Raw genomic sequence first — 576,716 nt, forward strand, 5'->3', positions numbered from 1 at the left:
AACATAGAATATGGAAAGGACCACTTAAAACACCAAAGAAATAACATTTCACACTAATCAGATTAAGAAAAATAATCTAACAATATCAAGAGCTGACAAAGATATAGAAAAGTAGAAACTATTATTCACAGCTGAAATTCAATTGGCAATTTGTAATAAAATTAAAGATAGAATTTGACAATTTATAGTCATAGATAATTCTAAGGCGTGGCAATTTTACTTTTAGTTATGTATCCTAGAGAAATTTGTGTGAGTAATACAAGGATACTAATACAAGACTGCTTATGGCAGCAGTCTTATTTGTTTGTAATACTGAAAAAAAAAATAATATAGTTAAATCCACCTATAGGAGAAGAGATAAATGAGTGATGGGCATTTATCAAATGCACAGAAAATGAATATAGTGGATTTATTATCAACATGGATGAATATCAAATATTTATACCAAGCGATAAAAGCAATAAGTAGAAGTATGCATCCATTTAGAACCATATGTATAACACTTAAGCATATTTATGATATAAAGTTATAATAAGTGCTCTGGTACTTTATTAAATTCAGGAGAGAGCTATCATCAGAGAAGGACAGAAGTAGAGGTCAGTAGAATCAGAGGGGATGCTTTTTAGGATTCATATAAATAATGTATTATATTTAAAAATTGTGTAGTAGGTGCCTTGGCATAATGATTTTCATTCATTTCTGAATGTCTTAGATATTTCTAATTAAATTTTTAAAGAAAACAACATATATGAAAATAGGTTCTTATTGTTTTGATATAAATCTTAGATCGGGAGACTATAAATCCTTATCATAGTACTTTTATAATCTATATGAAAATATTTATATTAGAATGATTAAGAATTAAAATCTATTAACATTTGAGTGAGTCTCTTAGTAAGCTGGAAATTTGTGTTGTTGTAAACATGTTTCGTTGTAAACACAGTTATATTATGATAATTATTCACTATTCTCACTGAGTTGTACACTTCTCCCTGAGTTAAAAAATTCTTGTTCATACTCTTCAGTAGACCAAAGACATGTACAGAAATGTTACTAAGTTTTCCATGTTCCTAGTCAGACTTCAATATCCTATGAATAAAAAACAGAAAATAAAAAAAGGAAGCTAGGTATAATGGGCAGAGGATTTTTTAACTGAAATTTGTAGTTAATAGCATTGTTAACATATTGTTAATCAGAGGAATCCATATTGCTTCTGTGCCTTAGGTGAACTAAGTGAGCCAACCTCTATTCAAAGTCCCATCCTCCACTCTTGCTTGCCTAGTTTTTAAATTTCCTTAGAAATATACATGAATGTTGGCACACTCAGTATCTTCCCTGGCAAATATGAAATTAATTGTTATTTTTATTTATCTTTCATTACATTCATTGTGCTTGATATAGTCTATAACATGAAACAAAATATTGTGTAAGTGTGGAAAAAAATAATAATGTTAGCACAAGTGAGTATTTCCAGTATAAACATGAAAGAGATCAGGTGAGAAAGTTCTAATTATCTATCACTAGAAAAGATGGGGAATTCACAACTCATGTTGATACATGGCCACTGGGTTTTCTGAACATCTTAGAATTCTCAAAATATAGATTATATGGTTCAGGTAATATGTGCCATTTGGTCATACTGATTGCCAAAGAAGCATTCAGCAGTTTTTATACCTGCACTTAAAATGAATAATAAATTATTCCTTTTATAAATAGTGCCATAAATTTTGTGAATTCCTAATTATCAGTCTTTTTTTTTTCTTTTTCTTTTTTTTCCTGAAAAAGTATTGCATGGAACCTGGGCTAACCTTTCTTATGCGATTACACTCAGGATCAGCCGAATGGCAGAACAGTGACAGGGAATCTTTCCGTTCAATCTGTTCTGAAAATTGTTCCTTGTGCCTGGAAGAGTTACATGGTGTGTCAAATCAGGCTTACTGTGCCCTTCGCAGTTCTCGGCCAGCAGTGTGCATAAATATTTCTCTTTTAGTTGCCTCACCTCTTCTTCAAGCATAGAAAGAGGCACGTTTACGTAACCCCTGTTTTTCTGTCTGTTCCCAGAACAGATGTTCTTTCTGTGGGGATAAATGGCAAAGCCTGGTCTACTTCACTTCTCTGCTCCCCACATGCCGTGTCCTTAGGGCAAGATTTGGGTGAATTGTGTCTTAGGAGAACTGAGTCTTTCAAGGACTAACATATAAAGCAAAACAAAAAAGCTACAGGCACGAGACTTTTCTACTTCCATTTCATCAGAGCTAACTGAACAGTTAATTTAAAAGCGGGGTAACAACCTTATACTGTTGTTAAAGATTTCTATATTATTCAAATGTTATGTGGGAATGTTTTTATTTTCATTTTCTTGGCAGCTCAACAAAACATCACTGTTAGCTTTAGCTCATGAGCGTGATCTTTATCCCTCATTACTCTTATTCTGATGGAATTGCTGTACAAGCTTTTGTAAATGACACATGCTCAGAATTTCAAACAAATGCAACCATTTTTGAATCTTACAAGAAGCACCTTGTTGGCCATTGACAGTTAGCACCTGATGATGCATTAGAGAAATGAAGGTACCCAAGAAAACTATGAAAGTTTTGACTCAAGGCACTGACCACTTGAAATTTCATACTGACTAGTTTCATTTTTTTCCTGCAATATCAATATTGTAGATTACTGTAGCTATTTCCATTTTTTCCTCTTACCATCATGTGTATCACCAAGCATTTTTAACAACTGATACTGTTTTCTGGGGCTATCTGAGATCATAATCCAAATCATTCAAGAAAAAAAAAATGCTTTTACAGAAAATGTACACAAATGTCAAAATAAAGACTCCAGATGTGTAATTACGAATCATCTAGCTATTAGAGGCCAGAATGCCTCATATCAGTCATGTCTCTCTTCCCTTTGCCAATGAAATAATCATTTACTAACTGGAGGCACTTTGTTAAATCAGCTGATCCATCTCCCAAGCTAGAGTATATATAAAAAAGTTATTTAATGTTTACTTCAAAGAGACTAGTTGATTTACTAAGTTCATAAATAGATTTTAATACTAACTGATTTTTTTACACAAGTAGTCCTTGGCCTCACAGGCAGGTTGACTGTCAATTCAACCTTGAATATTTTTCCTCCACTTCAAAGAGAGCAATGATTTTTTTTTTTAAAATAAATAATTAGAATGGCACAATCACACTCCAAAAAAAAATGTATCAGCCAGAAATAGGTTAAGACATAGATGATGAATCTACCAGTAGGCAGATTCAAGGAGAGAAACCAGGAGAGGCATCATTAAACCTGGCTGCTGGCAGTGAGAGGATGCTGACAAAATTCCCCACTGCCTGAGGCTATCCTGCAATAAAGCTGTGACCCATCAGAGGTTGGAAGATCAAAGGACTTTTCTTAGGTACAGTCTGGGCTGTGCTGTTCACCAGCTCAGTGTTGGGGTTGAGCAGGGAGGGCAACTCACTTACAATAAATTTAGGAAGGATTATTCCAAAGCCCTAGGGATTAGCACTAAGAAAAAGAACAACAAAATCAATAGTTGACTTATTCACTACCAATAAAATAGAATTATTTTTAGATTTTAAAATGACTATAATAAAAAGTCTTTGCATTCCTTATAAAAATAGTTTCATCTTTAAAAAGTGAAAAAGTAAGAATGAAACAAAAATAGATATAAACAAGTCAAGAACAGTTAAACTATAGGACTAATTAGAAATTTAAGGCAAAAGTATTTATTGAATTTTTAAAATCTCTGTACCAACACAGATTCAATCAAATAAAGGGTAAAACTAACCAACCCACTCAGAATGCAGCACCAAAAAACAAAATAGACTGATGTGGTCCACCACATGTAAATCAAAGGTAAACTACATTTAAAAGAGATAATGACTGAGAGTTTTTCAAGATTACAATGTGAAAACTGTAAATAAAAATAGGTCCAATATGGTGGAAAAAATTAAAAATAAAACAGAACGAAAAGAAAAGAAAGAATATTAACACTCCGTGAGAAAAGACAGATAATTTTTCAAAAGAATAAAAATCGACATGGTCCTTGCCTGAAAAAATACTTTACTTAGATTGTTAAATATTCTTTTCAGTTTTTGTGTGTGCACATTCTTAGACAATTGTATATGTTAATACTGCGAGTTTTCTTTTGATATTACAGCCAATAAATATAGATAAGAATAAAGGTAGCACTGCTATAAAAGTAAACAAACAAAATTTTACCACAAGTTAAATAATTTAAAGTTGAATATAGATTGTTAAACACACTTCATCAAAGTTAGTACTATTTTGAATCTATTTCTGAACTATGGTCATTAGAAACACAAACATAACAACCCGGAAGGCATAGCAGTCTGAAGATGTGCTTCTGTGATGTAAAATTAATCATCTTTTTGTTGCTTGTGAGTCAATGACTTACTAATGTAAACCCAGCTATGGACTATTTTATAGATACAGCCTTGTAACAGTACAATTATAGCTGAGAAAATATTTCCAAACAAAGCCTGAATATTCAGATATGTATAAGTTGGAAAAAATTACCCACTTAGATTTAAAAGCTTCCTGTTTTAATTTTTTTTTAAGAATTGGAATACATTTTTCTTCTTCCAGTTCTAGAACTTGTGGTCATTAATGTCCTTATCCTTCAGCTCTGAATAAATGCTTCACAATTTTTTCTCTAAGATAGGATAACCATATTAAATGTCTCTTCTTGACAAAGCTACTATGCACCCACAAATCAACAGTTTCTTAATATGATTAATTGTAAAAGTAACTTTTGGGGGAAGAGAGATAGGGAGTTACTGTTTAACTAGAGACCTGGTGCATGAAATTTGTGCATGGGTAGGGCTTCTAGGTCTGGCCAGCAATCAGGGCTGATCGGGACCTTCCAGCTGCTGGCTGGGGCCTGCCTTCATTTTGTGATGGACCCTCCCCTCTGGTGGTCAGCACATGTCATAGCAAGTGATTGAACTCCCGGTCTCCCGGTCAAACTCCTGAGGGGACACTTTGCATATTAGCCTTTTATATATATAGATATAGATGGGGATGGAGTTTCAGTTTAGGATGATGAAAAAGTTCTAGAGATGTACAATAATGATGATTGCACAATACTGTGAATGTATCTAATGCCACTGACCTGTATAATTAAAAATGTTTAAAACTGCCGAAACCGGTTTGGCTCAGTGGATAGAGCGTTGGCCTGCAGACTGAAAGATCCCAGGTTCGATTCCAGTCAAGGGCATGTACCTTGGTTGCGGGCACATCCCCAGTAGGGGGTGTGCAAGAGGCAGCTGATCGATGATTCTCTCTCATCGATGTTTCTAACTCTCTATCCCTCTCTCTTCCTCTCTGTTAAAAATCAATACAATATATTTAAGAAAAGAAAAATGGTTAAAACTGTAAATTTTATGCTATGTGTGCATTTTACCCCAATTAAACAACAACAACAACAACAACAACAACTCTGGGGAAAAGGTAACCTTATTGATGTTTTAAAGAACAAAGATATCGGTATCCAAAGAAATAACTGTTCATCAGTATGGATAAAAATTAGGATGAGAATTGTCTTATCAGGTTGCTAGTTTGTGACTCCAGCATTGATATTTTCGGCCTTGCCACTCTTTCTCAGTCTACGTGGCACTTTTCCAACAGGAAATTGACCTCGAATCAGTACCTGTCACTAGCCTTCCTACAGCTCCTGCTTATCTGCTCCACATTAAACTGAAAGCTGCCCTGCCATTTCTGTTAACCTTTGACGTGGAGGCAATTCTGAGAACTTCTCTCACAGCAATCGTCTTTCCCTCCTGGATACCATGCTACCACCAGGCCTAATAATAGACTACTGGGGTTGAGGAACCTTAAAAGCACTGTGACCTTTCCAACATTGACCTCAGCTCCTCAAAAACCTCCCCAACAAACAATACAGATTGTGTGGTCCTTTAAAGCTGTCTATCATAATCCAATCCTTCAGGAATTGTTCTTCTAGAAGCATCAACTTCAAATGCAAATCTATCAGACTTTGTATTAAAGCACATTTCCCTTTGCTAAAATTGAATGAGGGCAAAAATTAATCACCTTCTTATTAAATTTTATATTCAGTTTTTTAAGGCTATCAATAAATTGAAATCTGGTCCCAAATGTCTTTTCTACAGATAAATAACTTTGAACTTCATTCTTTGAACTTCAACATGTAAGGTTAGATTTCTGTTTTATAAAGTCCGTGACCATGTTTTTTTTCTCTTTCATACTTATATTTTCCTTACAATATAGAGAGCATAATACTCAAATTTAGGTGTGGCAATTTTTTAAATTTCTGCATTTTTCTTATAATGTAGAAACTTGCTAATTTTTTATTAGATGGATTCTATTGCAGAGTTATGTGCAGGGTGGGACAAAAGTAGGTTTATAGTTGTATGGAAAATAATACAATAATTAATGAGTAATAATAAAAGAATAAACTGTTTCACATCCTCACAACTGTAAACCTACTTTTGCCCTACCCTGTATAGAGTCATTTTATGACTAAAATGGCTACTGCTACACTTACTGTCCATATTTATACATGCCAGTCATTTTTCATATTTATGTTAATTATATTCAGCCTGCTATTCCATATTTAGCCATTAACAATCATCTTTTTCCAGGTGATTCCAAGTGATTTTTAAATGTAACACTGATTAGAAAGAAGAAGATGGTATGGGTGACATTTTTTGATTCTACATACATGTCAAGATAGCTTACATTTTTTTAAAAAAGAAAGCTTATTTTAATATCTTGATTATTGGTAACTTTTACATATATCCTACTGCCAGTAATGATGGACACTTTCAACATATAATTCCCTGTATATCAGCTTGCTATACTTTTTTTTTTAAATCAGGTTACTAAGTAGAGGCATTTTGAGTATGTATCATTTATCAATTGTGTATTTCATACAGTAGTACAACATCTATTTTATTAGGTCCTTTTATTTCCCTTAAGAGGCTATATAGAAGTTAAAACTCTCCATCATCAGGTAGGGTAAAATGCTCCCTGTAGTTCTATCAGATTATAGAGCCAGCCCTGTGCAGCCCAGCAAAAAAGAGAGCAGAGACATGGAGATCGTCAAAATTGTGGTGACTCTAAGAGTTGACAAGTTCAGAGGTGAGTGTTTTACAGCAAGTAGGCTCTGTACAACCTGCCGCTTATGTATTACCTCTGACCTGGCCTGGCCTCCAAACATCCCCAGTTAGGAACAACAAACACTCAGTGTCAAGTGAAACCTGCAAGATGGCTGAGCAATGATGACTATAAGGAGAGGAGAGGGCAGGGCACCCAGGCCACAGCCAAACTGCCCTGCCCAGCCCCCCAAGGTGATGAAATGTGGACTGTCACAAGGCTCAGTAATACTATTATAATTGGGATGTACAGGGAATAAATGCCAGCTGCAGAAACAGTGTGTGTGCTTTAACAAGGAGTGTGTTGCAAGCTGCTGCCAACCTGTGCCTGCTGCCAACTCCACTCAGCTACAAATAGAAATGACGATGCACAGTGGGCCCCAGCGCTCATAGTAGCCTTCACCAGCCACTGCTTCAGGACCCGGCCGGATCTAGAATTCCAGAGTGGTCCTGGCCGTCTTCACATTAGTTACACGTCGCAGAGCAGTACTTCTCAAAGGATGTCCGCAGGTCACCTGCACTGGCATCCATAGGAAAGCTTGTTTAAAAATGCACCTTCACCCACGCAGACCTACTGAAGCAGAATCTCTGAGGCGAAGGCCCAAGAAACTGCTTTTTTTTTTTTTTAAAGCTCCCTGGTATTTCTTATGAACACCTCGGTTTGAGAGCCAAGGTCAAGTAAGCCAAATAAGAGATACCTAAAGCATCAGTCAGGAAAGCATCTAAAGCAGGGGCAAATCATCATCTTGCATTCTTAGTATGCTTTTCAATTTAACAAGTGCTTTCCCAGTAACCTCATTTCTCTGTAAGTGTATTTTACAGAAAAGATAATACCTGGGAGATCTGAGTGGCCCACGGTTAGAAATATAGTTTTAAAATGTTTTAAAGGATCAGGAATACAGCAAAGGTACTTTAGTAAGTCTAGAGCTCTTTCATTCTGTTCTGACTCAAGGTGATAATAATTAGGATGACATGACTAAGGATAAAAAGAAAAGGACAGCAGCCCTTCTTTTGGGCCAGACGTTGTGCTAAGATCTTGTGTTCATTACCACATTTACTTTCCAGAACCACCCAGGAAATATTATGCTTCCAGTTCTTCGCTTGAGGGGATCAAGGTTCAGGAAAATTAGATTGGATGGCCTGAGATCATGGAGCAAGTAATTATGGTACCGAGATCCGAATGTTCTGCCTAACTGTAAGGCCTGTGCTCCAACCACTCTGGCCCTACCGCCTCTCTGCTCTGACTCACTCCAGCTATAAAGTTGCTTCCTTGTTCCAAGGTTAAACCTGGCTTCACTTTCTCCAGTGTAGTTTTATACAGTCCATGACCATACAACTATAAACCTACTTTTGCCCCACCCTGCATATAACTCTGCAATAGAATCTGTCTAATAAAAAAAATCAGCACGTTCCTACATTATAAGAGAAATGCAGAAATTAAAAAAATTGCCATACCTGAATCTGAGTGTTATGCCCTCTGTATTATAAGGGAAATATAAGTGTGGAAGAGGAAAAAAAATATGGTCACGGACTTTATAAAACAGAAATAACCAATGTGGTCAGATCTAGGCAGATGAAGTGAGTGAACTTCTCAATGACTCCCTCAGCACGATATTCTCAGATGTTCATTCATGAGCAGTGCATTGACTTCCCATTCTGTGCCATAGATTGTGCTTGGCGATGGGAATACAATGATGCTCAAAATGCGGCTGGAGCTCTCATGGAATTTACAACGTGGTGTAAATTAGGGCTTTCCCAATTCACACTAGGCTGTACTGACCCTTGACCAGAAACAAATGGAACCCCGTCTTCTCAATTGTCTCCTCTTCAAGTTGCTGTGTTCTGGGGCGGGGGGAAGGTGTGGAGGTGAAGTTGCTGTGTTCTGGGGCGGGGGAAGGTGTGGAGGTGAGTAACGATGTAAAACCATTCTTAGTCTCTGTGATGAATAGATTTCCAAAAGTTATTCCTAGAAAAGGCAATGCCTTACTCCCATAGAATGAATACTTGATAGATGCAGTTTCAGAAACAAAGGCAGGCAGAAAGGGGAGAGCTTTAGGATCAGTGAACATTCCTGGCTGCCCTGATATCAGTCAGCCTAATTTGCCTTTTCACATCTGCATGCTTAGAAACCATATTTATTTCTTCTCACTATTCACAGCATCTGTGAAGCAAGATTTGATGCTGGTATTTATTCCCCTCAAATCTCACTACATAGGCAAATGTCCAATGCACCTACACTCAAGGTAGCCCTGGTCTCTGTTACTCTTTACATTTACCCTCATTTCATTGGGAATGAAAACTGCCCATTCTCTGGAATAACATCTGAGGCGCTCTGTGAGTACTGACATGCCACCAAATGGCCACAGATGGCCCCCAGGGACAACCATATGACTGCGTAGACTACTGCAGAGAGCAATGTGTGCTGGGAGGTACAGCCAAGGCCCCCATCCACAAGCTCACATTGGAATCACTTAACTGCTGCTGCTGCCAGAAGCTTCCTGAGGAGGGAGGAGATTAAGCAGGTGTCTATTTCAAAAAGTCCCTCCCCTTCTGTGACAAAGAGATTAGGACCTGGGTCTGTGTAGAAAGAGCTCTCTGAATCTCTGGCGATTCATTGAGAGCACAGCACTACAGCAAAATCTTCCCTTCTCATCTCCATGCATTTTTATGTCCTTTGCCCTTAACTGGGTAACAGGACTCTCCTCCCTTGTAATGCCACCAGAAATGCAACGCTCTCTATAACAAATTCTGCCAAATTCCAACAAACACTCTTAGCAATCGTTCCCTAATAGATTTTGCTGGAGCATTGATCTCAAGCTTCATGCTTGGAAACCTCACTCCTATCTATGGAATCACAGTTCACACTTACTCTCATGACACGAAGGCAGACCTCTAATAGATTATGGCATAATTTTAAATATATTTGGTTTGTGTGATCAAAAGACATATTTTTTAATATTTTTAATAAAATTAATCATCGGGTAATTCAACACAAGCTTAAGTATTACTTTCCCATGTCTTTTCAAATATTGTAGACACTATAAATAATTTTTTATCTGCCTTTATCATTTCTGGTGCTGACCACTCAAGCAGTTAATGGCTCCAAGCTATCTTTACTGTAACATTTCATTCTCTTTAGCTTTTTCTTTCACGTTTTTAAAAATCTATTTACAGCCAGTTTACCACCTACCTGGTAGTTTTCCTTAACTCATAAACGGACTCATGCGTTCTTATTTTGTTTAAATTAAATCAATGAAATACATTGTTATCTTTTATTCATCAGCTTACCTTCATTATTCCCTGTCAAATTATTTAAAATATTAAGAAAAACTAAAAATTATGTATCTAATAATAAGATATTTTACAAGAGCACTGTTATTTTTAACTAGTTTACTGTTAAAAAAGAACGAAGATATTTTATCTTTAATATTAATTATGTATATCTATGATTGTTTAAAGGCTATAGGAAATCTGAAAACATATTTTTTGATAATTTGAGCTACCTGAATAGTCAGATGGCTTGTGTTTAGCCTCATAACTTTTATAAGGGTTATCAATCACTTAAAATGAGGTGTAAGTTTAGGTTCAAAATGCAGCTCTGGAATTCTTTACTCGCAAGCCCTTCACCCATTAGAGTCACAACTGCTAGAGAGGTATGTATATACAACAAAATTTATATGGGGAAAAAGCAGCATAACATTTTATTTATCCTTTAGAATTTGAAGACACTTCTTGGATGTCTCATTAATATTGTCAGATTTATCCCAGGGAATGAAATGCAAAATGATGACACACATAATTTGCTTTTCAAGTAATGATGTGAATCACAAATGATTCCCGTGTTAATTGGGGTGTGCTTATTCAGCACTTCATGTGCCAGTGCAGCCTTCTCTGAGTTCATTACATTGTTGCTTAGATTTTGAAACATTATTAATATTACACAAGTCAACCCTTGTGCAACAGTGAAGAGAACTGTATAAAAAAAAAGCATGCTAAAATGAGATTGCTCCATTGGGCATGGTATACCTATTAGGTCATGTCAATTAAGTCATTTCAGACACGGAGGTATTTGTTTGAACTAAAATGCGTGTTATTTTAAATTGGCACTGTGAATTCTGAACTTGAATCTTATAGTGAGCAACTTAGTATGATAGCTAGGAGGATAGAAACATTTTTTCCATCACAAAAGAATCTCTGTCTGGTGCTATGTGGCGTCTATGCTTAAGAAGTTCCAGGTGCTTTAAGGGAACACTATTTCAAGCTAAAATACTTATCTTAAGCCATCACTTCTAGGTTAGGTTTTTTTTTAATTTCTTTATTTTTTATTTTATTGATTATGGTCTCACATAATTCCCCCAAACCCCACTGTCCATGGCCATTGGCTAGGCCCATATGTATGCACACAAGTCCTTTGGTTGATCTCTTCCCCTTACCCCCATCCTCCCTTACTTTCCCTCTGAGGTTTGAGAGTCTGATCACTGCTTCTCTTTCTCTGGGTCTGTTTATGTTTATTTTCAATGTATATGTCCTCTTTCATTGAGAAAATAATATTATAGCAGCAACATAAACTATTCATGTTTTTGAATGGGAAGGATCAGTAGAAGTATAACATGACCACCATGTTATTATAGTTTATTTACTTTTCTTACTTCTTAAAATTCTAGTGGTGTGAACATTAGAATTTGAAATTTAAAAATGAAGAAATGAATCCAGAGAAATAAGCTAATGGGTAACTACTATTTCAATAAAAATAAAATAAGGGTTCTGACACCCAATTAGTAGTGCCTAATGAAAAGGAAAATTTCATCCATAACACATTCAAAATTTGTGGTTCTTATAAAAAAAAAAGTAACAGCAATAACACCTCATTTTTTTATGCCATTCTATATTTGGTAGCACTAAGAGCAAGTCAATTTGAAGAATAATATATTAATCTTAACTTAAAGCAAAAAAGTCACCAAGCACCAAGAGTTCAATATAAATTACTACATCTTGTTAATTTTTCCCTTTAAATAAACTAATTTTAGGGAAACTTTAAAGAGTCTATTTCAAATAATGACATGTCTTATACATACAATGATTTTTAAGTACAATTTGAAGTCCTATTTTAATCTATATAATGTTTAACTAGCTTAATCTATATAATGTTAAGCTAGTTATTTCAGCTACAACATATTTCACATAGGTTTATGATTTAAATACAAAAAGAGAGAAAGGGGTGGGGGAGATAGCTATAAGCAAAATTGTATCATGAAATTCTCCCCTCAAATAGCTAGTTAGACAAATCCACAGAGTAGGTTAAAAACAACCAGTCTCTGGTGCTTCCCGCCCTTTGCTTTGTCCTTTCTGGCAAATAGCAATTATTATAACAACAGAGCCTTCTGGTACTCTAACCTTGGTTCTTGAACCTTTCCTGACTTTGCCTTCTGCTCTGTTTACAAATCTGCTTGAGGTCGCTTGTAGCATCTTTACCACTTATTAGACTTACACCCCATAAGAGCTGTTTAACTTTGCCCTTTGTTGGCTTCCTCATTTGTAAAACAGGAATAATAGTAGTACCAGCTCATGGGGCAATTGTGATTATTAAACAGCTTGATACAATGACAGGGATAGGTAAATGTTTGATCAATGTCAGCTTCTATTATTTCTATCAAAACCATGACAGACTCTATCATTCCCATATAAATTTTAAAATAAACAAAATGTATCCTAAATATGTCCAACTTTTTGTCCTTTCTCCCAGTTCAATGTCTTATCCTCCATGCTTCCCCCCCCCCCCCTCCCCCAACCTGGCTGTGGGGTTGGTTCTATGCTAGGAGCTCTATTACCCAATCAGGGACTCAGGCTGGGAAATGTGGGGGAGCAGATGGAACATTGGGTAAGGATCAAAACATTTGCCACAGTCTGCCTTTCTGAGCACCAAACATTCCTTTCTCTGCTCCCTTCTTTCTACACATGGATCCCATTCCAGCCCTCCTCACGGGGGAAAGCCGAAAGCCGGAAGGCCCAGCCTCTTGGCATCCTCATCAAAGTCCATTATCTGTGAGCGATTTCTAGTCAGCTCTAAATCACTTTCAAATGTGAATCCATCTGTCCTACCGCCACTCAGTGCTCAGTTCCTACTGGAAATAGGGTGGTTGAGAAACACACAGAACCCACTGGTCTGTAGCAATTCTGAAATCCTCCTGGGCAAATATTATGAGGTCTTTCGGTCAAGAGTATAAGGATAATCCCTAATTAGGTCCCAATTCTATGGCATAGGAAGACTCCTTGGTTTCATCCTCTGCAAGATTTTTTCGCACAAACCGGTTTGGCTCAGTGGATAGAGCGTCAGCCTGAGGACTGAAGGGTCCCGGTTCGATACGGGTCAAGGGCATGTACCTTGGTTGCGGGCACATTAGCACATCCCCAGTAGGGGGCGTGCAAGAGGCAGCTAATCAATGACTCTCATCAATGTTTCTAACTCTATTTCTCTCCCTTCCTCTCTGTAAAAAAATCAAATAAAATATATTTTTTTAAAGATTTTTTTCCTTTCCAGCACCCTTTTTGGCTTCAATGGAAGTCATCATTAGAATACTAAGCCGAATGGGGCTGTGCAGATTCTCAATCACCAGCATACGAATAAAGGCCCAAGACTTGTTTTAAATCACAGGCCTTTAGTCCAGGTTTACCAACTCTTAGTAATCCAGTTATATATATAAAGATAGGTATCTTTGATAAAAATGACCCGTGGTCTCATATGCACTTTGGTTTGTTATTATTTTGTTTCTGATTTTTGCTTTCTCAGCACCACCTCCATCATCCCCTGCAACACACACATGTGCGTGCACGCACACACACACACACACACACACACACACACACCATACACACAAGCATCCTATATTTTTTCTTTTCATTTAAGAGCACTCCTTGAGACTGCAGCCTTTCCTGTAGAAAGCTAAATCTCTAACCTGCTTTTTTTTTTTTTTTTCGTGAGCCATTTTGTCCAACTGAGTGGATTTTTTGGGTACCATACACTTAGTCTGATTTTCTCCCAGAGGCCATTTAATCAGTTGAAAGATTTTACTGGGATTTCCCACTGCAACATGAATACAGAGGACACTCCTCATGTTTTAGGAGATTGTATATCCACAAGATAATAGAAACCTCAATCCCTGAATGATCATCTGGGGAAAGTTGCCTGTAGATCAGCAATACCTGCATCAGATTGTTCTATAAGGAGGAATTAATTAATATTGTTTGTAGCCATTGAACTTTAGGGTTTTATTTCTTCCTACACTTAGAAATTCCCCTTATACAATAAATAGCTCAGGAGTGTTGCAAAAACATTATATTTTGTTTATATAATGGGTGGAATTGTTGCTCAATGGACAGTAATTGTGATAGTATTTTTGCAGAGTACATGTACATGGAATGTATTCAATAACAAACAAAATCAAAATAATTTCTGGGCTTGCCAAGAAATATAATTTATTTGCTGATCATCTAGTTTTCTGGTGATCAAATTGAAAATGGAATCATAATAGACATTCCTAAAATAAATGCAAAGCTTTATAGTATACAACATATACATTTAGTAGCTAAAATGAGCCTAAACTATATATGAAACCAAAATGTCACATAAAAGAAATATCAATGTATGCTTTCCAAATTTCACTGAACAGCATGTACCAATTAAGCATAGTGATTTTTCAAAAGTAGCAATGATTCCCCAGCCCGTGTGGTTCAGTGGTTGAGCATCGAACCACAGAAGGTCATGTTTTGATTCCTGGTCAAGGCACATGCCTGGGTTGTAGTTTGATCCCTGGTTGGGTGGAGGGTGCAGGAGGCAGCAGATTGATGATTCTCTCTCATCATTGTTGTTTCTATCCCTTTCTCCTCCTCCCTTCCTGTCTGAAATCCATAAAAAATATTTTTTTAAATTGCCTTTATATTATACTTCATTTTTTAGTCTTTGAATCATTCGTGTCATGGCTATAAAGCACTTTTGTGTGTGTTAACCAAATTTTGTGTCTAAAATCGACAGTTTATTACTAGATATGAAGTCAAAAGGAAGAAATTCAAATTAACTTTTGAATGTAAAATATAACTCTCAACATTGATGTCTTCAAAGTTTAATACTAGAACACTAATAGAAAACGCTGAGTTCCTTTGAATTATTCCCTCTTTAACATATTAGACTTATCTGTGTCATTTGATCTTTGGGATTGTTTTAATACTTAAACATTTATCTCTATGATAGAGTGGTTTTAACAAAACCCCAAAAATGAAAGATGAAGCTGGATTTCCAGTATTGGCTCTGTTTCTTTTCCTTTTAAACCATTGGTTGAATTAGGGGACTAGTGGCTGCATGAATATTGTAGGTAGGAATACGTTTGGACAGCCCAAGTGTGTATTAGTCTCTTCCAAAAGATGAAATATATACTTCTCTGATTTGATTAAAATGTTAGAACAAAGATAATCTTACCTACTGAAGATCAAGGAAAAAATAAATACATCACTATTTTTTTACGCTTCTCAGAATGGCAAAATTTTTACAAAGTGCTCGTTTTTAGGGTTGAAATGGATGTAGGGAATGGGCACTTGACTGTCTGGTGTTAGCTAAGACCACTATTCCCCCTTTTAAAGTCCTTTCATCACAGAACAGAAGCCAGGAGTTGCCTTTTCCAAATCCCCTTCATTGCATTCCAGGTCATGCTAATGAGACACACTTGTGCCAGGTTAGGGTAGACAAAGGGAGGGAAGAACCATTATTCTTCAGAGGTTATTGCAGCCAGATGAGTTGTGCAGATGTGAGATCTGGACAAGTTCTAGAGACCCACCCATTTTCCTTCTGCTGACTGAGGTAATTGGTTAGAGCTTCCCAGAATTTCTTGTAGATTTTAGCACTTTACTGGCAAGTTCTGAAGAACCATCCACATTACAAGAAGCTAGCTGGATCTGCTCCTTTAGCTCTTCCAAGGGTGTAGAAGATGCTAATGATAAGTGCTTAAACTTACCTCTAATATATGGAATACATGGTGTGGCCTCTGTTTGCCTGACAAAACCCTGACTGATAAAAGGCCTCCTCACGATGTTTGGGGACAGGATAGTTTATTTATTTATTTTTCTTTCTTTTTTTATTGTCTAAAGTTTTACATATGTCTCCTTTTTCTCTGATTGACTCCTCCCTCCAGCCATTCCCACCCCAGACAAGGCCCCACTGTCCCAGTGTCTGTGTCCATTGGTTATGCTAATATGCATGCATACAAGTCCTTTGGTTGCTCTCTAACCCCCCCACCCTCTATTATTTGTCTCTGGATCTATTCTTGTTCATCAAATTATGTGGATCATTATATCCCACATATGAGTGAGATCATGTGATATTTGTCTTTCTCCAACTGGCTTATTTTGCTTTAGCATAATGCTCCCCAGTTCCATCCATGCTGTTGCAAATAGTAAAAGTTTCTTCTTTTTTATGGTGGCATAGTATTCCATTGTATAGATGTACCACAGTTTGTTAATCAGCTCATCTTCTGATGAGCACTTAGGCTGTTTCCAAATCTTAACTATTATAAATTGTGCTCCTATGAACATGTGGGTGCATATATATATATATATATATATATATATATATATGGAGAAAACTCCAAGAAAACTTCTCAAAAGCATCACTGCTACTTGATTTGATTATTTGCATTTTTAATTGGTGACATCTTGAATTTTAAATGGTATTTGACACATCATTTATTGGTTATTTTTACTGACTTGTTATAGTGCCCTAACATTTGATTTATTGGCATTATACTACTTCTAAGTGATTTCTCAATGTACATTCTGGAGCCATCTGCATTAGGATACCTGGCAGGAGATTGCTCACAAGGCAGATGTCTGTGATCCCATCACACCTGAAGAATCATAACTGCTGGGTGGTGAGGCCTAGGAATCTGTATTTTGAAAAAAAGATACACTAGGAACACTTAAATCTTAAAATCTTTACATTTGCAATGAGTAGATTTGCAAAGGAATCTTTAGTTAAAAGGAAGAAAATGAGCAAAAAGAGTGGGAAAGTGGTTGGAAGCAATCAAAGTGTCCAGTAGGTAAATGGATACAGAAATTATGGTATATCCAAACAATGGAATATTTCTATGTGCTGAAAATAAATGAGCTATGAAGCCATGAAAAGATGGGGGAAAGGAGGGTAGGGAACTTAAATATTTATTACGAAGTGAAAGAAGCCTATCTGAGAAGGCTACGTACTATATGATGCCAACTATCAGACATCCTGGAAAAGGCAACACTATCCTACGTAATAAAGAGGGAATATGCTAATTGACCCTCACACCATTGCAAAATATGGTGGTGCCCACAGTCAATAAGGAGGGAATATGCTAATTGACTGGCCTGCCCTCAAAGATGGCTTCGCCCACAGCCATAAGATGGCAGTGCCCAGTCCCCTCAGCCGCACTGGGGCAGCAGGTGCGTGGCGAGGCACTCTGGATTCCAAGGCACAGGCAAGCCTCAGATGGCAGCTGCCCAGCTGCCCAGGGCCGCCTGAAGCTCAGGTAACCAGGACCAGCCAAGGCTTACACTGCCAGCAGTGACAGCAGCAGAGATGTGATGGGACATTGCCTTCCCCTGATTGCTGATCGCCAGGTTGCCTCCCACCCCTGACGGCTCCTGGACTGTGAGAGGAGGCAGGCTGGGCTGAGGGACTCCCCCTCCAGTGCATGAGTTTTCATGCACTGGGCCTCTAATGGACACAATAACAAAACAAAACAAAACAAAAACAAAAAAACAAACAAACAAAAAACAGTGATTGCCAGGAGTTAGTAAGGGAGGGAGGGGTGAATGGGAGGAACACAGAGAATTTTTAGGACAGTGAAAGTATTCTGAATGATACAACGATAGATACATATCATCACACATTTGTCCAAACCCATAGAATGTACAACACTGAGGTGGACCCTAATGTAAACTGTGAACTTTGGATGATAATAATGTCAATGTAGGTTCATTGATTATAAATGTGCAGCTCCCCTGCAAAATGCCCACAGTGGAGGAGGCTGTGCATGTGTGGGGCTGAGGAAATATGGAAACTCTATACTTTCTGCTTGGTCTTTCTGTGAACCTAAAATTGCTTTGCAAAATAAAGTCTATCTTTAAATAAAGGCAACAAGGACTGAACATGGAAATAACAAAAAGAGCAATACCCCTAAATCCTCTTTAAATCATTTTCTTAAACTCTTAAAATAATGCATTTGAGTCATTTAAACTTGGGACTTTCCAGTTTTCTGTTATCGTGGCTTAATCAGTTCTTTCCCAGCTTAGACTCAATTCCTGTTTTCAAATCAACAGAAAAACAGATTAGAAGGCCCCTAAATATGTGATTAAAGCATTATTTTCACTTAGAAGTTTTATTTTTTCTTCTCAAGACTTGAAGTTTGAGTCCACTAAAACAGACTCAAATTTCACCTAAATCAGCCTGACAATATTGTATAAAACGTATTTGCCCAGTCTCATTCAAATTACTCACCACAGATTCCCCCATCCCTTAATTTCCTTTTATTCTGAACCATCATGGTGCTTACGTTAGCTAAAACATAATTAAGTGCTAATAATTCAGACACTTTGTGGGTAAGAATTTCTAGGAAATTATACTTTGCACCCTAATACAAAGGAGAATCTCAGACTGTTATCAAGGACTGAGTTCACACTGTCAGTTACCACCGAAATTCAATAGGTCCACTGGGAGTTGCCACACATGCTTGTTATGTAGGTTGTGTTCAGCATAGCAACCTTTGGTAGTTTCATTCTTGGTAAGTTGAATGTATCTGGTATGTTCTAAAGAATCTCAAACATTCTAGCATGATGAGTTGAGAGATTCTTATCAGGTAGAAAATATCTTGGGGATATTTTTGAAAAGCAGAGGACCTTTATAAACCTAAGCATATATAAGAAGAAATTGTTATAAAATGTTGTAGATTTACAGCTATATTATAAAATATTTTTGCTACTCATTTTATTACTATTTTTCAGTTCCAGAATTAAGCTGTTATAGCCTTTGTCATTTTGTACTAAGAAGTGAGGAAGTAGAAGAAACTCCAAAGATGGTACTAACTCTTTTTTAACTTTCCAGTGACTTATACCCTCAAATTATTTATTTATTTATTTATTTATTTATTTATTTATTTATTTATTTATTTATTTTAGTTCCCACTTATCGCAAAGAACATAATTACTCAGATTTTCCGGATCACACAATTCTTTAACTTCATTGAAAGAAAGCCTTATCAATAAAATTTTTAGATTTAATTATAGTATATTTTATGTTTTTCTTCTTTGCAGAAAATGGGGAAATGGGTGTAATTTTTTAATATTAGGATAAAACATAAACTTCCTTTCATTCTCTTTCTCAATTTGTAGATTGAAAGCCACTTTATTGAAATTCCCCCACTACTCTCACTCGACATTTCTCTACTTTGTTGAAACCCTAACCTTCCTTAAAAAAAAAAAAAAAGTGTTTTCCTACCAAATTGTCTGGGTTTTCCTCTACCACTTGTGCTCTCACCATTCCCTGAACACCATTTGTATTCTTTACTTTTCTTATAGCACTTTTCCCATTCTGCCTCATACTAAGGCTATTGCCACATTTGCCTATTCCTTATTATAAAGGCCTTCCTTGTAAAGCTGGGCTCAGTGTCAGGGATCTTCCGCCTTCTCTGCCAAGTGCTTTAGGTATATTGAGCACGCATTAAGTATGTATCTAACTGATCTGGGTCGTAGGTTTGGGAGAGGGCATGGGAGCAATTTAAATACAGTAATTATCTTGAAATATTTCAAGCTCTTAGTCATATGCATCAAAATTGTATTTTTGAATTTCATTTCCTTGTTGACCAAGGCATGATACTTTCACAATACTTTTCTCCCTGGGGGAGCCCATTCCTCTCTAATGACCTCAGCTACTACTTATGAACCAAATGCTTCCCAAGTATTATTTCTGGCTCTTCCAGACTGCCTAAGGACTACCTATTGAATCAACACATCAAAGAAACGTTAATTTGCTTTTGTATTTTATCTTTTAAGAGAACTGTGAGTGATATTTTTAAGCACATATATACTGCATTAGAACATTTCATTATTTTTTTTCCTGGGAAAAGTTGTAGTCTCTCTAAAAGAAATGAGTTGATAAACAGAAAACAGGCCTAAAGTAGAATTCAGAAATCTGGAACTTACTCCAGTCTGTAACAGATTTTTTTTTTAAATATATTTTATTGATTTTTTTACAGAGAGGAAGAGAGAGGGGCAGAGAGTTAGAAACATCGATGAGAGAGAAACATTGATCAGCCGCCTCCTGCACACTCCCTCCTGGGGACCTGCCCGCAACCAAAGCACATGCCCTTGACCGGAATCGAACCCAGAACTCCTCAGTCCGCAGGCTGACGCTCTATCCACTGAGCCAAACCTGTTTCAGCCAGATTTTTTTTTTTTTTAATGACTTTTTTTAATGAAGTAAGTCATTTAGTTGTCTATGTCCCTCCTCTTCCAAGTAGGAATAATTGTCTTTATTGCCTGCCTCACAGCACTGAAAGGCTCACATGAGCTCAGGTATGTGGCAGGCAGCACAGGAGAAAGGGCACAGAGGTGAGCAGAGACTAGGTGAGGGCTTCTGGAGTCAGACTTTCTGGGCTGGAGTTGTGATGTTGCCCGAGCTCCCACTGTGTGCCTGTCTCCGATGCAATCTGTAAAATGGGAGGATAACAGGAACTATCTCCAGAGTTCACGGGAGGAGTAAGTGAGAAAGTCATCGAAATGCACTGAGCACTATGTCTATTATTAAACTAACGGTGTGGTTTCAATTGTGAGTTGGCTAATATCTTTTAATTACCCAAAGAACTTTCATGTACATTACATGGCCCAAGCAAATGAGTAGTATATAAATTTCCTGGATCTAAATGAATTAACAGTTTTATAAAAGAGAGGGTGTCTGTGTATATTTAACTATTACATCATATACCCAAAAACTTTTACATATTGGTAAATGTAGAAATGGTACAACTACCTTTCATACTCAAGCTAAATATCTAACATTCAAAAAACAAATATCATTTTAGCCCAGGAGTAAAACTTGACTTTCAACCTATACTATGTTTCAATGTATGAAGCACTATCCTCTAGACCTCAATCCACTGACTTCAAAGAGGATTTAACTTTCTCATTATACATTAATTGCTCAGCTCCTTTGTACATCCACTGAGCAAGAATGTTCTATATATATATACTACAGTGCTTTACACATTTTGCTTAGCAAACTCTAGACAAAAAACAACAACACACACACAAAAAAAAAACACCAAAACCCTTCTGGTAGCCTGTTTTGACAATTCTTATAATTTGCGGCGATGTTTTCATTACAGTGTGTCACACAGGAAGCCACTAAAGGATTAGACATAGACCGACCCATCCACATTTCTTCCAGCCAATAACCATTTGCTGCCCGCCAGTGACCCAAACTTTTTTGATGCCAACTCTTCCATTTACTGGAGAGTGTGGCCCCTAAACTCATTTAAAAATGGGTGTGCCACAGAGGCAAAAATGCCATTATCTGTGTTTTATTAGGCTCCATGTTTTGATCTTCCAGAAATATCTGAACCCACAACAAGATGAATGTCAAGTATTACAAAACTATGCCAGTGAGATTTTGAAAACCACAGAGAAACTCTATTGGAAATATTAGGAGAGAAGAGGGCAAAAAACAAGTGACCTGAAAAAACATATAGATAGCATAAAATTGGATCCAAACTATATACTCCTTATGGTCTTACGTGGTATATTTTGAAAATCCAGAAATCGGGTAGACTTTATTCAAACCTAAAAATTTGCAAAAGTTATAACCTTTATTAAAATAATAAAAACCAGGTAATATGTTTGCTGACACAATGGGAAGACCACATTGGAAACTTTATATTTGGTGATTTTTTTTTTTTTTTCTGTAGCTGCTAAATTATTTTTTGTAGGTATGAAGGAGCCTAATATTCTAAAGAGGAATAAAACCATTTTAAAACCCTGAATCTAACTATTACTTAAAGAAGCTATCAATAATGCTTTATCTTCTTGTAATATTTCATTTCAGTCATTCCACTTGAGGCTACAGAACATTTGACAGGATTTAGATCTTTTCAGATCTCCCCTTCTTGATATTTAAAATGGGTCTCCAGGTTTTACTCCATCTCCCTTGATATTTCCCCATCATTTGTGTCACAGGCTTCTCTTTCTTCATGTATAGTTACGTACCTAAGTATTGGGCCCTCTCCTTGCTCTGTACTCTCAGAGGAATCTTATTCACTTTCATAACTTTATCACCTATAAAACAATCATATCAAAATTCTGCTTTCTAGTCCTAGGCTCTGTCTGGAACTCCAGATTCACATTTAACTGCTGGACCCACAGTCATCTACAAGGATGCTGCATCATTCATAAATTCAGTTGTTATCTTGATTAATATAGCATAAAGTTATACTTCCACATATTCATTTTTATATTCTATATAACTATAACGCCATATATATATATATATATATATATATATATATGCAAAAATCCGTATATGCTGTTTTTCTTTTCACAGCTATATCCTGGATCCCACATACAACAGGCTGTTGTAATTGGATGTTTTCTTCTCACTGACACGCATAACATCTTTTGTGTGAATATCATAATATTTCATATGGTAAAATAATCATTTATTTTCCTGCCTGTGTCCCTGATTACTGTGAGAATTTTATCAGCAATGAGCATTATTTTTGTTAACCTTACATCCCTACCATCCAGAACAATGTCTAGCACAAAGGGAAAATTCAATGTTGACAAATGGATTAATCAGTCATACAATTCATAAGACTGACTTAATCTTCACATTTTATTTATTTTTTAATTTATTTTTAATTTATTTTTTAGTAAGAGAGGGGGAGAGAGAGATAAAAACAAACACTGATGAAAGAGAAATTTTGATTGGCTGCCTACAGGGTATCTAGCCCAAAGCCCAGGCATGTGCCCTGGCAGAAATTGAACCAATGCCTTCTTGGTGAATGGGTCAACACTCAATCACTGAGCCACACTGGCCAGACTATCTTCACCTTTTTAACAGCTATGATTCTTTAGTTCATATGTTACACAATTAAAAGGTTTTTGACCTATACTTCATTCATTGCATAAATAATTTCCCTAAAGTTTGCAGTTCATAGTTACATCATTGGTGAATAGTTTGGAAATGTTAGGAGAGTGATGACATATGTTGTCATATGATTTTCAATGTAATGGTTTAGAATAGAGAACAGACAATAATTAATTCCTTTTTACTGTCTCAAAGAAGCATACATATAAGAAAGTCTTTGTACCCTTTAATGATTTGTAACCTCTCACCACCTTCTGCATCCAGCTTACCAATGTAGGTGGCATGTATGGTCTATATTCCACTCCTCACCCCAGACATGCTTCTAGTTCATATTTTTTATGAACAATCCTCTTAATTCTCCCTGTAATGCCACTCTCAGCATTTAAAAATCAACAATAACTATATAATATTTTTTTATTAACGTATCACTTAGGTAATGTGTTTTCAATGTTTAAAGGCATTTTGATGAAATAGTATTGAATAACACTGTTGACTGATAGAACTCTTAGAGTATTTATCAATGTGTTGATTCTCCTGAAAATAATTTCCTCCATTTTAGCTTTTTTGTTATAAGTTGTAGTCCCTTGGAACTTTTATTCATTTAACATATATTGAGCAATGGCTATGTGTCAAGCATTTTTGACACATTAATTTTTTTTTTAATTTCACCCTCATGAAGTTTACTTTCTAGTGAGGAAAATACACAATGAACAAAGTAATTACAATTAAAAGCAAGTATATTAAACAATGAAAAAATGCTCAGAATCACAATATGCAGGGAAAAGGAAGAAGGAATGGCACGCGCACATTATATAGAGTCACCAGGAAGGCTTCTTTTCAAATATGACATTTGAGTGAAGACCTGAAAGAAAAGTGAGAGCATACAGATTTCCAAGAGAAGGCATTCCCAGCAGAGACAAAGGCAAATGCAAAGGGCATGAGGCAGAAGTACACCTGGTATATTAGAGGACATACAAGGAAGCCAATTATGCTGGAACTAAGGGTGACAGATAATGGATGAGTGGCAGATAACGCGTGTGTGAGTGTGGATGTGTGGATGAGAAAGGAACTGAGGGGATGGCAGATTTGATAATCCCTTGTAAATCTTGTGAGAATGTTGGCTTTACTCTGAGAGATAGGTAAAGCAATTCAAAGATAGTGAGGAGAGGTTTGTCCTTATATTTTAGCAGGATAATTTTGGCTGCTGTGTGAGAATAGACTATAGAAAGCAAAGGGTAGAAGCAGGGAATCTCAGGCAAGAGGGGCCAGCAGCTTGGTACAGAGTACTAGAGGAGGAAGTAAGGAAAAGTAGTTGGATTCTGGATATTTTTTGATAGTGAAAGCATTTTTTTTCCTAGATTGGATTTGGTGAATAATAATCTAGATATATAATACCAATTCCCTATCCCCTGCCTGTTATGGCTTCCTCAAATTTAAGTAGCATTGTTGAATTTTTCTTAAGCCTTCCACCCATGTGCACATCTAGTCAGTCAGAGAACTTACCATTTCCAATTCTAAAACAGTTTCAAATAGGTTTCCTCCTTCTTTCCCATACCTACTATTTTATGTACTCTCATTACTTCCTACCTGACAATTGTTAAAATCTTTTAATGGGCCTCTGTTTCCAGTTTCTCCCATCTCTAATCAGTCCTCCTCAGGGCCAATAGACCATATTTCCAAAGCATGGATTAATGTCGCTCCTTTGAGGTCAATCCTCAGTAGAACCACACTGCCACAGAACAAGTCCTAGGACCCTCTTTTTCCAGCCGCATCACCCAGAAATGCAGGCACTCATGACCTCTTGCTATTCCTCAACCCTTTCCTGACCACATGCTTTATTGCCTTTGCTTATTATCGACTCCATTTGAAAGTCACTTTGCTTTGACATCACCTTCTTTCTGACTCTTCCCCGTAGGCCTGAAAAAAACTCCAACCCTCTTGTGTCCCTAAGGCATTTATCTCACATCAGAGTACCTATGACTCATTATAAGAGCTGGTAGTCTAACCATCTCCACTCTCTCCATTTTATTTAAGGCTTAGTACATAAAAGATGCTCAAAAGAATGTCTGACATATATCCTAACAGCTCCCATTGCCCTGGGATTACACAAGGCCAACCCAGTGATCATCCTTTAAAATTACATGGCAGCAACATATATATATTGTGCTCATACTGAGGGACATCCTAGAAAGGAGCCGTAAAAATGCAAAGTCCATAGCCCTTTTTCATTCCCTATAGTTTTTATTATCAGAATCATTTGTCAATGTATATAAAAAAAATTACTTAACAAACCCTTCTCTGCCACCACATTGCTTTTTTATATTCATTCATCTAGTGGTTATTTTTTATTTTATTTTATTTTTTGTCTTCTTTACTGATTTCTCTTTCTTTCCAACAGTAGTATCCTCATCTGTGCTATTATCACACTTCTCATCTAAGACTACTCTCAGGGTTTTTTTCTCTATAGATGTTAATGACTCATGAATCCACAGCTATACACCCTGAGCTCTCACCTAGTTTTCCATTCTGTATTTCCAGCTCCTTTTATTACTCATGTGACAAAGAACATTCACTGCATCTACTTCATAATCATCCCCATTTCAGCCCTTCTTGTCTGAGTAACTATTATTTAATTTCTCAGCTTAAAATATTGAGGTTATTGTTGTCTCTTTTAATTCATATTTTACATCTGAAATAATAAATGGTTCTTCAAAATTATTTTTATTCTTTTTTTTAAAATATATTTTATTGATTTTTAACAGAGAGGAAGAGAGAGAGATAGAGAGCTAGAAACGTCAATGAGAGAGAAACATTGGCCAGCTGCCTCTTGCACACCCCCTACCGGGGATGTGCCCGCAACCAATGTACATGCCCTTGACCAGAATCAAATCTGGGACTTTTCAGTCTGCATACCGACGCTCTACCACTGAGCCAAACCGGCTTCGGCTCTTTTTATTCTTTATAGCCTCAACTCCAGAATCAGACACTATTACATTAATCTCTGCAAGAGTGGCCCAATTGGCCTTAATGGCTACAGAACCTTCCTTTCCCTATTCCATTCTGCCTGTGGCTAAAAGCTAATTATGGTTAGTAATGCTAATTGCTGTTTGCAGTAAATCCTAAAATCTCAATTGCTTAACACACCCACACACTCTCAAGTTACACTACAATACAGAACTTAAGATCTTCCTGTCTTAAGACCCCACCCATATCTAGGTCCCCAAAGTGCCTCCATTCAGCCAACAGATAAGGAAGACACACTCACTTCTTAAGCATTTTGACAAAGATGTGACACACATCACTTCCATTCAAATTTCCCTGGCCAAAACTCTATCATCTGGCTTCACTTTACCAAAGAAAGACTGGGTTATAAGTCTAGCTGTGTCCCAGGGAGAGCAGAAAATGAATTCAGGTATATACATAGCAGTCTCTGATGCATTCATCTTTTTAAGACAGGACTCAGAACCTTGTCCAGAGACAGCCTTTGCTGAAGGAATGAAGTCCCAGTCACCGGCTTGAGTATCAAGACCTTCATAATGAGATGCCACTGTTGTGCAGCTAAAGATAAGTTGCCTGAGCCCTACACCAGATATGCCTACTTCGAGATCTGACCCTGAAGAATGGTAAGTCTTCCCAATTTTTAAAGAGTTGTTGATCCAAACAAAGCAACTATACTACTACTTATCTGGGTCAGTGGCAAGTAGATACTATTAACATCACAGTAACTTAAGAAAAAACAGCCCTGCTAAATGCTGCTAGGAAAAAACACCAGTTCATTGACTATCATCTGTAGCCAATTAACCAGACCCCTTCATTTCCAAGCTCATCCTTGTGGCTGTCTTGACACTCAGTAACATCAAATAAGAACAACTGCAGCCAGATAAACCATGCAATGATCTCCACATAATTAAGTTAGCATGGCCATAGTTGCATTCTTTTCATTCAACTAAGTTAATATAGAAATGTTGTTGAGGAATTAGATCCAAATCTTAGAACAAGATAAATCCTGTCCTCACAGATTACATGAATCTGGTTTTGCTTTTATAGAAGAATAAAGGCACAAATCCCTGTCACCTATTTTTAAAAAGAGAAATTATGTCACTATTGGCCAAAGATATAAACATTGCAGCCAGGGATATGCCCCAGCTTGCAGATGCTTCAAATTGTCAGTGCTCTCTGCAATACAACAAACTCCCTTTCCTTGCAGTATCAACTCCAGAATACAGTCAAAACATTGGAAGTTGAGAAAAGATAGTTTGAAGACAAAGTGACATACAGCCACACAATCACTTAATTGAATGAACAGAGTTACACTTTTTGCAAACTGGAAGACTGTCACTCAAAGTGACACTCGGCCTTTTGCTTATTGGACAGTCTGCACTTGTAATTGCTCCTCCAATTGTTGCTAAGAAAAGAGCAGGTGGTGAAGGCAGCTATTGCCTGAATTCCAAATAGTGGGAACATTTTATTTTTTAAAAATATATTTTATTGATTTTTTTACAGAGAGGAAGGGAAAGGGATAGAAAGTTAGAAACATCAATGAGAGAGAAATGTCCATCAGTTGCCTCCTGCATACTGCCTAGTAGGTATGTGACCGCAACCAAGGTTCATGCCCTTGACTGGAATTGAACCTGGGACCCTTGAGTTCACAGGCCGATGCTCTATCCAATGAGCCAAACCAGTTAGGGCAAGTGGGAGCATTTTAGTATTGGGTTCTGTGGTTTACAATACCAGTGTTGTTACAAGTGAGAATGAAAAGCAAATAATTATAAACACTAAAGAGGAGAAAAAAAAAAATACACTTCTATGTTTTCCAGTTCTACCAAGGCATTCTCCATTATTTTTTGGTGGGGAGTAGGGAATAAGAACCAAGATGATTACCCTGTCTACTCATCCTAGAAGAAAATGTCACCTAAAACATTTAGGATGGCAGAGGCTAAGATCCACATATGTATATAAATATATATATGCATATATATATTTATATACATATATATATATATATGCGCCAAATATTTGAAATTAGCCTTGCAAATGAACTTAAATTCCCTCATAGCATGCAGTCATACTTATTGACTGATGCTCCTCAAGGTTGCAATAATAGATATAATACGGCACCCAAACTGTGTCTAATTCATAAGGAATAAATCAATTGTTCATTTATTCATTCAGTGATAATTGAATATCATTGCTCAGGGTCTATTTTTACCACTTATCAGAACTAGACACTGTTCTAACAGTGGGAATATAGCAGTGATCATAAAAACAAAAATTGATGCCCAAATGGAGCCTATATATTCAACTTGGGATAGATGTTAGACAAAATAAACAATACAACATAGACCATATTAATAGATGATAATTATTCTGCAGCAAAACAATAGAGTCAGATGTCTTAGTATATTTTAACTTCATGGAGGAAGATGGGGATAATTAGGGGTTACCATTTGTTAATGGGGTGGTCAAAGACCATGAGGCAATATTTGGAAACAAAGTATTCAAGGAAGAGAGAAAAGCCAGTGCAAATGCTCTGAGAAAGGAGTGAGCTTGATATATTCAAGAAAATCAAGAAAGCCACTATGGCTATAGAAAGAGTGTAAATTGGATAAAAGTTATAAAAGTAAAGGGGAGCCCTGGAAGGTGTGGCTCAGTTGGCTGGGCATCATGCCATCACCAGAAAGTTGTTGGTTCAACTCCCTGGTACTTGCCAGGGTTGCAGGCCCAATCCTAGTAGGGCGCTTACAAGAGAAAGCCCATCAATATTCTGCTTTCACGTTGATGTTTCTTTCTCTCTCTCTCTCTCTCTCTTTCTTTCTCTCTCTCTCTCTCTCTCTCTCTCTCTCTCTCTCTCTCTCTCTCTCTCTCAAAATTTATGAAAAAATCTTTTTAAAAAATAAGAAAATTAGACAGAAAAGTGAGCAAATTGTGCAGAATTTTGTAGGCTTTAAAAAAATAACAGCTTTGGTCTGAGTGATGCCGGATATGAACAATGGATCGCTATGTATTATTAGATATCTAAGTGGAGGTGTTAATAAGCAATTGAATATATGATTTTAAATTGAGTTCTAGTCTAGAGATATCAAGTTGAGAATAGTCAAGGTAACGTTAAAATGTAATGTTAAAAAGAAATTTTAAGAGCAAAAAGAAAAGGAGAGTTCTAGGGATAAGGCATTGGCATACCTCAAAATTAAGAATATAGGATAATAAACAAAAACTAGGAGAGAAAATAAGAGAAGTGACCACGCTGAAACCGGTTTGGCTCAGTGGAAAAAGCATCGGCCTGCGGACCGAAAGGTCCCAGGTTGGTCCCAGGTTCAATTTCGATCTTGGGCATGTGCCTTGGTTGAGGGCACACCCCCAGTGTGCAAGAGGCAGCTGATCAATGTTTCTCTATCATCAATGTTTCTAACTCTCTATCTCTCTCTCTTCCTCTCTGTAAAAAAATCAATAAAAATATTTTAAAAACAGAGAAGTGACCAGTGAGTAGGAGGGACATCACTTTGTTTCTCTCTCCCCCAAATTTACTGCTACCTTTTTCATAATAATCAACTCTGGCTTTGTGCCCCCTGAAACCCTAATGAATAAGACCATCTGCCTCATTTGTGAAGCAGAACAGCATGGTAAAAATACAGGCTCAGTTGCTGAGCCCTACTGTGGGGCATTAACTTCTCTGTGCCTTGGTTTCTTCACCTACAAAATACAATGATAGTATGTCACTCTGGGGTTATGGTGTGAATTAAACAAATTGCTATATGTAAGCATTTAGAACAGTGCTTGACACATGACGGGTAACAAAATAAATGTTAGCTAGCATGTACTGTTGCAGCACCTGGTTATAATTTGGTAGTGTTTCACAAAACTAGCATATCTCTTGGTGCCATCCTGGGACTCCTATTCACAGGATGGAATCTCCTACTCCGTTTCCTTCTCCTTCCTTGATTGCTTTCAGGCAGTATGACCAAGGCTTCAAAGCTCCTCTTAGCAAGTCCAGGAGCATACCTTTTCAGCTTTCTGAGGTGATATCAACCTCCTACACCGTCTGTGTTGCTGATAATATAAGGGAAAGGGTATTTTTACTTAATTGCTTCCCTCATGGGGCTTAGAGCCACCAGAAGCCCTTGTCAAAACAGCAAGAGCAAAGATGAGATCTTCTATTGCCCTCCAAATTTCTGAGCAGCCTGAGTATGCTGCAAAACCCTGAAGAATGGGTAGCTCAAGAACAAAAGTTATTCTGCAATGATCACCATGCCACTCCTGAAATGAATAAGAGAGCAGTTCTCCAATCTGATCATAACCGGCCTCTTCGGGGTTTGCGATCTGCTTGTTTCTGCCTCAGGAGACCTTATTTACTAAGGATCAGATTGCATGAAACTGAAGCATAATCATATCCCAACTGCCCAGATCAAGCCAGCATTGCAAGCCTAAATTGGGTGTTTGTCTTCTTGGAGATTTACTATAGTTGCCTAGTTTTCCTCCTGAAAGAATTGTGATGGCTCCTTGGTTTTGGTAATAAAATTCAAAAGGTTTACTATAAGTAGTAAATCTATCTCAAGCTCCAGATTGACCATACTTCAATTTACTGCCCCCTGGTGGATGGCCCAGAGTTCCAGCAGCTTCCATCTGAACACCGACATCTAAATATTTTCCTCTTGTTGATTCATAATGTCAGTTCAAAATGTGAGTCTCAGCTATTCCACCTGGCAGTTCCTGGTGAGTTTGAATCTATGGATGGTCTGAATGCCTGTGGACTCGCAATTAGTCAGTGGCATTTCCCTGCTTCTAGGCTATTTGTCTTTGTTTCATTTCAGTGGCATTTCTAATCACGTTTAGAGACCTTTACACCAGTCCCTGGCATAGCACCTTCTACTAATTTCTCAAGTTCCCCAGAGAGTTGGCCTCTACCTGTGGACTCACAGCCTATTTAATTCCAGTCCCACGGCTGCCACCAAGTCCCCAAGTGTTTGTTCTTGTCCAGTGAGGAAATGCAAAGCACTGAAGGAAGCCAAGCATGTCTGTCACTGAGCTCTTCTCCCTTTCCATGAACAACTCCAATTTCCTTAGTAAATGGGTGTTCATTGAGTCTGTGTTAAAAATCAATTTTCAGCCTGTTAGTTCACAAGAGAATTTCTAAGACTTCTCTGTTGATCCTTAGACATTAATCACAAGCCAGCCAACATGGTACCACAGAACAAAGACTGACAGCACCAGATCCACCCCTACCAGAGACGGTTCCCTATCAAGCCAGAAGCAGCAGTCACCTTCCCTCTTAAAGATCACACAGACTAACGTAACTTTTCCTCACTTGAGAGCTTTATCTTTAAAAGCGATATTTAGCCAGTTAAGAGTCTGGCCAAGAATCAATGACATGGTGAGTGATCTGGCTTACACATAATTAAAGAAAAGTGTTCTCTTCTCTTTTCTCCCCTTCCCCCCCTCAGTTTGTTCCCCAGCAACTCACCACTTATCCCCATAACCTTAAATTCTAGCTACTGGATACACCTTCTTACTTTACTGTTTTCTTATTGATGTCTTATGACCTACTCATCCAGAGACTTTATCTTCTAGAAGATAAGAGACTGAGTCCTTTCAGTCAGCTTTTCTTCTCTTGATACTTTTGGATAACAATATAGAATCTAAGGTCTATCTGGAATTTGTGTGTATTGATGCTAGTCAGTTCTTTCTGTGTTTGTTCTTATTTAGATTTATACTGGTATATGGTTTTCCCCTAAACTTCCCCATAACCTCTGCATCTGTCTTTCCCTATTATAGATATATTCTATAGACAGATAAATGCATATTAGAAGAAATCCACATGTCCATATTTTGTAAAATTACATAATGCTACATTATGCAATTTCTTCAATTGAAATAACTATGCGGTCCAAATTTCACAATAGTTATCCTTCCTATACAATAAAAGGCTAATATGCAAATTGACCAAACAGCAGAACTACTGGTCACTATGACGCACACTGACCACCAGGGGACAGATGCTCAACACAGGAGCTGCCCCCTGGTGGTCAGTGTGCTCCCACAGGGGGAGCACTGCTCAGCCAGAAGCTGGGCTCATGGCTGGCAAGTGCAGCGGTGGTGGTAGGAGCCTCTTCCATGTCCGTGGATGTCTGTGTTGGCTTAAGCCTGCTCCCCGAAGCCATCAGTCAGAGCAGGCCTAAGCCATCAATCAGACATCCCCTGAGGGCTCCCAGACTGTGAGAGGGTGCAGGCCAGGCTGAGGGACACCTCCCCCCCAACCCCCCAGTGCACAAATCTTGTGCACTGGGCCTCTAGTTTCCATATAATTTCAAAGTATATATGATCATAGTGAAGGTGCATTTTTAACTCAGTTCTAGGGCAATGACTTGAATACAAAATATTATATGTAGCTCTGATATAGCTGACTCCTATTTGGACAAGTTTCTGCATAGCAAGCATTACCTTCAATGAAACAGCAGCCTGGCCACAGAGGGCCTGAAATATTTTGTCAGTATTGATTTTGAATTGCCATTAATGGATAGTATGGATAATTTATACAAAAGTTCACAGAGGGATCCAAGATGGCTGCGCCCAGGTAAACACCTAGCCGCAGCCGCACACAACAATTTCAATAAAATACAACTAAAATATAAAATGGACATTACCGAGAACTACAGGAAAGTCGACTGACTGGAAATTTTACAACGAGAAGCAAGGAGAAAACCAGAAGGAAGCGCGGAGGAGCTGTAAAAGCCCAAGGTATGGAGACACGGGGCGCGCGGAGAGGACGGAGCCGGAGAGGAGGGAGGCCGAGTGCCTGGCTGGCGTTCCCTAGCAGGAAGGAGATAAATGCTCCGACTGTGTTGGGCCCCACTTCCGACTGCTCTGAACCCCAGTTCTAGGCCAGACCCCAGGGACCCAGGCTCATCCATAGGGAGCTGAACTGTAAGGCGGAACCCAGGGGGAGCGGCGAAAGGAGGTCCCAGCGGCGCGCACATTGTGCGCAGAGAAGGGACGGTCAGCTGTGCCGAGGGATTGCCCTGGTGGGAAGGAGACAGGGACTCCAGTCTGCTCTGTACGCCACCTCCAACTCCACTTCCAACTGAATTGAACCCCAATACCGGGCTCATTGGGGAGAGCATAGACTGTTTGGCAGCAGGCGAAAATCGAGGGCACCTATCTCTCAGAGGCGCTTTGCAGCGAGTACTGAAGGACCCTGAGACGCAGGAGCTGCATAGGGCAGGGCTGACGGAAGCCAAGGCTGTAGGCTCCACCCTGAAATCCCGTCCCATCTGTAACTGCGAAATGCGACAACGAAATAGATCACAAACGAAAGAAATGGAGGACAAAAAGCGACTGGATATAGAGTTCAAATCTACGCTTATAAGGTTTTTCAAGAATTTCCTAGAAAAGATGGATAAGACCTATGAGGATTTGAAAAGATATCAACTAGAATTAATAAGGAGTCAACAAGAAATGATAAGGGATCAACAAGAAATAAAGAATACATTGTCTGAAATAAAAAATATTATACAGAGTCCTAAAAACAGAATGGAAGATCGCAAGAATCAAGTCAAAGATTTGGAACATAAAGAGCCAGAAGACACTCCTCCACAGAAGCTAGAAGGCAAGAGAATCCAGAAAATTGAAGATAATGTAAGAAACCTCTAGGACAACTTCAAGCGAACCAACATCAGAATTATGGGGGTCCCAGAAGATGAGAGAGAGCAAGATATCGAAAACATACTGAAAGAAATAGTGACATAAAACTTCCCCCACCTGGTGAAAGAATTAGACTTACAAGTCCAGGAAGTGCACAGAACTCCAAACAAAAGGAATCCAAAGAGGACCACACCAAGACACATCATAATTAAAATTCCAAGAGCAAAAGACAAAGAGAGAATATTAAAAGCAGCAAGAGCAAAGAAGGTAGTTACCTATAAAGGAGCACCTATACGATTGTCAGCTGACTTCTCAACAGAAACCATGCAGGCCAGAAGGGAATGGCAAGAAATATTCAAGGTGATGAATAGTAAGAACCTACAGCCAAAGATAATCTATCCAGCAAAGCTATCACTCAGAATCGAAGGTCAGATAAAGAGCTTCACGAATAAAAAAAAGCTAAAGGAGTTCATCAACACCAAACCAGAATTATATGAATTGCTGAAGGGGGTTCTTTCAGAAGAGAAAGTAAATAAAGATAAAAATTATGAACAACAAATACATAACTATCAACAAGTGAATCTAAAAACCAAGGAAATTAAAAAAATCTGATGAACAATATTAACTGTTGAATATAATAGAATCAGAGGTATGGAAGGGGAGTGAACTGACGATTCTTGGGGAAAAGGGGAGAGGGGGATGTGGGAAGAGACTGAACATAAACTGTGCACCTATGGATGAGGACAATGGGGAGTGGGGAAAGGGCAGAGGGTGGGGTGGGAACCTGGTGGAGGAGAGCAATGGTGTGGAGGGGGGGGGGGAGAAAGGAACATTTGTAATAATATGAACAATAAAAACTTATTAAAAAAATAAAAAATAAATAAAAAAATAAAAAATCCTAAATGCTATTATTGGTATAAGCCAATAACTTGAGTTTAAACAGGGACTATTATTTTTTAAGTTTACTTTTGAAATGTCAATAGTCATTGAAAATATAAAGTGAATCTGGATTAAATATTAAAAATAAGTTTCAATACAATTTGTACTCATTGCAATATTAGCACATTTAAAAATGAATAAACATTATTGGAATCAAAAAAAAAAAGTTCACAGAAATTCCTTAAAATTATAGTTGGACATCTCTCTTTCTCTCCAATTTTCCCTCTCAGGGAAGTTGCCTCTTACTATCTCTCATTACTGCCAGCTTTATGCTAATGTACCAAAGAGATTTATTCTCTTTGCTGACTATCCCTCCTACTCTGCCAGCATGGCTTATACAATACATCTAGAGCTCCCAACATGAGTATCCCCGTACCATCTGCAGACTAGATGGAGCACAGTTCGTCTTCTCAGAATGCTTTTCTAAAAGCAAACAGACCTCATAGCAATTATCTTGAACAAAAATACAAATTCCTCACCTTGTTAAACTTTCAGTGTATGAAGTGTACAATCATTCACCCAACTGCTAAAATTTGTCTGCAAATAGAAATTATTTTCAATCACTTCCTCTGGATGTCTTTTCTTATTTTAAGCTACAAATTCAATTTAAGATGCCCCAAGATGGGGAAATCATAACAAATAGCAAAAGGCATACTCTATCACTGGAAATATCAATGAATTCAAAGCTATTTTAGCAGAACAGACAACATTGGAGTATGATAATTATATCTTGCTTAGCTCATGTGTATGTATATATATATGGGTATGTGTGTATGTATTTTACCAACATGGAATATCCACATTTCTATTTGTTTATTTACATCTTCACATTCGGGAATACATATGCCTGACTCTCTATAGGATTTTATGGCCCTGAGGGCCAATTTTTGGAGAGCAATGCATCTTGTCAAACTAGGTCTGAGACTAAGGTCTGAGAAGAATACTAAGGACTTTGATGGGTTTTCACTAAAACTGAACTGTGCTGAAAAGTTGTAAATCTTCAACTTCCTTCAAGCTTATACAAGGACTGATTACTAGAAGGATCATCAAAGTCACCAAGCTGTCCTGAGCCCTAAAAAATACATTAAAAAGGGCACCATCCACCAAAAAAACCGTAAACAAGTATAACACACATTCCAAGCATATGAAGTTCAGGCACTAATCATCTCAGATAAACGATAAACAAATGATGAGTTACATGTAAATCAACAGTGTTGTCAAAACATTGCCCTTTTAATCCCAGATAAATGATGAAGTTTATAAAAGGAGATTTTTTTAGGGTCATGGAAGATTGTTTAAACATACACGGAGAGTGGTTTAAGTGCTAATCCATTGCCATTTATGTAAACTGCATTTCTATCATCAGTCTTTGCTGCATAAAATTGCCTCATCGTTTTATAAATCCCCCGACCTAGTTGAAACTAGTCCCTGCTGAGAACAAATTTTTCACATTAAGCTAAAAGTTTTAAACTCCCTTCTACATACACATAATGACGCAGTCTTGAAAACCTCAGCTCAAGACACAACAAAGTTAAAAAGCACTTCACAACTTTTATAGGGTGTCACCCACTATCCAACTCTGAAAGATCTAACAATACAGAAATGCACCCTCCATCCAATTCCAAAAGATCTAACAATACATCAAGATGTTTCACAAGATACTTTATAAATGAATCTGTATTCTACCAAAGATGTTACACATCTGCTTTTCTTTACCAGTGAAGAACACAAACATGCTGATGGTTTCGGACCAAACCCTTTTTTGCAAGCGAGAAGGAAATGCAGAATGTTCAGCTAATTGCTAAGAGGAAATCCATATGTGTTATTTGCTTTCCATGAAAGGACAGGTCCTCTTGCTATTTAATTGATGAAATGTTGTACACAAAACTGACAGTGATTAATACCATTCTGAGATACCATTTTAAGAGCTGTAAGTGTAATGCTCTGGAATATGTTCTGTGACATTTACATTGCTATTGTATTTGCTAGGTATAAAAATCTAGTTCTTGCCTTAAGCATTTATATTTGAGGGTGGTGGGGGGGGTATTAATAATTTCAAATGACAATGTTTTCCTGGGAAGCCAATATTTAAAAAGCCAGAAACTGATCACTTTTCATCTCTGGTTTCCTTATTAAAAACAAAAAACCCTTGGGCTACAAATGCATCTAGAAAAGTTACCAGTGAGATGAGGAGACCTCGGTTCTTGTCTTTTTTTTTTTTTTTTTAAATATATTTTATTGATTTTGTACAGAGAGGAAGGGAGAGAGATAGAGAGTTAGAAACATCAATGAGAGAGAGTCATCGATAAGCTGCCTCTTGCACACTCCCTACTGGGGATATGCCCGCATCCAAGGTACATGCCCTTGACCAGGGAATCGAACCCGGGGCCCTGACGCTCTATCCATTGAGCCAAACCGGTCTCGGCAGAAGGAAAGGTTTCAATCACGAGACACAAAGTGTAGAAAAGTAAGCAAGAATTTATTGACCTCAACACAATATACTTAAGGCAGTTAGATAAGGAAGGGCATAGAAGAAGCAGCAGGAGAGCCTAAGCTGTGCTGCTCTGGAAAGTCAGAGAGAAGGGGCCTTGGAGACAGGTTCAGGGGGTTGAGCTCAGACAAGCTGCCGCTGCCCATTACTCCCCTGGTTGCAAGTCTCACAGGATCCCTTAGAACAGTGGTTCTCAACCTTCCTAATGCCAAAACCCTTTATACAGTTCCTCATGTTGCGGTGACCCCCAACCATAAAATTATTTCCGTTGCTACTTCATAACTGTAATTTTGCTACTGTTATGAATCATAATGTAAATATCTGTGTTTTCCTATGGTCTTAGGCTCTAGAGCAGCGGTGCTCAACCTGTGTGTCTCGACCATTGGAAAACACAGATATTTACATTATGATTCATAACAGTAGCAAAATTATAGTTATGAAGTAGCAACGAAAATATTAGAGTCATGGCATTAAAAAGGTTGAAAACTACTGCCTTAGAAGTTAGGGGACATGTGCCTGTGGAGGAAAGAGGGAGAAAGGAATAGCACAGACGTGCTTTCTGATGGGGGAGAACTCTGGGACCTTCATTTTCAGGGGGTTTAAAGGCTGGGCATTTAAAGGGGCTCTCAGGGGCAGATCCATAGAATATTAATCAGCTTCATGCTGATGTACCAAAACGAGATTTATTCTCTTATTTGTCTGTCCTTGGGTGTGGTTGACAAATGATACTAATTGGATTTCTATTATCTGTCTCCCTGAGTAAGGTGATTTAAGCTATTTACCCTCTGGTTGGGGAGGAGAAGTGCAACCAAAAACCATTTACTCTTAAATGTCCTTGGTTTAGAGAAGATAGGATTTACTGGGTGGCTGTAAACTGCTGTGGAACTATCTGTCTTAGTTTCCCTATTCTGTTTGTCCTGACATTCTCCTAATTTCTTACTATGCTATGATAGAAATATTTATCAAGCATCCAGAGATTAGTTTATGTGATTTCCTCTTGATGTGCCTCATTCCACAAAGAGGCTAGATGATTATAGATTGCCCCAAATTTAAGGGCACTAGTAAAGGGAATACATTTTTAGCAGGTTCTTCTATCCATGGTGCTCTTCCCGCATATACACATAAAGCTCATCTGGGAAGTCTGCCCTCCAGTAAGCCTCAAGACAATGCACAATGGCTCTCACATTTCCTTATTTGAGGCAGTCTCAAAAGAAGGTAAGGTTCAAGCCCGTGTTCTCTTTTGTAATCTCCAGCACAGAGAAGGATATGAAGGGCTGTCTTTTTCTTCAAAGGATTCACAGTTCATTATACTTAAGCTTTCCACAGTCCTGTGACCTCTCAGACACCCTCCCCACCCTAGTGCATCAAGCCATCCTGAATCACTTATATCTAACAGAGATAACAGAGTCTCTCTTTTGCATCTGCCTCAGACATTATTCCTGATACCACAAGCATTCCAAACCCAGAATTTTACAAAAAGAAGCCATAGGAAATAAATCCAACAGACTGTGGAGCCTCAATGTCTTAATAAGACACCATCGTTTTCTGCTCTGTACTTTCCAAGCCTTATAGAGAGATGAAGGCAAGCACCAAAAATGCAAATATTTTTAGGAGCCAAGCAGGTAAGTATAATGGGAAAAGAAAGCAACATGGCATGGGCACAATGTTAAATGTTTCTAATTATCCCTTTATAAAAGCAAAATTGCAAATAGACTGAGTGGCAATTAACGCTGGCCTCAGTGACTATCATGGAGCCTGTGGAAAACATGCCCATCTCAAAGGGTCACTGGTTATCAATCTCCATCCAATTGTTTTGCAGGTAAGAATAAAAGCCCAGGACTGCCCAACCTTAGTTTCCCAAGGTGCTGGAATTCAAGAAAAAAAAATCTCCCAATTTTGAAGTTTTTAAGTGATGACAGCTAAGTTCATCAAAAGGAAAGAAAGAAGTAAAGGGGGGGGGGGGGAGAAAAAAAAAAGACAGTCATTTGATGGAATATAAACGTTCAGACCAAACAAAATCTCATCTGTGGACCAGATCCGGTCCAAAGACTGAGTGTTTGCACCTCTAGTCTTGACAATGCTCAGAAAAATATTTTCTGCTTTAAGTTCAAGCATAAGTTTCACTACCTCTTAAGCCAAAGTTTTGATGCTAAGAACACTTCCAAAAATTAACTCTAGAGTTCTGCTATTCCACTCTACACTGTCTTATCAGAGCCAGACTCTGTAAAAACCTAAAGGAAGATAAGTTTCTTGTCACCTATCATTTATCTTAAACATCAGAAGATGGAATTCATTATAACCAATATAAACACCAATAATCAGTTGCAGATCAATTCAACTTCATCAACTCATCTCTTAAACTATCCAGAAGTTCTTTGAAGACAGAGAATAAATCATAAGAAAAGTTGAAACACGGTTGGGTTTGGTGATAATAAAAGATCAGAAATGGCAGCGAAGGCCTAGTAAGCATTTCGGAAATTGGGGAAACAGAAGGATTTGTTTAGGGGCAATGACAGCAGTGATAAGGTGGCAATTTAAGCAACTGAACAGTTACCTAACATGGATGGAATTCCAGTGCTTTCATGAACAGCCAGCCAACTGAAACCTCCTCCTCCTCTCAATGTCAGGTACACAGGACTGTTTATGACCCCACAGCCTGTTTGTGTTTCCTACCACGTCCTGCTTTCCCGCTCTACGGTCCCCGATGCTGACACATACACACACTCACCCACACCCACACACTTTCTGAGTTCAGGCACTGAGCAATCAGCATTCCAAAGCCAACAGAAGTCTTCTATGCGAGTTTCAGCTCTATTCTGAAGATGCTGACCAGGGGAAAAAGTAAAATCCTTCATCCAAAACCTTCTCCTTGCTGATGGGGGTGGAGGTGGGGGGAGAGAGACCCCGTTGGGGGAGGGACAGCTGTCTTGTGCCAGCCCTTTATGGTTTGTCTTTGACAGATCAGTATCAAACCAAACAGCTATAGGCCAACCATTAAAAAAAAAAAAAAATGTGGAGACCAAGAGATTCATGCCTGCCGCTGAAAACTTAAGCAGGCATGTGGGTAACATGAGTATGACAAGCTAGCAGCCCACAGTCTTTTTGAAGTGAAGAGCAAACAAGTTGAGGATTTTTATAATGCAGGCTTTGTCCAGTAATTCAGCCAGAAGCCTTACCAATACAGCTGTTTCCAAAAACTAAAACACATGGGGTCGAGCGCATTGCAATTTAAAGCAAACAAGGTTCGCAGCCAGGGCCAGCATTCTCAACAGCTGAGGGGTAGACACGCTCTGCCACTAAAAATAAAGCAGTGGCTAGATTTTTAATGTCTCCCAGACAGACCAGAAGTAAATGATGATGGACAATTATAAACTGTAAAAAGAACAACTAAAAGAGACTGTGATCAATGTTTGAAATAACAGCTACAGAAAGCTCTTTTGGGGCAGAATGTGAGGGTAAGAACGCATATGGGAAAGAGAGACAACTGTTCTGAAAATAGTGCTAAAAGTAAGAGAATGACGATACCATGATTATTTTCTTTGTTAAATATATAGCACCTATTACCCTTTCCCCTTACTCTCAGAAAATATTTTATAAATCTTACAATTTAGCAAAGATAAATGGGCTTGTATACGATAAGAAGATGCAATTCTAAAGTCCACATTCAAAACAAAGGTTGCCTATCTCCATTGTTTTTATTGCTGCTCACAAATTTGTTTTTCAAAGCAACACACCCCCTTTGGCCCCGGTTGAATTTGAGACTTCATTGACCCAAGTAACTTAAGAGGCCCTATAATTTCCATTGAAGAGAAAATGTACCTGTCCTAACACTAGATCACAAATATTGCAAATACATAAGTCAGTAAGTTCTCAAATGTTATGTTGTGATTGACCAAAGCCCAAAACACTAGACTGAAATATATGTGAGTTCCTCCTGCAAAATGGGTCAGTGATGTCTCTCATCCAAAGGAGAAACTCTTGAGCTTGCCATGGGCAGCCTGGAAAAGCTTTAAATCTGCTGGGCAACTAAGTGATGTGCACCAAGGGGTAGGTAGATTAGGAAGGCGTGAAAGGCTGTTTCAGCCAGAAATGCATTCTTCTGGGGGTGTGATTTGTGTTCACATCTCTATACAATGGATTCCCCGTTACAGTACTTATTATGAATTATAGATAAGCACTCTGTTGTAATGTTCTGCTCTCCATTTCCTACAAATCAAATTACCTAGGATGATATTGGATTGTGGACATATTTAGAAAATCCTTTTATGGTGTTTAAGTTTCCTTCTGCCAAGAGGCTCCAATCTCTCCTTTGACCAGATGCCCCGAAAGTACCTGCCTTATAAAGGACCCTGCATTGCAGAGCAATGCTTCTGTAGGGTAGGGCTGACCAGGCTCCAGAACAACATAAAGTTGGGTGCCTGGTAGGTGTTCAGGAATTACTTGTTGAGTGTCCACACTGGTTATTATCCTGAGGAGACTGCCAACAGAGACAGCTTTTGCTGAGAAAGGCTTCTAAACTGGACCCCTAAACGACTTCAGCTCCTTCCTCAAGTGCTTGACAAGGGGTATTTAGGGCTACACCTGTTATTGTGGATGGAGGAAGATGAACCCACAAATCAGGTTACATCTACGAATGTTCCTATTATGAAGAATTAATCCCTAACTATTTACCTCCTTGATCAGCTTATCAAATCTGGTTTCGGGTACCTTTGCAGCCCTTTAGATCATAATGACAAGCTATGAATATGTATGAGTGTCAGAAGCCTGCCAGTAACCTGTAAAGTCTTCAGATCCAAGGGATGGCAAAGACCAGAGCTACAGAGAGGGGAAAAACACACACCAAAACTCCAGGATAAAGCCACCCAGCATGGCCTGTCCTTTTCATAAGATCCCATGCCTCACACATAAGGTGCCATCATCAAACTCGCATCCCCTCCCTGAGGACTGTTTCCGAGGTGGCAGGTGTCACATGGAATACATCTTGTTACAATGTTAATGACTGGCAAAATACTCTATTATAAAAATAGCATTTATTGAACACTGTGCCAGGGACCTCACTATAGACTGTATAGGTGTTATTTCATTTAATCTTCTCAATGAACTAAAGAGGTTAGTAGTATTATTTATCATGGAATGAAATTTCATTTGCAGGAAGGCTCTTAATCTTTAAACATTTTGAGAGCTTGTTCGGAGGTTATAGCAGGGGAGGGCAGCTACTCATGTACCCTTGCCCGAAGACTGGTCCTCTCCTCTGGGGGGAAGCTCGTCCTCTTTGACTGTGCGTGCAGCTTTGGGAGGGATGCAGCTTTGGGAGGATCTCTGTGGTTCTTACATGCTCTATGATGACAACTTATTTTAACTCAGTAAGGCATAGTCCGCTAGGCGGGTGTCCTCCTCCTCCCTCATGAATCGGTGAGGGAGGAGGAGGACACCTGCCTAGCCAGCCAGATCAGCCAAATCAACCCTGGCGATCAATGGGGTGACAGATGTCCCAGCCAGATCGCCCTCACATCTTGAATCTTTAAACATTTTGAAACCCACTAGTCTAAATTAGGGATCATAGACTGACCAATGGTTCAAAGACAGCCTGCAGATTTTTTTGTTTGGCTCCAAAGATTTTTATTTTGTTTTGCTTTAACATGAAGTATATACCAAAATTTAAAATTTAGAGTATTTTACAGAAAATTGAGTCTCTCTTGAAACATTTGACGTATAATCATCGGGCGTATCTTCTGCCCAGAAACCATGGTGTGACTAGCCTTCTAAATGGTATGTGCATTCTGCAGCTCACTGCAGCTCCCACCCACTTCCCCCAACACTGTACTTACCCAACCCCTGTAGACATTTGAGTTTACAATCCCTGGTCTAGATTATCGATATTTTTACTAGTTCTGAGTATACTCCTTCTGAAACTTCTAAGGGAGAGAGCTTTGTCTTATTCATATTCAATATTCCTCAGCACTTCCTACCTTTATCCCCCTTAACCCCCATCTCAGTGGCATGTACACACACCAGAGGTTCAATATATAATACAGGTTCAATAATTGTTCTTTGTGTTGAAGAACATCTATACCATTCAATAATATTTATATTTACCAAAAAATCTTGAGCTCCCAATTTCTTAGCCCAAAGGAACACATTTCTAATGATGTATTTCATCATATTGTAATATCAGGCAAGCCCAGAATAAATTTTTGGATTGAAAGATTGTTAGTAAAGCAATTTGTTCCCAATAAATATAGACTCACTCTGTTTACCTTAGTTGGAGCTTATTACAATGATATTCAAGGACAAAAAAGAGAAGCATGGAACACTTTTAGAGATGAGAATATTCAGGAATGAGAAAAATCCAACATGGTTCCAGTGGCCACTAAACTTATTGTCCCTTTAGTAGCAGGGTTTTGTTGATCACTTGCTTTTATGGTGGTCACTTAGCTCCTTTCTGACTGCATCTATTCCTTCCACTGGTATCAATTAATCACCCTACCCTCCACTCTCTGTCATTTCTGTTTCAGCTTACTCATAAATTCAGTTTACTTATATCGTCAGTTTGTTCATCTTTCTTGCTGCCGCAAAGCCTCTTCTTGTGGTTCTTTTTCACTTATACTCCCTCCCAAAACCAACTAATTGACTCCCTCCCCAGATGCCCTGGTTCAAATTCCAAAGCTAGAACATCTGACCCATCTAATCACCATTTTGCCTGATTGGGCAGTTTCTTATGCCAAACCATTTCATAGCACACTGGCCAGCCTAGAGATCGGTTAAGGGTAGGACCACCCTGGGCCAGTCAGATAGGTCTGTGAGAAGGGGACTCTCGGCCACCCAGGGCGGTTCCCACAGCCCACTGTGGGTAAGGCACTTTCCCTTAGAAGGAAGCTATTGGTATGGCAGGCACTCTAATGGACTTGTCTAATAGGATCTTTAGACTTTAATTCAAGTCATGCTAACATTTCCATCTTTGAGAATGGTTTTCCTCTGAAACAGAAGCCAAAGCAAATATTATATGGCTCTAACATGTGGACCATTAAGCAGGAGCCATCAGAGGACCTCTGTGGTTCTTACATGCTCTATGATGACAACTTACTTTAACTCAGTAAGGCATAGTCCCTCAAAACACGGACCTCATTTGTTTTAGAAGCATCTGAACTGACTCTTTTACACATTATTATCCAGGCATAAGTTCCAGTGAATTAAATTGACCTCCAAAACTTTTTATCAAGTCCATTCCCATGGCTTCAAATATCATTTATATGCTAAGGAACTCCAGCAGTGCAAGCTCAGCTCAGATATTTCCCCCAGACTCTATTTCTATCTAACCCATATCTACCTAAACGTACCATAGTTACTTCATGGTTCTTCAGTGTTGCTAATATTCATCATGTCCAAACTAATTTTGCCTACCTCGTTCCCACTTAACCTACTTTTCTGCAACCATCCATTTGCTCATATCATAAATTAGGGCATCACCCTTCATTTTTACCTATCCCAGGCTTGCATCTAATTAATAATTACCATTTCTATTAAATATTACTTCTGAAATATCTCTTAACTATGTCTCTAGGGTTTCACCTCCATTAAAATATTTTAATCTTTCAGAGCTAATGCTCTCTGTTGCCTTTAATCTTTCATATAACAAAGCTATTCCCTCTGGTAGAATATGGTCTTCCCATCCATTATCCCCATCCAAACCCAAATTCCTTTGGCTGGCTAATTTCTACTTATCCTTCAAGTATCTAGTTGGAGTCACTTCCTCCTGGAAGTCCTCCCTTACCAATTATCAGGCAAATACCCCATCCTTTGTGCCTCAATGCTGTTACCTATTTCTTACCACATCATGTTTGTAATTTCCTGTTTGCTCCTCTGTAACCTCCACTAAACTGTTTGCTCTCTGAGATATGAACATGGCTGTCTTGTTTAAATCTATGGTCCTAGTACCCAGGATAGTAAGTGACTCTTGGCAGTTACTTAATAAATATGTGTTTAAAAGAATCAACTCCCTACTCTACAAGACCCATATGCCTTTAGTATATATTTTCTTTAAAATTCACTTAGAGAATAAGATTGCAATTTTAATAAAGTTTCAAAGACAATTGGAAACAGTCATACAGAATAAATAACATACAAATAAAAAGATGTGAAAATCAAATGAAGATGCAAGTCACACAGAGTCATGTAAATCACTAAGATAAGCAGAATACAAATTTTGTACCTCAATGTGTTTCCCAGCCCATATTTCTAAGGACAGTAGCACACCATACCCCTGAGAATGACAGAATACCTTTTTACTTTTTCTGCTGCTCATACTGATTTATATTTCTGAAACTCAGATATTCAGATAACAAATAACCGAGTGTTTGAAGGAAAGTTACAAATTATAGTCATATGTCACAGTCCAAGCAAATGGCAGCTAAATTTCACTATATAAATTGCAGAATTCTCTTATGATTTCACAAGATGTATTGAAAAGAAAAACTAAAAAAAAGAAATTTATTTTTACTCAGCTAATATAGTATATGGGTAAAGGGTTCATGTTTAAACTGTTACAGATGAGTGAGTTTTTCGAGAAATGCAATTTTAACCACTGAGGTATTGAAGCTGAATTTGAAATTTTTTTTTAAATTAGGTTACCACCATCAGAGCAAATGATGCTAATATCATATGCTTTATGCTTCATTTTAAAAAAATTACTTAGCAACAAGAAAACAGATTTTTCAAAAGACAATAGGAAACTAGAACTGGTCAAAGAATATTTAGGGACAAAATGACTTTTAATTAACTAAAAACTATAAACTAATAATAAAGATGTTTTTATGTGGGTGTGCCTCTTGTGTTTTTATGATTTTTTTGATATGGCCATTGCTGCTAATTATTAAGCCCAAAGTTATCAGTTAGAAAGTGGGACAATAGTGAAGGATTCATACTTTTCAGATCAAACTGTTAGAATTTATTGCTGAGGAGAAAAAAATATATATTTAAGACAAAGATTTGTTATAAAAGTGGCAATTCATTATTACTGATTCTCATTATCTTTCCAACATTGTCATGTAAAAGAACACAGAGTGAAATCCTGATGAGGGAGTGCCTCAAAGAGGATGTGTGAGAAGTCAAAATCTGCAGCCTGAGGTTTCTATAAAGAAGTGGGTGAACACAACAGGCAATTAAAGGGTAGTTATTTGTAGGTAGATAGGATTTAAGACTTTCTTTCACCCCCAACCCTACCTCCCTACATCAACTACTGGTCCCACACAACACGGGTCCTCAAACACTCCATTTTTCACCCCCAGTAAGAACAAATCCTCCAGTAGCTCCTACTTAAATGCTACATGTGTTCTGATCATTCAAAGATGTGAATTTTGTCATTTGCAAATTGTTTTGCCCTGATCTCAAGTGGAAAAAAAAATCAAATATATCCTAATGTAGAAACTGTCAATGTTCCCAGAAAGAAAAAAGAAGGGGGGGAAAAAACTGTCTGGCAAGGCCATTTGGGGATTATTAGTTGGCATCTTTCAGCTGTAGTCAGAAATAAGTGAGCATCCATTCGTAGCAATCCTTATAACATTATCTCTCTGTTTGCATTGTTATTATGCTTATAAGTGCTTTTGAAATTCAATTCATGCTCTTCTTTTAAAAAAGATCAAAGATCTATTTTTTACTTATTTTTTTATCTATCAAGAAAGCTAAATTCCAAACATAACTTATTTTCATAGACTATCTAAGGGACATGAAAAAAAAAAAAATCCAAGTGGAAGTCCTTGTGAAATGTATTTGTGATCAGTAGAATTAGACCTCTTCCTAGTGTCCCAGTGACTATCAAAACAGATGTGTGATATCTGTCTGTCAGGTGCCTCTTTAAAGCCTTACGTGGTTGTCTTGTCCTTGTACAGCTCAGTCATTTGAAAGCTAGCCATGAGAAATACAAATCATTTTTCAAAGGTATGTAGAGCTTTGCAAATTACAATGAGTTTACAGATGCAGTCTTATTCTGGGTAACCTAGAGATGAAAGAGTTATCAAGGACACTGATGCTCATTGCTGCATCAGTGAAATACTCATAAATTCAAAAATTGTGGCAATAATCTCTTTTGTGAAAATATATCTATGAAGTTTTCAAGCAGATGTCATTGGGTTTCCTGCTAATTGAAGAGGCCTTGTGAAATAGTGTAGGGCCTCCAACAGCAGTAGGCAGCAAGAGCAGTAAATAGAAATTGCAATGATTCTCAATCCCTTGATGACCTGCTGGAACTTAGAGGGATGAAATGGGGCAGACACAGCACTGGTCACTTTCTCATACGTTGGCCCACTTAAAGCTCAGAGCTTTCTAGACCATTATTTTGTTCTTTAATGTAAAGTTGAGGAAGCTTAAATACAAAAAAGTTTAAGTGACTTGCTCAAGATTATCAAGCTAACAAATGTATTCGTACTCAAAAAGGAACTGAAAAGGAAGAGGCACTTGCCACTAATGTTCAAACACACACACACACACACACACACACACACACACACACACACCTATAAAATCAACATATTATCAGGAGACAACGGCTGATTATTACCTCATTCTTCCCATTCATACTTTCCAGTGCATGTGCTATTCTCTTCTGATACCGCCACTCTTCCTTTTCTATTAATGGCTTTTCTGTATGTTGATGCGAACATGATTTTATCTTTAATTTTTTCTTAAAGCTGACCCAGCAGTGGACAGTAGGCTTGTATGTGTTTATCACTCTCTTTCACCTCTTGTTTCATCAGTCTCCCCTATGCATTACCAAGCACCACTGTTCATACTTCTTGCCATGCTGATGCAGCTAAGCACTGTTAATGAAAATCCAAGAACCTCGCTGACCTGGTCTAATAAATTCTATATTGTCACACTGCCTTGCTTACTGCAAAGCAACATAAAAATAACTACTACTCTATGACCACAGATGGCTCTCAGATCAATATATTGGGTCTTAACCCTTGATCCTTTTTCTAATGACATATTTTGTGCTGTCTAAAAAATAACTCTGCTTGGTGATCTGCCAAGATCTAACACTAATTATGGCAAAACTGAACTTGGAGTTATTTCCCTCAAATCGTTGCCCCATTCCAAGCTGTCTACTATGGTCAAGGGGCACCATTACCAATCTGGGCATACAGCAATGTAGCTATGGGGTGTCCTCTTCAGCCCCTCTCTCTCACCTGTCTCCCGGTTTCAGCAACACTTTCACCTATTCATCCTTTCTAATTTGAGGTCCATATGTTCACATCTCTACCTCTTTGTTCCTAAAGCTGAATCACAACCACCAGCATTAATACTGGAAACCTACAAACAAATGTCTGTATTTCCAGATTCTCCTGATCCCTTCTACTCAGGACACAGACACAACTGCTACGTCCTCATACTTAACACCTTCCACACAATTCCCTTCATTGCCTGGGCCCCACCTATTTCTCCAGCCTCATCTCATGCCCTTTACCCTTATATGCACTATTGTTTTTCTTCCTTTCAGACATCCTAACTTGACATGCTGCTTCTTCCTCAGAACCTTTAAACATTCTTTCTCATTTTCTGGAATGTTTTTTACACTAGGCAATGCCTGCTCAGCAGCTTCCTCCAGTCTCCATTCTAATAAGGATCCCTTATTGCACCCTGTACTTTTCTTTCATCACCCTTGTCATGGTCTGTAAGTATCTATCTATTTCTGAATGAATGAATGCTTCTAAATGTTTCTCCAAGTAGAGGAAAGAGCATTTGCAAAAGATGAGAGAAGAAAAGGATGATGGCTTGTCTGTGACACTGGAAGGAGTCAGTGTAACTGAAACAGAGAGATAGAGAGGTGGCATGGCACTAAATGAGGATGAAGAGGTGGGTGGAGCCATAGTGTGAAGCAACCATATAAGTCCGTGGTAAGAAGTTTAGATTGACCTTGCACTAATGGAAAGACAGTAAAGAGTTTTACACAGAGTAGTAATATAAACAGACTTGCATTTGTATTATAGGTCACTTTAGGCAAAAGGTAAAAACAAATGAACTAAACAGCACAAGAGTAATTACATAAAGAAAAACTTGCAGGTTCTTATAGGTATCTTGGACTAGAAACAAGGATAGATAGATAACAGAAGTTTCCTTCAGTAAAACTGACATGTTGTACCCACTGATGGGAAATAAGAGTGAGGTGTAGGGGTGAAAAGAATGAGTCACAAATGTCTTCCTTAAGAGTATGGATGGTCTGGCTGGTGTAATTCAGTGGTTGAGCATCAACCTATGAACTAGGAGGTCACGGTTCAATTTCTGGTCAGGGTATATGCCTGGGTTGTGGGCTTGATCCCCAGTAGGGGACATGCAGGAAGGAGCTGATCATTATTCTCCCTCATTACTGATATTTCTATCTCTTTCTCTCCCTTTTCCTTCCTCTCTGAAATCAATTATATATATATTGAATTTTAAAAAAGAGAATGGATGGTAATGTCTTATACTGAGAGGGGCAGTATGGAAGAGGAGCAGAAGTGAGGACATTGAAGAGTTTTGTTTTAAATAGATTGCATCTAGGAATCCTCTGGAGAAGCCAAGTCAATATAAAAGTGGGCAATCGGATCTACTTGGGTTGAATATCCAAGTTTGGGAATAGTCAACATAGGAAAAATGTTTGAAGTCGTGATGTGGCCTAGAGATGTAGAAAGGGTGTAAAATGAGAAGAAGAGATTGCCTAGGATATTCTCCTTGCCTGTGTTGCCCAAAAACAATCTTTCTGCCAAGATTTCTGCCTTTAAAACCTTATTCAAAACTCACATTTTCCATGAAGCCTTCCAAGATTCATAGTGCCTTTATCCTATCATTCTAACAACACTCATTACCCTTGAAAAAAGTTATCATTGGCTACACATATATGTTTATGGGACTCTCCCCATGCCAATATTATGTTGCAAGCTCCCAGAGGACTCCATTCTTGGTTCTTTTTTCATTAAATATTTACCCTTTTCAATGGATATTCTTGACAAGCCAACTCTATACCTGCTAGTAATAAATACCTATTTGGGTTTTCTATATTTGAGTTTCCTCCTTGTCACAGAGCAATTTTGGTAATTTTATGTAAATATTTTTGTTTTGGCCAAGTCATGTATGTAACTAAAGAAGATATAATCACATGATTTACTCAAAATAGAGGATGGAATTATAGCTAGCCAACACATTAACCAAAGAAGAACATTAAGGCAAAAATGCTATTAGAAGATAAAGTCAACCAACATCTTCCAGTGCCATTTCCAGTGTAATTTACAGCCCTATTTGTGACCCTACATAATTTAGAGTTCCCTGTTCATTTAGGCTCCTCTAAGAATTGACAGCTGTCAAAAAGCATTACTGACAAAGTGATGTTGAGCACCCACATAAGCTACAGGGTGTCCTCTAGAGCCCACCACGAAAGCAGTGCCCACTGGTGGCTTGGCAGAGAGTGGGGCCTCTGGGGCTGCTGATGGCAGTCCACCAAGCTTGTCTTCCACTGAAACTATTAATTTCCCCTAGCTGGGTGGTTGGAGATAGAGAAAGGAAAGATGAGTACCTCCAAAAGTTTTTTTTTTTTAAATCAGATTTCTACATCCTCCAACATCATTAATTAGTCAATCTTTTCTTTCTGAATGGCACATAGCAGGTTTTAAAAATATATATATTTGTTGAATGATTTAAATAATAAAATTAACATGAATTCTGTACAAAAATATGTGCTAGGCAATGCACTATGTGTGTGTTGTTTTTTTGTTTAAATAATTTTTCATCAGTGTGCTAAAGATAAACAAATTCAAAGAAGTTGGTGTACTTGCTCAAGTCTCACAGTTAGTAACAAAGTGAAAATTGGAACACAAATCAAAATATTTCTTTTAAAATAAGATGTTTCCTATTGGCGAGGTGAGGTTATTGCTCCAACCATTAGAAGAATATAATGATGCAGAGAACTTCAATGTCTGGAAAGGTAAAACACTCTCACACTCTCATCTTTGAGTTACTCAGCATTGATCAGTGCAGCCACAGATCATGTGAGGGTCTTGGGCAGCCCACATTACACAGTAGGCATACTTTCTCTAAGTTCCTTCCCTGTATAGAAACAGACAATGTTCTGTACTAATATGTATAATGCTAATTAGTAAATAGTTGATAGCTATTGAATAAAACTGTACAGTTAGTCCACATCACTGAATCCGATTTCAATTTTCCATCTATTTCAAGTGAGCTATGTCCTACAGATTTGAGGTCAACCTAATGTGTGTGCACAGTAAGCAACTTCACATCTTAGACTGGCTTAATTCAAGAGGAATGGCCTCAAAATAACATCCCCTATTAGAAGTTCTACTATTAGTGCTTCATGCCCAGACACTTTATCAAAACAAAATGTCTCCTTAGAGGAACTATTACATTAAATATCTAGCCAATTAAAATGGATGGGTTTTTCAAGTCACTTTCCATGACTGATAGAAGGAATACAGAAGCATCTACCACCTGGGTTATGGCATCTTGGTTAAGAATATGGAATAGTTAGGCCCATATCCAAGTCCTAGTATAGCTATGGATTTTGAAGATTACTTTATTTCTGTGAGCCCCCATTTTCTCACTTGTATTACTAGCAAAAAAAATACTAACCTCATGTTCTTATATTAAATAATGAAAATTATTGTTTCATTACAGCTTAGTGCTAAATCTATTTAAAGTTCCCTTTATACACAGTGAAAAGTGGAGACCATTTTATAATGATAATTGAAGCATTTATCAATAGTTTAGGGAAGAAAAATCTCCAAAAGTAGGAATTACTGATATAAAAAAGATAAAGAAAATGCAACCTGCGTTTATCTCAGCAAGTAAGTGTGTGGATGGTGATGATAATGGGTATCACAATACAGTGGTCTATATTTAGAATTAGTAATGTTAGGATTTTACACACATAATTTTTCAATGGTATGAATACATTTACACTAAAAGGTTGCTGAAAAATTCAAAAGGCTAGTCTTTCAGAAGGTAGAAACTTTTAATGTCTGAGGACTAGATTCTTCACTGCTATATTAGTTTCCTGGGACCTTCATAACAAGTTACCAGAAACTGAATGATTTAAAACAACAGAAATTCATTCTCTCACAGTTTCAGGGGACAGAAGTCCACAGTCAAGGTGTCAAGGTCACACTCCTTCTGGAGGCTCTGGGGAGAATCCCTCATCTTTTCATGCTTCTGGTGGCTACCAGCATTCCTTGTGGCTGCATCCCACCTTCCCTCTGAGATTCCACAGTCTGTTCCATGCTTTTATGTCTTGTATCTATTATGTTCAGCATTTAATTTTGTTCATTAGGTTGCACATATGAATGAGATCATGTGATATTTGTCTTTCTCTAACTGGCTTATACTCCTCAAGTCCCTATGTGTGTCTCCAAGGATACAAGATTCTTCCTTTTTACTGCTGCATAGTATTCCATTGTATAAATACATTCTAAAACCATGTGAATAATTGAGACAGTGAGAAATTTCCAGAATTTGTTTTAATTATTTTATATATCTAATTTTACTTGAAGCTTATAGCAACTCTATAAAATAGGAAGTATAACTCCCAATTTACAGATGTGGAATTGAGACTCAGAAATTAAAATTTGCCTGAAGTCACACAGGTAAAATTCAAACATGGGAATGACTAACTCCAAAACTCTTAATCATTGTGATATTATTTTTTTTTCTTTACTTTCATAATATTTTACCAAAAGTTTTAAATTGTTTCAACTTTATAAATAAAAGACAACAAATAATTAATTAAAACACAAAGCCCTTTTGGAAACTAATTTTTTAATACATAAAAATAGCTGAGGTTATTGGAATGCCATTTGTCACAGTAATTTCACTTCTAAAATCTACGCTAAGGAAAGAGGGGAACAGAAAGGTGGTTTGCATAACAATGGTCTTTACCAGATTACTAATAATCTTGGAAACCTGAAATAACCTTAATATCCAAAAGTATATAAATAATTAAACAATTGTGTATTCATTAGTATTCATTATACAGTCATTAAAAAATCAAGTTCAAAAGTATTTTACATTTGAAAATGCCTTAAATGTATTATTAGCTGAAAAATGCACACATACTCATAGTAATAATGTAATGTAAAAAATATATTTGTATATCTACACTAATAAAAGAGAAACATGCAAGTTAACCATAACTCTGCTATACCAAGCCACGCCCACCAGCCAATCAGGAATGAGTATGCAAATTAACCCAACCAAGATGGCAGCCGGCCACAGAGCTGGAGCAAGCAGGAGGCTTGGATTGCCCTGGCAATGGAGGAAGCCAAGCCTCCCACAGGCCCTGATCAACCCTGGCCTCTGCTCAGGGCTACAAAGTTTCAATTATAGAAGATAAATAAATCTCAACAAAAATGGCAGTGGCCACAGAGCAGGAGATAGCAGGAGCCTTAGGTTGCCTTCTGTGATGGAGGAAGCCAAGCTTCCCACCCACGTTGGCTGGCCCTGGCCTCCGCTCAAGGCTGCAAAGTTTCAATTATAGAAGATAAATAAATCCTAAATACTTGCTTTCAGCCAGCCCTGGCCTCCACTCAAGAAGGCACTGGAAAAAAAAAAAAAAAAAAAGAAAGAAAAAAGAAAAAAGAAAAAGAAAAAGAAAAAAAGGAGGGGCTGGGACCTTGGGCCGCTGGGGGGTGATCAGGCCAGGATGGGACGGCAGGGGCCATTTGGGGTAAGCAGACCAGCAGGGGAGCCAGCTGGGGGTGAGCAGGCCATCAGTGGGGGTCACTTGGAATTGATCAGAACATGGGGGTGGGTGGACAATCAGGGGTGAGCAGGCCAGTGGGGAGGGAAGATGGGGGTGAGCAGACCAACCGGGGGGGGCAGTTGGGGGTGATCAGGCTGGCAGGGGGGGCATTTGGGGGTAAGCAGGCCAGCAGGATAAGTGGTTAGAGGCAATCAGGCAGGCAGGCAGGTGAGCGGCTGGAGCCAGAAGTTCCCAATTGTGAGAGGGATGTCCAACTGCTGGTTTAGGTCCAATCCCTGTAAACTGGCAGTAGGACATTCTTCGAGGCGTCCTAAATCAGGGTACAGGCCAGGCTGAGGAACACCCCTCCCCCCATGCACGAATTTCATGCACCAGGCCTCTAGTGTACATATAAAGAGGATTTGTAGAAAATATACCAAATATTAAGAGTGCTTCTCTATTATAGGAATTTGGATAATTTTTATATTCTTGATATTTTAAGTACTTTCCAGATTTTTCTACAAATGAATATATCTTAATTTGTACTCAGAAAAAAAATACTTTGTTTTATTTTTAATAAACATTGAATGTCAAAATTCAGGAGCAAAGACTGTAACAGCTTCTATTCTCTTACAAACTAAGCAATTTAATATATTAATAGTTCCAGCTATAGCATGGATTTATATTTTATTAAAATTTTAATGACTTTAAAAATACTGATCTTCTAGAGAATTTTAAGAATTAATGTTTATATTGAATATTGGAATCATTGGATAAAAGGTGCTACATAAATGCAATGTATTATTATTAAGTGTTATTAAAGTAAATTGAAGGCAAAGCATGTAATAAAAATTTCCCTGTAGCAAAAATCTCAGGTCCATAGATGGTTCTATAATGCTTAGATTACATTTAGCTGTGAAAGTACCAACATTAACATGAAAATATTTTTGCTGTGGTATGGATCAGCAATGAATATGCACGATGGACCATTCCATTTTTAATTACATATCACATTTCATAGTAGATATTAAAATTATAGTCCACAAAATTTTATATTACTTAAGTGCCAAAATTAGAAAAATGAAAAAAACAATTACAGAACTCCCACAGCTAATGTTTTATTTGGTAAAAGTAACATTAAGGACATATTGATGGCAATGGAATTTTAAAATCTGAAACCACCATCAGATCTTCCATGTGTACGATCATATTTTCAGCCAGTTCCTAATTATTCACATTAGAAGTGAGTAATAGAGAGCATCTGTCAATCTGGTTCTCAGATCTGACCTACAAAAATCAACACATTAGCGAGATGCAAGGGGGGAAAAAAAGGAGGGACCACAGAACATATAAAAGGATAATAGAGAGGATAAAAATGGAAAGGGAATTTAGTATTTATGATGTGGGATGTTCAATAACAGCTTTAGGATAAAAGGAAAACTGGAGAATTTAGGAAGGACTTTTCAGAAACCTAATTAAGGGATCCCCGTCAATGTGCTCTGAAGGAGGTAGGTAGACATTGAAATTCATTTTTTTTTTTAAAGGCAAACTACTTTGATTTTATTTTAAACTAGAGGCCTAATGCACAAAAATTTGTGCAAGAGTAGGCCTTTCTTCCCCCAGCTGCCAACACTGGCTTCCTTCCAGCATCCAGGACCCGGGCTTCCCTCCTCTGGCCGCCAGCAGGGGCAGGCACCTGGGACCAGGGCTGGCTTTCCACTAACCCCAGCTTCATCAGGAAGGGCATCCAATCTAATTAGCATATTACCCTTTTTTAGACTAGAGGCCCAGTGCATGAAATTCGTGCACTCAAAATAGGGAGGGTTCCCTCAGCCCATCTTGTGCCCTCCCACAATCCACAACATCCTTTTCCCAATCTGGGCCTGCTGGCTCCTAATCATTCACATGCCCACCTGCCTCATCACCCCTAACCATTCTGCTTACCTCCCTGATTGCCCTTAACCACTATGCCTGCTGTCCTGATCGTCCCTAACTGCTCACCTGCCTGCCTGATTGCCCCTAACCAACTATGTCTCAGCCCCTGCCACCAAGGCTTTGTCTGGAAGGACTTCTGGAATGACATCCAGAAGGTCCTTCGGCTGCAGGTCGAATTAGCGTAGTATGCTTTTATTATTATAGAGGTTAACTTTAATTTACAAAATTAACTCTGTGAGTCACTAATGAGTTACAACTTTTAGTGTTTTTTTAATTAATTAATAAATTTAGATTCTTTGTTGTTTAAAGTATTACATATAGTATTATATATATGTCTCCTTTTCCCCCCATTGACCTCTCCCCAGTTACCCTCAACCCCCAGCACGTACCTTCAACCCCCTAGTGTCTGTGTCCATTGGTTATGCTTATATGCATGCATACAAGTCCTTTGGTTAATCTCTTATCCTCCCCACTCCTACCCTACTCTGCCTTCCCTCTGAAGCCTGTTTGATGCTCCTCTATCTATGGATCTATTTTTGTTCTTCAGTTTATGTTGATCATTATATTCCACAAATGAGTGAAATCATGTGATATTTATCTTTCTCCAACTGGCTTATTTTGCTTAGCATAATGCTCTCCATGTCCATCCATGCTGTTGCAAATGGAAAGAATTCTTCCCTTATTACCGCAGCGTAGTATTCCATTGTGTAGATGTATGACTACTGTTTTTTTTAATCCATTCATCTGCTGATGGGCTGTTTCCAAATCTTAGCTATTGGAAATTGTGCTGCTAGAACATAGGGGTGCATATATACTTTCTGAATGGTATTTTTGATTTCTTGGAATATAATCCTAGAACTGAGATTATTGGGTCAAATGTAATTCCATTTTTATTTTTTAAGGAAATTCCATACTGCTTTCTACAGTGGCTGCACCAGTCTGAATTTCCACCAGCAGCGCATGGGGTTTCTTTTTCTCCACATCCTCGCCAGCACTTGTCTTTTATTGATTTGTTGATCATAGCCATTCTGACAAGTGTGAGATGGTAACTCATTGTTGTTTTTATTTGCATCTCTTGGATGGTTAGTGACTTTGAGCATGTTTTCATACGTCTCTTGGCCTTCTGTATGCCCTCTATTGAAAAATGTCTATTTAAGTACTTTGCCCCCCCCCTTTTTTTTATTATTGAATTGCTTCCCTTCATTTTGTTAAGCTATATAATTTCCCTATAAAATTTGGAGATTAGGCCCTTATTGGATATAATTATGGCAAATATATTCTCACATGCAGTGGCTTTTCTTGTTGTTTTGTTGGGAGTTTATTTTGCTGTGCAGAAGCTTTTTATTTTTATGTTTATTTTCTCCTTAGTCTCCATTGTCCTAGGAGCTGTATTGGTAAAGATATTGCTATGACATATATCTGCTATTTTGCTGCCTACTGATTCTTCTAAGATTTTTATGGTTTCCTGTCTTATGTTTGTTTAAGTCCTTTATCTATTATGAGTTTATTTGTGTGTATGGTATAAGTTGGTGGTCTAGTTTCATTTTTTTTTTTTTTGTGCATGTATCTGTTCAATTTTCCCAACACCATCTATTGAAGAGACTGTCTTGATTCCATTGTATGTTCTCTTTCTGTTTCATTGGTCTAATGTCTGTTCTTGTGCCAGCACTAGGCAGTTTTGAGAACAGTGGTTTTGTAATATAACTTGATAATCTGGTATTGTGATCCCTCCAACTTTGTTCTTCTTTCTCAAGATTGCTGAGGCTATTCGAGGTCTTTTTTTATTCCATATGAATTTTTGGAGAATTTGTTCTACGTCTTTGAAATATGCCCTTGGTATTTTAATGGAGATTGCATTAAATCTATAGATTTCTTTTGGTAGTATGGACATTTTAATGATGTTGATTCTACCAATCCATGAACAAGGTATATTCTTCCATTTGTTTATGTTTTCCTCAGAGTGAGCAGAAGGAAGGAAATAATAAAGATCAGAGCAGAAATAAATGACATAGAGACCAAATAAATAAGATCAATGAAATGAAGATCTGGTGTGTTGTTGTTGTTTTTTGTGTGTTTTTTTAAAGGATAAAGAAGACTGATGAAATTCTAGCCAGGCTCACCAAGAAGCAAAGAGAGAGGATCCAAATAAACAAAATCAGAAATTAAAGAGGCAAAATAACAATAAGAAATGCAAATGATTGTAAAACAATACTATGAATAACTCTATTAAAAAAATGGTTAACCTAAAAGAAATGGACAAATTCCTAGAAAAATATTGCCTTCCAAAACTTAATCAGGAATAATATCAAAAAAAAATCAATAACTAAGCAGTCATCAAACAAACTTCCAGCAAACAAAAGCCCTGGGCCAGAAGAGTTTTACCAAACAGGATTCAAAGAAAAAGTAAAACCTATACTCCTCAGAATATTCCAAAAAATTTGAGAGGAAGGCACACTTCCAAGCTCTTTCTATGAAGCCAGCATTACCATAATCCCAAAACCAGATAAAGACACCACAAAAAAAGAGAACTACAGGCCAATATCCTTGATAAACATAGATGCTAAAATTCTAGCAAATCAGATCCAGCATTACATTAAAAAGATCATACACCATGACCAAGTGGGATTTATTCCAGGGATGCAAGGATGGCACAATAGCTACAAATCAGTAAACATGATATATTACATAAACAAATTGAGAGAGAAAAACCATGTAATCATATCAATTGAGACAGAAAAAGCATTTGACAAAATTCAACACCCTTTCTTGATAAAAACTCTCAGCGAGTGGGAATAGAGGGATCATACCTCAACATAATAAAAGCCTTACATGAAAAACATACAGCCAACATCATACTCAATGGGCAAAAACTAAAACCATTTCCCCTAAGATCAGAAACAAGACAGGGATGCCCACTTTCACCACTCCTGTTCATAGTACTAAAAGTGCTAGCCATAGTGATCAGACAAGAAGAATACAAATTGGGAAAGAAGAAGTAAAAACTGTCAGTATTTGCAAATGACATGATATTGTACATAGAAAACTCTAAAGACTCCATCAAAAAACTACTCGATTTAATAAATTAATTTGGCAATGTAGCAAGATACAAAATTAACACCCAGAAATCTGTGGCTTTTTTATATACCAATAATGAACTCACAAAAAGAGAAACAAACAAATCTTATTTACCATTGCACCAAAAATAATAATAATAATAATAATAATAATAATAAGATACCTAGGAATAAACTTAACTGAGGAGGTAAAAGACTTGGAATTCATTTTTATTTGTATTTGTGGGCTGGCCACTTTTTAAAAATATATTTTATTGATTTTTTACACAGAGGATAGAGAGGGATAGAGAATTAGAGAGTTAGAAACATCAATTAGTTGCATTCTGCACACCCACTTCTGGGGATGTGCCCACAACCAAGGTACATGCCCTTAACTGGAATTTAACCTGGGACTCTTCAGTCCACAGGCTGACGTTTTATCCACTGAGCCAAACCAGTTAGGGTTGGGCTGGTCACTTAAAAAAAAAAAATGATTTTCTGTAGAAATTGTGCTATGTGGAACCCCAAGATTCATTTGCGTTACAAAGGAATGCAATTGACTAAAAAAAAAAAAAAGACGATTTATAAGTGTACTCACTCTAGTCAAGTGTATATATTAAAGCTCTTTTCCCTTTTATTATACAATTCAAAGGAAAATAGTTTCAAGTTTTAAGAGCATAATTCTAGTATTGGTTTACAAAACCATACTTGCCAATTGAATTATTAGAATTAGTCAGCCTTGGGAAAATATGGATGAGGTTAGGCAGCTATTCTTCACATCTTTTGAACTATCCTTTAAGATGTAAAGAACCTTCAATAATGCATATTTTCTTTGATGTTTTCCAATTGCCTAAAGTGAAGTTAACATCTTTTAAAAAGTAATAAAACAATGTAAATTATATATAAGGCAGAAGACAGTTTCGAACAACAGCAAATTAAGTGTCTTAAGACATGATGAGGTTATAAGAGGGATTCTAAACTTTAGTATGTATTAGACTCATATGGACATTTTATTGCAAATGTAGATTGTAGGGTTTTGTACAGCTATGAAGATTCTGATTCAGAAGGTCCGACATAGATCTCAGTCATTTGGCCAAGTGTTTCAAAAGCAGAAGATTCAAAAATCACAACTTGAGAATCCCTGAGTTGAGGTTCAATTTTAAATAATTGGAGACTGTTTGGAGTATACAAAGGTATATGACATTTTCAGCAATACTTTACACCACACAATATTCTAAAAATATATTAATTGAAAGCCAGTTCTATGTTCACATACACAATTTGAGAACCACATAAAATTTCCATGCAAATTTTGGTCAGTTCATTCTTAAACTTGGCTCTGCATTTTTAACTTCAGAAACCAATGTTCATGTGAACTGTTTTTATAGTATACTTATTATGGTAAATTATTGGCATAGTGTTGAAGAATAATACTGAAGTTATGAAAAAAGTCACTATTTACATTAGAAAAATTGAAACATTTACCTCTGCCTTCTCAACATTTGCTAGCTGGTTTTGTCCATAGGCATAAAGCAAAAGAGAATTATGTAATTATTCTGTGAATCTGAGTAATGGACCCTTGAGACTTAATAAGAAAATATCAGATATTCCTTGACAACATTTTTTTCTTCTAAGGGTAATTTCCTTAACTTCCAATTTACATATATTAAGTACTATATTTATCACTAATTAGATCTGTATGTTTCAGAAAATAATATCAGAATCATAAAGTTCTGTCAGAAAAATTGACCACAACTTATTTGCATATGCATCACAGTAGTTCAAAAATTTTGGAATTCAAATATTCAAATCTCAAAGCATTTAATATGCACTTTTATTTTTTAACAAAAATATTGCACAGGTTACTGTTTTGTTAATGAGTCCAAATGTTTGGTCATATTTCAGTTGGAAAACATTAATACCAAGCTTTGAGCCACTTCCCAGACTGGAATCTGGTTCTATTCACTGCTCTATCTCAGTACCTAGAATAGTTCTGACAAGTAATGAGAGTTCAATGTATATTTGTAAGAACATATGCTGTTTGGGTAAATTTTTGTAGATCAAGGTCAAAGATTGTGTACTGTTTGGGAGGGTCAAGTAGATTTATTCTTCTACGTGCCAGGGGATGGCCTATCAGTGGTTTGTGAGCAGAAGATGACAAATCATTTCAAGATGGTATCTAATGTTTGCAGTCACGACGGTAGTTCAAGGTATGGGTTACCTGTCTTTTTGCTTTTATTGCACAGGTAATCTGGAGCTGGTTGATAGTAATTTGAAGTCTTTGTCAAAAGCATCACAGTAAACTCTCAGCAATGTAACAGTCAAATCTTCGATGCATTCGTCACTTTGTTGGTTACTCACAGAGGATATATGAGTTGTATGTGCTGTTGACTTCGACTGCATATATAACCTCTGCAAGATTTCAGAACATTTCTCTCTTTTCTTCCTAAGGTCAGACATTGCATAAAGCCATGGAAGCCAAACACATCATTACCTTCTAATATGCTCCTTAAGGAAGTTGTGAGTCAGACCATGGATTAGCTTAGAAAGAGATAAGGTGAGTTCCAGATGTTGTGAATCAGTCAGAACCAATTCAGCATCTCTCTTGAGCATGGAATCAGTAACAGGGAAGACTTTGGCAAGTGATAAAACAGAATGGGAAGCAGGGGAATTTTCCAACTCATATATTCAGAATGTGTTTTTATCATTTGAGTGGAAATGGTGTAAACTCCCAACAGATCAAACACCTGGATTAAATAGAGTACAAAAATATAGAGCAAACAAAATTTATTTGCAATTTACCATTCTTGCATTATCTTTGTCAATGTTCCCCTTTGTTAGCATAAATAATTCAAACTTTCAAAATAATGATTTGTGCCCCAGTATTTAATTGTAAAATAATTGACTATATTATGCAATGTTTAAAAAAATGGGCTATGCATGAAATTTAATTGTACTTCTGTGTATTTAGATAAACTGGGTATATATTTGGAAAAACATTGTTGGGTTCATGTTATTCTTCTATGTTTATTAGTAATTATGTTAATATGGTAGGATTCTAAATATATTTCTATCCACAGTCTTGATCAAATGGTCACATTTGAACTTCCTGTGAAGCTTGGTTTCAACAAAAATTTTGTTTTTCTCTTTAAAAAATAATTGTGGGAACTACGTTAAAATGGTACTATTAAGTTGTTTGTTGACAACCCTCTGTCACAATCCAAACATATAAAAATGATAGAATAACAGAATAAGAGAAAGATGAAATATTACAACTAAGCTCAAACAAAATAAGGCAGTCATCTCCAAGGCCTAGAAGCACAAGAAGGCAGTGGGGTAGAAGTGGCACACATCTTGGATTCTGTGTGTAGAAACAGCCAGGGGCAATTGGGAATCTGGTACCTGCAGAGGCATTGGACTAAAGGATGTGGGGGCTGAAGCCTGTCTCTCAGCTTGAAAACAAGGCCAATATAAATTTCTGTGCCCATGAATGGAAGTTGGAAGAAGCTGAAATTGAATATTTTCTGAGATTACAGCTTATATAAAAATCAGGCCTGGTACAGGCTGAAAGTGTTCTCCCAAAATCCACATGCTGAAGGTCTAATCCACAGTACGGCAGAATGTGCTTGGAGTTGGGGGTCGTTCAATAATTAATGAAGATTAAATGAGATCATTGGAGTAGGTCTTAATCAACTTGACTGTTGTAGTTGTATTTCTAAGAAGAGATAAGGTCACACACACACACTACCAATGGGAAGACCATGTGAAGACATGTGGAGAAGATGGCCATGTAGAAGGCAAGAGGGGAAGCCTTCAGAAGTAATCAACCCAACCGACACATTGATCTTGGACTTCTAGCCTTGTAAGGAAACCCTTTGTCTTACATGATCTTCTGTCATGTACTTCTGTGTCCTAATCTCATCTTCTTATAAGGAAACGACACCAGTCATATTGGTTTATGACCTCATTTTTACCTTAATTAGTTTTTTAAAGGCTCTTTCTCCTATTACAGTTCCATTCTGAGGTACTGGGGGTTAGGCCTTCAATGTGTGAATTTACCATAATACCAGTTTATCTTTAAATATCAGAACTACCCAATACCAGGTTCCAGCAATGACCACAGAACTATCTTGGAGTGACAGCAGCAAAGAGATGCTGGTGAAGGCAGGCAAGAGTGGGGAGGGGACTGTCCAAAATGTATCAACTGTAGACACCTGAACCTTACAAGTACATCAAAGCCCCTTTGGAGGTGCCCTTACTCAAAAATTTGGTTAATCTGCACCTTAGAAAAATTTGGGAAGAGAATTGTTAGGAAGCATATGAATTTCCTGTTAATTTGAACAAATGGAAGAAAAAAAATGAAAGTGACTTTGTCCGAAGATGGAAGAGTAAAGCATGACAACCATCACCTCAGAATGTGAATACAACTTTTATTACTAAATAAAAACTGAGGGGGAAAAAAACAACAACAACTGAGAGGTGGAGAAGCTGAGAGAGCAGCTGAGAAGAATGGGGTTTTAAAGCCGTGGCCCTACTTCTGCTGAGCGTGTTTGCGCTGCAGATTCTGCTTCTGTGGAAGGGCAGTTTGGCATGTGGGAGGGATGGTAAGACTAATATTTGTTTTAGTGCAATTTCCATATCTACATTTTATATCTTTATAATTCCACATAACTTTAAGAATTTAAAAATAAATATAAGCAAAAGGGGCAAGACCTTAATTCTCAGATACATTTAACTACAAGAGATCACTCTTGCTCACAGAGCTGCTCCCCTGATAACTAATCAATATCTTTAGGCCAAGTGCACAAATGCAGCCAAATGAAGAAGAGGACCAAACTTTATTTACTTGTTTATTCAGGAAATACCAATGACTATGCAAGAGCAAATGTATTTCTGTTTATGCCAAATAAGAATAATCTAAAGAGGGCTGTTTACAAAATCATGGGCAGAGTGAAGGAAACGAAGCAATAATTCATGCTCTGGGTATAGTAATACACAGCTGTTATTTGGTTTGTTTTTTGTTTTTGTTTTTGTTTTGTCTTTCTTAAAGGTACATAAATCTGAAGGGGTAGGTAATCGGGAAGCTACTGGAAGGGGGGGGGGGGGGTAGATGTCTGGCCTGCCGCCCTATCTCTATATTCTATCTCTTGAAGCCAGTGCACAGAGGAGCTCATTCCCTTTTACACACCATGTTGGACCCCGCCTCAATTAATAACCTGTCCAAATATTTGATGTTTTATAGGAATGGCAAATAACTTCACTCTCAAGGAATTTGGACACTCATAAATGAGATCAACACTTGCAAATTTCAAAGGCTTTGCCTCAAACATTCCCAAAGGGTCTCTTATGAAAGGCCGGGAGCTCTTTCTGGCAAGGATGGATGATAATAACAGCTTAGCCAGGGGTGGCTCCCACAGCCTGTGCCTGCGTAAGAAGACTTCAAAAACCGGGGTTATGAGTTGAAATTTAGGCTCCCACTAGAAAAAAAAAAAAGCCTTTAAAAATTTTTTAAAATTATCAAGGCCAGTAAAATGAACCAATATAAACTTTCTGTGTCATTTTTCAAAGTATCTAAAGAAAACATGCCAGCATCAACCTCCCCTTACCACCACCTTTCTTCTCCTTGTCTCAGCTTTATCTGTCCTTGCTTTACGCCAGTTACTGAAAACTTTTCGTCTCCACTTATTCCCCTTGTCTATATTAAATGTCTTGAATACCCTTTAATCCACGCATCCCAAAGTATTTTATAAACATTAATTTTCCTAACAAATGTGAGGTTGAAACATAATCATCCCTTTCCTCCCAATTGTTTAAACGTTAAGAAACCACACCCCTCGTCTCAGAGCAAGTCTGTTGCAGAACGGGATCCAGTTTGCTCCGTTGCCAGCATTCTTTGCAGCTCTTACACCCTGCAAAGAGTGTGCTGCCTCTTTTCATTACCCCTCCCGCCAGACAACTGAGGAGCCCCCTAAGGAGACTGGAGATGGTGGAGCACATAGCATGTGTCAGGCTCTGTGCTTTATATCAGTGATTCTCAAAGGACACCACACATTCAGAGCACCCGAGAGCTTTAAAATACCCTGATGCCCAAGCTGCACCCTGAGCCAATTAAATCAGGAAGTTTGGGGGTGGGTGGAGCCCAGAGATCAGAATTTTTTTTTAAGTTTCCATATGATTTCAATGTGCAGTCAAATGTGAGAACCAGTGTTTTGTTTTTTTAATATTTTATTGATTTTTATTTTTTTTTTTTTACAGAGAGAAAGGGAGAGGGATAGAGAGTTAGAAACATCAATGAGAGAGAAACATCAATCACCTGCCCCCTGTACACCCCCTACTGGGGATGTGCCCACAACCAAGGTACATGCCCTTGACCAGAATTGAGCCTGGGACCCTTCGGTCTGCAGGCTGACGCCCTATCTACTGAGCCAAACCAGCTGGGGCAGAACCAGTGTTTTAAAGCCTTACCATTTAGCCCTGGCTGGTTTTTCTCAGTGGTGAGAGCATTGGCTTGCTTTCTAAAGCGTCTCAGGTTCAATTCTGGTCAAGAGCATGTACCTCGTTTGCAGGTTCCATCTGGGCCTGGTTGGAGCGCCTGCGGGAGGCAACCAATCAATGTGTCTCTCACACATAGATGTTTCTCTCTGGGTGTGTCTCTCCCCCTTTCTTCCATCCTCCCTAAAAATCAAGGGGAAAAAAATTTCCTCCGGTGAGGATTAACAACAACAACAACAAAATTACCATTTAAAGTGTAATAAGCAGACCCATAGCATGAACATCAGCTGGGAGCCTCTTGAATGTGCGAAGTGTCATGAGCCACCCCAGGCCTAGTTAAGTAGTGCTCACTTTAATAAGCTCCCCGAGGTGAACGTGCACAGTGCAGCTTGGGGGGGAGAAGAAACCTGATTTAAATGAGTGAATGAGGTCATCAGGTGCTTGAATCCTATGGTTTCATCTAACATCGTTTTATTACCATATTACATTGATGAGTGGGGGTGGGGAATGATTCCCAGCCAGGGCTGCTGTTCCTGGGGAGTTTGCACCTTCTCGCCACGTGTGCATTGGTTTTCTCCAGATATTTTATTTCCTCCCGAATCCCAATATATATATATTCAGGTGTGTCTCAATTGCCCCCGTCTGAGTGAGTGTGGGTGGGTGTGGGTGTGGGTGGGTGAGGGTGTGGGTGTGAGTGGCCCTACCATGGGAAGGTGTCTTGTCCACACTGGGTCCCACCTTGTGCCCTGAGCTGTTGGGATAGGCTTTCCCCACCTACAACCCTGAACTGGAACGAGCAGGTTGGAACATAATGATCTTATTTGTTCTTATTAGTCTTTCTTAAATGTACATAAAACTCCCCATTTATTTCAGCGTTTGATATTAGAAGTGTTTTGGTTCCTTATTTAGAAATTTGGTAATGTTTATGTGACCAGAAATTCTCTGTAAGAACTGAACTCCTATTTATGTCAATGAGCCTGTGGTAACATTGGCTTTGTTATGAGTCATTAAGCTTAAAGTCGCAGTTTCCAAGAATCTATGGACGATGTTAAGTGAGGACTTACTGTGATAATGGAGAGATCCAAACACAGGGCTGATTGACTCAGAAGTTCAGGAGTTTTGGACCCTACCAGTTAAAACTCTTTGGAAAAGCTCATACAAGTTTTGAAACTTTACCCAAGAATTAATGCCAATATAAAGCACCTTTTTTTGTTTGTTTTGTTTGTTTGTCTTGATTTTATTTAGTTTTCTGTCATTTATCCCTTCTAAGCTCTCTTCCACCTCCTCTCCTACCAAACCAGCCCCACAACATCACCCCACCCCATAGCTGTCTGCCTGTTCTCTATTTAGGAGTCTGTCTCTATTTTGCTTGGTAGTTCAGTTTGTTCATTAAATGCCACATATGGAGTGAAATAATACGGTACTTGCCTTTCTCTGACTGGCTTTCACTTAGCATAATGTTCTCCACGCCTATCCATGCTGTGGCAAAGGGTATATTTTCCTTCCTTTTTACAGCAGAGTAGTATTCCATTGTGTAAATGAACCACAGCTTTTTTAACCACTCATCTTCCTGGTGGACACTTGGACTGTTTCCAAATCTTGGCTATTGTAAATAATGCAGCAATGGACATAGGAATACATATATTCTTTCAAATTAGTGTTTTAGGTTTCTTTGAATAAATTCCCAGTATGGAGTTACCTCAAAAAATTTTAAAAATGGAACTGCCACTGAAACCAGTTTGGCTCAGTGGATAAGTATCAGCCTGTGGACTGAAAGGTCCCAGGTTTGATTCCAGTCAAGCACATGTACCTTGGTTGCGGGCACATCCCCAGTAAGGAGTGTGCAGGAGGCAGCTGATCGATGACTCTCTCTCTCATCGATGTTTCTAACTCTCTATCCCTCTCTTTCTCTCTGTAAAAAAATCAATAAAACATTTTTTTTAATGGAACTGTCTTATGACCCAATTATTCCACTTCGGGGCGGGGAGGGTGAGCACCTTGAAGAGCTTGTCATTCAGGGGCTTTCCATGCAAACCTGCATGTCCACAGACCACAGTTTGTGAACACCTCTACTCCCTTCCATTCCCCTTCACCTATGACTCCATGATCTCTTTAAGAATATTTAATTTCCATTCACTTTAAAAGGAGATGTATAAAAAGGATAAGCTTTATTATAGACGGATACACATGCACCGCATCTCCTCTGATCAGCCCAAATACTCTGGGAATCTTACAACCAAAAGTCCTTTCAAAGGCACATTGACAAAAGATAACATTATACGTGGGCCCTTCTACACACCTGTTAGCAGTTGAACGTAATTGTTCAGCAGCTGGTACTGATTTGGGATTCTTTCACTATATCTCATTATTCCTTTTTCCATGATATTTTTTTTTCTAGTTTGGAGCTGCTGCTGCAGTTTCTGCACAATGTATATATTTTTAAAGCTAAAAAGACATACTTTGAAAGGACTCTGGAGAGAGACATAAAAGTTACTTTTTATGTACCATTTTGTAGTTGAATTTATTTAAACTGACAGTTGGTGATTATCAGGTGTGGAAAAATCTAAGGGCAAGCAAAGATGTAACTAGTTGGCTATCTTTCATTTTCTTAGGTCTTTTTTTAAACTTGAGGTAGTTTGGCTAGATTCATAAACATCTGATTTGCAGATATTTGTGGATTAGAAGGCCAAGGAATATTGTCATGCAAAGGGAAAGATTTTTTTCCTTGTAAGAAACCCTCTGAAGTAGAAGTATATGGCATAGTGATTGCATCATTGAAGCAAGATGCCCCTCATGGAACATTTCAGAAAATTAACCATTTCAGAAGAATATGAGGGGGATAATAAAGGCAAGAGATTTTAAATGTATAGAATAAAAAGAAATGGTTGCAAACAAAAGAGTACAAACACATGTGTGAGATGATCACTTATCAAGTGAATACTGAAGAGTGTTAATTTGCTAGTCTAACATGGCTTTCCTGGAGCCTGTATATACGGCAGCAAGACCAGTCACTACCTTGGAAACCAAAATGCCATCCGATATAAGACTATTTGAGGCAAACACAGATCAAAGCATTAAACAGTCAGGATTGGCAGCTTTAAAAGAAAATAAAAATAGAGATCTGTAATTATATCCAAAACATTGCCACAGAGAAATAAAACAAGTTATCTAATAATTTTATTTATGTAAAAAAACCTATTCTTAAAAGTGTATAATTAATAAACTGCTTCTTTAGAAAACCTGGAAAATAGAGTCTATTCTCCTAATGATTCTGACTTGGAATAAATATTAATTCTTCATGGCTGCATAGTATAACAGAATGCATATTTAAATAAATACTCGAGAACATGAAGGTGGCACTGGAATTAAGTAAAAATCAGGCTTGTGTTTATCTTCATCTAAATTAATTTTAATATTTAAGGACCATAGAGACCTACTAACAAGGCAATTTTATTAAGCAGGACTTCCAAGGAGAGCTATAAAGTAAGATATTTATTTTTAACTATTTTAAAATGTCTTGGATTTTTTTAAGTCATTCAAGAGTAAAGTTCACTAAGATAGTTCTGTGATTGTATACTTTCATAGCATGGACTCATATTCACTTCTACCTACATAGAAGTCTCTCCCTTTAAATGAAGGTTGATTAATCATGCTGCCATGATACATTTTCCCAGTTTCTCCATGCCTGAGCTATTCTGCAGGATCATTTTTTTAGTCTCCTCACTCTTCACCAATGACTGGAGTTCCTCTGAACCCAGCAGATGGTCTTACAAGTGCTACTCAGGCTATTGACAAAGACTGTGGGTCAATGTCATTGAAAGGTGTTGGAAAACATTTTAACCATCTGCCCTTAAATCTCTAGTTGGTAGTACACATTTCTTCTTCAATGATAAGAGCAGATGTGTCACTACAGGTTGTATGTTTAACTGAGATCAGAATATTCACTCTGTAGATGATAGTTTGGTTTTGTCATGATGTCAACATATACATCATCATGTTCTTTTGCACACATTTAAAACATGCAGAGTGTGTATTCATTATAATAGACAATTTGCATGAATATTTATAACTCCAAGTTGATAGATGGAATTACATTAATTTGCCTCACTATTAATGGAGTTAGGTTTGGATTTATCTATTAGCGTTCTTATAAATCTCATTAATAGATGAAATAAAGGTCCCCTTAGCAATGTACCTTCAAGTAATTCTGCAACCATTGCAATAGAAAGCATTAAAGTGTCTTGAGACAATTTTTCCTTTAAAATAGTGTCTTCCTTGCTAGATATTTATTACAACACTGTGTTTTATGTCTTTATCTTTCTTAATGCAGAATTAGCAATGGTATTGGCTTCAGAAGGGAATTATTGTTGAAAGAATGCCCAAACGATGAAGAAAGAACATATTTACACACTCTTATTAAGGTGAGTAGCATATCCTATATAATAAAAGCCCAGCAACCAAAACAGTGGAACGACCAGAATAACCAGAGACCAGAGTGATCAGGCAGGCAGGCAAGCAGTTAGAAACCCGTGGTCCCTGATTACAAGAAGGATGTCCTACTGCCCGATCCCGCAGAGATCGTAGTCATACATCCCTCAAGGGGTTCCAGATTGCAAGAGGGTGCAGGCTGGCCTGAGGGAACACCTCCCCCTACACAAATTTCATGCACCAGGCCTCTAGTGTATAATGACTTATCAGAATAAATACATGCTGACCTAAAGATTATGATCTTCAGTAGAATTAGATAAACATTAGCATCTAGTTCACAGATATTTGAGCTGTTGCTAGCATGGAAGAGCATATATTTTGAAAGATTAACTGAAAACAGACAGTTGATGACCTAAACTATACAGTTGAATCCATGCTTCCTTAATTTATAAGTTTTACCACATTCTCCTCCCAAATCAAATATTTGAGTGCTGATGAACCTGACCCCCAAAAAAGAGGCAGGATGGTGAAAATAGTCTGAGTCAGACTAGGGATTCTCATCCTGCCTCTGTCACCCTCTAGTCACTATGACCTTGGACAGGAACCTTTGGGTTTGCAGAGTTCTGTTTCCTTAAAATCATGCTTGTAGTGTTACTAGAGAATTTGGTTTCTATTGTTAGTGGAAGTGGGGTGGTTCTTAAAATATCTTTAGAAAATGAATTTTCTAAGAATTGCATGGGAGAATGAATGGTTTTCATTGGTGTGTAATTTATTTCTCGGGTTCCAAAGTCCCATGTCCCTTAACCCAGGGACATGGGGTAAGGTGTAGCTAGGGCTTTAGTAGAACTAAAAGCAAGGCCAGTGGCCAGAGTTTCAGTTCCTTGGTGGAGTGGGATCTGGTGTAGCATCAGGATAGATTCAGTCCATCAGTCTATTGTGTGGGTCCTCCATGGCCATGAGCCACATGGGTGAGTGAATGGGAGTATGCCCAGGAGCACAGGCGAGCAACAAAGCGGGGGGGGTGGGGGTGGGGGGGAGAACCTCCTTTGTTCAGGAGCTTAAATATCAAATCTTCCTGGGCTTGCAGTAGCCACCCCTATTCTGGCCACTAACTTGTTCCCAGGTGTGACTGACAGGTAACTATCTTCCCACATCACCCAGACATTACTGGGCCCAGTCCCTTCCCCTCCGCAATCTTTGGGGAACAGAGTTGGAGAATGTTAATTGCAGGTTCCTGGAAAAACTTTATAAATGTCATGCCTATATCAAGTCTCCCCTTTACTCCTTTCCTGTTGAATAATAACCAGGTTATTAAAATGGTATCAGTAGGACAAGATGATCTCTTTAGTCCCTTCCAGCTGTGTTCTTCAAAGAGTCAGCAACTTGGTAAAGTCTTAAGAGAAAAGAACCAGGCAGGAGACACTTTGTCCCCCTTCTTACTTGGTTACTCGTTGTGTTATAGTAAAGCTCACATAAGGCAGTATTTATAGAATTGTTTGAAATGTAAGGAGTATGAAGGAACATAAGACAAGGAGAGACTAAGGCAGAGGTGACATTCCACAGTTAATTATATCTTAACCCATCAGTATTTGTACACGTCCCCTGCTAATCTGGGTCTGCATTCTTTATCTTGTTTGTCTTTCATTTATTGACCCACACTCAGAGTCTCAACCTCAACCCAAAAAAGGACACCTTTTTAACATTATAAAATTTCAAGGGGCAGCGCATGATATTTGTAATTTCTCAACCTATTGGTTGAGAAAATATACTTAATCAACATTTAACAAACTATTTTGAGTACCCAGGGGCTTAATGGAGTGTAAAAAACAGATTCGTGGAATTTACACTATAGTCGAAAAAGACATAAAATAAAATAATCACACAGGCAAAAGTAAAATACAAAAATGATAAAGAGACACAATGAATTTAATAACATGTAATTTATTAACCACAACACTTCTCACATGCATTTAAAAAAAGCATGTATAAGTGTAACATTTGTTCAGATTATGCTTGGTGTATTATTGCAGGCCCTTTACAATAAAACTTCTGCTCCAGGTTAGGAATTTCTATATTGTATGACTACTGTATCCCTTGCTAGAATTTAAACTGATTCAGGGCAAAGAGATTGCATGTTCATTAAATATTTGCCAAATAAATGTGTTGAGATAAACTGCTTGCTCCTACCTCGGACAAGCACCATATTAATTATTCACTTTATTATCTTCACAACCTTAAGTGCTGACAGGAGGCAGGGCAGAGTGGGGATGGAAAATGTACTCTACATGGGTCAGGCTAACAGGATCTCTACCATTTTGTATCTGTACTCTCTGGGATACATGCCCTCTACCAAGTAAGGGAGCACAGGTTTGGAGTAAGTATTCCAGTTTTAAGTACCTCAACCCAGAACTGTACCATCATTTAATATAAATTACTCCATTGCCTCTGTCTTCTCAACCACATTGGCCTGTGTCTTTAGCACCCAGCATGATGCCCACTCAGCGAATTCTTTTTCAGTGAACCAATGGAATGTGAAAAATCAAGTTCTTTGCAATCCAAAATTACAAAAGGATTTTTAGTCCTTTCTACCATGACACAACATATTCTACAGCACTGGTAAAATAAAAATAAAAAATTTAGTATCAGCCACCACCTGGGAACATTGCAAACAGGCCTTGAACCTCACCTCAGTTGTCTGTGCAGTGTTCCCATTACTCCTTAGGAAAAGATGACTAGTGGGAGCCCAATGGCTGCTACCTTATCATGTCTCTCCAATAGAATTCATTCCTAGTCCCCGTTCTTAAAGGAAATAAGAGGAGCCTGCTATTTCCCACCAACAGTGAGCCTATCTCCTGCCATTTCAAAGGAAGGGTAACAGAAGTCCTTTCAACAGAGTAAAATATGCATCCAGACAGCCAACACACCCAAACGAAGGAAATATTAATTTTTTGCAAAGTAATTATTTCTGTTACTAGTCAAAATTCTGGAGTTTTGGAATAAAACCGCCTTATATTTCCAAAGGTCTTTGAGTCCTCAAGGCACTTTTCCATTAGTGATCTTATTTGACTATCAAAACACCACCATGCAGGAGTTTTTATTTGAGAGGTCAGGAGAATATTCATAGGGTTAGGTGGCTGCCTGATGTCATGCAGCAATGAAGCTGGAACTAGAAAGAACCTAGACTTCTGACTTCAAACCAGTGCCCTTTCAACATATCATGATTCTTATCTTCAAATCGATGATGATCCTTTGACCCTGTGGTGTGGTTTGGGCACAATTGCTCCCTCCTTTGTGATTACTGTCAAACTTGGTTATTGCCTCCAGTACTTGCTATTTAAAATGACCACAGATGGGGAGCAGTTAATAAAAAGACTGCTGAGAAAATACCTCTATCTTTCCATATTCCCTTCAATACAGTCAAGAGCAGTTTCAGGAAGTGCACAGATATCCAGTCCTTTTAAGCTTTAATATTAAGCTACCTATAGAGTTAACATTACAACAATTCTGAGCATGGCCTTAATTCCCAATATACTTTTTCACAAACACTAAAACTTAACCTGTCTCTGTCTTTTTTAAAGTAGACTTTATTTATTTATTTTTTTAATAATCATCATAGGATATTTTTCCCTTGCTTTTTTAGAGAGAGTGGGAGGAAGGGGGAGAAACATATGGGGAGAAATATTGACATGAGAGGCTTATCGTTTGGTTGCCTCCTTCAGGCAGCCCAACCAGGGCCAAGGATTGAACCTGCAATCGAGGTACGTGCCCTTGACCAGAATAGAAACCAAGATCCTTCAGTCCGCAGGCTGATGCTCCAACTACTAAGCAAAACTGGCTAGAACATAACCTGTCTCTTTTTATACCAAAACTTTTTTAAGAAATTCATAACTCAGCCGAATAAACAGATGGCATTCCTAAAATGACACTCTGTACCTGATAGGACTACAAAAATTTTGGTTTTTACTTCTTCAGTTCTTAGGAAAAGGACATAGAATTTATAAATGGTTAACAATAATTAATCACATTTAGTTTGCATTTAAATCAGGCTGTTTATGTGTATTAGTTATGCATCAGCACAGTGCCCTGCTTACATAGGTGTTCAATAAATATTTGGTGAATGATTGATGCAATGCTCCATGAGTACACATTGTTTTTGTGCTGCTGTATGACTCTTAGTAGATAATATATAAAGAGAATTATAAAGCATAGAGAATTATGCCTTTGATGACAAAGATTCTAGTCATTAGCACTATATAATGAAATGACTTAGGGCAAACTGCTTGACTCACCAGGCCTTCGGATTTCTTAACAATAGAATAAGAGTACAAATAAGAATTTAGATGGTCTCTAAGGTTACTTCTAGCACAATATTTTCTAATTGCAGATTGAAAAAGTATCAGCCAGAGCAATATATCACTCTCACCAGAAAATAAATATGGAATGAAGGGTCGCTAGAGAAAAGTTTTAGCTTTCTAAGTTTAAATGTGCATGAGGATGGGGGGTGGGCGTAAGAATTGGAAAGAACTTCCCTGACTCTGGTAGAAATTGTTTTTAGCACATTATCATCCACTGCAGAGATCTATAAAAGGATGGTAGTGGAGGGAGCTACAGGTAGGCTCTGAGGACACAGAAAGGGTGCTAAGGAGAACTGAACTTTCTTTCTTTCTTTCTTTTTTCTTTAACAAAGTAGATGAAGGGAAGGGAAAAATCTATGGTGAACTGTTCTGAGTCCCAGAACTCAGGGAATGACTGAGTTAAGTCCCTAGCAGTACAAAATAGAAAACTTGAGAAAATGGCACTCATGAAAAGAGAACCCAGCATAGGGCTCTTAATTTTTTTTTTAAGAAACTGGCATCTCAAATAAGAGTTTCAACCAGACACCAAAAAGCTAGATCTGGGATCCAAATAAGAAAGGACTGCTCTTTGACAAAGGCCACAAAGAAGCTGAAGACGATACCTACCTCAGCTTTAGAGGAGGATGGAGAGACCGCTAATAGGACCCCTACCCATGAGGGGCAGCGCCTTGAAGTGCAGAGAGGAAGTGTTAACTAACCGTCTGGAAGGAGCAGAACCTTTAACCCAGCACCAGGTGGTGGAGGCTTTATCTGCTTCCGCCTATGATCCTGACAGTCCAGAATTTTCTCCCACTGTGCGACAGCACTTGAAACAACCATGCAACTATGTGTGTGTGAGAATTCTGTGGGCAGGAGCACCACAGGAGAACTTGAAGCAGAGAAGTGGGTGACTCCAAAATATGATCTTGAAAGAAGAAATTCGCCTTCTAATTCCACCACCCATCACAGCTCTTCATCTTTCTTTGTTTCCTCAGGGACAGGGATGGCAGAGAAAGTGTAATGAGAAAGAAAAAAAAAAAAAAAAAAAATATATATATATATATATATATATATATATATATATACTATATATATATATATATATATATATATATATATATATATATACACACATACACACACACACCGTATTTTCCGGCGTATAAGATGACTTTTGAAACGAAAAAAAGCCTGCTCAGATTGGCCAGAGTCAGAGAGGCGGTCTATTAAAAAAAGAACTGATGTTGCCTCAGAAGTGGGGGGTAGTCTTATACAGCGAATATAGGCCTAAACCTAGGTTTTAACTGTAAAATTAGGGGGGTCGTCTTATACACCGGAAAATACGGTGTGTGTGTGTGTGTGTGTGTGTGTGTGTGTGTGTGTGTATATATATATATATATATATATATATATATATATATATATATATGGTAGTGACCACTAAGTCCTGCCAAGGATTCCCTTGGCTCTGTCTCTGGAGTGGGTACCTCACCAGCTCATCAAGTTGCCAATCAAGAAAAGCATAGGTTCTGAACACCCACTATGCACACAGTATGTGTAAGGTAGTGTTTTTAGGGGGTAAAGAGATGGGCAAGACATTCTAATTACTATAAGAGGCTTCTAGTCCAGTGGGGAAGATAAAACAATGAACAAGGAAGACCAAGTAGAGTAAACAATGTGCCGTGTGTGTGGGGTTGAAACAAAGACCTAGCGTAGGAAAGGTAAGATCAGTTCCAGGGTAACTAGAAGGGCGGGGTCGCAAGGAAAGGTATTGGAAGCAAGAGTGGAAAGATTATCTATTTCTCTCCGTTCTCTGCCACCACCTTCTAATCTTCCCTCTTCTCATCTCTTGCCTGGGATTATAGATTCCCGAGTTTGTTTCTACTGCCTCCTATCAATTCTCTTATCCGGGGGGCCAGAGTGGCCTTTGAAAAATGCCAGCCTCATGTCACTCCACAGTTTTCAAACTTTCTAATTGCACCAACCATACAGTTTAAGGTTCTTAACTTGGGTTACAAGGAAGGCTTCTCCAGTCAGGCTTCTCTCTACCTCTGTAGCCTCATTGGAGCCCCCTTCCCCGGTGTGGTCTCTCAACCTTGATGGTCTTCAGTCATTTCTTTCCATATTGTTCCCAATCTGTTCTAGAGCTTTCCTATTTTCCATTTTCTCTGCCTGGGATGTGCTTTTCTCTCTTTCTCCTCCCTTATTTAACTCCTGCGCCATCCCCTCATACCTCCGCATATTCGTTTCTTGATATATCAACCTCCCCTGCTCCCACGAGGTCCTCTGATGTACTTTGTACTTTTCCTTCGTGGCACTTATAATGGTTGACAAATGCATGTTTATTTGTGGAATTACCCATTGACAGCTGGTGCCCCAAGCTCCCCAGTAGGCAGAAACTGTGCCTTTGTTCTCACCATTGTATCCACAGCACCTCGCTCAATGCAGGCTTACAGTTAGCTCTAGTTAACTGGTTCTTGAATGAAGTAATGGACATTAGAGATCAGTCATCCAGCTCTTTCTCAAAAGAAGGAACTGAGGCTCAGAAAGGCAAACAGTCTCATTCAAAGTCCCCCATTGCTGAATCAGAAGAAGTACTCTTGTTTCCAGACTCTCAACCCACAGTTCTCATCCAGTTCTACCAGGCGGCCCTGAAGCTTGTTCAAAGGCTGCGTCAGAGCCTCCAATTCTATTGCTGGGACAAAAGGTGATTGAGAAGAAAGACAAAAGGAATTATTCACTGGGTCATATGAACAGTTGGACATAAGTGAGAAATTGAGAAATGAAAGGCTGAAACTCAAAAGAAAAACTGCTGAGTGGGCGGTGTGGTTCATGTATTCACACCCAGCTGAGAGACTGCCCTGGCTGACTGGTCTGAGATGCACACAAGTCACGGTGCAGGGCGCGAGGCTCCACAAAGACGGTGCAGATACCTGGCCAGCTCCTAATTAAGAGAAATGATTTCTAGGGGAACAAGTGGGTGTGCTGGAAAGTACAACAGGTCAAGTTTTGTTTAACTGATTTTGGATCATGAATTCTTCCTGGGGGTTGGGAAAGTCTTAGTAAAGGGATAAAGGAACAAAATGGGAAACAGGCAATCTACTGATGTTTTTATATTTGAGAAATTGTATTTAAACAAACAACGGGGATGCTGTTGAGGTTTTAAAATGCCAAGTCTAAAACAAAAAAAAAGTGATGGAAGAATTCGAAGCCAAAGAAATAGCTTATGTCTGATGAAGTGATGGGGGCCAGATATGAGAGAGGGGCTCCACGCTGGCACCACACCCTTCTGTGCAGCCAGAGCACATCTTGGCTGTAATCCTTCCTTTCAACCAGTGCCAGTCGCGAGGAGGACGTATGAGTATGGGGCCAAGGGCAGGAGCACAAAGGATAGGCCTGCCTCTGCCTAGGCAGGGAAGGCAAGTGCTCTTTTATATTTCCGCCGAAGGAAGCACAGTGTTTTAACTCAAAACTGGGTGCTTATTAGTTTACCGACCAAAAGAAAGAGTGTCTCAAATGTGGGATTCCACATAGCAGGGCTGCTTTTGAACTCCCCAGCCTTCAACATCTGCAGCCATTTCCATTCTTCAGTTGTTGCCAACTTCTGTGTTGAGGACTGATATCTGCACAGACACTTGGGTTCTGGCAGCCTCTGTTTCAGTGCAACGGGGGGAGGATGGGGGGAAGCAGAGTCAGCAGGGAGAGGGGCAAGGAATTCTGTGAGCCTGGCTCCAAACCTCCCCCTATGGAACAGCTTCAGATTGCATCAGTGTGATGTGATGTGCAGCCTAGACACACGGAGCCTGCCGTGTGAAAATGCCTCCAGACTTACATCAGGGTAATTACATAACAGGTATTCAAAACAACACATTGTGTTGGGGCACTGTAGGTAAGACTAGTTTTAGATTTTAGAAGAAGAAGAATACATTTTAAAATTATTTTTTTTACACAGAGGAAAATCATAATATCATAATGGAAAGAGTATAGACTTTGAACTTAAGCCTGTTTTCATTCCTGATTGGGTAACCATGAAGAAGTTGTGGAACCTCTCTGAGGATCAACTGTAAAAAGAGAATTTCAGCACCCTTCTTGGAGATTTTTGGCAGGACTGGAGACAATATCTTAAATACACAGAGCCTGGAATGTAATAGGCACTCATTAAATGGCAGCAAGATTTACACAGGACTATGAAAAAGCCCGCAACAATGCAGTATTTTTCTTTGTAACTATCACCAATGAGACTGCAAAGCTTCTGTTTATAAAAACTTGGCTTAAAACTGGTAAACTGAGTTGGTCTCTGACAAGTCGTTCTTCATTCTTATTCCAATTTCCATTTATCAGCTATTTCCCTTCATTCACACAGAGGCAGTGAAGAGAAGTTCGGTATTCCTTAAAAATGTAGGAGGTCGTCTATGGCATGCTTTTAGTCATAGTAAAGTTAAGGATTCCAAGTTCTTGCATCACCCACCTTGACTTTGCTCACCTGCTTGCACTTAAAATTGCTTAAAAATCACAGATTCAGATTTCTATTCCCCTTCCCCTCTCCTCCCCCCCAAATATCAGAGTTACATTAGAATTAGCCTATTAGTCTCCTCACTTATATTAACTGATTAAATTAACTTTTACTTTATCACTTTTTATAAGAGAATAAGACTATAACACATATAATTTCTACATTCTCTTATAGTTAAGTACTTTGTAATCATTCAGTTGTTGTTTAAGGCGACAATCTACTGAATAAATTAGTGTTGTAATTCCCTGTTATACAGTTAGGGAAACTGAGACAAAAACAGAATCTCTTGCCAAGACCACCTGGTGGTGCAGTGTTGGCAGAGCCAGAATCCATGCCAACTATTACTTGAATCCAGGGCTTCTGTTGAAGAAACCAAGTCAGTCAAGTTTCCCCACTCTCCTTCCAAAATAGCTGTTGTTACACAGTAACCTTAGCAGAAGTAACTTTAGAAGTTTTAAAAATCAACTTAGAGGTAATAGAGTAATATTAAAATTTCCAAATGCTTCCATTTAGGAGGCTCGAGAAAGTCTAAGTAGTCCACAATAGGACAAGAGGAGAAAAAGAGGACATGGGTAGCATTCATTACTTTTTTAAAGCTTTGCCCCTAACTTTCCTAATGAATAATTGAAGACACTAACATATAACGTGTATTTTATATATACATTGATCATACTTGGTCCTGGCTCAAGTATTGGGGAAGGGGCTGGAAATATGGTAAATGGATTAAGTTCCAGATTCTCCCTTTAAACTCTCAATGACAGCATCAGTGATGCCTCTTGGAGAACACTGAGCATTTTTAGCCCATTGGAACTGAGAGGGCAGGGCGGGGCGAGGATGAGCTCCCGACTCTGCCCCGCAGGGTGGAGTTATCCCTAGCCCTCACCCAACCAATCAGGGTTAGCCGAGGCAGTGACATCACCACCAATCTGAGTAAAACCCCTGGACTGGGCGAAATTGGCTCTCTTCCGCCATGCTGCCGGCGTGAGTGGGAGGAGCCCATGCTAGCATGGAAAAGGCTCTTTTGTTTATTTCATCAGACTCGGCTCCCTGGTGGTCCTTGGGGATCATGAAGTCTGGGCGTAACAGAACCTACTCATTTGAAGTTAGTAAACTTCTGAGGAATAATTGCTTTAAATGTCATATTTTAAAATTCAAATATTATACTAAAAAAAAAAGCAAATACTTTCTCAGGCATGTGTGGTCACTTGACCTTTTTCAAACCAAGAAAATTAGCCTTATTTAAATCCACAGCTTTTCTACCCATTCCATTGGGGAGAGAACAACCTAACCCATAGACAAGTATTTTATTTAACTTCAGAGACAACTGAAGTACTTTATTTTCCTTGGGAGCTTTCCAAGTGCCTTCTGAGCCAGGCAACAAGCAAGGGGTGAATTCAAGAAGTGGTGAAATCAAAAGTGGCTTGGCTGCTCACATCGAAAATTAAAAATCAACAACATGTCCAGCAGTTGCGATAAATACATATCCTCCTAACTGGCATGTTCTGTATGAGGCAGGGTCAGATCAGGCCAGGCCAGGCTGTCATTCAATGGAGGGTATTGCTGGAGAAACATCATGTCACAGGCGAAGAACAATTAACCAGATAGGACAGGCCCCACACATACCCCATACCCTTAAGGCGGATAGCGCACTTTGGCATAGTCTTCAGGTTTTCTCAAAAAAACACAAGAACAGATGAACTACCCCTAGATGACTAATCTCAAACGTCAGGTAATGTACAAATGAGACAGCCTTGAGTACACACTGAACTGCACATTCCTCGGCATAAACCTGCATCACTTGTACTTCTATTAACTTAACACGTTAATTGAAATACTAATATCAGAATCTAGGAGACTCTGGTTTTCTACAGAATACAATCACTACATGTCTGTTTAATAGCTCACCTTACAAGGTCAACAATAAAAAGACGTTCTCTAGATTTTTAATTGGCTTTCTGCAAATATTGTCAACTTTGCCAATGATGAAGCCACCGTTTTCCCTGTTCAAACAAAAACCTCAGAAAAACAACAGTTCTGGACATGACCAAGGCGCTGTAAGAAGAAGCAAAGGAAACAAGGTGTAGAAATAGGGAATTATTTAAAACCTTGGAAATAAATCTCTCTGAAGCACTTTAGACACACACACACACACACACACACACACACACACACACACACACGCTTCCAAATAAAGGATATATGAAAAAATTCTCGTAAGGAAATATAACTTAGCAGATGACTGCCTGGTAGAAATTTACACCACCACTGGTAAAAGTTATTCGCTGGATGCAGCACAGCTAAACTGCAAGTTCATGGGAGAAGCCAACTCTTTAAATCTCAATAAAAGGCTAGGAGGCTGTTTGTTGCCTGTTGGCTTGGCTTTAAATCTGCCAAGCTGGCATGAGGGCAACTCGTGTTTTTTTTTTTTTGTTTTTTTTGTTTTTAAAATACTACTCTTCATTCAAACACAAATTGAACCTAACTGTCCCTTGCAATTACATTTCAGTGGCTCTAGCTGGGTGTTTGTGTTTTTTCTAGGTGATTAATAGCGCTCACATTTAAATGGCCACAGCCAGCCTCTGCAGTCATTAACACCCCATTAAGATGGATGAGAAGAACTTCGCACCTTTTGTTTCAGTCCAGTGGGCCATGGACTTAACAAAACAGCAAGGCATTGATTTAGGGAGGGAAGATTATCTGCACAGCCAGACAGGCTCAAACTTCCTTTAAAAACAAACAGGTTTTTTTTTAAAGCCCTTATAAAACCTTATTTTTTGAAAGACTCTTCAAATATCATGTTAAGACCTCTAAGCCCAGAGCTTCCCCATACTTGAGTTTATGCATATATTGGACATGGTTCTCCAGTAACGTTTACAGAGCTCTCTGTTTCTTCCCTATGTTGCCTTTGCTCTAAGCCTGTAATTATGATTGGGAGGCTTCAGCTTCTGGAAAAAAAGCAGTAGAAACATGAATATCTAGTTACCTTGAGGATACATTCTTTAGTGGAAGTCAATGCGTGACAATCTAAACACTGGCTCCATTTCTCCCAAATGGTAGCAGAAGCCTCATGTTTTTGGGAAACTTCAAGCAAAGTGTTCATTATTTCTATTTAAGTAGAAAATGGATAATCTAAATGTTAAGAGCAGGATGCTGCCAGAGACTGTTTAACTAGTGGACGATGACACTTGATATTTTTTAATTTCTCTTCAAAAAGCATTTCTTCAGGAGAATCCTATGTGATGACAGAAGTGATTTTTGTAGCAAAACCACTTGTTCACAGGCTTGCAAAACACTGCCCTTCTTTTTGAGAGGAAGTTTTCACAGGCAGAGCAAGGCACAAGCTCCTTTAGAACCAGCCTACACTCAGCCTCCAGGTTGTTCTTATTCGAACAGGAGATTGGTTGTCAATCAATCAACATGGTATCACCATATTATCATTTTTATTTTGCAGTTAAAGTGACTTTATCGAATTAAAAGTTATGTTTTTACTATCTTTATTTTCTTTCATTGAAACAGGTACCTTTCAAACAGGTACCTTGCAAAATGTAATTAAAAAAAATAATGACAACATGCATATCTTAAACTCAGCCATGCAGAATCCATAATCTATTGTATAAACATTTTCACACCCTTCACACACACACACACACACACACACACACACACACACCCCTGATATTCTTTGTTCTATACAGGGTGAGTTAAAGTAGGCTTACAGTTGTGAGTATGAGAAACAGCTTATTCTTGTAATATTATTAATTACTGTATTATTTTCCATATTAACAACTGTAAACCTACTTTTGCAACACCGTGTATTATAAAGAAAATCTTTCCCCCAGGACCACTTGTAGCAGCCCACCCCCAGCATTCTGACAAGTTATCTACACCCAATTTTGACATAAAACTTTTCCCTTCTAGCAATTTGAGGATCCCAGTAGTTTTAAAAATAACTAGATCTATATTCACCCCACCTCTAAAATTACAAAGTTAACCATTTTCTCTCTCCTTTCTTATTTCATTAGAAGTTCTGCCATGTTGCTGCTATAAGGGGCCAATCTCTCTCTATTAGTGTTGTAAAATGTGTCCCCTTCATCCCCTCTAGAATGTAGTACTCTTTTTTACTGCATCATCATTTTCTTCCTCTCTATTGGCTCTTTCCCAGCAACATATATGCATGCTTTGGGTTTGCTTATGTTTGGGGGGGGGGAAATCTCTTTAGATCTTATATCTCCCTTCCACCAGCACTCTATTTATCTGCTTAAAGTCACAGGAAAAAAATTTAAACAAAATTATCACATTCTTATCCCCCTTTCATTGCCACCAACCAGAGTACTAATATTGTTGTCACAACTGCCAGCAACACATTCCACATTGTTAATTCTGTGAACCGTTTTCTGACCTCATCTTTATAAGCTCTCGGCAGCATTAATATGGTGGCCTGCTTTCCTGCTCCTGAAACACGCTATCTGCTCTCCATTCTGTGGCCGTTTTCCTCCTCCCACCTCAGCCAGTTCTTCTCAGATGCCTTTCTTGGTTCCTAGGCATCTAGTTGACTTCGGATTTTGGAACACTCCAGAGCTTGGTTCTGTGTTCATTTATCATCTTCCACGGGGAGCAATAGATAAAAACATACTAGGTGAATCAGGGAAGTCATCCAGGAGAAATGGGTTATTCTGCTCATTTTCCATCTTCTCTGCCTGGGGAGCCAGCTAAGGAGGCTAAGACAGCTTAGTGGGGCAGGAAGGAAACCTGTAGTGAGTGGTATTAAGAAAGTGGAAGTGAACAACAGTGCTAAATGCAACCAGAAGTTAAGTGAAATGAGGAATGAAATATATACGCTGGGTTTTTTGTTTGCTTGTTTGTTTGTTTGTTTGTTTGTTTTTACATAAAAGTTATTAATGACCTCAGAGAGAACCAGTTTATTGGATATGGAAATAGAGGGTAGCTGAGAGTGGATTGAGCTGTGAGTGGTGAAAAGAGAACTATTAAGACAACTAAGTCCTGATATACTTTAAAATTCTTCATTGTCAGTGGTGTGACTGATGTGTATATGTAAGTTAACCTCAGTTAAACCATGATGGGAGGTTAGTTAGCACTTATGGGAGCAATTATGTTAGCATTCTAGTTAGGAAACTCGACTATTGAGGGACTAAGGCAAACACTTCCAATGTCATCCCAGTCTACCCTGGATAGTTAATTAGTGTAATGGATTTTAGATATAAATTTTCTTTTGTTGAATGAGTAGTATTCTCGATATTTGGAGAACAAAACAGATTGTATGGGTTCTGCCATTTCCACTTGAAAAAAATTAAAGACTTTATCAAACCTAAAGGCCTAATGTCTTAGCTCCGTGGTCAGCAAACTGTGGCTTATGAACCACATGCGGGTCTTTGGCCCCTTGGGTATGGCTCTTCCACAAAATACCACGGCCTGGGCAAGTCTATTTTGAAGAAGTGGCATTAGAAGAAGTTTAAGTTTAAAAAATTTGGCTCTCAAAAAAAATTTTAATTGTTGTACTGTTGGTATTTGGCTCTGTTGACTAATGCGTTTTCCAACCACTGGCTTAGCTAAAGCATACAGTTTAGTTTGTTCCTGCATCCTCCCCATGTATGAGGCTATAAAGCCTAATCCAACTAGAAATCCTTCAGATTATCTTGGTATCTTCTTTAGAGTAAATTTTATACTCAAGTGCCAAAGGACAACAATTAAGACTGATTGAATGAGTTTGTTTGCTACTTTTCTAATAAATATTTGTACCAGTAGATTTCAAACTGAGACTTGCATTCAATGTAACACATCACCTAGAAGTGAGGTCATGAGAAGGAGCCAGGAAGCCCTAATTATCTCTTCGCATTGAATCTTGCACATATTTGCCACAGCAACCTGACCCTTGTTGAGAGGCAAATTTGGCTTTAGGTCACATGCTAACAACTTTTGAGAGAAGAGTAGTTATGACAGGAAGTGGAAAGGGAAGCAGTAAATGGAGGGAGAGTGAGCCACAATTCAAGAAAGTAGTTTTAATGTTAGCTTATTTATGTTTCTAAATGGAAGAGATACCAGCATGTTTAAACATTGATAAAAGTATTCCAGAAAAGACAAAAGATTTACAGTAAAAGAAAAAAAGAAAGCTCTGGATGATATGACTCAGTTGGTTGAGCATCATCCCATGCACGGAGATCCTGGTCAGAGCATATGCCCAGATTGTGGGCCTGGTAGGGAACGTGCAGAAGGCAGCGGATAAATGCTTTTCTCTCACCGACGTTTCTCTTTCCCTCTCCCTTTCTCTCTCTAAAAAAATCAGTAAAAAACATATCTAAAAAATTAATGAAAGAGAAAGAATACTACATGGCAGACAACAAGCAGAGGAAGAAGGGATTAAAACAAAGGCAAGGGAAGCCTTAGACAAGACAGATTCATTATTTTTAAAACAGATGGAAGGAAAGGAGGGTGGGGCAATATTGGGTAGCTTTGAAGGGTTTTATGGCAAGGATTTGAAACTGATCTGTTTCTCCCTAAGATGAAATACAAGGTAAAGTCATTCTTTGGAGTTGAGCGGGGCCATAGATAATTCACAGATTTTAAGTTGTCCAAATATAAAATTGATCAATGGGAATGTGGTTTAATCTTTAGAGTTGCTGGTGTTGGTTACTCTGAAAATATCAGTACTGTGCTTGTATAAGAAAATAAAATCTGTGAATTCACAGTGGAAAATTTACTTTTTCCTACAGTTTTGTTGTTTCCAGTGCTCAAAATGGAGAAGGTCATTTAATCGGTTCATTTGGGAATTAGATCACTGCCTGTAAAACAGAGTGTAATGTCCATTACCACAGAGATACATCAGTAAAGGGCCTCGCCACCCCCGCAGCCACAGCCACACCCTCATTTCCAAGTGGGGAGGAGCAGAGAGGGAAAAGGTCAGTATGAAGAGTATAAATTATTTTTATTTCTTTTAGCTTTTCTTATTGTATTTCCTAAGAAACGTAATTTGGGAAAAGGAACTTGCCTGCTTTTACCTGATTTTGAATTGATGTCAAGGCTGCTTTAGGGTTATTGCTTGTTTTGCAGCTGTCATCCCAACTTCTATTATATTCTATTTCAAAACCATTTTAAATAAGTATTTTTTAGATCCAGTCATATGGGAAAGTACCTATAAAGTGCTGAAGAGCAAAATCTTTTTAGTTTCTATAACAACTCTTTCTTTTGTTTTGTTAACCCTCATCTAAGGAACTTTTTTCCCCATTGATTTTTAGAGAGTAGAAGGGTGGGGGAGAGAAACATGATGTAAGAGAGACACATTGATTGGTTGCCTCCTGCATGTGCCCTGACTGGGGCCCGAGATTGAGCCTGAAACCAAGGTTCATGCCCTTGACTGGAATCGAACCCGAGACTCCTAACAGTCCCAGGGCCGACACTCTATCCACTGAACCACACCGGCCAGGGCTACTTCTTTTTTCTTAACATTAAGTGGAAATAGTTCTTAGCTTCAGTTTCCTTCTTAACTTTTTATTCTATGTGAAGCTTCAGAAAAGCAATGTTTGATGGGGAGGTCATATGCAAAACGCAAAGGTTAGGAAGCCTGTGAATTATATCCGTCCATATGGCCTGGGGTTTGGGTGTTGCTGAGAGTTGGAAACCTGGAGTGCTTCATCTTGATTACAGAGCTCTGTGGAATGCTCCTGAGGACCAGCGTGCGGAGGAGGACATGGGAGAGCGCTGCAGAGGGCTCCCTCCCCACCCAGCCTAACTGCCTGAGACAGGGCGATTTTGTTGGGAAAGGCTGCTGGCAATCTGTAGGTCTCAGCTTGCTCCTCTGTGCCTTGCTGAGAGAAAGAGCTGTTGGAAGCGAATCAAGGCATGAAACTTTTGCTGCTCTAGTTTAAAGCTCATGAAAGCAAATGATCTCCGGGGCTCTAATCCTTCCACTTTGGTAAACATGCAGCAAATCTGCACGAAAGGAAGGCTGAGAGACATCCCATTTCTCCTCCCGCAGCAGCTCCGATACCTGTAGGCTCCAGACTGACTAATAGGTGTCTCATGAGTCTCCATAGGAGGAGAAACATCCTAAGAAAACAAAAGAGACAGAAGTCTGAGGGGAAAAAAAAAAAATCACAAATTCCCATAAAGCCCACAGCTCCTTGACAAGAAGCCCTGTGTTATTTCTCTGTCCTTACTGCACAGAGAGAAAAAAAAAGACAGGTTGACAGAAATCAACGTGGGTTGCTAATAGTCATTTTGCCTTATTTGTTTGTTATTTTTAACTCACAACAGGATGTCAGGTTCGGTGTTGTTTTACTTTTTAATCAACCCCCTTCGTTCCCACTTACTGGCACAAACTCCCTCGGCAACTTGCTGTGTCAGGGAGTGACTTTGAGAGGCAATCTATTAAACTCGAACTGAAGGATCTTTCCCCCTGTAGATCTGTTTACCAATTTTAATTATTGATTGGAAATTGTTTGCAGTGGGTAAAGATACACTGAAGGTAGGGGATGAAAGCACAAACACACCCCCAAACTTAAAGATTTTTTTTTCCCCTCAGTCATACATTTCTTTTAAAATATCGGTACAGATCGTCAGTGTATTTGAGGACACTTGGCAATCTGTACCGCTGCTTTCCTCTGGAAATCTAATATCAGGGCCAACTAGTGGTTTTCTCAAGCCCTTATCAGCAAACAGGAACATGAAAAATAGCATTTGATATATAGTCCCTAGAGAAAGTGGTGAGGCAACCTGGCACGAAATTACAGGAAAACTCCAATTATGGATGTTATACCAAGATTTTAATCAATAAAGCTGTGACTTTTCCCCACCAGGGACACCTCAGTTGGTGAAGGACCTGAGCTTGCTTTAATAACAAGGCTTCTGGGCAGTGGGGGATGGAAAGAAGGAGGATGTGAGTGGCTCGCTCTACATCTAATCCTAACACCTGTAAATAAATAAATAAGGGGAATTCATTCTGGGAGCAAAGCTAGAAAACCTTCAGAATAAAAGTGTCCTTCCTGAGAAATAGAAAGAAAAGACACCCCACTCCCATCCCCGCACACCACTGCCACGGGATATAGATCTCACCAGAGTAACAACAGTTTTATACTCCCCCTTTCACCTTCTTCCCTCCAGGATAATGATGAGAAACCCTTTGACAACTTCTATTACCTCCTAGAAACCATTAGCAGGGGCTTGGCAATGGCACAGAATTTTTTGTTATCTGCAAATGAGACAATGTAGCTGGAGGATTGAGTTTCACCCCTTGCTGCTCTGGAGACAGACAGGGACATGGAGGGCCCCAGGTTAAAAATGTAATGAAGGCCTGGACCGGTTTGGTTCAATGGATAGAGCGTCGGCTTGGGGACTGAAGGGTCCAGGGTTCGATTCCGGTTAAGGGCATGTATAATACCTTGGTTGCGGGCATATCCCCAGTGGGGGGGGGTGCAAGAGGCAGCTGATCGATGACTCTCTCTCATCGATGTTTCAAACTCTCTATCTCTCTCCCTTCTTCTCTGTATAAAATCAATAAAATATATTAAAAATAAATAAATAAATAAAAATAAAAATGTAATGAAGACTTTTTTTAAGATTTAAAAAAAATTTATTTATTATATTTATTGATTCAGAGAAGAAGAGGGAGAGAGAGGTAGAAACATCAATGAGAAAGAGTCATTGATCAGCTGCCTCCTGCAGTCCCCATACTCGGGAATGAGCCCGCAAACCAGGCATGTGCCCTGACTGGGAATCAAACTATGACTTCCTGGTCCATAGGCTAACGCTCAACCACAAATGTAATGAAGACTTGACAGACTGTCATTCCAAAGTCAAAGGAATGGGTCTTTGTCTTACAGAAGTGGAGTAGGTAAAGATGATTAGGCAAAAGGAATCTGAAATCAGACTAAACCTTTCAAATATAGGGTAGGGTTCTCTGAAAGCTGGTGGTAACATCGAGAGTAGATGTTTAAAGCGTCCAGTTTTGCCAAGAGACCTGAAGAGGAGATTACAAATATTTATATAAGACGATCTTCTTGAAGGACTATGGTCAATATTATACAAAACCTTCATATGTCTCCCTACTGTGCTGTCACTGCCTTTAGCTAACTGAATCCATCGTACCATCAGTAATTCTACTCCTTGTTTGGCCATGGTGTGGAGAATGAAGGGATGGGGTAGCAAAGAGATGTGTGTCTTTTCACAGCCAGGCTGTGTTGGCAGAGAGTAGGATGTCATCAAGTCACCGTGGGGTCTGATAGAGGAGTGCGAGAGGGTGACCACAGGAAGCAAGTGGACAAGGGAGGCAGAGAGGGGTCCTTGGTGCTGAGGAGGACAAAGGCCTAAGATAAAACCACATTCTTTTTCATTTTAGCACAAATATGACTCATGAAAGGGAATATGGGAGAGGTAGATGATTGGGTTATCCACACTGTATCTTTTCAGAGTTTTCTTCACTAGAGCCTTTGATAACAACTTCCAAGCTATTCAGTTTCAGGCCAAAATGTTCAGCCTGGAGATTTTCTGAAATGGTGACTGCCAACCAGTGGTCCCAGGACACCAGGTAGAAACCAAAGGAAAGGCTAGAGCTGAAAAATACTTCCCCAGCCAAAACCTTGATATTCTCTTCCATCCCCTCTCACTACTCATTCATTTCATACATATTTACTTATAATGACACTGGAATGTAGCAAGATAGTCTTTTTTTTTTAGAGTATTTGTGTTTTTCTTCTGAATCTTGGGATTTCACCCCCCAGTTAGCTGGAGGCGAGCACATTGCCTTAAGGAGAAGTCAATTTTGGATATTTGTTTTTAATTTTTAAAACAGTCTCTAGAGAATCGGAAGAGAGGGCCTGAGGGGAGCAAATAATGAAGTTCAGGCCAGAAAAATAGAAGAGACAAAAGAATAGAGGATTGGGAAAAGTGTGTAGGAAGGAGGCTGAGGCGGGACAGGCCTGGAGGCCCCAGAAAGGAGGGGGTCATGGACTGTAGAGGGCTGCTCTGGCCAGCTAAAGCTTACCCCTCAGGATTCCAGGAGTACAGTACACATGCTGGGAAGAGGAGCATACAGAATACTCTTTTTTGATGCTGTGAAAGGAGGACCTTCATCTATCAGCTGCCTGCACATCCCTGTGAATCCTCTGCAGAAGGGCCTGGGACCTTCTAAGTTTATCTGGGCTGGCTTGCATGAACGCCTCTCCCCTTCGTTTCTGCATAAACCCCAAACATGCATAAGCCCTCAAGACAGAAAACAAGGTTGTCTATATGCAGTCTGCAATAGTGGCTTCAAAGTATACCAGGAACTCTCAGGGCAAGATGACAATGGAAAAAGAAGACTGATCATTTTCCTGAGCCTTTGTGCCAGGCATTTGCTGCCTGGGACTCCAAGAACATTAGACACGGTTAGTGCTGTCAAGCGGGGTATAACTGTGGGAGTAGAGGGCGAGGGCAAGAGAATAAATGGACAACCATAATGAAGCAGAAGGAATATCGTGTTAGCTGTGGGAACATAGGGGAGACTCCCCTACACCAGAATTGTTGCTTTAGCCGAGTCTTAAACAATTAATAAAATTTAGCCACAGGGGAGGTGCATTAGTTTCCTACTGCTGCTGTATGAGATTACAGCAAATGTAGTGGCTTAAAATAACAAACGTGTATTATTTTAAAGTTCTGAAGGTCAGAAACCTGAAATGGGTCTTACAAGGCTCATGTCAAGGCATGAGCAGAGCTGCATTCCTTCTGGAGGCTATGAGAGAACATCTATTCCTTGCTTTTAGCGGCCATGCAGCATTCCTCGGTCCACAGCCCCCTCTAGAAATGATCTTACTATCACATCTGCTTTCTCCTCTGCCTCTCCTTCCTCTAAGGACCCTTGTGATTACATTGGGCCCACCTGGGTATTTCAGGCCAACTTCCCCATCTCAAGATCTTTAACTGCACCTGCATTTTGCCATTTAAGATAACATATTCACAGGTTGCAGAGGGAGGGCAAGGATGTTAGGGTGAGGGTAGGGGGAGGGAGGGGGAGGGGGGTATTGTTCTGCCTACCACAGGAGTATTCCAGGCAAAAGCAACAGCCAAGGTAAAACTCAGAAGACACAGAGAACAGTTAGCCCCAAGTTTATAAGGCTAAATCCAAAGAGAACAAGTAGGAGTGACGAGAAAGGGCTCGATGGGGCAGGCAGAGAATAGGCCAGGAAGAGCTTCAATTTCATTTAAGGAAACTGGAATTTATAAGGTCAGCAATAAGTACCCACCTGTGAATTTTAAACAGGAACATAGTATCACCACATTTGCCTCCTAGAAAAATCATTCTGGCTAAAGTATAGTGCAGTGTATAAAAGCCCAAAGAAGCTGTGAGATTGAAGGTGGGGAAATAAACCCAACTGTTTTTATGAGTCAGGTAAAGCAATTATAGCCTGAACTTAGGCAATGTATAGAAAGAGGAGTAGGTGAGTTCAAGAAAAATCAGAGTGCCAATCGATGGGATATGATGATTAATATAATATGGAGGCAAGAAAAGAATCAAAGATTATTGTTTGTGGTGATCATATAGAGGGGAAGTCTTTCTCAGTGCCTTTCACTGCGTGTGAGAATGAGGAGAGGTGGATCAGGCTTAAGATGGATATAGATGATAACATATTTCAATCCCAGTATTCCACTCCTTTATTCTTGTCTTTCAACTCTCAGCAGTTACTTATATGATGCTCCATTATTGAGATTATTGGAATGCCCAATAGTCCCCAAAATTAAAAGCGCTACTTGTGTATTATTTTTGTCTTCAACCAAAACATTTTTTTTTTCTTATTTCTCCACATGATATGAATTTATCCTGGGGAAATTTGTATGGCTTGAGGTTTTGGTGTAATGGATCTTCAGTATACCACCAAGGTCCCCCACTTCAAGACTTTGGCACTTATTCCTCCAGCTACCCATATTGCTTGAGCCACGTGACCATGAGTTAAGGAAAGGAATCACTTCCCTCAAAGGAGTTATTTAAAAATAAAAGGACCACCACCTATGATGGAGAAGGGCATGGTGACCACTCCAGATTAAAGTCTGAGTCACCACACATAGCAAACCACCTAAACCAACAGAGGTACTAGCTGATGCTAAGAATCCAGAATGGGTAGTAGATGAGGGAGAGAATATCAGTTGCAGCCCTGAGACCAAGGGCTCTGGTGAGGGCTATAAGGACATCTTACAGACTTTACTGTAGTAAGTTTCCTCAAGAAATGAACTCAATTAAAATCATGGAGGAGTCATTCCCAAATGGGGTGAACCTATTATACAAGGCAAGTGGATCTGAGCAAGCACAAATGGTGGATTCCAGGACTCCCTTTCAGAACTGAGGCACTTATTGCCTAGATGCTAGTTATATTGTCTGATGAGAGTCCACAGTTGAGTCCCTCCTCAGGGATTACCCTAACGGTCAGTAATTAGCTTCACTCAAGGTTGTACCCATATGAAATGACTAGTCAATGAGGGACTACAAAAACCAGGACCCCTTACCTCAATTCAAGATACCTCAAAAGAGCCCTTCCAACTTGAGAGTTCCACATGAGTTTGGCTGAGGGGTCTGTTGCATCTGCATTGCAGTGCAACTTCTCTTGGTAAACAATCTGGCCTCCCTCTTCCATTAAAATGGCATTTTGGTGATTATCAGAGGGAAAGGAGGTGGGGAGGCAGAAGAGGGTAAAGTGAGGTAAATGTTGACAGAAGGCTTAATTTTGGGTGGTGAACACACAAAGCAATATATAAGTCATGTATTATAGAATTGTACACTTGAAACTTACATAATTTTATTAACCAACAAGAGGCCCAGTGCACAAAATTTGTGCATTGGTAGGGTCCTCAGTGACTGGCAGAGGCCAGCTGGGTACTCCTTCCCTTCTCCCGGCCATCCTTGCCCCCTGGTTGAACTCCAGGAAGAACTCACAGTCAAGGGGACAATTTACATACTATGATTTTATTATATAGGATGTCACCCCAAGAAATTCAATAAAACATTTTTTAAAGTGTCACTCCTAAAACCACTCCTAATAAACTAGCTGCACACAGATTTCCATTGCGGTCAGTTTCCCATGGAACCAAAACTAACAATTGGCTTTTTTTTTTTTTTTTTGGCACAACTCAATCTATTATAAAGCCTTTTGTACATTTACAGCACTGTGTAAATAAGAGCTCTGGCATTCCCAGTTACATAAATTTGAATACCTCATACTTTTGGTATTATAAACAAGACCAGGTCACTACTGAGCCTGTGGTTCACTATTGTTAGGTAAACCTAAAGCTATTTATACATTAACAAAATATAATATACATGCAAGACTTTTAAAGAATGCGATATATTCTCTCTGGATCAAAGATAAGATGTTTTAGAAAGAACTCATAGTACAACATGCACTTTTTCAAATATTTGCCAGAGTAGAATCTGTTAAATTTTTGTTCATCATTCTTTAACTATCTTGGATTCAGTACTTATATACCCTTTCATCTGCAGGCAGTAGCTCAAATGCCATTATTACAGAAGGAAATATCTTCCTTTGTAATTTTCTACTACTCTCTTATAAACATTTCTTAAAATAGATCTTTAAAATGTGTCTTACCATATAATGCTCTATCAGTACAGAACAATATTGCACATTGAACTATTAAAGGTAATTCAGACACCAGACATGGTATGTAGGATCAACTTGCTAGATAATTCTGAATCTCAATAGCCTTAATTTCTTCATTTTAAATATCTCACATTTTGAAAGTGACATAAAACATTAACATTTTCGTGTTATCAGTTTGTTTCATGTTCTTTCTATTACTACTTGGATTTTTATTTAAATGTGCTATAGGCTTTTCTCAAAACTATCACGATCAAAACAGAAGTCTTAATTTCTCTGCCAGGGAGGAGGGGAGAGACTGTTCTTCCCTAATTTCAGGAAGTAGCATCCCTCTTCTCCAAAAACAATTCATAAGCAACCTCTGTTACCTCTACCTCTGCAACATGTCCTGAACCTGCTTGTTGCTACTTTCATCTCTGCTCTCACCCTTGTCAGGCCATCTTTTTCTATCCTGCAATAACCTCCAAACTAGTCTTCCCACTCTATCCCTGCTCCCTTCAGGACACATTAACAATCAGAAAAAGAAAATTTAATGAAAAGCAAAACACATTATGACTCTGTTTAGTTCCCAAATGCTCCTCCTCAATCACAGAATAAAACGAAAACTCTTGTCATAGCCAACAAACACTCTACTATATCTACCCCTCCTACCATCCTGAGCTGGTATCTGCCATCTCCTCTACACCCTCTAGCTCTAGACTTTTTGGCTTTAGTTGTTATTGTAGTTGTTGTTCAAATATGTCAATGTCCTTTCCACCCTGGAACTCTTGCTCGTCCTTTCTGCCTGAAACATTCTCCCTGGGGCTTCACAATGTTTGCTGCATCTTATCAAGAAGGTCTTAGCTCAGTTGTCACCTCCTCAGAGGTTTCCCTGACTTCTGACCTACTTTGGAGCAAATTTCCAAGTAGATTGTTCCTCTTCCCAGATGTCATTAAAGATTAACCTGTTTTATATTTTGTGATCTTTTCACTATCATTTTAATTTTATATTTACTGTTTCTGCTTTACTGGTACACGAAAACAGGGACCTTATCTGACTTTTTGCTGTTGAATATGTTTACCACACTTAGGACTTGCTGCTCCACAGACATTTGCTGAGTGAATATAAAAATATGATAATAATATAACTATATTTATATTTATGTATATATTTATATTATTATAAAATACAGTTACATATAAATATACATAGTTAAGATAATATGAATAGTTATAAATGAATGAATAATATCTTAGTATATAGGGCAGGCAGTTTAATTTCATATGGAAAATGAGGTTTAGATTTAATAAAATGTGTATTAAATTAAAAGAGTCTCCCTCAAAAGCACAATATATATATATATATATATATATATATATATATATATATATATATATATATTATGTTGTTTTCTTATAACAGCAAGAGGTTATACTCCAAATCATATTTTCAAAATTCTAAGACAAAATATTTTTTCACATTTTAAATTTCTATACATATTTGTAATCCATAGGTTTATTTAATCCAATAAGGTTTATTTTATTTATAATATTAAAATAATGGTGTGTCTTATCATCAATGATGTCTTAGAGTTGAGGGGATAATGGTAATAAGAATTTAATAAATATTGTGAAATTGAATGCGAGATTGAAGCCCCTACCTTGCAAACAGTTGGCCACATGCATGGCTTCTGTAGTCGGCAAATTGTGGCTCGAGAGCCCCATGCGGCTCTTTGGCCCCTTGAGTGTGGCTCTTCCACAAAATACCACGACCTGGGCGAGTCTATTTTGAAGAAGTGGCATTAGAAGAAGTTTAAGTTTAAGAAAATTGGCTCTCAGAAGAAATTTCAATCATTGTACTGTTGATATTTGGCTCTGTTGACTAATGAGTTTGCCGACCACTGGGCTAGACAACCAAAATAACAAAAGAGTCAATGCTTGCAGAACAGCCTTCTCTGTGTTGATCTAACTGACTCTCATGGGAAAACAGGGAAATGAACCCCTGACTACTATGATCTCATTAATGCCAAGCTTCAACCAACTGATTTAAATGATACCTGGTTCAGAAAATAAAAAGTGCAACTTCATTGTTGCAAATGAAATTTTACTAAATTGTAAAGAAAATCAGGATTTTCAAATAATGGGAGCTTTCTCCTATGAATGTGTTTGACAACCTCAGTATCTTTGAGGTTTTTTCATATATATAATTTATTCTATTTTGTTTAAGTGAGAGAAACCAACAGTACTTCATTTTCATATTTAGGCACTGTTAACACCTAAGGAGTGCATAGTGAATTTAAGTTCACACCTCTTCTGTTGCTATTAGTTAAGTAAAGAACATTTAATTAAAGCAGTGAGATTTAATAATTTCTCATATTCCTCTTATCTGTGATCTCAATACACCTTACCCCCTAAAAGATAAAACAAAGTCCCACACGTCATGGGAAGAAACCAGAAATAGCAGTCCTTGTTTTTCTCATCCCTGTCACTTCTGAGTGGCCAGTAGGAAGTAGGAAGCAAGGATAGGTAAGTAATTTAGAATGGAAACAAACTTCTTATAAATTAGTCCTAGAACCAATACATTTTCTAGACTGTAGAATAGTAATTGGATTTTGCCTCATATGCTTATTCTGATTGGTGTCATCATCCTACAGCACTGGTTTGAGAAGGATTTATAAGGTTCAGCCAGGCATAGGGAGAAAGAGTGTTATTATCAATTAACAAATTGGAGCGATTTACATAGACTATAGTAATCAGAACTGGGAAATTCCAGAGGTAAGTAAAGGCAATTTTTAACCATGGGATGATGTACTTAAAGATGTGTGGGGTGGGGATGATAAAGGAAATTAGAAAAGCTTACTCTCAAATTCTTAAAGTCAATGTAAGTTGTTTTTATTTTTTTATTTTTTTTTAATTTATTTTTTTTAGAAATGGGCCTCCCTTAGCCTTCAGGCATCTACTTTTTTTTTTTTTTTTTTTTTAATATATTTTATTGATTTTTCTTTACAGAGAGGAAAGGAGAGAGAGAGCTAGAAATGTCGATGAGAGAGAAACATCCCCTACAGGGGATGTGCCCGCAACCAATGTACATGCCCTTGACCGGAATCAAACCTGGGACCTTTCAGTCCGCAGACCGACGCTCTACCACTGAGCCAAACCGGTTTCGGCAATGTAAGTTTTTTTAAATGGATACTTTAAACAATTTTCTCAACATCAGTGTTTTAATGCCAACAAGGAATCACATAAATCCTCTCTAATAAAAGAGAAACGTGAAAATTGACTGTACCTTCACTAGGCCTACAAGCCATGCACATCAACCAATCAGGGCGAGTATGCAAATTAACCCAACCAATATGGCAGTTAATTTGCGTATCTAGGCGCTCAGCAAAGACTGAAGACAGTTAGAAAGAAGCCAAGTGCTGCGGAAGGGAGTGAAGCTGTGGAGAAGCAAGCAAGAGGGGTGGGGGAGAAGAAAGGGAAGCAGGCGGGGCTGGGGAGAAGGGAGGGAAGCAGGTGGGGCAGCAGAGACCTCAGCAGAAAGCCCTATTGCAGGAATCTTCCTGCAATGGGCCTCTAGTTGTCAATAAACAAAACAGCAGAATCCTGCCCTCATGGTGCTTATATTCTAATTAAAAAACAACAACACACAAATCAAATACTTATATAATGTTCCTCACATGCCAGACTTTATTCTAAATGAATTTTTAATGTATTAGCTCATTTAATTTTTGTAAGACCCCCCCACAACATAGGAGCTATTGCTTCCTATTATATAATCAATCATGCAGCAATGAAGTGAGAGCGAGGCAGGACAGTTAGCAACTGGAACAGAGAACCAGGTTCTACCCCTCCCCTCCCTTTCTAGATTAGGGCACTGCAGACATGACTGGTGGCTATACACCTGTCCCCCCATTGACACCTCCCCCCCCCAATTTTCTGGGGCATGAAATAGTTGAGACAAGTAAGAACTAGCCTCAGCCAGAGTTGACAGCCATGTTGACCTACATTATGGTTTTGAAGCCGCTCCACTCTCCAAAAAAAGAGCATCACTGGGGCAGGGGGAACTGAGATGAGTAGCCTCAGAAACCATGAACCACTCCCATACCCTCTCCTTGCTCATGATTGGTAAGAACCTCTGCCCAGACACCCCACCTCCTCCAGGTGACTCTCTTCTTAAGTTCTCCCACACTCCCCTCCTCTGAGAGTGTGTACTCTCACTTTAATAAATCTGCTATTCTTTGCTGAATCTCTCTGTCTTGCTCTCAAATCGTTTCTTGCATGGTGACAAGAACCTGGACACAACCACTGGGTAGAGGCCTCCCTTGGTCTCCCCGTGAGCCCTGCAGCATCAATAGGACTGAGTCTCTCACACAAGTTTTCTAACTCTAGAGCCTGCGCATCAATGCCATGTTGCCTCCTCTATGCTGAGCTGCTTCTCATGCTTTCAGATACTGGGCTACCATGGTGAACACACCAGGAAAAGTCCCTGTACTCACAAACTCACATTTTGGAGGAGGGAGACAGGCCATAAACAAATAAGAAAACTAGTTCAGGTAGTTATAAGAGCTGTGGATAAACCAAAGACGTCCTGAAAGGAGGGCAGCATCATATAGGACAATCAGGAAAGGGCTCTGTAAGGAGATAAGAATTAGTGATAGCTGGAATCACAGAGATGACATTTGGGACCCAGAGAGGAACATGGGCAAAGGCCCTGGGGCAAGGCATCAGCTCAGTGTATCTTTGGAGAGTCCCTATGCCAGAAGCAGTGTGAGAATGGGGAGGGACAGTATGAGATCGGATCAGAAAGGAAGGCTGTGGCCGGATCTTAGAGAACCTTGGAGGTCATGATAAGGGTTGAGAATTTTATTCTCAAGAGCAAAAGAAAGCTACAGCTACGGAGTGTCTAAAACCAATAGAGATACAACATAATTTAAGTTAGTGAAAGATTCTAGGTAAAAGAAAAAAAGGAAATATAGAAATCTCTTAATTGGCATTTTCCTTTATTTGTCCATTAATTAATTTTCATTTTCTAATGTTTGTGTCTTCTAAAATAAGCTTAAAAGTGGGTGGGCTGTTAACATTCTACCCACACGTTTCCGTCATATGCTCATTAGCAGAAATGCTCCACCATGGAACTTTAGAGCAATTGCTATAATCCCTAAGAAGGATGGTAAACAAAACCAGTTCCAAAAGTGGAGGCAGAAAAAATGAGGAAGGACAAACTACATCACATTCAATTCAAAACTGTCCTTAAAGAAGCATGGGGACCTGAAATTACCTGATTTCATGCTAGAGTCACTATCCTGTCATTTGATTATCGTCATTATCCTGAGGTTTGGGGTCCTCAACTGATGTGCTGCAATAACATTACCCTAGCTCTTTGTCAGGTGTTATTCAATACATTCAAGAGCCAGAAGCACTCAGGCACCAGCCAATCAAAACAGATGCTGCCATTAGCACTAGAGCAGAGAGCCTCTGTTTTACCAGGAATTACGCCTGGAATTGCTATTTCATAGACGGTTCTAGGGGTCCAGGGTCTACAGGAAGATGTACAGGGGTTGTGGTGAGGAAGGCTACTCAGGACAATGGCTACATATCAACTGATACAGAAATAATTCAGTATTTCAACAATTCTCATGGCCATATGGATACTACTGTCCACATTACCTTCTCTCCCAGACCTGGATAGTTTTACAAAGGGCATTCCGAACGGGGTGTGAACAGCAGAAACAGCCAGGAACTGGTTTCACATAAAGCTTTGTCAGTTCTCTTCTAATACTTGGCTGTTTACACAAGAACAATCAAATGTATTGGCTGGAAAATTCCGCTCTCTATGAGAGAACAGACTGATTCCCACAATACATTTTTGCTGGAGTAGCTAGCTGGGCCAAACCAGCTCTGTTAAGAAAACACCACCCACCTCAGTCTGGTCAGCCTTGAACCAGACTGTTGTCCTCATACAGACACCAAATCATAGTACAATAGAGGGTAGTTTGCCAATGAATGTTAGTTGGCTAGCCAACAATTTAGTAATAAGGGCATTGTATCAGGCAAACTCTCAGTTATTATTCTTGAATGCCAAGCAACACAGCATCTACCTTGGATAATATGTAAGAAGCACAGTTATTTTTTTCAAGAAGTTTTTACAAATAACCACACCCAAATTTGAAATAATCAATAACAAAATATCTAATAAAAGTCAAAGACATCTCTCCATCTTTGAAATCCTTAAACCATATAACTTTTCAAGTGTTCTCAAATGATTACTTTATAATTCATATAAGTAAATATATCAAAATGCAATAAAACTTTAGATCCATAAAACACATAATATACTGTTGCATTAATAGATGATTCTCTAGGTTTTTTGGACAAATTTTTGCTAGAAATGCCCCATACAATTTACACTAGTCTAAACTTAGGGTTTTTATAACATTTTTCCAGCTATCTAATACTTTTACATTAAGGCTAATTTTTTCTCTAAAGAAAAGTACTATAGTAAAACCCAATTGATTTTGTAGTTTATAAATAGGGGCATGAGGGCCTGTGCTGGGAGGCGGTAGTGGGCTTAAAGAGGCCAATGAGGGTGAAAAAGGAGGCATATGTAATACTTTCAACAATACAGAATTAAAAATAAATAAATAAAATTATAGTTTGTAAAGTCCATGTAACTAAAGTAACTTTCTATAAAGACTATAATCATAAAAATATATTTCTACAGTTTTTGTTTGTATTTAAATCATAATTATTTCTTTTTAGCTATCAAGCCCAGTTTTTAATCAAATTAGATATCAGCTTCCTATTACATTAACACTAGAACACAAATTTAATAAAAAACATTTTATAAAATCAAAGTTAACATTAATTAACATCTAAACCACTAGAAATTTATTTTAAACATTTAAATCTATTATATTTAAATGAAAAAAATTAACAAACTTTAGTTGCTTTTTGACCAGAAGCATTTATGAAGTTTATCTAATAGTCTTGCAATTCTGTGACTAAATTGATTCCAAATTTTGCAATGAGAAAGAATAAGAGCGGTCATATTCTCAATCATTACCACATCCAAACAAACATAAAGTAAAGTAATCAGTAACTTAGATGCCTAAAATTAACAGAGTTATATTTGTAATAACTCTAGGTAAATCATCTCCTAATACTTTCCCAGAATCAAATCTGTGCTTCCATTCTATAAAGTTTTCTTATAATTAGTTCAACACATAATCATGTCAAGGGTGTTTTAAGCAACTCCAAGATGCACGGGCTTTTGATACTTGCTTTGTCAACATCCAGCTTCTCTTCTTCAACAACATCCCTAAATTTCTTTTTTTTTTCTTTTTAAAAAAAATATTTTATTGATTTTTTTACAGAGAGGAGGGGAGAAAGATAGAGAGTTAGAAACATCGATGAGAGAAACATCAATCAGCTGCCTCCTGCACACCTCCCACCGGGGGTGTGCCCGCAACCAAGGTACATGCCCTTGACTGGAATCAAACCCGGGACCCTTGAGTCCATAAGCTGACACTCTATCCACTGAGCCAAACCAGTTTTGGCAACAGCCCTAAATTTCATTTGGACTTCTACCCTTTCTTTAAATCTCAATCTCTACCACCCTAAGGCAATCAGCACATCATCCATCCCTGGCCACAGCTATTAGGTCAATGATGGGAAGTGACCACAATTGCTAAATCCGTGAAATTTAGATCTGTTGTGGGGCTGTCATTGTTTTTCTACTGGATTAATCCTGAAATGATGAAGACCTTGAAGTCAGTGCAGCTCTTTAGCTACTGCCAGAACTGATAAAGGAGGCAGCAGAGAAGAGGCCAAGATAGGAGATGGAGAGAAACTATTGACATTATTTTTTTTAATTGAATTTATTGGGGTGATATTGGTTAATAAAATTAGACAGATTTCAGGTATACGATTCTATAATACACCATCTGTATATTGTATTTTGTGTTTACCACTCTATGTCAAGTCTCCTTCCACCTCCATGCACATTATTTGGGCACTAAATACAGTTACTTCTCCTTGCATAACTGGTCTCAGTGGAATTATGTCTCACATTAGAAAATGTCCTGACTACCTCTAAACCATTCCATATTTATGACTAATCAAATGATTACTAACGCTTAACAACATTCACAAATTATGTGTGGGACTCCAAGAGAAAAAAAATTACAATTTTAATAAAATAAAAATTCATTGTTTTTAAAGCTGGAGGCCTTAAGCTCATAATCATCATGTAAAGGCTATTTCTTCTCTCCTTGTATTCTTCCAGTTAAGCTAAGCCTAAGATTCCTATTCTGTAAAATTGCCAAGGAGCAGTACTGAAACACACAAAAATGATTGGACCTACCATATATGGAGTACCATGAGTTCAATCTTAGCTAGGTCCACAGTTGTCTTGTAATTTTTGAAAAGTTATCTTTTATTTGGCTTTTAACCCATCACTAACTCACCACAGTGATTATTTTTAATATTCATCAACTTTCCTCAGGCCATCACTACACTCTCTTCTTTGTCTTATCCTATGTGAAATTTTTTAGATTTCATCCTCCATCCCCCCACCTACAAACCCCTAAGCTTTGGAGAGGTACCTATAGATTATGTGTGTGTATCCACAGTTATGTTGCACATATAAACTAACAACCTATATTTCTAGAATCACTTCCCTTGTTTTCTAAATAGTATGTGTTCCAAGCACTTATTGGGGAGATCTGGATTCCAGAATTTATGGTAATCATTATTTTCCATTTACATTTATTGAGTGTTTATTATGTAGCAGACACTATCCTAGTTGCTTCACATTATTAACTTCTAAAATCCTCTTAACCTATGAAGTAAATGCTGTTATCCTAATTTTACATGTAAATAAACTGAGACACAGAGTGATCGAGATCACACCTTAGTACATAGCGGAGATGAGATTCTACGTCAGTCTCACTCAGAAACTATGCTCATAACTGCTATTGAATGGTGCCTCTTAAAGGTTCCATGAAGACATTGTCCAGAAATAAATTCTTATATTTGTGTATACAACATTACAGTGTATGCACAGTTCTTATATTAAAATGCCCTATTAAATTAATAGTTGTTACCATTATTTCTGTTTTACAAATGCAGAAAAAATTCAAAGATTAATGGACTTATTTACCCAAGTCATTAAACTAATGAATGGTGATTCCACATCTTCCACTCAAAGGAAATTTAGATCAGAAAATTGTTTTCCCACAGGCTCTTTCTATAGAAATAAATGTTTGAAATGTCCATGAAAATATCTGGTCAAACTCATTCTAAGTAACTTTACAGTATAAATGGCACCCTTTGGGCTCTCTGAGTGAAATAAGCACTAATGATCAATTAATATTATAATTTATCTTCACTTTTCAAGTTGATACACTAGTCTCTACTGAAATTACTGTCTTCTTTACGCATATTTTGATTTTCAATATCATGATTTCTGAGTCTGACTCCTCAACTGGTTGGGTGAGATTATGAGGAGATTACAGCACAGTGAAAAGTTCAAAGTAGAAGGTGGATCTCATCAATTCTTTACCTAACTTTTCAAGTCATAGACAATAGAGAGATAAACTTAGTCTTGATTGTTGTTGTTTTTTAATCTGGAAAAACAAAAGACTGGCTTTATATGACGCTTGATGGTACAAAGATTTATAAATCCTTGCCCCATCAAACAACCAAACAAAACTAAACATCTCTATCTCCTTGTTATAAGGTAAATTATGTTCCCCCAAAAGATAAATGGAAGCTCCAACTCCAGTAACTCAGAATGTGACCTTACCTGGAAATGCGTGTTTGCAAGAGCTAGAGGAGGCAAGAAGGACTCTTCCTCTAGAAGAGGGAATGGCTCTGCCAGCACCTTCATTCCGACATTAGCCTCCAGAACTATGAAGGAAAAAAATTTCTATTCTTTAAAGCAATACAGTTTGTGGGACTTTGTTATGGCAGCACTAGGAAAGTGAAACACTTTTCTTCCCTTCCTTCTCTTATTTCCACATTCAAAATTTTTTTCAGGATATGTAAATATACACAATAGATATAGAAGATGAGTTATATATTTTAAATATATCTTTTATAGAACATAAGATTTCAGTGAGGAGCTTTGAACTCAGAGTGCAAACAATGAAGATTAGGAGAAATGATTATTTGTAATTTGACTCTTGACAGAGAATTAAAGTAAACAGAAATATGCATTTAGTTTTACACAATTGTGTTGTATTTTTTAGAGTATAAACAATAATCAATAACAATGTCTATGACAAAGTACTAGATAAATCACTTTGGTTATTTTCTAAAAGACCCACTCTTGTCTCCCAAACTATTTCCAATCTATTCTTACCATGTTCTTATCCCTGTAAATTTAGAGAGCTAAGTCCCTCACAACAGACAACAGTTAAAATTGGACACTTTTTGTGATCTTAATTCCAACTGCTTGATTTGTTGGGCATGCCCTTTAACGCAAGCCACAAACTGATTTCTAGCACCAATATCTAACTTCCAATACTTAACCCTGCCCCCCACTTAGCTCACCCATCTTTCTTCGGTCTAAGGGACAAACAGCCCAAAGCTGATATGATCATTTGACTGGAGTGCTTGCGTAGATACATGGGCATCACAGCAAGCACCTGTCTAGATTTAAATTGGTCTCACAGAGTGCTGCATCCTAGTCCCATTGCTTTCATTGTTTTATACACAAAATAGTAAGCTGCAACAAACAAGATGCCAAACATCCTTCTTTCTGTTGGACAAACAGTTGAGTTTTCTCTGACAATAAAGGCTTTAAGATTCAACTCATGAGTTTGTAAAAATCAAAAGGGGTCACTTCCTCTCATTTCCATCAAAATTGGTAGCATCTGGTAGTCATCCTCTAACATTAAAAAAGATATTTTCAAACAATACCATTCAACAGATTTAGGTATGCTGTGCCTATTTTGCAGCTAACTCTTCCTGGCAGGGTTATCAAAATGTCGTTCTGCTTTGAAACTGGGCTTTCCACAGGTAGGATAAACATTTTTCTGGTGAATTCAAATCCATCATGCTCTATGATGCCATAGCTAGGAAAATAGGAAGATTTGGAAAACACTGGCCTTATCTTCAAGCACTGTAGCTGCCTGTGACTGTGCTAAAGCACACAGTGCTTTCTGGGTGAGTGAGAATGCAAGTTGGACTCACATAATAGAGTAATTGTTCCTAGTCCCACCTCTGGGTTTCTGGTGAGAACTGACTGAGCTCCAGCCCTTACTAAAGGCCTGCTTACAGCATCTGAAATTTGAGAGAAGCTGCCCAGGGGACTTAAAAGCACTTCCTCCTTCTGAATTCTCTCAGCTCTATCCCTGTATTAAGCCAGATCTTCAATAAGTGGAACACTTACACTTTATTATCTAAGCCCCCTTAAAAATGCCTTCACTGAGTAACAGCTTAATATCATATCCTCAACCTTCAAAGTGAACTGATTCAAGAAGGGTCAATTTGAACAATGTTTCCATAAGATGAAGTTAAAATTGGAGATAGTGCTTATCTTATTATTAAACTCTGTACAAAGATTCACTTAAAAAATTCTCTTTGAGCCCTAACTGGTTTGGCTCATTGGATAGAGCATTGGTCTATGAACTGAGGTCCCAGGTTCGATTATGGTCAAGGGCATGTACCTTGGTTGCGGGCACACCCCCAGTAGGGGATGTGCAGGAGGCAGCTGATCAATGTTTCTCTCTCATTGATATTTCTAACTCTCTATCCCACTCCCTTCCTCTCTGTAAAAAAACAAACAAAAAAACAAAAACAAAAAACAAAAAAAACAATAAAATATATATTTAAAAAATTCTCTTTGAATTGGCAACCTGAAATAAGGTTTTCTATACAGACTAATGTATATACCTCCTTTTGGATTAGACAATGAAGGTTATGTAATTTTTTTCTCTCATGCTTTAGATGCCCAAAATTTCAAATCAATTCAGTTCATTGAATTTGTTTATCATACCCAAAGATTAACCTCTGTTTCTTTCTACATTTATTTTATACTAAAGGCTCAGTGCAGGAATTCATGCATGGGTGGGGTCTGGCCAGCTCTCACCGACTGAGAATGATTGGGGCTGGGCCAGCTGTGGGGAGGGGCCAAGAGAAGTTGGCCAGCTGGCTCTGTCCCCCATCAGCTGATTGGCTGGCCGCAGTGTGCGTCATAATGGCCAGTCCTTCTGATCCTTCCAGACTTTCTAGCCCTTCTGGTTGCTTGGTTTTTATATATATAGATAGATAGCTGTGTATATATGTCTTATTACATATTATGACTCCATTTTACAAGGACTTCAAAATATTTTGGATATAGGATGGTAATACCTAAAAACTAAAATACTTCTATATAATTTTTTTTTTCCTTAAAAGGGGAATGCATAAGACCCTGCAGGGAACCACAAATAATATTCTTCCTTGGAGGTGCAATGACAATGGAAGGAGAAAAATTATTCCACTCCTGTATTACACTAGCAAAATATTATACTAGCTTGATGCTCTGCCTTTTTAAAAATCTCCTTTTTTGGTCTTAGTGATTCCCATAAGTATACAAAATTCAAAAAGAAACTGAAAATAAGTTTATGCTTTCTGCTCTCTTCCACAGAGCATTAATAGCCTTTGGAATTGAAATTGTTTTATTAATTTGATTAGGCTGAAGGAAAATCCAAGGCTTTTATGAATAATTCAAGTTTCTGTCAGATCCTTGAAAGCCTTATGGAAAGTACTGTTAAACCTCAAAAATGCCCTCACAGTAGACTATACATTTAATTTTCAATAACATTGATTTATAGTTTTATAAAGAAAAATAATAAATATAATGAATTACCTCCATATTTCTTGATCTCAGTCACTATAAAATAACTGCTGTAGTTTTACATTTCCAGTGTGAAATATTAAATGCATAAATCAAAACAAAATTATTTTTCATCTTAGAGAGAGAGACTGGTTCCTGCAACTGACAAATTCATTTTATTTTTAAATTAATGCTTTAAGAAAAAAAAAATTCTATTGAATCTCTAGCAACTTTTAAAAGAAAAAGAAAAAAGCTTGCATTTTATTATTTTGCTTATGATGTCTTCCACAATAGGGGCTGTGTATAAAAAAATTATTAAGGTCCCTGCATCTCCAAACTTATCAGTTGAAATTACACTTCCTTACATAAGTCATTTTCCTTTCCCACTTCCTTTCTCATGTTATTTCCTTTTCCACGATTGTTTTACCCTGAGTTGCTACCCAGAGATAAGCGTCACCTACAATATGCTTCTCTAATACCACCAGATTGGCATTTTTGTAATTTTAAATATTCCCGTACAGCTACAAATAAGGAATCATGTAATGAGAAGAACATCTATAATAATAAAAGCATAATATGCTAATTATACTGGATGGCCGAACGGCCTTCTGGAGTCCTTCCAGACAACCTTCCAGATGAAGACAGGGCTGCGAGGGCAGAGCCCCTTGCACTAATTTCATACACTGGGCCTCTAGTTATCAAATAAGAACAATTCAAGAGAGATACAGATTTTTAAATAGGCAGAAATAGATTCATTTGCTTTTACATTTTCTCAACTTTATCTCCTAAATTTCATTGAGAGCAAGAAACAGTATTTTGCATCCTTGATTAAAAAGAGTGAACCTAATTATAAGAATTTATTTTCCCATTTTAATACCTCTCAGCTTTTGTGAGTGTTCAACATTTAGCCACAAGAAGCTTTCAGAAGGGATAGTGAAGGCTGAATACTAAAAGGTGCCAAATCTTTGCCGAAACTGGTTTGGCTCAGTGGATAGAGCATTGGTCTGCGGACTGAAAGGTCCCAGGTTCGATTCTGGTCAAGGGCATGTACATTGGTTGCGTGCACATCCCCGGTAGGGGGTTTGCAGGAGGCAGCTGGTCGATGTTTCTCTCTCATCGATGTTTCTAGCTCTCTATCCCTCTCCCTTCCTCCCTGTAAAAAATCAATAAAATATGGGAAAAATTTTTTTTAAAATAGGTGCCAAATCCTTGAACAAACAAGGTAACTCTGAGCTAACAGGCTAAAAAGACAAACTAAATCACATGATATTGGAAACTTGAAAGCAACATAAGTGAAATATTGTTTCTAATGCTCAGTTTCCATGCTAAAAACAGATAAATTTAAATTATCCCTTCTTGTAAGCTTATCTATGGGCTTCCATGGTTCTTAAAATGATTATGTAATTTTTTTTATCAATTATGAACACAATTCACTCATTGATTATAAAACCAAATAAGCGTATAGACAAATCTCCTAATTAAAAAAAAAATATGTTTGTCATATGGTTAAAAGAGAATTAATGTGACTAAGACAAGGAACCAATAATCTTTGTAAAAATCTTTAGAGTAACTCACTATAAGGCGGTGTTTTCTGGGGGAGTTTCATAAAGGATCTCTGGAGTCCTGAAATAACTGTCTGGCAAAGATCTGAACAGGCCTCTCTAAAAATAACCATGGCTGTGGACTTCATAAACATTTTTAGAAATTAAATAGCTGCTAACTTGTTCCATATGGAAGCACATTCACAGAGTCCAACATGTTCATTGAGATCATCAGAACACATATACCAAAGGAAGAGGCAAAATTGTCCACAGTTCCTCGTGATAAGCCAAAGGAAACAGATGATCCTGAAACTTCTTTAAAAAATAAAAGGCAAAGGGCTCTAAAAACCACATGGTATTCTTGCCCTAAGACTTCCTACAGTTTCTTAGGTCAGGCAACTTTTGATGATCTCCAAATAATAATTGTTACTCATTAAACAAGGGCAATAACAAAATTGCTAAAGTTTTGGACAATAGTTATAACTACCAATGGTTTTATAGTTATATGCTTTATAACTATATAAAGGGTTATATATAGTTTATATTAAACTATAAATGAATTTAATTTTTTTTATTCAGATGAAAAGGATGAAGCAGAGATTTTAAAAAGGCTGGTTGATGATACCCTTATAGAGACATAGTTATTCAAAATGCTCCATTTTGTCCTTTTACTCAGAATTCTAAGGAGTCCCAAATCATCTTTCCAAACACTGCTTTTGTTTTTGTTTGTTTGTTGTTCTGTATTTTTTTTTTTAATTCTCTTCACATAATAAAAGAGAACAAGAAGGCAGAAAACTAACAGCACCCTCTCCCATCTGTTAGTCTGTTTACCAACGTTTCAGCATCAGCTTATGCACGCCGAGGGTTTATTCGTCCCAGAGTTATGTGAGTAAATTGGGAAAATTGGTTTCCTCTGGTAAAAAAAAAACAAAAACACAACACTTACACTTCAAAGTATTTTTCCTACATCCATACTCCTAATTTTCCCTTTTTGATCTCTACATCTGTTGTTGTAGAGATCCAAAAGCCTTGCGTTGCCTACCTCCCTTCCAACCCTTCCAAACACATGGTTAGTATTTAACATCCAGAACTTCATTTTCCTTTTTTTTTTCTACTCATAATTTTGAATGAAACTGTCACAAGAAATGAAGGTCAAAGAAAAGATAATATCAAATACATCTTTAAGACTAAATGTATTCAAGGTTTTATATTCAGATCAAATTGGTTTTTCTAAATAAAATGGGGTTTAAATTTCTGGGGCTGTTGCCATAGAGAAAAGTAATAGGAAAATCTATAGGAAAGAAATTTAGGAAGTCTGGTGCAGCTGATTGCATTCGCACTGGGGAAACTCAGCGGGGCTGTGATATTATTACCTATATGATCGTTACAACATGTTTGTTCTTGGATACCAGCAGAAGGAGAGGAAATATGTCGGAGGAAAAGGGATAAGATAAATACATAATCTTTGTAACATAGTACAAAGAGTAAAATGGCACAGAATTGAAATTTTCTATGAGTTAACAGTTGGGTGTTTATCTCAGCAACAAAGAGCTTAAATTAAACTATTTTAATCTGATGGTAGGGCAATCAATTGGTTGTTCTTAGGTTAGTGGTGGGGTGCTGGGTTGAGACAATTTCTCAATATTAGGACCATTTTGTAATAGTTGGAATAGAAGGCCATAATACTACAAAGGTGTATCATTGAAGAAAGCATTCCCTGCCTTATATTACCTCCCATCTGCTATTGGGAATTTTGTCATTAAAGCTTGCTTTTACATAAAAGCCTAGTAAAAGTGTTTATTTGTCGGAGATGGGGGAGGTGATACAGAATGTACACAAAATCTTTTCAGTGTGTCTCATTTTTCTTTTGATCCAGGTGAATGTGTTACCATGTATTACCTATAAAATATATTTTTTAAAAATAAAAAATAAGATTTTTTTTGGAACTTTCTCTGGAAGTTCCAATTGAAATGTAAATGCTTCTACTACAAGAGGCTCATTTCAGCTGATAACCTGCTGGGAATGAGAGGAACCTTTGACCCACCATGATCTTTCCTTATCTGTGTATTCTTCACTTCTTTGCAGTTGCCCAGTTGGCCTGAATAGGCAGAGCAACCCTGGCTCTGTGTGCCTAGTCTGTGGATGTCATAAACAGCACACTTTGGAATGTGAGACCAGGAGAAATTGGTACTGGGCAAATAAGAAGAACATGGAGGGGCCACTGCAAAGAGAGGTAAGAAAGCAGGCCAAATGCTCTCCTGTACTACGTATGGCCTCTGTGCTCCTCATGTGTATAGATACTGAGGGTACACACACACACACTCACACACACCCACACACACACACACACACACACACACTCACTCTTATCCTCAAATACCATTTATAATCCTATAGAAACCAGTGGAGAACCAAGAGTCACTTCCAGAAATATCTGGGCTATTTTGGTATTTTCTGGGTTCTTTCAGAAGCAATTCGCTCCTTGCTAAATGATTACTGTTCCCATTATAATCTATCGATAGTTGCCTTCTCCTCCATCGAAGCATGTTCTAAGCAGACCTTAGAACAAGAGAATAAATACTTTATGAGTTATGCTAGTTATAGTAACAAACAATTAAAAAAAAAAATCTCAGTGGCTTCACAAAATAAAGGTTTGTTTTTTGCTTATACATCACAGTGCAAAAAGGTTGGGGCAACTTCCCTGGTCAAGTCTCCACTGAGTAGTGACTCCAAGAAATACATTCCTTCCATCTTTGTTAAACTACCAGCTTCCACAGATGGCCTTCGTTTTCACCAGGAAGTGGGAAGAGAGAGTGTAGACAGTGATGTGGGAGATTTTATGCCCAGGGCTGGAAGTTGCAAACATTACATTGGTTCACATTCCATGGCCCATAAATAACTTCCAGGGAAGTTTAAAAATGTATTTGTGCTTAGGAGAATGAAACAGGATTGATGAACATCTAGTAAGTGTTTTACACAAATCCCCTTCTGGTCATCACATATCCATGCTAACCTCCTTCTTATAATATCTTGTGGTCATTGCATCAAAAGTGAAATTCTGTATCTCTGGTCAAAGCACAGCCTCTCCCCCAGGCTGGAGATGAGTCATCTAGTGGCTGCTACATTATGAACCAAAAAGAAGAGTTAACTCTTCTGTTTCTCATATGCATGTTCCATATACAGCGGTGGGACAGGGACCAGATTACTGCATTAAACACTCCCATTTAGAAACAGGAAGAATAGGAATCACTAAGTAGTCAATGGTCCTTTCCCATTCCAAAGCTAGACAGAACTGCTGGGGCAATTCCTTAATTTGGCTTTGATTCTGTTCACTGGGAGAAACTCCTTTGTCAGTTGTCCTCCAGGGACCCTGATGCCACTTTCTGGGCAACCTCTTCTTGCCCATGTTGCTCCCACAGTCCTCCTTGATGATGCCTGATGGAGATGGCTCAGAGCATGGGCTCCTTGGAGGCTGTGGAGCATTTGAAGCCCTGACTGCTGTCCATGGAAGGTGAAGGCCTGTCTTAATGTGACCACCCCACTCCCCCCTCCCCAATAAAAAAGACCTTGGAGAAGGATTTAGGTGCAAGCCCTTTATCTGAGAAGTGATCCCAAGAACACGATGAGCAGTGGAGAAGTAAGACACAGAGGAAAGGAAAGTTGGTAAAGGGAGGGAGCATTCATTCATGAGTAGGTTACCTCTCGAGAGATTTTATCAGAGAAAAGGGAGCTCAAAACCTCTGGGGCCTCTCCTAAGAGACTATATGGAACACGATTTCCAAAAGCAGTGCAGACACTCTAGCCCAGGGGTCCTCAAACTTTTTAAAGTGGGGGCCAGATCACGGTCCCTCAGAGAGCTGGAGGGCCAGACTATATGAACTACTAATCCCTACTGTAACACCTTGGCTGCGCTCACTGCCCAAAAAACCTGGCGGGCAGGATCAGACTCCCCTGGGGGCTGCATGTGGCCCGCGGGGCGTAGTTTGAAGATCCCTGCTAGCCTCTCCTTGTTTAAGGTCACTCCTGAGGCACTGCTAATCCAAGCAGGTCTGCAGGCAGCGAAGTTCCCAAGAGCAGGGAGATATAGGCATAGGATGAGTGAGTTGTGTCCTGGAATAGGTTGAGGAAATCTGCTCCAGGGCCTATGAGTTACTTAAGATTCAAACAGCCAGGGAATTTTTTAGTCTGGATTTGTTGTTTCTTTGGCAATACATTTCCCTCAATAATTTAATAGGCTTCCAATAAATACATTTGCCATGAGCAGATAAACACTTCCAACATTCTTTCTGAGGTACAATTACTAAATAAGCTTTGTTACTTTGTCTTCTCACCCTTATGCCTCTCTCCTCCAATTTAATGATGGCTGTTCTGAGGCCATGGACAACCCCTCAAGGGTGAGGTCATCTTCCTTATCAGTAAACCACCAGCAAGAATTAGTTGATAATCAGCTAAGGAAAGCACACACCCTTAATGTAATCTTTGCCCTGTGTTACTTGATTCAACCGAACATTTTTTATACCCAACTTTTCCTGTTTAGGCTTTAAAAACAACTTTTCCAAGCAAACATTTCTATTTTAGCATTTTAATGGCAATTCTTCACTTCTGATATAAATGTCTCCATTAGGATAAATAATCTTAGCTGCTACAACACACAACCTCAAAATCCCAAAGGCTTAGCAATGAAAAGGCATCTATTCGTCATTTGCTCATAATCTGATGTGAGTGGAAAGCTCTCCCGGGAGGCTTTTCTCGAATGAGGTCTCGGGAGTTCGGGCTACTTCCATTTTGTAATGGCATCATTTCCAATGTAACTATTTCAATCGCTGACTTAGGAAAGAGAGCTTAGAAGAAGAAGCAGAGCTACAAATTCCAGGCCTGGAAGTGATAGGCATCTCTTCCACTGACATTCCTTTAGTACAAACCCAACTGCAAGGTTTGCATCACTCATAAAAAGGAAGTGAGGGTTTATCTAGCTTGACTCCAGCACAAAGACTTGCAAGTCTAATGTGTTACCACTCTAAAACAGGACTAACCTTGAATCAAAGAAATTAATCTCCTCTAATAAAATTCCATATTAATTACAGACCAGTTGGGGGATAGGGGTTCCTTGATATCCTCTCAATCATACCAGTCATTTGATATTTAAGTTTATTCCAATATAAATTATTTCTAGTCTTCCTACAAAGTAAACAACTGAGAAGAATTGAGCAGAGAAGCTCCCTCATTTTGGTGACCTATCCTAAAATGATGGCAAGTTTTCTTCTCTTCACTAATCTCCTAAAAAGTGGAAACTTTGCCAATCCACTTAAAATATGGGTACGAGAATGTTTTGTTTTACTTTCCTAGTTGTACCTTTGTCAAAACTAATATCCAACTGCTTCTAGTATTACTGGTATAACCTTGGAGAACAAAATATCCCAACTGTTTTATCACCTTTTACCAACTACCTTTCATTCGGGGTGGCGGGGTGGGGGAGAATATCAATCTTTAGATGTCAATATGTATAAAAACATACGCAAGCTAAGAAAAAACAGTAGAACATGCAGCCCGGAGAATAAAAATTAGATCAGGGCCCACCCAACCACATTTTAAGAATAATATAATTAGAGCATTTTACTGAAGTGAATTTAAGTATCCAGGGTCAAGATTTGGTGTTTAATATTACAAAATGCTGTAAAACTACATTTTAAATATATACTTTTAAATATACTATTTAATTTTTTACATATTATATTGCATTTTCATATATTACATATACTCTGTAGAGTTGTATGTACAAAACCATCTATATTATACTTCATGAGGGATAAAAGGGATTTTTAAGGGTAATTTTGACTATGTAATTTTTACAAAGGTGAGCTTTTGAATCTAATTGCCTTGGCAAGATACAATTTCTGCACATGACCTGCCTCCTGACTCAGCCTCCCTTTCATCTGACCATATTTGCTCTTTTTTTAAATAGCATTCCTTGTATTTTCTTTTTAAACATTTTAAAAAATATATTTTTATTGATTTCAGGGAGGGAGAGTGATAGAGAGAAACATCAATGATGAGAGAGAATCATTAATTAGCTGCCTCCTGCACACCCCCTACTAGCGATCAAGCCTGCAACCTGGGCATAGGCCCTTGACCAGAATCGAATCCAGGACCCTTCAGTCCACAGGTAGACACTCTATCCACTGATCCAAACCAGTTAGAGATGACCTTATTTGCTCTTTGAGAGTTGTCTTCTGTCCAGGTTCTGAGCCCATCTCCAACTTGGTAATGGCCATCTCTCCTTAGGAAGATCCTTTTGTTTCATGGCCCGGCTTTAGCATTCTGTTAAACAATATACTAGTAAAGACTTGAATTTTGTCAAATGTTTTCTAAGCTAGTCATTTCCTAGAGAATGGTATAATCTTGGCTAAAACAGAGATCTTTTTAAAAAATATATATTTTAGAGAAGAAGAGTGAGGGAGAGAGAGGTAGAAACATTAATGAGAGAGAATCATTGATCGGCTGCCTCCTGCACACCCCCTACTATTGATTGTGCCCACAACCAGGCAGGAGCCCTTGACCAGAATCAAAGCTGGAACCGTTTAGTCCACAGGCCAACACTCTATCCACTAATCCAAACCAACTAGTGCTAAAGCAGAGATCTTGATAATGCTGCATACACATCATACAGAGTCCCAGACTCAAAAGCAATCATGGAGATCCGTTCAGGCTACTACTAACTGAGAGAAGAGAAACAACTCCTTTTGCTGCAGCTATTGAGATCTCAGCAGCCAGTTAGCTCTTATTCATGTTGGTTTCCCACATTTTTCTATGCCCTCAATCCATTTTACCATAACTTTCCTTTGCTAGAAACAGCTTCCCTTTTGAGTGGCAAGAATGCACTTGATTAAAGTTTATCAGCTCCTGGTTCCTGCTTCACCTAGAAGTCTGCAGGGCTTGTGTATTTGAATTAAAAAATAATAATAATAATAATAATAACAACAAAAAATCCCCACCAACCTCACAATATTAATGAAAGCAATAGCTACCATTTATTGAGTGCTATGTGCCAGACATTGTAGCTCATTTAATCATCACCACAACCCTATGAGGTGTTACCGTATTTTCCGGCGTATAAGATGACTCCCTAATTTTACAGTTAAAACATAGCTTTAGGCCTATATTCGCTGTATAAGACTACCCCCCACTTCCGAGGCAACACCAGTTCTTTTTTTAATAGACTGCCTCTCACCAGAATCACTGACTGGCCAATCTGAGCAGGCTTTTTTACTAGAACACAGTGTAGCTTTGAGTACAGAACAGGTATAATTTGCATGCATAAAAAGCCTGCTTGGATTGGCTGAGTTAGAGAGGCGGTCCGAGCAGCCTTGCAGTGATTGACGTGGGATCGAGTTGGAAAATTCGTTTAGCAGCATATGGAGATGTTTTTCGGGATATACTCGGCGTATAAGACGACCCCTGATTTTTGGTTGGCTTTTTTTCGTTTCAAAAGTCATCTTATACACCGGAAAATACGGTATTATTAGCTTCATTGTAAGAATGAGACATGGAAGAATAAAAAGTTCAGTAATTTGCCCTAGGATACACTCCTATAATAGTGGAGCTGGGATTTGAACTCACTCAAATATGTTGGCTCTAGTGTCTGTGCTGTCACACATTTCTTCCCTTTTAGAATATTCTAGTTTTATCTGTCAATAAACAATTCTTATTTGTAGTAGCCCCAGGATTATCGGCAATGACAAAAATAGGAGGAAATTAGCATTTTACCTAAAAAAAAAAAAAAAAAAGCTTTCATTTCAAGATTGGTACTTTCTGGATGATAGACCTGGGTAAGTTCTAGAATGTTTTCACATTGATTAACTGAGGATGATCACTTAGTCCAGCATCTTTATTTTAAAAATTACTTACAGCTATTTACCCTGGCAGAAAATCAGTAGGAGTTGTCATTATTTAAATCTGTTTCTGAGGCACTACAGCCATGGAGCGACTTCCTGAGTGGGTGCTCAATGGGCGAAGACAGATATTCAATTGCTTAGACCCCAGAAACAGAAGTGAAAAATGCAAAGTTATGTAAGACTAGGTCACAATAGATAAATAAGCAATTAGCTTTGGGCATTTGTCCCTTGAATTGAGCCCTATCTGTACAATTGGGGGCGGGGGGGGGGCGGGGGGAGGAAGGGAGAAGGGGGAATCTATTAATTTGCTCAATCAAATCAGTAAAAAATTAATATAATATTATAGACAAATGATTTAGCAGCCCAGAAGTATAAAATATATGTATAGGTATACACATAAACCCCCCAAAAATGTTTACTAACAAGACTTTGTAGCTATTGATTTGGATGCTTGGTGAAATAAAGAAACCTTGACTATAATTGCAACAGGAGACTTTATGTGCAATTGTTATATATGTGGGTGCGTTCATTTACCTCATTTGGGGGTAGAAGGAAGCACCTCTCAGAGAACCAATTTTGTAAAAAAAAAAAAAAAAAAAAAAAAAAAAAAAAAAGTGTAAAGCATCCAACTATAGAGAAAGTAAAATAGAAGCAGCACAGTGATGGTGAACTGACTTTAAGCTCTTCCTATTCAGGAGGCAATTATGCTAGTGTGCTCTATTTAGGCTCCTGGGCACTTCTTCCTGTAGCCTGCCCTTGGGACTGTACTTGAACTCCCACCAGCAGAATTCAAAGACAGGGGACATTAGGCAGTTGGCTGTGCAATATAACCTGAAGGATGTGACAGGTGCATTTGCCCCAAGATACCTGCCCTCTCATTCACCCACAACCTCCCCATCATGGAAATTACACTTTGGGCCTTATTTTTTCTGCCAGTCATGCATAAAGATGGGCTCCATTAAAACAAATTCATTACTTGTGGGACATTACATCTTTAACTCAGTAATGGTCACTTATACAATGTCCCAACTTACTTAGCAGAGCAGATTACATGTTTCCAGGAAGAGATCAAGGTTCTGAAAGGACATGATACTAGGTCTGTGTAATAGTGAGGGGATGGATGAAGGAGAAAGGAAGTAAAGGGAACCATCCTGAGTATGCAGGACTGAGCCTGGGTATTGAGAAGGGAGAGGGCAGTTAAGATCTGGAAGACAGCTCCGCTGAGGGCCACTAGAAGGGTGCCGAGTAATTCAGGTAGTTGGGGGTTGTGGGCAAAGAGTTTTGCTCCTTTCTCCCACATACTAGAGGAAGAAAGGATAAAAGTATATATAATTTTTGAAACTCAATCCAAAGTTTTATTGGAAAAGAGATCAGAATATAATGACTAAGAATGTTAAAATTCATCTTTGGCACATCCACTTTTTAACCTTCAGGAATGCCATAACAAATTACCACAAACAGGATGACTTAAAACAGCAGACATTTATTCTCTCACAATTCTGAAGGCCAGAAGTCTACAGTCAAGGGGTTGATAGGGTGCCCTCTCTCTCAGACTCTAAAGGACAATCTAGGTCACTATAGGCGTGCCATTGCTTTGGGCATCTCTCCCATGAATTGGGCCTTGTCTGTACAACGGCCAGATTCCATGCCTTTTTCTTATCTTCTGGTGTTGCCAGCAATTCTTGTCATTCCTTGGTTTATAAACAAGCCAGTCCAATCCTCTGCCTCCGTGGTCACGTGATAATCTCCCCGAGTGACTCTTTTTCTCTCATCCTCTAAAAAAGCACCAGCCATTGCATTAGGGCCCACCCTAGTAGAGCATGATCGCATGTTTACTTCTTCAAAGATCCTATTCACAGGCAACCAGGTTTTGGAATTCAACACAAGTTTTGGGAAACGTAAATGTTGGTTATCATTCTTTCCAAAGCCTTTCCTCAATTTAGAGGTGACCATTCACTGGAGAAGTAGCGGCCACTCCATTGAAGGAGGCAATTGAGAAAAACTCTATTACTGTCATTATGCGACTGAGCAGCTCCTGGAAATTTAGGGCCATATTCTTATTATGTTCTTCCATCAGCAGCTCTACTGGCAGCAGATCTGCCATAAAGTTTTCAGAGTTTCACCCTTAGCAGTAATCCAACACATGAGCACAACAGGAAGATGTTGGCACAGAGCATAAAGGATCATTGTTCGGAAGAGGAGTGGCAGCCCAGGAATCAGGAAGAAAGAGAGGAGCTAATCTCAGGGGCAAAGTACATTGCACACTAAATCATCAATATCCAAACTACCAAATAAAGGTAGGCTAAAAAAGACAGATTCTTGTTTTTAAAATGGGTTTTGGGGGGAAGGGGGGGGTGCTTACTGCAATTGAACATGATGAGAATTTGGGATAGCAACTGGATATATTGTACGTAATGAATATATAGTTTTGATTCTATAATTTTTCCCATCTTAATTTTTACTACACACACACACCCAGGTTCCAAAGGAAGCAAAGAAACTAATTAATAGATTATTCATTGAATAAATGAAACTCAGGTTAATCTATGACATCCATTGAAAATGAGCCAGCATCAATACACCTACACATGCATGCCAACCAGTCAGCTGAGATGAATCAGTAAACTGTCCCTCAGTGTTTAGAGTGTCAGCATTAGTAATGGAAGTTCCAGAATAACACTTTCTTTTTTTTACTTTATTTTTATTGTTGACACTATTACAGATATTCCCATTGTCCCCCATCTTTGTCCACGTTCACCCAGTCCCTGCCCCATTGCCTTCTGGCCATCATCACATTGTTGTGTGTGTCTATGAATTATGCATTTGTTTAGCTAATCTTTTCACCTTCTTTCATCCAGTCCCTTCCCTCCCCTTACCCTCTGACAGCTGTTAGTCCGTTCCATGTATTCATGCCTCTGGTTCTATTTTGTTTGTCAGCTTATTTTGTTTGTTAGATTCCACACATAACTGAGACCATATGGTATTTGTCTTTCTCATACTGGCTTATTTTACTTAATAATCTCCAGGCCTATCCATGCTGTCACAAAAGGTGAGAGTTTCTTCTTTTCACTGTCACATAGTATTCCATTATGTAAATATACCACAGCTTTTTTATCCACTCCTCTACTGATGGGGGCACTTGGGTTATTTCCAGATCTAGAGATACTATTACAATAAGAATTAACCATTAACAATACAGCTTAATTACATTTTAATTAGAAAACTTGAAAAAAAAATTTAGAGACTTAGGGGTAAGAATTATCTCTCAACTGTTACAATTCATTGGAATATGGCTTTAAAATCTGAATCTATGAGAACTTAGGCTACAGCCTCTTTCCTCACCCTCCAACTTTCAACAAAGGTGGGCTTTATAACTTTTTGCTTATGAACTTATCTAAGCTAAGGCCCCTGGAAATTAAGTCCTGAGCTGCTTTATCAAGCTTCATTGCCAAAGAGACAGCAAAATGTTATTGGCTACCTACATGTGCTACAAACTATTCTAGTAGATGGTGATTAACAAGTAAAAAAAAAGCAGAAAGAGTTCTGATGCATAGAGATTACATATTAGTGGATGAAACAGACCAATATCTCATTTCAGAAATAGGTATTCAAGAATGTGTAAAAGAGATTTTGGAGTTTTGGTTGTTTTCCTACAACATAAGTATTTTTATATAAGCTACTTCTAGTAACTAGGAGTTCGTTCCAGATTTTAACATCCTTTTATAGACACCATAAAAATAAATGTAAAGATGTTACAATGTATTTTATAAACTAGATTAGGAGGCCTGAAAATTAATCCTATCAGGTCAAACGTTTTGACAAACTTTCATTATTTGGTGCTAAGAACACAATTGCAGTGTGCAAAGTGGAAAGTGTCACAGCCACAAGACAAGCAGACCCGTGTTCTCCTCCTCCGCCTCCTCTGTCTTCCCCGGTTCTCTCACAGGGCTTTCGTTTCATAACCTGTAATACTGATTCATCACTTGTAATTAGTTGTTTAGCTATCATTGGAATTCCTCAGAGAAGCTTTGGGTCTTGCGAAATTTTGATTTAGAAAGTTAATTTTTCAAATAACTTTAAAGCTATTTTTAAATATAGCTAAGCAAATAGCACAGTCAAACAATGTTTTATACCAAATGTTAGCCCACTAGAAACTAACTACCAATATGATAATTTATGCATTCAAGTTAACAGATGTTTGTATAGGACTCATAATGATCTCTGAGTATACATTTGAACTTCTTAAAATTGAATTATTGATCAAGTAGGTTGTATCTCTGACCTAGCTTCTCAATAAATTTGTTTCTTCCCATATGCACTTTGTGAAGAATGAGTCAAGAAAGTGCCCACTGCAGCACAAGCCAGCTGTGCTCTGCTAATGGCAGCCCAGACTCAGCCACATCCAATGTATATTCTAGTCACAGTGAAACAGTCAGCTGTGACAAAGGAGCATGACATACATCTGTGACACCATTGATGTAAGTGATTTTAAAATTTTCTTTGAGTTTTGTAAGTTTGTTGCCCTCTTTCCTATTCATTGTAAAGAATTCAAGTATCCTATACAATAAATGCCTAATATGTAAATTGTCCCCTTGGTTGGTCGTTCAACCAGGAGACCAGGAGTTTGACTGTTCCCCAATGGGCCCTGAGAAGAGCAGGACCCCAGTGGGATGGTGCAGCAGGTGAGTGGGTGGTGCCAGGCAAAGGCAGATGCAAGTGCTGGTCTGATTGCCCTACTGATCACCCTGCTGATTGCCCCACAGACGGTGACCAGCAGCGGTGGTAGGGGAAGGGCTGCAGCTAAGCTCCCAGGTGCTGAGGGAGCCAGGTGGAGGGGCCCAGCCCCAATCAATTACTCCACAGGTGAGATGGTGGAGCAGGTGAGGGGGTGGTGCCAAGCCAAGGTGGGACTGCAGGGTTGCAAGGCTGGGGGTGCAAGCTGGGGCCTGATCTCCACAGGCCACCCCAAGGTACCCCTCGTGCACAAATTCATGTACTGAGCCTCTAGTCCAGGGGTCTTCAAACTATGGCCCGCGGGCCACATGCGGCCCGCAGAGGAGTCTGATCCGGCCCGCCAGGTTTTTTGGGCAGTGAGCGCAGCCGAGGTGTTACAGTAGGAATTAGTAGTTCATATAGTCCGGCCCTCCAGCTCTCTGAGGGACCGTGATCTGGCCTCCACTTTAAAAAGTTTGAGGACCCCTGCCTAGTCCTATATAATAAAAGCCTAATATGCTAAGTGTCTGACCGTTCATTTGACCATTTGGCCAATTGCTATGATGTGAACTGACCATCAGGGGCAGAAGTTCTGACCAATAGGTTAGCTTACTGTTGGGGTCCAACTGATCAGGATTGAATGAGACAGGCTGGACATGCCCTGGAGCTCTCCTGCAGTCCCTCTCTGGCCAGCCAACCTCCCATGGTCCCTCCCCAAGCGGCCAGTCCTGATCAGGATTGGGCGAGATGAGCCTAGCATGCCTGGACAAATCCGTGCACCAGGCTGGTTTTGGCCCGATCCCTTCAGGCCAGGCCAAGGGACCCCACCAGTGCATGAATCCTTGCACCAAGGCCTCTAGTATTAGACATAAAAATCCAAATTTTTAAAGAAAAATAATCATTGCTCCACTTTTAAGTTTCTAGATCAGCTTATTTGAAGAAAATCATAATTTCAAGATGAACTGTAAAAATCTTTATTATTCACACCTATTTGTTGGTGTGAATCAAGATATTTTACAATATTATGCAATGCAAAATACAAAAATTAAGTACTGCAACTGCATCTATCATCTATAACCCAGAGTTCACATTGTTGTGCTCATTAAAACAATGTCATTTTTTCTCATTAGTCTGGCTTTATAGTAAGCAAATTTTACAAATATGAACTTTTAAAATAGGTTTCAACAATAATACTGTTCTCATCTCTTTTATATGTAAGGAGTTTTACATGATATTGAAATAGAAAAAAATGATTCTTCTATGAAAATGTTTTATAATTGTTCTAGCCATGGGCTGTTTGTTTTCAAGAAACCAAAACCTATTCCAGGTAGTTATAAATGAGTAGTCACAATTATTGGACTGTTATTGTTAGAAAACACAAGCACTTCCAATTTGCCTGTTCAGAATGCCCTTAGCATGGCCTTCAAGGTCTTACATACTCTCCAACCTATTACCTCTTTGATCTCAGGCTCTACAGATCACCTCCTGGATCACTCTGCTCCAGCCATGCTGATTTTCTGTTCATCAGCACCACTTGTTCCTCCCTCCATTCCTCCCTCCCCATATATATGTAGTTTTGCCTTCATACTTTCCTTAATTTTTCTCTCTCTCTCTTTCCTTTCATTCTTTCTTTCTTTCTTTCTTTCTTTCTTTCTTTCTTTCTTTCTTCCTTTCTTTCTTTCTTTCTTTTGGTTTTCTCATCTAAATTACAAACTCCATGACAAAGGTAGGGACTTTATCTTGTTTACCACTATCTGTAGAACCTAGAACATATAACACAGAGCCCCAAAAGAGGTTTTTCAATGATTATTGTGAAATGGATAAAGAAGTCAATGAATGAATGAATGAATGAAATTACAGAAGGAGTGAAATAGGGAAGCCAGTAACTTAGATGATTTCTATCATCTACCATAGAACCAAATGTCTTCTCCTTTCTTTTTTTTTCTTGTCAATTGAAGTCTCCTGTTCCTTTCTCTAAATTTGCTTTTCTGCTTATTATTCAATTTGCACACAGATGACAATTACCTACAGACTCAATATGACCTGAAGTTCAAGTGCTCTTTCTCTGGATGTAATCTTGTCTCACAGTACAAATACTCAAATGAGATAAAGCATGTGGTTCAGCTTAACCTCTAAATTGACCCAATCTTTGTCATGTCCCCCCCAAAAAAGGTGATGAAGCTCAATATCACATGGGACCAAAATGGCCTAGGTTCACCACTTTAGGAGGTGCAGTCAAGGATCTTGATGGTAACTTAAAAGGAGAGGGTAGAGGGGAGGGAATTCTGCTAGGCCCAAGTAGTATTTGCTAAAAACAACAAACAAACAAAAACTTCATTGAGGAAGATGACTTCACATAGTCCTACCTAACTTGAACACCTTAATATCATAATAGGAAAATTAAATACAGTTTAAGAAGTTTATTGCTTTGTTTTCTTTCCTACTTATTTTCATTTTTATATTTATAATTATTTCCATTGCAAACCATTGAAAGTCATAATTGAAATTTGTTTAAGCAAAAAAACAAAAAACAAGTATCTACTGAATTACATAATTGAACAGAAAAGAGGTATTCTGGATTTAAGTAAGGAATGATCCAGAGCTTAGAAGATTTTATCTATGATTTTGTTGTTCTTGTTGTTCATCACTTCTCAACTCAATGTCCTCAATGTTGGCTCCAATCTGGCTGCCAGAAGCTCCCATGGCTCCATCTTCAAAATGACAAGTAGTCCTAATGGACTAATTTAGGTTGCACTTAAATCAAGTATGTGTTAAAGGAATGTGATATGTTGATTGACTTAGGCTTTGGTCACAGGCTCTATCCTTAGAACTGGAAATAGACTCAACTCTATCAGGTTCATGTGAGCTAGAATTGGGTAGAAGAGGTTCTACTAATTTGTAACCTGGATGCTAAGCAGGTGACAATACATTGTCACCATAGTTGACACAGTACTTAACTAGTGATTCCTGTAAATAATTTCATACAAGACAATAAAATCTAATTTTCCAATTTTGCTCTGCTAACATTACATAGACACACTGACTATCAAAATAAAACAATTTTTTCAATGGTATTTAGATAAACATTATAGACTTGATATTCATGCTTTACCCTTTACTTTTGGCTGAATGACTGATTCTACCATTCAGCCCTTAGAAAAGCATTCACGAGACCCTACTCTCTAGACATGTACATTGGGAAGGAAAGTGAAAATTTAATCAATTAATATTTGCTGGCTAATGCTTTGACATTTACAAAGGCTGGGCACATCTGCATGAAATTCTACAATAAAATCAGGGAAGTGATCCAGAATAAGTTTGATAAAAAGAAGCCAATTGAAACCCACAAATAGATGCATTTCTTAATGATTATGGAATTTCAAATGGCACTCATTGTCTCTCCATTATGTGAAAACTATTTGTCAGTTCATTCCACCCACCACTAACCAAATAAATAGCTCCATTTCATGGACTCATAGTCAAATGATTGGTGAAATATTTCAATGTTCAATAGATTGTCTAAGCATCTTCTGGATATATGCCTAAACAGATAGAAAATTCAAACCCCAATTTATTTTGTGTTGTGACTTTTTTAAAAATGAGCAATCAGGAATTTTTAGGTAGATTGGCAGCATTCTTTAGAGGTTTAAAAGTTGGGCTCTGGCTTCAGGTTGTCTGGGTTTAGATCTTAAATCTGAACTTAACTTGTTGTACCTCAATTTCCTCATTAGAAAAAGTTGAAATAATAATAGTAGCTGTTTCATGGGGCTGTCATGAGAATTAAATGAGTCAATCCATCTGAAGCCCTAAGAAGCTCCTGGCTAATAGATAGTACCAAAGGAGTGTTAGCTGTAATCTCCTTTTACTTTTTTTCCTCCTCTTCCTCCTCTTCTATCTCTCTCTCTCATTATCTCTCTACGTTTTTGTCACATGAAGAAGTGCTATTAAATTGTTTTATGAACCACTCACTTCTATATAATGCATATTGCAAACTGTTCCACCCATGATTGACATATAATCACCAAAGAGATGCCTTTGACAGAGATGGAGGAGCTGACAAGTTGCTAAACACAATGTTAAATTGTTTGTTATTGTTGAGGAGTGGAAGCTTCTCTTTTAAAAGACTTCCAAGTTTAAAGCCAACATGATTAATATGCTCAGCAGGCAGACTGGTTTATATAGACAGAGACACTGAGGTCAGCGTGGATGATGGGAGAGCATGCTCATTCCTGAGCCTGTAGTGACACATACTTCCACCTCTACCAAGCTCAGGCACCTTGGGCTTGTCAAGAAGAGGTGGGTCCATAAGGCTGTAAAGATTTGAACCTTACAAATGAGCATCATGTAGTCATAAGCATCCGGATGAGTCATGGCTTATTTTACGGGTGTAGCTCATCTTCAAAAAAAGATTGAACTGACCATAAACATCAGATTATGGAACATCAGCTTCCCAAAGGCTCCTCATAAAAAGCATAATAAAAATAAATACAGCTATTGCTTCAAATTCAAAGTCTCACATAGATTTATTGTGACTCAGATGCATCATTGCTCATCTTCTCCATTTGGAGAATATCTATACCACTGAACTGAGCTTCTAAAATGTTGATAAAGCTATTTCTGCTAATGCCCGTAATCAGTTATAGGAGACAGCCTCAATGCAGCATGGGACATGAGAGAATTTGAAACATTTACATTTTCACTGTGTTTTCTAATTTTCATCAGACTATCAGGAATCTTGTTGACATATATTTGTTCTCAGCCCCTCGATATATAATCCAACATGACCTCAATAATACGCACACTTAGAGTGGCCAAAGTGCCAAAGATTTCAAGATTAAAAACAAAAACATATTTGTATAACCTTTCGAGGGCTCTCAAATGTCATAGAAATTAGAAAAATTTATTTGTTTCATCAACTTGCATTAGTTCATTGTTTGCATCCTTGGGTGTTGCCTTCACCTCTCAGCAAAGAATGCAGGTACATGGCAAAGAAAATATCCAAAGTTGAAGCTTATTTATTTTTTTTGGTGGGGGGGGGGGGAGGGGGATGTAGCCTACCCTGAATTTTATGAGACTAGATATGAGGATTATTTTCATGGAAGATATAAATAATGTTTTTGAAAGCTCTCAGTAAACGTGAAATCAATTTATACTTACATACTGTTTTAGCATACCTATTACTTCCCCAGCACTATCTGAGTTCTGTAGGAAATTTAGAATAACTACGAGAGGCAATCTCAGCATCCTAGGTACTTACATTTTAGTGGGAAGATTATACTATGTGCAAACAACATCAAATATCATAAGGCAGGCAATAATTTAGTGGGGTTTTGGTATAAATTGACTATTGTCAAGGTTTAGAAGAGAAAAAGAACAAGTGTATAAGTTTGGAAAAATTCAGCCAAGATTGATTTATTCATGAAAAATAAGCCTTGAAATGGTCATTAATATACTCATAAAACCCATGAATAAAGTCTCTTGATATGGGATGCTAATAGGTTATTTAAGACATTGGCCTAAATAACAGTAACATCATTTTTAAAAATGAGTGCAGAATAGAGTTGATTCATAGAAAAATTTTCAAATTTTCTTGATAAAGCAGAGGCATAAATGAGGGATAACTCTAGGATTTCAAATTTGGGTGATAGAGATCTTTATCAGGGACCTGGGGAGTTGGAAAATAAAGCTCAAAGACAAGAGAAGTTCCATGTAAAAGATATTCCAGTTGAGATGACACCAAGATGTCTCACTGTTGATGACTGTCACACAAGAGGAGTTGATACTGGGAGTAGAATTTGAGAGAGAAATATAAAACCATAGGATGAAAATAACAACATCCCTGAAACTCTCCTTATGCAGTTTATGCAATAATGTCCAATCTCTCCTGCCTCAGCCCCTGGGAACAATATTAGAGTGTTTTGTTTGCTTGTTCGTTTTTGTTTTAATGAGATGCATCCCACCATTTCAGATTTATTACCATTTTTCAACTTTAATGGATCATAGCCAATTAAGCCATATTTTCTAAATATCCCCTTCCCCAATTCCTGTGGAGTTTCTCAGTATCAAGCAATAGATATGCCAGATTTTTTTCTGTGATGTCCATCATACTACTATCAGCTGATCTAGTGTGATTCTGAAGCATTAGTATTTTACATATACTGTTATTCCATGTGAGTGTTTTGAAGCATAAGAAAATTTCAATGTATTCATTATTTTATTCCCATTACTTGAGTCTCAGCAATTACACTGGAGTCATTTTATAACAACCCTATTAAAACCTAGAATGTATACCCCAAAGTATACAGAAAGTTATTATTATTTAAAACTATGTTGTATTTTCCTATCCTGGCCAAATTATTTGAACTTTCATTTGACACTCACAAGAATCAGAGATGGATGCCCAAGGTAGATAAAAGCAGGACTGGGAGATTTAGAGGATGAGGGCCTAGGATAGGGGGGAAGAATGTTCTGCATGTGAACCATAAGTAAAGCATTTTGGCAAATAGGATTTACCCACATGCTTTATCATGGAATCTTTGACCTCTAAGCTAAAGACTACTATAGAGATCCTTTGGTGCTCACATTTCTTTGGAAGGATTAGGTTGTGGCAAATGCAGAGCAATGCTGTCGGTGGAATCTCTTTCTTGTGCTATTCTCCCACTTAGAGCAAAAAAGTAAGCTTTGTCTTTGAGTATTTGTAAAAAAAAAAAAAAAAAAAAAAAAGAATGACATTCAAAAATTATAAGGCCCTGGTCATTAAGGCTGACCACTCTTCTCCTAAAGAAATGTTGAAGGGTTCTAAAATAAATAAATAAATAAATAAATAAATAAATAAATAAATAAATAAATAAAGTCACAAAAATGGCAACCAAATCACTAAGGTCATTGTTCCAGCCCCATCATTCTATAATTAGATGCATATTCTCAGATAGTCTCAATGAAGTTTGTCAAATGGTTCCATGATGGAAGATTCCTGATTCGATTTACAGCTGAGATTACAATTTGGCAGTTTTATGGGCAGGTAAATCATTGTTAATGCCTCAAAGATAACTTCTTAAACTTAGAGAAGTTGCTGTCCAACACACTTCACATTTGATCAGTTCATGAGCATAATATAACAATCCATGAAAATTATGTGAATACTCATTTTTCAGAGTGAAAAAAATAAACATAAGAAAAAATTAAACTATTTATTAACCTACTGAGGCAATTTTGATCAATAGTATAGTCCCATGCAAACTTAGAAGAAACTTATTGCCATGTTATTTTAATTTTACCTTAGGTGATGTAATTTGCTTCAGTATCCAAAACCATGTCACTAACTAATCTTCCAGTTTTCCAGGCTATTTGTTCACATTGAGAAAAGAAACAAATTGTGAATCTATGCAATTTTTCAATTTCTAGATGTTTGTTTTTTTTATAACCAAAAGCATTTTATAATTGTTAAGTAAACCCCTTTCCTCCCCCCCGCCCCCCCATGTGCTCCTATACTGTTGGAAATTATAGAAGCGGGAGATGGTAATCATCACTAGAGGTTTTGTTTGTTCATCTTATTACCTGCAAAACCAGACTGCCAAATTAGACCATTGAAATGTATTCTTACATGTGTCAGACCAAATAAACATTTGAAAATGTGACTCTGTCTCCCTCTCCCCAATGGCACGCATTGGCAAGCCGCCTGTCTCCAGCTTTTGAACAGGTCACTCCGTGGAGCCTGCTGGGTGGCAGCTAAGCCTGCGAGACAGCAATGAGTCATCAGAATGAGGGAAGCCCTGTGTCAGCACACGCTGAAATAGCAGGCCTGTCCACACAGGGAGCAAGACAGACTCTGTTGGAAAAGTGTTTTGCCATCACCTCGTAGTTAGACCTGCTAACTAAAGGTCAGCTTTTGCCTGCCCGTTTTCTAAACCACAAGGGACATTGCACCCAGTTGTTGTTTTTTCCCCCCTGGTGACTGTCCCATAGATTCCAGAATGTTCTGCAGCACTTCATTAGGATAGGAAAGCACTGTCTTTCCACTTGAGTTTTTAGTTCAGCTCAACGAGGCCATTTCCTCTTCAGTACACTGTCCACATTTTTCTGACTGGTGTCTTCTCACTGAATGGAGCTTTTCAATGACAGCAGCCCCTCAACTATCCACACCTAAGTTAGGGAGGAGTGGATTTAAGTGATGAGCATTTTTCTCCAGCAAAATCATCATTCTTCAATGATGAGCAGGAACCAGTAAAGCAGAGGGCCCATTCAGACTCAGAACCGATGCCTGACAGGGACAAGGTTGCTCCAACTAGCCCATGATAGTACTTTGAACCCAGCAAGATGCTAAAATGATTTACAAATCTTATACATCATGGGCAAAATGTTTACCACTAACTTGTAGTTACCTCACCTTTGATGTGAACATCAGGACATCACCAGCTGCCTCTTCTATCTGGCAAACGGAGACCTCCTGCCTGTCAGAAATGAAGGAGGACTTCGGTAGTCAGAAGGCAAGCATTCAGCTTACTATCTAGACTGGGCACTGTAGAGATACCCCCAGGTCTCTGAATCTGAAAAACAACTCAGCTGAAATTTATATACTGTGTGTCATGTAGCTGGCCTTAGGAAAAAAATTAGACAATTTTAAGGCTAATTTAAAAACCCAAATCAAAGATAGATCAGCTCTCTGAACTCAGAGGGGTGGCCTCCAAGGCAGAGGTCCACACGGCCCACCCAGTAGAGGAGGCCCGCTCCCTCCCTCCCTGCCAGGAACAGAGCGGGGGGCTGGGAGGAGGCCTCTGTGTGCTCTCTCTGGATGGGGAAGACGGCCCAGGCCCTTGAAAAAGGCATTAATCACATTTGGTTCTTTGTACCTGAGAAAAAAGAGCTATCTCTGAGATCTGATTTTTTGTGTGTTTCAAACGGGAGAAAGCTTTTATGATGTCTTTTGATGAAATATAACCACTCTCTCATTCTAAGCAGCCTCTAAATTCTTAAATGTGTGTAAATGGAAAACATGCTATGGGTCTTTATTCCACTGAACAGCAAGAAATAAATCAGAACTCCCCTTCTCATGCCCCTACTCTTCTCTCCCCTGATACCTCACAGATGTGCAGCGTTGGAGGAAAGAGTAGAAATGCTTTATAAAATTAATATATGGAAATTGCTTTATTTACCCTAAATGCCAGCCTAGCCTGGGGGGTCTCTCAACAGTGCCCAGTCTAGATAGTAAGCTGAATGCTTGCCTTCTGACTACCGAAGTCCTCCCTCATTTCTGACAGGCAGGAGGGTCTCCATTTGCCAGATAGGAGAGGCAGCTGGTGGTGTCCTGATGTTCACATCAAAGGTGAGGTAACTACAAGTTAGTGGTAAACAAAACATTTCACCCATGATGTATAAGATTTGTAAATCATTTTAGCATCTTGCTGGGTTCAAAGTCCTAAATAAATATCTATCATTACCAGAACTAGAGATCTGGGGCACAAAATTCATGCATTGGTCCAGTCCCTAGGCCTGGCCTGTGATCAGGGTGATCTTTTCTGGCTGCCCACCCCCTACCCCCTGCTGCCACTCAACCCCGGTTCCCTGCTCCCCATGGGGTGAGCAGTGCCTGGTGGCCGGGGGGGGGACTGAGAGGTCTACTATTCCCACCCACTCGCCAGCCCCACCCCTGCCACAGGTCGCTGTGTGTGGGGGCCTTGGCATGGCGTCACCTGCATCCCCCGCCAATCAACCCCGGTTCTCTGTTCACCATCAGGTGATTGGAGCCTGCAGGCCAGGGAAAGGGACCAAGAGGTGGTCAGTTCGCCTCATAGTGACTGGTCCAATGGTTATTCTGGACCATTAGAATCAATTTGCATATTACCCTTTTATTATATAGGATTATATAGGATTGATATTAAACAAATGCTAGAATTTGCCTCCATGATGGTTCATTCATATCTAAAAATATGTAGACGATATACTACAGAGCTCATGAAAAGCATTTAACTGATTTTGATAGTAGTCATTACATCAGAGTATGAGACTTGCCTTGTCTGGTAACATCAGGACACTACCAGCTGCCTCTCCTATCTGGGGGAGAAACAAAGGAGGAGAGGTACCTGGTGCAGCACCCCAGGGCCTGCCAGAATTACGGCTTATCTTTCTTACTTTCTGCAATAAGCGCAAAAGGGGGCCACTACTAAGCCTGACAAGCTCAGGGCCTGCCTGGTGGCCTTGCAAACTCAGAGACCAAAAAAAGAAACAAATGATCAAGCATTTTGACCCATGTAGGATGGTCTGAAATTAAAACTTTCTAACTAAAAGCGAGCCAGTGGGTAGTGATGTCCTAGGCTGGCATCTTCCCTGATGAAGGTTAGTCTTTACCTGACCCTATTGTCTTTTTGCATACAATAACATACCTTTGGAACATTAGGATAATTTCATTTTCCCAGACCCCTCAGGGCACAATCACTGCACCAGAGCAGATACCATAGAACCCCTCATTGTTATTGTTATCATGCTAATGTTGACTTATCTATCCTGTACCCACAAATGTAACAGAAGTATGTGCCTGTTCCCTTTACTTTTTATCCAATTCCAGAGATTCCCCGTCCTTGCTTTCTCCCACCTCCCGAATCTATCACCAAAGGATTTCATGTAACCCCTTTACGCTTCTCCCTTGGATTGTCATGTATAAAATAAGGTGTAAAACTGCCATTCTCTGGGGCATTTTCTCAATCCATTGAGATTTTGCTTCCCAGCAGTTGTCAGTTTGGCTCAAATAAACTCATAAAAATTCTCTACGGATTTGGACGTTTCTTACATTGAACAGCAGTTGGCCAGTTTCTTTTGTCAAAGACTACCACCATCTAATGAAACAATTAGGGCCTGACAATTTGAATATGCTTTTTTGTTCTTTTCAAGCATAAGCACCAGCTGCTAAGACAAACTATACCCACCACCTTCATTACCAGCAGAGCCATTGTTATCCCAGATAGAATGCCCTAAAAATAAAATTCATTTTGTATGTGAAGCTTCATCAAGTCAGGTCATGTCTGCTCCTCAGGGCAGACTGCAGTGTACTAATTTCATTATGCTATTTTTAAATGTGGCCTCCTTGGATCTCTTAGTATGTCCTACATAGCTCAACAAGGCCCTGAGTTAATGTTCAGGGCTTTCTTGCTAATCACCTCTGCTCACTCTCCCTGCCCTCAAACCTCACCTCCACAACCTTTCCAGGCCCAGATGGTTAACGAGAAAGAAATAGATACACTAATGAGGAATGTGTTCACACTTAGATCAGCATCCCCTACCAGACACCGTCCCACACATGAGCTATTAGAAGTTCTAATTGATGTCTGTTTCTTGAATTCATTACAAAAGTTACTGCAGCTTTAAAAAAAAAAAAAAAAATCCATAAAAAGGGCGAGTGGCTTTCTAAGATCTCATCTTAAGTTAATGTTGAGTCTTTGTACCTATTTCTGTTTTGCCTCTTGTATCAAGTTATTTTTTTTTTCAGGTTATAAAATGAACGCATTCATAGGTATATGAAGTATAGCAGAATTGCATATCATTATTCATGACTCCTAGTTGTGACTAATGGGAACCCAACTCAAACATGTTATGCAAAATAGGATCTATTGTTCAATGTAATCAGAGATGGAAGTGGCTTTGGGCACAATTGGATTCATTATGACTCAAATTAATGCACCAAGAATAAGATTTTTCTCTCTCTCAATCTTTTATTTATTTATTTTTTCCTTTCTACCGTAGTCTATATCTCTGAGAGGCTCTTTCCTCCTGGTGGCCCATGACACCCCCATGCTTACACCCTAGCAGCTGAGTAATGCAGATGAAAAAGCATCTTCTCAGTTGTTTTAGTCAAAGTCCCCAAATTGAATCTCATTAGCTAGGCTCGGCTTTGTGCCCCTCCCTGAACTGATCAGAGTTCAATGAAATCTCTGATTGTGTAGGTTTCTGTTGTATGCCCACCCATAAAGCCAGCATTTTAGATCAGCCTCACATAAACCATATGAAATGAGGAGTGAGGCTGTTTTCCCAAAAGAGCACCAGGCATATTATCACAAGAAGAAGAAAAAAATGATGTAGAGCGAATAATAGATGTCCATGATAGACAACTATGTCCTCTCAACCTGAAATAAGAATCAAAGATACATACTTAATTCTAGAGAAGCTGGAGGATCCAAGATTACTTTTGATAACTTGGATGAATTTGTACTAATTGAAATGGTAAAAAAATAAATAAATAAAATAAATCCTACACAAACATTTAGAAACCATCAGGAGAGAACAACATGGGAAATAATGGGGGAAAAAATTATAGAGGTTAGAGGAAAACAAATGATGAAGCCACTGGAGAATAACACATACAAGTTCCAGTCTCCTATTGCACTCTCATATTTTGAATAGGCTATCCCACTGCCTCTGGCCTCCCTTGTTTCTGGTAAGAAGTTATTAACTTTATTGTGTAAGAAGTTATTAATTTTATTGGAATTCCCTTGTACATGATGAGTCATTTTCCTTGCTGCTTTTAAGATACTCTTTTTATCTTTGGCTTTGGACATTTTGATCACAATGTGTTCAGTATGCATCTCTGTGAATTCCCTGCTTAGAGTTTGAAAAAAAATAACGGCTGAAAACCTCCAAATTTGATGAAAAATATTACATGTCCAAGAAGCACTACATGTATTTTTTTTCTGCCTATTTCTCCTCCTCCTCTCTGAATACTCTCCTTTACACATACGGTGGTATGCTAATGCCATCTCACATTTCCATGAGGCTCTGTTTAAGTTTTTCCACACTTCATTGTTTCTGTTCTTCAAACCGCATCTGTTCCGCAAACCGCATTGATCTAACTTCAAGTTTACTGATTCTTCTCCTGCTTCAAATCTACTTTTGAGCCTTTCTAGTGAATTTTTCATTTGGGTACTTTTTTTTTTTTACTTCCGAATTCCCATTTGATTCTTTTTAACCTTTCAATCTCTTCATTGATATTCTCTGTTTGATAAGACAGTGTCATCGTACTTTCCTTTATTCTTTAGACCTGGCTTCCTTGAATGCTTTCAACATATTTTTAATAGATGCATTGCAGTCTGTGTCTGCTAAGTCTAACCTCTTGGCCCCTCAAAGGCAGTTGCTAATGTGTGCTGTTTTCCCTGTGTATGTGTCACACTTTCTGTTTCTGTGCATAGGTTGTAATTTTTTATTGGCAACTGGAGATGTTAGATAATGTTGAAGCAACTCTGGATACCAGTATCCCTCAGAGGGTTGTTGTCATTGTTTGCTTGATCATTTGTTTCTTTTTCAGTTAGGTACTTGAACTAACTCTGTGGCATCTACTTCCCTACATCACTGTTCTCTGATGTCTCTGCTCAGATTATTTCCCTTTGTTTGTATCTTTCACCCTGGCTTTCTAGGGGTTGTCCTTGAGCTGCTTATTTGTCACAGGTTGTTGGAAGTCCTCATGATCAGTTAGCTTTTAGCCTTTAGCATTGGATGTCCATGTGGCTTGCAGGCTGCTATCACAACTCAGGGAATTTATGTTTTTTGCCTCATGATCAGCCTCATAGTAGCTTACAAGTTCCCTCTCTGACTGCTCCTGAGAGGGTGCAGTTTGGGGCATGCACACAGCCTGCCAAACGGCCAGGGATAAGTGTGATTTTATTTTTAAGCCCGGCTTTCTAGGAGTTGCCCCTGGGCAGGTGTTTGGTCAGAAGTTGTGCTGAAACCCCCTGTGCCAGTGAGGCTTCCACCCTGTGTTGGTGGGTCGGTGTGCAGCTGGGGAATGATCTCAAAACAGCCACTGCGCCAGCTCCGGTTGCTTCTGAGTTGGTGCCTAGCACATGGGCACCGCCTTCCTGACCCAGAACTGCCTGTGATTCCAGAAGGGTACTTTGGAATTGGCTTCTCTCTCTATGGTTCTCTCCGTTAAACTCCTGGCTCTCCTGCTATTTCACGTGTTGCTACCAGTTTCATGGAGCTACCAAACCCTCTTAATAGCTCCTCACCAAGATCGCCCTTGTTCTCAACAAGACCCTTAGGACTGGAATCCTCCCAACTCTGTTCCAAGTATAGTCAGCCCCTTCCACAGAGCTGTTTCCAGCCTGCCTCCTCCCTGAGCCGAACCTCTGCTCTCCTGCAAGGGAGCCAGGGGCAGGGACAGTGGCCCACCTCTTCCCAAGTGACACCCCTGCTCTACAAGTGGGTGCTGAAGTGTGTGTGGGAGGTGCAGCCCCTGGTCTTCTCAGCTTCCCCCCTCCACACTGCTTGGGGCGGGGCAGTGAAGGCCCCAATATTTTTGGCCTGCCACTCCTGCGGTAGAGTTGTTGTCCCATAAGTAGGGGCTTGGGGGTTGGGGATCTCAGTCTTAAAGCCATCCCAACTCTAAATAGAGTTTCTGTAATAGGGGAAGGGGGCCCGGGGAATGACAGCACCTGCAGACTGCTCCTTGCAGGGTAAAATCATAGCCAAGCCAAGCTGGGTGTGGCTCAGTGGTTGGGCATCAACCCAGGAACCAAGAGGTCACTGGTTCGATTCCTAGTCAGGGCATAAACCCAGGTTGTGGGCTTGATCCCCAGTTTGGGGCGTGCGGGAGGCAGCCAGTTGATGATCCTCATGATTAATGTTTTATCTCTCTTTCCCTCTCCCTTCCTCTTTGAAATCAATAAAAAATAAAATAAAGATAGCCCTAGATTGGGTAGGAGCAAGAAGAGGTTGTTCCCCCACTCCCCTTCCCACTCTTACACACCCCTTGTCTTCCTGGCCACACTACCCAGAGAAATTTTCTCGAGGCCTGTGAGATCTGAGGGGCACAGGGAGGGGGTCTTGACTCATGCCAAGGACTCTAGCTGTTCTTACTAAGAGTCAGTAGACTTTCTTGGACAAATGTTTCTCCATTTGCTGTACACCCTTAGGACAATTTCCAGGGCTTTAAAATGATTATTTTTTTATAATTTTCATCTGTTAAATGGTTGTTTTTCTGGGGAAAGGGTTTGCCCAGCTCCTCGCTTGGTCATTCTGGAAGCCCCTCCACACTCACACGTCACTACCATGGTTGTTAGTTACAAATCCATGAGTCCTAAGCCATTCAAGAGCTTAAAGTTATCTCGTCTATTTCCTCTGCCTTTGAGCAGGATAATGCCTTAGCCAGCCTAGATAGATGAGAATCTATACTGGTTTTGAAAACCTCCAGAGGAAAAAATTTCACAGCCTTCTTTAATAACCTAAATCAGTGCTTAACAACTCTCACTGCCAGGAATTCCTTTCCTGCATTTAACCTAAAGCCCACGTGGTGCAGTTTAACCACCGTGGCTCTTCATCTGCCCTGGAGGTCATTAAAGAACAGCTGGTCACCACACAGCACACTTCCTCTTTAAAAAAAAAAAATCCTTCTTTGGCTCTGCCATTGGGATAAATAATCTTAATAATTCCTCATACTGTTTTTTCAATCCATAAATAACCTTTGTGCTCTCTCCTGAATTCTTTTCACTCCTGCTATTACCTTCTACGACTGGAAATGTTTCTCAAAGCGAGGTGGGAGCACCCCACACCCGATTCTCTTGGAGCGCTTATTAACCATGCAGATTCCTGTGCTTCCCCTCCACCCCTGACCCAGTGAGTCCTCACCCTGGCTATGCCCCTGGGAAGCAGCAGGCCGAACACATTCCCTGGGTGATTCTGATGCACTAAAGTTCAAAAGCCTGGAGCCTAGATCGTAGCCTGTTCGCTACCCTTGGATTACAGGTTCCCACACTTGTCCTGCAAGGAAGAATCATGTGGGAGCTTTTAAGAATCCTAATGCTCAAGCTGTACCCCAGGCCAATCAAATCGGCCTCCACGCCTGGCACCTGGGCCAGCACGCTTTTTAACGCTCCCAGCGGGTTCCAAGGGCAGCGAGGCGGTCAGCTTTTCCACGGCAGGGGCTGCTGGCGTTCCTTCCCAGCGCCTCCTCACACAGAGCCTAATTCATGGGATATCTAATCATAAGTGTGGTGATATCTTTGTCACAGTGAAGATGAACCTTTCTGTGACCCGATGTGTTGGAGGAGAGTTCCCCTTGCAGAGAGGGAAGCGAAGACTTCTGGTTTGGAAACATGCAAGGTGAGGCCTGCTGAGGACGCCTGCTGAGAGACGCCCGCGTGAAGATTCCTGCGGGCCATTGAGAGGACAGGAAACACGGACGGTGAGTGTTAAAATCTTCACATTGAATGATCCCAAGACTCCTTTCACGCACCAACTCAGACACCCCTGGCTGTCCTTGCTCTCATTCCATCCTCTTCCTGGGGGCTACCTCCAAGGTCTATCGGCTCACAGCCTGCGTCAAGTTATGCCTTGGCCTTAGGCCACAGGCCCCTCTCCTCTTAAGGGGCCTTCCCTGAGGACACAGAGGTGAGACTCGACAGATGGCCTAGGTGCTCACTTATGGGCAACGGACTAAGTGTGAAGAAGTTAACACTCCAAGGGGCAGCGCTACAACCTTAGCTTAGAGATGGGAGCTGGTGTTGACCTTTCTCTACAACCTTCCGATCCCCACCATGTAATATTCTGCAACAAAGGCTATAAAGCTTCTAGAGAATAGTTCCAAGAGACGAGCTGTTAGTGGCACTTAATGTGAGCAAACTCAGCAGCGCTTCCTATTATCCCCTCCTTCCCTGCTTCACTGCCCCATTCCTCATTCCTAACCCCACAGATCATACTCCTTCATCAGGGTGCATAGAAGGACCACAACCCTCTGGGGAACACATTAAGTGGATGGCATTGGGATATAATTCATGTTCACATCCTTATCACAATGCCTAGGACACATTAGGTACCCCAAAAAGTAAACTAGCCTGGACATGGACCAGAAAATGGCACAGAGGAATCGGAGCACCAAAATTATCCATGTGAGACAGTGTTTTGATGATAGAAGAACCCAAATATTGTCACTTAACTTTCCCATTCCACAGCCCTGGGATCATGGGCAAACGGGCCACCTTTTGGATATTTAACTACTTTATAAAATGGGATTCCGAGTTGAATAAGAACCTCATGAGGATCAAGTTAAAAACAAAACAAAACATATGGCAGCGTTCCCAAAATTACAAAAGCCAAGTGTTAACTTATTACTTTGGTATCATAGGCTTATATGGTAAGGTTTTTTTCCCTTTCAGATTTTGAGAGTAGTTTCACAGGTTAGCAATTAACACACGCTAGGAAGAATTAGGAACCACTGTGTGAGATGGGATAACCATAATCAGAAATTGTGAGTGATTACCTGAGGTGTACGTTTTCATTTTTGCTTCATATTATATTTCTTTCTTTCCCCCCAAAAAAATATACCATACAGTATTAACTATAATTACCATGCAGTACATTACATCCACAGGACTTACGTTGTAATTAGAAATTTGTAACTTTTGATCACCTTCATGCTTTTACCCACTCCACACACCTATCCCGCACTCACTCCACCTCTGGCAATCATCAAGCTGTTCTCTGTATCTATGCTTTCAGGATTTTGTAGGGGGCTTTGTTTTAGATTCCACAATGAGATCATGAAGTATTTGTCTTTCTCTATCTGATCCATTTTACTCAATGTAATGCCCTCAAGATCCTATACGTGTTGTCACAGGATTTCCTTTTTTAGGCTGATTAATATTTCATTGTACTTAGTACAAGTGTGTGTGTATATATATTTGAAAGCTGCTACAATAGTAGATCTAAAACTTCTGCACACTTAAGTGTTGCCCATAAGTGAGAACGTAGGGCCTAGTGTATATTATGGGCAACATCCAAGTGTATGTTAATTGCTAATCTGTGAAACTACCCTCAAGTGGCCTAGGTACTAGGCCAGTGGTCAGCAAACTCTTAATTAGTCAACAGAGCCAAATATCAACAGTTCTACGATTGAAATTTCTTTTGAGAGCCAAATTTTTTAAACTTAAACTTCTCCTAACACCATTTCTTCAAAATAGACTCCCCCAGGTTTTGGTATTTTGTGGAAGAGCCATGCTCAAGGGGCCAAAGAGCCGTATATGACTCGTGAACCACAGTTTGCGGACCATGGACCTAAGCCAATTGCCTTATCTCTGTGACCACATTTTCTTTTCCATCATCCATTCATAGTCTGTTTTCATGGCTTAGCTGTTATAAATAATATTGCAATAAGCATAGGAGTGCATATATATTTTTGAGTTAATGCTTACATTTTCTTTGGATAAATACCATCAACTGGAATTGCTGCATCACATGATAGTTCTATTTTTCATTTTTGGAGGAACCTCCATGTTTCTCATAGTGGCTATACCAATTTACATTCCCACCAACAATGCACAAAGGTTTCCTTTCCTGCACATATTCACCAACACTTATTATCTTTCATATAATAACCATTTTAACAGCTGTGAGGTAACACCTCATAGTTTTGATTTGCATTTCTGTAATGAGTAGTGATGTTGAGCACCTTTTCATGTATCTGTTGGTCATCTGAATGTCTTCTTTGGAATATATCTAGTCAGATAATCTGCCCGTTTTTTAATGGAATTATTTTTGTGTGTTGGTTTTTTTTTTGGCATTGTTTTATTTTTCTCTATAGAGTCATATGAGTTCCTTATATATTTCAAATATTAACCCCCTTATCAGATATGATTTGCAAATATTTTCTCTTATTCATTATGTTGTTTTTTCATTTTTTTATGGTATTCTTTTGTTGTACAGATTTTTAGTTTAATTTAGTCCCACTTATATTTTTTAACTTTTGTTGCTTTTGCTTTGGTGTCAAAATCAAAAGATCATTTCCAAGAGTGATGCCAGGGAGCTTATCTCCTATGTCTTCTTCAAGGGAGTTTTATGGTTTCACATCTGGTATTCAAGTCTTTAATCCATTTCAAGTTGGTTTTTATGTGTGGTATAAGATAGTGGTCCAGTGTAATTCTCTTATATGTGGTTGTCATTTATTACCATTTTATTGAAGAGACTCTTTTTCCCATTGTATATTCTTGGGTTCATGTTTTGTAAATTAGTTGACCATGTATGTGTTGATATTTTCTTCATGACTCTCTTCCCTGTTCCATTTATCTGTCTGTTTTTATGCTAATACCATACTATTTTGATCACTATAGTTTTGTGAAATATTTTGAAGTCAGAGGGCATGATACCTCTAGCTTTGTTTTTTTCAAAATTGCTTTGGCTATTTAGGGTCTATTGTGGTTTCATACAAATTTTAAGATTTTTTTGCTCTATGTGAAAAATGCAATTAGAATTTTGATAACATTGAATTTGGAGATTGCTTTGGGTAGTATGGACTTAAAACTAGTAATTCTTCCAATTTATGAGTAAGGACTATCCATTTATTTGTGTTACCAATGTCTTTCATTAATGTTTTATAGTTTTCAGAATACAGGTCTTTCACCTCTCCCTTCTCCGATGGTTAAATTTTTTTCCTATCTATTTTATTCTTTTTAATTGTAAATAGGATTTTTAGTGATATATAATTGATATATAACATATTGGTTTCATTGTACAACATAATGATTTGACATTTGGTATATATTGAGGAATAATCACAGTAAGTCCATCATCATACATAGTTACATATTTTTTATTATGTTGAAAACTTTTAAGACCTACTATTGTAGCAACTTTCAAATATACAATACAGTAATTATTAACTTAATGGCCATGCTATACATTACATCCCCCTGACATTTATTTTATAATGGAATGTTTGTTTTGGCCTTCATTCATTTTGCCGACACCCATACCCCCAATCTGTTCTCTGAATCTTAAAAGCTAAATAATATTCCACTGTATATGTGTGTGTGAGTGTGCATGTGTGTGTGCACACGCTAGTTTGCATTTACTTTAGTCATTCATTTACCTATGGACACTTAGGTTGTTTCCATATCTTAGCTATCGAAAATAATGCTGAAATAAACATGGGGGGTGGTGCAGAAAACTTTTCAATTAATGTTTTTGTTTTATTTAGATAAATACCCAGAGGTGGAATTACTGGATTGTATGGTAATTCTATTTTTTTTTTAAATTTTATTTCCTGAGCATTCTTTATAATGCTTTCCATAGTGGCTGAAGCAATTTATATTCCCACCAGCAGTGCACTAGGGTTTCCTTTTCTCTACCTCTTTGGCAACACCTATTATTTCTAATAATAGCCATTCTAATAGTTGTGAGGTAATGTCTCATTGTAGTTTTGATTTGCATTCCCCTGATAATTATTTGAGCGTTTTTCATGTACCTGTTTGGCTATTTGTATGTTTTCTTTGGAAAAATGTTTGTTCAGAACTTCTGCCCACTTTTTAATTGGATTATTTGCTTTTTGCTATTGAATTGTATGGGATGAGTTCTTTACATGGTTCAGATATTAACCCCTTCTCAGATACAGATTAACAAATATTTTCTCCATTTAGTAAGTTGCCTTTTCTTTTTTTGACACTGAGGACATGTTTTGTTTTTGTTGTTGTTGTTTGTTTTGTGTGTGTTTATTGATTTTAAAGAGAAAGGAAGGGAGAGAGAGAAACAAACATTGATGTGAGAGAGAGACATTGATTCATTGTGTCCCCCCAAGAGCCCTGAGAACAAACCCAAAACCTAAGGATGTGCCCTGGTTGGGAATTGAACCCACAAACCTTTTGGTGTATAGGACAACTCTCCAATCATCTGAGCCACGCAGCCAGAGTGCTTTTTCATATTTTTGAGAATTCCCTGCAGATGTCACCCCACTTTTTAATTTTTGTTTTTGGTGCATTTTGTTTTTGGTCAAATCCAAAAAAATCATCATAAAGATTGTGTCAAAAAACTTTACCCCCTATGTTTTCTTTTAGGGATTTGATGGTTTGGGGTCTTATAGTCAAATCTTTAATCAATTTTGTGTTGTTTTTATGTATGGTATATGATAGTGGTCCATCTTAATTCTTTTGCATGTGAATATGCCGTTTTCCCAGCATCATTTATTGAAGAGACTATATAGCCCTATTGTATATTTGCGGCTTCTTTATTGTAAATTAAATAACCACGTATAGATGTGTTTATTTCTGTTTTTATGCTGTTACCTTGCACTCAGGAAGAATGATGCCTCCAGTTTTTTGCTTCTTTTCCAGATTGTTTTGTCTATTGAAAGTATTTTATGGTTTTATTCAAATTTTAGGGGTTTTTGTTCTATTTCTGTGAAAAAAGAATGCTGTTGTAATTTAAATAGGGATTACATTGAATCTGTAGAATATTTTGGAATGTATGGTCATTTTAACAATATTGTTCCAACCCATAGTTCAGAATATCTTTCCATTTATTTGTGTCTTTTTCAATTTCTCTTACCAATGTCTTACAGTTTCCAGTGTACAGGACTTTTTTTTTTTTTTTTCCGTTTAAATTTATTCCCAGGAATTTTATTATTTCTTATGCAATTTCGAATGGCATTGTTTTCTTAATTTCTCTTCTTGATAGTTTGCTATTATTGTATATAAATGTAACTGAATTTTGTGAATTAGTTTTTGTATTCTGCAACTTTCTTTGATGAATTCTTCAGGGTTTTTCATATGTAATATCATCTATAAATAGTGACAGTTTTATTTCTTCCTTTCCAAGTTGTATGCCTTTAACTGTTCAAGTCCCTGTAACTGATCTTAGAAAAGAAACTTTCAGCTTTTCACTGTTGGGTGTGATATTATTAATAGCTGTGGACTTGTTATATATGGTTTTTATTATGTTGACATAAGTTCTCTCTATTCCCAATTTGTGGAGAGTGTTTATCATAAATGGCTGTTGTATTTTGTCAAATGCTTTTTCTGCATCTGTTGAGATAATGATATGATTTTTACTCTTCTATCAATTAATGTGGTATAACCACATGGATTGATTTGCGAATGTTAACCATACTTGCATACAGGAAATAAACCCTACTTGAACAAGGTGTATGGTCTTTTTAATGTACTGTTGACTGTGTTTTATTAATATTTTGTTGAGAATCTTTTCTATGTTCAACAGGGATACTTGCCTGTAATTTTCTTTTCTGTGGTGTCCTAGTTAGTTTTTGGTATCCGGGTAATCCATGCTTGCTATATAAGATGAGTTTGGAAGTGTTTCCCCTTCTTGTATTAGTATTTATTTTGGAAGAGTTTGAGGAGAATTGGTATGAATTCTTCTTTAAAAGTTTGTTAGAATTCACCAGTGAGGCCATCTAGTCCTGAACTTTTGTTTGTTGGGAGGTTTTGATTACTAATTCAGTCTCCTTACTAGTAATCAGTCTGTTCAGCTTCTCTATTCATGATTTAGTCTTGGTAGGTTATATGTTTTTAGGAATTTATTCATTTCTTCAAGGTTGTCCAATATCTTGGCATATAATATAAGCCTCTGTATTTCTGTGTTGTCAGTTGTAACATCTTTTTTAAAATGTATTTTTTATTGATCTCAGAAAGGGAGGGAGGAGAGAGAGAGAGAAGAGAGAGAGAGAGAGAGAGAGAGAGAGAGAGAGAGAGAGAGAGAGAGAATATATCACTGATTGGCTGCTTTCTGCTCACCTGCTACTGGAGATTGAGCACACAACCTGGGGATGTGCCCTAATAGGAAATAAAATTGCAACTTCCTGGTTCCTAGGGCAACACTCAACCACTGAACCACACTGGCAGGGCATAATCATCTCCTTTTTCATTTCTATTTTTATTTATTTGAGTCCTCTTTATTTTTCTTGCTGAGTCTAGCTAAAGGTTTGTCAATTTTGTTTATTTTTTAAAAAAAAAAAAAAGCTTATTTTCATTGATCTTTTCTCTTGTCTTTTTAGTCTCTATTTCCACTCTGATCTTTGTTATTTGTTTTCTTCTTCTGACTGCAGGCTTTACTTTTTTATCATTTACTAGTTCCTTAAGGTGTAAAATTTGGTTATTTATTTGAGGTTTTTTTCCTTGTTTTATGACATAGGTATTTATTGCAATAAACTTTACTCTTTAGAATTTCTTTTGCTGCATTCTGTAAGTTTTTGATATGTTTTATTTCTATTTTCATTTGCTTCTAAGTATTTCCTATTTACCTTTTAATTTATTTTTTGAACAATTGTTCAATAGCTTTTTTTTAATTGCCACATATTTGTTAATTTTTCAGTTTTCTTCTTGTATTTGATTTCTAGTTTCATAGAATTGTGGTAAAAATCAAAACAAAGATGCTTGCTATGATTTCAATCTTTTAAAAACTGTAAGACTTGTTTTGTGGCTTAAGATCCTGGAGAATGATTCATGTCTATTTGAGAAGAATTTGTATATTTTTGCTTCATGATGGAATGTTCTTGTATATGTATTTTAAGTGCATAAGGTCTAATGTGTCATGTAAGGCCAATATTTCCTTACTAATTTTATGCCTGGATGATATACATTCATGAAAGTAGGGTATTAAAGTCCCCAGATATTATTATATTGCTATTTATTGCTTCCTTTTGATTTGTTAATATTTGCTTTATATATTTAGATGTTCCTATGTTGGATGCATAAATATTTACAAATGTTATGTCCTTTTGTTGGTTGGGATGATATATTTATCATTATGTAATGAACTTACTTGTCTCTTATTAAAGTCTTTGTTTTAGATTTTGTGTAATGTACAGGGTGAGGTAAAAGTAGGCTTACAGTTTTGGGTACATGAAACAAAGTTTATTCTTCTATTATTATTTATTATTTTCCCTTCAAACAACTGAATGGATTTTTTCTGGGCTCTTAAGTCCATCCCACTGGTCTTTGTGTCTGTTTTTATGCCAATACCATACAGTTTGATTACTATAGCTGTATAATATACCTTTAAACCAGGAACTGTGATGCCTCCAGCTTTGTTCTGATCAGTTTGGCAATTTGGGGTCTTCTACAATTCCATGTAAATTTTAAAATGGTCTTCTCTGCTGCTGTAAAAAGGAATGCTATTAGATCTTAATAGAATTGCATTGAATTTATTGATGGCTTGGGGTGCATTTTAATATGTTGGGACATTTTTACAATATTAATTTTTGACTCATGAACACCAGTTACTAGTTCTTTCTTCTGTATACTCAAGTCTCTTTCTGAAGCCTTCTACTGAGTTCTTTAGATCTCTATTGAGTAATATTTTTCAGCTCTATAATCTGTTTGGGGTGTTTTAATAGTTTTTATTAATCTTTTCATTTTGTTCATGAATTGTTGTGTTTTATTTATTTGTTTGTTTATTTAATTTAGCTGTGTGGGTGTTTTTGTCATTTACCAAACTTCCTTAAGAGGATTGTTTTGAGTCCTGTGTGTAATATTTCTTTCCATATTGTGTATATATCAATAGTAATAGTAATTATATTTATTTTTACTACTTTTGTCTATTAACCTTTATACTGGTTTTATAAGTGATTAATTCATCACCTTTACCACATTATATAATCCAGAATTTTAGTATTTACCTTTGCCCATAGATTTATACTTTTATCTATTTTCCTATTACTAATTAGCAAAGTCTCTTTAACATTTCTTATGAGGCCTTTAGATGTGGGTTAACTTAGAAGCCTGCCCCTCAGGCTGAAGCTTTAGGATGAGTTACTGACCTCTTCCACAGAACACTTAGCGCAGTTAAGCCTGGTTTCTGCTCTGTGGCTTGGGGAGGTAGCCTGTTAAGAACTGTCTCTCCATTGGTTGCAATTGTATAGAGCTTTTGGCAATAAGCCCCACTGGCCACCGGAGCTAGGCGATCCAGGGATGGCCCCCGAGCAGCATCCACCAAAACCGGGATGCACAATCTCCTTTCTGGGAGGTACTGGTGACCTGGAATGAGGGAGATGAATATTGCATAGGGTGCCAGCTGCCCTTTACTATCTTTAGGGAGTATTTCAGTAGATCCCTAGATGTATAATAAATTAGATGCCAGTGCCTCAAGCTGAAGCTTTTTTAAGATAAGAAAATAGGTCTTTTTTCCCCAGAAAGACTGACCACATTTCATCCAGCTGCCTCTGCACTGTGCCTGGTCTGGGGCATGAGCCACAGTGAGTCCACGCAAGCCACGTAAGGGCTGTTTCCGGTTTGTGTGGCTTGTGGACATAAGCCACATTGGCTTTCAAGTCTAGATGTTTTTGGAATCTGTCTCTCAGGTGCAAGTCTTAAAAGCTGGGGCTTCAGATGTACAGTTCAAACCCTTTGCTCCTCAGAGAAAAGCTGGGATTTGTGAGTTCCCTCCTGATTTGGACTCACTGCAAAAGGGATGGGCTTTATGGGAAATTGTGTTTCAGGGTCTCTTACAATGGATGGGTAGAAGTTGGTGAGTTAGTTTTTTAAATTTCTTCAGAGGGAATTATTCATATGTAGCTAGCTATGGATTCAGTATGTCTGTGGGAGAAGGTGAGGTCAGGGTCCTCCTATATCACCATCTTTAACTGGAACCTGTCTTATTTTCTTAAAAAAAAAAAAAAAAAAAAGCCTAACACAAAATACCAATACTTCTTCATTTTTAAATTGCAATTCTAAAATATTGGGTAATAAATAGTCCTCCTTTGGGTCAAGTATGTAAATGACTGGTGCTGAATCTTTGCAATCATACCAGCTAGCACTGTGCTTGCCTTAGTTTATCCAACTAAGCATACGAATACATAGGTTGAGTAATTATGCGATGGTATGTGTTAGCTATTACCAAAAGCTTTTCACAATCTGGTGCCATTTCATTTAGTGGCAAAGAGATAGTAACTTTATTGAGTCAGAAGTCTGTAGAAGGGTATCCCAGTGATGGCATAAATCTGTGCTCAATGTTTCCAAAAGTTTGGGACCCGAATCCCTACATTAAAGATGGACGATTATAAGTGGTAGATAAACATGACACTAAATATAACTTCACATGTCATATAAAGAAATGAATTTCCCTTTCAAAAGTCCTTTAAGCTTTTAGAAAAATTCGGATGGTACTAAAATGTGTCTCCTAAACTTGCCAGTATCTCTCTCTCCCTCTACTGCCCTCCCTCCTTTCCTCTCTCCCCTCTCTCATTTTTAAACAGATAGCAAGGTTAGGATTCGAGGATTTGACAGAAACACTTCCCAGCTAAAACTTATTTAAATTGGTTTATTTGTATCATATGTGTTTTTAGTTATCTCAAGTTGAGTCTTTTTAAATTAGTGACATAAATTATTTAAAAATTTTTAGTTTTTTTTCTTCAAAATGTGAGTCATTTAAGAAAAAAAAAAAAACATAAGCAAATAATACAGATGGTATACAGATTTTTTTCAAACTATTAAAAAAAAAGTTTACCTTGAAAGTCAGAGGTAGAAGTGAGCAGTAGAAGAAATGGGTTCAGAGATAAGTTGCAGAAGCAAAAGGAGTGGCCCTTGGGGCTTGGGAGAGAAGATGGTAATGGTAATGCTTGTGGGGGGAGGGGACAAGGAGAGGGGCGGGAAAGGGGGAAAGGCACAGGCATGCTCCCAAGAGGGAAGGTGACTTATACACATTTTTAAAGTAAAAATATTAATGTGGTCCAGAACTGAACTTAAGAATCATTATCTAGGGCTCTGCAGAGTGCCTGAGATCTCTTGTTCTCTGGCCTAGACAATGAGGAAATGCAGTCTTTCTTGTTTTGCATGGGTGTGTCAAATTTTACCGAGTAAGAGAAGAAAATTTGTTTTGTTTTTGCTGTTTAGGATTTACTGATAAAGTTGTATTTTCTCCTCAGAACAGTCCTAGAGAGTCTTCAGTTAGAGCTTTATGGGATGCGGCTATTAAGCATAGCTCTGGATCCATGTTCATCAGAGCAAGTTTAGAATAAGAATCCAACTTATTTAATTGAAGTAGGACCTCAGTCATATTCTTTTATGTATAAGATTATGTTTATAACATATACACCTAAATTCCTATTATCTTTGTTCTTTCTGTGCAGAGTATGTACAGAGACATAGAGAGGTTAATACAAAGTAATCTTTTAAGAGAGAGTTTCACACACTGCATTTTATGATTATATAAAAACATATTAGAGTAGATTAATTTAAATGCAATTTTTTTCACTAATGAAGTAGCTAAGTGCAAGGCACACATAGAAAATAAAAATTGATGTTCTAACCATACATTAATTTTTTATTACCTTACCATTTTTTTCTCTCTCTCCTGGTTTGAAATCTGCATTACTTAGTTGTCATGTGTTTTCTGGCTGGTCATTTAAATATGCTAGATGTCTTTAAACATATCATAATAATGGCAAATGAAATTATTTACATAGAAAATAATTCACAAACATACTTTTATAAAGTGCAACATCTCTCTGAAACAAACAATTTTTTAATCAATAAGTCTTCTAGACAACACTATGAGTGAAGAGTTTGGTCAAGGTTATAAATTGCCTCAGAAGTGGCAAGAGTGAAGGATTGGCTGATTACTTGAAAAACCAAAATGTGCAGTTGAAGTACTTATCTAAGAGTTTAGATAAAATTAAACAACAGAAAACTTGCTGTGACTTAGAAAGTGGAGGTGGAGAAGGGAACAGGATTTTGGCCTGATTACTATAATCAATTGGTCACAATGATCAAATTCAATGAATAAGTGTTGACATTATTTGTCTGGTAAGATATAATCATAAATCCAATGAGTTTCTAAGAAACAAGACATAAATATAAGGTGTTCCAAAAAATGTATACACACTTTGAATTATTATAAAGTCAGTTTCTATTAACATACAGTTTGTTTTCAAAATTTAAAAGAATCTACAGAAATGGATAATATTTTTGGTCAATGCCTGTTTTCAAACTGATGACCGTTCTGGTCCAGGCACTGCTAATAATGCAAAGAAGTGAAATTGCAAACATCAAGAATAATTTTTGTTTGATATTTGCGTACCCTCAATTTGTCAACTATTGCCAGTTTTGTACCATAAACTTTATCTTTTATGTATCCCCATAAAAAAAAAAAAAAAAGTCTAGTGGATAAATTTTCTTTGTTCAAAGCTTAATCTGGCTTCACCCATTATTCAAATCAGTTAAAGCTGAAAAGAAGTGAAAATTAAGTGAGTTACCAGCTGTTAAAGTGTGTCCCCCAAAATTGTGCATATAATTATGCAAACTGAATAATTAGAAAGGCAGTGTTTGTACTTCAACTGCATTTTCAAACTTCCAGTAGCACTCACATTGAATTTGCTTTGTTGAAACCTTAGTCTGGCTGAAAAAAAAAGAGACATCAATTAAGCTATCAGCTATTAAAGTATGCGATAGATTAAATAAAGAAGGTAGCCAGAGATTAAATAAAGAAGGTAGCCAGAGATGGGGATGGCAGGACATACATAGGCTTTATTGGAGGGAAGAGCACCCCTGCTGGCTGCTTCCACAGAGAGGGGTCTAAGAGAGCTAGGGCTGGGGTACAAGCACCTTTAAGGATAGGGGGCGGGGCTTAGGGCACTCAGCACAGGCTGATTGGTGATTGGGGACCTAGGGACTTAGGAATTGGGGGCTTAGGGTATTTGGCAGGTGTTGATTGGTGGTTCAGAGCTCAGGAATGTCTGTCCATCAACTGGAGGAAGGGAGGATCTATCAGTATGTATACATGTTTTGGGGACACCTTGAATACATTGAATTGGAATAGTTTTAACTTTAATTTTTTGTCACAGTTATTGTGGGATTAACATTTTGAGTGAAATGATTTCAGTTTATAGCCCCTGGTAGTTTCATTTAAAAATCATAGAATTGTGGGAAGGAGCTCCTTGGAAGTGGTTCTTTTGTTAGGCCAAAGCACATTATGCCGACCTGCAAAGTCAAACCTGAGGGCTGTCATAAGTTCCTAGAGTGCCCTTGTGCACACTGGACAAGGTGCTTCATCCTTTGGGCTTGTGCAGCCATTCTTCAGAGCACCTGGGTTAGCAGGTGGGGTGCCGGCTGCATTTCAGACCCCACTTAGTCTCTTTCTTAGCCAGTAACCTGCAAAACTATATGGAGCAGCCCTAAACAGAATTAAGGATTTCTAAAGCATCATCAAGAATATATCTTTTTGAGCCTTTTATTGACAATTCATTTGAATGTTTAACAACCAACATTATCAAGTCTTGTCCATAGTTGATCAACTACATTGACAAATGAGGTCACTTAACCTCTATGTACTACAAACCCTTCAAATTTTTTTTTTTTTTTTTTTTTTTTTTACAAGAAACCCATTTCTGGTCTCATTTGTGGAAAGAAAAAAAAAAAAAAGATGCCCTGTTATAGCAATAATCAATGAAATTTTCCTCAAGGAAAACATTGATTCAGGACTTGAAATGATTTCATCATTGACCCAGTGGCCCTGGGAGCACAAAGCCTGAGATAAGAGCAGAGCTTATGTGGCAATTCAGTTTCTATCAGGTGGAATTATACCATAAATCCAAAAGACAATAATGGTTAGATCCACTGAATTAACATCTGAGACAATAAATATGATAAAAACATCTTTTAATGCAATTTGGTCTGCCAGCCCAGGATTCAAATGTGATTGATTTTAAATTTAATAACATCTTTAAAATTAGACTTCAGGGTTAAATTCTATAGTTCTCAGAAATAAGTGTGTTGGGGGAGAATATACTTAAAATATTTTCAGCTGGTTGGATGCCATTGAGTATATAATGGGTATATTTTTTCTTTCTTCCTCATTAGGAGTCTCAAAAACCCTATTTCTTAAGCAGGGAAGAAAAAAACACCACCAGAATCAGAAAAGGAGGTGACCTTTAAGTTAAGAAGGGTAGAATTATCATATCATGTGGTATATTAAACTTGCAAAAATGCAATGTCCTCATCTGGCTTGCTTTGGGGAACTGAGTAATCTATAAATTTGACATTATTTGTATAAAATACATTAAAACAAAAAATGTAAGCTGAATTGTTATTAAATTTGTGCAAACGCAGTCACTAAATTATAACAATATAGCATTATTATGCAGATTATAGCAAATTTTACAATATCCCTATTTAATTGTTTACATTGCAGTTGAATTATGGAACTGTTAAGCAGGGCAGAATGTTGTGTGGAGGAGTATGATTTTAATTTGAACCACTTTTACTTCTGTGACTTTATTTTTTAGTTATAGTGAGCATGGAAAAGGGGCTTAGCATGGAGGAAACACAAGCAGATGCCTCCTGCATTATGTACTCAAGGACTTAGCTAATCAACATTTTCCATGTGCTCCATACTCAGAGTTGGAGGCTCCTAAGCTCTTTTCAGAGGTGCGGAAGCTTCCTCTTCATGAGATGCCAGAGAGAACCGTCTACAAAGATTTGCTGCAAGGAATATTTTTAAGAGATTTGTTTTGAGATGAAGAGCTCCTTGAGCGTGAGGCATCCTGAGTGGTCCTAAGCCCCTAGCTGTGTTCCTTAGCGCTAGAGTCAGAGAAGATTGCTCTGATGTGACAGCACGGAATTAAGTTTGAATCAGCACGTAAGGAAAGGTTTGGCAATGAAGAGAAGGCCATTGTCTATCCAGTGGGAAAATTACAGTGAATAAGCATTTTAGCAAAAGGTGAAGGCTAATGAAGGCTGCCTCACAGGAAAGACTCTTCATCTTAGGTAGGCCAAGATCGGTATCCAGGACTTGATTGTGGAGGGCACTCTGCTTCCTGTCCCCTTAACAATCCTTATTTGATCCTTCATATTACTCATTGATTTCAGGTAAGTTAAACTAATGGCATATGAGAAACCTCTCTGCCAATGAGTTGAATTTTCTTTTCCTTCAGAAAACCTTGCCAACTTTATGAGCCAAGAAATAGCTGAATTATAATGACTAAAACTTCAAAGAGAAAGAAGAGTGAAAGGTATTATTTTTGTGAAAACCCCTGACTCTTAAAATCAGCAGGGGCTGATAGATACGAGAATAGCATAGTAAGTTCTATGGATGGGACAGGGAGGGGGCTGAATATCTATTGATAAGAAGGTGCCCCCAGGTGGAGCCTTCCTGCCTACTTATTCCCCTAGCCTAGAGGGGGAAATGTGACTATAAAATTCAAAGGAGAAATGTGTCAGGTGAACAGAATTGCATTGTTTTTCTTGGGGCTTAGCACAAGTTGTTCTGCTGATGTGATTCACTTTTTTTTCCCCCTTTGTTTTGGAATCGTCAAAAAAATCTCAATACAGGGGACTCTTCCGTTCTCATGTGAGAGTCTGTGCTTGTTTCTCAAACTTCAACCTTTACTATTAAAAAAACAAAAAACAAAAAACAACTTAATACAAAGTCTCTTGATCACCCCTCCATTTATATTAAAATGAGTTAATTTATTAATAATATTTTTGGTTGTTTATTTGGTATGCCCTCCATGATACATATAAGTAGTATTTTTTTTTCATTCTGTAGCCTTCTACCTCTGTTTGCTCTTGTAAAACTTGCTATATAGAAATTACCTTAAATTCAACAATGTTACTCTACCAGGTGACTGCACTTCAGTAGAGATCAAAGTTGAAAACTAACAAGACCCATTGCCTTCTAAATTTAGACCACAGTATTCGAGATATCAATTAGGAATTATTTGCTATTAACAGAGACAAGAAATAACAATGGCTTAATTAAATGGATTTCTCTCACATAAAAGAAGTCCATTAATAGTCAGTCCAGGGTTGTGGGTGCTCCATGGTCATCAGGGATGCAGTCCCTTTTATGTTTCTGCCTCTTTATGCTGAGAGTATAGCTTTTATCTTCAGATTCACCCTGTGGTCTAAGATGGGTGCTGTCCTTATGTCCATATCCAGGCAGGGAAGTGATAGGGGAGGGTGTGGAGATGTGATATTGTGACTTACAATAAGAAAGAAAAGAAAAAAATAGATAGATAGATAGATAGATAGATAGATAGATAGAATCTTCACCCCCATTTCTGGCAGAGTTCTTAAAACCCTTGGAATTAATAAGAATGTCTTTTGTTATGTTAATGAATTTTGGACCACATGTAAGAAGGGGGGGCCTGATTGATTGGAGACTCAATCAGGTGATTAGAGAATTGGAACTCTCTTATCATAATTCCAAATCCCACCTCCAAGGAAGGATGGTGGTCTACTACCCTGTTTCCCCGAGAATAAGACAGTGTCTTATATTTTTGCTCCCAAGGATGTGCTAGGTCTTATTTTCAGGGGATGTCTTATTTTTCCATGAAGAAGAATACGGGACACATTTATTGTTAAATGAAAATAAAGGAAATTTATTACCTGTGTACGGTACGGTAGTACAGTAGTTGTCAACAAAAACCAGACAAACTGTGAATCCTACAGTATCAAGAATTTACTCATTTATTCAATGGCAATCATGTCATCATCTTCTGGAACATCATCATAACAATCTAATTCCTGAATTTCCTGGTGAATTTCTTGTGACTCCATTTCTTTCAGAATTGGTGAACCAAATTTCTCATGTTTAACCTGGGGGGCCTTATTTTGGGGGATGCCTTATATTTCACTCAGAAGGAAACTGTAAGTAGGTCTTATTTTCAGAGGATGTCTTATTTTCGGGGAAACATGGTAATTGAATCAGTTACCAAAGGCCAATGATTTAATCAGTCATGACCATGTAATGGAATCTCCTAAAAGGTCCTGGTTCAAAGAGCTTCCGGGTTGGTGAACACATAATGACTTCCGGAGAGTGGCGCACCTGGAGAGGACATGGGAGCTTCCAACCCTTTTGCCACATACTGTCCTATGCTTCTCTTCCATCTGGCTGTTTCTGAGTAACATATTTTTTTATAATTAACCCGTGATCTAGTAATTAAAATGCTTCTCTGAGTTCTGTGATCTGCCGTAGCAAGTTATTTGAACCTAAGGAGATCTTGAGAACCTGGACTGGTGTCTGAATTAAGTTGCAAAGGGAAAGGGTCTTAGGAACCTCTAGTTTATCTCCAGTTGGTCAGAAGAACAGGTAACAGCCTGGGTTTGTGACTGGCATCAGAAGTGCTGGGCGAGGGATGCAGGACTGACCCCTTAAGCTGTAGGATCTGAAGCTATCTCTGGGCAGATAGTGTCAGAACTTAGATAAATTCTTGGACACCCTTTTGGTGTCTGAGAATTGCTTGTTGGTGGTGCAGAGAACCCTCTCCCCCCCCTCCCACCCCCTCACATTGGAAACTCAGGCTCAGGATACCAATTCAGGTGGTATAAATGAATCCTAGCTGGCTGTCTTCCTTTTCTGGTGTTTCCTCAGCAGTTCTCCAAATAACTCTTTGTTAGGAATATTTCTGTCCTAAATAATGTTGGGGATTTTGATATTAAGCAAAATTGAGAGAATCATTTTGGATAGGTGACTAGAAGTTTCTGCGGTACTTTAAAAAATGCAAGCTCCCTGACAATCATCCACTTACTTTAATTTATGTCCAAGCCCAGTCTTCTTTGTTAGCCCTCTCCATCACTTTTTTTTGTTTTGTTTTTTTAATCTTTGTCGTTTAGATTATTACAGCTTTTCCTCTCCCCACCCCCCCCCATAGCTCCCCTCCACCTGGTTCCCACCCCACCCCATGCCCTTACCCCTCATACTGTCTTTGTCCGTAGTTGTATGATTTTTGTCCAGTCTCTCCCCATATCTCCTTTCCCCTGAGAATATGAGTCCAATCTCTTTCTATACCCCTGCTTCTATTATATTCACCAGTTTATTGTTTGTCAGATTTTTTTTATTCACTTGATTTTTAGATTCACTTGTTGATAGATATGTATTTGTTGTCATTTTGTTGTTCATAATTTTTATCTTTACCTTTTCTTCCTCTTCTTAAAGAATACCCTTCAGCATTTCATATAATATTGGTTTGTCAGTGATGAGCTCCTTTAGCTTGTTCTTATCTGTGAAGTTCTTTATCGGACCTTCAATTCTAAATGATAGCTTTGCTGGGTAGAGAAATCTTTATTGTAGGTTCTTGCTATTCATCACTTTGAATATTTCTTGCCACTCCCTTCTGGCCTGCATAGTTTCTGTTGAGAAATCAGCTGACAGTCATATGTGTGCTCCCTTGTAGGTAACTATTTTTCTCTTGCTGCTTTTAAAATTCTTTGTCTTTTGCCCTTGGCATTTTAATTATGATGTGTCTTGGTGTGGTCCTCTTTAGATTCCTCTTGTTTGGTGTTTTCTGTGCTTCCTGGACTTGAAAGTCTATTTCTTTCACCAGGTAGGGGAAATTTTCTGTCATTAGTTCTTCAAATAGGTTTTCAATATATTGCTCTCTCTCTCTCTTCCTCTGGCACCCCCGTAATTCAGATATTGGTACTCTTGAAGTTGTCCCAGAGGCTTCTTATACTATCTTCATGTTTTTGGATTCTTTTTTGTTTTTGCTTTTCCAGTTGGGTGTTTTTTGCTTCTTTGTATTTTAAATATTTGACTTGATTCTTGGGATCCTCTAGTCTGCTATTGAATCTCTGTATATTATTCTTTATTTCAGTCAGTGTATGCTTAATTTTCATATCCTTTGAGGGTCTCACTATATTTCTCTGAGGTTTCTAGAAGATTCTTAAGTAACCTTATAACTGGTTTTGAAATCTATATCCAATATTTTGCTTTCCTCCATTTCTTTCCATTGGTGACCTGTTTCTTTGTCTCTGCATTTTGACTGCTTCCCTGTGTTGATAGAGTAGCTTTGTGTGCTAGGTGTCCTATAGGGCCCAGTGGCTCAGCCTCCCTAATTACTTGAGGTGGAAACTCTTAGTGCACCCCTTTGTGGCTGTGTGCATAGTCTTGTTGTAGTTAAACCTTGATTGCTGTTGGTATCACTGGGAGGAATTGACCTCCAGGCCAATTGGCTGTGAGGACCAGTTGTGTCTACAATGGGAGAACTTCTGTGCTGGAGACACTCTTATGGTACAGGACTTGCTTCAGTTGGGTTTTGACACTCACTGAGTCTGCCCCCTGAGTGTGTCTCTTATGGATGTCTGGATGGTCTCACTCAGACACTGGATACACTGGCTCTTGGATCTCCAAGGAGGTGCAATGTCAGCCACTGCCTGACGCCACCCAGTGGGAGCTACAGAGAGATCTGCAGATTCCTCCTCTTTGGGGTTCGGAGATGCCCAGATGAGGCCCAGCTGTGAAGCAATGCAAACTGCTGTCCAGCCTTGGGCCTTCTTTGAGAGGATCTGGAGCTCTCTGACCCAGCTCAGTTTGACAGGTTTTTAGGCAAAGAAAGACCAGGCTATTAGTATGCAAAAACCTCTGTGCACAGCTTGGTTGGGGTTGTAAATTGGGTGGCATGGGGGTCTCAGGGAATTCCCAGGGTGGAGCAAACAGCAGTGACTGCCCATCAGCCCTGCCCCAAAGGCGGCCCCCCACCCCAACCCCAGTCTCTGTGTCCCATGACACAATGCAGGAACAATGATCACTGCAAGCACCTCTGAGAGAAAACTGCTCTCATGTTCTGGCCTGATGCCAGATAGTCCAGTTTCTCCCCATATGAGATATGAGTCTGGGTTCCCAGAGTCTCACCTAGAACTGGAGTTCAGAGCAGTTGGGAGCTTGTATCTCCCTCCCAATTAAAAAACAAAACAAAACAAAAAACAAACAAAAAAAACCCAGCATACCCATTTTCCAGCCCCTTCCGTGCATGTCTCCATACCTCCACATCTCTGCACTTCACCTCCACACCTCCTACCAGACTCAATGCACTTTTCTCTTTCCTTCCACTCAGCCAGCTTTCCCATGGTTCTGGATGATATTCATTTTGTCTTTTAGTTGTAGTTTTGATATGGTTGTGCACAGCAGCAAGTTCAGGTGTTTACCTATGCTGCTATCTTGGTTGTCTCTCTCACTTTTTAATTTTTTTAATTTTTTTAATTTTTTTAATTTTTTTAATTTTTATTTATTTATTTTTATATATATATTTTATTGATTTTGTACAGAGAGGAAGGGAGAGAGATAGTCAGAAACATCGATGAGAGTCATCGATCAGCTGCCTCTTGCACACCCTCTACTGGGGATATGCCCGCAACCAAGGTACATGCCCTTGACTGGAATCAAACCCGGGACCCTTCAGTCCCCAAGCAAATGCTCTATCCATTGAGCCAAACTGGCCTCGGCTCTCTCACTTTTTTAAAATACTAAGTTATAGTTAATACTAGAGGCCCTATGCACAAAATTCATGAAAGGGGCTTGTTCCTTGCAGCCCCAGCTTCATCCAGAAGATTGTCTGGGTTGTTCTGATGTTTGGTCTAATTAGCATATTAGCTTTTTATTATATAGGATATAGAATGAACCACTTGGTCCCATAATCATGAATATAGTTCATTCTTCATTCTCAGCTGTATTAAAAACAGCCAATTGAGCATGTTTGTTGCTCATTAGTCTCTCATGATTAGGCAACCCTTAATTTTTCACTGTAATGGGACACTAGATTATCATGGATAACAACAAACAAAGGAAGCTGGCAAAATGCCCAAATTAAACACCAGTTTTCAGAGTTTTTAAAAAAAAATCCTTATTTAAATTGCCAATTGAGTTTTATACATATCAAAGTAAATGAAGAAATTGGGTACTTTTCTAAATAAATTCTGTGCTTGTAGACAAACCCACACAGAGAAGAAAATTATAGTTTATATAAGTGAAAAGAGACAGAAGGAATTCTTGTTATTTAAAGGAAGTTGTCAAAAAAAGTGTCCCAATATTTAGTGTGTTGGTGTGAATTATATAGTACTTAGGGATAAACAACTATAAGGTAATATCTTTTTTAGTTTCTCTCTTTTGCATTTCCCTGCTTACCCTAACAAACTGGGGTTAATAAAAGACCAAATGGTAAACTCTTTTTAAAAAAAATATATATTTTATTGATTTTTCACAGAGAGGAAGGGAGAGAGATAGAGAGCTAGAAACATCGATGAGAGAGAAATATCGACCAGCTGCCTTTTGCACACCCCCTACCGGGGATGTGCCCGCAACCAACGTACATGCCCCTGACTGGAACCGAACCTGGGACCTTCCAGTCCGCACACCGATGCTCTACCACTGAGCCAAACTGGTTTTGGCCCAAATGGTAAACTCTTAAAAAAATCAAGAGTTGACTGCCAGAAATACACATGGAAAATGCTACCTGAAGGAGCAAGGGGGGGACATATTCAAATTCACAAGTGTCATTTGCAGTCTTTAAACTCTGGGATTGGTTGTATAATACTATAGCCTCTTCCCCTTATTCAATTGTAACATTGGCAGAGGCCAATTCATGGCTTTTGCTCAACCCGGTTGAGTCACAAGGGCCTCTTTGTATATCCTGGACTTGTATTCACACACAGTTGGCTTCATTTGCTCTACTCCTCCCATGTTAGAAAGCTTTGAGCAAAGGATCAGACTTTTGTGCTCAATTTCCATCTCTAACATGTTGTTATACAGATGATGGAGATAACATGAGGGACAGATTTGGCACATAGTAGTGTCTTGAAAGTTAGTTGATGCCAGGGAAACAAGGTGGACAACTAAAGGCCAGTTGGAAATGTATAGATAAGATGTGTTCTGTTCCTTTATGGTTCACTGGTAGGATAAGATAACCAAACAAGTGCAATGATTGAAATTTGCTGTAAATACTATACACAAATCATCAATATGAGTGATCAATTTTGAAAGAATATAATTATAATAAAATATAGTTATTACCACAACAATACACTGCATTTTAATTGAGTTATAATTGACATAGAATATTAGTTTCAGGTGTACAACATAACAATTTGACATTTGTATATATAGTTAAATGATCACCACAATAAGTCTAGTTAGCATCCTTTATTGCACAGTACCAAAATTGTTTTTCTTGTAATGAGTACTTTTAACATCTACTATCTTAATGACTGTCAAAAATACAATATGGTATTATTAACCATAGTCACAATGCTATACGGCATATTACTTCCCAGGACTTGCTTATTTTATAACTGGAAGATTGTACAGATTTGACTGCCTTGACACATTTTTCCCACCCCTCACACACCTGTATCTGTGAATTGGGGGGAGTGGGGATGAGATTGGGGATCTTTTTTAAAATTCACATGTAAGTGAGATCACACAGTATTTGTGGTATTGATTTACATTTTCCTGATGATTAGTGCTGTTCAGCACCTTTTCATGTACCTGTTGGCTATCTGTAGGTCCTCTACCTATTTTTTAAATTGAATTGTTTGGGGGGGGAGGGGGTTGCTATTGATTTTTTTAAAATATATTTTAAATATTAGTCCCTTATCAGTTATATGATTTATAAAACATTTATTCTCATCCCACAGGTTGCGTTTTCATTTGTTGATAGTTTCCTTTGCTGTGCAAAAGCTCTTTGGTTTGATGTAATCCCATTTCATTATTTTTGAGTTTTTAGTTTTCTTTGTTTTGGTGTCAGATCCAAAAATAATCATTGCTAAGACTTATGTCAAGAAGCTTATCCCTATGTTTTCTTTAAGAAGTTTTATGGTTTCAAGTCTTACATTCAATTCCTTAATCCATTTGAGTTAATTTTTGTGTACAATGTATGATAGTGGCAGAATTTCACTCTTTGCATGCAGCTGTCCAGTTTTCCTAACACAATGTAGTGAATAGACAGAACCTTTCCCATCATATATTCTTGGTTGCTTTGTTCTAACTTAAATTGACCATATATGTGAATTTATTTCTGGTATCTCCACTTTATTTTATTGATTTACTAGAGACCCGATGCATGGAATTCATGCAAGAGTAGGCCTTCCTTCCCTAGGTTGCTGGCACCAGCTTCCCTCTGGCACCTGGGACCCGAGCTTCCCTCTGCCTGTTGGCAGGCACCCAGACCCAGGCTTCCCTTGAAGCCCTGGCTTTGTCAAGGTCATCTGGAAGGATGACCAGTCTAATTAGCATATTACTCTTTTATTATTATAGATGTGTCTGTTTCTATGCCATCACCACTGTTTGATTACTGTAGCTTTGCAATATAATTTGAAATTAGGAAGCATGATGGCTCTAGCTCTATTTGTCTTTCTCAAGAATGCTTTGTCTATTCAGGATCTGTTTTGGTTTTAAACCGATTTTAAGGGTTTTTTTTGTCTCATTTCTGTGAAAAATGCCATTGGAATTTTGATATTCTACTCAATTCTTTAAATTGTTTTGTATACTATAAACATTTTAACATTAGTCTTCTAACCCATACACATAGAATATCTTTGTATATTTTAAGTCTTCTTCAATTTCTTTCATCACTGTCATAGTTTAGTTTTCTGTGTACAGGTTTTTTTTATCTCTTTGATTAATTTTTTTCCTAGGTATTCTATTCTTTTTGATGCAATTTCAATGGGTTTGTTTTCTTAATTTCTCTTTCTAATAGTTTGTCATTAGTGTATAGAAACACAATAGATTTTTGAGCATTGGTTTTTGTCTCCTTCAGTTGTTTAGAATTTGTTCATTAGTTCTAACATTTTTTGGTGGATTATTTAAGGTTTTCTATATCATGTAATCTGAAAATAATAACTTCCTTTTTTCTTTTCAATTTGAGTGACTTTTATTTATTTTTCATCCTTAATTAATCTAGCTAGAACTGTGTTGAATAAAATTTCCAGTGGTAGACATCCTTGTTTTGTTCTTGATTTTAGAGGGAAAGCTTTTAGCTTTTCATTATTGAATATGGTGTTAGCTATAGGCTTGTCAGATATGATTTATTATGTTGAGGTATGTTTTCTCTACTCATTTTGTTGAATTTTTATCATAAATTAATGTGGGATTTTCTCAAATGCTTTTTCTATTGAAATGATCACTTAATTTTTTATCATTTATTTTAATGTGGTGTCTCACACTGATTGATTTGAGGATGATGCACCATCCTTGGATCCAAGGAGTAAGTCTCACTTGATCATGGTGTAGGATCCTTTTAATGTATTGTTGAATTTGGTTTGCTTGTATTTTGTTGAAATTTTTTACATTTAGATTCATAAGGAAAATTTGTCTTTAATTTTTGTGTGTGTGTGTGTATGTGGCATCCTTGTTTGCTTTTGGTAACAGGATAATGTTGGCCTCATAAAATTAGTTTGAAATATTTATCTTCTATTATTGGTATCAATTTATCTTCTATTATTGGTATCAATTACAATAGTATAAATTACAATGATAACAATTGAGAAGAATTGATATTAGTTCTTTGAATCTTTGCTAGAATTAAACAGTAAAGCCAACTTATCCTCAACTTTTCTGTGGTGGGATGTTATTGATTACCAATTTAGTCTCCACAGTAGTAATTAGTCTATTCCGAAGTTTTATTTTTTCATGATTCAATCTTGGTAGGTTGTATGTTTCTTATCTATTTCTTCTAGGTTGTTCAATTTGTTGATATATAATTGTTCATAATAAGTCTCTTGTGATCCTTTGTATTTCTGTAGCATCAGTTAGAATGTACTAGAGGCCTGGTGCATGGATTCATGTGCCAGTGGGGTCCCTTGGCTTGGCCTGCAGGGATCGGGCTGAAACCAGCAGTCTAATGCTGCCTGCCACTTGTGCTCGCTGCGCTCACTCATCCTGGCGCCCACTCATCCTGGCGCCCACTCATCCTGGCGCCCACTCATCCTGGCGCCCACTCATCCTGGCGCCCACTCATCCTGGCGCCCACTCATCCTGGCGCCCACTCATCCTGGACCCGCTGACACTACTGTAGGCTCACGCCCAGTCAGTCCCCATCAGGAGGGGCTTGCTCTGCAGCAGTGGTGCTCATCAGCTGAGCAGCTCTTCCACTGTGGGAGTGCACTGACTACCAGGGAGCAGCACCTGCAGAAAGCATCTGCCCCCTGGTGGTCAGTGCATATCATAGTGACCAGTCAATCCGTCATTTAATTGTTCAGTCATTGGGTTGCTTAGGCTTTTTATAAATATAGATTCTTTAATTTCTGCTTTTTATTTGTGTTTTCTCTTTTCTTGGTGAGTCTTGCTAAAGGTTTGTTAATTTTGTATATATTCTCAAAAAACATATTTTAGATTTATTGATCCTTCCTATTTTATTATCTTTCGGCTCTCCATTTTATTTATTTCTCCCTATTTATTTATTACTTTCACCAACTTTGGGCTTGTTTGTTCTTTTTCTTGTGCTTTAAAGTGTAAAGTTGGGTTGTTTATTTCAAATCATTTTTTTTTTTCTTCATGTAGGGAGGCACTTATTGTTATGAATATCTCTCTTAAAACTGCTTTGGCTAAATTCCATAAGTTTTGGTATGTTGTATTTTTATTTTTATTTTATCAAGATATTATTTGATCTTTTAATTTCTTTTTTGACTCATTATTCATTCAGTAACATTAATCCCCATGATTATGAATTTACCTGTCTTCTTCTTGTAATTGGTTTCTAGGTTCATACAAACTGTGGTCAGAAAAAAATGCTTGAGATGATTTCAATCTTCTTATTAAGAGTTGTTTTGTGCCGGGACCGGTTTGGCTCAATGGATAGAGCGTCGGCTTGGGGACTGAAGGGTCCCGGGTTCGATTCCGGTCAAGGGCATGTACCTTGGTTGCGGGCATATCCCCAGTAGCGGGCGTGCAAGAAGCAGCTGATTGATGACTCTCTCTCATCAATGTTTCTAACTCTCTATCTCTCTCCCTTCCTCTCTGTACAAAATCAATAAAATATATTTAAAAAAAAAAAAAAAAAAAAAGAGTTGTTTTGTGAACTATCCAAAAAAAAGTCTCATATATATTTGAAAAGAATGTGTATTCTGTTGCCTTTGAGTCAAATTCTGTATATGTCCAAGTTCATCTAGTTTAAAGTGTCATATAAGGTCAATATTTTTGTATAGTTTCCTGCCTGAATAGTCTAGCCTTTGATGTAACAGGGTATTAGAGTCCCCTACTATTATTGTACTGCTGTCTATTTCTCTGGGTGCATAAATTTTTAAAACTATTAAATCCTCTTGTTGGAGTGACCTCTTTATCACTATGTAATAATATTCTTTGCCTTAAAGATTGTTTTGTCTGATATAAGTATAGCTATACAAGCATTCTTTAGTTTCTGTTTGCATTGAATATAGCTTTCCATCCCTTCACTTATAGTCTGTGTATGTCCTATCTCTAAAGTGAAACTCTTGTAGGCAGCATATAGATGGTTTTTTGGGTTGATTTCATTTGTTAGTTTTTTGTTTTGTTTTGTTTTTTAGGCCATTCAGGCACTTGGTCTTTTGATTGAAAAATTTAGTTCATTTACATTTAAATTAAGAGGTATTGAATTATCACCATTTTGTTCATTATTTTCTGGCTGTTTTCTAATTCTTCTCTTTTTCCCCCTCTTAATATCTTCCTTTGTGACTTGAATACGATTTACGTCTTTTATTTTGTGTATTCCTTAACAAATATTTGTACTTGGTGTTTTTACTACATTGGCTTTTAACCTTTATATCAGCTTTACAAGTTATTAGCTTACACCATTTAGACATTATATTGTCCTGAAGTTTACTATGTATTTCCCTTTACCAGTAAGATTTATACTTCTATAGGTTTTCCTATTATACAGTGGTTATGAACTGTTTTAGCTTTTGCTTCTCTGGAAAATGCTATCTCACCTTCATTTTTTGAAGAATAATTCTCCCACATAGATTATTCTTGCTTAACAAGAATATATCATGTCACTTTCTTTAGGCCTACAAAGTTTCTGCTAAAAAATGTGCTCATTGTTCTGTAGGAGGTCCCTTGTGGGTAACAAGTTGAGTGTTGTGATTATTTTTGCCTTCAATTTCTCATGATTTTTTTTTTATTAAAGTATAGTTGGCATACAACATTATATTAGTTTCAGGTGTACAACATTTATATAACTTATAAAGTGATCACCGTGATAAGTCTAGTAACCATCTGGCACCATACAAACTTATTAGGATATTATTGAGTACATTCTGTTTTGTACATTACATTCCCATGATTTATTTTATAAGTGGTAGTTAGTACCTCTTAGTACCTCTTATTCCCTTTCAACTTTTTTTTACCCATTGCCCCTGCTCCCCTCTGGCAACCATCTGTTCTCTGTATCTATGAGTCTGGTTCTGTTTTCTTTTGTTGGTTTGTTGGTTTTGTTTTAGATTCCACATATGTAAATCATATAGTATTTGTCTTTTTCAAACATGTCACTTAGAATAATACTCTGTAGGTCTATTCATATTGTCACAAATGCTAAGATTTCTTCCTTACATATTACTGAGTAATATTCCATTATTATCTACTAGGGGCCCAATGCATGACATTTGTGCAAGGAGCTCAGCCATCACAGCTGTGTCAGCTTGCCTTGGCCCTTGCAGCCCCGGCTTCATCCAGAAGATCTTTTGTTTGTTTGATCTAATTGGCATATTACACTTTTATTATTATAAATACAATATATAGAAAAGCCTAAGTGACTGTTATGGCCCAAGGACCAGCTGGTAGCTATGATGCACACATAGCAGAGTGCAGAAGCTCAGGGCAGTAGCTGCTCCCTGGTGATCAGTGGGCTCCCATAGTGGGAGTCCTGCCCAGCTGACTAGGATGAGTGGGACCGGGATAAGGCTCCTCTCTGGATCCCTGCAGGCCATGCTGAGGGACCCCACTGCTGCACAAATACATGCACCAGGCCTCTAATGTATAATAAAGTGTAATATGCTAATTAGACTGGACAGCCGAACAACCTTCTGGACAAAGCCAGGGCTGCAGGAGGCAGCTGATCAATGATTCTCTCATCATTGATGTTCCTATCTTTCTTTACCTCTTCCTTCTCTGAAATCAGTAAAAAATATGTATTAAAAATTTTCCCCCCACATTTTTCATTTCTTTGTATATTGTAGATGTGAGAAATGTTACCATCTCTGGGTCTATTAGAAGTGGCTATAAAATAATGTCTGATGACTGAGTATTTTAAAGAAACACAAAAAAAGTTAGTCAACATAGTTGTCCTTCAAAGTAATAACTTTAGAAATCCTATTCATTCCAGAAATTCTGAATTAATTCTAAATATCTTTGGACTTTCTCTTAGAAATGCTTAAAATTCATGGAAGAAAATTAAATTGGTGCTTTACAACTTCCATTTCACTTGTACTACCCAGTTAGATCATCCTCTGTACTTGTCAGTTTTGCTTTCAAGGACTTCGAGCTATTTCCAAAAATTAAATGCACCTTCAAAGTATAAAAATTGATCATCACTGAGGACATTGAAAAGATTCTCAAAGCAATTACAAAAAGGGAGTGCTTTAAAAAGTTGTTTAAGCAAAGGTGACAATGTTGGGGGTGTGTGTGTGGCCTCCACAGGGCTGTTCAGAAGCAAGAGTCTAATGTGGAAGGATGCATTCTGATAGATTTCTTTTTATAAAGCTGTCATATCGGCTGTATCATCTATGGAACCTTCCTGATTCTGTCAGACAGGAACATTTTCATCATTTCCTCCATTCTTAGGGAGTATGACAAGTGATATGGATGAGGGTAGAATTTGGGAAAACTAAAGCATTTGCAGCTCAGGTTAAGGAAAGAGAAAACAGGAGAAGATAAGCACTAAAAGGTAAATTAGGAGGAGGAAGTTAGTATCTTCAATTATTTCCTAGGTTTTGTTTCAAATGTTCTTGTGGGTGACAGTTATGATTGAGCATTTACCATGAGCCAATTGCAATGCTTGGTACTTGACATAAAATATCTCAGATCAGTCTTGAAATAACTGCATCTAAAAGAAGGTGTCCTTACCAGACCCTTATGAGTGAAGAGGCAGAGGAATATTTTTTCTATACACTTATAAAAATATTTTTTCTATATATTTATATGGCCTACACCAGTGGTCGGCAAACTCATTAGTCAACAGAACCAAATATCAACAGTGCAATGATTGAAATTTCTTTTGAGAGCCAATTTTTTTAAACTTACATTTCTTCTACCACCATTTCTTCAAAATAGACTCACCCAGGCTGTGGTATTTTGTGAAAGAGCCACACTCAAGGGGCCAAAGAGCAGCATGTGGCTCAAGAGCCGCAGTTTGCTTAACACAGGCCTACACTGAGGATTCAAACTCATGTTTTTCTGATTCCAAAGCCACTGATCTCTTAAATCATACCAAGAAGCTAACAAAAACCAGCACCCCTTCCTTGATTTTTTGGTAAGATAGCAAGTTCAGATATAACTGAGATGCTCTCTTTAAAAATCAGGGTGGACCATTTGTCATTCTGAGCCTGTCTTATGTGATTTATGTGGATACCGTCAAATTCCTTTATTTCCGATTTCCCATCTTTTAAGATCTCAAAGCACATGTTTGGGGTCAAGGGAACCACATTTAGCTATTATGATGCTACTTGGTGATGTTTCATTTAATTAATTAACTTTGTAAGCTGAGATAACAGGAGCAAGTGAATAGGAAGTTTCCCTTTCACCTGACTTCTGACTGCACATAACTTCACAGCCCAGTTTAATTAATCAGTTTCCTCCAATCTCTGTCGTAGACATTTTATCTGTGGATTTAGGCATCCAGTCCTTGATAATAGGGAGAAATGTCCAGCTATGTGTTACACACAGCTCTTGACACAATGAAAGAACCTTCAACTAATCAACTGGAACCAAGGTGCTCTAGTCAGATCTGGATGCCTGCTCTTGCTTGTTCTTAATAATTGTGACAATTTTTCCATCCTGAGAACTATGACTGTACGTGGTGCATAAATATATCGTTGGGTATCCTGATCTTTTGGAATTAGGTATGTTAGCATTAGGATGTACCTGAATAGATTATAGCTTTTGGGGGATGATTAAACTTTTTGTTTTATGTGATAAAAAAAAAAAGTAGAAGGCTGCTTATCTCATCTAAGAAACTTTTGAGGGTTTTCTGTTAGCAGGATGGCCTGAGCAGAGACTTTTCTTCCAAGGCCATTTCTTAGTCTCCTTTCTATTGGGCTTGCCTTCCTCTTCATTCCTCTCCTTGACTCCTCTTCTAGCTCTGCTTCTAATTCCACGGGGAGGCAATTCAGGGTCTATATTGTGGGAATCCAGTTTTCAATTATCCTTTTTGCTCTATGAAACACCTATCATCAGTTCCCTGGATTTTAATATCTAGACAGATGTATGTGCTCCATTAAGGGAGAAGTGCTCTGGAATGTGGTGTGGTGTGTGCCAAGATTAATCTATTGCTTGGATGTGGGCACTCACTTAGTCTTGGTTGACTGGAAATTTCCCATGTAGCTTTTGCTTAATGTCTGAGTAATTGGAGGGAGAAGGCCTTTGTTCTGTTTCCGTTTGTGACTTCCTCTTTTTGTACTTTATTCTAATAGATTATGAGTGAGTGTGATTTCAGATGGGGAAGACTTAACGGTGAGTCAGGGAGATGAAATTTCACAGAGATGTAGAACACAGGAAGAAAAAATGTGTGAAAAATCACGTTAACGGGGTTGTTGTGGTAGCTAATAAAGCAAAGAAAGGAAATTCCCGCACAGCAGGCTTTAATAAAATTGGCAGGCAAGGAGGTCGAGAGTACTGGGGAGGAATACAGAGATGGAGAGCAAGTAAAGAAATCAGAGGGGCCTTTTGGACATTCTTTCTCTGCACCTAATTTATTCTTTAAATGAGTTTCCAGATGAGAATTGCTTTCCCATTAATTTGCCTTAGTAGATTTAAGAGCATGGCTGTGTACTTCCAATGCAGGGGCTAACCAAATATTAGGCAATATTATGGTTTGATACTAAAGATTTTCTATCCCAGGGATAATTAATTAAGAATGGACATTTATATCTGCATATCCCAGATTCCCAAAGGAGATAAAGCAGGGACATGGTGATCATTACTTAAGGAAAGGATTCACCGTGTGATTTTAATAAAGACACACACAATGCACACACAATGTGAAAATTATTAGATTTTTACACAACTTCTCTAGAATTTTTGTATTTATCACATTAAGCAAGTCCTTATCAAGATAAATGTAGAAGTCCTATTTTCTTGTTGCTTGAGTCACTTTACCAAGGATCCACCATTTACTAATTTGTTTTGCTTATTATTATTATTATTATTATTATTATTATTATTCCTCCGCCTATGAGTTTGTAAGATTCTTCATAGATGAGTCATACAGTTTTAGAACATTTGGGGTGCATAATAGGTGCTCAATAAATGTTTAATGAATGAGTGAATGAATGAATGAATGATGTTGGGATATCATGGAAAGTTTGCCTCACAGGAGCCAAAGGTGGCAGCTAGCCAGAGCTCCTTGACCCCATTATGTCAGTGTCTGCCCTTTGAGTCACTGCGAGGGCTTTCATGTGAGAGGCAGCATGCTCCCAAGGCTGACCTCAAGAGATGACGAGCAAACAGGATCATACTGTATCCCTACACGGCAGCTTATTTGCTTAAATCCATTAAATGTTGATGGGGATAGCAACTTTGCCATTCATCTTTTAGACACTTCTGCTTGAAAGGCCTTCCTGAAGTTGAGGTTGGTGTCTTATGAGATTGTCAGCAGCCATCAAGTGCTTTTTAACTAGAAAGGGCAAAGCGGCATATATTGCTGGTGACCCAAGGCTGAAGTAAATGCTGTTCTGAGAAGTGCAAAGTCCCTTCACAAGGGTGTCTGTCACTGTGAGCTTCTCTCACCTCCAGAGGAGAACATGAGCTTAGGCACAGTGTAAGGATACAATGCTCTTGTAGCTGAAGATATCTATTAAAAGGGGGCAGGGGTGATATGAGTTAACCCCTGTGCCCCTGCTTTGTACTTGGCTCTGGTGGGGAGAGGGGAGGCCCTCAGCCCTTGCTGTTCTCAGTGGAGTTCCTCCAAGAGCGGTTCTTGTATTAACCATTTTACTGTTTTGTCCTCATCTCCTTATCTGTTCTTGTTAGAATCTTTATTATTCATGGATGCAAAAAAAAAAGTCCCATCATTAAACCATCATAAATATTCATAACACTTTGCAATTGTGTGCATTTCATTAGCCACTTGGCAAAACTTCTCTGAAGGACCAGAGTTTTGAGGAAATGTGGTTAATGAGACCAGAGCCTAGGAACTGCAGGGTGGCTCTCCTCCTCCATATTTGATTTTTAACCTGGAAACAAATGCAGAATCAAATAATAATTAAAAGAGATAAGCAGGAGAGGTCTTCCCTGGGAGTGAAGAGCCACACATTCCTCGGCTTTGTCCAGACAGTGCTTTTGTGCCGAGCTGACGATAAGGGTAAACACATAGTACAAGAGAGGGAAGCTGAGAGCTGCATTGCTAATGGACTCATCCAGGAGCCTACAAAGGCCAGATAAACCCCTGCTCTGGATAACAGGGGCTTCTCAAGTTGTACATAATTACTTACGTCAGGTTGGAGTGGAGATAAGCATGGCCCTTTTGTTGGACTTATTAGAGCAGATGGCCATCCCACTTTTAGCGTCTAAGAAAGAATTATACCCATCCTTCTCTTTTCCTTCTAATCCAGTTTATCTTAAACTGTGCCCTCTCCATCAGTCCTGAGAGCTTTTCAGGGGAGTACAAGAACTCAGCAAACCTCTGCAGCGGCCACGTGAAAATGGGATAACGTGCCTCCCACTGCCACCCCTCCCAGCAGGGCACCCAGGTTTGAATCAGTGGGGGGGATTTTTTTGTTTTGTTTTGCACCGCACATTCAAACTTTAAAACGTTTCTTTCAGCTTAAGCATTCTCACTGCTGAAAAGGAATGTTTAAGCGGCATGAACTCGTAGGGAGGCACCCGTATGTTGTGTGGCTCCTGTCTGCACGCGTGTACCATGCCTCCATGCCATTGCTGACAGCATTTATGCCTGGCAATGAGAAGCATTTCCTACCGCTAACAGGTGCCAGAAAACATTGGGAACATCCGAAACTGCTCAGCAAGTTCTGCTTTCCCTCAGGGGCTTATGCTAAACAGAAAGGAGTTACCACCTATCCGAGTATCAGGCTGGCTGCGAGTGCACATCGCTGTCAGGAAATGACACCCGTGGATGGGCAAGGGCGTCACTGAAGGTTTCTTTGGTGGATTAGTGGGTCCTTCTTCTCCACTGTTGATCCCCGAGCTCATTTGTGGTGGTGTTTGGCATCTGTGCCACTGTTGGCTGGCCCATTTCAAACACTGTCTAATTAGAGTCTGATTCTTGTAACTCCTCCCTGTGCCAACTCATATGGGATACCAGCAGGGAAAGGGGGCTCTCTTCACTAGCTTATATTGTACCCCATTAAAAAAAAAGTCTTAACTCTTCAAGAAAATCAAGTGTGTCATTATGTACCATTTACTGTGTCAATGTAGATGTAGTAACCTTTGAAATACGGCAAATTTCTTCAGTACTGTAACACTGAAATTCAGAATCGGGTTTTTAACATTCCAGCAGTGTTAATTACTCCCTCTGTGCTCCCACTGCACTTTCTTCATAGCCCTCTGATCCTATCATATTTGTTTAATAGACTATTTTGCTTGCGAGGAACTGTGATTCACTCAGGCTAACTCAAATAATGAGGACTTATTTTAAGGATGCCTGTGCTAATCATGGAATAGAAACCAGATAATGACCAGGCGTCACAGTGACTGGAACTGGAAGGTGATTCTGGGTTTAAGGGAGCAGCTCTGTGGAGCGGAGTGGGCCAAAGTGAGGGCTTTTCTGTGTATCTGTTTCTTTTTTGTTTACCCCCCTTTCTTCTGACTCATAAAGATTCGCTTATCCTATATAATAAAGAGGAAATATGCAAATTGACCTTCACTCCAACACATAAGATGGTTGCCCCCATGTGGACACAAAATGGCTGCCACAAGATGGCCAGCTGGGGAGAGCAGTTGTGGGCAATCAGGCCTGCAAAGGGAGGGCAGTTGTGAGGAACCAGACCAGCAGGGGAGTTCAGTTGGGGACCAGGCCTGCAGGGGAGGACAGTTAGAGGTGACCAGGCCAGCAGGGGAGCAGTTAGGCGTCAATCAGGGTAGTGGTTAGGGGGTGATCAGGCTGGCAGGCAGAAGCGGTTAGGGGCAACCAGGCAGGCAAGCAGTTGTGAGTCAGCAGTCCTGGATTGTGAGAGGGGTGTCTGACTGCCCACTTCATTTACCAGACCTCTAGTTCATTTATATGACCTCTCAGGGTGGATGTACTAATTGTCCTGGGTAATCACTTAATAGCAGGTGATGGTAGAGAAGTATTCTCCTTGCCAGAACACATACCTCTAGGACACTGATTAGTCTGTGGATTGGCCGCTTCTGAGTCCGGTGCCCACTCTCTGTCCAGTCAGCCATGACCCATGCATCTGTGATGTGATACATTATGTGCTTTCTTTTCCTTAGAAGGGACTGTGGATATGGCAAGCTCCATGACTGATGTGGCTAGCCCCATCATGACTATTATATAAGCTTTACCTGAGTGAAGCCAGTTTCCTGTTTAAAATACCCATAGTGCTCAGCACAAGTTCTGGCCTGTGGTGGGTGCTCCAGAAATGATAGCTCAAGGAAGAAGTGCATCTTTATACTTTTCTTTTATGGGGCTAGGTCTAGATGAAGTAGAGTCTCTTGGTCTGCACGTGACTTTATATTGGTTACTTTCCAACAAGGAGGAATTGCAAAGGGTTCTGGATTCTAGACATGATATACCTTACTTTCCCTCTGTCCTTTCCAGTTTTTTTTTTTTTTTTCCTTGACCTACAAGAATTTAGCCATTGTTATAGAGTCAGCAAGTCAGTGGTCTACCACAGTGGAGGCCAGTGTATGTGGCTCACTGGTTAACCAGTGTGGACTTGTTTCTCATCATTCTGGAGCTAGAAGGTTGAGATTAAGGTGCAAGGCAGGTCTGGGCGAGGGAATTCCTCCTGGCAGACAGGTAGCTTTCTTCTCACGGTGTCCTCACGCGGTGGAGGTGGAGAGCAGGGAGAAGCAAGCTCTCTCTTGCTGCTGCTTCTAAGGATACTAATCCCATCATAAGGACTCCACCCTCGTGACCCAATACCCTCCCAGGCAACCTGTCTCCAAATATTTTTCTAGGAGATTGGGGTTTCATGTGAGACCTGAGGAGGGACACACACACGCACAGTTAGAAACAAGACTCCACCTCACTTTAAGATGAGAAACTTGCTGCGATTTTAGCTGTTCTCTCTAGTACCCTGGAGTGACTCACCATAGGAAACTAGAGAATAAGTCCCAAGAGCATCCACAGGAAAAGCTGTGAAAGAATATAAACTTGTGTTCTGGTATCAAGGGGGCCTGGGCCTGTTCCGTTAGAGGGAAGGCTGGACATCCCTCCTCAGCATGTGAGCTCCTCCCGTTCCCTGTGTCTTCCTCAGGGCTGTGGTTAGACATCAGAAATGTTTGGGGCTGGAGGTCTAGGCCACCCCCTCAGGGGATGGCAGGCACATAACATGACTGTGCTCCATGCCGCCATGTAGATTTCCCAAGCGGTTGTCTCCCAATGACAATCGCACCAAGATTCCGTGACCACAGTGGGTAGCACAGTCATGTAGCACCAAGTTCACAATCATGCTGGGTGAGGGCCTCTTTCTGCCTGGGCACACCTCCCTTCACATGGTCATCTATAAAGTTAATCAGGACAGAGAGAGGGATGAGAAGCAGAAGAAATAGTGTACTGATTGGGGAGGGAGTATGGAGTCAATCTTCCTTTTTGCAGATCTCCCACCAAAATATGAATAATTCCTTTGAGGTCTGTCTGTGGTTCTTTCCATATTGCTTAAGAGAAAAACTTTCCCAAACTAGGGGGATTGCTTCTGAACAGCTATGTATACTTGCTGTGAACAACTACTAAGTTTCCTGGTGACAATCACCTCTGCTGCCTTCTGCACTATCTCTGTGCGTCTCTGTAGCATTTTGGGAAAGTGTGGGTCAATTTCTGTGGAAATAGTGCTCACCCACGTTTCTTCCACCTCTGAGGGGCTGCCACAGTTTGGGGCAGAGAGTGCCGTGTCTCTGAGCCTGCCTTGAACAACTCAGCAAAGGAGGCTGGTGTCCTCGGCAGACAGAGTAGACAAAAGGTCTTATGGGCAGGATCGGTGATAAAGGACACAAAACCAAACCAGAACCAAGAGACGAGGAACAGCCCAACAGACGCCAGCGACAACAGGTTCAGCTTCTAATGAATCCACCTGCTGGCGCTGAATTCCTGATACTCTTCTCACTCCTCAAATCAAGTTTAAAAATTGATTCCATGCCAGTTACAAGGGGCAGAGCTGTCACTTAGCGGGGAGATTAACTGGCTTTGCTGAATACTGACGGGGAGCCTAGCACGGGGAAGACCCACACAGAATGCAGGGCTCTCTAATTCATGGCAAGCTCCAACCCTGGAGTGAGAGCAAATCGAGGGTCTGTAATGTGCACCCGTGTTCAGTCCAGACTGAACCAACCTGAATGCGGGACTTTAAGGAAGTCCCAGACGCACATGAATTATTATCATCCCCCTGGAACTTCGTGCCCAGACTGGTCGCCCCCCAGAGGCACAGTCAGAGTCCTCTGTGCTCAGAGGACTTTCCTACTTAGCCAGCTGGACCACTGGCACACACTGTGGTGGGACAATGGCTCTGCCTGATTTCAGAACCTTGGGGATGTGTGGGTAGGAAAGTCAGGTGAGTTGAGAAAAAGGCAAAGATCTAAAGTGCCAAAGGGTATTCCCTGCCAGGGTAGACAGTTTCCCGTTTACATCGGGGGCTCTGGAAATTTCTCTGCAGTGTGGTCAGATCTGTGGACACCGCAGCGCCTGGCTGGCCTTCCCCCTAGGGGGACTTCTTCGAACCACTACATTCTTGCCCTTTGGCCTTAGATGTTATCAGCCTGGTGTTTAAATGTATCCACAGTGACCCTCGGTGCCCTTGCACTGCTCAGCAGAGACAATGCCAAGAGCAGAAGTGCTGTGGGTATATTGTTAAGAAAAGTAAATGCGTGTGTGTGGAGCACAGAGGAACTACGGAAAGAAGGGACAACACAAATCACTGTCTCTTCAATTCTTCCTCATCTTTAAACAAGTTGGAATATGCATGCAAATTAGGGATGTCCCGAGAAATTATAGGAGTAAAGTGACTTTTGGGAAGTCCAACTTTGATGATAAAACTTTTGACTCACAGACGAGAAAATGTGGGAAGCTGCCCCGTGCCCCGCTCCCCATCCCAGTGCATTTGAAACCTCGCAGAAGGGAAAAACACTTCGTTTGTTTTTCTTCGGCCGGAGCTCTTCATCAAGCTCTGAGGAAGGAAGAGTCACAGGAACGGGGGGCCTCGGTCCAAATCCCGGATCAACGGGGCTCCGGCCTTTCCCGAGGCGACCTGAGCGAAGTCGCTGTCTTCCCCGTTTCTCCCGGGAGGAGTGATGACAATCCTCCTTTTGGTTTAATTCCTCCCGGAGCTGTTGGGAAGAGCCTCCCGTTTATGTGTCATTCTCCATGCCTGTGAGATCTCCAGATGAAACACTCTCCATAAACCACAAAGCCTATTACTGTCTTAAGGACCTGCCTCTTTCAAGAGAAGGAACACACGAGCTCCCTGCAGGAGAAACACATGGAGCCAGCCTTCTGGCGGGCACACCGTCTTTAGGAAACCGTTTAAAAAGACTCAGATCTTCTTGTTCTGTCTGCTGCGGAAAATGTGCCCAGATCTAGTAAAGCAACACACACATTTCAGAGGCATTAATGCGTTCCACACTCTGTGCTACACTAATTGTTTTTCAGCGTGTGTGTGTGTGTGTGTGTGTGTGTGTGTGTATGAGAGAGAGAGAGAGAGAGAGAGAGAGAGAGAGAGAGAGATTTTGTGTGTGAGATTTTGTGTGTGATTTGTGTGTGTGTGATTTGTGTGTGTGTGATTTGTGTGTGTGTGATTTGTGTGTGTGTGATTTGTGTGTGTGTGATTTGTGTGTGTGTGATTTGTGTGTGTGTGATTTGTGTGTGTGTGATTTGTGTGTGTGTGATTTGTGTGTGTGTGATTTGTGTGTGTGTGATTTTGTGTGAGTGTGATTTTATGTGAGTGTGTGTTTTTGATCCAAAAGAACAAGCTCTGAACACACAAAGGAGAGGATACTAGGGTATTGATAAAACGCTTTTTCTAAGATGTGTGTAAGAAGAATCACCTTCTTCCTCTTATTTTAGTGTCTTGATTCATGGCCGTGAAGGAAAGAAAACGACTCGGGCTACCTGCATTTCAAATGATACGTGCAGTGTGAGGGAACCCCTCTCACTTACAAACAAAATGGCATGCAAAAGTATTGTTCTGTTTCCCATTGTAATCTCTCTCAGAGGTTTTTTTTTTGTCCCTTCCTTTGTGTTCTTGTCAAGATTGACAAGCATCCGTGTGTTACCAAGTGACATGAAGTTCTTGCTTGAATAATCATGACTAACATCCAGGATTTTCAAAGCACGCTGTTGACTCAGAGAGCCACCCACTAGATTGAATTCTTCTGAGTCAACGCTGACTGACAGCATCCCGAGGTGGTGCCTTTACCCCCAATCACCAGGTCCTCCCGTGTCCCCACCGTGGCTCGGGTGGTAGCATCCCTATCTCGGGGTGTTGTTAGTTGTATTGCTAAAAAGGTTTCTTTTATTAATGCTACAGAAAACCCCACATTTAGGAATTACACTGAGTCAAAACGTAGACAGAAGAGGAACTGAAAGTTCTTTTTATTGGAAGTGAGCTGGCCTTCCCTCAGGGTGGAGCCTACATCAGGAGGAAGATGGCAAAGCGCACAGGACCCTGAGAATGGAGGCAGAGGTGTTTTTAATGAAACCGTGTTTTACTCGCAGCATGTCCCGAGGTTCCTGGGAAAAGTGTGTGATAATCTCGAATGGAAATCGTCAAAGGGGCTCTGTGTTGCAATATGTTGAACAGGAGGCTGTTAGTCCTTTCTCTTCTGCCTACTGGTAGGGGTGGCTCAAACGTTCCATGCAAGAAGGGCTTAGAAGCCGCACTCTGTTTGGAAAGGGAAAGGGAGGCAAGGACTTGCCTGGAAGCAGCATTCGTAAAACAAGCCCACTCTTTTCACCTAGATGCTGTGTTTTTGGTTTTCTGTTTTTTTGTTTGTTTGTTTGTTTTTTGTGTGTGTTTGTGTGTTTTTTTGGGGGGGTTGTTTTTGTTTTTTAGAGTACTTTGGCTAATCACCTCTCTCCCAAGTCATGTTGATGCTTCTTCTTTTTTTTTTTTTTTAAATATATTTTAGTGATTTTTTACAGAGAGGAAGAAAGAGGGATAGAGAGCTAGAAACATCGATGAGAGAGAAACATCAATCAGGTGCCTCTTGCACACCCCCCACTGGGGATGTGCCCACAACCAAGGTACATGCCCCTGACCGGAATCAAACCTGGGACCTTTCAGTCCACAGGCCAAAGCTCTACCCACTGAGCCAAACCGGTCGATGCTTGTGACCAATTCCTTAGACAATGCAATTACCTGCTTTTTTTTTTTTTTTTTTTTTTTTAGCTGTGCATTCATTTATCATCTACATAAAAAAAGGACATGCAGTTATTGCAAATTTACTGCTCACAGGGTCCATCAGCTGTTACAACTCTGCTTTGAGAAAACATACACATATGTGCTAAACCCCTGAACGACTTGACTAACATAGCAGAATATATCAAGTTAAAAACTGAGAGAGAGTATTGGCCTGGTTAGTTATAATTATTTCAGAAGCAGTTGTTTTCCAGAGAGACTGTGCAAAATCAGAATGCTTTTCAGATCTTTTTTTTTTTTTTTTTTCCAATGCTTTCTTGAAAGATACTTATGTTATCAGCACTAGGTGAAACTGAGCTTTGCAAACAATCTCTACGTCACTGTTTTGCAAACAATTCCTAAGAAACTGGTTAGAAGGCAAATTGTCAGAATTTTATTGGAATTTTTCTAGACACCTAGTTATATATACACCTGAGGTCTGGTGTATATATTTGTGCACTGGTGGAGTGTGTCCCTTGGCCTGGCCTGCAGGGGTTCTGGCCGGCTGAAACCAGCTCTCCAACATCCCCTGAGGGGTCCCAGATTGCAAGAGGGTGGTTCTCGCGTGATGCACACAGGAATTGGTCTCCCTCCTCTCTGGTTCCAGGTGTGGTACCTGAGAACCTCAGCTGCCAAGTCACCCCCCAGCTTGGCAGCTCCTGTATTGATCATCTGCCCCCTTGTGGTCAGTGTGTGTCATAGCTACTGGCCAGTTGGCCGGTAGGTTGGTTGCTTAGGTTTTTTTTGTTTTGTTTTGTTTTGTTTTTAAATAGTATTCCTATAATGAGGTAAAGATTCTCATCATTTTCCCTGGGATAAGAGACTTAAATACAGAGTCTCTGTGTTTTACTCACCAAAATTTCCCCGATGGCTCTTTTCACATAGCACCTTAGATGACTCAAATATTCCAAACACTTTGCTACCAAGCAAATTAAGTGTGGTTCATGCAACACTGTTCAGTCATCCTTTGGTCTGGCATGCCTTCCCATTAGAGTGTGTGATGCTGTCTATTTGGAACTGGCCTTTTAATCAGGAACACAGAGTCACCTTCAAATGATCTCAGTCCCCAATTTTGCATTGTATCCCTTTTCCCTCTGTATTAGGGAGCTTTCACCTGGGTAAGGTCCTAGGCATCTCATGACTTGGTGTGCCTGCAGTCACAGCTTCAGGAGCAGCCATCTGATTATTCTTAAAGCAAAATCTGAAATTGTCATCTTTTCAGCTATTCTTCTACTTCCTTAAGTCTACAATAGAGATTTCTCTGGGCCAATAGCCTCATAATTTGCTTCAGTGATACTCAGATGTTGTTTTGGGTTTTCTCATTTCTGCCTTTAGCTTTGTACTGTTTCCCCAAAAATAAGACATCCTCTGAAAATAAGACCTACTTACAGTTTCCTTCTGAGTGAAATATAAGGCATCCCCCGAAAATAAGGCCCCCCCTAAGCTAAACATGAGAGATTTGGTCCACTGATTCTGAAAGAACTGGAGTCACAAGAAATTCACCAGGAAATTCAGGAATTGGATTGTTATGATGATGTTCCAGAAGATGATGACATGATTGTCATTGAATAAATGAGTAAATTCTTAATACTGTAGGATTCACAGTTTGTCTGGTTTGTGTTGACAACTACCGTACTACCGTACCGTATACAGGTAATCAATTTCCTTTATTTTCATTTAACAATAAATGTGTACCGTATTCTTCTTCATGGAAAAATAAGATATCCCCTGAAAATAAGACCTAGCGCACCTTTGGGAACAAAAATTAATATAAGGCACTTATTTTCAGGGAAACAGGGTAGCTACTCTGAACACTGACCCCATGCGCTGCACCATTCCCTTATAGACTACCTTGGTTCCTAACCTTTTTCTATTTTGTCAGAAGCTCTTAACCTCATTTGATTTGTAAAGATGATCCTCTTTAACTATTAGCTTCCCAATCTTAAAATTCCCAACTTTTCCCCTCACTCACTTTATTAAAAAAAAAAAAATCTATCTCCCCACTTATTTATGCATGATGTAAATGCTTAAATTTTATATTTTTCTACTTTATAAATTGGTACTCTGTTGTTCACACATGTTGGCCATATGTTGTAAACTTTGAAATTACAGATTATTAACATTAACTTGATTCTGCACAGCACTGAGCACAATGGCATGATCGCTTAAATGCTTTTGATGATGATGGTGATGATAATGACAACGTCATGCTGTTCTGGTTTAAACTATCAAGTAGGTGGTCCAATACATCATTATATATATCTATATATCTATATATCTATCTATCTATCTATCTATCTATCATCTATCTATCTATCTATATCTATATCTATATCTATATATCTCTCTATATATATATATATATATATATATATAAAATTCCTCGTTCTATAAAGCTGTCATTCTTCATTAGCAAAAAAGATTATAGTAAGTTATAATTACTGTTTAGTGTCAAATAATTAAGTATAATAAAGTATAATAATTAAGTATAATAAAAAGCCTTCAGTGAGTTTAATGTTAACACGGTATAATTAAAGCCAAGTCTTGAAATGCATTACGGGTCTATTCTATCAGATATTGAAGACTTTTTCCTTCTACAGATAAAATGTTCAAATTGTGTTTATAGCAATGTCATCATCAGAGACAAAAACTCACATCACCCAGATGCAAAATGGGCGTGAGAGTACCCAGCAAGAGCAATATTCAGAAAAATCAAGCAAATAAGTTATACAACCCTGTCAGTTATTGGCCAAGGTGTGACTTGCCCAAGGCCACACAGGGGTCAGTTAATTCTTTCTGGATAGTAAGAATTGTGGCTTTGGGTTATACTGAAGGGATTATTACTATAATGGTAATTTTATCTCTTTCAGAAGTTTAAGATATTTGCTGGGGGAAAAAGCTTATTATGTCTTTTTCTTTATGGGGTGAAAAAATATAGGCAAAGTAAAAGAACATACTTTATAATTAGCTCGGGTACTTCATAGTCATTATAGGATTCAGGGCTTGTCATATTTTAAGGCTCAAGTACAGAGAAGGCTGGACTCTCACCATTTTCTCCTCAGAACACCCGGACTGGGCCAAGCTACGGGGCCATTTCTAACCCTGCATTTCTTTGAACTTCTCAGGTCTTCTCTGGTGCGTGTCCTGCCTCTTTCCTGTCCACACGGATTTTGAAAAATGAGCAGAATAAAAGTAGCCCCTGAAATAAAGGTGTCATTCAAGGAACAAAGAAGTAGAAGGAGGGCTCCAATTAAAATGATGAAAATCTTTCATTTTTATTTAGGTATACTAGTACGGACACGTGTATATACAAATACAGATCATATGGGGGTTTTATGTGGGGTTATTTACTGATTTATTTTTACATTTTCCTTTAGGTTTGTATAACGTAAGCATTTCAAAACAGCACTGGATGGGTCGGTGCAGAGGAGCTGCGAAGCAGGCGGCACAAGCGCAGGACCACACGGGGCCGGACGTCACACCCAGACGCACACACAATGAGTGGCTTCAATGGGGTGTCAAGAGGAAGCATGGAAAGCGGATTTTGACTCATGGGTACCTCCAACATGCCAGCATCTATTAAACTGTACAGACAATGGGGGCGAGGCCATTGTAGGGAGATTTGTCTCACATCCGAGTGGCGCGGGGGCCAGCGCATGGGAAAAAGTCAGTGATGCCAAACCAGAGACAGACCTGCCCATTCACGGTTCCGAGGGAAAATGGGACGTGAGAGGAAGGCTAGAGGACAACAGTATAAGCATAAGAAATAAAAGGGGGGTTGTAGGCAAATGGGGTGTTGGTGGAGGTGGTTTTCAAAACACCAGTGACCACAGCTCTGAATGGAGAGCAATGAATGGAGAGAAGGTGTTGAAACTGTCTATTTGGGAGGAATGATAAAAATGGCTGCTGCCGTTGTTAAGGCACCAGAGAAAAGCAAAGTTCCTTGAGACCCACAGGTACGCTGTGCCTCTTCCTTTCACAGTGACACAAGGACACAGCCCCATTGAACCCCCCTGGAGGGACTCTGCAGCCTTTCCTGTACCCTGGGCTGGGAGACACTGGTGAGACTCTTCGGGGTGGGGAGAGAGATGAAATTGTGTGAAAACCACCACAAACAAAACCAAACCAAATACAGAGCTGTTTCTAAATTCCCTAAACTTTTCCATACCGAAATGCTGGGGTGGAAACACACACACACACACACACACACACACACGCACGCACGCACTCACACACCACAGAACTCCATCAGACCTTGAAAATTTTGGGGCCAAAATAGTGATCAAAAAGTCATGTTGTCCCAGGTCCCCAGATGGTGGCGGCTTAAGGACTGGGCGTGTGATGGCCACGGGGAGTCCTGTGTGGAGCAGCCCCTCTCCTCAGGCAAGTGAGTACGCATTGGGAGTTTGAGAGCCTCAAGGCCTGTTTTGTATCCTGAAAGACTGTTGTTCTCACTTACAAAAGACATAAGAATCAAATTAATACTTTATTATCAAACACTATATACAACAGAGATTGCTAATACAGAATTTAAAGAACGCAGTTGTTTTTTTTTTGTCTTTGTTTTTTTTTGTTTTTGTTTTTGTTTTTAATGTTTTACTTTTCTTTCCTCTGCCACCCAAGAAAGTACAGTACAAAACAAGAGTCTAAACTAACACAAACTGTTACCTGGCCTATCACAGGATACACGGTATCCACTAAACACAGATCCTCATTTCCCTGCTTCGTGTTGCAAAGCCCTAGGCAACCAGGGGCAAAGGTCGCGGGGGTCTGACTAGCGGGCTGAGAGGCAGCGGAAGCTGCCCTTCAGGCTTTTGAATTATTTTGTTTTAGTTTTTTTTTTTAAATGAAAAGCTCCTACAAAGTTGCATCGACATTTTCCTAAGCCCCCAGAGGGTTGTCACGACACCACAAAAGGCCACCAGCACTTTTTGGTCGAGATGAAAACTGCCCGATATCAATCATCTTCTTGAAAACTCCGCGGCAAGCATGACCTACAGGTACATCACTTTATAGGTAGAGAAGCACACTGTCTACTGGTGTGGGTAGTCTTGCTACTTTTTTTCTTTTTTTTTCTTTTTTCTTTTTTAACTTAATTTGCAGTGGCACAATGGTGAAGGGAAAGGGGTCCAATTTCACCGTGAAAAATGAAAAGAGAGCGGCAGAGAAGGGCCATGAGTAATTATCTCATCATTTGTTAGAGACAAATGCTAGGAAAACCACAGAAGTCACCATTTCTAAAATGAAATTAGCACTGCTAATGTAGTTATGACTAACTGGCATCATTACAGGATCATTTGATTTCCTTGTGGTTATAGAACATGCAGTATTTTGTTGGTTCTGACTATCGATCCATTTTGGAAGGTATCTCTCTCCCTCCTACCCATATCCCACTGGACCAACAAGCCTGTAACTATTCATAAAAAGAAGTGTCATTGGACATTACTGAGAGCACTGAGCAGATAAATAGTTGAAGGGGGGAAAAAAAGAATCCAATGCTGTGAACTTTTGTTGCAGCGAAATGGTGGCTGCCTCTGTGACAAGACTCGGCCACGCCACTCCCGAGAAGGCCCTGGTGCGGACAGGAACGATCATATCTGCGAGGCCGACGGCCCCGCTCATCGGTTTCCGGGGCGCATAGACCCGGCAACATCCCCCCGAAAAGATCAGGTAAGCCCACCTTCCATGTCAACGCGTGCACAGCTCCCCGGCGAGCAGTGCCTTTAGAGCTGCCTTCCCGCACATTCTTCTCTAGTTCAGAACTCCTCCTGATGCTTACCGAGTTCCCATTCACGAAATCAGTCCCTAAGAAGACCTCTCTTTCTCTTTTTAACACATTTTAAAAAATCACTTATTTTGCTGGAATTCTTCCAATTGTTCACATCTCACATGCTCATCACATATATGTTTTGTTTTGTTTTCGAAAGGCATGTTTTCTGTTGGTGTGTCGTGCAATAGCAGAAGAGGCAAGGTTTCTTTCCCCTTGGTCTGCCGCTCTTCCCTGTCCGGGCTTCCCAGTTCAGAGTCTGTGCCGGCCTCACCAGTGGGAACCCCCAAGGCGTGCGCTTCCTGGTAGCTAAGGGGAATCATTCCTTGCTGGCTATGCTGAGATTCCTCACACAGACAGGGTCACCCTGCACCTCCTTCCGCCCCACCCCCACAAGGAAACAAGATAGCCTCCATATTTCTAAAAGAATCAAGGGATACCACTTTTTTTTCTCTCACAAGTTTAAATAGGACAAGCATATACACTCTCAGCATAAAGTATATCTAAATAATGTATTTTCTATTCTAGTGGATTTTTAAAAAAATATTTTGTTAAAGTCTTTGGGACTCCACCTTGTTTATCTCCCACGGATAAACACAAGTTCCCCCTATGCTTTCAGGCTGTGTCAGAAAGGGAAAGAATTATAAAATCAACACTTGAATTTCTTTTTTTTTATTATTCCACACTTTGGAATTCTTATTCCCAATTTCCCTTTAGCCCTCCCAGGTCGTGCTGACTGACTCTCGGGTGCCAGGGGCGTGTGTCTGAGCCCCGTGGTCACCAAGGGTGGAGCAGAACGGGGGCGCTAGGGCGGGAGTCGGGGAAAGGCCACGGCACAGCTGGCGCTCCAGCAAAGCCAAACCACCGCTCCTCCGGCCACGGACACGCGTTCCTGGGTACGCAGTGTGGCCCCGGAGGAGGATTCAAAGCTATTCCGTGATGCACTCAGCAACCCTGGCTTGTCAGCCTTGGGGAAGGTCACTTTAGTCATAAAAATGCCTCTTTGAATTTCCTTTAAAAACAAAAATAGTTGTAGCACCATGGTGATCTGTAGTCAGAGGGAAAAATAATCCGGTGTATACCGCCCAGTCACCGAAAAAATTAAGAGGCACTCATACATACACACCCCCACCGAACCTGTTTCCTCTGATGTCACTCGCACTTGCTCTGTGCTAGCATTCCCACTCCCTACCCACCTCCTGGGGGGAGGGGGGGGGGAATAGGCTTCTTTTATGGAGCACACATTTTGCTGTCAAGACAGTCATCTAAAAAAAAAAAAAGTCAACCTTTTAGAAGCCTGTTCATTTACACACCCTAGAGGAAATAGTGTAATATCATATCTGTCCTTAATACCTCCCCTCTGGACTTGACATAACGGCCTGCACGGTTCTCTTACAGTCCCGGATGAAAAGGCATAAATATTGGATGGGAGGGGAGAGCCCTCCTGGGCCTCGCCATCCCTGGCTGCATCTGCCACTCTTCTTCCTCGTCCACATGCTGCTGACACGGGGCACCGAAGAAGGGGCGCGCTTACGGGAGCTGCTGACCACCGGTGTTGCTACGACAATTTGGCATTTTCATCTGGAGTCCGTTTAATTTGGAAGGGGTGAGAAACGGCAAGGGCAAGGGCTGGGGTGGGGGGTGAAGGAGGCGGCGGCAGCTATGTTAGCCCCCGACAGGCCCCAGGTTGTTGCTTAGAATTCAGGCTGGAAAAAAAAAAAAAGAAAAGAAACAAACAAAAAAAAATCTGACATCTGCCAAAGCAACCAATCACAAGTCCCTTCTTAGGATGAGCAGTTAGGTGGATCTCCGGCGTTCCAAGACCCCGGCGTTCTCTGTGACAGGCGACGGCAGGAGGCTGTGCTATAATGTCAAAAGCATCGCCAGGAGGAACAGTAGGATTGCCAAGAGGCGGCTGGGTATCCTGGGCGTCTGTGCCGCGTTCTCGCCACGGGATGGCTCGGCGGACTCGTGTACGGTGTCATCTGTGCGAACAGAAAGCACACGTTCCGGTGAGATGGCACATCCTGAACGGCTCCCTCGCAGCAGCCTGCTGTTCAGACCTTGCCACCCTCGGCGACGTAAGGTAATGAACCTCGCGCCACCCTTGACTCCCACGTCTGCATAATCACTCATTATTTACAGCAAACACAGGAGAAGCAGAGGAAATTGGACTTTCTCAGCGATATTAAGTTTCCCTTAAACATTGAGGGGGTCGGGGAGGTTATGCACACACGGTATGTAGCCTCTGGCACGTGAGCTCCTCCGGTGAGCCGGCAGTCAGACACACCTCGCACAAACCTGAGGTATCAGAATGGATGCTTTTAAACCCTACGTGCCATGGAGAAGCAAGTAATGTGTCCAGGGTGAGGGGCAGGTATGTTGGCCTATTAGTGGCTGACCGGAATGTGCTACCCACTTCCCTCATTTTTAAGCAGTTGCCTAGGATGAGTGTTGAATGCCTGGTTGTTGGAAGCCTAAGATGAGTTTTCAAATACGAATAATCAAATGTCAAAACAACAGCATTTAAAAATGAACCATACCTAATGTCCGCTAAACCTGACCACACCAGTGCCCACTGGTTCGCTTGCAATTAGGCACCAATTATGGTGCTATTTCCATTACAAACCCGGTAGGGCCTAGGATTAAATTACTTGAACTTAACTATTTTTGCTTTTATCAGGCTGAAGCGTGGCACACAAAAATGATCGGCGTGGATGCAAATGCTCCTCTACACAAAATGGATTAAGTGAGGTAAGCTCCCTTTATTTAGCTAGAAAGTGTTCTCCGAGGCTGCCTCTGACTTCCCAGAGACTTCCTGATCTGCATGATTAACAGGCTTAACGTTGAAACAGGAACTTTGCAGTAATTAGGACCCAAAGATAGACTGGGGCTTTGTACACCTCCTTCCTTCCACTGGCCTAACTTAGGCTTTTAGACTATGTGTCCTTGGGACTAACAGTGGGGCTCTGTGGTGGCTTTTATTTTAGCACCAACGCACCATTCCTGTGGGAGCTCAGGCATTGTCACCCTGGCTTCTCTCCCCAGTGGTTGCTCTCAATTTTGCAGACCTGAGAGGATAACCCCTAAATATCCCTGAATGGCCCAGCTCAAACCCCTTCATATACATTTTCATGCCACACGACATGCCTCAATAAGGATGCTGGTCCTTCCCTGGGTAGAGGCACACTCCCTTATTATTTGTCCTAAAGTGACCCCTTTGCAAGCACCTGCTTCCGATATGTCAGTGGGGCATATCTGTTCGTCACGTTCATTCCCAATATGAACTAAGAAGTATGTTTTCTCAGCTGTGCGTCTTCTGCCCTGGAGGGCTCTTAGGTTAGCCCGGTGGTCCGCAAACTCATTAGTTAACCGAGCCAAATATCAACGGTACAACAACTGAAATTTCTTTTGAGAGCCAAATTTTTTAAACGTAAACTTCTTCTAAAGTCACTTCTTCAAAACAGACTCGCCCAGGCCATGGTATTTTGTGGAAGAGCCACACTCAAGGGGCCAAAGGGCCTCATGTGGCTGGCGAGCCACAGTTTGCCGACCACGGGGTTAGCCTGTCCTCGCAGAGTAGCGGCTGCGCCCCTGAGAGGCTTCCCTCTCCTGGCCCTCAGCAGACCTGCAGAGTGGCTGTTCGCTCAGGAGACTAAAAATGGTTAGGAAGCAAGAATGGGAAGTTAAATGGATGTAGAGGAAAATATAAAGCCCCACAGCTTTTAGCCCCGTACTTGGGGACTCCTCTCTCTCAGCTTTGCGAAGGTATTCCATCTGTGGCTAACAGGAGGTAGATGTAAATACTCTTAATAGCCCTGAAATTAAAATTCAAACCACTTAAGAGCACCAATATGGTGTCAATCAGAATAGAGTACTGCAGGTTTAATTGTGAAAATAACCTATAAACCCTGAGGATGGAGTGCTTTTTATACACCTGAAGTTACACCAGCTTTGGGGTTCTTCTTCTCCCCCTTCTTTTTACTAAGCTATTACCATACCCAAGTCACACTTAGGTCCTCCGTGTGAGCTTGAAGGGGACCAGCCCTGCCTGTCCGTCCAGGCTGCTCAGCGAGGGCCATCATTGCTCCAGCCCGCAGCACAAGGCAGGGTGAGTGAGACTGCAGGACTCAGAGGAAAGCACTTGTTTTTTCTAAAGTGAGGCAGAGGCTCCAAGTGCTTTTCAGTCCTGCTGGCAGGTACCCTCTTGCTCTCACAGGGAAAGTCTGTGCCTTGGGGCCTCACGGTTCTCCCTGCAACAGGCTGGTCCTGGCTCGGGCGTCTACAAAGCACGCTTCGGTTAAACCGGGGCCTCGCTGTTGGGAGAGCCCGTGGCGCCCGAGAAGCAGAAAGAGAAACCTGTTGCCACGTGGGGAAATCAGAACAATTTTAGAATCCCACGAGGGAATTCATAAGCACAATCTACCTCAATGGCAACTACCCCCAGAGTAAACATGAGTTTCTAACACTCGCAGCAGCGCCTGCGGCTTGGAGGAAGAAAACATTCCCCTTCAGCAGCCAAGTCTTGCTTCCCGAATAGGATTCCAGCACATGAGGACACCCAGTTAACCTAGCGATAATTTGGAGCGTATTATGTGGCACATGTCTGCCCTGAGATCACCCTGCATCCCTGATGATAGGAAACTGGCAGGCAGAGTGTGCAAGCAAACATCAAACACAACACATTCCGGAGACAGGTGAATTAGTACATGTTGCTGAGAGCATGCAGTGGAGTCCTTCCAGGCCTGACGGACTCAGAGTCTGGGCCTACCCTCAGCCCTTCAGCACCGTGCTGCCAGGCTGCAAGTCCGAATGAATTTTCTAAGGAACAAGGAGAAGTGCTCAAACTATGGTTTATACATCCGGGGCGGGGGGGGGGGGGGGGGGGGAGGGGGGGAGGGGGGCAACTTCGTCTTACTTTTTTCTGTGAAGATGCTCACCAGAAGGCCCAAGCACAGCCAAGGCTAACGCAGGAGCTTTCCCGGCAGGTACACTCCCCTCCCACTCTCTCCCTGACTCCGTTCTGCAGCTCCCATCAGCTATGTGTGCACTGAGTAGGGGGCAATCACGAGTTTTTAAATGCTCAGTGGAAAAGAGCCTGCTTCCTAAAAGACAGGGAAACATGCTCACGTATGAGCACATCCCAATACGTTGCCTTTTCCTGTGGCCTCTTCAGTAGCGTAGAAAAACATACTCTGTTATATTTCTAAACAGCCTCTAACTTTCTTGCTAGGCAATGGAATTTACCTGGAAAAAGAATATTGGAAAGATAAGTCTACATTCGCTAACAGCATTCATCGGGAAATCATCATCCAGGGTAAGTTACGTTGATAACATGCCTAACGTTGCCAGTCATTCTATGCATGACATTAGCAAAGCCAGGAGAGGGTCCTACTCTTTTCTATTGACATTGGCATGAGAGATGAGAAAAGCCTGGATCTGTCTCTAACTACGTGACCTGGGCAAGTCTCAGTTATGAAAGGAAGAGAGTAACTAGGGTCCTTCCAGGGGATCCCATACAACTCACAGATCCTACCATGGCCTGGGTCCTCCAGCTTGTGAGGAGTCTGGTGCCTTGAAAAGCCACAGAGATGCTTCCAGATTTCCAGGACACAATTAAAACGTCTCCCCTTATTCCTTGCAACTTTTCTAAAGTGGCTAACCGATCCCTAGGGAGCCACCAGGGCCTCTGAGAGCTTATTGTGCACACCTCTCATTTGTGCTCTGGGTAAGACGCCTGCCTTAGAAAAACAAGAATGCTTGGGGAAAAAACCTAACTCCGCCTGTCAGTTACAATGTGAAAGCTATTGTATGTCCTGAGGCACCACATTTACTCAGGCTAAGTTTCCCTAAGGCTCATTGACTGCATGTCCCAGTAATAATGCTCAAAGGATAATTTCTAGGACAAAAAGAAGTCCTACTGCAAATAGACAAAAGAAAGTATCTGTTTACAAAAGTGGGGGGTGGAACTCACATCTTTCTGTGTAGAGGAAATAACTTTCCCTTAAGCTGGGAGGTCATTACAGGAGACCAGAGGAAGGCGAGCGTACGGGGCACTGAGGCACACTCCTCACAATCAGCCTAGATGTGCATTAAATAGCCCGATCGAATTTATAACCAAATGAACATTTTACATTATCTCCAGTATAAATGCTTCGATGAGTGTTTTTGTGGGTATTTCTTTTTCTGCAATGATGGGAAAGTTTGGGTGTGTAGAAGTTAGTAATAGAGAAAAAATAGATTTAGATTTATTTTGTCTTATTAATCAAGGACCACACTTAGCTCGCTAGACAAATACATTTGTGGTATTAGGAGGCAACATGATTATACTTCTCCAAATCCCTGACTATTAATAATCGCACAAATAATACTTGAAATCTAAAGTTCTTTTGATCGCTTTAGTGATGCATGTGAATTTCCAGAGAAAACTAAGGTATGTTGAATTAGTTACTATTTTATACGAGGATTTGGACGTAATGTATAAGAAAATTTGATAAGCAAGTACAATAGAAATGCTTTTGTCTTACGTAAAAACAGATCCATTAATATTCAGGGTGACTCACCAGCATGCTCGGAGGAGATGGTAAAAAGTAGTGAGGTTTTAGCATTCTGATGAGGCTCTACGTTAGGATACCGTGTTATAGCAAACCCATGTCCAAAAAAAGAAAGGTCATTTTATCTACCATGCACTACACAGAGATAGTGGAGGGATGAAGTAGAATATAAGTAATATTAGCATTGCTAGCAATGAGCAAAAAGCAGAGCAACTCTAACATGCAAACATGCAGAGAGGAAGAAAGGAAAAAAAAGTACTGAAGCACCAGAGAGATGCATTGGTTAAAAGAGATTCTCTAAGCATACTAACCTGCTGGTTCTAATGAATTTTCTACTTTGTCGTTAACATCGAAAACACGATCATGAACACCTATAGTTTTCATACAGCTATCTATAACAAAAATAGAGATAACAGCCAAATATGTTAGTGCAGACACCCTTAAACTCCCGTTTCTTTCTTTCTCTCTAATTTTGTTTCCTTTTATTTATAAAGATTGTTTTACAATCAACGGCATGTATCAAGATGCCAATATTGTTCCCATTTGCTGTGCACATACAACAGTCTAAGAAACAACAAGTTAGCAACTGCTGTGTACTTAAAAAATAAAAGCATCATGAAGAATGATGAGAAAAAATCTGATGAAAACTAAAACATGAATGTTGATATACAAAACAGATACCACACAAGATTTAACAGTAAAAATAGTATTACCGCTGTGAACCAGACCACACAATCAAGCATGCGCAGTGAAGCCGCCCTCTGAAGCTCATTCGAGGGAACTTACTTGTTGGTCTCACAAAGACTTTGAGCTTTAGACAGGATCTTCTTCCATTGTCTGGGATGGCAGAGGCTGCGGACAAGACAGGAAGAGAGAAGACAACAGATGATTACTCTTCATTTTCAAATCAATCAATTCTTTCCCGAATGAACGGAGCGAACTCTTAATTCTTCCCAGAAGTTAAAACAAAAATACTTTGCAGATTGGCACAGAGTCTTACAGAAGGAGCTACTTTCCTACCCCTGTGTTCTCTTCTCAACATGATGAAGAATCACGCAAGAATGTTGGTAATCTACAGAAAATGCTTTGGATTTTTATTTCAAAGGCTCTTCCATTTAACTTGATCTGTTATCAATTTAAAATAAGAAGATAATGTTTGAGCCCTCCCGCTTTCACAGAGCTCCACCTCCCCCCCCCCTCCCCCTCCCGCAGGACCAGGGCCCAGCAGAGCCCACGGTGAAAGTGCTGGCACAAACCAACCACAGATAGTTACTGAGGGCAACTGAACCACGACCTGCCTCTGCTGCGGAAAGCAAAGCTTTGTCTGTCCTGAAAGCCAGTCTGTCAGTGCTTTGCAGGTAATTCAATTAGAGGGTCTGCTCAGAGCTTGGCTCCGAGTCCTCTATGACTAAGCCGAGCCCAGCCACTTCCATCACGCCATGATAAGTACAATATGCTATTGAGACAGCGTTATGCGATGGCACGTTTATTTTAAAAAATGTGCCACAGAGAAGGATGGAATTAATAAAGCGGGCTTACTGAAACATGACAACATGTTTCAGGTTATAAGTCACTGGAGGAAGAAACTTTCCTCTCCTCCTCAGGACAATAAGACCGTAACCTCTCCCCGCGTTTGAAAGATTATCTCCCCTCGGCATGCACGGCGTAAAGTCAAAGGGATCTATCTCCGAGGGCGGGAGGACCGGAACCATCACATGTGTTTACTGTGCATTCTAGAAATGACAGAAATTACAGAAATGAGCGCTGCATACTTTCCTCCCTGTGCGCTTGCTTCAAGTGGTTTCTTTGTTCAGAGCAGATGACATCAATCAAAGCACACATGGCTAACAATCCGTCTGGCGATGCCCTCAGTGACAGAGACGGCTGGTGTGGGGTGTGCCTTCTCCCTCCTTGATTTTTACCCTTTGCTATGCTTCCTTGGGGGTGGAGGAGGGGTTAGTTTCAAGCAACTCAGCCCAGAAAACGAAAATGTTTATGTTGAAGGCGAGAGGATTTAAGATGCAAAACTTCAAACTAATTTTCCAGGAACCTCTTCCTGTAATTCCAGATCCCCATCCTAGAGGAGAACTTACAAAATCACTACCTAACAGACATCAAGCTGCAAAGAATCCGAGCATCGCTCTTTGATACTTGCAGAAAACTCTTACTTCTAAGACAAAGGTAAAAAATAAAACGTTATCGGCCCTTCCCATCTCCCACGTTTGTTCCCTCTGACAAGCAGTTAAGAAGTGTTAACAGCTGGCTTTGCTGCAGGCTTTCATTAAATCAAAGTCGGAAAAACTCCCTCTACTGACATTTACAGTAACTAGTGTGTTATTTAGGGCACAATATTTGCTCTCTGTGGTTTGATCCAGGAAATGGTGTCCTTCCTGTGGACCCCAACTGCAAATGTGCATCACAAATACAGTCCCCGTAGGTGACCCCAGGTCATTAGGAAAACCGTGGCTTCTTGAGACTGTTGATGTGAAAAAGTGACGCCAGGACGCTAAGCTGCGGCTGTATGGATTTGTTTAGTGGGGGGGACGTCTTGGAATTAATTAGTACAGGTCTTTCAGATTTAGATGTAGGAGAAATCCTATAAATGCAGGACAAAAAAAAATCACTAATAATTAAACAGCAACCAAGGATAAGCTGTCCAGGACAAAAACGGAGGAGAGCTCTCCCAGCAGCTCAGAGGGTCAATTAGCCTCAGCTGCCGGATGAGTTACATTGGCCTGTAAATTAAGAATGTAAAATGCACTTCTATTTAATACAAAATAAAACCTCTCTTTCCCATCAAACTTCTCCATTGGTTCCTCATCGCCTCCCTGAAACCAGACAGGCTGTAAGGATAATGTGACTGACACCCCATGGCACTGCCAGCCTCTGATCCTTAGGGGAAAAGAGTCTGAACCAAGAGTATAAACACATACTGTGTGTACACAATGTGTAGAGTACACGAAGTCAATTGACGCTACAATCTCTGACCTGAGCTCATAAAGCAAACCCTTAACCCTTAGAGCCTACCTCAGTGGGTGAGCCTTGCTCAGTCAGTTTAACTAGGATTCCTTATTTACCATACTGAAAACCAAAAAGCATAAAAACCTTCCTCCATATATTGGCAAAACACTCTTTTAAGCTTTGCATTAAAAAATGAGAGTGTGGCTTTCTTCCATGGTATTTTCCAGATTTCTTAACCATTGGCTGACCAATGTGGCATGCCTTTATATAATTTATAAATAGGTTATTTATTAGTAACATGTTAATAGAACTTGAAGCTATATCATTTATAACAAGTAATATATTAGTAGTACTTGAAGCTATAATATTTTATCATTTATAAATATATATTATTAGTAATATATTATTGTAGTATTGGAAACTGTAAGATAATATCAAAGTACTAGTCATTAATAAAAAGCCAAAGATTGAGCATAAAAAACACAAAATAGAGGAATTGAAAATGTAATATTCATACAGTAAATTACAAAGAAAATCCTCTCGATCAATTATGAGAAAAAAAAATTGAAGTTGGATGTGAGGGAGTAAAAAAACTTAAACAGGCAACATTTTTTGTCAGGAGGTAGCTTTTAATCCCTATGATTTTAGAGATATCATTTTATTATATATATTTTTAATCTTCACCTGAGGGTATTTTTCCACTTATTTTTAGAGGGAAAGACAGAAATATCAACGTGAGGGAGACACATTGATTGGTTGCCTCCTGCACAAACCCTGACTAGGGCCCAGGCTAAGGAGGAGCCTGCAACCAAGGCACGTGCTCTTAACCGGAATGGAAGCTGGGGCCCTTCAGTCCACAGGCTGGCTCTCTATTCACTGAACCAAACCGGCTGGGGCTAGGAACATCACCTTACAATGACCAACATTATCTTTGTTAGTTCAGACAAAATTTATGTTCTCATGGTGCTTTCCCTAGAAATTTAATAGTGAATAATTACCAATATATATTACTGCAGCTCCATCCATCCATCCAAATGCTTTTAAAATCCCTACTATGTGCTAATTTCCCTATCAGGTGCTGTGGAAGCAAAGGTATGTAAGGCGAAACTCCCTATCCTTGCGCTGTGCTTATTCCATCTGGGGCCATAAATATGAACCACAGTGTAGGCACCAGGCAGGATCCCTGTAGTAACTGAGGCTTGCATGTAGTGCTAGCATGGCTTTGGGCAGGAAGTTAGCTTTGTCTGGGAAGATGAGGGTGTCCCAGACATGTGCATCAGAGGGAAACTCATCAAGGCTTCACAGATCCCCCGGAAGCTGACCAATGGCCACTGAATTGTCCCCAGGTTCCCAAATGGAAGGTTTAGCAACCAAGATGAGGTATTGACAGGTGAAGAAAACCCAGGCCTGAACTCTCCCTATAAAGATACACGGACTGTTCTAATGGAATTTGCCAAATTAAAAAGAAGTTCAACTCACGTCTTACACATTTGTCGCATAATCCCAAGCCCTATCAAGTACTCAGTTTACTGCCAAAAATGTACACTAGGAGTCAGGAAACTGAGAATAGGGGGATGGGGACCATTAAACAAGCACAACCTCCCACTCCATGATCTTAATGGCAACTGTATAATAATCAAACCACTGGGCCCCTGGTGACCTGCAGGGCACCACTGAAAACCTTACAGCACACAGTGAAGCAGGACCTGGGCCCTCTGTGTCCACAGCATCATGGTAATAAGGCACGAGGGCTGCTTATCTTCACTCTCTCCCGTGACCTCAGCCAGGGGCTCTGCGTTCAGCCTTTCCTGCAAACCTGCCTCCTGGGGCTCAGGTGAGTACTGCTCAGCACTTACCAGCCAATTTGACACATAAAAGGATCATACTCAATGCCCTCCAATCAGTACTCCCAAAAGCTGCATTCAGCACTGCACATGTATGGGATATTCACGTCCCAATTCACTAGGCCTCTGCATCTGATGCCGTGAGAATATGGGCATCGAGCTTGTGGTCAGCAGCTTCTGACCTGGCCGCCATGACCCCCACCTCCTTTTATGCCACTGCCGTGTATTCACCTCCCCTGAGAGTTGGCTGGATCTAGTTTCTTGCCTTTTTAATGAGCAGTACACAGCAAAAAATAATGGGATGTCATTCTGTGATTATGTTGCAAAGAACTGTGACTCACACTCTCTCTCTCTTTCGTACTCAGGAAACAACATGACATAATGTGAGATTCTTGATGGAGCAGCAGCCCACACGGCAATAAATGGATGCTTTAGTGCAACAACCCACAAGGAACCGAGTCCAATCTCAGCCAATCTCGTGAGTGCGCTGGAATGAGGGGTCCTTAGCTGAGTGGTGAGCTGACTTGCCTGTGAGAGACGCAGACCCAGAGTACCCAGCTAAATTGCTCCTGGATTTCTCACCCACAGAAAACTGTGAAAAAAGTAAACGTTGGCTTAGCCACAAATTGTGGAGTAACATGTTTCTCAACAGCTAACTGATTCCAGGCAATCAGAGGCTTCCCACGGCTGCCTTGCGACCTAAGGATGAAGACACAGGTGTGTGCCCTGCTCCAGGCCTGCCTGGCCCTCGCTCAGAGAGCAGGTTCCTCCTCGCGTTGCTGCCTTGTCTAAACAACTTCTCAAGCTCCTGGTACAAGTTCCCTTAAAACAGGCCTCGGAGGGTGGTAATTATAAACTGCTGTTGAAGGAACACTACAAGATCTATTTGTTTTCCCTCCAGCATTTAAAAACTGTTTTTCATTTTCCATCCCATGCCACTTAGTTTGTTTTTGCTAATGTAGCCAACCTGTGTTGTTCCTTGCAATTAACATGATGTCTCACGTTAAATCCAAATTGCTGGGTAAACCTACATGATCTTTGATACAAAATGTAAACGTAAATCATAAGGAAGAATGCTTTCCCTCAAACACGAGAAATAGAATGTAAAGGTAGGCTTAAAAACACCTGAAATAAAGTTAAAAGTTCTCTTCATAAATCAAAAAATTCCTATCTGTTATCTTTTAAACAGGCTATCAAATTAATACAAACAGATGAGATTTCAAGCAACTCAAAAATAATCAAGGTAACAACCTTCTCCAACACCGACCGGAAGTTTAGCAAGAGAGGGGTGAGACTTTCATACATTCTTACATGTTTAGGCCCGATACTGTACTCATTAGTCAACTTTAACATCTCTGCCTAACCTTATCATCCTCAAGTCTTAATTCCAAACCCTGCTCCTTTTCTGTGTCCCTTGTCATGCTGGGTACTTTGAGAAGTTTTATTTTTAAGAACAGTCAGCTGTTCCTCCTCCTCCTGCTTATGTGCAGAAGCATTAAAAATGCAGTTTTCCATTATGTTTGCCGCAGGCTATATTTCTCAATTTGTGCAAGTCAAAGGAAACGATAGGCTATTAGTTGTTAGCACAGCCCAGTTTTTCCTCTGTAGGTTTTCATGTGGTTTAACATACAACACAGATATGTGCAAATTAGGTGATATGATTAAGCATTCATATTCCTTTCATAGTAAATACTGAAAAAGTTAAGCTGCTGCAAATACATGGTACTACTGGAAATGTCATCCAGAATATTATCCTATATAATAAAAGGCTAATATGCAAGTCGACAGCAGAACAGCAGAACAACCAGAAGCTATGATGCTCACTGACCACCTGAGGGCAGATGCTCAATGCAGGAGCCGTTGCCTGGTAGTTAGTGAGCTCAGCCAGAAGCCCGGTCCATGGCTAGCAAGACTGGTGGCAGTGATGGTGGCGGGAGAGGCTCAACTGCCTACACTAGTAATTGGATATCCCCCAAGTGTGCTCAGACTGTTAGAGGGTGAATTTCATGCACTGGGCCTCAATAAAATCCATTTTGTGTTTGTGGGTAGAGGGTGGGGAATAGGACAGATTAACTGAAGCCAATGAAGCCAATGAATGGCTTGGAAAATGGTTACCACACCCTCAGAAAAAGTCTTAAAAGTTAGGCAAGAATACCCCAGCACCAACTTGCCCCTGATAAAAAGAGCACAACGCCTGTTTTCACACGAAGCACATCATCACCAGCCATGATGGACTCTATGCCCCCATTCTACCTTTTGAGATTTTAGAAGGCACATGTTTTACTAACGTGCTCCTGGCCCCGGGTTTATCAAACTTGCACCTAGTGGGCACCCACAGGAGCTGGCTCCATCTGCCCACACATTTCACCGCTTGCCGCCCACAGTGTCTCCAGACTTCAATCACTGGCAGGTTAAGGTCAAAGTCCCAGACGTAAAGTTGGAAAATGAGGTTACTGAGTGAAGGTGGACGCCTTGGAGAAATGTAAAATATCATGCAAATATTAGACACTTTAATATGGCTCTGGAGATGTTTCTTTAAAAAAAAAAAAAACTAGGAAAGAGTGGTGTGTTTCCAGCAATACAATAGGGGTAAAATGACACACACTGTAAGCTAAAACTTGGTTACAACACGAGGGAACTGGAACAGGGACAAATAATTAGAGGAAAGTTCAGGGCAAGCAAAGTAAAATGAGTTCCAGCTGTGCAGCCTCAGACAAAAGAGAAAACAGGAGGTGCCACCAGGCACCCACTGCTCCCCTCCCCAGCTCTCTGCCCCCTCGGGCACAGTTCTCACTGTAAATGCTAACTTGAATATTATTTAAATTCCTGCAGCTGAGCCTCAGTAGATCAATTACTTTTTCTTCGCGACCTCAAATAAAAGGCTGAGGACAAGTTTCTTTCCACTGATTTGGAGGAATAAACAAATAGGGCATTATCATGCTTTTATACACATTTGTTTCAAGTGTGAGCAAACTTGTCCTTGTTTTCTAACGCTCGGAGACAACAAACTTGTTTCTACTGCCTCCTAAATCAGCGTATGATTTGTCCCATATTCTCTGATATCTAGTAAGGCAGGAGCAAAAAAATAACCTGGATTTCAGAGAAAGCTTTTAAAATCCCCTCTATAGTTAAGGAAATTTTAAAGTCGGCTTCCATCTCAGATTCTGAACCTAGACTTGATCTCATCTTTCCATGATATCGCTGGGGGCATCCAGTCCACATAGGCAGAGAAAGTGAGGAGGTAACATGTAGATGTCATTTTAATTGTTAATCAAACCCCCAACATGAGGAGCTTTAGTTAAGCCCCTTATTGGGTATGCTACTATTAAAAAAAAAAAAATCACTGAACATCTTTGAACAGTTAGGAAAAAATAAGTTCCCTATAATAGGCTAGTGCTATAATCGGTTTCTGAGACCTTGGCTGGCCTGAGGCCACACTATTCAAACGACAGTCCTAGGCCATGAAGGTCAGATGGTTCTTTTCTCTTGTTTGTGGTCATTTTGCTTAATTTCACCTGTGGCACTATTATTAGATAAGTATAATCTGACCAAACAAGACAGGTAAGCAGACTGATTGGTTTACAAAAACTCTTCTTTACCTAGAAGCCACAATAAAAACAACAGAAACAAAAACTCAGACAAAAGGCGGAATTCCTAGAATCCCAGAGAGGAACTTCACAGGCTCTGTGCCACCGTGTGACATGCTATTGGGTGGCCACGACCTGGTAAGCACAGAAAGCCAGGAGTCCTATTACTCACGTGTACAGCATTAACAGAAACAATGCTGTTATCATGCCTCACTAATGTAGCATGGCAGGAATAACTAATAAGTCATCAAGGTAATACAACTCAAAGAAGCGCCTAGAAAAAAAAAATGTTAATCTTTCTGTGAATCTTTCATAATCACTTCCATCCTTCTCTTCGTTGATGAGGTGCCTTGGAAGGGACACGGTTTAGTGGTCTGAGTGCATGCATGATGATGCTTTGAACGTTCACCTGTTCTCGCCTATTTTGTGCCTTTCCACCCACGTAGGCCTCGGTTTCCCTGTAAGCCTTCCCCTTTGGAAATAAATTAAGTCTGGCCTATTTTAGAGGGGCACTAGACTTTTACACTGCCCTTGGAAACTCGGTGCTGGATCCCCATAGATCCAGATGATCATGTCACAACTCGTCAGCTCTGTCAGTGCTGCTTCCTCCCCATGCAGTGTCCCTCAGCAAGCAGTCTCTCGTCTGACTGCGGATCTGTAGGAGGGAGAGGGGATTCGGTCATGGATAATTTGGATAAAAAGGTATGGATGAGTCATCAGGAAAATCAATGGGACAAGGGGGACAAATGTGTCCCTTCATTTTTAGCCTAAAGGAGAAAAACTAGATTCTACCCTAGGTGTTTTTGTTTTTGTTTGTTTGTTTTTTGGGGTGGGCATGAGGTTGTGGTGAAGGGGTTTAGTATGTGAGGATGTGAACTGAAGCTGGGATGAAAGAATTTGGAGAATTAGAAAAGACAATGAAAGATCCCGTCCTTTTGAAAATCATGCCAAGGTTCTGAGAGTTCTTTCTTGCATTCATTTTAAGAATGTGATCTTGCTATTGCATCAGAGGGATGCTGACCAAGGATGAGGACAGAGATGCTGCAGACAAGCAACATGGCTGGGCACAGAGAGTCGAGGCTGCCTGTGCAGCTGTGGCCCTCAGTAAACCAGCCGAGGTGACACCACCCCTGCACCGTGCCCATTCCTGTCGGTGGGGATGGCTCCTATTCCTGTCTTCAATGTACTTGTGCATCATATTTGCAACTATTTACACAAATCAATTATTCATGTGGTGGTTTTTTCTTGGCCAGCAGCCCACATTCTCCCCCTGTGCCATTTCTGGTGGTAAGTATCCAGGCAGGAGTGGCCACTCCTGTGTTCACCAGGTCCTTTAATGGAAACCTAGAGGCCTGAACAAATTGATTTCTTTCTTTAGAAGACTGCTAAGTTCTACCAAGGAAGAAGTCATTGAGGTACCAGGATTACACAACATGTTTCACACCAAAAATGCTTCTCTGGATGACGGTTCTGTACAAAGTGCATACAGCTACTGTGGGCGCTACGTACGTTCCAGTGTGCTCTCTGAGCAGGACCATTTCCACCAACGTCAGAGGCCGTGCAGCACAGGCATCCCCCCCGCGGAACGGCAGTCCGTGTCTTCCATCGTCTCCCCCAGCCTTTCCCTCCTTCAATCCACGCTCAGAACCAGTCCCAACATTCCTCCCAGAACTTCCTCCATCCCCCTCCCTTTTTTTATGTGACCTTTCCTTTGCCCCTCAAGACCTCAGCTCCCTCTGGCCACTTGCGCTATCATCTCCCATTTCCAACACAATAACTTTCTTCTGGCACTTGCACCAATCACGTAACCATCCCGTTTGGCTGTTTCATAACATCTCTGCTACTAGAGTTTCGAGTTTTCCGTGGTGGGGAGCCCTGCAAGGTTCTTAGTTCTGAGCAGTCCACTGCCTTATAACATATAACATATTCAGTCAAGATTTGAAGAATGAGTCTAGAGATTAAAAACATTAGTGTGGCTGTAACATGATTTGTTGACAAACGTGAACCAAAACTCAGATTTGGAATGAGAAATAAAAGAGGGATAGTGGTGAATGTCAAAGACTTTTTTTTTTTTTTAATCCCCCTTTCCTGGCATATTCCTCTCCCCTCTCTGCTGCCTCCTTCTTCGGGAAGGATCTTGGAAACTGTGACCTACTAGTCCGCCAAAGCTCAAAGCAACATATAAAATTCAAGCACATTCAAATGCGTATCATTTTCATATCTGTGTGTATGGTCCAGAGAGATAAGAAAAGTGAATGAAAGGAATGCGGGTATCTTTAGAGCCCAAAATATGCAGAATCCATCAAGTGATCAGCCTATGGAGGGGCTGCAAGCCACTTGAGTAAACAGGAAAACAAAGGCAAGGGGATGCTAGGATCCGTGACCATGGGCTTCTCTAAGTTAAGTACAGAGTGAGGCTGGGGTGGTGTGAGCACAGCTGCAGGTGCAGCCATCCAGGCCGACCGAGCCTCAGAGCCTTACTCACTGCCTGAGACTGTAGCCTCTATTTTTGCCACAGCTGAGTTCAAAATTTAACTGCAGGCCGTATGAATCAGAACCACAGAGCTGCAGGTTTTTTGTGTGTGTGCTAAACAAGTATACTTTTAAAATGTGGGCAAACTTCGGCCATGCAGAGTAACAGGTCAGACATGTAATTCCTACTTAAAATATACATAATGGAACAGCTGATTTACACTTAGTTTTAAAACATTGAAGAGAACAAAAATAAAACTTCATACTTTTCAGTTTAGATTCTTATGTAGCTAAGAATTCCTTAAGTACTTGGAAGGTTTTTACAGTCAAACAAGTGAAGAACTTAAAAAGGAAAGAATATATTAAATCCTTAATGGTTAAAGGAGTTTAATGAACCAAGTTTGTAAATGGAGCCAATATACCTTATAATATAGAATCATAAGATATATCAACTCATTTGAATAGACTGCATTTGACATTTGAAGGAAGAATCCTATTTTTTAATTTCTAATTTTAATAAGTCAGATTTTAATAAGTCAAATATCAAATCCAAACTAACCTTTTCAATAACATTTCCTATGGACAAAACGCACCCTCTGTGCACCAGAAATTCATACTGACACTTCCCTTCATGTCATGGCTCCTGCTGCCTCCCCGAGAGGCCCCCAGGGTCACCCGCCACACCGAGAGCCGGCTCCCCTCCCCTCTCCATACGCCTGGCACCCCATCCCACTGCCTGTCTAGGTCCTCACATCACGGGCAGTTAGAGACTTGTTTGTTGCCTGTTCTATTGCTTATTTCCCAATTACACTGTAAGCTCCAGAAGCAGAGATCACTTTTTAAATGCACCGCCACGTCTCTACCACCCAACACAGGGCGGGGTGCAAAGTAGGCACACACAGAAAAAAATGTTTTTGAAGAAATGAATACATAAACCAAGTAAAAACTGAATAAGCCAGAAATATTGAGGTCTGTATATTACAAAAACTAACCAGAGACCCAGGTGTTCTAGAAACCTGAGATCTTCACCGATTGCTTTTCCCATTCTGCGAATTTTACTTTCATGTTTCCTCTTGCTGCAGGAGTTTCCATCTCTCAGACAGATGAACGTTTTGCCCACTTGATTGCTGCAGCAAACATTTTAAGAGATTTGTTTATTTTTTGATTTGTCACAAACCCTAGTTTAGCAAGCAGATAATGGACAGATGGTACCAAAATGGATAATCAAATATTGATGAATTACAATGATCACTTTAATGTGAACTATACTCAATAAATCGATGTGTTTTTAGGAGCTTCTAGTAAAAGTCCACAGAATGGAGAAAAGGATAACCATCCTTCAAAATATGTTCCTAGTCCTTAAGAAATTTTGTGAAGCTAGCATGTAAATACAGGTATCCCACTAGCCATATATTAATACTGACGCCCTATTTCAGTTTTAAGAAATTATTTACATTTCAGTGCTGACTCTATGTGTCATGCAAATAGAAAATTGTGGGGTTTTTTCCCCCGGTAACTGCACTTTGGGGGAAAAAAAAAAGAAAAAAAAAAAACTCTTCTGCTTCAGTGGAAGAAAAAGTATGGACTCTTGGGTCAACTTATCTTTTTAATCAAAGAGGTCTCAGTTGAAATTGGCTTTGAGCTTGCTAATTATGAGGCTCAACAGGGGTTTTTCCTTATTTGGTGTAACTCATATTTCTAGTCATTAACCCCAGTTTTAAAAGGATTAAAAAAGTCTGAAAAGAATCAACTTAACAGTTTAAAGAATATCATTTCCCCTGTGATACACCTTTAGCTACTTCAAAGTGCAAACGTCCAGCTCCCTCCCTGCTATCTAATTACCCATCTTTCCTGGTTGCCAGAGGGGTGGTAAAAAGGCACACATTCCGAACTTCCCAAGGACACAGGGCTGCAGGGAAATGAGAAACTCGTCTTTTTTTTTTTCTTCTTTTCTTTTCTTTTTTTCCCTTCTATAGGAAAATTTTACGTCAGCCTGAGTTACAAGGAAATCGGGGTTCTGAAGGGCAATCCTGCCAGCTGCTTCTCGCAGGGCCATGCCACTGGGTTCAGATGCTTTCATTCCGGTGAAAAGATCATTACCAGGCAGCGCTGGGAAGTCAGCCCTCCTGTAAGTGCGCTCCTTTGTTATGAATATGGAACAGATGGAGCCAAATCTATCTGCTCCATAGGAACAAAAACACTTACAACCCAGCTCTCTCTATTAAAGACTCTACTTAGCTCCTTTATACCGTTGGCTTTCTGTGCACTGCTGTGAGGTTTTGACTTTATAGAAAAAGGCACTTCATAAAAGCAACAGTTCTTACTCTTAAACCAAAGTGGCCTAAGAACTAAAGAAGATGAATACACAGTTTCACCCACAGGACTCCTCGGAGATATGCAGATATTCAATTAGGGGTGTGTGTGTGTGTGTGTGTGTGTGTGTGTGTGTGTGAACCCTTGCATCAATAGGAGGAAGACTGTATTAAAGTCTGGTAAATGTGCGCATTAAAACAACGGGAAAATATAGAGGAGAGAGATGAAGATGTCATATTTCTCATTATGAGGATGGCATCTAATTGCTCTGGCATAATAAAATGCCAGGATTTAATTTTGTATATGTCTATAAGGCGAGGGAGGGCTGTCTCTGGGACGAAATTGACGATGGTGCACAACAAAGTCACGTGGGTAAATATAATTAGTAATTAGGATACCACAAAACAAAGGCTCCATGATGCTTCCTCACTATGAAAAATAGTAATAATCACACTCAGCATCATGCCGGCTGGCTGTTATCTGAATGATGTAAAAACTGCCCTTAAAACCAACGTGGTGCTGACTGACCAGGCTGATGGACCGAAACACGACCCAGTATGCTGTTGCCAAGACAGGTGTGTTGGCGGGAAGCCAGGAGAGTCTCACAGGCTTCTGGGTGCACCGCCGTCTATGCACCTTGCCTTGTTATTGCCAGCAGGGGAAGGCAGTGTCTGCCTTATTTCCTTGCCTTTATGATACTGGTACATTGAAAGTCTGGTTGCCTCTTCGGAGATAATTGAAAAAAGAAATTCTGTGGTGGGATGCTTTGATTCAGGCTAAATCAAGTCTTCGGGCAGATTTCCTCCCGCCGGTGGAAGCACAGCTTGCCTGAAGTCGTAACCTTTGTGGGAGGAAAGGAACTGGCCTTGAAGCAGATCATGAAGCAGATGTTTTATGCCAAATCAGAGTCTGGGGATATGCAGGCTACTGCAAATAAGACTCTTCTTCTGTCTGTTCAATCATTTCAATTCCCTGCAGTGTGAAATATGAACTTGCCAACAAATGGCCAGCATGCTGTGCCTCCCAGCAGGGGGGGCAAAGTGCCACAGCTGTGCCAGAGACCGGAAAACTCGAGACGCGCATGACATGTTCATTAGTTCTCCTGTACAGCCAGGCCCTGAACCGGGTCATGCTCCAGAACCCACATGCAGGGCAGGAGCGGGGACTGCCGACTACACCAGGGGAGAACAGCACAATTTCCACCCACGTGAGACAACTTGTACTCCTGCCTTGGATGACTCCAAAAGGTTAGTCTTTAACAGGAGAACCAAAGAGCAGATCTTTTCTGGGTATCAATAGGTTGAAAAAATATGCCCGCCACCCAGGCCAGGTGTTCACTTGGTTAGAGGGTCGTTCTGATAGGCTAAGGATGCAGGTTGATCCCCTGTTAGGGCACATCCAAGGCTCAACCAATGAATGCATAAATACATGGAACAAGAAAATCCATATCTCTCTCTCTCATTAATAAATAAAACTTACAAAGAAAATGAAAAAAAAAAATCTGCCGAAGATCACAGCTTTTTCCTGACTTTATGAGCAGTAAGAAAATGAAAGTACCCAGCCATTGTGGCTCAGTTGTTCAAGGGTTCAATTTCTGCTCGGGGCACATACCCAAGTTGTAGGTTTGATCCCCAGTCAGGGTGCCTATGGGAGCCAACTAAGCAATGTTCCTCTCTCACATCAATGCTTTTCTCTCTCTCCTTTCCTCTCTCAAATCAATAAAAATATATCCTTGGGTGAAGTTAAATAATAAAAAAGAAAATGAAATATACTTTGAGCCTCAAAGCATCCAGGGGAGATTGAGATGGACTGGTGGTGAACTCATGGGAAATATATCTTGTCTTTATCAGAAAGATGCAATTGTGCAAACTGTCTGGCTCACCTGTTGCAGGCAAAGTAACACTAGCTCCTTCTAGTGCACCGGTTTTTAGTTCATCCCACATTACAGTTTTCCAATAATAAAACAGTGACTGTATCTACATTAAAGGAAAGTAAAATTAGACTAACACGTTTCAATTTGAGGTCTTTGAGCTCATTGAACACACCTCTTCACACATACCTTTATATCCATAACCCTAGATTTAAAACATCCCATATTCAGCCCTATTGTGAGATTTTTCAAAGGTTAGTCACATGCTTTCTAGTGCCACATTCTTTCATCACGTTTTAATCATGAGCTCCGTAAGAAGTCATTAGCATCTGTAAACATTTCCTTGCAGTAGTATTTAGCAGTATATTCACTCTGTGTAGAGCTTTGTTAAAAGGGAGAATAAATCTTAATGTGGGATAACAATCAAGCATCGGCATCAAAAGGTAAATTAGAGGCTTGAGAAACCTCAGCGAGCCCTTTATGCAATTTCTGGGAGAAAAAAAAAGATGTTTGAAGTTTCTCAATCTTAAAATAGCCCAGAATCATCTAGTTTATTTTAAACAATGGATGATAGGAATACTACTTAGATAATCTAAAGCATGACCTAAATCATGAGAACATGTTCAAGAAATGAAATGAGTCTGAAATAATTCATTATTTTGAAATGAGGCCAAATAAGTACACACGGTACAGGCTCCAAATGGTAGACCATTATCACAACTAATGGCCAAGTTCTCATTAGTTTAGCATTTCCAAATGAATGCCGTAGTCAATAAATCTCTCGCAGAATGGTTTCACATGACTGTTTTAAGGGATTAATAACAAGACCTATATTTTTATATTTTAGGATCCTTTTGGCACCCATTACTCAAATATTATTTCACCGCAATGTTTCTTTTTCTCTATTTAACCCGACCAAATACAAATTTGAAACATGAAATTATTTCTTAATTGATGTGGAGCTTGGTGGGAGGGAACTTCATCTCAGGATGCATAATAATATTCTTATAATAGCTTCCATTTATCTAATATTTCTATGTACCAGGCACGGAGCCAGGTTTATTAAGTTTAATCCTCAGAACAGTACTGCCAGGCAGGTATTATTATCCACATTTCAGAGATGAGGAAACTGAGGCTTAGAGGGATAAGTAGTTACTGATGACATACACCGCTAGCATATGGCAGAATGGATATTCAAGCCCAAGTCTTTCTGATGCCAAAATTCTACAACCTCAGTTTACGGTATAAATCATGCTTTTCTTCATGACTGCCCTACTTCAAAAATTGGTTTCATAATTTCCCAGCTCTTTAAAATCTTTCCCAAAAGAATCTTGGGATATTTTATCTTGTAATGTAGGTATTTGAATTATAAATTTCCCCCAAAAAATGTTAAAACTTGGTAGAACTTGACTGTGTCTCTTAAGCATTCCCAGTAGGTTTCAGCAAGAAAACTGAGTGGGGGCTTTGCCTGCAGGGATATGCGCTCTACGGACTTCATCAGGAGCGTGTAAAGAGAAAGTCTTTTCATACTGTAGTACTGCAACTGCCATACTCCTAAGGGCCCATATGCATCGCTGTAGGATGCTGTTTTGTTCCTGATGTTCCAAAGAGAAGACTGGGAAAATTGGCAGTGTCCTTAGTGCACACTCCCCTGTGAAAGGAGAGATTTCTCAGCTTGGCAGTGCTGTGCCCGGCCTCCTGGCACCCTTTGGGATCTGGGCAGCTCTTGCCTGCTCCTGCTCCTACCTCTGTGGTGCCTTGGCCTTGGCCTGGAGAAGAAATAAATCAGCTGACAACTTTGTGGCACAACCACCAAAATGAACATGTAAAGCATAAATTCCTCTTGTCCAAAGTCCAACTGAGAGGGTTCCGTCGGGGGAGGGGCTTGCTGAGCCCAAAGCCACCTGCCTATTTACACACAGACAGAGCCAATGGCTTTCCTGGAGTCTCAGAAAAAGAAAAGATGCAGCAGATTCACTAATGTTTACCTTAAATTCAACAATTCCATGAGCTTATTGATAAAGTTCACCACAGACAACTTTGCATGTTTCTACTTTTTACTCTTGCAATGTAGGTATTTGATCTATAAATGCCCTATTCACCAGCACATAGAACATTTCCCTACACCACCTAGTTCCCTAAAATTTTTCCCCTTAAAGAACAGAATCCATAGGATTCCATCCAGAGAAACAAAGGATTCTGATCCACTCTGTTCAGATGGACACGAGTTCAGCGTGGTCCTGATGGAGCCTGAGGACGATTATGTTACTCCTCTGTTCAAAACCCTCCAGGGTTCCCAGCTCCCCTCTTCCTCAGAGTGAAATCCCAGACCTTTACGATGACCCCACCCCGACCCATCACACACCTTACACACAATTACAAAGCTCCCCATGTTCACCCTGCTCCGACCACGGGGGCACGCACCTCTCCTCACGCCCTTGCTGGTGTGTTTCCTCTGCCTGGAATGCCCTTCTGCCAGATGGACCCATGAGGTCCTTCCTCATTCCGTTTAATTCCCTCCTCATGCGTGAGCAGGCGAGAAAGGCCTTTCCTGTGCTTGCTCTCTTCTCTTCTCTTCTCTTCTCTTCTCTTCTCTTCTCTTCTCTTCTCTTCTCTCTCTCTCTCTATATATATATATGTAAATTGGTCACCCTGTGTTATATATAATTATATAGAGTACCCTATATGCATACTTTTAAGTATATTTATATATTATATATTAAACATATATACGTTATATTCTCTAGTCTCCCTACTGTTTCATTTTTTTTTCATCATAGCATTTACCAACTACCTGACAATATTTCATATTTATTTATTTGCTTGTTTATCCCCCTCCCCAGCCCTGCTATCCCAGAAGAGTGTAGGTTCTATTAAAGCCTGACTTTTGCTTACTTTTTTCTCTACTATATTCAAAGAGTCTAAAATACTATCTGGCCAGCAGTATGTACTCAGTAAACATCTGTTGAATGAAGGAAGGCAAGAAGAATAAATGAATGAAAGACAAGGTCATCCCAAGAAAATGTGTTTTCTCACTGATAAATGCCCACAAAATCAAGTTTGGAGTAGAAAAAGGAACATAAATCGGCCAATAACTGAGTAGGCATGTGAGTTTCCTGCACTGTAAGTAGGTCCTGCACTGCTATAAATGTGAGTAAGTGGCTTATTTTTCTAGAGAGAGTGAGGTTATTTTTCCCCCAAATACAATTAAGATGCACTAAGACATATTTGCATAAAGGAAAATGATTTTAAAGTACCCTTGGAAAAGGGTCTCCTAATAACCTGATGGTTGTCTTCAAGGCACCCCTTGAAGGGTAAAGGGTGAAGGGTGAAGGGTAAAGCAGGGACATAAAATGTCAGCCACGTATTAAGTCCAAGAGGGGGAGGCCAGGTTATTGGTGGCCTTCATGTGGCTGAGCAGTGGCAGCCCTGATTAGCCTGAGAATGAATAAGGGGGTGACGCAGACCTGGAGGTGATTCTCATCACCATCAGCACTGAGAACTGAACACTGGGCAGCCTTAACCCCACCTGTGAGCTTCACCACTGAATCACAGAACTCAGCACTGCGAGCCGTAGGGACCCCACCAAGTTCAGTCCCCTCCCTTTACATGATGTAGAAACTGAGCTTCAGCTTTCAGAGAGGACAAGTAACCCCTCAAAGTTTAGCTGAATTGAGAGAAGGATGTTGAACATCCTTCCGGCCCAGGCACAGAAAAAAACCACAGTGCACCGGAAACACTGAGGACAGAATTCGAGCCAAAACGTCATCCCCAAAGCTCCTCTTAAATACGAAGAACCAAATTATTACAAATTAAACATCTAATGGATTTAGAAGATAGCTAGTTCTGCTAAATTTTATGAAACAGTTTAGTTGAACTTTTTATTTGATGAACATATTCTTTAGAGTGCATGTAAAATCAATGTGTATAATACATTTATGTACCTTTTATAGAAAAGAGTAGAATTTTACTATTTTAAATAACTGGAAGGTTATGGCTAGTGCATCTTCGTAAGGTCAGTCATAGTTATGATTTATTTTTTTCTCAAATATATGGTCAGAGACACAGTCTCAATTAAGGTATTACTCCTGGAGGAAAATGGGAGGCACTTTACAACTCTCTGCTTTATGGTTCTATTTCCAGAAAGCACAGTAGTGACAAGTGGGAGCTGTCTGTGATGCTAATTTGAAGAACTAATGAAATCGTATAATGGTTATTTCTCATAAGTAGCTACCAGCCCCTAATCTATTCTCAACACAGCTCAGGACTACATTCTACATGTCAACTCTTTCAAGGGCAGGGCAGCTGCCACCACCGGTCTCAGCAACACCACACACAGGTCCCTGCCCCCACCCCATCACCACCATCACACTAAGAAAGAGGCTTGTAACATTTTATCTCAATTCTCAGGCATTGAGAATTTCATTGAACTCTCCAAGAAATGTTCTGCCCCCTCACCTACAGTTTATTCTCAAAAATTTCAACTACGTTTGTTTCTTGCAACCAATTTGATCCTGAATGGTATATACAAACTGGATTTTTAGAAATCAAATCATTTTTAAAACGCTCCAGGGCTACTGAAAAAAAAAATTCCACTTCTGTAAATGGAATGATCACTGCAACTTGTGTTTCTTAAAATCTGAATTTACATATGCCACGCTCGTTTAAAATGATATAGACCTGTTCATAGTTCCTCAAGGGGAAAAACTCAACATTAATTATTTCCTTCTACCCCGTTTCAGTTGAAAAGTTCCTCTAGAGTAAAAAAAGCATAATTAAAAAAAAATACTTAGCAGTATCTGCCCTGTCATCATCTTTTCGTCTGCACAGATCAAAAATTCCAGAAAGCCGAATCCTCACTGTCAAAGCCTCGGTGGGCTGTGCTGGAATCCTGTATTCATCCCTGCTTCCCTTCCTGGGCCCCTGCGCTCATAATCAGGAAGAATATGCAGTCACTGCCCTCAGGACCCTTCATTTTAGAGAGTAGGATACAAAATGTGGAGAAGGAGCTTGATAGGCAGATAGAGGTTGGAGGCTCTGGCATGGGGATAGGGGTAGGAGGGGGTCATCAACTATGAACCAAGGGGCCTTAGTCCAAGATGCCAAACTCTATCAAATTTGGCACAAAGACATGGAAAGCCTCCAAGGGGCAGGTTCAATTAGGGCCGTTTGGCAATCTGGATGCACTTGGTAATTAGAAGAGAGTGCCAGACACAAGGCAGTTAAAAAGCATTTTCTGAAAACTGCCTCACCTTTCGCTTTGGATTACCAGTGCTGGAAGCCCCTATAGAGCTACGTGCTGGAGTCACTCCCAACAATATCCAGGCTTTGGGGACCCTTTGGGCCCAGCAGGCACAACTGGATACTCTAAAGCACTTCCTGTGGGGGCACTTCCACACAGGCCAGGGGGGCAGAAGCAGCCAGAAGGGTGCCGTAGGGACAACGCCCAGGCGCAGCTGTGTGGGCAGCATGACGCCTCTTGTAGAACAATGAGAAGCCAGATGAGAAGACTATGACATAGCTGGGGACTCTGAAATTGGCTAGCTCCTCGTTGCAAAAATAGGGTTATCAATGTCGAGGACCCACGTTTGAAGGCATTTTAGTGAGTGCCTCCCTTCCACTGGCGCCCAGCTTAGGCATCCTTAAGGTATTACTGAACATTTTCATCAAAGGATGTGAGACGGACTTAAGAATAGGTTTGTAAGTAGTAGTATTTGGGTGGGATCACGCGTCCCCGAAGACAACTAGAGAAATGGTTTATAAAAGTGTGATGAAGTTCAATAAAGAACAGAAGAATGGCAGAGGCAGCCCAGGAAAACAAAACCCAGCAGATTGTGCATTGAATGTGCATCATAATGGTCTACTTATTTGTCAGATCTAATCAAAGTGCTGTGCTCATATTTTGGATTCGGGAAAGTGACAAAAGTTATTTTAAGAACTTAAAACAGCTCTCCCAGAACAGTCTAAGGAATGTTAAGAGTCATACCTCACTACACACACACACACACACACCAATCTTTGACAGAAGCGACAAGTAGCCTATATTTGTTGCTCATCTCAAATGAAGATTAGGTGCAAGGATGTGGGTTCAACTATACACAAAGTCTGGTTATGCTGACCAGCGGTCGCTGACCTTTTGGACCTTCTGGAAGGTGGTCTGCAAACCACTGGTTGGTGACCGCTGGACTAGTCTGTTAGGGCTAGATGATGACATTATATTATTTCACTTTTTTCATTACTCAGAGAAGTATATTTTAAAGTCAAATGGGATTTTATAAATAATACAATGTCATCCCATGGATGCAAGGTCCCTCAAGATGCTGCAACGAAAAAAAAAGGTTTCAAAATCTACTATGTTTGGTGAACGATATATATTGTATCACTCTCTTTGAAGAGTTACTAGTACCATGCAGATTATCATATTTAAGCCCCAAGAAGTCTTGCAGGGGGAAAAAAATTAACTTTAACTCAGAATTTCCCAAACTTAAGTTGAACTTAACATCAGAAACTCTAACAGCCTTAATAATTTTCCTAGCCCTTGGGGCCCCTAATCTAGCCCAAACCCCGCATTTTAACTTTGAAGGGACAGATTCAGTTTTATGACTGATCCCAGATCTGACTAGAGCTAGGCAGTGGCAGAAATGGGACCTAAACCATTCCACAACTTTTCCTATATTCTGTTTACGTCAATTAAATAAAACTGTAAATAAATAAATAGGTTATCTTCTATTATTTGTCTGGAGTCTTTGCTTTTTCTTATTATCTCCATTAAAATAAAGGAAATCAATTAAATGTGAGAGAAATCTTAACTGAAAAATGAGTCACACTCTTTAATCTGTTGGAACACAGCAAAGCCTGCAAAAGTACTAGACAAAGATAAAACATTACTGTACAACAAAGTAGAAATATTCATGTTAAATTGATGCTTTGGCCCTGTTGCAGTTAATGGATTTATTACACAAACTTTTTTCCCCCTTACTTTGAACAATTCCACATATTCTACACTATTATTCATTGACACATACCCTTGTTTTGGCAAGTGATTATTTTTGCCTATTCAGCATTACTGCCTATCTTCCTTAAGCTAAAAAACAAAAACTACAAAATATTTTAAGAACTCCTCTTTCCTTATTCCCTGTCTTGATGGGGTTGTCAATTAAGGTGCTCTTTATTCTTTCCAAAGGATAGGTAATACATGCCAATCAAACTCCTTCTCCCAAGAACTTTAATCCTGAGTTGAGTGACACAGGAATGAAGAAATGATAGAGCTGAGAAAATCCAATGGCTGGGTCTTGATGAGACAGTTCTAGTCATTTACTTGTTTCTATGTTCTGGATCCCCAGCATTGCCTGGGCTCATGCCCATCCTGAGGTCTTCAGTTAAAAAATAAAATCAATGTGTTTCATAGGAAAAATGTTCTTATTTTTTTGTTTCATTTAGCTAGAATTGATAATGATTGTTTACAAGTGAATATAATACTCATCTATGGTGTACTTGGCAAATGAATGGGGCATTATCAAATATTCACAATTATTACAAGGATCACATAGCTGGTAATGAATTATTCCAAAAAGAATTCGCATAAAAATGAAAAATAATATTAAAATATCCTATCTAATAAAAGAGTAATATGCAGATTGACCATAACTACAACACACAAAATGGCCTCCCCCATGTGGACACAAGATGGCCTCCACAAGATGGCTGGCAGAGGAGGGCAGTTGGGGGGGACTAGGCCAGCAGGGGAGTACAGTTAGGAGTAACCAGGTCGGCAGGGGAGGGCAGTTAGGGGTGACCAGGCCAGCAGAGGAGTGGTTAAGAGGTGATTAGGCTGGCAGACAGAAGTAGTTAGGGGGAGGCAGGCAGGCAGGCAGGCAGGCAGGCGAGTAGTTGGGAGCCAGCAGTCCTGGATTGTGAGAGGGCGCTCGGCCATCCCTTGAGGGATCCCAGATTGTAGAGGGTGCAGGCTGGGTTGAGGGACACCCCCACCCCTGTGCAAGAATTTTGTACACCAAGCCTCTAGTATTAAAATAATCTAACTGTGATGAATAAAAATAAAGCTGCTAAAATATTAGGATTACATAGGCATTTTTGTCATTTTATCTATATTGTCAAAATTATAAAAATTATGAATCACATGATATGCTCCTTGGGCTGCTCATTAGCTAATCTATTTCTGATGGCAAAAAAAATTGTGTCTGTATTTTATAGGGCAGTTGACAAGCCATGCTTTCAGATATGCCCTGAACTGAAGTAGAATGTACAGTAAAGTACAGATTTTCTCAAATGAATTGCCAAAACCATTCATCTTTATCTAAGGCCATAATAACAGTTTGTTCTCAGGAGCAGGTGGGGGAGGGAGAGAAAATGTCTTCCAGAAAGCACTTTGGCAGTCAATCTGGTTGATAATAAAACTTGATGAAACATCTGTGGTTAATATTAATTCTAATTCTCCCTTTAATGGATAATTGTGAAAAAGATAATTTATCCCATTCATTCAGACTACAGCTGAGTTTTCCCATTTAGAAAATAACATTTCTCTATGTTTTCAGGTATGAGCCTGTATAGGGAAAAAACAGGTGCATAAAAACTTGCCAAGGGCGAAGCAGTTTCGAGTTAGTCCTCCAAAATATTTTGTATGAGTTCAACTGACCCAAAAAATGGTTCTCTAAGTGACAGGCTGGTATTTTTGCATCTTCACCACTGTAGAACATTCCAAACGAACCACAGTGAACTGACTTAATATATTTTGGTCACATTTGATTTGGCAAAGAATGTGAGAAAAATGCCCTTGTGAGTAAATGACAGTAAGCTATTTCTGACCACCAATGTATTTCAAACTAGTTGATGATAGGAACTATTTTTGACACATGCAAATGTATAATTTAAAGTACCCATAAAAATTTGTCATGGAAGCTATCATTAATTTTGACAGAAACTAGGAAAGTAACTAATTGCCTTTCAAACATCAATATTAAGAATACCATTTATTAAATGACCACTTTAACTCATTTATACATGGAAAACTTGAGGCATAGGCTGAAGCCTCCTGCCACTTTCACATACCGAACAAGTGATGGAGTCAAGACCCGGATCCTCTCCTTCTCATCTTGTCTATTCCTCTAAACTTAATAACATTTCTAGTAAAAGAAACCTATTAAATAATGCTCTTATTTTCTAGGAACCAGGACATATTATATGGGTTAAAAACATGATTGCTCTCTAACCCAACACATCAGCAGTAAATAGTGATTAAATGTACATACATCTCTGTTGACCTTTAATCATAACCAAATCATGGCTCCACTGAGATATAGTATTCCCTTTTCACCAGACTTGAACTAAACAGCAGGGACAAGAGAACATAAACTGACAAGCATGGAAGGTCACAGACAATAGGCACCCACTTCAGTAGACCTTCCAACGGCCTTGTTACTGTGATAAAATATTACAGGAACTACTCACTGTCTCCTCTTTCCCCAAGCACACACCTTCCTTCTAAACCACTGGTCCAAAGTTAATATTCCTTATCACTAAATATCTTGCCTGTGTCCTCTCTCTATTTTTGTGAGGCTTTCTGATTCTTATACTCACACAGCTTACCAATTGGTCAAAGGAATTCATTTTATTACAAATATTTTAGAAATTATATATAAAAAAATACAAAACCCCCAAAGGGTTAGCTGGCTCTTGTTTGCATCAGCCTGGTGAAACTGTATCTTATTTATGGACATAGCAAATAAGACTGCTGAGTGGGACAGAAGGAAGGATCTGTTCCAACCATCTAGAAGGAGCTGACTCCCAGAATCCTAGACTATCTTGATCTTTCTCTTAGACTAGCTTGGTCTCTCTCTCACCAGAGTTCCCTTGGTTATGCAAACATTCACCTAACAAAGACGGCCTTTGTCCAACACTGATGATGCTGCTCCATTCCTGCAAAGCTCCCAGTACCCACTCCTTCCTCATCTTGATTTCAAGATGCGTCTATACCCACGTTAAGCCAATATTCCCAAGGGGTGGAACAAAGACAACCTATAGAGGAAACTGCTGGAGAGCTTGTTAAAAAGTAAAGATCCCTATTGCAACCTCATAAAAGGTAATGAGTCAGACTCTCTGAAAGCGGGTTCCTTTTCCTCCCCTTGGCAGGTGAGTCACTAAAGGTAGGACAGTGTCTTAAGCCCTGAGACCTGGTTGCCACCATGCCCCCTCAAGTCAGCACTTCCCATTGTTAATGCTGTCAGAAGCCATCTGCTCTCCCTCCGTTATCAACAGTGTCCATCTTGAAATTTATTCTATTTCTCTTTTAGTGATTCTTTTCATGGACATATTTTTCTCCTACTAGACCATCAGTTCCTGGAGGACAACAATTACATCGAGTGTTTCCCACTGTCCCTCCATGGTGTCTGCGGCCCTGGCCTGACAGGTAAACACCACTCAGGGAGCCCTGATTAATTATTTGCCTAATGAGGAAATGATATGTAATACTGAAGCACATCCATCTACAGCCACTGTAGGTTTTCTACAAATATAATGATGCATAAGGACCAACAACCCAAACAGACTTTAATAAACAGATTTATATAGCATTTTACAGATAAGTATTTCAGGAAATAGCTGCAATAAATCTTCTACAATGAACTTTAATAATAAACTAACACTTCATATCAAAAGGTCAGAAATTCTGCTTTTGGATTGAATTAATAATCCAGCAAATGTTATTGATTTGGCAATTTCACTTAATAAAACATCATCAAAGCTATGCCAAAAAAATTAAAAAGTAAACAAAGCTCCACAGCCATGGCAAAGAAGCTGAAGGCGATACAGAAACAATGGAAATTCAGATAAAGGGTGTTACTGTCCCTGCGATCAGAATAATTTCTTTCTAAGTACCAGGGCTATTTATGGAATAAGTTTCTGAACATTGCTTGCCATACATGGAAAAAAGCTAAGAGTGTGAATGCTGGAGTCAAAGTCTTTGCTTAACACGACTCCAGCGTACAGGAACAGTGAGATTTTAGACTAGTTCTTTGACCCGATTGTGCTTCAGATTCCTCATCTGTGAGGTGGGGACAATAATAGTGTCTAACAAATAGTTGCAATAAGACATGGATGAGACTGTATAAGTAAACTTAAGTAACAGAAAAGTGTACGCTACATGCTAGCTATCCTACCTAATTACTCTTTTATTAAAGAGTAATATGCAAATTGACTATCACTCCAACACACAAGATGGCTGCCCCCATGTAAACACAAGATGGCTAGCACAAGATGGCCAGCAGGGGAGGGCAGTTGGGAGGGATCAGGGCTGCAAGGAAGGGCAGTTGGGGGTGACCAAGACTGCAGGCAAGGGCAATTGGGAGACCCAGGCCTGTAGGGGAGAGTAGTTAGGGGCAATCAGGCTGGCAGAGGAGCAGTTAGGCATCAATCAGGCTAACAGGGGAGTATTTAGAGGGTGATCAGGCTGGCAGGCAGAAGCAATCAGAAAGGCAGGCAGGCAAGCAGTTGGGAGCCAGCAGTCCTGGATTGTGAGAGGAATGTCCAATTCCTCGAGGCTTCTCAGATTGTAGAGGGTGCAGGCTGGGCTGACAGTCCCCATGCACGAGTTTCATGCACCAGGCCTCTAGTTAGTACATAATCAGTCAGCATCCAGCCCTAACACAATATGCTTCAATGTATTTATATGATAAGGCCCAGATTAGGATCATCTTCAAGAACATACTACTTCCTACGTCCTGCTAGAAAAGTTCCAGATTCCTCAGACTAGAACTGATGGCTCTCCACCATCTGGCCCAACCTACTGAGTTCTGTTTTCCAAGTCCTCTCCTTTCATCCCAGTCAGACCCAACTTTTCACTGACCCCCGAGTCTGAGCTCTGTGATTCCCTTACCAGCACAGGGGAGAGAGGCAAGAGAACGCAGGGAGCCGCGGGAAGCTTGTTCTCTGGAGGGTTGCCGGGGTGGTCTCCCCAACTCTGCCAAGTGCCCTCATGAGCCAGCGCATGACCCCTCCTGTGTAAAACGTGGGGCCCTGCACTCAGCTGCCATAATTCCTCAACTTCATTCTAAAAATTTCAATTGTTACAAGTGCTCAAATTTGGCACTCCCCCTTGTAGAATCTCTACTCCTCTTTCTTGAATGTGAGGAGATGTGTAATAACCTCAACTCTGTGAAAAATGGTGGATTTTAAGTAATAACAGCAATACAACAACAATAATAACAGAAACAATCCTTTGTAGCCGCCATGCAGCTGAAGGTCAAGGTAAGACAATCGCCAACATGTCCTGTGAACAAGCTGAGATGTTGAGACAGTCGGCGGTGAGGTTTGCAGTATATCCATCCTCCACTGCCTTCCCTGTGTCACATTTAAACCTCTGGAAAAAATGACTCAGGGGACTTCCGGTAGTCTTGCTAGTCACTAAATGTCTTCATCACAATTGAGGTGGGGAGAGTGAAGGGCCCATGTAGTTATGCCACCATGTTCTGGTCCCACACACCATTCAATAGCATTCTACTTTGTTTTAAAGACCCATACACCTCCTAAGGGTGTGACCCTCAGGAATAAACTAACATGATAATAAGCTTCCTCTTTAGGTCACGTTAGTTTTTTGAACAGGGTCTGCCTTAAATTCCAGGGTGTAGGTAGGAGTCACATAATGACTTACAAGGGTGCTTGAAATCTGTCTCCTTTTAACTTCTTTTGAAATACGTATTATGAAATAAATGAATTATGAGCTAGGGTTCAAATCCTAACTTCATTGTAAACTACAAAAACTTTGGGCTAGTTACTTATCCTCTCTCAGCCTCCGTTTCTCATCTATACCTGAGGGATAATAATAGATGAGGATTCAATGAGTTAGAACATGTATAATGCTCATACAGTGCCCGGCACACAGTAAACTTGCAGTAAATGCCAAATCACTAGAATTATGATTATCAGAACAAATGTTAGGGGAGAAATTATTAGTCAAAGTCTGAGTAAGCCTTTATAACAATAATAGCTATACTCCATTTAAATCATTTCAGCATTTATTACACAGTCTCAAAATTAATTGAACTGTCTTTGGCGTATATAGCAAGAACTTTAAGCATTCTACAATGGACTTAAAGGAAAAATTTTGCTAAACAAATTAGAAAAAGCAAATTTATATTAGAAGCCAGATATTGGAGCTACTAAAATTTGGACAAGTTTAAATTAACAAGATGTGTACTTTTTTTAATGTTTCAGAGACATTATATGTTTTCAAAAAACTTGGAAGGAAAAGGGAACGTTAACTGTAAATGAAATCTCACCTAACATCAATGTAGACGGAAACGGTGTACACATCTCTGAAAATAGTAAAATGAAAAGATATTCTAATTTCTAACAACAAGAGACTGGCTGGCTATTCTCCAATTCATGATATTTTACTCTGGGAGCTCAGAATGAATTCACATTTTGTAAAGTTTAAGTTTTAAAACCAAACCTGACCATAGCATATATATTAAAGCTCTGTTCCTAACGTGGGTTTCCTCCAATCTGCCCAAAAATATTCAGTGGAAAGGAGGTCTATTGCCAAACTCCACTTATTCCCCTATTACACAGGGATAACCACGTCCCCAGCAGTCAGATTTCAAGCCCACAGGATACTCATGAATGAAAATAATAAACGACAATGCCTTGCTCTCTGCATTAATATTAAAGAAAAGAGAAAATAGAAAACTTTATAGCCAGTATCAGCTCTCCTGACCATAAATCTCAAGTTTTGAGAACTGCTTCCCAAAAGGGTAGGGAGCGGGGATGAGTTGTGAGCGAGCTTTGGAGCCTAGAGGTATTTTTTAGCAAGCCAGCAAAGCCTTGACACACATTTCTACATATCTCTGGCTGTGAAAAGTCTCATTTGTGGTGATTTATACTTCCTCATAAAGAACTCTATAGATAATATAAGCCTGCTGAGAGGCTGTATGACAACTTTCAAACCAAGAGTTACGCAACCATTCTGTTAAAATAGAGCAAGAATAGATGAGTGGAGGAATAGGTAGAAATAGTATTTCTTCCGATGAAAGGCCAATGCTCCTGTTCGGACAGAGAGCAGTCTTTCGCCCCGTGTGCAGGCCGCGTGGATGGTATTCTGGTTGGCTGAGGAAGTCTTTTTTTTATTTTTTATCCAAGATTGACTATGCTATTGGCATGTGCATGCTTGTGTAATTTACAACAAATGACACTTAGACAGCGTCATACTGGAGTTCGGTTGCCTTAATAAGTTACTAAGGGAAACACAGAGAATAGCGTGCTGACAACCCGAAGTCAATGAAGTATAAACAGTTATTCCAAGTGTCACTGGCGTGTTAGTTCCCTTTCTCTTGGCATCTGCGCTGGGTAGCACTGCACGCACACACACAACGATGCAGCAGCTCATTAAACTGTTTTCAGTTAACTCTGAAATCAAATTAGTGCAGTACATGTTTAGAAGGCTGAGAATTACTGCTTCCCCGTGAAATTACACAATTAATCAGGTGCATTATTTCTCTCAGAGACGTGGCCACTTTTGACATTTAGGGATAAAAAGAACAATCCCTTAATTTGTTTCCATTTCAGCACTTAGTCTCAGTGGGGGGACAGGAAGCAAAAGGTGATATAAGTCCTTCCCCCTCCTCAGGAGGCCAGACACTACATGGTTCCCCAGTCTGACAGTGGCATTTTAAATTCATAAAAGGAGCACAAATAAAAAGTCTTTGGTTCTCAAGCATCTTATCTGAGTGCTGCAGCCTTTGAAAATTTCAAATAATGGGAAGAATACGTAGGAGTCTTCAGTTTCTTATGACTGATACCATGAATTTCCATCAGGCCCCAATTATTCAATAGCTTTTAAGGTTCCTCTTGCAAACTTTAAGAATGCCCCCCAAGTCAAAACTATGAAACAGTGGTGTTTGCTCCAATTTCCTTTTCACAGATGTATCTGGCCTTCACTTCTCTGATTCTTTTTAATAGTTCCTCATCCTTAAGTCACTTTTTTAAGTTTATTTCTTTTTAAAATTCTCCCTACAAGCCTGGTCAGTGTAGCTCAGTGGTTAAGTGTTGACCTCTGAACCAGGGAGTTGCAGTTTGATTCCTGGTCAGGGCATGTGCCCAGATTGCAGGCTTAATCCCCAGTAAGGGACATGTAGGGGGCAGCAGATCAATGATTCTCATAATTGGTGTTTTCTCTCTCTCTCTCTCCTTCTCCCCGCCCCGTCTCTCCTTCTCCCCCCCTCTCTCTTTCCCTCTATCTCTCCCTCCCTTCCTCTCTTATATCAATAAAAAATACATTATCTAAATACAAATAAAATTCTCCCTACATGACCAAATAATATTGCCCAAAATTTACAAAATAATAAAATATTTTCAAATATCCCGTGTTCCTATCAGCTGCCTCTCTGACCTTTGATTTCTCCTAGACTGTCTCACATGTGCTAGGCTAGGGGCATGTCTGCTGAGCCCCAGCCTGCTGAGCTGAGCATTCTTGTAACAGGGCGCCCAGCTATAAACAACTGTTTTCAGAAGAGAAACTTACAATTAACACAGAAAAATATCCTGGAGTCTCTAAATATCCTCTTTCTTATTCTTTATTTAACCTTCATTGAAGAGCCCTTGAAATCCATTCATGCTTTCCTAAAAGATGGCTAAGGACGACTTGAAACAGACACAATTCTCTGAAACTCATTCTTTAAATAAACAGGAGCATTCTTGCAGGCTCACTAAAGACCATGGGAAATATATAAAGGCAAGAGAATGACTATTTTCAGGAAGTAATCTGATATAGTCCCAGACAAACTTTCATTGTCCAAGTAGAGAAAAAATGTTCCATTGTATGTTTAGAGGAGAGAGAGAGAGAGAGAGAGGGAGGGAGAGAGAGAGAGAGAGAGAGAGAGAGAGAGAGAGAGAGAGAGAGAGAGAACATCCCAAAACTTAAAAAAAAAAAATCTTCATAGCTTTTAGTGACTAAGATATACTCTGTATCTATATCTGAGCAATTAATATTTGATGTTTGTGCCATATTCATTCTTTTTTACTATAAAGATATTAAAATTTATAAATTTCCTAAAACTGCCCTTGAACTCCCTTCTGTATTAATACAAATAATATGCTTTGCTGAATACCATGATCTGAGTCCATTAACCAAGAAAGACACAGGGGGCAAACTCATAGACACTCCTTACAGAAATTTCAGTTATACACCCCTTGAATCTCAGCAGAAGTATATATTAGAGCATTTAATGCTAAGACTTCAGTAACCCAAAACATTTCTTCAACATGCTGAATTAAATATTGAGTTGTTCATTAAGTTGTACTTAAGACTAAGCTTTTCATTTAAGGACATAAAGCAGAGAATTAGCAGTTACCAGCATGCATTCAAGTTGTTGTTGGCTATGGATTTAGGAATGATGCCCATAGGAACATAGACTGTCCCTGTGATTTTCTTTCTAATTTTGAAAAATATGCATCCCAAAAAGGCTGAAACAGAAGAGTCTTTAGCTCCCCTAAAAGTTCTTTTCATTGATGAGATTTTTGAGATTCTAGTTCAAAGAAATGGAATTTTTAGCTCTGTGCTTCTATCACCTTATCAATATAATTCAAGTTTACTCACCAATAATCTTGGAAGGGTGCATTCCCTAGTAATCTCTCAGAAACTCCTGATTTCCATCTGGGTGCCGTGACTATCAAGCATCTGTGCTCTGAATATCTTTTGAAGAATATCAGCTATACTTCAGATACAATAAATGTTTGAGTAATTATCTGTCGTTTTAGTATCAACTTCAGCGAATGCCATTTGTCTTCCTATTGTTAAGTCTCTCATTAAAGCTCACTCATTCCTGAATTAAGTGTGGAATCCTGATTCCACCTGCTGAGTATCTTAAAAAGAACTTCTTTGAAAATACAACATTTCTAGCTTCTGATGTTATCATATTAAAAGGGTCAACCATCTAGGATGATACAGCTGAACTATCTTTTGGAGACAGAAAAGTATCCTTTAGAGAGCTGAAAATGCATAAATGTGTTTAAAATATATCTTGCTACTTAATCTTATTTGAGTTTCTAGCAGTTTGTAAGTAAGATTTTCTAACTAGTAGTGCTAATTATCCCTATGTAAAGAATATTTTTTCAATTTTCATCATTTTTCATCATTTGATACCTAGGACTTTATTTCATTTCCTTTTAGTTGCTTACTCCCTTAATTTCCTCTCAGATCAGCCTTTCTTATCTATGTAAAGTTACCTAACTTTTCTGTGACTCAGTTTCTTTGCCTGTAAAATGGGAAGAACGTTACCTGAAATTGCTGTTTTGAAAATTGTAGGGTACATAGAACAGTGCCTGTTAAGTGCTATGTAAACACTAGCTATCTTCATTTATTAAACATATACTACATGCCAAACATTATAATGTAGGGCATAGAGCAAAATATCTAATGCCGGGAGTGATGAGTGCTGAGGAAAAATAAAGCAGGAAAAAGTGAAGAGCATGGTAGAGGTGTTACCTTTATACAGGGAGGGCAGAAGAGCCTATCTGATACTTTTCTTTTTTTTCTTTTTTTTATGTCGACTTAACAAAGTGAGAGCCAAGGACATGGATGCCTGCGGCAATGAGATCCCTGGCAGAGAGGAGAGAAGGTACTGAGTTCCTGCGTCTGGGCATGGACAGGTATGCGGAACAGGAAGGAGGGCAGGCGCTGGAGCAGACAACAGGGAGAAGAGTAAGTGCTAAGAGAAGAGCAAGAGGCTGAAGGCGGGGAAGAGAGGAGGACCTGCCAAAGAGGACCATGCTGGCCAGGTTAGAAGCTGGTTTCTGTCTTGGTGAGGCAGGAAGTCACTCACTGGAGGGCTTTGACAGTGGTGATCCAGTGAGGAAACCAGACAGGTGTCGGCTGCATTAGTGGAGACCACTGGGAAGGGTGGTCTAAACAGGACATAATTCTAATACCCAAAAGGTCTCTCCACTCTGCGTTTTCCCCAATTACCCTTTTAACTGGCACTTACTGAACACCGCTAAGTAAGGAAAAGGCATTAGGCTGGGCCATTTCACATATGTTCTCTCTTACCCTAGCTGTGCAGACCCTTTGGTAAAATAGAGAAACATTGGGATATTAAAGCTCAAGAGATGTTTGCAGTCATCTATTACAACCATGTTATTTTACCGATGTGGAATTGGAAACCCAGAGAGATTGAAAACCCAAGATCCTATGACCAGTTAAGTCAAGAGAAGGGCCTGAGACTCAGGTTGCCTTATTTACAGAAGAGGACTTTCCATCATTGTGGTCGGCAAACTGTGGCTCACGAGCCACATGTGGCTCTTTGGCCCCTTGAGTGTGGCTCTTCCACAAAATACCACAGCCCGGGTGAGTCTATTTTGAAGAAGTGGCATTAGAAGAAGTTGTTTAAAAAAATTGGCTCTCAAAAGAAATTTCAACCGTTGTTCTGTTGATATTTGGCTCTGTTGACTAATGAGTTTGCCGACCACTATTCTAGATCAGTGTTCCTACTGATTTACAAGAACTTACTGTGCCTTTTTTTTCCCTTTGCTTCTTCTAAATCTAAAAACAGCAACAGTAAAACTTCTTTCAAACCTGTTCTCATTTGTTCATATTTATGAGAATCATTTCTAAAATGAGTACTTTTGAAATTACTAAAATTGTTCTTTGCCTTAGGAAGTCTCTATTGCCATAACCTATTCGCAGGCAGTTCTGCAAATCTACCACTAATAGAAATACCACAGACCTTCTCTAATTTGGTATGCCAATCACTTACCAAAATAACTCCTGTAGATTAAAAACAGTATATGTCAGATTCTAGAATGGGCTCAGTCTGCCATAGCAATAATCCCTTATTATAACAACTTAATATACTCCCTGTTCCAAAGGTAAGGAAGACATAGTATAGAGTCATTCTTGGAACAAATAAAGGTTCTGGAATTGCAAAGAATATTTTATTCTTAAGTAAATTGGAAACTTCATATGAGATATTTTCAATGACTGTATTTCTTAATTTGGCATGCCTCAACGAAATGAAGAAGGCAATAAATCTTGTTGAGGGTAAAGCCAAACTCGATAAGAACTCTCGGGTGTCCTCTCCAAACGATAAGGTGGACACCTGTTATGGGCTACTCCTCTTCCCTCCCCAAAAGTTCACGTTTACATATGAATCTCTGTTCACAGTCACCACTCGATGTAACTCTCCCTCTAGTACCCTACAGCAAAGCTGCCCACTTTAGGCAATAGCTTTCCTTTTTCTCTTGGAAAACTTGGAAGAGATTTTAAGGCTGTGAAGAGCTGAAATACACCCCTGGCCTGGTAAGAACATTTTATAGAACTGACCAGGGGGCGGTCAGCCTGTTCCTGGGATCAGCAAGAGAGCTGCTTGTGACACAGTCAGTGTGAAAAGAGCCATTTCCCAATCGTATTGTTCATCCCACGCATATTAGGCGAGAGGAGAATTCAACTGAGGGCCAATTCTCCCCTAAGGCTTCTTCAGTTTAATTATGACCAGAGTATATTAAACGTCGGTAAGACATCCCCACGGCTCTGCCACTCAGCTCGCAGCAGTAAAAGAATGAGAGGAAACCCTTTCACTACTAAAAAGACAGGGAAGGGTGCTCTTGTGGTTCTAAGACACAGTTAAAAATCCAATTTAACTGACCCCAGGCCACCATGCTTCCTGTAAATGAACATCTACTCATCGTTAATTTTGTGCTATTTTACCTTTCATTAAAAAAATGTAATTCAGGTTAAACTCGGTTGTACAGCAAAAAAAGCTCTTGATATTTTGAAGCATTTTGGAACAATTACTTTGACAGGAGCCTCTGACAGTTAAATGACTCCGTTAAATGAATGTTATAGAAGACACGTAATGGTTTTTAGTGAAATATTGAATTTAACCACAAATGAGGAAAAACGAGTCATAAGCACTATGGGTATATTTGAATAATAACATCTTGCTTATGAACCTCCATGGATTCTATAATTTCTAATAATGCAATCAGCTAGTTAGACGGTGAGTATGTTTCCTATCTCAGTGTGCTCTACTCTTTTTTGGAGTTTGCTTTTATGGTGTTATATATATATATATATATTTGTTTTTTCACAGAGAGAAAGAGAGAGGGATAGAGAGTTAGAAACATCGATGAGAGAGAATCATCAATCACCTGCCTCCTGCACACCCCCCACTGGGGATGTGCCTGCAACCAAGGTACATGCCCCTGACCAGAATCGAACCTGGGACCTTTTAGTCCGCATTCTGATGCTCTATCCACTGAGCCAAACCGGTTTCGGCTATGGTTGTTTTTTTAACCTGAGAAACCAATATGAAAATTTGGAAATGCAACAATTTCCTCCTGTATTGGTTTGATACTCTAGAATTAGGCCAATTCATGAGTTGCTGTCCCACAGCTGAAGTCCTCCATTTTCCTCACAAGCTGAATGAGATTCTTTCACAAAGTGAAAAATCGGCAAACGGCAAGAGCCTGCTGCCTGAGAACGAGGGAACTCACTGTACAACAGTGTTTCCTCCATCCGTGGGACTCAACATTCCTTTTATATTTTTAATTTATTTTTTTCTTTATTGATTAAGGTATTACATATGTGTCCTTATCCCCCCACTGCTCCTCCCCCACTCATGCCCTCACCCCCCTGTTGTCTGTGTCCATTGGTTATGCTTAGTTGCATGCATACAAGTCCTTTGGTTGATCTCTCCCCCTTACCCCCGCCCTTCTTATTTTATGGATGGAAGGTGAGATAGTATCAAGGCTCTCACATGTTTTCTCATGACTAAGGGCTGAAATATGCGCTGAAATAATAACACTGGTACTGTTCAATTTCCTTTCTAAATTCAATTCCAACGTAAGTGAGACTGCCATTGTGATAGGGAAATCCAGCTTATAACATTTCTGGAGAAAAAGGGGAGCTGGAAATCCGTGTAGACTTAAAGCATGTGGGTTTGGAGAAAGTGGGGACGCTTGAATTGGAGAAATGAGTTAGAACAGGAATGTTCTTCATCTTGCTGGTCTGGCAAGCGGGTTGAAAAATCAATGCTCAGCACGCTGGGTGGTATCGCTGGGATCGCTACACACCACGAGCAGCTGCACACCCTGATTCTTCACGCAGCTGAGATACAACCTCCAGGGTCCCACCGCTCCCTGCATTCATCTTCATTCAGCAATTGTCTACTAGTATTTATACTTTCATTGCCTCCCGACAAGTCTGCTCCCCACTAGACAGTCACCCTTGAGGACAGGGAGTGTCTGTTCCGCTTGCATCCCCCAATACTTCTGAGCCATGGTGTGCTGCTCAGTAAATGTAATTTTAAACAAATAAACTTTTTTTTTAACTTCTTCAGAAAACATGTGGGAAAGGCCAGATCACTTAAAAATCTGTTATTAGTTCAGATAGAGACCCAGCAGGCTGCTGATATTAGATATGACCTATAACCTTGCTAACTCCATGGGACAGAAGCATGGCCTCACCAGATGACCTACGGAATCTCGGACGACCCCCTGAGCAGAAACCTGCACTATCACACCATCTCAGGGACTTATGCACAGAGCGGTTCCGGAAGTGGCTGTCTGGAATCTATGAGGAGTATGATGCCTGAAGAAGTGATGGTGTATATGGCAGAGAAATACAAGGCCGTGGCAATGTGATTAAGCGAGGTCTGCGGAGAAGGTTTTAGCGCTCTCCCAGGACAGGGTCACTTAATGCTCACAGGTGGGAAACACACTTACACCAGTTCCCTTGGAACCCTTTCTAGATCCTTCTTTATGCTCCTTCCTGTTTAAAGACACAGCTGCTCTTAATAACCGTCTTTCCTCCTTGGTGCAAAGAGAGTATTTATCGTCAGCACACTGACATTTGCAGGAGGGTTGGCTTTCTCCACTGGAAATGTGGATGATTGAAAGGATATTGCTGACACCTGAATAAGAAATCCAATGACTCTAAGCTATGTAAATTTAATTATTTCCGTTAATTTTTTTTTCAGGAATTTCTTTCTCTCCTCTCCCTCCTCCCCCCGACCCCTCAGCTTTGGAGAAGTCCTAGCGATTTTCATTTAAAAGAAATACAAGTCAGCAGTGGTTCACTGAACAGGCTGACATGCAATTTCATAGGGGGAGAGGAGCTGTGTCTTTAATCTAATTTGTGCTCTCAATTCCTGGCTAATGTATCTAGGGACCCTGATGTATGCATTTACAAGGAGACATCTGGGATGCAGAGTCCAGCTCGCTGCAATTCTCTGGAACATGGGTAAAAAATTGCTCTGGATTCCCCCAGCTGCCCCACCACATGATAAATCTGCATATACTCACAGATGTAGAAATATTCCCGGCCTGGCCTGAACTCAAATCCTAGAGAAAAGGGCGTGAAGAGCTGGAATTTCTCGGAGAACTTCAGTGGTCCATTCGGAGAGTGAGGCCGGTTACATTCCCATCGCTTGAAGCCTTTGGAAGTGTGGTCGCAGGCACTGTAGCCGTCAAAGTTCACCATGTAGAGGATGTAGCGCTCGGTCTTGTCTTCTGGGACCGAGTCCTCGTAGTGAGGGCAGAACACATCCAGGTAGTCATTGATGCAGACGTCGATGTGGTAGTCGCCCCGCTGGAATCTGTGGGGAGAAGGAACAGCTGAGGTTAGTCACACAGGAAAGGCTTTTGGGGGCGGTGGTTGAACCATTAACAAGGCCTGCACTAAAAGACTTACTGTAACTTGCTTTTTGTCCCAATGCCATTGTGATTCAAGGCCTGGTTAGAAATGTTATTGTTTGAAATCAAAGAGACAACACGCCAGGGTACAGAGGAATGCTATTGTATTTGTTTCCAAATACCCTACAAATGGAGTCCTTCACATTCATTTTAAGTATGACAGATCCTGATTTGCTGTTTTCCCTTCATCCTTCAAATCGCATATGCTGAAGCAAAGTTTTCTCATTTCTACATAGTGCTTTATTTCATAAATATTTTTGAATAAATGAATAAGTAATTTAAAGAGCAAATAAATGACTGAATTGTTTTTGTGATAATTGAGATCATTCTCAATTTTCTATGCAAACCGAGAGAAGTTTAAAAGCTGGGAAGAAAACTCCTAGAACAAGATGTACATGTTAGAGGAATAGAAACCTAAGGCATAATGATGAAGCAGTGAGTGACTGAGCTAGAGCTGGGATGGAGCCTTCGGATTCTAGTTAGGTACTTCCCTTAGGACAGTGGTCGGCAAATATCAACAGTACAAAGATTGAAATTTCTTTTGTGAGCCAAATTTTTAAAACTTAAACTTCTTCTAATGCCACTTTTTCAAAATAGACTCGCCCAGGCCTTGGTATTTTGTGGAAGAGCCACACTCAAGGGGCCAAAGAGCCGCATGTGCCTTGCGAGCCTCAGTTTGCCAACCACGGCCTTAGGAAATGTGTTTATGACACAAAGTCATTTTAGCTAATCTCTCTCTTATGTAATGCCCTGTCCCTTTCTATATTAAGAAAATTGAAACCATCAAATTTGAATGATTTTCTGCCCATTTCTTTTAATCTTATAGGGCCTGTTCTAGGGCTGGACTACTGAGTAATGAAAGCAGTAAGCCACATGAAAATAACAAAAACTAGAACCACCTCAACCTGAAAGAGTTAAAGTGCACACAAACACACACCATTGCACACATCACACCATGGTCGGCTCCAGTTCTTATCTAACAAAAGCCTTGCTTATTTGTTTTAACTAATATGCTTTTCCCATCAACTGAACCATATTTCTCAGGACCCAGTAATATGTGGAACAGGAATTGGTATGCATATACCTTTCTAAAATCAGGGTGGAAAAGCTAGGGAAAAAATTCTCTGTTTTTAGCTAGTGAGGAAATTCTTCTCTGAGCTCTTAAAAGGTTCATCATAAAATTGTGTTACTGCTGAAATACAACCCCCATAAAGTCATATAATCTTGAAGTAAGGCAGTCTCAGGGTGAACACTTCCCAGTGAGGGCTAGCTAGTCTATTCCATTTTTGTACATCTCGAAATGTTAGAAAGTCTCTTCTTATATTGAGTATAAATCTGCTTCTGTGTAATTTTGATCCAGTGATCCTACTTCTGCTGCCTGAAATTACCAAGAACAAATCTAATTCTTCTTCCACCAGGTAGTCTATAAAACATTTGGAGGTGTCAGCTATATCACTGTATTCTCCTCTCTCCAGACTGGGGAATCCTGATTCCTTTGGTTATTTCTGGTATCTTTCCCAGATTCCTCACTATTCTAATTTCTGACCCTCAGGTCCTCCATTTTCCCAGTGTTCTCCTTAAAATGCTGCACCCAGCCCAGATGATGCAGCTCAGTGGTTGAGCATTGACCTATGTACCAGGGGGTCCAGTTTCGATTCCAGTCAGGCACATGCCCAGATTGCAAGCTTGATCCCCTGTATGGGGCATGCAGAAAGCAGCCAATCACTGATTCTTTCTCAACATTAATGTTTCTCTCTCCCTCCCTCCCTCTCTTAAATCAATAAAAAATATATATATTTTTAAAAGTGCTTCACCAAAATGTAACAAAGACCTTCCATAGGCTATGGTGACTAATGTTCATAAACACTACTACCTTCACTCTAGCTGTTAAATCTTCATTGGCAAAGCCCAAATTCCTTTCTGAAATTCCACATGATAAAAGGGGAAGAGCTAATTTTGAGTGAATAGACTGGTTTCTGCTGCAGGCTGAGTGAGAGCCTCAGAAGCCATCCTCAGCCTCCATTTCCTCGTATGCAATTTGGGATGATGATGATAATAATAATAATAATAATAATAATAATAATAATCTGCCTTGCTAACCTCACATGGCTGCTTCAAGACTGAGATGAGGAAGCATATGAAAAGCACCACATGAATGTGTCGCACTGTTACTATGATCAGGATATATAAAAGTATATTCGAATAGGTAATAATAAAATATTAACTTGGAAACAACATCAGTAAGAGCACACAACAGAAATCAAAATAACCTCATGTTTCCCTTGTTTAAAATCCAAAATCTCTCCTCAAATTTCAAATGATTTGCAAACACTCCAGCTGACCCCTGCATTTGGAAAGCAGCGTGCTGATTCACACAAGGGGAATAAAGAGAGATGGCCAGATTACTTTTCAGCGAGAGGGTCTCCAAATACCACCAACTTTTAAAAACAAACAAACAAAGGGAAAGTGTTTATTTCTGTGTATTTACAATGATCACAGAACCAAGTTTACTTTTTCTTCATTACCGGCAGACAACAATTTGTCAACATGCAAGCAAAGCCTGTGTTGCTTTTAAAAGATTTCTGAACATCAAGGTAACATCACTGCCAAAGTACAAAGAAAAGACACTGCCACGTTCAGATAAAAGGGTGCTGGGCTATGAATCATCAACACTCAAGAGCAGCCTGACAAGCTCTGGACGAGAGCCAGACAGGAGCCGCAGCAGAAGGCAATGCCCAGATGCACTTTGTATTATTATATTATTATTATAGATTTTAAAGACATGCTAGGGGGGTGTTTTTCCTTTCCCTAAGTGTCACTCATTTGAGCTTCTGCTAGCACTCAACACAGCTTAAAAGTAAAAATAAAAATGAAAGCCGCCATTGTCCGGACCCATTCTTATTATTGCTTTAGTCTACAAATTGTCATAGGTCTTTTGGATGCCTCATAGTTAGCTTTCCCTTTCCGACTTTTATCCTTTAATCCTGGTGATAATGTTGCTAAGATTTTCATACAACAACCCATAAGACTGAAGACCTGCTTTATACTGGGTTGACCAGTTATCCTTTTCTGGTGACATTTCTAGGTGGGGTGTTAAGTGAATCACTCTGAAACCTATTTTAAAAAATGGGATTGCCCAGGAATTAGTATTTTCTACTCTTATATTCATACAACAAAATTAAGAAGATGATTCAGCATGAATCTTATGCTAAGTTTCAGATCTTTAATGCAAATTAGTTTACAGACATAAATTTCAAAGGTGGGCCAATATAAACTAAAACAATGAGGACTTCAAACTCATAAAAGGCACCTGGATAATGTACCAAGTACAATCCAAAGAAAAGTTTAGGGTTAAATATTCATATACTGTCCCACATCACGCTCTCTGGCTACAAAGCTATGAACCATTGCTTCCTGGCCTTCCTCTGAAGGAGCACATCCTAGTATGTATGGCTAATATTATTGAGTGCTTATTTTATTACACCCATGAATTCAATTTAACTTCCATCATCAATCCCACAGAATAGACGTTATTTGTATACCACTTAAAGATGAGAAAGCTGAGATTAAGAAGTCAATCAATCCGCTCAATGTTACACAAATGGAAAAAGGTGGAGGGAGAATCCAAACCCAAGCAGCCCACGTTCTGACCTCCGAACTGAAGCTCTCCACTATCCCACTTCCTGAGAGAGTAAGTTGCGAGCATCTAGCTCTTAGGTCTGCTCTATATTCCCCGAGAGGGATTATTCTCTTTCTTGATGGTTTTCAGTTCTCTTCTTCATTCACTGATGCAGCAAATATTTGCCACATCCAAATATGGCTTTAAATATGGTGCATATTACTGAGTGGTTATAAGTGCCTTTTTTTTTTTTTTTTTTTTTTTTTTTTACCATTAAGGAAATGACTTTCAGAGAAGTTGTTATCCTCAGTTTAATTTTCTCCTCAGGAAAGATGTAGCAAGGTTAGGATTTCAACCCAAGTCTCACATGGTTCTGAAGTGTATTCTCTTTCCTCCACAAGGGCTCCAAAGTGTTACCAGTGAACTGCCCTCCTGCAGCTTGTACTGATCTTCTAGGAAAGCCTGCTGCAAGGCTGAGTGTGTTGATCCACTAGGTTGATCCCACACTCCTAAACTGGAGGCAGAAGGATGCAATCGAATTTAGAATAAGCCTCAGATCACAGAGTCAGCACCCAAATCACACACACACATCACTTCAGTCTTTCCTAGAATAAAGTGCTGTTAGGCTTTCTCATAAAAATATATATTTTTTCCATCCGGAAACAGCTTTCATGAGCTTTAGCTCATTTTAAAAGAGCAAATTGACCTCAAGGAAGAATGATTCCACATGCCAGTATTTACAAATACCATGGGTAGCACGACCTGTTTTAACACACCTGTAAATTTCTCAGAAATATGTCCTTTTTACTCTTCATTCTTAATGTCATCCATTGTATCTATGGATCTCTGCCTCTCTGAGATCACTGTATATTATGAACGTATTGCCCACAAGCCAACAAGAATTATAATATAATCTCTGCTAAATTGTCACAGTGGATTATAATATAAAGGCATGCATAGTTATGACACTTGGAAAAGTGATTGTGTTGGAGTAAAATGATTGCTAACCTGGTTGTGTTCTCATAACACAAAAATATCAAGTGCCCAAAACATCTCATAAGCTTAGAATGATGGCTCTTGTTTTCTACTGGGTAACAGATCAATGCTCCTTATAACATACTAAACAGTACATGTACTCTGTTATGGCAAAAATACATTGTACATATTAATCAATTGGCAGAAGACTGGTTGAAAATGTCATACATAATATGGAAGGGTCATTTCAGTTAATTAAGAAGAAGAAAATTCTGCATGGAAACTTGTTCTCTGTAATCAGCTTAATTACCAAAAATGAATTATGTACTTTATGATAGTTCTTTTAAAAAACGTTTTTATTGTCTTTAGAGAAAGGGAGGGAGAAGGAGAAACATCAGAGAGAGAACATCATTGATTGGCTGTCTCCTGCATGCCCCTAATGGGGTCTGAGCTCAAATCCCAGATATGTACCTTGATCAGGAATAGAACCGGTGACCTCTTGGTTCCTGGGTCAATGCTCTATTGCTGAGCCAAGCCAGCAGGGCTACAGTAGTTCCTGATGACCCAGAGGCTGCCTGGAGGACTGGGGAAAAACACCACCACCACATCTGAGGGCTTTGAATAGCAAAAATAACAACCACAGTTGGGACTGAGCTAGAAAGCCTATATGCAGATGTGTATTTGTCTTAGCTTGTCTTCAGTATTTACCCGATTCCATAGGTAAATACAATTTTGATTATAGATCAACCGAACGTCTTGTACGTATGCATATATGCATAACCAATGGATAAAAGACACTGGGGGGGGGGGGAGCAGGTGAGGGCATGTACTGGGGGGTAGGGGAGGCTGGGAGGTCTATGGGGGTGGGGGGGAAAGGAGACATATGTACCACTATTTGTAATACTTCAAACAATAAAAAAAATTTTGATTATAAATTTAAAACTATTATTATCTCTCTCCTTATTTAACCTTTCTGAAGAAAGTGAATCATGAATTGAGTCTCAAAAATCAAATGAAATAAAGACAATAGAGATGAAGTAACAGTTGACAATTTGCCTTTTCCTTGAGTCACCAACAATGAAGCCCTATTTCTGAGATAGGGACTAACACATTGTTTCATGCTCACAGTTAACCTGAGCCATAAGGATCATGCTCCTCCAAAGTAATTTATTTGTTAACTTGGGTCCCTCCATGGAGGACATGTAGTCCTTGAGTGTTCCAGTCCTTCATTTCCTTTCGGCTATGGCTAATAGACAGCGCTTGCTTTTTTTTCCAATGGGCGGTTTGCATGTCATTGACCTTCCTTCCTCCTCTGCCACCATATGCTCTCCTGATGCCAGACTGACAACCGGGGAGGCCAAGACCAAAGGACACACAGGCAATGCCGTGGGACTCAGGCTGCAGAGGAGCAGCTCGAATCACCCTTCCTTCTTCATCCTCAGCCATTTTCCCCGGCAGTGTTCCTCCCCTCATTCCACCCTCATTTGCTAAAGCCAAAATGCGTTTTATTTTAGTCGCTGGAAGGGGAAGGGCATGGTGCATATTTAAAATGTTCTAAACTGGCCTTCAGCATATGTTGCTGGCACAGCAGAGAGCCTGCTTCCAGGGAAATATGTACAGAGGTATTTTTATCAAGCAGCTCCTGAGTGAAGTTTCTGCACTCCATAAATATAGAAACAGCATTACTGAAAGGAGGCAGAGTGCTTATGGGAGGTTAGGAAGCTGTGAGACACTTTATCCTCCCTTCATGTAACATTTGAAAGGATCGAATAAGGAAAACATTATTTATCATGAACCAGATAGTTGATTTTTACATTTTCAATGTATTTTAATCTGTCAAAGAGGTGCTTGTCGAAATATTCCTACAATGTCACTTCTTTAATTACAAGGCCACTTAATATATTACATTCTGAAATTGAAATGTAAAAGGAGATGATTTATGGTCAAAGATTAAGCACATTTATCAGCTTAGGGTTCCTCCCAAATTTTAAGCTAAATCTAGAGTGAACATATCTTGGCAGCACTGTCTTTCAATTTTACTATTATTGATTTAAAGACTAATTTCAGAATGAGATGTCTTTTTTTAACCAGAGGAATTTCTCATTTGTCCTGGGGGCCTAATGGGCTCTGCAGGAGTCATGGGCTTTGGGTTATGAATATGTTCTGTGAGGAGATGAGCAGAACGGCAGCCGCTGTTGCATAGCATGTCTCTTCTTGTCTCCTTCTGCCACTCCTTTCCGCACAGAATGCAAGCCTTCTGGCTTTCCTATCCAAAGTCTGAAGATGCTCTTTTTTTTTTTTTTTTTTCTTCTCCCCCCCCCCCCACCCCCCCCCCCCCGTTACTGTTTTCTTGCAGAGGTTAAAGCATGGATATAAAAAGCAAATCAAACCTGAGGTAGATAAATAATAATAGCAGTGCTGGCGGGGGGGCTGAAGAAAGATTTCTTTTACTGATTTTAAATGTGTCTCCTCTCTCAAGGGCTAAAAACATGTCTAACCTCTCAAATGTATTGGTAATTGACCTTCATTTTTCGGCTCTGGGATAGTCAGCATGGACAGTTTCACTGTCACCAGGCTAGGTGTTAAGGCTGAAGGAGGTATATAGAACAAGAAGACCGAAACACATCATTCCAGGAAGCCCAGCCCAGCTCTTCCAGGCTCTAGAACACACCCATCATAACAAAATCCCCACAGGACTGAAGAGCTTCACGTTGAAAAAAATACTACTCAAGGGTGAATTTCAGAGATGTGTCCTATGTACTGGTTTGCAGTAGAAATGTTGTATGCTACAACACATACATTTTCACCCAACAAAGCACAAGACACTGAACAAAATGTTTAGGGCCCAGAGCTGGTGCTCCATTCATCCACTAATGGAAATTCCAGTCAAGCTTCGCAGCATGGGAGCTTTGCTTTGAATTCAGCAATGGCTGGCAATAGGAATCAGACATATTTACTTGGTCAGATACTTAGAATTTATTCACGGTTTAGAATACTAACCTGTTGCTCCCCCCCCCCCCATATGTATGCATGTTCACAATTTGATTAAGCAAGTGATTTTAAAATCCCCCTTTAATACTAATTCTTCATATCATATAGATGGATACAAATCTCAAACAGCTTTCACTTGTTGCTTTCCAATACAAGACACACCAGTCAGAGTGACTTTTTGAGATCGGTATCTCCCAGGAGGAATACCTGTTTCAAATTCAGGGCCCACAAACTGTTCTCTCCTCCAGTGTTTTCACTCATTTGGAGTTTGTTTTATTAGCTTGACTGAGGCGCTCCAAAGGAAACAAAGCATTAAATTGGCAGAGCCTAAATAAGACTTTCCTTCAGGAAGGGCCTGGGAGCTCTGGGTGACAGTCTAATTGCTTCTAAACCCTCACCAAGGCCTCGGGCATCGAGTAAGAATGTGTCAACATCAATAGGCCAAGTCAGCCAGAGAATTAACCAGGCAGAGTTCTACAGCCCCAACAATCACAGATCACTCCATATGGTTTTGGAAAAGGGATTAAAAAAAAAGAAGTACCGTCTGGCAATCAGAATATGTCCTAAGAGGTCAGTTCCACAATGCAAAACAGGCTTTTCCCGACTCCTGGAGGCTGGGAGCTTCCTGAGAAGGCTGCCCTTCATGCCCTAAGTCCTCCTGAGTTTTACATTGTGTCAAGCACACAGAGCAGAGCACCTGCCACATACACACAGGTCCTGAGGCGGACGCAGGAAATCATTGAGCAGGTTATCCAGCCAGTATCCTAGGGAAATGGATTAAAGAGAACGGTTCTGTTCAGGGGTCCTGGGAGTCAATCAAATAAATAAGCCAGACTGCTTACGCACAAGTAGTCCTTCTGTATCCTACTGGGACGGAGTAACCCCGTGGAATTGCAGGCTCCTTCTAGTTCCAATAATAAAAACATAGCCAAAGCACTCTAACAAATGTCCTTTCTACTAACCGACTTAAGTAATGATTTAATAGTTCTCAAATACTGGTGTGCCAACAGTGAAATAAATATTTGTATTATGGCTTAATGATAACTTATCGGGATCATTACCCATTAAGTCTGAAATGTGGCCTGGACTTTTCAGAAATCGGGGTGGGGTATTTGAGATCTCTGTGGCATGGAACTAAACCCTCTTAACCTATTATTAAACAAAGGCAGAAACACCAAGCTGGAAGAAAGAAAATGCATGTCTATGGCTTCCTTCTGTTTGATTTTCATACAGCCAGGGGAAACATATTTGGTGATGCTGGGGCACAGTAATAATAAGTACTTCACACCTAGTTTCAGGATCTAAAAGCAGACATGATTGCTGCTTCTATGTAAATTAGCATGTGAAAGAAGTTAGTTTATCCCTTTGGTTAGAGCCCAGTGAGTGGTTGGATATAAATCTGGGATCAGGAAAAGGCCAAGGTGAGAAAAGAAGAAATCTGGGGTCACAAGAAATCAGGTGGTGGGTATAGTCATAAAACATACTGAATATTCAAGGAAAATGCATTGATGTACAACAAAACAGGGGACTACACTGAAAGCAAGTCACTGTAATTACTGCTATAATACAGGGGTGGGCAAAAGTAGGTATTTTTGTATTTTTACGCAGGACCTTTTTTTAAAAAAATCAATCTATATATATAAAAGGCTAATGTGCAAAGTGTCCCCATGGGAGTTTGGTTTGGAGACTGGGAGTTCTAAGTTCCATTGCTCACTGTGTTGTGTGCTGACCACCAGGGAATGAAGGTAGGCCCCAACCAGCAGCTGGGGAAGGCCCCAGCAGTAGCTGGAAGGCCTCCATCAGCCCTGATCCCAGCCAGGCCTAGGGATCCTACCCATGCACAAATTTCGTGCACTGGGCCTCTAGTATAAGCTCCTTGAAAATAGTGCTGGTGTTTCCTCATCTCAATATTTCTAACACTTAGCACAATGCCTGAACACTGTAGTGACTGAGAAATGTCCAGAGAAGGGATATTGTAGCTGAAAGATATACCTAAAAACAGAAAAACTGTGTATAGTGCCCAGTAATCTCCTTCTGTGTCCTGGGTCCCAGGTCAAATTTTGAGTAGTGCTAAATAACGTTATAAACAAAGGCCAGGATCACGAAACAAAAACATGGCCGACTGCAAAAGGGAAAAAAAAAAAAGGAAAATGATCATCAGGACTGTTGTTTGAGCAATGCTAGAAAATGATGCCTTGCCGAGTAGACAACTTAAGCACCTAAGGCAGAATGAAAGTTTTTCTCTTGTCATTAAGTCCTCTATTCAATTACCATTTATCGGGGTAATTAAACACTGGAAAGTGATGCCAGGCTAATTGTTAGATTATGATAATTACATGTCTTTGCTATGCTACAGCTGATCAAAATAAGATGTGGTCCCATGCACTTAGCTAAAGCTGCTCTGTAATAGTCAAGACTTTCACAGAGCGCTAGGCCATTTATTACTAATTCATTACAAACCAGGCGGAGAGGCTTATTATTTGTAATGCTTCTTTCTCTTTCCTACCTCCTCTGCTCCCGGCCCCCACACAGTCTCCTGGAACAAAACTCCCAAAAGGTTAAGCACAAACTGCTGCCTCGCACTGGCCCATTTCCATCCCAATTACACAGCTGAGCGGCATTAGGTGCCTCTATTTGAGAGGGTTCATCAGACTGCTTCACAAAATCCTGCAACCGCCTATCACATTGGCAGGAACATCCAAGGCTCCCTCTTTCAGCCTCTGCCAACCACTGTTGGGCTCCGAGCTGTGTCCCAGCAACCACGAGCTGGCAGTCCAGAGGATCTTTCGGTTCTGAGGCTCTCTTCTGTTCAGGTCAGACCTACACCAAGCCGGGATATGCCCGGGGATGGCTCCAGTTAGCAGGGAGCATGGGGAGTACAGACTGCGCCCCTCCTGCTGGGACATACTGTCTCTGTTCCCCAGGCTGGGGTCAGGAAATAGAAGCACCTTTCTCAGGGACCGCCTACTGTCACCTCAAGGCTACCAGAGAGAGAGAGATGCAAATCCTTGTAGAGAAAGACTAGAACCAATCCTTTGTTCTTAGTCCTTCTGGGGGTTAGAAATCCCTCCTTCCACCCCTCAACTAGCACACAGGTATTTGAGATTCTTCATTTGGCTTTATCCTGAGACTTCTCAAACTCCCCCCCTGGCAACCATCTTCACATTGTGTTTACATGTGTCATGGCTAGGTGGAGGAAGCACCGAGGAGTGTCCTGTTCAAAGTTTAATAACTGCTCCAATGTCCATGTGATGGTATGGGTCCCTGATTTAGGATTTTGTGTCTCCCATTATTTGGGCAGTGTTATGGACTGGAATGCTTGTGTCTCCACTTCCCAAATGCATATGTTGAAACCCCAATCCCCAATGTGACTGTATTTGGGGGTAGGGCCTCTATGGAGGTAATTAATGTTACATGAGGTTATAAAGGGTAGGGCCTTGATCCAATAGCATCAGTGTCCTTCTAAGAAGAGGCATGAGAGGAGACTTGTGTCTCCACTCTTCTCTCCCAGGATGTGCCTCTGTAAGCCAGGAAGAGGACTCTTGCCAGAAACTGATCCTGGTAACTTCGACCGGGACTTCTCACCTCAGAACTGTGAGATAATTTCTATTGTTTAAGCCACTGTCATTTTGTCATGGCAGCCTGAGCAGACTAATACAGGCACAGCTTAAAATTTAATTAATGGTAGAGCTGGGGTGAGGTGGTACTGAATTACATTCCTGCCAGGGACACATCAGAGATATAAAGAATCAATGAGGCAATGAGGCAATGATGGCCAGGAAAGAAGAGAGTGCGTGGGAGGGAAGAGAGCAGAGTTGAGCCAATGCTGGCACCCCAGTGCCCCACACGTGGGAGACACTCATGTCCATCTGCTATTCTGAGCAAATGGCTGGTCTGAGGGGAGAAGACACATTATTTTCCCAAGTAAGGATAGTTTCACCTCTGAAATTAACTCATGGCACCATGAAAACGACTGTATTATCACCCAGCAACTGTGTTATCTCACTGTTTCAGCAAGGCTTTCGCCCAAAGATAGAGTGAAGGGTGTTACAGAGAAGTCACATACTCCATTTTACCAATCCTTGACCCTGTAAATTAAAATAGAATATGCTGTCACCTTTTAAAAATCACATTAAGTACATTCTGGGGACCAAACAAACCGCAAGGTACCTCTGTTAACACCAGAATACATAAAACTGTCATTCTGCGCCAACATTTACTGGTGGCCTGTGGCTTAGGACTGGGGAGCAGGGGTACTTTGGTTCATCACATAAAAATGGTTTTGCACTACTTAGTATTACTATTTCCTCCCCACGCTCATTAAAAGGATATTCATTCATTCAGGTGGATTCTCTGCCTACTTTTATAGCCTGGGCCACAGAACGATACATGCAAGAATAATGCAATCATAAAAAAAATAATAATAATAATAATAAGAAACTAAGTGCTCTATCCCAGAGAAAAATAAGGCAGGGAATAAAAGAAACAATTCACCGTTTACTTTTTTAGAAATAAACCTCAACACTTTAGGGGATTCTCAAGTGCTCTGATATCTCTATGTGCTTTAAGGCTTATCTGTGTCAACGGCAGAGAATAGAGGTGATGTTTTCCCCCCTGCCCCTTTCATTTTTGTAAGTTCTACTTTCAAAGTGTCTACCTTGGAAAAGAGCTACAGTTCAAAGCAAATGCACATGACCTTCCTCTTGAACTTTCAGAATTTTTGGTCCTGCTATGAGCTCTGAAGGAGCCACTTGTGGGGACTGTGAGGTTTTAGAGGGATGGTTAGTGCCAAGACACAAAGATGATGAAATAAGAGGTGATAATGGGCTCTCCACGCTGAGTGACAACTCAGCACCATGAGACTTCAGAGACAGGGTCACAACTGGCTTTCCTCAGCACTCAGAAGTACAATCCCAGATCCCAATGTTTCTTTCACAGGCACCTTAATGTTTTATTGCTATTCAAATGGTTCAAGTCCGAGGAGGTGAGGGGAGGGGGCGGGTGAGAGAGAGAGAAATGAGAGCTGTGGAGTTACAAACTCAAGTGTTGATGAGCTGGGTCAAAAACCACAAAGGTGATGTATAAAATGTATTAAATACTAAAGGAGCCTGGATCTTAGCACAGAGTCTGTACCCAGTTGAAGATAACTGTGACTCACTGATCAATTTATTTATGGAATAGGGCGATTTCATTTATTTATATTTTAATTCAACATCTATCTACTCTGTGCACATCAAATATTTAATTAAAATAAAATTAAAATAAAATTAAAAGAAATTTTAAAATAATTTAATTAAAATAAATTAAAAAAAAAACTTAGATTTGTTTTCCACTCTATAAATGTAGTGTACTTCTCTCCCCCCTGAATCTGAGAGATGTGTATAGGCAAAAAGAGAATTCCTCCTGGTACTCCGGGCTAGATTTTCTGTCTCGGAGCAATCTGTAGCGAACAGATTCACAACAGCAAGACCCACCCAAGAAGGATTTAAGGAATCTAGTTATTATCTGAAAAGCCCCAGTCTTGGTCATCAGGGTGCTGGTTACTATGGCTTTATGAGCATGACTAGGAAGGGTAACATGACATGGGCAGGCTAAGCGGGCAGCATAAAAGCACCATCCAGGAGGCTGAAAAGGGCATGTCCACCATTGGTGCTGTTCAGCTGCCCGATGCTGCACTCACCTGCGGAGAATATTAGAAGGAAGTGAGAACGGTGTCCTGGCGGCAGCAACGCCTCTCCCTTTGCCCCTTTGGACAGGAAAGCTGAGCTGGAGTTGTGTTCACTCCGTGACTGGGTGACACTTACACACACCTCTGCTCAGGTGAATCCTAAGAGCTGACAAACTATTCTAATCCTCTAGAGCAGTGTTTCCCAAACTTTTGACATATGTGTACTCTTTCTATAATTTTCGTAACGCTGAGTACCCCTTGTACTCATGAGAACGTAGAATTAGGCACAGCTAAGCACGGTGCAGTGCATATCCCCACCAAACTCTGGTGCAATGCGTACCTCCACCAAACGCTTCCCGTACCCCTGGGGGTACACGTACCACACTTTGGGAAACACTGCTCTAGAGGAAATAAAAGAAAACTTAGGCACTATGGGAAGTGCTTCTGTTTTGCTCTAACTCTGAATTTCTGGCATATAAACTGAAGGGATAAACTTACACATGCATAATAGCACTTCCTGGTAGAGTATTAAACTTAGGGGTGTGTGTTTAAATCAGGATGGTGGCTTGAAGATTAAAATCTTTCAAGATATTGGAGATGTTTGGAAGTATATGGAAACTGCTCTTTTCTGTTACACAATTAGGACATTTAAAAATTCATATCACAGGAGAGAAAAATGTTGGTTCTAATGACTAGAAAAATGTATAAGACAACTCAAAATTAGATACATCACTACTTATTTCTTAGTCGTAAATTGCAACCCAGTATCCCCACGCACTCACTGAATTAAAAATTGGATTCTCAGCATGATATTTGCAGCTAAGTATTTATGTACACCACTGAATCTATGGATTCCTCTCACATAGAACTTCTTTGTAACTGGCTTAATGTAACTACCACCACAAGTTACTGGAGTTGGCAGTGGCAACCTCCCCACTACTTAAAACACCAGGTTATTTGCCGTTGTAAGCCTACAGTGCTTTCCAGTGTCTTAACCTACAGTGATCATCAATTCCTCTTAATGTATACAGCATGCGTGACCGAGGGTCGTGAATAGATGCTCTAGTTTTCCCTCAGCTCAGGGTACTCCATAATCATTTCCCAGGAACCCTCTTTCTGCCCAGACATACAAGTGGAAGGAACTTTGAGGCACCATCTCATCCAGCTGTTTCCTTTCAGGACTGTTAATTATCTAGACTCTTAAAAAAACCCTCCAGGGAAAATTTGAGTCTTAAATAGAAGCTCTTCCCAGGCCCCTAGATGTCATTCAAAAGTCAACGCATAAAGCAATTCTCTATTCAGGGGCATCCAGCCTCCAGTGTGGTTGAGGGCATTTCCGTCCCCCGGCCCTGTAACTAGGTTTGAGAGAAAAATAGAGGAAATTTAGCTCATGTTTTCCTAGGAAAGTCGAGCTGATTGTATTATCGACTGTCTACTGCATTAGCAATTTCCAACTGAATTACAAACTGTTTCCCTGCATTATATTGCTATTGTTCAATACCATTTTCATTGCCCTAATGAAACAAAGCTATATAATATAACCATAAAGTACTGATTACAGTTAACCATAATGGAAGAGAGTGAAAGAAAGACCCATTTTTAAAATATGCAAAGGAAAAAATAAGAAATGCTGATCCTCAGCAGACACTTTTTTAAAAAAAACCTTTTCGGCTTTCTGGATTGAGATCCAAACAACACTGACAAATTAATTCTTCTTTTGCTTCCAACAATACAGATGCTATTTCCCCTAGGGTAGTATTTCTACAAGATTTCCCGAAGAGCACAAGTTGGCCAGGTGCTAAAAAGTAAAAAATAAATAAATAAATAACAATGTGAATTTTACACATCTTAAACAGTGCCTACTGCAGACCAGAGTATTTATTCCTTAGAATGAAAGAGGATATCCTAATTTTCCCCTGGCTGCAGGTCTCTCCCTGACGACAGCAAATGCCATTATGAAACCATTAGGGTGTTTCCTATTGGCCCATATTAAATCAACCAGCAACACACAAATGATCAGGTTGCTGTGCTGGCCTGAGGGCTGCCCAAGTGAGATGGCAAATCCATGGCTGAGATTTCTGCCTTTTAGCAAAGGCAGTGAAGGTTGCGTGGCAGCCCCTGATACGCCCTGCTCCTTCTCCCACAGACAGAAGCAGCAAACAAAGAGACGGAGGGAACAGGAAGAAGTGGTCGAGAAAATGACTTAGTATTGCTAATTGTCTTATGGCCAGAAGCTGCAGTGCCAGCCAGTCACTTGCTACCCTCTGATATTGCCACAGCTACCATCCCCCAACCCCCACCTCCACCAAAAGTTGTACGACTGGTACAGTTGACCCTTGAACAACGTGGGAGTTAGGAGCACTGAACCTCCATGCAGCTGAAAATCCACATGTAACTTTCGACTCCCCCATAACTTAACTACTGTCAGCCCTTGGCATCTGTGGATTCAAACCAACCTCGGGACAAAAACACCACTTTCTATTTGCAGGAGGAAAACCGCAGATGAAGGGCTGGATGTATTTATTGCGGGAGGTTGGGGGCGGGGACCTACATGTAAGTGGATCTGCACAGTTCAAACCCATGTTGCTCAAGGGTCAGCTGTATAATGGAGAACAGAGCACACTGCTCTCACTCCTCAAGAATTCTGTGAGTTGAGATGGTGATGTGATGAAGTTACCATAGATGCTGCAGTGGTAGACGCTGGTCTGTGGCTGCACAGGTCCCAGACACCAAGACGTTCTGTACCTGAAAATCCTGCCTGCTGTTTCCCCAGTGGATATGGTGTAAGTGTAGAGAGCATTGGATCTCAGGATCAGAGACTTCTTCCTCCAAGACAAACTCTGGTCACTCACGGAACAAACCTTCCCTGAAGATCTTTGTGTATTTCTGTGAGCAATACTGACAATAATGCCATCCATGTAGACACAACAGGCTGGTTTCTACACACTGCACTTGACACATTGCTCTGATTTCAGTGGTTCAGAACAGTCACCTCAATGCTCAACTTCCTGGCATTTTCTAGTTTCTGATCCCTTCTAAAAAGGTAAAAAATAAAAGGCGGTATGCTAGAACTCTTTTGCTAATATGTATTACTTGAAAGATAGAAGAACATGCATTTCTCTTTTCTTATTAGAGTGATAATTTATGCAGGTTCATTTGCCGTTTGTGGCTATTGATTGGGTTCTTGTTGTCTCATCTCCATTAGAATCCTCGCTGACTTAACAATAATGCAAAGCCAGACACATTTATACAGATTGGTAGATGCTCATGCATCCACAGCCTATCCAAATGTTTGCATAAGCAAGACAGTGGGTGACACGGCGAACCATTTCACTTCATCACATCAGAACAAAATTATCAAAGATGAGAATACTCAATGGTTGAACTTCTCTTTTCACTTTTAAATAGCCATATGCAAACATTTGAAAGAAATCATGTGCTTTGGGCTTGCTGAAATCAAAACAAAGTGCAAACTGAGATTACAGATTATAAAAGCAACAGGCACAGCTGCCAAATGCAGGACAGGAATGTCTCTCCTTTTCCAAATTCATGTGTCAGTCCGGCAAACACAGAAGTAAACTATTCTTTAATGTTAAAACCAGCAAAAGGGCTCACCCCCGGGAGAACAATGTGCAGACATGGTTTGCTAGGTAGTTGCTCCCTGTCTCAAATAATGCTTTTACTTAGTGCTTTATTCTGGAGGAAAAAGTATGTATGTATATGTCCCCACATGTTTTTCAATATTTATTAGTTTAAGTGCTTTCTGTTTATGGGTTCAAATAAATAAATGTAGTTTTAGTCTCGAGACTAATGGTAAAATAACAACTTAAATCTGAAGTGACCCATAAGCTGCTGATCACAGGACAAAAAAGTAGATGGAATGCCATCTTCAGTTATGATTTTTCATCCCCAAAGAATATTTCAATCCAGTTGGTACAGAACACACATGTGATCTATTGAAGGGGTTGTTACTTTCTTCTTGTTCCCACTGCACTAATTTACCCAGATTCAAAAATAAAGAGGGGGAAAGTCCAGTAAAAATCTGTTTCAATGACTGGCACCATGGATCTGACAATGTAGAATCACAAGAGGCGGAGTACATGATCGGGGAGTCGTCCCAGCTTATTGAGCATTCTAGAATTGCTCAGGAAGGGATGTTCAACAGGGGCCGAGGGACATCTGAACAGGTGTGGAGTTCAGCCACCCAGACCTCTCTAAGGATGCTTGCAAATGTCCAGGAACACTGATAGCCATTCTCTGAACCACTTGGGAGGTGTCACTAATAGAAAGTGGAAATCAGAATGGAAAGAAAATTTCACTTCCAATCCTCCTTGTGGCACCTGGCTTTACAGCACATATGTTTTGTTAAGTTTGCTAATGTCCGGTGGCTATCAAGGAAACCGGAGTTGATTAAAGATATTTCAACTTATATTTATTTCCCAGACTTTGTAGACACCCATCTGATAACTGAGAAGAAACAACCATTTTTATCATTTGTGGCAGGCAGCCTAAGAACAAATCAGAGAAAGGGACAGGGAGCCATCTGACTAGTTTCATATATGGGCTCTGCTACCGCCAACTGTGTAACCTTGGCAAGTTCCTTTACCGTTCCATGCCTCAGTTTCCTAGTTCAAAACTGGAAGAACAATAATAATGCCTCACTCCTAGGGCATTTGTTAGGATTAAATAATTAAATGAGTAAATTAGGACTGAATGTAAAGTGCTTAGTGCTTGACAAGTAGTACAGGTAAAAGAAACATGTACAATTATTTACAAAAAATATTTTTTTGTACAATTATTTACAAAAAATATTTTTTTCACCACTGAAGACAAAGAATTTTACTACTTTGAAAAGCATATTGAGAATCTCGGATCTTTAGAGATAAAAATTCGACAGTCATTGCAACATCTGACTAGATAGAATGTAAGTATAACAAGTTTCTGATAATAAATGGAAAGTGATTTCTATAAGAAGTTTACAGAATGGAGAGAATATGCTGACTCATGGGAGGGACTGCCTATGATACAAAAAGACAATTCAGTCGCCTTTTGGAAGTGTGTTGAATATATAAATACACGGAGGACAGATGGGCAGTTGCCTATGCAGTGATTTCTGGAACAAAAAGAAATGCCTTCCCAAAAGTGAATTTCAGTTCTTAAATATGCGTGAAGTGTTATTTTGCCTGAGGAGGGAAATCTTACCTGCCAGCTATTGCGTTAACATATTTTCATTTCTCTGACTCATTAGTACCCGTCACCTAGCCCAGTTAAGGCCTGTGAGACACTAGGGAACAAACAAGGCGGGTAAATTTTGATAAGTGTAAGTGCTCTGCAGGGTTTGGAGAACAGACCCCAGGGAAGGGTTATGGGATGGAATGACAGATGCAGGTGATACTAGAGAAATAATTGAGACTTCCTAATTCTGCTGAGGTCAACTCACCAGATTGTCATCACAAAGCATTAGATCAGTGGTTCTCAACCTTTCTAATGCCTTTCTAACTGTAATTTTGCTACTGTCTCCACCCACAGGTTGAGAACAGCTGCTGTAGAGCCAGAGTCCATTGGAAAACACAGATATTTACATTACGATTCATAACAGTAGCAAATGACAGTTATGAAGTAGCAATGAAAATAATTTTATGGTTGGGGGGGGGGGTCACCACAAGATGAGGAACTGTATTAAAGGGGTTCAGCATTAGAAAGGTTGAGAACCAGTGCATTAGAATAAATACCATTTCTCAAAAGGTCTGTTTTAACTTAAACTTTAAAGTTCCACTTCACTTGAGCAATATAATGATTACATTGACCTTCCATTGTTACTTAATTTGATTGACTTTTCACATATTTATGTCCTGTCTCTTTTCGTTAATTCGTTTATTCAATACAAGTATATTGATTGCCTCCTACAGCTCAGGCATTGTGCAGGATGTGGAGAAACCAAAATGAAGCAAGACATAGTCCTGGCCTAGAAGAACTGACAATCTAGTGGGGGGACAGTAGCACAATAAATCACTGCAATAAAATGTGATAAATGCAAGAGACATTTGTACCAAATCCTTGTGGAAAAGAGGAAACAGCAACAGGCTCTCAAAGGGATTATGAAGACCTCACAGAGGAGCCAGGTCTTGGAAGATGGACAGAATTATCCCCAAGAGAAGGCGAGGGGGTGAGTTTCCCAAGGGAAGGAGAGAGTTACAATCCCCAGAAGGCTTGAAAGCCTGTTGAGTGAGCAAATGAGGCTACCAAGGGAGGTGAAAACTTTATTTTGAAAAAGGAGCGAGGCAGGAAATGAAGAACCAGAGAAGAGTTTTGAGAAGGTGCAGGTCAAGATTGGATTTGCATTTTAAAGTGATCCTTCTCTTAGCCCCCAAGAAGACAGGTGGGTGAGGAGAGAGTCTGGAGAAGGAACATCACAAAGACTCAACTCAACAGACCTGGCAGACAAATGCACAGACACTGCAGGCATTAGCTGAGGATCCTTACTCCCCTGCACTTGCCAATAAGCTATTCACATATTCGTCCATTCAGCAACAACCTGTAGGGCCCTATTTTGTGCAAGGTGCTCTGTGTCCTGAAAATAAAGTCAGACACACAAACTCTTTACTTCAGTTCCTTATGACTGCCTCGGTAGGACAAGCTTGAAGTAGGGCATTTGTGGGGTTGAAGAAAAGGACATAAATAAGAGATATGTTAATGACAGGCAGAAACACTGGAAGAGCATTAAAAGTAGTCCTTAATGTTTTGTTCATTATTTGGCAGCACTTATATGGCCACATGTGCTAAAAGTTAATATGTGTGACCGAAAGAACAATGAATATGAAGTTTAAGACTTGGGTTTAAATACTGTCCCTGTGTGAACTGTGCCAGTCACTTAATCTCTCTGTATCTCAGTTCTTTCTTTAATCTATGAGTTTATTGATTTTAGAAAGGGAGAGAGAAACACTCATTAGAGAGAGAAACATAGATTGGCTGCCTCCTGCAAGGCCCCTACTGGGAATTGAGCCCGTATAGCAATAAAACAGCAACCTCTCAGTACATGGGATAACACCCAAACAATGGAGCCACGCCAGCCAGGTTCATTTAATTTTAATAGATGAAAAGCTACATGTCGTACAGTGCTATTTCAATTCAATATAGAGATCATTTAAAATAGTGAGTATGTTTTTCGTGACTGATTCATTTTAGAAACTGAATGATCAGACATGGTAGAATATGAGATTACACCCAATTCTGTGCCGGGGTTTCCTTTCATTATATCTATTTCGTTGGCCTGAGGAACAGCTGACATAGCATCTAGCACTCCGGGGCACAAGGAGGCCATGATGACTGAGAGACTATTGTCTGGTCAGGAAGGTTGGGAGAACAACAATAAGGTCACAATCAAGAAAAAGATTCCACTATTTCCTCATGAACAAGTGGCAGAACTAGGAACCACTTAGGTGATGATCACTGACAGAAATGTCACCACTGATTAAAAGCTATAAGAAAAGCTGTAAAGTATATTACATCATCATTCCCCCACCCCCCACCTCACACCCCCCATACCTGCTCTCAAACCTACTGAAGGCAGAAGTAGCCCTGTAGGAAATGGCAAGCAAAATAATGAGAGAGAAAATCAGTGAGGTTACCACTTAGAGATTTCCTCCCAAGTATCTTCTGAATTGCTTCATAGAGTCTCTTAGTATCTACAGTCCTTGAGGAGCTCTCCCGGTTCCAACATCCCCATTACAGGGACATAAATATATAATGTGCACTTAATCAAAATTGCTTTACACCTGTTCCCTCCTTCTAAAAATGATAGGGAAAAAACATCTGTATTACTCTCTCTGGACAGATAAAACTTCTCTTCCAAAGTCGTTCAGAAGGCAATTAGGTACCTTAAGTGTGGGGGTAATTTAAGATTTTGTCTGTCTCCAAAACTGTTGACAATATGTTAAGCAGATGGAGGTCGTTTCTTTTATTTCTCTAACTTTGCCTTTTGGCTCTCCTGTAAAGGATATGCTGACATAGATGTTTTGTTGTTATGCATGGTAGATGTACCGGCAGGTCCCAAAGGTGAGGCAAATCATGTCCTTTCAAATGATCTGTTATTCTTGGCAAAAAATTTGGATTAACTATGACAGAAAGCCTTGAAATACTTTATATTCCTCAACTTTAGCACAAGGGGGATGGGGGGGGGGGGGCTTAAAAGACAGGGAATGAGACAGGCCAAACAAAAACGGTTTTTGGCCATTTTGATTCAATGAAATAAAACGGCATTTTGAGCATCCTGGGACCTCTATGCCTTTCGGTTTGGATTACAAAGGCCAAGTTCTTGGCTTCTCTAGATGACAGAAAAATATTCAGTTCCTGGAAAAATGGTGCTATAGCCTCACTGTGACTTGATTTAAAGCCATAGGTCTTCAATTGTGGAATGCCTTCTACCATACTCCCCTTTTGTCTTCCTTCTAAACCAGTTTCGCTGACTAATGTTTTTCTCTTCCCAGTGTCTTTAGTAAGTATGTTTGAAGCTATAATTCATACGTCAAACGCATGAAAGCCTAATGACTGAAAGTATTGCTCAGTACTAACTCAAATGTTTTTTCTACTTTTGCTCCTTAAACGTTGCTTATAATGATAAACGCATGAAACACTGAGCAATTAGAGGGCTAAGGGTGAAAACCAGGACACTGGATGTATGTGGCTTGTCTACTAAATCCTCTAACAAAGTAGTCATTATTTCACATGAACTGGACCCTGTTGTGTAAGACACATGGGGGTGTTGAGAATGCTAAAATTATATAGTCTTTTTGAGGTCAACCAGAGACCACTCAAACCAATGAGGATAGGAGAGTTTTGCTTGTGTGTGGCAACTCATAAGAAATATTTTTTAAAATCACAAAGCTTTATCATTCATCACATTTCTTAAGAGAACAAAGGTAATAATGATTTTGGAGGCTTTCCATTTTCTCCAGACAACTGCAGGAAACTGAGAGCTGCTTGGTCTTGGCATCTGATCCCTTGGTGTTAACCCCTTGGAAATCAGAAAGCCTCCTTCACAATACATAGAGGGCCATACTGTTCTATCACATAAAGGCTGTAGGTCTCACCAAGGCAGAAAACCTTAAATATTAAGAGTTTATGCCATCGCTTCTCTATTCTCTGGTATCCATCAATAAACTCCCATTAATCTCTACAGGAATCTTAACATAGCTTCTTGTATAGTATTACCTATGTGCTCAAGCTTCAAAGATCCATTTACTTCACATGTGTAATTTGCCCACTTATTCCTGCTGAGATAATACACCTGGCTTAATTGCCCATAGAGCAACTAGATAAGTCAGCTGCACTAGCTTGTATTAGCTGTCTTTGCAATGTGTGTAAAGAAAAAAATAAACATGCAAGATTGTAGCTATAAGCTACAAGAATTAGGACCAAAAAAAAATTATTCCCATAAATCACAAATAAATCCAACAAATATTTCTAAATTTTGCAAAATGGGGGGGTGGGGGGAGAATCGTTAAAAATACACTTGGAGATATCGACGACTTTCCTGTTTTGGGGGTGTTGAGATATGTAGATTTATTTACATGTAAAGAGAGAATGAATAAACTAATGAATAAATAAATGAATACAGAAATACAGATTACTCAAATGTGGACCCACTTAAGAATTATTAGACTTATGAAACCGACATTTGCTTGTAAAAATTCAGGTCTCTATTCACTAATAATCAGAACTACTATGAAAGAAAAATCCCTTTATATAAAAAAACATTATCCCTTATGTAGTAAACCTTAAAAGAGTCATTGTCTAATTGATCTGGCTTGTTAAGAATCCTTGTGAAATATTAGAATTACATTGCCTTCACTTGGGTAATTCATGCACACACAGATGTGCACACACATAAAGACCTAACTCAGAAACATAGTTCAGTAAAACATCATCATCCTTCAAATAAGAAAAAAGGAATACTTGCCTGGTTTTTCCCTTTAAAAAAATTTATATGAACCTCATTAGAAAGTTCTTATATGTGCTCTCATATAAGAATAACATTTTTTTATTTTAAACAAATATCTATTTGATCTGGCTTCCTTCTAAAAACATGTTACTTCTAAATGATATTATACTATTAAACTGAATATTGAAATAAATGGTATATATTTGATGGAGAAAACCTAGAATATAGTTCTTTATATTCTAGCTTGCCTTCTAAGTCTAGCAGAATTTTCAATTAGAAAGATGGATATTGAAAGAATTGGTAAAAGACATTGCTTTTTTTTATTTAAAAACTTCTAGTATCTGATAAAATGAGACAATAACCAGACTAATAAGTAAATGTTATATTCAGAATAAAGTTTCTTTCTTATAAAAAATAGGAAGATATATTATTGCCAAATGGGTTTTATGTCATTCTGATTTAAGTAAGGCTTAAAATATGCCAGGCCTAATATATGTGGAACTGTCTTGTGTACAATATGTATATGCCTTTTATGTAGGAATCAAACTATAAATTGAGTTCCATAAGGACATACATACAGAATAAAAATATATAGTTTTTTTCTTTTATATTTTTAAAAATTTGTTTGTTTTTATTGATTTCAGAAAGAGGAAGGGAGAGAGTGACAGAAACATCAATGAGTGAGAATCATCCATCAATTGCCTTCTGCATGCCCCCTACTGGGGATGGAGCCCACAACTCAGGCATGCGCACTGACTGGGAATTGAACCATGACCTACTGGTTCATGGATCAACTCTCAATTACTGAGCAACACTGGCCGAGCTTCTAGTATATATATAGGTTACTGATTTCATGATTTTTAGGGTGATTTTAAATGGCACTAGTGATGAGCTCTATGAAGTTTCCACTTCTGAAAAGTCCAACACTCTGTGGTCTCAACGTAAAACAAACAAGAGCTCACAAACTCAAGCAACTCCACAGATGAAAGGCAGACCCTAATAGCAGCAGGTGGAGTGGAGTAGGTATTACTGAAATACGTGTTGATATGATTCAAGAGTGCTCAAGGCCAACCGATGCTGAGGGCCACATGTGAGATCAGCAGAGGCCTAACCTGGCTAATTGTCTCCTCTGATTGTGACGGTTTTGATTAGAAGAATAATCAACTCTCAGCAGCCTGTAGGCAAAAAAAAAAAAAAAATGCCAATCAAGGGGGTGTGTGTGTGTGTGTGTGTGTGTGTGTGCGCGCGCGCGCTCAAGTGTACAAGAAATGACTGTACAGGTGAGTGAATACAGATCAGCATTAACCCACTGTTCAAACATTAGAGGGGTTTCAATATGAAGGAAGCCAATAATTGCCTTCATAATGAGCAGTTTCCTCCTGTCACTTTGCAATTGCTTTCATATAAACTGTAATGTTGATATTGGGGCTTTCTAAAAGTAAAAATATATTCATATTTTGTCAGTAAAACTTTGAAGACTAGAAATCAAATCCATAACCCATTCTATAACCCACTTGAGTACTTTAGAATAGTTTATACTAAAGTCTATGAGAAACTGTTGTTAAGATAAAGAAAACTTTCTCATTTTATCTAAGTATTGGTGAAATATATAAAATAAAGCTTTATTTTAAAAATTAAGAATAAACATTTAAGTACTAAGATGCTACTTTAAATCAATTAATCACTTTGTGACCTGCTTCTTTCAGTATCAGATTGACATGACTTCAGCCTCTCATTGACTCTGCACAGAATCTTTTATTTAGAATGGTAGTCTACTTTAACTACTATCCCTATGTTAGAGATTGTTAAACCTGGACATGTAGAAATAGGAAACCTCCAGAAGTGATTAAGCTCCTAAAAGTGAAAACTTAAGGAAAACTTTGTAAATATCCAAATACTAAAAACTTTAGTACATCTAATAAATTTAAGGTCATTTTGTTAGTGTGAGAATGTAAAATGTATTAAGCATATGCTCATAAATTTTACCATTCTATATAATAAAAGCTTAATATGCAAATTGACTGGACAGCAGAAGGACCATTGGAATGACCGATTGCTATGATGCACACTGACCATCAGGGGGCAGATGCTCAATACAGGAGCTGCCCCCCCCCCAACCCCCTGTGCCAGGGGGGTCGTTGGGATTGGGGGGGCGATTGCCCCACAGATCAGCCCTGATCACTAGCCAGGACTAGAGACCTTACCCATGCACAAATTTCGTGCATCAGGCCTTTAGTGTTTAATATATTTAGAGATGGGCAGAGATGGAACAAGGCAGAAAATATTCCAGGACAATGCATTTTATAACAGTTGTATAAATATAGTTCTTACTTTTGAAACTCTCTTCCCACGGTAGCTACAAAAATCAGACAGTAAGAACAAGAGAGCTGGTGGGAGTGAAGTATTTAGGTTATTTTAAGCTCAATTCCATGGGCAGAGGTAGTTTTATCTCCAGTTAAGTGTTTAAAGGCAAGTGATAACACTAATGCAGATTTCCATCTACTTGATGGACTCGACAAAATCTCAGACCCTCAAATGGTGCCTCCAAATGTAACTGTCAGTCCGCTGATGTCAAAACCTGATGTCTGCGCCATGGCCTCACACATCTGGTCCCTGTCAGTGTCAGCAGGGTCTGCTGGATGTGGTGCCGTGGCAGGCAAGATGATTTATACACACAGGCCCAAAGATCTCAGAACTCATTTAGAGGATGCATTTCATCTGGTCTATATGCCATCAACAAATGATTGACTGAAATTAAACAAAACCTTTCATATCCTGAAACCTGAGTAGTCTCCACTGCTCCCCTCACTCAGATCATGAATATATTTAGCTAGCTGGGGAATTCACAAAAGACCCATGTCAACAGTCTATTAGTGAGAGAGAGAGAAAATTCGCATTAAACACCTCCATGCTGTAGCCTCTGACCTCCATAAGCTGGCACATTTTTAAAATTCTTTATGGGATAAGGAATGACTAACCAGCCACACGAGGAAACTCATGAATACTTGGTGTTCAAATCTGACCAGCGTTTTCCTTGCAAAATCGAACTCTCGGGAGACCTGACATACTATGTATGCATCAGAAGCGGGCACTGCCTTTATGAAATACATTATTTAAAACACAGTATTGAATGAGGATGGAAAGTTCCTCACTCTCTGCCTTTCACCTATCTTGATTCCATCTCCCTGGGACAACACACAGGCATGTAACCTAAGACACCCAAGCGTCTGTTTCTTTGTTGTGAAAGCTCATCACTGCAATCTGGTAATGGATCGTTCTCTCCACTTCACTCAGTGTCAATTATTCTTTCGCACCAGCCTTGTAATGATCTGTAAAACTAACACTTTGGTCCAGTTCACATTCGCACATGCTCAGCACGACTGGAGCGCACAGCCATCCTGATTGGATGCAGCCAAACTTCTGATTTCGAGTGTTTCCTGCAGAGACATGCCATCCACCCACTAGGAAATGCTCCATACACCACGTCTGTTTGATTAGCACGGTCTTAGCTTTGATAGGCATAACACAAATGAAAGATGTTAACTGTCCCTTTAACTTAGAACCCTTAATTGGAAAAGAATTAGGGACCCTGCGAATGGCTGCAGCTCCGTATTCCACAGGGAGAGGGCTAATTAAGAGCTCTGGGGTGGCCAGTGTGAGCTTCAGCTCCTAAAAGGAGGTGTCCATATATATCAATCGAAAGTGAATTTAATAGAAGCTAACCAGGGTGTGACATATATTTTTAGCCCCGGGGTCTGGGCCATTTCCCACGTATCTCTTCTCTAACATGCTACAACTTGCTTAAGCATTGAAGGAAGCAGGAAAGTAAGTAATGACTGTTTAGGTAACGACAGGGCAGTGCAAATCAGTGCTTGAGGAAGCCAGCTGTTCGCGCACTGTCACCCATCCAAGCAGGCTTGTTCGAACATGCAAAGCAGTGGGCTATAGTGCTTTCTGTCTAGGTAAAGGTGTAAAAAGTGGCGTGGGTAGCAGCCAGCAAAGAGAAGCAAAATCTTTTCAGATCATGCTACGTCTCCCGAGAGCTGAAAAACACTCCTTTCTGAGGAAAGAGGTTCTTAAGCCCAGTCTGCTGCAGCCATGCCGGTAGCGGGGTACCTGCCTGCTACTTGAGATAAACAGTGCTTGTCCCGGCAAATCCATCTGGCCTCACTGCAACTTCAGGGGAGGCTGAGCCATCACCGTTCTGCCTTCCTTCATGGCTTCCTGACTGCCCTAGCTTTCCCCTGGCTCAAGATGGCCCTGCAAGAATTTGGTTGTGTTTTTTTTTTTTTTAAATCCATTTTCTTTAAGGACAAAGGCTGCTGACATAGTCAGAAAGATTCACCAGCATCTGCATGACCCCAGGTGCCCAGTTTGACCTCTTGGTGCAGTGGCTCGGGCCTGCTATGCGGCTTTCCTCCACACTCACTCTGGCTTTCCCGCTGGGGAGCCCCCTCTTTGCGGGTCAAATGCTCCACACCTCTGTTCTTTGCCTGGGTCTGTTACAGGCCCTTTGGTCCACCTACCAGTGGGAAGCCTGACTCACTCAATTCTGCTTGAAAACTCTTTAAAAAACAAAACAAAACAAAACACAACCCATACTTTCAGCATGTAGATTCAACATTTTCATGACGTTTCCTGCTTAATTCTTATTGCTGACGTGTTATGGTCTAAAGCAGCGATTTTCTTTTTTTTCTTTTCTTTTTTTAATATATTTTATTGATTTTTCACAGAGAGGAAGAGAGAGGGATAGAGAATTAGAAACATCGATGAGAGAGAATCATCGATCAGCTGCCTCTTGCACACCCCCTACTGGGGATGTGCCCGCAACCAAGGTACATGCCCTTGACAGGAATGGAACCCGGGACCTTTCAATCCGCAGGCCGACACTCTATCCATTGAGCCAAACTGGTCCCGGCTAAAGCAGCGATTTTCAATATTTTTCATTTCATGGCACACACAAACTCTGAAAATTCTGCAGCACACGAAAAAAGATATTTGTTGCTGATTTGATAAAAGATATAGCAATAATTTTGATTCCTGTACACTAGGTCATTGTTGTATTGGCTATTGTCGTTTTTTAAATTAGACTAAGTAGGTATTGCATGTTTTTAACAATTCTTGCTACACACCAACCATGCGCCTGCTGTGGCATGCAGGTTGAAAAATCCCTGGTCCAAAGATATCTTCTCTGAAAGACAGGTCTTTTGCCACATTGAAGTGAAAGAAAATGACAGAATAGTCTTTAGAGATAAAGGCACTTACTTGGCCTCTGACCCTATTAATTATATGTTTACCATATGCTTAAATAACTTACCTAGGTCATACAACCACAGAAAACTCAATGGTGAATTAGGGGGGCTGTGAGTAGGAAAAAGAAGGCTTATGGGAACTCTCTGTACTAGCTGCTCAGTTTCTGAAAACATAACACTAGAGTGGTCTGAGTTCAAAGGGGTTGGAGGCCCTGCATGTGGAGGAGCGGGGACCAGAACCGAGTTGTCAAGCACTGGCACAGACGGACGGAAGTTCTGAGCTTTGAGAGAGATGGATGAGTTTATGCGGCTTCCTCAGTGGGAGCACAGCTGGCACCTCACAAAAAGCAGCAATGGCTGACAACGGATCCTAAAGGACCTTCATTGGAGTCACTTTTAATGGCCACAACTCTTGCCTCCAGCTGCCAATAGACAGACACAGCTACAGGTGGTGCTAACCATCTCATATTCTTCCTTCTACTGTTTTATGCAACTCAAATATCCTTAGCAACTGTTTAGCCACTGTCAAGGCAATATTTTTGCATGCAGTGCAGTTTTGGCTTTTCTGTCTTATTTTTTTAATATACTTTTACTGATTTTGAGAGAGAGACAAAGAGAGAGAGAATTATCGATGTGAGAGAGAAACGATAAACCGGTTGCCTCCCACACTCATTGCTAGCTGGGGATAGGTCCTGCATCCTGCACATGTGCCCAGACAGGGAATCGAACTGGTGACATCTATCAGACCCCAAGGCGACAGTCAACCAACTGAGCCAGACCAGCCAGGGCCCTGCTGTCTTTTGACTTAGGAAAGGCTACTATGCCACAAAGATGACTACTGCGGCCAATAGTAATTATAGGCAAGAAGGGCCTGCCCTATTCCCCTAACTCCATGGGCGGCATACTGTGGCTCAAGAGCCGCATGCAGCTCTTTGGCCCCTTGAGTGTGGCTCTTCCACAAATACCACGGCCTGGGCGAGTCTATTTTGAAGAAGTGGTGTTAGAAGAAGTTTAAGTTTAAAAAAATTGGCTTTTTAAAAGAAATTTCAATCATCATACTGTTGATTTTTGGCTCTGCTGACTAATGAGTTTGCTGACCACTGCCCTAACTTAACCTGTGTTAGAATAAAAAGCAGAATGACTTTTAAAGGTTTGGAACGTATCTTCTTTTTGATGTTGCTGATGCCATCCTCATGTTGATGGGACCAGAACTAAAAAACACTAAAGATGAATTTTAAAGATGTACCCACCACCATGGAACAAAGGATTGTGGGCCCTATCCATTTGTGCTCCATGTCTTCTATTATTGCCTGCTGACTATTTCTGCTCATAAGGGACCGTGAACTATCCATGAGTGCAAAATGGATACAGCACAAATTGATTCAGTAACATCACACAGACATGTATGAATAATGAGCTTCAGTTGCAGTCTGTCACACAGCAAGCATATCAGTGTAACTGATTTATCGAAAACTTGACTGGGTAAAGCCTCATTCTTAAGAGAAGGTATCGGCTGTTTCTTTATTGGTTAAACACACACACACACACACACACACACACACACACACACACACTTGAGCCCACTCAGACACTTTGAAATTAAAAATGTGGGAAAGCTGGAACTGCCTTAGAGCTGACCTACTTCCTCTCTCTTAACCAAAAGGAGAGAAAAAGGAGGAGGAAGAGGAGAAAATGATACCAACATTACCATAAAGCTTGAAGGCTCATCAGAGATGCTAATCAATTTCAAATTCCCCAAGGAAAGCTGCATCTTCCTATGAGTGTCTGTGACTGTCAGAGGAATATAGCTAAGTCATTAAAACAAGAAAAAAAACGAGCTTCTCCTTAACCCCTCCTTTAGAAATATGCTTGGATATTCAGTGAGAAAAACAGAAGGACACCCAGCACTCATTCTTCATTTGTCATGCAGATGTGGGGAAGAGGTATCACTTCAGGCACAACAGCCCACTGTCTCTAAAATGTGCTCCTCCTCTGACCATCTGCCAGTTTAAATGAAAGAGGTAGGAATCAGACTACCTGACTCCTAAGGTTTCTTCCAATTCCCAGTTCGAGGAGACCTTAAAATTTTAAAAATAAAGATGGAACAAGGAAGGTTAAGGTTTTCTGAAGAGAGAGATTGAAAGTAAAAGCATGGGCTAAAATACCCATAATTACAACGTAGTTCTACACAATTTCCAGATGAAGCAAGGACAAAGTATACAGAAGATTGAACTTGCTTACACGGGGAGAAAAAGCTATTCAGTAGAATTCTTGAAGGGTACAAAGGTACCACTTAGTAAGTCACTGAGTTCAAGCCCCAAATAGCATCTTTGTGAAGCCAGTCAATGCACCCCTAAAGAGAGGCCCTCTGCGCCAGGTATTAAATACAGAGAAAAAGACCTTTCAATGGGTTGTGATGTAGGCAAGGGAGCACAGGGGAGGAAGGTCCACTCAACTGAATAAATGGACCTCGCATGGCTTAGAGATGCAGCATTGCTTCTGGAGGTCAAAAGTGTTTAATTTTATACAAGAATAATAAAGAACCCTGGAATTAAACAAGGCATTCTAAAAAAAAAAAAAAAAAAGTGGGGAAAATTAAGCAAATCCAGCAATAACTTGATTAACCTATTTAGTCACATTGGCTCATAAAAAAAATCAATTATTTAATATAGGAATTAAGTAAAAAAATTTTTTTAAAGCATCTGTAATTTATTCACTGGCCCCAGGGATATCTTCAGAATCAAAGACAGCTTAACTGAGTTCTGAAGTTCTCACCAAGTATTTGTACGGTTTTTCAAAGGGCCTTGAAAGCAGCTAGGCACTTTCTGCTTCAGGCTACACATTAACTAAATTCCAATGTGCCCTGCACAGAGCAAACTCTTAATCAATTATTTCCTGCAACTCTTCAGAAGGTTCTTTTTGCAGAGTTTGTGGTTAGGCCCTGAGATCTCTGCAGAGATCTTGACACAGACATACATACTCTGAAACTCTACAATCCTAAAACTCACCCACCTGTCATCTCTACAGCAAAGAGTGAAGAACAGAGAATTCAGAAGTAAGGAGAACAGAATGTGTGGGGCAGGGTGTGCAGAGAGAAAGAATAAGAGAGGGAGAAAGAGAGGGAAAAGGGAGAGATGGAAACCAAAGCGAATGAAGAGGACATCTCTTATTATAGAAGCAATTCCTGGAATGAAATCTTTAGTTTATGTTGAGAAATCAAGTGAACAAATGGGACAAATGCAATACTGAGGAACTGATTTCAAATAGAAACTTGCTCCTCAATAAACGCCCACAATGCAGAAAGCTCCATGGTAAATGGCCCCATGCACAGGCTATGAGCTACGTTTAAAGCTTCATGCACAGCTAATATAGTTTTGAGTCCCAGAATTTAAGTCACCAGTTCAATGGAAATACCATCCCTACCCATATTTGCAATGGCCGGAAAATGAGACTAGAGATGGAAACACCTGGCAAAGAATAACCTGTGTCTTGCTGTGAAGAAGGGTATTACCCAGAATACCTGCTTCCTATAACCGAGAAGCACTGCCTCTTGTCTAAGCAACAGTTTCCAAGTCTCAACTAAACCAAGCTTGGTTCCTTCTTCTTCCCTTTACTCCGAAATCCATTATATAAATGGTTCACACCTTTTTTGTGTTGATATTTGGAAGGTTCATGAACCTGAAGTTCATTCATGCAAGGAAAGAAAAGTACCATACAAAGATTTGTACTGAAAAGAAAACAGAGCTGTGAGGCAGGAGACCTGGGTTCCAGTCCCCCTTTTGTGTGACATGGGATGTGACATATATTCTCCAGGGCTGGGTTTCCTATGGATGAAGAGAGGGTGCTGAAATGAGCAAGGGGTGGGGGTCAGGGGCATACTTTAATTCTAAAGCAGCATACTTTTTATTTTACTGAAAATATAATTACAATAATTTTCAAATGGTTTTGAGGAAGTTCTGTTTCCGTCATTCTCTATTAAAATAAAAATAGTGGGCATATATTGCTAAATGAAAAAGCAAATTACAATATATCTCTATATATAAAGAGCCAGGGTCTGTAACATTCAAAAATGATCAAGAGACGAATGACCCCTGCGAGAAGTCATTCTTGCCAGCAGCCTGAGGCGGGTGCTAATCAGCCCTGCCTCTCTGATGAAGCCCAGAAATGCTGACTGGAATGGAAACTGACCAATCAGAACCAAATCTTAAACTGCAAGGAGCCAATGGCTGCTTAGGAGGCGGAGCTTTTGACGCTGACTGGCATAGAAATTGACCAATCAGAACCTAATCTGGGTGAACTGCAAAGGCAGAGCCTAAGGTGGAGGCTGAGGAGAAGTTTTAAGGGCAAGAGCTCTTTGGTGTAAGGTGTAAGAAAGCGGTTCAATTTTTTCATGACCAGTTAGGCAATATAGTGCATATAGCTGGCTATCAGTCCAGATATAGGGATTATATATTTTTGTGGGCCAAGAGCATCTCCTCCAGCTGAAAAAGGCTCCCCCCCACTTTAAGCAATCCTATCCTATACTAATAAAAGGGTAATATGCTAATTAGACCAGGTCAGCTGGCCATCTAACGGATGTCCGACTTCCTTGCAGACAAAGCTATGTGGTGGAGGCAGAGGCAGTTAGGGGCAATCAGGTTGGAAGGGGAGGGCAGTTAGGGGCAATCAGGCATGCAGGCAGGCAGGGGTGATCAGGCAGGCAAGCAGAGGGGTTAGGAGCAATCAGGCAGGCAGGCAGAGGCAGTTAGGGACGACAAGGCAGGCATGCAGGAGAGCGGTTAGGAGCCAGTGGTCTCAGATTTCAAGAGGTTTGTCTGACTGCCAGTTTAGGCCTGATCCCTGTGGACATCCCCCAAAGGGTCCCTGATTGGAGAGGGTGCAGGCTGGGCTGAGGGAACCCCCAACCCCATACACAAGTTTCATGCACCAGACTAGTAATATATAAAGCAGTTTTGAGCATGTTTACACACATTCTAGATGATATTATGAATAAAGTTTACTTTTATCAGTGCACTTAAAAAAAAAAAAGCTAAGCTATTATACCTAGCTATTTTCAGGACTATCTTCAAAGATTTTCCCAGCAAACATTTGTGATGTGTGTGTGTGTGTATGTGTGTGTGTGTGTGTGTGTGTGTGTGTGTGTGAGAGAGAGAGAGAGAGAGAGAGAGAGAGAGAGAGAGAGAGACAGAGACTTATATAGCACTGAGATTCAATGATAAGATTTGGGACACTTAGTAAAAATAATTGACCCAAACATTTTAGAGAGCAAATAAAATTCTGTTAGAGGACTTAGGAGAACTTTGATAATCAATGGAGTGATAAATTCAGATACAAAGAAAATTACAACTATTGCTTGAATTAATCTGGGGAAGCTGTATCTATAAGAATTTTCTTGTAATCAATTTAAAATTCGTTAAGATTGACCTTTTCTCTTCTCTTTCATAAGCTTCCATATCCTCTCTTTTCATAAAACCGATGCACCTTGCTTCCTTGTGGGGCTGATCTGAAGTTACTAATGCTGACTTCAAAGGCATAAAGTCACACCTACCCATCTGCATTGAGCACCCTGATGTGAGCACCTTGCATGTAGCTACTACCTCTTATTAGATCAAGGTTTACTCTGAGAGCAGCAAGGTAAGTGGGTTGGGAGCATTAAGGAAAGAATTTTAGAGCTCAGGAGAGAGAGCTTTTAGACAGTTTTAATATCAATCTTTGAATCAAAAGCAACGATTACAGATAAAAGATAAAAGGAACTTCAGGAGGTTTAAACAGGAGGCAGGAATAACTTAGGCACACCCTGCGCCTGGCTTCCTAGCCTTGGAGACTGGCTGGCTTCAATTCAGCCCCAGGGCCAGCAAGTGGGACTGAGATTTCTTGGGCCAAGACAAGCTCAGTCCACTTTCTTGTCCTCAGCCTTACGCCTACCCTCTCCATCATCCCTGTCACACCTCAGGCCCTGGGATGCCTTTTGATGAACATGAAACAGTTTCTGTCCAACTCATTCCTACCCCAGGACAGAACAGAGCAAGGCTGTGCTCTGGCAAAGGCGGGGGCGAAACACGGAGGTGATGCTGCTTCCAAATCTATTGTCTGCACGTCCTCCGGGGATCAAAGGGAGAAATTCTGTCTATGATTTTCCAGAGAAACAGAATATCACCGAGGACCCTGGGCCTGACATGCCGTCCTTCTCTGCTGGAAAGCCTTTCTCTGGGGTGGCGAACAGTTTCATTTCCTGCCTGAGCTTTCCACAATGAACTCTAATAACTCAGCCCCTGCCCTCCTGACAGTTTAGTTAAACCCACAGAGCAAAATGTTACAAATGGAATCCCAGGCCAAAGGGGAGTTGCCCACAGGCTCAAATTAACTACCAGTCCCCAAGTAGCTAACCTTCACTTATCACACAGAAAGAACTCTGAAGCAAATCCAAGTCCATGAGCAAAATTCATCATGCCAAGGAGGAGGCGAGGGGGAAATAAACACCTCAGGTCCACAGCTGGCTTCCAACTCTCTCCCCCTGCTCCGGGTCCTGACAGAAACTGCATTCATAGCGGCCCTCTGCCTGGAGAGACCAACCTGTTTTCAATGCAAAACTTCTTTTTTTATTTCTCTTTTTTGTCCTTGAGATCAGCACTGAGCTCACTGAGGAAGTAAGGCCTAAGGGTGTACACCTGTGACCCAAACTTGCCATTCAGTGTGAGATTATTTTAAAGAAAAACAAGTTTCTGAACCACTGCCTGTCCTTAGGCCAATGCTTACCATCAACAACAGCATAGTGGTGGTATTTTTATTATTTTTTAGGTTTTTTTTTTTTTTTTTTTCAAATGTGACCCAAATTATGACTTGCAATACACCAGACTTCACCTTGACTTCTTTCCAAGTTTTTCCCAAGGCCATCTTTCCTTACATAGTTGGGAAGAGTGAACATCAACCATTAAGCTTCTAAAGATAATGGCGAAAGATTACCTTCGATGACCGCCCCACCTAATTTCTTTGTTTCCTAGATCTTGTTCTGTTACAGTTTGTGCAGGCCACGCAAGTAATGAAGATGGCCAGGTGAATCTTAAAAAGGAGTCATGGCTGCTCCCGATAGGGCAGAACACCAAGGTTCCACTGCTTTACTCCAAGCACAACACATGAAATACGTGGCCCCTGCCTCGCAGTGTGAGCCAGTGGTTCAGTAAAGCCAGGGCGGTGCTCATGAAGTTACGGCCGTCAGCGTGTGTGAGCTTAGGTTCAACCCAACTGAGAGTCAAATAAATAGCTAGTTAAGTAATTAAGAGGTTTTATTCCCAAGCAATTCATCACAGAAGAAATGCAATAAACAAAAATAATGATACTCTCTTCTCCATCTCTGGCTATTCAATTAGTTTGTTCCCTCATTTTAATTTTTAAAGATTTTTTTTATTTTTTTATTTTTTAGAGAGGGAGAGAGAAAAAGGGAGAGAAGCATCAATGTAAGAATGGAACATAGATTGGCTGCCTTTTGCATGTCCCCAACTGGGGATGGAGTCCACAACCTCTCGGTGCACGGGAGGACACCCAACCAAGTGAGCCACAAGGGTCATTGTGTCTTACATTGTAAAGGTAGTGTGTGTGTGTGTGTGTGTGTGTGTGTGTGTGTGTGTGTGTTGGGGAAGAGACTCCCAAAGATACACACATGCTTCCAGTAAGACAGAGCCTGAGATCCTCACAGAAAAATAAAGAAGAGAGGAGTTAACGTTCATGACTGCTGGTGTGCTGAGTGCTCTACAAGCACCCTGCCCTCCCTGGGGTACCCAGTAACACTTGGAACAGGAGCCATCATCACCTTGCCATCATCTCCAGCTTTCATGAGAAAGTCTGGACCACCAGGAGTCTGAGTAACTCACATCAAGGCTCACCGTGCGACTAAGAGTCAACCCCCCGTGTTTCTGACCCACAGGGCTTTCCATGAGAGTAGGATTGCAAAGATGGTGCCCAGGTCATTCAGAGACGCACCCCTTTGCTACGGCAGGTCGCTCTTGCACTGTCAATACTCCACTATGACACCCAAGTTCCACTGTGGATTTAGAAGCAATAAGCAGCTCATAAATCCTGTTAAGCCATAGACTGTGTCAAAGGGGCAGGTATTAATGCTGAGTCACTGCTATGCTTTGCAGAGATAATACTTTATCCTCCCTGTCCACATATGCTAGCCGGTCAGCCAGGCTGGGAGAACTATGGCTCAAGTGGAACTGGCACCTGAGCTCAAATGAGAGAAACGGCTTCTCTGTCCTGAATTCCCTTCCCCAGTCCCACAGCGCAGCAGGCCTCAGTGTCTGCCCGTTTTAATGAGTTATACACACAGGGACACAGGCCAAGTTCGGGTGAATGGAATGCTACCCTTCCTGGCTGTGCCACATGAAGACTATTCTTGCAAAATCAGCTTAGAAAAACTTGCTTTGTGACACTCATCTTGCCTACTTTCTGTCGCCATCCATGAAGTCTGGTCTCCTGTTCTTTCACCACTCACGTACTGTCTACTCGATGGAGGAGATAAAGTGAGCTTGAAACTAGCGATGATGTAAACTAGTGTGGCAAGTGACACAAGCAAGAAGCACAGAGCCTTCGACATTGGGGTGGGCCGCCAGGGAAGGGCACGCCAGCGTGGCCTTTGAGCCCAGCGTTGTAGAAAGTGTGGCAGCCAGAGTCCGGGGAAACAGAGAAGGCCTGCCCCTGTCCCGGGCAGAGAGAAATGCCTGGAAAGACACTACAACCCTAAGTTAACCGCGAAGAATGTATGTTTGTCTGAAGCGTGTCTTTTATTCTTTCACAGTCCGAATCTCTAGCCTGAGTCCCTCTTTGGGGGCAATTTAGTCTCAATAAGGGAAACCAATCTTTAGAAGACTACTAAGAGGTTACAGAGTAATTTACATTTAAATAGGTAATTACTGAACAAAATCGAAATATAAGTCTAAGGGAATGATTATAATGGTGGAGTTGAGACAACATGACAAGTGAGGGGCGCTCTCAGAATCCATCACATCTCATCACAGATGGCATCTTTTCAAAGTGAATGATCTACACTTCTCGCAGGAGTGTGAGAACTACAGGTGAGCTGTGGATATAGCATTAACCAACTTTGAGTCACAGAATGAGAAAATTATTCCTTTATGAACCCTCCTTCAAGTTTTCAAGGAGCGGGTCTCAGTCTGGTGCTAATAGGTCTTTAACACTGAACACTGGCTAATCTCTACTTTTAAAGAGAAAAGTAGGCTTCAGAAACAGATCCTCATTTGCTTAGTTATAGCAAGTAATATTATTCGTGGCAAGGGATATTTAGGAGAAAGATATAAAGTTCCCATTAAAAAAATGTTAGGTACAAAAAGATTAGGGTCTAGCCGAAACCGGTTTGGCTCAGTGGTAGAGCGTCGGTCTGCGGACTGAAAGGTCCCAGGTTCGATTCCGGTCAAGGGCATGTACATTGGTTGCGGCACATCCCCAGTAGGGGGTGTGCAAGAGGCAGCTGGTTGATGTTTCTCTCTCATCGACGTTTCTAGCTCTCTATCCCTCTCTCCTCCTCTCTATAAAAAATCAATAAAAATATATTTAAAAAAAGATTAGGGTCTATATTTTTTTAAAATATTAAATAAATTCTGACATATGCGATAGATGCCCATAGCAAAAATTTTGAAATCGGCACATGGATGACCAAAGTTTGAGAAACCCTGTCTCAGAAGGCAGCTTTACATTTTGGCTTTAATGACCCAGAAGCAAAATCTAAGAGTGAGAGTGAATAGAAAAAGCCAGCCCTGAGCATGGATGGCAGCAGACCTGGCGGCAGGGCATGGAAATGCTGTCAGGCTGTCTCCCAAGCAGAAGCAGGAAAGGCATCTGTGACCTAGTGCCCGGGGTCCTTCCCTTTGCACAGCACATCACAAATAATCAGAGCAGGTAACAAACGTGGGCATGCATATGTGCTGACATCAATATCAGGCTTAGGGACTTGTCCTCCCACCCCAACTCCCCCCCCCCCATAAATTCATAATCACATTATAGTTACAGGAATGAACCATTTAAATCCAAATGTTCAAATGCAACACAGCATTTTGTTCTTTTTTTCCCCGTGACCTATTTACGCTTCATTGAATGCTCAACATCACTGACATCCCTGTAGAACTAATAACACACAAAGCCATATAGCTTTCTTTTGTTAAAAAAACAAAAAAGGCAGAGTTATGTAAAACGTGCTTGAAAAAACATGTGCAGAGAAATGTGAAATCACGATTTTTTTTTAAGAAGGGAAGAAATCTTGACTGTCTTTTGTTTTGCCAAAAAGTTAGTTTAGCACCCAATAAAAAAGAAATTATACTTACAGCTTTTAATAGGCAAGGCTCACATTGTCAAAATGCACATATTTTGTTGAAAACAGCCTCCCTTAGGCAGGGAAAACAAAACTGCTGTTAATGACAGAACTTTTTAGATTGTACTTGGAAGGGAAGCGTGCTTATGAGAAATAAAGCTAATGAGTCACATAGCAAAACAGAACCTGATAAGGAACAAGCCCAGTGAGCAGGACTCCCTCATTAAAGGTGCATCCTGGCCTGTGCCAGGGCCAGGCGACCTCCCAGAGAAGGTGCTTTTGAAATCTTCCAGGTCCCACCAATCACACCCTTGGAGATGAAGGAATGTGCCCCAGGGTGTTTGAGAGTTAAAACCTCACCATCTTTTTATTTTTATTTTTATATTCCACCAGCATTCATACTTCTCTTGGTTGAAATATGCATTGAAACGTGCATGCACCTAAACTAATTAATCTGTCCTTATTTCAACAAGAATCGGTACTCTACATTGGGTGTAGAAATACCCAGCTGGAAAGTTACAAAATATTTAGGTCAAACAGGTTATTTGGGATCATGTAAAGCATTAAGGAACTACAGCTGCTCAACTGAATGGCATTTTAAAAGGAACAAGCCCGCGAAGTTGTCAAACCTGTTTGTGTGTTGATAAGAGCACAGAATTTAATTACCGGTGGGTGGCAGAGGAGAATCTGGCTTCTAGCACATTTGGTAAAATTTAAACCACTTTCTGCTCCAACTACCAAGGGGTGCTCAGCAGGAGCAACTACCTAATTTGCAGGGCCCAATGCAAAGTCAAAATGTGGGACCTGCTGTTCAAAGATTATTAAGAATTTCAAGAGGGCAGCAGCATAGCATCGAACCCAGTGCCAGGCTTTGTGAGACGGTGCAGTCGAACGTCCATGGAGCCCATCATTCCTTTCCCAGCTCCTAAAAAAAGCTTTCCCACCCGGTGTCACAGACGTGCCCACGCTGCGTTCAAATGAAAATAGATCCTCCAATGCTCCAAACAATATTCCCTTTAACAGATTCAAAGATTGATATAATTCTGGAATTTCCTCTTTCTCTCTCTGTCATTCTCTCTCCTTTTATTTTTATTTTCTGGCAAGTCTGAATCAAGACTTCTCAAAATATTTCAGTTCCTGCTGAGGAGCTAAGCCAAGAAATCACTTGGGTATAAACAACAGGCAGTTCAGTATATGGTAGAGGAAGAGGTTAACCATCATCTGAAAGTCAAGGCCTATAGCCCACCACCGACTGGCTGACCTTGCCACAGTGGCAGCTTTCTTTTCTTGTTAATGTGTCTTTCAACACTCAAACAGGATGTCAGCTCTGAGAGAAAGTTCCTGCCCTTTTCCTACCACGGACCCAGAGCTGTTTCCATGCCACCCAGGAATCCCTGTTACTTCCCAGGGATCGGCTGTGCATTGTGGCTGAACTTCAAAAGGAAGCAGACGTATATAATACAGTAAAAGTAAACACAAACACACACACACACACACACACACACACACACACACACACAGAGAGAGAGAGAGAGAGAGAGAGAGAGAGAGAGAGAGAGAGAGAGACAAAGAGAAGTCACTCCACAAATTCTGCCTGTGAAATTCTAGCATCTTTTCTAGTTTCTGCATTTGGAAGCTTCCAGTGATCCTTTTTGAATTTAGTGATGCTTTCTGGCAATGAAATATGAAGAGGTGATGATTTCCTCCAAATTAGGAGGACATTAACAATTAAGTGTTAATGCGAACACCGTTAACAGTAATGCAATTATAACCGTATCCCACAAAGGGCAATAGGAAATAATTACTCTGATTCTCAAGTGATAGGTCTAGGAGAATGAGATTCTTGGTCTAAAATTCCTTAGGAGGGGCTCTCCGCTGCTCTGAAGCACACCTTCAGCTAAAGCTAACCTGCCACTGCCAACACAGGCCCTCTAGCCATCTGCTCTTGCTCCTGAAATATGCCTGCAGTGGTGGTCCTGGGACCAGTAGCTTGCTGTTCCCGAGGCTGCCATACTGTCCTGAAAAAGGCTTATCTGAATAGCCATAGATGCCTTTTTAAGTCTACAAGCTAGACCCAAAGCAAATGATAGCCAATCATCATCATTGTAGGCTTCTAAGGATGATGAAGTGCATCCCAGGAAATGACTAATCTCCAATTTCCATATGCATGTTGGCAGTGAGACTTAACCAGAGAGAGTGGTATAATAGCAGATAAACCATTAATGCCTATCTCAGTCTTATTTGATTAAAATTGGAGGACTAAACTGAGAAGCTGATAAAATCAGTCAGTTGCTAATGTTTTCTCCTAATGATGCATAGATGAAAGTTTAAAGTGTCTCAATTCCATAGCAACCCTCAATTTTAGCGGTTCTTCAACAATCCATAAATCCTTTTCTCCTTTCATTCATCAAAGATTAACACTGCGAATATGGATTAAAATGAACTTTTTGAAATTTCATTTCTCTATTCTCTACTCTCTGATGGAGGTCCACAAGAAGAATGATAAAACAAAATCAGGAGGAATATCTTTTCTGTCTCTTTCCTTCAACACAAGCTTGTCTGTTAACCAGTTCTGATGATTTTTTGCTTCGCTCTCTGCTCAAAGCTATTAGAATCTATTCTAACATTGCAGGCTCTTTTGAGCCTTGTTACATGTGTGGATTAGCATCATGATCTCCTTAAAAGCTCGCCCTTATTTCCTTCCTTTCTCCTCTCCCACCTCATCAGGCCTTCCTGGGTGAAGAACCCCATGACTCCCTGTTCTACAAGAGCAGGTCGAATTCATTCATGCTTGGTCCTTCCGGTCTTCCACGTTTTGACCCCACTGTACCTATCCAACCACAATTTCAGGATGCCCTTGCCAACCTGGTTTTCTCACCTGCCCCGTGAACACCTAACCTTAGGCCTCTGCTGATTCTCCCCTAGCCTACAATTCCTTCGGGTCGCTACCAGGCTTTTTTCAATGGTTAAACTCCTTTTTAAAGCTTCTACCACCTCCTTAGCCTACAAAGAACGCCTCCTTTTTTGAGATCCAACAGGTCTGAGAACATGTATTTATAGAGATAATCTTTTGTAATCCTGGGGCATGACCCCAGTTGCATTTTATATTCCTTGGCATTGATGAGGACCATGTCTTCCTCATCCTTTTATCCCTCATTTTGGGGGACATGACCTACAAAGTCATGCTAGTTAGTTCAGGATAGACATATCAATCCCCTGATTAAATAATACAGCCTGGATAACTGATAATGAACTACTTCTGCTAATAAGTTAATTCACTTGCAAATTATGGTCAGGACATTGTTGTTTAGTGATGCTGGACCATGGATTGTGATGATTCATGACAGTATGTGTTTTACCAAACAGTGCCAAAATGATGTTATTTGATAATCAGTTCAGATGTAAATGGCAACCAATGAAAACAGAACTTAAAAATCCAAGAATTCAGTTCTCTCCTTCACTGCTTGACATTATACCTATGGAGAATAGCAAAGTCAACAATATTACACATGTAATTCTTAAATGTAGTTTAAGATTTCTCTGTTGTTTCTTTCAACATTTAGTAAGTTACTTCTGTGTCAGGATATTTTAGAAATAACTGATATAAGATATCCTTGCAGAGAGTCCAAGTCTGGGCTAGTAATACAAAAGCTCCGGAAATTCTAGGAAAACCTATCACTATTCACAGAAAATACATGCACACATGTGAAAAAAAAAACATGCAAAATACAAAGTGTAATTGAATAATGTATTACTCCAGAATAAATGTAGATGTTGAAAGAAATAAAGACAAAGCCAATCTTCACCCTGCTCAGAGCTAGTTTCACAGACAGTAATGGGACATCATGCAAATTTCAGAGCTAGCAAATCCAGTACTTCCAAACACTGGTTTTATCAGAGCAAAATAATTTAAGGGTCTATGCTTGCAATGAGTTAATGCCATCTTTCTCTCAGCTGCTACAAATAATGTGAATAGTATTAGTCATGTCAAAAACTAACATTTTGATGTTAAAACACTAGAAGTTTAAGTAAAGGTCTCGAGATATTTTTCTCAGAACCTAAAGGAGAACATGAGATAGCTTTTACATTCCTGGTTGCTCATTAGCAACCATCACTCCACAGCTTTCATATTAAAAGCATGGGCCCTTGAAGACTTCAGTTCTTAATAAACTTTGCCCAAAGGACATTAGCAAGAAGCATGCATCAAGTGACTGGATAGTGCCTCCCAGGACAGGGGGACTTGTCAGACTGTGCAACAGGATCCCAGGGACCTGTCTCAATCAAGTTAATTAGAGACATCTGCAGCACAGAGATCAAGCAAGCCTAGCCCTGGCAGCTTATTTGCACCAAAAAGGTACAACTCATGTGGGAGGTAAGAGGGCTAGAATGACAAACAGATAGCAATCAGTAACATGAGCCAGCTTAGTCATCTGAGCACACTCGCTGCTGAAATAAAGCTGGTAGGACCAAGGGATGCAAATGTCAAGCCGATGAAAAGGCTCAAGGATATCCGAACAAACCTTTGATATTCTTAGCCCTTGCAGGAATCTCAACACTGTAAATGGAACCCTCTCTACCCCCAACCCTAGCACCTGCTTGAACTCTTCCTTCACCTATGCATTATCTCACGGGGTTGCTCACCCTCATTCCAGGGACCCTGACCCCTGTTTTCCTGCAAACAACTCTGCCCTCTTCCAAGATGTTGTTACTGATGGCAATCCAGCTCAGCAACACACTGTTTGAAGTTGTAGCCTTTGTACAGCTGACACTGAAACTTTGCCTCTGGTACTTATTCTCTACAACTCAAATCTTAGCTCCAGAAAGCCACATCATTCCAGGCCTGGATTTTAGCAGTCTGGCTCTACAAAAGTTAGTGGATTTTGAGCCTTTAAAGGATTTCTTTTGTTCATCCTCTTTTTTGGATGGTATTCTTAAATCCCCAAAAATGACAGTAGCCAGCTTCCCACAGATCTCATTGCTTCTGCTTTGCATACATACATTAAGAAGAGCGGGGTGTCTTTCACCAATGACATGTAGGCTGTTCTCTCTATTATGAGGGATGCTGTCGTGTGTTAATATTAACTATAGCTCACTCTGGAGAGGCTGACAGAACTATGCCCAAAGTCAGGAACTGTGGCTGTGACAGACCCAATTTTCAACGCTGAATGGATCTGAACATACAGTTAGCGTAGTCATCTATAATTTTGTGTGGGACAGATGTCATACCATGATGTACTCTTTCAGCTCTGGAACACATTTTGGTTCAGTGTTTTAATTCATTAACAACCATGTTTTCATGATATTTTAATATCCATACAGTTAATAAACCATGTTCATGGTTTAGCTGTAGAGTTCCATAAATGATTATAAACTGGGTAGCCTGTGGACCAATCTCAGCTCCGTATGCCTAAATTTTGGCCAGCTCAGTGTTTCAGAGTAATATGAACCAACGTTCAGAAATCCAGAGATTCCATATACATCACCAACTCTGGCCTTCGTGTGAAAAAGTAGAAGAGCTGGCTTCTTCTTTCATGGACATGTTCTGCTAGAACAGATCAGCAGCCATCCCTTTCTACAGGACCCTGATGCCCTCTGTTCATGCACCTGGCCTGATTTCCTCACGTGAGTATCTCCCTAGCTGTGGTAGCATATTAAGTTTGTACCCCATGCCAATGAACCTCTCTCTCTATGTCACTTCTCAGAATTTTCCACATAATCAATATTTTACAGATTTTTGTCTACTTTAAGAAGTATCTGTCAACACAGGACAGCCTGAATAAAGTTTTCAAGGATTTCAGGCAGTCTGACTTCCAATTTTGAATGTAAAACTTCCCCGGAGGATCAGATGATACCCTTGTTGAGTTTTCCTCCAAGTATAACTGATACACTACAGTGAGGTGTAATCACCATGCAGCCATGCACTGGCCAAGAGGAATGGCTCAACTGCAATCCTCCCACCTATGGCATCCTGGGATGGCTTACTGTGTTGGAGAGCCTATCTCCAGGCCACCGGCTTTGCAGTAAGGCACCAGCCCCGTTGATGTCAAATATTGGCTAATAAAGGGAACATGACTTCAATCTTGTTAAATCTATTTTGGAAGGAAATCACTGACATTCAGCCACCATGGTTCAGCCAAGAGATCCTCACTCTGAAGACAGAAAGCAGACCAGCTACTGTTGCAGAATGATGCTGGCTGACCTGCCAGTGGCGGGAAGCAAGGAGAAGCCATGAAGAACAGACAATGTTGATGCACGATTATTCAAGGCCATTCTAAGCGAAAGGACAAATGATGGTAACTCAAAGGCCATTCAAGGGCTATGACATTTCCATAAACATCGCTGCCTATTAGACAAATACTTCCTGCCCCTTTTGGTTCACATAGTGACTGTGCAATTTGAGGTTACTTCCTACTTCTATACTATGACTGCTCCATACAAATAAACTTCTGGACTAGGGGTTTACTTGATTAGGAAATGACAACTACTAAGTTATTAAAGGCTGAATCCTCAAGTTACTACCTGTGGCATTTGTAACACGTTCCCAGTTGAACAGAGGTGTCACGGTGGCATGATGAATAAACAATCCTTTTCTCTCCCTGTAAGTTATACAGCATTGCATGTGAATAATTAATTTGTCCTTGTGAATTAACACACGATCTTTTCAAACAGGTACCTGGGCAGCCTCCCGCCACTCTGGTGAGGTGGTAATCATTTCATGTACTTCACACCTACCCCGCTATCAGTATCGGACCTCAGCTGGCTAAGTAGGAAGCGGCAGATGGTCTGTAGGGCTCATTTAATGCCCTGTGAAAATTTAACATGAAAACTATCTAAGGGTACTGGTGGAGGATGGTGGTTCATGTGAACTTTCCTAGAAACTCAAGAGAAAATGACACCTCTGTCCATGACGAAGGATTGATGAGGATCCTGGGAGAAAGGTGTCTAAAGATTTTTAAGGATTTCAGTAGCACAATATGTTCAAAGTGCTTCAGAAGTGATTTTAATCTGCAGCATCACTAAAAGGGGCCCAAAAAGCCAGTAATAACGTTGAGGGCTGCTCACAGACTATGTCAACAACCCTCTAACCTTGCCTGAGACTTATACCTCTGAAGACAGATTGGTCTCGGGCAGTGGTTGGAAAAACTCATTAGTCAACAGAGCCCAATATCAACAGTACGACGATTGACATTTCTTTTGAGAGCCAAATTTTTTAAACTTAAACTTCCAATGCCGCTTCTTCAAAATAGACTGGCCTAGCCGTGGCATTTTGTGGAAGAGCCACACACTCAAGGGGCCAAAGAGCCACATGTGGCTCATGAGCTGTAGTCTCTGACCACGGGCCTAGGGAGTCCACAACCTTATTGCCGATTTCTCAGGAGGACATCCTATCTATTCTACCCCAAAGTGACAAAGTCCTCTGGATTGTTCTACCTGAGATTATACTATTTCAGAGCCTTCCAAAAGCCAGGCTGAACAGTTTCTGGAGCAACGGGACACTGTTAATTAATATCAACACTTCCCAGATCCTTCTCAAATGTCTAATGTGGAAATATTTTACAAGGGCGAATTTCAAACTGTGTTCATGTTTTTCACAGCTTGGTATCCGTTTGAAATGGTATAGTTTGAAAATCAATAAAACATGAGATAGAAGATACCAGGGTGGCTTGAGAGTTTATAAAAAACTACCCTCTTGAGTACATAATACTTAGGATGAAAATATGTAAACCTTTACAAGTCTATTTTCATAACTCCCTCATAAAGCAGGGATCCATTGCTGTTTTACTAATAGACAAAGCTAGCAACTGGCTTGTTTGGAGTTTCAAAACAGACCCCTCTATTCCTGCTGTTTCTCCCCTCTGGTTTAGTTAACTATAAAATAAATGAAAATGACCACTTCCATGAGAATATCTGAGTAGAATTGGGGTTAAGGGGAGGGAATACTTCATTATCTTTTCATCAAGTCCAATTCCTGGAATTTTATGTGTCAGGATCCTTCAACTCTAACTCCCTAAAGGAATGTTTTCTTCTTAGCCCATTTAATTGTCTTTAAAATGTTTACTTACACACACACACACACACACACACACCATGTTGCTGTTGCTACTATTTACAACAGAAGCATATCCCTTTCGTATTTATTATATCCTGATTCCCTCATGAAATCATTTGATGTAGTTTACAAATAAGAATCAGACCTAGTGAAACCATTAGATCTTAAAAACAAAAAAGCACCCTAACTGGTTAGGCTCAGTAAATAGATCGTCGGCCTGCGGACTCAAGGGTCCCAGGTTCGATTCCGGTCAGGGTCATGTACCTTGATTGCAGGCACATCCCCAGTAGGGAGTGTACAGGAGGCAGCTAATCAATGTTTCTCTCTCATCAATGTTTCTAACTCTCTATCCTTCTCCCTTCCTTTCTTTAAAAAAAAAAAAAAAAAAAAAATCAATAAAAAAATATATATTTTTTTAAAAGCCAAAAATAAAGAGGATGAGAAGTCAATTACAATGAAAAAGTCATACATTTGCTGCCCGAGAGTTTCTTTATTTAGCCTGTATTACTATGTGCTAGGTGGGGCTGGGTCTGTGCAGTGGACAGCTGAGGCTGAGAGGGCAGGGTGGGGTGAGGATAAACTCCTGACTCCATTGTGGGGCAGGGCGGAGTTATCCTCCATTTTGTAACTGAACCCTAGCCTTCACCCAACCAATCAGGGTCAGCCTAAGCAGTGACATCAGCACTGGAGTAAAACCCCAGGGCTTGGCTAAGTTCGCTCTCTCTTCCGCCATGCTGTGGGCGTGAGTGGGACAGAGCTCATGCTAACATGGAAGAGGCTCTTTTGGTCCTTGGGGATCACGAAGTCTGGGCGTAACAAGGCTGTGTGGCAACTGAACATGAAACCTAACAGCTTCCTAGTGGCTAAAGCAAAAGTAAAAAAAATAAACACAATGCATCATACAGTTTCAAAAGCAGGTACTGGCTTATAGAGAAAGTTCCCCTTGGTAAGAATCTAAGGAATAATTTAACAAATAGGCCAATGTATATAAATAAGATACTAAACAGAATAATAATAATATTAAAATATAAATATCTGAGTACTTACCCTTAAGGCTTTCTCTTCTCCTAAAATAGATTAGATAACACCTAATCTTTTTAACTAGGGGATCAATAGAGTAAGAGCTGGAGAAACCCTTATCTTTCTGGACTGCTTAAAGGCACAAATCTAGAGCTAAAAGTGCATGTGCAACAAAGAACAGGAGGTATTACTGTTTTAGAAAATTTTCTATATTGTATTTGTAATAAAATTTCTGGCAATTACATTTATTACATTCCCTTGTTTTTTAGGTTTCTTTTGATGATACGTGTTATGAGTCTTTCTGTATATTACCAGGTAGTAATAAGGAACTGCCAGGTGAAAGGTTTTCCAAGGTGTGGCTTGACTAATTTCCATTTTGCAGGATGGTGCTCTTGTGACTAATGAGGCCACAAGATGTGAATGTGTTTTTTCTCTTCTAACTTAAGAGTAAATATCGCCAGCCAGACCTTTAATTGCATACTACTTTGTTTGCTAAATTATGCAAATCAATAACACCCTAAATCAAATTCATACCTACTCCAAAGAGAGTTTCCCTTGGTTTTGAAACTCACTTTAACAAGCTATCAATCAGAGGCCGATTTCAGAGGTAGCATAACTGATGGGTAGCAGTGGGATTTCTGGCCATTTTTAGTGATAACCACTGCAATACAGGAGCAGGTTTTTAATTCCTAGGAAGAAAAAAGCCTGGCCAAAAAAAAAAAAAAAAAGGCACAACCTGACAGCTATATAATGCCATGATAGAAATGCTGTTCATCATGTCATACCTAATAATCCACTTGTGCCTCATCACCCAGCTGTTTGCTACACCCTGTTGCCAAAGAGAACTCCTGGCTTCTCTTCCTCCGCCAGCAGTTAATATGCACATCGAGCACAATGCCCAGCCATCTATGGAGGAAGGATAGGCAGGCAGGGGATCCACAGGCATAAAGGCCTGGGCAAGTAATGTTCTCAGCATTATTCAGGAATGTTTAGTTGCTTGCTCAAATTCATCATGAACAAAGGGCCTATTTCCCGAAGGCCTGCACTGTGTAATTAGCGGCAACAAACACTGCCCCTGCTCAGGTCAACCTGTGGGATTAGTTACAAAGGTTTTGTAAATTTCAGAAGCTATCTACACAGATGTCTGAGAAAAAACACACAAACACACAGTGCAGCATAATGGATGCAGCCAGAGCCATTAAGCAGTTTAGGATTTGTGAGACTCAGACAACCAATACATTTTATGGGGGAAGTCATAAAAGTCAAGACAGGAAAAAATATATAGCATGAAAGTTGCAAACTTCTAGACAGCATGTAAAAAATGCTGAAAAGTGGCAGGGCAAAGGAATAAACATACCAACCAGAGCTCATCAGTCTTAATAAATAAGACAGGGTCACCTGAGTTTACTTCTGGAACCAATAAAGTCCCCTAGTATCTAATTATTTTTATAAAAGGATTGGGGTTTTTTTCATGCTCCCATTTACTGTTGTCATTAGACTGGTTCATACTTCATTAGTCTGCTTTCTAAAATGAAACTTTCATTTATTTATGGAAGTTTTTTATACTTCCCTAAGGTATATATGCTCCAAAACATGATTATTATGTTTTATATATAAAATATATAGCACATATGCTCTAAACACATAACTAAGCAATGCTAACCTTGCAACCATGAAGGTATACTATACTAAAAGAGAAGCAAATACATGTTGATAATTCGTACTGATTAAAAGGCCTCAAATTAAATCATCCTGTTGTACGTTTTAAATATCTTACAGTTTTGCCAATTATACCCCAATGTAGCCGAAAACATGAATAAAAGGCTTTGATCCAAGAACGTAATTTTATTTTATTTTATTTTATTTTTTTAAAATATATTTTATTGATTTTGTACAGAGAGGAAGGGAGAGAGATAGAGAGTTAGAAACATCGATGAGAGAGAGTCATCGATCAGCTGCCTCCTGCACATCCCCTACTGGGGATATGCCCGCAACCAAGGTACATGCCCTTGACCGGAATCGAACCCGGGACCCTTCAGTCCCCAAGCCGACGCTCTATCCATTGAGCCAAACCGGTCTCGGCGAACGTAATTTTATTTTAGATTAAAAAAATAATTTATAAGTGAAGCAGTCTGGAACAACTTGTGAATAAAAGTTAAGGCTAATGACCTCGTCGTAACAATAAATTACCTTGGTTTGTAAAGATTAGTTCACGCTTGGTAAATAGCACTGTTCATTTTATATATATATATATATATATATATATATATATATAATCATTAGTGTTTAATAAACAGTTTGGCAACTTTCAATTCAGACATCAAAACTTTTGTCTTGGTTGCTAGCAAAAATAATTAATAAAACACTTCTAACCCCAGGGTAAATATGTAAGCAAGTGCACGATAATGGATAATAAAAATAGCACTTCCTTCTACATCTAGTGCTAATTAACATCTGATCAGATTAATAATTGAGCAGTGCCCAGGCTACCCTTGATTTTTCTTGTCAGGTTTCATTGTTCGACACAAATGCACTGACCTCAATAAATGAAAACATATTTTTGTAAAACCTAAATTATAGCTCTCCTTATTCAGGACACAAAGCGATTTCCAGATACCATGGGGTTTTGAGGTTATAGGAGACAACCGTTTTCCAGGGAGTCACTCATTGCCACTGCTGTCCATGAACTAGAAAGCCCCAGAAAAGTGCATGAGACTTTTCTTTAGAGATTCCCCCACCAAATACACAACTCCCTCCCTCTACAAATCCCAATTAAAACGAAGGAAAGATATTGCCTACCCATGTTCCGAGTGAGTATATGCCAGCACGCTGCTAGAGCTTTCTAGGTACCATCATCTCAAATTTTCCCAGCATCCTGATGAATACGATTATTACTGGCCCCATTTCTTCAGATTAGGAAACTAAATCTCAGAGAAATCTTACTCCTGAGCCTCCATTCTTAATTTGCTACATGCAAAGAAATGCATAAAAGTACACTTTGAAAAACAAAATAAAGGAAATAGGGCTTCCAGAATACAATACTGGGCAGCAATCTGAAGATAGTCTTATAAAAAAAAAAGGTAAAATATTCATATTTGTTTAAATAGTACTGCTTTAATTCTACAATGCGATGTCCAAAAAACCTACAAGTACTGGTTTTTACCAGTTTCTAAGAAGTCATTAGAAAATACAGAATCCATATGTCCGTGTAAAAAGTACCCTACAGATATGCTTCATAGATATAAGGTTCTATGAAATTGAAATGCCAACATTTTACTATTTTGATATGACTAATAAAATATACATTAATGCTCAAATTTAAGAATTTTTTCCATAAATCAAGATATGGCTAAAATTATCTGCATTTTTACCCAGTCAACATTCACTCTTTTTGTTTAAAATTAAATTCAAGCACACTGAGTGTGCACCTTCTTGCCCTATGAACGATGCATTGGAGATGCTCTCTGCCCCGAATGAGTTCAGCGACAGGAAACAAGAAATGCCAACTATCAATTATCAATTATACTATATGGTAGAATATAATAAAGGTTAGAATCCTTTTTTTTTTTATATGTACTGCTCCAGGCTCCATATAAAGCACTGTTATGTTTGCCATATGATATCAAGTCTAATGACACAGACTCTGCCCTCCAAGGCATTCCTGTGGGAAAGGAAAGGTGTTCAATAAGCCAGCTATGGGGACACCTGGTTCCCTTTGGTAAGTGTGTAAAAGGCAAACAAACCTTAAAGGATCACTTCACATGGGCCTCCTCGGAAGCCACAATTCAAACAGAACCAAACTGCCGAGACCCTGGGCAGACTGGCTTGAGTGGGCAGAGACAGAAATAGGGAAGAATGAAGTGCGACATCTAAACAAATCTCAGATTGAAAGAAGCTTTGGATGCTGAAGCTCTGGGTGCTATTAAGCAATGAACCATTCTAACTTTGTGACAAGGAGTGATCTTAAGTTTTTCAACATATTCAGACCTGAGGCTGGGGAAGTGATTCTGATGGCTTAAGTGGCGGGGGAAAGAGAAGCCGGGGAAAGCAGCCACAGACTCCTGTGGGAAATGGTCTAGGAAAGACTAACTGAGGGCTTGCACAGGGCCTGGTAAGGTGAGTGGAGAGGAAGGGAAGGTTTGAGAGAGAGGGAAGCCAGGATGGGTGACTGCTCAGAAGTGAAGAGAAAGGAGAACTTGATGACTGAAGTCAGAATCAAGTGAAGAGGGCTCAATGACAGAGCCATTGAGGAAAATTAGGTTTGGCAGACAAGAGAAATACGTATGGTGACGGACTTCCTGTGTTTAGGAGCTGACAGGGGAACATCCTGGGAAGAGTCATGCATTTAATTAATTCAGCATGTATGTACTGAGCTCCTATAATGGTAGGCACCATTCTGGAACCTGGAGATACAACCATGAACAAAACAGACATGAGAGGTGTGCAGCAGGCAATGGGGAATTCACATCTGCTGAGAGACAAAAGCAGAAATAAGGACTGAGCTTGCCCAACTGTAAAAGGGGAAATCCCATGGTTCTCCTAGACTCAGGAGTGTTTCAGAAAGGGAGGAGATGGGCTACGAGATAGGCTCTGGGTGGAGAGGAGTGACTACCTGGCTCCATCAGAACTGGGATCAGTGGGTTTGACAATAAGGGTTCAGTCAGTTCCTACTGAGACAGCCTTCTCCACAGGGCTGGGTTGGGACTCAAAGAGGAAGAAATAATAGCAAGTGTGCCTTTAAGATATTTGGTGGCAAAACAAAAAGCGGATGGTATTTTTATGCCTAGTTTTATACCTTCTTTTCCAAGAATTCAGAGAAAATAGTGATTCCTCCTAACTAGGAGATCTGGGAATGCTTATGGTAGTAGGGAGTGAGGGTAAAAAGAGTTCACTCACTGTCCCCGAAATATAATTCTAAGTTAAATTTCTGAAGAAGACAAAATGTGCTACCTAAAAAAACTTACTGTTCTATTTCAAATAAATACTTATAAACTGTTATTCTGGCCTTGGCTGGTCCACCACCTGAAAATATTCAATTTTAAGACAAGAACACAATAAACCTCTTGTTTGAACAAGGGCATATCAAGCTGAGGATGGCGGACCCCTAACACCCCTCCCTTGCCCCCCCAACGCCGGGTCCTCTTCATCTGCTCTCAGCAAGAGCACAGCTCGTGGGAACCAAATTAAGGATGCGTCGGTTGGATCGGGCCTACTGCACCGGGAGCTGCCAGCGCGCACTCAGAGCAGCAGCAGGAATTCCTCGGGGCCTTGTCATGACATCATTTGCGCAATGTAGCCTGTGATGGCAGAAAATGAAGCTGGTATTTATACAGGGTATTAGAGGAGGGCCCTCCCGTGCCAGGCTTAAGATGACAAAATGTCAGCCTCAATCATCCGGCAGGCTTTGGTCTCCCTCTGTAACCTCTTTCTTTGTGGCTGCTCTCTCTCTCTCTTTTTTTTTTATACACATATGACACTAACAGAAAAATAAATTGAAAAGAGCACTGAGGCAGAGTATATTTCACGCACTGGTGCCAATGTTTCATATCTCATGAACCTCGGAAAACAATTCGTGGAGCTAATTAGTTTACAGTATTTAAGCAGCTTGTTCCCCGTCTTTAATCTTCTCTATGCAATGCTGTGAACAAAGCCATATTATCTTCTGATTTTTTTTTCAATACAGTTTAACAAATATAATCTCCCTTTTCTTTGTAGAGATTACTTCATTTAGACATCAAGCTAGGTTGTTGTTGTTGGCGGTGTTTACCTGGGGAGAAGGGATATATATAGACGGGCATCCGTTCGCATAGGTATCAACGGTCGGTCTGCCAGATCCACCCAGACCCTAATCCTCTGTGTTGTCATGGGAGCCACATGGCTTAATTATATTTACAGTTTCTAACGTTGCCTTGTGGCATGCGGGTTTTCCTAAACTTTGCACACACTCCTCAGTCCTAGCCATAGGTCACCTCTTGGCTGCTGTTCCTTCTCAGATTCGGGATGGTGACAAGGCAATGTGGCTTTGCCGGCGCATGGCACCAGGTTCCTGAGGAATGGAGCGCCCACCAAAAGAGCATGACTTAAGGGCCCTCATGGCCTACACTCAAGAGGATGGAGAGAGGGAAGCAAGGAAGAACAGAAAACCTAATCTGGGAAAGTTTTATCTTAGAATATGGCTCATCGAGTATGACTTTTAAGAGACCCTTTGTGCTTTCCTAGTCTAGATATGTAGCTACTTCATTGCTAAGCTGCTCTCTGCCTATGACATATTAGTCCCAAACCAGGCAACTGAAAGGGGGTGGGATGGGGTGGGGATTAACTTGTTAAGGCTGGTGGTAAAAGTACTATTTACCTGGTGGGCGACAGCACACACGTAACGACGTGCACTACCAAGGGTTTGCAGCAGTGTGATTCCCTGAGAGGGACCCTTGCCAAGTGGCAGAAAACCTAGTTTAGACTTTTTTATGTGTATGAATCCACATTATTAAATTTTATGGTCTCTGTAAAACACAGTACTTGGTGCAAATTTTGATTTTGCTTGCCTGAGAACTATTTACCGTCCCATGGTACCGATCTGCCTTAAAGTTCACTCTGTCCTTAATTGTCAAGCAGATTCATGGGAACTCCTAATTAGTGCAAAACAGGTAACACAGCTGCGACTCTGCAACTGCTAAACACCTTCAGCATCTCTATCAAGCTGAGCTCAGGAGCTCTCTCTGCTCCCCTGCCAAGGTTAATGGTTTCCAGTCTTCTGAGAATTATGGAGTAAGGTGCCCACAGTAAGAGTGGATGGCCGGTTCTCCAAACCACTGCTTCTCCTGCTCATGGAGTCAGCACAAAATTGGCTGGGTTGTAGCAATGACAGCATAGGATGAACTTCTTTCTCACTGCACAAATCACGTTGAAGATCTGATTCACAATCACTATGGAAGATTTAAATAGATCCAATGCATTGGACATTGTGCATATAGTCTGCTGAAATTAGAGGGACTAATTCAAGAGCTGGAGTGACACCAGATGATCTCTTGCAAATCAAATATCTGAATCAATGACACAAACCATAATTGCCCCAAGATTTTATCTAAGAGCATCAGCACTGGGAGTAAGACAACTAGGAAACCCAGTGCTGCCCCTTTACAACTCTATGAGCCCAAATTAATTAAACAGGACGGTGGTAAAGGATTATAGAGATAGTGCACCTAAAACCCAGGATAGCTAGTAGGACATAGGGAAGATGACGAGCTATTATTTTGTGTTGGTTATGATTCTTTTGCACTTGCACCACAATTCAGAGACAGCAGTGTTTGCCAAAGAAAGCTGTAACGACCCAATTGAGGTATATAGAGGAAAGGAAATAGATCTTAAAAGTAATGGTGCCAGAGAAATCCAAGGATGACAAAAATGGGGGGAAAAAAACAAACAAAAAAAAGTTAAAGAAAATATTTTTTCAGAAGCAGGCAAAAGTAAAAAGGCAAGAAATAAACACTTAGGAGAAGGGTTCGAATTCCTCAGCCTGTTCTTTTTCTTGAACTTCTATTGGAATCCCTTTTCTGCACCCCGACTCTGTCTGCACTGTATGGCCCAGGTTAGCCAGCTTCAATTTGCAGGCATCCCAAGGTAGAAATGGGTAGAGAAAAGTAAAGTCCCCTCTTAGCTATGAAGAATGAAAAATATTAAAATACAAAATACAAAGTCAATGTAATAAAAGAAAGCAAGACTCTACGCACATTTCATAGTAGCAAACTCTCAGGCAGACATGAAAGCCAGCAAGCCAACCCCCTGAGGCTCACCAGGATAATATAAGTGTTTCAAGTTTGCGGGATGACAGATAAACAGCTAGCCTTGCTCCTACTGAACGAATCTCTCTTTTCTCAGGGCAGAAATGTTTGTGGGAGAATTGGTCCTAGGGAAAGAGGAATTGATCTGTTAGCTTTTTGTGCTGGACCAGAAATAATTATTGCCATACCCACTTCCTATGGATTATGTTCAAAAGCTACAGATACTCATTCATTCTGTCTTTTTACTGTAATATACAGGGAACTAATCGGAACTGGGGTTTGCTTCACCAACTCTCACCTATTTTAAAAGTCAGGCTAAGTAGAGAAGAAAAAGTTAAAGAGATTGACCAAGGAAGAGTGGGCCAGGTAATATTCAGAAATCCTGAGTAAAGTAATGGGGGAAAAAAGAGAGAGACAATATATTATGGAGTGGTAGGTGTTTCTATAGTTCACCCCTATTCACTATCTCCTCTTTCTGAGCATATGAGTATTACCCATCTAACACCCCCCACCCCCCACCACACACACATACACAATAGTTAGGCAGAGAGATGAATGCCTTATGGGCTAAAGCAAACCTTTCAGTGTTCTTTTACATGGAAGACTGTATAGAGATGACAAAGCCACAATACTGATGCAGCCTTAGAGGCTGGCTATACTGAGTTACTGCATGGTGAATGGTTACCTGCAATAATAAGCTTTGCCATGCTCCCGAGATCCTGGGGCTGTTTGTTACTGAAGCACAACCTACCCAGTCCTGAAAATTACATGTATTCCACAGCAGGGAAGATCCAGGGGAAGTAACTCTGAAAGGGCCTTTAGGATCTCCTTCCTGCCTTTTCCCTTTGAGCTGGGAACATTCCAACACTCGGGCCTGTCTGCCTCCAGCATCTCTCATTCAGATCTCACTGCTGCCAGAGCATTCTAAGACCCACATCTGTTCACATCTGTGTTTAAAGCTTGGTGGATTTCCCTGAGACAAAAGATAAAGAATGAATTCCTTTCCCTGGTTGGTTGCTGGTCAGGGTTAGAACATGAGCATCCACCCTCGCACCACAGGGTTTTGGGTTTGATTCTAAGTCAAGGGCATGTACATGGGTTTCAGGTTCAATCCTCACTGTATGGGGGAGGCAACCAATTAAAGTGTCTCTCTCACATCGATGTTTCTCTCCTCCCTCTCTCCAACTTCCCCCTGCCTTCCACTCTCTTAAAAAAAAAAAAAATCAAGTGAGAATTAACAACAACAACAAAGAACAAACTCCTTGGCAAAAGAGTCACTGACCACAATAACCTGGCTCCCAGAGTTTCCAGTGTTACTTTTGCCCAGTGGCAGCCACGCCATATTCCTGCCCCCAACATCCTGATGGAGCTCATTCTGCTGTGCTCCATGAACTGTTCCACAAGCTTCTGTGGAGAATGCTCTCCCCTCCCTTCCCTGTGAGCCTGTCATCAACTTCTGGCGACAGTCCCTTCCTCTGGGAGGCCTTCAGCTCCTGACCTTGCTCAGTGCTCTGTGCCTTCTCTTACAACACTACACGCACTGTTCCTTAAAATATTTTCTTGTCTGCCTCCTCCCACGAGATGGTGAGTTACTCAAGGCAGGGATTGCTTCACTTACCCCCCCCCCCCCCCCCCGCCACAGTACCTAACACAGTATTGCACAAATAATTGGTATTTGCAGAAATTCTGAACAAATACAGGAAGGAAGGAATGTGTGGATGGATGTGTTCTTGTCAGTACTAATGAAAGGACGGGAGCAGAATAGAGGTTTGTGAGATAGTAATATAACATAAATGTAAGCAGCTAGGATGGTGTCAAATTATGAAGACTGAGAATCTTTTATTTGATCCAAAAGGTGATAGGGAATCACTATATCTTCTTGAGCTGGGAAAAGATGAAATTTCCATCAGCCTCCTAGCATCTTGTGACCTGAATGGCAGCTCCGTGTGTACTGCTTTTGTTCCCCCTTTTACTATAAAAGCTCCCAGAAAACAGGGGCTATGACTTCATCATATTTGTGTCCCCTCTAGCAACAAGCACAGTGTTTGTATAACAGGTGTCAACAAATATTTGCTAAATTTGATTCTAGAAAAAATTACTCCCTATGCTGTGAGGTTGGAGAAACCAGCTAGCAGGCTACTGTATTATAGACAACATTAGATGGGAAATGGACTTAAATGGGGTAGTTGCCAGGAACCAATTCCAACATGTCATAGTTACAAGAGTTTCACCAAAAGGTTGGTGAAGCTTGGGAGGCTCAACAAGGGTTGAGTCAAATGTAGTTTACCTGTTGGAATGGCTAAAGGACACTTCCCCCAAACCTGAATATTACTGCTTGTTGCCCGACAGCTCAGGGCATTTTATTGCCTTCTGTTGGTCAAACACCTGAACAGCTGTAGGCTATTCCCCAATTTGACAATGCTTCTGTAAACCTACCCTGTGAAACCAAACCCTTTGAAGTGTATGTCTTCACCTTGCCTTAGGACAAATTGTGTTAATAAATAGCACAGGGTCCATAGACAAGGAGTAGTCTTCTAGCTCCTTTAGCTGAAGATCCTCTGACCCCCAATGCCTTTCAAATTTATCTTTCGTCTTTGGACTCCTTCTTGAATCTATGCATCAGCTCCTTTCTTCAGAATGCTGAACCCTTTGTAATGCTGGGACAAGAACCCTGGCAGGTAATGCCTATGGAAATATGGAAGTAGAAACCTACAACAGCCTCACAGTTCCAATGCCAGCTTCCAGAGCCTCTAAAAAAAAAAAAAATTTGGTTTGAGCCCGTGGTCCTGCAAAAATGGTGGTATACTTACAATACAAATGCTGAGAGGAAGGTTTGTTTTTCTCATATACTAGTGAGTTCTGTGCTAGAGATGTGGCTTCTAAAGTGACAGTGGGACAAACAAGAAAAAAGTGTACCATAGCTACAAGCAGCTAGAATGCTAGCTGTATGCAAGTTTTATCCCCCATCTTAGGATGTGGTTACACTTTTTTATTGATTAACTGATTCATCTACTCACTTGTCCATTAATTTAATATTTACAAATTACATACACTGTGCAAGTCAGTGATGTTTTCAAAGCTTATTTTAAACTCTATTTGGGTTTACTGTCCATTTCACCTTGACCTTTATCACTTTATCTCATAAAGGCAAAGATGATAAATGAGGTAAAGTAGTAACGTGCCTGTGTCTCATCTTGTGTTGGGTAGCCCAAACACCTCTGGTTATTCATGATCAAATGGGAGTTTGCAGGGGCCACCTCTTATTGAAGTATAACTATTATTTTTAAAATGGCGATGGCTGTCAACATGTAGTCCTAAAAACATCTCATTATTTACTGAATCCCAAGTCAAAAACTGAACTCCATTCTGCTGGTTTCACTGTGAACCTCTTCTTCACACACACACACACACACACACACACACTCACACTGACCGAGTAAAATGATATCCTTAAGTAAAAAAATATTAAAAGGGAAAACTGAAAATCTCCTTTAAAGAAACTGTCCAAAACTCGAAAACTGGAATCTCAGGGACACAGTCTTAAATCTTCCAAAGTATTAATAGAATATGTTGGAGACAGAATTCAAGTATACATAGTCCAAGGTAGGACAAAAGTAGATTTATAGTGGTGAACACAATTTATTTTTTTATTATTGTATTTTCCATATGAATGACTGTAAACTTACTTTTGCCTACTTCTATATATTAACAATATAAGCATCACTGTTGTTACTGACATATTCAATATGTCATTTCACCTATAGCAAGCTCATGTATTGAGCCAAACAAAATTTAAACAAAACTTCACAGATTTAAAATTGCATCGGATTGATCTTAAAAACAAAAACAAAAATCCTGAGAAAGTAAAATTCCTGTGTTACCTGAAAGAACCCTGAAACTTCTGAACATTTCTTGGTTGATATGACTCGCACCTCTACCCATGAGGTCTAACATCAATGTTTCAGTCCTGCAACTGAACTTGATAAAGTTTTCAAATCATTACTGTGACAAAAGGAGAAAAAGCACACACCCAAGGCTATGCCTTTTCAGTATATTTGTTTTTAAGCCATCGCACCCACACCTTCAATTAAATAATTATTCTTTCTCCATGAATCACACTACACTTTCCAATACAGAAACATCAAATCCATCACTTTGAAGAAGTTAAGCATTTCTTGCAGGGTCACCCTACAGTCCTGAGACGCCAGTGGAGGATACAGACTGCATCTCACTTGTGGGGTGGGACCAGCCACCACCTACACTCCAGAGTCATCAGACATAGGAGGTGCCTGGGAGGAACCACTAACTGTTGACTCCTATCTGTCACAATACAGGGAGAAAGCTGATACAGGTAAAGTAGTCATGTGCACACACAAGGCCAACGTATGACAGTGGATGCTGAGACGCATCTGTCCTTGCTGGGCCAGCATTCATGGAAGACAAGAAACACTGTACTAATCCCAACTGCATAAACTCCATCATGACATTATCTTACCCATGCCAGCAGCATTATAGTACCTTTCAGAGGTGCTACTTATTACACATTTGAAACAGAATGAGATTTCACTCAACCTTTTATTCAATAATCCTTAAACCCAGCTCCAAAGATAGCAAGCTGGGTTTTATGCCTGCTTAGGACTTAAGAACACGTTTTACATTTATTCTCATTCAAGCCACATCTTGACATGATTTATGAATCGGGGAGCACAAGTGTTATCAGAATTCCGTTATAAATGTTCAGGTCCTCTTGGCTTTGTCACCACTGGGGATAGGACAAATGCTGGCTTTCCAAGGTCTAGGCAATATGCCTCCAGGGTAATAGTGAGAGGACAAGGCTCTTCCTCTGGCACATTAAAAGTTATGGGATGGGATATGCTCCAAATGGGCAGGACTCTTAGTTGTAGTATTTTCTCAATGGCAATGCAGAAGGTTTCCACTACGCTTCCCCTCTCCCCCTTTTGGGGACTGGAATAAGGAAAGTTTGCAACTTTTATGTTCTTGTAAGAAAAACTGGATAATTGGAGAATAGGAATGGGAAGGAAAGGTATTTTCCACTGTGTACCATTCAAGAGTTTTTGAAACGTATATTATGCCATGTATTATACTAAAAAAATGAGAACTTAATTGTAAAAGAATTAAAAGCATAAAACCCACAAAACTTTCCTAAACTATGTTTAAAGGGAATCATCTAAGTCTTATAAAGTTATACAGACATTTTTAAAAATCTTAAAAAAAAAACAAAAAAAAACCACCCAACAATATTCACAACTGACTTTGAAAAAATGCTTCAGAGACTTGATATCTAAAACACTGTACTCGGACAGACCTTTTTTTTTTTTTTTTACAAAAAGAGATTATGGTATCATTTTAGTATAATTACTATTCAGCTAGAAGCACCATTATCTACTTCAATATTATAAAAGTTAGAGATTTTTAAAAATAATGTGTTTTTAAAGTAAAGCATGTTATTTTTCCCTCTAGGTATTCTTGACAAATATTCAGATTTTCAAGCAAATGCCTATTATTTCCTTTGCCTATTGTGATCATCTTGTTCTCTTCAATATGACCCACAAACCCCCATGAATGTGTTTTGCCATATCATTCATTCTCACACACCAGGCTATTCCATTAGATAATGAAGCCACCTGTTTATGGACTTCATAGAACAAAATAGGCTGATGATGAATTAGGTCCCTCAATGTTCCCTGAAAGAAAAATAGCCTCAAGGCTTATTCTTGTGTTTAATTTTCAACCAGGACCCAAAAATATGCTGATAATAAAGTCAAGATTTGAAGCCACCAACTAGGGAAAAGTAAATATATCCTACTTGTTACTTAATGCCCCTTTGCAATAATTACTTTTATTTGTTCATTTCTGGAGCAGACACAATAGTTTAGTAGTTGTCTTTTACAACCAAATACTACTTCAGTAAATAGGAAATAAAAGGCCAATAAAATCCTTTGCTCTCCCTCCGTTCCACCAAACTTTAAGGCTTATTTTATCTCCACAGTTATTATTTGAAGGGAGTTACTGATAACAGAAATTAAAGGACTCAGGAGCTCAGAGTATGTGGTAATTGCACAGTGTTTTCCACATCTTGTTTCGGTTTGGCTGGGCTGGCCAAGGCTCCTGGCATTCCCACCAGCCTGCTTTGCATGCAATGAAAGAAAACTGCCTGAGTAGAATGGCCCAAAAGGCCCAAATTCCTTTTCCAAGAAAAACCAAATAAATAACAGGACTTGGGAAAACCAAAGTCATACACTGACACTGTCCTTATTTGAATTTGTAAGCTGCTAAATGATAGGAGAATATTAGGTTATACTTTTAGGGGACCTTCATGTCCAAACAGATTAATAACTACTTGCACAACCTTTATGATGAGCTATTGGTTCTTTCTTTTTTCCTTTTTTTTTTTTTAATAGTGTATACTGATTGAACATAGGCACAGTTTTAGGCACTTTACATCTATTAACTCATTTAATATTCACAACAACCCATGGGCTTCATATGATTATTGTCCTCATTTCATAGGCGAGGAAATGAGGCACACTTACCCAAGTTATATGGCATGCTAATGTTAGGGCTGAGACTGGAACTCAGGCAATCTGGCTCCATAGTTTGTATTCTAAACACTATTTTACAAAGAGTTTAATTACACTACAATGACCAGCAACAAAACAGAAAATCACCTATGTATTTATTTTACCTCAATCTCCTTTATGATGGCATCGCTGACTTGGGTAGCAAACATCCATGATTTCCTAATTTATTCATATTATTCAGTTTAGTAAATTTATTGAATGCCTAGAACATGCAAAGTGGCAGATATTTGGGAGGAATATGATGGGGTCTGACAAATACCATGTGTTCTCAAAGTAGTTTAAGACTCTGGTTTCTTCTCACCCCCCAAAAAGGAGAAAAATGAAACATTAAAAAACAAACACATTTCCAATTATCCCTGGAAGCCAGGCTCTTTTGACACCCAGTGTGTTTGGTCTAAAAACGCTCTGCACCAGGTGCTGACTGACTGCTGGATCAGTTTAGGCAGAAGTGGATTCTAGGAGAGCCTGGCAGGTGGGTTCCATAGACAAAGGCAGGAGGAAAGCCTGGTCAGCCTCCAGTCCTGGCCTCAAATGAGACCAAGAAGGTGACCTCCTGACTGCCTGCCCACATGCTAGTATCTCTTTTCTCCTCTCCCAACCTCAACACAACTCCCCTCAGATTAAATTTGAAAACAAAAAATTCCATTCTGCACCTCTTTGTCACAGACAAGATAGTGCAAATCAAGTTTCTGAGAGGTCACATCTTAGTCATTCCATTTCAACAGAGGACGATCACTGGCCTAATGAGGGGGGTGTACCTGATCACCACCCTACTTAAATGATAGACACAGGGCAACTACCTCTTCTCACAAAAAGAAAAGACTGTAGCAGAAGAAACAAACATGTCTGTCCCCAAAAAATGTTGTCACTCTTGCTGAAGGCAAAGGTTGATATGGTTTGTTTGGGAGTCTGTTTGGGGCTCGCTAAGTAAGAGAATGCACTTAAAAAATAACTGCAACTTCCTTAAGTGCCTGACTAATTCCTAGGGAAAATGGGCTGGGAAATACATCAAATTCAGGAAACCTATGACAAAAACCAGATCAAGGGTAGGGCTTCTGGCTTCTCCTCTGCACCCGGGGCCACAGTCTCTCCTGCTGAGATAAATGGTTTTAGCAAAGTATCAAGTAGACCCTTCATGTGGTTGGCTCCCAGGAGCGAGTCATTTCACATTTAGAGTCTTGGCTTTTGTTAAACTCTGGGAGACAATGTCCCCTGGACTCTCTGGCATGGCTCACTGCCTGCCTCCTCTGGATCAGCTCTCCCCCTGGCCCACAGGAGGGACCTGTGCTTTTCGATCTCTTAAAGGTGACTTCCATTTATTAGCACAGTGTGGACCTGGAAGCTGGTTAATAAGTCACCTTGGGCCAGAGTGGTGTATGGGCTTAGGCGATATGAATGAAGCATTGGTCTGACCGTGTTCCTGTCTGTGGTAGGAGGCCTGCTTTTACCAGAGAACTGTTGATGTTCTTGAGGACAAATAAATCAACACGCTCACATCTCCTAACTCATTTGCAGAGACAAGTAAACATTCTGCTGAAAACAGAAAAGTCAAGAGAGGGTCAGAGGCAGAGGACTGGCAGGGAGAGCTATTTAAAAGAATTACTAGGCTGCTCCAGAATTCCTCTTTTGACCAACCACGTCTAAAAAGTCAAAGGACTCTGACACACTCTTGGAGAAAATGACACTCATAAAAAGATAGGTGGCCTGGACATAAAGCCTGCAAGCAGTTCTTTGAACAGGTAGAAATATGGTGGAAACTAATTAAACGGGAACCTGTCTGGTCAATCCTTTGCTTCAGCTAAGGCTCTTAAGAAGGTGCAGATGTGCATCTGTGTGGTTCCTGCATGTCAACAGGCCACCTGGGGAGCATCAGGAGATCTCAGCACCCCCTTCAATTCCACCCAGTTAAACCCGAGACTACAGACCACCTGAGTGGGGCCCACCACATCATTCGCATGGCCCATTACAAAACAAAAAGAAGGGCCCCTTGTTCCAACAGCAGGAAAAAGGTGCCATTAAGAGCATTCAATATAAAGCGTTATCCTTTCTCCCATGGCCTCTCTCTCGTTTCTCATGATTTATTAATTTTGCTATTTAATTTTTTAAATAAAGAAAACCCAAAATATCTCATTATTAGCATGAGTTTTACTATTCATTTTTATACAATACAATGACAGTATTAATGGCAGATATAAGAGAACTTAAGTTGTATGTGGAATCACCAAAATCATGCAACCTGCACACTGTAGCTTGTACAGGCACATGCCGTTTGTTCTTATCAGGACAGTGGAAACACTGAATGAAGCTAACTCAACTTTTCAAATGTTCCTTCTTACGCATGCGTAGTCTACTAACACTATGGAAATGGGCAGCTTTCGCATCATGCTTACCTTGCAGGGGCTTGTAGTCTCCTTGAATTCCCACGTGTTTAGGGGGCACTGTGAATGCTATATGCAAATTGTGCCCCAACAGGTGAACTCATATTTTATATGCCACTTCTGCTCATGTATATGCTCCACTTGGAGAACACCAGTTCAAGGGTAAAACTAAAAATGTTGAGACAGTGACAGCAGAGTCTTAAGAAAAGCGCAGGGCCCTTCGGAGTCGCTGTGTCACTGACCTGGCTACGTGCCTAGGAAGCTGGCCCTGGACTCCAGACCCCTGGCCATTCCTGTGAGAGCGCCTGTTCCTGATCAACAGTGACAGTGCCTTCCGCCTTCCAAGAACAGGTTTGATGGCAACAAAAGGCTTTGTGGTAAGGCTGGAGGGGATAGATTACACATGGCGATTACCTGTAAATTACCTGTTCATACAGTTTCCCAGGGTTGTGTGCTTGGGGCTATAATTATAGGAGGCTCTCCTCTTTAAGAAGGCTCCACCTCATTGCTGGCCCAGGAAGCAATCCAGAACATTATTTACAGCAGCCAAAGGAATTAGGTGATTTCTCCTACTGGGAGCTCTTCTTTCCCGTTGGGAACAGAGACAAGCACATACAGGCAGTTCTCATTTAAGGTCACAGATAGATTCTGCAACCTTAAGCTGAACAACATAGCAAAACCAGTTTTCCCAAAAGCTAACTGATATAACAAGAGTTAAGTTCCTATGGCATCTCATCAACGTGATAAGGAAATGACACTGAACACCGTTCTTAGAGGGCCTGCTGCCCTCTGCTCTCCTCTCTTTGTTTTCAATGTGTCATAACCACAAAGCACACACACAGCTTTTAGTCAGTCGTTCTTAATCAAACAGAACGAAAAAATATGTAGGAAAATATCTAAATAACAGAAGGCAAAGAAAGACGAGTAATGGCATAATAAATAGGAGATGGTGAAACGTACCCAAGATACTTAACTCCCTCACAAACGGACAATAAGAAAGCTACCCCCAATATGGGTGCCCCTGGGAGCACACACTCTTCCTTCTGGTCTCTGAGTAGCAACGTGTTTCAACTAGTTTGAATTAAGGAGCCAGGCTGCATCTACAGCCAACAGCTGGAATTCAGCAACTGTTGTTAATCCACCTTAATTGCTTATTATTCTATCAGTTCTTGTGTGTGCTTTTGTTATTCAAAGTAATTTTCCCTACACACACAACCAAGCATGGTTTTGGCAAGCTCTGGCCAAAGAATTCTGTGTTTCAATCCTAGGGCTGTTATTGTTTTGTTTTGAAACGAAGCAACATTGACAATGGATTTTAAAAAAATAAAGTTAGCAGCAAGGCCCACAGATAGACTAGCATTGGCCTACATACATGGACCCAGAGATTCAAGTATGAGCCACCTCTAAATAAGAACTAGCCTTCTTTTGGTGTTTTAATTAGACTCGCAGTCAGGATGGTTGCTATTTTCCCTACACAGTTCTTCCCCTCCTTGCTTCAGGGAGGGGGGTTTTCACTCCCACTCCGCCACTTTATTGCACTTGTGAATAAATGAGTTCCCAGGGTCCCAGGGAGAAAAAGAAATCACCAATATAAATGCATCAGGTACAAATTACCAAGGTAAATAGGCCCACAGAGACTGTAAAGCTGGCGACATCAACTGGAATATCCGAGAGGGGCCAGCAGGAGTAAGCCCACGGGTCAGAGTCCCAGTTCTGCAGTGTACTGTGCGAGCCTCAGCCCAGATCATTCCCACTGCAGCCTGCAGGAAGGAATCCCTAGCAGAAGGCAGCTGTGACTTGGCACTGACAATAGTCTTACTACAGCATCAGTTACAGTTCTCTCTCTCCCTCTCTTTTTAATTCTCCCAAATGCCACTGTTGGGTAGCGTCTCTCAAAGCAGAGCCCCCTCTCCCGGAAGACCACTTCAATATAATTTTTATCTAGAAGTTGATCCCTAGGAATTCGTTGTTTCGTGGGGCTTTGTTTCCAATCTGCAGTGAGGCCAAACTAACACAAATTTATCATTAGTAACCGTGATCCGCAGGGCATGAAAGCTGATCTTTTTATACCTTCCCTACAACTGTGCATATGTGCCCTCAAGAGTGTATGCATGGCTTTGCAGATTCTTCTCACCATCGTACTTTAATGCAGTCTTTGTTCTTGAATGATTTCGCCAGCACAAGCGAGTCCCCTATAAGCTTCTTACAAAGCAGGGACCTATCATATACTTGCCTCCCCTTCACAGTGCCTCACTGTTAAAAGAACTGAATTCAATTTTCTTTACATGAGAAGAGACAAGACTCTCTGTTAGCCTGGCCTTGTGTCTACCCCGCACTGTCCTCATATGGTGTGGCTGTCTTACGTCGTACCTTCTTCTAGATCTATCCCGAACACATCCTTGTTAGCCTTATTTATTTCTCCTTTTGTTCCTTAAAAAGTAGCCTGCTCTGTCCTGACTAGAACATGACACACTGTAGGCCACTATGCATGTGCTCAAATATGATAACAGAGCTATATTATGACAAAGGTCTTTAAGGGATATTTGCCTTCCCCTTAAATCACCTTGGCTCTGTTTCTCCGCACAGCGAGAGCTTGAAAAGTGTTCCTTAGGAAAGAAAGTATTTCCTGGAAACATTTCAGCCAGGATCATTCATCCTGGAGCCTGCAGGAAGGAACCCATGAACCAGTAGGGAGAATTCGCAGTGGAGTCCGTTTGAGTTTCCAAATTACTATTTATTCAGACCTGGTGTCATTTTAGTTTTATGGTCCTGTTTTAGAGCATGTACCAGGCTAGGTAAAGAGATACTGCATATATAACATAAACGTGAGGAAAATTTCTACAAGCCATCTTTAGCCTATCCATCAAATGTCATTTCCTAAAGATGAAAGACCTTTGCTGAATCAATGTATTTGTTCAGGTTAAGCCTCACTCACAGAGAGTGCTTCAACGTATGATTTTTAAGTGTCTTTAAAAATATCCCTTTGCTCATTCGGGGTATTTCTTACTGCTTCAAAATAGCTGCATTAACCAACAAAATAGATCCTTTATCTGTAAATTAGGCCTCTTATTCTTTTTGTAGAACAATTGTTATGTGGTTTGGGGATGATCTACAGCTTTAAATCCATTATATCCTGTTATATCAGTTATGACATGTAAATGGAAATATTATAGATTATTAAGTCAATCTCTCATTCACCAGTTCAACAGCAAAGAATCAAATTGCCCTGATTTGCAAAGAAATTCCTAGAAATTATTTTTCTATTAAAGATTGATCGTTTTAATCCTTCAAAAGTATTTCAGTATTTTGCACAGTCACTCACTATTTCCTTGAAAATTTTTGATTTATAATACCGTGTAATACAGTCATTAACTAAAACTCAAGGTATCTACTGCAGTCTTCCATTTCTGTCGTGGCATCTTAACCCTCAATTTGCGGAACCTGCAATGAGGTTCATAACCTGAATAAAGGAAGCTGACTCGGTATGTGAGAGACAGGGTGGAGGGCAATGCCCCATTTTAAATGATGGCATTTAAAAAAGAGGGGGGGGGGGACCATAACATCAAAATAACAGGTGGCAACTAGGTGAAAAAAGTAATGGGCCTAGGGTCCTGTCATTTAAATTTTATCCAATTTAAACTCTCTTCTTTGCCTTAAAGAAAAGTACTGCAGCTGGGACACAGTTCTGAATCCCCTGTCCCCCTTTCCTGAGCAGCTGAACTCCAGAGAAATGCCCCATAGGATGGGTTTCTAAGATGACCCTGGGCACTTCCTACCGAAACCAGTTAATTACCAGTTAATTATGCCAACCTCCGCCCTCTGCACCTAGGCGCTGTTCCCCTTGCCTTTCCCCAAAGACAGGGCGGAAGCCAAGGCTCTCTCGCTTCGCCCCGCAATCCTTCCCTCGCCTTCCTCCTCCAATTCTTTCAGAAAAGGAGATGAAGCTCATCGATGTTCGCTTCACCCACTTCCCCTCATGCCTCACTGCAACAGGAAGGGGGAAGGAGCCGGCTCTGCCCTGCTTCGCCCTGCCTCACATCACAGCCGCGTGCCGAGGACGCATCATCCTTTAGAAAGGACCCTCGTCCTACGCAGTCAGCATCCAAACTGCTCCTCCACGTGCTAAATTTATCCGGCACGCCTTCCCCTCTGACGCAAAGGAACTGGCGATAATTTTAGCTGAGGAAGCAGCGCTTCCAAGGTCTGCGAGCCTGACACTGCGGAGGAGGTTTGTGCATTGCATGGCGCACAGCTGTAACCTGTGGTCCGGTGCAGGCGCTCCTGGCCGCACGTGACCTCGCTGCTGGGGAGCATTTGGGGTGTGCACGCTCAGGACATGCAAAGGAGGATGTGACCGTGGTGCTCTAAGTGCATCAAAAGATGACTTCTGAATGCCTTGCCATCCCCAATGCAGGCAGAAGCACTTGAGGAATGGTCCCGAGGAGAGCACTTCTCACTGCCTCGAGATGGAACGGCTCGCAGGCACAGGACACTCCATCACGGTGGAGAGCCCGCAGATTGAAAGGCGGGAAGAGCTCTCCGTGATGCGGGGCATCTGCTTACTAATAGCAGCCGCGCTCCCATCCTCTTCCCATTCATCCCAGGCAGAAGCCACTCCTGAGAGAGGCACGCCAGTGAGCAGATGGTCTCTGGCTAAGGTGTAATCAGGAGCAGCTTGCTAAATTTACCCAAAACAAATAGAATTACAGGCTTGTGCCCGAGCCTGAAATTGAATTGAGAACTTGCGTGGTGGATAATGGAAAACTAAAATGGGAGAGCTCAAAGTGTAGCACAGCACACGTTGGGGAAAGGCCTGTATGAGAACAAGCCACTGCGGCGAACTCCGCTACTGACGATGGGGTCACCTAGTTCCTAAAATCTTGTCTACCAAAGCGGGATCGTTTGCCCTCTCACTATCAAAGTTTCCGGAATCCGTCCAGTTGTCACCAGCAAATGAAGTCATCTGCCTTTATCTGATGTGTAGTGAACAAAACAGTACCCGATATTTTGAATATGTTTTGCTCAGTGGCAATACCTTCATTTTAGGATCACTGTAAAATGTCAACAGTTTTAACCATTTTTGCATTTCGAAGGTAAGGGTCATTAAGGGCTCTGAATAATCTTTTTTTTTTTTTTTTGGGGGGGGGAGGAGTAATCCTCAGCCAAGGATATATTTTTCCACTGATCTTTAAAGAGAGACATTAATGTGAAAGACAATGATTGGCTACCTCCCAAATGCAGTGGATCAAACCTGCAACCCAAGCACTTGCCCATGACCAGGAATCAAACCCATGATCCTATGGTGCATGGCCTGACACTCTAACCACTGGGTAACATCAGCCAGGGCAAGGACTATAACCTTGATCTTCAATGCCCTGGTGTTAAGTCTATCTCCAAAATCCCTCACTGTGTTGAATTATGCTCTGCTTAGACTTATAGTTGCTTAAAGCCTTAGAAATGGCCTTTGGGGTCGGGGGGAGAGAAAGGTAACATAAAATTAAAAGTAAATAACCTATGCCCAAGTTTCACTACTTACATAGTAAGAACTGCGCCACCCGTGCAAATCACAATGTAAGGGTGGTGTAAAAGTAAATGAGGCAAAATATGTAGAAATACGAATTCTAAGGAGATTAAAGTCTTAAAAGGTTTAAGACTATTTTTAACCCAAACTATCAGCACTTTTATTATCCTCATAGATACTAACATTTATCACTAGAGAAACTTGTTTATCCATTTACAGAAATACTAAAAACCTGTGAGAACATGCATGAAACTACTTCTAACCCAATAATCAGACAGAAACTCATTCTTCATGATTAAAAATCTCACATTATGGAAAACTTAATTTTCATACATCAGTCAGAATAACATTTCAAACATCAGTTATATGAAAAGTGTCTTAAGAGCTTTCTGATTTAAGTATTCTGGTTGTAAGGAACTCTGCCATTTTGTGGCAAAATCAAAGTATTTGGGGAGAGGATATTTAAAAAAATCATCTGAATAAGAGCTTCATTCTCCAGGTTTGCATTACAGACTGATATGTTGAAATGTCTTTTAGCATAATTATTTCAGAAGGTGGCTGATTTGAAATGAAACTAACTTTATTGTTAAACTAGAGGCCTGGTGCATGGATTCGTGCACCGGTGGGGTTCCTTGGTCTGGCTTGTGGGGATCGGGCTGAAACCAACTCTCCAACATCCCCCAGATTGTGAGAGGACAGTTCTCGGATGATGCACCACAGAATCGGGCCTCCCTCCTCTCTGGTTCCGATGTGTTACTCTAGAAGCGCAGCTGCCAAGTCACCATAGCTCTGCAGCTCCTGCTTTGAGTGTCTGCCCCCTGGTGGTCAGTGCATGTCATAGCTACCGGTTGGACGGCTGCTTAGGCTTTTCTATATATATTTAGATGTGCTCCATTAAATAAATATGACAAAGTGTGTCCTTATGCTCAGGGAGAGCACATTATTAGTGATAATGTTACAAAAACGAACACAATAGTAGACCCACTTTACTAATATATGTGCCCTCTCCAAAGATAACTTTATCTGCTATATCCTCTCTTACCTTCTTATATAGAAATACAAAATGAATTCTGAAAGTACAATTAATGTCTATGCTTATAGGAATAAATGTTTGAGCAGCGGAATAATCTAATGGGAAGAGCACAGATACAGCTATCTAATTACTACATAACCCTGGGCAAATGGTTTAACTGTTCTGTGATTCAGTTTACCCATCTGTAAAATCAGTTAAGCAGGCTCTCTACCTGTCCCTGAGGTAACTGGTGAGAGCCCAGGAAAAGATGTTGATGAAGCCTATTTAGACACCAAGCCCAAAAGGTCTGGCATGTATTTGTGAAAGTACAATTATCGTGATTTTCATTACTATTCTAGTAGGCTCTAGATTTTAAGCTTTAAGGATAATTCTTACTTTTTTATTTTAAAATGCTTTAAAAATATCGCTGTAACACCAAAAATCTACCATACAATTCGCAGTAAAATTAAGGCACTTATAATAGTCATGTTTATTATTCAATCATTGCTTCAAAAAGTTAGTATACATATATAAAAAAGTAGCCTTTGTTTTCTGTACTTTTAATGCAATTTGTTCTGAAAAAACTACTGTGACAATAATAAAAGACAAATCCTATAGAGAAAACAAACAAACAAACAAAACGCTTAATAAGGACTTGGCAGCAATTTCAGTTTAAAGCAAAAAGCTATGAATTTTGAGATGTAGGACGTGTTATATAGTAAGAAAATATTCATAGTTTATAATTTGTGAAGCAGTAGGCATTGCATATCTATGGGTAAAAAAATATATATTGTTCATTTTAAGAAAGGCAATTTTAAATACTATCAAATAATTTAAGTTAAAATGATTGAGGAGAGCATCAATGGCATCTCCATGTTATTAATTTCACAGACATATCATTAGAGAGGAAACTGAGTCCTACAAAAACGGTGTGAAACTATAAGGTGCACTGAGAACTGATTCTCTATGCAACAAATCTGCAAACACTGCCTACGGCAAGCTGTATCTGAAATCTAGGCAGCTGGAAATCACAGCAGACAAGAAGTTTCAGGTCATTGATCTCAGAATTGGAAAATTTCCCCCCGTGAGCCAAAATGAATTCAGCACATATCTCTCTCTCTCACACACACACACACACACACACCCCTCATATCCTCAAAAAAGTAGCATATTACTGAGAGATATCATTAGAAAATGTATGCTTCTGAAATAGACAAAGAAGATGAGTCCATAACTGATTGGTGGCAATGTTCAATCATTCAGAAAATACTCACTGAACACATCCTATGTACTTGGCACTGTGAGAATCAATAGTAAGAGATATAAAATAACAAACATTAAGCATTTTCTATTCTAAATTCTTTAGTTCATTTAACTCATTTAAAATCTCCTTTCTAATTTTCTCTCTTCCTCTCGTTTTTTCTTTATCTTTCTCCAAAATAAATTATCATCCCTCTATTCCATTTGAGAAAACTGAAGCACAAAATGATTAAATAAGTTGCCCAAAGTCACAGAGCTGATAAGTGGCAGAGCCAAGACTTGAACCCAGGCTGCCCACTCAATTACCCCATCATATTGGTGTACAAAGCAGAACCACGAAGGAGGGACAGGAAGCAAACTCTTAGGTATTCATGTTTTATTAGTGGAATTCGCACTGCCTGAAATGACTCAGAGCCTCTACCAGCTCCATGGACCTGCCCCAGATTGCCCCCAGGAACAGCCTTCTACTCCTTCCTTTGGTCCATCAAGGTGCCTTGTAAATATGTCATTTTTTATACTTATGACATATTAGCCCTTTTGATGTTTGGGGTCTGTTCTAGAATCTAGAAAATCCAATAGGGGAAGTAAGTAAAAGATTTAACTTGAACTTAGAATGTTAACAACTTAGTTGGAGAACTGGTCCAAAATATATAGGCATAACTGTTTTTGTTTGTGAAAAGCAGCTTGCAATAATAACAAATAAGAAAAAGTGTTATTTTAGCCAGGTTGCTAGATTATGGACTGGAGTGAAGACAGGGCTCAGAGCTGATTCTATGTGGCTTTAAACAGGATGGAAATGATTCCGATAATTGGAGGAGAGGAGAGGAGAGGCTGTGTGGAGTGCTGAGCAGGGGCAAAGGTCATGGAAAAGGAATGCCTGAGGCATGTCTAGGTGGGATGGATTGAACAACCTGCAAGCAGAAATGGCTGATTCACGCAGGGACTCAGTGCAAGGTAAGACCAGGAAGGCAGGCTGAGGGCCAGAATGAGCATCCAGTCAGGCCCCTGTAATACTAAGGTAAGGAGCCTAAAATATGTTCTTTGGACACTGGAGAGTTTTGAACAAGGAAATAACATGATTAGAAGAGCAAGATGAGCAAAATATTTTGGTTTCAGGAAAAACAAAGATGGATAAAGAAAAATATGCAGTCTCTAGTTTTTGTGGGTCAAATCTACTTAGAAACCTCTCTTTGGTAATAAAAAGAGCAGCTGAAACATTCTCTACTTGCTGACATATATCCACCAAGAAAAATATAACCAATAGTTTTTAATGTAACTAAACTTCATTTGACATTCACTGCTGCCATATTATTCTATGTGCTAAGGACATAGAAAAATACTATCATCTTTATGGCTAAGAATTTCAATTTTTGAAAATGAAAATATAAAATACAAAAGAAATTAATAAAAATGGTCGCACGCTTGTTTGCAAAAGTCAGCCAAGGAGAGTTATTATTTTTCTGTAATATAATCTGTCAAAAGAAAAAAATGCACTTGTTTTAAAATAAATTATGCCATCAGAGAATGGGAAAGGACTTTAAAAGTAATGCTATCTCACAGCATTTAATAGAAGATTAGATTAAGAGGACCAGAGAAGTTAAGCAATCTGCCCAAGGTCACACAGAAACTTATCCTATCTAGTAAAAGAGTAATATGCAAATTGACCATGCCTCCACTACATCCACAAGCCACACCCACCAGCCAATCAGGAGTGAATATGCAAATTAATCCAACCAAGGTAGCTGCAGCCATAGAGCAAGCAGGAGACTTGGGTTTGCCCAGCAAGGGAAGAAGCCAGGTTTCCTGCACATCCTGGCCAGCCCAGGCCTCTGCTCAAGGCTACAAAGTTTCAATTATAGAAGATAAATAAATCCCAGCTATCAGGGCCTCCCCTTGGGTCACTGGGAGGCATGGCCAGCCTGCAAACCACCACAGGCCCCTCCATGCCCTAAGGGAACTCCCACCCTGATCCAGGACATCTTTCAGGGCAAATCAGCCAGCCCCGACCCATGCAGCAGGCTTCTATCTAATAAAAGCATAATATGCAAATTGTCTGTCACTCCAACACACAAGATGGCCACCACAAGATGGCCAGCAGGGGAGAGCAGTTGTGGGCAATCAGGCCAGCAGGGAAGGCCAGTTGGGAGGGACCAGGCCTGCAAGGGAGGGCAGTTGGGGGCCATCAAACCTGCAGGGGAGGGCAGTTATGGGTGACCAAACTGGCAGAGGAGGGAAGTTGGAGGTGACCAGGCCTGCAGGGAAGGATATTTGGGGAGACCCAGGCCTGCAGGGGAGAGCAGTTGTGGGTACCAGGCTGGGGGGGGGGGGGCAGTTAGGAATGACCAGGTCTGCAGCGGAGGGCAGTTAGGGGCAATCAGACTGGCAGGGGAGCAGTTAGGCATCAATCAGGCTGGCAGGCAGAAGCGGTTAGGGGCAATTAGGGGCAATCAGGAAGACAGGCAGGCAATCAGAAAGACAGGTTGGGAGCCAGCAATCCTGGATTGTGAGAGGGATGTCCAACAGCCTGTTTAGTCCCGATCCTACTGAGATTGGGCCTAAATGGACAGTCGGACATCCTTTGAGGGGTCCCAGATTGGAGAGGGTACAGGCTGGGCTGAGGGACACTTCTCCCCGTGCACAAATTTCATGCAACTGGCCTCTAGTTAGTATAATATAGATTCTAAATCTAATCTCCCAACTCTGCTTTACAAACTCTGCTGTGTTTTACAACTCTAATATGATTATACTAGAAAAAGCATTTCTAGTATATACTGGCTCAAAACAAATTTAACTCTTTAGTAATATCTACATGAACTTTAAAAGATTAAAACAATAGGCCAATAGAAACTGATCATTCATTCATTCATTCATTCATAGCCTGGTGAGGCAATGTAGGAGCTGAGGAAAGATTCAGATTAAAGATAGAAACATCTAAACCCTACTCCCTGTGTGCTCACAGTCTGGAAGTTCTAAGTGTAAAATACACACCAGATTTTGAAGACTTACTATAAATAAAGTAATATATCTCATTAGTATTTTTATATTGACTAGGTGGTGAAATGATAAATTTGGATGTGCTAGGTTTAATATAAAATTAATTTCACTGCCTTTTTAAATTTTAAAAAATGTAGTTATTAGAAAACTTTGAATATATGTGGTTCCCATTCTCTTCCTACTGGACAAGGCTGCTCTGGAGAAGGAGCAAGGAGATTAAGCAGCTGTGGCTCTGGCAGGCTCAGGAAGGCTAGGAAAGGAGACAAGAATCTAATCAATTCAGAGATAAGGATCTTAAGAGGGGAAAAGACTAGTCCTCAGGGCATTACATTATCTTTGAGGGAGGCATGGGGGGGGGGGGGGGAATTACCCAAGAGAAAGGAATCTTTCCCATCATCTTACCATGCCTTTGGGCAAGTCAGGTCTCCTGCTTCCTCCCAAGACCTAAACTTGCCCTTTATCTTTCTGTTCTGTTCTCTGTGGAACCATGAGCCAAATAAAGTGCAGATGGATAGCTTCTTAGAATATAAGTGAACACATGCCAGCCCTTATGTTAGAAAAGCATCCAACCTTCAGTGGCCACAGTTACCATGTGAACATTCTTGGTCCACATGCATGAAGTCGCCAGATTACAGGATTTATTTAATTCCTTAATGTGCTTTTTAAAAATAAATGTAGGCCCCACCTGTGTTACACCAACCTCAAATATAGGAATTGTAGATAAACTTTCAGAATGGTTTTATGGTTATCAAACTAGCAAGAGTTGAATGATCATGGTCGGTTTTACCATTTTCTAATCCTCTTTTGCTAGTGATATAGCAAAAATCATAATTAAGTAGATTCTTCTCAAAACTAGGGTTGAATAAATCAAACTAGAACCAACACTATTTTCAAACAGAAAGTACTAAGAGCTAGTGACATAAGTATGTACAATGAATAGATACTTTTCCATATTAATGAGAAAAAGTTCTAGATGAAAATTTCACTTAAATGTGTTTCAATATTTAAGTTTAATAATTAAACTTGTTTTAATTAAAGTAAATTTTAATCATTATACTAGTCCAGTATCATTAAAGAATTAGACTTATCCACTACTTAAAACATTTCACTTATTCATTTGTAGTATTTCTTTATCATATGCCATAATTATTCTGTTATTTATGCTTTCTCAATTAAGTGAATATTTAGGTTACTGTAGTCTAAATTATCTAGGAACAAACTTCAATTTTTTATTGTATTTGGAATAGTGTTATTCTTAGAAATTCGTTTATAGGACTAGAGGCCTGGTGCATCAATTTCATGCATGGAAGGGGGGAGGTGTGTACCTCAGCTAACCTCCACTCTCTCCAACCTGGGACTCCTTGAGGATGTCCGACTGCCCGTGTAGGCCTGATCCTGGTAAGCCCAGGACCCCTCCCCTAATGGCAATCTTGTGGTGGCCATCTTGTGCCCACATGGGGGCAGCCATCTTTGACCACATGGGGGCGGCCATTTGAGTGTTGGAATAATGGCCAATTTGCATAATACTTTTATTAGATAGCATGACTTTGTTCTTGAGCTAATCAGAATTTGTGCCATTCACATAACAATGTTAACTAGCATGACAGTTTAGTCTTTAATGCAATTTTGCCTAAAATTTTCTTATATCCCCTTAAAACATTAAGAATAGATAACTTTAGAGACTCCTTTCAAAACTCTTTTGTGCAACTACCAGATTTTTTCATCTAAAGAAACCAACACAAAAGAACAGACATGGTGCCAATTCTTTCCACACCCATTAAAAACACACTCATGTATTCATATGCATGGTTATCAAATGACATTAAAATGGAGATGAAAAACACTGAAATGTGTCTTCAAAGAAGGTGGAAAATTTTGCCTGTTATATTCATTGCTATATCCTAGAACTCAGGAGATTTGACAAAGTAGATGCTCAATAAATATTTGTGTATTAAGTAGCACATAACAGGCACTAGAAATATAAATGTCTGCATGGTAATGGTGAGGTCATTAGTTATTAACAATATGCTACATAATCACCATTTCAGTGTATGCCACAATATGAATATTTTAAATGGTAGCTGTCAGAAATTATTAAATGTAATGATAAGAAGGTACTTAATAAGTTTTCTTTGATAAATGCTTGAATAAATAAACTGTGAAGACTGGGTCAGGGTTTAGAAAAATGAGTCACAGAAACATCATGATTTCAAAATTACATGGTTATGTTGAAAGCTGTTGAGGAGCAGAAGAATGGCCCAATCTTTTCTTATAACCCTCTGGGATACAGTTTTAACATGGTGTCAAAGACAGTTGTGATAAATTTTCCAAAATTAGATATAAAGACTAGGATGACAATGAGCCATCCAGTCAGAATTTGTCAGGATCAGAAATCTGTGCTTGATTTAAAATATTCTCAGATATAAAAAGTGTAAAACTAAATGGTAAATTCAACCACGTGGGCTGGATGGTCACCAAAATGATTACATAATTATTTCAACATAATTACATGCCTGGATAAAATCTTCTTACACAGTCTGAAAATATGATGTTGAGATCAGGACATTTTGTTCACTTATTTTTTTTTTTTAAGTAAATGGTATAATCCATCTTGCAAAATACACTTTCTTTTGAAGTATTTTGCTGTGGCAACTCCCCAGACATATCTATTTAAAAAAGGGTTGTATTCCAATCTGAGACACACACAAAAAAAAGTACAAAATCCCTTTTAAATATAAATCTATAAATTGCCTTAAATAGTCTGTTAGCACAGCTCTAAATTCATCCTGACCACCACTGCCTATTAACATAAAATCTGTCCATTCAAAACAAACTCAAAAGCTAAGTTGTCTTCTATCAATGCAGACACATTATTTTTCTCTTAAAAAATTAAAATTAAAAAAACTAATTACGTGGCTCAGGAACATGTCATGTACAGATGTGATTGTTCAAAGGGCAAAGAAACAAGTATAGCCCCATCCACTCACAATGTGTTTCCCACCATTTCCATTAGCTTACATCATAGTAGGACTTTACAAAATTTTCATTTGAAAAGACCCACTTTCCTTAAGATCTTGTGCACAAAACCCCCAAAAGGTGCATTTTGGGGGAAACGAAGAAAATGCCATGATGCTATCCATGGCTGCTGCAAGACTTGTTTCACTTCCTTTTGTAAGGAGTAGAAAGTCAAAGGAGATTTCAGACGGTGGGCAGATGTAAATGGCATGTGGCTGAAAAGACATAAAGCAGCATTCAACAGGGAAGTCCCACCCCACTGAGTCTGTATAAGCGCTCACTCCATCTCCGCTGTAGTGGAAGACAGCGGCTGTCAATCAATCCACGCTCAGTGGTTAAAGAACTCTATGTCTGCTCCTCAGTAGGGTGTAAATTGCTCCAATAGTCTAGGTAGAAGCAACTGATTTGCAAGCTGAGGGGGAAAAAACGGGTTTATGCTCACATACGCTGAGGTCAATACTCTTGCCTGTTTTTGTCTTCTCTAGAAGCTTAAGGCTCTCATGGGCCACCATTACAGGAGCGGCAGAGGGCATAAAGCTGGAGCACCTCGCTCAGGTTAAGAAGCTAAGGACATGGTGCGGATTTTCAGTGATTATTGGCAGTACAGTAGAGCAAAGAGATAAACAAGGTAAATACGATGGTTTTTCTCAGAAGCAAACACAGCGACACAGCCCCATCCTGCTCTGAATTCAAAGGTAACCTTGCCAACCACTATGTCTGAGTAGATCACTTAACCTCTTTCACACCTCAGGTTGTTCATTCTGCACCCCCTCCACATGGGTTGCTTATCAAGAAGACTTAGTAAAAATAATTGTGGCCCTCTTTGGTGACCAGAAAATACTGAAGAGAAAAAAAATCAACTGGATTTTTGGTGAAGAAGTGGCTGAGGGAGCTTGTTTGGATTAGGTCTGGACTGCAGGCTGTTCTGTTGTTGGAGGCGCTGCCCCTTGCTGACAGGTAGGCACGTATGCAGTAGCCTGGAGCTAAGTCAGGACCCAAAGGGAGACTGGAGGTCACGGTGGGATTCCTGGTCAGGACACATGCCCGGGTTACGGGCTCAATCCCCAGTGAGGGGCATGCAGGAGGCATCTGATCAATGATTCTCTCTTACTGATGTTTCTATCTCCCTCTCCCTTCTTCTCTGAAATCAATAGTAATAATTAAAAAAAAAAATACCTGTTGATATTTACAAGGAAACAGTTACTTAGGAACTCAATAATAAAATGTGATGAGCATGTTGATTCTACTGATTTTGTTTCCAATATGCTTGTTCACCTTCCCCCTTAGGTTCAGAGAATTCGAGAAAACAACTACTACCCCATTGCAAAGATGGAATTAGTCAAAGTGTCACTATTACATAGCAAGTAGAAGCCAGATGTCAGAAGCCGTATGCTGGGCAGATGTTAGAGTTTTAAAATGAGAACTACCTGAGCAGCCCTAGATGATAACATGGCATTCTAAAAATAGGACATCGACACCCCACTGAAATCAACTGTTCATGTATTTATTCTACATGACGGGTGCTGTGGGGCACCAGCTTCTTGCAAGCCTGCAAAACTGTGCTCATTTATTCATAAGATGCTTCTAAACAGAGGCCCGTTATACCTGCCCGTTAAAAACAGACTCCCCGCTGAGATACTGGGGACCACGTTGTTTTTCCTTTAATTCCAAAAATCCAAATGGAGGGACAGAAACGCTGGCTGGAGGAGCAGAAGGTGAGGGAGTCAGTTCCACATGAAAGCTGATCAGTAAGAGCAGAGGATGTTGCCAGGCAGGCCCAGGTCAGCGTCACACAGGTGCTGGCACTGGAGTTCGTTTCCTGAACATCTGTGCTGAGCACAAAGCAGGACTGCGGGGGAGAAATGGCAAATCTCACATTGCCCTAGCAAAAAAAAAACCATTAAAATAAAGCATATTCTTGTTTTCCGCTGTGTCTGTCACACTCAATGACATCCTTGTCCCACGTTTAGCTGTGTTTCTTGCTACCTCATAAAACTCTAATCAACCTTCTCTTCTCTCCTGGCACCAAGGTACAGACACCCTGATCTCTCAGAGCTAAAGGAAGTAGCACCAAGACCAGCCCCTCCCAAATCTGGGGGAGATTTCCTTTTTCTCAGAATTTGAGACGAAATACAGATTGGGATATTCAAGTGGGAATTCAGCAGAGCTCCATCTCAAGGAAAATTCCAAATGCACAACCAGAAAGGAAGCATTTGTATGCTTTTCTGCTTCGGGAAGAGAGTGGGAAGGTAAGGAGACCGTTTCGGGGGAAGTGATTTCCCCCCCTTTGTGGCAGCGAGCAGGGATCCCACCTGGAATGGGAGTATGTGTGAAATACACGTTTTTAATCTAAAGTTCTCTACAACCTGAAGAGAGACCCAATGGAGCAGACATAAAAGGGCAGATTTATTTTTCTGCCAGAAAGGACCCGTCAATGTAGTGGCTAATGGTAACCCTAAAAATCGGAATGTGCCAACATTTTTTATTGTCAAGAAAAAAAAAAGAAAAAAAAAAAAAACACACACACACACAAAAAAAATCCCAAACCTATTATTCTTCTTCAAAAGGGAGATACACAAATGCCCAGAAGCCTGCAATGGATTCCAGCCAAGTCTCCATGATGGTCCTGTCTCTCCATCCCCTTCTTCCTTACCTCCAATGATCTCCTCCTTAGAGAGGTTTCATTCCACACTGGAAACAAGCTACGGCCTCAGGGCATTTATGTATGCATGGATATATGTATTTTTAAAAAGATTTTGTATTGATTTTCGGACAGAGAGGATGGGGGAGGAAAAGAGAAACATCAGTGTGAGAGAGATCGATGGGCTGCATCCTGCACAGCCCCTATCCAGGATCAAGCCTGTAACCCTGGCATGTGCCCTAACCAGGAATGGAACCAGCACCCTTTCAGTGCACCAGACATTGTTGAATCAACCTGCCAGGCCTCAGGGCATTTAAACTTCCCTCTGCCTGAAACTCTTTCCCCAGAAATCAGCATGGCTCTTGTGGTCCTAGCCTTCTCTGAGACTTCCCAGGTTTCTCCTCACATTTCACCTCAGGAGAGAAAACTTTCCTGACCATGAACTTAGGTTAACTCTCTCGTACCTCACTCCCTTTCCCCGTCCCTGCTTTGTAGCACTTCGGCTAGCTCGCTGCTATATCCCCAGCACTTAGGACAGTGCCCGGCTCCTAAGAGATATCCAATTAGTAGTTATTTCTTAATGGAAATTTACTATTTCTTTGAAAGGGCATCTTCCCAAGTAATACGTAACCTAAAATGTATTTCTCCTTTCCGCAGGAGAGCAAGACGTGGGCAGTGGCTTTCAAAGGGCTCTGTTTTTATCTATTCAAGGCCTGGACTCCACAAATCAAATCAATGAATTACAATATGGAACTCTGGGTACTTCCTAATCTCATAACCTTTTCCTAATCATGCTCCTGCCCCAAAGGTTTCTATCTTTTTATGAGATATGTTGTATACAGGGAAACCCAACACCAGGAAAATCATTGCAAAATAGTTTTAAAATAAACCAAGTTGATATCACTATACAGCTCGTTATATCATTCATTTGTTGAATAACTCATCATGTTGTGTAACTCATCCTTACCACTCAAATGACCTACAGTTCTAGACACCGGAGAGTTTTGTTTAGTTACAACACACTGGAATTGAGAGAGCATAATTCTCCAAAGCCACGCACACACAAAAGTCTAGGAAGAGAATGATTCCACGTCTATCTACATAATGGACCCCTTCCCCCCTCAAAACCCCTTAGGGTCTGGTAATCTGTTAAATACGTTTTTTTAACTTTTAATAAGAAATGACTTATTGAAAGTGATTGCCTTGTAAGAAACTGGTTATTAGTTAACAGGGAAAGGAGGAAAGGGAAGCCTTAGTAATACAGACATGCCACTTACACAGCCTTACCGCATAAAAAGCTGCAGTTTCACACTCTCCAAGTCTGCTCCCCCACTGATTGCTGGGGGAAGGGTGTCTGGACAACAGACGCAGGCCCAGTAAGGTCCGAGTGACATAGGAAAGTGCTTGTTTGTCAATCACACCTGGGAACAGGTAATTGGCCAGAATAGCTGTGGCCACTGCAAGGAGAGGAAAGCTGAATAGTAAACTCCTGGACAAAGGAGTGCTCTCTCTCTCTGCTCTCACACATGCTGGGCTCTGGGCTCTCTTGTTGTGGGCGGGGAGGGGCTGAGGGAGTATGCTCCCCTGGGTCAGCGTGGCTCATAGCCATGCTGGCTCCACACAATGGACTAATGGACTTCAGCTTGAATGCTGAGCTGGACCCAGCTGCTACATGGAAGGAAGCTCTGGACACGGGCCTTGCTTTTGGCTTTCCTGGAACTCCAGTTGCACCTTTCTCAGAACTGACTTAAGGGGTATAGGCCTTTGCAACCAAGGACTGTAACTCCACGCCAATAAAAGCCACTCATTCTGCTGTGGGAATCTTAGAAAATTTTTCTTCTAAAGATACCTAAGGACCCTACCCCACAAGTGAGGGAGGACTGACTCTCTGGTAACAAAAGGGTTTTTTTTAATATATTTTATTGATTTTTTTTTTTTTTCCTTTTTTTACAGAGAGGAAGAGAGAGGGATAGAGAATTAGAAACATCAATGAGAGAATCATCCATCAGCTGCCTCTTGCACACTCCCTATTGGGGATGTGCCCACAACTAAGGTACATGCCCTTGACTGTAATCGAACCTGGGACCTTTCTGTCCGCAGGCCAACGCTCTATCCACTGCGCCAAACCGGTTTCGGCTAACAGAAGTATTTATTTCACAGACAGTTCTTGTTCTGCCCAAACTGCCCTCGTGGTCTAGGACACGAGCAGTTTGCTTCATGAGCAGTGCTTCCCCACTTTCCTCACACATTGGCGTACATGGAAAACCGTGATGCGTCCATACAGTACACACAGGAAGCGACTAAAGAGATAATGATAATACCAAACACTTAGGGAGTGTCCAACAACTGAAACATTTTCCAAATACTGAATTTAGTATTTACTCTAACCCTATGAGGTACATACTATTGGTATTTCTGTTTACAGACAAGGCAACTACAGTACACCAGGTGCCTTAAAGGGACCCGCCCTGCATTACGTCCACGTGATTTCCTATGGAGAAATGAGAGGATGCTTGAGTAGCATGAAGCCCACATATAAGCCCTTAATTAAATATGTTGGAAGCTCAGGATGAAGGTGATGTTCCTCCTTGATTGTAAACTCCCCTGGACTCTGCAGGGCCATCTACATCTGGTGTTGACAGCTACAAACCATTGCATTTAGTGAGGAGAATCAGGTCCCATTCCCTTCCATGAGGGCAGCCTTAAAAGACATTGGAAAGATGACTGGAAATCATGACACACTTCACATAAATGTCTGGTACCTAGAACCTCAAAACCACGATGCTCAGTGACAGAAGGCAAACATAAAAGAACACGTTATATGGTTCCATTAATATGAAAAGTCCGAAAAAGGCAAGTATATGGAGACAGTAGAATAGAGGCCACCGCGAGCTGAGCAGGAATACAGAATGATTGTAAATAGGCACAGAGCTTATTAGGATGATGGAAATGTTATAAAATTAGATTGTGGTAATTAGAGTGTATGACTGTAAATATACTGAGATTCATTGAATTACTCATTTAAACACCCCTTGAATTCTGTGGTATGCATATTACATCTCAATAAAACTGATTTTAAAAGTGAAAAATAATTACAGCATCTTTAAAAGCGGTAACTGACGATGGGGTGGAACAGAAGAAAATGATGCTAGTTTCGTGTTCATCAGGCACATAACGGTTTCTGCTTTCCTCCCCACTCCTGCCCATGCGTGATGAGCCATGAGAGGGTGACAGGGGTGCCAGCACAGCGCAGGTAAAAAGTACAAACAAGTAAAAGCTGCCTGGGTCCAGCGGAGGGAGTAGACCATATGGCCTGTGACCTCAGGGCAGGTCACTTTAAGGCACTTGGTGTACTGTAGTTGACTTTCTTGTAAACAGAAATACCAATAGTATGTACCTCATAGAGTTGGAGTAAATACTAAATTCAATACTTGAAAGATGTTTCAGTTATTGAACACTCCCTAAGTGTTTTTGCTATTATCGTGATCTTTTTCTTTAAATATATTTTATTGATTTTTTTACAGAGAGGAAGGGAGAGGGATAGAGAGCCAGAAACATTGATGAGAAAGAAACATCGATCAGCTGCCTCCTGCACATCTCCCCTCTGGGGATGTGTCCGCAACCAAGGTACATGCCCTTGACCAGAATCAAACCTGGGACCCTCCAGTCCGTAGGCTGACTCTCTATCCACTGAGCAAAACTGGTCAGGGCTATTGTGATCTCTTTAGCCTCTTCCAGTGTGCACTCTAAGTATTATAGTTTTCCGTGTATGCCAATGTTTGAGGAAAGGGGGAGGAGGGTACTGCTCATGAGTCAAACTGCGTTACCTCTGCAAAATTTTCTATGACAAATCATATTATAAGCGACTATTATATTATTCAGTGAATGCAGTAACATGTGAGAGAAAAAATTAGTGAACTACATAAAGAAGTTTTTACAAAAATAAGGTTGAAATTCACTTAGAAGGATCTATTGAATTCATTGTAATCTAGTAAGTAGGAGCACTATAAAAAGTACCTTGTCTACTCAACAGTTTGGGTCAAAGTAGAACTGGGTTGGGTTTACTGATGTGTCTTTTAAAAATACTGTGTGGAGCGCTGTTGTTTTTTCCCATGCAATGAAGTGTACCCAGCAGGGATCCAAACTATATATGCAGCAACAAAACACGATTAAAAGTTTTTTTTTAAATGAAGGTACTGTAAACAGCATTTTCCTTCTGCTGTAGAATATTTCAAATACAGAATTAGCAAGCCCCAGAGACTGGAATTTCTGTTCCAGGAGAGATGAAAGGTTACTGTTTAAAAAGGAAAGAATATGTTTGACATATTCTATTTAGAAAATAAAAGTGTTTCCTAATAAAAGCAGAGCCCTACTTGATGCATCTAATGCTCCTTCAGTGTTTGCACACACAACTGAGTAATTAGAAAGCCCCACTCAAAAAAAAAAAAAAAAGTGAATAAAAAGCTATTGCAGACATCAGTCCCTTGTTTACCAGGCATGCTGGAGGCCGCTGGAGGCCCCGGAGGTCACTGTGATTGACAGGATCTTGGTGTTGGGAGGAGGGTTGATAATGCGCACACATCTCTTGAGGGGAGAGCTCTGAGTCCTGACCATGCCAATAGAAGGGCAGCTACTATGGAGAACAATGTAGCAGGCAAAGCCTGGGGGACTCCTGGGCGGAAGGATGTTCAAGGATTGCAAATGACATTCCCAGACAATTAGTGCCCATTGGGAAGCTGAGGAAGACCATGCCAAAAAAAAGAAAACTAAAAATTCCCAGGGCAAGGATCTTCCTTTGCCAAAGGCAAGGCACCCCGTGGCCATTTCCATTAGGTACACTCCAGTAACCTCTGCTCCCCAGAGCATCCTGCAAGCTGCTAAAGCTCAAGTCACTTTGGAAAAGCAACACTGGTTTCCATAACGCATGGCAATGCTGTTTTCATTAGGCTCGTTTGAAAGGCAGAAAACCACAGCGAAGTCACAAAGCCAACTTAACTCTACCCCCTTGTTATATCTGAATTCCTAGAAACTCAATATAAAGTATTGCCTCTGTTATCATTTGTTGAGATAAACGATGCCAATTATTCCCAAGGTCCTTCCACTTGAAGTTCCCTGTGACCTACTAGTCAATTTAACAAGAGCATCCAGCCTCTCTCATTGGCTACCATGATGCTTGGGATACGTGGTTACAGAGAATAAATCTATTTTCACGACATGTTATTCAATTAATTTAATAAATGTAACTTCAGACAAGGGAGATGTCACTCTTAGGTACACAAACTCAGTGGCCCTAAGAACTTGTGTTTTCCTGTCCCTGTGCTAGACTTCCATCAAAAGAGACCACCTATCAGCTGCTGTCCACGCAAATGTTCAAACCATAAAAAGAAAACAAAAAAAAACCAACAACAAAAAAGCACACAACACAAGGTCTTTCTAAAAGTCCAAGCCTGGTGAGCAGAATCACGATCCAATTGCAGATTCTGCTTCATAGAATATCAATTAAAACTAGAGAAGTATCTCTGCTGAAGAATAGTTTTTTACAAAATGGAAATTTACCTTTTCGTGACTTTTTCACCCCCAAACACAAGCCATTCCTTAAGGCAAAGGAATAAAAATAATCCTGTCTTGACAAGGTCACACCAGGTTTTTCCTAGCTTAATCCTTTCAGAAAACTTCTCACATAATCCACTTCATCCCATAGAAAGCCCAGCTCCAAGTCTCTATATGATATTGAAACAATAAACAGACATGCAGGGTGTCAAAGCTCTAAGCGAAATATATACAGAGGTCTTTAAAAGACTGTTTTCTCTTCCAAAACATAAAAAAGAGCGTTTCTTTGGATGACTACGTGCTCCCTTTAAAAATCACACGCAATAGAAAAATATAAAATTGGACATCTAGCCAAACAACATAAATAAGCCACAAAGCAGATATTCTAAAGACATTCACGTGTGTGTGTGTGTGTGTGTGTGTGTGTGTGTGTCTAAATACAACTTGCATTAAGTGAATTAAATTGAATATTTTTACTTGAAAAATAAAGCAATTTTAAGCAAAGAGCGGCATGTTACAGCATTTTCATTCTGAAACCGTCAGAACTCAAACTCAATCTCTGAAGGAAAGCTTCCTTTCTCCTTTGAACTGTAAGCAGGGCTCTGGCCCGGGAGGTATGATGGAGTGCACGCCACGGTGACAAAGCACAGTGACTCACTTTCCCATTCTCTCCTGATTTCTCATTCATAGCTTATTTCCCTCCTCAAAGGGGGGAGGGGAGAATGACCCTCCACCATTCATTTGCCACAGGTCCACAGAACCATTCCAGGGCTTATGGGGACAGTGTGTCACCAGGACAACTGAAATAAACACGAAAGACAGATGTGAAGGCCGGAATTCTTCAAAGGCAAGAGGGTTTGACACTTCATAAATCACCGTGTCACTCTGGTATAACAAAAGCTGTTCTCATGTACTGTACTCGAGGCTTTCTCTCGCTGTACTTGCTGGTGGAGTCTGTTTGCATACCACATCTGGCTTGTCACTAGAGGCTTTATAAACGCCACAAATCAATGAGTGAGAAAAGGGCAAGGTCTTTGTTCTTCATACAATAAAGTCCTGTTAATAAAGAATCCAGGAAACCAGCTACTAAAAATTTCAAAATACTAAAATTATCCCGGGCAGGAAGTGAAAAGACATCACATTTGAACATATATTTAAAAAACATATACACACAGTAAGTTTTATGGTTTTGGTTATCTGGCTACGTTTAGTGTATTCTGCTCTTCTCAAATCGATAGGTACAAAATACTGAGCATCTATTGGTGCCTGTATTCAGGTTACTCCAGATCAACTATTCTGTCTCTCAACTGGTAGGCAGGTGAAAACTCCTTTAGAGTGTTTTAAGGACTCAATAAATGTTAGACTGAAGTGACTAATTCTGTCAGCTTAAGATTTTCTTCCGAACAAGCTACAGTACAAGAAAAGCTGGTCTTCCAACTATAATTAGCAAGTTTTCAGGACCGTGTGAGATCATGTTTCTGTCTGTGTGGTACCGCTCAGGTCTGCCTAAAGCAGAGTGAATCGATAGTAATGACTACAGATCACAATGTTTTTGCTGTTTCTTTTAATAAATTATCTTTACAGTGATATCTCAGGGTAGCTGCTACCAGTTATTCATAACTGGTCATGTAGTCATATACAATATTCAAATGAACCACACTGATTAACACACCCTTTCTGTCTACTTCCCAAACTTGCACCCTCTTAAATGCAATCCATGAATATTATCAGATAACTGTGATGTGATTTGAATCTAAGTGGAAAATGAGCATATGCCATTTTCTCATTAGACCTTAGTATTAGCTTAGACTCTCTTGTTCTTTGCAAAGACAGGCAGGCCAGCCCATGCAGCAGAAACACGCCTATCCATATAATACAGCAGTACGTCCTAATCTTCAGGAATGAAAACTCTTACATGAAAAGAGTATTTCTTTTACCTGAACACTAAAAATAAAGCAAAATGACAAAAACTACTTTAAGGCAAGTAGAATATTTTAGTAAGATTTGTATTTTATTATTCCCAACAGGAGGTATGTTTTTCTGAAAAGTAATGGTACCCACATCTCCAAGACATGTGCAGACTTTTTTGTACACAGGGATGAGAAGACCTCCTTGCAACATGTACAGGTCACCCAGGATTCTGTTTCAGAGAGGCCTAGTCCCTGGCTCTTTCTCATTTTTCTGGCCCCAGTTCCAATATTACCGCCTCAGAGTCATCGTCTTCATGGACCACCCATGCCATTTGAATAGCTTTCCCGCACCTCCAGTTCTCTATCACATTGCTGGTTCTTATTTACTTTAATTTTTGTTCACATCACCATCATCTCCACTTCTCTTATCCATTTATCTGAATATTGTCTATATCCCTTCTATCAAAACAAAGCTGCATGAGAGCAGGAACCCTGCCTTGCTAACAAACAGAAGGGTATTTCCAACACCTCAACTGGGTTCACCGAAGTTGAAGACCATTTAATTTCCACTGATATTGAGTCCGTAAGACAAAGAGACAGAATCTTTTAATTTACCACATTAATATTTTGAGCTCCATTGCTACTTTTTTTTTTAAATCGACAATGGCTATCTTTACATAGCCTGAAAAATTGTGTGTGTGTGTGTGTGTGTGTGTGTGTGTGTGTGTGTTTCTGGCTTGTTCTTTCCTTTTGAAACATTTTATATACTAGTACAGCGTTTTTCAACCGCTGTTCCGCGGCATGTGCAGACAAAAATTTTATAATTTTTCACTATTTTGTTTACTTAATATTTCATAATAAAGTAATTATAAAATACTTTCTTTGTGTTTATTTGATTCCTATTCAAGAGAATTGCTTTATATATAGTCAATATAGGCACAGAGTTAAATTTTTTAACATTTTCTAATGGTGGTGTGCCTCGTGATTTTTTTCATGAAACAAGTGTGCCTTTGCCCAAAAAAGGTTGAAAAACACTGTACTAGTATACCACACCCCACTGCAGGGGCAGCTACCTTAGTGTTGGACAATAGCCATGATCTCAAATCAATCATAAAATATGTGCCTCACCTTTTTTTTTTTTAAATGAATAGTCTCAGGTATTCAACTTGTTTGTCTTCCATTTGTTTAAGCGTAAAAACACTCCAAGATGTGTTTAAGCCTTTTGCTTTCCTACTGCTTTGCAGCAGGCATGGTGCTTGCAAATGTGTCCGGCCCTTTGTGCGAATACCCAAAAGGCTACATCGCTCACAAGCTCTGGTTCACAAGGGGACCAGCAGGTGGAGAGCAAAAGAATCAGCAATGAGCTTGTGCCTCCTGCCTGCTAAGAAGCAAAGAAGCTGCATAAAGAGGGGATTGTGGTTCCAGGCACATGGGTCCGACAAAGAGGCTCTATCATTAACAGAGACCGGAGAGAGATCATATTCAGCACCCCGATCCTACAAGCTTGTGGAATGCTCAGAAGGCTTAAGTACACTTATCAGTCATCCGTCGCTTTTTGTTTCTTTACAGAAATAAATCCCTTTGCAATAACAAATGAGAGTCGCCTTCTTACCAAAAGGAGTGATGCCTGGGTGCATTCGCATCTTGTTGGTAGGAGAGGATGACAACAGGTAGCAGAAGGGACTGTGGATTACTATTGACAACTAGCAAGAGTAGATACAGCTTCTTCCTTTTACTCTAACAGGAAATAATTAAATTGTGTGGCAATGTAAAGTAACAGGTTGATTTCTGAGTATCTTTAAGGTGATGCAAAACAGACATTTAAATGTTCTATTTTAATGGTGATTTAGGTCTGAAAAACCATTCTGTTGGGTTCTTTCTTCCATTTTGTAATTCATGCAGTTAACCAACCAAAATAATACTGTTTAGCCTCTTTCTGCTCCTGTGGATCTTGACCGTGGCTGGGGTCACTGAGCCATGCACACTCTGACTTAAATGACCATGGTGACTCTTTAACTGGAAGTTACTCACCTATGCTTCTGGCTGATCAGATCTGTGAGCACCAAATTCACTGGAGGCAGCACAAAAGCCATTCTTGGCACCGGTTGTACCAGAAGCAACAATTACTCAGTAGGTGGGAAGGGATATTAATCATGGCAAACATTGCTGTTTGCCTGGTCACAGGAAAAGGCCCCCTGAGCACAGGTTGAGTGAGTCACAGCAAAGCAGAAAGTGCCTTGAAATATGCAAGGGTCTAAGTCCATTAATAAGGCAACAGCAGCTTAAGGTGGATGAAAAGCATACGGCATTCTGTATTATTTACACATCATCTACCACCCACTTCATTAATGTAAACTTATCTAAAAGCATGTCTAATGCTATTGAATACATAGGGAAGAGAGAGAAAAACTCAAAATTACTGGTTTCCCTGAGCCTGGTTTGTGTACATTAAGTACAGTCAGGCCTCATGATTAAATCCAAGGGGAGGTGACTTTACTTAGTCTCCCCTCAGGCCTCTGGTGAACCAGCGGAGTATTCCTCAGTGCAGAAGGGATCTCCGTGGTACCTGTGGCCACTCCTCTGTGCCCACAGTGATGCCACTTTCCGTCTTTAATAGCTCTTGGAATAGCTACTTCGTACTTGTAAGAGATCCACCCGAGTAACTTCTATTATAGCAAATCAATTTACGAAAACTAATAGCATGTAAGTCCAGTTTTTAATTAAATTCATAGATATGCAGAGTAGGCATAGATGTGTGTGATATTACACATGTACTATTTATTGTTGTATTTATTAATCTTAAGAGTGATTGCACAGCATTAGAGAAGGAACATGAGTGGAAGAGTCTGAGACAGCCTAAAGGGGTTTTCTTTCATATCCAGCATTGCGCTAGGGATATGTGCTAGGGACTTCAGATAGAAAAGTTAACCTCTCTGAGCCTCTGTTTCTTATGTAGAAATAAGGTAATTATAACTTGTGAGGGTTATGAGATTGTTGAGATTAGGAGGTTACCAAGCTACTGTTAGGGTGGAAGCACATTTCTTGGCACACAGTGGGCATGTGGACAGCAGATATGTAATGTACACAGTCTGTATGGCATCCTCTCAATGTATGTTGCATTCTTATCTTTTTTCTCTCCCCTAAGTCATATGTTAATGTGCATATTTCAACAGTGTGATTTTTTTTTAAGTCAGAAGCACCTCACTTAAATTTGAAACAATATGAAGTACTCTGATTTTCCTAAAAACTATTTCTAAAAAAAATTCCCCCCAAAATGTTCATTTAGTTAGCAATCAAACTTACATTGCCCTATGGAAGATGCTTATGAGGGAAACGCTGAAGGACCAGAAACTGCTCAAAAAAAGTTAATTAAAAGAAGACATGATGCCATTCTTCTTATAAACACCAATACAGGATCACGGAAGGGGGGAAGGGGGGGGTTGATAAAGACCTTGTAGCATCTTTTTGGAATGATTCTGGAATCTAGAATAACACTGCTTTTTGCAATAATAGTAGATTTATCCTATAATACTCAAGGACCCAGAAGGGAAGACTGATCCTGGTTCTAGATTGTGGGTCTGCAGCCAGTGTTACATTTTCTCTGCATCAATTCATTCCAATATGAGACTGACAATGGAAACATTCTTCCTACAGCTGCAGCTGGGCTTGACGTGGGAGTCCTGCTCGCTCTGACAGGAAAAAGCAAACAGTGCAGACTTGGTTGGATCTGGATGTAGACACCTGCCACGGGTTCCTGTGCTCTATCCCACAAGGCACAGGTGACACAAATGCTGTCTTTCTAAAATCATCTTTCTATGTGCTTTTATATTCAATTATAGACTATAAATAGGGTCTCTGATGAAATAGTTTCTCAAGTGAAAGTGTATGGAGAAGAGTAGAACAGGATTTACTTCTGAGTGTGAAAGTACATTGTATTATTCTAGCATCTAAGTCAGTAGAGTAGCAACTTATCCCTAGGATATCAGGAAAGCAAGTTCCTAAATAATAAGTGTCATGGTAAACTGAGAGTATTGAGAATAAACTGCAAATACAGTGGGAAATTCTAGTTTCTTCAATTATAGTAATGCAATAGCTTAGAGTGCCAGAAAAATACTGTCAAGCCATTAGAAAAGTCTGCAAGTTATGACAAGATGGTGTAAAGTGAAAAGGGACTCTACCTGTGCTGTTCTTTTAATATAATGACTATAGATACCACACAGTCACATTATTTTATACAAAATAGCCAACCATATTACCTAGAAAATGCCAACCCAACTTTATTTTGTCCTGGGTAAGTCAGAAGAAAATACTCTTGTGCCAGGAAGAATTATTTGTGCTTCTCCCCCTCACCCTCTTGTAAGTTTCTGGCCTATAAATACGACCTTACTTAAATTTTGTCTAAGAGCCAGAAAACCCAAACATCCCATATTCTTGTTTTGTTTGTAAATTCATCATTCAGGTAAAATGTATTATTTGCTTTAGAAATGACCATTTAAGATTCTTCTAGATTGGAGTGTGTGTAGAAATGGTATGAGAGAAAGTAACACTCGTAATACTATTATATTGCTAAAATTAATTTATCTTTTCAGGATATTCAAGTACACTGTTTTACTTCAGGTACATAACAACTAAATGTAACAGAGAAGTTTCACAATAACCTCCTTTAACAGATGTGAAAGTAAGGCGGAAAAATGTGAGAGACAATGGTCAGATAATGACAAACAATGACCAGGGCAGGCAGCCAGGTGCGATTCCTCGGTCTTCTCTGCACTCTGAGAACATTGAAAAAATGCCACAACCTTCTCCCCCTAGATCAAACCTTCAGAACATTCTCCACAGATGACATTTCAGAAACCAGGAAATAAAATGATGTGCAGGAAACACAGGTTGGCCGGCGGGTGGACTACAGGAAATCGTACCGTCACTGTTAGCACAAAACCCTCTCTCTGAATTGGCACAGAGCTGGTAATTTACACAGAGGGCAGAGGTAGCCACACTCTTCGCCTTGGTCATCTGTAAAATGGAAACAGTGGTACCCGCCCTACTCACCTCACAGGGCGGCTGGGACAACTGACTGGGGGATGAAGGGAAACATCCTTCTTCATCCACAGAGCTCCTATCAAAATTTAAGCCTGAAACAGGACATCTGGCCCTTACTTGATAGGACATTAGTTATTAAGAGAAAAATGACGGTGGCTTTTACTAAGCCACAGACACACAGCTTACTCATGACGAGGAAGCAGTTTTGGTTTCATGTTACTTTTTTATTGCCATCATAATCAACAATTTAATTTACTCAAAGTATCTCCTGCATACTTAAAACTCCATAATGCTAAAAAAAATAAAATAAAATTCAGAATTTAATAAACATGGAAGGATGCAACTTGCTTCATTACTCAAGCCATAGTTAAGTTATGGTAATCTTATGTATGTGAATGAATCTAAAGTGATAATCTAAAAAACAAGAAATCCTTGTTAACTTCCATATACTGCTATCCTTGCTTGTATTAATAGTTCATTAATTTTCTGTCTTCTCACAACTGAAATGTTCTTCTGAAATACAACAGAAACCATTGGAACATTCAATGTTTAGCATTTCTTTCAGTGATATCATTATGATAAAAAGTATTGCAAATGAAATTTAATATTTTAATTATACCATAATAGAGGCCCAGTGCATGAATTCATGCTCCGGTGAAGTCTCTCGGCCTGGCTGGCAATCAGTGGAGGGGGTGGGAGGGGTTGCAAGCGGGAGAGACTGAAGGAGGTTGGCTGTAGGAAAGCACTGACCACCAGGGGGGCAGAGCTCCTGTGTTGAGCATCTGCCCCCTGGTGGTCAGTGCACATCATAGTGACTGGTCAACTGTGATCATAATGGTCACTTAGACATCATACTTGATTTAGGTGTAAGAAGATTACATTGTCATTTACAATAAGTTATTATAGAAAAATAGATAGGTTCTAGGCTTTTCAAACTGTGGGTTATGACCATTATTTTTTAATAGAACATATCATGGTTACATATAACAAAGGAAATATTCTTTCATAAAATTTTCATTTCAACTACATGAATATGTATTTTCTCAATTGTTATAAAACCAAGTTCTTACTATGAGTCATTTAAAAGAAAAGAGAAGTATTTAAGAAACACTCTCTAGGATAAAATTTTATCTATTTTTTTTAATTGTTCAAGGTTCAAGTTACTTTGGTTTTCTCAATAATTAAATCAGCTGAATAATGATCCCAATATTGGTAGACAAGTGGTTGGTACAATTTGAAAAACTAGTCTAAAACATCGGGTTGTTAGAAATGAAATCTTCCAAATTATAGTCCAATGTACTATTTTCACAGGTGTGGAGACAGAAGTCCTAAGGGGTGAAGGCACCTCAGGCTCCGGTCTGTTCATGTCTGTACCACCCTCAATTTAAGAGCCGGGCCAGATAAACTCTGGCTGCAACCACTGACTACACTACAGCCCACGGCAACCACTGGGAAGGGGAGCCCGCCACACCTGGGCACCGCCCAGATGGCATCCTGGGAGGCTCTCGCTTCCGAAGAAGCTGCCTGGGAAAAGGGCACAAGTGGCAAGACTGGAAAAGCGTGGGGTTTTGACCAAGGAGAGACAGGAAAAGGCAGAGACCCAGCAGGTGTTCTGCTTGCCTTTCATCTCTCTGGTGGGTTGAACCAAGGCAGAAAGGTTTTGAAATACAGCCTCTCTGACGCCATCCACATGACCAAGTGACCACTTCTGTTTTGTGCAAAAGGTATGGCCAGCTTAGTGACCCATCACCTTGCACAGCTCCCCCAGCTTTCCTGACACAAGTCATTTCCTCCCTCACTCTTGCTTCCCTAGAATTGTATGCTCAACCACCTGCTCCCTTCAAAAAGAGTTAACCCTTACGTTGTTGATTCCTGCTCTGCCTCCTACAGGCCAGGGCGAAGACGGTGCCTGATATTCTAATGCAGATTCCATGAGGCATTAGTAACACAGATAGTAAGAAAGTAGAGATTTTAGGGGTTGCCTATACAAAGGATTGCCTTACGTGTTTTCATATCAGGAAGGTTTTCAAGTAAGTGCAAAATTTTCTATCTTTTAGGCTTAAATGAGTATTAGGATTCAGTATAAGCATCTCATCCATGTATGGGCAATGGTTAAGCTAGTTGCAATAATTACAGTAAATTAGATTATGAAGGAGTCCCAAATTTCAGTGGCCTAAAACATTAAGGATTTACCCCTTGCTCGTGCTACATAGCTCACTGCAAGTCGGCAAGGGGGCTCTGCTCATTGTAGACAGATAGCTGCTAACTTGAGAAAACAGTATGACCAGCGCAGTGAAGCATACCTATTCTGCTTCTTAGAACTCCTGCCTAGAAGCGACACTGTCACTTCCACTCACGCTTGGTTGACCATGTACTCCTGTAGTCATACCAAATTTCAAGTCGGTGGGGAAGTGTAATTCAACCATATGTCTGGAAAGTAAAAGAACCAAAACCTTTGTAGAAAGTCCGAATGACAACCATAGATAGTACAAGGAACAAGGGCACATTTTGTTCTTGGTGTCTAAGCCACTGACTTGATGTGGTTTCAAATGACCTATGCAAAATATTGGGAAATTTGAGAACTTATCTCCCAAGTTAACATAAGTCAAGTTAACATACAAAATTGAACCCAGACATCACGGCAGAGTACAAAAAAGATGAGGTTTAAGGTCTAGGCTCAGATCCTGGTTAGTGTCGTGGACTCTACATGACTTAGCGTCTCCCAGTCTGGTTCCACATCTGTAAAGGAGGAACAATATTTACTTTGTAGGTTTGTTGTAAGGCTGAGACATAATATAAGTGCCTGTTCCTCACTGGGTTGGCGTATCCAGTTGGAGGCTCTGAAAAAAGGGAGCTGGCATGGATGGTGATTTACCAGGAGCCGGGCATCGCTTCTCCTGTACAGAAGTACCCATGCACGTTATTATTTCCTTTTGCCAGATTTATATACTTTACCCGTACTGACGCATCACTTCATAAAGAAAATTTTTTTAATTAAATTTGCGAATGAATCAAAACTGTTAAAATTAACAGATGTAGAATTTGACAAGGCGCTGTTTAATAAAGATTTTTTTTTTTTCAAATCCTGCACTCAACTTCAAAAAAATCAACTACACAAGAGCTAGAAGGGAAGGGAGTCTCTATGTTCACGAAAATTGGCCTGAGGGATTTTGATTAACAGTCATCTCACCATGCAGGAGTGAGACAAGGTTGCGCCCTAAACCCTAGGCAATCTTAGCCTCTTTAATCAAAACCTAGGATCCGGATTAAGAGACATACTTCCACCTCATACCTTATCCCACCAGACCACATACTGCAGTGCTCCGAACAACCCCCTTGCACACCTCTCCTGACAAATGAAGGGGCAGACAGGCTGGTCGGGCTGCAGAGAGCATGACAGATGAGGAATGGCTGAAAAAACTAGAGATGTTTAGGCTGGAAGGCTGTCTCGGGAAACATGATGCCCACCATCCAATACCTGAAGAGTTGTCATGCAGAACAGATGTTCTCTGTGCTTCTCTAGAGAACAGGAGGATGAAGCAGTAGGTATGACTCCTTGTCTGCTGGTGAGATCACAGCAAAGCAGAGCCAGCTACTGACCTGCTGAGGATATGGTGGCGATTCAACATGGGTGGGAGCTGGAGCGTAGGATATCTAGTGTGCTGTTATTTCCAACCCTACGCATCTATCAGCTTCTGGACATGCTGTACTTGTTCTAAATAGGCATCCTCTCCTTTCCTTTTTAATAAAGATGTTATAAAAATAATAATGTAATGTGCAAGAATTCATTTACACTGCTTACGCTACAGAAATCTTGATTTAGTAGATATCCCTTCAGGTTACGATTTCTGCTGCTGGCTGCAATATAATAAAGATGCTGACAGTTGTGAATTACTTTACCGAGTTCTACAAATTATCAACTGCAATGGTAAATAGGAGAGGAAGAAAAGGTAAAGTCGGAGGTCAACAGGGGATGCCTCACTTTTCGGCATAATTTAAGACCTCCTGCAAACGATGGCAAATAGATGTCACTTCTGAGGAAGAGGAGAACATATATATGGCTCCCAGTTTCAGGACATAGAGGTTAATGGAAAGTGGGAACGGCTTTGTTTTATGGGCCCTACTCAAGATGAATGGCCGGGGAGATGGGCAAGAGGAATTATTTCTTATCTACAAGAAGCTGAGGTTAAGAGATGAGGCAATGGCGTGTGAACGCTGCCTGGGACAATTATTAGGAGAGAGCTCTGACTAAAGGTGAACAGCCTGCTGGGAGATGGGAGACATCTGATGGGTAAAGTCAGTCTTGCCCTGAGGCCATGACCTCATTAAGAGTTAAACAACAGCCCTGGAAATTAATGACCCACACCTGACTGCCCAGTGAAATGGCACTCCTCTTCCCCAGCGTCCGGAAATCTGCACATCACATTCCCGCAGGGAGGCCGCCGACAGGGATGCAGCAATCCCTCTGGGAACCAGCCGGGGGAGAGGAGTAGAGGTAAGACAGGAGACAGCTGAAGAAAGTGCCTCTGTCCGGTCCCCATGCTGATAGAGGAAGCCTGAAGCTTTTAAGATGTAGAGACTGACCATATTGAAGGTATTTGGAAAGGAAAAACCCTGAACAGTCCTCTGTCAGAACTGGATGTGTGGACTGAATGGCACTGATCTGGGAAGGGAGGCCGGGCACCACGGTGACCTCCATCCCACCTGCCATATGGCTGTCTGACAAAAGCAATTCGTCAAGCTTCCTGGTTGCCAAACCTGCTGGCTTTAAATCACCAGGTGGAGGGAAGAATGTTTTTAAGACAGCAATTTAAACCACCTCCAAATCTCAAATCCGAAGACTTTTCTCTCCGCCACACACAAGATCACCTAGGGTGCTCACACCACCTTCAAGGGCTGAGAAAACAAAGACCATCCCCTAGCCTGCAGGTTGCCTTTCTGCTTTGTGCACAGATTTTTGAAAATAGACTACAATAAATCCCACTGTATGACAGCTCACTGCAGCTCAAGAGTGAGCTCCTGAGGTGCACCTTTTTATTTATTGGGGTTGGGGAACGGAGGTGGTAATGTTTCCTGTATTGGATGCCTATACTTTGCAGACCTTTGGGGACTCATCTCTGCTGAATTCTTTAACAGCTGAGATGACAGGGATGTCCATTACCCAAATGGGCAGCACTCTCTATTGATCAGGGCTCCACTTAGCCATCTCATTTGTCATCCCATTGTCTCTCATCTTCACTGCTCTCCAGATGAAGGGGGAATCTTTTTTCAGGTGTTCAAGAGTTAATCTACATTCCAGGCACAACGGAGCAATTAAAACATATAATGAGCAGAACACTCCAGCGCTTCACCTACAGAGAAGCCCGATCTGGGCCCTCTCCCTATCTCCCCTACACAGGCCGTAGGAAGTTAAAGAGGTAATCCACTCCTGCAAAAGCCCAGAAGACTAACTATAATACTCTTCAAACCTAAAGCTGTGTCAAGTGCTTGCTTTGCCGCTATTTCTGCTTCCAGGAACTCATTTTAGAAGATAAAAAGGAATATTATAGGAAGAAAGCTCAAATCCCAACAAAACAAAGGAAGGTCTACCTAATCTTGCCAGTTAATCATTTGGGGAAAGTCTTGCTCTGCATCTAATTAGATCTATGCAGTTAAACATCCATCAAAAATTCTCCCGTAAAGAGGATGTTTTATGTAGTTCTCATATGAGGGATTAAACTGGGTATGTGGAAAGCAATGCTGATCCATTTAATGGGCTCCCCCAAAATATACATCAGCATCTGTGTCACGAAGCTGGACAGCTTCTTTATCCTTTCACCAAAATGCAAGCACGGAAATAATTAAATATCTCTGAGACCTGAACTGCACAGTCATTAGGCAACAGTCAACGATTGGTCTGGCCATGAGAGCCTGAACTGCATTTTACCCTGGCTTTGCTAGCCATTTCTATTCCGAAAGCTTTCCACATCCGGATTTCCCCTGAGAAACAGTTTATGATGCTATAAAGACTGTCAACCAGAGGCAGGAGCTCCCCAACACCTGAGCCACACACACAACTATCAAATAACATTTAATTGCTAGACAACCCTGTGTGTCAGGGCTTGAATTCTGATCTCCAAATATTATCCATGCAACTTTCTGCAGAGATAAGGCTGTTATGATAAAAGCAGACAAGGCCAATTAAACCTGGGAGCAGCAAACATTTCAAGATCTTGACTTAAACCATAAATGGAGTTTGAAGATACATAAGCTATAAGAAGTCTGATGCTCTCTTCCTTGTCTAAAGAACATTACTGGAGGCCTCCTTCCTTTTGTGTATGTGGGTACTTCCATGTAAATGCATGAGCTAAGCGACAGCAACACATGCAAATTGCATGAGCTATTAATTACTTTTATATACGGTGTTAAAGGGCTAATCATGATAAAGAATATAAATCTGGTTAACTTTTAATACATAATGAGAGTCGTGCTTTCATTGATAAACTCAAGCATGCTATCATCAATACGCTCAGCACAATTTTCTCCTTTTCAGATTTCAGAAGCTTTCCTGCTTCTAAGCTGACAAGGTTCTACTAGTGAGTGTCTCTACGGCTTTGTACGCATATTATATCTGCTTTGTGATATGTTTGCAATGCCAAAGCCAAAATTCGAGGAGGAAGTGCCAAACCTTAACCCCAACTTACTTCTGTTAGACCACAGATAAGGAAAATAGCACTGAATTGGGGTGAAATGAACGGTGCATGTGAGCTCCCCGAAAGCTTATCAATATCTGACAGCTAAACAGGATACTAGGAAATTTATCAACCAAATGATGTTCTAAAAGAACACAAAATTGATAGAAAGGGGAATGGTATAGCTTCAAAGGAAGCCTTATTCTAAAAAGCATAAATTTCTTTCATGAAATAAATAAATAAAAGTATAATGGAAGCTTGTCACTAAGGAAAATATTCCATTTTCTATACTTTCTATACAAAATGACTTTCTATACTTTTCATGAAAAAATATGATATACCCTCCTACATGTATGCTTTTTCTGAGAGAAAAAAATAAGAAAAAATAGTAGGACCTATTTCATTTAGCTCTCCCTCATACCTGGGGTATAAATAGAGGATAATAATCTGTATTGTCCAAGAGAGAAGAGGAATAATAAATGGCATTCAATAGTCGTGGGTGGAGATAGAAAGTGGACTATAGACTTAGAAAGCAAAAAGAAATGCCACATGTACCAGGTGGAGAGTGACTATTTGTAGATACAGAAGAAAAGATATCAGAAAGCTTATGACCCTCACCTAACAACACAGGGTGCAGTTTAAAAAGCAAGTAATTTACAGTAGTACCAGATAATAAATAGTACTGAAAACCTTGAACATAATCGTGTTTCGTGTTACAATATATGGGCCTGATTGCACCTTTATTAAAAACATGATGACCCTAAAGGAAAAAAAAAAATACAAAAACAATTGAATAAAAATTTTCAAAGACTACAAAATAAAACCCCAAAATTTGTAAAATTATGATAAAGTTTGAAAAGAAAAATATATCGCTCTTCATTACATGACAGTATTTTAGAGAGGGAATGTAAGCTAAGAACTCTTAAATTTAGGATGGGAGACAGAGTTCTCTCATAACAGCACACATAATTTTTACTGGCTATAAGAAGGAATTTCCAGATTTGTAAAAGTCATATGCAAAGAATGTAGTGTCTGGTGTGTTTTCTTACTCAATAAGGTCCTTTGGGTCCTTTTGGACTAAAGAGTTAGCAATTAATTTTTGTCATAAGGATCATCACTATCATTACTCATAATTAATATTTATGGAACAGCCACTGTGTGCAAGGTCCAAAGGAAATGCTAGCGTGGCTTGTTTTGCAAATAGTTAGAATTCCTCACCCATTGTCTAGTCTACACTCTTGTTTACCTGGGAAGTTCCTATTTTATCCTCTAAAGCAGTGGTTCTCAACCTTCTAATGCCGCGACCCTTTAATACAGGTCATGTTGTGGTGACCCCACAACCATAAAATTATTTGCATTGATACCTCATAACTGTAATTTTGCTACTGTTAATGACTCGTAATGTAAATATCTGTGTTTTCTAATGGTTTTAGGTGACCCTGCTAGTGGTTTTCAACCTGTGGGTCTTCTACCCACTAGCCAAGCACTCATCACTGGCAGAGACCACTGCTTGAAGAACTCTGCACACTTAGCACAGAGTACCTCATAATGGAGGAGGCATTCACTGACCACTTTTCAATGCTCTTTGTTTTAGTTCTTTGCAACATTCCTACTGCCAGATAAGCAACCACATTTCATAAAACATTAAATGATAACATATGGAAATCTGCAATAACATGCTTATTTCATACCATTTACCTATAGCAACAATGAGCTGACCTTTTACACAGAAAATAAATCCAGATTTAATTGGGGCAGAGCTCAAGAATGTGAACATTTTTAGGCAGCTCAGATGATTCTAATATGTAACTAGGGTAGAAAATTACTGACAAAGAATTATAACTACTTTTGAAAAATCCTTTCCTTCATTTCCTACCACAAGGCATTCAACCGCACCTTTATATTGCTCTGGCCAGGTATATTGTTAATAAAAACTTTTCAATGTTTTAATAATTTATTGTGAGCACATCATGAACACTGTTTATAATCTATTGTTTCTAATGGATGGTCAACATACCAACCTTGAAATAAGTAGACAACATGCCCAAATTCTTAATTCAGAAAGTATTTCATGTTAAGAAATAAGGAAAAATATGTGAAACAGAAACTCATAAATCTTCCAATCAACTTACTAATGTCAGTTAAATAAATACTTTTCGGCACTATGTGCCAGGCATGATTCTTAAGCTTGGAGATACAGAGAACAGAGCTTCCTCAAGTAATCACAATCATTTTTTTCCATTAATATGTGGGTTTATACTTTAAGAATATTTGCTCAAACCTAACCTTTTTTAATCTTCATGACAATCCTGAGTGAGATTATAATCATTTTTAGAATGATAGAACTTAAGTTCAGAGAGGTAGAGTGATTTGTTCAGCTCACACAGGTATTAGGTAAAGCACACAGTTATTAGGTGAGATTCATGCAAACCAAGTTTCTGAATTCGTTTCCCCAAATCCAGGGGCAAACATTACGCTAATTACTGTGCTGTATACAAAAGGATTAAACTGCAGTCCTGAGACCTGGAAGGAGGCTGCAATCTAGCTTATGGAAGGAAGCCAGATACACACCGATGATGAGAATATAATACACTCCAGTGTTTACAAATAATAAATGTAGGACAGTCAGCTGCTCTCCAGGGTTGCAAAGAAAGAGCAGAATGAGGGTAGAAAGATGGAGGAAGCTTTTTTATAGAGTTGGACAGCGGGCTGAGGCTTAAAAGGATTGGTAAAGCTAGAGAAACAGGAAGAAGGGAAGCTCTTCAGATAATGTGTCTCATTATAGGCAATTTGGAAAATTTGAGCTAAAAATAGTTCTATAAAGTATGCATCAATTTTCATTTACTACGTAATTTGAGGCCAAGAAAATTTCACCACTATGGACAAATTTTGTCAATATAGAGGAGGCACCTGTATTCTCTCTCGGGTTTATCCAATCGAATCCATGTTCTTAAAAAAAAAAATTAATGAATCATTGAGGCTCTAATATGTGCAAAGCACTCTTCTTGCCACTCTGAGAAGTACAAAAGGAAGCCCTCTCTTTACTAAGAGTGTACAATCTCATCGAGCACAGAAACATTGAGATGCTTAAATTAAGTACTATGTGACTAACAGGAAAGTAAGAAAGGTCACACCTGTGAACACCATGGAGGAGGAGGGGGATTTAGATGAGCTGGACACTGGGATGGTAGTCCTAGCCAGTTAAGAACACAAGCAAAGCTAGCAGGGATGGAGTGAGTAACGTGTATTCAGTAAACTCATCTGAGGGGCTGTATAGGATCCACCCTGCGTGGGAACTGGGTAAGACACTGCAGATACACATTTCACCAGAAACGGACAGGAGGAATTGAAGGTTCAAGAAAAGCCCTAACCGGTTTGGCTCAGTGGCTAGAGTGTCAGCCTGTAGACTGAAAGGTCCCAGGTTGTATTCCGGTAAAGGGCATGTACCTTGGTTGCGAGCACATCCCCAGTAGGAGGTGCGCAGGAGGCAGCTGATTGATGTTTCTCTCTCATCAGTGTTTCTAACTCTCTATCCTTCTCCCTTCCTCTCTGTAAAAAATGAATAAAATACATTTCAAAAAAAAAAAGAAGGTTCAAGAAGAGATGAAATTGATAGTTTATGCTCCTTCATAATTTTGTTCAAATACTCACCTGAGGATATTTTCCCATTGTTTTGTTTAGACAGAGAGAGAAAGAGAGGAAGGAATGGGGAGAGGCAGAGAGAGAGAAACATCATTGTGAGAGACACATCCATTGGTTGCCTCCAGCATGCACCCCAGACTAGGGATCAAGCCTGCAAACAAGGTACATACATACCCTTGACCAGAATCGAATCCAGATCCCTTCAGTCTGCTCTATCCAATGAGCAAAACGGGCCAGGGCTCCATTCTTAATTTAGTATTTCATTGGTGAAATCCTGATTCAGTGGCAATGACAACATATGAGCATCGGAGTCTGGGTGTAGGGGTTGAGGGGAGAGCATGCACCTTTCTATGCAGCTGTTCCTTTGAGGCACTCAGCATTTCTCTTTTGTTAAGGCTGCCTTCCTTCAATATGGTGTCTGCATTTCCGGCTTATACAATTAACAACTCACACATGGGAACAAAAGCCATGTCATAACATCCACAGCTTTCAAAGCATAATACACAGAGTGTGCACTGGTATACTAATGAAAAGGCAGGCTTTAAGATCCCATTTGTGCCCAGAGAGGTCATGCCACATCTTGTCCTTGAGAACTGCCTGGAAGACACTGCGTTCTTTGAATGTGGCTCCTGATCATTTTCTCAGAAAGTTAATCATGCCTTCCGTGCCTGGACTGTTCTAAGGCCACATGTGCTAATTTAATTTATGGTGTTAAGAAGAGCTGCACCATTTGCCAGGGGAGTGGAATGTGAAGGGCTATTCCCGGCTCTGTACACACAAGGGATTCCCTGCTTCTCTGAACACAAGGGAAGAGAGAGTAATGGAAAACACTAACCAGACACTAACCGCGCACGGCCTGGTTGCCGTTAATACTTAATCCATGACCACCACAAGCATGGAGACTAAGCTACAAAGGGAAGTAAGATTTAGTGGAGGAGCAGGGAATCACCTGACTTTAAAAGGTCTTTAAAAAAAACATAGCATTGGAAGAAACCTCTGGCTAAAAGGACAAAGCGGGAGGGGTCTCAGTGAAAGAAGCATTGGTGCTGGAGCCAGAGGTCAGAAGAGGCTTCTGCATGTGGTTTCTGAAATCACACCTTGGCCAAGGACTTCCTGCCTCTGATACACACAGGGAGTGCTAAGGCAGATACGTCTGCCTTTCATGCATAAACACTCATCAGCTTTTCTTTAGCCATGGACTGTTTGTTCTGGAGGATTCTGAGAGGGCAAGTCCTCAGACAGATGACCTGACAGATGGGCTCAAGGGAGGCAAGGATCTCTCCTGGGAATGAGGTGGGGGAAGAACCGAGTCAAAAAGCAGACAAGAAAAGCACCGAGAGCATGCTCCCCTTGAAGCTTTATGAACGTATATAATTATGCCTATGACTAAAATACACAGTCAAGACAAAAGAAGCACAAAGTAGTTATTCTAATGTGTAATCTAAAACCAGATTGAGAACGCATGACAAAACCTCTTTATGTAAGTTTGCTACTATAAAAAGAATCCAATTTATTTTTCACAAATTTGAGAAAGGAAAAGTCTTATTGAAACGAACATGATGTCACTGGAAAAAGTTGATCATCCACAACCTCTTGCCTTAACCCTACAAAGGCATCAGTGCAAAGACTAGGAGCAGATTGAAGAAATAATGCAAATGTATAATAGAAATGAAAATGCCCCCCTTATCAGTGAGGTTAAAGATGTAAAGTTATAGTCAATTATGCTACAAAATATTAAAGCTAATGAAAAGATCACTCAATACTTTCAGATGCCTTAAGACTATAAATCTGAAAAAGCTTTTTAAAAAGCACTTAGATAATATACATTTAAAATTGTCAAGTGTCCATAGGTTTTGACAAAAAAAAAAAAGTCTAATTTCAGGAATTTTCCTGAGGAAATCATTAGAATATGGGTAAAGATTTCTGTTTAAAATTTTTAATTAAAAAATCAACTTTATAAAGATTTTAATGGCTGTAAAAATAATTATATTAAGTGAGAACAATTAAGTAGCAGAATATGTATCCAGAAACAAATACTGAAAGTTAATACACCGAAACTCTAACAACAATTATCTATGGATTCTTATTTTACTTGTAACTCATTAGAATTTTACAAATATGTTACAAATGATATTATAATCAGAAAAATGTAATCAAAATCCACAACTCCAAAAATAGCAATAAAAATTACCAAAGCTACTCCATGAATTATTTATGAAGGAATAACAAAAATATTGGACTAGAGATTATAGGGTCAATTTTCTTTCACATGCCATTGAGCTGAAACTTATATTGTTTTATAGACTGTAGAGAGAGGGCCAGATGGTTATACCTCACATTTTGTCTATACACACGCAGAGATTATGGCAGGTGCACCTCAACCTCAAGGCCAATAAACTGTAATAAAGGAAATAATTTTTTTCTAAGTAGCCAGAAGCCATAGATAACAAAATTTTAAAAGATAAGATACAGGGGGAAAACGAGACCTGACTGAATTACACATGAGAAATTTTCTATAAGTCAGCCAACAATTATTTTCTCTGCTCTATTGATATCTTCAGACATCTAACTTTTTTGTATATTTATACATGTTTTTTAGATAGACCACAAAGTTTTTTTTTTATATATTTGTGTTGATACAGTATAGAGTGAAGATCTTTCAAAGTCACATTTTCAAGCAAACGAATAGAAAAAACGCTGAAAATTCAAGAAAATTTAACTTTCAAAGAAAATGCTGACATTCTGTTAAAATCTGATCACATGCAACCCTTCTATTCCCCATATACTCAAAGAGTTGAACACACTTTTTAAAGAAAGGAAAATAGCACAATGTCACTGCATGTCTTCATCAACCTCGCCTAATTTACTAGTGAAATGCTTTCATGTCATAAGAAGGCTTGAAAAGTTAGTTGTAAAAAAACAAGAGATGAGAGCCTTCCTGCCCCCAAAACTGTACGGAAAGGAAATTGCCAAAGAGAACATAAAGTAGACTCAGATAAGAGTGCCACGTTCCCTCGTGCTGCAGACACAGAGGATTTCCTGTGGAGAGGACAAGCACAGCTGGTGTCAAATGAGTAAAAGATGGGGATGAGGGGATGGAGTTATTTAGGGTCTGTCCTTTGAATATACAATGACGAACTCTCAATGAGCCTGCTCATAAACCACCACTTCACTTTCCTTTGGAAACCTGTGTTGCTGTAAAATAGGGGAGGGGAGACACAGGGTCATGCCTTCTCTGTTCTGCAAATATGACTAATGAGGAAGAAAAGCAGTCACCTGGTTATCGGCCAGCCTGACTCATCTCTTTACCCTGCAGAACACCAAGTATCCAGAAACTCGGGTTGGTATTGAGAGAGATAACTATCAGCTTTCATAACATCTGAGCTAGGAACATGCCCTAATCTCGCTTGGATTAAATATTAGTTCGCTTGCTGGAAGTGGTTTTCATCACCTGAGTAGTCACCAGGCGTGCCTCCCCAAGCTCACAAGGAGATGCATGTGTGACTTCCTTCTGTCTATCCCGAAGTGCCTGGCTCAAATGCTCCACAGGGCAGGTGGACTGTCTGTCGCAAGTGAAAATAAAAGTGACGGCCTAATCCCGGGCCCACTGTGTACTTCACACGATTGCTACACAGCCTGGCAGCTCCAGGAGCTGGTGCTCCAGAGACCTGAAAGAGGCCAGCAGGGAGGCACCCGAAGGCCGGCTCCAGGCCCATCGGGGCGGGGCTGCCCGGCAGAGTTGCACCATATCGGACACGTGTGGTGCACATTCCCGGAGCCTCCGCTCAGGAGAACCAAATTCACCTCTCACCTATCAGTCTGAAAGAACAAAGTACAAGGAGAAATAAGTTGAGGATGCCAGGTTAAGAAAAAGAGAAACAGACAGATTTCAAAGTAACTTCTTCAAAGGGCCTTTTATATTTCTTTTCAGGAGACATTTGAATTTAAGTGACACTGTCAATCATTTCCTTTTTCAAATATGACAAACCTAGTCTACCCCCAACTCTTTCGCATGGCTTGATGGAAATGAGGGGGGAAGTTATTTTCCATACCCAGAAATTCACACAAAGAATACCTTGGCAGGGGCAAGGAACTCAAATGTTTTGTTTTCAGTGTTCTTTTGAACTTAGTTCTTTCCCAATTTACTTAGGAATAAATAACTTTTATAGAGAGAGAGGGTACAAAGTTTTCTGAGGATATCACTTGGGAATGCGACTGACTAAAAGAAATGAAGGACGAGGGCTGAAGAAAAGTGACAAAGAGGTAAATACCCCAAAGTCTAACTTACATTCTTTCTTCGGACTTCCAACTTTTCAGAAGCCACTGAGCCAAAAGGAAAACCACAACTTTCGTATCCAAAACGTTATCATCTGTGAGACTACCACTTATATATATTTCATATTTAATAGGTTTTTTAATGGGGTGAAAAATGCCTAACACATAAGTTTAGATTCTGAAAATTTAAACAAAAATCAAAAGGTACAGGGAAGTGGCTATGGCTCCTTAACCTCCTAAGAGGACAGGAAACCGGCTCTGTCCAGGCGGCTGTGGGTTCTGGACAGTGCAGGTATCTGAGAGAGAAGAAGCTTGTCAGGTGGGCCCCAGCGGGAAGCCCATTGTATCTGTGGGGGTCCTGACATTTGGGGTAATCTAAACCTTTTTACTGTGCAGATCACCCCTGGTGGGACAGAGATTTAGAATGGATGCCTCTTTACCAAAGCAATTAAGATCATTTAGGAAACCGGGAAAATGGGCAATAAGGACCTCCCTCCTAGAGAGCACTTGCTAAGTGTTCAATCAGACAGTTCCAATGACAGCTCAGTGGCAGAGACCCAGCATTTGCCGAGTAGAACACCCTTGTAAATGCTAGGGTTCAACCCCACAGAGGGATTTGAAAGTCTCTTAAAGGGCCCTACACAGAGCATTGGAGAGCTGTCACCTCACATCCATGGTGTCCCTAAGCACTTGAGAATGAGGCAGAGCAAGGATGCTTTTTCTGTGTGTCCAACACAGGGCCTCCTCCCAGATGAGGGGCAGTTGTGTCTTGGAGAGAGATTGTGTTCTGAGAATGACGATAAAACTCTGAACTCCAAATTACACAAAAACAGCCCTTGGACAAAGAAAATAATGAATCTTTGTAAACTCTAAAAGTTATTTTCAGAGTCTGCTTAAACTCTTTGAGCGGCTCAAGGGCATTCTCAGTTCAGGCCGGTCATTTACTTTGCCCCATCACCCCCCCCCCCCCCCCCAGTGCATAGAGAGCAGGGAATGTTTTATTCCCATCTTCCCTTTAATGTTTAGCACTATGCCTGGCCCATTTTAATTACTAAATAAACATATGGTGAAAAAAATCTGAAGAACAGTCCTTAACAGAACTTTCTCAGAGATGTGGTAAAAACAAACAACACAATTATTCTTCCATCAATATATGATAGTTTTTTCATTTCACAACATGTCTATGCATCATTTTAGTTATTACTGCCCACCTCTCCATCCTTGACGTTGTCTTTGAAACCATGTGACTCGTAAAAAATCATTAATGACAGCCTAACTGACCAACTTTGAAAAGGTGGGTGACAAGAAAACACATGTCCTTATCTACGGTACTTCCTGAAGCCCTGCCCAGGTCTTAGCTCAATGAGGCAACAAAAGTCACACATCAAACCTTTTCCTTTCCTTAATCCACCAAAGCCACATCTTCCACAGCATTGCCTGCCTGTCATGGTGTCAGGGCTTGGCTGAAGACCTTCCTGTTGGTGCAGTAATATCAGCTGTAAGCCAGATGTGTCCCCAAGACTATGGGCCACATCTCAAAAACCTACAACATTTCTAATGTCCTGATGTGTTTGGTATAGTGAGTATGAATTCTTTTATACCAATGTGATTAAAAAGAAATCACAGATGCCCTAGCTGGTTTGGCTAAGTGTACAGACCATCAGCCTGTGGACTGAAGGGTCCTAGATTCAATTCTGGTCCAGGTCACATGCCCAGGTTGTGGGCTCAGTCCCCAATAGGGGGCATGCAGAAGGCAGGCAATCGATGATTCTCTCTCATCACTGATGTTTCTATCTCTCCCGCTCCCTTCCTATTTGAAATCAATAAAAAAATAAATTAAAAAAATAAAAAAATAAAAATTTTAAATCACAGAAGCCCTGGTCAGTGTTTCTCAGTGGTTAGAGCCTCAGCTTGCATACCAAAGGTTCATGGGTTGGATTCCTGATCAAGGGCACATACCTGGATTGTAGATTCATTCCCAGGCCTAGTCAGGGTGTGTGAGGGAGGCAACCAATCAATGTATCTCTCACATCAATATTTCTCTCTCCCTCTCGCCCTTCTCTTTATCCTCTTCCTCTCCTTCTTCTCCCTCTTTCCCTTCCTTCCTCCCTTATACTGTCTCTAAAAATCAATGGAAAAAATACCCTCTGTTGAGAATTTAAAAAAAAAATAGGGAAGGAAGGAAAATGTTCACTGGGGGGCTACAGATGCAAAACAGAGGCCACAGGAACACAATGAAACTACTTCAACTCCATCTGGATATTAGCATGGCAGGTGGACCCTGTCTCGAAAGCTAGATCAGCTTCTACACTTGTGTCCACTCATTAAGAATGAGGATGCATTCTCTTCCCAGATGCCCCGAGGACCACGTGGCTCCCAGGCAGTTAATTGCTTCAGACCAGGGTCAAGACCCTGCGGTCGGAAAGCCATGCAGAGCTCCTCAGCGACGTGTGTTCAGCTCTTCAGTGTACTGGCATCCGATGGTCATTTTCAACAGTACTTGGCCAGAAGGGCCTTTGATGGCTCTGTAATCAACTTGGCTTCCATAGGCCTTCTGCACAGACCAAAAGGAGGTCAAACGTTTGGGAAGCCCTTCGTTTTCTCCACACAACACACTAGCTCTGGCCTCCTAATGTGGTCCTTGTGGAAACCACTTCTGTGAACTTAGGGAAATTTTTGTTCACAACTATTTGAAAACAGAACAGAGGATCCTTCTGCAACCCTGAGATTAGTGTTTTATTTTACATTGAAATTCTTCTACATCAAGTAACATATTTGTGTTCGGGAGAGGAGAGCGAAGCTTCGGAAAAACGAACGCTGGGTCGATTTTGCTCGGCAGAGAGATTGAGGTTCTTTTCCATTTCCATTAAGCTATCCCAAAGTGGCTATATTTTCAAATGCAGCAGTGAAAAGTGGAAAAAGACAGCCTTCCTTATTGTCCCCCAGTACAGAACTGAGCTAGTAGACAAGAGTCTCCGAAGATAATACAATTTGCGGGGCCGCCCCTAGCACTGAAGCTGCTCTGCTCATCTTCACGGATCAATCTGGCTGTCTCCAGCACATCTGCTCGTGCGCTGACAAATGATGAATCCCATCTCCGCATCCATAAGCAGAAAGAGGCGCTGATAAACAGCTATGAGCGGAAATGTATGCACCTTTCATAAGCAAGACAAATCACTCATTCTCACCACACGCTCCTAACAGGAACACTAATTTTGTATTTATTTGCACGGCATATGTACTGTGTCCGAAGCAGTGCATTAAAGAAGATCTCAGGCAGCCAACTGCTCTGATTATATTTATCCATCTCGGTGTTACAAGGGCTCAGTGGCACAGCAATGAAATAGGAAGCTTGTTGAAGACCGAAAACACCTCATCAATGGCTTGTCAGGGCTAGGGATTTTCTGGTGCGTTACACACACACACACACACACACACACACACACTCAGCCCTGACATAGGGATGATTTCTTTTTCTTTTTTCTTAAAGAACAAAATACTGTGGCCATGCGTCTTAAATCTGCCATATGCCTTTCCTGTCCACCAGCAGTTATTTTTATTAATAACTCCAAGAACATATTGTGGAATTCTTTTTGTTTTCAGATCCGGTCATGTGACTCCATTGGCACCAGGGAACACTGGGTAAATTGTAATGTCCTAACATGCCAATGAATGGGCCTTTTTAAAGTCCAGTTGGTGATGAATTGATATTTGCTAAGGCCTAAGCAAGCACAGGGCACTATATATCCTCCTCCTTCTGTGCTCTCTGCAATGACGGATGGAGTGGAGAGGCAGAGAAGAAGTCCCAGGGATGAGCTCAAGCTGACAACCAAGTGACTACAAGTGGATTGTTTTTAATCAAGCCGCAGAAGAAGTGGCTTTTTGTATTCCTTACTGTGGCTTCATTCTCTTACTGGACACATAGATCAGAGCTAAACTGTACTGCACTGGCCAGGCTGAAAATTGGAATGCAGTAGAAAAAGCCGAGACGATACAGCTTCCTTCAGGTCCCCAGAGGAAGGTAACTGAAGCAAGAAATTTTCCCAGAGATGCCAGACGGGAGATGCATATTCCAGCTTCCTGAGATCCGGCTCTCCGGAGGAGGATCAAGATGGGCTTGCTGTTTTCCTTTAGTAGCACTGGTTCCTCCCCACAACAGAAATCTCGGGGACAACGACACAGGTGTGACAGTGTTACACAGCCACCTAATAGCAAAGCTCCCTTGGTCAGGGGCTTTCGATTTACAGTTTGAAATCAAATAAGTTGGGGCAAAATACAGATGCCGTTCAAAGAAATAGATGTCTACCTCATGGAACCAATCCACGCTGGGCAAATAGATACAGAATTAATATTCACCCTTCAAAGGATGGTTTTTGGTAAAGTTGGCAGCAGAGCATTAAAAAAGACATTAAGTAGAATATACAGTCATATAAAGTCCCCTGTGATTATTCACCATTAAAAAAATAAATCAAACAGCATTTGTCTTTTTGAGGCTGTACAATAACTGTGAATGTTATATGAGGTGATTGTGTTAATTGTGCATTCTTCCACCCCATCCCCAGAAATGTTAATATAACTTTGGCAAAATTGTTTAGAAGAATCTGTTATTAAAATAAGTGATTTGGATCAGATGAGATCACTATTTCTTGGATAAACAAATAAAAATCATTCCCCAAAACAGGATTCTATTTCAAATAAGGTGGTTAGTTCTTTATGTAGTAGGCTCCAAGATCCTACGAAAGTTTCTATAAAATTCTGTGGTGGTAGTTTTGCTTAAGAGCCACACACACACCATAAAAAAATAAAATAAAATAAGCAGTCTGAACTTTCATTTTCCAATTAGAAAAAATGAAAAAATAGCAAGGCAAACTAACCTACCCAAGGAAACATGTCTAGCATAGCTGAAATTAGATTCAAAGTTAAACCTCAGAATCCAATTCATTATTTAAGTTGGGGTAGAGTTGGATAAAGCTAGCCATGTTTTCTTTCTTTTTAAGTTTTTTGGAGCTTATAACCAACATAAACCTTACAAAACAAAGAATTTTTAATTTATTACTTTCCCACACTTGGACTATATGGGGGAAACGGGGTATTGCATACCCACATGCTACTACTTATGACCAAAATTTTTTTCCTACAATTTAGCCTCAAACGTATAACATAAGATGATTACTTTTCTAAGGGCAGCAACAAAAAATGTTGCAAATATACCTTTAGACCATTTTTTTCCTGTAGGAAGAGTAAGTTTCTGAAAAAAATCAACAGGTGAAGCTTGAAATGTGGGAAAAACCTGCTTTGATTCCTGTTAGACAATGAGCACAATACACTATCACATATATAACCCCGATTCTAGTAGAGGCAAAGAGACTGGTGCTGAGTACCTGTGAATCAGCCCTTTGTTTTAGAACCAGATGTGCAAAATGTGAGACCACCTGTCAGTTCCCTCGTCTGTAGGAAGCAGTCTTAACAAAACGCATTGGCATTAGTGGGTTATGGTGGTAGGTAGGACTAACACTCCAAGTTCAACAGTGCAGAATAGAATCTGGTCAAGACCTACCCAACGAAAGTCTTTGAGACCATTTAGTAGAATAACGTAACTCAGACACTCAGCAGGAAGACTACACAAAACATACATACTTGCCCATATACTTTTTTGCATGCTGGATATTTTTTTATACAATCAAACTCAAGGAGAGGAAAAAATTTCATTTAAAGTCTCTTTCCTAAAATAGTGATTCTGATCAATTTTAGAATAATGAAATGTTATTCTACTTGGTCATGTAAACCATATTACACTTGGTTAACATGATAGTTTCAAAGATGCTTATTTTCTTATTGATTAACAATGAACATTGATCAACAGTATTGAGGCTTTCAAATATACAGGCACCTTACCAATCTCACTCTTCCTGGTAATTTACCAAGAAATAATTATATGCCATAAAATCCTCCTTACTTCGATAGCGCTGACATTATTTCATTTGATCCTGCAAAGTCTTTAAGACAGGCAAGGCAAGAACGATCCTTATTGTACAGGTAGGGAAATGGATAGTCATAGTTTGCCAAACTGAAAGAACTAATAAATGGGAGCTTTTCAGTCTCCTAAGGAGATGGCAAGTAAGAGTAAGTATCTAGTTCCTATGAGTAAACTGAAGTTTTTGTGAACAGATGGCCCTGAACTATCATATTCCTTGCTCACCCAAATTAGGCACCTCTATCTTTTAGTATCTCACCCAATTTAACCTTTTGGAGGATCCGGGTTTCCTTGTGAGACCTTGCAGAAGCCCTGGGCTAAGGTGTGGCCACCCTGAGCCCTGTTCTCTCCAGTCATGAGAAAGGAGCAGCCTCATCTTAGGCTTCCGAAACTGTCAAGATCCTCCCCGCCCACAGGGCTGTCTGACCCAGACAGAAACAGTGCCTGTATCACACGTAAATAGGGCTTGGTGACTACCTGCAGCTCTCTGGATATGAAATCACTCCTTGTAAGAGACATGTCTGCCTTTAAGCTTTTAGACTGCTTCTTAGACCAGTGGCAAGCTGTACTCAAGTGGGGGACTGCTTGCTAGAGGGCCTTCTTGCAACAGAAAAGACATTAGCAGAGAATACTGTAAATAGCTCTCATCCTGGGTCAAGGGCTCTCACATGTTTCTACTGAAAGCGCAGATGCTTTTAGATGCACTCCGGTTTCTGATGGGTACACAAAACTGCTGGTCCTTACCCATAAGCAATTTGACTCTGCCAACAATATTCTCAGAGATGCCAAATATCAATTTCACAGAGTATTATGATTAGGGCCTAGGCATTTAGAATGTTTACTTTAATATGTAAATTAAACAATACTCATAACACATTACCATTTATATCATCTATCCGTGTTTCCTCATGTGTGTATATAGGTATGAGAGGCAGTTGGGACCTGAACACAGGGGATTGGAGTTTATTCCTCTTTGATGGTGCTATAGAGAACAATGGCTATATGTGCTCACCATCTGCATTTGAAAAAAATATATTTTATTGATTTTTTACAGAGAGGAATAAAAATTTAGAAACATCGATGAGAGAGAAACATCGATCAGCTGCCTCCTGCACACTCCCCACTGGGGATGTGCCCGCAACCAAGGTACATGCCCTTGACCGGATGTGCCCGCAACCAAGGTACATGCCTGGGACCTTTCAGTCCACAGGCTGACACTCTATCCACTGAGCCAAACCAGTTTAGGCACCATCTGCATTTAGATGAACTGACTAATCTTTCTGAGCTTGAACATCTCCCCCACACCCCCCACCAACCTTCCCAATTCTCAAATGGGAAGAAAAACACTGACCTTGTAGTACTGGCATGAGGGCTAAGTGATAAAATGTATGTGATATATCTTTATTATAAAACACAGTTTTTGTTCCTATTTTCCATCTTGAAATAAAATGTATGCATTTTCTTAGACACTTCAACTCCCACCAAACGTTTCAGTTTTACACAATGTGTTCATCATCACAGGGGAATCTAGTGTCAGAGAAGCTGCCTCAGATGTCATTGCATGCTCATCTGCAGTGACTTCCAGTTCCTAGAATACTTCTAGGCCAGACCAGTATGCCAGTATTCTAGGGAGACTATTGTAGCGTTTAGTAGTAGTCCTGCTGGGTACACTGGAAAGTATAGAGTTAGCTTCCATAATTGTCAATATAGCAAGTTTAAAAAGCTTTAGTGTGTAAACATCAAATGTTACAGAATCAGAGTCCTAAAAAAAAAAAGTCACTTAATCCAATGGCACCATACATTTACAAATGTACTTTAATAAATACCATGTCAACTTTATAGAGCGTGCCCTAGGAGCTCTTTACATGTGTAATTATGTGTATTAAGTCACTTGGCCACCCTATTGGCACTATCCCCATCTTCATTATACAGATAGAGAGATTGAGCTATAGAGGTTAATTCACCAGCCAAGTGCTCTGAGAGGGCAGAGCTAGGTTTCACACCCAGGCTCTAAGCTTTCTCTGAAAGGCCAGAGTAAGTATCACAGGCATTGTGGGCCATTTATTGTTATAGACAATCTATAATGTGTAGTTTTCCCACTCCTTCTCAAAGCCATTCCACTCTTACGCCTGTTGGGTGCTTTATCATTTTCTAAATCATTTTACATGTCGTACATTTGATTCTCACTACAATCTTCTGTAGTAATGACAGGTTCTATTGTTTCCCTTGGTTCAGCAAAAAAAAAAATCTGATCACAGTGTGTATCTCCTTTAAAGCAGCAGCAGACACTAGATGAGCCCCACGTTCCTGAACCCTGGATTTAGGAATTCACCCAAGACTCTTTCTGGTCTACTCTACTACCTGCCTACAAATATCCATGTTCTTCTCCACCAAGCAGTACACTTACAAAAGGTCAAGATCATTGTAAACCCAGGGAAGATAACCCGCCCATTAGACTTTATATCCCTAAAGGGAGAAACCATCTCCATTTCACCACTCCCAAAGGTACAGTTGTACTAACATCCAAAGGAGGCCTTGACCTTGGATAGAATCTTTAGTTGGCTTTACGTGGACTGCCTTCTCCTAGTGGTAGAGCAATTACCGGCAGCACACACACATACTTTGTGGCCATTGCTACTGACATTAATGTATCTTCAAAATCCAATGGGAATTCTATAGAATTCACTAAATAGATAATAGATGAGAAGTTGATTCCATTTATGAACTTCCTTCTACAAAATGAAGCATACTAAATTTTTTTCTAAATTTTATATACATCATAATCACTGTGGCATTAATTCTTTATTAAGTCAGTGAAAAAGTATTTGCTTAAAAAAATCCTACACCTATTAGATTCTTCTTCCACACACTACTATATTTTATATTTATCTTTGCAGTTGTTTTTTTTAATGACTATTTTACTTGGGATGAAAAAGTATATTTTATGATAGTCTATTAAAAAATTAATACTTAGAGTTCATAAACAGTTCTTTTTAAAAGTATAATGATTTTATGGTAAATTATTTATGCAGAATAAAGAGTTATTTCAAAGGAAAGGCAAGCTGTAACTGATGTCCAGAAATTTAGCTGATCGCTCTTCAATCTGTTAGCACTATTTTTAAAATGGTTCTGACAATAACAGCTCATTTAGTGAAGGACATGTTTCCTACAAAATATTTCAAAGCTAACAATTTTAAAAAGCGAGAAATTAATTACTCTAGAATATAAACAGATGTATATTTAAAGCACACATCTAATTTGTATAAGAAAGAAAAATAATTAAAGCTTTGAGCATCTCTTTAAGAATCCTATCACTTTGATGTTCTAGTTGAATCTTATACCAAAATAAAGGAAGTAGTACTGCCCATGATTTTTCTATGTCATTGATACAGGAACAATTAATATTTGCATAATACATGTAAGATTTTAATAAAACAAGCACACACTAGTAGTAATTGTGAGGTTTCTCTATTTATCCTCATGGAACAATTAAGTGAAAGGCAACCAAACGTAATCATCCTCCCTACCCCCAAAAAATAAGATAGTAGGAAGAAACTAACTGATAAATTGATAAGCAAATAAAATATCAGTGATGTGTGCAGAGTCCTCTATTTAATCCTTTAATCCTTGTACCTCCCAAGAATCATGTCCAATACTGTGAGATGAACTTTGATCTCCATAGCCCTATGAATTGGGCATTATTATATATACTTTGCAGATAGGAAAACTGAGTTCAGAAAGGTTATGTATCACGACCAAGGTCAAAGTGCTCCTCATACAGAGCCAAGATTCAAAGATCTGTCCTGCACACCTTTGCAGGAACACGTGCTGTGAGATTCAGCAACAGCAGCGTCCATCAGCGGGAAAGCACTGAGGTCACCCTGCTTCTCCTGAGCAACTGTGCTTTTCTCTGAGCTCTGAACAGCCGGGAAATGTGTGAGAATCTGGAGTGGGACTGAAGCCCAGGCCTGTAACCTGGGCCCTTTCCGTCTTTTGCTCTGTGCTGGACACTTTGTCTGACATATCCTGCAGAGGCAGATGTAGTGAGCAGAGCAGCTTAGAAAAGAATGAGTCTTGGCAAACTCTTGGCTTATTAGCCCACACACTAGTTCACAGATGACTGGAATTCTCAAATCAGATTACCTGACAGGCAATTTCATTATCTTACTCTGGTACACTTTCAGAACTATGAGATAGCCACATATACATCACCCATTAATCTGTTTGGTCAGTCAACGTGCAGCTTTGTAATCCTGTTTGTGCAGTTACTCAAGTTCAAGGTGTTGTTGTTTTTTGTGACTTGGTCAGCCATTATGTTATTATTTTATTTTATTTTATTTAATATATTTTATTGATTTCTTACAGAGAGGAAGGGAAGGAGATAGAAAGCTAGAAACGTGGATGAGAGAGAAACATCGACCAGCTGCCTCTTGCACACCCCCTACAGGGGATGTGCCAGCAACCAATGTACATGCCCTTGACCGGAATCGAACCTGGGACCTTTCAGTCCACAGACCAATGCTCTACCACTGAACCAAACCGGTTTCGGCCCGTTATGTTATTTTAGATACAGAAAGACAATGTAGATTTTCTTATAATTTTTTTTTACATCTCACTTTATTTTACAATTGAGCCTAAATTCATCAAATTCCTATCCCTTTACTTCTCTAGTTGTCTTAAAATTGAATGTTAAACACTCTGCCATATAAAGTAAACTCTGACCACAATGTGAGGTTAATTAACCTGTGATAGAAGAAAGGAATGCAAAGAACGGCTAATAGCTTAAAGTTAGATATAAGATATATACAGTATAGAATAAATGCCTAAGTGACCTGTATGGCGGAACAACCAGAACAACCAGTTGCTATGATGCGAATTGACCACCAGGTGGCAGACACTCAACGCAGAAGTTGCCCCCTAGTGGTCAGTGCACTTCTATAGGGGGAGTGCCACTCAGCCATAAGACAGGCTCATGGCTGGCAAGCACAGCACTAAGGAGCAGCAAGCCAAGCAGTAAGGAGCAGTGAATAGCCGGGTGGTAAGAAGCAAGGGGTCCTGGATTGTGCAAAGGCACAGGCCAGGCTGAGAGACCCCCCCTACCCCAGTGCATGAATTTCATGCACCGGGCCTCTAGTTCTTCTATAATGGGAATATATGCAGGTAATCAGATTTCACTACAACTCTTCATCAAATCTCAACCTAAAGATAATGGAAAGGGACTTCTTTATAAGATACTAACTTAGTGCAAAGCTCCATTTGAGAAAAGAGTAAAAATAGTATTCTTTCTACAATATATACTTCCCCATCTTCCATGCAGGAGGCTGAGAAAACAAGGGAAGCTTCTTCTTGGGTGTAGGGTGAAGTGTCCTGGCCTTTGTTAAGTATTAGAACCCTGCTCACCAGTCAATCCTGCCCAATCAGGCATTCAGGAAATTGGACAATTTAGTCTATCTGCTGGACACACTTACGTTTTCCCTTCGTCACACCTCTACTCCCCTCTAGAATATCCCTCTCTTAAACCTCTGCACCTCTTACCGCCTACTTGGTAAGCCAACCCAATAACTGCTCTTTGGCCCACACATCCACATCATAAACTGCCCTTTTTTTGGGTAAACATCTTATCTCTATTGAGACTGTCTGTACCTGGTATGCAGTGTCTCATACACCTTGCTTCTCCCACACGAACGAGGAACAAGGAGAACTAAACTTAATCAGCTCTCACTATGCTGGGCACTGTAGGAACTATTATATGTACTAGTGACCTTCTTTATTAGGTGTCACAATAATCTTGTTAGATTTTACCCCCCCCCAAAAAAAAAAAAAAAAAAAGTTATTTGGTGAGCAGAGCAGCTTACCAAATATGATCGCAAGGTAAATTCATATTTTCTATCCATTCCCTTCCCCACAATGTTGATCTTAAATAAATGTCTCAAATCTGGTGGCCAGCAGCAAGAGCAAGTTTACTTAAACCAAGGCCCCCGTGAAGCCGATTCATCACTGCACTTCACATTCCACTAATGAAAATCCACAGGAAGATATTTTGTGATGAAAATTTTCATCTTATTCAGATCTAGTCAGCATATCTCATCTGCCCTAAATCACTCACTATATGGGAGTTGGTTCATATCAAGGTTGGAACACTTAGGAAGAAATTAAATGATGGCTTAGCCCACACCTCACGCTCCTGTCCCAAATCCCCCTCCTGTCATCACCTGCATCTCTCTCCTCTATTACTGTTAGTATACTTACAATTCCATGTCCCTCTGTGTGACTATTTCCTTAATGTCAACCTCCTCCACTGAACTGTAAGCTACATGAAGGCAGCAGCCATGTCTGTTCCCAGTCACATTTTAGCCCTGGTACCTGATATGTGGTAGGTGCCCAGTAGCTATCTGTCAAATGAGAAGGGGTAAGAGAGACAAGCATGGAGGACAGGTAGCAGGAATCCTACCACCTAAATCTGAGCCAAATGCTACCATAAGAATTTCGTAGCCCAGTGGCCAATGCTGAGGATGGACAGGAATGCAGGGGCTACGGTACCTGAAACAATATTGGTAGAAGTTACTTTTGCTTTCTCGGGTCCAAATGATGATATTGTCCACTTGACACAAACCGAATTAAATTCAGTCCTGCTTGGTTATGATTCTTCCATGTTCTGACAGGACTTATTTCTTCTGTGTGTATGTGTGTGATATGGTTCTACTCTGTACAATGGGGATTTTTTTTTTAAAAGTCTCTTCTACTTTAGCCCCAGAGTTCCTTCAAAGACAAAACAGTTTGTGTATCAAAGTTTATCACTATTGTATGTGTTTAGAAAGGTCTTTACCTTTGAATAATTGAAATATTTGGCCACACAATATGCAAATCAACCAAATGGCTGACTGACCAATAGAATGACAGGTTGCTATGATGTGCACTGACCACCAGAAGGCAGATGCTCAACACAGGAGCTGTATCCAGCCCACAGTCTCCAGGCTAGCCAGGGTGAGGATTTGTGGTGGCAGCTTGTGGTGGCAGCGGGGGGGCAGGGCCAGCCAGTGAGTGGGCTGGTGCTGCCTCCCCAAATGCCTCCCTCTGCAGGAGGCCTGGTAGCAGAAGTGGGGGATGGAGCTGGTGAATGGGCAGCAATGTACCAGTGCCCCCACCCCATCACTCTGCCGATCGCCCTACAGATAGGCCCTGATCACTGTCCAGGCCTAGGGACCCTAACTGTGCATGAATTTCATGCACCGGGCCCCTAGTAATGATGTAAGTAACAAGGTTGTCAAACATAGTTCAAAGCATTCATTTACAATCAAAGACACTTGGGTTCAAATAATTTAACTGCAATGTTAGGCAGGATAAAGCAAGAATTAATTGCAATCATATAATACAACCTACCCTGTAGTGCTATTGGGAGGATTTGGTGACCAAATGTAAGGGGTTTAAAACAGTGCTTGCTGCCATTATTATGAGTAGTAGAAGTAGTAATAGTATGCATTAAAAAAAAAAAAAAATATGACCCTACAAAGACTAAATGATTCATCCAAGCTTACACACAAGAATCAAAGACAAAAAAAATCAGGTCTCAACTCCCACCACCTATGACTCCATCACACCATCACCCATGGATTATGGTGTTAAAAAAAAAAAATGTAGCTGGCTTTGTTCCCTCTCTCTCTTTTTCTTTTTCATTTTGCATTTTACACTGAGCAAATAATTTCCTGGCTTTCAGGAAATAGTAATTTTTAAATGCTTAATACCTGATTATATTCATTAAAGATTTCCAAATGGTCCCGAGTCTAGCAGAGTAGAAATTATACCATGATTATATTGTTACAGAGCTGAAGGAATATATTTCTCTTTCAAAACTTCTATGAAAGTCAATATAATTTGCATTATACTTTCTCTCCTATTTTATTATCCTTTTCTTTATTAGAGGTTTAGTTTTGAAGCTGCTCTTATAAAAAGAATAGGAAAGGAAAAAGATTTAAATTACTCTTTGTCCAGATCAGGACCAAAGCTTTAGTAGATAAGGGAAAAGGGAAGGTTAAGTCACAATGGTCAAATGCTATGAACTAATTATGCCTTGACTTATGTTCTTGTCCTTTCATTAATGAAAATCAGCCAATTCAAATTCAGTTATTATGCAACATTGAAAGTCATATATGTTTAAATGTACAGCTTTTTCTTGATGTGATTTCTTTCTAAATGGGAAATATGGAGTTGAAGAATCTAGGTTGAATTTAAGGAAAGAACAAAAGAAGGATGGCTTATATTAGGTTTTTTTCTTCTTTTTCTTGTATATGATCTGGTATTTTTATGTTTAAGCAAAAAACTGAAGGTAGAAATAAAGAGAATTCTATAACCAGATGGGTACTTACATGACAGAAGAGCAAGAAGGGATGTTAGAGGCAGTCTTACATTTGAAAGAACTCACAGAGAGAAAGGTACAGTTAATCACTGGGATCATGAATGACCATGGCTGGGCTAGATGCCATCACTCCCAAAGCAGCACTCCTTTCCCTCAGCCTCCACCAGGCGGCCTCTCCCAACATCATCTGTTTTCATGGTGATTTCTGCTGGCAGGGATTTATTTTCTGATCATTCATTGTGACTCTTCTTAAACTACCATTTAACTCTTTCCTATATATCTGTCCTACTGAACAGAAAAAAAATTATGTATTTCTTGAGGGTGTCTTATTAACATCCCTCTTGGGATAAGAGTGCTGTAAACCCACAATGAGCACTGAGTATGTACTGACGAATAGCATGACGGAATGAATTCCTCTTGACGATAGTTTTTGTACACAGCGCTCTCTAACCAGCTCCCTCACAGTAGTTTTCTCCCACACTATAATTCATGACGGAATGTTAACTTTAAATTTAACAAAGACAAGATTACATCTGTTTATAAGTTCATTTCACTACACAGATAAAGTTTTTAAGTAATATGTACAACCCAAAGAATACAAATATTCTCTCGGAAGGAAAATATAGTCTCAAATAAAGCTATTTAAAGGTTAATCATGGCCTCTCTAGAAGGAGCTGTCTTGGTATTAGGAGTAAAATTACTGAAAGAAAATAGAAATGTACTACACTGTAAATAAATACTGAAATATACATTGATGCCTCTAGAAGAGCAATTATCCTTTAGGTAGTTTATTTGCTTTAAAAAAAAAAACAAAAAAAAAAACACAACATACTGCTTTCTAAATGCCTTCTCTTCCCCACCCCCAATTCTTGAGAACACTGAATATACTTTGAAACAAGGATTGTGCATACATATTGCTTTGCTTAATGTGTGTTCTGAAATTGACTAAAGGAATAGGCTTGCTGAGAGGATAATATATTCATATTGGATTCTATCTCAAACTTGTTACTGTAAAACACTTTGGTATTCCAAGAGTATTAGAGTAGTTATGTAAATCTAGATACTCTATTTTTTCAAATGCTCCAATACTAAAGATTCCAGCATCTCATGCTAAAAGTTTATTTTTAAAATATTGTTTTCATATGAAAAGCTAAAGAATGAATTACTTCCAACTTCAAATTTTACATAATGTTTATCAGCCAATATAGGGAGAATTTTCATTTTCACTTAAAATATACTCATTCCTCTTCTGTTTAGGTATTGTATAATATTGTGACTTATGAGAAAAAAAAATATACATTTGGTCATTTCTCATATATATTTGGTCTTCCTCCAAGGTTCCTATCTCACAGTTCCCCAAACCCTTGAGATCTCCTATGGATTGAGAGTGATTTAAAATATTTTTTTTGTGCTAATGAGGTGACTTTTAAAAAAGCACCTACAGATGGGGGGGGGGGGGGAGCCGGGGGGGGTTGGTTGCCAGTGTAGCCAACTATATAAGAAGATTGGAACCCACAACCTCCTGGGAGGGGAAAGGAAGTGGCGACTGAGTTCAGTCACCAAGGGTCAACGATTTCATCAATCATGTTTTTGTAAAGAAGCCTCCATAAAAATCCAGAAGGATGAGGTTCAGAGAGCTTCCAGGCTGGTGAACATGGGGAGATTTGGGAGAAGACAGCATTTTCAAAAGCTTTGAAGCTCCTGCCCTTTCCTCTTACCTTTCCCTATGCATCTCCTCCATTTGGCTGTTCCTATGTTATGGTCTTTTATTTTTTTTAATACGTTTTATTGATTTTTTACAGAGAGGAAGGGAGAGAGATAAAGAGTTAGAAACATCAATAAGAGAGAAACATCGATCAGCTGCCTCCTGCACACCCCCCACTGGGGATGTGCCCGCAACCAAGGTACATGCCCTTGACTGGAATCGAACTTGGGACCCTTGAGTCCACAGGCCGACTCTCTATCCACTGAGCTAAACCGGTTTCGGCTGCTTTGGCCTTTTATAACAAATAGGTGATGTTCTGTGGGCTGCTCTAGCAAATTAATTGAACTTAAGTTCCCTAAGTTTTATCCCTTCTCAGGCCAGAAGATCAAATTAAGCACAGCCCACTAAAAAACTTGCAATCTGCCAAGACCAGTTTGGCTCAATGGATAGAGCGTCGGCTTGGGGACTGAAGGGTCCCGGGTTCGATTCCGGTCAAGGGCATGTACCTTGGTTGCGGGCATATTCCCAGTAGGGGGTCTGCAAGAGGCAGCTGATCGATGACTCTCTCTCATCGATGTTTCTAACTCTATCTCTCTCTCCCTTCCTCTCTGTACAAAATCAATAAAATATATATATTAAAAAAAGTTTAAAAAAAAAAAAAAACTTGCAACCTTCCTTGGCCTCTAAAATGCATTCTCTGAGTTATGATTCAAAGCCATGAATTTGGTAGTATGAGGTAGCCATAAAGTACAATTTACAAAAATCAAAAGGAAATTTTGCTATCCTATCTGGTACCATTTAATATATTAAGAGTCATTAAGAGTCGTGTGTGGCCAATGCCTTTTGGTAATTAGGAAATGACAACTATATAATCAGGTCTTCCTTTTCCTATAGCTACCAGGAAACTAAAAGCCAAATATAATGCTTAGTTAGAATTTCTGGATTTCTCCACCACATTGTCCCTAAAATGCTCCAGTCTAAATTTCTGGCCTATTTTATAATCTTAATCTCAACTGTCCCTTTAAGATATATATTTTTCACCTACAGCTTCAAAACATACTTAAAAGTTAAGACTTGTCAATATATGCCAATGTCTCAGCCAACCCTCTCCCCAGGATGAAGACCGGTGTCATGAGGGACAGGATGGCAGTAAAGGAACCCAAGGCAGTGTGGGCCAGGCAGACCCCTTCCCACCCAGGTCTTCGCATCTTGCCCTCCATGGCCACCGGTGAGCTGAGAGTCCCCACATCTAGAAACAAAGTCCTGTGGATCCACTGCTGAATTTCACCCCCTACCCCCATGCTTCAGGCCTAACTATATTCAGCTCGGAATTTTCTCTGAGCTCAGCAATGTTGTTTCTTGATCCCTTGACAAAATTAATGATGTAGCAATTCATTACTGACAGGGCAAAAAAAATTTGCCACAATGTTTACAAGCTCTAATAAATTATGGATAATTTACCAAATTAATACCAGTGAAACGTAGCCTGACTTTTTAGATTTTCATTTATCATTCTATCTAGCTCCCCTTTCTCTCCCTTTCTCACTTCTCTCATACCTCTCTCTCTCACACACAGTTTCCTTCCGTAACAGATTATGACTTGAAATCAAAAATTGAAAATGTAGTATAATTGTCGTGTTCTACTGTGGTCTCATGGCTAATATAGAACTGGAATTTGACAAAGCTATGAATGGATTCTATAGGAAGTGGGCATCAGCATTAAAAAAAAAAAAAAAAAAAAAACCACAAAACACACAACAATTTTTAAAACCCAAAGCAGAGTCATCAGACCACAGTAACAACCACCTTTGTTGAGCACTTACTGTATAGAAAAGTCCTCCACCAAGAAATGTTTAATCTAGTATAAGAAATAAAACTTTTTTTTTGTTTTGGTTTGGAAAGAATATATTCATATATGACCTTATAAAGCCGAATTATTCTTAGCATCCAGATAATTTCTTGTGGTAATAATGGGAAATTATACCCATAATGCAGTATTTATGTTGGAAGAACCAGCATTAAATTACTGGGCTGTTTGTGCTGTAAAATGTGAAGGGAAAGGCCTCATTTTCAGTGGATTCAAAATCCAGCAGAACAGTCAGTGGGATACGAAAATAATCGCCCTCTGGCTCTGGGACTGCATTATGATGTCATGTGAGGAACGCAAATGTTTTCTTAAAGAGGTACCCAAGTCATGGGGGGGCGGGGGTGGGGGGGAGACACACACATCAAACTCCTGTGACAAAACGGGACTGAATAGTGCATTCTCTTAAAAATGAACTCTCTTTAAGAGATTTCATCATTATTATCTACTTTGAATAATTCCTTACTAACACCTCAGCCCCAGAGCCCTTCCTGAAGTCTGACATTTTCCAAACACTCCACTATTAAAATGTGGGTGTCTCATCCGCTCCTTTCGTGCCCACTGCTGTGGCCACATGCCTTCTCTTCCAAGCTTTGGGATGCACTTTCCCAGAGTCTACTTGTGTCCATGCTCACATTGCTTTCTTGCTCTGCTGAAGCAGCCTCCTAACTAGGCTTTTTACGTCCCTACTCTCCGGCAAGATTCCTCTTTCTAAAACGCAGTTTTCAAAACATCCCAGAACTGCTCAAAATCCCTCAGAGCTCCCTCTATGTGCCTGATACAACGACTTCTCTGTCTCCTGTCCCAGGATTTCCTCAGTGGGCAACTCTCACCTCCACCATGCTCCAGCCCCAGCATCTCTACCAAGGTGCTCCAGGAGCAGGCACTTCTGCAGAGTATTCTCTCCTCTGCTAAAGAGGGGGAGGGGGGGGGGGGACTGGAAGGCCCTGGGGACTAGAGAGGGCGGGGGGGGGGGGGGGGGGGGACACGGGGGCGGGGCTTTTGCTCCTGCTTTGAACAGCTGCGTCTATTTACACAAGTGTCCCAGTAAACTATTTTCTGGAAGATGCTCCAGGCAAAGTGGCCTGACAAAATATGGTTGCAGGCAGACCTTCAAGCCTCGTCTTGGCTCCTAAAATTTCCTCAACTCTCCATTTCAGAATCCTAACACGTGTCCATCTCTGCTAAGATATCCTTCCTGACCACCCAACAACTGAGACTTCCTCTTTCCTTAAATCCCAACAGCATGGGATACATACCTGACAGCATTCACTATATTAGCCCTGCCATTAATGAATGACAGTCTCCCAGCCCTGTTCCTATGAGGGCATAACTTGCACTGGTCCCAAAAGTATCTAACTCATACTACAGGCACCTAGCTAACATTTGCCAAAGTCATACAATTGAAGGAAAGATGGTTCAAACCACTGTTGGGATACCCTTCTGTTATTTGCTTTGATCAGTTTTCTGATCTTAGTCAGACGTTAGTGCAATTGAGTCTCCTAACAGCACCAGCAGTAATGATGTGGGCAGGTGCGTATAGCAGAGCCCCTCACCCTGATCCTTGTCCTCTGCTGGTTTTCTCGAGGGTCCTTCTCAGGTTCAGGGCTATTAGTGTGCTATGGGAACACAGTCATAAATGTCTAGGATCCATTCCCTATCAAAGATGACTTGGCTGGAAGGTTCCATAAACGTTGGCCTTAACGACTGAACAGGAAAGCCCCAACTCCCCAGTCCTGTGGTGCTCAAAGATGGAAGAGTGGAACTCTTGGGGAAAAGGGAAGGCCAATAATACGATCTCAGTCCAACGGAAACCCCCCCCCCCCCCCCCCCACACACACACACAGAGAAGTCTACACCGGCACTGATGGGCACAACCAGGAAGTGGGATACAATGCTCCCCCTTCCACGGAAGGCCTTCTGGGGTTCCAGGGCGAGGACAAAAAGAATGAGGAACAAAAAATATGAACCAAAAGACTTCAGATTAGCATTTTTATGGGCAACTTTCAATTTTATCAAAATAGTCAGGAAAGGCGTGCGCATAGCTATGCTATGTGACTTCAACGCCAAGTTTTCATTTTGTTTTTACATTAATATTAGGACTTCTCCTATTTCATCTCTGTTTGTGTTTACATAAATTACATTTATATCAAATCCAGATTTGGAGCATCTCAGAATACTTAGGTAATTCTTGTTAATGTTTTCATAGGAGTTCAAGTTTTTATTTTTAATGTTCCTCTCAAAAAATAATACCTGTGTGTATAATTTAATTCACTCAGATTATTATATTGCTATAGTATGTTTTCATCCTTTGCACTCAAAAAAACAAAACGTGCTGCACCCAATATATAATTTATGGCCATCTAGAAACACGGATTTTTCCGATTTATAGAAGCTAAGTCATACTAGGCATATTAAAAACAAAACAAAACAAAACAAAAAAACTCTTAAGGGAACTTTATTCTCTACCACATTCTCTTCTGTGTTAAATGGGGCATAAGTCTTAAAACTCCAGTGGCTAAGTGATTAAAAGTTCTACAAATCACAAAAAAGGTGAATGACACCAGAAAAGAGCGGAATGAACCAACTTTCAACTCCAAGGAAGAGGAGGAGGGAGGCGAAAAGGTTAATTTTACATGATGCTGCATAATTTTAATTTAACTGCTGTTTCATTCAGTGCCCAAACGCACGCTCTGGGAATACCCTTTTGTCACACGTGCAGAAGGGCTTTGCTATTGTCCCTCAGGAAGGCCAGCAGCTGGCCCTGCACTTTGACCTCCAGCCCTGCCTCAGCAGGGGGCTCATTGATATTCCCAGAAGCTTCTCTCAATGGAAGAAGATGGTTTGAAAAAGAAAGCCGCGCCTCCTGGGCTGGTGGTCCCCCCACCCCCACCCTGGGCTCCTGGCCCCCTAGATGGTGGCATGCAGGTCCAGTCAAGCCCAACAATCCCGGGGCCTTCATAAACTCACTATTTTTCATGTCGATTTGATAGGTCCTTTCCCTTTTATTCAAAGTGGCTTTCACAGCCATGTTAGTGGGTGAGAGCCTTCTATTCGGGACTTACATTTGATTAATTTGTGGCATTCATGTGTCTAATTCTCCGCACACAAAGGGAATGAACTGGCTTGGACTCTATCGACAAGCCATTTCTGCCAGGAAAGTTCAAATGTAAAGGGAAAGGCTGTGTCAGTGGGAATGGTTTCCAGCTTGCTAAAGGCAGCTTGGGATAAAACAAACAACAACAACAACAAAAAAAAACCCAGGCTGGCTTAAAAACACAGCTATCATCTCCAACGCTTTTGTTAATGATACTTTAAAACACGTAAGCAGATTCCTAAATGCTGCATTCCTTGTCACGCATATGTAGATCTTCTCAAGAGGAGTCCCAAAATGACCGCAACATTACAGTCTTCACACACATTAAAGAAAGGCTCCTGGCTTCCTTTCAAATCCCATCAGTCCACTTTTATCAACCGTGGGGGAAGCTGTGTAGATGATAAACACTGCCTGCAATATCGTCTGAGTTTCAGCTTCGGGTCTCCAGTTATGTTTACAAAAGTGTGAAAGTATTAAGGAAGAGAATATTGATCAAATTCCTTATTCTTACTACATGACAAATACTTCCAAATACGTCCCTAAATGCAATCCTTTGAGAGTCCCTTAATCTTGGCTAATCCTTAAAAAATAAGGACAGCAAAAAATTCACTGCCGGCAGGAACATGCTTACTACAGTTTCCCTTTTTAAGCTCGCCTTTAAATTTGATACATTAAAATATTTAATCAAAAAACCCCACAAAATTCTATACAGTAGCTCACTGGAGCTTTTACAAAATGTTTAAAAGAACTGAAAACTGGATGCAAATTAGTTGACGTCATCAGGATGAGCAAGAGTTGTCCTGTGTGTAGTACAACCTTTCATGTGTCCTTTAATAAAAAGCATGGCCGTTCCATGACGTCACTGATATTTTGTACAAAAAAAAAAAAAAGAGAGAGAGAGAGAGAGAGAGAGAGACTCCATAGGCCAAATTCCACTTCCTTTCTATACTGCCAAAGGTGAAATAAATCTTTAAAATGCAGGAAAGAAAAAAAAATGTATATGGATTCTACAAAAGTATACGAACCAGCCTGCAGGAAATAACATAAAAAAGCAAAACACAAAACAACCCTGGCTTCCACTTTTGCTGATTTACTTCTCTGACCTTGGGCTTATCTTCCTGCTAGAAGTGGAAGTTGTATATACACATACGTGTGTGTGTGTGTGTGTGTGTGTGTGTGTGTGTGTATACACGGAGATCCCGGACCCTGAACACATCATGTGCTCTGGAAAAGTGAGAGACCACCACACCAGCTCAGTGCAGTCTGAGGCCAAGTGCACACCCCTCCCCACCCCCGCCACCCACGTCTGCCCCAGGTTGGGATGCCTGAAACCAAAACCCCGGAGGTTCCAAAGACAGACATTCCCACAGAGTTCTAGCAGCTGTCTCTCCACTGTCACAGGATAACGGGACCATTAACCTCAAAAACCACTAACAGGTTCCCTGAAGAACACAGAAAGAAGGTATGAAGGTTGAGGTCTCTGTTGAAAACTAAGCACTGAAAACCAGGTAGCATGTGGCTTGGAAAAAAGAGTGTGTTTCTAAAAATTACATTCACATACATATGCCTCTGCATATAGACATATATACCCGTGGATAACAATACATACCATGTACCTTCCCATAGGGGAGGGGAAGACCAGGGAGAAGAGAGAGAGGAAAGGTAAAGGTCTGAGAGAGAACAACCCTTGGGAGAGCCAAAAGGGACCGAGAAACAGGGGACTGGAGCAAAGCTGGGAAGTCCGACAGAGGGCCCGCACTGAGGCAGGAAGTGAGGGGAAGGAATGGCAAAACCCTGCCCTCGGCAGCACTGGAGTGATAGGACAAGCAAAGGGTAGATACTAAGAGCAAAACCCAGCTCAGTTTCCAGGTTCAAGGACAGACCTGTGATGGGAGCTGGTTCTGAAAGTCCTTAAAAAGGAGAATGTCAGGACAGCCAAACTAGGCCTTTTGTTAAAAAAAATGTATCACAATTTCTCCCACCCTGATTCTTTTTAGAGTGGGGGAGACACACAGACACACACACACACACACACACACACACACACACACACAATATGCATGTGTGTTGAATAGCATCATAGTTATCTGTACATATATATAATTAAATCTATACTAGTACTTAGCATATTAACTCCAATGTGGGCATAAAGGCATTTATGATCATGCCCACAGAAGAGAAGCCAACTCCAGTGAACTTAAGCATAAAAGGTGTCTCCCGAAAGAAAACAGAGTGTCTAACGAAATTACTGTTAGAAGGAAATGGGCCCAACCCTAAGGATTCCGCCACTGGAGCTCACAGCCCTGGCCGTGAGTCCCCGTGTCCCTCGCTCTAGACTCCAAGTTCAGCGCAGGGACACCGGAGAGGTGAGTTCAGGCCACGTGCCGCGCACTCACCCCGAACAAGTGGCAGCAATGCTCTCAGACACTCGCACTCTGTGAAGCAACTACACACTACTGTTTCCAAGTAGAAAGTGTGGTATTAAACTTATTAACGAAAAGCATTGCAGATGACCTTTGAAATTTATATTATACACACACACACACACTCACACACACACACACACACACACACGCATATATTACTGGAAAAAGTGGTCTGCCAGAAAAGGCCAGTGAATGCCTCTCCCTAGTGCAGTATAACTTTTACTTTGCATTCCAACATTGGGAGGCCTCTGGCAAGGAGAAAAGTAGGCCAGAACTATCTGGACTGCTGCCCTCACTCCAGAAACCTGGCGTCACATAACCAGGGCCTACTTAGAAGCGGCTTGTGTCTGTTTCACAGCGAACTCCTCCGAGCGGAGAGCTATCTCCTCATGGTAAAGGAAACTGTTTCCACATTTTGAGAAGCAAGACCCCGTAGAGCCAGGGCCTCTAATTTCTCGTAATTACCCTGGTACCTTGAAGTCGGTAATTACATAGAGCACCGTGCCCTGCGCTGGCCTTCAGTGTGTTCCGAACCCGGTGCGTGTAATTAGCCTTGATTAATATCCCACATTTCACATCAACAGAAACAGTGAATCCAAATGATCCCCACATTCTGCTGCCTCAGGAAAGCTCACTGTTCGGATTCTATGCTTTTATCAAGGGAACATGCTGAGCAAATGGGATCAAATGGTGCCTTGGCACCCACCTTGGTCTGACTGTTCAGGGGGAAGCAGCACTGCCTTTCATGTAATCATCTTAATCCCTTGTATCAACTAATTAATACACAGAGAAAGCTTTTACGTGCGTGTGAGCAATTATAGCAAGTTCCTGGTCGGTGTCCAAATGGATTCACAATATGATTCGTGAACAATGAGGGTCTGGGAACGACGGCTTCCAGAGATGACTTTTCAAAGGAAAAGGGGCTGGGGGAGGGGGAGAGCGATCTTGTGAATGGAAGAAAAAGAGGACAGGAAATAAACCTCCGTTTCTCAAAAATCTTTTTTTTTTTCCTTCTTTTCGATTTCAGAACCCTATTTTGCACATGACTTGCTGGAGCAGGTCCGCTTATGTGAGCGAAATAAGACCCAACAGATAGGAAGAGCTTTGATTCCATGTTCTCAGACAGCTGAAATGTCACCGAGTTACAAGGGGCTTGAAAACAAAGGAAACCGATGCCACTCAGTAAGGAGCTTCTGTTAAAAAATAAACCAAAATAGAATCACCGCACACAAAACTTCTGTCAGCCAACGAACAGGTGAGCTCAGCGAGTTCACATTCCTCCCTGCGGGTACCTGTTGCACAGATTTTTGATTTTTTTTTTTTTTTTTTTAATGCAGGAGAAGGCTCTTTGGTATTTGCAGATGCCTGAGGACTAACCCAAGAACTGGGAGGCCCAGGGCACAGGGGTTGGGGGGCCTGCACAGAAGCACATCTGGAGCATCATCACCTGCCTTGGGGGTGCTGCTCTCCACGTGCCCCCGCCACACTGGGGACCGCTCCAGGCTCAGGGCAGCTTGCAATCCAACATGGGGCAGAGGGCGCAGGAACCTGGGGTTCTGGCATCAAGAAAAGGCTCCCAGTGAGGAAGCACCACGTTGTGGGAACAAAGCCGGGGTCCGTGTGGCATGACTCCCCCTGCCGGGATGGCTCCCTGACTGGGGACAGCACCAGCCAGCACAGTCCCATCCCCGAGTACGTGGGATCCAAGTCTCAAGAAACAAATCGCTCCCTCACATGGCCCCCTCCCACCAGACTATGCTGCAGCTACTTGAAACTGCCCAGGGTTTGGCCTTATTATTTTTTAAAAGGAGCAAAATACTAACCGCACAGGTTTGGGCACTCTGAATAAAGTGCTGTCCTGAGCCACCCTGGGTACCAGGCGGTATCCTCAGTCCACAGCACCACGGAATGAGTGAGCGCCCGCCGCTGCAACGTTCCTGTCCCCGTTTCCACATCTCCCCGGTGCAGACCCACCGGCAGGAACCAAAGAGCTGTCACCCTGGTGAGAGAACACAAAGCCTCGCACTGCCTCACGGAACAGGTTTTTCCTTTCCCAGAGACATTCCTGGGCGGCTAGGTCATGTAAAACAACGCGCTCCCTGCACCCTCCGTCCTGCTCCCTGCAGGTGACTGTGCTCTTGGGCCTGACCCCAGATGCAGAGGGAGGGGAAGAGCACCTCCCTCCAATTTCTAAGAAAAAGGTGACCATTCAGCAGCCCCGGCGGCGAGAACAGAGCTTTCCTGTGAACAACAGAAAGAAATTGAAAGCAGCGATGTAGGCAGCACAGTCGTGCAGGTGTGGGCCGGGGCCTGCGAGGGCAACACATAAATGCTTCTGGGGTCAAATCTCGAGCCGAGCTGACTTTAAAAAAAAAAAAAGGACAGACTGGCAGCAAACGTTGATTTGAGCTGCTCTGGCACAGAAGAGCCTGTTCTTATCTGGCAAGGGCACCCCCTGCTGGCCGCGGTGCTGAACTCCGCCTCTTGGTCCCGCTCCAGGCAGCCTGCAGAGCTCTTTGGATGAGGCCTGCAAGGGGCACCGAGGAGTCCCTTGTAGAGCACACAATGGGAGCAAGAGGTCCCGTCATCGTAGTCACCGCCCAGAGCCGCAATCTTTGTCCGGTCACGGTTCTCTGCAGTCAGATAAATTCCAACCAGGCTGAAAAGAATGGCTATGACCCCGATTGCTGTTTTGCCTGTGAGCTTAGAAAGGTGGCGGTGGGGGTGGGGGTGGGGATGAGGGAGGTAGACACAAAAGGGATCCCACCGTAAAAAAGATTCTAAGTCACTCACATGCACAGGGCATGGTCACTGGAGGAAATCTAGACTACCCCTTTTAAAGGCAAGATTTTATTAGGGCGTTCTTAATAGTAATTATATAAATCCTTAACACATGGCAACGCTGAAGTCAAACGCATTCAAACATGAAGGCAGCCCTTACTGCCAACAAAGTGTAAGACTGAAATCACATGATGCTACACTGTACATAGACATTTTCATTCCCCTTCTGCTCCCCCACCACCACCACACACACACGTTTTCACTCCCCTTCCTTTTCACCTAATTCTTTTTCACTTCCTTTGCTGTTAGACTGTTGCAAAATTACCCTGATGTTTTGTAATATCAGCTCACTGTCTCCTACAAGGATTCCCCACGGCATCATAGCACTCAGTGCCTTTGGCAGAAAATCCTACCGAACACGGGGACTTGTGTGTAAACTCATACCCACTGCCATCAACTGGGGACACTTAAAGGAAACACTGCCAAGGCATCCAGCTAGACAGCCAGGGAGAAACCTGTGTGGGAAGGCCAGTGGGTCTCTCTCCCCCGCCGGCACAAATGTCACACGGGAGTGTCTTCCGCTCACTTTATCTGCCCTCAGTCTCAGTGAGTTCACTAGTTCGGGCCGAACCTGGCTTCTCTCTGGGACCTCAATCTCATGGCTGTTCCCAGCTCTCAACTTCAAACACTGGGGACAGAGAAGGCAAGGCAACTAGGCGTGAGCAGAGAAATATAATGGACAAAGCAAACGTGATTCATCTCCTTTGGGTCATTTGGTCTGGTTTTCATTTTCTGGTTTACATACGAAGCCAGGGGGGTTAGGAAGTGCCAGCAGAATGCAGGCCCCAGGGACCCATACTCTTACTTCATGATTTAAAAAAAAAAAATTCCAAAAGCTGGAGATCTCAGTGCGTGTTCTTTATTTAACTGTCCTTGTGGAGATGGTTAGGTTTTTATTTCTTCACGGTCCAGGTAAAAAGAGGGTCTGTAGTCATTCTTTTATTTATTTGTTCAATGAACATTTTTTATGGAATGTTAAACCTGTTTTTGCCAAAATATTCTATTGAGGACAATATACAACGGTGGCTTTTATTCACCACTTTTTTTAGTTTGTACTATAGATGTCTATCCCCGGGAATAACACCGTTATTTGGGCTTCCATGCTGAGGTTTAGAGAGTTCAGCCTTTACCTATGAAAAGGCCTGAAAGTGAGTGTGTGGGTCTATTTTTATTTATAAGAGGGGAGAGCAGAGCAGTTTTAGAATGAACAAAATCAATTGGTACCAGTTTGGGGAATAAGCTTCCGTTTTCAATAGAGCTGTCAAGACATTCGCATCTATTCACAGGAGGCTAAAGGTTTCATAGTAAAAAAAAAAAAAAAAAAAAAGTAAAGGTTTTTATTCTTTACCACTTGGACAGCAGCAGCCTCATAACGCAGGGTGATTTTAGCTGTTCTATTATACCCTAAAGCACAAAAATGCACATCTGTATTTATACTCACATACACCACGTGTAAAATCATCTGTAAGACAAACAGAATCTTAAGCTAAGCTCACTCTTGCTTTAAGTGTCTGGGTAAATATGATAGCTATCAACAGGCCTTCCTACTGATTTTTAAGAACGTATTTAAACTTCCCTCAATAAGGTCAGGTGGCAAAGAGTTGCTTGGAAGAACTCGGAGGATTTTTACTAATGGCTTCAAACATCAAGGCATGTATCGTGAAGGAAAGTCCTTCACAAATCAAAACCTCTTTGAGATACTAAGTGTCTTTCTCCTATTGTAACAAGACTAAGACCCCTCCCTTGCAAAAAAAAAAAAATCAATAAATAAGCTCTGACCGATACCAAACCCCTTTAGATTAAACTCAATAAGCCATTAATATGAAAAGAATTTGACAGTTTACATAAGGGATGTGACCTGGAGCCAACAACCTCTGGCTTCTCCATTCTCCAGATGGTAGCAGATTAGTAGGCAGCCTTTATTCCCATAAGAAGATTTTTTTCCCCCCATGGAAAAACCATAAAGGCCAATTCTGTTCCAAACTTCAAGTCTCCTTCACAAATGTCTACTCAATTCTGGGCCTTAACTAATGCCTATTAAAAGGAGCCCTTGGGCCTAAGCTGTGGAAGGGAGGGGAAAAAAAAGACTAAGGCAAACTTAACTCTAATGCCTGCCTTTAAAAGGTCTATTGACAGAAGCAGTGGGGAGAGTGTGAACCAATGTTAACTTAAAGAAAAAGGCTGGTGAGATTCAATTGTGGCTGTGACTGCTTGCTTGAGTTTGATCTTGAGGGGGCTTAAGATAAGGGAGATAAAAAAAAAAATTTTTTTTAAGCCTAAGCCTACTCACATATTAAAAAATGCAGTTGTGCTAAAATTCACTACATGCCACTGTTCTCAATTTGATTTATGCCCGTCATCGCCCAACATGTTGAAGGACATCCCCGTCTAATATGGTAAAGAGCCGCAGCAGAGGGCACTGGCTCTGCTTTGCTAATGCAAACATGAAAAATCATTTCCTCACAGCGCATGATGTTCTTTCACATTAACTCTTCCAATGTACGAGAGAATAAAAACCGAGTTTTTCTTTGATCCTGGTCTGGAGGTAAAATATAACAAGTGGTTAATCAAAAAGATCTGAGAGGGGGGAAAAAAACAAAACAGGACTTAATCTGTAAGAAAGTCTCCCCCGCCCCAAGGGCAGGAAATGATCTTGGAACAATCAAGAAAAAAAATCATATTTTATAAACAGATTGACCTCAGTAAAAAATTTAAGAACATTCAGCTGCATTTAAAATCCAGAAAGCTCAGTAGATACCTCCCCCAAAACACCTGCCTTGTTTTGCAGTCTCTTGCATACTTTTGAACACACATGTAGACTTCTTTTTGTTCCAATTAGTTCATAAAAAACGTTAGAGACACTTTTAATATTTCTATTTCTATTTTCACAATGAAAACAAGTCAACCAGCACATGGCCCCTACCCTCAAGGACTTTACGGCCCCCTGGGCAAACTGGACCAAAGAAAGGAGAGGTTTCAATAAAAATGCAAGACATCAGGGAGAAAGATCAAAAAGAAGAAAAGGTGCAGGGTCTAGGATCCTAAGTATTTAGGGTGACCTACTTCTACCAGTTTCCAAAGTCATTTAGTTAAGGACGTCAGCATTTGCCAATAGCAAATATATTCAGCAGTCCCCAGAAAGAACAGTTTTCATGCAGACCTCCAAGACAATAAAAAAAAAAAGAGGCAGGGTTTATTTTATGTCGGTCTTTTCTGCAAACTGTCTCATTTCCTCAAGGAGGAAATACCTGGCCCGCAGTAACTGACTCGGTCATGTTCAACACTCACCTCAGGATACCTACCCTGTGGTGCCGACAGCTCAGACCTCCAACCGAAACAACTAGCTTTCCAAAGGTGAAAGGAGACATATGCACTACTATTCGTAATACTTTCAACAATAAAAAGAAAAAAAAAATATTTTAAAATGAATTGTTTTCAAAGGATGTTTCCTAGTCTCCAACTCTGACTGCAGTGGGGTTAAGAGCATGCCCTTTTTCACTGTCAGTGTTCCTATTCTTTTTAAATGAGAAAAGTTGCATCCAGGAAAGGAACGCTCCCCCCAAACCAATAACTGGGACCATCCTGGCAATCAGATAACAAGTTTAGGAAACGGCTTAAGGAAATGAGCTAATAATGTGACTGCACACAAGCAGATTATCTCCGATCGCTACAGAGAATGCTATTAGGGGGCACCACGTTTTCAAGTGATCATTTTTCCAGCCTGTTACAGAAAGGTTAATCTGCGGGCTTATTCGCAAAATCAATTTTGAGTCGTGCCAAGTACAGAAGAATTACTTAAAAATCAGGAACTATGCTGACATTTCTCTCAATTGTCTTACAGAAGACTAAGGCAGGTATTTTCCTGTTCAAAAGTTTATGCATGAAAATAAAGGCATGTGTGTGTGTGTGTGTGTGTGTATATGTACATATCAATCAACACTGTTCACCCAGCAAGTTGGAGTATCATGTGGGAGAGGAAAGCACAACAATGGCTGTTTATAAAGGCTCTTTTAAAGCTGCTAACTGTTATTTAACTCTTAAAAGACTAAACCTTCCTTTAGGACCTCAGGAGAGCCGCCTAGACTGCACAGTATCAAAATACGATGAGACCCTTTCTCTAATCCACAATCCTTACACACACAAACTCCCAAAGGTTAACATTCCAGGGTTGTCTCTGGTCCCAAATTACCCACCTATCTGAGCCTGACTCAGAAATGTCACCTTAAAAGTATATAAGTATATATATATATATATATATATATATATATATATATATATATTGTACGTTGGGTTCAAAACAATCTAGGGACAACTCACCCCGTGTTTCACCCTTGGCTGGCAGCAGATCAGACTGTGAAATGTAAATCAGAGTACCTTTCACCTGCAAAATGACGGACCATAAATGCCAACCCAGATTTCCCCGGCCCCTGAGGGGTTTCAGAGGCACTCTGGCCACCTGGCCACTCTGAAACAAGTTGGCTGTGAACATAAAACTCAAACCTTGCTGAGAAAGGAGCCTGGGAAAACGGGAAACCGGCCATTCCCAGATGAAGTCAGTTTCTCGGCCGGGCTGTTGTGTCTTTGAACATTTCCCAGTTCCTAGGAAATCTTAAATATCAGATATTACTGCGGGCCGGAAAATAAAGAAGAGCCATGTGCCCTTTTCTGATACGGAAAACCCGGTGACTGTCTGGCGATCAGGGGTGAGATCCAAAGGGCACACCCAAATGGGGGAGACTTCAGGATGCCCCGCTCCAGCTGGATTACATCCAAGGCCCACTTATCGGGGAGATAGAACTAGACCAAATGTCAAGAGGAGAGAATGGACAGGCTCACCCCTCCGTGTATGGGGAAGAGCTCGTCTTAGTGTTTTGCTGACATTTTAAGTATAAAGGGGCCTTATTGTAAACCCCGGACCCCCAGAAGCGCTGCTTCTAGAGGACTCTGAAAGGAGAGATTAGCCGGGGGAGCTTCGGCAGCGGATGCCACCTCTCAATCACGTTAGACACAGAGCTTTAGCCATTTTTTTTTTTCGCTTAAAGTCATGCATGTGGTCAAAAGTTTAATTACATCACCGGCTGCATCAGCAAGCGTATTGTCTGCCGTCCGCAGGAGGGATCAAACCCTTTTTGGTGCATGGGGTTCAGACATGGCTGTGGAAGGCGTCCTGAAACCTCGGGTTATGCCTGACAGTTGGGTGTTTTCCCCCCGTCACTGATCAAAGAGCATACACCCCGGACCCTGATACGATGGAGGAAGGTTTCTCTCAGATGGCAAGCTTCGGGAGGCTGAGGAGGGACCCCAGCACAACGGCAGAGCTTTTCCATGGATTGAGTCTGAACACAATCACATGGGCACCTTTGACATAACTGGCTGGTTTTCTGCCAGCCACTCGTTCCTCCATTCTGCCAACAAGTATTTACTGAGTGCTTAGGTGTTGAGCCCGTGTTCAGGAGTGCCTCTGCTAGAGAAGTTTGCAGCCACAGCCAGCCAAAACGCCAAGCCAGGAAACCAGTTACGTGCCCATCCAACTGGTTGGGCATGTCGACTGGGCCTAAACCCATGAAGTCTGAAGTAACCACGGGTTTCATTCCGAACGTTGAGAAATGCTGATGGTAATCAGTTTTTGGTTGTGGATTTGAGGGGTAGGCGGCAAGAAGGAGCTGCCCTCCCAACCAGCCTCCAGGCCAGAGAAGAGCAGGAGGGGCCACCTGGGGCCAAAACGAGCTGCCAGCTCTAATCAGGAGACGATTAAAACAAAAACAAAACAAAAAAAAGTGGAAAAACTATTCCAGACCTTTCTATAAATAGCTTTCAGTCTGAGCATGAGTGATCTAAAAGTCCTAATATATGTCAAATGCCAGAAAAAAATAAATGCTAAATCGCATAAGCCAGACTAATCGGTCAAGAGCCACCCTCCAAGCACCCATCGAGGAGAACATCTGTCCAGCTAATGCCAGTGATGACAGCGTTCTGTTCCCCACAAATACACATACTCATGCCCATGTACACTTGCCGGGCAGAATGCATTATTTCAGTTAAAGGCCATCACAGCAGTGTGGTACATTGGCCTGGAACTGACCGTTGGGTCCGGGATGATGAGGGCTGACATAATTGGGCACAATCAGCCCAATACCTAGGGCCTGCATAATGTGTTCATTTTTTTTAATAAAATGAAAATGAATAGAGTCCAGTTGAGTATATTCATCTTTCTACCAACAGAGTTTTAAAGTAGAATTTTTTCTTTCTTTTTTTTTCTTTTTAATATATTTTATTGATTTTTTACAGAGAGACAGGGAGAGGGATAGAGAGCTAGAAACATCGATGATGAGAGAAACATCAACCAGCTGCCTCCTGCACACCCCCCTAGGGATGTGCCCGCAATCAATGTACATGCCCCTGACCAGAATCGAATCCGGGACCTTTCAGTCTGCACACCAACGCTCTATCCACTGAGCCAAACTGGCTTCGGTCAGAATTTTTCTTACTGGGGAAAAGGAACATTAAGACAAAGGTGCTGGGGCGATGCAAATCACATGGAGGCTCTCTGTGCCCACGGAGGCCACGAACCCTACTTCACCTCTCTATGCTTCCCAGCAACTCCAGAAGTATTAGCATTGCCCACATTTGTATGTGTGGACACTGCAATGCAAAAAGCTTCAGTAGTGCAAAAAGCAAATCACAGGAGAGAGAACATGGACTTTAGAGACAAGCACAGCTGGCGTGGGAATTCTGGCTCCTCCACCCACCAATGTGTGACAATGAGCAAGGTACAAGGTTCCAGGACCGAGAATTAAACAAAATGTATGCAAAGAGCCTCGCACGGGAATAGTGAAAAATAGTGGCTCTTATCATAGTCATTATTATTGCCCACGGTGAAATAACCAGTGGCTGAAGCAGCAGCCCCACTCAAGTCTGCTGCTGAGCTATTTTCTTCGCACTACTATATCCTGCCCAACAGATAAGTTCCGAGAATTCTATAGCTGTATTACCCAGCCCTTAAAAGAGAGGTTGTCCTTGAATAAAATCATTCTATGCAGAATAGAGAACATCTTAAAGCCACCGTCAATAGTGCCACAGTGCTTCTTTGGCCTCTTACTGAAATCAGCGATGTGATTTGGTAGTGTTCGCTCAAAACCTGTAAGATGCATTCATCGTTCGGTTAAAATGTTTTCCTCCACCAAACAGGCGGCACCCTTGATTCACTTCCAGAAACTCTTACTCAGCCTGAGCTGCACTTCTGACCTGGGTCAGGCGGCAATTTCACTCATTAGTCAATCCAGCTCTCCCCAGTTGTTTACAGTATTTCAACTATCTAAGAAAGAGGTGGAATGTTTAACTAACCACAACCCCGAATATTTATAATAAAAGTTCTTATCCATAAATCTCTTAACGGTTTGCAGTTGTCCTTAGCATTTCCTGAATCTTTTGAGGCTGATGTTTACATGCCGTTGATGAGGACTTGAACAATAATTCAGCCTCTCAGAAAGGTTTATTAGAGGACTATAATCACACTGCTGAACATACATGATGCATCCATACAGCGTCACACAAATTGCAATGTAAAGAGCTCTTGTCGGTTACCAACTGCCATTGCAATTGAGGATACTTAATTCTCAAAGTCCCATCTCTGCCAAGAACTCATAAGCACTATGCAGAATGTTCCATTTACAGACAATTCTGATAGTACACCAAGCTCTGTGTTCGTATTCAAAAATTAAGGGAATCTGCATAAGAACAGAGTGTATACCATAATATACTCATTTTTTCCTGCTATTTATTGTCCATTGCAAGGATGGTCCCTTTCTGATTATCTGAAATGATGATAAATGGGGGTAAATGCAAAGCAAAAAGGGAGGGAAAAAACCCATTCCTTTTCACAGAACAAAAAAGGGGGAGGATCAGGAAAAAGGGAGACCATGAAAAATAGAAAATAAGCACACACACGTATTATGTTGTACCACTCCATTAGCATTGTCCACATAAGAAGTTGGGCTGGTTTGGTCAACTTGTTGCCTTTCAAATACTAACAGTAGGAATCTCTGATCTTAAAGTCAGAACGCTCAGAAAAAGTAAGCGTAGGGAATTTCCTGATCTCAGCACTGAGCCAGCACATTGAGAATAATGTTTACAGTAAATCAGTGCTCGGGGTGAATCTGGAAAGTGACTGGGAACCAGAAATGTTTAAGGTGGGTGTGTGTGTAGATGCGTGTGTGTACAAAATATACCACCGTTCCGTTGCAGCAAAAGCTCTAGTCCAAGTTTCGCAACTGATAGCCAGCCGGCCCATGTAACCCAGATCCAGCTCCTTCCTCCTCCATGTGCTCATCTGCCAAAATCCCATCAATCACACCCAGAAACGTCACCATTTTTACCTTGGAGCACACTAATACAAGGCCAACTGTTTCGTAGACACAGAAAGGAGAGAGACTTGAGAAATTATTTAGTCTATTTCTTTCCCCACCTGCTAAAGTTTCATCCCCCTGGGTTACCATCCCGAGAGGTTATTCATTATCATGGTCCTCTGCCCCTGAGACACATGGAGAAAAACAAAGGGCAACAGAGACACAGGGATGAAAACAGCCAAAAGGAGTAAAACAGTTCCACTAGGCGAGAGCACCTTGACTATGTCATTAAGCTGCAGGCCGCCTGCAGTTCCAATGAAAAGTGTCTAAAATCCGTCCCCACGCCATCCACGCTGGTGACCCAGTGCTGCGGGCGGGAGCCTCCACCCGCAGGCCCAGGGCAGGGATAGAATTTCCCAGACGGCTCACCAGTGCAGACACTAACAGTTGCCACATTCAAGTTTCATATGTTATAACACCCTGTGATTTAGACTCAAGTTCCACTTGTACAGCTGCCTGCCTTCCTGAGTAAATGGGAACAGAGGACGGAGTGCAGGTCCCACTGCAGGGAAAGCAGATCCTTCTCTGTCTTAAAGAGACAAGCTCGCTGTCCCCGGGCCTCAGGAGCACCGCGGCCCCTGTGTCCTTTTAGCAGCCCAAACCCCTCTGCTCCACGTTCAGAAGAGGATGCTGGCTGCGTGTGGTGGAGTCTCCTCAGATGGCCGGCATCAACTGGGGCCAGTGCAAACAACTAAAAGAGAATCAGAGAGAGAAAGCACCTCGGGTCCTCTCACTCCAAAGACAAGGAGAAAAGGAACTGGTCTCTGCACGCATCTGGAACACAAACCCCAGGAGACATAAAAGTCTCACTCGAAGTACAAGAGTTTGAGTTAATAATAAATAAGTGGAAGATGAGCGTGAAAACGACTGGAGACTTTTACAAAGATAAAATGATAGTCGCTCTAACAGAGTGATACCACAATAAAGTCAGTTTTCACTTTTTCATTCGTTGCGTGCTGTGTGCCTTAGCATGCTAAGGCATTTACCACCCAGTTAGAACCCAGCCTGGCAGAGAGCAGGTATTCCATAAATATTGGTGGATTGAACAGTTATTTTAAATTCTTGTGTTTATGAGTCCTTCAATGTATCTTCATAAGAATTTAAGTTCCTCTGGGCCTGGGATTATGCTTTGTTCACATTAGCATACATAAAAGAATGCTGCAAATAATAAATGATGTAGTAAGTGTTTACAGAACAGAATACAGGCCTTTTGAAGACTTATCAATTACATATCTTTTGCTAGTTTAGGAAGCTAAGCCAAAATGTTTTGGTGTTGCTCAATCTAAGCAATCAGAAATAATTCCCCACTGAATTCTGCCACAGGCCTGAGTATAGTATTTGGGAACAAAGAAGTGACTCTTCCATTATTTTCTAGATGATATTCCTTTGTGCTAATTTTCAATGTTATTTTTATTATCATCCAGCCCCATAAAATGAGTGATTCAGAATAAAACTAAGCATAATTTCTAAGGAATATATAAATGCAAGACTAAAAACAAATGTAACTCACTCTTTTTCTGTCTTTCAGTTCCTCTCCTCTCTACTCTCTGGCCAGATCGATGTCAATAAATTCCACATTCCTTCTCAAACAACAGATGAATAGAAGATTAGCTTTTCAAGGAAACAGCTGTAAATAACTATAATCTAGTTAGGAGGATTCCTTTATGGCTAGAAAGGTTATAACAACAGGAGTCCTAAGTTTCCCTGATCAAACACTTTAATTCCCTCCTACGGGGAAACAACAGGACATCTTCTAAAGTTCAAAAACAAGGTCACATGTGTAACATTTCTATATATGAAGTAGCAATAAAGAGCCAGGATAAAGGATTCTAATCCTGTAAAACTGAGGTCAAGATCCTAGAGTCTCATAACTAAATATTTTCTGAGAAAAAGTGAGAAGCTAGTTCAATATGAATCAGTACTCTTTGTCCTAAGAGTGACCCTCACACCACAAAAACATAGCAGGCCTAAGAGAATGTCCACATAAATTTGGCTAAGTTTAAAGCTCAAAATGAAGTAGGGATAGCTCATTTGGCTAAAAATTCTGGTTCAGATCAAAGTACTTGAAAAAAAGAACATATCAGGTTTTAATGGAACACTAACAATTTGGATATAAAAATATTAATCATGCACTACTATCTCCCAGACCCTGGTGAGGCAATGGGAAAATGAGGGGTATCATTTCCTCACTCTTTAATGTGAAATTGCTTCTTCAGATATCCTCCCAGTGAATGAGGGTTTTCATGGCCATGCTTGTTGCTTGGTAACAACAGAGAGGGCACTCTGTAGAACCAGACCCACCTGTGAAGGCCAGCTTGGTTCCACAAGAGCTGAATGGGCATTAAGAGAGAAAAATGGTCTATATAAAGGGACATGAGCACTGTCATGGAAAATCAGTTTATATCTTAGACAAGAGACATGAATAGTGCTTATTTCCAATAAGTAATTGATTTCAAAGAAGACTGCTCTCATCCAAGAAGAATGGAAAATGTCTTTTATTTGAAGGTAAATGAGGCAGTAATGAATTAAGGTTATTTATTTCTCCAGAAGACACCTGCAAATCACCAGATAGGATAAATTTTGGTGAAATACGGGTATATTATCTGGTGACCACTGGCAAACACAATCTACTCCTCCGAGCAGAATGAGGGCCCTACTCTTACTTGCAAAAGAGAGTCAGTCCATCATGGATCTAGGCAGCCTCAGTGTCCATGGGGCTCACACATCTCTAGGGAAAGACCACATGCAAACACTCCCAACAGTTCCAATTAGCTCTCTGGGAATGCTAAGAGGCCCAGGATGCTTTGGAAATATCAAAATTTCTCCCCCAGAACAAACCAGAATCCCCTTAGGAAGTTCACAAAACAGAGCTCTGTCCCTAAGAGACCAATGAATTGGACCTTAAGCCAAGAACACTGCTGGGATTATCCTCTGAAGTAACCTCAAACTTTCAAGGTGACTGGAATCCAGCAGTCACCATATTCATCTAAACCAAAGGCCTCTAAACAGTAGGAGTCTGGCTCACTGGAGATGAACCCTTGTTTGATGTCCTCTTAGCAAAACTGGCTGTCCCAACCTCAGTCCTATTGGACAAGAAGCACAGCTGAGGCACAGTCCAGGGAGCTGGCTGCAACATTCTCCCAGGCATCTATACAGTTTCTCAATGTATTACTTACACAGTAATAACTTTTAATGCAAAAACTGGAAATGTCTATTTCAAATATTATGAGTCATCACCTTCTAAACCTTGCCTCTCTCTCTTCCCTTAGTATAAAACTCAACTATTAAGAAGTCTAATGGGCACAATCAATGCCTCTGATTTGTTTTCCTTCCCTACTGACAGCAGTTTCTAAGAGTTATTGCTGAGGAGGAACTTGCTTTCAATTTTCATATCAATGGTCTTGGCTTGCTAGCTATGGCATCTTGTGCGAATTTCCTAGTGCATAGTAGGTATTCAATAAATAGTTGTGGAATGAATGAACATAGATTACTATGAGGTTCCACAGAGAGAATGTAAGGAGTCCGAGACATTGCAGGCACTCGGTCATTGTGAGGAGAGACCAGAGCCATGGTAATAGTGAGAAGGTGGTCCGAGTGGTCATGACAGTAGCAAGTCTTCTGGCCTTCTACTAGCGGAACAAAAGGCACACCAGGTAGAGAATATTCCCTGGTCAGTAGGAAAAGTCATCCTCCTGGATTTGAAAAACAGTTTCATGTAATACCCACGACACTAGGCAGTGGGTACAATTTCCTGTTTCCCATATTTATAAGAGCTACTGAATGGAAATCCTAAGTTAACTTCTGTAAAATATGAAAGTCAAAGATCCTCTTACTGGTACCCAAGCAGCTGGCTCATTTCCTCTCTCACCACATAAAGCACCAAAAAAGGGTTTCCCTTAATTTTTTGCTATTTCTAATAGCAGCAACAGCAAGTTCATGGCAACTTGAAAACAGTTTTGGGATCTGCAAAGATAAATTCTTCCAAGACAGAATGGTATTTTAGTCACAAAGTTAGGATACCGATACATTCCAAATGACATTAGACCACATGTAGAAATAGAAAATCTGTGACTAGCATTCTTTCGTATGCCTGCAAATTGCAAATAAACAATTTCCATAACAGACCTGAGATGAATCAAACAATGACACTAGGTCAGACACTACATCCAAGATCCAAGACAGGTGAAAGTAACTACAAAACCAGAGGGAGGGGGGAAGGTTTTAAAAATAAAGTCAATCCCCAAATATAAAAAAATTTCATTCTCTTTTCATGAGAGAAGCTTAGACAGTGCCATAGCAGAAATTAGCACTAATTGTCTCAGAACTGTGGTTGGAAGTTACATAAAAACATCTGGATAGTGATAAATCACTGGGAGAAAATAAAATTATATTTTGGGGACGGTTTAGTTCACTGGTATGTTTAATGCTTTGACGAGTACAGTAAGTAAAACTAGTGAAATGAAGAATACTATGTGAAGCCAATCACTAAAAGAGAAAAATCAGACTGACATCAAAATCCCCATCAAACTCATGCTGGAGTGGGCGCAATTCTTAAAAGGGACTTCCCCATGCCACAGGACTGAAAAATATTATGTTTTCTTTTTTAATCTAACTCTCCTGAGAATATTTTTTCCATTGATTTTTAGAGAGAATGGAAGGGGAGGAGCTGGGGGCAGGGGGAGGGAGGAAGGGAGAAGAGGAGGAAGGGAGGCACTGATGTGAGAGACACACAATTCACCTCTGGCACACACCCTAACCAGGACCAGGGACCGAACTTGCAACTGAGTTATGTGCCCTGGACCGGGAATCAAACCTGAGACCCCTTTGTTTCATGGACCAAAGCTTTAACCACTGAGCAAACCGGCCAGGGTATGTTTATAATACTTTCTTTTGTTTCTGAACTCTCTGGTTGACTCATGGAATTGTTGAAATTCAAGTATTTATCTTTTATTCAATCATGCTTAATTACGAATAGAGCCTGCCAAAATAAAACTCACTACATAAAGATCAGCAATTATAGAAATAATTGCTCACAGGAATGACTGTTAAAGGCATTCACACCTAGAAACCAGAAAAAGTAAGCTAGCCTTTCCTATAAAGAACTAAACAAAAGATGGTAAACAAATGCATTTCCAGACCTAATTAGGGCTATTGAATAAACAAGTGAAATAACAGACCTAACTGAGGGATTCACTTTTAGAAAGAACAGCTAAAAGCATGAGATTGAGAGAGGACTTAGAACCACGAATTGAGTGTAAAAATGGACACACTGTTCTGCCCATGCATCTGCACGCCAGGCATTCCTGGAGTGTTTTTATTTGGTGACTATTTTTATTAGTGCTCTCCCCAAAGTAATTATAATCCATTAACGTATACATTTTAAATGCAGGGAGTGGTTTACATGTGATTTTAAATTTTACGATACAAGCCAATGGGACAATGGCTCCAATGGCCCTGCGTTCAGAGAAATGCACCAATCTTCCAGGGAACACCATCTCCTCCGTAAAGCAATGCCTCTCAGTTCGTAAGGGAGGCCAACCACATTCCTTCAGAAATCCATTATTTTCAGGGAAGAATTCAGGTTAAACATTAAGAGACAAAAACGAAGCATGTCAGTACATTACCCAAAAAATTACTACAGAGTCTCTATTTCTAGAAAAATAATTGTTAAGGGCTAACTGCCTTTCCGATATAACGACACGCATCCGTAACCTTACATAGGAATAGAAGGATCAAGTAGATCATGTCTTCTGGAACCTTCTCAGACCTGTGTGTCAATGTAGACCGAATGGACAAGCCAAATCCCTTTAGGGGTCACACTTATTTCCACCTGTATCTTAGCAAAATGTGGAAGGCAGGGGGAAAGGCAAGGACATCAGGTTCGTTTTCTAAGCAACAGCATAACAGCATTCAAGAAACACTTAAAGGATTAGCATGTGTGCAACAGAAAAACATTTGATGACGCTTAGCCAAATGGTGCATTCCTCTTCCTTTACTCTGCTTGTCCTCACTCCTCCTCCTTTCCGTGGAAAATTAGGGGAGTAGTAAAAATGGAAGCCTCCTGGCCTCCAAAGAAACCCGAAAGTTATTTCCAGACTCTCAGAAGACTTCTTGACCTACTTGTATACCGGGGGTTGGCGGAGGGGGGCAGGGGAGAGGAGAGAAGGGAGGAAAAGTGGCAGAAATCATATGTGAGATGTTTAAGAGGCATGAAAAGCGGGCCATTTGCCCTGGAGACTGTATCTAGGATAGTGATTATACTCTATACTTATATGACTATTATCTACATGACTAAGACAAGGCCATCAGTTTTTCTCCTTGTCTTCACCTCCTTCAATGTTACGATAGAAAGAGTATTCCTCTCTTCTGGGATTGCCACTCCCTAACAACCAGGCGAACAACCCGGGCAGCGGGAGCTGCTCAGAGAAGGCAGGTGGGCCCACCGTGTACTAACTGAGGGACTGCAGGCCCTGTGGTGGCATGCATCAGGCTGCACACCAGCAGGCACAGGATAAAGCAGTCAAGGCCAGGGAAGCCGGGAGCACCACAGAACTTACCATGTGCCAGGGATGAAGCTAAAGACTTGCGATGTCCTTCTTCCTTGACTCAAGCAACAATTCATTTAGAAATATGGATTGGCAAGGAATTAATCAGACAAACCCAACCCCTGTCTGAGAAGAGTGTTCTAATTCTACTTGCTGCTTAGACAGTCAGAATTTTAGTCTTCAAAACCACCAGATTTTATTTTTGTTAAAAACAAAAACAACAGCCGAAACCAATTTGGCTCAGTGGTAGAGCGTCGGTCTGCGGACTGGAAGGTCCCAGGTTCGATTCCGGTCAAGGGCATGTACATTGGTTGCGGGCACATCCCCGTTGGGGGTGTGCAGGAGGCAGCTGGTCGATGTTTCTCTATCATCGATGTTTCTAGCTCTCTATCCACCTCTCTCCTCCTCTCTGTAAAAAAATCAATAAACTATATTTTTAAAACAAAACAAACAAAAAAAACAATAGAGGCAGCCACCAGGCATGTTGGCATATTGCTCCACAGTCAGAATACAGAACAAGGGGGCCCATTCCGGTCCCCCCTTCTCCCTTCCACCCCTACCCCCCCAATTATATCCTTATGTCCTGGAAGAAGATCTTCATGATTTTTCTTTTCTTCAAGTGATATTCGTCGCCTATTTATCCTGGTCTCCCTGCACTGACACTAATCTGCCTTGAAATTGGCTGATTCCGCTCAAGCCATGTTTACAGGGGAGCGAGTTTCATCAGGCCGTTCTTGTTCACAGACCAGTGTATGCTCTATAGCGGAGAGATTATTAAAAACTATATATTACGTGCACACACTTTATAATGACTCAACTTGGGGAAGATAACTGTATCATATTTGCGTTTCATTGCCTGGGTGTAGAAAGGAGCCAGGTAGTATTACAATCTCGAATGGAAATTGTTTCCTAAATATATTATCCTCCATAAGAAACATTTAGCAACTGTTAGTGCCCAGGAGACAAAGGCTAAGGGGGGAAATGTGTGCAATAGAACATACAGAGAGACGGGAAAAGAGGGTAAAAGACTCATTCAAATTACCAAGCTGAGCATTAACCACAAGGAGAGAAAAACAAATGTTCTATGTTTTGCACAAACATAAATTACGTCTAGTAATTTAGCTAATTCCTCTTGCTGAACAGGTGCTCTGGCTGCAATGCATCTCGGAAAGTGTGCACACAACCCCTGCTTCTATAAAAGGTTCCGAGGGTCCTCGTCTCACTCTAAAAAAGATTTCCAACATTCCCTGGCACTGGCATTATTGACAGTTTCCCCACGCCACTGCCAGGTATGTGGCAGAGCGAGATAGCCTACGGACTAGCCATTTCAAGAGGCTGCCACTTAGGGCCAAAGAGAACCAACTCAAAGAGAAATTATGCAGGTGGTCACAGTTTTAGACATTTTTAACCCAACGGAATTATGCTTGAAAAGGAGGAGCAGGACAAATGCATTAAGTCGAAAGAGAGCCACAAACGCTCAATTTAAACAACAGATTTAACTTTCTCATACACTAAGGCCAAAACTGCTTAAAGAACCAGAGTCAGCCATTTAATTCCCAAGCCCACTTCTATTCAGACTGTAAAGGCAAAGTAACTAAAGAACATAAAACAAATTAGGGAGGGGGCGGGATGTATAAGCAAGGGCCCTGCTAGTATCCAAGTGAGTTAAGCAGCCTCCAGGAAGAGGAAACTAATTATAGACAGACAGGCTGACACATGTACATCAGTTGAGAGAAAAAATACTCCCCCTTTTCATAGTAAATATTTAAAGACTGTGGAATGAAGTTGATCTACATGGAGTTTCTCCTGCAAAGTACAAAGCTAGTTAAGTGGAACATCTCCCAAGTGGGACTTGAAATGAATGAGGCAATTTGCCTGGATCTTTGTTCTTTTATCATCATCATTTCAAAAAAAAAAAAAAAAAAAGTCCAGAAGAGACCCTCCTTTGACACTGTTTTGTTTCCTTTCTGCCTCGGTTATCCATGTTGATCCCTAAGCAGGTGAGGGCTTCCTTCTGGGAAAGCGATCGTCTTGGGCATGAAGGCATCCGTTGGCTTGGGCTTTTTTCCCGGCTAAGCAAACCTGAGTGACTTGGGCTCTTGCTCACAGTCCTAATTCCTAAGTGTGTCCCCACTCTGTAAACTCTGCCAGGAAAGAAAGGCATTCCCTCACTGCCCCTGTCTTCTCTTGACAATGAATTGCTATGTTCCCCTGTCTTACGTAAACATATGACCGACACAGTATTTGCATAGGACCAGGAAACACAGCCATTCCTTCTCCGTGTCCTGGCTCAGCTCACAGCTCTGCACACACCGGGCTCCACACCTCACTGTGATTCAGCCCCAACAGGAGGCCATCCCAAACCGGGTGGCCCAGAAACACCGTAAGGAATGTTCACTTTTGGGCAGACGCCAGGCTTCTCTACCTTGGTTTCCTCATCTGTACAGCAAGAATGCCTGCTACCCACGCAGGTGACAGGCGAATGGTAAATGACCAAGAAAGGCTGCCAAGGCCTTCATAAAAATGCTAAGGGGGACAGACGTAATTCAGCTCCTCTCTTGCGGTGGTAGTTCCTTCCTCTGTCGCACACCCCACCCTCCAAACCACAACCTTAGTTAGAAGAACATTCTTGAAATGCTTCCAACCAAGTTCCATCCAGAGGGAGGAGAATTTGGAGCTCAGTGTCAAATGTTAGTGATCTGGGATCTGTCTAGTGACCGGCATGATTTTATCTTAAGAGTAAATGGTGTGCTCACGTAGGCAAGATCCCACTTGCTCTAGTGCCCTTAAGGACAGAGCAAGCTCACTGCAACCACGACTGCTTTCAGACACTGTTTTGAGAAATAATGGGGCCAAAACTCATTTAGATAGTCATGTGGATAGTTTATGAGCCCATATTTCTGAGCATTTTCCACACCAATAATCATAGATGCTTGTAGCCAGTTTGGTTCTTAATGCAAAAAAATGTAACAGTTGTGTGGGTGGGTCAAGAGGGGAGAGTGTGTGTGAAGTACATCCATCACTGTACACATTTTATTGCCATCTGTTGTTTCAATGGTTTTTAATTACTTAACATGCAATTCTCAGTGCTGAGAATGTATTTAAAAGTAAGCTACCCAGTTCCAATAGTTCCCCTGTGTTGGGGGCAGATGAAGAGCAGGGAAGAGAGTTACCAAAAACAAAACAAAACACACACACACACACACAAATGGGGTTAGAGCAAGTCCTTAACCTATATACTCGCTGTACTTGGCTGGCACAGAGTTTTCATTTTCTTAAAACTTGAGCCAAGACTTAAAAGTCAGTGTAGAATCAACCAAAAAATCTAGATTAGTAGCTTCTCATAAAAATATGGTAACATCTGGCAGCACTGTTCTTATTAATATTCAGCCCAGCTACAGAGCTGAGCAGCGGCCACCTCTTGAGGTGACCACACTCCCCATTTCTTTGTATTGCACCCCATCTTCCTCACTCATTAGAGTGTTACTTGGCCTTTATTGGCATTTGAGTTGGAGACACCTGAGAGACATCAGAGCGTTTCACACATGGCAGGTGCTGAATAAAAAACTATTTAATAAATTAGCCCATGAAGAACCAAACTTTTAAGAACATCTGAGTAAATAAAGAAGTCCTAAATATATTCCAGTCTGGATCTCAAAGCAGTTACTTGATGTACCATCGATTTTATGGAAGTATTAAGGTCTATTTCGAAATGGATTTCGAACATTTAACAGTCGTTTGTGTTGAGCCTTCAAGTACACCACCAACGTTCCACCTCCACTAAATCACACAGCACCTGGCACACAAATTCAACCGTGAAGTCGTCTGAGGGAGGCAAATAACAGCCCCCATTCCTGGGCAAAACTAAGCCAACTATCGCATTGTTGTCTGTAACATGAGAAACTTTACATACTCCATGAACTCCTTTTTTCTAGTCTTAAAAACTGACCGTACCACATCTGCTGCTTTTTTTAAAAATTACTGGAAACTGGTCCTCAGTAAAGGAAATGAGACCGACCAATGGCATGATTTTTTTAGATGGCTTTCAACGTACCCAAGGAGTTCAGAGGAGCACCAGACCCCAACCAGACACGACTACTGACAGCTGCAGAGAGAGGCCCGCGTGGAACAGGACCCCTTTGGAAGGGGAGGGCTCCTGAAACGGGATAGGGCCTTTCAATGTGAAGGCACCAACTTTGGTGAACAGGACTTGCGGGAGATGTACAGAGCTGAGGAGGGGTCGGAGACCTGTCACTGTGACTAAACCATCACACTTCCTAGTTTTTCACCAAAATGGCAAGCCAGAGAGCCCTTTGCCATTCTTTCTGTGAATGAGCCAGAGTGGAAACAGGACAACACCAAGCATCTTTTGACTCATTTTTCTGAGTTTTCTCAAGAAAGCATCGATGAAAAATAGGAAAGAGGATGTGGGAAACTAACCTGTACAAGTCGGAGCACGCTGACCGCTGCCCACGCTCCCAGTTAGCAGGCCTGTGGAAGTCCTTGCTGACCAAGCATGTACATTAGCACCCATTCTGAAACAGCTCTGAGAGCAGCTGGGAGAAGGCACTCTTCAGATACAGCCGCTTGGCCGCTCTGTGCACGCCTCGCTGTCTGTCATCCGTCCGAGGCGGTCCAAACAAGGCCTGCTGCTTCCAGGAGGCCGAGCATCCCATCAGAGGACCGGGCACTCAGGGTCCAGCCATTCGGGGCAAAGCGCCAGAAGAGCGGATCTGCTCTCTCTGGGATGTGAAGAGACTTCCAGCCAACATGCTTGACTCCACTAATGTGGTTGATAAGCCAAGACTACCACTGGGGAGCTGCACTGCTCTTAACTTAAAACCCAGCCGCCTCCGTGGTACCTAGGGCATGCCCAGTTTTGTCAGAGGATTTTAAGCATCCACAGCTGACGTGCTCGATGTTGGCTGCACGCTGCAACCACCTGGGGAGCTTTTAAACCCACCAACACTCAGGCCTCACCTGACGCAAATTAAATCCGACTGTCTTCCTTCCCCACAAGGTGATTCTAAATGTGCAGACAGTGTGGTAGAGAACCACAGATCCAGGAGGATTAAAGTGACAGAGGAACCAGAACCAGAAGGAAAATGCTAATTCAATAGAGAAATGCAGAGCAAAAGGCCAAATGTTGCTATGCAAGGGGCCCCTCCCCACCTCATTATTTCACATTCACCCCACATCTTCCAGGACAGCACAGGCCTGCTCACTCCTCGCCTGAGCCAGCTATCACCCTCTTTCCACCTGAAACCCTTCAGTTATTTATAATCCAGTTCTGTTGTTGTTGTTTTAAGCTACTAAAATTACGTTCATCCGTCTGGAGCATCCTTGCTTCTTATAAAATGGTTCTTTGATTAGTGAAGAGGTAAGACAACATGAGATGTGTGCTGTCCTCTCATTCCTTCTCCTGACTGGCTCTTTGAACAATTAAACTTGAATGGGAAAAAGACCTCTTGTTTCAAATCACACTGTCAGCTTGGGCATACTGGCCTCGCTGATACAAACAGCTTCATCTGTGCTGAAAATGCCAGCATCCATGAGAATACCGAAGACAGTATACACAGGAGTATATTCAGGAGGTAAGATGGATTGTTAAAGATTATGGATTCCGCCAAAACAGGTTTGGTTCAGTGAATAGAGCGTCAGCCTGTGGACTGAAAGGTCCAGGTTCAATTCCGGTCAAGAGCATGTACTCACAACAGGGAGGTGTGCGGGAGGCAGCTGATCAATGTTTCTCTCTTATAGATGTTTCTAGCTCTCTATCCCTCTCCCTTCCTCTCTGTAAAAAATCAATAATATATATATATATATATATTTAAAAAAAAAAGATTATGGATGCCAACACTTATTCTTAGTTACCTTCCAAATCAAGCATGTCAAACTCAAAGGCTAACACTAGCCAAATAAACGAGGCATGTGGCCCAAGGGTCCCGAGTTTGATATGCTTGGTCCAGATAATGTTATAATTGGGCAAGTCACCAAAGCTCCCCCAGGCTAATCGAGAGGCCAAAAGAAGAGCTGTCTGGTGGTGGTACTGAGAGGCACAGGGAAGCAGGAAGGCGGGCATGGTGTGTGTGTGTGTGCAGTAAGGGGCCTGGGTGCCATGCCAGCTGCTGGAATAACCACCATCCACAGGCCAAGCCCTTACACATCGGCTTAACTTCTTTCAAAAGTTAATTTTTTTTCAACGCAAAACCCAAGTTAATAAAATGTTCCAGTAATCCCCCATCATCAAATTTGCCTCAATTTGTGGTATGGAACTTCATTTATTCATATTTTTAGCTACGAAGTCAGAGCCTGCTTCCTTCCAACCATTTTCTCATCCTCACCCCGCCCCCCGTCCCCGTCTCTGACATGGCATCCCACAGACCTGCCCTGTTGTAGGCTTCAGCCGGTGGGAGCCCCTGCCTCTGCCTGGAATGAGGGGAACCTGTGAGGACGGAGCACAAACCAGTGCTCCCAAACACAGAGCACATCTAGGCCTCTCCACGGCTCCTCCCAGGACCTGGTCCTACAGGAGACTTCTGGCCCAAACGGAGGCTGAGTGGGAGTGCCACTCTTTCATCACCGCATCTCCCAGCAGATAGTTTCATTTTGTGGCCTGTGGCTGGAATACAAGAAGCAACGGAATGGAATCAAAGAAAATAAGGAAGGAGGAGGAAACGGAGTCACTGGTCCCCCTCTGTAAGTAGCCAAAAAATACATCATAAAACCAAGATTGAATCTTTGGTTTTAAAAAAAAAAAAAAAAATTATATTCGACGACACAGCTGGGTTGGTTCGTTGAATATGGTAATAAGTATAACCTTTAAAAATGGAAGGCAGGATGAGCAGATGGAACCTAATTAATAGAGAAAAATTATTAATCTGTCTTCCTCCGAGGAAGAAAAGTCAGTCACACTTTACAAAGGAATTCCTCTGTACAATTTAATAAACACAGGACTGGCGATACCACTGGGGGCTCATTAGGAAATGGATATGTTTGATGTAAGCCTGCACCAAATCCCAATAATTAAAATCACTTCACCCTATCCTATAAAGCTTAAATATACCGTTAACATGAAGGCCAATTGTTTTATATCGCCATGCACCCCTTTGAATCCATTATTCAATAAATAGCCTCTACAGAAAAAGAAGCAATAACTTATTTTTAAGAAGCTGAGAAAGGGGAAGATAAAATTAATTTCCTATGAACTCAACTTTATTATTTCTGGGAAATTATCCCACTTCTTTAGAGAAGGTTCACGTCTCAGTAGCCTCCCTGCAATGCTACCGGGAACACCCACTTTCTTCAGTGTTGACACTACAGTGAGCAATGGGGCTAAACGCACAGGATCTGAACCAGACCGAGTCCCTCCCCAGCTCGGCTACTGCCGGCCCTGTGCCACCAGCAAGGGAACAAAGCCTTCCAATCCTCCATTCCCTAATCTCTAAAATGGGGGTAATTTGCACACTCAACGTGTCTGGCACCTATATATTCAATAAATAATACCCATTGCAAGAAAATTATATGTACAGCTTAAAAAGTTAAAGTGGGGGGGGGGGGGGGGGCTGTATTGCTAATGAACAGATAGATTTCTACTCTTAGCAGGTGATAATCAAAAGACTCCAAATATATTTTTAACTGTCTAGGAAAAAATACTTCCTGATTTTGACCACTGCTTGTCAAAACAAGATTGAGAATAAAATTCAAGGGTAGGAAGGAAAGCTGCAATTTATCTGAAACTATTCTGTTAGAAGAAAATATAATGTTCTTAGTAGAAAGTGATAACAAATCTTTTCTTTTTTATTATCAATAATAATTTTGGCCCTAGCCAGTGTGGCTCAATTGGTTGAGTGTCTTCCCATGGACCAAAGGTTGCTGGTTAGATTCTGGTCAGGGTACATGCCAGAGTTGCTGGCTCAATCCCCCATAGGGGGCAGGCAGGAGGAAGCTAATCAATGTTTTCTCTCTCATATCGATGTTTCTCTCTCTCTCCCTCTCCTTTCCTCACTCTCTAAAATCAATAAAAACATTTAAAAATAATAATAATAATAATTTCAATTATTTGGAAGAGAACTCAAATTTATCTTTGGCCTCAATATGTTTGAAAAGTCATTCAACATGTAAAACTGAAACTTCTCAATCTCCTGGCAATAAGGAGACATACATGGAATAGCAGGTTGGGGCCATCATCCTCCCTCCACTTCTATCTAAAGCAGACAAAGGGAAAATACTGAGCACTCGACTTTTGTCTCCACCAAGATTTTATATCCTAAGAAAATCAGCAAAAAGTAAGCCCTAAAGTCAAATCTCATTGCCACTTCCCTAGACAGAAAAAAAAAAATTAATCATTCAAAATTTGGATTACGCAGATCTGGAACACAGAATTCCAAGACCCAACATGTAATTCTGACACGTAATAAGTTATGTAGCCTCAAGAAAGTTACATAATTTCTTTGAGCCTATTTTCTCATCTGTAAATTGAGGTTAACAATACTGTTTTTAGGGCTGGTGCAAAGGTTAAGTGAAATAATACAGTTGAGCAGGTAAGCACATAAAAATTATTTTACAAAATAGCTTATTCTTTTGACATGTGGTTTAAAATATTTTTAAAACACCAAAAAGAAATTCAGTAAGGGGAGAAAAAAGTGACAATATTACTCCTTTTAAACCTAAAATGTACTACCAACAATGAAATTCTATGCTACATACATACACAGCATAAGGTATACATGAGCAGGCAAAGACAGATAACATAGATTGCCTCATCTTGGTCAAAGTTGGTTTCTATCAGACGACCTAACAAATTCCAATGTAAGCTTCTACTCAGCCAACATTACTTGGAAATGGATTCCTCTTCCCCAGAATTACTTCCTCCCACTGGCACTGACCCATCCCCACAAGCATCATCTAGTTGTTTCCGAGCCCTGAATTAGTAGCTGGATGCAAGAGCTGAAGAACATCTTGAAACACAGCCATATTGTATCACACAGAATATCACTTGGAAAAATATTACTTTTCACAAACAAAAAACTTGGCTAGAGGAAAGGAAAAGAGAAGATTAAAACAAAATATCTCCAAGTGAAAAGTGTAGAAAAGGAATTGAAACCAAAACACTGAGAATTAAGTGCACTCAAGCCTTGTGCATTGTGGCTGCTTCCAGGAGATGCATTTTGAATATAACAAGATGAATTTCAACAGACCATGAACCAGAGATTTTCAACATGATAAAGGGGAAGCGATATATATTCAATTTTTACAAGCACTGAGTGAGCAGAAAACTGGAAATTCTTCAGCGGCTGATAGTGTGCTGATAGAAGTGCATCCCCCAACAGAATCCATAATGAACTGCCAGAAAAATGGAGGAGTATTAAACAAACTAGAGAGAACAAATGACACAGAAAGCACACTGGCAACAGGTTAAATTATATATAAGCACACTAACTTTGTTAGTCATTCTTGTATTTTTAAATGAGGAAATCATTTAGGACAATTTGAATAATTTATTCAACCATTTAGAATAACCTTTACAAGCCCTCAAAGACAATGGAAAACCATAAAATAATACATGTAGGAGATAACGTAGAACATTTACTGTTTCCTCTATTGAATGAGTGCCTACCGTGTGATTCAGACACCACGCTAGGTTCTTTACCTCCCTCACCACCTGTCTCTCAATAACATGGAGAAGAGACACGTGTTATTACCCACATTTTGCAGAGGAGGAAGAGAGGGGTTGAATAATTTTCCTTACATGAAGTCCTGTTCTGAGTTCTGCGTTATTTTTATCATCTGATCCATAATTACTAGCTCTGATACCAAACTGAATGAAATAGCAAATACTCCAAAAGGACAGATTATAAGCAATAAACTAAATTTATCTATGAATCGAGGAAATTAAATTCTGGGAAAAGACAAGTTATGCTCAAATATAGAAAAGGCGAGGTTCATAATGAATGACAGACTCTGCAAAACCAGATGTGATAGGAAATACAAGAAGAAGAGAAAAGAACACCTGGAGAATAAAACAGAATCATTCACTTGAAAAGTTTACAATCTCCCATCCCACTTTCCACTGTCCTTTCCTTAAGGAAAAAAAAAAAAAAAAAAAAAAAAAAAGCTGTCATAAATGTACCCACAAAGCAACTTCTGAATCCATAAATATATAGAGATCAATATATAAAAGGCCTATAAAAGTCAGAATTCAGAATCAGAATTATGGACCCTGCCTGACCAGTGTACTATGACACTAATTTGTGTTACATTAATCTTCTCTATCCTTAAACTACAATATAACATGTTTCATTCTTTTTCTCCAATGTAGCCAATAATCTAATTCAAATTTCAATATTTCATTGTATGACAAAACGCCACAAAGCTAAACTCTTTAGCTTCTTCTTAATATGGAATATTTCTTCTTAATTATATTCACTGTCTTTTAGTTCAATTCACTGAGTTAAAGATGCCCAAAGAGGCCAGAATAGCGACTCAAATGAAACACAAGCAGCCTAGATTGGGGTCATCCTGCAGTTCAAGACATTGTTTCCTTAGCCAGGAAGTACTGTGAGTATATTGAGGCAGATAAGGAATCATGCTTACTCAGTTTCATAGTGGCTTAAAAAGTCTATAAGGAAGTGGGAAAGGAAGCAAGGAAACAGGTTAAAGATCAGTAGGCATGTGGTTGAAATGATGTGTGTACAAGGTTGTTCATTACAGCACTATTTGCATAGCAAAATCCTGCAAACAGCCCAAAGTTCCATCACTAGGGACCACCTAAATAAACTACGGTACATCCACACAATAAAACGCTATGAGGTTGTAAAGAACAGTGAGGAAGCTCTCTATGTACCGATATGGAAAGAACTCCAATTTAAAAAGCAGGGTACAGGACAGAGTATATAAAATGCTTTGGGTAAGAAAGTAGGGCTTATAAAAATATGTATTAGTATGTTCTTATTCTTACACAAAAGATTAAATACACAAAAAGAGGTTTTTTTGTAGGGGATATTGGGAAATAGGGGGTGAAAGCCAAGATTCCTCAATATTCCTAGTATATTATTCAATAGGTTGATTGCTTAGCCAAGATTCCTCAATATTCCTAATATATTATTCAATAGGTTGATTGCTTAACCTCTTAAATGCATTAACTATAAAAATGTAAAATAAGAAGTTCTATAGACAATTAGAAACTGATAGAAAATTGCTGATAGTATGTACTAATCATAAGAACCACTGTAGTCTGGAAAGACTTACCAAGTATTTTATAAAAAGTAGCTACCTATAGAGGACGTAACAAAACTTTGGAGCTTTGATGAGGAAAGAAGAGTTATTGCCAATGTATGTTTCCAGGACAATACTGTTGTAGTGACCACTCTAAAAACTCCAGTGAGTGCTCTCATTTTCAGAAATGCATTTCCCAGGGTGTGCCTTGCAGACACCCCACGGCAGCTGCCTGTAGGAAGATACCAGGGAAAACATAAAAGAATCACATGGTCCAAAGCAGCAGCTTCCTTTCAGAACTCTCCCCGGGTCTCCAGAAAACCTTCCAAACCCAGTAAAAATGAGCATGCAGTAGGCAGACTCAAGAAGTGATAATTACAACAAAAACCGAAATGACAGGAGAACTTGGATGCTGACATTGCTTATGATGTCATCCGGGTAATGACTATGAGTGATCAGCAGTCAGTCAGGGTTTAATCACAGGCTACTTGCCCAGAGGAAGTGAATCTGTGCCAAGGTTTGAAGGTGACAAAAGAGAAACAATGCCAAGTTGACAAGAGATGAATTGCAGCAAGACTTCGAAGGGCTATGTAAATAGACAGAACTGTGGCACAGAGCTGAAATGTGGGCAACTGTAATGGCATGCATTTAAGGAAAATGAAAATAAATTACACTTGGAGGATGATCAGTGGGCTCAGAGGTGTCAGTTACAACCCAAGGAGAGGAACTGCTGGCCACTGATGACTCAAGTTTACAACCTAGTATACGGCTGTAGCCCAACGACCGACAATAAACTGAAGGCTATTGGCTAAGTTATTAAAAATGTTTCCCTCTTAATGTACAAATCTAAAGTAGGTTTACACATGGCATTCCATCTTAAAGCTGAACCCTCCCCGCCGAAGTGCTGAAGCCAGTACAGAGGAGAGAAACTGTATTTACCAAGATAGTAAGAGGCTGAGAAAACCTATGTGATTAGAATCCCTTTGTGAAAACTGAGAAAAGCGGTAACCAAGTTCTTCCTTCTAACCAGGCAAATATAAGGATTAAAGAAAGCAAGCATCCTTCTAAAGTTATGTGGCAAACTTAGAGAGCTCATTACTCCTGTAGGAGGTACATGCTGAATCTAAAAGTGACTTATAAACAGGTCTAGATGGTTTCATGGGACACCTGTAATAATAATAAGAGTACTAGTATGCTAATTAGACCAGACATCCTTCTGGAGGAAGCCAGGCTGTGAGGGAAGCCCAGGTCCCAGGTGCCAGAGGGAAGCTGGTGCAGGCAGCCAAGGGATGGAAGGCCAACTCTTGCACAAATTTCATGCTTTGGGCCTCTAGTATATTCATAATGTAGTACTGCTAGAAACAATGACCATTTGAAGTATACCTGGTATTCCAGGGGAGGGAACCTCGGCTGTCCACCGTCTTTTGCCCTGTTGGCCAGGAAAGAAAGCACAATGCAATCTCACCTCTCCCTCAGCTCTCACGTCCACTGGCAGGGCTGTCAGAGGGAAGAGCTCAAAGGAAGACAGTGGCAACCACAAAGCGTAGCACTAGAGAAGCACACAGTACTTGACAGCCAGTCTCTGGTCACCACTGCTTTGTGCTGCCTCGTGTTCTTAGGACTGCAGAGATAAACCCTATTCCGAAAAATCAACTCCAATGAGTCAAGCACACAAAAGTAAATGAGGTTATGAAATCTGTATGACTTAATCTCCAGAAGATTATGAAGTAATATGAAAAAATTCTCAGCTGATTAGATAGATAAGGCCATGGTCATCTTGGTAAAGAGTCCGTAAGACTTAAATACAGAAAGGACTGCCTGCAACTGACATTAAAAACATCTCCTGCCGAAACCAGTTTGGCTCAATGGATGAAGCGTCGGCCTTCGGACTGAAAGGTCCCAGGTTCAATTCCAGTCAAGGGCACGTACCTTGGTTGCAGGCACATCCCCAGTGGGGGGTGTGCAGGAGGCAGCTGATCAATGTTTCTCTCTCATCGATGTTTCTAACTCTCTATCCCTCTCTCTTCCTCTCTGTGAAAAATCAATAAAATATAAAATAAAATAAAATAAAAAACATCACCTAAGGGTGTGTACACTGAGCACTTACTGTGGCAATACACTGTGCCAGGTGCTCTAAGTTTTTGAACTTATATTTGTTCCTTTTACTTTTGATTAATAACTTTATAGAATCAAAGAGAGAAAGGAAAAAAAAAAAACAATTTGTGGAAGTGACCTGGAGTCCTGAGAATGTGAATGCAGGGTGATGACTCACTGAGATAATAAACTCTACATGCCAAAATACTCATCATACACATTAGATGTTTTCTCAAAAACCTATAGAGTTTTTGGATAGAGTAATTCACAGCTTTCCAGGAACTAATTATTATTCTCTTCCTTTACTTAATGCATTTATTTAAATTTTCCTTAATTTACTGAATACTTACAATGAGCATTACTCTGAATTTAACACTCCAGTTAATCTTGGGAAAGAGAAGAGAGTTCACAAGAAGCAAAAATGAAAAGGGGATTTATGATCACTCAGGAAATATGCACATTGTTAATGGAATTCAAAGCAGAGAGATGTTCAGTCAGAGTAGCTCTTTTCATTTAATACAGAAGTTAAATTTGAAAAATCAACAGACACTCCACTTATCTAAAACCTAGCCTTTAATAAAATACTAGAGGCCTGGTGCATGGATTCATGCATGGGTGGGGTCTCTCAGCCTGGCATGTGCTCTCTTGCAATCTGAGACCTCTCAGGGGATGTCAGACTGTGGGGATTGGGCTGAAACCCCGCAGTCCAATATCCCCTGAGGGATGCAGTAGTGCGTGAAGGGGCAGGTGACCGGGGAAGTGCCCTAGCCCGGGGCCCGCTCATCCCAGCCCCACTGCGCCTGTTGCCACTCAGTAGCACTGCTGTGGAGGTGGGAGAGGCTTGCATTGCTGCAACTGCACTTGCCAGTATGAGCCTGGCATCTGGCGCCCATTGGTCAGCTGAGCAGCGCGCCTGCTGTGAGAGTGCACTGGCCATCAGGGGGCAGCTCTTATGCTGAGCGTCTGCCCCCTGGTGGTCAGTGCACATCACAGCAACCAGTCAACCTATCATTCAGTCTCTTAGGCTTTTATATATATATAGCTTGGTAATCCCAAATTTTGTGGAGGGGTAATGGGCAGGGCTTGGGGCTTCATTACTTCCAAGCAGGCCTGTTGATGTATGTGGATGTATAGTCCTAACAACTAACCATTCCAAGAAAGAAAAAAGGCCAAGAGTCTGTGGGGGAAAGGCCGAAGTCAGAGCCTGTTAACTGATGTTAGAAGAGAGAGTGGAATTGGTTCTCATGTTAGAGTCAAAATTTGATCAGGAAACCCAGAATGTCAGGAACAAAACAAAAGGGTCATTCAAGCTAAATGAACAGGGCAATTACAAAGCCCACATGTTTTATTTGACAGGAAAGTGGTCAGCCCTGCTTCTAGTCCCACCAAACACCTCACAGATGGAGGTGAGGACTAATATCTGACCTAATTACCAGGTAATTCTTGTCTGGATGCAGCCAGAAATCCGTAAGCTGGTCCTAGCTTATACACGAAGAAAGGGAAGAAAAAACAATTTAGAGTTCTGGAAATTGGAGCAGGCTCCTGGTGGACAGAGGAGAATAGGAATCATCAAAAGGTAGCAAAGAGAAAGAAAGGAAAAATACTAATTAGAAGAGCACAGTGACCAGAGGCTGTGGGCTTTGGGGGGAAGGGGGGGAGGGGATAGAAAAAACAAACCCTAGACATTGGCAGGAGGCAGGAGAATCAGCCATCTGGGAAAAATCATAAAAAAGTCAGGCTAAACCTACAGACCTCAAAGGCTCCAGGGTGCATTCCAGTTTTACCAAAGAGTTCAATAACTGGTGTTCTTAATGAGGGTCCTGGTTCATTGAGAAAACGCGCCATCCTTCCCCGGACCACGTCTGGTAATGACTGTGACATTTCAGAACCATTTGCAATGAAAGCAGTAATAACTGCTTCGTTGTTTAAAGGATTAAGCATATTTAGGCAGAGTTCCTCCTTCTTGAACACCAGATAAATTAGCTACTATAAGGAAGGTTGTAGTTTTAAATGTACCAAAGAGTCCCTATTCCTTTTAGTGGGATATCACCACCACCACATTCCAGTCTTCAGCTTGGGAAGGAAAGAATATGTAGGACTAATTATGGATCGTCCAAGAAAATAACCTGGCGATTTTCACCCCTTACTTTCACATGCATTTGCAGGCTTTGTCCTAAGGGACAGGATAAACCAGCCTCTGTGACATGAGGACTGACACTTCACAGAGATTAGCAGGCCACACCTCGGGAGAACAGAGCTCCCATTCAGAACCGTGCACAGGAACCAGAGGTAAGGTTCCATGTCAGCCATTTCCTTCCATCACATACAAGTTAGTCATTTCACTTTCTGCCGTGACTCGCCTACTAAATGGCTGGCCCCCCGACACCAACAGAAACAGTAAACTACCAAGTGTGCCCCCCGTGTTTCTGCACAGTGTTGCCCATGCCTGGCAAGCCGCATTGGTGAAGAGCCGAGAAACATTAACTGTGGACGCACACCATAGACGCCGCTCTCATCCGTCCTGCCGCTCTCCACCCATGAGGAGTTGTGGCATGTTAGCAAGTGGAAGCTGGGAGGCATGAAATGTCTTTTACAAGAGCAAGCCGAAATGATAGCAGGCATTTACATTTTATGTGTGGTTTTACAGAGCTGCAGCATGGTTCCTGCTCACAGAACAAAGTGAGCTAATCTGCTTTGCAAGAGACAATGACCTTTTAAAGCAAGCTGGGAGAGGTCTATTCCTTACTTCACAGGAAAAAAAAAAAAAAAAAAAAAAGGAGGCCAGTCCTTTAGCAGAGTCCTCGGGACAAGGTGATTGTACGGACCAGTTCAGAGGCTCCTTTTTCAAGGAAAAGGACACACATCTCTCCCATTTTAGAGGACATGGGCGTAGTATTCTGCATGCATGCAATGAAATTCAGATAATCAATAAACCTTGAACAAGAGATTGAGCGCTAAATACTGTAACTATACGAGAATAGCTGTTGTCTGTCACTAACAATTACCTCCATTTAAAAAAAAAATCCCAATTTCATTTTTTTTTAAAGTCACAGGAAGAGGACATGGGCTGTGTAGATGTCTTGTCTCAGTTCTTAGCAGCGATAAGAATAAACAGGAGCTGGAAGAAACAGAACACGAGTTTCCAAGGAGGAAACAACTTAATTCAACATTTTGCCTGCCCTAGAAGCACCTGTCTTTAGCTTTACTGTATTTTTTAAAAATGTAAAAGGGAATGAAGACATGAATACAACACACAAAGAACTAATCTAGAACTTAAAAAAAAAAAAAAAAAGGATAGTGCAAGTTGCAACCCACTTCCTATGGAGGCATGCTGGAACAGGAGCCTCTGTAAGTCTATATTTCTCACCCTCAGACACACCAAAACAGAGGAAGCATGTCAGGGAGAGGATTGGGACCTGCGTATGAATTCTGTAAACACCCTAGGCGAGTCTGTTATTCCCCTGCCCCAGGTCAAAACCACTTATCTATTCAGATTGCAGGAGTCCATCCACTCAGTGACTCACAGTCTCATGTATTTGGTCAACTAAGTTCATGCAGTGCTTCACTGGGGGGTGTTCTGATAGGTCCCCGGACACCAAATGGGTTCAGACGCTGTTCTAAGTCTTTCCTGGTCCAAACGATCATCTCCTTTCTACTCCCCGGCACCTGCAAACCAGCCGCCTAACAATGACACCGGCCTGACCTCGCAGAGCTAGACTCTTCCTAACGGTTTGCCTTCGCCCAGATGGGGCAGCGGGAAAAGGGACAGCAGCTCCACTGGGAAGAAAGCCATGTGGGACAAATTAGGTGCCGCTGTAAGATTTAAACGCTGGGGGGGAAACAGGGCTAACTAGAGGCAGCTGTTAGGATGTGGTTTCTGTGTTTATATTCTCCTTCCCCCCTAAAGCCTCTTATGGGTATTAGGAAGGAAAGCATGTGTACGACCCAAAGGGAAGGATCAGCTCTCCTGACTGTGCTTGGGGCTGGAGACCGTAACTCAGAGCGTTGGGAGACAAACGCTACCTGCCAGGAGGAGGAGGTAAACGCTGCAAACCTTCGTTTGATAATGGTTTAACATCCTCTCTATCTAAATACAGGAGTGCAGCAGAAAATTGCAGTTAGCAGACAGCGGGCGTGACAACTCAGAGAAAGCCCTCCGGGAGCAATAAACCTGAGCATTCACTGGCGTTAATTTAAGGCTGACCTACCAATCTGCAAACGGTACATCCTGTTGCTGCCATGACCTTTGCACTTCGCCCTCCCCGCTCCCTGCCCTGCCCCCATTCCACCTTCAGGCTCTTAGCCTAAGGTTTCAATATGGCTCATGGCCAGTCCCTTCCTCCTTTTTTCTCCTTTTTTTTTTTTTTTTTTTTGGGGGGGGGGGGTGGTGTGCAAAAGTGGTTCTGTTGATCCATACATATTTCACTAGGCTTTGACTTTCGGCTTTGACTGATTATTAATGTCACATTCTATTAAAAAATAACACAGAGAATGCATTGTTCTCCCAAGATCCTCCCTGTCCCCTGCCTGCCCTGACCTCTCTTCCCTTCAATATCGTCCTCAATAACGGGCTTTCTTCCCTCCTTGGGAAGCCCATACGGAGGACGGAGAGGAAGCAGGGGAAAGGAAGTGCCGCTGTTTCTCTTGGCACGGAATAAAATGGTTTTCTCGGGGATGGAGTATCACTCCCATTTTAATAAAATCCCTGTTTCCTAAAGAATATCACTCAGGTCACTTCAAGGTGAGAAGGTGATCAAAACCAGAGACCAGAGCTGGAGGCTGCCCTTGTGAATAGTAAGCAGCAGCTCGCATGCTGCAAATCAGCACAGCAGGACAAGCAAGCCCTCTACCCACTGTTCCCGCTCCTCAAATACAGCAGACAGACCACTCTCATGTGCTCAGAAAAACAGCTGCTGCAAATACCTAACACTCTGAAGCCACCGTTTACTCAGCTTAAAAAAAAAAAAAGTCCACTGACTTTTCTAAACTCTGGTATTGTCACTTGTAACAAAATAAACATCCATCAAAGCTGACTTTCGCTGGCTGATATGATTTACTTATATCTCAAGCTTCAATACAGAATAAAGAACGGACTAGAATAGAATTGATTTTAACTCTTAAAATAGCTTTCCTCTTTCCACTAGGTGAAGGAGTAAATTAATCCACTTGATTCCCAAAGGGAAACATTTATTCCTCCTTCCCCCTCTCTCTCTGCTCACCCATCCATCCATGCATCTACCTGTTTTGTTTTTACTTGCTATCCCACCCTGATCTTAGACATACACATGTATATATAAAACACACACACACACACACACACACACACACACCCACCCATGGCTAGTAATGTGATGTGGCAGAATTTTTACCTGAATCACATACTTCGGCAAGTTGCATAACATCTTCAAAACTTCAGTTTCATCCTCAATAAAATCAAGATGGTAATTCCTGCCACATAGGGCCACCAAATAATATCAGGGCATAGCAGCACTGGGCACTCTACAAATATTAGTTCCCACCTCTTCCCCTCACCCCAGGCACAATGCACTTTAATATCCTTTAAATATAAACTTTACAGAGCAATTGAATAGGAAAGGGTGTCTTCTGGGGTTTTGCTGATGCTGGGAAAAGTTCTAAATGTTTTTCTCTCCATTGTCAGTTTCTTATTTAAGTACTCCTTACCTTTTCTTTCATAAATCTGTGCTCTCGTATCTTCAGTGGATTAATGTTTTGTTTCTCTAGTCTTTTTTAAAGGCAAAAGTATGTAATAAAGCTATATTTATATTAGATACCAATTTGAAACAAGATCAGATCATCCTGTCATTAGTCCTGAATTTAAAGCTATTTTAAAATTTCCCTCTGCCGTGAAAGCCAGGTAAAAGAATTCTCCACAAGTTCAAATGAAGACACTGATGAGCCCACTACTATGAGGATAATGTGCTTGAGCACATTAGCATAAAACACGGGAGCAGACTCACACACTTAAATACAGCGGCGAGTGCGCTAACCCACTCCCTTCTGGGGACGGCACTGCACTCATTTATTCTCCATCTCCAAACATGAGCAACAGAGTTTGAACCCAATTAGTCAATATCTTAGAAAAACTTTTAAGACAATACTGCCTATTTTACTTTCTAGGCATTTAAATGTACAAACTTTTAAAACTACCGGTAAAGGTTTTTTTCCCCCATGGATGTCAGTGTTTACTAACCTGAAGTGCAAACAATAAAATATAATCTGGTGCTACGTTTTAAATCAATACTCATCGTGACAGAGACTGTGAGATGAGGGAGCTGAACTTGCATCTTTTAGCTGGAAGCTCTGAGTTTGTCTTCTTTTCCTTCTTTGCCTTTCAACAAAGTTTGGGAGTGGGGATCATAAGAGAGAATAAAGTGAGGCACAAATAAATCTTCGGGGTCAAAAAGGGCCTCACTTTGCTTACCATGCTTGGCCCACATCTAAAAGCAAACAAACAAACAAACCAACAAGACCTGGTCCAGACAAACCTGCTACATCCCTCAATGTTTCCTTGTCTCCTTAACACCCTTCCCTCCGACCCTCCCAAAGCCACCATCCACAATAAATGCAGATAAGCAGTCTGAGCTGGACAGTCCCAGACATCTATCCATCTGCTCACAAATTTCCCTGAGTTTTTAAAACTCAGCACCAGAAGAGGAAAAAGGCGTTCAGCCGCACCAAAAGGAACACAGATGACGCAGTTCCCATCTGAACAGTGCGGGCCATGCCCACGTCACTGCTGCCAAGGCCGCAGTCGCCCTTGTAACACAGAAACGTGCTGAGGCCACGGCTTCAGAGCCTGCACGACTCCGGCCGGCCTCCAGGTGTCTGGTTTGCCACTCAGAATGCCTGCTTCTCAGTTCCGTCCCCACATGGTCTGACATTTCCTGACCCATTCTGCGATCCACTCGTACCCACTCCTGAGCCGCAGAGACCTGACCTAGCCATCCGTGGAACGAAACAAAGCCGGTTTCTCACGCTGGGGCCCACTGCCTCGTTCACCTTCGAAACACGCTGCCTGGAAACCCAGGCTTCCCTCTTGCTCACGCAGACACACTTGCAAAGGGTATGTCTCATGCAGCCAGGTCTCGTTGAATATGTGCTTTGCAAAATGTCCCCTTTGTCCCATGCGCGTCGTGGGGTCAGCGGGGTCCTGGGTGCCGCAGAAGGGGCTCCCCGGAGATGGAGGCTCAGAGGCCCAGGCACACAGAAAGCCTGACCCAGCTCTCCCCAGAGGAGCAGGGAGGGAGGCGGCTGCAACCTCATGGCTGGGCATCCCGTCCCTGCTGGGAGGAACGAGGCCCCCCCGTCCACAGCAGGGCTCACCCCCCACAAAGCAGCAGCACAGCCCTGCGAGGCCACGGCCTTCCTCCCGTGGCCACATGGCGCTGAGCATGGCTGCTCCGGCCTCGGCCGATTCCAGACGCTGAACCAAGACTTCGGTCTCTGTGAGCGTCCAAATACCCATCCAGCAGAACACCGCTCTGGTGGGGATGGCTCTGAAACGTAGGCTTTTAAAATGAACCCTACACGGTGCTTTCCGGCTGCCATCCGCTCGGCAAAGGGGCTCCACCAGACGGCCCGGCCTTCTCCCCACCCGCGTCCTGAGCGGCGTCTCCCTTCCTGCCATGCATGGGTTTTCTAGATTCCAGACACATCTAGACGCAGCCACGGTGATTTATAGCAGAAAGAAAGCTCAAATAATCAAGGGGCTGTTAAATTAAGTAAGAAGTAAATTGGAAGGGGACCAACTAAAATTACACAGTGTAATTAACAGGGAGTCCTCTCTCAGTGTCTAATTGGCTGGTACCGTTTGTGGCTGTGTACGGTTCGTACGCCAGCGCTCCATACCACACAGAGAAACAAAAACAGCGAAAACTTACTGTCAATAATTCCCATTCACTGGGACGAACACTGACATCTATCGTGACAAACATTACGCATAAAGCCGGTCATTAGAACCGGCGGCCCCACCAGCCCCGGGCCGCCCCCCCTCCCACCTCCCCAGGGCCTGGCCTGCCTTTGATCTCCCTCCCCCGGTTCTGCACATCACCCATCCCCGGCAGCAGTAGCAGGACCCACGTCAAAAGGAGGAAAATCATTCCTAGGCAGAAGAGGGCCTGACATGCAGCCAGCACCCTAGACACTGACCCATGGGGAGCAGCGGGGGAGCAGGCTCAACCCCGGAACCAGCCTGGGACTCAGACACCTCACCCTGTGCCCACCATCGCCAGCATGAGGCAGGGAGAATGGCTTCGTGTTCGAATTATTTCTGCCCCGAATGGCCTGCTCCCCAGGACCACAGGCCTCCGCACGCTCAGCCTTTCCGCCTCCCGCCCTGGCGCTCCCCGCACCGCCCGCGGACCCTGCGGGCCGCCACCGCCGATTAGAATGAGATGACTGAGCGCTGCCTCGTGAAAAGTCGCGATAACAAATCCAATTTACGATTCTCTAAAGGGACAAAACCCAAAAGTGGGAGAGCCTGAATAAGTGAAAAATTGTATTATCGCTTAATTTTATTCATCAACACGATCTCCCCTCGTTTAAGAAGTGGGGCGAGCTAGCTGTGCTCAATGGGATGGATGTGAAGGGGGGGGTGCGGGGGAGGTTGGCAGGGCAGGGGCGGGAGGGGATCCCACCTGTCCTTCAAAGGACAGCCCCGCGTTCAATTCCCTCCTATTATCCCTGTCCTCAAAATCGTCGGGGAGCGAGATGTTCAAAGGCACACAAAGCAGCGGCGGAGTGGAGCTGTTGCGTCTTTCAAAGGGCCAGAGCGGCGCGTCGGAGGTATTCAGGTCACAGAGAAATTACACTTCTTTATGCATCTATAAAGAACGCGGAGTTTTCCATTTTTATTGGCATTATTATAATATTGGAGGTTTTCAGGCATATCATGAGGGGAGCACTTACAGAGAAGCGCTGAGCAGGCCGGCCGCCCGCAGCACCCGCCTGCCTCCTTTATGAGGTGCCAGAGGCTGGCAGACATTTTGAGAAGCCTAATAAACACATCGCACTTCAATGGCCAGATCCTGTTAATATCTACCTGCACACGGCCCCGCGCACTCTGTGCAAAAAGCCAGTGACCAGTTATTTCTGTCCACGCCTACCGTACAACAGGACGCCTCTCATGAGGAAGGCAGACTCTCTGGGGCCACCCTACTTTCACAGAATTCTCACGCTGTCATTGAGTGGGCACAAAAAGGGTCTCTCTCTCTCTCTCTTAATCCTTTCTTAGATTTTGCTATTGGAAAACTAAAATTGTCTTTTGATTCTTTTTTCTTCAACCCAGATCTTGTCCAAGTCCAGTGTCTCTGATATGAACTCCATGAACGTTGAAGATAATTAATACAGACAGTCGTGTCACCAAGGGCTCATTGAACTCACATCTCTCCTGCCTTCTCCCTGGCACTTTCTATGGCAGCTCTGGTCCTTCCGGAGCGGCACCGAGGCACGGGCACATAATTCAAAAGCGGAAGGCGAACAAGGTCATACAGAAAGCAGAGAACATTCTAGCAAGGCGGGCTTCGATCTCTGCTATTTCAGTGCTATTCCCACTGAGCCTCTCCTGCCAAGAATACCGCTGGCGCTGTTCGTGATGACTCAATGGAGGAGCAGGAGACCTGGGCACTTAACTGTGCGCCTCTTCCCGATGATCCTCTGTCTCCGCTCATTGCCATCCTCGTAGAAACATGAAAGTGGGGCAGTGACAGCCAGGAAGCCCAGCGTGAACTGCCTGGCAGAATTCTGCCTAGCAACACAGCTTTATCACTCCACCACACAGAGGAGGCCAGAGTTGATGGACAAAAAAAAAAAAAAAAAAAAAAGCGACATTAAAACCAAGCTGGAAATGCCATAGTTTAAGGAAAAGCTCCGCAATGCATATCGCATGAGAGTGTTTAGTCTAATATTGAATTGATAAGTATAAATGAAACGTTAGCCAATAGTTTAACCCACAATGAACCAAATACTGTGTCAGCATATGCTCTTCTGCTTTGTAAAAGCATGCACTACATACAGAAACCCGTGTTTATAAAAAATTCCATAGAAGACAAGATAAAATGAATTGCTCAACTCTTGACTTAACTTTGCCCTTAATAGACACATATATCTAGAAGGTTATTTCTTTTATTTTATTTTTTGTTGTTGTTGTTGTTTTATTCTTTAAGGATTTGAGGTTCTAATTGCAAACGTGAATATGACAGGACACAGCTACAAGCTCACGATCCTTTTTTTTCTGAAAGGATATGGGTTTGTGCTGCTGTAGTCACACTGATCTCTCCCTTGGTCCCAATGGTAAATATCGGTGAGCTAGCAGGCCAGGGCTGGGGTGGGCATTTTTAGCCTTAGAAGGGAATCAAACTAGCCAGTCTGATTCAGCCTGAAGCCACATCCTTGACCTGATTAATAACAAAAAGCACTTTAGTAGCAACCAAGGAATGAATGACTGTGCCAGGAGTGCTTATTTCAAATCACGTTCTCTGCTAGATTTCATGTCAAGAAAAGAAATAGGTAACTGCTTCTCTTCCCAGCTATGCGACGATTTTTACTCCATACTAACATAACATTAACACAGGATATAAAGTGGTGAGTTAGGGATAATTAACAAATATCCTCCAAATGTATCCACTTTTCTTAGAAGGTAAAAGATTGTAACATAAAACTTACATTTCTTACACGTCATCATTCAGTAGGAAACTTCTGGCTATGTTTGTTATGTTATATGTAACAAAGCACCTGTTTTGCAGCATCATTTGTAACATCATTTCAGGTTATTAATCTAGATTAGAGCTCTATTTCTCCTGTTCATTTCTGATGGTTCTTAGGAAGTAAATTTTACTAATAAATATGAAACTAATAAGTAAGTTGATGAATCACAACTTCTATGAAATTTATAATGAACTGTTCCATAATAACATCAAATGAAATTGTACAGAATCAGGAAAACATACAAATCACGGAGGGATGTCTAGTCAGACCGTCTTATTAGGGGGTCTGGACTCTTACAGACAGGAATGCTTGTGCCATCACCTACAGCCCAAGCAAGCCAAACCCTGGCCAAGAAAGTAAAGTCTCTTTTCAAAATGTAGTTGACCCTTGAACAATATGGGTTTGAACTGCATGAGTCTACTTGACGTGTAAATTATTTCCAATAAATACATACAGTGCTGTAAATGTATTTTCCCTTCCTTGTGATTTTCTTTAATAACATTTCTCTAGCTTACTTTATTATAAAAATACAGTCGATAGTACATATAACATACAAAATATATGTTGATATTTTTTTTGTTACAATAAGGCATCCAGTCAACAGTAGGTATTAGTTGAATTGGGGGGAGGAGGGTGAAATCAAAAATTATACCTGAATTTTTGACAGCTCAAGGGTGTCAGTACCCATAACCCCCACATTATTATCCAATGATCAAGAGTAGAACTTGAAATACAGTTTAAAATAAGATAAGCTCATCCAAAATATCTACATTGTTGGACCCTGAACCTACTTGGTAACTGTTCAGACCCATGCAGAATGAGTATTAAAAATGTATCATGGAGAACGTACTCTTTGTTCGGTCAGAACACAGACGCAAAGAGAAGCACTCACTGCAGTGCACAGGGAAGATCTGAACCGAGCTGTGAGCAGCGCTCCGACATAAAGCCCCGGTTGTGATATTCTGCCAGCCACTTTATTAATACAGGGGAAGCCTACTTAATGAACTGCCGAGGACGGAAGAAGAATGCATTTTGTGTTTACCAGACTGTAAAATCTGCAATAAGATCCCAGAATCCTCTTAGATGACTTAAAAGTTAAGGGAAATAACCTTCTAGACACACAAACTCCAGAGCAAAACTGGGAGCACAACAGATCGTTTCCAAATAAAATTTCTGACTGATTGCTTTGGCAAAAGCCACGAAACCTGCTTCATCTTCTACAAACAGTGATACAGTAACACAAATAACTAAAGATAATTTTCTAAAAGACTTTAACCATTTTCTTCTGCAATAAAAAAAAAATGAAAGCAAACCTTGGGAAAAGCTGTGATTTTGTTCTTTTTATTAACTGAGCAATCTCATCTTGAATTATATCACTAAGTTTATTTGCTAGTTACTCATTTCTAAGTGTCTCACACTAATAAAAATAAAATCTCAAGTGTTTTATAAAAGTAACAGGCCTGGAAGAATTGCTGAGGGTGGTTTTTAATATCATATAAGTTTCTTTTATTTTCACGCCTTTGGGGTTGCAGAAATGACATGCAAGTTATTAACGATAATGTGGCCAGTGTAATTACTACCACCAAATTAAAATAAATACAATCTTCGAGATGTTTCAAGTTTCCTAAAAAGGAAGAAAACACTGAAAAAATCCGTTATGGATTGGTGATTGGATGGCACAGCATGACCCTAGCTACACTTACTTCTGTTCTCTCTCCATTTCTTTCTGACAGATCATGCTTCTACAGTGAAATAAATTAAAAACAATTTCCAACTGATTGATAGCTTTTAAACACAGTGCACCTTGAAGGAAATGATTTGCATAAAGTATTTCAAGAGTTACTTGCTAAGTTAAAAATCAAAGTAATGACCCCAATAAGAGATTACTGAATCACTAAGTAATTTCAAAGAAATGAAAAGAGAATGAAAGGCATTTTTCTCACTGGATGATAAGACTCCTGATTAAATCTTCTTCTGACACTAAAGCGGGCCTTGTAGTAATAACAACTCTTCATTTCAATGAAGGTCATCAGGAAGGGAATGATTATCGAATAAACCCAATCAGAAAAGACCTCTACATTTTTCAGGACCTCCAATTCCTTAAGGTTTCTAGGCATCCTGATTGACAGTCTCGTAAAACATAGGGGTAATTAAACTGACATGAAAAATCACTACGCTGCATAAACCCTAAAAGCAGTTTATCTAACCTTTTGATCCTCAGAGAACTCATAGTCGTCCTAGCACCTGTTCCTTGTCACCATCCAATGACCTTCATAAAAAGATTAACACCCAACTATCACACCCTGTATAGTTTACACACATAATCCACATCCCCCACAGTAGCACTGCTGTGTTAATTACACAGACAATACTTCTCGCTGGGACTGCTTCACAGCAACTTCAGTCTCCTCCCTGGCCATGAGGTGGGCCAGGGTCTTCCAGAAGGAAGCGCTGTGATGTTGAGATAAAATAAAACATTTATTTTAAACCATGAAGCACTGACTCCGTAATATACTAACTTGGTGTTGGCAGTGTTTAAATTTAAAGTGGTTTAATAAAATCAGGTGATGTTTTAAAGAATCTCAAATCATACACAAATTATTAGCTAATATAAAATCTGCAATTATTTTTAAACTGCCCCTGAAATGTATTGATAAAAAATAAGCTGGTCATATGTTGAAACACTTAGCTTCCACTGGCTTTCCCCTGGATAGAAAGGTGTTCAGCCCATTTAGCATGTGTCCACGTGTAATTCTGCCTTATTTCAATGGCAACACACACACACACACACACACACACACACACACGCACACACGCACACACACACAATCTTTGAGTACCTGCAACTGACTCTAGCTGAGGCTCTTTTCTCTAGGTTTTGCCAAACCATGCAGATACATTTACATGAATTCCTAAAATTCCTGACTGTGTAAATAACTTCCACTCAAAAATCCAGAAGCTACTTTTGAATATTTGTATGATATTAAAGAAAGGCAAAACTCTCACTAATGCAATCAACCAACCTTATTAGGAAGTTAAACATTATAATCAATACATTTAAATGCTCAAACGATTCCTTCACTTTTTCAAAAGTGGTACCAAAAAAAAAAAAAAAAAAAAAAGCATCATACGTGAAGAGACAGCTCAACGTTTATTTTTGCTTTATATTTCCACGTGGGTTTTACTTAGCTTGTTCTATTTTGAATGGAAACAAATTATTTGGGAACCACAGTGTTTTGATGTTCAAATATACCTATGTGAACGGCCAAAAAAACTGGTATCAATTAGATATTCATGCAAAAAGCATTGAAAGAAATGGCCTAGGCCTGCTTCTAAAATAAATGACCACTAACCTCTTTTTCTTCCATCTTTTTTTTTTTTTAATCTTTAAAATTACATAGAAATCTGAGGTTTTAAGGGGCACCTAACTGGCTTGTCAGGCTAAAATGGCATATTAACTACACTCCTGTGGCACCATTAGAACCTCCGTTGTTGTTTTTTTTTTGTTTTGTTGTGTTTTTTTTTTTTTTTTTTTTTATCATTTTGGTATCCTCTCCAGGGTTTCAATCTTTTCTCTCAGAGCTCAATCATACTGTGTGATGCTTTGCTCCTCTATGAGGATGCAAGAGAATTTCTATTTAAAAATACATTTGGGAGGATGGGTGCCAGGCACTACTGATTGAGAAGGCATTCCATGATGATCCCTATTTTCAGTGAAAATGCGCACTTACAGTTTTGGATTTAACACCTCTGCCTCTGCAGTCAGACAGTCATTTAGCTGGAGTCAATCAAGCGTGTGATTAGAAATAATAACTCGCAAGCAATGAATTCAAAAAGATTAGATCTTTGCCGAAATGCACAAGTACAGCATCCCATTATGCATCTTCTCCTCTCCGGTTTCTAGACAGCAGACCCCAAACAACCACCAAGCCAGTTCTCTTGCACACTAAACGCTGCTTCTCTTAAACTCGGACTAATAACTCTTCTATCCCAGAATCAGAGGCTTAGTCGGCTGGAGATCTAATCAGCAAAAGTGGGGTGTCGCTTTCATCTTTTCTCCCCCACCCCCAGTTATGCAAAAGCTGTGTTATATAATGAATACATCAGAAACTAGACACCTTTTCTTACTTACGTAGAACGAGAAAGATATATAGATAGAGCATGATGAAAGCCCAAAGTTGGTTAGTATCCAAACCAACGCAAAATAACTTTCCATTTATAAGTTATTCTTGAAATGATACGTTACTTCAGGATCTAGTATTTCATTTAAGGGGTTAGAGAGGTAAATAGAAAAAAATATGTTTGGGTTTTATACATATTATATTAAAACCAGTAACCCCAATTCAATTAACCCTTTCCATGTAGCACCTTAGATCAAGTCAAAAGGATTTAATTACATCCAAAAAGTTTGGAGAACTAAAGTGAATCATAAACTTTTATATTGTGTGGTAGTTTGTCTTTAATCAGACAGCATATAATTCACAGTCAACAGTGCTAATAATGGGTAGAATAATTCTAAAGAGGAAAGGATTGACAAAAATGATGAATATTGTGCCTTAGAATATAATATAGAGGGGATGGTTTGATTTGCCTTCCCAGCTATGCTTAGGTTAGGCAGTTCTATCACAGCACAACGCTGATGACACTAACATAATTCATATAAATGAGGATAGCAGAGAGCAGCCTGGGAATTGACAAATTTCTGCAGATAATTCCCAGCGTGGAATAAACCACAGGTGGGTAACTGGGAGCTAATGTAGGGTAGGAGAGATATATGAATAAAGTCCACAAACACACTCTTAAAAAAATAAAAATTAAAAAGCTCCAGAGATTATATGTTTTTAAAGGAAGAAAGAAAAGGTCCCTATTTCTGTTTCAAATAGAAAGTATCTTGCCAATTAAGAAAATACCTCAACACTGTAAACAGTTAGTTCAACTAACTGCTTAAAGGCTTATTTATATAGAGGTCCACTATATTCATCGCCAGTTGTGGTTTTAGAAAATGCCAGTAAGAAAACTTTGAGGAGCAAATCCTTTGTTTTAACTGATTTTAGAGAGAGAGGAAGGGAAAGAGAAACATGGATCAGCTGCCTCCTGCACACCCCCTACTGGGGATCAAGCCAGCAACCCAGACATGTGCCCTGATCAGGATTCAAACCAACAATCTCTTGGTGCCTGGGATGATGCTGAACTACTGAACCACACTAGCCAAGGCAGAAGCCAAACCTTTTTATTAAATAAACAAAATTCATTATTAAAAAAATAAAAATATGACAAGTTTGGGTATTTTATATTGACTATTTTTCTGCATCTATAGAGACAGAAGCAGTTTCCCTTTATTCTGTTAACATGGTGTTTTATATAACAAATTCCATGTGTTCTTGGAATATCACAAGTTGTCCATGACACTTGTGTGTGTGTTTGTGCAGGTAAGGATATATACCCATTTTGCTAAAGTTTTATGTTGGGTTTTGCATTTTTGTTAAGGTAGCAGACTCACCTAAACTAGTCTCTTTCTTAATCTTTTAAAATGTATTTTTAATTACAGTTGACATATAATATTACATTAGTCTCAGGAATACAACATAGTGATTAGACATGTATGTACCTTACAAAGCAATCACCCTGATAAGTCTAGAAAACTTGGGTATTTTTTTTTTTTACTACATTTGAAAATAGCCAGACCTAATTTTTTTTTTTCTTCCAGGACACACTTAGGGGATCAATTTCTACCCTTAATTTCCAAGGGCAGAGGGTACATAAGTGGTCTTGTGGAGGAAATACTGGCCCCACCCTTAACTGACTTATGCAAGCATCATCAAGAGCCAAACCTAACCACTGCTGCACACGGCATCTCTCCAGCGCGAACCCTGGAAAAGTTTACCCTGACTCAGCTGGCACCATTACTTCCTATCTATCTTACCTTTATATGTCAACCCATTAAAAAGGGTCTCTCCATAGCTATACATAGATAGGTAGGTAAATAGATAGATGATAGATGATAGATAGATAGATAGATAGATAGATATCCCACCCTCTCCATCGCGCGCACACACATGTAGTAGAAAATTGGACAGGAGCAGGGTTCTCTAGTGCTTCAACAATATGCTGGTCACAATAGCAGAAACTGGGAGAGAGGTTAAAACCAAGAAAACAGATTTCTGTTTTGACAAATTTACCCCCTAATCAGAGAAGCAAGTAGAGTTACCTCTAGCACCATCACCCCTATGCTCACAGCTTGCCAGCTATCAGCAACTTTAGATTTTTCAATAACAAGAGGAAAAGGAAGTAAAATAGAAGGGGGGGGGGGGGAGAATCATGCTGAGAAGCAAGTTTGTCCAGATAAGTTTGCATTTGTTCAAAAGTGAAGAAGAATTTAAGGCCACTAATAATATAAATAGCATTCTTCTTTTCTCCCTTCTCCTGGGAGAACCATGAGCTATATAACACAAGACCTGCACTGAAGTGTTCTGCTGGGGCCACTGTAAAATTCGAATGGAAGTAAAAACAAAACACAATGTACAGTTTTGCCGCACAGAAAGGCATCCATTTAAATGTACCTGTTCAATATTTAGGTAAAAATCATGCATTTTGGTCTAGCTGACATGGCTCAGTTGGTTGAGCTGCATCCTGTGCACCAAAGGAACCCTGGTTCAGTTCCCAGCCAGGGCACATGCCCGGGTTACTGGGTTGATCCCCAGTATGAGGGGCAGCTGACCAATGTTTCTCACCATGTTTCTCTCTCTCTCCCCCCCCCTCTCTCTAAAATCAATTTTTAAAAAATTATTTCAAAACTGTTTTAGAAATCACGCATTTCAAGAAACAAACAAAAAAGATATTCCCTGGCACACTATCTGCAATCCTTTGTTACTCGTTAAACAAAGATTTGCTGAGCTCCTACTATGTGCCAAGACCATTCAAGGCACAATATCTTTATGTGAATAATTAACATGCAATCCAAAGATTTCATATTCAGTCCTACCAGCAATTCTCCTCTATCTCTTTTGAACAAGTAAGGCCACAGAAAGAAAATTTGGAGCTTTTGGTGCTAATTCAATAACAAAATTTGAATGCATTGTTGTTACTTTATGTTGTTAAGAAATGTGAGGGCATGAAATTCGTTTTAAACAACATTCATTATATGAACTCGTGACATTTTCATGCACTGTTTTTCCCCTCCATTTCCAAACACTAATTGACAGCACTTGAAAACAGTGATTCAGCTTCTGCATGTCACAGGATTCCCAGGGACTGCGGATTCCTCAGGCCAGCAGACTGACAAATCAAAAGATAAGAAGTACCTCTCAGCTTGAATCAACTGAAATGTGTCAGAAAATACATTTGGCATAATCTTCAGAAATGTCAGGTTTGGCGGTGACAGGAGAGGCACAGCTTTCCTGACAGTTTTAGCACACCAAAGTTTCAGAGTGCAAGTTAGAACGAGGAGGGGAAAACCCACTTTTGTCTGCTATTTTGGAGAAAACTACTACATGCAACAAGAGGAAGTGTCTGACATGCTACCGGAGTCTCTGACAAAAACATTATAAAACGCCTGACTGCCTAATTAATGAAACACACTTGGAAAATGTCCACTGAGATGAAGAGGGTTAGGGGGTCTTTTATTATCTCTGCGTAGGAAAACCATCCTGCTCAATCCTCAAGGGATGCGCCCAGCTTCACTCTTCTTCATGTTCCCAACATGCCTTGCACGATTTGGGTGCTGTTATAAATGTGTGTGCAATGAATGAATGAACCAATACCACCAATTGAAAATGTCGAGACATCAAAACTTAGCGGAATGTGTTACATGATTTGCTTCTATTGGACCTTGCATGCCATCTATCAGCCTTGGCAAGTTAAAAAAAGAAATCTAAATCAACATAAATTAGCAGACAAGTAGACCAGCTCTAATCTACATCATATTCCTTTCTGAATTCAACATAAGCTGTACTTTCCTCTATCTTTCATCACCGCCACCATCCCTTCTACACCAAGAGCACACTTGCATAATCATATTCAACAAATTGTGGCTAAAAGAAGAAACAGCTTAATCAGTGCTCTAAGAGCCACTACACAGAGCCAAAACCCATGCTTCTACCTCTGGCTACAAAACTCCGACGCCTCCAATTTCCCATTTGTAAATAGGTCTCCAAAAGAAATCAGCCCGTGGGCGCTGCATGGCTGTGGGTCTCTGCAGGAGCGCTGTTCTCTGGCAATCACAAACCCCAGTGAGCAGCTCCGATGGGGGCCTCCGCACAGGGCCTTATTCAGGCACGTTCCCTCCAAGTAATCTAACAACCCCAGCGCTGTCAACCTTCATCTGATTTTCATTTATAAATGAAGTTGCACAAATCTGCAACAATAAAGAATATTGACAAAATCTTTGTTAACACTTGGCATCTCTCATTTTTTAAAACAGAAAAACACGATCTCCATTCAGGCAACTCCTAATTGTGCTGGCCACGTTTCATTTACTTTCACCACCAATTCAGCAGCAATCTGTCAATATTTGTACCGTAATTGTAAATTACCAAATACTCCAAATTACTTATTTCAAACTGATCATGCATTTACATATTTATGAATGTTATGTGCTGAAAGGAAGTTAAACATCATCTCTTCATTTCCTAAGTCTATATCTACCTTCTTCCAAAGTGAGAGATGTACCATGTCAATGCAAAGAGATACTTTAAAAACAAAACAAACAAAAAAACAGTTTTCTGACTTCACATGGGTTCTGTATTTTCAGCCTGCTTCACAATCCTTTTCCTTTTCAAAAGAGCAGAGTCAAATGTAATTTTTCATTATATTTGGTAAAAGTAATGATATGAGACATCACTGCAAAAGACTGTTATTCCACCATTTTCCAAGAGTTAGTCATTTCAGGACATGTATTCTTCAATAAAGATTTACTGAGGATGGACTATGCCCACTACCATGGAAAAACAGACTAGGAAATCCCTGTTATTAACTTACAGACACACAAAAAAGCAAACAACTATAAAATAATTAGTACAAATATAGGGTTTTCTGTGAAAAATATTAGGTGCATGGAAGCAGGATAACGAATGTGGCCCGAGAGCTGAAGAATGAATAGGAGCCAACCAGGAGGAGAAGATGGGTACGAATATGCCAGATCGGGGTCACCATGTGTGAAAGGGGTGAGAAACTAGGGAACTTGAAGGGAAGGGAAAGTGACTTGGAATGTTTAGAAAATAGTGGGTGGGAGGTAGTGGTAACTGTTAATATGAGAAGGTTCTTTTTACTAGGAAATTAGGAGCAATTAAAGATTTTTAATTAAACAAAAAAACCCATATGATTAGGTTTGTGTTTTTGAAACATAACAAGATAGGTTACCTTCTGCCAGAAAGGCCTGGCGGAAGATAACTTTAGCAGAAAAATCTGGCAGAAAATGGGTTGGGAGACAGAAGGACAGAGAAACATCAAGACGTTATGAGGGTCCAAGGTGGCCAGATGAGGTTCTGTGCTCAGCCAGCTTACCCTCCCAGCCCTTGTACCACGGACCAGGGTCCTGGTGCCAGGAAGCAGGGTTGGACCACTTTCCACCCAGCGGTAATCAGTGCCTCATCACACAAGCAAGGGGCTCCTGATTCAAGGGCAAAAATCCCGATACTTCCTATTTCAGTCTTCTCCAACAAAGAACCCAATAAAAACAGTGTGACCTGGTCAAGGTCAAGTCGACAAAATGTAACAACAGATTATGTGTGGGAGGCCAAGGAGCATAAAGGTTTAGAGGACATATATTTAGAAACTGGCAAGACCTAAACACATCTGGCTGCTGTGCCTCTCTGAGCTGCCTGACCGTAACTGTTACTCACCGTTCTGTTTTCTTGTCTGTCACAAGGAATGATACCTAGTTCACTGATTTGTTATGAGGATTAAAAAAGGATTACACTAAAAACACCATAACTTTCATCATCGTTATTAAATGGGGGATAAGAAAAATGAAGGAGAGGAGGATGTCATAGGCACCATTTTGGTAACTTTGAGTTGATATTAATATGAAAGGAAAACAAGTTAATGGGACTTTGGTTTTAGATGAGTGTATTTATTTAGGAGTGAAGCTATAGATGTTAGAAACAAAGGCACTTAGATAGGAGATAGAATCCTCCTACTATACTTGACTTTCTTTTGATTTGAATTTGAATACATCCCCGTATCTCCCCCACTTTTAACTGAATGCATAGCTGCCTTAAAAGAAAAAAAAAAGAAGAAAAGCAACAACACCTTCATTTTATAGCCTAGTGCCCCCTTGCAGCTGGATGGATAAGTAATGACTAATGTGTATTCTAATGTGTATAGTATATATGGGGGTAAAGGGATGTGCTCATCATTCTTTTTTCTATCCTGGCGCCTAGAGGGCGAATCTCGTGCCTGGAAGTTCAGCAGTCATCTGGGAGCCATGATGGTGCATCCTAAAAAGTGGCAGAACAGCAGGGTTTTTAACTTGTCTATAACCCTTGCTTGGCTGCACAGAATCACTAGGAAGCTTTTAACAAATATGCATGTCCCACCCTCAAATACCTTACGTAATTGTCTGGGTTGGGACCAACATGCTTATTTGGATAGGAGTATTTAAAGCTCCCTTGGTGATTAAAATGTGAAGCTAGAGTTAAAAACCACCTTGTTAATTACATCCATCATTATCATCCCATTATATTACACACTACCTTGGTCCATCAAGACTTCTGCTAAAATAACATAATATAAAACACTAAATACCAGATATTATTAAATATCTCCATTGTGCTACTGTGCTTGTAAACCATTCTACATTCCTTCTCGAACCCCATCCCAAAAACAAACACTCTGGTGTCAATAATAATCATCCCCTTTTTACTTCCTGGAAAAGGGAGGGGCATTAGGATTCAGTAATTGTCTAAAGAGTCCCAGAGGTTAGTATTCCAGACCAGAATTGACTGAATCCAAGGTAGTTCTAACCACAGCACAGTCCTCTCTCTTCAGACTTTTGACTTCCTTTCCCTCATCTAGAGGTGCTAATGAGCAAGGAAAGGGTGGGGCAGGAAGGAGGAGGAGGGAGATCCTGGTAATATTTCTATTAGTCTCCCCTGAGTAACCAGGAGTTAACTTCACTTCTTGGTTCATATAATGTACCATAATTATAAATTATCAAATACTCCAAATTACTTATTTCAAACTGATCATGCATTTACATATTTATGAATGTTATGTGCTGAAAGGAAGTTAAAAAGCATCTCTTCATTCCCTACAACAATGATCCTAATGTGTATATATGAAGGTTGCCCTCCTTTAACAATTATGTAGAGCTACTTGATAAAGGCTTACATTTGTTTTCAGGTACACTTTGCTCTGATCTGGAGCCAGAAGTGTACCAAGTTCAGATTAAATTCCGAAATGTGAACAGAAGCACCAAATCCTCACCCATTTTCAGCTTCCTGGCTTAAAAGTTTAAATAAATCATGTGAAAATGCATAAAAAATGGAAAAAAAATCATCTCTTTCTCTCCTAATGTTTAATGATAATTTATAGCCTTAACATTTGTAAATTTAACAGCCCATCAAAGTGTCTGAGAGCACACCCATCCTAAGGACTCATTAAATGACATTAAACATAACTTTTCATGAAGTAATGTACAGCATGAATGGGTGGGCTGGTGAACAGCCACCACTACAATAATTTATCGTTCGTAATTTTGCCTTATTACTTGCAAAAACATTTGTTAAAACGGGATAGTCAGTTACCGAAATAGCACTTCACTACTCTGTCAATGCTATAAATGGCAAAGGCAGAAAAACCCTTCATGAGCCTAAGGATGTGCTAATTCTTTCTCCAGCCACCCAAAGGTGGCAAGGAAGAGGTTTTGTGGTAAAGTTGTAGAGGATTTTTAAAAATTTCTCTCCTTGAATAGGTTTTGTACTGTTTCCAACTCACCTCCTCCCCATATTCCAAAGAACATCAGCGAAAGGAAACCAAAAGTGTCGATTTTTTTTTTTTCAATACACAAATGGGAGTGTTCCCTACTTTATCCAACTCACATTTTTAAAATGGAATTTCTTTTGCTTCAGAAATACCTGAAGAAATGAGGCCTGAAACAGACCCTTATGCAACGTAAGTGGATTCTACGATACCATAAACAATGACCCCAATTTTTCGAAGGCTTTCATCCTAACTTAGTAAGCAAAATTACGACAACCATCAATGCTGTAATGAAAAGGGCATGTTAACTTGAAGCTGACAGTGACCACAGACTATGTTGGAGTGACAAGAGTTAGTTGACAAAGGTCAGAGGTCAAAGTTTAACGTTCTTACCTGCACAGAAACAACCCTTCATGTTTTCCTAAAAACAACCCAACCATGCAACGTCCATGGTTTTCATTCTTTCACTACATACTATGACTGCAGACTTAATAGAATTCAAAACCTTTAACTCTCAGTGCATTAAGCATAATGTAATAATTGTACTGATGCGTAATTTTTACTGCCATAAAGTCGATCACTTATTTGTTTTAAGCTTAGCTTAAAAGGCTGAGTTTTTTCTTCTTCTAGACATGTGGTCCCGAAGTCCCAGCATAGGAGTCTGTGTTTCTTTGCCAAATTCTGCTTATCTCTTTTACTAGTTTCGTTGACTAAAAAATATTCTCTCTGCAAACTTGAATACCTTAGTGGTGAATTTCTACAGCAGAAAGAGTTTTCCTGCGTGAAAGTTAACTCACATAAAAAAGGCAGTCACTTTGAAAAGAACCCCACCGAAGTCCCAAATAACCATAGCTAATTCAAGTTAGACTGTTCTTATGCATACGTGACCACATGTGATAGTCCCAGCAAAATATGTGGCTGCCATATGTGAGCCATTGTTTACTTTTAAAATATCCTTTCTGAACAACATTACATAAAGGAAAAAATATGGCTTCCACAAAGATTATACTTTATATATAAACATTCACTTGACAACCACTTATATAGTCCCAGCCAAACAATTCAAAAGTAATTCTAGTGATTTTCCTTGGATTAATTTTAGTGTTTCCATAAACTCTCTGTGCTTTCATCTAGCAGGCAAAAGGCTGGCCCGGACACAACCCAAATTTGAACATCTAAATACACTGAGAGCTTATCAATTAACAAAAGAAAAACTCTCACCAAAGTAACTTTTGAATTTATGCTGCAGCAACAATTCTTAAATTCTACTCAGAGCTAATAAACAAAGGAGTTGTCCCTCCTCTCCCACGTCTCCCCTCCCTCCCCCCAAATAACCAAACCAGTTGTTTGACTCAATTGAGGGAATTTAGTTGGCTGTTTTGACTTCAGGTGACTTAAATGACATACATGCTCTAACTTGACAGGTGAGGTGTTTAGAGATTGTCTCATGTACATTTCTGTTTTAACCACCAAGCTAGCATACGATTATATTCACAATTAGCAAACTTCTTCCGACATATATGGACAAAGCAGAACCAAGAAAAGGGAAGGAAGACCATCCACCATCCACAAGCAGCTTGCCTTCTTGGTCTTTTCCCATCACTATATCAACTTACATAAACTAAGTAACACGTGACCGTTCCAAACACTTAGTTCCCATCTAAAATTCTAATTCCAGTTCCTTACTAATTGGTGTCAAGTAAGAATTACCAGATTATTCCAAAGCTAATATTCCATAATAGCAAGCAGACACAAGTTGAGCCGTCATCCAAAATTAGCTTATTCACTGTAAAAATAAAGATTGAATGTTAAGGTATAAAATTATTCTAAATCCCCAAACACACCAGAACCAATTGCAAAATTAAATGTGACACTTTCCATAATTCAAACTACAGAACTTGATTTTCGTCTTTCTCCTCAGCTACTCCTAAATTAAATTAGTCTTATTGATTATAACTCAGAACTCCCTGTCTTGTTACCATGATTTTCAAATTTTAATAAAAAGTACAATTCGGTTGTATATAGTTAAGCTGGGTTTCTTAAATTACAGCATAGGAGATTAAGTATAGGCTTAATGACTATCTCAATATTATAGCTTGTAGACATAACAAAGCCAATTTCTTTGCTAGCTTAAAACAACTGATAAATTCATGCATCACAAACCTATTTTCAATCTGCCAGGATGGATGATCACCCACTATTGAAATAAGATCATATGAATTGATTAGCAATGTTATTTACCTAAAAACACTGGCTACACATAGGTCCTGGGATTAAATAGAGAACCTAGTCCATTTAAAATGTGTTACCGGGTATAAATGATAGCTAATAGCTTTTGTAAAAGCAGAACCACCACATTAAAATTCAAAAATCATTGTGCTAGAAAACAGAAGAGTACACAGTATATTTTCTATAAATAGACTAGTGAGACATCCATATTATGGACAACAGCTTTGTTGGACCCAAAGCCCATATTGGGTGCTCTATCCTTGTAAAGTATCTTCGATGCAATAATAATTGCATAATAAACATCCTCAAAGATCACATTTACTAAACTCAGACTGCTTTCAATATACTGGGATTTCAATTTGATTTTGATATTTTTTTAACTTAAGAGATAAACATTTAACAGCATTTCCTTAGTGGTCATAATTGACAGAGCTCTGAGCTAAGAACCGAAAGGACTGGTAACCCCTTCCCACTTTCAGACCTTTCCTCCAGCCTCCCCAGTCCAAGGCTGTGTCACTAGTATCAAGCGCCTGGATCTGTGAACAGTGCCAAGTGCCTCTCGTCATGGCTAATGTTAGATTTTACACTGCAGCATCAAAAAAGCTGTAACAATTCCTGTTGCTTTTTTCTATTAAAGAATAGATATGTACCTTCTTTCAGTCTCCTCGTCATAACAGTATTTGTAATTTTTTCTACCTTTTATTTATTTATTTTTTGTTTATTAACTTCAGTGGAATAAATATAAAGATATTACTAAAGAGGGACATTAGAGTGCCAGGATGAATTGACTTGAGCTCTTATCTCTCTTCTTCCCCCAAAATGGAAAAGAAACATTCATTTTCTCCACAGAGATATAATAATAAATGTTATTGGCCACTTTGTCACCGGATAAATTGTCACCAAGGGAAAGTTTCGCATGCAAATGCCTGTATCAAAGTTGCCTCCTTCCTCAACAGAATGCAAGCCAAGGCTTCAGTGAAGAGTGCCCGGTCATTTACATCACACGCCACAAATAACCAAGGATGCTGCTGAAGATGAGGATACATCAGCAGTAGCAGAGCATTAAGCCACTGTTTGTGTGTCACCAGGCACCAATTCTCCACTGCAAACACATTTATATATACTTAAGTGTAATGTTGCATTTATTAAGCCACGTATTTTATATTATGATGGATTTTAATTTCAATTCCTCAATGATGTTTACACAAGCTGCAAATATTTGATTTTACTAGAGGAGAATAAGTCCTATTCATTAGCACTGCTCACTGTCAATTTATGAAATGCATTTCTATTCTCAGCATTAGAGCTATAGAAAACTGGTTTCAAAATATGTCACTACTCAATAAGAATAAGTTAAAATATAGTGTTAAGATTATCTAAGCTAGATCTATAGTAATATACGACTCAAATGATAATAAAAAACGATGCTTATTAATTTCTTATGCTGTGGCCATGCATGAAACTAATCATTTCATGTATATGAACTCAATGTTATCTGTAAAATGACAGTATGAGGTAGGGACTATTTCATCCCTATTTTACAGATAGGAAAAAATGATGCACCAAGAATTTGAATTACTTCCCTAAAACTATATAGCTAGTAAGTGGCAAATAATTAGTTATAGAGCTTATGCTGTAAATTGTAAAATAAGCCAGTATGTCATGATGCTTCTTAAGAAAGCAAATGCTATTACCAGCACCAAGAGTACTTTAATTTTAAAAGTAAAGTAATAGGTTTATTAAGGTAGCACTTTACAAAGATCATGTTAGATATAGCCTTAAAAATGTATTAGCACGTAAGATGAAACATAAAACAAAAAAGAACCAGAATGCTTTGTATAAATTGATTACCTCTTGCTCCACTTTCCAAATCTATTCATTATGAAAAGCTGTCACTAGGTCTATATAATAGTGCTTCTTTTTGTTTCCTACTTAGACTACAAGCTATTTATGGTCTGGAAAAGCAGCTAATCTATACATTATTGAAAATGCCACACCATATTGTACCCAGAGAACCCTTGATAAATACTAAATATTACATTGACAATGAGTAATGGCAAGTGAAAACAAAATTACAATGTACCTCAAAGATGAAATATGAACCCAAAATAAAATGGATGTGAGTCCCATTCAAAATGTCCCTTAGTCTTTTGAGGTCTGTGAAAAAGTGAAGTATTTATTTAGGACAAAGAGAGGTAGTATTTTGAGGTCTGGAAAAGACAATGACATCACTGCTGATTAATATTACACCAAAAAACGAATCGTATGAAAAAGATATGAGGAAGGATGGACAAGCCTCAAAGATAAGTGTTTTGTTTTTTGCATATGCAAAAACTAAATGCAAAAGGGCTAGCTTATTATCTGAAAGTGTGGTTTTTTTAAATACCCTAAATGATTTTCTTAAAGTCTCATTTATTTCCCCTGGTGGAAGAACTAGGATTAGGAAGGAAGATGTTTTTATTCTGATTGAGTTCGACACCCCTAATAACTGAAGAACATGCTTCCAGAATTTAACAAGGGCTCCACAACCTCCCCTTTGAATATACATAAAATCCCACCAAATTTTATCCAGAGAACATTTCCTTCTCCCATCCATTCCTCTCTCCTTAGCAAGTCTATCGCAGTCAATGTGTCGGATGTGTCTCAAACACCCTCCTAGGAAGGCAATAACACTGTATGTGTCAAATATTTCAATCTACCATAGGAAATCCCTAATATGAAGATAACTTGAAAGTATTTTCCTCATCTATTCATGTATCCAAACACATTTTATTTAAGCTAAGTATTTTTTAAAAATATATTTTTATTTATTTCAGATAGAAAAGGAGAGGGAGAGAGAAACATCAAGGATGAGAGAGACTCTTTGATCTGCCACCTCCTGGCACACCCCCAACTAGCGATGGAGCCCAGAGGCCGGGTATGTGCCCTGACCCAGAATCTAACTGTGGCCTCCTGGGTCATAGGTGGACAGTGAACCATGGCGTCACACTGGTCTAGCTAAGCTAAGTTGTAAAATTGTCCTTTCAAAATACGTTGGCCAAGATTACATTTCAGAATTCACCTCAAAGGTCAGCATTTTATGTTTCTGTGCATGCACTGAATGTGCACAGAGCTCGTTCTCATTATAAGTGCACTTTAAGCACAATGCAGAGTATTTTCCCTGCCTTGCTTCCCAATAGCAGCCCACAGAGGTGTAAGGAGGAGGAAAGGCCATTCAATGGTCTACATTGAGTTCACTTTTCATGTGCACTCCACTTTTTAAAAACGTCTCCCCGCTTTCACCATTTAGACTCACAGCTAGACTTCCGAGTACCTTTCTGAGAGGAACTCCTCCTCCAAAAACATTATTATAAATGTCTTTCCTGACGAATTACATGTAAACTCCAGCGCTGGGACCAGACATGCAATTAGGCCGCAAAACTCGGAGGTGCTGACTCTTTCCATTTTTCCTGCCCGTTCCTGCATGGAAAAGTCAGAAGGAGACGTTTCCTGACCATAAGCCACGTGAGCCCCAGCCCCGGGGAGGCGCCCCGCGCGGTGGGCAGCGGCCGCTGTCCCGCTGGGCCCGCCTGCAGCCCGCGGCCTCAGCCCGCGCTGCGGCACATTACTTCCGCTTTTCTAACTTTTCCACTTCTGAGCACCATCAATTATGCACTAGAATAACAGAGGCCCGGCAAGGCAGTGTGTGACACGAAGGCCGATTATGACGATAAATAATTTAGACACGTGCGTGCCATGTTCCTTTTACCACCGATAGGAGGTGGGGAATGCGACGCCCGATGAAGATGCAGATGCAACATGACCAGCTGGGCAGAAGCGGGCCGTGCACTCACCTCCATGCTGGTTGCCCCCTGGGAGGAAAGGGGCAAAGTGAATGCACGGTTCCCATCAGCGCTCACACTTGCACAAGCTGGTTAAGAATCGCAGAGGCCAAGGATCCTAACCACTGGTGAGTATTTGGGGCCTTAGATGAAGCCCAGGGAGAGCAGGGAACATTCCAGAGGTTAGGGACAGTTTATACCTTCCAGAGAAGGGTAAACAAGTAAGTGTGCAAAGATTTTAAGAGGAAACACATACTATCTCCATCTGAAGTTAGTGAAACTCAAACTTGGAGAGTCTCAGAGTCTCTGCATTCGCGGGATGACCAGAATATACTTCAGAGCAGGCAGGAGGTGACAGATATGGAGATGGCCGATCTACTCTCACCATCTCTCAACTGTGACTCGGAAAACCTCTTCAGGTCTCTTTATTAATATTCTATGTTTTATTTTTTTTTAATTTGTGATTCAAAAAGTCACATCTGAGAAGACACCAAAGAAAACACCTATCTTCCCAGCAATGCCTTAGCAAGTTCAAAACTCAGCCGCCGTGAGCATCTTAAGGCCAGGACGATGTTGTCCCCCATCCACACTGGCAAACCAAATTCCAAACTGGGTCTTTCATGGAGTACACACAAACTTAAACAAAAATAATGACAATTTCAAATTGAAAAACTCAGATCACTGCTTCAAGTGTATTGATCTCCTTCATAAAGATAATTCCCAAGGCATACTGTGACATTTCTAGGGCTTTAAAATGGTAGACTATGCAAGAGCGAAAGGAGAATAAATAAAACTGGGTACCAGCAGTGATGTGGAGGAATCAAAAGCTGACCTTCAAACAGATGAAATTCAGAACAGTGGTTAATTCATGTCAAATGATACTGAACTTCAATTTTGGAATGAGGCGCCCATTATCTAGAAATATTCCAAAATTAATCCTCAGTCTACATGAGAGCTAACATTACATTTCTAAATGCAAATTGATGAAAACTCTAGGGGGAAAAGCCATTTTGAACTGTGGTTTCCAGAAGGCTTCAGGTTTAGTCATGTCAAATTAAAGGGGAGCAGAGCTTCTTAAAATAACATTCTTCCTAAATCGCATCCATATGATTTAGCAAATTGATATGGCCAAAGTCAATACATCATGATGCAGAGTTTTTATTTTAATGTATGACTGCTTTTATTTTCGCTTTGAGCCAACTCCTTTTAATTTTTTAAGCCCAAAGTTTGGACGTATATTCTTGTCTAGGTAAAACAAGCTACTTCTCACGTCATGGGTTCCTGCTTTTCAATGTCAACCCACCACCACCGGTGAGGGAAATCGTCCTCAACAGTTCAGCAAGGGCACAGAGCTACCTGCCCCTGTGGTTGCACCAACATGCAACCCATGAGCTGTCTTCAGTCAGCAGTATTTGAATCTGTAGATTTTTCACCACTTTCTCAACGTGTACGTTTTTCTTAACTCCGGGGATTTCATTTTCTGCTGACACATACCCAAGAAGCAATCTCCATGAAACTATCCTTTTAAGGCAAGCATTTTGTGCACTCCTTAATGATGGGTGTTTAGGAGAAATGGTAATTATGATAGATTTTGAGCCTTAGGTAACAGACATCCTCACAGTGAGAGGGTTCACTACATTTAAGACCAAACTCCTCATTAAGAAACGGAGATGTATCAATTCGTTTTTGGGCAGACACTCTGACAGTGCAGCCCAGGTCAGGGAGAGCATTCATCCTCATGATGGATGGCCTCACCAGTGAGCCAACGCGCCACAGAGTCATGGTAGTTGCCCAGATTGTGAGCGAATGAAACTCCTCAGGGACAACTGGTAGGAAATATTATTAAAAGCATCAAAGCTTTAAATATCATTCCCTTTGTATGACTTTGAATTTGTTTTTGCTTACATGAGTCATTTAAGTGACCACATTAAATACTCTACAACTCTGATTCTGAAATCATAGCTTCGACCAAAAACAGTCCACATGGTCTTAACTTATGTTACTAATGAAACTACCATGAAAAATATATTTTATATGTATGTGTGCATTTATCTATGTGTGAGGTTATATATTTGTGAATTTGTGATCCACATGAGTCTCTCCAGTCACATGCCGGATGAATATTATTGTTAAAGGAGAAGGGGGGAAATCTTGAACCAAGATGCCTTGACCTCAATCCCTTCTCTCCCATGTGTGTGCATAAGTTTGCCTGCCAAGCTTTTCTGCAAAGATGGCAAACAATTTAATATTTCATGGAGCCCAAAGCACAAAGCATGTTCAAATTCAATAAAAGAAAATGCTTTATCTCATTCTCTGTAATTTAATAATCCAAAAACTGTGAGAAACTTTAGAAAGCCATGACAAGTTTTAGCCAAATGACATGTAATTTTCTTCTGGACACTCAAGCTATTCATAAAATGGGAAATCTGAAATAAAATATGTATTTAATTTATGAGTTTACTTTAAGATAGTTGTTTCCAGCAAAGTTGCTGTATCAAATTACATTATTACAGCTAGTATAACTTAGAATATCATATCCAAATTTTATCAAGAAGATAAGGTCATGTTCTCTAATATGGATGGCATAAACCACGTATTTTGCATCGCACCTCTTTTAAAGCTAAGCTCTATGAAGGCTGTCTAAAGGGGAAATGGTGAAAGAAACATGGACAAGCACAATCCCATAAGAACCAGCTGTGAAGGCTAGAAGGTTCTGGCAGAGGAGTGGGCATGATGGCACTGATACGAGGCAGTAATCTGTAAACCATCGGAAAAGAGCATGAAAAGTATTTAGCATTTTATAAATATTTGAGAGCAAAGCAAGCCTCTCTGGTTTAAATCAACCAGATTTTAAGCTTTCTGGTTTTATAAGAACATCCTACTATAAATCTTTCTAAAATTTGCCTGCTTTTTGTTTATTTTATTTTACTCAGGCCAGTAATGACCACGACAAATACCTAAATGCTGAACTAAGCAAAGCTTCTATCCCTAAATTTTATGTGGGAGGGTTAAGTTTCTTCTGCAATGCCAACAACAGTAACACTGGTTACTTTCTTTCTGTTCAACCAAAACCAAAAATTAAACCTTTATAGAATGTTAAGGGGAACCAAAAGTCAAGGGAGGAAAAGAACAAAATGGTTTGCCATATCCTCTCAAATCCTTAATTCAATACCAAAAAAAAAAAAGGTTTTTGGTTGAAATAAGCCTTTTCAGTCTATAATATTTAGAATGACAAGGGAAGCCCTATGACTCCATCCTGCTTCCAGCATCTGTCAGGAAAATCACAAACCTGGCTCCCTGTTCAAGGGAGAATGCTAACAGGAGGTGAATGGTACTTCCAGGGAGAAAGCACATTATTAGAAAGGTCCAAGACCAAGTGTTCACCACGAGCAGCAAAGCATATATTTTTTGTTTTGCTTTTCAAGTATGAGTTATTGAATTAAAAATGTAGATGAAGAACAGATTATATTTTAGTGAAAATCCTCAAAATAAAAGAAAAACATATGTACATCTGTGTAATATATTAATGGAAAACTTATTAAGAAATGTAGATTATCAATTTGTTTTTTGTGCAGACACACTGACAGTGAAACCCAGGTTAAACTGTACCTAACTAGTATTTTAAAATATGGAATTACTATTCCTTATTTTTAGATACATGTATTGTTTCCAATTTTTCATAATATAAATGACACGTAACTTTTTTTTTCCTTAAAGCTTTCCTTATACATTTTCCAGTTTTTCTTTATTGATTAAGGTATTACAAATGTGTCCTAATCCCCTCACTGTCCTACCATCACCCCAGTCCTGCCCTCACCCTCACCCCCTATTGTCTGTGGCCATTGGTTAAGCTTATATGCATTCATACAAGTGCTTTGGTTGATCTCTCCCCCTTACCTCCACCCTCCCCTATCTTCCCTCTGAGGTTTAAACATCTGATCAATGCTTCTCTGTCTCTAGATCTGGTTTTGTTCATCAGTTTATGTTGTTCATTATAATCCGCAAATGAGTGAGATCATGTAATATTTATCTTTCTCTGACTGACTTATTTCACTTAGCATAATGCTCTCCAGCTTGTTTTTTTCCTCTAAGAGTAGTTTAGAGATGTTTTCTATTCCCTGGGGGGGAAAAAGAACTAAGCTAATAGTTTACCTTCTTAGATCATTTTTGCATTTCAACTACTTAATTATAAAACTGCTTTTAAGGACTCCTACTGTCCAATCCACACAACAAATCTTATCAAAGATACTCACATGTGCTAAACTGTAGAATACTGTAGAAGCTTACAGTCTGCACTGCAGGTGGTAAGAATTCACACTTCAGCTATAAAGGTGTTTCTTTGAAAACAAAACTTCTTACTTTGGTCCTGTAACACTCTCTCACTTTTCTCCATCCTGTAGTCTCACAGACATAAGAATAGCATGCATAAATGGGGGTTTTAAAGTATGGGATGTCATTTACACTTTCTAGACTATCACTGCTTTGAAAATGGCAGGGGACAGGCAGTGACATGGCAGCATTCATTTGGTTGTTTAAAAACAGGACACACACCTGCTCAGACAATGGCCGGAGGAGAGGCAGCATGATGAGAGTTAAGAATATAGTCTCAAGAACCAACTGCCTGGGTTTATCATCTCAGTGCTGCCACTTTCTAACAGTGTAGCCTCCATCAGTCTATTTATTGTGTGTTTTCGTTTCCTCATCTGCAAAATGAAAATAGCAATAACACCTCAAAGGATCATTTTATAAATAATGTGACTTAATGCTGTTTAAACAGAGCTTGGTACATAGTAAGAGCTTTGTAAATGTTTTCTGATTTTTAAGTAAGCACATGTATATTTTATTCTAATGGCACGGGTTAGGAAGAGCAAGCTTTACCAATTACCAGTGCCTTCCTAAAGAGTGAGCAAAGACATAAACAAGCACCACATCTCACGTATTGATTATCAAATAAATGTATATTAAAACAACAGCTCTTTCTTAAAGGAGATCCTTTTAAAAAATAACAACCCAGTTCGGATGAGAGTGTAATTAAACTATAAAACAATCTGACAATATTGCTAAGAATTATACAATGTTAATACTGTTTGACCCAAAAACCCAACTACTCTTAGAGAGAAAAAAAAAAAAAGAAAAAAATATATATATATATGGAAAGCTTTAAGGGGGAAAAATGTTATTTATGTATCATTTATATTATGAAAAATTGGAAATAATACATGTGTCTAACAATAAGGAATAGTACTTCCATATTTTAAACAGTACTTCCATATTTTAATGGGATATCACATTAGATTTCTCTATCATGGCCTGGCAGTGATTATTTATATATTAAAGGTACTAAAAGGCTCAGACTTAATGTCATTTCTTCACTCCAGCATTTCCCAAACATATTGGTCACAGAAACCTTGGGGGTGGGGGTAGTTAATATCTATTACTCCCCACTGAACTAGAGTGCCATGGAATGGGCTGGAATATCAATGATTAAGTAAGTGATAGTTAATTTTCTTGGTGAAAATATATGCAGTTACTGAGAAAGATAATTTTCAGTAATATGGAAAAAAACTATTTTATAATGTTAAAAGGAAAAAAAGGTTAGACTCAATCACTAATTAATACACAAACATATGAGAAAAAGCACCAATGGAAATATCCCAACGTGAGTTGTACATTTATGTGTAAATGTGTAATGCAATGCTACTTCTCAAATGAAAACGAATTCTTAATAATAATAATACCAATGTGCATTCGTGATATCAAATCCCATCTTTCTTCCTCCTGGCCTGGGAGTTGAGTTTGTTTACCTGGTGGTTAGTTTAATAAGGCTTGAGGGGAGAATCCGTACTGAGAGTGACCTGTAACATGAAAGCAGAAAACAAACGAGGATCATTCAGCTTCAGCAGAGGAACCGGGGAAGCAGCCGGCCCTGTCCGTTGGAAAGAGGCTAATGAAACATTATCTGCAGGTGAGCGGACTGTCTCACAGCATTACAACTCGAAGTTACAAACGACTGCCTAACCACGGAGGGAACCGCTATACAGGTACTTCGAGAGAGGAATGAGAATACTGCTGCATGCAAGGTCAGCCACAGACGTCCCAGAACACGGGGTGTGTCTCCTTCTCTGGGCGAGGACAACCACTGGCCACACCTGAACCAGTTCGCCACAGTGGCTTCTCTTGTGCCTATTGGTTTGAATTTTAGCAACCCATGTACACACCTACTTACATCTATGTATAAATAAATAAAATTTATGTAACATAAACTGAAGCTCCCACAAACTTTGAAAATTCTGATTTTCATTATGTCAGAATGGTGACTTTCAACCTTTTATAACACAAGGGCACACATAAACTAATTACTAAAATGCAGCACACCAAAAATGTTGTATTTTTTGCCAATCTGACAAAAAAAAAAATAGGCATAATTTTGATTCATTCATACTGGACAGCTATTGTTGTGTTGGCTATTGCCTTCTCTTTTTCTCTTTTTCTCTTTTTCTTTTTTTAATTTGACAATCTAAGGGAAAAGAGGTCAGTGCCCCTGACTAAGTAGTCAGGTATTGCATGTCTTAAAAATTTTTTTCCACAAACCCGTGTGTGGTGGCACACCAGTTGAAAATCACTGTGTTGGAGAAATGAATAAACATCAATTTCCGATCCTTATAATTATTTGATTATGGTTAAAATAGTTTCAGGAAATCATTACAAGAGCAAAGTAGGTTATGAATTAGGGCGGGGGGGGGGAGAAAAACAATGACAATTAATAATAGAAATTTCATGTTTATCTATGAACGTTACTAATACATCAACTCCCCAGGTTTACTGGGACCATGATTTTTTTTTTTTTTTTTTATGCAATACATTCTATTTGGGGATTTTTCTTTTTTTTATGAAATTAAATTACATTTTAAAGTATAGAGTATGTACAAAAGCCAAAGCAAGTGTGCAGCATCTGTTCATTGCATTTGCACTCGCTACCACAAAAATTAACCTTAATCTAAAGAGGCACAAATGGGTTTCTATGCCATCAGGAGGCTCAAGTATTGAAAAATCAATTACTGTCCACCCAGACAAAGAACAGCTGTTTCCTAATATCCCAGCTCCACACCGAGCCTGCACTGCCCACACTCTCACTTGCCCCGTTGGAACTAAAAGGACACTATCTAAAAGCTGCGAACTGGACTAAGTGGAGATAAGACACAGTGGAGTGGGCCAACCCAGATGGCATTTTGAAAGGCATCATCTATTGCCATCACTCAAGGTGTTAGTGCCATCATAACCAACTTTATTTCCCGTGTGTCCAGAAATCTACTTAACCAGACTCTTTACCCACATGTATTAAAAAGGCCAAGGAATGCTGAGCGTGGACTGATTCTCAACACTGGGGCTCTCTCCCTACAACCCATGAGACTACTAAAGAATGATGCATAATTGGGCAGCCAGAACAGTCTCTGAAATGTATGTGCTATTTACCTCCCTCAAGGACACGGAGTGAAGATGGTATGGAGAGACAGAAGGAAAATTGCTGGTGTGCAACATGGGAAGGAAGAAGGCATGGGGAGTGGCCGTGTTTTTTCCTTGGCACTTGGGGATTTTCTAGAAATCCTTGGAGTTACTACTCTCCAAAGGGGAGAGGAGAAAAATCGCAGAATTCACAGATGAGAAGGCAGACTCGTGTTTGATGTGACATCAAAAATGTCATTTTGCCTACGATTTTCCCCATCTAAAAAACAAAACAATTGTTTAAAACACACACACACACACACACACACACACACACACACACACTAAACTATAGCCCTAGCTGGGTTTGGCTCAGTGTATCGAGTGTTGGCCCTCGGACTGAAGGGTCCTAAGTTCTATTCCAGTCAAGGTCATGTACCTGGTTGCAGGCTTGAGCTCTGGCCCTGGTGGAGGCGTGTGGGAGGCAGCCAATCGATGTTTCTGTGTGTCTCTCCCCTTCCTTTCCACTCTCTCTAAAAAAAAAAAAGTCAATGGAAAACTATTCTTGGGTGAGGATTAACACAAACAAAAAAGTTTAAAAAAAAAAAAACTAAACTATAGGAACTTGAAGAATGCATGTGGCCCCAATTTTAGTTTTCCTGATTCTCATAACTAAATGTTTAAAATCACATACTGGGATAAATTTCTAGGTAATGCATGCAAACTACTAGGAGGCATTCAAAAAGAATTAAGAGGTGATGACACATTGCTCACCCTTGAGGCACTCTGCACCACCTCACTTCCAATAGGCTTAGCTCTTTCAGTAACACCTCTAATGAATGAGGTGGCCATCTTGCCACCTTAGTGTCCCCACCATGGGGTTCTGAGAAGCTCTGGACCATACGACTTGAATCATGGCAACTCTGGCTGGCCACAGATTCAAACCCAGCGAGTTAAGGGAGCAGGAGACCAGTGGGTTGAGAAATCATGGAAAGCCTGCCTTCGGTCCACACTTTGGGGCATGGACTCCCTACAGTAGAGATATTCTGTGAGCTTCATGCGCTCAGAGGAACCGCATGGAAACAGCCATCTGCACTCTGCAGGGTCCCCGGCCCTAGTCTGACTGTGATTGTCTCCAGAAGCGTCCTGACTGCGTTTCAAGCATCAGGGCTTCTTCAAACCCAAAGGGAAGAAATCCCTGAATGCCACTAAGAGATCTCCAGCTGCTACCATTTATGAAGTGGGCTTGACAAGAGATGGGGGAGGGGAAGAAGGGGAGAGCAGGAAGCAGGGAAAGAGAGAAGGATTTAGACAAGGGCAAGTTATCCAAACAGAGTCCCCATCAAAAAAGTTAAATCATGTTTTATCAGCTTAAGCTATCCTGCCTCCTTTCCCGAAGGTATCCCCCCCCCCCCCACTCCCCCTCAGCTCTCCTTAATTCTTCTTCATAGCTGTCTACTTTCCTTAAAAAATAAAAATAAAGGCAGCACAGGGTAGGGAAAGTCCTTAAGTGTATGAAAATGAGAAAGACTCGCCTGATGGGTTACCTGCAAAGGGGACTGAATATGTCTTCCCTAAAAAAGCTAAGAGGAAAATGTGTGTGTTTGTTGTTGTTTTGTTTTTTTTTCAGGGAAAAGAATTAGAATAGCTCTCAGTATCAGTCTCTCCCTTCTTCGTTCTTTTGAAAGGGCCTTTTCACATCATTAACTTAAGCTGATTAATAAAAATTCAGCAGTTTGCCCATGGCTCCTTTAGAAGTGGGATAGAAGCTGCAAGATGCAGGCGGAAGGTTTTTGTGTTGGAGACAATGAGGGGATGGCTTCTTCAACCTGCTGTTGTCGGCCTCGGTGAGAGAGAAGTGGTTACCTTGACTCAGAAGCGTCAGACAAACATGAGATTGCCACTTGTTATCTCCCAGTCACCTCCAGAGAACGTTTAGTGCTCACTTATAAATAAGAGGAGAGAAAAAGAAACTCAGAAAAAGAAGTCCAATGAGAACATGCTGCTTCATTTCAAAATGATTTATACAAACTAATGAACAAAACATGGCCTGTAGAAAAAGGTTCATTAAAGGAAAAAAGCAATTTTAGCCAAACTTGTTTCACATGTAAACAGAAACTTGTATTTTCTTCACTGTAAAGCAAACAGACGTATTTACTCATGAACAATTGTTTACTCGTCATCCAAAAATAATCTTAATTACCTCGTCAGTATCTAACACATAGTGGCTACTGAAGAGTTAATAAATGAATTTCCTCAACACATTTTAAAAGACTGTTGTTTACTTTTGAAGGTGAAAAAAATTGTTAAGATTATGAGCTAAATTTATCCAGAAAAAGAAAATCACAAAATGTCTATTATGCCATACATTCTGAACAAGGGGACAGACAGAAAGATGATTAAATCTGCTTTGTAGAAGTTGGAAGTATTTTCCTTGCCACCTTTTACCTGCATAATACTAAAATGTTCATCTGTGTTTTATGCAAAGCATTTTTCCCAGCTGACTAAATTTAAACTACCATTCACATTTTGCTTAAAAGTCCCCAAAGCATTTTTCCCAGCTGACTAAATTTAAACTACCATTCACTATTCATATGTTAACACACTTTCAAATTTATTTCTATCAAATCTTTGTATGTGAGTGACAGGGTTTTTAGTGCCACCTTTCCCAATTTGCCTATAATATATTGGATCAAGTTTTATAGTCCATCTGGTTCTATCGTTTGCCCTAAAACACCAGAACAAATACTCATTTTTATTTATTAATTACTTATTTATTTTGCTGATTTGAGAGAGGAAGGAACAAAGAAACGTCAAAGAGAAAGAAAAGCCAATGGGCTACTTCCCGCACACCCCCTACTGGGGATCAAGCCTGCACCCTGGGCTTGTGCCCTGATTGGGCCTCTAGGTTCAGGGGACAGAATTCAATCAAGTGAGCCACACACGCCAGCCAGGCCCAAATAATTATTTTTGTCTACATCTCACTTCAAATGATCTTGGGGGGAAATGTTACTTATACTTTAGTCATATCATGTGGATAATACACATACTTAAAGTCATTAAGTCTTTACCAAATAGTCCCCCCAAATTGTGAAGTGTTAGCCAACTTTAATGCAATTTGATTAGGAGATTGCTAAAACAAAAACAATCACCATTAAAGGACCATCCTAAGCTGTGACTAAAGCATCTATTTAGCTATTATTGTTTCCTTCAGAAAAATATGGAGAATTCAGTACCATTAAGAAAGGCAAACTCCTTTGACCACACATTTCCTGTGGTCTGAAACCTGTCACCTGTTTTGCCATCATCAACCCATCTCTTCAAATACCTAAAAGGCTGAGACCAAACAATGCAGCTGAGAAAAACAATGAATAAGAATCTACTTACACTTCTAATCATAGGTTAGCCATAGTTTACATTACCCAATAAAAACCCGATAACTAGAGCATAGTTCCTTAGCTATGAAATGAAAGCTGAGCATAAACTTAACAGTGTTATCATTCTCATATTTTAAAAATACTACAAAGTACCTATTGTGTGCCAAGTACTAAGCTAACTACAGTAAATACAGAAATTAACCAATTATGAAGACACCAAGGTGATTACAATGCACCTGGTGTGATATCGTTAGGTGAGACGTTACTACTGAGGACGGTAAAGGGTAATGGGGAGGACACTAATTAAACATGTTGGTGCTCCCTCTTTTTTTTTTTTCTTTTTAACAAATCTACTTGAATTCTTGGGTGTTCCTGTAAACACAGAGACACATTCCCTCATGTGTGTGTCTTATTGAAAGAGGTAGCTGTTGAAAGAGCATTAAAACTACTGCTTCTGCAGAAATAAAGGCTTTATATGGGGGTAGTAGTGGGTAATATTGCTACTTGGATGCCGTCACTGAACATGGTTCTTAAAATGGAATTTCCTTGATTCCAAAGAAATGTGTGTGTGTGTGTGGGGGGGGGGGGGATCTTATTGAAAAAGCTTCAACTTGTAGGATTTTCTTGTGGGTAAAGTGTACACAGTGGAGATGAGTTCTCCAAGTTCCTCCAGAAATAGTAACTTTATTATATAAATTGCACTGGAATTTAAAGTTTTGAATATTATTATCAGCACACTGCAGCCCAGCTAATAAATATGTTTAAGTGAAATATCATGTAAATGTTATGGCATGCATAATAAGGGCCTTCTAAGACAAATTATTGATTTTTCCCCAAAATAGCATCTTTGTGATGGTGCTACTCTGATAATATAAAACACAAGCAAATGACATAGTAAAAAAGATAAAATGCAGTTTAGGTGTGTATTTAAATAAATGATTCATTTTGCATATCAACTAATAATAATGTATCTGTATCTTATGCAATTATGGAAACTTGAGCACTCAAACCTTTCAAAAGATATACAGCTACTATACCATAGACTTTCTTCAGCATCTCACGATTCTGTACTATTGTCTATAATGGATTAATAGTGACTCAGTATTTGTTTAAAAAAAACAAAACACCACATTTTAAAATCATAATACCATAATTAGCACTGTTCTTACAATGAGCTCTTATTTTAAGAATGCCTTTTAATAAATGTAGCATCTATTGCTAACTAGACATAAATATTAGCAAAATGAACCTACTTTAATACTCATTCTGATAAAAAGATTACAAAATTACAAGTTAATAAAAAAAATAGGTTCTACAAAAGCTAAGTTTGGATTCTTAAATTTATTCAGAATGCTTTTTATTAGGTAACAAGGAAATGAAAAACATTAAGTTCATGTCCAACAAATTATTAAAAGCAGAGACACACTGGCAAACACACATTACCTATTGGTAATGGTTGCTACTCACAAACCAATCTACTTGGGGAAGAATGAGACCTAACCTCTAAAAGGACACATCTTTGTGGTCTGTGATTGCGATTCGCCCACTGAAAACCCACACTGCCACAGGAAATAGGGTGAAGCCAGTTCAATCTCCCAGTGAAACTGATTAGGAATAATTTGACTAGAAACTGCTGAGAAAATAGACCCTGAAGTGGGCCAGGCATCTCCCAGTAAATGAGACAATTTCTCCTCTGTAAGCAGGTCTGTGCAATGCAAGGAAGACACAAAACGGGTGAGCTAGGTAATATCTGTTCATTATTGTCTATATACCTAGCTTCACATTTACTATCATCTTGATACAAATGCATTTAATTACTTACTTATGAACTTAATTGATTTTCTGGCTGAATCATTATTTCTTGTATACTGAAATGGCATCTGGGAACTTACTTTAAAAACTTAGCATGTCTTGTCTACTTAGATTTTCACTGATTATTAAATTAATTTTTGAAATGTTCCTTTCATAATATAGGTCTACCATAATATTATTTATATGTTTAATAATCATATATGGAAAATAAATATGTAAAATTTGATGAGCTACAACAAAAACAGGACAAAAGATGGTGATAATGAAGTCATATGTATTTATATAACATGATAAAGGTTTAAATTATAAATACTATGCTGTGTTCCAATACATATACATTTATCTAATTTTCTAAAATCTTCACAATTCTACTTCATATTTCCTCCCAAAGGCAGAGGAAAAAAGAAAAACGACGGTTTCAGTAAATCAACTTATGGCAGATCTTATACCTGTAAATTGTTAATAGTTTTTTATTCTAGATTCTTCTTTTGAAAGAATTTTTTAAACTCTTCTTAATTCCTAGAACCAAACTAAATTAAGTGTGTAATCAGACACAATTCCATCAAAATCTCCTTGTCTCATGTTTCATGATTGGACTCATCAATCTGGATGATGGTGGCTGGCTAGTTTGGACAGTTGGATATAGGTCAAACATTGTTTTTCCTACTGATTATAGTTTTCCAGATAAATTTTTAAAATCATGTTTAAAGTAACATAGAAAAATATCTATTTTAGTCTTTATAGTCATGTTTGAAGGTAAAAAAATAAAACCTGTGTGATCTCTTCAAACATTTACACTTGCTATAGATACATATGCATTAGTTCCTCTTCCCTGATAAAACAACATGGGGAAAGGGAGTAAATTATATGTTTTAACCAAGAAAGCTGAAGAGACCAAAAGATTCATGAAGCTGAAAATGACCTTCCAGAGGATACCAAATCCTCTCCTTTCACAGATGAGGAAACTGGACTTGACCCTGGTTAAATGGTTCGCCCAAGGTGAGACAGTTAAGTAGTGTCAAAGCCTTGCCACATCACAAATCTTATGAGTCAGATGTTCCAGCCTAAGAGATCAACTAACTTAATCGCCAAGAAGAAACAAAATGAGTGAGTTAGGTAATAAGTGTTACCTAAGGAGCACAGAGTCCCAGAGTACTCAATGATTTGCTTAAGGTCAAACATCTAGCTGATAGAAAAGAAATAGTGACATCCACATTAGCTGACTCCAGACTTTAGGGGCTTTTTTGGGGTTTTTTCAAACTGACAAAAATCAAAAGGAAGAATGTTCACACAATTTACACATTAAGTTCAGTTAGGTTACCAAAACATGTGGCAATAGGCAGGCAAGAAAATAAAATGAAGAAAGGATGGGGCAGACAATATACAATCAGTTAATACTCAAGTGATTAATTCTCCAAATTAATTAATCAGAACAACAATAATAAGACCTAGCTTTCACCCAGGGAATGTAACGCACCAAGCATATTGTATACATTTACTTTCTCACTGAATCATCACATATTATCCATCGTTACTATTTTACACGGATGGAAGCAGGGTTAGAGAAGAGTGAACATTTGAACCCAGTTCACCCCAATTCCAAATTTAGTACATCTTCTCTCTTTGACATATCTCTGTAAAATAAGATTTTTTTACATAAAAAAAGATAATGAAAAAATGCAGAAATTCATTAAAAAGTATTTACCAGCTAACGTAAATACTACGTGCCAGGCATTTTTCTAACGTAGCACATCATTTAATCATCATGATAATTCTATCAGATGGACACATTATTCTCTTTTACAGATGAGGAAGATGAATCAGGAGAAGGTTACCTAAGTAACTTGTCCAAGTCCACAGAATCCAGTGCATGTAGGAGCTGAGAACTGTACCTAGAACATCAGACTCAACCATCAAGCTAGCCTATGTGGAGCGTTTCTGAATATAAACCGCAATCCCTGACCTCAAGAATCCTATAATCTAGTAATGGAACAAAACCTATCTAAGGGATGCAGACAGCAAATACAAACTACAGTATGATCCACACTCCCACATTATCCACAGAGACCACTGAAGGAGAAGGCAGGGTGACGCCTTCCACTACAGAGGCCCAAAGGGCGAGCGTGAGAGATGAATTGCCTAATGTGTCCAAGCACACATTTTAACTAAAAGACCTGGGTTAGCCTAGCAAAGCAGATGTCCATAATGGATAAGGTGCCAAAACTCTTTCTTCCCAGTCCAGTTGTCTCCCTGGAGGTTAGATGGGAACGTGATCCATCTATATCCTATCAGGAGACTTTTGTCTTTGAAACTGATCGGGAAAAATTTATTGGCTGTTAAGCTAGCGGGTATAAACTCCTGTGATGAAGGAAGAAACAGGAAAGGAAAATGGGGGTGGGGGAGGAGGGGGTGTTCAGGACACAAAAGAACATAGTCAATGCAAGCATTCATCTACTGTTCCCTGAAGCTTAAAGAACACTGATTCCTTGCTCAGAACGTGATTGCTTTGGAGTAGGCTAAAGCTGCATTTAAACTTTAAGGAAATTTGTATTAATATGCAAACCAAAAATGACTAAAAAGTGCAGGAATTTAGATTAAATATAGGGGAAATTTTCCTGACCATATATGACTGTTAAACTCTGAAATTTTTATTCCCAGAATATTCAGAATTTCTTCTGAAATTTTTCAAAAACCAGCATTTTGCCTTGGCCAGCCCTCGAGAATCAAACTCACCTGAATACCAAGGAGGAGGGAGGTGCTGGCAGGGCGATTATTCTTCATATTCAACACACACTGTACACACACGCGGCCTCACAATTAGCTAAAAAGAACGAACCCATGAAACAGCCTCTGTTAGTACTAATTACCTGCTGTGGGTGCAAAGCTGTGGCTTACTACCTCTTCAGTTCATTGAACGCTCAACATGAAGAAATGTGTGTGCATTTTCAACCCTCCTTTCATATTAGCGTAAATCTCTTTCATTCTCCTCCACTATGCCTCCTCAGAAAGCATGCCCAAATGTCACCTTCTTCTAACGTTTCACTGAGTTCTGTTAGACAAAGTGTGCCACTCCATATGGCCCAGCTTCGCTCTTAAGGGCCACTTATCGGCCAAATTCAAATTATATAAAACCCCGTCTCCTCATTGGCAAAACGAGGATCATTATAATTCCCCTCTCCCAAGAGCTGTCCCACTGTGCTTGGTATACAGAAAGTGCTCAGTAAATGGGCTTCTCAGACATGCCTGCATTCCTGGAAGGGCACAGGAGCATGGCTGTGGCCTGTGAAAGCAAGAGGGAACTACGCCTACTCGCCTCTCCAAGCACACACCAGGGCTTTACTTGGGGATTCTGAAAATGGGATTCAAAAAGCCATCAAGGCTCCACACAGCCAAAACTGGTTTGGCTCAGTGGATAGAGCATCTGCCTGCGGACTCAAGGGTGTCCGGGTTCGATTCTAGTCAAGGGCATGTACCTTGGTTGTGGGCACATCCTCCCCAGAGGGGGGTGTGCAGGAAGCAGCTGATGGATGTTTCTCTCTCATTGATGTTTCTAACTATCTGTTCCCTCTCCCTTCTTCTCTATAAAAAAATCAATAAAATATATAAAAATAAATAGATAAATAAAATAATAATCCATCATAACGACCCCACACCTTGACACTAGAAACGAAGCCACCCTACCACCTGGACCACCGGGCTAAGCCACCCATGCTTCTTGTTCCTTTCACCAGATCCCCTTCACTCTCCATTAACTATTTTCTGTATATCCCCCAAGTCCATCTACAAGGTTACAGCCAGCAGATCATTATTCCCGTTGCTATGGATCCCTGGGATTCTTCTACTACTTCTCTCTCCCTCTCTATTAAATCAGACCATTCAAAACCTAGACTAAATTATTCCTCTCAGGAAGCAGTTCCCGAGACCCTGGAGCAGATGTGCTCTCTCTCTCAGTCCACAGCATCCCATGCTCTATTGTGACATTATCTGTTTGTTGTTCATTATCAGTGGCCTGAGTGAAGCAGAACATTTTGATCACTGCCCTGACAATTAATGAATTCTCTCATCGTCTTGGTATTTGCCTGCATGTGGCTGTTAGCGCTGATGTGTTCACATCAAATATCACAGAAGAGCCGGTATTTAAGACGAAGGGGTGCTTACACTATCAGTCAGGATGAATAACAATCCAAGTACGCGATTGGCCTTGCTGCGTATTTATTAAAAAATCATTTTGCAGTCAGGACACATGAGAATTTCTTTTTAAAGATGTTTACTTTTCCAGTTAGTAAATGTACTGGGGTGGTTTTCACTAAAACATAAGTCAGCCAGCTGTTTGTTTTGGTTCTTGCGTTGAATGGTGAAAATACAGCCAGCTTTGACTCAAAAGTACTGCACTTTTTAAACAAGGAATCTGCTCCATATTTAAATGATTTTTTTTTTTTTAAATGATGTCTTTCATTTTTCACACAATGAGAGCATCTATCTCCTCTTCGGAGCATCAGAACTTTCCTTCCGATGGCATATGGTTCCCCCTCACCACTGGGTACCCCGGGGAGCCAAAGCACTTAGGAGACCCAAGAGAGTGCATAATCGACATGACAGCTGGAGGAGGAGAGGCGGACAGAAGCCTCAGCACAGGTATCGGGGAGGGAGCGTTTGTTTTGGGATCCAGGTTGACCCCCTTATCTGTCACATCCACCAAAGGCTACATTTCATTTGCTCTGGAGAAGACAGCATTGCTGGCAAGAAGGTTTCACTCAAAAGACCAACTGAGCTCACCAAGAATGATTCACGTACCTGAAACTTCTCTGACATCAACAGGGCCGACAGGGTGTGTGCACTTCGGTCTCCCAAATAGTCTGTAACCCAGCACAAGCTGACGGCTATTTTCTGTATGTCCCCCAAGTCCATAGCCAGCTTCCCTTTCCTCTGTGCGGCGCTTTTTACGAGTTCAGCTGTGGGCCCTGCGCACTGCCCTCCACGGCCTTTCTCCTCTCACACACGCATACTTGAGCTCTTTCTGGAGTGCTGACCGAGGAGGAACAATAGGAGGCTTTGAGCCTGCCTCAGCCCCAGACCCAGTCAATATTTACTTCAGTTTGGAGCCACAAGTTTTAAAGCTCCTTCCAAGCAGAACTCAACAGTTGGGAGTCCCGAGAGGTTTCTAGATTTTATTTCAACAAAGGGGATGGGGTGTGTGTGTGTGTGTGTGTGTGTGTGTGTGTGTGTGTGTGTGAAGGGATAGAGTAAATAGATGACTGTCCAAACCACTTTCTCAGAAAAAAGGAGAGTCTCTTCAACAAAACAGGTTTGACTTTCAATACTAATTAGCAACGTTATAAGAAGAAAACCAACCACTTTGCAACAGTGATTACTGCAGTCCTCATACTCCCCGTCAGGCTGCTGTGCCAATCCACTGAAGGAGACCCCTGTGTATCTTCTGAGCAGGGCCCTGACCTTGTCAGCCACCATTTTGCCTACATTGCCTGGAACAGCAATGCGAGGGCCCCAAGTGAGGTCCAACCTCCCCCCCACCCCTCCCCATCTTATGTACACGACCCATTTAAGGACCCTGAATTAAGAGTGTGCTAGGGTCAATACCATCTTGGCAATATTGGAAAGGCGATCTACAGCTTCGAAGATGAGCTGAAAGAAAAAGTCGCTCTCTCCTCCTGACAGTGAAAGTGTCTTACTGCAGATGGGAGGTGGGAGGAGGGAGGTGAGAGGTGGGAGGGGCGAGAACAGCAGCAGGTTCTAACACCTTTTTGGAGTAAGCGGGAGTTTTCCTGGAGTTGCATTGACTTTTGTTGAGATAAATGGAGATCCTCTATTAAAAATAAAACTATTCAACTGTAAATATTTCTATATTTGCCCAGTTGATTTAATTTTTTTTAAGTCAAATGTCATAAAGCTTACCTAAAATGACAATTGGAAAATTTTACTAAAATGATTAAGGCCATATGAAATTACTAGAGAATTCAGTTAGACACCTACGGAAAAAGTTCATAGTGTCTGCTGTAACCAACTGCTCACTATTCCATTCAAATCAATAAGTAGGCTTTGATCTTTCAGCTTAAAGATCTAACTATACATTCCACTCACATTTTACAATATTTCCATAAAGACAAAGACAAATGAGCTGAAAAGTTTAATACAAGAGAAATTGAAGAGGATTTGCAACTATCCAAACTTAAAATTCTAGCTTATGACAACCCTAGTATTAAAGAGCAGTTCATCATCATTTATATCCTAACCATATAAAATACATGGACATAACTTTGTTATTTCCCAAAGAAAAATGAAGAGAATTCAAACTATCCCACCTGCAAAGATTATGAGGCAAAAGGTTAGCTATACTTGGATCGGCCTGTTCTATGATGTTTGTCTACATTCATCAAATGTATTGGAATACTCAATTCAATCATTTCAACATCTTAAGGGTTTACTGGATTGCTATGCAGTCAATTTGATCAATCAACATCCTCTCCTGGAAAGAAAATATTGAGTAGGCCTAGCTGAGATGAAGTCTCTAGCTGATACTGTTAAACTGATATATGAGAGTATACAGAATTATTTTTTTAATAATACAAAGTGTCAATAAGAAAGTCATCAAAATTTAAACTTCTTGACTACCCCTTTGCCAAGAAAGGAAGCCTGGAACAGGGAAGAGATTATAACCATTAATCACTCATCAGACACCCACGGAATCCAAGTAACATACAATTACAAAGTTTTAAACTTGAAATAAACTCATAGCAAGCTCATTCCCTTGACAAATCTTAACTTCCAATTTAGCAGGACAAGAAAAACACGCTTTTGTATGAAATAATAAAAGCACAATAAAGGTCTTTCTAGCATTCCAGGGAGCATAGCAATTCTAACTATTAACACACTGTTTTCTTCAGGGAAATCAGTGATGCAGAGTTCTAGGTGCTCTGTCAAACAATTTTGGTTATTTCTGGCTAAGTGCTGCCCCTCAGTTATCACTACATGTCTGGGTCCCGCACATAAGGATCATTAGTAATTTCCTTTATGAATTACTTTTTTTTGAGGGGCAGAAGTGAGGTCTATACCTTCAGGAGCAAAACAATACTATAAAATAATTATGTCAGTATATGATTGCAATTTTAAAACAAGGAACAGGCACATTCGCTGTTCTTCGAAATAACTATGAACATATGAAATAAAACCTGCTTTGAATAACAACCAGACAATTGTGCAGGAAAGTGGCCCTTTGACAGTAACCTGTTACTCAGGTTTCAACACATTAAAATATGTGTTCCTTGACAAATTCTGTTTCCTTTCTCAGCTAGATTCTGTTATGATCTATTTATGCTCCGAATATCAATGTGTATATAATTAATATGTACTAAGTTCAAAAACAGTTGATAACAAGAGTGTTTTAAGCACAGAGGTGTCAAGAGGTTAAAGCGTGTTCTCTTGGCAAGAGCATCCAGAGGAATCCAAGGGTCCCGGGGCCAGAGGGGCTGTCTGTAAGAAACAGCCCCAGACAGGAATTGATTTGCTTCCACAAGCTCCTCATTGGAAACACAAGCATTCTCGAAGAGGGTGTCAGTACTCATTAATTTCTTCTTTGAGATGAAGGTATCTCATTATTACCTGTGAAGTCCAAAGCAGACTATTAGGGTTGTAGAGGTCTAAAGAGGAAGATATAGAGAAGAGACAAACTGAGAGGGGACGAGAAGACATTAAAAATAAACTTGTCTGACTTTACAAAGGAGATCCAAATTCCTTTCTGGGGAGAAAGGTCCTAGGGGCCTTGCCTCTCAGGTGTCATTCTTCACACATTATTACTCTTTGTAGAAATTGCAAAATAAAGTCCAAAATGTGAATTCCATTTAAAGAAAACCAATGTAAATGCATAAATCATTTCTATCAGGGAAACATAAATACAACTCGTCTATCTTTTTAAAAAGTCAACTCTTCCGTGATGCTTTGAAAGTAAGTTTTCATTTGTGAGAATATGTGTTCTATGCCAGCCGTCGCCAACCTTTCAGACCTCACGGACCACCAATGGTCCGCGGACCACCAGTTGGCAACCACTGTTGCAAAGATTTCCTTAAATCAGCAGTTGCCAACCTTTTGGACCTCACGGACCACCAGATCTATGCCATTTACAGGAATATATCTATAGATATAAAAGCCGAAATGACTGTTATGATTGAACCACCAGCTGGTAGCTATGACATGCACTGACCACCAGGGGGCAGACACTCAATGCAGGAGCTTCCCCCTGGTGGTCAGTGCGCTCCCACAGCCAACCTCCTATGGTCCTTCCCCTCAGCTGGCCAGACTTGGCGAGAAGGTCCTGATCACCGGCCAGGCCAATGAACCCCACCTGTGCATGAATTTGGCATCTAGTAGAATTATAAAGAGGGATGCGATATAAAGTAAGGTGACCCTCTTAATCTCTAGTCTTTTCATAATGGTGTTCTAAGTTTCTAAAGCCCTGTCACAAATATACGTTCCTTTAAATTTTCATAAATCTGAGGGATACATTATTTTTTTTGGGGGGAAGGGGAGGAAGAGAGAGAGAGAGAGACACACACACACACAGAGAGAGAAATATCTTTGTGAAAGAGAAACATTAATTGGCTGCTTCCTGCACACCCTCCACTGGGGATCAATCCCAAAATCCTGGCATGTGTCCTGAACAGGAAGCAAACTGGCGACCTTTTGGTGCATGAGTCGATACTCACTTAACTGAACAACAACACAGGCCAGGGCAGGATACATTATTTTTATTATGCTCATTTATTTTTATATTGAAGAAACTGAGGCTCAGATTCATCATGATGAATGGCAAATGTCCAACTCAACTAGAACAAGAATGTAATTAGATCTAAAATATAATTTTTAAAAAGTTAATAAAGACAATTGAAAAATCCAATCTGACACAGGTTTTTTATCTCACTCTCTGAGTTCTTGCTTGTATGACACCCAAACCCATCTGAAGTTTTATCCCAAATAGCTGCTATTATGAAAACTCAAAACAAAACAAAAAGGGGGTGAGGGGAAGGAATTCGATGCTTTTCCTTTATGCTGTCAAAACAATCTATAAGTGTACACATATCACTGTATCTAAAAACCTGGTTACAACCAGTTAATCTGATGACAAATTAGTGTTAATAGCCTTGTGTTAAAAATAAAAAGACATTCAATGTATTTCTCCCTTTTTTCAAAAATGAAGGAAAAAAACAATAATTAGAACTACTGAGCTTCTTCTACTTTAACTAAACACAGAAATGATCACAAATATTAGGTATATCAGCTCCATTTTGAACAAAGCCATTGCTTAAGATATGCAAATGACTTCATTTTAATCAATGAAGATATCCTATTGATATTTCTAAACGCAATGAATCACCTAAGTACATAGCTCACTTCTCTTTTAGGAACCACTAAGTTCACACATAGTACCAGAAGATTCTCGCATTTCTTTCTCTCTCTGAATCATAAAACTAGAAACTCAAGTGGCGGTCACCTGAAAGTCATTGCCTCCGTGTGTTTATTACACCTCGGCAAGTACAAAGCTAAACTGGCAAAATACACACAACACCATCACGTCTCCATTTACTATCCTTCACATTCACCGTTCTTACAAAATGCAACCCAATGTTTTAATTAAATCCATTTGCCAAGGATTTAAAAATGAAAAGACTGGCTTCTGTCCAATAATTATCTAGAAAAAAAGTGCTGGTAAAAATTGTTGCAAAACCAAAAAGATACTTGAATTAAGCGTGCTCGCCATCCTTTCGCCTTTTTTTGTTTATTTTTTGTAAAAATGTAGCTGATTTACAGTACAAACTGTTTCATCTGCCTTTTTATAATCATTTCATAGAGGTATACTGGCTAAGAAAGTCTACTTACTGCTGCTTTCACAGGCTTGAAAGTTTTTAGGAGATTAGGCATATGTAGTTGTACACACAGAGTGAAGAACAACAACAAAAAAAGGAAGCAGGCAGAGTCATCGGAATTTAACTGGCTCCATTCTCTATTTGTTAATACAAGCATCACATAATATTTGTTTTGGGAAAGCAAATGATATATAAGCTGTGAAAAGGCAGAAGCACATTTACAGACTTTACACTTCCTAGACTCTGCAGGAACAAAGATCTCTCACTGAGGGCACCAGCATCATAGAATTTTCGAGCAGGAAGGAATTTCCCCACGAGCCATTTATAACTCCACTGGAAGTATAGATTCCTGAAAGCCACCCACAAGAAACCCAGCCGGTGGGAGCAGAGAAACTGTTAGTCATCTTCTATGCTGATTGTAAAATGAACATTTTGGGTTCATTTAACCATATGGATTTAAATTGGAAAGCGTGTTTGTTTTGTTTTTTAATCCGTTTCTGGGGTATAATTCTGCCATTGCCACATAACATACATCTGGGGAAGGTTGGCAAATAAATACCTTTGTAGTTTTATGACAGTATCCTCCTTTACTTACAACAAAAATCCCTGGCCTATTTACTTTTGTTAGTGGTGTATTTTTAATGATGCATAAACCCGAATGTAAAACTCTATTTTATTTGTCTGAGATTTGAGGGAAAGTGGCTAGAAATGAACTAGGCCTTCAGACAAATAACTTTAATTCGTGTAAATAGTAAGCCGATTTAGATATTGTAGAACCATATGGAAAGTTCAGGGCAAATATTGTACAACAAGAGTCCGTGAGGAGCAACCAGAAGCAACCTCTCTTGACAGACTCATCTAGAACCTTGCTGCTCACACGGTGGCTAAGGGCCCCATGGCATCTGGGTCAACTGACAGCCTATTAGAAATGCAGAAGGTCAGGGCCCAACCCCACCCCTCCTGAATTAAAATATGTACTTCAATAAGACACACACCCGAAAGGGTTTGTGACCAGATCACTTGTGAGAAGAAGCAGCGATCTAAATAGAAATTGCCAACCAAATGCTTCATGATGGCAGGGATACTGTCCATACTGTTCACTCACTGTGACATCTCCAGTCCAGAGGACAATGCCTGGCCCACATGGATACCAGACAATTATTTGTTGAGTAAATCCATATGTAAAGATTTCTTCTATAGTATTTTCTACTTTGCACTGTAATGGTGTGTACAAAATTCTTATTTTTGCACAGAACGGTAAGTTCCTTAAGGGTACAGATGCTCTCTTATTTATCTCTGAATCTGCTGCATGCATCCCAGCGTTAGCACACATCACTCAAATATTTTATCAATTTTGACTTATAGATACTCAATAGAGGAATTATTACTGTTAGGTATTCGATAGTAACTATTGGCTTTAGTGTGAAAACTTTGGAGAAATAAGTTAAAACCAGTATATAACTCCTGAAATGACCCACCTGGTTTTGGCTTTAAATATAGAGACTTCACCCAGGGAATCAAAATAATAACAGAAAATATTATGTTGCAAATGCTATGGAAATATTATTATATAGGGCCAAGTCCTGATTCTACATGGTACCAGAGATCAGGGATGGCATGGGTGATTGAAATACAAAATTGATTCCAAAACCTCATGTTATTCAATGGACTCAAAGTCTTGTCTCTTCTAATTTCATACAGAGGTCTGTGTGTGTATTCATACAAAGTTGTGTGAAGCTGCTATACATTTCAGAAAAGTCATTCTTTTAGTTTTATTTTCTTTCTCAAATCCACTTACCAGTAGGCAGACCCAAAGGAAGTGAAGTAGCCAAAGCTATCAAAAGAGTAAGATAGTGATAGAGAGAGCTACACAGCAAATGAACTAACGAAGCAATTAGTCCTCAAATAGCCAGATATACACAAAAATCTAAAGCTAAGTGAAGAAATAATTTCTAAGAGACCATTGTGGGGGGTTTGAGAATGAAGAAGTCCTAATACATGGTGACAGAAGATGATTTGATCTTGGGAGGTGGGCACACAGTGCAATATACAAATCTACACCTGAAACCTATGTAAACCTATTAACCAATGTCAACCCAATAAATTTTTTAAAAAAAAGATAACAAGAATCAGGTACATAGCATGGCCGTGTTGATGACAAGAACATTCCAAAATAATACTCAAAATAATGAAATATTCAGAGTCATAAATGTTGCTGATTCTCTCAGTCCATATTAAACAGGATACTAAAGCAAGGACCCCCTCACACCCCAATAAAAAAACTGCTTTTTTTTCTCTTTAATTAACTAAGTTAGGTTGTCCTTTATTCATTTTTCCCTTTGGGAGAATCATCAGATATGTCTGATCCCACATATATCATATATATGTGTGTGTGTGTATACATATACGTACCACACACAAAAAAAAACTGTCATGCTGTTGTTTTCCCAAGAGTATAGTTGACAATGGTGATAGCAGAGTGTGTAATTAGTTCTCATTGTTTCCCTGACAGCTATAGCTGTATACAAGACCCTTTTCTTTTTATGTTGTAAATGCTATGGGAGAAAATATACTAGTAACAGGCATTTAATTATGGGTCTAGCAAACACAATGGGAATATCTCCAAAAGATACTAGAAACTCCGGGACAGCTAAAACATCTATTTGCAGAGCGGTAAAAGTTTTGTTCTTCAATTACAGTAATGCTCAAAATATTGATGACAGGCATATGATAGAGTCTCGGGGAAATATTTTTTTAAAAAAATGTTTATATCAACAATAAAAATATGTCTACAAGGTTGCATCAATACTAGAACCAAGGATACTGTCGTATCTGTATTAAAATGTTGTTAAGAATTAAAGCATTGCTTATTAATAAGGGAAATACTCCTTAGAATAACTTTATGCTTTGATACTATCAATGAAGAGTACAAAGATTCTGATTTTTACTTTGCACAAATTAAAAAAAAAAAAATAGTACTTGGGATATCAAATATCTGGGTGCTACATTCCTTGAGGTTTACTTTGTTTTATACGGTATTTAAAATAAAGCGTTCCCAAACTGCTGCCATGGCGGACACCAGATCTGTCACCAAGGTCCTTTCTCGCCTGATTAATTAGTAATTGGGAGACACATTTTGGCAGCTTTCATTTCCCTATTATTTTCTCTAATTTGACACAAAACCCTGTCAGAAGCACCACTACTTGAACTGTTCTCCTCTTAGTACTGGGTCACTACATTTTAATAAATGGAGCCCCTGCCAAAAAACTATCAAAACAGGCATAAAAGTTTATTGAAGCTGTAACAGTACACAAATATATGAAGAAAACACTGAACGCCTCAGCATCTGAAACATTAATGGTCTGTCTGAACCCAGGGGTTACTAGCGAGATTGCAGAGCAGAGACTTGAAAGAAAAGGCCTTTCATCTGTCTTTAATAAAATACATACATACATATATATATATATATATATATATATATATATATATATATATATATATATATAAGCTTAATAAAGCTGAACACTTTGGTGCAGCAGAACCATCCATCTGAGGCCTCTCCATCATCTCAACCGAATGAATGAATTCACTGGGAGGCAAAGACTGTGAATACAGGGATACCGAACCCACCCAGAAGTCACGGGAGCTCTGTCTCAGCCAAACAAAGAAACATTTTTTATAAAGGGTAAGGTGAGGAACTTAAAAATTGAGGCTAAAGGGCTGACACTTTGGAGAACCACAAGTAACTCCAGAATTAGTGTCAGCTTCTCAGAGTGTCAGTCACTGCAAAAAAAGCATCCTGCTCTGATGGTGGCTCAGGACACTTGTGTGCCAGGGCAGTGGCCATGCTGTGTGGGTCAGAGGTCACAGCTTCCACATTCCGACATCTGTCTGTACTTTTTCTTGCCCTGAAACAATAGAAGGGGAACCGGGCTCATTTGCTTCCACTTTGTTTAACCTAATTGTTAAACACTAAGGATCATCTCCACATATTTAGAAATAGTTTACATTTGTCCCCATTCCCATTTATCTCCATAAAATTAAATACTATAAAAGCTTAGCCAAAAGGTTAAGTCCTCTACACATTGTTAAAAGTTCAGTAAATGTGGCAAAGTCACATATCCCACGGGGGACTACGGAACATGAAATATCAAGTAGCATGTCCACCACCATCAAAATCTAGATAACAATTTGCACCACAATTATCCAACCAAAATAAGCCAAGTCTTGATTTTATTCCAACCACAATTTGAGAAACTAGTTTCATTTGCCTTTATAATGTGTATTATCACAGAAAGAGGCAAGAGCTAATTGTTAATTATAGTTTCCACATATACAGATAACTCACTAATAAAATTTAGAATGGACTCTGACAGCTCAGAAGCAGCAAGAAAAGAAAAAAAACCACACACACAGAAGTTTTAGTTAGTTCCTTTTAAAACAAAAACGAGCACTCAGTTATTTTCCTCTTTTCCAGGAAGTCAAAGAAAATGGATGATGGATATCAGAGGAAAGTTCTTCGGTACAAAAGCTGTCAACTCACACCTGATCTTTAATAAGGAGCCGATGGGATGGATATTCATTCTTAAAATGTGGATTTCATTTATCGCTTTTAAACTGTTTCTACAGCCACCAGAAACCCTGCTTCTCATGCAAAGAAGCAATCGGTGACATGGTGGCATTCAAGCTGTGCCTAGTCTAATCAGAAGGACTGAGTCAGGTTACTGTGAAATTAATCTGAAGGAAGTTCTGTTTTTACTGCAGGACATGGGAATAATGTTTCCAGACATCATCAAACAGATGCAGTAGCGAGAAGTGTAGTATAAATTTTGGGTAAAGTTTACTAGGCCACATGTCCTTCCAAATGTGCCCAAAAATATAAAACACGGTGAAAAAATATAGCAGGCTCAGTGGATATACTCTTGTGAATTTTAATACCAAATATGAATGTACTTCCAAAATAATTTTTGTAAGAACTCACAAGGAATGGCTCAGGGAGAGCCTATAATTCAGGGCCAAAAAGGTTCTGGCTTCCTGTTTCTGGAAGCATCCCAGATGCTTCATTTTTAGAGGTACTACGTTTTATCACTATCTCTTACTGAAGGAAGATTCCTGGTACCACTGAGCAGTTTGGGGTGGGGTGGGGAGTGGAATCTCAATCAATAAAAAGAACTATTCATATAGTCAGAAAGAGGAGTAAGGATTTTTTTTTTTTTTTTGGGGGGGGGGTTATAATAAGGGCAGTTAATATATTACTTTGAAATTAACAAGTTGTAAACTGCAAGAGAAAATTGCACATGTAAACATGGTACAGCCCAAAATTTAACATTAAAATGAAACATGCCCGAGTTTAAAATATATTATTACTATGCTAAAACATCCTCTTTTATCAACAATACAAGCAGATACCATTTTAATGAGCTCACAAATAACTTAAAAGTAGAGCTTTTAATGCAGAGCCCTGACAAAAATATTTACAAAGTGGTTTAGTCCTTTTCTATCGTCCATATTCATTTCCGGGCCGTTCTCATGAAAGAAAGAAAATCGGTCTTAAAACAAGATGGCTGCTTGTAAAGAGGGGGGTAGGGGGGGCTGATTTAGCTGAAAGCCCAAAACCTAGAGCTTTTCTAAATCGGGAAACAAGGACTTAGTCATATTTTCTAATCTCCAAGTATATATTCACGCACCTCTACATAGAAACCTATGGATTACATTGTGCAGTTATTTAAAATTATTAATAGCAAAACAATTTTGTGAAAGGTCTAATCTTTGTGTGCTAATAATGTGATTGTCCAAAAGGTATACAGAGATTTCATATGGCCAAGATTTCTACTTATACTTTACATCAGAATCACAATCATCAGTCATGGAAATCAGGTCACTTGGTAAGTAATAAAAGGAATAATATCGACATATCTCTTAAAGAATCCCATCAAAAATGTCCAATGATATCCTGTTACAAACACATCAACTGCACGTATTTGGCTTTTTAAACACCCAGGAACTTAACTGTTAGACAATCTCTCCTTGAACTGTACTTTGCTGGAGCAAATGGCAGGTTAATTCTAATGACATATACATAAAATTTAAAAACATTTCCCACATTTTGAAATAATGTTTAAACGGACTTTTTTTTAATCGCTCAAAACTATTTTTATTTCTCACTTGAGTGGAAAATAAGACCTGACAGTAACATTTTCTTCAACCTGTCAACTGTCAATTGTATGAAGGATGTTTCTAAAGATGACAAAGGTTTATTTTTCCTTATTGAAAATGATAGAATCCTACCTGAATGAAAGCTGAGCTCACTAACCATCACTGTGGTAGACAACAGTCTCTCGGTAACCGGATAGCTTTAACTAGAAGTTTTCACTATTTTAAAATAATGTTTTTATTGAAACCTTTGGCTCACGGTTTGAAAACAATATTCAAAAGCCTAAAAATCAAAAGTTTACATCCACACACATTTCAGGAAATAGTGCAGAGATATCAGTAATTTACAATAAATCCTTCAAAGCTCATTAAGGAGTATAAATGATCAAGAATACTGAGATATAAGGAACTTTTTTTTTCATTTATAGTGAAAAATGGCACAGAAACACTTGCATTATATTAGTACTTCTTAATGTTAAGCTAGGTGCTTCTGTGTCATTGTGCTGCCTTAGTTATGACTGATGTGATTTTGAAAACGTAAATGCCGACAAATTTAAGGGGAAACAGACCGGGTAATTAGTAAAACCCCATTCAGAAACACCGGAAGTTCAAATTAATCACAAGAAACTTTTCTACCAAACTATCTCAGGATATAGCTTGAAAAGTAGACAGAAATATAAATTTAGCAATATAAATCAGGCCCTTAAGAGAGATATTAACTTATTGGTGGTTAGCTGTCTAGGACCACCATCGTAAGACACAATACTAAACGTAGATTTTAATACCTCATTCCTTATACTGCTCTTTGAGATTTTTATACCTAACTATGAAGTTGTGATCTGTCACAAATGGTCAAAAGGCAATTTTTTCTCAGTTTGGAAGATTGATGCTGACTGAGTATCCAGTGCAAGTGGCCAGTAAGGAAGGGCTTACTGTGCTTAGGGACATATAGGCTTACTCTTCAACAAGGACATTCCAATCAGAGCTGCTATTTTAATAGTTTGTACATAGATTCTGAAATGAAAGTTGATAATATATACTCAGTGAACATAGATTTGTTCATTACTAAAATACAGCTTTTTAAATCATCATTGCTGTACTGTAAGTTACTCAAAACAAACACAAAAATGAAGAAGGCTGAGTGGCCAATAACCCAAATATTTATATTGTGGGGAAGGAGAAGAAATACTAAGCAATAGACCAAATGCTACCCGCATGTAAAATTATGGTCTTAACATTTTCTTGTTTTGTTCATTTTATATTTTAATATATACACTTTCTCAAAGGTGCATTACATTCTTTAGCCATGTACTTCTCCCAAGCTTGCAAAGACCAGGACTCCTGAAGGACTAATTGTATTCATTCATTTTCTTGGCCCAGCATGAAGCTGGTAGCTTGCTTGGTTCATAGCAACAGGGGAGAAAAAGAGGCGTTCATTTTTATCTGTCCCTATCCAACAGGAAATCAGGCCAGAGGACAGAAAGCAATGAAATCCCTGTTCAGGAGGCATCTTGCAAGATTAAATGGCAAGAAACTCACAAGGTTAATTTGCCCCCAAATAACTACGTGCTCCTTCCAAACCGGATCCTCAGCATTCAAAGTGGAAGTCTCTAAAGCTATTGATTATCAGCCAGAAGACACATGGCAACAAGACATCCGTTCAGGGAACCAATGGTTTAGTTAATGCCACTAAAATCAACTAACAGGGAGTAACCAACCACTGAAGGCTCTCTCTGATTCTTTTAATAACAAGGAGTTTTCTAACGTCGGCCTCACACTGGAAATGCCCAACTAGACCGTACAGACAAGTGTGCCACAAGCACGGATGTTCCGGTCACCTAAGACAGGTGACTACTTCTGATAGCTCATTATGAGAATATAAATAAAGTGCATCCAGTGGGTGAAACATGACATCTCAGTAGCCGGCTTCACTTTTCAAACTTCTATGGAAAACTGTCCAACAACAAGAAGCATACTTCCCTTTTATAAATGTCTAGATAAAATAGGGGAATAGAAGGAAGAGTGAATTCAGCTCTCCTAAATGAATAGGGGTAAAAACATGACATACAAATCTCCGTCATGCAGCTTTATTTCTATCCGGGTGTTTTTATAAGTACTGATATGAATAAATATCAAAATAAAAAACCTACCTCATTATATCTCCTAAACTGATATACATCAAAGCTCAGAGTCAATAAAGTTAAAGAAATTTTAAGTAATACCTTTTACTTGAAGAACTTTTTTTAAACAATAGTATTTTAAAACTCCGAGACTTTCAAAAATAAAGTTAAATACTTTACAAGTCTGGAAATAAAACTTATTCAAAACAAAAATTAATTTCCCACCTTTTCTCAGAACCAGTTTTTAGAGTTAAACCAAACTGATTTCATTTACTTGTCAGTGGAAAAGGCACCGTGCTGGCATTAAAACACTGATGGGTCAGATTTTAAAAAATAAAACATAAAATTTTGAAAGAGGAAAAATACTCAGGAATCATCTTTAGAAAAAAATTACTTCTCTCTAGTTAGCCTCATACATATGACCTACAGGCTAGAAGATTTGGGAGTGTTGACCTGGAATTTATATCACTTTCACAACTTCAAGATTACATGTTAACAAAACTAAATGTTGTCAATTACCTGCTATGCTCACATTAAATATTTAATCTACAAGTCTCTGCAAGAACTGAAAAGCCCAAAGAAAACATATGATTAGGTTAAAATTTTAGTAAATCCCAAATGAATTACAGAGGTATGTTTTCTTGTGAGAGAATAACATTTTAAATGGGTGATGCTCAACCCCGAACAGAAGCAAAGCACTAAGTGAGAAGAATCAGTATTCTTAAAGTGTGCTGGTTGTATTTGCCTTTATTCCATCCATTAACACTAAACAGTGGGAGGCATCTTTAATTATCCTAGCATCAATTTGGCAACTGGTCAAAAGAATCCAAGAACTTTTCCATATAACACACACTATATAAAAGAATATTTTCATTAGAAGCAACAAACGGTTTATAGTGTCCTTCACTCAGATTAAGTAGGATGTTCTTAATATTGAGTCAATTGTATCTTTTTAAGAGTAGCTACTAAGGAGTCAATAAAGTTTTATTACTAAAAGTCTTTTAAAAAGTTATTTAAAAGCTTTTTACATTCTTAAACAAATCAAGGACAAATAGTTATATTCTCCTTGATTTGGATTTTCATTACTCCAAGTTACTGAGTAACAGGCCAGTTCAGAATTCAGAATAACGTGTCTTAACAAGATCATTCTATTACTCTCACTACTTGGGTGAAATTCATACAGGTTTTCAAATTTTTTAAATATGAAATATGCACTTAGACAAATGTTACCATGCATTTCTACTCAGACTGATAGTTTTCAGTTGCTACTTCAGAAATTTGTGCCAATTCAACACATGAAATTAGTTTGGACCACCGCCCAATAAGTACTGGCAACTAAAAAGTTATCAGCATTTGAAAATTGAGCATCCGCTTCCCAGAAGTGAATACCTGGGAAGATAGATTCTGACAGTAAAACTATCTGACAGCAAATATGTTTAATATTTTCTCATCTGTGAACCTAAATCAATGGATACTTATGGTATCAATGGAGTCAGTAATGAAACACAATGTAGCGAATAAATTCCTACGCCTACACAAGTTATAATATAAACTATTTAGACCCTGTGATCAAGATGTGATACTTAATTCTAATTTTATCTAAACATAATTTTAAATTGAAGTTGATTGGCATATGCTAAAATATATTTATTTCACTTGCATGGTATCATAGCAGCTTAATGTGTCCACTGAACTTTAAGTCTTTAAGAGAAAAATATTAAGAATCCATTTAAGTTGTAATTAAAGTTTTCTACTTTTTTCCAAAAGGCTGAAGTCTTTTGATTATGTTATTAGTTTAGCAAAATCTTAAAAGATAGGGTTTATGCAAAACCAAAAATCATGACTAGATTACCTTGGTAATGATAAGATATATGAAAGGGAAATGTAAAACACAGAATTTATAGAAGTCAGTAAAACGGTGCTAATTTTCTAAAATCCTGTGTCACTATCTTGTGATAAACTCTTTTTTTTTCTGAATTACTTACTTTGCATTTGGTTCCTTTTAAACTATAATACATCCAAGCTGACTTTTTTAATGCATCAAAAAAGCACCGTCTTATTTAACACATTAGAGACAAATCTGCCACTCAGATTTATAAAATTGTTATTTCTAAAGTAAATTTTAGTGCAATAATATAGGAAGCTTAAATAAATCCATAAACCCCTAAGAATACTAAAGTTGGGACTGAATCTCTTGGGAAGGGAGGTCTGTCATTCTTTCTTTTGAACATTATCAAAGTGATAATGATCAAATAGAAAGGCATTTCCACAAACCTCAAATTAGAATACTGACTGGAGCATATTCTTGGACCTTAAAAACTCTACTGATTAACTTTGTCTGGGCTGGTTCAAAGATACCATGGCATCCTGAGCAGAAGACTTTTCTGCAGACAGAGCATAGCTGTTAAAAACATGACCTGTGACAAAAATCAATGTGCTAATCTTAAACCAAACAACAGTATCAAAAGCATAAAACAGAGATAACCTAAGATAAAATGTCCTCACCCTAACTCAGATTAGTTTGACAGGTTAAGAAGTAAGGGTAGAGGGGTATCTACCCACTGATTCTGTTTTAACCCAGATGACTAGAACATCCAAGTACCCAAATAAATTAGTGAGAAAGAGAGCACGCTATGAAGTTTGGCATGGGAAAGGAAGGACAACCAAGAGCAAAATGCCCCAAATTCAACTACACAATGCCACTGTTATTTTACTTAATAAGGCACTAAAAGTTTACAAATATAAATTCCTCCGTTTTGTATATGCTGTCTAATAAAGCCCAAAGGGGAACCAAACCAACCAGCATAATGAGGCTTGCTTTTAACACCATCACAACTGCAAAGCTTGATCTATTTGTCTTGTCAGCTTTAATAAAAGGCATTTCCTCTGGCAGGATGGCTTCTTTTTCTCTTTTTCTAATAGTGGTAAGTGGCATGTCAAAGAAATAGCTTCCCATCCCACCACCCACCTCCACAAGACTTTTTTTTTCTTTTCTTTTCTTTTTTTTTTTTTTTCTTAAACCAAACTTTCAGGGATGTCTCCAATTCCCAATTCTGCCAGGCAAGCAATGAGAGCTTGGACTACCTGAGTGTGACTATCTTTCCTGGGGTAGCAGGGCGGGCGGGCGGGCGGTGGGAGGGGTGGGGGGTACTCTTTCTCCTTTTGGCAACCGGTGGGCCGCCATTGGGGGAATCTGCCCCTATCTTCACTTGAGATGACATTAAGCGGGAAATCCCTCCCATGCCTGCAGAAGCAGGAAGGCGGGAGGACCGCGGAGAGGTCCACTGGGAGCGCGCTCCACAATCCTCTCCCCAGGCGAGCTGGGCGCACAGCAGCCATCAACTCTGCTCTCGGAATCCCGCCACTGTCCTTGCAACTTTCACTCCAGCCCAGGGTGGGGAAAGCTGAGATTTGGGGAATAATGTTATGTCCCTCCTGGGCGGGCACCGAAGCCAGCCCGCAGCTGGAAGCTGGCCTGGGTCCCAGAGAGGCAGAGCAATTTGGACCCAGGGGGGCAGACTGCTGCCCACAGGCCTGGGAGAAAGTGGGGCGCTGAGCGGAGCTGTTCTGGATTTTGGGGGGCGCAGGGGGGGGTCCAACTCCACGCTCAGTGTCCGTGAACAAGGGGTGTCCGCTGGTAGCCACCGTCCAGCAGCCGCGCTCGGGCAGCCCCGGGTGCCCACCTCCAGCCTCTGGCGGACTCGGTGGGCTTCGGGGACCGCGCCTGCTCCCCCGGCTGCACCCTGCCAGGGCCGGGGACGAAGCGCTCCCACCTCCCCGCTCTGCCAACTCCAGCAGCTCGCCCTGCGCACATGATGTAACCCGGCATTAGATCAAACTTTCTGGCACCTTGAGCCCACCCAGAGGTGGAGGAGGTGGGAGAATCTTCGCCACTGCCAAGAGCGCCCGCCGGGCCCGGGCTGACCCAGGGGCCGGATCATTTCCTTGCAGTTAAAAGAGGAAAATCACCTAAAGCTTCCGCTTCCCTGCCCCACTCTCTTCCCCCAGCCCCGTGCGCTTTTTGAAAGCACCAAGAAAAGAAAAAAAAAAATTTAAGAAAACAAAACAACTTTGGGGGTATTTGGCGGGTCTCCCTGCCATCCCTGCGCACCCACGCTGCAGGCCGGAGCTGGCGGAGGCGCGCCCCAGGACTGCCCGGGACCCAGCCCCGCGCCGGGACCGGGATGCTGGCCACCCAGCCCCGGCGGGTCCGCGGGGAAGTCCGGCTTCCCGGGCTCCCGCCTTTTCCGAGTCTCCTCGCTCTCTCCGCAGAGGCAGCCGGTCGGGGTGGACCCGGGACTCCCAGGGGCGCCGGGCCTCTCTCTCCGCGGTGGTTTAACAAAGGGAGGCGCAACGGGGGCGCTTCCCGCCGGCGCCCCGAAGCCAGCAGCGCGCTGCCGGGGCCGCTGCTCGCCGGTCCCCGCTGCCGCCGCCGCGGCTCCTTCCGCAGGGCCCCGAGGCCCGGGCAGCCCCGGCTCTTCGCCCCCTCTTGCCTTACCTGGGGTTGCTGCTGTTCCAGTAGACGGCGTAGCGGTCGGCGACGGCCTTGGAGCCCGGGTCCTGGCTGCGCACACACATCCAGAGCAGCAGAAACAGGAGCGTCAACATCTCCACGTGCGGCATCGCGCCCGGCCAGCGGCAGAGCGCCGGACGCGCCGCTCCGGGGGGAGAGAGAGAGGAGAGAGAGGGGGCGGGGGGAGAGAGAGCAGGGATCCGGAGAGAAGGAGGGAAGAAGGGAGAGCACGAGAGCGAGAACAGGAAGCCAAATAAATAGGAATAAATAAAATGGAAGAGGAAGGAGGAGAGGAAAAGGCACACACCAAGCTGGGGGCGGGGGAGAGCGAGGAGAAGAGAGGCAGCGGCGCGGAGGGGCTGAATGCAAACTCGCACCCCCACTGGAGGGTTCAAAAGGAAAAAAAAGAAATCACAAGATGGAGAGAAGCAGGCGAGTGTGCGGCGGCGGCGGCGGCGGCGGCGAGGGCGGGGTACGGGGTGCCAAGCTGTGTCTAGGGCGGCGGCGGCGGCCGGTCACCCCGGGAGCAGGAGGTGCGCGCCGAGCCGGGCGGCGGCGGCGGCGCGGGTCGGGGCGGGCGGCGGCGCTCGCTGCACGGTCACCGGGGGCTGCTGCGCCGTCACCGGGGGCTGCTGCGCCGTCACCGGGGGCTGCTGCACGGTCACCGGGGGCTGCTGCGCGCCGCGGCCGCGGGGAGACATACACCGGCCCGCGGGCCCGGCTCAGGTCCCCGCCGCCCGGGGCTCTCGCGCTGCGCTCCGCTTTGGCTTCGCTCCTCCAAGTTACTTCGGCGGCGGCCGGTGGGAAACTGCAGACGGAGAGAGAGCTCCGTGCGGATGGGGGGCTTCGCGCCGGCGGTGGCCGCCTCCTCGGTGCCTTCGCTGGGCAGCCCCCAGCAATCGCGGAGGAGTCGGAGGTGTTGCGGAATCGGGGCGGTGCGCTGGGAAGGGTGGGGAGCTCTCCAGAAGCCACAAACCCAGCCCCGCCGGCGTCCTGGAACGGGTTAAGCGGCAAGGAAGCAGGCGGCGAGGAGGAGCGGTCTTGCTTCGTAAACCTCAAAAAAAAAAAAAAAAAAAAAAAGTTTGGCTCTCCGCGTCCTCCAGCAGGTCCCCGGCGGAGGCGGACTGCGGCGGCGGCGGCGGCGGTGGCGGGAGACGGCCCCGCGGGCGCTGGCCTCGGGGTTCCCCGCGCTGCTTCTCTCGGCGGGTGCGGGTGCTCCGAGGTGAAGGGAGAGCAGAGGTCACCAGCCAGCCGGGCGGGCGGAGCTGGGATGCCCGCGCCCTCAGGACGTCGCCACCCCAGAGGCTCGGCTGCAGGAGCGGGAGGGGAAACAATCACTTTCCAAGGAATCCCTCCAGCTCCGGGACCGGCTGATGTCAGTCTCCGATCGCCTTCCTTCCGGGCGCAGGAAGGAGCCCCCTCGGGACGCAGCGCCCCGAGCCCCGAGTGAGCTGCTCAGAAGTGTCCCTGCGACTCCGACGGGTTCGGCCCCAAGCCCGGCAGCAACTTGTAGAGACGCATCAATCAGTGTGAAAGGGAGGGCGTGGGGGGGGGGCGGGGGGAGCGCACGAGCGAGCGGCACCTCCCCGATGACTACATCAGAAAACCTCTCCGGTCCTCCCGCAGCTGCTCGTCTTCCCCGCCGTGGGCGCAGCAGCCAGGAGAGGTGCAAACCGCCAGCCGAATCCTCACCCCTCACCGGGCGGGGAAATAAACTTGAGTGCGGCGGCGGCGGCGGCGGCGGGAGCCCCGGCAGCCCGGGAGGGATGGAAACGGCTGGCGAGAAGTGGGAAGGGGTAAAAGTCAGTTTTGCAAAAGAGAGAAGGGGGGAAAAAAGGGGGGGGGGGCGGGAGGGGATGCTTTATGGGAAAAATCTGCTCGGGCACGCCCCTCGTTAATGACCTGCGTGTAAAGCCGACAGCAGCCGCGACCCAGCAGCCGCCCGGGAAGGAGGCTGCACGCGGAGCGCGGACCTGGGGGGCGGGGGGCGCGGGGCGCCGGGCGCGGGGCGAGCTCGGACCGAGCAGGGGGAGGCGCCGCCGGCCAGCGCCCGCCACAGCCGCTGCAGCCGCGGCCCGGGTCCGGGGGGCTGCTCCCCTCACACCCTCCCCTTCTCCCCCGTGCAGGGTACTTGGGAAGGTGGGTGCGTGGAGCAGCCAGTCAAGGAACAGCCTGCTGTTTGCTTACAGATCCAGGGTTGGTTTTTTTGTGTGTGTTTTTTTTTTCTCCTCTTTCTTTTCGCCCACCGGATTGGCTGCTCCCAGAGAAAGAGGCGTTTTCCTGATCCCCTCCCTTCCCCTTGCCTCCCGCCCCCTCCCGGCCCCACCTTCCTCCTGACTAATTGAATTACTGGGAGTGCCGGGCGCCCTCCTCCCCACCCCAGCCCCGCGGCCGCGCGTAACCCTTTGGGTGCTGAATGCCGTCCGCGCTGAGGAATGAATGATGTGACATGTTTTACCTGAGATTGGGGGTATTTCTATTACAAAAGAATCGGTTCCAGGAGAGCCGGCATGTGTCTCCCGGGGACCCCTCGGAGGACAGGAACCCGCTGGCAGAAAGCCTGGGTAAATAGCGGTTCTTGTAAATCTCTGCCCTGGTCTTCCCAGCCAGCCATGGCCCGGGCTATCTGGGAAGCTGAGCATCTCTCCTGTGCCTTCCAATTCCCCGCTTCCTACAAGGGATCTTAAAGGTTCATGAGCAGGAAGCATGACTTTCCTGAAAACACTCTTTTTTAAAAAAAAAAAAAAATCAAGAAAATCCCAGAGTATGCAGAGTGATTGCCATTCAGTGGGACCGTGCCGCAGGGAGCCAATGAGTGCAGCAGGAGAGTCCATCAGAAATACGTTCCACATTTTCCATTTCAACCCCGGGGTGGGTTCGCTCCCCACTCCCCAAAGGATACATGGTTTTGAATAAAGTCTTTTCGGGAGGGAACCTAAGGTGCCTTGTTATTGGAAAAGGCCTCGCGTTGCTGGATTTCCAGAGCAGGTTGCAGCCCTGTGGCCCCGGGGGCGCGATCGCTTGACAGCGAGGCCGCCTGGGCGCCCCGGACGGCGCGCGCCCCGGTCCCCCCGCGCCCGGGAAGCCAGCCAGGCGCCGGGCTCCGCGGGGCTGCAAACCCTGGAGGCTCTCCCTCCCTCGCGGGGCTCCGCGGGCTCAGTCTGCCTGGGATCATGCTTTCTCGCTCGCTAGGGAGTTTTCTGCCTCCGTGGGGAAAGGCTGATCCCAAGAAAGGGAGCACCGTAGTTTTGCTCCCAAACTTACCTGTTCTCCCCTTTACTGATTAGCCCAACACAATCAAATCTAACGTTGTTTCTGTCCTGCTCTTTCAGGCTGGGAAGTTGAGGATTTCCTGGGCTTTGGAGCTGTTTGGAAGCGTCCAGACGCCCTCCAGTGGTGGCCCTCAGTCAGCACCCAGCGTGGGTATTGCCTGCAGCTCAGCCAGATGGAGTTTGATAAGAGAATGTGGGATCATGATCCATAAAGACTTGAGGGAGAAGGAACAGTTCACACCGGCATGGAATTAGCTGGATGGTATGGGCCCTTGCCTGAAAGTTGAGTCGTTTGTCGATTGCTGAATTTTTTTCCCACCTGGGGAGATTCCGAAATTGTCCTAGGAAAGTAACCCTTCTGTTTGTGACTAAATATAGATTGCAATCTGCATAAATATTGATTCCATGACAAATCACCCAAACAAATCATCTTCCTAATTTTTTTTTTTAAAGCAAATTCAGTACGTTAACACAACTGCTTCTGTGTATTTCACAAATTTCCAGCAATGAGAAAGAAGTGAGAAAACAAAGTAGAGAGGTAAAGGATAATCTTTCACTTTTTAAAATCAAATTTTCATTTAAAAAATTATTTGCTTTTCCCTCCTCGTTTCTAATCTTGCTGACGTTCAAGTGCTTTGCCTGTTTTGGGGTGGGTTTGTTTTTTTCTGCTGCAGAAAAAATGCATTTATTTCTTCCCTAGGCCTTTTTGATAATAGCTCTAATAGGTGCTCTCCTGACAGAAGCAGTTTTGCAGGAAATACTCTGGACCCTTTTAAGGGACATCGGTGTCTTTCGGAAGAGAACAGACAACTTCTGCCTTGAGAAAATGCTGATCATCATCCGAGAGTCTTTTTAGTCGGGGAAATATCAGGTATCAGGGAGTTAGCAAGCTGGCTTCCTGTGGCTTCCAAGCCAAAAGGAGGAAGAAGAAAAACAGAATTCACATCCTCTTACATCCTATCTGAAAACACATCCTGTAACCAAAATTGATATGCAGAAACTCAACATGTCAAAAAAATATATATGGATGTCCTACTATTTTAAATGTCTCTTATTTGTTTAGAGTCTAGAGAGTCCTGTTTTAAACAAAACAAAACAATTATACACTGTGGCCTTCCTTAAAATGATTCAAGGAGTTGGAATAAAGATATTCCTAAAAAAGAGCCAAGGAGTTGGAATAAAAGCAAACTGTTAAGAACACAATTCAAATGTCTGTGTGAAATAACTCTTAAACCTAAATTAAGTGCTTCCTTCTGCAGTTATGTACCTATGTAATTATTGCTATTAGAGTAACCAAGCAGCAATGGATAGAACAGTGATTTTCCTCTCATGGCATGCATAAGCTAATTACTAAAATTCTATGCAATATCAAAAAAAAAAAAAACATATTGTGCAGTTTGACCAAAAAATAGCTATAATTTTTATTCATTTTCACTGGATGGCTATTGTGTTGGCTGTTGTCAGTTTTTTTATTTGACAGTCTAAGAGAAAATGGGTCAGTACCCCTGACCAAATAGGTATTTCATGTTTTAAAAAATTCTATGGCACAGTGCCTGCCATGGCACACCAGTAAGAGAGGTATTATTAACTATGCACTTATTGCTGGTAATGTGACATGTTCAAGTCACATTATTCAAGTGATTTGAATTTACACAAATCAGTACTATATAAAACAATTATATTATTATTAGTCCGATGTCACAGAGGCAGAGACTTTCAAGCTGGCAATTAAAAGATAAAGAGCAAAGGACAATAGGGAGGTGGGGACATGAGTGGGGGCGGTGGGGGATTGGAATGGGGGGTTGAGGACAAATATGTGATACCTTAATCCAGTGTTTCCCAAACTTCTCTCATGATGAGAATCACCTGGTGGAGTTGTTAAAATACAGATTCCTGAATCTCAACTAAGAAGTATACAGGAATCTGTATCCCAACCAAGAAGTGCTAAACTAGAATTTTTGGGAACATATAGGTAAAATTGTATACTTAACTAGTGCTCTAAGTTTAAGTATACAATTTTACCTATATGTTCCCAAAAATTCTAGTTTAGCCATTCTTAGTTGAGATTCAGGAATCTGTATTTTAACAACTCCACCAGGTGATTCTCATCATGAGAGAAGTTTGGGAAACACTGCTAAAGAAATTAATTAAAAAAAAAAAAAAGATAAGGAGCATTTCCCCCCAGTAGAGAAGGAGATTCAGATATAACAAGACAAAAACAGCAAGGAACTGAAATATGGAAAAAGAAAAGACTTTGAGACTGAAACAGGATTGCAGGGTGTTGAGTCCTGCAGAGTTGAGAATGGACTGTCAAGGGCTTAACTGCATTTTTGCGTTTAAAGCTACCGGCAACCAAGTGCATCAGTGGTTTTAGAACAAATGACAGTGAAGCACCAATCATTGTGCCTCCAATTAAAACACTCAACAGAGATTTATTTATTTGTGTTCAATTGTTTGGCCTTCAACTATCTAGCATCTAGATTCTAGATGGATGGTCAGACCTTAGCTCTGAACTAGAATCACTTAGGGAGCTTTTTAAAAACGAACCATGGTGGGTCCCACTCCCTGTTTCAGTTGGTTAGGGCAGGGGAACTGAGATCTGTAATTTTTAAAAAGCTTCCCAGGGAATTCTAATGAGCATTGAGGATTGAGAATCACTGAACCAGGTAATTTATTTTTTACCTTAACTACTTCAATGTTTTAGGCCAAAAAGAACGTTCTGTACTTGTTGGTCTGGAGAAATGTTCCAGCTAACCATCAAGACAGGAATGTTGATACTTTAGCTGTATTTTATGACACTGTGTATTAAAACGAAGTGATACTTCAAAAATAATTCTCACATGGCACAAAATAGAATGCCATCTCCAAGATGTGGTTTCAGGGATCAAGCTTGATTTTAAATATGGGTGAGCCCTGGCTAGTGTGTTCAGTGGTTAGAGGGTCATCCCAGGCAAGAGGATTTCAGGTTTGATTCCCAATCGAGGGCAAGTATCTCCTAGGTTGCCAGTTCAATCCCCAGCCCAGGGTCCATGTGTGGGAAGCAACCAGTGAATGTGTCTCTCTCACATTGATGTTTCTCTCTCTTTCCCTCCCTTCCATTCTTTCTAAAAATCAATGGAAAAGGTATCCTTGGGTGAAGGTTAACAAAAAATAATTTAGAATAAAATAAAAATGGGGTAATTTTTTTTCTTTTCTTTTTACTAGCTTGGACTTCCTTTTGAAGCATTAGCAGCCTGCCTTCAGATAGAAGTGGAGTTCTATTGCGTTAAACAAATAAATGTGAAAGCTGGTGAATCAAACCCCAAAGTCCACAGACTAAGAACGTCTTGTTTAATATGGCAGTTAAATGAAAACTGATACCCAGAGAAGATAATAAAGGAAATAAACTCAAGGGCAAAGATTAAAGAAATAATAATTAGACACAAAGCAATGTAACAGATGACTAACAATGGTATTCAAGCTAGGCCTCCAACCTATTTTAGAACATTAAGAATTCATTCCAAAGCCCCAAGTAATCCAAGTTCAATCACCAAACTGTCACCGGCTATCCTGCCCACAGACTGTTTGAAGTTATTTAATGAAGTCTTCTCCCCTCCTTTTATAATAGGTTACTGAGAATCTTTAGAAATAACTCTTTGCTAGCTTTTTCTCTCCTTAGAGACCTTAGGAAATGTTCCTTTTCTGTTTCTGATCTAGCTGTCTCTTCTGAGAAAAACCTAAAAAAGAGAGAGAAAGGGGGGGAAAAAAACTTCTACTAAACAGAGTACAAGGTCTTTAATCTTATGACCTTCAACTTCCATCATGAATTTTCTACTTTTCCTCATTCTCCCTTTACATTCTTTGAGTTTGTTTCACAGAATCTCTTCTCTTGAATTCTGTGGGTAAGTAGAAGCAGGTTCATAAGTTGCTATAATATTCTGAAAGAGGCATTTAAATTGCTTTAATACTAATCATCCATTTGTTGTTGCTTACTCACTTCCAAATACAGTTTAAGTAAGACCTACATAACAAACTTTTTAAACACACAGAAGTTTGAGCTGCCATTTTGATAAACAACTAACCATATTGCTAGGCATACAGGTAAACAAATATATGTTATGTTTATGTGCATTACAAATGTGGTATTACTTAAATGTAATTTTAAAAGAAACAAACAATAATGGGTTGATTCAACCAATTTCCACATCACTTTTCATTTTCTAGACTTTTGTCTAGATACCTTCAGTTATGTGACCAGTTTTCAATCATAAAGCAAAAGTTACTGGGTGATTTTATTCCCATAAGAAATTTTCAAGTTGTTTTTTACTGATTTATCATGTTTGCTTGTTATTGTCCTTTATTTCCCTTCTTCAATTTTTTAAATAAAATTCACCAAAGAAAATTTATTTGCATTTTGTAAATCTAATCAATCAAGTAGCACACTGTATACTGTCAGTAAAGCATATTGTCACAAATTCTTTGTGAATTTTTAAACAATACTACATTCCTTGCTTAAAAGAATATAGATTATCATGAATGTAGATTACCAAAAAATTAAAATTTTATATTTGTTTTATTATGATGGCAATCGTAGATGTCTACAACATACCTTTTTTTGAAATAAAAATAAAATAAGTAGGCTATTCAGAAATAAAGTTAATTTGTGTTGGTTTTTCCCATGTTCAAAGTAATAATTAGGATTTTTTTCCCACCACCTTCATTTACTATCACTCCAAAAGCATATAAGAATGAATTTCTGTTTTCTTTTACTTGCTTAGAAACCCCAAAAAGCTAAAAAAATATTTTACTATAATAGTATTAATGTCATTATATACACACATATATGCTTGTATGACATATTTGTGAGCATATAGAGAGCCAGAGAAAATGAGAGAACTTATTTTTCAATCAATTTCACCTGGGATTTTCATAAGCTTCTGGGAGAATTCTATTTAAAGATGAGTAGAGGATGTAATCCTTAGTCGGTGGGCATGCTGTCATGAAATAGGAAATGCTGTTTGTCTGCCCCCTTTTTAGCTTTGGCTTTACTCCCCATCCCCACCCCCACCCCTGAGCTAAACTGACTAAGCTAAGTGAAGTGTAGAATTATGGCAAACTAGGAAATCCTTTCCACAATTATGTGCTTGTCTCACCCCCTCCCCCCCCCCTCCAGATCTCCAGATAAAAGCCTGCTTTAGGGAATATGAATCCTGGTGTTTGGGAGTGTGAGGTGTATGAATGTATGTATGTATGTATGTATGTATGTATGTATGTATTTTGGTAGATAAATACATCTAATTCTTCTCTCTCTCTCACTCTCTTTCTCTCCCTCCCTCTCTCTTTCTCACTTGGCCATAGTAGAGATGGTTTTTAAAATACACTATTAATTTTTTAGGGAAAATGTCCTCTTATTGCATATTTATAGCCCAAGTCTCAGACTTCCAAATACCTTATGCCAACATTGTAAATTTTATTGCGATGCTGTAAAGTTACAGTTAAGGTATAATTTTTTTTTAATCTTTTTTTAAAAATATATTTTATTGTTTTTCCACAGAGAGGAAGAGAGAGGGACAGAGAGCTAGAAACATCGACCAGCTGCCTCTTGCACACCCCCCCACTGGGGATATGCCCGCAACCAAGGTACATGCCCTTGACCAGAATCGAACCTGGGACCCTTGAGTCCGCAGGCCGATGCTCTATCCACTGAGCCAAACCGGTTTCAGCCAAGGTATAATTTTTAAAAAGCATTTCACCTTGTAGTTTGGAATAATAGTTATAAAGCTCGTATCCATAGAAGCCACTATAACTTATGATCTTGAACATCAAATAATGCAGAGGATTATTGGCCAAAACTTTTTTTTTTTAATGAGAGATATTTTACTGAATTGTCACTTTCTAAACTCAAGTCAGGAGAGGAAAGAGTGCTCCTAGCCGAGACCGGTTTGGCTCAGTGGATAGAGTGTCAGCCTGCGGACTGAAAGGTCTGGGCAATGTTTCTCTCTCGTTGACGTTTCTAACTCTCTATCCCTCTCAATTCCTCTCTGTGTAAAATCAATAAAATATATATTTAAAAAAAAAAAAAAAAAAAAAAAGAGTGCTCCTAAAATGACTATCTTTTAACCAGAGATTATCATCCTCCATTTCCATTAGTTTACCTTGCTTGGTAGGGTGGGGGGTGGGAGGGAGTATATGTATACTAAATTAAATAGAATTTATTGGTTCAGCTAGGTTCTGAATTACTGTGGATTAGGAGATTCATTTCTTAGCCTTTTTTTTTTTTTTTTCATTGAAATCCATCAGGATCTCTTATGTGGTCTATCTAATATTCTGCATACTTCCAACACTTAATAAATATTACATTACAATATTAGCATAATAATAAATCATGTTAAAGTACTACACGGACTATTAAGTGAGATCCTATTCAGTTTGAGCCAAGACATCAAAAAGTTTTGTTTTCTCTATATGCATACAAAATAATTTTAAAACTCCCTTTTCATGAAATGTCCTTGCCTCCATAAGATGTCTACATATTACAAAGTGAAGTGGTGAAGTTGTATCTTCCAGTTACATATTTTATTTCCTCAGTTTATTGTGGAGCCTGAATTTGCCATTTTAATAGAGGAAATTTAAAATTGGGCAGACAAACGTGGAAATAGCACCATTTATCAAGTAAATGCCCTTTTCCCAAGGGCAATTCTAAAATCTTCATACAAGTTTATTGGGCACGCAGCTTCGTAGTGTTCCTTGCCATTAAGAAGTTCTGCTTTGCCCAAACAGGTTTGGCTCAGTGGATAGAGCATCGGCCTGCGGACTGAAAGGTCCCAGGTTCGATTCTGGACAAGGGCATGTACCTTGGTTGCGGGCACATCCCCAATAGGGGATGTGCAGAAGGCAGCTGGTCTGTTTCTCTCTCATGGATGTTTCTAGCTCTCTGTCCCTCTCCCTTCTTCTCTGTAGAAAATCATTAAAATATATTTTAAAAAGAAGAAGAAGGAGGAGGAGGAGGAGGAGGAGGAGGAGGAGGAGGAGGAGGAGGAGGAGGAGGAGGAGAAGAAGAAGAAGAAGAAGAAGAAGAAGAAGAAGAAGAAGAAGAAGAAGAAGAAGAAGAAGAAGTTCTGCTTTGTCTGTGATTGGTTGGGTCATACAGACCTAGACTAACAGCCAGTGAAAAGATGAGGATTTTCTTTACAGTTTCAAAAACAAAAATTAACTTAAAAAATATACAGTTAATACAATCTTATCCTAACTTGTTGCTTTGAAATTGTCATCAAGGCAAAAAAATTAATATATATTTTCCCTCCAAAAGTATTGTTCAAATAATTACATTTTCTCTACCAAATTGAAGAAAAAAATGATGTATCATCTATGGTAGATAGCAACATGGCCAAAATTCCTGTCCCCTCCCCTCTTACAGAGTACTTTATCAGTTAGACCCTCCCATCAATTGACAGAGGCTATTTTAACATCCTTTGAATCTGAACTGACTTTGGGGCTTGCAAACAGAAGGTCACAGAAGCAATGTTGTGCTGATTCTGAGCTGTGCCTCAAGAGGCATTGAGGCTTCTGCTCTTTCTCTAGGAAGCCTGCCCAACTGCCCTGTGGTCAAGCTGAAGCCAGCCTTCTGGTTGATAAGAGAGATGTAGCCCGTTCCCCTGCATTGTCCCCACCAACCCCCAGAAGCAGAGCTACCTAGCTGGCTGCCAGCTGCCAGCAGATACATGAGAAATTCCCAGCCAAGACTAAAAGAACTGCACAGCTGAATCCATTCTAAATTGCCGACCCACAGAATCCTGTCCTGAATAGTGGTTCTTGTTTTCAGGTAGTACACTTTAGGGTGATTTGTTAAACAGCAATATATAACAGATACATCTTCTTGTTAAATTGTTGGAAATAAATTTTTAAATATTATTCAGCTGGAATAAATGCTATTCTTTCACAATTTGGATTTCCATTACTGAGTTACTTGGTGTTGACTCTATAATTGGCAAACTAACTTTCTATATATATATATTTTAAAACATGCTTTTATTGAATTTGAAGAGAGAGAGCAACATTGATGTGAGAAACATTGATTGGCTGCCTCTTGCACACCAACCAGAGATTGAACCCACAACTTGGGCATATCCCCTGACCGGGAAATGAATCAGTGACCTTTAGGTGCATGGGACAATGCTCAACCAACTGAGTCACTCCAGCCAGGGTGCTTTCAGCATATTTCCAACAGGAATGTTTGTCTCTGTTACTTTGCCAATTTCATAGGGAGTTTTTTCATATGGAACCTTAAATGAACACAATTAACATTCAGGCCCTTCTGATCCTCTTTGGTTAGAATAGCAAACCTGAACAGATGATTTGCCCAGAGGTGATTCTTCTTCTAAAGTGGTGCCCAGCAAGAAAAAAGAAAAGGCAAAATCAAAGGAAGCTACGTTTAGCTTCATCTCAAATCTTCACATCACTCACTACTATTGATTTAATATCATGGCACCTCCATATTTCAGGAGGAAAATCTGCCACAAGACAGAAACAGTACTGACCCTGCAATGGTCATCTTACTGTCATCTAACATCAAATTACAACATCTCTGTTCTTGGCCGACAGCCACAGCCGGACTGGGTATGTACAGCTCTCTACATAGATGGAAAAGATGTGTTTCAAGGAAGTAAGATATAAAGTGAAATCTTATATATTAGGTCTTATCTTCCTATAATTTAAAGTTCTGAAATTGGAGGAGAGTCTTGTCAAGGGCCCTTATTTACACTCCCTCAAGGCTTGACTGGACCAAACTCCCAATGTGTGCCATCCAGGGGGAGACTAATCCACACACTCAGAGTTGTGCTTTCAGCATCCATCGCACTTTCTTCCTGAGAGAACCAAACCACCGGCTACCCTTCCATCATGGCTTCCTCATCCTTTGCTGTTGGTTCCTCCAATATTTTCAGAGTTCTCTTATTTTGCTTCCAACTAGTTTCTTCTGGCTGCTCGACAATGACTTACAGCCCAGTGCCAGGCACATAGTGAACACATTAAAAGCATTTGCTAAGTAAATACCCTTCCTTAAATACAAGTGCTCTTCTTCTTCTTTTTTTTCTTCTTCTTCTTTTTTTTTTTTTTTAAATATATTTTATTGATTTTTTTACAGAAAGGAAGGGAGAAGGATAGAGAGCTAGAAACATCAATGAGAGAGAAACATCAACCAGCTGCCTCCTGCACACCCCCTACTGGGGATGTGCCCGCAACCAAGGCACATGCCCTTGACCGGAACCGAACCTGGGACCCTTCAGTCTGCAGAGGGGCGCTCCATCCACTGAGCCAAACCGGTTTTGGCACAGGTGTTCTTCTTTAGCCCTCTTTTTCTTCTTCACTAACATGATCTTTAACAATCACATTCTTACTTGCAGCTCCAATTATGGTCCCTTTGTGGGTGTCCCCCAAGCTTTAGCTCTAGGACCTTATGCTTTCCATCATCAGACCCACATTTCCAGCCTTCTCATTTACCTGTTCACAAGCCCCAAAGGGGTATCTATTCTATCAACATACCCGACACCCTCTTCCTGTCGCTATTGCTCTCTGGCATGCCAAGGTAAGGATAAAGTCCCCCATTAGTTCCCAAATGAGAATGTCTAGCTGACAGGCTTGATAAAGCGGAGGACTCCATGTTACCTTAAGGAATGTAAAGAAGTTCCCCAATTTCTCACTTCTATATCAAGTTACCTCCTAACTGGTCTCAGCTACCCACTCTTATTCCTGTTCAATATATACTCCAAACTCCAGATTCTGCATGCAGCATAGTATATATGGCTGGAGTGATCTATTCCAGACGAAAACCTGACATGACTCTCCATTATTTAAATTGTGCCCTATTCCTCTCAAAACAAAGGTGCAATTCTTGAAATCGCTACAAAGCTCCGCATGAGCTGACCCCTGCCCTCTCTCTGACCTCATCTCAGATTAGCTCCTACACACACACACACACACACACACACACACACACACACACACACACACGGGCACCAGCTCAAGCTACTGAACCTTCTCCCATGTCCTCAGAGAAGCCATTCAACTTCTGTCTCTGAGTCTTTGCTTATGCTGTCCCTTTGCCTGAAACATTTTTGCTCCCACCTGTTAAACTTGCATTCATCCTTCATATTTCAGCTCAGATGTCACTTCCTCAGGGAAGGCTCTTAGAACTGACCACACAGAATAGAGCAGGGCACCTCTAAATAATCACATAGTACTGAATTTCTTTTCTTCATATCACCTGTCCCTTGCTTAAAATTGTATATTTGTGTGGTATTTTCTCTGCTTCCCTTCCTGGCTCAATTCCTCTCCATCACGTCTCCAAAGAGTAGCATGCTGTACAGCACAAAGTAGACACTCTGTTACCATATATGGAATAAATGAATGAAAATAGAGTACTAGCACTAACGTTGTTTTTTTCCCCCTGGTTTCTGTGAGGAACCATAGCTCAGGGTTCTACAGAAAGCAGTGGGGTTAAGAGGGAGGGAGAGTCAAATGCCTCTCAGAGATTTGGAAATAAAGGATTTACTTCAGAAGGTTTAATCAGAGAGGCTTCATACAATGAACTCCAGCAAAGATATACAGAACCAACCTTAAAGAAGTAGTTGCAATGAGAGCCAGATCTAACTGAAAGTCTCTCCGTTTCTAAAGAAGGCCTGTGGCAACTCAAAGGGAGCCAGTCAGAAATGGGGCAAAGGAAATGAAATAAACCGAGGCTTATTCGCAGTTCTAATTTCCGAGTGTGTTTGTATGTGGAACTGGAGAAGTTCCCTGGTCAGACTGGCACATACACACAAATTGTAAACAGCTCTCCCCGCCCCTCCTCCCCCCACAGTACCCCAGCAGTCTCAGTACAATACCATTACATATTCAATGCACATAATGTCTTCCTTTGTTCTGAGGCCACCAAACTGTTAATAACTTGGCTCTCATGTAGCTTGTCATTCATTCATTCATTCATTCATTCATAAATTTATTGAGCATCTAATATGTGCTATGTCTTGATATAGTGGTTACTGCCCTCATTGGAGGTTGTCTGTCAAGCCACAAACAATTAAGAGAGCAAATTATTAATAGCATCAAAGTATTGGGTCCCACAGCAGACTTCCTGCCTGCCTAGGGTCCTTTCTTCAGAGAACCTCTCCTCTCATCTTTCTGATCTTGTTGAAGTTATGCATCGCCATGAATGGCACGCCCGCTCCACCACCACCCTTACCGTCACTGCAGGCTTCATCAGGCCAATCAGGGACCCAGCTAACATCTGAAAGTGGAACTGGGATTAAAATCCCCTTCATTGGGAATTTTGAGTTATGTAGATATAGGCTTAGGGCTGTCAGCTGCCATCTTCCTTACTGTGAGGAGTAGGGTTGCTAGCTTCAACAAATAAACACACATCAGATCAGTCTGGATGTTCTTCTGAGAATCCAGAGCAGAAGCAGGGAAACTACCTCGAGGCATGACGTTCAAGACAGTCTGCAGGATAGTTGCTACAATCGTTAATTACATCACATGCACATTAGGTAAATTCTATGTGTCAGGATTTCAGGGTTACTATTTGTTTATTTTTACTTATTTTTCTTTCCTTGGCACCATTTGACTTTAAAACCCAACAATGTATAATTTGGGGCTGAAAAATGGTAATGAAGATACATGCATATCAATAAGTGAGCATTTCTGCTTTAGGAGAATCCAGGGAACAAGAGGGGAGATGTTAAACGGTGCCCTCATTATCTGGTGTCACAAGTCAAAAAGCAACCAACCCCTCTGCAGCCAGAGGTCAACTTCGCTGGTTTCTGTGCAGGTGAATTATGTCTTAAGAAGTAAAAAATTTGAATCCCTAATAATATACATTGAAAGAAACAAGAAGGGAGGGAAGATGCATGAGCTTAGGGAAAGGATTTTATAATGTTTCCTAGTTGACTCAATGATAAATGTACATAATTAATCATAGACACCATTTTGGCAAACGATATTTTTAAACGATAGAGGCAATTATCTGTATAATTACATATGCACAGAGATGCTTTATTTTCTGACTTTCAACAGGCAGCCTACCTTACAGAATAGGTAAGGAAATGTTTTACCTAATTCAGCATCCTAATTTTTAAACTGAATCTAAGGAGGGCATTTTTTTGGTGGTTAGAGGAGGTTCAGAAGATGTTTATAATAATGACAACTTCTTGGTTCTACTAGGAAAATCTTTGTGAAATTATTTAATCACATAATTTCAACCCATAAAATATGTTATATATTCTCTATTTCCCTCTCTCTTTAAAGTAATATAAAGTAATTTTTGAATGCTTTCCCAATAAATATTCTGGAAACAAATTTAAAAATGTGTGTAAATAAAATAATATTTTCTACTTTCTCTTATTCTATTAAAAAGAGAGAAAATTTCAGCATCTACAATAGGTTTCAGCTGAGAGGTTTGCAAGCAGAAGCAAGTCACAGAATCCAGGCGATTAAAAAGGGGGGAGGTTTTTGTCAAAACCGGTTTGGCTCAGTGGTAGAGCGTCGGTCTGCGGACTGAAAGGTCCCAGGTTCGATTCCGGTCAGGGGCATGTACGTTGGTTGCGGGCACAGCACATCCCCGGTGTGGGGTGTGCAGGAGGCAGCTGGTCGATGGATGTTTCTCTCTCATCGACGTTTCTAGCTCTCTATCTCTCTCCCTTCCTCTCAATAAAATATATTAATAAAAATAAAAATAAAAATAAAAATAAAATAAAAAGGATGAGGTTTTAATCTCACCAAAAAGCGGCATAGGTACTTCTTTTATACAGCTGTTTAGGGATGGGAGGGAGGAGGGCATGAGAGGTGTGGAATTCTTGCCTCAGGCCAGGGGTCTAGGAAGGCCCTAGGAAGGCTCCAGCTAGCCAGCTATCTTTGTCACCATCCACCTTGCAGATGCTTGCTAACATATACAATGGTATTTTATTTTTATTTTTTTTTTTTTACTTGATAGAATGAACACATACTCTCTCTGCTATTTCTTTAGCTGGATGGTCCTATCTTACAAAGGCAGTGTGGTGTGGTGAAGAGTTCAGGCTGAAATCAGACAAATACCAGTACAGTTTCCAATCTGCCTCTGCAATTCAGCATGATTCTAACCTTGCACAAATCGCTACTAGTAAATGTTGCTAAGCCTCAATTTCTTTGTAAAAGTGATTCTAATCATATCAATCTCATAAAATATGCTGGGAGCAGTACACAAGATTATGTTTATGAAGTATCTGGTCTAATGTCAGGGATTCAACACATGTTCAGTACTGTAGTGTTATTAATGTTAACTCTTCCCTCTCATTAAATTTCTTTACTATCTTATTCTCTTTAAATAAATCATAATGTCATTCTGTCATTCATTTATTCTACCAATGTAAACTGAATGTCATGCATAAAAAAACAAGATATCTGCATATAAATAAATCAGTCATTTTGGATATTAGTAAGGAAAGGAGGGGTTGTTCAGAAAATGGCTTGGATTGACCAGTTACCAATTTCAATCTCTAATTCAGATGCTCTAAATCTGTGTTGTCCAACACAATAGCCATTAGCTACATGTGGCTATTGAGCATTTGAAATGTAACTATTTAATCTAAGATGTTCTGAATATGTAAAATATACCCCAAATTTTCAAAACTCAATATGAAAAAAGATTGCAAAATCTCATTAAGATTCTTTAAAATATTGATTGCATGTTAAAATGACAGTATTTTGTATATATTGAGTTATGTAAATATATTATTAAAATGAATTTCATCTGTTTCTCTCTAGTTTTTAAAGTATGTGGCTCTGAGGAACATTATAATTTCATTGCTCACATTTGTGTCTAGCATTATGTTTCTATCAGGCAGCACTGGTCTATATATTTAAATATAGCAAGTAGCCAAGAGAGGGGGAAATGAAGGAATGGCCCTGGCCAGAGTGCTTCAGTTGGTTGAGCGTTGTCCCATGTAACAAAAGGTTGCATGTTCGATGCCTAGTCAGGACATGTATCCAGGTTTCGGGTTTGATCCCTGGTTGGGCATGTGCAGGAGGCAAACAACCAATGTTTCTGTTTTGCATTGATGGTGATTTTCCTTCTCCCCCATCTCTCCTTCTCCCTTCTTCTCTCTCTAAAATAAATAAAAATATATTTTTTTTTAAAAGGAAGGAGGGGAGGAAGAAAGAAAGGAAAGAAAAAGGGTAGGGAAAGGAGAAGATGGAAAGGGAGGGGAAGGAAAGGAGTGGGGGGGAAGGAAGAAAGAAAAAAAAAAGAATCTTCAGGAACTGAAAGATATAAATCTTAAAAGATCCTATAATGGCAAAAATCTAAAAGACTGAAATATTGTGCCAGGCATTTGCCAGCCTGTATTATTTATTTATTTAATGACCACTGCACATATTTTAGGTGCCATATCAGGTACTAACTACAGTTACAATGATGAGCAAAACAATCTAATCTATCCAAAACTACTAATTCTAATGAGGAAAACAAAAATGCTTGCAAACTTTCATATTTTGTATTTTATATTGTTCTTATAGACCTAAAAGATGTGTTTTAATTTTCTAACAAAGAGTTTGTGCATACCTTTCCCTTATTAGTACCATAAATAATAATTTACATTTTGTTACTGTAAAAACAACAGTGGAATACTGAAAAGGCATTTTTGGTCCCTTTGACAAAAAAACTTAATTTGCTAATACTATATACTGCAAAGGTGTTTGTTAACAAAAAACAATACAACAACAAAACAAAACAAAACACAATGTAGAAACACTGATCTGGCATCTATTTCTGTAACACACATATCATTCGCACACAAATCACTTCTGAATCCTTCAACTGTATGGCCTTCTGTAGTGATGTTGTATACCTGCATATACAAACAGGTTTGCATACAGATACGCAGAGCAAATAGTCCATTTTGGAGCAGTCACAGCATTTGCTGCCCCCTCCCACCTGCAGGCTCGAGTGGCAGGAAGGAAGGAGCCTTGGGGCCCCGCAGCTCCCCGGCCTTTTGTCATGCTGATTAGGATATTAGCTGAGCTGCAGGATTTACATCTTAAAGGAAACAGAGCCCCAGCCCCAGAAAACAACAACCTTGGAGGCTGGAGGGAGTAAAGGGAGGTTACAGGGAGCCAGAGTTTGTGGGAGTAGGGAGAAAGAGAAGGAGGGAAATGAGAGAGAGAGAGAGAGAGAGAGAGAGAGAGAGAGAGAGAGAGAGAGAGAGAGAGAGAGAGAGAGAGAGAATAGTTACTCTGGCAAACCAAGCAAGATATTGAGATATGAGATGAAATACTGAGCTATTGGTAAGGGATGAAGTGGTGCTGAGATTCTGAGAGAGAAGAGAGAAAGCAGAATGAGCAATGAGCAGAGGCAAGAAGATCCCAGGAAGCCTTGCTGAGAATTATATAACCCCTTGGTGATTTTCTAAGAGGTTGCAATGAGGATTTAAAATGCTTTTCATTAATTCTTGCCTAACCGACTGGTGTTTCTACTGGCTATGTAACCATTGACTCTGTGGTGAGAGCATCTTTGTTAAGTTAATTAAGCAAGGAGGCCATTAGACTGATGTGGCTCTAAGGCCATGAGAGCCTAGGAAGCAAACCAAAACCTAAGCCTATTAATGCCTCAAAGTCAGGAAATCAAACCAACCAATCACACACAACAGCCAACTAGGCTTTCAACTATGGCCAATTACGTAATTTCTTTGCTTCCACACGTTTTCTACGTAAGTCACATGGGTTTAAGAGCTCTGGGGTTAAGGCGCTCCTAACCACTTCTGGTTTGGTGCTGCCCAGTACAAATTGATTTCTGCTCAAACCCTTGACATTCTTAATAGGCCTCAGTTTATCCGTTCAAATTTCAAAGCGGTCAACTCTCTGAGTTTCTTCAGGAACGCTGTCTTGAAAGTGAAGGCTACCCCAGCTCTTCTGTCGCCCAACAGCAATGGTGATTGTCTCCTGGGCCCCAACTCAACCGATGCTCCATAAATATGGTTCAATGGAAAACGCTTGGGGTCTGAAGGTGGGTTGGATGTGGCATCTCTGTACACCAAATACTGGGGCCCCCCAGTTGAATCCATGTGACGGCAGCTCTCGGTAGCAACAAAGCACTCACCCACACCTGGCTTCTCAGCCTTCATGTCTGTCATTTATGGAGCTGAGTTGGACTTGGTTTACCAGTTTTGCTCAGGTTTCTTTTATTGTTTACTATTCAGTCCTTGACAAGTCATTTCCGCTCTCGGCTTAAATACACAAGCTCATTTTAAGGGGGAGCAGAGGAAGCAGTGAGGAAATTCCCCAGGTGCGAGGCACCCCCACCATCCTGTCAGCACAGGCTAATGCTGGGGAGAGGGGAGAGAAGGGTATGCTCCCCCAAAAGCCTGGGGAAACAGTTCAGGGTAGGTTGCACATTAGAATCACAATGCAGCTTTAAAAATAAAAAGTATCCCTGTTTAGGCCCAATCCAAAATAATTAAAATTTATTTCCAGGGCATCTATAAGAGTTTTAAGGTCCCTAGGTGGTTTTGATGCTTAGCTAGAGGTAAGGAGAGCCCTCTCCTGCACCCTAGCCGAGTTTGCATGTTCCTTCTCTAATAGCAATACCACAGGTTAGAGTCCCAGGCCTCCAGCCCTCCACACTTTAGTCAGTAGCCTGGGGCCACGAATCTGAAGAGGTTTCTGGACTTTGTCCCCGACTATGGAGACCTCCCTCGTTTGCTGGGCCAGTCCTGAGTCATGCTGTTATCTTGGAAATTTCACTAATAGCTCCCACTTTCTTGGAAGAGTCCAGGTTTGGATGGTAAATTATATGGTCCCTCTATACATATCAAACAAGGAAATCCAAGCCAAGCCTAGACTAGCACAGTATTTTCCTGGGATTCCTTCCAGCAGCAATTTTAATATTCTTTCACTCTCTTCCCTCCTCAAATGTCTTTCTTTCCAGTCCTTTCTTTTTTCTCTTTCATCAGATAAGGCTCAAACACACTCCAAAGCAGTCCTTTCCCACACTCTCCCTCCTTTCCACATCCTGAGGATTTTTCCCCTTCATTTCCACATTGGTAGAGTGCAGGTGGAGGCTGCAGCTTAAAAAGATTTTATCTGCTTTGTTCTGTTTGAGGGCAAGGAGAGAAGGAAATATCCTGAAGCTCTGGCTTTTCTCCAGAACTGGGATGACTAGAAAAATGTTCTATCATGTACAGGGTCCACCAGGAAATCACTGCCGCTGATGAGGGAATGAGACACTTGTCAGCGATTCACCAAACTGGGGGCCTCAGACCACTACAGGTAGAAGGAGGAGGAGACAGACAGACGTGGGTCATCTAGATCCATCCAAATCACAGACTTCCCACAAAGCAAAGCAAGGGCCAGTGCCTGGCATCTACATCTTTCCTATCCTGATGGTTCTTCTGGTTTAGGCCCTAAGCTTTGAATCCCAATGCCTGCATTTTGATGCTCCTTGTATCTGGGTACTGGGTTTGTTTACCCCACCCCTTCTTTGCCTTTCATTCTAAATTAAGGTGACCAGACCTCTTTTGGCGGGACAGTCCCGATTTTTAACAATTTGTCCAACGTCCTGCAGCGTTTTAAAACAAACCCGATTAAAAAACGCTGCAGGACTAGGAACAAATTGTTAAAAATCGGGACTGTCCCTCCAAAAGCGGGACGTCTGGTCACCTTAGTAAATACAACCCATTACAAACACCTCCACCCCTTCCTTCACAACCCCTGCAGCCTTGGGCCCTCTTTAAAGCTCTTCCTGGATTCCATTTCCAAGAACACAGGCCAGACCCAGGGACTACCACTTGGGGCAAAGATGGTACACAGGCCAATGAAATGGCAGAGAGCCTTTGACATGGTCATGCATGCCATTGCTTTTCTTCATTTTTACTCCCCGGCCTGCTCTCTTCTCGCCAAAGTTCAGAAGATTCCCTTGCAGGGCTGAAACTAGAAGCAGTATCTGAATCTGTTTTCACTGTGAAGCCTGATTCTTTCCATGACCCCTCCCCTTCCATTCCGTTACAATGCAGCTCTCCATCCTCATGTTTTCTACCACCTTCCAAACAGCCTCAGCTCTCCAGCTTATCTCCAATATGAGCTGCTAATTTAGTTTATGGGCTAAAAAGATATACTAACTACCTGCATTTGTAGTTACAGAATTCAGTTGTAATGGAGCAGGGGTTGCAAACTCAAAGGACCACACAGGGATAGACTACAGGGTGGCTGAGTGAAGCAGGCTGGGTGAGTACTAGGGCAGGCTGGCATGGGCCTCACCTGTCTCAAGTGTCCAGCCGCTGTTCTCTTTAAAAAAATTTTCTTTATTACATTTATTGGGGTGTCATTGCTTAATGCGATTATACAGGTTTCAAGTGTACACTTCTATGATACAGGTTCTGTATATTGTACTGTGTGCCCACCACCCAAACCATCTTCCATCACCATATATTAGGGCCCCTCCACCTACACTGCCCTTCCCTCTGGCAGCCACCACACTGCTGTCTCTGTCCAGGAGTTCCAGTTTTATATCCCACGTATGAGTGAAGTCATGTGGTTCTTAGCTTCTTCTGACTTATTTCACTTAGCATAATGCCCTCAAGTGCATCCATGTTGTCACAAATGGCAGTGCTTCATCGTATGCCTGAGTAGTACTCCATTGTGTATATGTACCACATCTTTTTTATCCAGTCCTCTCTCGAAGGACACTTAGGTTGTCTATATGTCTTGGCCGCCATGATTAATGCTGTAATGAGCATAGGGGTGCATCTATCTTCCAAATACATGTTTTTTGGGGATATACCCAGGAGAGGGATTTCTGGGTCATATGGTAGCTCTATTCTTAATTTTTTTGAGGAATCTCGAGACTGTTTTCCAGTCTTCCTTCCTACCAGAAGTGAGTGAGGGTTCCCTTTTCTCTATGTCCTCTCCAATACATGTGATTATTTGTTTTGCTAACAATCAGCTGCTGTTCTCTTACAATGAACTATTGCTTGGAGGAATGCTGGCTCCAAATGCTAGATCTTTCCATTTTTCAAGGAAAAAAAAAAAAAAAAGACATCCAGATTCTTATGACCAATGTGTGTGTTTTTTTAAATATTGGCAACTAATTTTTAAAACTTTCAATTTTATGCTGGCTAAACAGAACTTATCTCTGAGTAGGAACTTGTTCTCTGGCTGCCAGTTTTCAATGTCTCTTCTAGTGCCTATGTGTGTTCCATGCTTTTGAGTTGGCTCCGACTCCTGGCAATTCTATGAATGAGTGATGGCCAGAGTGTCCTGTCCTCACAGCTCAGCTCAGCTCCTGTAGACTCATGCCTGTGGCTTCCTTTATGGAGTCATCCCATCTCATATTTGGTCTTTCTCTTTTTCTGTCACTTTCTATTTTCCCCAGCATTGTGTCTTTTACAAAAAAACCCTGCCTTCTGATGCCATGCAAGAAGTAGGACACCTTCTAGTATTTCCTTAGGCAAATTTTTGCATAATGTGATTTTTAGAGGAAAAAAATCATCTGAGGCAACCCAACATGAAATCAAGTGGTGTGAAAATCTAAGAGCTATCCTGGCAACCTATATATGATTGTATTTATGTATAAAACAAAATGAGCAACAATAGGCATTCCTATTAAGTGATAAACAGCCACTTAAGAAAATCTTTTAATGAAAGGAGACTTGAAATATTCTATAAGAGGTCCATTGTGCATACTTTTGTGCCTGAACACTTCATTTTTCATCAACAAAAAGACTCTAATTGTCTTCTATTTTAAAACATCTTCATCAGCAAAGACACTGAGGAGGTAGTTAGAGGGGAAAATAATGACACTATAAAAGTTGGCAGTGAAATCAGTTAATCTCTTATCCCTTGTGACAGTTTACATTTTGAGTGACAACTGAGGTTATCTACTTTGCAAATATTGCAGCATTATTCTTGAGCAAAGTAATAGGAAAACAAATAATTTCCCACTATTGCCAGATATTATCTTTTTAAACAACAACAACAACAAGATGCTATTCTTTACTATTTCAACAAATGCAATACTTTGATATGCAATGTGTTTCAACATGGATGGCAAAAAATGGCTGAATGACTAAGACTCTAGGGCAGGGCTTCTCTATCTCAGCCCTACTGACATTGTGAGTTAGAGAACCTTTTGATCTGGAGGCCTGCCCTGTGCACTGCATCCCTGACCTCTGCCCACTAGATGCCAACAGTACCCAACCTCCCTCGTAACAACAAAAAAGGACCTCCAGATATTGCCAAAGTCTCCTAGAGAACCAATGTGCCTCCATGGAGAACCATTGCTCTAAAGGAAATGTTGTACATCACAAATTGGATTTTGAGTCTCAAAAAAAGTCTTAAAATGGAGACGTTTGCTAACTGTACTTGAGTCCTCAGGGCACCGTGGGGGTTAGAAAGCAAGAGCAGTGAATGTATGCTGACAAGAAAGTTACTGTGTGCCCTGCCTGTGTGGACCAGTGGTTGAGCATTGACCTATAAACCTCGAGGTCATGTTTTGATTCCCGGTCAGGGCACATGCCCAGGTTGTGGGCTTGATCCCCATTGTGAGGCACGCAGGAGGCAGCCGATCAATGATTCTTTCCCATCATTGATGTTTCTATCTCTCTCTTCTTCTCCCTTCCTCTCTGAAATAAAAAAATATATATATATTTTTTAAAAAGTCTCTGTGAAGGCAGCCCTAGATGTGAAATCCACTCTTCTTGACAATAATACCCCAAACGAGCAGAAACCAATAAAATCAATTGGGCCAGGCAGCGACATCTGGTAGATTCCAAACTACAGATGGGGAACTCCAGCCTTCCTCTGGCTAAGTCTGAGGTGAATTTTCAACATATTGAAGGATAGGATAATATCAAACGTTATATTTAATAGGGAATCCATTTTTCATTTTGGAAAGAAAACATTTTTCCAGAAAAACATGAAAGTTTATAACAGTGGTTTGAAATCAGTAACCCTCAATTTTTTCTTTGTGGTTATAGAAGAAATCATCAATTGCATTTCTCAATAGAACCTCATAAACACAATAGGCCAAATGCCAGAACAGAAATTAAATGACTGTGTGATCCTCAAGGGAAGACATACTTTCACTATGAAGTATTCACACCAAATCCTGAGAACAGTACTCGAAAGAGAATGAGCTAGAGCATGTGGTGCTTGCATTTGCTGTTCTGACAGCACTGTTTATCAAAAGAACTACAATTTTCCCAAAAAAGAGACTACTTAATTTTTACTATATATATTTTTTCTGTCTTGTAGGAACTACAAAAAATAAGTTCACTAAGTTTTTGGTTGAGTTTTAGTTTATTTAACTTGTTTTACACCAGCTAAATGCTTCAAAATGGGATCTTATAGTCTTCTTTTTATAATCTATATTTTGTTAGCTTAAATGTGGTTTGATACTAATGATGGATATATATTATGTATTTGCAAAAACCTATTGAATGTACAACACAAAGAATAACCACTAATATAAGCTGTAAACTTTAGTTAATAGCAATGCATTAATGTTGACTCAACGACTGTAATATATGTACCACACTATTGCAAGATGCTAATGATAGGGGAAACTGTGGGGTAGAGTGGTGGTGGGTGGGCAGAGAGGGGGTATATGGGAACTTTGTATTTCCTGTTCACTTTTTCTATAAATCTTGAATGGCTTTAAAAATAAAGTCCATTATTTTTTTTAAAATCTGCTGTAAAATTTTAAATTAAAAAACCCAACAGTGTTAAAATTATTTGAGAGTAGGTGGGAAAGATTAACCAAAGAACTTGTGTGCATATATGCATAACCCATGAACACAGACAAAAGTGTGGTAAAGGCCAGGGGGTAAGGGGTGGGGGACAGAGGGAAGGCAAGGGCATGCTAGAAAGGGTCGGGGGGGGGGGGGGATATATGTAATATTTTCAATAATAAAGATTTTAAAATAAATGGTTAAAATTTAAAAAATATTTGAGTGAGTACTAATTTATTTTTTATTGATTTCAGAGAGTAAGGGAAAGGGAGAAATAGAAACATCAATGATGAGAGAGAACCACTGATCGGCTGCCTCTGGCATGCCCCCTACATGGGATTGAGCCCCCAACCTGGGCATGTGCCCCCAACTGGAATTTAACCTGGGACCCTTCAGTGTGCAGGCTCCATCCACTGAGCAAACCAGCCAGGGCTTGAATGTTTTATTTTTAAATAGGCCTTTTGAAGATGGAGCCATTTCCTGCTTATTCACTGCTGAAAGATGATTGCTCAAGATGGAGTGGATAGAAAACAGGACTTTTTCTGTTGTCCAAGCCTGGCCACTGACCGCTCTCATCCAAACTCCTGGAAAACACTATTCGAGCACTGTGAATAGTGAACCTGAAATTGCATTATATTTATGTATTTTTCTCCACCTTAGCAATTCTACATAATTTAATATTTTCTCCTCACAAAATAACCTTTGAAGTAAAATTCATTCAGAATTGTTTACAATTCATTTTACATTAGGCCAAATTTGCTTCTAGTTAATAGTATATAATATTCACTAGAGATATATTACAATGAATCACATAGCTTTTTCTTGGACTTTATCTATAAAACAGCAAAGACGATGTTTTACTGGAATACAATAAATTTGCTAAAAACTATTGGTTGCAATTTTAATCTCTGCCACAGTGCAAGATTTTTCAACATAGAAGCTTCCTGGATGGGTGTCAGAAAATCTCCAGGCTAATAAGACCCTCTTCAGTCATGGCAGGGCTCAGAGTAGAGACTCACAGCAGATGTTCTGAGGAGAGAGGGCAGTCTAAAGAAAGTTTTAAATGATCCTGTATTCAGAAGATATGCAGTCTAGTCAGAATGGTAAAGTCTACACTTACGACAAACATTTAGAAAACACCAAAAGCAGCTTAGAGTAAGTGCTACTGAGTTCAAGAGAAAATCAAAGCTGGAAACTTCCAAAGACTCAGTTAGGAGGCACAGAACAAAGTGGTAAGCTCATGGGCTCTGGACTCCTAGAGACTCGGGTTCCATTCGAGGTTGTAGAACTCAGGGCAGGTTACTTCACCTCTCAGATCCTACATCTGTGGAGCGAAGCGAGGTGAGCTCATCTTATTCAATGGCTGGATTCATGGTAAGAGTGCAATAAGTGGTGGTTTTATCAGTACTGTTGAGAGTAGTGATAGCAGTAGTCATACATCCTGTAAAAGGTGCATGTTTCCAAGAAGGTCATATATAGTTTAGTGGAAAGTAAGGAGACTGAATTTCAACATGAAGGTTTATGTTTCCAAAGCAGTAGGAAGGAATATTTTGAGGTCAGATTAAGAAAGGGAAGTTCCTTTGGGATGGACTAAAATAAATGTGGTGCTGCCTGGTCCTCGGAGGTTGAGCACTGACCTATGAACTAGGAGGTCAAGGTTTGATTCCCAGTCAGGGCACATGCCCAGGTTGTGGGCTCGATCCCTGATGGGGTACATAAAGGAGGAAGGCAATCAATGATTCTCTCTCATCATTGATGTTTCTGGCTCTCTCTCTTTTCCTTACTGAAATCAATAAAAATATATTTTAAAAAAATATGGTACTGATATAATTTAGGAAATAATATCTAAAGGCTCGGTCGAGGAGAGTAAAAGGTAGAAAGAGAATTAGTTCAGGAGTCAGAAGACCTGGGATCTAAAGTAGGTTTCAGCTTCAGAGTCCTAATTCCTCTCCTGATTAGCTCTGTAACTCTGGGCGGGGCAAAACCTTTCACATGTTCATGTGTGAAAATGAACGTGTGGTCTCTTAGGACCACTGAAGACCTGAAGCAAATAAGAGTCTAAGTTCTTGGTAATAAAAATGGCATGATGAAAACAGGAAAACAGTTGGTCTACAAGATTTTTGTATAATTGATTGGAATGAGAAATAGGCAGAGGAGGCCCAAGAGAGAGAAAGAGTTACATTTTTAAAAATATATATATTTTTATGAATTTTCCACAGAGAGGAAGGGAGAGGGATAGAGAGCTAGAAATGTCAATAAAAGAGAAACATCGACCAGCTGCCTCTTGCACACCCCGTACTGGGGATGTGCCCACAATCAATGTACATGCCCTTGACTGGAATCGAACCTGGGACCTTTCAGTCCCCAGACTGACACTCTATCCACTGAGCCAAACTGGTTTCGGCAAGAGTTACATTTACAAGGTACTCTCCCAACAGGATAGCAGGAATGACTGAATCTGTTAACCTACTGCAGGAATAGATATTAACAGGGCCAAGAGTTGGGAGAATGAGAATGACATAAAAATTACTGAAATTGAAAGAGAGAGTAATATTTGAGGAAGAAAGGAAACATGATAAACTTATTTTTTAAAGAAGTGTGTCAGGACATGGCAGGATACCTTTAATATTGAGTAATGAGCAATAAATTAGGTTTAGTGATTTGATATAAGTAAAACAGATTACATTGTACATTTACTACTACTTCATCATATTAAAGATTTTCTAAAAACTGATTATAAAACTCCCATGAGAACATAAAGGTCTAGGGATAGCCAAGACAAATCAGAAGGAAGGATTTTCTCCATTAGATATCATGAATCAATGGTACCACTACATCAACTAAAATAATGTAATATTAGGGAAAGGTCAATGAATGGAAATACCATCTTACATCAGACCTCAGTGCATGCAGAGCAGACCTTAAAAACCAGCAAGCATTATAAGTAGCTCCACCTTCCATGTGAAAAACAATATAATTAGAACCCTACCTCACAACATATTTAAAAAATAATCCAAATGATTAAAAGACATAGATGTGAAAACACAACAAAGATCTTTTTATAATTTTGAGAGAGAAGGAAATTCTTAGGCCATGCTCAGAAAATAAACATTATAAAGGGAAAAATTGATTAATTTGAGTACATCATTTTTGATGAGAGTATACATTTGGAGAATAATCTGGTAGTATGTAGGAAAGCTGAAGATACATTTATTCTTAATCCAGAAACTCCAATTGTTGTTATAAACTTTAAAGAAATTTGAATATTTGTCTTGACTGAGGTAGCTCAGATGTTTAAAGTGTCATCCCTATATGGCAAGGTTTCAGGTTTGACACCAGTCAGAGCACATACAAGTATACAAGTATCAACCAGTCTCTTCTCTCTTCCCTCTCTCTCTCTCTCTCTCTCTCTCTCTCTCTCTCTCTCTCTCTTTTTCAAAATCAATAAATAAAAAAATTAAAAATACTAAAAAAAAGAGAGACTTGAAGAATATCCTAAATAATAAAAAGCTAATATGCAAATCAAGCGAACAGCAGAATGACTAGTTGTTGTGGCATGCACTGACCACTAGGGGCAGATGCTCAATGGAGGAGCTGGCCCCTGGTGGTCAGTGCACTCCCACGGGGGGGGGGGGAGCATGGCTCAACCAGAAGCTGGACTCACAGCTGGTAAGTGCAGCAGCGGTGGGGGGAGCCTCTTCTGCCTCCATGGCAACGATAAGGATGTCTGACTGCCAACTTAGGCCCGCTCTCCACCGGGAGTAGGCCCAAGCTCTCAGTCGGACGTTCCCCAAGAACTTCTAGACTGTGAGAGGGTGCAGGCTGGGCTGAGGGATCCCTCCTCCCCGAATGTATGAATTTTGTGAACTGGGCCTCTAGTTTATACATACGGAGATATGCTGTATAGCCTATAGTGAAACATTACAATCAACCTAAATGCATATCATTTCAGGAATGGATAAGTAAGTAATGATGGTGAACCCTATACCTGTTAAGTTTATTTAAACCTTGATCTCCATGTATTGATACAGATATAACTTAACAAAATATTCAATGAAAAAAGCAGAATTGATTATACCACTTATGGACCTTTTAAAAGCTCACAAAAAACTATTTACCAATTATGGAGTCACATGCATCTAGTAAAACTGGAGACAATAGATGGGCAGGGTATTTAAGAGAGAAGTTATTTTGGAGAGTGAAGAAGGGAAATATTACCAGGAGCTGTTTAAATGTTTGCCAACTGTAAGTGCCTCTGTTTATTTTTTTTTAAAACAATAAAAAAAATCTGTTAGTATTTTATAATTCTGACTGTGGGTATTAAATGTGTATTATATTATTTTTAATTTTTTTCTGTATGTTTGAAATATTTTAAAATAAATAATTTGCATTAGTAAGGTACAATGGGAAAATGTTATCACTAATACTTTAAATATGGCCTATATAAAACTTTTAAAATTTTTTAAGGCATTAAAATTACTATTTCGGGAGTGTTTTGAAAGGTCAAGTTTTCAGAATGATTGTTTGGGGGCTACTAGTTCTTCATTTCTCAAATTGCTGAATAAAAATTATATGGAAAAAAAACCTTGTCATAAAACACTGATAACTATATCAAAAAAAGCATTCTTAGCTTATAAAGAAATTCATTGCATGGCTCCACTTCAAATTTGATCATGAATTAAATGATCAGGGGCTACTACCGATTGATAATATTAGCAGGTTAATAAAATTCAATTCACTAAAATTGACTTTTCAATACAGTTCAAACATGGAAGTGCTGTGTAAAATGAGGTACACCTGTAAATTCCAAAGTGTAACTCTGGCTCTAGGGACTACAGACCCCTTTGATCTTGTCACAAATTGGCTCCTGGAAACCTGAAGGCCTCCTGGACTCAAGTCTCCAGGGACCTTATCCCTAAAGCATCTCAAAACAAATAAAGTGGCTGAGACAAATGCTGGACCCAGACAGAATGGCAACCATTTCACAAAATTAACCCCCAAACGATGTGAACAGACAATTCTCCACATGTAATTATGGCTTTTGTTATTTTTTCCCCCAAAAAAGTATTCTATGTTTTGGCTTAAATGCACCAGATAGAGGTATTCAGCCTCGGCTGGCAGTATTTCTGATCCATATTTTAATAGATTATCCTGAATTGGCCTCCTGGAAGCATTTATGCTGACCAGTTTTGAAAACCTCTTTGTCAGCCCTCACCCTTACCTGCTAACGCCCAGCTCTAATGGATGGAAGTAGGGGGTGATGATAATCACTGTCTGCCCAGTCCTGAGAACAGTGCCTGAGTCTGCAAAACAGTCTGTCTAGAGAGAGAGAAAAAAAAGAAAAAGAAAAAAAACAACCAAAAAAACACAAAACGGAAATAAGGAATGTAATTCAATGAATACTACTTGGGAAACCACGCTTGAGGGTTTCTTTAAATTAAAGGAGAAATGATATCAGGAGCAGGATTATGAAAAGAAAGAGTTAGTAAAAATAGGATCTTTGTGAATTAGAATAGCGAGGCCATTTCAAATTGAATTACACAGGATCATGGCAATTAGAATTGGAAAAGATCTCTCGGTCTTTCTCTGTCAAAGCGTGATTACTCCCAGTGGTACATTCTCCCGAGCTTAGTCCAGTCTAATTTTAAATGATTCAAGTGATGGAGCCTCCTTGGCTTCTCTTGGGATATCACTTCACAGTCTAAAATAGCTAACTGCGGGGAGAGCCCTCCTATATATGTTCTTTTATTTCTTTATTTCCATTCTTCTGTTTTGTATTTCCCCAATCCACCTTAAAACTGCTTTAATTTAATTGTAAATAGGTACAATCTACATTTAAATGATTAAATCCAGCTGAGTCTGGGTCCTTGTGAATGGGCTAATTTCTCTCCAGCTCTCTCTCATACTCTCCCTCTCTTTCTCTCTCTCTGTCAAACACACACACACACACACACACACACACACACACACACACACTTATATTTATGCATATGCACACACACAAACATACACACATCTCACATGCACAATTAGAAAATATTAAATAGCCACAATGTGTTTCTGAGAAAAATTAATAAAAACCCCTAAGTTTTAGGACATTCACTGATATAAACAATCATAAAAAAAAAAAAAAAATCAATAACCTACTGGGTTTTGTTTGTTTTTTAATCCTCACCCAAGGATATGTTTTTAAAAACATTGATTTGAGAGAAAGAGAAAGAGACCTTAATGTCAGAGAGAAACATCAGCTGGTTGCCTCCTGAACGTACCCAACTAGGGATTGAACCTGCAACCTAGGTGTGCGCCCTGATCAGGAATTGAAACATACCTTTGGGTGTATGGATGACACTCCAACGGAGCCACTTGGCCAGGGCTAACATACTGTTTCTTAATTGATAATAAGGCAACAAACAATAAACCTAAGTGTTATTTCACTTTATATTTACTGTACATAAATTCAATAATATGGCCTTTTAATATAATGTTAACTGTAGCTTGTATGGTATAAATAATATAGGTATACAAGATGGGAAAATTCCACACATATATTTATAGAAATTATTCTATTCAAACTTTTTTTTTGCATGCATTGAAACAATAGAGACTCATACTCATTCTTGTACTAAATCTGGTTTGAGCTTTGAGTAAGTTGTAGAGCCTGGGGGAAAAGCTTGGGGTGTTCTAGGTTAATGGAGGTTGCTTAAGGGTATTTAAATTTGATCAAAGAATTAATATAACTTTACATATCCTTTCCAAATAGCTACCCTAAAGTGTTTTTCACACCTGTCAATCAACCAACCAATATCCAATCAGGTAGAAAAATGAGAACCATGGAAAAGGAGCAAAAAATACTTAAAAAACTGAGCCTTCATTACAAAGATGGAATTCACCATTTTCACAGGTGTAATTTTTTATATTATCAATTCATACAATTTTTGAGCTGGAGGGAATCTTAGAGCTAGGAATCTCTGCTACATCACCATCATAATTTGCTGGAATCATCTAGCTCAGTGGTCCCAGTCGTGGTCTACAAAAATTATAAAGTGAGTCTGTACAGCAATTTAAACTTTTAAATTTGTCAGTTGGGTAAATTTTAGTTAAATATGTGGACTGAATAAGTTTAAACATCAAATTACTGCAGAAATCTTAAAATTACAACAAGAATATTACAAAATTGCAAAAAAATAATAATAAATAAAGAGAATGTGAGAGAAGACGGTAGCCAAGGAGACATGTCTGTGAACTATTTTATTTTTTTATTTTGGAAGATGAAAGTAAATGAAATGGTAACAGACTAAATTGAACGGGGGAAGCTAATGATAGCTAATGATTTCTGAGCACTTATTATATGCAAATAATTATTATAAAAGTTCCATATAATTTAATCCAGTTAACCCTCACAACAACACTGTGAAGTAAGCATTATTAGGTGATGATTCTGAAGCAGAGCAAGTTAGTAAGAAAGCTGCTATGAGGTAGAAACCCAGAGGACATAATTCCCATGTATATTTTATATATATATATATATATATATATATATATATATATATATATATATATATATATATATTTTATGCAGAGTGTCCCATAGAAGTTTGACCAGGAGACCGGGAGTTTGAGTGCTCGCTATGATGTGTGCTGACCATCAGGGGATGGTATGGAATGAAGGGAGGTTCCAGTTAGCAGTTGGAAGGAAGGCCCCGACTGGCAGCCAGAAGCCCCAATTAGCCCTGATCACTGGCCAGGCCTAGGGACCCTACCCATGCAGAATTTTGTGCACTGGGCCTCTAATACCACACACACACACACACACACACACACACACACACTAGTTGTGGCCCAATGCACAAAATTCATGCACGAGGGGCGCCAGGGAGGGTGTCCCTCAACCTGGCCTGCACCCTCTCCAATCTGGGACCCCTCAGGAGATAACCAGCAGTTGGATATTCCTCTCATAATCCAGAACTGCTGGCTCCTAACTGCTTGCCTGCCAGCCTGATTGCCCCTAACTGTTTCTGCCTGCCAGACTGATTAACCCTAACTGCTCCCCTGCTGGCTTGATTGCCCATAACCACCTCTGCCTAATCCCCAAATCTGGGACCCAGGATTCCCTCCTCCAGCTGACTACAGGCACCTGGAATCTGGGTTTTCTTCCCTCTGGTCAGCCATAGGTGCCCAGGCTGGATGCAGCCACAAGGGGATGGTGGGCAGGTGACTTTGCCTGGGCTATAGCCGAAAGTGCTGGCACCAGGGACCACAGGGTGGGTGGCTTCTCTGTCTACCAGGCTGTAACCAGCCACAGGTGCTGACACCTGGACCACAGGTGGACGGCTTCTCCGTCTTCCCTGGGATGCAGTGTGGGCGACTTCTCAGGCTGGCTGCAGCCTAGAATCATGGAGCAGGCAGCTTCTTTGTCTCCCAGGCCACACCCAGCCTCAGGAGCTGGGGCCCAGTTTCTCTATCTCCTCCAGGACGATGTGAAGCTTCTGCTGCTGGCTGTGACCTGAGATCAAGGGGCAGCAGCTTCTCCATCTCCCCGACTGCAACAAGCCTCAGGCACTGGTGCCAGACTTCTCAGACTCCCACAGGCCTGGAGTGGCTGGGGGGTGGGGCTGCTGACATCTTTTCAGGTTAATTTGCATACTCACTCTGATTGGCTATTGGGTGTAGTGGAATGATGGTAATTTGCATGTTTCTCTTTTGTTAGTGTAGATAGATAGATAGATAGATAGAGACCCAAACAAGAAAAATACTTATGATAACATGCAAATAAGTAAGATAATCTAATTTGTAAAAATTAAGCAAAAGACTTGAAAACAAATATCAAAAGGAGTATATGTAAATGTCCAATAAGCATAGGAAAAAATATTCAACATCCCTAGTCATCAGAGATATGTAATTTAAAATGACAATGGGATATTATTGTAAAACCACTAAAATGGTTAAAATTAAAAGGACTGTCCATATCAGGTTTCGGTGAAGATTATGAGCAATTTGAACTTTCAAACTTTGCTAGTTGATGTGAATATAAATTGAAGTAACCACATGGGAAAATTCTTTGGCAGTATGTAATAAATTTAAATACATCAGCAATTCTATTCATGGGTATATACCCAAGAGAAATTAGTTCAAATGTCTACCAAAACACATGTAAAAATATTCATAGTATTTCTTCATAATAGCCTTAAATTGTAAATAATCAAAATCCCCATCAGTAGGAAAATGGATAAAATGTAGTATATTTAAATGGTAGAATAGTAAACAGTTATAAAAAAAAGTTTTAAAAAGAATGAACTACTACTATATGCAACAGCATGCGTAAATCTCAGAGGAAACATTTTTAGTGAAATGCAGATGTAAAAACATATATATTACATGATTTAACTTATATGAAGTTTAAGTGTAGGTCAAGCTATCTATATTCTTAGAAGTTAGGATAGTGATTACCTTGAAAAGGCCAGTCTGATCTATGAAGCTGAAAATGTTTTCTACCTTGATCATGTGTTGGTTACATGATTTCATACATGTGTAAAAATTTATCAAGTTATATATTGAGTATCAGTGCACATTACTGAATATCCATTATTTTCCATGAAAAAATTTGAAAGGCTAAAAAACGGTTAGGTTATTTTATCACAATACATTTGAAGAACTCTGAAAAAGAACAAAATGAAACAAAAGACCATCATTTCCCCCCAGAAACTTAAGAGAATAGATAGACAGAGAGACTGACTGAGTGGTTTCCATGATATAGAAGAAATGAAAAACAAAGAACAGAGAACAAGAAATAGTGTTTTTGTTTGTTTGTTTGTTTGTTTGTTTGTTTATTATTTTGGGGGGTGATGGGAGCAGTTAAAATGTAAAAATTACAGAGAAAATGAAGTTAAGGAAATTCTCTAGAAAACAGGACAAAAAATTGGGGGATAATACAAATTCTAAGGTTTTTAAACAACTTAGTCACTCCAGACAAACACACAAAGGCCATGGTGGTCCTTGCCCTTCAGGATTTCAGTCTGACTTGGGGAAGGACCTGGCACACTTTCCTGTGACGATTATGCTCAGTGACTGCAAGATTGCATTATTATTATTTTTTTTAATGAAATTATGTCAACTCAGTTTGGTGACAACTATTTCCTCAGCTAAGATTAACAACTATAATTTTATGAAGAAAATTGAGAAAACATGTTAATTAACCTTTACTTAATTTTGTTTGGTAGATGAAACAATTCGACACCTAAGGTCTACATGAGAGGGAGAGAAGAACAAATATGATCCCTCGTGGTTAAACCAACAACAACAAAACAGCAAGAGAGGGGGGAATAGTGACCTTTTGATGTATCAATATCACAGAACTTTTTGTCATTTAATCTTTTGTATTTACATTTTACAATAGAATGCTGCATTTCAAAATCATGTCTGCTTTTCTACTTTCTTAGCTAAATTAGGAAATTCTAGAAAGTTTGGATAATATAGTAAGGCACAAATAGAAAAACCAATCATGATTCTTCTGCATGGAGATAACAACTACTGATATTTAGTTAAAAATTCTTATTCTCTCTCTCTCTCTCTCTCTCTCTCTCTCTCTCTCTCTATATATATATATATATATATATATATATATATATATATATATATATATATATATTTGGGAGACAAAATTGAGATCATAAGCAAGCCTAAATCTATTGTTTACTTAATCTATAGTGGACATCTTCCTATACACATAATCATTTTAAATTCATAATATTTCTTAATATGGATGGTTTATAATTTACTTGCCATTTTCTTATTGTTGGAAATTTAGTTTGTTTCTATTTAAAAACATTATAAATTATATAAATTATGATAATATAAAAACATTTGTACATTTTTAAGATCCTGATTCGTATTTCCAAATTGCCTTTAGAAATGTTATCTAAGCTTACATTCACACCGTGAGGCACTGAGTGAAGTAGCTGCTTCACCGAACTCTAGCCAAATCTGGAAATTTCCCTTCTTATAAAATCCTCAACAACCAAGGGGAAAAAATAGGTAATGTTGCTCTCTAAGTTTGAAATGTATGTTTCTAATATTGTTGAGCATCATTTATATGGTTATTGGCATTTTAATTTTCTTTTATAATTGCTCATTTAGGATATTTCCCCCAAGTTTCAATTGGGGTTTTAATCTTTCTTATTACTGTGTCAGAGCTTTTAATAAATTAAGGCTATTAAGATAAATACATTTCAAAACTTTTCTCTTTTGTTGTTTTTGTTTGTTTGACAAATTACACGTGTCTACATGAAGGCACATTTGAGTGGGGAAGATAAGTGGAAGAACAGGGGCAAAGGAACTAGCAGCTGATGTTACCTCAGGCCCAACCATGTTTGAAAAACATAGCTGGAAATGGCTTCAGCAAGTCAAGAAAGGGAAGAAGGCTGGAAGAAATGGTTCTCATGGATAAGATGTGTTTTGGGGAGTTTCCCATATATTTGTATTATGTAAGGAGGGTATTAGCAGGATAAAGGCTCTCTCAAAAAGCTACTCAGAAGTCAATTCTTTGAACCATGATAGCAATCTTTCTCATACAGGATGAATAAGTCTTTTGGCTAAACATGGATAAAAGCTTTTGCTCAATATGGCATAATAACTCCAGGAGGCTCACAACAGCAAACTAAGACTGTCTCAAAGTGTCTTATTACAATAAAATCAAATTTAACCTCTTAAACCCAAGACATAAATCACTCACGTTTCTTTTCTTTCAAACAATTTCTCAGTGCATTATCATAAATGCTACCTGTCTGTCACAAGACTGATAGCTCTCAGTCGCTTAAAAATATGAAGAAAATTGAAAATGTATTTGAATATGGGAACCATAATAGCATTTTGTAGAGAGGTGACAATAATAAGAGGTTATGGCAAACAAGAAAAGTCCTTAGTAATAGGAAAATCAAGAAGTCTTTCTTCAAATTAAATAGGCTCCCAAGTCAGTTTCACCAGAGTTGTATTTCCATCAAACATAGAGTCAAAAAACATTTATTGGCCCTGATAGTCTATAGCTATGACAAATAGAATTTACCTTGTGAATTTTTATATTAAAAGTCTGTATCAAGTTGCAAAGCTTAATTCAAAAATGCACAATCTGAGTTTATAGTTTCTTCCAAATGATACCTGAAACCTTCATTAATATTTACCCAACAGTGTAAAAAGTAATATCACCTAAATTCTAAAATATGCTTTTAATCATTAACTAGCAATAATAAACCCGGAGACCTTTTAAAAGATTCAAGTCAACTTCTTTCACATAAAAGAAGTTTCATCCAAATTTTAGAAATCAATTTGTATCTCTTTTGCATTTTCTGGTTTAAAAAACATAATATTACATGAAACTATTTGGTTGAATCTCAAAGGCATTATACTAAGAAAAAAAAAAAAGCCAATCTCAAAAAGTCATACATTTTATGATTCTAGTTCTATAACACCCTGGAAATGACAAACTACAGAGGTGGAGAAGAGATTAGTGGTTGTCAGGGCGTGGGGTGGAGGTGGGTGTGACTAATAAAGGGATAGCGTTAGGGTGTTCTTTTGTGTCACTAAAACACTTCCGTATCTTGATTGTGGTAATAGTTACAGAAATCTGTACATGGGGAAAAATTGCATAGAAAAACACATACACATGCACAAATATAGATATAAGTGCACTTAAAAACTGGTGGAAACTGAACAAAGTCTGCAGCAGTCATCAGTGCTCTCAACTGAAGCCAGAAATAGAGATGGGACTGTACCAGCAGACACACTGTCAGTTTCAACTAAAAGGAAACAGAGAAAGTGGGACAGATGAAGAAAGGCTGCTGGACTTCTTGGGTTCTGTAAGACAAGACCACAGAGCTATTCAGCTATGAATGTGTGTTATTCTTCAAGTAAAGGGAAGAATGACCCTGAAGGCACTTCAGAGATCACAGGCTGCCCTCCTCCCGTAGGCCCAGGGCCAAGGCTGTTTCCTCCCTGGTTCCAGAGGGCAGGCAGAGCCCTTGCAGAGAGCCTGGAAGCTGGGGCATCAGCCGCAGAGAATCATTCTTGATCCTGAACATCTAATGGAGTTTTAGTTGCTAGGGTTTCTGTACTTCTATTTTATCAAATCCAAAAAGGATTAAAAGACAGGACAGTGGTTACTTTTGGTAGGGGGCTGTTTTAGTGTGTTCAGGCCGCTATAACAAAACAAACAAACTTTAGATGAAGTAGCTTAAACAAGAAGCATTTATTTCTCACAGTTCTGGAAGCTGGGAAGCTCAAGATCAAGGCACCAGAATATTTGGTGTCTAGTGAAATCCTATGTCCTGGTTTATAAATGGCTGTCTTCTTGCTGTGTCTTCAGAGTGGAAAGGGGAAGGGAGCTTTCTGGGGGTCTCTTCTGTAAGGGCATTAATTAATCCCATTTATGAGGGTTTCACCCTCATGACCTAATCACCTCCCAAAGGCCTTGCCTCCTGAAATGATCACATTGGGGATTAGGACTTCAACCTATGAATGTTGGAGGCAGGGGTTGGTGGGGGCACACATTAAGTATTCAGCCCATTAAAGAGAAGAGAAGACAATGACTGGAAGTAGACACAGGAGGGCTTCTGGGTTTCTAGACATATTTTGTTTCTTTTGTGTTTTTTTAAATATATTTTATTGATTTTTTACAAAGAGGAAGGGAGATCAATAGAGAGTTAGAAACATTGATCAGCTGCTTCCTACACACCTCCCACTGGGGATGTGCCCGCAAACAAGATACTTGCCCTTGAAAAGGATTGAACCCAGGATCCTTCTTCAGTCCAAGAGCCAACGTTCTATCCACTGATCCAAACTGGTTAGGGCATGTTTTGTTTCTTGGACTAGGGCTGATTAAAATAATATATTCACTCTGTGAAAATTCATTCAGTTGTACAGTTATGATCTGTGTACTTTTTTTCTGTGCATTTAAATGAAAATGAAAGTATAACTCACCAAAATTTGTGGGATGCAGTAAAAGCGGTGTTAAAAGGGAAATTTTTAGTAGTGGATGCATATATTACTAAAGAAAGATTTAAATCTATAATCTAAGTTTCTATCTTAGGAAACTAAAAAGTAAAAAAGCAAATTAAATCTAAAGTAACCAGCAGAAAAGAAATACTAGGAATTAGACCAGAAATCAATGAATTAAAAGCAAAACAATCAATAGAGAAAATCAACAAAATCAAAACTGATTCTTCAACAGGATCATTAAAATCAATAAACATTTGGCCATGCTAATTCGGGGGGGGGGGGGGGAAACAGAAAAGACAAATAACTAATATGAGAAATAAAAGTAAAATCACCACTACAGATAGTGTAGATATTGAAAGAATAATAAAGGAATATGATAAACAATTGTATGTCCCAAAATATGAAAAGAAAGATGAAATGATCCTATTTCTTGAAAGATATGATCTACCAGAACTCACACAAAAAGAATAGACACTCTGAATAGGCCTATATCTAATAGAGAAATTGGATTAATAATTAACATTCCAAAACAGAAAACATAGGACTAGATGGTGACTTGTACCAAACATAAGGAAGAAGCTATACTAATTCTGAACAATCTCTTCCAGAAGATGGAAGCAGAGAGAAAAATATTTCCTAACTCATTCTATGAGGTCAGCATTACCCAGATACCCACACCAGAAAAAGACATTACAAAATAAAACTATAGACCAATACCTTTTATGTACACAGATACAAAAATCCTCAACAAATTATTAGCAAATTAAATTCAATAATGTGAAAAAAATTATACACCATGATCATGTGGGATTTATACCATGTATGCAAGTTTGGTTCAACATTCAAAAATCAGTTGATGCAATCCATCACATCAAATGGACCCACCAAAAGCCCCCCATTATCATATCAATAGATGCAGAAAAAGCATTTGACAAAATCCAATACCCATTCCTGATAAAAAACAACAACAACAACAACAACAAAAACAAACAAACAAACAAAAAAAACAACTCTCACCCTAGCTGGTTTGTTTCAGGGGATAGAGCGTTGGCCTGAGGACTAAAGACTCCCGGGTTTGATCTGGTCAAGGGCACGTACTCGAGTTGCAGACTTGATCCCCGTAGGGGATGTGCAGGATGCAGTCAATCAATGATTCTCTCTCATCATTGATGTTTCTATCTCTCTCTCCCTCTCTTTTCCTTTCTGAAATCAATACAAATATATTTTTTAAAAAGAAGAACCCTCCGTAGACTAGGAATAGAGGGGGCATTTCCTCAACTTGATAAGGAATATCTGTAATATACCACCAGCTAACACACTGGTGAGAAATTCAAAGCTTTCCCACTTTGAGAGCAGAAACAATTAAGATAAAAACAATAAGACATCACTGCAAACCAATCAGAAAGGCCAAAATCTACAACACTAACAGCAGAAGTTGGCAAGGATTCAGAGCAATAGGAACTCTCATTGCTGGTGAAAAATGTAAAATGGTACAGATAGTCTGGAAGACAGTTTGATGGTTTCTTATAAAACTAAACATATTTTATCATACAGTACAGCAATTGTTTTCCTTGGTATTTATCCAAGTGAATTGAAACTTTATATTCACACTGATACCTGCACATGGATGTTCATAGCAGTTTTATTCAGAATTGTCAGTACAGCATGTATTATGTCCTTCAGTAGGTGAGTTGATAAATTGTGTACCTCTAGACAATTGAATATTATTCAGTACTAAAAAAGGATCTACCAAGCCATTAAAAGACATGAAGGAAATTTAAAAGTCTATTACTAAGTGAAAGAAGCTACAAAGATACTGTATGATTCCAATTAAATGACTGACATTCTAAAAAATACAAAACTATGGAAACAAGGAAAAGATCAGTGTTTCTAGGAGTTAGGGAGGAATAAATTCACCAAGCACAGAGGATTTTTATATGATACTACAATGAACACACTACATTTGTCCAAATCCATAGATTGCACAACACAAAGAGTGAATCACCTCAAGGATGGGGTTTAGGGGATAATGATGTGTCAGTGTAGGTTCATCCAGTGTAACAAATGTTCCACTGTGGATACAGGAGCGGTTGTGCCTGTGTGGGGGCAGGGAGCATTCTGAAACTCTGTACTTTTTGTTCAGTTTTGCTGCGAATCAAAAATTGCTATAAAAAAGTATTTTCGTTTTTAAAAAGTAGGTTCAGAAAACTTTTTCACAATCATGTTTAGAACTTTCCTACACAGTGAATTGTCTGAAAACTAGAGAGAGATGGTTTCATTCAATTGCTTTTAGCATCATTAACACAACTTCGTTCTCCCTCTGTCTCTTATTTTTGAGCCTTGAGGCAATGCTTATTTTCATGGCAGGAATATAGAGAAATCTCTTCTTCTCTTGTTATTTGTGAGTTTTAACATGCACGCTTTTCCATTATAATATAGGTTTCCATTTCATATTATTATATAATCCTCTATGATTTTTAGATTTTTAAAGAAAAACATTTTTCTATCTTAAAAATGGTGCCAGGGTATTTCTACCGAGGCTCTAAAATATATATGCTAATAATTATTTTATGTATACCTTATTTAGATTAGCATGAATATAAAAATATATGTAATTTTACTTTACCACTACATAATACATTGTGTTTAGATTATATAATGAAAATTTTTTTTTCACTGTAATTGTTTTAATTATAGAAGGAGTAATTCAAGGACTAGAAGGAAAACAGAGCAAAGTATATGCTGTCAGGTATATTTTCTGATTATCTGCAGGTGGTAATGTTTGTAAAGAACGAGGCTATGTTTTTTTTAAAGTGTTCATCCCTGAGCAAGCAGATCTTTGCTGTCTCTAGTCTGCACCCCCTTCTAACTGCACCTGTTATATTTAGAGATCATGTTGCAAATAATTATATAAGGATCTACCTTGAGATTTTATTGATATGCTATGAGTGAAAGATAATGGATCAGTCACTGTATGTAAATTTAATTTAAAAAAATGGTTACCAAATAATATTTGCACAATGAACTCCATGAAGAATGAGTAGAAATAGATTTTAAATGACCATCTGATGTTTTAAGACTTTGTTCTCTAGTACATAATATTCATCAAATTTACTGACCTTACTTCCAATTATTTTCAACCTCACCACTCTCTGATTTTACTTAATTGTCTATCCTCTAAAGAATTTCTATAAGTGGTCCTAATAACTAACTATCTTTTACTTATCTTCCATAATTTTCAAGTACTCTTCTATGCATTACTCTCTCTGCTGACTCTAGAGATAATGAGCTCCATGATTTGGCTCACCTGCTCAGGCCTCTGGAGGTATGTTTGAATGTTGTCATAGTGATAGTGCGCCAGTCAAAGCCCTATTGGGAATGACATATGGCTCAAGGACTGAGACATAGGTATGGCAGAATGAATTTAAGTCTTGGTAGTTGGGAGAGAATAGGAGGTAGACAGAAGTACATAAAATTATTTCCTGATGCTGACTGGCCTTGGAAGTCAAAATTAACTCACTATTTCAAGGAATAAATTTTGGGTTTATAGCTTATCTCTCTATTCAAGTAAAGGGTAGTCAAAATGCAGGCCTCAGAAATAGTGCTGTGTGTCTGGATGTAAATGAGCCTAGATGGCTCTGTGTGTGTGTGTGTGTCTGTGTGTGTGTGTGTGTGTGTGTGTGTGTGTGTGTGTGAGAGAGAGAGAGAGAGAGAGAGAGAGAGAGAGAGAGAGAGAGAGAGAAAGAGAGACTATAATGTTCTTAAATAAACTATGCTGAACATTAAGTTCTGAGTTTTCTATTTATGGAGGTAGTTTGGGAGTAATTTGGGGGAATAATTATTTGCAACCTCCTTACATTAAAGTGCCCTAACACAGGACAAATAATCTAGCTACTTCTCCATTTTAGATCAATATTATTAAGAGATGTCCTTACAAATGCTAAAAATCTAGAAAAATGTGATTCATTGAGAATCCATAATTAATGGTATAGTAACCATTTCACTGCTGTGGGCTGGCATGCAGGAAAAAAATCTCAAAATCTTCCATATAGATTTAAATCTAGGGTTTTCATTAAAAACTTTTAGATTCTAAACATGGTATTTCCTAAAATGTCAAAGCCATTCCAATGAAGTTCTCAAATGGCTGCAGAGGGGGAAAGAAGAATCGTTTATTGATTAAAACTAAGGTTAAAAAAAAAAAGAGAGAGAATCACTGGCTTAAAAGCTAAGGTTAAAAAAGGATTTGAGATTACAAAATGTATTTTGAGTTACAAAATGTAAAGGATTAACAGACGACATAGGTAGTATTTTGGATTCTAATTTCAAGGATTTGGTGCGAAATCTAAAATTAATTATTTAATATAGAAGAAACATTATAACCCAGCATTTTACCCAATTGGTTCTTTGTGAATCACTTTCTAGCCAGACCTTTCATCACTCTTGTTAGCCTGGTGCTAGGTTTTCTATGTCTGGAACAGGCCCTCCACAAATACTTGGGGATTAGGAAAATGGAAGGTTAATGACTGGACTGGGGTGTAATTTCCTTGAATGCTAGAGCAGCGCTTCTCAACTGAAGCCTGCATCAGAATCACCTGGATGGCTGGTGAAACAGAGATCGCTGAACCCCACCCTGAATTTCTGGTTCGGTAGTTTAGGGTGGGACTAAGAACCTACATTTCTGACAACTTCCCTGGTGCTTCTCAATAGTCAACCTTGGCTGCACATTACAATGACCTGATGCCCAGATTCCCCCCCAATCAATAATATCAGAACTCACAGAGGTCATGACTAGGCTTCAGGATTTCTAAAGCTCCCTTGTAGGTTCCAATATGCAGCACAGGTTGGGAAGCACTGCTCAGTCTCATGGTGGTTCTTAGCCCAGGCTACACACCAGAATATCCTGAGGGAGTATTTTTTTAAATTTGAAGTATAATTAGCATACCATAAAAATGACCTTTTAAAAGTGTACAAGTCAGTGGTTATTTATTCAAAAGTTTCTACAACCATCACCACTATGTAACTCCACAGCATTTTAATCATCAAGGGGGACTTCAAACAAAGGTCAGATATATGAGTGCTACTCTCAGAGACTCCGATTTGACGGGGCCGCTGGGTAAAGGCATCAGTGTTTTTGTACATGCCTCAGGGGATTCTAATGTTCAGCTAGGGTTGAGGACCACAGTTCCTGAGTTTGGTTATAGACCTTCCAAGACTGCATTAAGGAGTTAGGACCTATTCAGGAGTTTTCACTAATGTTAATACAGAGGAACTAGCACACATTCTCGGTCTAAACTCCTGCCAGTCTGTTACGTTTGGTCCATCACAATACAGAGAAGCATCATGATGGCTCTCAGAGCAGAGAGCTGGGTGGCCCTGAACAGATGGGGGTGGAGGTGAACCTGGTGGTGAACCTGGCTGCACGGCCTGCAGCAGTTCCTGGCAGGTCCACGCTGGGTTTGAGAGAGTACAGGAGTGTCTGGAGGACTCTGTGACCTTCAGTAGGACTCAGCTGCTGGTAAATTTTTAAACATTTGCTTTTTTACTTCCCAGGGACCCTAGGTCTGATATTGTTTCAGTGTTGGCCTTTTGTTGATTAAGTCACAGAACAGAGTTGGAGTCCTGGCTCTGCAATTTCTATTTATCTGATATGAGGTAAAAATCTTCTGAGCTACAGTTTCCTCTTTTTATAATAACCTCCTCTTCCCAGAGATGTTTTCATTATTAAGGAACATAGCATATTGGAAATATTCTTCTTTGTAGAATGGATTCATGGGAAAAATCATGAGATTTTTTTATCATATGATCTGGATTAAATTCATTGGCAAATGTGAGCATGTATGATCCATAAAAAGGGAAACCAATAATGTTAACAACAATAATAATTATACCTGACTTGCCTTTAATAATACCTTTACATATTTTTGTGAAGGTCAAATGGTATAGTTCACATGAAAATGCTTTATATACTTTGGTACCATATGCATGATTATGCCTTAGGATTTAACTGGATGGATAGTCATATAAAAGTAAGAAAGGATACATAATTTATAAATGAAATTGATTTCTTTTGATATGTAGACAGTTTGAACATTAGGACCTAAGGATCAAAAGGATACTACCCTCTGTAGACCATTTAAAAGCAGCTATTCCTTAAAATTTAGATGATGAAACCTCATTTAAATGTTTTAGGGAAAGGGGATCCTAAGTTGGTAGTCATTTTTTCTTTTTTAAGAGATCATATTTTTTTTCATTTTTCTTGCTTACCCCCTTTACTTTTGGCCTTTGCCTATACACAATTGCATTAATTATGCTCTTTAGTTCATAGCACTTAATTGGTCCATGCAAAGCATTTCCTTTTAATTTATTCTATTCCTTCCGCCCCAAACTTGATCCCATTTTCCATCCTTTCATAGGATGTTTCATAAAACATCCGTTTTAGGTTTGTAATGTGAATTCTTCTAATCTGTCTTCTATACATTTGTTTATATGTATATATGTACCTGTAAAAGTATTGTTTGATATGTATGAATTTTAAATTTACATAATTGTCATTGTGCTATAAATTTGTTTGCTTATTTTACTAAAGCAGTATGTTTTGATTTTACAGTGGTAAGAACAATTACATGAGACCTACCTTAACAAATTAAGTGTATAATATATTGTTGTTGACTACAATAGAATGTTGTACAGTAGATCTCTAGAGCTTATTCATCTTACTTAATTAAAAGTTTATGCCCATTGATTAATAAATTCCCATATTCCTATTCCACTAATCTCTGGCTACCTCTGTTCTATTGTTGAGTCTATGAATTTGATTAATTTAGATACTTCATATAATTGGAATCATGCAGTATTTGTTTCTCTATGACTGACTTATTTCATTAGCATATCCATCAAGGTTCATCCATGCAGTCATATATTGCAGAATTTCTATTTTTAAAGGTGTAACAATATTTCATTGTATGTATATACCATTGTGAGGTCCAGCCATGCAAATTTATGAAGATCTAATTCATTTCTTTTGACCACTGTATGTTATTCCATCTTAGAGTCAAATACTCTATCAAATTTACCCTAGTGAGGCACATACATGTTGCCTCCAACTCCCATTGCCAGAAATAATAGTACAGTGTTCCTCCTAATGTGTCCTCTTATACATCACTGATCAGGAGAGGAGTCCCTGAATGACATGCTTATTATCACTAAATCCCACTACATTGCAATCCAAAATGATCATATTAGATTATGCTCCTAAACAGTTTAGGGTCCCCATTTTATTACTATTTCTTTCTTTAAATTCAGGATTCACATTTTCCCAAATGAATGCTATCAAATGATAGTGTTAAGTTCAAGGACTATACATAAGATTGGACATCTCAATTATAATGGCTTTTCATCATTAAGTTTTCAGTGATGCCTATTCATACCTTTTGCCCATTTTTCCGTCTTGTTTCTACCTTTTCCTTGTAAATTGTTGAGAATTCCTTATATATCCTAGAAACGAATGTTATGCCTGTTATAGATGTTGTAAAGGTCTTCCAGTCTGTGAGTCACATTTTAATACAGTGTACAGCTGCCTTTGTTCAATAGGAACCTTGAATCATTTTGATGGAATCAAACTCCATCTCTATTCTCTTTAGAAATTGTCTTTTGAGGGTCTATTTTAAAACATCCTTCTGTACCCTGAAGTCCCAAAGGTTCCCTTGCAGATCTGTTTCATTACTCTATTCTTTATTTGTCATTTGTTCTTTCATGAGTAACATGCTGTTTTAACTAGCATAGTAGTTTTTCTTAATATACATAGTAGTTCTAATGAGCTTGTTCTTCCTTTGCAAAATTGTCTTAGCTGCTCATGGGTCTTTATTGTTAATCTTAGAAGCAGTTTATCCAGTTCCCCCAAAATATGCTGCTGGAATTGTTATAGAAATTGCATTGAATTTTTAAGTCAATTTGTGAAAATCTGTATCTCTAAATTGTAAAGATACAACATCCATTTACAAGGTTGGACTTTCCGCTTATTCAAGTCTCTCTTAACAGAATTTTAAAACTTCCATAAAAATTTTTATTGAGCCACCTCCTGGATGGCTTTTAGCTTTTGTGTTTTTGTAAATGATGTTTTATTTTCTATTGCCTTTTCTAGTTGACTATTGCTGGCATTAAAATAGTTATTTGTCTCTAATAATAGTTTGCTTCTCAATCTTATTGACCTTGAACTCCATCATTATTTCTCTTATTTTTTTATGTGATTGTTGTATAATCTACAAACAATGGCAATTTTGTCTTCTCCCTTTGAAATTTTATTCTTCTTATTTGTACTTATTGTCTGATTGTATTATTGGCTAAAATCTCCAGTACTATGTTAATCAGTAATATTCAAAGAAATTAGTTTTGTCACTTCCGGACTCAATAATATTGTGATTTTGAAACTCAATGCCATATTTTCGTGGTTAGGAATATGGTAGCTATTACCATAAGGCTTTTACCTGCCTTTATGAGGAAGGGCTGGGGCAGGACTTGAAAGGAAATATATAAAAAGTTTAGATAACACAAAGTCAGGGATTCATTATACCAAAAGTTGGGTAATTATGGTAAAAATGCACTTTGAGTTTATACCTAAGAGATTACTACAATTCAAATTAAATTCTTTTACTTTTTTTCCTATTCTCTCACACCTTAAAAGTGCTTTTGGTCCCCTCTGTCTCTAAATACCCACAAGCTCTTTCATGACATGTGTCCACTGGCTTTTGTGGCTCTTCCTCTACCTAGCCTCCTTTCCCACTTTATTTTATTTTATTTTATTTTTAATATATTTTTATTGATATCAGAGATGGAGAGGGAGGGAGAGATAGAAACATCAATGATGAGAGAGAATCACTGATTAGCTGCCTCTTGCACTCCCCACACTGGGGATTGAGTCTGCAACCCAGGCATGTGGCCTGACTGGGAATGGAACCATAACTTCCTGTTTCATAGGTCAATGCTCAACACTGAGCCACTGAAGCTGGGCTCCCACATATTAAATAGCATAACTTTAACTTTGCCCCCAGATGAAAATAACCCTTCCTTTTTGGGAAGGGGGAAATAAAATATCCAAATAACAAGTGTGACCAGAGAGAAGGCTGTGAGCATGCCCACTGGTAATTTTTATCCTTGCTGCTTGCCTGATTTGGCACACTGGGGCTTGTCATTAGGTATTCAGGTAAAAACGCCTGAAAACTTTAGTTCTTTTGGCTCTATATCCTGTTACCCTACCAGCCTAACCATGATTTGTTCAGTATGACATCTACCTCCCCCACTCCTGTGTCCTACTTATGTAACTTAATGTAACTTTATTTATTTATTTAGACAGCTGTATGACACTGCTGATCCATTTTGAAATTATACTTAACTCAGTTACTAGTGTTACCCAGTTATTTGTATAATTAGATTTTGGATCTAATTCGAAGATTGTACGTTTGTTTGTTCTTTTCAATATTTTATTCTGATGCTCTAGTTTATGAAGAGTTTTAGAAATGCTTCCCTGTTATCCAACATATTATCTAGTGCTCCGCTCATCTTGTCATCTGTAGGATTTGATAGGGAGGTCATCAGTGTGCTCATTCAAACCTTTAATAAATATGTCAACAAGGACGGGGTCAGGAAAAGAACCCACAGGCACCACTATGAAATTTACTCCAGCTTGACATGGAATTAGCATTCTTAGACATGACTCTTCCATTATTGATGAGGTCACCTGACTCCATTTCACATGTCTGCACATTATCCACAAGGATTTTATAAGAAGCACTGTCAGATTCCTTGCCCAAATACTAACACACTGTGTAGGGGCAGCATTTCCTCAACCTACCCAATTAGTAAACCTGCGTGTTATTCAGTTCTGCTTCAGTTTCAAGTGACAGAATTTCTATTTAAACTAGATTACACTAAAGAGATAATTTGTAATTTCCCCTAATTGTACTCCCTATACACCAGAGCACTGGTTCTTCCCAGCTCTCTGCTCTGCCATCCTCTATGTGGACTTCATGGGGATGCTATCTCTCCACTCCTGGAATCAAGATGGCTACCAGCTGCTGGAGAGTTTTTTCCCCTAAATAGTTGCTCTAACATCCGGGAACTGAGTCTTATTGCCTCTGACTGGATCATGAGCCCACCTCTAAACCAGATGCATGGAAGAGTAATCTAGACTCTGTGACAAATGCCCACTTTTGAAGCTGGAGCTGAACTCTGCTCCACCAAGATTACATGAACTCTGAAGACCTCAAAGGTAACAATGCTATCAAAAGAAGAATAATGAATGGACATCTTATTTACCTAAGAAAATGTCTTATTTCTTAGTGTAGGTTTCAAAGTATCTCCTGAACATATTCTAATCCACAATTTAAGGATTATTTATACATATTTGCATTTATATAATCAATTATTTTATTTATGCATAACCAGTTAAATATACACTAATAAAAGAGAAACAAGCTAATTGACCGTACTTTCACAATGCCCACCAGCCAATCAGGAGTGAGTATGCAAATTAACTCACCAAAGATGGCAGGTTAATTTGCATATACAGACACCCAGCAGCCAAGGGTGTTTTGCACCACCCCAGCTGCTGGAGGCCTCTGAGCAGCATGGGAAGGCGGAAAGGCGTCTCCAACCAGAAAGAAGGCACTGCAGGCAGCCAGGGTAAGGAAGGCCTATTCTTGCACAAATCTTCATGCATTGGGCCTCTAGTATATGTATAATATGATGCAGTTGGAAGAAATTATCTTCTTGGATAAACAATGTATCATGAGAAGTGTATTTCTATAGAGATGATTGATGAATGTTCTCTAGTCTGCAGCTGTCCAACTGACTTCAAACCTACTCATCACAGAAATCTGGGCAAGAGAGTATCTACAGAGGTGGTAGCACATATGTATTTTATGGTGATCTATCCTGTTACAAATAGATAATTTCTTGGTCCTGATTCATTTGGATGGCAATGGTAATACATGATTTGAAGTACCAATATAGTGGTCTTAAAGCAATAGGAAATGCCAGGGTTGAAAGCTGTAAGAATAAGAGCTATAGTTTGGCTTTAATATAACCATTAGAATCTGAGGCTGAATGACTTTTTCAGAGATGGATTCTCCAAATGTGCCTAAGGGTCTAATTGGTTTGTCACCAAGGCACTTTTTCAGGCACTTAATTTTATCTGTCCCAATCACATTCAAGTCCATAGAGGTCTCACCTTGCACAGAGCTGCTAATGAAAGAATACAGCAGTATACACTGGAGAAGATGCTCTTAGGAACAAAACTCTAAGGGGATGATTTTGAAGGAGAAAACTTGGGAACTTTCATATCATGAAGGTGATCTAGAATCATTTGTAACCAGACTCAATGGCTAAGTGAGGGCCCTTCAGGTCTGACTGCCTGATGTGAAGAGCTTTCCTAGGTCTCTACTGTCAGGCATCTCAAAAAGAAAGCCAACAGCAACAAAACTGTACTCCCTACACTTGACCACTCTAAATAATACAAGATGGCCTTGGCCTGAGCTACACATGCTCTAAACCTAGCAGGTAGTGTCTGTCTCTTTCCTGTTCTTATCTTCAAAATATCCTGTGTTTTGTGTTAGGTGAACTTGATGTCATATCAGAGTAAATCTCTGGGCAGCAGCATAATCACCACATCTTACACTGAAGGTAGATAGCAAGCAAAAGAGCAATAACAAGAGGATTGTCAATTGTCAGGAATATATTAAGCTTTTTCTTAATGTACTAGATGTAAAAATGAAAGCAAAAATCTGTTGCACATTTTTTGCTGATATAATAATGCTTATTTGGACATGAAAAATCACCCTCAGAATGTAAGGAAAACAATGGTATTTCAGGAACAATGGAGAAAACCAATAGGCCACTTTTTTTTTTTTTTTTTTTGACAAGGTAAAGCCAAGCCATATAAACACAGGAGGGTTAAGGCATCCTAGCACTTTCCAGTCTGATCAATAGCATTAAATGCTGCAGTTAAGTCTGACAAAATGAAACTAGCAAGAACATATCAATAAACACAAAGAACCTGATCGTTACCACTCCTACCATGTAAAGAACAACAACAGAATTGTAATTTATCTGAGAGTCCTACCATTAGGAAATAGAGCTGAGTCTTAATTTCCTTTCCCATTTTCACAATAAGAAAGTCAATCCAGTGCTCCAGGCGTTATTGCATTAAATCTTGTTATGAAGTCACTGTATAGTAGGTTTTCCTTCTAAGAAATTGATAAATTCTTAATGAAGAGCATGGAGAAAGAGCCCAACATGAATGAGTAATTCGTTCAAATACGGTTAACGTTGTCTTTAGAGTTTTTCTTTTTCCATGTTACATAATGAATAATGTTCTCTGGAATTTAATTTTTCTGACACTAAAACATACATTCCTAGTAAATCATTCTGGATTCTAAATTAACATTCTTGAAAAACTTGCATTTGAAACAAATAAAAATGACATAATGGAACTGCCTTAAAACCTATATTGTAGGTGAGGCCAAAAGGCGAATAGTGTCCACTTAAGAATTAAAAAAAAAAAAAAAATTGTTCGGCTCTGTGGCTTCTGCTTCTACGGCATTCTCAACACTTTGGAACTATCAACATTCTCTGTGCTCTAGATCTATGGGAAAAGTAGACTACCGAGCTCTGACACTAAAAGAGTCCCGGGACATCATCAGCGTCAGCGCTACACAAAGCCATCCAGATGTCTGGTTGTCAATTTGAGGGATTAGTTCCTTGCCCTTCAGCTCACCAAGTTTCCATTGAGCACTTGAAAAGTACAGAGCTGCAATGAGAAAGCTAGAGAGAGGAGAGGTGCAGAAGATGTGATTTGAGTTCTGAAGATGTTTACCACCTATGAGATATTCAAAATATACAAACATGAGCTAAATAGTCAAGGTCAATGTGTTGTGATAATATCTATCAAGCTACTTGTTAAGTAGGTTAAATTAACTTTAAAAATTTGTTTTGGGATTTTGGTTCTAGCTAGTGTGTACTCATATACAATATCACTGAAAGAGTAATAATCAGATAGATGTGCAGTCTTTAATGAGCTGTCCTTAAATGAAGAAAGCCATTGGACAGTGCTCCTGGTAAGTTAAAAAGATTTGTTTTCTGAGTGTATGTGTGTTTTAATTTTTATTTATTTATTTTAAAATGTTATTTATTGAGAAAGAGGAAGGAAGGGAGAGGGAGAGAGAGAAAAAAAACACACACATCAATTTGTTGTCCCATTTATTTATATATTCATTGGTTGATTCCTGTATGTGCCCTGATTGGGGACTGGAACCCACAACTTTGTCATATTGGGTTTACACTATAACCAATTGAGCTACCTGGCCAGGGCTGGGGTGTGTCTTTTTGTAGAGAACATCAGGGTACTGTTCAAAGAATGGCCACTGAGGTGTTCCATAGGACTTCCAGATGGCTTCTAACTGGATAATTGGCACGTGGTGGGCAGCCCAGTCTGTGCAGCAGAAACAGCAATGGAATAAGATAATTTACTCATAACAAAAAGATCACTTGGGGGAAACAAACAAACAAAATAAACAAATGGGAGCACATCAAACTAAAAAGTTTTCCCATAGCAAAAGAAACCATCAACAAAACAAAAAGACAACCTACTGAATGAAAGAAGATATTCACAAATGATATAGCTCATAAGGGGTTAATATTCAAACTATATAAGAAGCATATATAACTTAACTAAAAAAACAAACTATCTGCTTAAAAATTGGGCAGAGGATCCCAATAGACATTTCTCCAAAGAAGACATACAGATGGTCAAAAGACATATGAAAATATGCTTAACATTACTAATCATCAGGGAAATGCAATTAAAACTACAATGAAATATCACCTCACACCTTTCAGAATGGCTATCATCAATAAATCCATAAACAAAAAGTGCTGGTGAGGATGTGGAGAAAAGGGCACCCTCATGCACTGCTGGTGGGTTATTTCTTGGTGTAGCCACTATGGAAAACAGTACAGAAGTTCCTCAAAAAGTTAAAAAATGGAATGACCATTTGATCTAGCAATCCCACCTCCAGGCATTAATCAAAGGAATCCAAAACACAAATTCTAGAAGATATATGTAACCCTATGTTCATTGTAGCATTATTTACAACAGCCAAGATCCAGAAGCAATCTAAGTGTTCAATAGGAGATAAACATAAAGAAGAGATAGTACATGTAGTATATAATGGACTATTATTTAGCAATAAAAAAAGAGTATAATTTCACCATTTGCAACATCATAGATGGCTGTAGAGCGTATTATGCTAAGTGAAATAAGTCAAAGAGAGAAAGACAAATACTATATGGTTTTACTTATATGTATAACTTAAAAACCAAAATAAATGAACAAACAAAAAAGAAACATAGATACAAGGAACTGATGGTCATCAGATGGGAGGGTGGTTGGGGGAGAAGGATAAAAAAATTAAAAGGGATTGAGAAATATAAATTACCAGTTATAAAAATAGTTATGGGAATGTAAAGTACAGCATAAATATTATAATAAATAATATTGTAATAATTATGTATGGTGTCAGATAAGTATTAGACTTATCAGAGTAATCACTTCATAAGACATGTAAATGTCTAATCACTATGTTGTACACCTGAAACTAATATAATATTGTATGTCAACTGTGTCAGAAATAAATAAATCTGAAGATCACTTGGAGAATAAAATGTATTGGGAAATTTGACAACCCAATAAAAATGAAAAAAATAAACTGTATTTAGAAGAAGAAAGGTGAGTGTCTTGAGAAATTCCCAATGGTGTTTTGAATGAATCACAGCTACAGGAATAAGGCTTAAATTAAACTAAATTAAGAAAAACAGCTAGATATGATTACATTAACAAACATTCCTGTTCATCAGTGTCAGCCCTTCTGGATTGTATCTGAATAAGAGACATTTAATCTATGTTGAATGAAGAGTCTTGAATTTGCTTCATGGCTCTAGTTTTGGTATAGTAAGTCCTTTGCTTTTGAGCATCTCTCTCTTTTTTTTTTTTTTTTTTTTTTTTTGCTATGTCTTTCATTGCCTGATGGAAACTATGGCTCTATATTTTAGTTGCCTTTATCCATGAAATTTCCTTAACTATTTATCACTTCACACCCATAGACTTAAGCCTCCCTGTAGAGTGGGTGGTTGACAGTATGACTTTGAAGTTAGGCTGCTGTTTACCATTTGGCTTACCTTAGGCAATATATAAGTCTATCTCTTTAGTTCTCTATTTGTAAAATGGAAGGAATAAGAGACTGTGCCTCCTATATGGTTATGAACATAACAGTGATAGTGTAAGAAAAGCTAAGCACAATGCCTGGTTTACAGTAGGCTCTTTAAAACATTTGCTATTATTTTCATTAAAATAAAAATAATCATACTAATTTTATGGAACATGGATGCAAAGTTAGCATTATTGTGCTATGGTCTAATATTTTTTTCTTTTTAAAAAATATATTTTTATTGATTTCAGAGAGGAAGGCATAGGGAGAGAAATAGAAACATCAATGATGAGAGAGAGTCATTGATCAGTTGTCTCTTGCACACCCCACATTGGGGATTGAGCCTGCAACCCAGGCCTGTGCCCTGACCTGAAATTGAACTGTGACCTCCCGGTTCATAGATTGAAGCTCAACCACTGAGCCATGAGGACTGGGCCATGGTTTAATATTATCATTGAAAAGTCTCTGCCTAATTGTCCCAGTTGTCAATAACTAGTTTCAAGTGGGCTTCCAAATTGTTTGGGGGCTTTCCTGAGTCCTTTAAATGAGTTTGATTAAGATCCTGACCTGACTTTCAAGGACTTATCTCAGGTTGACCTTCATTTTTGGAATGACAAGAATTAGACCAAACCTGCAGGCAAGAGGTTAACTTTTATTAAACATTTATCCTTTGCTCTTCTCTTTCTTCTATAGAATTTTTTATTTTTTATATTTGTGGTGTTCATGGTTTACATATGTTTCTCCCAGTAGATTGTAAAGCCCAGGGGGAGAAGAATCTTGCTTCTATTCACAGATGTATCTCAATTGCCTAGAAAAGTTCCTGGCACATAGTAGGAACTCAAAAAACATTTGTTGAAATGGATCTATTGCTATTAGTTATAGTGCAATGAGCATCACAAAGATGTGAAAGATCTTTATTTCAGTTTTACTGCTCTAGACAGTGTTCATTCAATAAGTGTGCACTAATCAGGGCTGTTATGTACTTATAGCCTTACAGTTCGTACAATCAGAGATGCCTCTCACAAAGTATACAATCTCTATCCACTCCTGAGATACACATACCAAAGGTTTTCTGGTTGAATGCCAACTAAGTGTGCTTTACTTTTGGCTAGTAAAACATATAGTCCTGTCAACTGAGGTGCATATTAACTAGTTGAAGAGACAGGACAATTACAGAGAAAGAAACAATTAAGGCTCTTCATAACCTGTGCCTCAAGAGTGATGGTAAAGGTGTTGCCATTGAAGTGGGCATTCAGTTTGCGACAATGGTAAAGGAAAGGGTTAGAGGCAAAAATCCATCCAAATGTTCTCAAGATATCAAGATCTATGAGACTATGGCAGGAGCTATGAAGAGCAGAGCAGAAGGTATTAACATGGAAAAAGGAAATGTTCGTCATAGAACTCCAAACATTTATTGCTCAAAAATGGACACAGTCTCTGCCCTCATGGAACTTAAATTTTATTGGAGTTGGGAGAGGTGACTGAATTAATTAAATAACTCAAATGTAGAACTTCTTGGAAGCACTTAACACAGTGAACACATGTTATTTAAAATGTGTATAAGGGGATTTAACTAAGATGAAGAAAGTTATGGACGGCTTCCTTGAAAAAGAGAAGAGGCAATATGACTGTATCTTCCACTATTATGACTTAAAAACAGAAAATATTCTATTTTGCTTTTGTGTTTCCAAACAACATACTAGACACAAAGTACATATTTGTTGAATGAATGAATGAAGGCAGGGGATCTCAGAGAGCCTTTCATGTTGAGTAGAGGTTATGAATCTTGTTCCAAATTAAATCCCACTCTGCCGCACACTTCTACCAAGCTGCTGGGACGGTCCATTTCAGTCATTATTTTGCTATCTACCATTCTAAGAGCACATTAGAGCCTGGGAAGCTTACCTGAGTCCCAGGAAAAAAAAAAAAAAGATTCAATCTCTCTTATCTATTCCAGTTCAAAAATGCGGACCATTCGGATTCCCTGTGTCCATAATAGCCTCTTAAAGTCCCGTGACTATCTGCTGTTTTGAGACACATTGGCATAGAGAAATTTTTGCTAAGACTTTGAACATGGTTTTACTTCCTGGCCACTGCTTTTGATATCTTGCTTCCTTTTGGGGGCACTGCCACGGGGGAAACTTTCTGTTCCCTATCTCAGCAAACTCTAAGCCCTTTTCTGAATCTGAAGTGATCATCCTTTCCCTCCTCCAGTTGCCTTCAAAGTTTTCAGGGAACATATGCCTAAAGGACGTGACTTGCAGTCACTAGTAAATACAAATTTCCCCTCGCAGGTAGCTGAGAGCTGGAAGGCTGAACTGAACTGTCTTTGTGGAAAGGGATAGGGTGAAATAGATGAGGGAATTCTCAATTAATATCTCAAGGTGTTTTTCTGCCTCACTTGGATATTTGGAATATTTTTATAGACAATAATGTTTTCAAGAGGTGAAATGATTCTTCTCACAGGCATGGGCAGGATGGACTGAAAGGGGAAGACTCTATTGGGAAACCAGTTAGAAGCTGATTGCCAAAATCTAGACATGATGTGCAAGAGCCTGGACTGTGGCAGTGACAGACATTAGAGGCATAGAAACATGCTAGTAAGTGATTAGATATGGAGATTGTTTGAGGTGGAGGAGACAGACAAACATGAGTTTTCAAATCTCAGTGAGTGGAAGACATTGCTTAGAGGAATGGGAAGGGAAACTGAATATAATGATATGAAAGTGTTAGCAGGATAGTCATTGATGTAAAGATAGTCAACTAGATGATAGGGCTGTGAGGTGGAAGCTCTGAATTCAGTCCTCGGGAGGAAAATTTTTCGACTCACTTGAAAAAGACAGTAGTTGAAAACGTGAAAATAAATGAGAACTCAGAAAGAAAGAGAGGAATCCAATACAAGGCTGGGCCTAGGTATTGATGGTGTTTGCGCACTGACAGCTGAAACCCAGAAAGCAGTCTCATGAGGAAGAAGTAATTTCTTCAGAGCATTGTTCCTGAAGCCTCGGGGTCGCAGTAGGGTCAGTGAAATTAGATACTTTAGGGAGGACAGCAAGAATGAGAATGACCAACTCCCCAAGATTAAATTAGGAAATTAATATTAAAAGTATTAGAATAGGTTTCTAGAATCTTTGTGAGAACAGATTTAGTCATATAGTGGGAAGACAAATGAGTTTAGGGGGGAAATGATGTGAAGAAAAAAAGACAGGTCTTGCAGAGCCATTCTTTAAGAAATATAGCAGTGAAAAGATGATGAGAAATATGACAACAACTAGAGGGTGCAACAGAATGAAACGAAGGATTGTGTGTTTTTTTTTCCCATGCACATCAAAGAAAAAGATCTCTTCTGAGTGGCGGAAATATTAGAATGATTCTGTTAAAGGCAATAACCAGGTTTCTACAACATTTTGCCATTTGTAGATAGTCCTAGTGGCAGCTGTTGGTCCAGATGACTCAGTAAATGATTAAATGTCCATTTTTGTGGTTTTTCTGAAAGAGACATTCACCACCATGGCACACTCAGCAGATGACAATGGGATCTTTATTCTCTGTTGCCATCACGGTCACTACAGTTGACCACTCCTGCCCAGTGGCTGTCAACTCTCTGCAGAGGAAATAAGGAAGATAATGCGGAGAGGAAATGTATATTTTAGTTTCCAAACAGAGTCTAAAGGGCTGGATCTAGACCGTGTTCTTTTCAGAACTTGGATTTGAAATAGGCAGAGGAGATGGAGTCTTGGAGAACAGTGCCGCAGGAGTTATGACTCACTAGTTGAGGCTTTGTATAGGAGGGAAGTACATGTCCTGCTGCCAGTCATCAGAAAATCATGACTGCCTGCTCATTCCACCTAATCCTGCAAAATTTAGCTGGAGAGTGTAGAGTCTGGGGGTGGAAGCTTCAGCACTGCAATGATTTCCTTGCCTAGACTCAATCTTTGCTATTTCAAGTCATGAAAGCACATATTTTTAGATGAATTGATAGATATACAAACATACAGAGCATATATATATATATATATTTTTTTTTTCATAAACATTTACCTGTCAATGTCTGTAATTTAGGGTGCCTTTAAATAAAATCTCAACTGAATTAACCTAAAATAAAATGTTCTCTATACAAGTTCCCAAAAATGATGAACCCTAAGAAGGACCACTTAAATTCATTCCAGAGAAAATGAGGAATAAATGAGAATACCAGGTAGAGTTAGAGGGTTAGTCTGATGAACTGATTTCTATATAATATGAAGGAAGATTAGAGCTCATAGGGTTCTGCATTTTAAAATACATCACTGCATGAAAGCAGAGGAAATATTATTACTAAGAATTTTGTTCTGACATCTGGTTAACACTTTCCTCCCTTTGTAGAATTCCGCATTTTGAAAGGAAAGCACATCAGTCCTTTCGCTCATTCAACAACAACAAAAAGGCATTGAGGACTTCCCATGAGCCAGGCACAATGTTAGGCTCTGGACAAGATGCTGAATAAAAAGACCTCTCTCACTCACAGAGCTGAGAGGCTAGTGGGGGTGGGGAGAGCAGTAAACAAATAATGGCGCCGATTAATGTATAATTACAAACTGAGATAAGTGCTTTAAAAAAAAAAGAATGGAGCCCTATAAAAAGCCAAGAATAAAGGACTCCAGGTGGGGGGTGCAGACACAGGAACACCTCCCTGAGAAAGAGCTGTTTGAGCTGAGATCTAAAGGACAAGGTTGAGTTGAAGCTATCCCAGAGAGGCTGGTGGGGAGCATTCCAGACCCAGAGAAGAGCACGGGCAAAGGTGGACCCCCACCTCGACACTCAACCCCCACAGGGGCCAAGCCCTGCAGCTCCTAGTTAAGGATTTGGTCTTTATTCCAAAAGCAGTGGGAAGCCATTCAAGGGTTTTAAGCAGGTTGGTGGTGACATGATCAGATCTGTGCTTTGAAAAGAGCACTCTGGCTGCAATGCTGAAAGCCAATTGGAAAGAGGTTGTCTAAAAGCCATTGTTTCACTGAGTAAATGCGAAGGCCTGCAGCTGTCACAATCACTTTCCTGTGGTCACCTGACCCTACTAGTATTTTTCTGTACCCCTGAGGACATTTCGAAGCTATTTAATGTGGAGGATTAAGAATTTCTTGATCCCAGATTATATGATTATGTCAACATTTGAGCTAGAAACACAATGCCTTTCTGTCTGCTCCAAGTTTTGATTGGCACAACACATCACCATTCTCGTCAGTGATAGTACAAACAAGGCCTAACAAACAAACTTCCACACTTTATAGCCAAGGATATCACATTACCCTTCTCCTTCCACCTCTGACATCGTACATGCTCATCATTTTTCTCACTTCCCTGTCTGCCCTTGGAGTCTCCATGCATCTCACTCTGTCCTGGTTTCCCATCCTGCCTAGACCCTGGTCAGTCACTTCAATGGTGCTCTTGCCCTGGTAACTGATTGGGGAGGCCAGGGAGAGGACTGACAAGAGCAAGGCGAGCTGTGGATGTCGGGCAGGATCCAATCTTCTGGATTAGTCTGTTGCTTTGTCTTAGAAAGGCCTCATTGCAAAGGTCCATGTGCCAAATGTTAACTAACCAGGGCTAAAACAACGAGGAAGCAATCGCCCTCATGGGAAGCCTGTGTCATCTCAGGTTACCTTGGGAGTAGTCCTGGAGCTAGGGAGGGCTGAGCTGAAGTAAAGAGTCAGCGGTCTCAGCTTAGGTAAAAGGAGGGAAGCAGGGGCAGGAAGCCAGTGGGTGCTCACTGCCTGATGACCTAGCCCAGAGATCCAGCCTTTCACCCTACCTGCTGCAAAATGTTGCTGCAGGGCTGATGTACTTAGACAGCATTCATAATGTACTCTCCATCATGTGCATATCTCTCTTCAGCATTCCAGGCAAGTGACCATCACTTGGTGTCAATAATGTGGCTGTATTTGTTATGTCTTCCTCATATGGAGCCCAAGCAGACTCCCCTTTAACTTTCACTAACTTAAGCTAATTGTGGCCTCTGCCACCACAGGCTAATCCTTCTCGACAAGATGGCCCTTTTGTACTGTAAGTGTGATTATCCTCCTCAGTCTTCTCCCGCCAGCAGCTCCCTATTTCCTCGCATGGGTGCTGCTGTCCTGACTATACTTCTTCGGATCTGTTACGTGTTTGAAAAACACCATTCTAAGACACGTGAAATTGGCTGATTAAACAAGAGGGGCTCAATCAACTTTATTGTGGTATCCACTGTGTTTCAACCAGTTCCTTTTCCATGTGTGCACAAATTTGAAACAGACCCCCTGCAGCTTTTCCACTATTGGATATAATATTAGTTCCTTGGTTTTGGGCATTAAAAATCTAATAACTGTGTAACTCTAGTCCATTCCCCTCTGCTTGGTCAAAATTATAAATACATGTCCAGTTTAGGGCTTATGCCCTGTTCCTGCTCAGATCTGACCGAGTCTTCGAAGCCTGGAGTTGGGAGACAGAGTTTGGTTGCCTATTTTACTGTTTCATAGCACTGCCTCTTCTGATTAACTGCCGTTTCTAACCATTCCTGGGTGGAGCAGGGGTGGGAGAGACCACGGCAAATTGGCTGGGAGGTTAAATCAATTGATGACTTCTAGGCATCATAGATATGCAGAGCTGATTGTAGTTCTTATGTGGCACTTTTGCGGGTTCCTCTAAGACGCCCTGCTAGTGACACCTAAACCAGTGCTTGTCAAAGTGTGGCTCACAAATAACAAAATTATTATCACCTGGGAGCTTGTTAGAAATACACATTCTGGGACCCCTCTGTCCTAAGGAATCAGAATCTTGAGGAGAATGGCCCAGGAATCTGTTTAACAAGCCCTCAGGGTGGTTCTAATGCAGGCGAAGGTTTGGGAAGCACTGATCTAAACAGTGGCTGGTCACTTACTACCCTGGCAGACCCTGGGTTCTGGGCACACTGGACCTCCAGGCCTGTGTTGCCCTGTTGAGCTGAGTCCACAAGTGAACCTCAGGACACTATGCTTTCCCTACAGCTAGTGACAGTGCTGTCCCTCCCAGCACATCTTATCATTGCTGTCCTCGTCAGAGGTCCCTGCACCAGACTGTCCACCTTAGACTTTTGGGAAGATGAGCACTTGTTTGTGTGACCCAAACTTCAAGAGAGATAGGTTCAGTGGCTCAATTGGCTGGAGCATCATTCAATACACTAAAAGGTTGTGAGTTCAATTCCAAGTCAGGGCATACTCCTAGGTTGTGGGCTCAATCATATTTGGGGCACCTATGGGAGGCAACTGACTGATGTGTCTCTCTCATATCAATGTTTCTCTCTAACAATTAATAAAAATATATCCTCGGGCTTAGCCAGCATGGCTCAGTGGTTGAGCCTTGACCCATGAATCACAAGGTCACAGTTAGATTCCCTGTCAGGGCACGTGCCTGGGTTGCAGGCTTAATCTTCAGTGTGGGGCATTCAAGAGGCAGCCCATCAATGATTCTCTCTCATCATTGATGTTTCTTTCTCTCGCTCCCTTCCTCTCTGAAATATATATATATATATATATATATATATATATATATATATATATATATATACACACACACACACATATCTCCATATCCCGGAGTGAGAATTAAAAAAAGAGAAAGAGACATATGGCCAACCCTTCAGCCTTTCTCCAGCCTAAAGAAAGAAGGTTGCACCTCCTTATCATCTTCCATGAGGTGGGTGATGTGCTCATGCCAACCTAACTGGATTTAGTCTGTCACCATGTTCCACAAAAGTAATCCAGCACACCCCTTTGGGATATGGATGACTTTACACCTCTTTATCATTCATAATTTGGGGGGCCTGTTTCAAAAATCCAGGACAACAGCAGTGTTACATTTCACATCCCGGACATGACACCCAAAACTCAATCTTATAGGGTGGCTGTGCTTGGTCCTGTGTGCTACTTTTAGAAATGTGGTCCAAGTGCGCATTAGTCGCATCATGTCACTGATCTCCAGGGTGGGGCAAAAGTAGGGTTACAGTTGTGAAGATGGGAAACACAGAATTTATTTTTATATTATTACTTATTATTTATTGCATTATTTTCCATATGAACAACTGTAAACCTACTTTCCCCCCACCCTGTTTTTTAAAGGATATACTGTCAATTCCCTTAAGCCATTTTCACTTTTGCTCCTGTTAAGCAATTTATTCTTAGCTAGGTCTTTGTGCCAGTTTTAAAGTAGATTTATGCTTCTCTTCTATATTTACCATGGTTATGTGCCACTTCTGCCTTCTTGAATTCATATATTGCTGAGCTCACAGAACTTTCCAGACATTGACTTGCCCAGTATCCAGACTACCTGTCTGACTCTGCTACACACGTTCAGGTGAAATAAACACTGCTCTGGTTATTCTGAACACTTCCATTTTGTGTTGATCAGAATTAAGGAGAGATTACTAATTCCCTGGTCCATTCCTCTACATGTGAGAGATGGAATTATCATCAAGGCAAATGAAGAATTTATCAGATGTCTGCTGTCACTTCATTAAATATCCCACAGATGCTCATTATGCATATGTGCTATTCACTCTCCTTGGCTGGGTACCCACTGCTTCTTGGCAATTGATTTCTTAACTGCTCTTTATTGCTTCTTCATGGAACTTACACCAGATCTTCGTTACCTCTTTGAAATTCAGGCACCATTTGTTATCATTACTCCCCATAGATGACTCCCCATCCATTTAACTAAAATAATTAATGTCAGACGAGATGAGCTCCCGAACTCTTTTTTAGACCGCAAACTCTCCACAATTTGACTCTTTTACTCTCTCCTTGTTATCTCAGAAGACATACCACTTAAGCTTGCCAAGACCATGCTTCTATCTTTGTCATATTTTCTTATTCCCTTTGAGACTTTTATTTCTTTTGCCTTTTAATGTTTCTTTTCCCAATAGGTCCCTGACATAAGCTAAAAAAATTTTAAGTCTTATATCCCACAAACCAATCAACCAATCAACCAACCAGTAAGAAAACAACCCTTACCTGACATATTGACCTAAAGATGCTCACTTTCTCCATTCTCCTGATAACTTTCCATCCAAGGTTGGACAATAATCTTTGAATCACCAAATCCAAGGTCTTCTCTTATTTTTCATCTTCTTGGAAGCCCTAATCTTTTCATCTTATACTTTATACTACTGTCTCAACCCTGAGTACGTAATAAGTTCTCAACATATATCAGTCCCAGTTATCATGACTGCATCAGCTTCAAAACTGACCTCTCTACTACTAATCACTCTATTCCTTGTTTATTCCATTACCAGAATTCCTTTCCTAAATATCTTGAATAATCTAGCCTCAATATACTGTTCCTATTGCCTAATGTTTCTTGACACACCATCCAATGTGGGCAACACAAAATGAAACCATTTCCTCTTCTTCAAACAAAGTGTTCTCATTTCTTCAAGTTTTTTATTATGCTGTTTTCCCCCTTTGAACTTCTTTTCTTTTCAGGTTCTTTATGTCATAGTACTACTTATTCTTTAAGATCTATCACAAATGCTTCCTCTTCTGTGAAGCCTCGCCTGATTCCTTTAAATGAGTAATTTCCTTTTCATTTAAATTTTTTATGAAATGTATTGGGGTGATAGTGGTAATAAGGTTATATAGGTTTCAAATGAACAATTTTATGATTCATGACTTGCATATTGCATTGTGTACCCACCACCCAAAATCAATTCTATCACCATATATTTGGCCCCTTCTACTCTTTACTATATCTCCCCATTCCCTTTCTCTGGTAGCCACCATATTGTTGTCTTTGTCTATGAGTTTAAGTTTTATATTCCTCATACGAATGAAATCACATGGTTATTAGCTTTTTCTGATTTATTTCACTTAGCATAATAGTCTCAAGGTCCATCCATGTTGTCACAAATGGCAGTACTTTACCTTTTGTTATAGCTGAGTATATATATGTACCACATCTTCTTTATCCAGTCCTCTATCAAAGGACACTTTGGTTGTTTCCATGTCTTGGCCACCATGAATAATGCTATAATGAATACAGGGGTGCACATATCTCTGTGAATAAGTGTTTTTGAGATTTTTTTTTTAGTAGATACCAAGAAGAGAGATTGCTGGGGCCATATGGTAACTCTGTTTCCTATAGTGGCTGTAACAGTTTGCATTCCCAGCAGCAGTGAATGAGGGCTCCTTTTTCTCCATAACCTCTCCAACATTTATTATTGCTTATCTTGTTAATAATAGCCATTCTAACAGGTGTAGGGTAGTTTTGATTTGCATTTTCCTAATAGCTAGTGAAGTTGAACACCTTTTCATATATCTGTTGGCCATTTGTATGCCCTCTTGAGAGAGGTCCTCTGCCCATTTTTTATTGGATATTTTGTTTGTCCTTTAAATTTCTATAGCCTATTGCATACATCTCATTATATATTCAAATACACAAATGTGAATAATTATTAAATTTAAGGAGCGTAACATCTTTCCAAAATGACATTTTTCCAACACAAGGAAAACAATATAAACTGCTCCACCTTTCTTGTCTTGGATTAGTTTAGACAAAGCACCATCTGAGAACTGGGAAAACCATAATTTTCTTTAATGTTTTGCCTGTAATTTGTAAAACAACAGAAAATATTCCCATGGAAATGTTTAAAATTTTTCCCAGATGCCATAATATCAGTGCTGTATAGCAATGTCTTCATGACACTCACTGAACATCCAGATGCTGAAAGAGTCTGGAGGACAGGAACTAAATGATTAGCAATTTTGGAAATCGGCCCTATGTGGAAGTAATTTATATATGGAGGAGGAGGGGGAGAAAGAAGGGAAGGAGGAGGAAGAGGAGGAAGAAGAGGAAAGAGGAAGAGAAGGAGGAGGATGAAGAGGAAAAGGAGAAAGATGAGCAGGAAGAGGAGGAGGAGGAGGAGGAAAGTGAATGATTTGACTCAGAAAAGAAAAGGTAGAGGCAGGAAATGTTAGCAATATGTTTCTGTGTGTCTTAAAAAAACTATTATATGAGTGACAGTGAGCAGCTGTTTCACGTTCCTACTCAGAGGAGGACAAATGCATTGGGCTATTGCAAGAGAGATTACAAAGAGACATTAGGAAAAAGTCTCCAGACCTCCAGACTCTAGTTGGTAAAAAGTGCTGTCAATGGAAGGGAGGAGAGACATCTTTCTACCCTGGGGTCAGGAGGGCACCCTGTCTGGGAGATAAGATACTGAAGATAAAGCGTATTTAGGGCTTTTTACTCCAATGAGGTCATACATGTAGAGAAAGAAATGATTCTATAACATGGTATATGAGAAAGCTCTTTGAAAAACCCATAAGTTAGGAATCTAATTTATACCCAAGGAAAAAAGGAAGGTCCTGAGAATATAGCATTCTGATTGCTTCTCTTGGATCAATTGCTTCCTAGCTTTGTGACCCTGGGAAAGTTATTTTACTGCTCTAAGGATCAGTTTTCTCATCTGCAAAGTGGGTATAATAGTTTTGCTTTCTTCACAGAAATGTCAGCAGTCACTAAGATGATGCCCAATAAATGTTAATTCTTTTTATTTTATTAGATATGTAGCACATTCTAGGTACTGTGTTAGACATATTTCTAATCATTATCTTTACTGAGCAATCATTCAAGCCCTATATAAAGTAGGATGGTATGATGCCTGTTACCACAGTTACGTTCGTTAATTAAAAATGAAAGCCCTGGGTATCAAAGACCAGCCTGCTGAGTTTCCTTGCCTTTCCCAACCATGAGACATTTCCCTGATGTCTGCAGCACGTCTTTGACGTCTGGAATAGAAGACCAATTTGCCTCCACCCCCACGTGGCTCCACCTGTCACCAGTATTATGTGATCTTTATAAAATTAAACTTAGAATGTACCATCTTTTTTTTTTTCATTATGCTTTCAGCCTGAAGCCATTAAGCTTACAAAGATAGTATCTGTTTAATAAAATGAACGGATACAGGAAAGGAAAAAAAATCCTGTATTTAATGTCACATCTTCAAAACAATGTTTATAGCATCTAATATATTCATGTTCAAGTTGAGCTATAGTGTATTTCTCACCATCTGATGAACTTGTGATAGGGCCTATTGGTACTCAGTAGTTAATACAAAAAGGGTATTTTTTTCTTCAGGGTCATTGCTCCTTTCTTCCTCTACCATTTACCTTCAAAAATCCATTTTCTCAAGGATTCCAGGGTGTGAATCCTTTAGTTCTTCTCTGTTTATATCAAGTGAGGAGATCATCATTCTAATCTTGGCAGTAGTTACTGTATATCAATATAGATACCTGGTAAGCTTTCAATTCCCATTTGAGAGTCATTTTCAAAGAACAGAATAAAGATATTTATGTAGTTGCATTAGACCATGTGTGCGTATATACATATATATTTCTTTTTGTAAGGAAAGCTTAGATTCTCAGATGCAAGGATAATGAGGCATAAGATCAATTCTTGGCAAAAAAGATTTCAGTACAAAGTGTTATATATAGCTTCATGCAAAAAATATATTAATGACTATCTCTATACTAGTAGTAAAATTTAAAAATCCAAACTGTGGGGTTGAATTGATATGTCTGAATCAGAAGGAGTCATCATAATTGGAATGTTGGCAATATGTTTGGATGATAGAAATCAGTGGGACATGGCAATCTTTACTTTGAGTTATACATAAAGATAGTTTAGGACTGAAATGAGACATACATGGTGTATATGAAATCCTTAGAAACTATGAATATAGTTCACCCCTGTGAAGAGAAAAGGAGAAGGTTAAATTACTTTAGCTATAAAACCCCATGAAATGCAAAAACCATCTGAACCAACTTTGTTTTCCAGATGTCTTTAGAACTGCATAATGCAGTCGATAGAGGAGTATAGGGAGATGATTTGGGGGTGTGCTACAGAAACAGCAGTAATGATGATAAAAGTTTTAAATGATCCTGGTATGGACAAAGGAAATACTATTACATAGATTTGACAAAGCATTCTCTTATAGAGGTGCCTACAACGTCAGGTGTTTGAAGAAGACACACTTGAATTTGAGCTCAGCAGCACCTCTTATTCTCTATTGGACCTTGGGAGAGTCCTTCACCTGTCTGAGCTTTAGCTTCCTCTGTAAAATGAACACAATAACAAGTTGACTACTTGGGACTTAAATGAGATGTGAATAAAGACCTTAGCATAGGGTTGGGGCTCAGAGTAAAAGCTTGATTAATGTCAGCTATGGTGTTGACAAAGATGAGGGTGATAATGATGAAGAAGAGGAGGAGAAAGAGAATAAAGAAAAAAAAACCAAAAAACAGCTAGATTCTATATCTACAGTCCTTGTTTAAAAGAGGCTCCTAAGAGGAAACAATTATCTGGTGATGAAATGGGTAAAATATATTACAGTAAAGCATGTAGATGCATTCCTTTCTTTGTCCTTGTAGAAGAATATTCATTGTAAAGTTGAAAATGAGTTGTGTGCCTTTTGTCAGAGTAGGAAAAGGAATTTTTTAAGCCTAGAATTAAGAACACACCTCAAATGTGCTATTAAAAAATTATGTCCTGCCTAGCTGGTGTGGCTAAGAGAGCAGTTAGGAAACCATTCCAGTTATCCACCTGGGTAAGGTCTTTAGAATTATAGTAGGTGAGGGCTCCCAGGTTTCAGGCATTGTTCAGAGAGTGAATGGCGGTGACAACCCCTGAGAGGAAATAGAGATAAAGCAAATGAGTGGTAGGGAGTGCGTGGGGGGTGAGAAATGATGTTTAATTCCATATAAGACATGTTGAATTGGAGGGTCATTGTGGTTCTCTGAGGTGAAGATACTCAAGTAGTATTAGTGAGGAATACGGGTCTAGGTTGCAGATATGGATTTTAAAAACATTCACTAAATGATGGTAGTTGAAGGCATTGCTGATGGATGAGATGGTCCAGGGAGAGAACATAAACGAGAGAGTTCTGAGATTACTAACACTTTAGGGGTCAGCTGAGGAAGAGGAGCAAGCAAATGAGGCTTAAGAGAAACAATATAGATCAATGTTTGCTGTTCTTAAAAGTACTAATGACAAAATTCATATAGAGGAAGATGCCCTTGTTAGGGCGTTTGCTGTGGTAAAGAGAGGAGTCAAAAGTTTTCACAAAGAAAATGTTACTTGAACAGCATGTTAAAGGGTGAATATGAGATTTTTTTATGTAAAGAAGGGCAAAGACGATAAAAGAAGGGTAGAAGAAACAACATGATAGGCCAGAAGATTCAGGGAACATCATGCCATGATTTTTTGACTCTAGGTTGGGGCTTGCAGTATGGCATTTTCACTGAATATGAGATTGTTGGAATACAGGGAAGTGCGGCCTCTGTACTTCTGCCTGATAAAAACCACCTGTTCTCAACTGGAGTGCACATCAGAATCCCCTAGAGGGCTTGTTAAAGCACAGGTATCTAGGTGCCACCCCCAGAGTTTCTAATACAATAGGTGTAGGCAGGCCGTTAATTTAATCTAATAAGATCCCAGGGGATGCCAATGCCGACTGTCTGGGCCCACACTTTGAAAACCACTGAGGATTCTGGGAAGAAGTGATGCCACACAATTACCCAGAATCAGCTTCTCAGGGTACGCCTTCTTTGTCAGAAGGGACTAGTTATAGTGGGGATATGGGATAGTTCCCACCATATGGTTCTCACTTCCTTCTCATTTTCTTGGTAGATAGATCCTTCTTATTAAACTTCAACTTATAGGAGTATTGGAAATCTTTGAGGCTAAAGTCTCTTTGACAAGATAGGCTAATACGCCAAATCCCAGGGCCTCCTCTGTCCACACACCCTGATGACACTTTATAAGCATAAGTGACTGCCCTGCATTTCTCCCATCACTGGCCACCCTGTGGAACTGATGGCTGGATGAGATGACCAGGCTGAAGCTACTTGGTACAATACTTGGTAGGTATTTTGTTGTACATTTTCAAGTACATTTACATCAATTCATCATTTTACCCTCTTGATAAGCCAGCACTGTTACTACAGGTAGATAAAATACATGAGCACAAAGAAATGACGATGTGTCCAAGTCTCAACTAGATAGTTCCTGATCTGGTGGTGACTCCAGCGACACCACAGCCTCTCCTAGACACTGGTGACAGTTTTGTTAATTTCAAATTCAACTCTTCCATAGGTCTGCAACATATTAACCACACAACATAATGCAAATACCCTAAAATTAATCAGGAATTGTAGTCCTCCCCAACCCTGAATTGCAGAGATTATGGCAGTTATATTTAGAAGGTCTATTAAAAATACTTAGAGAAGGAGCTGCTTTGAACTCTCCTTTTTCCGCCCAAACCTTGAGATTACAGAAGTCTTGGGAAAGTTTCTGGTGTTACCATGGCATGGGAATAGCATAGTTGATACGTCTGCAAGGTGAGTGCCAGTTGACTATCCCAAGCCCCCCTGAGGTTGGTGCAGGAGAAGAACTGGGGATGCCCCTGTGCCAATAGAGGAACACAGAAAGGATGAGCAAGGATCAGAGGACAATTTGTCTAAGGTCACAACAGGACTGGGAACTGGGTGGAGGGGAACTACGGGGGGGGGGGGGGAAGGAGGGGTTTCTGTAATAATCTCAACAATAAAGATTTGGGGGGAGAAGAGGATGATGGGGCCCTACCTGGTTTGGCTCAATGGATAGAGTGTCAGTCTGTGGACTGAAGGGTCCTAGGTTTGATTCCTGGTTAAGGGCACATGCACAGTTTTGGACTTGATCCCCAGTAGGGGGCGTGTAAGAGGAAGCCAAATAGTGATTCTCTCTTATTGATATTTCTATCTCCCCCTGTCCCTTCCTCTCTGAAATCAATAAAAATATATTTTTAAAAAAAGAATGATGGGGATGAGGAGAGATTAAGCAGGGAATTTATATGCTTTTATGCATAGACCATGGATGCAGGCAATAGTGTGGTGAAGGCCTGGGAGGAGCTGGTGTGTGGTGGACGGGTGTCATTGGGAAATGTTTACTTTTAACAATAAAATTTTCATAAGAATAATGGTATCTTCTAATATTGTTGTGAGAGTAAATGAGTAAATGTTCTAAAATAATTAGACATTGTCTGGCACATGCTAAGTGTACAATAAATGCCACTGGCTAGAGCTGCCATTAGTACTAATAGAGCTGATTATGGGAGGATGACTTTGGGGGGTGGGGTGTACCCTCCCAAGATTTGTCCCAGAAGACATCTGCAGATACCAGGAGGCAATCATGGAGAGGGGAAGCAGTGGGAAGAGAGCAATGGCACCAAATTGAGAATCCTCAGCTGGTGGCCTGTATGCCACCTGTGCACTGGAGAAGTAGTACAAGTGGACCCAGGACTTTAGAACAACTACAAAGAATTTATTTTCCGCAATCTCTATTTCCACTTGTAACATCACAGGACTAGTTCTATATTCTAAAAGGAAATATTTTGGGGTCTTGCCTTAGCAGAAACACTGAAGTTCACTCCCATAAATATTTCTATAAATTTTATATCTTTAAAACTGTTCACGGATGACACATATATTTTCATAAAACAATAATAGTCAACTTTGAGAAAAGTGAACATTTGAATGATGATAAGATCCACTCATCCATTCAATACTTATAGAGCACTTCATATGTCCGGCACTGTGCTAGGTATTGGGGATATTCAGATTAATAGTAAGCTACTGTCCCTGTCATCAAGGAATTTACAATTTAGTTATACTAGTTGGACATAAAATACAAAAGATTAAGAACCACAACATGAAATGAACCTAAGAGAAGCCTTTTGATACCAAGTGAGTCTACAATTCTTGGCATGATAAGTAGCCGTAGCTGAGTGGACAAATTTAGTACAGAAAAGAGACAAGAACAAAAACAACATTCTTCCTCCCTTCGCACCCTCCCCCCGCCCCCGCACCCACACTCACAACCCTGGCATCCTTGAGGTATATTAGCATGTTGAGTCAAAGGCCCTGAAGGTCACCACACCATGCTTTTGAAAAGTAAGATTTAACGGCAAGAAAGAGCAATGCCCCTATGATTAAGCAGAGAAATGACTTCTTCACAAAGAAAACAGAAATTCTTCAAAATAAAACATAACATAGAAAATGAAAATCGACCTGGCTTTATTTATAGGCATTGAAATATTAAATACATATATTGAATTCAGACGGGATAGGATAAATAAACAGATGGTACAAAAGATAAACTGTTGAGAGCCTTTATGAAAACTACATATTGTAGTTTAAAAGCTGGATGAAACACTGTTGCTAAAGATTTCACGAAGCATATGAGACAAAGCTGAGAATTTAAGAGATTCCATTTCAACAAAAGAAGTCTAAGGTAAAAGAAAAATTTCTCCTGCAATCATTTTTAGTACAAGGTTGATGGAGAATAAAGTCTTCCAGGAAGTCATTACGTAGCACTTAAGACATGTAAGTGTTTCAAGTCTCCAAGGCCAGATGGTATTCATTGTGCGGTCCCAGGAGGACTCGCACGTGAATGGCCATGGTATTGGTCAGGACATAAAATACAGCCTCAATGCTACGTTCTTACCCAAGCATCGGTCTTCACTGGGAGTTTTTCCTTCAACAAAAGTTGGAGAATTGGGTCCTATTGCCTATTAGTGCAGAGGAATTACTTCTGGAAATGACAGAGGTGCTCTGTTTCTGGGAGACACGGAAATTTAAAAACACGGAGCTTCTTGAATTTTAAAACACTTGCTTCAAAGACTAATTGAATCAACATGCAGTTATAATCTTGGTATATTCTGAAGTAAAATGTAAGATCAATATTCAATTTAAATTCTTCCTGGGAAAGAACAATAAAATGGGGCAAAAATAACTAATCTAACACTACTTTCTCAAAGTGATTTATATTTTCTGTGCTTCCCCCCCCCAATTTTCTATTATGAATATGTATTACTTCTTTAATCAGGAAAGATGGCTAAAACAAAGAACTATAAGATACCAATATTAAAACATTTTTTAAAAAAACGTTTATCTTCAGAGTATAATTCACTGTGGCAGTTTTACTCAAAAAGATTTAGGCTAGCCAAGAGTAATAAGAGTTAAGGTGACCACTTTGAGGTTAAGATTCCTAAAAGATAGATGGTTCAATATACCTGGTATAACATTGAACAGCCTAGCATTATTTTATTCTAGAATAGAGAAAAATTATTAAAGACTTCATTGAGCCATATAAACATGCAATGAAATCTAAGCAACTTCACAAGTTAACCTATCTTGCTAAGGCGGAAAAAGCATACTGTATGAAATTAATAACCAGAAAAATTAGTAAAAATATGAGCTAATATTTCACTCTGTAAAAAGCCAAAGTATAGAATATTGTATCAAAGATTATAGTAGAGAAATTATAAGATATATATTTTATGATCATTAATTATATTTGGTGCTATAAGTATGAGACATTATTCTAGCCATCTCTCTTGCAAGAAATCGGAAGCTATTGAAAGCAATAGGTCATTAACTGATTACCTACAGAAGAGATTACATATAGTTCCCTGCTCAGCAACATCACACATACTCATGGGTTATTGTATAATGGGACCAATGACCAACTTATTTTGGAATGATCAGATATTGGCCACTAATGAAACTGGATGCCTGGTGAAGGGACAAAATATTTAATAATTTATGGCAGATCTTTATCTCTTTTGCAAGGTTTTTCTTTAAGAGAAGCTCCCGGTGCCTGGTCAGGAAGGCCAGTAGATTTCCCAGGGAACTGAAAGCTCTGTGTAAAATAACCTTTATTAAGGGTGAGATAACATCTGTCTCCAGGTCAGAGCGATGACATACGGTGTTGGAGGACACTGGTTCCGTTTTGTTCCCATTGGATTAAGATAGTCAGACACTTGGCTTTAAGTGACTGTCTGTGCCAGTCTTATAACACTAAGTTTACCCAGGGACTACTGTCAAATCAACCGTCTAGAGGGCAGAAGCTCATCCTATGTAACAAAAATACTTCATTTTTAACTGATAGCCCACATCTTCCTTAAGAGCTATTAGAACATTGAAAACTCCCAACAATTTATCTGGGGCAGGAAGAAATAATTACAATTAATGTCTTTACCAACGTGCTCACATCCTTAGTTAATATATGTTTATTGTGTGTTCAACCTTAGTTAATACATTTTTTATTGTGCACACACCCTTAGTTAATACGCAGATATTCCTATTAATTTTCTGATCATGTATGAACTTCAGGCTCAGTGTACATGTTTAAAATTTGTAGAAGCTGATTTTATTAAAAAAAAACACACACACAAAAAAACACACTACCCTGTGACAGCTTTAATAGATTTAAAATGCCTAAGCAGCCCTGCCGATACAATTCTTCCTTTGCATATACAACTTCTGAGAGACACACATTCTCTTTGTAGTGTTCAAGCAAGTAGCCTTGAGCTGGAAGCTAGAGTGAAGGTCAAATAAAAGGGGAAATCTTAAATGATTCGGTTCCATTTTGCACCAAGAGTTTTCTATCACATTTACCTCTATCAAAAATCAGCCTATCTTTACCATTTACTTTTTTACCTTAGAGTAAAAATTAGAGTTTGCAAATTGTAAATACAGGGGGAAGGATATTTTAGCACTGTTTTATCACTGTCAACCCCAGGGTTTTCATAACCGAATCCTATATATTTTGAGAATGTCGTTACTGCCTCAAAGTGTTTACATGGTGGAGTGGAGCAAGCCCACTTCCACCAAAGATCAGAGGGAGAAACCAAACGGCCCAGGGAAGGACAGAACGGGTCCTGTTTGTGATTAAACCCTGAAAAAGATCAACTGAGTCAAGACTGAAGCCAGGGTGGGAGGGAAGTAAGATGCACATTTAAAGCACAATCGTATTCCCCAAGCCCTTGTATTCCCACCCACCTACCCTGATGATACCATGGTTGATAACTGCTCTTTTGGATCAGGGCATGGATCCTCTCTCTTGAGTGCCGTTGTTAAATCCTGGAAAAGTCCAGGATCTTGTTTAGTGACGCCGAGATGCATTTCTGTTTATTCCTTTGTGCTTAGGAACACACAAAGGCCAGGGGAGTGGACTCTGTGTTGCAATATGGCCCTATCCTGGCCGACATTTTCAGCAGCTGAAGTCAATCAAGTTTCTGGAAAGTGCTAAGCAACTCTACCAAGTGCTCCCAACTAACGTTCCCTCCCAATGTGCATGACCAGGCATATTTCAGCGCGCTCTGCCAGGCGGTGTTAGTAATGCGAGCAATATGCAGCTCACTTTACTTGCTGACTGGCTTAAAAAGAGAAAATTAAATACATTTCTCATAAGGATATTTTGTGGAATTTTTCCACATCATTAAATAAAATGCAGTCCTGGTTTAAAGGCATTTCCTGAGAGAAAACATTTCTTAACTTAAACTAACTGAACTATGGGAAACAGTCTGCCTGTGTACACCATAATATTTTTTTTTTTTTTTTTTGCTTCTGATTACGTGGAATGGCTCTCCTATCATTCCGCAAGTTTCCCCCTATCATTGAACTGTTTCACGGCCATCTGAAAAAATTGACTGCGAACTTTTAAAAGCGGTTCCCGGGAAATGGCTGGCTATTCAATTTTCTCCTCGTAGTTACAAAAGACTGGATGGCATCGCAGATGACATTTCTAAAATAATTAAGAAAAATAACGATATGCTTCTTTCGGCTAGGTGCATACTTCCTTCACAACTTTGAAATAACAAGCCACTGCTTCCTGTAGCTCGGATAAGGAAGAGAAGCTCAAATCTGACAGACAGACAGCAGCCCATGCTACACAGAAGTCCTGGACCAAATGGAAAGCTTTCTTGTTTGCCCCCAGAGTGCATATTTCCCCCTTCTTCCCAAGCAAGGGGCACCACATCCCCTTTGAGGGTGTATATCCATTTGGAGTTTGGCTTTGCAACACCCATCTAATTTCTGGAGATCCCCAGCGAGGCGAACTACCACTCAGAACCTCCATGGATTGTGCATAGGGATTGAGTTGCTGTACAAGATCGGTGTTTCTTTTTTACTTTCCATTGGAATAGCCACATGAGATCATCCTCATTTCTCAACAGACGCTCTTGGCTTCTTTGTCTAGGTCAGAAATGTTTCATTAAGAAGAAAGAAAGAAAAAAAAAATGATTCTTACAGGAAGGTACCACACATCTTCTGTCCAATCCCAGGGGCCCTCTTGCCCATCTGAAAGTCAACATCAGACAGAGAGGTAATGCCTTTTGGTTTCCATCTGAACTCGCACCGTTGTTTACATTTAATTAAGAAGCAAGAGTTTTAAACTATTTGGTGAAACAAAACGGGGAACATCTGCCTTACAAGGTGGCGTGGGAGAAGTGCTGAGCACACTCTGACAGAAACATAGAGGAGGGCGAGTTTTCCACCAGGTGATGGCTACACAGCTCCCACAGGGCCGTGAAGGAAGAGAAGGAACGTACCTCCAGCAGCTGGTCCCCGTGGCTGTCGTGTGGCTTTGTGAACTATGCAGCACAGGGGCTTTTGAAAGAACTCTGGGATTGGGATGCCCTCAGAAATACAAACAAATTTAGGCTGTAAGAACCTTAGTGGTTCTCATCCCCAAAAAGTGCGCACACACACACACACACACACACACACACACACACACATGGCAGATGTGCCATACGGACGAGGGTGCCGTGTCTAAAGAGAAACATAGAACAATTCTCTCTGTGCGATGTTGGATCAAATTCCCAGCCTCCTAACTAGGTTAGGGCTGTGTCGCTGCTCTGGGCATTGCCTTGTGGCAGAGACTAACCTCCTGCTCCATTCCTATTCCCTGAAAAAATAAAACCTTCAAGAAGAAAGAATGTCCTATTGTTGGGGCAGAATTATTCCTCCAGCTTCTCAAAGAGGAGGTATTTTTGGCATCTGGGAAGAGATTGTGTCCAGAGGGGCTTCTTAGTTTTACAGCTGGGTCCACTCAAACCAGTCCAACAAGCCAGCATTACATAGAGGAGCCCGGCCAAACACAGGCACTTCAATCATGCTCAATTCACTGGGGCTCTGGTAAATGAAATAAAACCCCAAAGCTTGGCTTTTTATTTTTCTTAGGGCAAAGTCCATTTAGAATTGATATAATCGCTTGCTATGGTTACATATGCCACATTTATTTTTAAATAGCTCCACATCCCAAGGGCTCTTGATTTCCATCCACATGGCAGGTAGGAAGGCTGCAGGAAAATAATTTTCAATGCAGTCTACATTTTACGAGGCTCAAAAAAAAAAAAAAAAAAAAAAAAAAAAAAAAAAAAAAGCACATCTGGAGATGCACACCTAGGCTGGGAAGCAGCTGGGCCGTGCGGTAAATGTGCCCTGTGCTTTGTGTCTCGCAAAAAGGTACCCAGCCAAAGACACGGCTGGTCGATGAAATCCATCTCATGATCCGTTAGCCAAGCTGAACATCCCATCATAGGACTGCAAACTGCCTAGAGGAAGAGGCCTTTACTCCTCTGTGTAAATGTGCCGTTCACTCATAATCCTTGTGTATGTGGGGCTGTGTCCACACGCCCCTAAATGGGCTGACGGTGGCCCTGATGAAGAAGTCCTGTGTCTGCTCTCAAACTGCAAGCGGAAGTGGGTGTGCTGGAGGGTGCTTCTCTGCTGGAGAGGACTTGGGACTTTCCTGGTCCCCTTCAGAAGCCTCAGCAAATTGCAAGCAAACACGAGTGAGACGCATGCTCCTCTGACACTGTTTGTGCTCCTTCCTGCTTCTCCTAAGGAAGTTTACCACATTGTGCCTAAGGTTACCTAAGCTTGGTGCTTTCCTTCTCTCCCTCATGAGTCCCTTACAGTCAGGTGCTGGGTCTCAGTCATCTGTGAATGCTAAATAGGGTCCCACAGAGTCTAGCTAGTGCATATTTTGTTTAGTCCAGAGTTTGCAAACTGTGGCCTGCAGACCAATCTGGTTGGTTGTGTATCATTTGGGGGGAGGGGGGGGAAGGGGGGAAGGCATTTAGGAAATTGTGAATTAGGTTCTATGTTTTACATACATTCTTTTTTCTTTAAATTTTTTTTTTTTTGTTAATCCTCACTTGAGGATATTTTTCCCACTGCTTTTCAGAGATAGTGGAAGGGAAAAGGGACAGGCAGAGGCAAGTGGGGAGAGAGAGAGAGAGAGAGAGAGAGAGAGAGAGAGAGAGAGAGAGAGAGAGAGAGAGAGAAGCAAAACTGGTTGCCTCCCGCACATACCCCTGACAGGGGCCAGGGAGTGAACCAGCAACCCAGGTACAGGCCTTTGACTGGGAATTGAACTTGCAACCCTTTGTGAGCAAAGCAAAGCTCTAACCACATAGCATAGGGGCCAGGGCATACACACATTCTTACATTTATAAATGGAGAGATTCTGCATTAAGATCTGCGTCCCCAGCTTCTGTGGAACAACTGGGAGTGCTGGCAGCCCTGGGTCTGCTCTCCCTCATGGCAGCACTCGGCCTGAGCAGACGTGCTACTGCCCTTTGGGTCTGCCATGTTCTCTAGGTCACAGTGGCCTCTTCCTCTCCTGTGAATTATCTGCCTTGCTTTCCTAGGCAGACGGTTTAACTGAATAGCAGTCCCTTGGAATAAATGATGCCACAGTCTCCCTTGTATTCAATGACTGGATCCACTGGACTTTGTCAATATTTTTTCTTCCTTATCATCCATGGTAGATGGCTTTCACATGTGCACTACACTCTCAAGGGTGCTGTCAGGGTTATTCTGGCTGTAACAAGACTTCAAGATGGTTGCTACAGCCTGGGAAACTTCTTAGAAAAAGAAAACCAATACTTTGCAGGCTTCGGCAAAACTATTAGCGGTAACAAATTTCTTGTGACACCTCACAACAGACGGTGACACACCTGTGTGGAGTGAGAGTGCAGTTGAGAACAGCTCTTACAGCTGGAGGAGGAAAAGCGTAAGTAAGTTGGAGAATTGTATTTATAAAGCATGACAGAAAAGAAGCATCAACAAGACCTTCAAGTAAATAATGTTAGACCAGGGTAAATACTAGGTTTACTACCTTCAATTCCATTTCCCACACTTATATTTATGTCCAGGGCCAGCCAACTACACGGGAGAAATTGGCAGCCAGCTTCTTCTTGTGACTGGGCTGGTAAAGAATCTCTACTATTAGATGCATTTCTAGGATTTAGGTAACAAAGTGGTATCGTTTCTTTGAGACTCTGAAAGATAGAGAAGACTAACAGATTCTCTCAGATGTCCTCCTAGGACTTGAATTAGCAGCGGTGTCTTAGATTATGAGTTCATACTAGGAGAGTGGCGGGGATCTTGGGTGTGTGTCAAGAGAGGTGGGGGAAGCTGGGAGCTCAGCAGGGATGGGGAGGGAGAAGCATAGGTCTGCAGCAGGGGGCGATGGAACCAGATGAAGGATTGACAAGAGGCCTGGGATGCTGTATGCTGACTTAGGAAAGAGACCTGGAGATGAGCTTTTGAGAAAGAAAAATGGAGTCGTGGAGAAATTTATGGGGGTTGGTTACTCCATAAATTCCTCCAAAGCCAGCTTTGTTAGTGATTTTGAAATTCACCGGTGTTATACCAGTTCAGCTAAAAGCATGGTTGATGGATTGCATGAGCAGACAGTCTTCACCTGTAGGCCAAGTGGGAAGAAAGTCAGATGCTAGCCCCTAATGTGGCGTGTGGTTTTTGTCTTGATCACCCATCAGGATGCTGCAGGATTTTTAATAGAGTGACTGGCATTTTGCCTGAGAGCAATCGATTATTAGAGTGAAGCACTGGAAGTCTGATGTTTCTAGGGATCAGATTGTTAGCAGGCTCCGTAGATGAATCCGGCGGTTCATTTTTCTCTGTAGGCTGGATTACTTACAAGTTGGCCGGAGCCAATTAGGAACCATCTATTGAAAATTAATGATTCTAATTTGTTCAAATTCAAAGTGGAAGAATCTTGAAAGAAAAAAAGAAGGGATCTTTTGAGGCTTCTAAAAATGTGGAGTAGGCTAATGTTTTTAGTCATAGCTCTTTAACATGTTTTGACCACGTCTCATTGGGACTGGGATGTCAACTGTCTGAGGCAGGCTAATTACTGAGGGAAAGTTAAAAATTGTTCTGTGCTCAGAGAGAACAGAGGGAGTTAAAGCAGTGAACCACAAAACTGTGTCAGGAAAGTTTACTTTTCACGGTCATTGAATTAACGAAGGAACAAGCCATCGCCGCCGGACCATCTCTGTCGGTGCCACCCCGGGCCTCCCTGCCACAAAGGGAGAGGCACTTGTCAGACCAAAACACCTTTTCCACCAGGGGGGAGCTGACAGAAGGGAATACTCCTTGATCTGAAGAAAAGGTTGGAAATTTCTCATTCTCACTTTCTACCCGCTTGCTTAAAATGTCGCAGTCGTGTTCGTGGGGTGTCCTTCTCTAGACACCAGGAGGAGAAGCCACGGGGCAGAAGACACAGAGAGCCTCTCTGGGGAAGTGGATGGTGGGCAGAATGGCTCGCAGGTGGCCGCATCTGCAGCCAAAGAGAATGCGATACTTTTGGAAAAGAGCTCCACTATTTTTTTCTAATTGCAAAGAGAAGGAGAGGAAAATGCTAATAGCTGCAGCTAGAAAATATGCCTGGGAGAATGGCCTTTATCATCTGCTTTTGAAGTGGGAGCTGAGAAAGAGATGAAGCCAGAGAGAAGCTAGAGGGCTCCGGGCACCAGGGCACAACTGAGTCCTGAGGGAGAAACTTTTCTGTAAAGTCATTTCAAACTTGCTAAGTGATTTGGTAAGAATAATTTACATGGTCCTGTAAATGGTATATCCCTGTTTCATCTCCAGACAAGAATGCAAGAGATGTTTATAAAGATCCCAGCCTCTGTTTAGGAATGTCTAAATACATTCTGGTAATTAGCTTAACTTTGATCCAAAGCAGTGCTTTCTCCTGGTAAAATAAATAAATCGATGAAAAGTTCTGGAAACTCCCCACTTTGAGATACCCTGCCCGTTAATATCAAACTGAATTATTTCAATGGATATTATTCAATGTGATATTTACTTTTCAAAATCTCAGGTCTGGCTGTCCTGTTAACAAATAATATTTAATATCTACTATTAAGAGTTCAAAATGAAACACTAACTTATTAATGCAATGCCTACTTTTTCTCATAAAACAAAATATAAAAGTGTTCTAAGTAAACTGCCCAAACTTTGGTAATATTCTTATAGTAATCTGTACCTCAGCTTCTCACTTATTATTAGAAAGTCACATGGCACAAGCAATAAAAAGAGGAGAAAAGTTAGCCTTTCATGCCAATGAGTGAATTACATTCAACACCTTTTGCCATTTTTACACATCCCTGTTCCTTGAAATCCAGATGTGAAAGAGGCAGAATTACTATTTAGCTGAAAAGTATCATAGGCTAATACATGTTATATGTATTGTCTGTCCTCTTGTCCCTATTTCCTGGTATTTCCTCAGTTGTGTTTCCTGTGAAATGGGCTGGCACTATATCAAACCTGGAGATCTGAAAGGAAATCTGAATCCTTCTGTTATAAAGGGAGAAACAGATATATTTAATTATTTGATATGGAATTGAATTTCATTAATATTAAGCAAAGTCATTATACTAACAGCTTATATCATTTTAAAGGAAGATTTCAGAATACATGCATCCTGATGTTCATAGCAGCATTATTTATAATAGCTAATATCTGGAAACAGCCCAAGTGTTCATCAGTAGATGAATGGGGAAAAAAACACACACAAAAAAAACCAAAAAACAAACAAACAAACAAAACTGGTACATTTACACAATGGAATACTATGTAGCTGTGAAAAAGAAGGATCTCTTACCCTTTGAGACAACATGGAGAGACCTGGTGAGTATTATGTAAAGTGAAATAACCCAGTCAAAGAAAGACAAGTATTATATTACCTCTTATATGTGGAATCTAATGAATAAAATAAACAATATAGACCCAGAGATATTGAAGCATGCAACAGACTGATGAATTTCAAAGGGAAGGGGGTTGGGACTGGAAGAGATTAACCAAAGAATTTATATGCATAACCACTCATGGATACAGACAATTGCATAGCTAAGACTTGAGGAGGGAGTGGGAGGAGGATTCATATAGGTAAGTGTAAACAGCTCTGAAAGTGTTATCATGGTCCAAGGGGTTAGTGTAGCAGCAACGCTGGCCCCTCACAAAGCAGGTGGCACCCATGAGACAGGCAAGGTATGGGATACAGTACCCCGCAGTTCTTCCCCAGCGTGCTCTTAAGTCTTGGAAGTCACAATTCCAGGTGCCTACTTGGCCAGTCAAGAAAACTGAGTGGCCAAAGTGGGAAGGTGTGAGAAATAGGTAGAAAATGTGGGGGATGGGTGAGGGAGTTGCCATCAGACCAGTACTTTATGGAAATGCAACCTATTGTTACTTTTTGTATGTTTTAAGGAGAAATAAGGACCCTAACTTTTCCTGTGAGTTTGCCCAATTTTTAAAAGGTTGGCAACTTAGTAAAAAATGTAACAATGCTGGGCCAACTAAACTTGCCTACAGGCTGCCGTAAAGTGTGGCCTATTTCCCTACCATACAAGGCCCCAGTCAAAGGACAACCACTTCCTTGACTTTACCTGAGAACCCAGGTGGCATCTCTAGGCTCTGGAACACACCTCCTCGCACCCATCTTCCTCCTGGCAGGAAGCCCGGCCACACAGCTAGGGACAGCTAGGGGGCACAGATACTGACAGAACATCCCAGTGCAAGTTTAAGCACAACCAGGAAAAAGATGAGCAGAGTCTTAGGCCACAGACAGAAAGTGACCTTTTGACGTCCTACTTCTGCCACTGAGATCATGTCAGGGGACCCAGGGCTGTAGGGCTAGAGTGGCACCTGTCACCAGAGGGCCCACTCCAGGCCTCCCTGGGGGAATGTTTGTGCCTTTGACAGGAACACTCAGGCTGCAGCAGCTAGGGCCACTCTGTGTATGGTCTAATTATTGTAAAAAAAAAAACAACACCAAAAAACAAAACACACACACACACACACACACACACAACAACAACAACTATACACTACTTCCTGTAGATTTTCCCCATTCTAAAATATTCTTCCTGAGATCCAGTGCAGCCTCCTTTATTTGTGTTAGCAGATGCGCCCTTGAATGTGCCTGGTGAGTTTACTCTGTCACCTAAGAGGCAAAAAGAAAGCAAATTCAATTTTGCATAAGTGGTGCAAGAACAATAGCGTTAAGAAGCTTCGGGGCAGCACTTGTAGATGTTTTCCACAAGGGGAACTTCAGAATGTGCTTTGCAAAAGAGACAAAAGATTGCTAACAAGAGTCAACAAACCAGTTCTGAAGCTGATGCCCCATAAAAATGATGGCCACTTGGCAGGGCCCTGGCACACAGCAGAGACCTCAGGTCCTTCTTTATGAAACACCAGTTTACGCAAGATCGCTTACAACTGATGTCTTGGCTGTTTGCCTACTTAACAGGGTGTCTTCTTATTTGAATATTGAAATATGGAACAAACTATCAATCTATTTCTCTGATTATCTGCATTGCACATTGGTCAGATCTTTTTTTTTTTTTTTAAATATGTTTTTATTGATTTTAAAGCGAGATGGAGAGGCAAAAACATAAATGTGAGAAACATTGATCTGTTGCCTCTATGCGCCCTCACCAAACCCTCAACCTGGGCATGTGCCCTGCAGGGAAATCGAAACTAAGACCTTTCCAATTGATACTCCACCAACTGAGCCACTCCAGCCAGGGCTCAAATTAATAAGATCTTTCAAAATATTTATGTTCTTTGACTTGGTAACACCACTTTCAGAAAGTTATTTTAAAGTAACAATTCTAAACAACAGCAAAAAATAAAAAACAAGTTAAGTCATAAATTTATAACAGGCTAAATAAGTAAATTCAATAATAGTGGGATGGTTAAGTAAACTGCAGTTTATGATCTCAGTGAAATGTTATACAACCACTGCAATGATGATAAAGATTATGCAGTAATATAGAAAATACTTAAGATAAAATGCTGTTAGGAAGGCAAGATGCAAAATTCTAAACAAGCATGGTTATCTATTACACAAGCCACCCAGCCAATGAACAAAAAAATCCTTTGTATAGAAAATATAAGATTAGGGAGAAAGTCACTGAAAAGGTAACATGGCTGTGTCTACATGATATCACTTTTCTCTTCATTTTCTGCATTTTCCTAAATGAGCATGTATTAATTCCATAAAGATAAGAAGTGTAAACTTTTCTAATGGGTCTTAGCCCTAATGCTTTAGAAAATAATAGCCAACACCAAAATTAAGCAGTGTCTTCCACAAAGCAGATTTCTGGTAAAAATGAACAGGATTTTTCAAAGCAAAGAGCTTCATCCAGTTCAATAATGACCCCAATGCACTGCGTCTGAGGAGGGAAAATAACTCCAACCTCAGGTCTGCCTGCACTGTGCACAGAAACAAGTTAATCCTTCCAAGGATGGTTCACAACTCAAAGCAAGCTATTTTCTTATTTTTATCATAATCTCAGCTAAACCTTGTACAAGTGGTACCATCAGTCAGAAAATTAACCTTATTAAAATCCAACTACAGTATTAAATCGGGGATTTCCGTGGAAGCAGCTTCAGAAAGTTGAATGAATGTAATGTGAAGTGGAATTTCCTTTCATTTTGTACCTCCTCCCCTCATAAATCTCTGCCCTTCAATTTCATCAAGTGATCCTTTGTTCTGACATTCTGGGCAGGAAGTAGGGAGAGAACTGATCAGCTTTCCCAACACCTCTCTCGTGATTTTTGAATATGCACGTGTTTGAATACATCAAACACATCTGCTTCAAGACAGTCCATGCTAAGTATTCTCAACATGTGTGATTCATATACCAGGCCAGCTCCCTTCCTCTTTTCTCTTTATGTAACAGCAATTCACACGTACGCACAGTAGAGTTTTCTGGGCCTGATTTTTTAAAATGAAGGAAAACAAATTTGCAACAGGGGTGTGCAAAGCAGTAAGATGTTATGTCCAAATAGCCATCGAGAGCGAAATAAATCAAATTCAGCAAGTGAGAGGGGAGATGGCAAAGAGAGAAGACCAAGGGGAGAGGAGTGAAATTCAGGCTGGAAATTACATTGTGCGGTTTTCAAAGGCTTTTCTGAGATTTCTCTTCTCTTCCCTTTACAGACAGCCTTAATTAGGACACAAATATTTGTTTGTTTGTTTGTTTGCTTGTTTGCTTGCTTTTTGGGGGTTGCTACCTTCTTCTAGACTTAATGAAGAAAATATTCAAAGAAAATACTTTACTATTGTTTTACAGTTTCTGTTTATATTACTTTGTAGTGGGGTAAAGAAATAAAGTAAACATACCAAAACAACCATATCTGTTGATGCCACACTGACTTTTTTTATCTTGTTTTTTTTTTGTTTTTTTTTTTGTTTTTTTTTTTGGTGTCTGTGCTTCATTCAGTTTTCTAGAGAAAGATATCAATATGTTGACAATTATTCCTAATGCCCTTCCGTGGAGATATGCTTGAATTGTGTTTGTATATATAGGAATTAGTTTGGAAAGTCATTATCTTTCCCTTGTCCAAATTAAATATGACCACATGCTTTCCCCTGGCTTCTTTTCCAATTTGTTGGTTGTACCTTACTTTATGCTTGTGTCTTCAAATTTGCTATGGCTCATCCTGGAAGGAACAGAATCACTGGCTTTGAACCTCTACAACAAGGCTTCAAATTTGGTTCTGGAAGGAATCTGAAAGGAATTGTCTTCTGTCTTTGGGTTTTAGTTTTCTTGAGTGCTCAAAAATCAAGGACAATTGAATAAAGCTTAATTGAAAGATTTCCTAAGAAATAAAGTACACCATTTATGGAAAATCATATTCAGTTTATACTCCCACCAGCAACACTCTTCAAGGGTGAAGATGAATGTCCTACAACTAAATGCTGCCTCAAATCCACCAGTTCTTCACTTTCCTAGTTTTTAATTCACAAATAGATATGACTTTTACCCTCTGGTTTCTTATTTCATTTAGAAGTCAAGAAAATAATTATGAAAAACAATTAAAATGTCTTAGGGCCGAAACAGGTTTGGCTCAGTGGTAGAGCGTCGGTCTGCGGACTGAAGGGTCCCGGGTTCGATTCCTGTCAAGGGCATATATACCTTGGTGCGGGCACATCCCCGTTAGGGGGTGTGCAGCTGGTCAATGATTCTCTCTCATCGATGTTTCTAACTCTCTATCCCTCTCTCTTCCTCTCTGTAAAAAAAAGAAAATCAATAAAATATATTTTAAAAAAATAAATAAAAGGTTAATAGACTGACACACTGTGTTAAAATTAACCTAATGTACATGCTCCTCAGTAAATTATCTCTCCATTAAAAAAAAACACATAAAAATAAGGTACAATAACTACTGTAAACTGTGCTAAGAACATTACGCATTCTTTATTCCAGTCTGAAGATCCCTGGCCTCTACGAACCCCTTGTTTTTCCTCGCAGGCCTCTGCTCCCAGGAGGAATCTTGCTATGTGTGACCCTAGCAGCCACCCCAAATCTTTATTGGTCTCTGCTCTTCAGTGATTTCATTGACATCACCTCAAAAATGTTGTCACTTCCTTTTATAGTGACATTGGACAGACCATCTCTTTGTGATTGTCCTAAGAAAATGGAATTCAGCTAGAACACACATACACACATACACACACACACACTCACAATCCCCCATCCCCCCACACACATACCACACACATATACATTCTTTTCTTGCTTCTAAACCCAAATGCTTTTACTTCCCTTTGATTTTTCAGCATGCTTCTTTGGGAGTAAAAAGCTACATTGTTTTAGGCGAGTTTCAGTGAGTGGGTCATTTCCCATCCTTACTTCTGCATTGTGAACACACTCATGATAACAATTAATGAGAGGAAGGGTTTTTATGATAGCGTCTAGCATCTGGTTTTCAGCTCTTAAATTCTCCCTATATAGGCACGGATCCAATTACCTCTGGGAGAGCTCTTATTAATCTCAGTGTCAGAGCTGTTTCAACAAATCTACTGTAATAATGAAAAGTCATCTTATCACACTTTGCTCTCAGTAAATTTACCATTCTTTGATAAGGTTGCAAACAACTGGGAAGTAATTGATCTGTAATTAGTGTGGCAACTGCTGAAGAGTCTGAGCTGGGGTTTCATCATTTATCTGCCCAGCACAGCGCGTCCAGCTCCTGAACACTGAATTATTTAGCATTCCTTTCAAATACAAATGGTCTCAATGGGTTCTCCATTATTTTAAGAACTTTCTGAAGAGGAGGCTAACATTTAAATTTGTGATTATCTGTCACCAGTGCAGTGCTTAAAGGAGTGGGGAGTAGAGGGAGATCATTTTTCACACATGACTTGCCTGCTGAAGCCAAGCCTGCGCTATGAATGGAGAAAGACAGGGGCCCTTTGATCTGAACCAAACTCGCACAATTTATCTTTCAAATGCACTAAAGCTTTTGATAAATGTCAATTTGACAATTAAATTCTTCTAGGGCCACAATATATCACCATCACAGTGTCTATTTTTGAGGGTTGGTCAGCCATAACATCTCTCAGCAGACTGCACAACTCAGAGGGGGAATGATAGCTCTCAGGCCCAGCTTCTACATATGGTATTTTTATCTCTTGCTAAGTGACAGAGCCGTGATTTTTTTTTTTCCTTCAAGACAGAGCACAACTCCGATGGCAGAGCTTAAGGTCTGCCTTGCAACCCAAAGGGATTGCGACCCAGATCTGTTCCCTATCATTTCTCTGCTAGTTCAGGTTTGAGATGAACAACTCCTCTCCTGTCATGTGCCCTCTTCCATCTGCTAAATTAATACATATATTTTCTTCCTCTTGAAGTTCTTTTTCTTTGCATATTGCAAAAGGCAAACTAAGGCAAGTCTGTCATTCTCCGACCTCTGAATTGGTAGGAGGAGCAAAAGTAGAACCACTGAGTTGTCACTTTGGATTTTTGTAAGACCCAGTTTATCCTTTGATTACAAAGGTCACTGATAAGTCAAAGAGCGTGGACCGTAGTGGCAGGTTCAAGGGGAATGGAGAAAATTAATAGGGAGGCATGAGGGTTTGAGGCAACAGTTCACCTTTGAGACTATTCTGGTCTTTTGCGGATGGAAACTTCAAAGTTGTCTCAAGCCTCCTATAAAGCTTGGATCCTCCTATGCGTCTCTGAGAACTGAAAGAGCTATCAGATCATGAAGAAGGATGGGTCCTTGCCTTCTTAGGGTTTACATTCAACAGCACTTCTCTTTGCTCTTTTTGCTCCACAGAAATTCAACCCTGGCTGGGAGAATAACAATTGTAACGTGACATTTGGAAATGTTTCACATGAAAGATTATTTTGGACTCCGTGGTTACAAAGGGGTTTCTGAAGAGCTGACAAAGAAAGATGCCTTGGACATAGCAACAATACCTCTGTGATAGCCTTTCAAGCTCTTCCATCATCACAGACAGTGTCGCCACGGCCAGTGCAGCCCCACCACCTAGTCGTTCGGCAGGGATGTGATGCTATCTTTTGACAACAGCGACATTTCAGTATGATTGTGAGGGAGACGAAAGCTCCCAGATCAGATGGCTGACCTGCTGAAAATACAGACATAAGATGCTGCTCTGATGTCTGCATGGTACCTTTTCTCAAGGCCTGAGGAGAATTGCTATAATCCGTACTATCTCTAAGAAAGAGTGAAAAAGAACCAACAGACTGAGTGTCTTAAGGGCATCTCACTGTTTCCAACACAGATTAATTTTTTGGATGGGCTATCATACAGTATTGTCAATCAAAACCCTCCTAGAATTGTAATGTGACATCAGCTGGAGTCAGGAATGACTGAAAGTTAGCTACAAAAGACATGGAGGTCACTTCCCTGACTTTCAAAATGTTGGCAGCCTCAAACTTTTTGTGAAGGCCTGAGAACAATAATTATTTTGTAGTTGGGATTACCAGAGGATATTAGTCTTGTGCTTAAGGTTACTTCATGATGGCACAACTGGGTGTAACACACAAAAAATGAACACATTTTGTCAATACTGTTTCAAAGTATAATTTTAAATAGTACTGACAAGTCTACATGAAATTTGCCAACTGATTAAATAGCTTTTTATGGCAGACTTATAATATTTAGGTCTTTGTTTTACCATGTCTATTAATTTAAGGTGTATAACTGCCCTGTAAGTAAATACCTCTTTTAAGTTTTTCTCATATCTTATTGGATATACCTAAGAAATAAGTGATAGGTAAACTTATAGGTAAACTTCTATTGGCTGATAAACAATCTATTTTAAGTGCTGATATCAAGACATTCCATATATCATAATATATATTTTAAGAGATTGGCAAAGTCCTTTGTAATAGTATTACCAACGAAATAAACTTCTAAAATATCCTTCTCTAAATATTTGTTAATGATATATCTGAAGGGATTAATATCCAAAATGTATAAGGAACTCACACAACTTAAGACCAAAAAACCCCAAGAAATAATCTGATTAAAAAATGGGCAGAAAAGTTGAACAGACACTTCTCCAAAGAGAACATGCAGATGGCCAACAAACTTGAAAAGACACCCAACATCACCAATTATCAGGGAAATGCAAATCAAAATCACAATATCACCTCACACCTGTTAGAATGGCAAAGGTCAATCTTTACCTTAACTGAACCTGTCTATTGTCTTTTTGCATCTACAATAATATAAAATTGGAATGTTAAAGTAATTCTCCTTTTCCTGGAACCCACAAAGCACGGCTCTGTGGAGACCACAAATCCTCCATTGTTATTAAGTTAAATGCTGACTGTTAACTATCCTGCACTCACCCAAAGTGTGTGTTTATCATTTCACTTTTTATCCCAGAGGTCTCCCCTCAACCCCTGCTTTGTTTTCTCCCACTTCCCTAACCTATCACCAATGGATTCCATATAACCCACGTAAGGCTCCGCTTTAATGTATAAAACAAGGTGCAAAACTGCCATTCCCTGGGAGCATTATCTCAATCCATTGAGATTCTGCTTCCTAGCATTTTGTTTACAGTTTGGCTGAAATGAACTAAAAAAAAAAAAAAAATTCTTTACAGGTTTGCATGCTTCTTACGTTTACACATGAAAGAGTGGTAAATTTTGCCAAAATGCCTTTTCTGCATCTATTGAATGATATGTGGCTCTCCCCCCTCCATCCCCCTTTTACTCTGTTAGTATGACACTGGTTAATTTTCAGATGTTAAGCCACCATTGCACTTCTGGGATAAATCCCATTGGTTACTAATAAAATGAAAATGGGCTCAGAATTTCAGTTTTGAAGAAGTTAGGCTAGGTGATGAGTTAGTAAGGATCACAGAAGGAATGTATATTATAGTGGATTTAACTACTAGAGTATTCCAGTCTCAGTTGAGAACATGTCAGAGACTTCACTAATATAACATTACAATAGGATTGCGTTCCTGGGAAAACCTTTTGCACAAACATTTTGCTGAAGTGTCAAGTGAAGGACCCATCATTTTGCCACCCTGAAGCTGCCTTTTGGGGATATTGATTTTAAACTGATGATTAAGAAACAAAAGACTCAGAAAGAACCTTTAACCCTCCCCCTTTCCAGCCCAAGAGATTCTGACAGACAAAACTGCATCCGGAAGGAGAGTTTAGGATGTCACCTTCGCCTAATTTGAATTAAGTATGGTAAGTAAGAGGGCTGCAAAAGGCACCAGTTAGCTGGGTACCCCCTGGGTCTCATTGTTTCTGAGTTGCTTAGCAAGGATATGTCTGTGGTGTATGTTTTCCTCTTCCTCAACTACCTGCTAATTGCCCATTATTATTTTGAAATCTAATACCCTGTCCCCCCATTTTCTCCTTTTTACAAAAATGTCTTATATACCAATTGTTGTTTTATTGTCTTTGGAATTTTCATACTTATATGAATCCCCCGTGCACATGTATTAAAAATTTGCTTTTTCTTTTGTTAATCTGTTTCTGTTAAATTATTATTAGTATTTTTAGCCCCACCCAACAAAGCTGGTAGATACATATGTATATAATTATGAATGAATATTTGTAAAATATGCACATGTTTTTCCTATTCTTCATTTCCTGTCTAATAATGTAGGCCAAAGAAGTATCTATGTGAATTAAAACTAAACAAGTCTCTAACTTTATTGATTTGTTATTCCTTCTGAACTTTCAATGGTAAAGGTGACTGGTTTTTAAAATACAGATGTTATGAACTTTATGGTACTATTTGCAAAGCTTATAACCTTTAAGTTATACTTCATACACCCCCCACCCCCATCTTCCTAATATGACAATCTGAAAAGTTGTTTAAATAAGATACAGCATGGAGTTTGCCCTCTTGCAATGGCATTAATGGTGTTTTGTATGGCCTACCTGTGTTTAGAACTGCAGACCTAATTTTTGTGTGGCTGTAAGATAGTACTCTCCTTTTACAGCTGTTGAAATCGCTGTACCCAACAAAAGAATATTCACTGTTTCATAAAATAAATAAATAAATAAAGCAGAACTTCTTGAAAGACAGGAAATGTCCTTTCCCTTTTCCCTGTTTCCACAAAATGACAAGAGCATCAATGAAGCGACACATGCTTGCACGGTGCCAGTTTCATCGCGGGGTTTCGCTCTTTCAGAAATGCAGGTGCAGGTTAACGTGTCTTTAGATTTATATTTTCAGATGAAATTTTAACACTACAATACCTTTGATGTATAATAAAGTATAAATAATATTCAGCTTTTATGTTTCATACTGAAATTATCCCACAGATTCTCTATTTATCATTAATCATCCCTTTCTAACTATACAAATCTATAACTCTTAAACAGATGAGATCTTTTTCATTTACTTTGAGACTTCAATTGTAGCAGAATTAATAACTTCATTCCTTGCCTCACCTCAGTGGTCAATTATAATATTTATTTGACATATTTTAACCCCCTTCCCAATTTCAACATAAGGTTCTTTAGAAATAGTGAAAAAATAAGTGTATTATATTCACATTCACTGGTCATATTCCAGGTTTACCTATTAAAGCCAATGAGTCATTTGTATGTACTTTTAATAGAACTGCATTCTGCTGACAGTGCTTTCCTCCTGCTTTCATTTTATGAAGCAAAAACCTTGTAGCAGCTTTTCCCAAAGTCTGTTTCTTGAAGCATTCGAGTTATACAGGATATGATGGGTTTTAGCCAAAATTAAGGGAGACAGAATTTAATGAGCAAGTGTATTTGGGAGATTCTAGGTTAACACAAGGTAAGGAGTTGTCACCTCTTTGCCACAGAATTTTCAGGGTTCTTGATATGCTAATGAAAACTGTGACTTTCTAAAAAGGTCATCAACTCTAAAACTTTCCCCAAATATTGGAGACCATAAAATCATTCAACAATTATTTTTAAATGATGAAAACAGGTCTTATCAGGTTAATCTTCAAATTCCCTTTCTGTTGAAATATTGAAATCAACCTTAAACACTTCAATTAAGAAATAAAAAAATTACAAAAATATACTACATGATGTTATACAGCCATCAGAAATAATTCTTTAAATATTTTTAATGGTATGAAGACCTGTTATAATAATATTGAGTAAAAATAATACACTACTAAACAAATTTTGGCAATATTACTGAAAGTTATTGAAAATTATCATATAATTTGTTAGAAAATTACTGAAAGAAAATATACACAGAGAAAAAATGGCCATTTTTTTCTTCCTTGTATTTTTCTATAAATTTCACTTTTAAAATATTAACATGCATTGATTTTATAATATGAAGAAAGTTAGAGCTTTCCCCTTTATCACTGTACCATTGTCAGCCAGCCCATCATTATTTCTAATCTGAAGTATTTTATCTTTTAAAATATGTTTTATTGATTTTTTTACAGAGAGGAAGGGAGAGGGATAGTTAGAAACATCAATGGGAGAGAAACATTAATCAGCTGCCTCCTACTGGGATGTGCCTGCAACCAAGGTACATGTCCTTGACCAGAATTGAACCTGGGACCTTCAAGTCCACAGGCCAATGTTCTATCCTCTGAGTCAAACCGGTTAGGGCTCTGAACTATTTTAATTGACTCTTTATTTTCCCTTTACCTCAAACCAATCTTCTATATCAGGGGTTAGCAAACTATGACCCAAATGAGATGCTGCCTGTTTTTACAAATAAAGTTTTATCAGAACACAGTTATGCCCATTTGTTTATATTTCTATGGTTGCTTTTGCTCTATACTGTAAACTTGAGTAGTGGTGAGAGAAACTGTATAACCCACAAACACTAAAATATTACTATGTCACAGGACTAGGACTAAGGAGGCCAATGAGGCCCCCAGGGTACCCTCACCGGGAGAGGCACTCACTCTCAGAGTAATCATGTGCTTAAACCTGTGCAGTAGTGACCTGACCATTAGATGCTGAGGTTAGTTTGGGCCTGTGAGGAACAGAGGCAAAGAAAGAAGTACATATGCAAGGGATTAGGGAAGTGCCTGTGAAGAGTAAAGGGAAGAAGGAGCAGGAGTAGGTGTGCGGGTGGGGATGGTGTGTCAGTAGGCCAATATGCAGGATTGACTCCTGTCAGAGGAGAGAGGGTCACAGCATCCATTAGGCGCAGCCTCAGAGTACAGTGCTGTCCTGTCAAAGGCCCAGCCTGACCAATGGGGAGCTCAAGAGCAAAGCTGACAGTGGAGGAGAGCCCCACAGTGAGCAGGGACAGCCTGTATGTAATACTCCTGCCTCAGCGTGAGCACCACGGGGGTCCACAGGCTCCACAGCCAGAGGCTGTCCGCTGAATATATGCTTCACAGAAAGTTCGTTTGAAGTGGCACCTGGGCAGCACACCCCCATGGCCACCACAGTGCTTATTAACATTTACTTCTGTGGTTGGAGATGTGTGATCAACATGGCAGTTATTTTCTCCAAATCGTCACACACCCCAACTTTTGGCTTGGAGAAAACTGACTCCATTTTGGAACAAGGCAGCCAAGGATAGGTCATCCCAGTGCCATTGTGACTGGGACACAGATGGTTCGATCAGAATGACGTTTAGGGCTTTTATTTAGTGGGTCTAGTTTGTGGAAGGTTCTGTCTCCTTGGATGTGAACAAGAAAACATGTATCCCTGGTTGATGCTGGTAGTTTGTATTAGTCAAGGATACATTCAGCTAAAAGTAACCTGTAGGGTCGCTGAAGGAGGAATGCATGAGGCCAAAGTGGTGAGGGATTATGAATTTATTAGGTCATCTGGATACCAGAAGGGATGAGCCCCAAAATGGCATCAGGGATGGGGAGTCAGAGGTTTTAAAGGACTCTAGGTGAGTTTTTTTCTGGGTGGAGAATTCTCTGGGAAGGTCCTGAGGGGAAACATAATGGTCTTAGCAAGTGGAATGTAGTCTGAGCAAAAGGGAATGTCGGTTGAAGTGGTCTACAGTTCAGTTTCCAAGGCAGAAGGTATTGATTCAATGATTTGTTTCAATTATTTGAGCAGACCTAACATTAACCCAAAGCCCCTGATTACAGTATTTGTTATCATTAGAGAAAAAGAAGATTGGAGATAAGAGTTTGCTGACATTAGTGGTTTTGAGGCAACATCTCCATGAGTCACACTTGGGCCTCATTATCACAGCAGATTCATCCTCACAATTTATATTCAGCCCCAGGGATCAGGGGAGGGCATCATTTCTCTTCCCATGCCTTCCTTCCATCAGCGATGACAAAGTGTCATTCTCAGACACCCCAAACCAGGACTGGGTTACACACCTACTTCTAAACCAGACCCAGGACCCACCTTCCCTGAGATCAAGGAATCACTGTTACACCCAAAACAAAAGGTGGGTCCTACCCAGTGTGGAAGTGCCAAGGGGAGGGAAATGACTAATGGAAGGACAACAGCAGAACCAGTCGCTTAGTGATCTTACAAGGCCAGAGAGAAAAAGCTGGACCTGAAAAATCATAGAGAAATGGAGCCAGAGCTCCAATGAAACCACACTGGAAGTTCACTCTGCCTAAGGAGTTTTCTGTTACCGAATCAGTCTCACCTTTGGTGGTCAAGTCAGTTTGAATTGGTTTTCTCTTTCTTACAATATAAGACTCCCAGTTGACTGAAGGGAAGAGAAGTTTCTTTATTTTGAGACTTTCCTAAACAGAGTAGCAGAGTTGAAAATAAACTAAGGGGGTTGAGTTATATTAATTAAGATACTGTTAGTTGTAAGTTAACCAAAACCAAAACCAAAACAAAACAAAACACCCTAACTCAAAGAGACTAATAACTAGAAATGTGAAAGTGGGGCAGAGTCCAAGAGTCAGCAGCTTAAGGACATGACCCTGCACTGAGATTCCCTCTGTCTCTCCACCCTGCCATCAGCATCACCTGCAGCCTAGGGCAAACATGGGTGCCATTCACAAAAGAAGCCACACCCACCAGGAGACAGAGAAAGCACAGAGTCTGGTTCTTTCAGTTTGATAGGTTCAATCTGGGTCAACAACACATGAGGTAAATGCCTGTGTGGAGGAGCATCAGGGATGAGATTTGGGAATAGTTGACATGTATACACACGTACATGCACACATGTAAGTACAGCTAGTAACCAGTTTCTTCAGTTTATAATAAATCTCGTCTTAAGCACTGCTTTCATCATAATTACATAAATTAGTGACTGCTAAGTGTTTACCACAAGCTTGTCATGCTTCTAAATATCTTTGCATGCCCTATCTCATTACTAGTAAATCCTTACAACTGCAACAGCCTTTGAGACTTTTTTTTTTTTTTAAATCATCCCTGCTTTACAGAGGAAGTCACCGAAGGCAGAGAAATGTTAAGTCACACAACTAGTAAGTAGCAGAGCTGGTATTTTACTGCAGGAAGTCTGAGTACAATTTTTAGTATCAACCAGTCCTGGATTTGGATCCTTGATTGACTATCCTTACCCAGAGACTAATACTCTTTTTGGTCCTACAATTCACAAGTATTAATAAACTGTTATGTTTTGGGAACTAGAACCAAACACTTTTAAAGGGAAAGATTCCTCAAAAGTCATAGCATTTACTATAGCAAGATATCACAGTGGTTAGGGTTACATTCTATAATAAAGAATTAGACTATTTCTTTTAAAAGTCAGATTATCTTTTTGTTCATTTTATTGAGGAACACATAGGTAGATCAGATGTTTATTTTTCTACTGGACTGTATTCTCAAAGGTTTTTAAACTGCACACACCACCTCTAAAATCATTTTGACCAACCCTGGCCAGTGTTGCTCAGTTAGTTAGAAGGTTCAATCCCTGGTTGGGGGTGCATGCAGGAGGCAACTGATTTCTCTTACTCTCTCTCTCTCTCTCTCTCTCTCTCTCTCTCTCTCTCTCTGTGACTCTGTCTATACCTCTAATCAATAAAAACAAATTAAAATCATTTTTAATCAGCCCCTCCAATTTACGTGCATTTATTTTTAAATTATGCTTACCTACACTACTGTATTAATATAATACATATATGAAACATCACACTTACTCAGTAAAAATCTTAAAAGGGTGAAAATTAAAAGTAAATATGAATAGAAGTTCTAATATTGCCTTCCTTTACCTGAGTGAATCCTCTTGGGAACTCCTTGGAGCACACACTTCCAATGTGGATATCATTCTCCTCATTGGCTCCGCACCCCAATTCCTTTGGGTCACACTATCCCAGTTACTCTGGACCTCTCTGAGCTCATCTGTTATCACATCATCATAACAGCATTGAATTATGGGTAATAGGATTTGGTAAGTTAGTAGGAGAAAGAACCAATGAAATAACTCAAAGAATGGAATGCTAGTTTATGTGGCAGGGGGACTAGGAATTCAAGGCCATTTCCAGATGTTGGATTTATTATCCTAGGCGTAAGAAAGGGTCCACAAAAAAGGGATGGATACAGCTGACCTTCAGGATGGATGGGATTGGATTGAGAGATAGTAGAAAGAAGTGAGCAAAGGCCTGGAGGGAGGATTAAATGTGACCCAAACTGGGGAAAATTTGAAACCAGCCCAACTAATAGACCCCACCCAGGCTAACCTTGATGCTCTTAACCCCCCTCTCCCATTAGGCCACTAACATGATTCAATTGTCCTGATTCTCAGGAGGTCCAGAGATTGAAAGCTGTCCTCGTGGGCCCTATCTGTCAAGATAACTAAGGACTGCCCATTGTCCCCACAGGACAGTTCCCTACAAACTCCCTTCTCAAGCCTTTATCCTCTGGCTGGCTTTCTGGCTATTTCCCTGAGTGATCAATCCTAAGCTTTCTCTAGATGGGACTAGATTGGGTAGGCCACAGAGGGAGGGGAGTTTTAGCCAGGATGAGGACCTCCCTGCTATGGTAAGCAATTCAAGTGAATGCTTTCAAGTTAAAAAAAAAAAATTTGCCAGTAAACTATGTATTGTCATGTGCTTGATGCAGTTTTCATTTAAAAAATGTGTGGTGGGCTGAGGTTGAAACCAGATTCCAGTGAGACAACAATTTTTGCAGTAAGCCTCGCTTGGGATCATGCCTTGAGAATGTTCCCTCTCCTGAGGGGAGGTCTGAAGGAAGATCACTACAAAGGGAGCAAGGACGGTGGGTGGTGTGGAAGGAAGTATGTGTTAATGGACTTAAAAATTAATTGGCATGTGTGTGGTTACAGGAAAAATGAAAGGAACAGATGTGGAAGAGAGGCCAATTGCCAGCTCACAGGGATGGATTGCCTGTCTTTCTGCCAGCGCTCAATCCGAGCTCCTGGGAGAAATGGTTTCACTACCTGAAGGTCTTAATAGAACATTAGTCAGGTCTGTGGGGACTGAGGTTTTGCCAAGGAGACATCATTCTAGACCAGATTTCAAGGAGGCAGTGAAAGCACGGGCTGTGTAACTTGTACACGGTTTCAGATCGACCATTTCCAGGCTTGTGTGCTTGGATTTTCTCTGTAAGCACCTTACTCTCCCTAATCTTGGTCCCACGGTCCCCGCTCAAACAGTCAGTGTGAGGAGAGGACTCAGACCTCTTCCATCTTGTGAAGGAGACTGCTCCTCCCCTGCCTGCACTCCCCCTGCAGAGAGCCCTGCGGACACAAGGCGGGCTTCATGGATCAGGGTCCTGGGAGTGAATGGCAGAGGCCATGTGCTCCAGACATAGGGAGAAGACTTTGGCTCTAGTTTCTACCATGTTCTGCCTCTTCTTCCTTTCTCACTAGGAAGAGGGCCAGCACTAGTATAGTAAGGTTCTAATTGACAGACTTGAGCCTTAAACCTTGGGCCCCTGAGCTCTCTAGAGTCAGAGGCTCCACGGACACCTCTGGGGCCAAATACCTCTAGACACGAAACATGTGCATTTATTTAGAGTTTCCCTTGGAATGTGCAGTGTCTGGACACAGCCGAAAAGATGGCGATGAGGGGTCCTGACCATCTCTCCGCATAAGAGATATGTGGCCCTCATTTAAGGTGCTTCGTCAAAGGGAACTGCTTCAAAGGCTTTATTTCTTCACTTAACAGAAAAAGACAAGGAACGGACTCATTGTGTCCTCTTCCCTCTTGCTACAAATCCTGAGGATGGAGCACCAGGTCCATCTTACCCAGGGGAAATACAACTTTGAGCACTCTCTCTCCTCCGTGATCCTTACCAAAACTATCCACACACCCAAGGAGGTTTTTAATTCCAACAATCTTTCATTTCATAGTTTAAAATAAGACAATGCAAAACATATAAGCATCACCCTCTGGCAGCAAAGTAGCACAGAGAAGGCAGAAATGATAACCAAAAATGTCCAAGTGTGTTTACAGGCTACCTCTTATCACAAAAAGATAACAAAGCAATATCTCGGTCCAGGCTGGACTGAGAAGAGGAAACATTCACAAAAGTTTTACGCCATCTCCTCATTTCCCCCCTAATTCTCATTCTCCCATCACCATGGCAACCTGCGTTATAAAAGCAGGAGGAGAGATTTGTGAATCTAAGCTCCTTGACCTTCAGACCACTTTAAGTTTTGTTCTGAGTTTTTGAAGTGCATAAGTTCCCTAACCCGTACAGTGCAGGGGAAAGACTTCCTATGGTTGGAAGTGGGAAATAACACAGAACTTCTGAATGGTTAGCTGGAAATAGCAGGGGAGCCATCATGCTAATGACTGGCCGCTCAAGGCTGTTCTACCAACGGAAGAAAATGTCAAGCCCCTTAACTGAGAATGGATGGGGCAGAGGACTGAAATGTTTACAACTCATCCAAGTTCACTTCAGTCCTGTTTGAATGTTAGTTCTTCTTATCATTAAAATTTACTTCTGCATGCATCTTAACTTACTGTTATGGATAAATATAAACATCTAGGAGAAGTAATATACATATATGCCTTAATTCCCACTAAGATAAAAATGACTGACTCAGATCACTTCTGAAAACAGAGTTCTCATTCCTTTTTTTAAAAAATTGATTTTAGAGAGAGAAGAGAGAGAGAGAGAGAGAGAGAGAGAGAGAGAGAGAGAGAGAGAGAGAGAAACACAAATGTGAGAGAGATTAGCTGCCTTCCACCCCGAACAGGAATCGAACCTGTCACCTTTTGGTATATGGGACAATGCTCCAACTAACTGAGCCACACCAGCCAGGGCAAGGACACCAAATTTAAAAGCAAAAATAAATACAATGGAGAGAAGAAAATTAACTAACTAGAAAAGCTAGTAGGCAATAGGTACTGAAAATGCAAAATTATAGCATTTTAACAGTTTGCTTTTAGATGTATGAATTAAACTTGAGTCTGGAGTGCGTTGGGGATGTGGAGTTTCAGGGATGCTCTTTGCCGTTACAGAGGTGCTTACACAGTGAATATGACAGGGTTTTACATTCTAAAGCATGTCTTGATTCTGGGTGAAGTAAGGAGCTCAAATGGGTCTCAGCATTAAATCATTCCTGGTATGAGGCAAGCCCATTCAATGTGGTTCCCAGATGCCCCTTAACAAGCTCTAATTTGAGCCAGGTGCTCAAGCATGGCCCACTCCCTGTACCCGGCTGATTCTGAGCCATTGCACGAATGGCACATCCATTTTTCTAAGCCCAAAAAAGCAGCAGTCATGCATTATTGCCAACGGTAATTAGCAGCCCTGCCGAGGGCGGGACCTGAACGTGCTTGGTGGTGCCTCCTCTCCTCTCTCTCTCTCTCTCTCTCTCTCTCTCTCTCTCTCTCTCTCTCTCTCTCTCTCTCATGCATGGATGCACATTTGTTGCTGCCCACAGACAAAGAGCTGTTTTTTTGTTTTGTTTTGTTTTGTTTTGTTTTCTGGACTCCTTTGAAGAGGGATGTGAACCCCAGGATGTGAAGGACAAAATGCACTTTGCACCCTTGAGAATTCTGAGTGTTCTAACCACGGACACCAGGACACAGCATCCCTACAAGGAGGGTTATTCTGCTTCCCTCAGGGAGGGATTCCTGTGGACAGTCTGCTGCTCTCAAACAATAGTGCAAAACAGAGAAACAGGAAAACAAGATCAACCATCCCGGAAACCCAGCGGAGACGAGTAGGGGGTGAGGAGGCCTAAGACAGCAAACATATGGAAGAGTTTTCAGTGAAGGAGGAAGGAAGCCAAACAGAGGGGCCATTATTGCAATTTTCTTGTTTTCAGCCTTAAGAGATGCCCAGGAAATACTTCATGCTAATTCTCTTTTCTAAAAACCTGAAAATCTTTCAAAACTAGAGAGAAGTAAATATGGCTTATAACTAGTTTGGCTTTTCCCGCGTCCTCCAATATAAACTGCTTTTTTTTTTCTTTTTCTCTCCAACCAGGAGTTAACTAGTTCAAAACCATTACATGAGTGATAATTTCACTAAAATAACCAGAAAATATTTACTGCGCAGAAATCCTCATGAAATTAAACACTGCATGGGAGCATGTTACACAACACTGGACTCATTCACTTTGGAACATTCTAGACACACAGAGGATACCCTCTATTAAGAAGAGCACTCTTGGCTTTTATTAATTCCCAAGGTGCATGTTGACCAATATTTTTTTCTTTCTTTTCTTTTCTTTTATTTATTTTATTTATTTTATTTATTTTATTTATTTATTTATTTATTTATTTATTTATTTATTTATTTATTTTGTCAGTAGTATTCTCTGCAGAGAAACAATTTAGCTGAGAAAAAAAATAAACAGACCAGAATTTAAAGCAACTCTCTTATTGTCATAAGGCTTACATTGCTTCTGATATTTCAATAAGCATAGTCTAAAGTTTTCATGGGAATAAGTGTAATGTTCTCCAGCAAAAGTTGTCAGAACTCTCACAAATTGCATTCATTAATATTCACAGCCCTCAAGGTGAACATTGTACTATTTCTGCTTATAAAATTGTTTTAATCACTTAAGGTAGCTAAGGTGTTGAGTGTTTCCTTGGATCCCAAGACAAGCTGATCAGAAAAACAAAAGAGTAAAATATAATCTCAGGTAAAGAGACCCCACGACCTCTTCACACACGTTTGTGAGCATGTATTTGTGCACCCAGGGTGTGTAAAGAGCAATTTTAAATTCTCCCAAATGTCTCTTTAAAAGCAAAGCAAAATTAAAGGTAAAAAACAGAAATGTTATCTTAGCAATAACTCTACCTTTGAGTAATAATACCACCTTTTATTATTCAGTGTTGCTTGGGGGGGGGGGGGGGGGGAAATCTCCTAACATAGTCTTTGTCTTAAATTTAATATATTAAAATTAGTGTACCTATTACTTATCCACCTATCAGGATCACAAAAACCATCGCATAGTTTGCCATAATCAAGAAAGAAATATATCATTATTACAGTTATGAGAAGAATTTGGATACTCACAGTGCTGTGGCTATGAAACCCGTTGTACTTCTCCAAATCCTTATGGTGTCAGAGCAAATCCTTCTGGAGGCCCCCTAAAGAGCTCCACCAATCCCCGTAACCGGCCTCAGTGAGGTAGGTGCAGAAGCGTGGAGGGAGAAGGACATTGCTGGAAACCACCGAGCCCAGACCTGCATAAACAGATGGGAGAGGTGAGCTTACTGACGAGGGCCTGTGGGATGCATCAAGCCCACCTGATGGGCTGGCAAGATGAAGGAGGAACCAGCATTTAAAAATCAGTAGCTTTTACCTGAAAATCAGAAGTTCTAGCTCTGCTTACAAGATTAGACAACCTGACATCACAGGGCCCACATTCCCACTGGGAAATGCTAGGCCAGAATGGGTAAGCCCAACCCCCTTACACTCAGAAGGCATGTGTTCTGTCTGCAGGGTCTCCACGCCTTGCCCGTCTCACTTGCATCATTTTCCTGACTCTGCCTTTTTGAGTACGCAGCCCAAATCACTAATTTGAGTACAAACAGGTAAAATATCTTTACTATCTGATAGCAGAACGAGAATGTGCCTCAGTGCCCTTCAGCTGGGAAAATGCTGCCCAGGCTGAGGTGCCCTCATCTCCTAGGAGTCTTCCCTGCCCCCTAGTGCCCTTATGCCTGCAGGGCCCTGTCACTGCACTTCCGTTACAATGATGGCTTCATGTGTTTGCCACCCACAGTTTGTGTATAACCCCTACTCTCTGCCACACCCTTGTGGATCCTATGATAACATATTCCCCAAAACATGAAAAAAATACAAGATGAAATAAGATAAGGGCCATATACATGTTCAATTAAGGAGATTAAGTAGGACTTCTTGGAGCAATGGACATCTGGAATACTTTGGGAATGTTGTCCCAGGGAAGATGAGGCACAGGATGTGTTCCAGGAGGACGAGACATATATTGGAGGAGCATTTAGGGATCTTTGAGTTTACAGGGTCTGAAGCACAGTGGGGACCCTCAGTGCAGGGCTGAGGAGCAGGCACTCACTTGAGTAAATGAGAGTCCTTGGAGGTCTTTGTGTTGTCCAGTGACGTAATCAGTGCTGGACTATGGGGGCAAAGCAGGAGTAATTGAAGAGGAGGGACAATGGGTAAAGGAGCACACATTTGTTGAATGTGCCAGACATGTGGTATATGCTTATTTCATTTTTATTGTCACAACTCTATAGAGGGTGCTAGAATTTTCATTTTATTTGTGGAGGGCAAAGCTCAGACACAGCTGGTTAAGTAAACTGCCAAGCTCTTCATCTCTGTATCCTTAATGTCTTGCCCAATAAGTGAATGAATATAGACAAAGAGGAACAAGTGGATGGAAGGAGCCAGTAATGAATCAATTCTGCCTCATGCTACACTCATGGTCTCTGCCTTCCACTGGCTAAAGATTTCTCAATAGGCAAGAATAGACTTGATAAAGTTCTGAACTGAGGCTGTGTGCAGAGTGAATGGAGGGCCAGCAAGAGAGAGCTTCTGAACTAGAGCTACACAACATTAATGAAGTCCTTACTAGGAAGAAAACTATCTTGATTGGTCTGAAACTAAGGGGTTTGGATAATATGAAACTTTGTGATAAAACCGGGAGAGTCCCAGGCAAACTGGAACTATTAGTTCTATAACTGAGAGCCCAGAGGAGTCATACATTCCAAGGAGGGGAAGTAGAGGTATCAGAAAACCCTTTGGAAAAGAAGTGATATTGTAACTGGACAGCAGTGGTCCTAAAACTGTAGCAGGCATCAGGATCCCCTGGAGGGCTTGCTGAACAGAGTGCTGGGCCCCATCCCTACAGTTTCTGATGTGGGGTGGAAAATGAGAGTGCATTTTTAACAGGTGCTCCGGAACCACACTTTGAAAGATGCTCTTTTCAAGTTTGCAAAGCTCTCCTGCAGGCCTCAGCTTATTTGATCCTCATGATGACCTTGTGCAGTGAGCTGGGACCACTGTGAAGGTTGAGGATGACTGCTGGCATGTGGAGCTGTATGGTCTCAGACCAGAGAAGAGATAAAAACAGCTGACAGCCCAGACACTGCCTTGGAGTCCAGTCTCTGGGGATTTATCTGTGCTTCCTGGTCAAGAACAACCATGAGGCTCCAATACCCGATACATCCTTGTACCCCAATAGAGCTTTTATGTACAGTGAATGCTGTCCTGACGTCCCTTCTTCATAAAGTCAGTCCTTTCTAAGTAAACAGAATCGTGACAGTCCTGCCCTTTCCTACCATGTGTGGAGAAATTGGCTTCTACTTCCCCAAAGCACTCTTCTAGAGCAGCCCCTCCTCTGGTGTTTGGTTATAGGAGAGGACCTATTCATTTGAAATTAGCAATTTTCCAAAAGCATCTCTAAGTCTGTATCTCACTGTTTCTGCTTTAAGCCAGAGGCTGCTGATCTAGCTTTCATACTTAACAATTGAAGATGCCAGTTAGATATAGGCTACCAACGTTTACATAAGAGATTAGAGGGGAAAACTTATTTTTATATTTTCTTTATAGTTTCCAAAGTACTTTCATAGGTCATGTTTTGCTTACTCCTTTAAAAACACCTCAAGAATATTCATTCCATGTTATATGATAAAGAGGATAAAGTGACATCTTAGGGTTGTCAGCTAGGAAGCAATGGCATTAGGATGCACTTCTACCCATTGTCTATCTCTACCAATCAGAAATGCAGAAAGTCAAACCAGCTGCAGTCCTTCATATGTGCATTGTGAAACATACAGAACTCTTTCATACATACATCTGAGTGCCAAGCTTGTGAAATAGGCAGATGCTAGCCTTCCCTTCGAAATCATACCTGTGTGCATGCCCCTTTCTCTCCTGGAGCTCAACTACTTTGTATCATACATTTCACATGTACATGTTTATTTCTTCCAAATAGATAGTAAGTCCTACCAGAAGGAGTCATGCATTCCTTCCATTCTCCCCAAGATCCCAGAACAAGGCGATGTACATAGTAGGAGCTCAGTGAGCATGTGTGGAACATTCAATGACTCTTACATAAGAACCTGGTCTTCATGCAGCTCTATCAACAGAGGGACATGTGTTTTAGTTTCCTGTTTCTGCTGTAACACATGACCACAAATCTAGAGGCTTAACACAATACAAATTTGTTATCTTTTGGCCCTGAAGATCTAAACTTTGAAATGGCTTTCCTGGGGCTAAAACCAAGCTGTTGGCAGGATCGCATTCCTCCTGGAGGCTCTAGGAAAGAGTCCTTTCCAGCTTCTCTGGACTGCCTGCAGGCCTTGCCTCATGGCCCCTTTCTCCCCTCTTCAAAGTCAACAATAGGGACATGAGTCCTCACGTTGCCTCACTCTGACTTCTCTCCTGCCTCCCTTTCCCAATTTTGATAGCCCTATGACTACCTTGGGTCCACCTGGATAATCCAAAATGATGTGAGACTACTCATCTTACTTCCATCTGCAACCTTCATTTCCTTTTGCCATGTAACAACACACAGCTTTCAGGCTACCGACAGCTTGGGCAGGAAGGGGAGCACTACTCTGACTACCACACTAAGGGGGGCAGAGAGTAGAAGGTGTCTAGAAGTTTGTAAGATACACATAAACAAAGCTCACTAAAGTGCCTACTACCACTGCCTACTGTTTGAGCTCTTATAAGGGTCAGGCTCTGTGCTAAGGGCCTTCTGTATATTTTGCTCATACATTTAAACCTCACATTTACCTAGTGATATTAGTATTAACCCCATTTTCAGATGAGGCAACAGAGGCAAAGGGAAAATATTTAACTTGTTTAGGATCCATAGAAGTGCTCAGCAATGGAGCTGAAATGGTGCTGGCCATGTCATACAGGCCACACCTGCCTCCTGGACTCCATCTGAGCTCTGCGGGTGGCACACAGTCTTGTATTTTTGTAGAACCCCTTTCTGTGACAGCCAGCCCAGAACCCTGCTTAACCATACAGAGAGTTACCTGGCAAAACCCTTCAGCAGGTAACTCTTAGGGGATTTGTTTTTCCTCTTATTCTTGTTGTTCAAGGAGACAGATGATAATTAAAATGTCAGAGCCTTTCATGCTTCTCTGATCAAGATAACTGCTTTACTACAGGTAAAAGAAAGGAAAGGAGGAAAGCGATGATTCTGAGAAGGGGCAAAAACTGGAGAAACAATCACCCTCAGCCCAGGGAGGCCCAACTGCAGCTGATATGGGGGAGTGCTCACCCCTGGGATCTTCAGGGAGCTTCCCACTCAGCCCTCCTCCCAAAGCCCTACCAGGGGCCAATTCCCAGCAGACGCATCCAACAGCTTGCTAATTCTATCCCATCTCTCCAATTCAGTTAATTCCCAGTTTCAGTAGCAGAACACAGCTGTCAAGATCTGCAGCTGTGTTCATTGCTACTCTGCCCTTCTCTCCCTCTTCTCTCTCCAGGTTAACTGAGTGGATCCATACAGCCTTCTCAGGGGAAAGAGAATAAGGTCTTGGACAAAATGAGATAGAAAAAAGGAGAAATGGACTTGTAGGAACTTGAGAGTGTTGGCACGCTGGAGACAATGGAAAGAAATGTTCCCCACCCTCCAAGCAGCTTCACATCGAACAATCTCAACACCCATGTGCTCTCTAGAACAGTCAGTTCTTCAAATTATTGGGACTGGAAGCACATTTTAAAGTTCCAATCTGTTGTGAACAGTCCTACTGTGCACAGCTGTGACTCACCGCTGATGATACCCTGCTCAGGAGAGCACATGTCAAGGCAATGTCACAATATCACATTGTGTGGAAATTCCCACACACTCTCAATTTCTATACTTATCTCCCTGACTAAGCCATAATGTCCTAGAGGCCTCACTGAGAAAGGGTGATCTGCACAAAGATGTGGGGGGCATGGTAGCCTTGTAGATTTCTGGAGGAAGAGTATTTGGGGCAGAATACTCTTTTGGAAATGGCCTTTTGCCTTACTTTACCTCCTTGGAAGGTGGGAGTTGGGGTTGAGTTGTGTGCATGGTGACTTTCTCCTGGACAAACCAGACCAGGTGCAGGAGACAGGGTGACCAGAGTTCAAGGAGAGAAGGTGAACGAGGAAGGGAGGGCCATAGGCCATAGGCCATGTTGGGCACTGTAGGCTGCTGAAGGATTTTTACATTTCTTTGCTCTGAGTGAAATGATGTACATTGTAGGGTTTGGAGCAAAGTAGTGGCATGACTTACCTACAGTGTTAGGTGGAAAGGGCTAGAAGCAGGGAGACCCGGTAGCTGCTGCAATAAGTCAGGAAGAGATATTGGAGGCTCAGACCAGGGTATTGATCCTGGAGAACTGCCAAGAGATGTTTTGAAGACAGAGAATGATATGATGCAAGGGAAAGAGAGGGGAGCCAGGGATAGTGCTGTTGTTTTTGACCTGAGCCATCACTAAGTTGGGAGGCAATGGATGAAGTAGAAGTGGTAGGGGAGAATCAGGAGTTTAATTTCAATGTGTTGAGATAGAAATATCCAACCGACCTCCAAATAGACATGAGAAATGCTGAAAGGCAGTTGGATATACAAGTGTGGAGTAGGAAGAGATGTCTGAGCTAAAAATATAAGGAGGGAATTGTCAGTATGTCAAGCTATGGGGTTCAATGAGATCACCAAGGGAGTAAAACTAGAGAAGTTACTTCAAAATTAAGAGACCAGAAGGAGAGGAGGACAGGGTGAAGAAGGGGTAAATGGGAAGGAGTGCAGTGACCTGGAAGCCAAGGGAAGAAGGTGTTTGAAGCAAGGATTCTGGCAAATCGCCCAGCTTCACCTTCCGCATTTGTTAAATTGCGATATTAATACCTCATGTGAGGTTATTTTGAGGATTCTAAATAAAGTCAATCCACTTAATAAGTATGTACTAAGTGTCATCACTGTACTAGGTACTTGAATTTGAAGAACACATGGTTCCCCATCTCAAATAGAAGATTACCTAGCCCAGTGCCAGACCCCTCAAGGTACTAAACAGATAATATTACTTCTCTGCTCAGAAGAGCAATTGTCTGTGTATGGTCTACATGGATTCACACCTCCTTCACTTCTTGAGACCAATTAAAGTTATTTAGTGCTAATTAGTCAGTGTGGGTAAGCAAGGGAATCTTTCCCTTCCCCACCACTCCAACCACTTCAGACGAAGGCTCTCATACTGCACAGAACACGTGGACTTCTTTCTTGGTGAGGGAATAGAGGTCCACTGTGGGAATTAGTAACTAGCCTTACCTGACTAACTCAAGAGCCTTCAGGGCCTGAGGCCACCCCAGGAGGCCAGCAACCCAATCTCACCGTGTACACAACTCAGCCCCAACTCCCCACCTCCCAAGCCTCAGAGGAGGTGAAATACGGCAAAGGGCAGTTTCTAAAGGAGAAAAGCAAACCAAGGAAGGGTAGCTTGATGTGTGCAGCCTGGAGAGCAGGCCCACAGCTTTACCTGTGGCCCGGGGAGGGGATGATGTGGCGCACACTGCATATGCGCCCTCAGCACTCAGCACGCACACACGGGTTTATGTAAGACTCAGTCTTCTATTTTCCCCAGGCCAAGCAGCCCCCTCCTTCGCCTGCTCACTAGCAGCCTACTGCCTGGAACAGCACCTTTCCGCTCTCCCCACCCTCTTTCCCATCCTCCTGTCTGCAGGCTCCATCTGACACTTGGTGCCAGGGGCCCCGGTAACCAACGTTGCCAAAAGTCCTCAGAGGCCAGGCAGGCCCCCCTGCGGAGGCAGGCAAGGGGGGGGGGCAGCTCCCCAGCTGTGTCCCTGGGTCCCTCTCTGCTGAGGGACCCGCCATCTGGGCTGCTGCCGAGAGAGCCTCCTGGGGGCCGGCTGTTTTCTCCACAACTAGGGGCGACATTGCCCAGGCCTCCGGTTTCTCTCCCAACACCTTTGTTTTGATCTACCAACGTCTGCGGAGTTTCTTTGGGGCCTTGTCACGTTAACAAAAACAAATGTAATAACAGGCACTTGAAAAGGCTCGTCTGTCTTGATAGTTTAATAAGCGTTTGATTCTACGGGGACCTCTGAAGCTTTTAAAAGTTTAAAGTTAATAAAGAGAGTAAAAGGAAAAAAAATATGAATTGTTTTTAATTATTATTGCACAGGATTAACCAAGCCAGTTGTGTATAATTAGACAGTAGCTACCTTGCATCGCGGCGGCGGCAAATAGGCCCACAGGGGGGCTGCCAGAAGGCTGAGGTGTTTACAAGGCGCTGGAGATGTATCCACCAAGCACATGGTCCCCGGTGCGGTGACTATTGCTTTTATAATGGATGTGTTCATTACAGCCAGAGACTAATATGCGGATCCGTCATCTTTCTCGTGCAGATGACTGAAGAGGGGGATGGCAGTAGCGGGTGCACAGTACGATTTTGTGGTGAAATTATTAAGCGAGCCCAAGAGTGTGCAGCCTTTTTTTGCGGTTTTATTTTTGTTGTCACGACTGAGAGGAATTTGAAGAAGTTAAACAATTGCCGAAGGAGTGATCATTAAGATACTGCTAAGAACGTTGGTTTTGCTCTTGAAAAAAAAAATTTAAAAAAATACCTCCAGCTCCGAAAGCAATGGAGTTCTAGGGCTTTGTTAGGAACCGATCTATGATTTTAGGGAGTTCATTCACTGATTTAACATTTATGGAGTGCTGTCCCATGCCAGGCACCGTCTCAAGGCTGGGGGAGATGGATGAGCAAGACACACTGGCCCCCCCTTCCCAGGTGTTCTCCAGCATGGACGTCCCTCAGAGTCCCCGGGGAGCCTTCCAAAGCTCTCCCTGAGAACCCGGCCGGACTCACAGGGCGGGGAGCGGCTCTACAGTGTGGCCTGGCATCTGATTTTGAGAAAGAGTCCCAGTGATTCTTAGGCTTCTGATTGGAGTGTGTGAGGCATATAATTAAGCAATAAAATATGATGAGTGCTATGAGAAGAAAAGTGTTGACGGCTCTGAGCTTCCAGCCTGTATTTTTATAGCGGGGATAATCTTGTCTGTCCTACATAGCCATTTGGATCAGGATTCCCAGAAGCAGACTGAGAAGGCGCCTATAAGCAGTTTATTGGGGGGTGCTCTTGGGGACAAACCATTGTTTGGAGTGAAATGGACCAACCTCTGGCTCCTTCCTGTCAGGGATGTGACTTGGTGCAAGGCAGCTTTCTCCAGTCCTGGGCCAATTTTTGGAGCAACTCAACGGACAGCCACCAGCAGCACCTCCACCTGCACTCCCGCCTGCTGGAGGAATGAAGCCCTCAGTCCTGAAGGGGGATCTGAGTGGCAGGCCTCAGCATCCCCTACAGTATCCTACAGACATGGAGATTGGGAAGTATTTCAGAAGATAAGAAGTTACTCACTTGATATTATTAACCCATAAATAAATTTGTTCTTGACAATGGCTTTCGAATTTTGTTTGTCATGTGAGAATGATCTGGCTGTGACATATGCCACCTCATTATTGCCAGTGTTGATCAGGCTAAGCTAGCTGCCTGGGTGAGTACACTATCTTTCCCCCAAAGCTGCCAAACCGGCACACTTGTGCTAAGAAGGTACATTTCCAAGGAGAGAATGACGGGTTGTTGAAGAGACACATGAGGCTGAGCTCTCCTGCTGCACACTTTAAACAAGCTCGCAGTTTCCACTTACAGTCATATTGCAACTGCATAAAAAGCGATGGCTCTTTTACTTATATTTGTTAGATGTCTCTTGATTTTCCCCCTAAGGAGGAGCTGCTGGAGTTGCTTCACGCATACAAACAAAGACCTTAAGCCCTGTGTTTCTTCATTCCGGCACAGAAATGAAGGGTTAATTAAAGTGACCTTTAAAATGTCTCTGGCTCTAACATTCTGCAATTCCCCAAGTATTTATCTGAGGCTGAGAGTACCCGATCCCCTGGAGACGAGAATAGGCAAAGTAAGGAGACCTCCAAGTAGAAGCCCTTTTAGAAATAACAGTATTAAAAGAAATGAATTATTAGAAAGAATCACAACAAAGCTGGAAGGAGATTTTTCCCATGCAGTTCCTCCAGTGCCAAGCCTTCCTTGTCTGCACTGCAGAGCAGGGACAGCCAGTAAGAGGACAACCGCAGGGGAGGTACACACGGAAAGGAAAAATTGCTTGAAAGGGTAAAAGTTGAAGTCTCCTCCATTGTCTTGGCTGGACACATATTAATACTCCATCCTCAGATCATGTTTACCCATGATTCTGAGGTCGTCAAGCCCTCAGGATGAGAAGTATGATTTTAAAAATGTTTATATTTATTTAAAGAGCCACCTCTCATCAAGGTGCTCCATCTCTCAACATGTTCAGAAACATTTTGTGTAAGAAATGCTCCATGCAGCTTCAATGGAGCCTAGAACTCCCTGGTCTGGGAATTGCAACCTGCAGAGCAGCTTGCTGGGGCATAGTAAGCTGATACACAAATAGTTGGAGCTAGATAGGTACCTAGACCTCCAGGATGCTGGGAAGGAACCCAGATAGCAAAATGGAAAAGAGTTTTCAATATATTCACTTGGCAAACATGTTTTTCGGGACTTTGCACTTCAACTACCTTGCACTTCAATTAGACAGACAGACAAATAGGTATTTATATAAATACATGTTTACATAACATTTTCACAATTTCCTTCCCTTTGGAGCTGGAGAAGGGGCCGTCAGATCAGGACACCTTGCCAGGACCTGGAACCAGATTTCTTTGGGGACCTGAAAGGGAACTGAGGAGGTGGGGCAGCTACCAGGATTCAGAGACTAGGAAGAATGAAAAATCATAAAATAGTTTAAGAAAAGATAAAAGAATAAGTTTGGAGCACAGCTGGCCAGGAGGAATGTTAATGGTCTGCCTTTATTGTGTTGTACAGAAAGTGGAGTACTGAGGAGTCACAAACAGCACTCATCCCCGTGGTATAACTGTGAGGCGTAACAGGAGGAATTTAAAAAAGAAAAATTCAAAGCAGGCATTAGAAAAGAGACAGAGCTTACATATTCCCAGGGGAAGGTGAGTACACGGAAGGCATTTAAAAAATCGAGGTTGAATTAAACTCTAGGAAATACTTCCCATTGTCAGCAACTATTCTATGCTGGCCCACTGGGATGGGGTACATTATCTAACAAGACATTTTCATTCCTAATTTCTTTAACTCCATGCAAAATCCTTCCTGCATTCTCCTCAACTCTCAGGTGTTTACTAAGGGAAATAACTTAATGCCCTCCATAGCCTTCACTAACTTACTATCCTTGCACTCCTCCAGATCAATAATAAACACGTTAAATAACATGGGATCCCAAATGCACCACACTATTAACCTCCCTCCATTCCAGAAGACCAACTGACACTGCTGCCTGCTGCTTAGCTGGTTTTGTAAAAACCTCCAGCCTTCGGCAGCTCCTGCTGGCTGAAAGAAGAGTCGAACTCCACGTCTGCTTTTTTTCTGGCTAATTGTGCACAACTATCACGTTGGGGGCCTGGCCTTCTGGGTACAAGGACTTGAGGTAACACCAGTCCACTTGATGGGAGACCTAAGATTGGGCAAGGAAGTAAAAATATATATTGTTCTTTTAAACTCAATTGCACTGCCATTATTCAATCCCATTGAGAAATGTCAATGTTCTTTCCCACCGTCTGGAGGAGGCAGATTAGACCAGGTGTCTCCATACAGAGTGGGTTCTCACAGTTGGGCTGTGTGTGTGTCATAAAGCTAAATGAGGAGCCAGTTTGGTCCGTCATCCGCCTTTGCTTCTGCTGGCCAGACACACTTCCCCATATGACAGTCTTATAAATAGCTGCTAAGCAGCTGGTCCTCTTCTCACCCCCCGACTCCTTCAATTCCTCCACCAGGAGTCCCTGACAGTCATGCAGCTGGGAGCTCCTGTTTCCCCTCTCTTCCCCTCTCTACCCTCCACCTCTGACATGTGACTACCACCACAGCTATGTCCGTTATAGCTATTCAGAGATTAACTTGTGTGGGATAAAGGCACAAGGAGGTGGGAACTGGATTGGACCACTAAAGCAAGCTGTCACCCAACTAAACAAGGGGATGGAACGTTGGGAGATATGGCAGTGGGACACCAGACAGCCGACAGTACAGTGGCCAGATGGCTGACCCAGCAAAAATCCCAGGAATCATTCTGGAATTAGTCAAACACTAGACATATCCATGGGACTCTGCTATGCCTCTCTCTCTATGTACATATTTAGAATAGTGTTTGGGCAAATAAATATAAGATAAAATGCATTTTTACTAACTTTTCCAAAGTTCCAAGAATGTGTTCAGAGTTCAAATAAGGAGAGGACTTAGGATAAGGAAAATATATAAAAGAATTAAAGATTTGGAAGATAATATGTAATAAAAAGGTAACATATTAGAAGTGGTGTTTTCTTCCTAAATACTGTTGGCTTTTATGAAAACTCAGAGTCTATAGGGTATCAGAGCTGTAGAAATGCTCAAAACTAGTCCTTTGACAAGGACTAATTGAGTGCCAATATGTGTCAGGCACAGGGATGCAAAAAGACACCTCCTAGCCTTCATCTGCCCTCCGCTGGTGAGACAGCCAGGCAAGTAGAGGGCCAGGAAGTAGATGCTGCAGAAGGTAGAACGTTTCCCATTTTACTTTTGGGAAAAAGCATTGTGGATGAATGCAGATGTATAGGGACATCAGGAGGTCAGGCAGGAGGAAACAGTAGGTGTAGGAAAGAATAAACAGTGTGTGGCATCACAGATCTTGAGTGTTACCTGAAGCATCCTTGCAGCTTCTGGTTTATCCCTTTAGGCCAGTGGACAGCAAACTCATTAGTCAGCAGAGCCAAATATCAACAGTATAACTATTGAAATTTCTTTTGAGAGACAAATATTTTAAACTTCTTCTAACTCCACTTCTTCAAAATAGTCTCGCCCAGGCCATGTTATTGTATGGAAGAGCCACACTCAAGGGGCCAAAGAGCCATATGTGGCTCTTTGCCGACCACAGCCCTAGGCTAACATGAATGTTTAAACCTCTCCTTGTTTATATCTCCTATCAAAGAGTCATTCTTGAACCATGACCCCATCAAGATAATCCCCCCCAAAATACTCACTGAAAATGCATAGACATGCCTGGCATTGAGACACCCTTTCCAAATGGACTAAAGTTCTGGCCAGACAAAGATCTTTAACCCACTCCTAAAGATCATTTGGTTATTTCCTGGACAGGGCAAAGGCCAAAGGAGAGAGATCACTGGGAAGGGGAAGACAGATGTGTCCTGAAGGACTGGGAAGGCCGGTGGAGGCACAGGTAGAAGGTGCTGGGCAGGAGCTGGCAATATCGCCAGTTGTCACATATCCAGGAAGTCCTCCTGACCCTTCATCATATATTCCCATTGCACCATGAATCTATTTGTTCTTCATATCCCTGTGGTCACTCTGTGATTGTTAAACTCTGTCCCCTCTTCCTTGAGAACAGTCAGCAGAATGACTTTCCTCCCTGCTGAACTTACAACTCCTAGCACCTGCCCAGCACATTCTAGACACTCAGGAAATTACTATTTCTTGAAGGATTATCAGAGCTAGGCTTACTGAGAAGGTCGTGTTATGCAATTTAATCTTCAACAACCTCTTGTGAAATAAATAATATCAACTTATTCCATCTTACAGAGAAGTCAATGAAGACTCAAAGGATGAAGTAAATTGTCAAATGCTAATGAGCAGCAGAGCTGGAATTTGAACTCTGGTACTCTGAGTAGAGAGTCCATGCTTTCCTGCCTTGGATGGGCTGGGATTGGGTCTGGGGGCAGAAGAGGAAAGCAAAGTGGCTCAGAGAAGGGAAGGCAGAGAAAGCAGTGAATAAGGGTGCAAGGTGTACGAAAATCCTTTCTTTCCTTTAGGTTTAAGGGGCCCAAATTTCTGGTTTCACCACTCGATCACCTCCATCTCAGCTGTTTAGAGAGTGTTAAGCCTACAAATGAGCCTGGTCTTCCTTAACAGATGCTGCCCACCCACTTGGTCTGGCCTCCCCAGCCGTGCACTGCTGAATTCAAGCTGTTGAATGTTTCCTCAGGTGTCCCCTTAGCAGCAGGCTTCTCCAGCTTCCCAAGCAGGTGTCCTTGCTGTCACCCCTGACCTAGATCCTGTTCTTGGGAGCACAACAGGTGAGAGGCCAGGTGGCTGGGAGTTCAGGGGTCATATGGTCCCTGAGACACACAGGAGGCAACACTAAAACTGTCACCACATGCTTAAATCTAAAGTGTCCCATAACCTTTCAGAGCCTGGGATTTAGACAGTCCCTTGCAAGTCTGATTCATTCTCTATGACAAAGCCATTTCATTACTGGGGAGTCCTAATGTGATGCCAAGTAGATAATATTTTGTCATGTCTTAAAAGCCACGCTGGCTCCGTCAAAGTAGTTTCCTCCAATAAACCAAACACCTGATCCGTGCTAAGTGCTGTACATCTGTTGTATCATTTCATTCTCACATTAACCCAATAAGTAGGTCTTAGTATCTCATGTTTACAGAAGAAGCAACCAAAGCTCAGAGAAGTGAAGACTCTTACTCAGTGTCACCAGGGAATGAATGGTGGAGCTGAGATCTGAACCTAGATTTTTCTATATTACAGTCAAAAATCTTGGCAACTAGGTATTCTGCGTTAATAGCCCATGATGAATAGGGCTGCCAGAATATACTATATGCATAATCCCCACCCCCATTTTGTGGCTCTTCAAATAGTATTTTTGAACAGTGAAATATTGTAAGGAATTAATATAAGAATTTCTTTCTTAACCAACACGTTTATTGTTTAATGAATCTCTCTCTCTCTAACTCTCATAAGAAACCAGATTAAAATCCCCATCTTGGGCTGCATTCCTAATTCCAGGAGACCTAATCTTTATTTTCTCAGAGCAAGATGCAAGGGAAATAAATAAATAAATAAAAAGAAGAGGGATCAACATTGTCTGAATGGTTCCATTTTGGGAAAATTTTTTGGGTGCTCAGCTGAACAATAGCTTTCATCTAATACATTAAATGTGACAAGAAATTAATCCACATCATGATCTAATTATTTTTAGAATTGTGAGGAAAATGTTAGGTGTCTCCACCATTTAATTTTGAAAAGTATCTATGGAAATGAACTTGAATTACCTTTCATAAAGATTTTTCATTTTCTTGCCATCCTTAAATGGCATTTTTAATAGTCACTAATGTTGCTACTGCTGTCAAGTAAGATCACTGGTATATAAGAAAGGGTTTCTTACAAAGCCTAACTTTAAAGAACAGGTGACATGTGATGGCCTGGGCTTGTTCAAAGTGTAATTTATAAAATTCATGAATCAGAATGCAGGGGTGAATAAAAGATTCTTAACTTCCTTTATGTCTCTGAAGGACCAACTGTTAAACAGGAAGGAATACCAAACACAGGGGGAATCCTTGTGGGGTCTCAAAAGCAACATTAATCTCACCCTTGAAAAGTAGACTAAAATAAAGCCAAAAAAGCTTTGAAAACTGATTAATTGACATGGAATTCCTTAACCAAATTACAAATATTTGAATCAGGAAAAATATTTTACATTTTTATAACAAATGTTCTAGAGATTTTAAGGCCCATCTGTCTTTCCCAAAATATGTTCCTCAATTGTGGTCTCCAGTGACCTGAATTCTGAGTGCTGACATTGAACTTTGGGGGAGAGGCATTAGATCCAGAAGACACAAGCCAAACAAGAATGTTACTGGGAAGGAACCTGCTTAAGATGTCTACGCTCAGAAAAGTGTCAATCACATCACTTGAAAAAGTCACACGTGAACTACCACAAGCTTTGCACCACAAGTAGAAATCCTATTGTGGATAAAGAGTGATGGGAAGGTAATAGGAAAGGGAGAAAACATGTGGCCTTAACAAGAGGGCACCTGAGTGAGTGGTGAGTGGTAAGTGTGGAACCCCCAGTGCTGCAAGAAAGAAAGGGAGGAGCTCCAGAGATGGGGAAAGCCAGGAGACACTGAACGTTATTTACTTAGCAAATACATGGGCCCCTCTGCTACTCCAGATTCTAAGTTCAGTGGGAGCACATGGCTATCTGTAATCCTGAGCATCCATTTCCCTAAAAACCACTTGTAAACTCCAGGGAGACACCTATTCATGTGACTTGTCTCAGGTCCTCAAAACAAATGGCCACCACATCCAAATATCATGCAGGTCTATGTTCAGGTGAGAGATGGTAGGAATGGATTCTCCCTCAGCAGACAAGGAGGATTTCATCATCGGAAGCACTTAGGTGAGAGAAATGACAAATGAACTTGTTAAATTTATCCTCTCACAAAGTTTGAATGCAATGGATTCTTACACAACAAAGCTCAATTTTCCAGCAATGACAGGTGTCCATTTCCTTCTCTCTTTCCCCAGTTGGAGATACCAGAGGTACTCACACACTAGCATGGCATTAACAACAGTTACACATGGGTGCTTCTTTTACTCTGAATTTGTATATATACGTAGGTCTGTCTATATGTAAGAGAGTACTGATTCTTTACATTGACAGTTGGGGGAAATTTAATAGTAGGGCTACAAATAGTTTTTAAAATAAAGATATATGATAAAATTTATTTTAAATAACATTAAATAAAAATCTAGGCTTTAAATGATGTTTATTTAAAAGTTTGACAATTATATTATAATTTATATTGGGCCTTTTAATAAGATTTACTAGTAAAACATATTTTAAAAGAAAAAATGTTATTGTAAAAATCATGTTACATAAAATTTACCATCTTAACCATTTTAAGAGTACAGTAGTGTTACTATACGCAACTTATTGTACAAAAGATCTTTAGGACATCTGAATTTTGTAAAACTGAATATCTTATCTATATCCACTGAACAGAAAGTTCACTCTTTTATCTCTCCTCAGCCACTTGTAACCACCATTCTACTTTCTATTAAAAGAAAAATAATTATTTGAATGCTTAAAACAATTTTAACTTTAAAAATTTTAAGCTATTTTATTTATACTTTTATGAAAATAAATTCAAAATTTGTATGTATTTCAATACAATTGTATCTTAATATTTTAATTATTTAGATATTACTCTCAAAAGAACATAAAATATATGAAAAAAATGTTGACTATAACATCTTAGTGATTTTGCTAAGATAAAAGCCAAAAAATTGGAATAAGTATATGATAGTTTATGAGTTATGTACATCTTCATATTATTATTCATTCAAACATCTCCAGTTCATCAACAGAACACTCAGATATATGTGATTATTAATTGTCATTTTTGACATTTTATCAACTTTAAGACATAAAGGCTATAATTTTACTAGTCTTTTCCAACTTCGTCTCTTTGAAATATATTTGTCAAGTGAGGAAAATAGGACACATTTTGTTTAATAGTTTACTAGCTTTAAATAGTTAGGCATATGGTATGTGGGCCTCTAGTTGTGCTCTTGTCCTGGCCCTCAAAATATGAGCTTGCCTGTTGCATTTGCATGTCTTGACAGTTGGGGGAAATTAATAGTAGGGCTGCAAATAGTTTTACAAAATTCAGATGTCCTAAAGATCTGTTGTACAATAATCATCACCATATTATCATAAATTTTAAAAGGGCAATAACTTGTTTTGTTTATCATTATATCTCCAGTGTTTGATAAACCTGAGGTATAGTTGATCATCCTATAACTGTGAATTTCATTGAAGTAACCTTCATTGATTATAACTAATTGAGCCATTGAGTGTGGGCCACTGGACTAAAAATTTACATAGATACATACTAAATGCTCTGGACAGTAAGTCTTGCTAAATCTCAGACTCATTTGTAGTATGGAGATGATAATAGGACCTACCTCGCAGGGTTGTTGTGAAAACTGGAAAAGATAATTCATGTGAAGCACTTAGCAGAGGGCTGGCAGAGAGCATCCACCCAATGAACGGCGGATGGTGGTAGTAATGCATGTAGTAGTCTTTGTAATAGTAGTGGTCATGGATGTGGCAGTGGTTATAATAGCAGTAGTAGTAACTGATATGAATGTTCAGTAACTGTCTATGGGCTCAGAGGGTCAGGAAAGGTATCACGAAGGAAAAGGAAAGGTATTAGAAAGGTGAGGGAACTTGAAAGAATGTGGTATTTTAAAAAGATGTACCAAGGAGTTCATGTTGCTAAAAATAATTTTAAAAAGGTAGAGCTGAGGAACCCATAAGTCAGTAGATTGGAAGCAGTTAAAACGGGGACGGGGTGATATAGTCAAATGGCATAGTTCACAATGGAACTTGTTTGCAGGTTAAAAATTTGGGGTAGTTACAGTCAATCAGCAACACAGGAAGCAAAGAGAACTAACTCTAAGCCCTTTTGCCAGCCTTGAGGCAGACTGGATAGGAAATAATAATAACTGTGGCTTCAAAGGGCAATAGGGGATGCAAAATCCTTGGGGAAGAGCCAAGTGTCAAATAAGGGAGAAAGTTAAAGAGCACTCTGAGAAGAGAATAGAGCTGCTTTTCTGGACTATGGCAATTCTAAATAGCAAGATAGAAGAGATGAACAAAAAAGTATCAATCAGACCTTCAAAGTCAAACCTCAGAGGGAAGGCAGGGGAGGGTTGTGAGGGAGGGGGGAATGGGAGGAAGTTGGGGAGGGTGGTTTAAGAGATCAACCAAAGAACTTGTATGCATATAAGCATAACCAATGGACACAGACAATGGGGGGGAGGGGTTGAAGGCTAGAGTTGGGGGGCAGGGGCAGCTGGGAGGACAACTGGAGGGAAAGAGGGATATATGTAATACTTTCAACAATAAAGAATTACAAAAACAAAGGGAGCTGATTGTATCAGACTGAGGACCAGGGAGTTGGGCAAGGAGCAACAGGTGATGGAGCAGTTCAGCAGGCTGTGAAGACTTTTTGAGACGTCAAGCACTATTGGACTTAAGCTTGCTGCTCTGACTGATGAAAACAGGGTGAGGAGGTACTGTGAGTTTATTTTTATAAGTTTCCTTGGAAAGGAATAATATATCATCCCAGTTCTGTCACCAAATGTATATAAACTTGGATAAATGACTCAACTTTCTGTGTCAATCTCTCCTGTTAAAATATAAACAGAGTAATATTTGCCTTATCTATTATATATATATAAAAGCCTAAGCAGAACAACCAGTCGCTATGACACACACTGACCACCAGAGGGCAGATGCTCAACTCAGGAGCTTCCGCTGGTTGTCAGTGTGCTCCCACAGCGTGACACCACTCAGCTAACCAACTCCGTCCCAGCAGCCCACCAGCCCAGCAGCAGCAACTCACTTCCTCAGTAGTCCTGCAGGTCCAATCTTCAGAGAACAGGCCAGGCATAGATGGACCAGCACCACTAGTCTCCTGGAAGTTGACGTCAGGCACCACAGCCACTTCCCCTCCCTGGATGCTCTGCAAGGAAGAAACATGGCCGCCAGGTGGCTCCTGACAACTGGCTTGATCAACAGGGTGGATCCAGAACCTAGGCTGACAGGGCATCCCACCACCCACCTGGAGAGTCGATGACACCTCGGCACCCACCCTGGGAACCCACCCATGCACAAATTAGTGCACCAAGCCTCTAGTGTATCAATAAAAATAGATAGATAAATGATAGATAATGAATTTGGTGGCTTGGAAAATATAAGGTATGATTTTAATACTAATGTATCAAGTTAGATTGGATTTTCAGTTCAAGTATTCTAAATACACTAGTGCTATAAATATATAGACACAGTGGGCACCAGTTTCATCTACCGGCTGAATTTTTGTGAGACACTGATTCAGGACACTTGTCCTAACAATAACCTCAACCCACTGACATGTTGCAAGTCAAGCTGGGTAAAGAGGCACCTGAAGAAATGAGAGAGTGGATTAGGAATAAAAAAGCCGGGCCAGACATGGGGACGGTCCCATGAAGCCAACGAAACAGTAGTGGTGAAGATCACTCTGTAGACGGGCTTCCATTTCCCACAGGAGCCACGGCTCCGTTACATGCCATACCACGCAATGGTCTTGAGTAAGGAACAAAGAAAAACTTAACAGGAAATAAATTAAATTATCATCATGGAGGGATCTGAGGCATATTTGGGGAAAACAGTGATATTACTTCCCTGGCACTAAGAGATATTTTTTTGCCCTAACGTTTGGCTGTGTAAGCTTTAGTCATACATCTCTCCAGAAAGTTGTAAATCACTGTAGTTCCTCACGTGTTAATGTATCACATTGAATGTTGACAGGCTGGGCATTTAATTATCTGAGGACTGCTGTACTTTCTTTGATTTTGAGTAATGAACTGGATTCTGTACCAACATGTGAGATGCTTACAGCTTCTCTGAGACACCAGGGACTCTTCCTTAAGTTGCACAGGGATTTAGCTAGTCACTTACACCCCAAGAGGGTAAGTGAAGCAATTATCTGGAGATTTCAGGAAAACCACTGACTCATCTTAATTATCTGGATATAAGTAAAATCCAATTTCAACGAACTTTAAGACACTGTTTTAATTACTTTGAATATTGTTTGCAAGAAGTGCCTATCATTTGGGCATGAGATCTCAGTTGTATAGGCACTTATCCTTGTAATGGTGTCTCTTATAATCAGATTTAACCTGCTGAATTATCTAGAAAATGGCCTAAATGATCACTGCACTTTTTTTTTTTTTTTGTTAAGTATATAATCCACTTTGAGTAGAGACAAGCAGAAAATGCCACTATCAGTAACGAATTTGGGTTTGCAGACAATGAACTTTGCCACAGTCAAATTATGGTTCTTGCAAAACAATTTATTCCGAATTCACTGGAATGATGGCAGCAGTGGGTTTGGGCTCTGTGTCCCAGTCAGTTTTGCATTCCAGGCTCCTTGTTTAAATCAGCTTGCACACAGTGTAGTTCAATTGTTCCTTTGCATTGCCGTTCCTCAGCCTGGCCCTTCATATGGGCTGGTTATATGAGCTGCTTCAGTTGCCAAGGTCATTGCTCCCAGTGCCTGGCCTTTCCTCTGGCCATGTTTAGTACCACAGGAGGGTATGACCTTACATTTGACCTTACATTTCCACACCATTATAAAGGCTTTAACCACTACAAGACCACAAGACATTGAGCCCCATTAAGATATAGAAGAGCAACACATCAAAGTATTACCTGGAGTTCTAGCATAGTGTCATATGCACAGAGGGTGCTTGAATATTTGCTAAATAAACAAAAACATATTTATGGCATGCCCCATATTCAAACATAGCTGCCAGAGGTAGCTTAAACATTTCTTCTTACACAATTATAATTGACCCAGCTTTCCTTTTCAACTTCAAGCCTATATTTTTTGACTACCCAATTGATATCAGTGTCTTAAGACCCCAGAGACAGCTTAAAATCAACAATTAAAAAGCCAGTATGGTAGACACCCCCTAAAATGGCTCCCAATGGTCCTGCCTCCATGTAATCCCCTCCCCTTGTATAATCCCCTCCTCGTGAGACAGGCTGAACCTTGTGACTCACTTCCAACAAATAGAATATAATGGAAGTTATAAGATACTAAATATGAAGTTGATACCCAAAAGACTCTTGCTCTCTCACCCTGTCTTTCTCTCAATCTTTCTCTCTTCCTGAGCCCTTGCTTGGGGAGGAGGGGTGAGGGGGTATGGGGAAGAAGCCAATGCCATGTTGTATGGAGCCCTGTGGAGGGGCCATGTGGCAACGAACTAATGTCTTGGCTGACAACCAATGTGGACCCGAGGCTGCCAACAGCCATACAAGTGAGCTTGGAAATGGGTCTTCTGAGACATTCCAACAGTCACGTGAGTGGCTTGGAAGGGGATCCTCCCTCAGGAAAGCTTTGTGATGACTGCAGTGGCTACCTTGGCTGCAGCTTCGGGAGAAACCGGAAGTCAGAAATACCTCGCTAAGCCATGCCTGGGTTCCCCACCCATGGAGACCATAACTTAATATTTGTTGTTTTAAGCTGCTAACTATGGGGGCAATTTGCTGTGCAGCATAGATAATATAGACAATCCTGTGTTTTCCAGGTCATTATAACAATCTGCTCTATACTCTACTGTTTCTCACCACAAATCCAATCATACCTTATGAAAAAAATATTTTATGGGTTCTTTTTGTTCCAAAAGAAAAATTCTAAAATTCAGCACAGAACCTCTACATCCCTTTGAATCTGGCATTTACCGAGAGCTTTTCAACCTATCAGTGCCCCGACTCTTACAAGTCTCTGATCCAACTACACCAAATTACTAGGATTTCCCAAAACAGATTTCCTCTGTCTTGTCCTGGCTGTTCTCTCTGCTGAAAATGCCCTCTCCACTTCACCCCTTACCCTTCTGGAGAACTGTTACCTAACTTTCAGCCCCCAGCCCCCAACATTCCTCTCTGTAAAGTCTTCTGTGAGACAGGCACAAGGAGGCACTCTCCTCTGTGCTCCCATGGCTCTCGGCTCACCTACATCATTCTCTCTCACTAGACTGCAGGGAGGAAACTGGATTCCTAGAGTATGATTGTTAAAAGCACAGGATTGAGAGCAAAATGACTGAGTTCAAAGTCTTGACCCTACCTACTTATCTCCAAGCCTTGAACATGATTTTTAACCTAAGTCTCTACTTCCTAACCAATAAGGTAAGGATACTAATACACCCTAACATTTGGGTTGTTTTATAGTTGAAAAGGATACATGGAAAGTGTTCAGCATATTGTCTGGTAGTACTAAGAATTCAATACATGTTATTATTGGTATATATAATATCACCACAGAGACTAGCACAGAGCAAAATTTCAATTAGTGTTTCATGATTCTCTGAGAATTCTTTGCATTTCCATTGGAAAGCAGGCAAAGTGTAACTGTTACTTAAAGTGGTAGAGTTTCAGGAATCATGGGCACCTGTTTTGTCTCCTCCCAAGGTTGGCCCTGCGTGTTAATATGAAAATGGTGAATAAATTAGCAAGTAGGAGAAAGAACAGGATTCATTTATTCGCTGGAAACTATTTTGTCAAGAGTCTGGAAAGGAGAAGATTTCACCATTAATGTGATAAAGTGATTATAGTCTTAAGGATAAAAAACCATTTCCATTTTTTTAAAGAATTGCCAAAGAATCAATTTGAGGGGTCTGTCATCTTTAACAAGTTCTTTCAAGCAACAGGCTGGCAGCAGAAGGGGCAGAGTCTGAGGAGTCTGAGGAACAGGATTCTAAACTCTACTCTGCATGCACTGGGGTGTCTTAGGGTAGGACACACTGATGCCATCTGTAAATGGGGGATAGTAACACCCATCCTCCCTAATGGACAGCATGGTCGGAAGGAACAAATGGGTTCATGTATGTGAAGACAATATTTGAAAGTTTAAGAAAACAGAAATGCATAATGTGTATATTTTTGGGGTTCCCTATTTAGATAAGAAATAGTCAAGCACGTGTACAGACAGCTAGGGAAGACATAATTGATTCTGCTTATGCAAATGAGGTGTTTTTCTTATACGCTTTCCAAAAAACTCAAAAGGAAGTCATAAGACTAAAAGTCATTTTAAGGAACCTTTTTTTTTTTTTTTTTTAATTGGAGTAAAAGTGATTTTTCTTTTTTGGAACTAACAGAACATGACTTTAAAAAAAGAGAGAAAGAAATCCTGAAGGATCCAACATTTCACACGAAGGAACTAAACATTAGGAGTCAGGAGCTAGCTTTTTACTCGGTGCTGGAGTTCTTGCAGATGTCACCGGGCCCGGTAGCTCCACTTGTAAATATCGGTAGGTCTCTTGATTCTCACGGGGTCTGTTTGGTATCTGCCCAGCGTCACTTAACTTGTCCTGAAAGGGGCAACCCATCTGATCTTCTTCAAACCACTTTGTAAGTAGATCTTTGAAAAAAATTAAATTCACACGACAACGCTAGGCACACCAGGTAAACCTGATTATCCTTTAAGGGTGATTCGTTGCAACAGAAACAAAAAGAATGAAAGATAATGGCAGATAACCAAAACGGGCTACATAGTAAGCGGGATGTTCCAATCCCAGAGGTTTCTTCCTTGATTATCTCTCAGAGTAAAACTCACTCTTCACATTTGAGACAAAAGTAAACAGAATGTTGCAATGCTAAGAACCCCTGTGGAAATAAGGCAGAACAGGGTTAAGGCCTTCGGAACTATGAGAAAAACCAATCTGACGGAAAATAGACAAAACTTGTGTAACAGGAGGTACAAGAGCTGAGGGCTGATCACAAAGGGGCCACTGAGTTCCCGTCAGTTCCCTTAATCTGTTCAATCACACATCATACTAAAGGGAACTTTTTTTTTTTTTTAAACCAAACATCACTTTAAATTAACTTACTAGCCATTGTGTTTTAAATTCCAATTTCTCATTCTTCATTCTTTCTTCTATACTGAATTATTAAAATCTCCAACTGCTCTACAATCAAAAATATTTCAGAAAGCAGTGATGCCAAAGATGGATTGACTAAAGTAAAATCAGACAGAAGGAAAGATATTTTGAACATTTCCATGCTTGGTGCATTGTATA

The 576,716-nt window shown here is 40.2% G+C and overlaps 2 protein-coding genes across 6 annotated transcripts; one reads left to right on the forward strand and one right to left on the reverse strand.

The window, feature by feature from the left end:
- Nucleotides 1-181,468: 181,468 nt before the first annotated feature.
- On the reverse strand, nt 181,469-452,638 carry EFNA5 (ephrin A5). Of its 3 annotated transcripts, none has more exons than XM_084881041.1 (5): nt 452,243-452,638; nt 225,235-225,527; nt 188,669-188,734; nt 188,194-188,274; nt 181,469-183,313 (listed from the first exon to the last, which is right to left on the reverse strand). In XM_084881041.1, the coding sequence occupies exons 1-5, from the start codon at nt 452,365-452,367 to the stop codon at nt 183,192-183,194; spliced, it is 687 nt and encodes a 228-aa protein (XP_084737167.1). In that variant the 5' UTR covers nt 452,368-452,638; the 3' UTR covers nt 181,469-183,191. The 3 variants fall into 3 exon arrangements, with proteins under 3 accessions (XP_084737167.1, XP_084737166.1, XP_084737168.1); XM_084881040.1 differs by lacking the exon at nt 452,243-452,638 and adding an exon at nt 360,417-360,601; XM_084881042.1 differs by lacking the exon at nt 188,194-188,274 and having other exon boundaries at nt 452,243-452,492.
- A 37-nt stretch (nt 452,639-452,675) lies between these two features.
- LOC311621213 (uncharacterized protein) lies at nt 452,676-456,578 on the forward strand (the record flags this gene model as incomplete). 3 transcript variants are annotated; one of them, XM_084881039.1, is made up of 3 exons in its annotated part: nt 452,676-454,059; nt 455,590-455,791; nt 456,230-456,578. In XM_084881039.1, the coding sequence occupies one exon, from the start codon at nt 452,676-452,678 to the stop codon at nt 453,705-453,707; it is 1,032 nt and encodes a 343-aa protein (XP_084737165.1). In that variant the 3' UTR covers nt 453,708-454,059; nt 455,590-455,791; nt 456,230-456,578. The 3 variants fall into 3 exon arrangements, with proteins under 3 accessions (XP_084737165.1, XP_084737163.1, XP_084737164.1); XM_084881037.1 differs by having other exon boundaries at nt 455,590-456,578; XM_084881038.1 differs by having other exon boundaries at nt 452,676-454,053; nt 455,590-456,578.
- Between the last annotated feature and the right edge of the window lie 120,138 nt (nt 456,579-576,716).

This window comes from Pipistrellus hanaki (genome assembly GCF_964339955.1).
Source record: "Pipistrellus hanaki genome assembly, chromosome: 4".
NCBI lineage: Eukaryota > Metazoa > Chordata > Mammalia > Chiroptera > Vespertilionidae > Pipistrellus > Pipistrellus hanaki.

Bases quoted from the DNA above. Each gene is read 5' to 3' on its own strand.
- EFNA5 (XM_084881041.1), bottom strand. From the start codon at position 452,367: ATGCCGCACGTGGAGATGTTGACGCTCCTGTTTCTGCTGCTCTGGATG. The intron at 225,528-452,242 runs GTAAGGCAAGAG...TTCTCCCCACAG, and splicing joins TGGAACAGCAGCAACCCCAG to ATTCCAGCGGGGCGACTACC. The intron at 188,275-188,668 runs GTAAGTTCCCTC...TTTTTGTTATAG, and splicing joins AGTCTTTGTGAGACCAACAA to ATAGCTGTATGAAAACTATA.